Source organism: Panthera tigris, chromosome A1 (genome assembly GCF_018350195.1).
Source record: "Panthera tigris isolate Pti1 chromosome A1, P.tigris_Pti1_mat1.1, whole genome shotgun sequence".
In the NCBI taxonomy this organism is placed as follows: Eukaryota; Metazoa; Chordata; class Mammalia; order Carnivora; family Felidae; genus Panthera; species Panthera tigris.
The window spans coordinates 97065788-97642503 of NC_056660.1; the positions used below are offsets into that span (position 1 = coordinate 97065788).

The 576716-nt window shown below is 40.5% G+C and overlaps 4 protein-coding genes and 1 pseudogene across 13 annotated transcripts; 4 read left to right on the plus strand and 1 right to left on the minus strand.

Annotated features, from left to right (window-relative positions):
* The first annotated feature begins 41502 nt into the window (after positions 1-41502).
* DMXL1 (Dmx like 1) lies at positions 41503-175374 on the plus strand. 7 transcript variants are annotated; one of them, XM_042982635.1, is made up of 45 exons: positions 41503-42087; positions 59513-59638; positions 62315-62386; positions 65275-65353; positions 70963-71095; positions 74947-75013; positions 76541-76719; positions 80944-81133; positions 83206-83374; positions 87913-88125; positions 90188-90441; positions 90553-91237; positions 91328-91449; positions 94648-94737; positions 94822-94924; positions 97377-97496; positions 97788-98009; positions 100136-101821; positions 103115-103222; positions 105133-105302; positions 105861-105958; positions 106753-106918; positions 107625-107886; positions 109686-110779; positions 111238-111429; positions 114529-114605; positions 118564-118691; positions 119217-119465; positions 119816-119929; positions 127017-127195; positions 132004-132140; positions 134330-134415; positions 136398-136599; positions 138116-138233; positions 141467-141529; positions 151435-151521; positions 153874-153995; positions 154364-154505; positions 158395-158455; positions 159963-160090; positions 163282-163374; positions 164970-165061; positions 166154-166206; positions 170282-170499; positions 173239-175374. In XM_042982635.1, exons 1-45 carry the CDS (start codon positions 42001-42003, stop codon positions 173461-173463), a joined length of 9261 nt encoding a protein of 3086 aa, XP_042838569.1. In that variant the 5' UTR covers positions 41503-42000; the 3' UTR covers positions 173464-175374. The 7 variants fall into 7 exon arrangements, with proteins under 7 accessions (XP_042838569.1, XP_042838570.1, XP_007086935.3 ...); XM_042982638.1 differs by lacking the exon at positions 41503-42087 and adding an exon at positions 50489-50607; XM_042982656.1 differs by lacking the exon at positions 41503-42087 and adding an exon at positions 57267-57788.
* A 10091-nt stretch (positions 175375-185465) lies between these two features.
* On the plus strand, positions 185466-317352 carry TNFAIP8 (TNF alpha induced protein 8). 3 transcript variants are annotated; one of them, XM_007086841.3, is made up of 2 exons: positions 185466-185622; positions 315691-317352. In XM_007086841.3, coding segments are annotated over exons 1-2 (567 nt in total). In that variant the 5' UTR covers positions 185466-185621; the 3' UTR covers positions 316257-317352. The 3 variants fall into 3 exon arrangements, with proteins under 3 accessions (XP_007086903.1, XP_007086902.1, XP_007086899.1); XM_007086840.3 differs by lacking the exon at positions 185466-185622 and adding an exon at positions 253985-254732; XM_007086837.3 differs by lacking the exon at positions 185466-185622 and adding an exon at positions 278379-279852.
* An 11758-nt stretch (positions 317353-329110) lies between these two features.
* On the minus strand, positions 329111-329856 carry LOC102954843 (annotated as a pseudogene).
* Positions 329857-354054: 24198 nt separating this feature from the next.
* On the plus strand, positions 354055-438729 carry HSD17B4 (hydroxysteroid 17-beta dehydrogenase 4). Of its 2 annotated transcripts, XM_007086843.3 has the most exons (24): positions 354055-354269; positions 359052-359105; positions 367477-367584; positions 369713-369772; positions 371298-371319; positions 371428-371474; positions 374313-374397; positions 375732-375919; positions 382717-382808; positions 386323-386347; positions 388346-388474; positions 390951-391054; positions 392536-392772; positions 395784-395835; positions 398022-398093; positions 401391-401494; positions 404424-404489; positions 414275-414344; positions 415739-415845; positions 416949-417035; positions 421259-421345; positions 422833-422971; positions 432430-432557; positions 438335-438729. In XM_007086843.3, the coding sequence occupies exons 1-24, from the start codon at positions 354212-354214 to the stop codon at positions 438422-438424; spliced, it is 2211 nt and encodes a 736-aa protein (XP_007086905.2). In that variant the 5' UTR covers positions 354055-354211; the 3' UTR covers positions 438425-438729. The 2 variants fall into 2 exon arrangements, with proteins under 2 accessions (XP_007086905.2, XP_042838602.1); XM_042982668.1 differs by lacking the exons at positions 354055-354269; positions 359052-359105 and adding an exon at positions 360590-360613.
* A 55612-nt stretch (positions 438730-494341) lies between these two features.
* FAM170A (family with sequence similarity 170 member A) lies at positions 494342-499551 on the plus strand. Its single transcript, XM_015539615.2, has 5 exons — positions 494342-494608; positions 496482-496622; positions 497435-498200; positions 498508-498566; positions 499416-499551. The coding sequence occupies exons 1-3, from the start codon at positions 494539-494541 to the stop codon at positions 498154-498156; spliced, it is 933 nt and encodes a 310-aa protein (XP_015395101.1). The 5' UTR covers positions 494342-494538; the 3' UTR covers positions 498157-498200; positions 498508-498566; positions 499416-499551.
* The last annotated feature ends 77165 nt before the right edge of the window (positions 499552-576716 follow it).

The following is a 576716-nucleotide window of genomic DNA, read 5'->3' on the forward strand; positions in this document are numbered from 1 at the left end:
AGATTCATATAATCTAATGGCAAATGACAAAAGCAGGTCATGATAATGGTGGAGAATATAGGTTTTAGGCTTTGTAGTCAGATCAGCCAACATTCTACAGTTTGCCCAGACACTTTCTAAGTGTATGACCTTGAACAAGTTACTAAACCTGTCTGAGCCTCAGTTTTCTTGTCTACAAAATGAGAATGATAGTAACTACTTTTATATACGGTCCTGGTAACAATTAAATGGAACAATATACACACACACACACACACACACACACACACACATATATATATATATATATATATATATATATATATATATATATATATATATATAATATTTAGTGTGGTGCCAGCTCATAAGAAATGGTCGTATTAGTACCATAGTATACTAAAAAACCAAAAACATACATTAAATGTATGTATGGAAACTGGAAGAAAATATTATAAAATGTGAATAGTGACATTACACCTGAATGATATGACTACAGGTGATTTTTATTTTCTTTTTTATACATTTAGGAGTTTTCTATGTTTTCCACAAAGACATTGTTTTACCTTGTAATAAGAAAAAAGTTTTTTGAAACTATTATTAAAATTCTTTAAAACAAGTTAAATATTTTTTCCAGTTTGATTTTTTAGACAAGTCAAAGATTACAGAATTTTAATTAGGAAAGCTAAAATTGGATTCTATTGTAGTTTAAATCGTGATATTTTTCTAAACAACATATTCAAGTACTTTAATTCTATTTCACACTTTGACAAATACTAGAAAGTTATGAAGGACACTGAACTTCCCTTGGAAAATAACATACACCAAAGGTATGTTTAGTTAGCATTGCTTTAAGTGAACAGCTTGGGAGTTAAATTTGCTGAGATTATGGGTGTGCATGTGTGTGTACGTGTGTGTGTATCACCACAGAAGCAGAATCTGACCTAACATCAGTTCAAATCAAATCAGTGTAGTGAACACTGTGGATGAAGAGTTAGGAGAAAAGCATTGTTAGTCTCTTGGGCAGTTTATATAACTATACTTCCATCTGTACACAGGAATCACACTCTTACCGACTCAAAATTAAAGCATGGATGAAAGATAAAAAGAAACAGCTTGAGAAAACATGCAATATCTGAGACATTCATGAATCTGGAGGCATTACACTTTGTGATTTCAAGTTATATTTCAAAGCTATAATAATCAAAACAGGATGGTATTGGCCTAAAAACTGTTACTTAGATCAGTAGAACAGAATAGAAACCTGGAAATGAAGCCAAGCATATATGGTTGATTATTTTAAGACAAAGGAGCCAAGAACACACCATGGAGAAATGATAGACTCTTCAACAAATGATGTTGGGAAAATTGGATAGCCAGTTGCAGAAGAAAGAAGTTGGATCTCTATCCTCTACCATACACAAAAATCAACTCAAAATCAATTAAAGACTTGAAAGTAAGACCTGAAACTGTAAAAACTCCCAGGTGAAAACATAGAAGGTAAGCTCCTTGACACAGTATTGGCAATGATTTTTCGGATTTGACACCAAAAATCAAGACAACAAAAACTAAAATAAACAAGTGGGACTACATCAAACTGAAAAGCTGCACAGCAAAAGAAACCACCAATGAAATGAAACGGCAACCTACAGAATGGGAGAAAATATTTGCACATTGTATTTCTGATAAGTGGTTAATATCCAAAATATATAAAGAACTCATGTACACCAGTAGCAAAAACCAAACAACCCAATAGAAAAATGGACATGGGGATTGAATAGACATTTTTCCAAAATACAGGGGCGCCTGAGTGGCTTAGCAGGCTGAGTGCTCAACTCTTGATTTCAGCTCAGGCCATGATCTCACAGTTTATGAGTTGGAGGCCCACATCGGGTTCTGCACTGACAGCTCGGAGTCTGCTTGGGATTCTCTATGTCCCCCTTTCTCTGCACCTTCCCCAGCTCTCTCTCTCAAAATAAATAAATAAATATTAAAAAACAAAAACGGGGGCGCCTGGGTGGCTCAGTCGGTTAAGCAGCCGACTTCGGCACAGGTCATGATCTCACGGTCCGTGAGTTCGAGCCCCGTGTCGGGCTCTGTGCTGATGGCTCAGAGCCTGGGGCCTGTTTCAGATTCTGTGTCTCCCTCTCTCTGACCCTCCCCTGTTCATGCTCTGTCTCTCCCTGTCTCAAAAATAAATAAAAATGTTAAAAAAATAAAAAATAAAAAATAAAATAAAATAAATAAAAAACAAAAACAAAAAGGACACACAAATGGTAAACAGGTACATGAAAAGGTGCTCAGCATCACTAATTGTAAGGGAAGTGCGAATTAAACCCGTAATAGGGGCGCCTGGGTGGCTCAGTCCAAATTCGGCTCAGGTCATGATCTCATTGTTCATGAGAGCCCCACATCAGGCTCTGTGCTGACAGCTCAGAGTCTGGAGCCTGCTTCCGATTCTGTGTCTCCCTCTCTCTCTGCCCCTCCCCTGCTTGCACTCTGTCTCTCTCTCAAAAATAAATAAACATTAAAAAAATTAAAAAAAAAAACACACAATAAAATGTCACCTCACACCTGTTAGAATGGCTACATCAAAAATACAATAAAATTGGGGCGCCTGGGTGGCTCAGTCAGTTAAGTGTCCAACTTCGGCTCAGGTCATGATCTGAGGGGTTCATGAGAACCCCACATCAGGCTCTGTGCTTGATAGCTCAGAGCCTGGAGCCCACTTCGGATTCTGTGTCTCCCTCTGTCTCCGCCCCTCCCCCGCTCACGCTCTGTCCCTCTCTGTCTCTCAAAAAATGAATAAATGTTAAAAAAACTTTTAAAAAACAATAAAATAACAAGTGTTTTGAGGATATGGAGAAAAGAGAACCCTGGTGCACTGTTGGTGGGAATGTACATCGGTGTAGCCACTACGGAAACCATACCAGTATGGAGTTTCCTCAAAAAATAAAAAATAAAAAATAGAACTATCATATGATCCAGCAATGCCTCTTCTGGGAATATATCCAAAGGAAATGAAAACAGGATATTGAAGAGATATCTGCACTCCTGTGTTCATTGTAGAATTATTCAAAATAGTCAAGACATGGCAACAATGTAAGATTCTCTCAGTGGCCAAATGGATAAAGAAGATATTGTATATATACACAATGGAATGTTATTCAGTCAGTTAAAGAAGGAAATCCCGGCATTTGCAACAACATGGATAGAAATTAAGAGCATTATACTGAGTGAAGTAAGGCAGAGAAAGAAAAACAAACACAGCATGATATCACTTGTATGTGGACTCAATAAACAAACAAACAAACAAATTGTCGAACTCATAGTAACAGAGAGTAGAAAAATGGTTGCCAAGGACTGGGTGGTGTGTGAAATTAAGGGAGGTTAGTAAAAGGGTTCAAACTTTTAGCAAGAACTTGAATAAGGTCTGAGGATCTAATGTAAAACATGATGACCGTAGTTGACAACACCATTATATATAATTGAAATTTGCTAGGGGTGCCTGGGTGGCTCCATTGGTTAAGCATGAAACTTCAGCCCAGGTCATGATCTCACGGATTGTGGGTTCAAGCCCCCGTCAGGCTCCGTGCTGACAGCTGAGAGCCTGGAGCTGCTTCGGGTTCTGTGCCTCCTTCTCTCTCTGCCCCTCCCCCACTCATGCTCTGTCTCTCTCGAAAATAAACATTAAAAAAGTTTAAAAAAAGAAACCTTTAATAAAAACAAAATAGGAATTTTGCAGTTTACTAACTTTTCCTATTATTATGATATGACACAGGAGGCTGCCTTAAAGATTTCTACTTTAAAAAAAAAAAGTGGGGTGCCTGGGTGGCTCGGTTAAGCGGCCGACTTCAGCTCAGGTCATGATCTCGCGGTCCGGGAGTTTGAGCCCCGCATCGGGCTCTGTGCTGATGGCTCAGAGCCTGGAGCCTGCTTCTGATTCTGTGTCTCCCTCTCTCTCTGCCCCTCCCGTTCATGTTCTGTCTCTGTCTCAAAAATAAATAAACTTAAAAAAAATTTATTAAAAAAAAAGTGACTGCTACATACTACTTTTCAATAGGACAAATGTTAGAAGAAATGAGTACAAAAAATAAGAATGGGCAAGTGGGGTGGTTTGCAATGGCCTTAATTTTGCTCCTCTTTCCACAGAGACAGAAACACGTGGAGAGTGCTTCAAATACTCTGCATGTGCTGATAATTTCCAAATTTACACCTCCTGAAAAATTCTTGTTTTCTCTTCCTCCCGAACTTCCTCTTGCTTATTCTTCAGATCTCAGCCTAAATGTCAATTCCCAGAGACCCTTTTGTTAGACCAAGACTAGGCCACTTGCCTTTAAGACAAAAGCTTTAAACCCTTATGACTTTGACTCACAGTAAGAAATACATTTCATGGCCTGGTGCACAGACAGGCAAATACTTGTCTTTTTAAATGTTTATTTATTTATTTATTTATTTTGATGGGGCAGGGAGGGGGGAAGGGGCAGAAAAAGAGAGAGAGGGAGAGAGAATCTCAAGCAGGCTCCACACTCAGTGCGGAGCCCGGCAAGGGGGTTCGATCTCACAACCGTGAGATCAAGACCTGAAACAAAATGAAGAGTTGGACTCTCAATCGACTGAGCCATCCAGGTGCCCTGGCAAATACTCATTCTTGAATAAATCATTATTTCTATGCGTCCGTCACTGTTAGAAAGCACTAAGGACACAAAGCGAGTACCACAGTGAAACACTCTTGCCCTGGAGAGAGCTTACATTCTGTTGTTCCTGCTTCTGCCTTTGCCTTCCTTAAAACTTTTTTTTTTTTTTTTTTTTTTTTTTGAGAGCGAGAGAGGGCACAAGTGAGAGGCAGAGAGAGAGAGAGAGAGAGAGAGAGAGAGACAGGGAGACAGAAGCAGGGCTCATGTTTTTTATCTAAAGCAGGGTTCCAAATCACAAACTGTGAGACCATGACCTGAGCCAAAGTCAGGTGCTTAACCGACTGAGCCACCCAGGTGCCCCCCTTAAAAATATTCTTAATCCGGCAGCTAGAATGATCCTATTAAAACATAAGTCAGATGATACTCTTGCTCAAGATCACCCAGTGGTTTCCCATCTCACTCAAAAGTCAAAACCAAAACCCCTGCTTTGAACTACAATTCCTTACATGACCCAGAGCCCCCATTGGCCTTCCTTCCTTATTGTCTTTTCACTCCCCATCAGTCACATTGGCCTTGCTTCATCTACAAATTCAAACAATAGTTCAGGCCCGCTCAAGGTCTTTATGCTGGCTATGCCTTCTGTCTGGAATGTCCTTCCTCCAAACAGTGAGTCTGGATCAGTCCCTCAATTTTTTAAGGTCTTTACCCAAAAGACACTGTCTCACAGAAGTCTTCACTGGCTGCTGTCTCTAAAATTTCAGTCCTTACCTCTGACATTTGATATACTCCTCCTTGCCTTTTGTTTTTCAGTTCATCATCTTCTAACATATTCTATATTTTACTAAACTATGTTATTATCTTTCTCCTAGAAAGCACACTCCACAAGAACCTGGAGTTTTGTCTGTTTACTCACTGGTAATATAAACTGCAACAAAAGTTTCACAATTCTTATCCTTACTATGTGTGATTTATTATGATATTTTCTTTTATTTCTTTTGTTAAAAAAAATACTGGTTTTAGGGGCGCCTGGGTAGCTCAGTCGGCGAAGCAGCCAACTTCAGCTCAGGTTATGATCTCACGGTCTGTGTGTTTGAGCCCCACATTGGGCTCTGGGCTGATAGCTCAGAGTCTGGAGCCTGCTTCAGATTCTGTGTCTCCCTCTCTCTCTACTCTTCCCCTGCTCACACTCTGTATCTCTCTCTCTCTCTCAAAAATAAACAAACATTAAAAAAAATTTTAGGGGTGCCTGGGTGGCTCAGTCAGTTGAGCATCCGACTTCGGCTCAGGTCACGATCTCACTGTTTGTGGTTTCGAGCCGCGCATCAGGCTCTGTGCTGACAGTTCAGAGCCTGGAGCCTGCTTCGGATTCTGTGTCTCCCTCTCTTCTTGCCTTCCCTTCCTTGCTTGCACTCTGTCTCTGTCTCTGTCTCTCTCTCAAAATAAATAAACATTAAAAAAAATATATGGGTCTTAAGTCACTAGGTTGATTTCAGGGCCCACTCATGGATCATGATCCACAGTTTATATTACACTGACCTCAAGTAGGTTTTCATTGCACCCTGTGTGCTTGTTTCATAATATAACATCCCTCCCTCCCTCCGCTCCTCTCACCTCTCTAGCTCACTTGCTCTTGCTCTCTCTCTCTCCCTTTCTCTCTCTCTGTCTATTCCCTGTCATATTGTAAGTCCCATGAGGAGTCAGGGTCATCTTATTCATTGCTGTATTTCCAGCAGCCAGCCTAGGACTATAACAAGTACAAGTTATGCGCAAGCAGAAGTTAAAAAGTAGAAACTGTAAGCAGAAGTTAGCCACCAGGCAGATGCTAAGCAGAAACCCAGAAGGAAGTAGAAACTATGACCCAGTAGACAGAAACGGAGCTATAATTTGTTTCTATGTCCGTATGTATCTTTACAGGAAACTTCTTTATCTTCCCTCTTAATTAAGGGGAGGTCTTGTTTTTTTGAAAATAATGCTAGGGGGGCACCTGGATGGCTCAGTCAGTTGAGCGTCCGACTTCGGCTCAGGTCATGATCTCGTAGTTCATAGGTTTGAGCCCCACGTCAGGCTCTGTGCTGACAGCTCAGAGCCTGGAGCCTGCTTCGGATTCTGTGTCTTCCTCCCTCTCTCTGCCCTTCCCCCTGCTCACACTCTGTCAACCTCTCTCTCAAAAAATAAATGAACATAAAAAAAAAATTAAAAAAAGAAAGAAAGAAAGAAAATAATGCTGGGGAGCCTGGGTGGCTCAATGGGTTAAACATCTGACTCTTTGATTTTGGCTCAGGTCATGATCTCGCAGTCTGTGAGCTCGGGCCCCACATAGGGCTCCGTGCTGACAGCGTGGAGCCTGCTTAGGGTTCTCTCTCTCCCTCTCTCTGCCCCTCTCCTGCTCTCTCTTTCAAAATAAATAAATAAACTTCAAAAAAAAAAAAAAAGAATGAAAGAAAGAAAGAAAACAATGCTATATAAAGAGGTGAATTAAACATTTTGATTAATCAGAGCAAACAATCTGAATACTTCTGTAACATGAGTATCAAGTTTCTAAATCTCACATGGGGGTTGATGGATGAATGGAGGAATTACTTTAAAGCCTGCAGATGGTGAAGGCAGGAGAGTAAGCCTGTTCCATTCAGCCCCCCTGTCCTTTTACCCCCCAGCTGACTTCCTTCTTTACTCTGCTGTATGACTCTGTCCCACAGGAAGGGCTCCTGCGTGATTCTTTGTCCCATAGAAGAAAGGATGGTCTAGATTTATTGGGAAGATGCTTTCAAAGGTAAATAAAACTTAGAGGAGTCACCTCTCTCTGAGAGTTCTTTTGTTCTAGGTGTTTAGGAGAAACAGGCTGGGTCCTCACCCAGGGAAGTGTCTAGGTTGATAAATAATATTCCAGCTCGCTCCAATTTAGGTTATGTCTTGCTCTTTTGCATTCTGACATTTTTCATTGCTCTAGACCTCATTTTATGTAAGACTTATGAAATCTGAGAGTTGAGTTTGAGCATTGAGGTGGTCCAGTCTAATGCTAGATTCTACATTGGAGATAGAAGACAAAAATCCCAGATAGAAATAATATGTGCCTATGACTGTGCTGTTTTGGGTTTTACACACACACACACACACACATTTTGGGGGTACTTCCATGGCAGTAACAGATTTAACCATGACGTTAACAAATGCTAAACTTCAGTGCTTTTCATTTGCATGGGCCCCTTCTAAGAAATGAACCTAATTTTGTCTATTCTTTTTAAGAGGCCTTCAAAAATGTATAATCTTTCTGCCCCACAAAATCTGGATTTGCCCATGCCTTCAGGAATGCCAAGGGTAGAGATGCATGTTTTAGGAACTTACGTCTGCCCAGTAGCACCAGCTCTCATGAGCCTCAAGAGCTGTGGAACAAGCTGCAGAGTTGCTGCTGAGACATGAAAAGAAAAGAGAAAAGAAAAGAAAAGAAGAAAAAGGTTGGAGCAATTTTTGGTTTCTTCTTAGCCACTGAGGTAGGTAAATCAGGGCTCACAGGAAAATATAAACAGAGCTGAGGCACCATGGCTTAGCACCCAAGTATAGAAGGAAGTGCCAATAACCCAAATAAATTTGGTATAAAAAAATATACTTGGGCACCTGTGTGGCTCAGTCAGTTAAGCGTTGGGACTTCAGCTCAGGTCATGATCTCATGGTTTGTGGGTTCGAGCCCTGCATCAGGCTCTGTGCTGACAGCTCAGAGCCTGGAGGCTGATTCGGATTCTGGGTCTCGCTCTCTCTCTGCCCCTCCCCTGTTCTCTGTCTCTCAAAAATAAATAAATGTTAAAAATGTTTAAAAATATATATACACTTTATCATCTCTATTTGACTTATAATTTATACAGATCTTTAGTTAATCTTATTATGTACAATAATGTAAGATATTGATAACAGAGGAAACTAGGTATAGGGTTTGTGGGGACTCCTTGAACTACCTTCTCAATTTTTCTGTAAATCTAAAGCTGTTCCAAAAAATAAAGTTTTATTATTTTAAAAAAAGGTTGTCAGTTATTCTAATAAAAGTGTATCATTTACACACTGCATCGTATTTTCTATGTAATGGAAATACTTTTTTGGGAGACTGACATTTGTTAATCTTAAAAAAAATTAGGCTGCAGACAGGTTTAATTCTACTTAACCAAAGTGGAATAAGCAACTGATTTAATTAATTTAATTTATGGTAGGCTCTGGACATTGTGTGGATTTTTAAACTTAATTAGGAAACATTTTTAAATTAAATCCAGCACTGAATGTTTGGGGTTTTTTCCCATTTATTTTATTTAACCTAATTATCAAAGCCTACAGAAGCTATAAAACTTTTTAATGAGATATTTCATTTGGAGAGGAGGTGGGTTGTTCCCCCCCAACACACACACATAAATAGGTTATTCTAGAGTTGGTCTATAATGAAACCAAACACCTGTTTGAAGTTTTATAAGACTACATTTTGAAGTAAGACTCTCTAACCTTGTAATTTTCTAGCACCTTTTATATGCGCATTGGAGCATTTCACAAGCACCTTATGGTGCATTTATAGTGACATTTCCTAAATGAGAGAAGCAGATGAGTCAAATGACTAATACCAGATTCTCCGTGACTCAGAAGTGGAACTGTTCCATTGAGTCATTACCTGTCAGTCCTAAGGCAATTTCCAGGAGAATTATTTAAACAGAAACCATCTGAAATCACAGTAAGGAAGTAAAATAGCAGCCATTTTCCTACCAGTTGGTCAATAGTGGGTTGTTTGAAACCACATTTGAGGAGATGCATTTAACTAAAGATATTGCCAAAATGAAACACTGAGATACAGTTCTCACCTTTAAGACAATAGAGAGACAGGGTCTCCTGGGTGGCTCAGTGGGTTAAGCATCTGACTTTGGCTCAGATCATAATCTCATGTTCCTGAGTTCAAGGCCCACATTGGGCTCTATGCTGATAGCTCAGAGCCTGGAGCCTGCTTTGGATTCTTGGTCTGCCCCTCCCCTGCTCATGCTCTGTGTCTCTCTCAAAAATAAATAAACATTTAAAACTTTGAAAATATATAGAGACAAATACCTGTTGCATTTATGCTATTCTTAATGGCAAATCGTGGCTTACGCCACTAACATATAGGAAGTATATTAGACAAGTCAATAGCTCTCTATTAATTCTCTCAGTACTAGCTCGGTATCCTAGCTTCTAAGATAACCACCTTATAATGTAACAACATTGTAGCTAAAACATAATTATGAATTTTTTGAACGCCATAAACAATATCTGACCACAGAGTTTTCAGTGCCCCTTCCTTTAGTGATGAGGTGTCTTACGAGAGTACATACCAGAAATAGAACATCAATATTTTGTATGCAATTCCAAACTTTTACTAAAATTAGTTCCCACTTATACCCAAAATAGCTTGGGCCCAGATAAGTTTGCTTTCAACTGACTAGGTACAAGCCTGTGCTAGTAAGACTATATTTCACGTAACCCGTTTAAAGCAGTATGGTTTTTAAAATCAGTAATAAGTAGAAAAATACTTGATCTGAAGCACACTGGGGGAAAAATATATTAACACAGATGATCCATTAGTCTTTGAACTGCTTAACATTGTCACAGTAGTTTCTAACCTTGTTGGCAGAGACCTTGAGGGCAATGAGAATTGTGTCAAGTGAATGGCAGATTCTAATCAAATCCCTGGTTGCCTAGTTCTGATACTCGATAATGAAAAAAATAAAAGCACTGTTTCTATTAGTACATGTCCTATTAGTATAAATTTATGGTATCAGAACTAATAAAAACCTGGGACCCTGTCCTAAGTGTGTATATAGTTTAGCATGAGGGAAAGCCTCTTTGAATCCTGGGAAGGTAGGATTAACTCCTAGAAATACCCAAAAGGCCTCCTCAGAAAGTTGTCTTATTGTGAACTGAGAGCACATAGCCTGAGGGAAATACCTTGCCTTATATCTTCACTATAACACCCTTCATGAATACAATACTCCTTATGGGTGGGATCATGCACCTTCCTGCATGATCAGCTCGTATATAATCCACTCTAGTGGATTCTAGGAACTGCATCATCAAGGAAAGCCCAATTTAACTAAAAATCTGTTTGACTCAAGTTTTTGTTTAATGAACCAACTCCCACATCCAAGCAAATGATCCATTAATACTAAGGCAGGTGATACAGTTCAACAAATTGCATTGAATGGAAAACCCCATATAGAAGTACTATTCCCCGGGGCACCTGGGTTGCTCAGTCAGTTGACCATTTAACTTCCGCCCAGGTCATTACCTCACAGTTTTTGAGTTCGAGCCCAGCATCGGGCTCACTGCTATAAGTTCAGAATTTGTGCTTCCCCTGCTTGCAATGTCTCAAAAAGAAATAAAACATTCTTTTAAAAACTAAAAAAAAAAAAAAGAAGTACTGTTCCCAAACACAGATGTATCCAACAAGACTATTACAGTTAATTCTTTTTTTTAATATTTGTTTTTTATTTTTTTATTTTTTTATTATTTTATTTTATTTTATTTTATTTTTATTTTTTTTAATATATGAAATTTATTGTCAAATTGGTTTCCATACAACACCCAGTGCTCATCCCAAAAGGTATCCTCCTCAATACCCATCACCCACCCTCCCCTCCCTCCCACCCCCCATCAACCCTCAGTTTGTTCTCAGTTTTTAACAGTCTCTTATGCTTTGGCTCTCTCCCACTCTAACCTCTTTTTTTTTTTTTTTCCTTCCACTCCCCCATGGGTTTCTGTTACGTTTCTCAGGATCCACATAAGAGTGAAACCATATGGTATCTGTCTTTCTCTGTATGGCTTATTTCACTTAGCATCACACTCTCCAGTTCCATCCACGTTGCTACAAAGGGCCATATTTCATTTTTTCTCATTGCCACGTAGTATTCCATTGTGTATATAAACCACAATTTCTTTATCCATTCATCAGTGGATGGACATTTAGGCTCTTTCCATAATTTGGCTATTGTTGAGAGTGCTGCTATAAACATTGGGGTACAAGTGCCCCTATGCATCAGTACTCCTGTATCCCTTGGATAAATTCCTAGCGGTGCTATTGCTGGGTCATAGGGTAGGTCTATTTTTAATTTTCTGAGGAACCTCCACACTGCTTTCCAGAGCGGCTGCACCAATTTGCATTCCCACCAACAGTGCAAGAGGGTTCCCGTTTTTCCACATCCTCTCCAGCATCTATAGTCTCCTGATTTGTTCATTTTGGCCACTCTGACTGGCGTGAGGTGATATCCGAGTGTGGTTTTGATTTGTATTTCCCTGATAAGGAGCGACGTTGAACATCTTTTCATGTGCCTGTTGGCCATCCGGATGTCTTCTTTAGAGAAGTGTCTATTCATGTATTCTGCCCATTTCTTCACTGGGTTATTTGTTTTTCGGGTGTGGAGTTTGGTGAGGTCTTTATAGATTTTGGATACTAGCCCTTTGTCCGATATGTCATTTGCAAATATCTTTTCCCATTCCGTTGGTTGCCTTTTAGTTTTGTTGGTTGTTTCCTTTGCTGTGCAGAAGCTTTTTATCTTCATAAGGTCCCAGTAATTCACTTTTGTTTTTAATTCCCTTGCCTTTGGGGATGTGTCGAGTAAGAGATTGCTATGGCTGAGGTCAGAGCGGTCTTTTCCTGCTTTCTCCTCTAAGGTTTTGATGGTTTCCTTGTCTCACATTCAGGTCCTTTATCCATTTTGAGTCTATTTTTGTGAATGGTGTGAGAAAGTGGTCTAGTTTCAACCTTCTGCATGTTGCTGTCCAGTTCTCCCAGCACCATTTGTTAAAGAGACTGTCTTTTTTCCATTGGATGTTCTTTCCTGCTTTGTCAAAGATGAGTTGGCCATACGTTTGTGGGTCTAGTTCTGGGGTTTCTATTCTATTCCATTGGTCTATGTGTCTGTTTTTGTGCCAATACCATGCTGTCTTGATGATTACAGCTTTGTAGTAGAGGCTAAAGTCTGGGATTGTGATGCCTCTTGCTTTGGTCTTCTTCTTCAAAATTACTTTGGCTATTCGGGGCCTCTTGTGGTTCCATATGAATTTTAGGATTGCTTGTTCTAGTTTCGAGAAGAATGCTGGTGCAATTTTGATTGGGATTGCATTGAATGTGTAGATAGATTTGGGTAGTATTGACATTTTGACAATATTTATTCTTCCAATCCATGAGCAGGGAATGTCTTTCCATTTCTTTATATCTTCTTCAATTACCTTCATAAGCTTTCTATAGTTTTCAGCATACAGATCTTTTACATCTTTGGTTAGATTTATTCCTAGGTATTTTATGCTTCTTGGTGCAATTGTGAATGGGATCAGTTTCTTTATTTGTCTTTCTGTTGCTTCATTGTTAGTGTATAAGAATGCAACTGATTTCTGTACATTGATTTTGTATCCTGCAACTTTGCTGAATTCATGGATCAGTTCTAGCAGACTTTTGGTGGAGTCTATCAGATTTTCCATGTATAATATCATGTCATCTGCAAAAAGCGAAAGCTTGACTTCATCTTTGCCAATTTTGATGCCTTTGATTTCCTTTTGTTGTCTGATTGCTGATGCTAGAACTTCCAGCACTATGTTAAACAACAGCGGTGAGAGTGGGCATCCCTGTCGTGTTCCTGATCTCAGGGAAAAAGCTCTCAGTTTTTCCCCGTTGAGGATGATGTTAGCTGTGGGCTTTTCATAAATGGCTTTTATGATCTTTAAGTATGTTCCTTCTATCCCGACTTTCTCAAGGGTTTTTATTAAGAAAGGGTGCTGGATTTTGTCAAAGGCCTTTTCTGCATCGATTGACAGGATCATATGGTTCTTATCTTTTTTTTTGTTAATGTGATGTATCACGTTGATTGATTTGCGAATGTCGAACCAGCCCTGCATCCCAGGAATGAATCCCACTTGATCATGGTGAATAATTCTTTTTATATGCCGTTGAATTCGATTTGCTAGTATCTTATTGAGAATTTTTGCATCGATATTCATCAGGGATATTGGCCTGTAGTTCTCTTTTTTTACTGGGTCTCTGTCTGGTTTAGGAATCAAAGTAATACTGGCTTCATAAAATGAGTCTGGAAGGTTTCCTTCCCTTTCTATTTCTTGGAATAGCTTGAGAAGGATAGGTATTATCTCTGCTTTAAACGTCTGGTAGAACTCCCCTGGGAAGCCATCTGGTCCTGGACTCTTATTTGTTGGGAGATTTTTGACAACCGATTCAATTTCTTCGCTGGTTATGGGTCTGTTCAAGCTTTCTATTTCCTCCTGATTGAGTTTTGGAAGAGTGTGGGTGTTTAGAAATTTGTCCATTTCTTCCAGGTTGTCCAATTTGTTGGCATATAATTTTTCATAGTATTCCCTGATAATTGTTTGTATCTCTGAGGGATTGGTTGTAATACTTCCATTTTCATTCATGATTTTATCTATTTGGGTCATCTCCCTTTTCTTTTTGAGAAGCCTGGCTAGAGGTTTGTCAATTTTGTTTATTTTTTCAAAAAACCAACTCTTGGTTTCGTTGATCTGCTCTACTGTTTTTTTAGATTCTATATTGTTTATTTCTGCTCTCATCTTTATTATTCTCTTCTTCTGCTGGGTTTAGGCTGCCTTTGCTGTTCTGCTTCTATTTCCTTTAGGTGTGCTGTTAGATTTTGTATTTGGGATTTTTCTTGTTTCTTGAGATAGGCCTGGACTGCAATGTATTTTCCTCTCAGGACTGCCTTCGCTGCGTCCCAAAGCGTTTGGATTGTTGTATTTTCATTTTCGTTTGTTTCCATATATTTTTTAATTTCTTCTCTAATTGCCTGGTTGACCCACTCATTCGTTAGTAGGGTGTTCTTTAACCTCCATGCTTTTGGAGGTTTTCCAGACTTTTTCCTGTGGTTGATTTCAAGCTTCATAGCATTGTGGTCTGAAAGTATGCATGGTATAATTTCAATTCTTGTAAACTTATGAAGGGCTGTTTTGTGACCCAGTATATGATCTATCTTGGAGAATGTTCCATGTGCACTCGAGAAGAAAGTATATTCTGTTGCTTTGGGATGCAGAGTTCTAAATATATCTGTCAAGTCCATCTGATCCAATGTATCATTCAGGGCCCTTGTTTCTTTATTGACCGTGTGTCTAGATGATCTATCCATTTCTGTAAGTGGAGTGTTAAAGTCCCCTGCAATGACCACATTCTTATCAATAAGGTTGCTTATGTTTATGAGTAATTGTTTTATATATTTGGGGGCTCCGGTATTCGGTGCATAGACATTTATAATTGTTAGCTCTTCCTGATGGATAGACCCTGTAATTATTATATAATGCCCTTCTCCATCTCTTGTTACAGCCTTTAATTTAGAGTCTAGTTTGTCTGATATAAGTATGGCTACTCCAGCTTTCTTTTGGCTTCCAGTAGCATGATAAATAGTTCTCCATCCCCTCACTCTCAATCTAAAGGTGTCCTCAGGTCTAAAATGAGTCTCTTGTAGACAGCAAATAGATGGGTCTTGTTTTTTTATCCATTCTGATACCCTATGTCTTTTGGTTGGTGCATTTAATCCATTTACATTCAGTGTTATTATAGAAAGATACGGGTTTAGAGTCATTGTGATGTCTGTATGCTTTATGCTTGTAGTGATGTCTCTGGTACTTTGTCTCACAGGATCCTCCTTAGGATCTCTTGTAGGGCTGGTTTAGTGGTGACAAATTCCTTCAGTTTTTGTTTGTTTGGGAAGACCTTTATCTCTCCTTCTATTCTAAATGACAGACTTGCTGGATAAAGGATTCTTGGCTGCATATTTTTTCTGTTTAGCACACTGAAGGTATCGTGCCAATCCTTTCTGGCCTGCCAAGTTTCAAAAGAGAGATCGGTCATGAGTCTTATAGGTCTCCCTTTATATGTGAGGGCACGTTTATCCCTTGCTGCTTTCAGAATTTTCTCTTTATCCTTGTATTTTGCCAGTTTCACTATGATATGTCGTGCAGAAGATCGATTCAAGTTACGTCTGAAGGGAGTTCTCTGTGCCTCTTGGATTTCAATGCCTTTTTCCTTCCCCAGTTCAGGGAAGTTCTCAGCTATAATTTCTTCAAGTACCCCTTCAGCACCTTTCCCTCTCTCTTCCTCCTCTGGGATACCAATTATGCGTATATTATTTCTTTTTAGTGTATCACTTAGTTCTCTAATTTTCCCCTCATACTCCTGGATTTTTTTTATCTCTCTTTCTCTCAGCTTCCTCTTTTTCCATAACTTTATCTTCTAGTTCACCTATTCTCTCCTCTGCCTCTTCAATCCGAGCCGTCGTCGTTTCCATTTTGTTTTGCATTTCGTTTAAAGCGCTTTTCAGCTCCTCATGACTGTTCCTTAGTCCCTTGATCTCTGTAGCAAGAGATTCTCTGCTGTCCTCTATACTGTTTTCAAGCCCAGCGATTAATTTTATGACTATTATTCTAAATTCACTTTCTGTTATATTATTTAAATCCTTTTTGATCAGTTCATTAGCTGTTGTTATTTCCTGGAGATTCTTCTGAGGGGAATTCTTCCGTTTGGTCATTTTGGAGAGTCCCTGGAGTGGTGAGGACCTGCAGGGCACTTCCTCTGTGCTGTGGTGTATAACTGGAGTTGGTGGGCGGGGCCGCAGTCCGACCTGATGTCTGCCCCCAGCCCACCGCTGGGGCCACAGTCAGACTGGTGTGTGCCTTCTCTTCCCCTCTCCTAGGGGCGGGATTCACTGTGGGGTGGCATGGCCCATCTGGGCTACTTGCACACTGCCAGGCTTGTGGTGCTGGGGATCTGGCGTATTAGCTGGGGTGGGTAGGCAAGGTGCACGGGGGCAGGAGGGGCAGGCTTAGCTCGCTTCTCCTTAGGTGATCCACTTCAGGAGGGGCCCTGTGGCAGCGGGAGGGAGTCAGATTCGGAGGTTTGGCTCCACAGAATCACAGAGTTGGGTGTTTGCGCGGAGCGAGCAAGTTCCCTGGCAGGAACTGGTTCTCTTTGGGATTTTGGCTGGGGGATGGGCGGGGGAGATGGCGCTGGCGAGCGCCTTTGTTCCCCGCCAAGCTGAGCTCTGCCATCCGGGGGCTCAGCAGCTCTCCCTCCCTTTGTCCTCCAGCCTTCCCGCTTTCTGAGCGGAGCTGTTAACTTATGACCTCCCAGATGCTAAGTCGCGCTTGCTGTCGGAACACAGTCCGTCCGGCCCCTCCGCTTTTGCCAGCCAGACTCGGGGGCTCTGCTTGGCCGGTGAGCCGCCCCTCCGCCCCCGCTCCCTCCCGCCAGTCCGTGGAGCGCACACCGCCTCGCCACCCTTCCTACCCTCTTCCATGGGCCTCTCGTCTGCGCTTGGCTCCGGAGACTCCGTTCTGCTAATCCTCTGGCGGTTTTCTGGGTTATTTAGGAAGGTGTAGGTGGAATCTAAGTGATCAGCAGGACGCGCGGTGAGCCCAGCGTCCTCCTACGCCGCCATCTTCCCTCTCTTGTTTGTTTTTTAAATTATTTATTTATTTTTATGCTCAAGTTAGTTAATATACAGTGTAGTCTTGGCTTCAGGTGTAGAACCCAGTGATTCATCTCTTACATATGACATCCAGTGCTCACCCTGAAAAGTGCCCTCTTTAATGCCTGTCACCCATTTAACCCACCCCCCACACCCCCACACCCATCAACTCTCAGTCGGTTCTCTGTTTTTAAAAGTCTTTTATGGTTTGACTCCCATACAGAGTGACTGTGGGATATTGATGAGCTCCAGAACAGAGGATAAGGACAGAAAGTGAGGCACACGTGGCTAGAATCACTGGGCAGCTCTAAGAAAGTATAAAATGTAAATGTAAAGCTCAGGGGCACCTGGGGGTGGCTCAGTTGGTTGGGCATCCGACTTCGGCTCAGGTCACGATCTCACGGTCCGTGAGTTCGAGCTCCGCGTTGGGCTCTGTGCTGACAGCTCAGAGCCTGGAGCCTGTTTCAGATTCTGTGTCTCCCTCTCTCTTTGCCCCTCCCCCACTCATGCTCTGTCTCTGTCTCTCTCTCATTCTCTGTCTCTCAAAATTAAATAAACATTAAAAAAAAATTTTTAAATATAAATGTAAAGCTCAGAGTAGAGGAGGTAGGCTAAAGACAAGGTTTTGCTAAAAAACATGCAAACTAAGGGAGAGGTAATAGAGGGGACACTATGGGAGAAGGTTAAGAACAACAAAAACAAGTAATTTCATAATATAGAAGTCATCCTCTTCATTGACAGACAAATCTAACAAAAGACACTGCTTTTTGTCTTTTTTCTTTTTCTTTCTTTTTTCTTTTCTTTTCTTTCTTTTTTTTTTTTTTTTTTTTTGAGTTGCCATCTGGACTCTATAGCAATTGATTTTCTCTTAAACAATATTTAAATCAACTAATCCCAGCAATTTTGACACTTTCTCAAAGTCATTTGAATGGGAATTTAATTATATTAAATTTTCCCATTTTGTGAATCAGTTTATAGCAAATGGCCAGCAGGGAGAAACTCCTTTAGGAAATAACAGAATTTGACGTTTCAGGGCTGAGCCAAATGTCTGTTTAGATTAAGAGAGATGTGTCAAAAATCAGTATGAGGACATGTCTGGAAGAGTATCCAAAATACAGTGGTTATCTCCAGAAACTGGATGGCTGGGAGACAAGGGCAGAGGAGAGACATCTCACTCTATACTCTTTTGTACCTTTTGGGTTTTAAACCATATGAATATATTATCGATTCAAAGAAGGAAACATAATTTTTTGAAAGTTAGATTGATGTATTTCCCTTAAAATATTAACAAGACTGACAAGAGCATAATCTACTGGGAAGAACCTATTCTTGAAACGGTAAAAGACACAGCAAATGTCATTCTGTCCCTCGGGTTAATGAGCTCTGCTATCTTGCAATCAGAAAGAATGCTCTCAATCAAATGTCTTCAAAGAACACTCCCAAAGTCATTTCAACAACTGTACTTCACTGTATGTCATCATACATTATTTAATACAGTCTTCGGGGCAAAATATAGGTGTGGTTCCAAAGTTAATACTTTTAGCTTCTATAGATAAAAGGGAAAGTTAGAGTATAGAAAGAAAGCAATTTTGAGGTTTTCTCCTTTTTATGTCTCAGAAGGTTTTACAGTTCCTGGAGCTGACAGAAACATAAAAATCAAACTTTGAAGTAGGAGAATAGACATGACCATATATGATAGACCTGTGAATTATTCAGCATAGCCCATTTCAAATCTTACAATAAAAAATATTTCCAGTTGGGGTGCCTGGGTGGCTCAGTCAGTTGATTGTCTGACTCTTGATTTCAGCTCAGGTCATGATCCCAAGGTCATAGGATTGAGCCCCGACTCAGACTCTGCACTGAGCGTGGAGCCTGCTTAAGATTCTCTCTCTCCTCTCTCCCTACCTGTCTCTGCCCTTCCCCTGCTCATGCTGCTCTCTCTCTCTCTCTCTCTCTTTCTTCCTCCCTCCCTCTGCCCCTCTTCCCCATTCACACATGTGTGTCCTCTAAAGTAAAAAGAAATTTTTCCAGTTGACTGAACTACTGCTAATGAGAGTCAAAGTTACTGAATCCAGGGGAGGCTGAATGGCTCAGTCGGTTAAGCAACCAACTCTTGATTTTGGCCCAAGTCATGATCTCATGGTTTATGAGTTCAAACCCCACCCCCTGTTGGGCTCTGCACTAACAGTGCTGAGCCTGTTTGGGATTCTCTCTCTCCCTCCCTCTCTCTGCCCTTCCCCTGCTCATGCTGCTTTCTCTTTCTTTCTCTGTCTGTCTCTCTGTCTCTCTGTCTCTCAAAATAACCAAACTTAAAAAAAGAAAAATTACTGAATTCATTCATGACAACTAAGAAAACATCTTAGGATTACTTCTTTTTAAGTCTAGGTTCATCAAGAAATTGGATAGAGACATAAAAAAGCAACCACTGGGGTGGTATATAGAAGGTGGGAGAGATAATAATGTTTTCCTAGACTCACATCTCTGACTCTGGCTCCATACAAATGCTATCCTCCCTTCCTCTTTTCCTTCCTCCTCTCCTCCCTCGCTTCCTCTTCTCTTCCCTTCCTATCCTCCTTCCTTCTTTTCTCTCTTCTTTCCTTCCTTTCTTTCTTCCAAGAAGATGTGATTCCAGGCAGTGGTATTTCTCAGACCTATCTCCTGGATAGGTACACAAATAACCAAACAAATCACATAGAGCAAATCAATGATAAATGCCATAAACAAAGAGCTATGGACATGGAGGTACAGATTCTGGTGTATTCTGACCTGGCCACATTCTGGTGCCTTGAGTTCCAGTGTTGCCACAGCAACACCCTAGACCCACCGCAAATGAACATTCAGTTTGGATCAAGGGTTGTGGTAAGGGAAAGGGGATTTAATAAATGACATATTGTAAGTATATGAATGGGTAAACACAACTCTGCTTCTCTTTGGGAATTAGTGGCCAATGTTTTCTGCTAACATCACTTGTTAATCTGTTATTATAATTTAAGGATTTATCAGTTTATATGATGGATAGTGGAGCTTTGAATATTTGAGAGCAAATAATAATGTAAAACTACCATTTTGCTTTGTAAAGCATTTGAGAAAACTGGAGCTAAAGGTTTACTGTCCTTGTTAAATTTTACATGGGCTAAAACTAAAATTAATTTTAATCTATTAAGAAGATAATGAGCTTTAAGAATAAATTGTAGGAGGGAAAATGCTAACTAAAATTTTGCAGGAGTTAGCCCATAGAGAAGGTAATCCAAACTCCCAATATACATGCCAGGCATTTAAATCCAATCTAATAACATCCTGTTCTTTTCCTGTTACTCTTAAAAACTTTCCCCAAAGCCTTCATGTTTTTTTCAGTGAATGCCAACTAGCTATGGCTTCTTTTAGCTGCTTCGAACAGATTCAGACCAAGACCAGATTAGATACAGCAAGCCCTAGTGATGGCATAAACAACCTCCCACAGCTAAACTGACCTGAAATAGTAAGGCAAAACAAAGAACCTTAAGACACTGAGATGTGAGGTTCACAGAGGAAAACAATCAGTGTATTCACAGAGGCACTCATGTATCAGTATTTATATAAGTGCCTACTATGACCCAGGCATAGAATTGTTCTAGAACTTTTTCCATATGTCTAAATCTACAACGAGAAGCCCCAGTTTTGACCACATTTAAATTTGTGACAATGTATGTGACAAACATTTAAATTAGTTACAACTGGGTCTATCTGAATGGGGCTTATATGCCTTGCTATTTTACTTCAAATGGCAATAACCACTAACATTTATTATTGATAACAGAATATTAAGTGTTTACCATTTGTCAGAAACTGCTAATCACTCTACTGGCATTATCTCATCTAAACCTCACACCAACTCCACAGAGGAGGTACTACTTTTAACCATTTTACAAGTGGAGAAACTGAAGCAAGGACACAGTGTCATAACTGACTTAAAAGGCCATGCACTTATTGTCTGTGCTATGCTAACTTGTAATTCTAGTAATAAAGAAATAAAGCTGTGTTATTTATGTGACTATGTAGTGATTCACTTTGGTGAACCCATCTTGGTGGTGTCTGCTCATATAAATTATTTCAAGTTAAACCAACTTTGTCCTCCAATTTTACCTTTCAGGTAAACCACATTCTGGTTAGGCATACACTTTTACTTGCAAAACTAATAGGTAATATTGACTGAGTCTCTAGCATGGTCCAGGGGCTGGTCTAATTCATGAAGCAGGTGCTATTTTAAGCCCTGACAGTTAAGCCTATACTGTGACAAATCTTGCTCCTTGAGAAGTACCGTCAAAGAAGAGAGATGTAGAGGACCCAGGACTTCCATTACTTTTACAGCATAACATTTCCTCCTTTGTTGCTAACCCACTGGGGAAGCTAAATTTTAAGTTCAGAATTAGGCATTGAAAGGGAGAGGAACAGCCAAGGTTACTCAGGTGGTCTAAAAACCCACAGAATCAGCTCCCATTGAAGACCTTGCCATTAGCACCATCTACTTCTTGATGGAACTGCTAAGATTCACTCTTTGCTGGATAGGAAGAAACATGAAATTCTTCAAAGAAGATACATTTCTTCTGTCATTGCCCATCAGTTAACAGAATATCTGTTCCTCCCGTCTTACTGAGTCTATAACCTTGGGTAGGTTCAGTGCTCTTTCGTTCATCTTTGAAATGTCTGAAGTGGACAGTGCACTATTCATACAAAATATCAATTATACTTCTCTTCAGGATTATAGACATAACTACACATTTTTATGAGGTGATATAAATGATTAATATTTATTTAGTGCTTTAAATTTTCACAGTCTTATTTACAAACAGTTGCAATGCCACTTCTATTCCCTAAGTGCAGAAATGGAAGTGACAGTTTGGCAAAGTGACTTACTTAAAGTTACATAGCAAATTGGTAGTAGATACTACTATCTTGGCTTGCAATTTGTCCAAATTCAAAGTTCTAATGCCAGTGACAGTTATTAAACAGTAGCAAGATTGTACTGAGCACTTACCACATACTATACGCTGTACTAAGTACTCTAGGTGCATAATCCATTCTCAAAGTAACTCCATGATGAGGTAGCTGTTTTATTCCCATTACAATTTTTTTTTTAATGTTTACTTATTTTTGAGAGAGACAGAGTGTGAGCAGGGGAGGGGCAGAGAGAGAGGAAGACACAGAATCTGAAGCAGGATCCAGGCTCCGAACTGTCAACACAGAGCCCGACATGGGGCTTGAACTCATGAACAGCGAGATCAAGATCTGAGTTGCAGTCAGATGCTGAACTGACTGAGCCACCCAGGCACCCCTATTCCCATTTTATACATGAGAAAATGGAGTCTCAGAGAGGTTAAATCATTTACCCAAAATTGCATGCTTATTAGTGGCAAAGAATCAGGATCGAAATCCTGATCTGACTCATAGGACTTCCATTTCCTGGAAAATGGAAGTACACATGTAAAAACAGCCCTCTTGCCTAAAATGTTAAAAAGTGAGGGGATGGAGGAAGGCAATGATGGTAATGTGCCACGAACAAGGAAGTACAATTATTAGCTTAAACTTATAAACCTGAACTCCAAAGAAAGGAAAAGAATGCAAGGATAAGACACACTCCTGTGTCTATCATTAGGTTATCTAGGACATTGCTTATGTTCTAAATAAAACCCCACTGAGTAAGGACATTGAACTGTGGTTTAGCTGGTTTACTGTAATAGCTCTCTCCATGTACAGTGTTTACTAACAACAATGCTACTTAATAATATAAATAGGAAGCCATTAGTTGATAGTCTGGAATGTTGGTTTTAGGCTTATGTTATAAAGGATACTACATAAATAGAAATGATACTTGTGGGTACACATCAACAGTTACATGCACGTACACAGACACATATACAAATAGAATATTCATTGACCATGCCTGTAAATTACTTTGTGCACCTGAATATCAGAACATGACTACTTTTCCAGGTGAAGAGCACCCAGTGAAAAGTAGATCCATTTGCATCAATTTATACTTATCCAGAATGAAGTTTCAAATATTTGCAGGGACTAGATTATGGAGAGAAAGGGTATCAGAATTGAACATGTGACATAATTTTTAAAGCTGACTTAGGGCAGTTGAAAAATGAGTAAGTATCAAAATCAAGATATAATTATGAAAACAGAAGCTTTTCAGATTAGAAAAACACTTTATTTTTTAATAAAGAATTATGCTTTTACCAAATCACTTCTTTCCTCTAAATTGTTTTATTCGAGTGCTCGCTTCAGCAGCACATATACTAAATTGCTTTATTCGAGGGATCAAGGGATTAAGATACATACATCGTCCACAATAGATGTGTCATCTCTTATTTGTCACTCAAATATCCTAGCCATGCAAGGTGGTTCCAAGTCCCTGGACGGCCCAAGCCACTTCACAACTTTTGCTTGAGCTTCTTACTTTGTCTAGAAAACACTCCATGTTTCCATCTTCCAAAGACTTAACTCAAGGGTATCTTGCTTTGAGCAACTGTTCCAGATCCATTAGTACTCTCCTGCCTTGTTTAAGAACTGACCATTTCCTCCAAAGTCCATTTCCCTGAAAATTTGCCTATGTGTTACTTTTCATAATGCATAATATCCCTTACTGTATTTACTAAGTTAAATGTTCTCACCTGGCTAGACTGTAAGCTCTGTTGAACGCTGGCTTACTTTCTTTCTTTCTTTCTTTCTTTCTTTCTTTCTTTCTTTCTTTCTTTTTTAATGTGTATTTATTTGAGAGAGAGAGAGACTGAGTGCAAGCAGGGAAGGGGCAGAGAGAGAGAGACACAATCTGAAGCAGGCTCCAGGCTCTGAGCTGTGGTTAGCACAGAGCCCAACAATAGGGCTAGAACTCACCAAGAACTGAGTTCAAAGTTGGACACTGAGCTGAAGTTGGACACTTAACTGACTGAACCACCCAGGCATCCTGAATGCTGGCTTTCTATACCAGATTTTTTGAACGTCTCCAAAGATTGAATTGTTTGAGGTGTCATGAGGCTAGAATCTTAGTTGAGTGCCAGAGCATTTCCTTTCACATTTTGTATAAGCTCCTACTTTCATAAGAGCTACCTTCTTAGGAAACAGAACATTCAAAATTCTTTAATTTGCTGACCATTCTTTTCTTTTTAATTAATTAATTTATTGTTAAGAGAGAGAGAGAGAGAGCAAGCATGAGTGGGAGAGGGGTAGAGAGAGAGAAGGAGACAGAGAATCCCAAGCAGTTTCTGTACTGTCAGAAGACAGTCAGATGGGGGGCTTGAACCCACAAACCAGGAGATCATGACTTGAGTGGAAATCAAGAGTCGGACGCTTAACTGACTGAGCTACTCAAGGGCCCCTCTATGCTTCATTTTTTAAAGCTTATTTAATTTTTTAATTTAATTTTAATTTTTATTTTTTTTTAATTTTTAATTTTTAAATTAATTTTTATTTAATGTTTTAAAGTTATTTAATTTTGAGAGAAAGAGCATGTGAACAGGGAAGGGCAGAGATCGGGAGAGAGAATCCAAAGCAGGCTCTGCATTGTCAGCACAGATCCCAACTTGGGGCTTGATCTCAGGAACCCGTGAGATTATGACCTGAGCTGAAATCAAAAGACTGACACTTAACCAACAGAGCCACCCAGGCACCCCCAATTTGCTGACCATTCTTTTTTTTTTTTTTTAACGTTTTATTTATTTTTGAGACAGAGAGAGACAGAGCACGAATGGGGGAGGGGCAGAGAGAGAGGGAGACACAGAATCGGAAGCAGGCTCCAGGCTCTGAGCCATCAGCTCTGAGCCATCAGCCCAGAGCCCGACGCGGGGCTCGAACTCACGGACCGCGAGATTGTGACCTGAGCTGAAGTCGGCCGCTTAACCGACTGAGCCACCCAGGCGCCCCTTGCTGACCATTCTTAAATGGGCCCCTCCTGAGATGAAGATCTCTCTTTGTCTCCAGAGCATTTCAAGGACTACCCAAAAAGTATATCTATTATCCTTGTAAATGTTAAGGCTCTTATCTAGCCAAAAACCTCTAGTGAGCACAGTGAGTTCTGCCACCTGAGCAAATTTTTCCTTCTGGCAAAGGGCTATATTCTAGGACCAAAATGACTTTGTTTTTTGCCATGTATTTTACCTAACATTTTTCTGTTTTAGTTTCACAGTATGACCCATCAGAAAAGCAAGGTGAAGTCTGCATTTTCTAAAAGGATTTCTAATAAATGTATTTAGGACATAGATTTTACAGAGGTCAGAGAGTTGTGAGTTTCCTCTTTTTTAGGTAATGGATCCAGGAAAGTATCAGGATTTAAAGTATTATAACAATGATCAGAAATATGTAACAGAGAAGGTAATAGGATTTCATAGGAGGCAAGCTTCTTTGCTAAGAAATGTGGTATGTTTTCAGGGCGCCTGGGTGGCTCAGTCAGTTAAGTGTCTGACATCAGGTCAGGTCATGATCTCACAGTCTGTGGGTTCAAGCCCCACATCGGGCTCTGTGCTGACAGCTCAGAGCCTGGAGCCTGCTTTGGATTCTGTGTTTCCCCCTCTCTCTGCCCCTCCCCTGCTCATGCTCTGTCTCTGTCTCAAAAATAAATTAAAAAAATTAAAAAAAAAAAAAGGAATGTGGTATGTTTTCAGAGAAAATCAAAGATGGTACAGCAGGGAGGAACACCAGATTTAAAGGAGGCCCCAAAACAGGCTGCCTCTGTCTAGCAGTTTAGCCTCTGTGGTCATTGTTATTACACAAACCACAATGAGAGGCTGTTGCAGGGCTCATTTTAACTTGCAAAAGTTCAGTTCATATTTGGGTTCCCAAAGCAGAAGTTTCATTTCCCAAGGACTTAGTTAAGTCATACATCTGCTTTTAACAGCCACTGTTTAATTTTTGTTTATTTATTTTTGAGAGAGAGTCAGTGTGCAAGTGGCAGAGGGGCAGAGAGAGGGGGAGACACAGAATCTGAAGCAGGCTCCAGGCTCTGAGCCATCACCACAGAGTCCGATGTGGGGCTCACACTCACGAACTGTGAGATCATGACCTGAGCCAAAGTCAGACGCTTAACTGACTGAGCCACCCAGGCATCCCCAACACTGTTTAAAGATACTGTTATTTCAGAAGAATCAGGACCCCACTGTCTGAAAAACATAGTGCCACTCAAGAATCTTCTTAATTGTGTCTTAGTTCCTGGCCTGATGAACTTTTGAACAAGCTATAATCTGTCAGAAGTAAAGGATTTATCTCTTCAATATAAATCATATCCTAACTAAAGAACCTGACTGATAAAACTGTATATTCTCATTGGGAAACTTATGACCTTTCTGGTAAAACAGTAAATAGAGATTTGGAATCAGTCTTCGGACTGATAGATAGAATCACAGAGAAATTTACTGTCTTTGAGGCCTTGGTTGTAGAATTATGCAAAGTACAAGTATGACTGAGTCACATTCCAGGCATAATTGTCCAAGATAATTGTTGATTTTCCCAAGAAAAGGCAAACAAACACCATTTGGATATAAGGGAAATATCAAATAGTGGAATTTCCTGGGAGAACCATAAACTCGTCAATAGAAGGTATCAGAAAACAGTTCATATTCCAAGACTCAGCCAGAAAATCCTCACCTTTTGTGTTCACTACTTGTAAACTATAACATACATGTAAACTACACAATGATCCATACCCATTACTAATCAACATGCCCCGTCCTGCTGGATTGGAATTAAAAGAACTGCTTTAAAGCAAACTTCAAAGTCCCAATAAATATCCCAACTTTGCCCTTCCTTCTCTGAGACTGATCACAATATTTTGACCTCTAGACTGTTCACCAAATCAGCAAGGCTCTTTCTGAGAGAGAGGAGGCACTTCCCATGATGAGTGGAAGCCTTCGGGTCAGGGATGCCAGATTTAGCATATAAAAATATAGGAAGCTGTGGTGCCTAAGTGCCTCAGTCAGCTGATATTCCTACTCTTGATTTTGCCTCAGGTTATGATGCCAGGGCTGTGGGGTTGAGCGCTGTGTTGGGCTCTGCACTGAGTGGGGAGTCTGCTTAAGATTCTCTCTCTCATTCTCTCTCTCTCTCTCTCTCTCTCTCTCTCTCCTTCTGCCCCATTTCCCTGCTCTCTGTCTCAAAAAAAAATATATATACATATATATATATATACACATATATACATATATGTACACACACACACACACACACACACATATATGGAACTGCTCTGTAAGATACTGTAATCATTGATAAATGTCATTACACATTTGTCAAAATCCATAAAATATAAAACACCAAGAGTAAAACTTAATGTAAACTATGATCTTGATAGTTGTCTATGATAATGCGATTATGTGTCAATGTAGGTACGTCAATTGTAGGAAATACTCCTTTCTAGTAGAAGATATTGATGATGCGGGAAGACATGTATGTGTGGGGTATTGGGGAAAAAAAATTTCTCTGCTGTTTAAAGTTCTAGCTTTTCTAGAAAAGCTGTCTAAATTGACATGAGACAGATTAACAAGAGAAAGAAACAGTTTAGTTATGTGCACACAGAGGCCTAATAATGAAATTAAGACCTAGAGAAATGACTAAGGCAGGCAGTTTTTAGACAAAGAGACAAATAATCAGTGAAGAACTGACAAGAGAAAGAAAAATGATGTTTGGGAGCTAAAATTATTAATGAATTCTAAACAGCTCGGGCTGGGGTAGTAAATAGTAAAAAGTAACAAGGTTTATTTATTATACAGCCTTCTTGGCACTAAATTCCCTATCTCTGGTACTAAGGATGTCTCTTTACTTCCTGGTACAGGGAGGATATGTTTACATGGGAGATTTATTTCCTACTTTACTGAGACAAAGAGGGGTCAGAGTGTTCTTCTTGCACTGGCTGTTTCTTATGTAACTTGTAATTCAAAATAATCAATATGCCAAAGTGGCACATCTGGGGATGGCCTCCCCTTCATCCCTATAGGGGAAGTGGGTATATGGAAAAACTCTGTATCCTTCTCTAAATTTTGCTATGTACATAAAATTGTTCTAAAACAATAGTCATTTAAAAAAAATACAGGAAGCCCTGCTGAATTTTAATTTCAGACAAATAACAAATTATTTTTTAGTGTAAGTGTGTCCCATGTAATATTTAGAACATACATATACAACAAAAATAATCTGAAACACAGATTTAACTGGGCTTTATTTATTTTATTTGACAACCCTACTTTCAATATGTGTAGGGTATTTGTGATTGACATATTGTGAGGTGCAGGCTTGTGGGTTGTGTAAGTACTACCGGCAAAGCCAGGGACACTTAATTTTAAATGAAATCTGCTCATCTTGAAATTTCCTCAAGCAAATATGTTTTTGGGTTTGTTATTCTTTTTCCCAGTGTGTAATGCAGCAGACAGTTTGGTTACGTACCCCAAAGCCATTTCCAGCCCCCTCCTTTCTTGCACTTCTATCTTTAAAGCTAAAAAAATCAGTTATTCACTTCCCAGCCTCCCTTAAATCCAGGGATTTGTATTGTGACCCATTTTTATATTAAGATATAATAGGAAGTTTGCTTGGTAGCTTCCCAGAAAGATTTTCTTCACTGGAAAAAGTAAACAAAGTGAGGAAAATACCTTTTTTTCTTTCCCCATCCTTCCTGCACTCCTGTTATGTTTTCTGATGAGGAAAAATTTGGAGCTGCTAAAACCAGCATGTGTCCATCAGGAGAAAGCCCACATTGTGTTACTGTTCCATCTTGGAACTATCTTTGTCCTATGACACAAATACATGTCTTTATTATTTAAGGCACTGATCGTTGCATAGTCTGTTATATACAGCCTAAAACATCCTACTAAATATTATTTATGTTTGGAATATTTAGTATAACCATCATGTTTGCATTTATTGATTAGGAAATGTATGGTTATGGTCTATTTGTTCCTTCCTAGAATGACTATGATACAGTTGAATAGGTTTTGTGCAAACCTTTGGAGCAACCTAATATTTCAATGAGAATGAAAAGAAGAACACATAGACAACTGCAATGACTCCATATACAAACATCATTAAAGGGACCTGTAACTCGAAACTGCCATGCAGGGGCACCTGGGTGGCTCAGTCAGTTAAGCATCTTTTTTTTTTTTTTCTTAATTTATTTATTTTGGGGAGAGTGCCAATGGGGAAGGGGTAGAGAGCGGGGAACAGAAGATCTGAAGAGGGCTCTGTGCTAACAGGCTTACAGCAGTGAGCCAGATGTGGGGCTCAAACTCACAAACTGGGAGATGATAACCTGAGCTGAAGTCAGACACTCCACTGACTCAGGCACTCAGGTGGCCTAAGTATATGACTCTTGATTTCAGCTCAGGTCATGATCTTAGGATCTTGAGATTGAGGCCTGTGTGGAGGCTGCTTGAGATTCTCTCTTTCCCTCTCCCTCTGCCCCTCCTCCTGAATTACACTCCGTCTCTCTCTCAAACAAAAGAAACTGCCATGCTAATAGTATTAAACTCAATATTTTGTTGATCTTATCCCATTTCTTACATTCACTCCTTTTATTTGTTTGTTTGTTTAGGATTATTCTAGTTCTATGAAAAATGCTGTTGTTATTTTGATATGGATGGCATTGAATGCCTAGATTGATTTGGGTAGTATGGACATTTTAAGAATATTTGTTCTTCCAACCCATGAGTATGGAATGTCTTTCCATTTCTTTGTGTACATTCATTCCTTTTCAAAATAGCTTTAATGAGACATAATTCACATGCTATATAATTCACACTCCCTCTTCAAAAAGGATTTGCATCCAGTACCTGGATGGCTTAGTGAGTTGAATGTCTGGCTTTGGATCAGATCATGATGTCACAGTTTGTGAGTTTGAGCCCCACATGGGGCTCACTGCTGTCAGTGCAGAGTCTGCTTCAGATCCCCTGTACCCCCCGCTTCCCCTCCCCAACTTGCACTCTCTCTCTCAAAAATAAACATAAAAAAAAAATTGTGTCTTACTTTGTAGAAAGACTTGATGACTATCAAGTTGAACCTTTCTTACTTCACCTCCACCCATCCTAGAAAGCTACCGGTCTCTATTTCTACACTTACCATCCCCAAGTCCAATCCCTCCACCCTTGATTCCTTATCTCATTGGTTTTTGCTCTGTTAAGAATCTTTTAAGCCTTTCTATTTGTGTGCCGAGCTACCTTTTAGACGGGCCTTTCCAAAGGAAGCATCAACAGAGGGTGTGACAGAAATGAGGTCAGCTAAGCAGTGTGGTCAGACAGCGAGAGGTCTGGGCAGGGCACGATTGCTGACTACTTGGAGACTGCAGGGCTTGGCAAGTTTGGGAAACCGAACAGGCTTTAAAGCCTCTTCCCAAGGTAGCAATCAAGGTCAGAGAAGCAAACTAATTAGACTCTTTAGGACGGTGGTCCAGAGCGAGAGCTAGAAAGGACTTGTTCCCTGAGTGAAGCCTTGGAAACTACTGCCCTCTTATCTACTTTAGCCCAGGTATCCTCTAGTCAGCACCTCTCCTTGTCAGAACCTTTGAGATACCAAGGAAATTTAAGTACGTCATAATCTTTAACAAACAAACAAAAAGTTTTTAAAAGAAGTATGGAAGGAAGGAAAGAAAAAAGAAAGAAGGAAATAAGGAAAGAAAAAGAAAGATAGTCCGTCTTCATGTATTCAAGAGCTCTCAGTGGCCAGTTCAGGTTCAAGGCTTGGCTGGAGAACTCTCTCTCATGGTGGGCTAATTCTTCAGAGCCTTGTAATTTTCTTCATTGTTTTCCTCTTTCAGGACAGCAAATAGATACAAAGGCAAAGAAAAGGACAGCTTAAGAAAAGGACAGCAAATAGATACAAAGGCAAAGACAATTTACGGATATGGCTGCCAGCCAGTGAATCCGTACATCCTTCTCGCGAGCTCCTGCAGGTCACCTATGACCTAAATCCTAAATCCAACACTCTCTTCTTGGACTTAAATTCTTTTATGCTCTGAACAGCCAACTTTTTTTTTCCCCCAAGCAACATACTTCTAAAAGCTCCTCCTATGGTTCCTATACGACCTTCCTACTACCTGACTGTATTACAGCAGTTGACCCCTGACCACTACTTGATAGTCACTAAGCTTTAGTTCTTGGTTCTCCACTGCTTGCTGTCTTCCTCCTCTCTCCCCTGGAAACCACCTTATTTCCTGAGGGTCAGCTCTTGACAATTACTGAATACCTCTTGGTTTCATATTACCAGCTGTGTAATCATTCCTGAGTTACAATCCCATTTCTCTGTTACCCTGGATGTCCTATGATTACTTCAAATACACTTTTTAACTTTCTGTATTTATTCTGAGAGAGAGAGAGAGAGAGGGAGGAGGGACAGAAAGAGAGAGAGAGAATCCCAATCAGGCTCCATGCTGTCAGCACAGAGCCCAACATGGGGCTAGAACTCACAAACTGTGAGATCATCACCTGAGCTGAAATCAAGAGTTGGTCGCTTAACCAACTAAGCCACCCAGTGCACCTAATTACTTCAGATTCAAACATGAAAATCAGCCTTGGCCTTACCCACTCAAAAAGGCTTGTCCCGCTATTTTCTCCCCATTGTTTTACTACATTAGTAAAATGCCAGTTCCTTAGTCACCCAACTCTGTTAATCAGCAGCCTCTCTCCATTCCTATTCTTCTATGAGAAAATTTCAAAATCTCCTAGCCCTTCTTCTGCAGGATGAAAATTTCCCAGGAAGAAGACTGAAAAAACAAATGTACCATTTTAGACACCAAAGTTCAACATCTACAGTAGAAAGTTAGAAACGTGTAAAAATACCATCCTATATACTTTTTATATTTCATTTTTTAATACACAAACTTGATGAGATTTTTTTTCAGAAATATATACAGCATAAGTGTCTTTTTCATATATAGCAAAAAGGCATTTCTTTTATCTACCTTGAGTTTTTAACATTCAGAAAGCCAAAGACCCTATTTATTGAAAATCCATTATTGATTCAGACACATGTGCATTAATTAAAGCACTATTTACAACCTGGAGCTTACCTTCTCTCTATGGATGCTTTTGATCCAAGAACTATAATCAAAATCTTTTGCACTGAGAATAGGGCAGTATTCTTCTAGAACACAGGGAAAGAAAAGTACTATGGCCATTTGAATCTCCAGCAATTTCAGGTACAGAAATAAGGGTTTGTAGGAAGCTGTTTACTGAATTTCCTTCCTAAAGACATTTTCTGTTTCTTTACTACAAAGAAAAGGAAAAATTGGGGGCGCCTGGGTGGCTCAGTCGGTTGAGCGTCCAACTTTGGCTCAGGTCATGATCTCGTGGTCCGTGAGTTCGAGCCCCACATCGGGCTCTGTGCTGACCGCTCAGATCCTGGAGCCTGTTTCGGATTCTGTGTCTCCCTGTCTCTCTGACCCTCCCCCGTTCATGCTCTGTTTCTCTCTGTCTCAAAAATAAATAAACGTTAAAAAAAAAAAAAAGAAAAAAAAAAAAAAGAAAAGGAAAAATCAGCAGGTGAAATACATTCCTCATCTCTGCTTTCTTCTATTTGTTCAGAGCTCTGCCAGATGGTTTAATGTGGAATTAATTTTCTACCTGGTGTCTATAGTTTTATTATTATTATTTTTTTAATCCTAGTGGCAGCAACCACGCCAAGTTATATAGAGTTATATAGAGAGCACTTTTCAGGAATGGTATTCTTGCCTCTTTTCCTATCTGACGTTCTCTCTGCTAATTCACATGCTAATATTTTCCAAAGATTCAGGAGAGTTGGCACTCTTGTGTGGTTGGAGTGTAAGTTATTCTGTATTAACCTTGGGACTCAAAGTGACAGAAACAGAATTAAAACTCAAACCCACTTAAGAAAAAAAAAAAAGCAGGTGGGGAAGATTTGGGAATCACGTAATTGGGCAGGAAAGGCACCACACTGGACTGGACCAAGAGTTCAAGTGAGGTTGTCATGATGTCCCCATAGTTCCTATAAAAATGGAACTTAGCTGGGGAGCCTGGGTGGCTCAGTCTGTTAAGCATTCAACTTCAGCTCAGGTCATGATCTCACAGTTCATGGGTTCAAGCCCCATGTCAGGCTCTGTGCTGACAGCTTGGAGCCTGGAGCCTGCTTTGGATTCTGTGTCTCTCTCTCTGCCCCTCCCTCACATGCACTCTCTCTCTGTCTCTCAAAAATAAATAAACATAAATTTTAAAAAAATTTTTAATAAAAAAATAGAACTTAGCTCTACTGTTCTGTCTTTGTTCTTCCCTAAAACACTCAGTCATCATCTAAGCTCAGGGATCCTGGTTCTTTCTTTAAACAATGCAAGAGTTCCCTGCTACCTGTTGTAGAAAAATCCCAGAGAAGGATCCTGACCCACGCAGCTGGGGTCCATTCCTGAATCAATTATAGTGGCCAGGGAACCCAAGGTGAGCAGTACTGCTCAGCAATTAAGGGCACATAGTCTGGTAGGATTTTGTAGATTTCTGTAATCTATTTCCATTGTACTCTCAGACACTTGCCAGGCTCATAATCCTGTTCTCCTGAGAGCTACCACTGCTAATCTCCACTACAGGGTAGGGCCCTGGAGCCTAAGCATTGACCAGAGAGAGGCAGTTTAGGTTGTATTCCTTTCATCCATCTCTCTCTAGCATCTGTTTCTACTTCCCTAGGCAGAAGGAGGAGGGGGGGGTGGTGGTAAAAATAAGGATACACTTAGTCCCCTTTTTCTAAATTTGAGATTATGTGTGAGAGTTCTTATGACGTGTTTGTAACTTTCAAGGACCGCTTCTGGGAGAACCATGCTAACCATCAGCAGAAACTTGGACTTGTGCAGTTGGCCATCACTTTTTCTAGTTTATCTTGTGAGGTTGTTTTGCTTTCCTAATGTAGTTGTTACTGACAAAATTGTGCTGTTTTTAAAAATACTTTTTTTTTGGGGGGGGGGCAGGTGTTTGGGTGGCTCAGATGGTTGAGCATCCGACTCTCATTTCAGCTCAGGTCATGACCTCATGGTTTGCGCGTTTGAGCCCAGAGTTGGGCTCTGTGCTGACAGTGCAGAGCCTGCTTGGGATTTCCTCTCCCTCTCTTTCTGCTCCTCCCTCACTCATGCTCATGTGTGCAAGCGTGCACACTTTCTCTCTCTCAAGATAAATAAATCAATTACCAAAAAAATATGCATATATTATTTAGTTAGATATTGGTGGATCGTGTGTGACTCAGATACACTTACCTTTACATAGAAATAGCCTCACTTATATGGCATAATTAAACGGGCCACTTAAGTGGTTCTTACCTAGACACAGATTGCTTCAAGGGCACTTTGCTATGTTGTCTGAGCAGAAAAGAGGCTGGTAGTTTCTTTTGTTGGAAAATTTCATGTTCTACCTCATCAGTTATTCCATAACACATACATGATTGAGTGCAAGCTTAGTTCCTGATAAGTTTGTTTATACTCTAACCGGAGGGGAAAAAAAATTTTCACCTCTGCACGCAACTTCAGTTTTCTTCGCTCTCAGAATATTTCAGTATTTTGTAATTATTCCTTGCCACGCTTGAGAAACATTCCCAACATTTTTGTTCATTAATTTACCTCCCTTACCTCTTCTCGCCTTTCTAGCTAGGGGGAAGTGGTATGCTCTGAAGATTTAGAAACCTTACTCCCCATTCTTTCTTCTTTTTTTTTAAGGCCATTTGTTTCTAAGTTTATTTATTTTGAGAGAGAGAGTGAGTGTGTGCAGGGAGAGGGAGGGGCAGAGAGAGTTTTGTTGTTTTTTTTTAAGGCTATTTTTTAGAGAAGTTTTAGTTTCATAGCAAAATTAAGAGGAAGGAACAGAGGTGTTCCAAATAACCCTGCTGTCACATGCATAGCTTCTCCATTATAAACATCCTCCACCAGAGTGATACATGTTTTTTTAATGTCTGTTTAATTTTGAAACAGATAGAGCAAGCAGGGGAGGGGCAGAGAGAGAGGGAGAGAGAGACAGAGGATATGAAACAGGTTCTGTGATGACAGCAGAGATGTGGGGCTTGAACTCATGAATTGTGCGATCATAACTGGAGCCACAGTCGAACGCTTAACCGACTGAGCCACCCAGGTGCCCCCAGAGTGATAAATTTTTTACAGTTGATGAACCTACACTGACATAATAATCATCCAAAGTTCATAGCTTACCTTAGGTAAGCTTCACACTTTTTTTTTTTTGTATATTTGTAAATTAATTTATTATTTATTTACATCCAAGCTGGCATATAGTGCAACAATGATTTCAGGAGTAGATTCCTTAGTGCCCCTTACCCATTTAGCCCATACCCCCCTCCCACAACCTGTCCAGTAACCCTCTGTTTGTTCTCCATATTTAAGAGTCTCTTATGTTTTGTTCCCCTGTTTTTATATTATTTTTGCTTCCTTTCTCTTATGTTCATCTATCTGTTTTGTACCTTAAAGTCTTAGGGTTCATTCTTGATGGTGTACATTCTGTAGGTTTGGACATGTATCCATCTTCGTAGTATCATCCAGAGTATTTTCAACGCCCTTTGGAAAAGCCTCTGTGCTCCACCAATTCATCCCCCACCCTCGATCCCAGGCAATCACTGATCTTTTCGTTGTCTTCATAGTTCTGTTCTTTTCAGAATGTCATTTAGCTGGAATGATACAATGTGTGGCCTTTCAGACTGGCTTCTCTCACTTAATAATATACATTTAAGATGCCTCCATGACTTATTATGGCTCAATAACTCATTTCTTTTTAGCACTGGCTAATGTTCCATTGTCTGGATGTGCCACAATTTATTTACCTGTTTATCTCCTGAAGCACATCTTGGTTGCTTCCACGTTGGGCAATTATAAATAAGGTTATTATAAACATCTGTGTGCAGGATTTTGTGTGGACATGCATGTTCAACTCCTTTGGGTAAATACCAAGGAGCCCGACTGCTGGATCAAATGGTAAGAGTTTATTTAGCTTGTAAGAAAGCACCAAACTATTTTCCAATGTGACTGTACCAATTTGCAGTCCCACTAGCAATGAATGAGAGTTCCTGTTGCTCCATATCCTCACCAGCATTTGCTGTTGTCAGTGTTTGAGATTTTAGCCATTCTAATAGATGTATAATAATATCTCAAGTTGTTTGTTTTCTTATTGTTGAGTTTTAATAGTTCTTTGTGTATTTTGGATAAGTCTTTTATCAGATATGGTTTTTGCATATATTTTCCCCCAGTCTATGGTTCATTTTCTCATTCTATTGACATGTTTTTCACAGAGCAAAAGTTTTTATTTTAATGAAGTCTACCTTATCCATTGTCTCTTTCGGGGATCGTCCCCTTGGTGTTATATTTAAGAAATCAACATCAAACCCAAGGGCATCTAGGTTTCTCCAATGTTATCTAGGAATTTTATAGTTTTGCATTTCACACTTAGGTCTGTGATCCATTTTTTTCAATGTTTGTTTGTTTGTTTATTGAGAGAGACAGACACAGCATGGGCAGGGGATGGGCAAAGAGAGAGGGAGACACAGAATCTGAAGCAGGTTCCAGGCTCCGAGCTGTCAGCACAGAGTCGGATGCGGGGCTCGGACCCACAAACCATGATAATGACCAGAGCTGAAGTCAGAGGCTTAACCGAATGAGATACCCAGGCGCCACGGTCTGTGATCCATTTTCGAGTTAGTATTTGTGAAGGGTTTAAGGTGTGTCTAGATTAATTTTTTGCACACCGTTGTCGATTTTTTTTTGCATTTGTTGCAAACACTATCTTTGCCCCATTGTATTGCCTTTACTCCTTTGTCAAAGAGCAGTTGACTATATTTATGTGGGTCTATTTCTGGGCTCTTTATTCTGTCTCTGATTTGTCTATTCTTCTGCCAATACCACATTGTCTTGATTGCTGTATCTTTATAGTAAGCTTTAAAACTGGTTAATGTCAGTCCTCCAACTTTGTTCTTCTCCTTCAATATTGTGTTCACTGGTTGTGGGTCTTTTTCCTCTCTATAAAACTTTAGAATCAATTTGTCAGTATCCACAAAATAACTTGCTGGGATTTTCATTGGGAAGTCCCTTTTCTTCATTACTTTTCCAGACTCCATAGCCCTCAAGTTGCTCCTGGTTAAACAAAACTCCCTGCTGCTGTCTCCCATATGGCCTCTCCTTTCTGTATGCTCCCCTTTTTTTTCCAAACAAAAGCTCACACATATTTTTTACGAAACCAACCTGTTAGTGCAGAAGTATAAAAAAATAAAGAAGCATTCCCCCAATAAAACATGTCTAGCTGTAAAGATGGTAGTGATTTTTTCAGTGATAGTAAGATGTTAAGTGATTTTGAAACAGCATAAATGAGCGTCATCTCATGTGACTCCTTAGAGACCCAAATTACTCTTCTCCAATGTCTCCTCTTTGAGTTATACCTGATTCTACTACCAGTTTTCATCCAAATCCACTGGGAAACGGGAAAATTCCACTTTTGTTTCTTGGCCAGGAATTGTTTGATCTTCAAAGTCTTGTGAGAAGACACAGCAAAGAACAGCCAAGGGCACACACCACAATGGAAGAGAAAGGGAGAGAGAGCAAAATCCCGTCTCTCAACTTCTCCTTCCCATTGAAGAAAAGTCCCAATAGGCATGAGGACAGTCACAGTCTGATTAAAGCTGCAACTGATGTGTGTGACTTACTGGTAATTCCAAGACTTTCCTAGAAATATTTGCCTTTAACCAAGTGAGTATCTACCTAATTGGCTAAGTATCAGGAGTATTTTGGTTGGAAATGTTGATTTTAACTTTCAACAAAGCATGGTCTTTATAGTTTGGGAGTGGGTCAAGGTAAGGAGGTCAGCTTTTCTTCCATCTTTAGGAAGGGGAAGAGAAAAGTGTTTGGGGAAGATGGTTCTTCCTACTAGAAAAATCACTGAAGTGACTGACTTAAAGAAATCATCTCACCTCCCTATCTCTTCTTACCTTGTTAGCAAGGAGGGAAGTGATAGACTCTGACTGTATTCACTTTGGGATTCAGGGGTCTTTGGAAAACACTTAGAGGGTCTTTGCAGCCCAAGAAATCTGAGTTCAAGTCTTTGGGTGGTGATATGATCCAAATCTAATATGATCTTGGGCAATATGTAGTCTCTTTTTAAGTTTAGGTTTCTTCATTTATAATACAGAGATATTACCTTTATAGGTTTGTTGAGATTTTTAAATTTTTATCTTTAAAGTAGGCTTTCACACCCAGCATGGAGCCCAATATAGAGCTTGAACTCATGACCCTGAGATTAAGACCTGAGCTGAGATCAAGAGTCAGACGCTTAACTAATTGAGCCATCCAGGTGCCTCAAGAGTTTGTTGAGATTTAAATGAAATAAATAAAACACCTATGACAGTGTAGAGTGGGTGTTTAATAAAATAGTAGCTTTTTATAAATAACTGCCCTTTAAATGCTTATGGGTGGAAAATTCCTCAACTGAGCAAGTGAGTATGAGCCAAGAGTATTTAATGACAATCTCCAAATTTTAAGAGGTATCAGAATTAATTTTTCTATGGTAACAATATTATAAATGATGATTAGGGTCCTATTTCATTGCTCAAATATCTATGTAACCTGTAATATCCCTGATAGATTTTGCGATAGCAAGCTTGTTAAAAGTTCAGGCGGGTTCCTGGGGCAGTCAGTGTCTTAGATGCACCAGAAACCCTCATATTATTTTGATGAAATAGTAAGTTCATAATGCTTGTATGAAATGCCAGCAACACAGTCCCCCTAATTCAGCCTTAGATATAGGTTGAGGGACTCTGTTTACTTCCAACCTCCTTCATCAAGTGAGTGTTGGCAATGGGGCGGGATGCCCCAACTGGTGGCTCCCTTGGCACATGCACTGGGAAGGTAGGAAATTTACATTAAGGGTCATGAGAAGGATTTCAGGAAATCAGAGAGTGAAGAACAGGCATGACTGCTTCCCAATCTGAATTGGCTTCATACATATTCCTTTTTTGCCTCCAAGATCTCAGAGGTTAGCCTGTTTGTTGTTCTTTACACTGTCACCACCCACTGAATATAAAGAAATTCCTCCTTCCCCTTTAAGACTAGAACTTCTCCCGCATTGCTCCATGGTCAGGTGTACTTAACTCTGCCTTTGTAGTGTGAAAGCAGCCATAGGTAACACCTAAATGACTATGCATGGCTGTATCCCAATAAAACTTTATTTAAGGACATATGAATTTCATGCATTTTCATGTGTCATTAAATATTCTTCTTCTATTGATATATATTTTTTTATATTTAAAAATGTAAACAGCATTCTCAACTCTGGGCTGTATAAAACCAGACAGTAGGCCAGAATTGCAGTAGAAGAAAAAAGATACCTTACAAGCATTTAGTTGTGTCACTGAAACAGTTCATCTGCTTTATATCAAAGACAGGTTGCTTAATAGGCAATTTAATAAAGTAGAAGTATTTCTGATGAATAAGAAGCAAAAGAATACCCTTGCTTTTCATCAGATATTGTAGTGCCATAGTTTTAGATAGACTACAACGTCCTCAGAACTTTTGTGGTAGTCTTAAGCTTCCCTGGAAAGTCTGATTTGTGCTGGGGTTTGACACTATTTGGAAAACCTTAGAAAGAGTAAGTGTATGTCAAAAGGTTAGGTTCATTTAATAATAGTACTAATAGTAATAATGGCTAACATCTATTGAATTCTATGGACCAAATACTGTTCTCACTTAATCCTCGTGATAATTAAAAGAAGAAAGTCTACTACTATCTCCCGTTCATAGATAAGGAAAGTAAAGCACAGAGAGATTAAATAACCTAAGTGAGCAGTAAGGCCAGGATTCAGACTCAGGTAGTCTAACTGAAGGCTGAAGGAATTTAATTAAAACTAACAGATGTACTGAGTTGCAGGAATGAAAGAAAATGTTATTGATAAATTAAACTTGCTGATTTTACAGATGAGGAAAACAAGTCTGAAAGTTAACAAAAACCTTTCCAAGGTCACACAGCCAACATGAGATTAACACTAGATCTCAGATTTCCTAACTACCAGGCCACTTTATTTCTTTTATTCTTCTATACTGCATGCCCTTGAAAAGTAAAAACTGGGCAGGACAGAATGAGTAAAACATGCTGGGCCAGATACAACTTATGTGGAACACAGAGAAAACGTCATTTAGAGTCTAAATATAAAATTAAGTTAAAGCCACCCTGAATAATATTTTAAGTTAATAATTAAAATACAGATTAAGTTGTAAGTATGTCAGACATCAATAAAATAGTTTTTTAAAACAAATTAAGTTTTAAGTCCCTTCTTTTGATAAAGAAACTGGGATAAATAATGGAATTCACCTACATCTTTCAAATTGAAAACGGGAGATGGCTCTTAAATTTGGTTTTTAAGTAACTTTTTATTGCAAAATTAAATGTACACATTACAAAACATTTTGGCAAAGCATAAATAAAATTAATACTCCTCCCGTCCAAGTATTAGTGTGAAAGTGTTTTTTTTTTCACCCCAACAAAAGGATATAAAAATCAGTTTAGCAGTTTTTAAGAAACTACTCCTTTTAGGTGGAGAGTTCCTATCTACATTCACTCGTTTAACATTTACTCAACACCTACAGTGGAGCTGGCCCTGAGCCCCACACTCGGAATACAGAGGCGAACCACAAAGTCTGTACTCAAGAGGCTTAAATATACGGAAGGAGACATATAAACAGACCGTTATCGATAATAACACAAAACTTGGGTCAAAATACACTGAGAGTATCTAGCGGTTGTAACTGTGACACTAATCATTTTGGAATCCTTGGGTTTTTCCCAAACAAACGCTCAACGCAGGGCTGCTGCAATATTATTATCAGCATTAGTTCAAAACGTAGGTTAAGGAAAACTTAGCTGAAAACACTCCATTTGAACACTTGTCGAGTATTTAAGTCTTTCAAATTAACCCCGTTTGGTGCGCTGGAAACGCGCGTAAAACAGGAGAAACCACACGCCGGGATAACAGACGCTGAACGGGTCACATTTACTTGGAAGTCGACAAGCGCCGCCTTAGCGGAGAAGTGCCTGTTGGGACTTGTAGTTTCTACCAGGACAGAGGACACTGCAGCTCCACTTATAATGCACTTCTCCCTTTCAAGCTCTCTGGCCCGACAGATTAAGCCGTAACCTAAAGCATTTTTTGACAACTCTCACCTCATTCTGGGTTCACTGGGTTTCTGCTAGGCTCCTTACTTTGGATCAGCTCAGACAGACAGACTCACTTACCAGACTCAACGAGATTGGCCTGTCCTTAGTGGTGGGCGGGGCCCTACGTGGACTGGAGCTCGGGATTGGCCAGCATCTGACTAGACGAGGCGTTTTCGTAGCCACTTGCTGATCTGTAAACTGTGGTAAAAAAAAAAAAAAAGTGCGTCCTTTACCGCAGTATCCCTCTTCATCGCGGGAAGCCTCGCGATATTTCGGCTGAAGGGACCTAGCGACGCGTAGTGAGCGGCAAAGGCCAGTGGGGGTGACGGGCACCGGAGCCGGGAAGGGACAGGTCAGGCGGTGAAGGCGAGCGCGTGCTGCCTGCGCCACTGGGATCCGTCAGGGCCAGCCACCCCGAGCCCAGAGGAAGTGTGTGGACGCCGCGGCCCTGCTGGCCGGTGAGTCGGCCCGGGGTCTCGGCCCTTGAGTCGACCCCGAGCTTCACCTGGGCCTCCCGCTGGCTGTGACAGGTGCGCGGACGAGCGCGGCGCTGCGCCCTTTCGGCGGCCCGCCCCCTCCGGGCCTTGCCCGCCAGGGCTCGGGATGAACTGCGGGCCCCGGCTGAGCGGCTCCGGCTCCGGCTCCTGGCGCCTGTCGCTGCCTCCGTCGCCGCCCAAGAGCGGCCGCCGCCCCTAAGGGAAGGAGGGAGGGAAGCGGCCGCCGACCCTGGGCATGAGCCGGACGCGGCGTCCGTTGCTGGAATAAGACGCAGACATGAACCTGCACCAGGTGCTGACCGGGGCTGTGAACCCTGGCGACCACTGCTTCTCCGTGGGCAGCGTCGGCGACCAGCGCTTCACGGTGAGTGAGGGAGGCTCCCGCGTCGCCCGTGCCCGGTCCGCGCCCCTGAGTCAGCCGGGAGCGGCCCAGAATCGCGGGGCCGAGGCCAAGAACGCCTGGTCCCCTCCGCACTGGGGTCCCCGGGTCCGCGCCCCTGGGACCGGGCGGACCTGGCTTTTGAGAGCGAAGGAGGTAGAAACATGTCGGTCATCGAGGTACTGGCTCGGAAGTTAAAATGTTTTGTCGGATTTTTAAAGTTTCTAGGCTGACGTCCTTAAGACTGGGATGGTTTCCCACAATCGTTTATCCAGAAATCGTTGTTGTGATGTGTATGAAGGCTTTTCGTTACCCTGCTCTATCGGCTTAAATTGTCAAATTTAGAAATAGTTGGGATTGGTTTCATTTCTTAGTTAAGGTCAAGTATCTTTGTAGTTGTGTTTTGTTTTTTTTTTTAAGTGGGTGTCTTAAAACAATTACTGATTGTTTGCTATCAACATCTAGCGCTGAGTGATACAGTGAAAGCGGTGTTTTCATTTACTTCTCTTCAAATTCACCCATAAATAACTTTGGAAAGAAAAAAATATTTTTTGTAAATAATTCGCTCCTGCCATCCTTTGAATTCCATGTGTAGCAGTTTAGAAATCCTGGGAAAGTGTTATTTATTTTAGATTGCTCACATCAATTACTTAAAGTGACGTTACAGTTTTTCAATAAAACTCTTCTGTACCTGAAAGTGACTCCTTTTTCATTTGTCTTCCTCAGATGTTGGAAGGAAGAGGGCCCCAAACTTCAGGCTACTTAGCAGTATAGTGGCATTTTCTGCTTTAACTATAGTTTTTATAATTTCAAACTGTAAATCAGGATTGGATATATAAACTTATTTATAATGCTGAGGATGTATAAACTTATTTATTTATAATTTATAATTATAATGTTTATAATATTATAAACATATTTTATAATGGATATATAAACTTATATATAAACTTATTTATAATTGCTACAACTTGTGTTGCTCTCTCTTAGTTGTGATGAAAAGTAAAACTTATTTTTACATTAACAGTGAGACAAAGTAAAAAGCTTCTCAGATCCCCCATATTTTCTTCTATGAATTGTTTTGTGGTCTTTGTCAGTCAGAATAAGTATTAGATTAAATAATAGTCATGATTTGACATGGTACAGGTATTCCATCCCTAAATTGTGCTTTTAGATCTGCGGCAACTAAGTATTTTGCTCTTGGACAGTTTGTACCTCCACTCTGGAGATACTAGTACACACCTTAGCTTGCATTTGACATTAGCAGCTTTTGGAGATTCTAATTCTAAATGGTAATCTAGCCTGAGTATTTAGGAGGAGATTGAATTCTGAGGGTCTCACTGAACTGTTGTAGACTTTCTGTAGCTGGACACTGCTCTCTGTTCTTGCTATTTAGAAGGAAATAAACAGCGCCCTAAGGAGGTTTTCCTAGTGGAAGATTACAGGATGGTAACATCTCCTAAAGTTACATGAGTGCTTTATCCAATGTAAATTCTAGCAACTTTCTCTAAGAAGGCTTTCAGAATCTGTAAGCCATAGTGTGAACTTCAAAGCACATGCAATAGACTGACCTATTATACACCTAGAATATCCTTTTAAGTGTATATAAAACCTTGGTGGATGCCTCCATGTTATTTTATTTTTATTATTATTACTATTTTCTAATGTTTATTTATTTTTAAGAGATGGAGAGACAGAGTCTGAGTGGGGAAGGGGCAGAGAGAGAGAGAGAGAGAGAGAGACACAGAATCTGAAGCAGGCTCCAGACTCTGAGCTGTCGGCACAGAGCCCGACTTGGGGCTCAAACCCACCAGCCGTGAGATCATGAACGGAGCCAAAGTCAGACGCTTAACCGACTGAGCCACCCAGGCGCCCCACCTCCGTGTTATTTTAAAGAAGAGGTGAGGTAATGTGCCAGAGACTATATATGGTTATTCTATACCATCATGTAGCTTGTTGCTCAGTTCTGCGACCTTATTTTAATATCTATTTCCGGGGTGCCTGGGTGGCTCAGTTGGTTGGGTGTCTGAGTTCAGCTCAAGTCATGATGTCAGTGTTCCAGGATTTGAGCCACAAGTGGGGGTCTGCCCTGACAGCGAGGAGCCTGCTTCAGATTCTGTCTCCCTCTCTCTCTCTCTGCCTCTCCTCTGTTCACGCTCATAAGATCTCTCAGATATAAATAAACATTAAAAAAAGTTGGGGGCACCTGGGTGGCTCAGTTGGTTAAGCATCCAACTCTTGATCTCAGCCCAGGTCATGATCTCACGTTTGTGAGTTCAAACCCTGCATCAGGCTCTATGCTGTTAGCATGCAGCCTGTTTGGAATTCTCTCTCCCCTCTCTGTCTCTACCCTACTCATGCTTGCTTGGGCACGCACTCTCTCTCTCCCTCTCAAAATAAATAAGTAAACTTAAATTTTTTTTAATTAAAAAAAATTAAAAATCTTTAAAATCTGTTTCCATAAACTAGACTTTAATCATCTCCTACCAAGCATACTGCTGCTTTCTCCCAGATCTAAGGAAGGATTCTAGTGAATTCGATAAAAATAAATTTTTGTCTGTTTAGTATAAAGAGATCACAATTCTCTGTAATTTGTGTGGTAGTTTAAGGATTAACAGCCATCTTCCTTTGTACCCAATCCATCCCTGACTCTTCAACATTAAGTTGGTAGTTGTGTTATAAACCAAGTTTCGTGCCTTCAGTTTCCTTGACACGCTATACATCTTAAATTTATGTCTCTTCAAGTTGTTTTTTACGTTAAAAAGCAAAATCTATTTATTGTTTACTCCTTGGATTCTGTTTTTAACATTTTCCGATTTGTACTTGATAGGAAGGTAACAGACCTTAATGGTAGATGGTATATATAGGCTAAAAAAATCTCTAAATTTCAGTATTGCTAGAGGGAGGGACATGAGATCTTCCTGTTGCAGGCCCCCTTGAAGAATGGTTTTATTCCTCCTGGTACTTTATGCCTTTTGTGAAGACATCCTGTGTTTGTAATTCCTCCCTTTGCATGTTTGCAGATAACTAACTGTTCTTGTTTTCAAAGATTACAAGAAATGAAATCCTGTTTTCCAAATCAAGTCTGACAGGTTTCAAATTGAAATGAAATTGAATGCCTGCTCTCATGAATTCTAGGTTTTAAAATATGCCCTTAGTAATACAATTTGTCTAAGTATTAGATACACTTTTACTACTTAAACTGGCATCAAATATTTTGACTTCCCTCTTAGTATGAGAACTCCTAGAAGGCAGTGACCACGTCTGTCTTGCTGTCAAAGCACTTTATTTGTACTTTCATTGTATCATTAACCAGTATTGCTTTGTTTGTGTCTCCCATGGTTTCCTTATGACCATCTAGAACGGTGATTAAAGTAGTGGTGACTCCTATTAGTAGAGTCATTACTTGGATTTGATTTCCAGCCTAGTTCCTTACAGCTTTTTGTATATCCATGAGCAAGTTCTTTTATACTCTCTAAATTCCTTTTTTTCTCATCTGTAAAATAGAGCTAAAGTGTTACCTATTCATAGTGTACTATGTTCAGTGTTTATGTAAAACCCTCAAAAATGACAGTTATTATAAAATTCAAGTCATGCTTATTCTAATGCTTGGCACATAAATACTGGTTGAATTGATGAATAAGACATACAGAAGACATTGGGATATAATTAAAATTTGCTGTATTTTAAAATAGCTTTAATAATTTATATTTGAGTCCAAATAAAATATTTCTATTAAAGTTCCTTTAGGGACATTTTGGTGGCTCAGTCGTTAAGGGTTCAACTCTTGATTTGGGCTCCGGTCATGATCTCACTGTGGTGAGGTTTACTTTGGGCTCTGTGCTGACCGTGCTTAGCCTGCTTGGGATCCTCCCTCTCTTAATGCCCCTCCCTGACTTGTGCACAGGCTTTCTCTCTCAAAATAAATGAATAAACTTAAAAAAGTTTCTTGAAATTTTTCTCAGTTATTTGTTACGTGTTTTACCCTCAATATCAGGTGAACAACGGGGAAAAATTTCCTGTACACTAAGCAAAAATTCTTTATTTTTTCTTTATTTAACTGAATGCTTCCCTCACTCTTTTTTTTCTTGTTAATTTCCTACTGCTTTTAGAGTGAAAATATGTGAGCAACCTGGTCCTGATCTGTTGAAAACTTTTGTTTTTAGAATAAAAACTATTTTGTTTATAAAGGACAAATGATAAGTTAAAAAGTCACAGTTAATTGGAATCTAGATTTTCTAGTATTTCTGTGAATACTGATGACATATATGCTTTAATATACAATAGATTGTTTTTTTCTTTTCATAGCTTATCTATAGTTAGGGTTGAAACTGTGTTTCAAGTTAAATGGAAAGGGAGGTAATTTATAAGGGACAGATTGTGTTAATATTTAGGACTTCCTGTCTCTAGTTTGAAATTTAAACATCTTTGCTTTAGAAGAGAAAGCAAACATGTTAGAGCTCTAGGCTCTCTTTTGTGTTAGACAACCCAGTGTTCACAGCTAAGGGGACCCAGATTAGAAGTCAAAAGATTGACTGCAGCTCTTTGGGTGTTGGTAGAGAAATGGAGGCTGAATTAGCATTCTCCTGCCAACACTTTCTGTCATAGTAAGCATCCTTTCTTTAGCTTTTTGTTTTGTTCTTCTAGGGAAATCTTTATAGGTGGGAGGATAGAAAGGGGTTTTTTGTTTGTTTTTGGAAGGGGCTTGTGGGTCTTTGTAAGTGGAGAGAATACAGGAGAGGAAAATTTGATACTATTCATATCTGGAAAAAGATTTTTGTGATTCTCATATGCCATCATGTGGAACTAAATTGGACTTCTTTTTAAAAACTGGCCCTCTTTAAATATTATATTTTAAATAGTATTAATGCCGTTAAGATTATTGAAGCAGTACTAATTTTTAACATACGGTTAAAAATGAGAAAAATGTTAATTACAATATACCAAACTCAAGTCATTTAACCAGGAAATATACCAGGAAGAAATTCCTTGGAATATATACCTGGTATGGTTGGTTAAAATGAATCAGTGAAAACAAAAAATCAAGTTGTTTTCCAAATTCAGATACTGGCTGTTACAGTCTCGGATAATTTTCGAATTTAGAATATTTGAGAAGGTTCTCTGCCAAAATTTAAAGTTAAAAATGATGATTCTATGCTTGATGGCACAAATATGAACTCAGTTCTTCCTGTGCATCTTGTTTAGTCTCAAAGTTAGTAAACCTATTATTTATGTATTATCGAAAAGAATTTTCATTTGTTAATTATCATTGGATAGTAATAGATTTTTCTGATTACAGATCTCTTGATAGAAGCAGCTCATGTATCAGTTGTAATATATGCATATTAATTTTGAAGACCAAGTTGTATTACAGTTTAGTTGATAAATCAGTGCTGTTCTTATTGTTTGATAACCTTATACAATATAGTCAGGGCACCTTCAAATGGGTTTTGAGAATAATTTATTTTAGCCAAATCTTTCAAACTACTAATAAATTTTTGTTTAGCAATACTATGTATTATATTACTCCTTTGTTTTTTATTTAAACCAGGTTGATTGATTATTTTAAGAATTTAGTGGTACGTACTTAGCCCACTTTAAAGCTGCTTTCCCTGATTTTGGTGGGGGAGGGAGCCTGGTGTAATTCCATGCTTATTACCTCACCATGTTGTATATACTCTAGAGATTGAATTAATTTTATTTTTTAAATTTTCATTTAAATTCATTTGAATAGTCTATTAGAACTATCCATAAGAAGATATGTCTATTCTAAGTGATTTTTGGATGATACCTTGTTTGGGTTACCTGTACATCTCTTTTTTTCCCCAGCTTTATTGAGATATAATTGACATACATCATCATGTAAGTTTAAGGTATACAGTGTGATGATTTGATACAAGTATATATCGTGAAATGTTTATCACAGTAAGGCTAGTTAATATGTCCCTTACATAATGACCATTTTGTTGTTGTTACGGTGAGAACATTAAAGCTTTATTCTCACAGCAACTTTCAAGGACATAATACTATATTGTTAACTCTAGTCACCATGCTGTACATTAGATCCCTGGAACTTATTTATCTAACAGTTGAAAGTTGGTACCCTTTGACCAGCATCTCCCATCTCCCTCAGCCCTCAGACCCTGGCAACCACCTTTCTAGTCTCTGTTTTTATTAGTATAATGTTTTTAGATTCCGTGTATGGAATACATGTATATCACATTTGTCTTTCTCTGTTTGATTTATTTCACTTAATATTATGCTGTCAAGGTTGTCACAAATGTCAGGATTTTCTTTTATTTTAATGGCTGAACACTATTCCATTGTGTATATATATCATATACACATTTTCTTTAACCATTCATCCATGTTGGACACTTAGGTTGTTGCCATATCTTGGCTATTGTGAATAATGCTGCAGTAAATATGGGAGTGTAGGTATTTCATTGAGATAGTCATTTCATCATCTTTGGATATATACCCAGAAGTTACTTTGCTAAGTCACATGGTACCTCTATTTTTAACTTTTTTAGGAAACTTCATACTGTTTTCCATAGTATCTATATTAGTTTACATTCCCAACAAGAGGGCACAAGAATTTTCTTTGGTCTGCATCTTCACCAACACTTGGTGTCTCTTGTCTTTTTGATGATAGCCATTCTAATAGGTGTGAAGCACTATCTCATTGTGGTTTTGCTGTATATTTCCCTCATGATTAGTGATGAAAAACTTTTTTTCATGTACCTATTAGCCACTTCAATGTCTTTTTTTGAAAAATGTCTATTCAGGTTTTCTACCCAGTTTTTAATCAGACTGTTTTCTTACTGATTTATATGAGTTCTTTATATGTTTTGGATATTAACTCCTTATCAGAGATGGTTTGCAAAATTTTCTCCCATTCTGTAGGTTGCTTTTTCATTTTGTGAACGGTTTCTTTTGCTGTGCAGAAGCTTCTTAGTTTGATGTAGCCCCCCCCCCCCTTATTTATTATTTCTTTTGCTGCTTGTGCTGTTGGTGTCATATCAAAAAAGTCATCACTAAGACCAATGTCAAGGAGTTTTTCCTCTATGTTTTCCTTTAGGAATTTTTTGGTTTCAGGTCTTACATTCAAGTCTGTGATCCATTTTGAGTTGATTTTTGTGTATAAGGGTCCAGTTTTATTCTTTTGCATGTGCATGTGCAGTTTCTCATTACCATTTTTTGAAAAGACTATCCTTTCTCCACTATGTATTCTTGGTGCCTTTGTTGAAGATTAGTTGGCTAATTAGTTGGCCTTTTGTCTATGTGCCTGTCTTTATGCCAGCATCATACTGTTTTGCTTACTATAGCTTTGTAATATAGTCTGAAATCAGGAAGTGTGATGGCTCAGGCTTAGTTCTTGCTCAAGATTGCTTTGGCTATTTGGGGTATTTTGTGGCTTCATATGAATTTTGGGATTTTTTTTTCCTGTGAACAATGCCGTTGGTATTTTGATAGGGATTGCATTGAATCTGTAGATTGCTTTGAGTACTATGGACATTTTAACAATAGTCTTCCATTCTAAGCACACAAAATATTTTTCCTTTTTTGTGTGTGTCATCTTCAGTTTCTTTAATCAGTGTTTTATAGTTTTCAGTGTATCTTTCACCTTTTTAAAATTTATTGTTAAGTATTTTACTCTTTTTGATGCTATTGTCAGTTTTCTTAATTTCCTTTTTAAATAGGTCATTGTTAATATATAGAAACACAACTGATTTTTTGTGTATTGATTTTGTATCCTACAGCTTTGCTGAATTCATTTACTACTTCTAATGTTGTTGTTTTTTTCTTTTGGTAGTGCCTTTAGAGATTTCAATATATGATATCTTGTTAAGTGTAAACAGTCATTTTGATGTGTTTCTTCCTGATTTGGATGCTTTTTATTGTTTTTTTCACACCTAATTGCTCTGGCAAGGACTTTTAGTACTGTTTTTAATGTGAGTGGTGAGAGTAGGCATCCTTGCCTTTTTCCTAATCTTAGAGAATTAGGAAAAAGCTTGCCTCAGCTTGTCACCATTGAATGTGGTGTTTATATTGTAGGCTTGTCATGTATGGCCTTTATTGAACTGTCCTTGAATCCCACTTGATTATGGTATATAATCTTTTTAATGTGATGTTAAAATTGGTTTGCAAGTATTTTGTTTAGGATTTTTACATTTGTGTTAATCAAGCATATTGGTATGTAATTTTCCTGTAGTGCCCTAGTCTAGACTTTTTTTCCACCCTTAATGTTTGTTTGTTTATTTTGAGACAGAGAGTGAGTGTGTGCCTGTGAGCTGGGGAGGAACAGTGAGAGAGGGAGACATAGAATCCCAAGCAGGCATTATGCTGTCAGTGCAAAGCCCATTGTGGGGCTTGATATCACAAACCATGAGATCATCACCTGAGCCCAAACCAAGAGAGAGATGCTTAACTGACTGAGCCACCCAGGCTCCCCACCTTGTCTAGAGTTCTAACGGCAGAATGCTGGCCTTGCACAATGAATTTGTAAATGTTTACTCTTCAGTTTTTTGGAAGAGCTTGAGAAGGATTGGCATTAATTGTTTGTCAAGTGTTTGGTAGAATTCACTAGTGAAGCCATCTGATCCTGGGCTTTTAGTTGTTGGAAGGTTTTCATAACTGATTCAATTGGTGTATAATGTTTTCTCAGTTTCAATTTCTAAAAGAGAAACTATTGATAGTGATAATGTACAAACTAAAGCCCTTGAGGAGAGAAAAGGGAGGATGGTTAACGTCAATATTTTCTTTTTTTTTTTTTTTTTAATGTTTATTTTTGAGAGAGACAGAGCTTGAGCGGGGAGGGGCAGAGAGAAGGGGGAGACAGAAACCAAAGCAGGCTCCAGGCTCTGAGCTGTCAGCACAGAGCTGGACACGGGGCTTGAACTCATGAACGACGACACCATGACCTGACCTGAGCCGAAGTTGGGCGCTTAACCAGCTGAGCCACCCAGGTGCCCCTCAGTATTTTCTTAAGAGGTCAAAGAATTCTGGAGACCAGGGAGTTTGAGAACAATTGCTTTCTAGTATTCCATTATATGATTATACTACAGTTTATTTATATGTTCTGTTGTTGATGGATGCTTGAGTTGGTTCTACCTCAGAGTGTTTATGAATAGTTTTGAATGTTCTTATTCATGTATTTTAGTGTAATATGGACACTTTCTATTGCGTATAAACTTAAGAGTAGAATTGCTGGATTATTGATTAGGCATGTGTTTAGTTTTCCAAAGTAGTTGTACCATTTTTTTTTTTATTTTTAAAAAATGTTTATTTATTTATTTTGAGCACCAGGGAAGGGCAAGAGAGAGGGAGAGAGAAAATCCCAAGCAGGGTCTGCACTGATGGCACAGGAGGTCAGTCTCGACCCGTGAGATCATGACCTCAGCCGAAATCAAGAATTGGACACTCGACCCACTGACTGAGCCATGAAAGCATCTTGAGTTGTACCATTTTAATTTATATTCCTATCAACAGTTATGGGAGTGCTGGTTGCTTCACAATCCAAATAAGACATTTTTAATTATGGGAAGAAATTAGAGAAAAATTATTAAATTCATTGCCATTGTTTGTTTATAAGACATCGTGTGGCAGCCTAACACAGCAGGTAAGAGCATGTCCTTTCCCAGTAGTTGTAACTTGGTTTCAGTCTCAGTTGTGCCTCCTACTGGCTCTAACACTCAAGGCAATTACTCAGTCTGTCTAAGCTTGAATTTGCTTATGAGTAAAATGGGGTGATTATAGTGAGTACTTCACAGTATTTGTTGTAGGGATTAAATCTGTTGACAGTGAAAACCACTTGAATTGGCCTTGCAGTATAGTGCCAAAGAGAAAAAAATAGGCCCAAAACACTATAGAAAGTGAAAAATAAAAGAAAGCACAAAAAAGTCACAGCATTTTTTGTTTCAAATTTTTGAAAATAATTAAGTTTTAGATGTTTTCATCACTACATGGAAAGTAACTGTTTAGAAATAACTTCATACCTAGAAAAAGTTAATGAAATAAAAATAATACAAGGAGCACCCATACTCTCTTTACTTAGATTTGACTATGGGTAGTAATTGATTCCCATTTTCTTTATCATTTGTGCTCCTTGGATATGTGTATGCCTACATAATTTTTTGTCCTGAACCCTTTGAAATAAGTTACATATGTCATAATTTTTTACAATCAAATACTTTAGTTTGATTTCATGGTAAGACGAGTATTCTGTTATATAATAACAGTAATCTATTTCATAAATATATATTGATAAACTTTTAGCTAACGTATTAGCTGTATTCCAGTTCTGTTAGTTGATATGACAGCATTCTATACAGCATTTATCCTTTCTAGTACAAGATTCGGACCATGGGATTACATTTAATTACCATGTCTCTTTAGCATCATTTCTTTTTTTTTAAATTCATTTTGACTTTGACATTTGAAGAGTAGAGTACGTTCTTCCCACTTTTAAAAAACAAACCTTTACTCATTTTGCATTTTCTGATGTTTCTTCTCGGTTATAGTGAGATTATGCATTCTTGGCCAAAATTCTGCATAGATGATGTTGTGTTCTTCTCTAGGTGTGCGTGATATCTGTCATTAGTGATGTTAATTTTGATGACTCTTGAAGGTGTTGCCCAGTTTCTCCCCCGTACAACAAATTTCTTTTTTTTTTTTTCCTTCCTCTTGTACCTAATAAGCAGTGTGTGAGAGAGTTTTAAGACCGTGCAAATATCCTAAGTTGAGTGTCCCTATTTTCTCCTAGGTTGAATATCCACGGATGATGATTCTTGCCTGGTCCTTTTTTTTTTTTTTAAAGCACCTTCTTTCTGGTGTAAGAGGGTATTCTTTGCCCTTATTGTAGCTACCCTGCCCCAGTGATGTAATTAGCTCTTTCTTCAGGGAGCCCTGGTTTCTTTTAGTAGAGAATGCTATTAGAGACCAAGATCAAGGTGCTAGGTGATCTCATTGCTACTGGGATGTTTATGCTTCTTGTCCTTTTCAGTTGACAGTACCAGCACATGATACACATGTATATGCATATGGCATGCACATACATACACATGTACAAATATATTTACATATGTGCAGGGAAATATGTATATTTTGGAAAGCATAATTTTTATACCAATATTTCCAATTCCGGTACAACCTTACTCGACTCTGTTGCATCTTTATTTTATATCTTTGTTCTTCCTTATACCATGAGATCCTCGGCTAATTTGCTCAGTTCTGTAATACATTTAAAATAGTTTCAGAATTGCATTGTCCATACCACTACAGTTACAAAACATCCTACAAAAAGCATTCAAGATTTGTTCATACTTCTCCCCACCCTGCCTGTGAGATAATAGAAGATAACATATATTGGTCTGTTTCCCTTGTTTCTGGCACAGAGCTCCTGAAACTCTTCTAAATTCCTAAGTGATAAGAACATTATGAGCATCACTTGTTCTAATATTTGTTTTTTTTAAATTTAACAGTTTTTTAATATTTTTTTAATGTTTATTTAATTTTGAGAGAGATTGTGTGTCCAGGTGCTGCGTGCTGCATGGGGTTGGGGAGTGAGGGGGAGGGGGCAGAGAGAGGGGAGAGAGAGAATCCCAAGCAGGCTCCTCCATGTCAGCACAGAGCCTGACACAGGGCATGATCTCATGAACCACAAGATCATGACCTGAGCTGAAATCAAGAGTTGGATGCTTCAGGAACTGAGCCACCCACATGCCCAATTTTTTTTAAAGTAGTCTCTTTACCCAATGTGGGTTCAAACTTAAAATTCTGAGATCAAGAGTCACATGCTCTACTGACTGAGCCAGGCAGGCGCCCCATAATACTTACTTGGTTCTTTACCCTGGGACCTACCACAGCGCTTGAAACCCTTATAAATTCCTAAGTTATAAGGGAACCAGGAGCATCTTTTGTTGTAATGAGGCAACTCTAGGTAGGGTCCTGGATGGCTTCTGGGATGGTCAGCAGAAAGATTAAGCCAGATTTAGAAGCTTGTAATTTTCAGCCCCACCTTCCATTCTCCAGAGACTAGAGAGGGATTAGAAATGGAGTTAATAATTGACATGCCTGTGCAAGGAAGCTTCTGTGAAATCCCAACAGTATGGCACTCGGGGAGCTTCCAGGTTGGTGAACATATCCATGTACCAGGAGGGTGATGCTCCCCTAGTTCCATGGGGACAGAAGCTCCTGTACTTGGAACCTCCTCCCAGATCCTGCTGTATACATTTCTTTATCTAAGTTGTTCTTCTGTATCCCTTATCATATCTTTTAATAAATTGGTAAATGTAAGTAAGTATTTCCCTAAGTTTTGTTTTAGCACATATCAGATCCAAGGGGAAGGAGGTCATGGGAACTTCTGATATGTAGCCAAATTGGACAGAAGTTATGGGTAACCTGGGGACCCACCACTTGAGATTAGCTTGTGAAGTATAGGACAGTCTCAGTTAAAACTGAGCCCTTAACCTATGGGATCAGACACTATCCCCAGGTACGTAGTGTCAGAATTGAGTTAAATTGTCAGAGACCCAGTTTGTGTCACAGAATTGTTTCTTGTGGTTAAAAGACCCCACATCTGTTGTCAAAAGTGTTGAGAATGTGGTAGTTGTGTGTGAGTAAAGGAGAAACACAGGAGGTGGACTAGTGTTTTCCTTTTCACTGTCCAAGACTGATATTACACAGTCATACTCTGTGTTCATAAGTTACTTAGGTCCTTTGTGCCTTCTTTATTTGAAATGCAGTCAATTCCTTTGTTTCACTACCTGCCCCCTACTCTGATTGATTTAAGTTTTGAATATGTATTATGTTAACATGTTTTCAAAAGTCATTTTTTCCTGTATCTCTTCCACTTCATCCTCCCCACCTTTGTTGGTAATCAGCTTTATTACTGTCTAGTTTTATCCATCCTGTGTTTCTTAATGTAATAAGCAGATCCATGTGTGTTTTCTTATTTTCCTTGTTCCTTGCCCGAATAACACATCCTTTTGTACTTTGCTTTTTTTCACTTAAAAATGTCCCCAAGAAATCACTGCATTTCAGTTCATAGATTGCTTCCTTATTATTTTTACAGCTGTATTATACTCCATTGTGGGTATGTGCAATATTTATTTAACTAGTCTCCTATGCACAGCAGACTTTTTAAGGAGAGACGTTTACAGATTCTTGAAAATGATTGAGAAACGGAACATAATGCAAATATGGTTTGAGTCTTTAATGCATTCTATATTTAGTTATGCAGATAAACTGAAAAATAAGTTCTGTAGTCAAGAATACCAGAAAATCTTAATTATAAGCACCAAGCATAGTAGTCGACTAGTGAAGACTGCAGATGATTATAATCTTTTTTTTCTCATATAGTAGTTTATTGCTATGCATTAGTTATAACTCTAAGAGAAGAAAGCGGGGACTGAAAGAGATTCCAGATAAGATCAGTCATTTTCAATTGATTTGAAGTTTACCAAAACTAGAGAGAGAAAGCTTTTGTATGTTCTACTGTCACTAAAGGAAAGTCAAATGACAGGCAATACTAGTGTAATACAGGAGCAGCAAAAGGACAAGGGTAATTCAGAACTGGGTTAATCTTTGAATGATCAAGGGTTAATTGTATTATAAATTGGCATTTTCCTATCTAGAGTTCTAAGTGTTTATTTCTGGGATAACTATGCGGTTCTCAACTCTGCAGATGTTTAATACTTACATTAAACAGTAATTTTGTAACCAACTCAAAATGGATAAAGGATCTGAATGTGAGACAGGAAACCATCAAAACCCTAGAGGAGAAAGCAGGAAAAAAACCTCTGACCTCAGCTGCAGCAATTTCTTACTTGACACATCTCCAAAGGCAAGGGAATTAAAAGCAAAAATGAACTATTGGGACCTCATGAAGATAAAAAGCTTCTGCACTGCAAAGGAAACAATCAACAAAACTAAAAGGCAACCAACAGAATGGGAACAAATATTTGCAAATGATATATTGGACAAAGGGCTAGTATCCAAAATCTATAAAGAACTTACCAAACTCCACACCCGAAAAACAAATAATCCAGTGAAGAAATGAGCAGAAGATATGAATAGACACTTCTCCAAAGAAGACATCCAGATGGCCAACAGGCACATGAAAACATGCTCCACGTCACTCCTCATCAGGGAAATACAAATCAAAACCACACAGATATCACCTCACGCCAGTCAGAGCGGCTAAAATGAACAAATCAGGAGACTATATAGATGCTAGCGAGCATGTGGAGAAACGGGAACCCTGTTGCACTGTCAGTGGGAATGCAGACTGGTGCAGCCCCTCTGGAAAACAGTGTGGAGGTTCCTCAAAAAATTAAAAATAGATCTTCCCTATGACCCAGCAATAGCACTGCTAGGGATTTACCCAAGGGGTACAGGAGTGCTGATGCACAGGGGCACTTGTACCCCAATGTTGACAGCAGCACTTTCAACAATAGCCAAATTATGGAAAGAGCATAAATGTCCATCAACTGATGGGGGCGCCTGGGTGGCTCAGTCGGTTGAGCATCCAACTTCGACTCAGGTCATGATCTCGCGGTTTGTGAGTTTGAGCCCCGCATCGGGCTCTGTGCTGACAGCTCAGAGCCTGAAGCCTGCTTCGGATTCTGTGTGTCTCTCTCTCTGACGCTACCCACTCACACTCTGTCTCTCTCTCCATCAAAAATAAATAAACATTAAAAAAAAAATTACAAAAAAATGTCCATCAACTGATGAATGGTTACAGAAATTGTGGTTTATATACACAATGGAGTACTACGTGGCAATGAGAAAGAATGAAATATAGCCCTTTGTAGCAACATGGATGGAACTGGAGAGTGTTACGCTAAGTGAAATAAGTCATACAGAGAAAGACAGATACCATATATTTTCACTCTTAATGTGGATCCTGAGAAACTTAACAGAAACCCATGGGGGAGGGAAAGGGGAAAAAAATAAAGGGAGGGAGCCAAAGCATAGGAGACTCTTAAAAACTGAGAATAAACTGAGGGTTGATGGGGGGTGGGAGGGAGGGGAAAGTGGGTGATGGGCATTGAGGAGGGCACCTGTTGGGATGAGCACTGGGTGTTGTATGGAAACCAATTTGACAATAAATTTCATATATTGAAAGAAAGAAAGAAAGAAAGAAAGACAGAAAGAAAGAAAGAAAAAAAAACATACATGTTCATTCCAGTTAATGGAAACTAAAAAATTTTTGTTAACAAGTAAGGAAATCTAAATTGTAAACGTTCAGAATTTGACACAATGTTTTGGGATACGGTGACAATCAGTACTTTATCAAAATTTAATAATGAGGGGAAAATCAGTTTCTAAAATATTAAGATATTTAGTGTGTTACAAGTGAAAATTTTTATTCTTGCTAATAGTCTTGTGACAAGTCTTGTGTTCCGATAGTGGATATTTATATCGTTTTACAGACCATCATGAGATTTTTTTTGTTTGTTCACTGAGCCAAGATTTTCCCCTATGTGACACTAGTAGAACCATACTTGATTGTCACTAATTTCTCCTAGGAAAATTCGGGCAAGCACAATAACTATGGAAGTCCTAATGGTGCCAGGGAAATAGCACTAGGTGAAGAATCAAAAGCGATCAGGATTCTGAAGCCCATTCTGCCACTTAGAAGTTATGTCAGCCTATTAAGGCCTCATTTTCTTATCTGTAATGTGAGCAGATTTATTTGTATGTTCTCTCAAATTTCTTTTCAAATACCTTTTGCTGGCAGGTACAGAAACATTGTGGCTTTGATAGGAATTAAGGTCATGAAGTATATATTAAGTATAGTATTTTTTACATTAAGTAAGGTAAATGTGCAGGTGCAAAAGTGATGAGAAAGTAAATAATTGCTAATACTGTGAACTTATTTTTGGATGGGAAACAGTTTGTGATAAATGTTTTATTGTTAGTGTCATACTTCATGCTGGCTTATATAGGTAAATTCTAGGAAGACAGCCACATACTTTGTAACAGGAGAAACTCCTGTGATCTAAGAAGTTAAAGAAAGGATGCAAAATCAGTTCTGGTTGGAAGAGTTGTGCTAATTGTAAAAACCAAAAAGAGGTATAAAACGCTTGCCAGCAAGCCTTGAACGATACCTTTTTATTTGTTTGGCTGTGGTGGCTGTTTTTTGAAGTTAGATACTTCATTTATTCCATAGGTGTTTATAAAGAAATCCTGTTAGTTAGAATTGGAGGATAGAGCAGAGAATAAGATATGCTTGGATGCTCTCTTTTTGTCTTGAAACCTAACTTGCAGCAATTGAAGTGGATAATAAGCAAGATACTTAAAAATTATGATAGGTGCTATGAAGAAGAATAAATAGTGGTGGGATGGAAAGTAATCAGAGACAGAGAGAGACAGAGGGAACTGAGACCCGAATATTGAAAAACTAGCTAGACAAAGATCGGGCAGGAGAGAGGTGGATAAAACACACTGAGGTGGAAAAAGATTGGTATGCCCCTGGAACAGAAGGAAGGGCAGTGTAGGGACGGGAGCCAAAAGAGGGAACGAGACAGTAGCTTGAGATGGGTTTGGAGAGTTGGGATAATAATTTAGGGCATTGAACCATGGTAAGGAGTTGATTTATTCCATGTCCAATGGATAAACTATTGAAGGGGTTTTTAAGCAGGGCAAATTACTTGCTTTAATAAACATTTTTAAGAGCTGACTCTTCAGGGAGCTCAGCTCGCTCACTTGATAGAACATGCAACTGTTGATCTTGGAGTCATGAGTTTGAGCCCCACGTTGGGTCTAGAGCCTACTTAAAAAAAAAAAAAAAAAAAAAAAAAAAAAAAAGATGACTGTGTGTGGAAAGGAATTAGAGGGAAGCAAGAATGGAAACAGTCTGACTATTAATAGTAGTATAGGAGGGGGGTTCCTGAGTGGCTCAGTCATTTGAGCATCTGACTCTTGATTTCTGCTCAGGTCATGATCTCACGGTTCATGGGTTCGAACCCTGGGTGGGGTTCTGTGCTGACAGCACAGATCCTATTTGAGATTCTCTGTCTCCTTCTCTGTCTCATGAGAGATTCTCTGTCTCCCTCTCTCACTCATGCATGAGTGTGCCCACTCTCAAATAAACTTAAAAAAAAAATAGTAGTGCAAGAGGTAGATGATGATAGTTTAGACCAGAGCAGTACCATTCATTAGTGATGAAGGAAGTGAACATTTTGCAGACAGGACTGGCTGAATTTGCTGATGGGACTGAATATCAGAGGTAAAGGAAATATTCTTGAATTATACAGATTAAAAAAAAAAAAGGATGTTTAAAATCACTCTGTTAAAACATAATATTAATGCCAGTATTGTACATGTATATACTTTCTTCACAAGTTTATTCCTTTTATTTTCTTTCTTTCTTTCTCTCTTTCTTTCTTTTTTTTTTTTTTAGGCTTATGCATCTGGATGTGACATTGTTATACTGGGAAGTGATTTTGAAAGGTTACAAATAATCCCAGGAGCTAAACATGGAAATATTCAAGTAGGATGTGTAGACTGCTCAATGCAACAAGGCAAGGTTTGTAATCTTATAATGTGAGATTTGTTTTGAATTTGGTTTTTGTCAAGATAATCTCCAAAGTATGTATTTCCTGTTGAATGTGAAGCTTGCTTTGTTTCAGGGACAATGTAGCTACAATTTTCTTTGACTCTCTAAGATGCATAATAGAGAACAAAATTCTTGTTTCTCTCTGATGTGTCTTGGAGATTGTCAAGAATTCTGTTCTTACATAATTTCAAGTTATAGCATAATCTTTTCTGTGAACATTACCCATAGAACAGTTCTAAAGGTTACTTATTTAAAAATTGATTGGATTAAGGTAAAGGAATGACAATAAACCTTCAGTCTGTTTACACATAAACTACTGAGGAGAAATCATATGTTAGAGTCATTCTTCATTGTGCAGGTATCTCCTTGTAACTTCTGGATAAACTTTATACTAAAATGGAGATCAACTCTTCTAAAGTCCGTAGTTTTTCATCAATTTATTTCAAGTCTGTAAGAAAAATGAAAAATTTTGTTTGGACTTCTATTTGCATGTGAAAAGTAAAAAGTGACCTCGAAAGAAGAAGAAGAACAACAACAAAAGAAACAGGTTATGATTCTGTATCAGGTGAAATATGGTTCTACATAGTAGCAGAATTGGTAGAGTCCTAGCTAGTAGGCAGTAGTGTATAGCTTAATATAGCACCATGTAGGCATAGGTGGCCAGGCCTAGGTATACTTGTAACTAGACTAGGCTAAACTGTGCAAATTTATTTAATTTTTTTGCTAGATATTTAAAAGGTTATTTGCCTCTATGATTCCACCAGAACATTTTGCGTGAGGAATCAAATGGACCCAATCTTTTTTTTTGTTTTTTAATCTAAGCATTTCTGATGAACCTGCCTGTCTGAAAAGTTACCTCTTAGGACATAGTTTAGAGATACTTATGGTAGAATAAGTTTTGGCTCTTGAAATCTTTACCTGTTTCTTTGGTCTTCTTTGTTATTCCTAGATCCCTTACCTTTGTAGTTACAAGTGTTTCTCACCTATCTTTCTTTTGTTCACAACTTTCATTCTTACTACATTACGAAAATGATCTTTATTATGGAATGTTGAAAATCCTTGAGACTTTCCCCCCCTTCATGTTTGTTTGATCTCCAGCTTTGTAGTTCTATAATCTTCATTACTGTGTAAAAACTTGATTAAACCATCTGGACTCAAACAGACCTGGTTAATGTTGGAAATCTCATTTTAATAACTTCACATATGATTTATATTTTCATGAGATCCTATATTACATGACAGTCCAGGTTAAACTGGTTATTTGGTTTTATAGTCATTTTCATAAAGGGCAAATTTCCTTTGTGTCACAGATCTTAGTACAATTAAAAGACTCCTTATGATATCAGGAAGAAAATTTGCAGGTTATGAAACTTGGAGATTTCTGTTTGCCTTTAAGAAGGAAATGCTGCTTAATACTGTAGACATCTAGTATTTTAGCATTACTGTTTTGTTTTCCTCTGTAGTACTAGCAGATTAATTTTCATGAGAATATTCATCTGCATTTATCTGACTCATTTGCTTAGAACATTCTTAGCTTCCCAGTACCTTGGGAAAGTTCAAATCATTCACTTTGGCCCGAGGCCCTGTACAACCTGGATTGGATGTACCTTTTTGGATGTGTGTCCTTTATTCTGTTATAAGGGACACTCTGTTCCATCTGGGCTAGTAGTCATCTCCAAGCGTACATTGTCTCTTCTAATGTTTATACTTGTGTTCATATTTGTGTTATACCCTGCTCCTACACTGAATATTCCTTTCTCTTTGAAACCCTACCCATGCTTAAAAGCTCAAACTAAATACTTCCTTGCAGACCGACTGATTGCAGATGATTTCTGTATCCTATGAACCTTGCAGAACACTTAAAAAGAGCCATTGAAAGTCTTTTTCCATTGGATATTACATCCTCATTACTTACTCCCCTCTTCTCTAGATTGATTATATGTTCTTATTTTTGTCCCTCATTCATTCTTTGTATCTATCAATCTCATTTCTGATACTTCAGTGTTCTTCATTTGTGGCTCACTCAAGCTATAACAGTAGCCACCTTATAAAATAGAGCCATTGACTAAAAGAGTAAATTATAAAGATACCAAATAAAATAGAGTATTGAAAAAATGCATTTCTTAGAGAGTTCACAAAGGAATAGATCTAAGTTTTTAAAAGGCTACATACACATACAGTGACAGAATTTTGAACTTTAAAGAGATAACCTAGAAATTGAGTTTTAAGTCTGATTTCCACTTGACGAGGAATACATAAGTACATTTTTTTTCTATGAGGAAAGGAATTAATATTTACCATGCATCTTATAAGATAATTATATGCTAGATATTTTATAGCCGTTGTTTTAATCCTCCAACTAATTCCATTAGGAAGATAGTATTATGCATATTATAAATATAGATAAATAGATAGAGATACTAAGATGCAAAGAGATTAACTTGCTAGTTACCTAGTTGGTAAGTGACAGTACTAGAATTCTGATTTGGGTATGGTGGTCTCTTAAAACTGACATTTCAAGTATTGATGAATGAAATTGTGTTGGTTGGGGGCTTATTTTAAGTTATATTATTAATTTCTTTTGCTCTTTTGATTCATAAGTAAGTTAACATATCCATAAGTTTTCTTTATTTTTCTTTTTAAAAGATTGCAGCATCCTATGGAAATGTTATCTCTGTGTTTGAACCAGTTAACCTACCGAAGCAAAAGAAAAATTTGGTCAGTAATTTATCATTTTTCTTTTAGGCATTGAAATGTCTTGAGTATTCAAAGACAGTGTTTTTTAAGGGTGTAGAAGCAGAGTGATCATCAAATAAATCAGTATAAATTATACCATAATTGTAGATACGTGTTAAATGCCACTTCCATATTTAAAATATGTTTTAAATCTTGGATTGAAGTCGAATTAAAGTAAATTGTGTTGATGAATTGCCTGAAAATACTTTTTTTCTTCTGATGTTTTTCTTTTATAATAAATATTTCAAGAGTCAACAGCTTTAAGTTTGGCACTTCATTTATTGCTAGTGGCAAACACCATTATGTAGGTGGGGTGACTATTTTGTTTTTGGTTTTTATTATCTACTTTTATATAGTTTCTCTGCTGTTTCTTGTGTATTTTGTTCTTAAAGTTACATGTTTTAATTGCAGAGTCTTAACATATCTCCAGGGCTTATTTTTTTGCACTTACTATGTTCGTGTAATATAACTGTTAACAGGTCAGTAAATGTTTTTCTTTATAGAGAAACTGTATTCAGAAATAGTTCTGAAAGCTGGTTAAAACAATATTTCATAAGTACAAAAGTTATGTAGTAAATTTCTTGGGTGCTTGAATGCCCTAGATACAATAGACCAGGTTATTTTACCCATTTCCACTGAAGATTAAACTGGTGATTTAAGTCCTATGAAAGAGGATCACCAAAGTATGGTCTTAAGAGCACTGCTTACTTGCTTTCTCTGCTGCTTTCTAGCCATTTGATCCTAAGCAAGTCAGTCTTACGAGGCTCTTTGATCAATTCTGAAATTGGCTAATAGCGATTCATTCTTTGTGGGAATATTGTAATGATGACGTGATGTCAGAAACTGTGCAGAAGTATGTTAAATGTAGAGAATTAAGGTGTTTTAATAATAGACATACCTTTATATATCTTTGAGTATTTTTCATTTCATTTTCACTTAGCTCCTTAGTATCTTGCAAATTCCTTCTGACTTAGTATGACAGCTGTTACTTCTTTTTTATAAGTAAGATAACAGAGGCCCAAAGAAAATAAGTTAGTTAACTAGTGAAACAGCTGCTGAGCCACAGAACTAAGTAAAACTAGCTGTATTGATTCCTACGTGTGGACTTTCTTTTCCCTACCTTGTGTTAATGAAAAATATTTTCTTTAGGTTAACTGATACTCACTTTAAAACTTTTAAAAAAATCAGTTATGTTAAAATACCTTTATCAGTAAGGGTAGAATCAGGAATTTTAGTTTTTGCCCATTTTCTCATGTACTGGTTATAATTGTTTAATATGTTGTTAAAAAGTCAGTAAGAGGGGCGTCTGGGTGGCTCAGTCGGTTAAGCGTCCGACTTCAGCTCAGGTCACCATCTCGCTGTCCGCGAGTTCGAGCCTCGCGTCGGGCTCTGGGCTGATGGCTCAGAGCCTGGAGCTTGCTTCCGATTCTGTGTCTCCCTCTCTCTCTGCCCCTCCCCCATTCATGCTGTGTCTCTCTCTGTCTCAAACTTAAATAAACGTTAAAAAAAAAAAGTTAAAAAAAAAAAAAAGTCAGTAAGAAGAAGTTGGTTTATTGGTAGGCAACCCTGACTGCAGAAAGGGTAAAAAACAACAACAACAACAAAAACAAACAAACAAAAAACCTTGATGTGTAAGGGAAAAACTGGATCAAATAGAAAAATGGACTTTGGAAGGTACACAGAATCTGTAATTCCTGGGTATAGTCTAAGAGAATCTGTAGATCCTCATAAAAAAGATACTATTTCCTTTTCTTTGTGCATTCTGGAATATTCTTTTAAGGTGGTGGTTCTTCATGGGAAGACAACTTCAGAATCACTAGCTGGTCCATGTATCCATCCTGCCCTCGGGATTTCTAAATCTGTAGGTGTGGGGTTGTGCCTAGGCACTTCTGTGTCTGGTTCTAGAGAGGGTTCTGACATGCACTATGATCAAAAGCCATTCCTGCAAGGCAGTGTTTCATAAAAGCATATTCTGCAGACCACCTGTATCAGAATCACCTGGGGCATTGATTTAAAGTACAGATTCCTCATTTTGGATTTTTTGAGCCCAAACCTTTGGATGTGCATCTCAGAAATCTGAATTTTAAGTAAACATCTCAGGTTATTGTACTAAAGTATGAAAACCACTACATTAAAAGATTATTTATGGGTCTCAATCTTTTTGAGGTTAGTGAAATCAACTTAGTAGGCCATAGCCTGAATTTAAAAGAAAATGAGGTAAAATAGAAGATGTTACTGTGCATCACATGTAGTAAGGGGGTAAACTTAGATTGCATTTATGTCTGTTTGTGTTTTGGGCCCTATTGCAACATACATTTCTTAGTGGCCTACAGGTAAAAAAGTTTGAAAAGTATTGCTTTCAGAAATGATAATGTCATAAATTATGTAATATAATGGAAGTGTTTCATTTCTTACTCTGAATTTTCACACATACCTTATGATCTCAGGTGAGGATGAAACATTAAAAGAGAAGGAAGCCTCAGCACAGACACAGACAAATTTAAAGTTAAACCTTTGTAACTATTATAATAATATGGTAAACATTGTAATTTTAAAAGTCTGAGGTTAAAGAGAATGTTCTCCAATGTGGCATATAGTTACTGGTTGTTTATGCTGAAGACAAACTTTTTTGGACCTCCATGAATGGGTATTCATTCTCTCACTCTTCTCTTCCATTACATATTTCTTATTCTTGACTGAATTGAACATTTTCTTCTCCTTCAAAATGACTGCATGGTCGATTGTACCTCAAAGAAAATGACTTCATGTGTTACTATGAATAATAAGTGATAATAATAAATGAATGTATATATTTGACAGAAAAACGCTGCCCATAATAGTTGGCTAAATGACTTCTTTTTTAATTTTAGGAATTATATAGTCAATGGCAGAAAAGTGGCCAATTTTTTCTGGAATCAATAGCACACAACATAACTTGGGATCCTGCAGGTAAGAACACAAGCAGGATTAACTGAAATGAAATAACAGTATCACTTGTTTGGGTTGTTTCCTTTATTACTTTCATGTATTTCAGTTCTGCTCTGTGTGAGATTGTGTGGAGTAAAAAGTAAGTAAAACATTATGTTCTTTTAGAGCTTATACTGAAATAAACACAAATACTGTAATAGTGTCTACCTATGGTAGGAATACCTGTTGATTTGGGAAGGAGACATTAATTCTGTCTGGAGAATCAAAGTTTGATTGAAGAGGAGCTTTTTGACTGGTCAGGAGGTAGATTTTTAGCTTTGAGAGTGGGATAGATGAGAAGAGACAAAAAGGGAATTCTAAGAAGAGGTCATGTGTGTATGTATCACTTAACTACTTCTGCATTAAAAAAAAAAAAAAAAATCCAAAAGCAGTTTTTATCAGTCCATTGCCGTGGGCAAAGGCCCAGAAAAAGAAAGCATTAGATACATTCTGTTAATAGGACTTTGAAGCTGGAGTGAGTCTGGTGATAAGGAGATGAGATTGCAACATATTGTGGAAGGTCTTTAAAGTCATGTGAAGGTATTTGAATTTAATTCTTTTTGACTGTCCAAAAAACTGTTACAGGTTTTTGAAGTGCCTCAAGACAAGCTGATTTATGGTTTTACCAGATTTATCTGGTAGCAGTAAGTTAGAAGGGTCAGAGTCTGGAGGACGAGGGGGATAAATATATTTATAGTTACCTTTGCAAAGTATGGATTCACAGTAGTCTGAGAAATAAGAATTTATTTCACTGTCTTTAATGTAATTGGTGCTTAATTAATGTTGAATGACTAATGCAAGGAATACATAGATCTGAAATGCACGGGCGGTAGAATTGATATTACTTGGCAGTTGGATTTTAGATTATTTTGAGAATATCTGTGCCCAGAAGAACAGCGATATGCAGGAGTTACAGATAGTGGAACATACATTTTGTTTGGACATGTGGAATTTGACATGCTTGCATAACATGTAGCAATATCCAAAAGATAGACGTTTCTAGAATATAAGAAAGAAGTTATTTTTGAAACAGAACTAAAAAATCATCAGTTTAGAGATAAGATAGTTTAAATTTTAATATAGTGGTTGAAATGGCTGAGAAAAAATGTTTATTAGAAAACTTTGGAAATTAGGAGATAAAGGAGATTATCTTTGAGATACTTTTTTAAAATCATTGTTTTAAAATGTTTTTTTCTTATAAGGTTAGAGGATTGATGCTTACTAGCTGGTAATCTATGTGTATATATTATACATACAGTGGAGAGAGATCAGACCTGGGTTCAAATTTGACATTTCATTTAGTACAGCACTTGGTGTATAACTCGATTGTTACTATAGTGAGACTTATGTCCCAGTTAATGCCTGTTGTTCTCATATGATAATAGTGTCACCTTCTACTCTAACAAAAGTTCCTATTTGAATGATACACTATATGGTTACTCTCTTATTGCCCTACAGTCTATTATAATTATTTGTTTACATGGTTTAAATTTTTTGTTAGATAGAGCTGAGACTATTTTATTTAGTATGTTTTTATCTTTAGGGGCCCATCATATATTAGGTTTTCAATAAATGTTCACGTATTTGACTGTAAGTTTTGTTATCATGAAAAAAAGTACTTAACAGATGAAGAATGGTTAACTCACTTAGAAATTAAGGTAATAACCTATTTCACAAGGTAGTTTTTTAATGATAAGGTATAGCAGTGTATCTGAAAGTACTTGGTATATAAGAGCCCTCTAAAAATATTGTTAACAGGTAAACTAGCTACTTGAGGTATCAGACTACTAACTTCAATAAAAACATTTAACAATTGAGTGATTTTTTTTAAATTTTTTTTTAACGTTTTTATTTATTATTGACAGATAAAGAGCGTGAGCAGGGGAGGGGTAGAGAGAGGGAGACACAGAATCTGAGGTAGGCTCCAGGCTTTGAGCTGTCAGCACAGAGCTCCATGCGAGGCTTGAACTCACCTACTGTGAGATCATGACGTGAGCCAAAGTTGGTCACTTAACCAACTGAGCCACCCAGGCGCCCCTTGAGTGATATTTCTTTAGTAATAACATAATAGTTGCTTGGATATTCTGTACCATTGGTTTATCAATACTAATGCTTCAGAGGATAGTATTAATATTGCTCTAAAATCAGCATTAGAGAGTAGTATTAAAAGATAATTACTTGGGGCGCCTGGGTGGCTCAGTCGGTTCAACTCTTGATTTTGGCTCAGGTCATGATGGGGACTGGGCAGTCATGAGATGGGGCTCCATGTTGAGTGTGGAGCCTGCTTAAGATCCTCCCTCCCTCCCTCCCTCCCTCCCTCCCTCCCTCCCTGACCCTCTCGCCTGCTCTCTCTCTGTCTCTCTAAAAAATAAAGGAAAATAAAAGACAGTTACTTATTTTCCTAGCATACCTAATAGTGACTTGACAACAGCTCATGACCATTATCTCTTTAATTGTGATCGAATTATTTTTCTTTTTACAATTGAAAAGTTTAAAATTTAATGGTTTGGTTGAGAAACGGGTTATTGTAATAAATAATTGGGAACAATTAGTTTATTTTTGCAAGTGAACTTTATTTATAAACAGATTGTAAATATTTTAAGTGAAATATTAGCATTTTTGTTCTGATCAGTATTTACTTACTATTTGCTAGTTATTGGGATATAAAGAAATTTTTTCAGATGCCATTACTAAACTGACTATAGTGCTTTTGTGTTTTCTCCGGATCCACTATTGCATCCAGCTTAAATCATGAGGTTTTCTGTTTAAGATTTTTTTTTTTTTGCCTTTTTTCCTACTTTAATATTCATACCTCCACCCTTTGTGTTCAAAGCAATATACTGTATTATACATTAGCTATCTTTGTATCATTCCATAACTGGGATTAATTATTTTGTATTTTATATTAATTTCTTAATCCTTCATGGGATACCTTAATTTCTTTTTTTTTTTAATATATGAAATTTATTGTCAAATTGGTTTCCATACAACACCCAGTGCTCATCCCAAAAGATGCCCTCTTCAATACCCATCACCTACCCTCCCCCTATCTCCCACCCCCCATCAACCCTCAGTTTGTTCTCAGTTTTTAAGAGTCTCTTATACTACCTTAATTTCAACTTCAGTTTATGTTTAAGAAAACTTGTAAAAACCAAACTCATACATAAATAAGGGGATTGGCGGTTGCCAGAGGCTGGAATGAGGGGTGGTTACAATATGTGAAGGTGGTCACAAGGTGCAAGCTTGGAGTTATAAAATAAATAAGTCCTGGGGATGTAATGTACAGCATGGTGACCTTAGTTAACAATACCATATTGTATATTTGAAAGTTGCTAAGAGAGTAGATTTTAAAAGTTCTTGCATCACAAGAAAGAAATTGTAACCAATGTATGGTGATGGATGTAGGCTCGATTTACTGTGGTGACCATTTTGCAGTATATGCAAATATCAGGTCATTCATTATATTGTACACCTGAAATTAATACAGTGTTATTTTTCAGTTATAAATTAAAAAACTGGTGTCCATTGGTGAACTAAGCAGTGGAATAATAACTAAATTTTTTTTTCTTTTTTTTTTCCAATATATGAAATTTATTGTCAAATTGGTTTCCATACAACACCCAGTGCTCATCCCAAAAGGTGCCCTCCTCAATACCCATGACCCACCCTCCCCTCCCTCCCACCCCCCATCAACCCTCAGTTTGTTTTCAGTTTTTAAGAACCTCTTATGCTTTGGCTCTCTCCCACTCTAACCTCTTTTTTTTTTTTTTTTCTTTCCTTCCCCTCCCCCATGGGTTTCTGTTAAGTTTCTCAGGGTCCACATAAGAGTGAAACCATACGGTATCTGTCTTTCTCTGTATGGCTTATTTCACTTAGCATCACACTCTCCAGTTCCATCCACATTGCTACAAAGGGCCATATTTCGTTCTTTCTCATTGCCCTGTAGTACTCCATTGTGTATATAAACCACAAATTCTTTATCCATTCATCAGTTGATGGACATTTAGGCTCTTTCCATAATTTGGCTATTGTTGAGAGTGCTGCTGTAAACATTGGGGTACAAGTGCCCCTATGCATCAGTACTCCTGTATCCCTCGGGTAAATTCCTAGCAGTGCTAATAATAACTAAATTTAAATGAAATTCCTCATTGGTGCTTTCTAAGCTGTTTGTGAGACCTTCCACCCTGTTGCTGCTATTTATTGAGCTTCTGCTAAGCCCACTAGCCTGTGTATCACGGTTATATGTACAATACTAGCCTGTGCCTCACAGTTATACATACGATACCATTACAGCCGATCTGTAAACACTTCTGATTTTATAGATGAGAAGAAAATTGAGGCTCAGTTTGCCCAAGATTAAATTCACATGACTAATTAAGTGACTTACTTAGGATGTAGACACAGGGATTTCTGGTCAACAGTCTGTTTTGTCACAAACCCACTTTCCTTGAAATAGAGTGATCTTTATGGGGAGACACAAATCCATAGTCCTTATTTGCTAAAGTGAATTCCTTATTTATTTTCAACTTTTTGATCACAGTTGTGTCTCTTCCTCTGTGTTCTTTGTTTGGATGACAACACAGTCTTCTGCTCAACTTCCCAAGTTGAGATTTTTCCTTGAAACCTTTTGTATCTCCTGTTTTTTAGTTGATGTCAAGCCTTGAAAATTCTGCTTTTGAAATGGCTTTCAAATCCTTGCTTCTTAGTTTAGTATTTGATTGAGATTCTCATGATTTCCTTTGTGTATTATTATAGTCAATTAACCAGGTTTCCCTGTGTGTTTTCTCTAATCTCATCCATCTCTAGACTTTTTTTTTTTTTTTTTTTTTTTAAAGAATCTTTACCTTTGTGTACTGGAGCCTTTGAAAGTGTGGTGAAAATTAAGGATTATCTTTCTAGAAAAATGTACATACTTTACATATAACTTCTGCATATTGTCTCAGTGCAGGGAGGTTTACAAGGTTTACGAGGCCTCTTCAAGTCCATCTGTTGATATCTGCCCATCCTACTTAGACCTTCTTTTAAAATACAGATCCACTTATGTAACCTCTCCACACTTAACACTCCCAACTAATTGTAACTAATTGTAACTAATTGTAACCAGATGCCTTATAAACTTCAAAAATGCTTTGGTCTCTGACCAGAATTTTTTCCAAGTCTTCTGTGCACCTTATTCTTTAACCATAAACCAGATTATAAATCATTCTTGGGAATATATTTGAACTTGCATGAATTCATGCCTCTCTTCACAGAATGTCTCTACCAGAATGTGAAATCGTCTTGAAAAAGGACAGTTTTCATTTGTCATTGTGTTCCCCGTCAGTGGCTAGCACAATGCCTGGTACAAAGAAGATGCTCATTAAATGTTTTTTAAATGAAAGATTACATGATCTCTTCCCTATTTTCCCCAAACTGCTTCAACAGAATTAAAATACACCCTCACTCCCTCTCCCCGCAAATGTGTTGGTTATTTAACTTTTTTAGAAGTTGAGTTGTTTTTATAGTATTATATGAGACTCTTAACCATGTAACTTAACTCATTAATTAAATACCTAAATAATAAATGGTGAATAATGTATATGTATTTTTAGGCAATCGTCTTTTAACTGGTTCTAGCTGTTTGCAACTGTGGTCCAATGCTAACTTGGAGAAGCCAACTGAAGATGAAAATCCAGATAAAGCAGATCTTAATTTGGGGGACTGGAGATGCATTTGGCATTGCAAGTAAGCAATTAATTAGGGGATTAAAGTGATAAACCTGTTCATGTGGGTTTTGTTATAAATGCATTTTAGTTTCTGTGAAACTACACAACATTAAAAGTATTGACTTTTTATTCTGCAACAGGTCTTTTCATAAATACAGAGGATTCACTATTTCCCAAAGTGAATCTGTAGATCCAGTTTTTTTTTTTTAATTATTGAATAAAACACCTATGGAGAAACATAGAAAATGTGTTAAGCCTGTATGATGATCATTAAATAGAAACTTGCTAAATTCTACCAAAGGAGACAGAGACACTTTCCATGCTTTTGACTGGACGTTTCCCTGTTGTGAAGAAGTATATTTTTCCTAAGTTACTTTATGTATTGAATATAATCCTTGTCAAAATTCCATTGGAATTTCTACTTTTGAGCATAGTTCTAAACTTGTTTTAACAGGTTAAATATGGGAAAATCAGGAAAATTCTGTAAGAAGTAAAATAGTGAAGATAGCATAGAAAAATGAATTCTAAAGCTAGAGCTGGCCTAGCAGTTTGTTGTTGATGTAGGAACAGATTAGGGTCCAGAATTAGTCCCAATTACACATGGAGATTCAGTATATTAGGTGTCATTTTATATCAGTGGGTAAACTTGGTAACTCTGTGGAGAAGAAAATGAAATTAGAGTATGTTTCATGCCTCACACCACAATAAGTGTCAAAAGAGGGAAACCTTGAATTTCTACACAATGAACTAAATACTAGAAGAAAATACAGGAGAATTTTTTTATTTTAGAATTACAGTGTCCATTATGGTAGCAGCTAGTGACATGCCACTTTTGAGCACTCGAAATGTGGCTAGTCTGAATTGACTGTGCTGTAAGTATAAAATACATGCTGGATTTCAAGAACTTAGCACAAAGGAAAAAAATGTAAAATATCCAGTTATTTTTTTTTATTGATTACATGTTGAAATGATAGTAGTTTTAATATATTAACTTAAATAAAATAATTTCACCTGTTTCTTACTACTTTTTAAAATGTGGCTACTAGGAAATTTAACATTTGATATTTATGTTCTGTCACTGTTGGAGGATAAATGCTGCTTTAGATGAGGGAAAGACTTTCTAGGTATAATACCAGAACTAGAAACTGAAAGGAAAGGAAAGGAAAACATCAATATTTGTTGACCATATCAATAACAAAATTCTATAAAGCAAACAGACCACACGGAATATTAAAAGTTGAGGAAAGTATTTGCAATTTGGAGTTAATGCTTTTTTTAAAAAGAGGTCTTAATTAATATCTCTGTAGTAAACAAAAATAGACAAGTGAAAAATTTTAAATGGTAGTACATATGAATAATAAGCAAATTAAGTGACAGTTGATGGACTTCAAAATCTAGAAATGAGAAATATCCAGAAAGAAGAGGATGAATAATATCTACTATTAGTGAGTGTTTAGAGAACAGGTACTCTTAAATCCTCTTTAAGGGAGTGCATTGGTATTTTTCTATAGAGCAATTTGGAAGTATGAATCAACAGGCTTAATTTTTATACCCTGAGATAGTAACTCCACATTTCATTCATTCATGCAGCAATTATTTGCTGAGTGTTTATCATGTTTGAGGCAGTGGTAGAAGTGCTTGGAATATAGATAGCAGTGACCAGGTAGGGACCGAGACTACCAACCAGTAAACCAGTATGACAGAATGTTAAGTGGCATTCTTCCTGAGTCCGTTTTATATGAAACAGGAAGAGAACTATATGAGATACCAAATAGAGAGTAAGGCAGACCTGGTATATAGAGTTTAGAAAGATTTCAGGAGAGTTGGTTCCATATATTTTGTACCCTTCGGCTAGATTGTGATTTTTAAAAAGGCTTAACATGGAGAGGGAGTAGGACTTTGCAAAGAAAATTCTTTAGAGACAGTTATCTTTGCTCTGGAGTCTTCCATGTAAAGTTGGGGAGAGGGGAGCAGCAAAGTGTTATATTGCCTTCTCCTCAGGGCTTCCATGGGTTGAACTGAGAATTTGAAATGTGTTTTGTGCTTTTGGTAGAGGGGAAGAATCTTAAGTTAATTCAAGATTAGAGTCTACGGTGATAACTTGGACTAGACATACTATGTATTTGGGATGGTTATTTAATTAAGCAGAAAAGCCATGGGACTCAGGTTTCAATTTAGGAGCAGCTGATGATTACACTGACTGGAACACATTTAAACATTGAGCTTGATCACATTCCTTTTGTGATGTGTTTAAAACCCGTTATACACGTTAGATGAAGATCAGTAGTATGATAGAGAAAACTAAGGTAAAAGGAAGAAGAGTAGAGGTGACTTTTGAGTGTAGACCTGAAGGAAATGAGGGAGCAAGGTGTGTGGGGATATCTCTGGGAGAAGAATCTTGGAGGCAGAGTGAACATTCACTGCAGACTTTGGTAGAAGTGTGCTTAGCTTGTGGCTGAATAAAGTGAACAAGGTCAGGGAGTTTGCTTAGAGGTTATTGTGAGGGTTTGCCTTTTGTGCTGAGTTGGGAAGCTCTTGAGAATTTTGAGCAGAGGGAGCATTGAGAACTGATTCCTTTTTAAAAGGGACTGCCTTAGCTTTTTTGAGAAGACCTGGACAGAGGTCACACTCCTGGAGATGATTGCAGTGGAGATCAGGCACTTTTAATGATTTGTTTTAAGAATATCTTTAGAATTAGCCAGATCCATAGAAATGTGTATACAAGGATGTTCATTGCACCACTTATTTTGTAGCAGCAGAAATGAGAAAACGGTGGTGAAAAATTATTTTAAGGCAGTGCATATATATGTAATAGAATAACATAGCCAGTAAAATAATGCAGATCTATACACATTGATATGCAAACGTGTTCTTTACATACTTTAAAATAGATAAATGTTACAAAGCAAACTGTAATGTAATATGATCTCACTCTCCATCCTCTCCTCCCCTATATTCTCCCAAAGAAAGTAGACAGAGGAGGAGGGTGGAGAGATGGGTCTAGAAGTCTGTGCATTAGAATGTTAGCAGTGGTTTTGCCTGGGAATGGGTGTTGTGGCGAAACTGTAGATGATTTCATTTTCTTCTTTTCATATATGTGTATCAATACTTTCTGTTACGTAGCTATTACGTTTAAGATTAAGAAAAAAGTTACTTTAATTTGGAAGGAAGTGTGACAGAATTCCTCTTTGGCCTGCTTTACAAATAAATTTGAGGTGAATCTAAGCACAAAATTGGGTAAAGAAAAGGAAGGCAATGACAGTGAGGGTTGTCTTGAGATCAGCATAAGTGCATAGCCAGAAGGGAAGGCAATGACGTGAAATGAGCCAAAGTTCATCAGAGAAGAAAAGGCAAGTGTGCACCAAGTGCATAGGCGAAGCTGGCGGGCTTCCCTCATGCGTGCAAGTCCCCCAGTAACCCATACGTAATCTTCAATGAGGTAAATGCCACCTTAAGGGAGATTTCATTTCAAAATACTGATTTATTGTCCATTAAAATATATGATAGAATATGAGAAAGAGAAATTGAAATTTTTCAATTTGGAAATCTAATTTCCAGGGCCATTAGATATCTATATTCCAAGACAATGAGAGCTATGATTGTTTTGTCTTAAGCTTTAAAGACTGAGAAGTCTTTCCTTTAATGATTCGTACACATAGATATTTTCACGTAAAAATAATTTTTATACTTAATTTAAAAATTTATATTTTGTATTCATTTTATATTTATGAGATGTACTTAAAATTGAGTGCAAAACTTGTGTTATCAGAAAATTTTCCATTATTTAAAGCAAGTTCCTGAATATTGTTTAGAGAAGTAATACAGAATTCTAATTTTCCTTAAAAATTATTTCTTCTCTTTAATTTACAGAACTGCTTCCCAAATTCATTTAATGAAATTTTCACCAGATGGAGAATTTTTTGCCACTGCTGGGAAGGTAATCTTGTGAAATTGCTATTGCTGTTGGTTTATTTTGAAACTTCAAAAACCTTAACTGGCTTTATTCTTTTATTTAAGTTGAAAATATTTTCTATTAAAAATATATTCTAGGGGCGCCTGGGTGGCTCAGTCGGTTAAGCCTCCAACTTCGACTCAGGTCACAATCTCGCGGTCCGTGAGTTCGAGCCCCACGTCAGGCTCTAGGTTGATGGCTCGGAGCCTGGAGCCTGCTTCTGATTGTGTGTCTCCCTCTCTCTCTGCCCCTCCCCCGTTCATGCTCTGTCTCTCTCTGTCTCAAAAAATAAATAAACGTTAAAAAAAAATCTAATAAAAATATTTAAAATATAGTGAAAACAGGCTATTATTGTTCTAAAAGATAGTATGGTATAATTGAAACATAGACTTAAAGATAGATCTGAATGTAAATCTGCCATTTACCAACTTTTTGATTTGGGGCAAGTAATTAATTTTTTTGGGCAAATATAAGGATATACCGACTTTCTAAGAGGACATTTGTAACCATTTTCATATTTTGCCGTGCTGATGTCCCAGCAGTATATTTTTCCTTGGAATTATTTTATTTGTAATCATTGGATCTCCAAACAGTTCATATACACATAATTGTCTGAAATTAATTGTTCTCATGGTTCAAACCTTTCTGTAGACCCAAGATGTGAGCTACCCTAAATCTTCAGTGAGGTTTTTTTAGGAGAGAAATGGAGTTTGTTCTGATGGACTTTACCAGTGGAAGTGCAATTATAGTTTAAAAGCAGAACCTGGTACGTTGTAGTGCCCCTTGTTTTATCCATGCTTCCCAAATTAGCAGATGCGATTTTAATTGTACTTAGAATATTTTGGGGCGCCTGGGTGGCTCAGTTAGGTGACCAACGATTGATTTTGGCTCAGGTCGTGATCTCGCAGTTCAGTTTGTGAGATGGAGCCCTGTGTCTTCACTGACGTTGTGGAGCCTGCTGGGAATTCTCCATCTCCTTCCCTCCCAGCCCCTCCCCTGGTTACGTTCTAGCTCTCTGGCTGTCTCTCAAAATAAATAAACTTGGAATATCTTATATAGTAGTAGCTATTAACTCATCATTACTATCTTCAACGTTTTCTTTGAACGTTCACATGATACTTCATGAAAACTTTTGTTTAAAAAAATTGGCAGTCCTCGTAAGCCTGCTAGTGGTAATGCTTTCTTATTTGATATTTGTCTAAGTGGGAAAATAAACCCTTTATCTGTGAATCTTTTCTCAGTGATTCCTGTATGGTAACTAGCATTTTCCTTGATCCATTCCTTGCAAAATATACACATTCATACCTTAATTCTCAGAGCACGATTATGGAATGCTAATAGAAAAGTTTCAATCAGATGTTTTCTTCTCAGTTCCTCTGTGCCAACTACACCTCACACCCCTAAATTCCTGTAAGTGGGGAGAAGGTTCTTACTTTTGCTGTTTGACTTAACCTTTAAATTAATTGTGATATAAATGTTTTTCTATTTTTGTTTTTGTTTTTTTTTCATTAGGATGACTGTCTTTTAAAGGTATGGTATAATGTAGAAAACTGGCGGACAGCTGTTACCTCTCCGGATAAAAGTTCAGAAAAACAATCCCAAGGAGAAATGGACTTTTCCTTTATATATCTGGCCCATCCTCGAGCTGTAAATGGATTTTCCTGGCGTAAAACAAGCAAATATATGCCTAGGTCAGCGATTTAGTCATTTTATCTATGTATTAAGAGAACATCATCTTTGTGACATTGAGTGCTCTTCTCGCTTTAAGAATCCACAGCTATAGGACTTTGGCCTATGAAGATTTTAGTAATATCAGATAATCCTTGGCCTGCAGATGTCTGGCCATGGGTCAGCTATGACTGACATATCACAGGAGAGCCATGGGAAAGGATAATTTATCTCCATCTCACATGTCTATAAGTGACAGAATTGTACATCTTTTCTTCTCTTTGTTAAGTATCCAGTTCTTTTGTCTCTTAGTCCTTCTCTATATTGCCATTTACATGGACCTTTCCACGTTTCAGTCCCCAATCTTGTTCCTTCTCTGTGTATCTCCTCTGGTATCCCTTTTTTTTTTTAAGCTGCTTTATTGAGAGGCTATAACACGAGGCCTCAAACATTTCTTTAACTGTATCTAACATCTTTATGGAAAAGAGAGTGGGTTAAAAGATTACTATTCTCTGAATTAGGTATTAGTTTAATCTATGCAGTCATGTACAAGTACACCTGTTAATAACTTCTTTTCTTTCCTTTATTCTTGCAAGACTGGATAACCCATTGAGCTTTTGCCTGTACTTAGTAAGGTACAGAGACCTATTACTTAAGTATAAGTAGAAATCCCTTTTTGTTTGATGGCCATTTTCAATTTGGTTACACCATGGAACAATACAGTTTTTCCCTTAACCTTTTGTCACTGATCCGTGGGAGGGTACCTGGATCATTTGTTGACTTTAGTTTTGCTCTTCTGAGCCAGCAGAGTATATCCAGATTTTTTTTTTTTCAAAAATGTATATTAAGACTGATTTTTAAAAGTAGTTTAAGATTCATAGCAAAATTGAGTGGCAGGTAAACAAATGTCCCATCTATCCCTTGCACCCACACATGCATAGCCTCCCCTATTATCAGCCTCCCCCACCAGAGTGTATATTTATTATAACTGATGAACCTACCTCAACACATTGTTCCTTAAAGTCCATCGTTGAGAGTATGGTTCAGTTCCGGTTGTGCACTGTATGGATTTGGACAAATGTATGATGACGTGTTTCCATCATTGTTATACCTGATCTTTTGAGCTCTTTTCTAGTACAGTAGTTACCATTATTCCTACCCCAGCCATCCAGGCTAATAAAGCATAGGAGTAGGACACTGTAGGACCAGTAGTGTCAGGAGTATGTGGCAGAGTGTGCTAAGGGAGAGAGTGGTGTGGACAGTCTGTTGTTGGCAAAAGAGCTCACTCCAGCTTCACTTGGTGAACTGTTGCTCTACAGTACCTCTGAGACCATTGCCCACATATACAAAAATGTGTTCAGAATGTAATGAGCTGTGGTATGTGTTAATTCTCCTTTTAAAATTTGCAAATGGGGGCACCTGGGTGGCTCAGTCGGCTAAGCGGCCGACTTCGGCTCAGGTCATGATCTCGCGGTCCGTGAGTTCAAGCCCCGTATCGGGCTCTGTGCTGACAGCTCAGAGCCTGGAGCCTGTTTCAGATTCTGTGTCTCCCTCTCTCTGACCCTCCCCCATTCATGCTCTGTCTCTCTCTGTCTCAAAAATAAATAAATGTTAAAAAAAATACATATTTAAAAAAAAAATTTGCAAATGGCCACAATAAAAATAGCTGTCATTGCAAACCATAAAGATTACGTCATTTTGGAGGCTGATTTCTTCTGATACATCCAAGTGTTTTCATTTGCACATGGTGAGACCATCAGAATACTGAAAAAGAGGCTTATGAAGTATTTATCTTTTGAGAGAGGACACTCACATCTGTACCTGACCTAATTCACTCGGTGTTGGTAAAAGGGATCGTGGTGGAGGCAGAGGCAGGTGCCTTGCACTGGGCTGTCACGAATGCCTAGTAACACCAGTGAGGCATAGCAATTTCTCTTTCTGCTTGTGTTCGTTTTATCTCTTATCAACTACATTGTACAGGAACTGTGGCATAGGACTAGAATTTCTGTTTGTTACAGTATCTTTAGACGTCTCAAGAATTTTTCTTTTGGTCCATGTCATTTACGAACCAGCTAATCTCCCTGAGCTCTTTTAGGTTTCATTTTTGTTTTACCAGCTGCCTGCAGGTATGTGGTAGGAAGGCTGACCCCTTCTGAGAATGACAGAGATCCCATTATCAACTAAACCATTGCTCTTTCTGATACGGCATCTTCACTGGGCTATACAGGTGCTTTGTTTTTCACGTAAAATTCAGATACTCAGCCAAATGGTAATACTTTATGCGAGGGTACTGCTGGCTTGAGAGAAAAGAATGGGAAAGTGTTTGTAATGAGCATATACTTCTTCACTAAACACCGATGAATGTAGGATAAGTGGAAGGTTTGTTGTATACCCTTCCCTAGATAACTAGTTGCAAAAACAATTGGCCTGTTGTTACATGAAGATGGGACACACTGTCTTGTTGTAGCTGTCACAGGTGTCATAGACACTTACCTATCACATGCTTGCCTTCCATGTGGTAATACCTTTTACTGAGGGGTGGTGGTTATACCTGAATATGAGCAAATGAGCTCCCCTGATACAAAGTGAGGAAAGGCCATATTGCTAGAGAAATGCCTCACACAGAGCAGGGAATTTCTTCCATTCTCTTAGATTACCTGGCACCTCTTTATACTGATTGTCTGTAAGGTCTAGTATCTTGAGGAGGGTCACCTGGGGCCACCACACTCCTAGGTCAAAGGCCTCTCTATGCTTCTGAGTTGTGTATCTTGCTTGTTTTGTTGCTTTTGCCTAAGTTCTTAATGCCTCTTCTGATTGTTCTCTATTCAGCCCTTCAGTCTACTACTTTCTCCTCTTCCTTCATAAGCCTGTGCATTCTGCCAGTTACAGATGGGCTCTGTGAACCTTTAACTTTTCCTATTGCCTTTGATGTATTTTCTTCTGTTCTGATTGCCTGCTTTTAATCTCATTGTCACCACCTTTGTGGATGCGAATGAACAAGAGAGAAACGCTGAGAAGGAAAGAGGATAGATCAGAGGAGGATGGAGAAAAAATGCAAAAGGAAGGAGAGGCATGAGGAAGGAGAAAGGAGTAGGAAAACAGAATTCAGAAAGGAAAGAAGGAGGTGCCCTAGCAAGTGGGGACAGGTGGAAAGAGAGAATGGCCTAGCTAGGCTGAGAAGCAGAGAATTGTGGGAGAAGGCAGAGGGAGGGAGGCCTGAGAGTGGATGGAAAGGGGAGAAAGGCAGAGGAGTAGACAGAGAAGCGGGTGGGGAAGGGAGAGGTGAGAAAAGAGAGGGAAGCTGAAGGGGAGAGCAACCCAGACAATACACGGTTTTCCTTTTTCTTCCCCTTTATAGTTGTTCTTTTTTTTAATCAAGCAGATAACGTTTAATTGACTACTACACAAAATTTTGATTTCCGTTTTATTTTTCTTTAGCTTGCTGAGTTACTTGATAGAAGCCTTGTACTGATTGTTCTTTTTAATTCTGATATGTTTGAGTCTGTGTCTACTACAAGCAAGATATTGTGACTTTTTCTTTCTTCCTTTCCTTTTTTTTTTTTTTTTTGCAGGAGTTCCTCAATAGAATGTAGTCTTTGTTGATATGAGTTCAGCCTTTGAACTCCTCATGCTTATGGGGTTTATTAATATATATGTAATTGATTTTGCTTTTGTGAGTGGAAAGATAGTAAATTCACTGACAGTCAAGAATAAGGAAGGAGGTGGCTACTAATTATTTTATCATGGTTTTTCTTCTCTTGTGCTTCACTGCTTTTGGAATATATTAAGCATGGAGAAAATAAGTATACTAAATAGTGTAGCTTGTTAGTGACCAATGTGCATGAGTCTTCACAGAAAGCAAAAATAAAGCATTATGAAAGAATTCAAATGGTAACCATTCAATGGATAAATCAGAAAATTTTTAAAGAAAATGTGTTTTTCCTTGCTTACTGACTGAGGGATTATGGCATTATCTCAGTCTTTGTTCTTTGGATGTAAGTGAATTTTAGATTCTTAAAAGTACCACATTCTAAGCAGAAAAGAAATAGGTTAGCAGGCATTTGCTGTGATGAGATCAAATACCCACTCAGTTTTAATGGTTTTGACTAAATATATTGCATAAATGTATATTGACATTTCTTCATTGGTACTCCAGTTGTGTGCATTTAAATAATTACAGAAACACTGTAGAATATTATACCGTATGAAATTTATATGTTTGCCTCTAAAATCTTTTTATTCCTCAGGGCTTCTGTATGTAATGTGTTGTTGACTTGCTGCAAAGATAATGTATGTCGTCTGTGGGTAGAGACCTTTTTACCAAATGATTGTTTGCTCTATGGAGGTGACTGCAGCCATTGGACCGAACCAATTAATTTAACAAATAACTTCAAAAGAAATGCTTCTAGTAAAGAACGAATTCAAAATGCTTCAGATGTAAGTGTTTTTATTAGATGTTATTTCCTACAAGTTTTAAAACCCCTTGTACATTGCCTTTTTTGTAACATTCATCCTAGTTAATATTCAAAGTTATATGGTTAGGTATGAAGACATATATGTATATTAGGAAAATGATTCTCAGAAAACTTTATAATTTGTTTCGTTCAAAAAATATTCTTAAGGGGGCGCCTAAATGGCTCAGTCAGTTAAGCATCTGACTCTTGATTTCTGCTCAGGTCCTGAGCTTGCGGTGTGTGGGATCAAGCCCCACATGTGCTCTGCACTGACAGTGGGGAGCCTGCTTGGGATATATTCATTCTCTCTCTCTCTCTCTCTCTCTCTCTCTCTCTCTCTCTCTCTCTCTCTCTCCCTCTCCCCCCTCCCCTGCTCATGCTCTTTCTCTCTCTCTAAATAAATAAATAAATATTAAAAAATATTTTTAAGGATTTGCCTAGAGCATAAACGTACTTATAATTATGAAGTTAATCTTAAGTTAACTAATGATAACAAAAAGATTACAGTTGACTTAGCTAAAATAACAAAGTAAATGAAAATCTGAGAATGCAAAGATTTGACTCTAAAAATAATTTTTTTACATATATATGCATATATGTATATTTGCTGTTGTTCACAGGTTGGGGTGTTTTGTCATAATTATAGGAATGATTAGAATAGTTTATCAGAGGGGCGTGTGGGTGGCTGAGTCGGTTAAGCATCCAGCTTCAGCTCAGGTCATGATCTCAGTTTTGTGAGTTTGAGTCCCATGTCTGTCTCTGTGCTGATAAGCTCAGAGCCCACAACCTCCTTGGGATTCTGTCTGTCTGTCTGTCTGTCTGTCTCTCTCTCTCTCTCTCTCTCTCTCTCCCTCCCTCCCTCCCTCCCTCCCTCCCTCCCTCTCCCCCCCTCCTCCCTCTCTCCACCCCTCCCCCACTCATGCTCTCTCTTCCTTCAAAAATAAACATTAAAAAAAAAGAAGTTTGATTCTATTTTACTAAGTAGTGTGAAAAGTAAAAGTAAATTTTTAATGTGTAGACTAATTGAACATAGACTAATAATACAGTTTCCCATTTTCTTGATATTGAAAACAAAGTGTTCTGAAGTGATTTATCTTTGAATGCTTTGTATGATTATGGAACAACTATTTTTCAAACTTGGAGAGTATTCTCAGGGCTCAGAATATAATTACATATATATTTCTGGGAGACTCAACAAGTAATAGAATGGTTATGTATAATAGCTGAACGAAGTTCTTGACTAGGAATCTGAAGACTCTTGTTCTATGTTTAGGTGACTTTGGGTTCTGTAGAAACTATTATATCATATGAAAGATGTGAATAACAAAATCAGTACTGTCTGCCTTGTGGGTCACATGAAGTGATATCTGAAAAAGCTTTGCAAGTTATGGAATAACATCCTAATGTATGATGGTAATACTATTCAGTGCTTTGTGCTCATAGGGTATAAACTGTGGATGCAAAGGGAACAGTACACATAGAGACATCATTATCCACAGACACGTTGTTAAAGTTCTGTTTTATAAAATTAATTAATTATCAGAAAATAAACCAAATAAAAATCGCAAAGTATTGTGTGATGGTTAAAAGAAATTAGGCAGTTAAGTTCTAAGCTTATTCTTCAAGTTCAAATTTGCTGCACAGAAGTACTGAAAAATATTTGTACATTCAAACTCATCTGAAATAGGGTATTATGAAATAAGTCGGAGAAGGGCAGATACCATATGATTTCACTCATGTGAATTTAAGAAACAAGAAATGAACAAAAAAAGACAAAAAAACAAATGGATTGTTACCAGAGGGGAGTTGGTTGGGGCATGGGTGAATTAGTTGAAGGGGATTAAAAGTACACTTAATCATGAGGAGCACTCAGTAACCAATAGAATTGTTGAATCATTATATTGTACACCTGAAGCTAATATAGCTGTAATTATACTGTAATTGAAAGTTAATTAGAATTAAAAAATGAAATAGGGTATATGTAATGTCAAGCAATCATTATGTAACGATTGTTTTACTTTTAATGATGGTTTTACTTTGTTTTTATTCACACAGGTCAACCTGAGACATTTTCGCAGAGGTCGGAGGAGATCACTTGCTCTTGTAGCACATACTGGATACCTGCCACACCAGCAGGACCCTCATCATGTCCACAGGAATGCTCCCCTGCACGCCAATGCACTTTGCCACTTTCATATTGCAGCCAGCATCAACCCAGCCACAGGTAAGAGAACACTGTTCCAAAAATGTTGCTGGAATTGAGTAAGTTGATTTGGTAACAAATAAGTTATACTTCTAGTTTTGAATAAGTAAAAAATTGGAGGTGACTTGTTCACCTAACTTTGTTATAGCCAGCTCAGTAATGACATAGGATAGGTTTTTGTTTACTTGTTTGCTTTTTAAGGCTATGACTTGGTTTGTGATTTAAAATCTTAAGAAGTCGTAGGGCACCTGGGTGACTCAGTTGTTAAGCATCTGACTTTGGCTCAGGTCATGAGCTCGCATTTCATGAATTCGTGTCCCACATTGGGTTAGCACGAGCCCCACATCTCTGTCTCTCTCTCTGTCTCTGACCCTCCTGGAATTCTCTCACTCTCTCTCTTTCTCTCTCTTTCTCTCTCTTTCTCTCTCTTTCTCTCTCTGCCCCTCGCTCACTTGCGCCCCCTCCCTCTCTCTGAAAAAAAAATTTTTTTTTTTAGTCATTGAGATTCTTAATCAGTTCATTCAAAAGTTGAGATGTTCAGGGAGCCTGGATGGCTCAGTGGGTTAAGCATCCAGCTTTGGCTCAGGTCATGATCTCATGGTTCGAACGTTCGAGCCCTGCATCAGGCTCTGTGCTGACACTTCAAAGCCTGGAGCCTGCTTGAGATTCTGTGTCTCCCTCTCTGCCCCTCCCCCACTCACACTCTGTCTCTCTCTCTCTCTCTCAAAAATAAAGCTTAAAAAAAAAGTTGAGATTTGAGCTAAAACTTAACAGGTTAACACCACAAAGTAGTATTTTGTAACTATTGTATGGTTGTTAAAATAAAACCCTTATGTCTAATGCTTGATTTTAGGAGACATTCCAGAAATAGGGCATAAATATATAGAAGTTGTAAATGGGAATTAAACTTATCTTACTAGTGAGATAATGCACTGTTAGATTAAAAGATCTAGGGTATCTGGATCTTTGAATTTTAAAATTAAAGTGCTCATCATTTCAGTAAATATTTTCTGTGAGTTTAAAAAACAAGTGGTCACAGTTGGGACATTTAAAGCAGAACTAGAATATTACTAGAACTAGAATATTACTGAGAAAAAGATTAAAAACAGTATTTGCGCATGGTAAATACCATCTGTACAGAAAGTGAAAAGTGAAAGCCTCCTTTCACCTGTGCCGTACCTTAGTCCTTGTCTGCCATAGATAAACCCTATTGAGTTTTTGTATATTTGCAGATACCCTTATGCATAAAGTAAACCTATTTTCATATAGTATACTGGATTGTTGCTGTACTATTGCATTCTTCAAGGAAAAATAGCAATAAATATGGTTCATTAGTTACCTGAATCAAAGTGAGAAGTGCTCTGGTAAGTTAAATATAGGGATATTTACAGAAGGAGTAAAGAGTATTTACTGGCAAATTTGGTTAACAACAGTCCCAGCTCTAAAATAATTCATGAGCCAAGAAAATGAAAGGGGACAATATTGAACTATTTTTTTTTAAATGTTGATTCATTTTGAGAGAGACAATGTGCAAGCCCAGGAGCAGTAGAGAGAGAGGGAGAAAATCCCAAGCAGGTTCTGAGCTCCCAACCCAGAGCCCCACGTGGGGTTCAGTCTCATAAACCATGAGATCATGACCTGAGCTAAAATCAAGAGTCAGATGTTTAACCGACAGAGTCACCTGGGGGTCCTGACACTGAACTAGTTTTATGAAAACATTACCTAGGCTTGGGAAATACCATTACCTTTATCAAAAAACATATACTGACAGTGCTTGTAATACCCACAGGCAACTCTGAGATCACTGGAATAGTTTTGAAAGTCTCTTCTGAATGAAGGACAACATGTTGAGAATAAAGAAAGCTTGGATTCTTGCTTTAATGGAAAAGTCTGAGTTGTTACAGAAAATAAACACTAAGTTTCAATGTAGCATCTCCTTGATGACCTTCCAATAAGAAAAACTCTAAAACTTTCTTTTAGAGTGTAGGTCCTTAATGAAAAGCCATTATGAATATAACAAATCAAAGCAAAATAATATTATTAGCAGCTAGATTAGACACCATGGAGATCTTCTTTTCCCACCTTAGACCTTTTGGAATGACCTTTCTGGATGTTGTGTTTGTTATTCAAGGCCAAACTCTTAGAGCTTCCCTTATTTGCCCATCCATAGATAAAGGAAAGGAGCTCATAGAGAATGTTCTCTTAATACCCATTCCCTGAAGATCTCTCATAAAAAAATGGCTTTAATGAAATTCTTTGAGGTCAGGAGACAGAAGAAATGTAAGTTTCGTCTTAACCCAGAATGCTTCTGTTAAAAGTCTCCATTAGCCTCTCCTTCTTGTGTGTTTAACAGCTAGGTCTGTGATCTCCTAGAGGCATTGCCAATCTCTCTTGTGTTGATTGTTGCTTGAAAATCAGAAAATCATACTCATTAGGATTCTTAGGGCACTCTCGCATTCCCTGACACTAATATATAGGCACCTAGGGGTGGTAGAACTGGCAATATAATACCTCAAGACTTTTATTGAGTGTTTGGTCTGTGCCATTATAGCAACCAGAGATATGGTAGGAGCTGGAGGTACAGTGGTAATAGAAACAGATGTGATCCTTGCTTTCATGAAGCATATAATCAGGAGGGAAGAGATAGATGCTAATCAGATAATTACAGTAATGAATGTACAGTTATAAACAGAGTTCCTGGATTGGATATATCTGTCAACTCTTAGAATTTGCCTCCAGCAGAAGGGGTAGGAGAAAGGTTTTTTTTATTCTTCATTTTATCATTCATCCTCTGTAATACTGTTTTCATTGGTGTCTGACACAGGTCATTAATTCAAATTATTTATCTCTCCCTTAAAAAAATCAATAAATTTGTTCTGTGGAAAATTGTTAACCTTTTGTGAATCCAATCTAGCCTTTACTGTTTAGCAGATATCTGCATGATCTAGATTTAGGTTTGATTTAATATGATAGACAAATTTTTCTTCACCTTTATATTAATTAGGGACTATCATTTGTCACATTCTACTCTGAATTTGTACGTCAGTATACTGAATTTAGCAATTAGATGAAAAGTACTACCAAGAAAGAATTTTTTTTAGCTGAGTTCGTTTGTCTTAAATGCCTTGCTTGAGTACAAGATAGGGATCTCAGTTTCTCCTTTACAACTTGAATCTTGATGCTAATAAATAGAATTATCTAGCTTAGAGTTAGGTACATCATTTAAAAAGTTACTGTCAGTCTCTAAATTAAAAAGTGGTTAAAATCAAGATAAATATATCACTTGTTCCTCTGACATCATATTGATGGAATTTTTTTTTGGTAGATTAGGTTAAAAGAGATTTCTTACCAGTTTGTATGTAAATTAAGGACACTTTCCTATTAACTATCCACAAATCACAGATTTATTTCTTAATGAAAATATTTTTTGAATTAAAGAAGATATCTGAAAAACAAATAATCCAGTGAAGAAATGGGCAGAAAACATGAATAGACACTTCTCTAAAGAAGACATTCAGATGGCCAGCAGGCACATGAAAAGATGCTCACCGTCACTCCTCATCGGGGAAATACAAATCAAAACCACACTGAGATATCACCTCACACCAGAGTGGCTCAAATGAACAAATCAGGAGACTACAGATGCTGGAGAGGATGTGGAGAAACGGGAACCCTCTTGCACTGTTGGTGGGAATGCAAATTGGTGCAGCCGCTCTGGAAAACAGTGTGGAGGTTCCTCAAAAAATTAAAAATAAAGCTACCCTACAACCCAGCAATAGCACTGCTAGGAATTTACCCAAGGAATACTGGAGTGCTGATGCATAGGGGCACTTGTACCCCAATGTTTATAGCAGCACTTTCAACAATAGCCAAATTATGGAACGAGCCAAAATGTCCATCAACTGATGAATAGATAAAGAAATTGTGGTTTATATACACAATGGAATACTACGTGGCAGTGAGAAAGAATGAAATACGGCCTTTTGTAGCAACGTGGATGGAACTGGAGAGTGTTATGCTGAGTGAAATAAGTCATACAGAAAAAGACAGATACCATATGTTTTCACTCTTATGTGGATCCTGAGAAACTTAAGACCATGGAGGAGGGGAAGAAAGAAAAAAAGTTAGAGAGGGAGGGAGCCAAAGCATAGGAGACTCTTAAAAACTAAGAATAAACTGAGGGTTGATGGGGGGTGGGAGGGAGGGGAAAGTGAGTGATGGGCATTGAGGAGGGCACCTGTTGGGATCAGCACTAGGTGTTGTATGGAAACCAATTTGACAATAAATTTCATATTAAAAAAGATAATAAAATATCTGTATGTGTATATAAATTATGCTATAGGACCTAGAATACATAATTGTTTTCCTTTATAATAGGCATGTTAAATTTATCATTTAAAGCTGTTGTTACTAATAATCGTGGCAAACATTATATTGGGAATCTTATTTAAAATGTGTTACAGAAGTGTAAAGATAAATGTAATAGTTAATAGTAAAAATATGAGACCTGAATATTGTGTATGATAGAAATATTGTGTGTGTTTTGTTGTTCTTTATAGACATTCCACTTCTTCCTTCTATCACATCTCTAAGTCTAAGTGACAATAATGAGAAGAGTGGGCCTTTTGTGGTACACTGGCTGAACAACAAAGAGTTGCATTTTACTTTGTCCATGGAAGTATTTTTACAGCAACTTAGAAAAAGTTTTGAACAGCCATCTTCTGAGCCCAGTGTAGAAGACTCTAATCAGGCAGACGTAAAATCTGATGAAGGTAAAGCTTTAACAAGGATTAAAAAAAAAAAAAAAATGTCAAGTTTTGTTGAGAATAGCTAAATTGTCTATATTTGGCTAAAACTAGCTCCTGTCAGAAACTCAGAATTTCAGTGGTGTAATACAGATTTGGAGTAGCTCATTTAATAATCCAGCTCATTTAACATTCCTGTTGCAAGTGGCTTTCTTTTATGGGATGATAGAGGCTCAGGATTCTCCATACTTACGCTCTTGTCAGCCCCTAGGGCCTTGTTACTTAAAGGACTACGTGTGGCCTAGTAGCATTGACATTACCTGAGGCTTGTTAGAAATGCACGATCTTTAAGAATCTGCAATTCAGTGAAATCCTCAGGTGATTGTACTAGGGCCTTAAAGTCTGCATTCAGCCTCAGGTAGGTTGGGAGCTGGAAGAGTCTGCGGAGGGGGATAAGGTTTAGCTGTTTCTCAACATCTTTAACTCAGAATTGGCACAGATCACAAACATTTATATTCTAATTTAACTGGCAAAGACTAGTCATAAGGCCCATGCAGTCCCTGACTGGGTGGTCATTCTATACTGAGGACTAGGAAGCATGAGTTTGTGGTGGGTAGCTAGCCATCTCTGCTACAGTTTGTAGTTCATAAATATTTCTGTTTTCAAAAAGTTTTGTTTTGATTATAAGGTTGTATGGGCTCATTAAAAAAAAAGAAATCAAACAGTACAGTTAGGAAAATAATTGTATATTGTATGAGTGTACTTCCAAGATCTATTCTTTTCTGTGCTCATACAAACATACATATGGTTGTTGTTGTTTTAAGTTGTGCTGTAGGTATTCATTTTTTAAACAAAAACACTGATCTACCTGTAGCTTGCTTTTTAAATTCACTTATGGGCCCTTTTCCATCTCATGATTTTTACCAGCTCTTGATTATTCCTTACCAAGAGAAAATTTGAGTATTTTCTCTTTGATTGACATTTAAATTGATTTAAGTTATTTTTCACTATACTGATCATGGTACAATGACACATCTTTTAATCTTCCTGTGAATTTTTACATAAGAGGATTTCCAGATACAGAATTGCCAGAGAGTGTGGACATTTTAGATTTCAATAACTTTTGCCAAATTACCCTCCAGAAGTGTTTATAATACCCTTTTCTAATAGATCCACATAACCTTTTTTCACATCCTTGCCAACACTGGAGCTTTTCATTATATTTCATAATATTTTTGCCACTTGATAAGGGGAAAATGGTATCTTGTTTTACATGTCATTTTCTTGGGGCAAATTGAATAGAATTATTTTAGCTCTTCTGTGGTATGCCTCTTCCTGCTTTTTGCCTATTTTTCTGTTAAATTTTTTTTCTTAATAATTTGTATGTCTTAACAAATTTTTTAAATCTGATAAACAGTCTTACCATTTTTTGAGTCTCTCTTAAGAACGGCTCTATTTTCCTAACCAAGAGTAGAGGCCAGGATTTTTGAAATAGAGGTCACCCAATATGCATATGTGCCTGTTTTAATAGTTCAGTATAGCAGTTTTAGTTACCTGTGTTATTGAAGGAAATCTGGAAATTGCACTTTAAGTGTATTCCTTTAAAATAGTTTCTTTAAGGTGTCCTATCAGTTATGAGTGTATACACCTAGAGCATCACTAGTACAGTGGACTCATGTTTTTAAAAATCTAATATTATGAAGAAAATACAAATTGCATTCCAATAATATATTTCAGCCCAGAATTATATCCCCTGTTCTAACTCCTTGATTTTACTGTGAGAAAAACTAAGGTCCAGACAAGTAGTATGTTTTACTTCTGAGTAAATTGTGGTACAACCAGTTTTGCTATTTTCTAGTCCAGTATTAGTACTCTACCATTAATCCACTGAGTCAGTCCTATAGGCTTTCTAGAGTTAACTCTAATGGTCTTATATTCCTGGAGCGAAGTTATTTTTAAAAAGGAGCCACTTTCTTTTTTATAGGAAAGCTGTTATGTTTTTAATCTTGAATGTATTTACAAAGGTGTTTCTTAATTTATAGTAATAGCTTAATTGTATTTACTGGGTCATGAATTCTTTTGCTCATAGAAATGGATGATGGTGTTGATGATCTGAAAGCAAATCATGAAAAAAAAGAATTGGGCAGTGATAAAATGGTACCAAATTCAAGTTTTGTACCATTACCCTCCGCTGCCATTGATCATCAGATTGAAGTACTTCTGTCTGAATGGAGTAAAAATGCAGACATGCTATTCAGTATTCATCCCATGGATGGTTCTTTGCTGGTTTGGCATGTGGATTGGCTGGACGAATACCAGCCTGGTATGTTTCGTCAAGTCCAGGTACTATTATTACAATCTCTGGAGAGCTACTTCTTGTTAAATGTGGGTACTGTTTTGTAATACCTCTTTTTATTATTTCATATGTTCTAATGCTTGCTTTCTTAATTCTAGGTGTCCTTTGTTTCCAGAATTCCTGTAGCTTTCCCCACAGGTGATGCAAACTCTCTCTGTAAAAGCATAGTGATGTATGCCTGCACCAAGAATGTTGACTTGGCTATTCAGCAAGGAAAACAAAAACCTTCTAGTCTCACTCGGTCCACATCAATGCTAATCTCCTCTGGTCACAGTAAATCAACTAATAGTTTAAAATTAAGTATTTTTACCCCTAATGTTATGATGATCTCAAAGCATGCTGATGGCTCTCTGAATCAGTGGCTGGTCAGTTTTGCTGAAGAATCTGCTTTTTCTACAGTTCTCAGTATTTCTCATAAATCCAGATATTGTGGTCATCGGTTTCATCTTAACGATTTAGCTTGCCATTCAGTATTACCGTTACTGCTGACGACGTCACACCATAATGCACTAAGGACACCGGATGTCGATAACCAAAAGCAACCTCATGATCCCGTAAATATTGAAGAATGTTCTGTGGCACAACAGAATAAAAGCAGCATTGATGTGACATTTCAGGATCCCAATGCAGTTTATAGTGAGCTTATTCTTTGGAGGGTTGATCCCGTTGGGCCATTGTCTTTTTCTGGAGGTGTTTCTGAACTGGCCCGGATTAATTCTCTACATGTTTCTGCATTTTCCAATGTGGCGTGGCTGCCCACTCTTATACCCAGCTACTGTCTAGGTGAGCTTTCTAATTCTTATTGAAGAGATTTAGATTTTCTGACATTATTATTTAAGGGTTAAATTGTAAGTGTCCGTAAATACTTTCTAGGTGCATACTGCAACTCTCCTAGTGCATGCTTTGTAGCAAGCGATGGGCAGTATCTGAGATTATATGAAGCTGTTATTGATGCCAAGAAACTTCTATATGAGCTTTCCAATCCTGAAATTTCTGTAAGTAAATGGCTTTTAAAATTAAGTGTATAGTATGATGTTTTTAGATAAGTAATTTATATTTATTGGGCATGTTCTAGAATTGTGACATACAATTTGTAGTAAATAGATGTATATTTTCTAGTTATTTCATTTTTTTCACATTTGTAAGGTACCATTATAGTGATTCTTAGCTTCTTTAAAAAGAAACCATTTCTTTTATTCATTCCAAAAGTAAAGTCTGGTTTCCTACAATATGTGTTTCTCTAATGCTTCTTTGCTCAGAAATGAATGAGGATGATTGGCAGGATAAATGTGGAAGTTCTGTTGATTCACCTGTAGTGTTTTCAAGACACTGGGAGCTGGAGTAGCAGCAGTAGAATTTTAATCTTAAACCACGAAAGAAAAAAGCTCTCAACTTCGTTGCAGTTCAGTTATTGTCCTTTCAACTCATCACAAAGCCTTTGTCTTATGATAGGTGGTGCTTCTTCCTCTACACAGCTAATAGCAACCCACCAGCAAGCCAGCATTTCCACTCTTGGGTTTGGTGTTTTTAAATGAACCCTGAGGTAACCTTCAACCTCACTGAGCTTATTGTTCAGGGAATTCAAGCCATCTCCTCAGCTACCAGTTAACGTTTTTGTTAATGTTCTAGTTATATAATTGCATAGCGTCACGGGTCTGCTCCAATCCTGTTTTTTTCCTAAGTTATTTTTAATGTGTGGTTTTCCAGAATGCAGGGTTTTTCAAAACACATACAAGAGTGTTATAGGAGAAACACGCATATTTATTGAGGGCCTTCTATTTTTCAGGTATTATTTAAATGCTAGGAATTTAGATGTGAAGAGAGCAGACAAAAATCTGAGCTTACATTCTAGTGAAGGGCTATAGGAAAAAAGGTAAAAATATATTAATAAATACTGTGGAGAGAAACCATGTCGCAGAAGTAGTAGAGAATGCCAAATAAGGGGCTGGTCAGGATAAGCCTTACAGAGAAGGTACCGTTTGAGAAAGGATCTAATGGAGATGAAGGAGCTAGCTATGTGAATATTTAGAGAAAGAGTATGTTAGGAAGAGGAACAGCTAGTGCAAAGATGCTGAGGTCAGAGCATGTTTAGTATGTACAGGAGCAGCAAGGAGGATATTGTGACTGGAGCTGAGTAAGTGAGGTGGAACGTAGTCAGGGATAAAGTTGGAAAATCAGCCTGGCCAGATCATACAATGGGCTGTATGGCCCATTTTGGTAACTTTGGCTTTTAATCTGAAGAACATGGAAACCATTGACAGATTGATGTGATCTTAGGTTTTGAAAGGATTTCTCTTGCTGTTGTATAGATTAGACATAGGAGCAGAAGTGGAATCAGAAAGGCCAATCCAAGAATCTTTATAGTAGTCCAAGAGACAGTCTCAAAGGGGCTTGTAATGGTAGCAAGTGGTAGTGATAAAGATGGTAAGATTTGGACCAATCTTAACAGTGTGGAGGTTCCTCAAAAAATTAAAAGTAGAACTACCCTATGACCCAGCAATAGCACTGCTAGGAATCTACCCAAAGATACAGAAGTGCTAATGCATAGGGGCACATGTACCTCAATGTTTATAACAGCACTTTCAACAATAACCAAATTATGGAAAAAGCCTAAATGTCCATCAACTGACGAATGGATAAAGAAGATGTGGTTTATGTATACAAAGGAATACTACTTGGCAATGAGAAGGAATGAAATCTGGCCATTTGCAACAACTGGAGGGCATTATGCTAAGTGAAATAAGCCAGGCAAAGAAAGACAGATACCATATGTTTTCACTCATATGTGGATCCTGAGAAACTCAACAGAAGACCAGGGGGGAGGGGAAGGGGGAAAAATAAAGTTACAGAGAGAGAGGGAGGCAAACCGTAAGAGACTCTTAAATTCTGAGAACAAACTGAGGGTTGTTGGGGGGTGCAGGGGAGGTGAAAGTGGGTGATGGGCAGGGAAGAGGGCAGTTGTTGGGATGAGCACTGGGTGTTGTATGGAAACCAATTTGACAAGAAATTATATTTAAAAAAAAAGAATTGGACAAATCTGGATGTGGTTTGAACATCAAATAGGCAAGATTGAACTGGATTCGGGCTTGTATGAGCAAAAGAGGATGATGCCCCACATTTGTGTGTGAGCACAAGGAAGAATAGAATGACCTTGAGTTGAGAAGAATGTATAAGTAGCAGATTTTGAAGAGCATGGATTTTTGAGAGCCTGGTGTTGGACATGTTAATGTTGAGATGACTGTTTGACACCTAGGAGACCTAGTAAGCTAGTCTGTAGTTTAGAGGGAAGCCCAGTCTGAAGATATAAAATGAGTAGTTGTCAGAATATAAATTTAAAAGCATGGAGCTGAATGAGATCACTGAAGAAAAGGAGAAGTGATAGGATTGAACCCTGGAGCATGCCATTGTTGAAAGTGGGGTAAATGTGGTGTATAGTGGAAGCCGAGTGAAGACAGTTCAAGAAGGGAGTGATCACCAGAATCAAATGCTGCTCATAGATTAAGTGTGTTGAAGATCAAATTTAACAATGTGACCTTGACTAGAGTAGTCAGGACATAAGTAGCTTGAGAAATCAGCATATAGCCATAATATATCAGCTTGTTTCTTTAGCTCCATCTTTCTTACCTCAAAATTAATCCCCGAAGGGACACCTGGGTGGCTCAGTTGGTTAAGCGTCCAACTTCAGCTCAGGTCATGATCTCGCGGTTTATGAGTTCGAACCCCGTGCCGGGCTCTGTTCTGACAGCTCAGAGCCTGGAGCCTGCTTCGGATTCTGTGTTTCCTCTCTCTTTGCCCCTCCCATGCTCAGGCTCTGTCTCTCTCGGTCTCTCAGTAATATATAAACGGTAAAAAAAAAAAATTTTTTTAAATTAATGCCTGAAAAGCATTGATTCTTAGAATATTTCCATGAGATTGAAGTCAGTCCTTCATATTTATAGATGTGAAATATTCTTTCCCCTAGCAGTCACCGCACACTGCTTTTGTTTTTCTCTGTACCAACTGAGCCATAATTCTTATTCATTCCAACATAATTAGGTAAGGTAAAGTCCCAGAATGTTTATGATGAGAGCAACTTAGGGACTTATTTAGCCCCACTTGAACTTATTTCTCTACTATGCCTGAAATTTCATGTTAATTATTTTTTAATTTAATTGTTTAATAAAGGAGATACCATTTTTTTTTTTTTTAAACAGAAATATGTTGGTGAAGTGTTTAACATAGTAAGTCAGCAGTCAACAGCCAGGCCAGGATGCATTATCGCATTAGATCCCATTACCAAACTTGTAAGTATTATTTTTCTGGCCACTTAGCATTAGGTAAATAACACATATGTCAACTTATATATGTTGGTATTTATTTACATTCAGCAAGGCAGAAAAACCCAGCTGCTTCATGTTTTTCAAGAAGATTTCATTTTGAATAACCTCGAGAAGAAAAGTCTGGGAAAAGACAGAATATTGTCTGATGCAGGTAAAGAATAATTTTTTTATGAAGTGAGAAATATTATCTAGAGTATATTAAGCAGTTAATGAAGATAAGTTGATATAGTATTTCATACCATCTATGTGAACTTAAAATTTTCCTATGTAGGTTTCTGATATTATTTAGCATATAAATACCAGTATTTTGGGGCGCTTGGGTGGCTCAGTCGGTTGAGCGTCCTTCTTTGGCTCGGGTCATGATCTCATGGTGGTGAGTTCAAGCGCCACATTGGACTTTGCATTAAAAAAGCGCAGAGCCTGCTTTGGATTCCCTGTCTCCCTCTCTCTCTGCCCCTTTCCCTCAAAAATAAACATTAAAACAAAAAATTTTAAAGCAGTAGCTTAAAACTTCAAATTATAAAGACTAAGTGTCTTAATACTTTCAAGTTAAACATTTAAAAAAATTATATTAAACTCCTACACTCAGAATTAACTGTTACTTTTCATAAAGGAAAACAGAACAAAATGAAACTAAAATTTCTTGGTCATCAGTTTCACGTACGGAGCCAAACCAAACTCAGAAATGACTTTCCTTGCACATGAACCATACATACAGCTTGTGCCTGCTGCTTTTGTTTTCCAGGTTTTTTGTTTGTTCGTTGGTTTTGGTTTTTTGTGCCTGTTGCTTTTAAAAGTCCATTATTAAGCCTCAAGTAATATTATTTTCATTTTATATTTGTTCCTGATTATTTGTCTTACTCCTCTTGTGCATTATTTCTTAATTCTACCTTTTTCTATTTTTCTTTTCTTTTGAGTTTCGCACCATTATGTCAAATATCTAATTTCTTACCACTGTTTTCACTTAGTCTGTCATTTTCTCTGAGAATTCATGAACTGTGCAACAACACAGTGCTTTGGTAAGTTCTGAATATAAGGATAGAAAGATACTAAAATTGGTAAATAAAGATGTCAGGTACAAGATAAAGGGTTATTTATATCAACAAAATGTTCTTTATAATTCCTTTCATATATTAAAATATTAATAATATTAATATTGTAATGATCCAAATCTCTTTAAGGTTTTTAAAAGAAATTACTCTCTTATGCTTAAGGTTGAGTTTGTTGTGATCATAATCTATTCCAGCATTTTCTTTTCTATGAGTCTTTAATTTTAAACTTTTTTTTTCTCTTTAAGTCTTTTTTCTAGTTTTTCTTAAAATATTCAGGGAATTCTTACTTTTACTCAAAAGCTATTATCTTCATTATTGCAGTTTTCTAGAAAACACCCAAAATGTTCATCTTATTTTGCTATAATGTTAAGAAGAGAAGAAATATTTCACAGATACTTTCATTAATAGGACATTCTTTCTTGTTAGTAAAATTATCAGAAATAGATTGATCTCTGATCTTTTGTCTTTAGTTATTATCCCTTATCCTTTCCCTCCCCTTAATTCTTGTGCTGTAAATGCCTAACTCACCTGGAACACGTTACCAAAGTTACCTTTTCATTTAGTCTTGTAACACAATATGATTTGTGTGTGTTTTTTTTTCCTGATTTTTATATGCTGTATGGTTTTAAATAGTTTCTATAATTTTTCTTTACATAATTTTGTACATAATGAAGATTAGCTTGTAACCAAGAAGACTTGGATAAAATTTATCATTAAACCAGGTCCATTTTATTTCAGTTAATAATGAGTCACTGATTTTATATTTTAGTTGCAGTTTTTTGGTTTATTTTGAGCAGCTTATGCCCTGCTTAAATCATGGAGTTTTGACCAAGAAAAATTTTCTTAAATAATATGATGAATAATTAAATAAATACTTTTTTTTGGTTTGGTTCTTAGATAAACATCATTAATAGATCATTCCATTATGGAAGTTATTTACTTTGAATTGTGTTTGGCAACACAATTTTAATCATGGTAGTAGTGCTCATTAAAAAAATTTTTTTTAATGTTTATTTGATTTTGAGAGAGAGTGAGACAGAGCACAGGCAGGGGAGGGGCAGAGAGAGAGGGAGACACAGAATCTGAAGCAGGCTGCAGGCTCCCAGCTGTTAGCACAGAGCCCGGCAGGTCTGGAATCTAGGAACTGTGAGATCATGACTTGAGCCGAAGTCTGATGCTTAACTGACTGAGCCACCCAGGCACCCCATTATGTGTTCATTTAAAGTATGTGTCACATCGTCTCTGTTCAGAAATTTCCTTATTATAGTGTAACCTATGTGAATGATGTGACAGTGATGACTGTGATATGTGATTTTTTAAGCCTGTCAATTCAAAGATGAAATTTAAGCATAGCATACATATAATTGTTAAAATTTCAAGTTGATAGAAATTCATGTGGTAAAAAAGTTGATTGCACTCTATAATGTTACTTTCTATGTAGAATTTTAGGTAAGGGTTTTAATTTTTTTTAATTCACTTATTTTAACTTGGTGTATTTAATAAGTTGTCTCATTTATCCATGTTAATGGTGAAAATTATTAATACCAACAGGCAGCTCACCTAATGGATTTTCTGAGAAATTCTACCTAATTGTAATAGAGTGCACCCAAGACAACCAATCATTGTTACACATGTGGAATTTACATTTAAAGTCCATTCCTGTCTCATTAGGTGAGTCTTTTTAATTTTTTTTGAACTTTAGGCTTAAATTAACAAATTATATGTGGTTAGATAGTTCACTGCATATTTTTTAAAGCTATTCTTATTGAGTGAAGGTAACTGTAGTTTATTCAATTAATTGAAAAAGCAAACTGATTCTCTCATTTTCTTATTGTAAAAAATCATATTAGTATGTTTTAAAATCTTTTATAAGGCTTTTGGATTATAAAATGTAGTAATTTTAATACTTACAGGGATTCCCCCTTTCCCCCTGGTTTTTGGTTCTTTTCTTATGTTTTATAGATGAAAAAGTAGATACAAAAATATCTGAAGCAGTTTGGCAACCAGAAGAACATTATTCGTCTTCTCCAGAGAAGATCCTGTCTCCTTTTTCACAGAAGTATCAGGCTTGCAGAGCAAATCTCCAGAGTACCAGCAAGTTAACTCTGTCTTCAGAAATGGTTTATAGCCAAGAATTGAATTTGCCAGAAGGAGTTGAGATAATAAGTGTTAAGCCATCAGCAGGTTTGTAAAGTTTGTAAAAAGAGACTACTCAAACTTTGTAATCTATGAATATTCAGTAAGGTATTTAAAAAGAGGCATAGCTACCTGTTCTTAAATGCACATGGAAGCAGAAATGGAAACACTCTCTTTACCTTAAACTGAAAACTTAGGTTCTCATTATGTTTTCAGATGTCTGACATTTGTCAGCGAGTTGTAGCATTAAGTAGTGATTTCCAAAACAAATTTTCATGATGTCTTTATGAAGAAAAACTGAGCGTTTCCAGGGCAGAGATAGTAACAAGTTTGTGCCTTATTTGCCAACTTTGATAATGTTGGTCGTGGCTGCCTGGAGCTGTGTGCTCTGAGGGATTTTGAGTGGGTCGTTCCTCGTAATATTTATCATCTTTAATCTAGAGCAGTGGTTCTCAAAATGTGATCTCCAGACCAGCAGCATCAGCATTATCTGGGAACTTGTTAGAAATAAAAATTCTTGGGCTACACCCTCCCAGGTGTACTGAATCACAAATGCTGGTGCACCTCACAGGCTGTTTCAACAAGGGTCCCAGGTGATTCTAATTCATACAATAGATGAAGAACCACGATTCTAGGGTATCAGGAAAACCAAGACAAAATCACCTTTTATTACGCACTTCTTTGAGTTTCATAGTCACAGTGTGCATTTGGTCTTTTCTACTTCTCTGTCATTTTTTGAACTGATGACTTTGAATGCTTTTCAATTTGCCATGCCATTATCAAATACTTTTCTCATCGGTGAAGTTAGGAGCTGGGGTATTAACATTGTTTTAATAACTTGTAATTTTGTTTCTTTGTATATTTTACTGAAAGAAGCATTAATGCAAAGAAAAAGTTTGAAAAAGAATGATGTTTGTATTGACACAATTTTAAGAACTGTTCCCTTAGCCAGAATAGTTGGATCTTCACTACTGAACTCCAATTAAAATAATATGGGAAATCTAAGAGAAATATTTCTAAAAACAGCCCTCTTATTTAACTTTGGCCCAACTTGAGTTTGGCAGAAGAGTAGGAGTTCTAGGGAAAAAGGAGAAATTCATTTTGTTTGGCAAAAAATAGCATAGAGAAAAAGCGTTTTTCCTAGTCTTAATTTTTTTTTTTAATATCAAAACTATTAAGGTCAGCTACTCTCTACTCAGCTCAGACATACCAATGGACAATGCTAATTGTGTCCTTTCACAACACTGCTATCCTCCATGAGGACTTAAAAAAAACTTTATTAAAATTATGTTGAAATGCTTTTAAAATATGATAGATATCTTATATAACATTTCTATGTTGTAATTAGTTCATGGGTTAGCAAACTATGGGCTACCTACCTGTTTTGTAAATAAGTTTGATTGAACATAGCTACTCGTATTTGTCTACTTTTGTGTATACCTGCTTTTGCTCTAGACTCCTAGAGTGGAATAGATGCATCAGAGACCCTGTGGCTAGGAACCTAAAATAGTCACTACCATCTTGAAGAAAAAGAAGTTTGCCAGTAGTTTAGGAAATTAAAAGAGTGTGTCATTACATTAAGGATGGCAAATGTTTTGTCCCACTTAAGAATCTTCTCAGCATCAGTAATGTCACATAGACATCAGTTACGGAGGGCTCACCTAGTACTTCAGTAAGCATGGGCTGCTTACAAAATTGTATTGAAAAAGATGAAAGAGAAGGAGCCAGGAAATGTTGACACAGTTTTAAAAATATATTGGTATCTTTAAAATGAGATGCATACTAATATATAAAATGAGCAGAGTTGAAAAGACTACTGGCTTGAGAAACCAGCATTAGATTTCAGGTTTTCTAACTCTGCGTCATTCTAGCTTGTGTTTGATTTAGTGTAAGATACATCATACATTTGGTCAAAGGTCCTTACCTATTAAATGTAGGAATTGAAGCAGACCACCTCAGAGTTCTCTTCCAGTTCTCAGTTTTGGTAATATTGCCCTTTATGTATACCTTTTTGACGTCACTGAAAGCATTTTACTGATCTTGTTGACTCTTAAACTAAATATAGGCTGTCACGTTGTTAACAGGAGTTCGTACAAAGACTAAAACCTTTAGTACATGAAAACAGAAATACTTATCCAATTTGACATTTTGTTAATAGATCATTTTTGTTTTAGGACATCTGAGTTCTTCTTCCATATATCCTGTGTGCAGTGCTCCTTATTTATTGGCAACTTCATGCTCGGATGAGAAAGTAAGATTCTGGAGATGCAGAGTAACAGATGGAGAATCTGCCACATTGAAGAATGGAAAAATGGATCTTGTATACATTTGGGAAGAATGGCCGTTACTTATTGAGGATGGACTTCATAGCAATAGTAGTATAACCGTCCCTGGTAGGCCTGTAGAAGTTAGCTGTGCACATACAAATCGGTTAGCAGTAGCTTATAAGCAGCCTGCATCTAATAGTAGGTCTTCTCAGGACTTCTTGATGCATGTAAGCATTTTTGAATGTGAGTCTACAGGAGGTTCCTGTTGGGTCCTTGAACAGACAATTCATTTAGACGAATTAAATACAGTGTTAGATTCTGGCATTAGTATTGATAGCAACTTAGTGGCTTACAATAAGCAAGAGGTGTATTTCTCCAGTAAAGAGAGTATCACATCCAACACAAAGCATTTAGTTCACTTAGATTGGATGTCCAGAGAGGATGGTTCTCATATCCTCACTGTAGGAATTGGATCAAAACTTTTTATGTATGGACCCCTGGCTGGCAAGGTACAAGAACAGGCTGGTAAGGAAAGCCTCGCATTTCCTCTCTGGGAAAGCACTAAAGCTGTGCCTCTTTCTAAATTTGTGCTATTAAGAAGTATGGATTTGGTTTCTTCAGTAGAAGGCTCTCCACCTTTTCCTGTTTCTTTGTCATGGGTCCGGGATGGCATCCTGGTGGTAGGCATGGACTGTGAAATGCATGTATATTCCCAGTGGCAGCCATCTTCTAAACAAGAACCCGTTGTCACAGAGTCCTACAATGGGAGCACTCCATCTATAATAAGTTTAATAAAACAGAGTAACTCATCAAGTTCTGGATTACATCCTCCAAAGAAAACTCTGACTCGATCCATGACCAGTCTTGCACAGAAAATCTGTGGAAAGAGAACTGCCTTTGATCCTTCTGTAGACACAGAAGATTCAGGTCTTTTTGAAGCAGCTCATGTTCTTTCCCCAACTTTACCTCAGTACCATCCTTTGCAGCTTTTAGAACTCATGGACCTTGGCAAAGTTCGGAGAGCAAAGGCCATCTTGTCGCACCTTGTCAAGTGCATTGCTGGAGAGGTTGTGGCTCTGAATGAAGCCGAATCCAACCACGAGCGTCGCCTTAGATCTCTCACCATCAGTGCTAGTGGAAGCACTACCAGAGATCCCCAGGCTTTCAACAAAAGTGAAAATACAGATTATACAGAAATAGATTCTGTCCCTCCGCTTCCTTTATATGCCTTACTTGCAGCAGATGACGATAGCTGTTATGCGTCTTTAGAGAAATCTAGTAATCAAAGTACTTTAAACAACTCAAACCAGTTGTCAAAAGAAAGTTATGATGAGCTTTTTCAGATCCCGACTTTAATGACTGATAATCATGTGTTAGAGACAGATGAAGAAAACACAAAGCCCAGGGTTATCGACCTTTCACAATACAGTCCAACTTACTTTGGTCCTGAGCACGCTCAGGTTCTCTCTGGCCACTTACTTCATTCTAGTTTACCAGGACTCAGCCGGATGGAGCAGATGTCTCTGATGGCCTTAGCAGACACAATCGCAACTACCAGCACTGATATCGGAGAAAGCAGAGACAGAAGCCAAGGTAAAACTAAACTAGGTACAGGAGTGGCAGAACAGCTGGTCACCGTTCTACTTACTTATGCAGAAAATAATCTTAAGTAATTTTTATAAAAATTATGCCCAGGACGGTTTTTAAAATCATTATTACTATACCTTCATGATAGTTTTAACTTTAATAGATACTATTTTTCCGTAAATCATAGTACTTTGAGAGAGTATGCAGAGAGTCACTATGCCAGTCATTTTTGCCTGATGTCTGCTTAATAATGTTAAAGATCCAATCGAATCCTTTTGAGTTTGGCAAAAGTTAACCTTCTTGTTAAATAATCACTTTAAATACCTGAAAGTAAAAGGTGCTTTCTGCTTTTTCTCCTGTTGTAATCACTGTTAATTTTTTTTTTTTTTTTAAGTTTAGAAGAGAGTTTGCATGCATGTAGAGAGGTTGAGGGGCAGAGAGAGAGAGAGAGGGAGAGAGTCCCAAGCATGCTCCATGCTATCATTGTGGAGCCTGACGCGGGGCTCAATCCCACAGACCTTGAGATCCTGACCTGGGCAGAAACCCATAAATTGGATACTTAACCGAGTGAGCCAGCCAGGTGCCCCTGTTAATGGGTTTTTAAAATATTGAGGTTCTTTAAAATTAGCAGTAATGTATACTCCTGCTTAGCATAACAAAAATAAGTATAATAAAATTAGGTCTTTTCCTCACCCAGAGAGCATTTTTTTCTTCTTAATCTGAGTTACAAAAAAAAAAAAAAATTGGAAGGTAGAATTCCCATCAGATCTCAGTAAGATTTGAAATTAACAAGTCTGGCCTTGTGCATAGGTCAGTAGGATGCGCCCCTTGAACTGTGTTTGAAAGGAAAATACGTAACTATTTTTTCCTATGTTAGCAGTTGATTATTGGGATGGGTCTATGGCTTGAATCAACATGGAATTGCAGACTGAAGGTTAAACTATTTTAAAATTTAGTTACATTTTAATTTAAACAAGATCAGATCAGAGGAGGTTGGGAGGAGGTTGAGTTATGAAAAATATCGCTAACCCCGAGTCAATTCATTCCCTTTAATATTTTTCAAAATATCTAACTGTACTACTTTGGTCTGTGATGTTTGTTTGTGTAGACAAAGGAAATATTAGATAATAATTAGACCGGTAACTTTTGTTGGTTTCAGAATGTTTTGTTCCTGTATTTGGTGCTGTGACATATGCCACATGCCAGAATTATTAACATTTACTTGAAGTTTGGTCATGAAATTGTTTTCTTATAAATACAAAAAAGTAAATACTTTGTTATTGTTTTTGTTGTTCATAGGTGGAGAAACTCTCGATGAATGTGGGTTAAAATTTCTTTTAGCTGTTCGACTTCATACGTTCCTTACAACTTCCCTTCCAGCTTACCGAGCTCAGCTCCTTCACCAAGGTGATTTTGGTAGTAATCTATTAAAAGGAAAGAGAGTTAAAGTAGAGAGGCTTGAGAACATTTTGCCCAGATATGACAATGACAAATTTGACACATTTTAAGTGTCCTTAACTTACTTGTAAAAATATTTATTTCCATTTAATTTTCTTTGCTTAAAATACTGGAATTTTTTTGGTAGATGGAAAGACTTAATGAAGAAATGGGTATTGGGCAGTTAAATAATCTGTGTTACATTTTCAAATGCGTCATACATTTAAGACCAATTAATACTGTTTTATTCTCTTCAACTTGTTTAGATTTTCTTCTTTGCTCTATTTAACATTTATCAAAGTTCAGTTTTCTACCCAAAATTTGAGTAACATTTTTGTTCCAGAAATAATAGTTTTTAATTGTCTTACATAAAGAGTATAGAACATAGAAAGGGAAAATTCACTCACCCCAAAACTACTGTTAATATTAATGTGTATTTCAGATGTTAGTTCATTAACCTTTCAGATACTCTCATATACCTTAGGCCTTAAATTAACAGAAATATTTGACTTAAGTTTAAGGTAACTTAAAACAGGGTATTTCTTGGCTTATTGCCCAGGAAGTTCAGAGGTACAGCTGGGTTCCAGCATTACTGGAGCTACAGGGTTAAACAGTGTTATTGGGACAGAGGTTAGCCTCTTCTTATTGATGTCTGTCTGTCTCTTGCTTTCTCTTTTCCTTTCTTTCTGTCTTTCTCCTCCCTCCTTCCCTTCATTTTGTATTTAGCTTTGGAAAAGTACTAAAATTCTAAATCTAATCGTTTAATTATTTGTGAAATATTACTGAACTTAGTTGAGAGATAATAGACATCTAAAAACAGTTCAGAATAGCAGTCCATTTACTGCATAGGTGTTTTTCTTTTTTTTAATTTCTATATTTCTTTCCAAGGAAAGAAAGTATAGTGGGCATTTCAGATTCCTTGGCATTTGCTATCAGATTAAAATTTTGAGTCCATATATGTTCAAAGCCACATCTTATAATTAAGCATGTACTTCACCCAGAAATACCAAAGAAAATGAACTCTCTGAAGAGACCAAATGGAAGCTGAACAGTAAGCCCCAAATGTAGGGGCCAGTAGGTTAAGAGAATTGCTGATGTAAATGATACTGTGTGCATAAAAAAGTGTCTGACTAATGTGGTGATAAGGGGTAATAATAGTTATTATTCTAAATGCCTTAACTCTGATATTTCAAATGCTTTAAGATTCTATTCTAAATGCTTAAACTCTGGTATTTTAATCCTCACAACAATGTAATAAGGTAGTGCTGTGATTATTCACATTTTATAAATGAGGCAGTTGAGCAATCAGGAGTCGAAGTAATTTGTCCACAGTTACATAGTTAGGGATGGATCTGGGTTTATTGTATCATCTGATTCCAGAGTCTACCCTGTTAAGTTCTTTTCAGAGAGGTGTCCTATCTACTTGATGCTGTTTTAATTCCATGTTATTCAATCCACAAAACAAACATTGACCAAAGGAAAGTGAGAATCAGCTGTGAATAACAGTCATTCCAGCATAGAATAGTACGTTAAATGTTTCTCATTTTCTAAGGAAAGATCATGGGTAATAGCTAGAGAGCAAAAATAATCAGAAAAATAGCATTTTCCATAAAACATTTTTTCTTACCTTTTTTAAAAATAGGTGTTTTAATCATAGAAAATATGTGCTTATTATAAAAAATAGTGAAGTGATAGAGTTGTTAGGAGAAACAACGAAAGAAAAAACCTATTTCCTCCAACCCTAAAGTCTTAATTGTGCTTCTGTGAGTCCCATAAAGAGTTGAGACTTCCTTATGACAGATATGGCACACACATTTCTGATAATCATTATATAAACATATTTATATTTCCCATGAACATTATTTTTGACATTTATTCAGGCCTGTCTACTAGTCATTTTGCCTGGGCGTTTCACTCGGTAGCAGAGGAGGAACTGCTGAGCATGCTGCCGGCCATGCAGAAAGATGATCCCACCTGGTCGGAACTGAGAGCCATGGGCGTGGGGTGGTGGGTCCGGAACACCCGCACCTTACGCAAGTGCATAGAAAAGGTAAGTTGTATTTTATTGTGGTAGAAAAATGAAGTAATTAATGTATTTTAGGTGTTGCTTTAAAGAACATTCCTTACTCCCTTTCTTGTTTCTATTTTTTAAGTGAATCAGTAAAATGCTTTGAAATAGCCATGATATTTCAAAATATCTCATTAATACAGGATTTTAATGTTTATATTCTAATTCTTCCATTGTAGTTGATACATTTACTTAGTATGTGTCTGATTTTTACAAAATGATGTGTATACATCTTGGAAAAGTAAAATAGTACTGAGGAGCTTGTACTGAAGAGCATTGTCCATGTGTTCCCACCTCTCTGTGTCTTTGGAGGCCACCACCCTGAATTACTTTTGAAATTATAAAAAATGCATGCGTTCAAGTGTAAAATACGTGTATATGTGTGCGTATGTATACATAAACATCCATGCATTCGTGCACATATTTTCTTAATTCATTGGTCATTGAAATAATGTGTGTCGGTGTGGTATGTGAGAGAAGTTATTTTGTTTGTTTAAAAATTGTTTCCGTGAAATTTTGACCAACATTTTCTAATTATAGGTAGCTAAAGCAGCCTTTTATAGAAAGAATGATCCTTTAGATGCTGCCATTTTTTACCTTGCAATGAGAAAGAAAGCTGTGATTTGGGGCTTATATAGGTAGGTAAGAAAACTGCTTCAAAATGGAAAACTTTTCGTAAGGAACAAGTGTATGAAATAAAGTCAAGATTTGTTGTTCTTGTTAATTGTGATTCATGTACATTCTTAGTTACTTTTGTGTTTAGGGAGACATTCATAGGAAAGAAGCCCAAGTGTTTTCCAGAATAGAAAAATCTTGATGATATCACTTTAGGTTTTAGGTTTATCAGTCCAGGAAACCATTTTCTTACTTATTGTAAGAACTTCTCATGGTACTTCTTTGGAACAAAGAACTAAACCAAAGACTTGTCTCTGTAGTGGGGAAGAAGACGAATTGGTGGAATCTGGAACAGGCATCTACCCTCTGCCCTATTATAGATTCATGGACCAGGCTATCCCTCCAAACTACCCTCCTCCTGTGGGCCCTGACCCCACTCTTGAGCAAGGATCACTTGGAATTTTCTCTTTCACTTGTTCTCAGCAAGACTTGATAAACATGATTACTAAAAATAGTTCACCATTTATTTCACACTCTGTTCCACGTGAATCTATATGAATACAACTTTGAGGGGAAAATCATGGGCACCAGTCAGTTTTCTCAGAGACTAGATCTTTTAGGATTGTTTTGAATCAGGATAAATTCCTTAGGTTTTGATCACCAGTAATCCTCCAGTGGGCAGGCAGATGTATAGTAATCCATACATGGGCAAGTGTTTCCTTTGAGTCTTAACTTGTAAATGGCTAACTTTATAAAATTGGTTCTGACTGTGGAAACATTGTGCTTCAAAATTTTCATACATTTTTTTTCTTTATAGATCCCAAAAAGACACCAAGATGACACAGTTTTTTGGACACAATTTTGAGGATGAGAGATGGCGTAAAGCAGCTTTAAAGAATGCCTTTTCTTTGTTAGGCAAACAAAGATTTGAACATTCTGCAGCATTTTTTCTTTTAGCTGGTTGCCTCAGAGATGCAATTGAGGTAATGATGAAACTTTTTTAATAAAAGCATTGTTGGGGTGCCTGGATGGCTCAGTTTGTTGAGTGTCTGACTTTGGCTTGGGTTGTGATTTCGCAGTTTGTGTGTTGGGACATGATTTCGGACGTCAGGCTCTGTGCTGGCAGCTCAGAGCCTGGAGCCTGCTTCAGATTCTGTGTCTCCCTCTCTCTCTGCCCCTCCCCTGCTTGCACTCTGTCTCTCTCTCTCTCTCCCAAAAGTAAATAAACATGAAAAGAAGCATTGTCAGCCTTTTAAGCTTTTTATGTAGGCTTAAATTTTTATTTTTTAATTTGATTTAAGAATAGCAGAAATTGCATAAGGTTAATAAATACATAGTAATATTTAATAGTGACTTTTAAAAATCCTATCATCTAGGGGTGCCTGGGTGGCTCAGTTGGTTAAGTGTCTGACTTCAGCTCAGGTCACGATCTCACAGTTCAAGCCCCACATCAGGCTCTGTGCTGACAGCTCAGAGCCTGGAGCCTGTTTCCAGTTCTGTGTCTCCCTTCTTTCTCTGCCCCTCCCCTGCTCACACTCTGTCTCCCTCTCTCTCAAGAATAAATATTTTTAAAAATTTCAGATACTAACAGTGCTTTTTTTTTTCATCTGTTATTAGTGAGTCAGTCGAGTTTATCTTAAAATGAAAGATGCTTCTGCTTATTGATAACCAGTATTTCTCTTTTTGAAGGTATGTCTTGAGAAACTGAATGACATTCAGTTGGCTCTTGTAATAGCAAGACTCTATGAGTCTGAATTTGATACATCTGCAACATATAAATCTATTTTACGTAAAAAAATTTTGGGAATTGATTCTCCTGTCAGTGAACTCAATTCATTGAACATAAGTATGCATTATGATCCTTTTCTTCGGAGTATGGCATATTGGATTTTGGAAGATTATAGTGGTGCTCTGGAAACATTAATAAAGCAACCAGTCAGAGAGGATGATGGTAAGCTGCATTTCTAAGATGTTAATAATACAGAGTTGTTTTAGTATTTGCTGGGTGCAGAACACACTGTTGGGTGCTAAGGGTAATACAAAGCAAGTTGAAAACATGGTCTAAGACTTTTAAGATTTAGTTGGGGACACAGAGTTATGTATATACAGTTTTTTTTGTTTTTTTTTTTTTTTTAGGAAAATCCTTTTTTCAGAAAAATCCTTTGAAAACCAAGAACTTTGGATTTTCTGTTTTTATAAAATCAGTGTATTCGACATAAATATTATCAACATTTGAATATAAATTTTGAGGAAAGTAGTGATAGAAAATCCATTTTTCTCAGGTGCAAGTTTGTGTGTTAATTAGTTTCGGAATTTTTATAATAAAAATACATTCTTTAAAGAAAGTTGACAAGTGATAGGATTAGTTTTTTATGAGATGAGTGAGGTAGAGAATTTTTTATAATTTACTTTTTTTAAGATCTCCTTTTGTTTTAGAAATCCCTTTTGCTTAAGCTTTTCTAGAGGTTAGTATAAAATGGAATCTTTGTATCAAATCATATAAAAATGATGGGATATGCTTTTCAAATATTTTTCCATAGGTAGAATTGAATTATTTGTAATAGCTGGTATCCTTGGTGTCAGTCATATCACTTGAAGTACTAATTGGAAAAGATTTTAGTTGATAGGTTTTTACATAGCATCATTTAATGAGGAATATCACGAGTCTTACTGTGAGAGAATTGTGAGAAAGCCACGTTCAGTTGTTGAAATGTCCTGGCCATCTGAGCTAAAGATTTCCAAACTGACTTGTCTGTAATGAAAGGGGAAAAGAAAAGGCCTTTGCCGGTCACTTTTTTATACCTACTCATATTCATGTCAAAAGTGTATTTTGATTTGGGATTAATAAATGATCACATACTTTTAGAGTCAAATTCTCTATTCTAGAAGAAAATTTTAAAAGGTAATAGTGGCTTGGACTGGAATAATAAGAGCGGAGGCTCAGAAAAATGGTGGGATTTGGAATATAATTTTCAGGTAAACTAGGTAGGATTGGATGTGAAGGGAGTAAGAGTCAAGGATAACTCCTGGATTTTTAGCTTGAGGTAAATGGTATGAGGAAAACCAGGAGCAGGTTTGGGGGAGTGTTGTTTTAGATAGAGAATCCCTCTCTGATAAGCTGACCTTTGAACAGAGACCTGAGTGAGTTATCTAGTAGCTATCTGGATAAAGAGTGGTTTAGGCTAAGAGCACACTAGATAAAGAGACCTTGAGGAAAGAGTATCTGCATGTAAATGGAAATGTAATGTAGGCCTTTGGATATAGCAGTCTAGATGTACAGGATGAAGTTGGGCTTGAAAAAGATGTGCAAGTTACCAATGTCTAGATGGTATTTGAAGCCTTGGCACTGTATGAGTTCACTCAGCGAGTGTAGACAGAAAAGAAGCCAAGCACTGAACTCTAGGATACTCTTAACATCCTCAAGTAGAGAAGATGAGGAAGACTTAGCACAGCAGACTGGGAAGGGATGTTGAGGGAAGGAGGAGAATACGAACTATGGGTGTGTAAGTGGATGTTCAAATAATCTTAAATTATTACCTGAAGAGGCGGAAATCAGTATAACCTCCGTTCTCCTTTTATGTTAAAACACTTTCATGACAAACGTGTTCTTGTCTGTTCAATGCCATGTGTGAGTGTGATCTCTTAGTAAAATTCTGTCAAAAGACCAGGTGGGTAAAGGTGCCATAGAGAAAAAGGACTGCAGTACAACTCTTGAATTTTTCTTAGCTGATAAACTTAATTTACTTTCAGATCAAGTCATGATGTCAGCCTGTAATCCTGCAGTTTTTAATTTCTACAATTATCTAAGAACGCATCCTCTGTTGCTGAGACGTCATTTTGGATCATCTGATGTATTGTCTACACACATGAGTTTAACGGGAAAAAGTGAACTGGCAGGAACAATCAATTTAAGTGAAAGAAGATTATTTTTTACTACTGCCAGTGCTCATTTAAAAGCTGGCTGTCCTATGTTAGCTTTGGAAGTATTATCAAAGATGCCAAAAGTAATCAAGAAAACAAAACCTTTTTGTAGAACATCGAGTTTTCTGGATACTAGTAAAGACTATTCTCCTTCTTCTCCAGTGAACTTGGATGCAAGGGAAGATAAGTCTTCTGCTGTTGATTGGTCACAGTCAGTGATGAATGGTTTTGGATCTTCTTCAGAGGGTTCCTCAGAGAAGCAGACAAACTCCACTCTTTCTTTCGACTGGAGCCAACCAAGCGTTGTATTTCAGGATGACTCTTTAGAATTAAAATGGGACAGTGATAACGATGAAGAAAATGATGATCTCCCTATTTCAATGAAAGAACTGAAACCTTTACAGAGAAAAACGGTGAAAAAAGTAGATGAAACAAGTTCTAATTATACAGACACTCTCAGCACACTAGATGAAAATGATATTTTGAGTCCATCAGAAGACATAATTGCAGTTCAGTTAAAATTTAGAGCATGTTTAAAGATTCTCACCGTAGAACTTCGTACTTTATCTACTGGCTATGAAATAGATGGTGGAAAATTGCGTTACCAACTCTACCACTGGCTTGAAAGAGAGGTAATAGCTCTTCAGAGGACCTGTGACTATTGTTCAGATGGAGAAGAATTACAGTCTGCCCTGGACGAAAATGGAGATGGATTTGGATTAAATGAAGATTCTGAAGATTTGCTTCAGCAAACAAAAGTGAAACAACTGAGAGAAAATTTTCAGGAAAAAAGACGGTGGCTTTTGAAATATCAGTCACTCTTGAGGATGTTTCTGAGTTACTGCATACTTCATGGATCCCACGGAGGGGGTCTTGCATCTGTGAGAATGGAGTTGATTTTGCTTTTACAAGAATCTCAGCAGGTATGTAAGTTACACAGTGGCCAGTTGAAATAGTACACACATGAGAAATGGTTTTTGATACTGCTCTTTTGGTTTTTAAGTACTAAAGTTGTTGATTTTCTTCATTATGGTTGCTTTAAGGAATACCGTTTTGTGTTAGGAGTTTGTAGCGTAGTGTGTGTATAATGGTTTCAGGATCATTCTCCGTCAAGCCCTGTGATCTGCTGCATTCATACTCTGCATTCTTACGTGAGTGCCTTGTGAGGTGATGAACTTCTCCTTAGGATAAAAGGGTATTGTCCCCTCATTTTCCTCTATAATTGGTGGAATGTTGACCTCCTCAGGTCCTAATTCTGTAATCTGTTATGCTTTTAATTTTGAATTATTTTGAAGTTTTTCCAAGAGATTTCTGAAATAGTAAAGTAGTGAATTACCACTTTAAATAGATGATTAACCTTTTTTTTCCCATTGTTTTTAAGGAAACATCAGAACCCATATTTCCTAGCCCTCTGTCAGAGCAAACCTCGGTACCCCTCCTCTTTGCTTGTACTGCCAGTGCCAAAACAGTAGTTGCCAATCCATTACTGCACCTTAGTAACCTCACACATGATATTCTGCATGCCATAATAAACTTTGATTCACCACCCCATCCCGACATCCAGAGCAATAAGGTAAGTATGCTTGGTTCATTCTTTTAACTTACCTGTATATTATGATAAAACCGAAAGCTAAGTGTTAAGAAACACTTATTAGAAGCAATTTTAAACATCAGACTGTACATAGGGATTGTCACGTTACTAAGTTTATATTTTTTGATCAAAGAGAACTTGGGGTTGTAGGCCAGGCTGACCTCACTTGTATTCTCATACCCAATAGGGTACTTCAATTTTGAATTTAGTTATTTAGTGTTATTTAGCCACTTTATTAAGATAAGAGTAATAGGTGTGTATGCAGATAGATGAGTAATTCTTTTAGCATTACAATTAGGGGAGAAGCTGATTGATTTTTAGAAATAGGAACTAAGTATTATGGTATAAAATTAAAGTTTTCCTTTATTAATATTAAAACATTACATATTTTAAGGATATGTGATTCTTAAATTGACTCCAAACTTACTGAATCAGTGTGTGAGAGTGAGTCCCAAGATTTTTAATCCCAGGTGATTCTGATGCATAAGTAATCACATGGTTATCTAGTCAAGCACATCATCTTTTCATCATCACCACTGTACTTTATGTACAGTTAATATCACATTCCATGTTTCATCTTTACTCTCCAAGCATACTGAAATCCTTTAAAGTATGACCAAGTTTGGACTCCTTTTCTCTTAATAGTCTGTCGTCTGGTTCTCGCCCACCTCTCAGGCTGCGATATCATACCAGTTCAATATTCTGCTTGCCTGATGTTGGCCTTTCCTACAGCCTTACCCTCTTTGATAACCTTAACCCTTGTAATTTAATTTTGCCACTCTTCCTGTCCTCCTCTAGTATAAATGCCCACATGGTATATGATACAGTAAGGAATTTAATTTTGTTGAGATTTTGCTCATTTTAGCTAAACTGTATCACATATTTAATTTTAATAATGAGCATACACTTGGTATATCAGTTTGCTTTTGCTGCTTAAGAACCACCCTGAAACATTAGTAACTTCAAATGGCCATCATTTATTTTGCTCATGATTCACTGGGTTGGCTCCTCAGTTCTAATTTGGGCCACCTGGACTGACTGATGTCTGGATATTTTCATTTGTCTTCCGTCAGCTGGTACGTTGGCTGGATTCTGGATTAGGATGGCCTTATTTGCATTTTGGGTGGTTGGCACACTATTTCCAGGGATGACAGGAGAATCTGGATCATACGGGTCTCATCCACTATCAACCAAGCCTAACGTATTGGTCTAGGTTCTCTAGAAAAACAGAACAGAACAAATAGGACTTGTGTATGTATATGTACAGAGCAGTTGCCTTACATAACTATGGGAGCTGAGAGGTCCTAAGATTGGCTGTCATCAAGGTGGAGACCCAGGACCTATTGTGTAGTTCAAGTCTGGGTCCAGAGACCTGACAACCAGAAAAGCCAGTAGTATAAGGTACAGTGTGAGAGCCAGTAGGCGTGAGACCCAAGAGGAGCAAGTGTTTAAAGGCAGGACAACACCAATGTTCCAGCTCAGTACAGCCAGGCAGAAGTTCCCTTATATTCAGCTTTATTCTGTTTAGGTCTTCACCTGATTGGGTGAGGCCCGCCCACATTAGGGAGGGCAGTCTGCTTTACTGAGTCTGCCACTTCTACCCGTGTTAATTTCATCCCGCATCACCCTTACAGACATAACCCAGAATGTCTCCCCGAATGTCTGGGCACCCCATGGTCCAGTTAAGTTGATGCATAAAATTAACCATCCCACCTAGATTATTTTACATAGTGGTTGCAGGGTTTAAAGAGCAGCAATAGGAGAATTTGCAAGGCCTCTTGAGGACTAGGTTCAGAACTCATGTAATGCTTTGCCTTCTTGGTCAAAGCAAGTCACAAGGCCAGCCCAGGTTCAGTAAGTAGAGAAATAGACTCCACTTTTTGATTGGAGAAACTTAAAAATATTTTGATCATTTTTGCAATTTCCCATATGTGGTTTTTGTTGTCTTCTTTTAATATGATGATATCCTTGATTTTTGGTTTTAATCTGTGACTCTCCCATTTTTATCTGCATCCAAGACTGTCCTACTTCATAATTAGATCAAGAACCTGGTCTCTTTTAAATTTAAATCCAAGTTAGTTGATGTATAGTGTAATAATGGTTTCATGAGTCGAATTTAGTGACTGATCACTTACATACAATACTCAGTGCTCATCACAAATGCCCTCCTTAATGTCCATCACGCATCTAGTGCATCCCCACTCTCCTCCGTTCCAGCAACCCTCCATTTGAAGAACTTAGTCTTTTAATAGTCTAATCTAGTTTGCTTTCTGACCTGGGTTATGCTTGTCAGATCTACTTCTTTTACTGCTTGTCATGCCATGTTTAGAGCCTTTTCTTCCTCAGTGCAAATGTTTGCCCTTCAGTTGCTGTCTTTCATACCTTCTTCTTTCCCTAAATAATTTCCCTCTCTTTAGGTTCCTTGCTTTCTCTAGTAGCTAGAATATGTGGTAGCATATTCTTAGTGACCTATCCATAGGTAAACTGTTATTTACCAGACTGAGCTTTTACATATTTTGTTTGAAGAAGGTTGAGTCTTGAAGGGCTTTCTTTTTCTTTTTTTATTTATTTTATTTTTTTTATGTTTATTTTTCAGAGAGAGAGAGCGTGAGTAGGGGAGGGGCAGAGAGAGAAGGAGACACAGAATCTGAAGCAGGCTCCAGGCTCTGAGCTGTCAGCACACAGCACAACATGGGGCTTTGAACTCTTGAACTGAGAGATCATGACCTGAGCCAAAGTTGGATGCTTAACCAACTGAGTCACCCTGGTGCCCCAAAGGATTTTCTTTTAATACATGGCTGATGCACTACTGAATAGCTAATGTCTTTTCCCATTTGCTCTTAAAATAGAAATTAGGTAGCCTATGTGTGTTTTATGTTATCTGCCCACAGCCTTAGTGTTTTTAATTTGTCTGTAGTGAGACCTGTATAGGCATAAATGAATGTTAAGGAAAAAAAGGAAATAGTTCATAAGGACAGAATAGTTTTTTCCACTTTTTTATAATGCTTATTATAGTTGGTCTTGAAACAAGTTTGATTTTTTAAAAGTTATACTTAAAGTAATTTTGTGGTTTTTTTCCAGGTATATGTAATGCATACTTTAGCAGCCTCACTTTCTGCTTGTATTTATCAGTGCCTTTGTGGTAGTCATAACTGCAGGTAAATATCTTTGTGAAATTGAGGAATGCTTATAGTAACTGGTGACATTTCAGAATTTATATGCTCTAGATTTAGAAAAACTGTTTATGACAGTGTTTTAAATAGCACAGAAAGCATTTGAACTGAAGAGTACTTTTTTCCCCAGCTTTGAAATTTTGGTGTATGCCTTTCTGGTAAATGAATACCAAGTAGACCCTTGTCAGTATAACTCATTTAACTAACTTAGGAGTCATGGTGTGCACTGAGATAAGTTCTCCTTTCTTAAGATCATTCTAGTTAAAGACATACATGTGAGCTGATAAGTGATATATATAGCATGACATTGTACTTGAGGCATGAGTATAATGGTATAGTTACATTGTCATTATATGCAATTATATATAACTACATACTGTTATGTGTAATGTATATCATACAATTATAGTATATATGATGTAAGATAGTAAAAGGCTCAGGGAGCCCAAAGGAGGGAGTAAGTGACTTGGAATTGAGAAAAATTTCACAGAAGAATGATGTTGGGGCACCTGGGTGGCTTAGTTGGTTAAGCAACCAACTCTTGATTTCGGCTCAGGTCTCATGATTCATGGGATCGAGCCCCGTGTCAGGCTCTGTGCGGACACCATGGAGCCTGCTTGGGATTCCCTCTCTCTGTCTCTCTGCCCCTCCCCCACTCACACACTCTCTCTCAAATAAACTTCAAAAAAGAGTGATGTTGGCACAAAAACAGACACTCAGATCAGTGGAACACAATAGAGAACCCAGAAGTGGACCCACAAATGTATGGCCATCTAATCTTTGACAAAGCAGGAAAGAATATCCAATGGAATAAAGACAGTCTCTTTAGCAAGTGGTGCTGGGAAAACTGGACAACGACATGCAGAAGAATGAACCTGGACCACTTTCTTACACCATACACAAAAACAAACTCAAAATGGGTGAAAGACCTAAATGTTAGACAGGAAGCCATCAAAATCCTCGAGGAGAAAGCAGGCAAAAGCCTCTTTGACCTTGGCCGCAGCAACTTCTTACTCAACACGTCTCCGGTGGCAAGGGAAACAAAAGCAAACATGAACTCTTGGGACCTCATCCAAATAAAAAACTTCTGTACAGTGAAGGAAACAATCAGAAAAACTAAAAGGCAATGATGGAATAGGAGAGGATATTTGCAAACAACATATCAGATAAAGGGTTAGTATCCAAAATCTGTAAAGAACTTGTCAAACTCAAAACCCAAAAAACAAATAACCCAGTGAAGAAATGGGCAAAAGACATGAATAGACACTTGTCCAAAGAAGACTTCCAGGTGGCCAACTGACACATGAAAAAATGCTCCACATCACTCATCACCAGGGAAATACAGATCAAAACCACAATGAGATACCACCTGACACCTGTCAGAATGGCTAACATTAACAACTCAGGCAACAACAGATGTTGACAAGGATGCCGAGAGAGAGGATCTCTTCTGCACTGCTGGTGGGAATTTAAACTGGTGCAGCCAGTCTGGAAAACAGTATGGAAGTTTCTCAGAAAATTAAAACTAGAACTACCCTATGACCCAGCAATTGCACTACTAGGTATGTATCCAAGGCAACAGGTATGCTGTTTCGAAAGGACACATGCACCCCAATGTTTATAGCAGCACTATCCACAATAGCCAAAGTAGGGAAAGAGCCCACATATCCATCGATGGATGAATGGATAAAGAAGATGTGGTATATATATATATACAATAGAGTATTACTCAGCGATCAAAAAGAATGAAATCTTGCCATTTGCAACTATGTAAATGGCACTAGAGGGTATTATGTCAAGCGATATTAGAGAAAGACAAGTATTATAAGACTTCACTCATATGAGGACTTTAAGATACAAAACACATGAACATAAGGGAAAGGAAGCAAAAATAATATAAAAACAGGGAGGGGACAAAACATAAGATGCTTAAATATGGAGAACAAACAGAGGGTTATTGGAGGGGTTGTGGAAGGGGGGATGGGCTAAGTGGGTAAGGGGCATTAAGGAATCTACTCCTGAAATCATTGTTGTACTATATGCTAACTAACTTGGATGTAAATTTAAAAAGAAATTAAAAATGAAAAATAAAAATAAAATGAAAATAATGTGTTTATGATTTTTCTCTTTATAGCCTAAGTTTCACTCTAATTTAGCTAGACTTTTAAAACATACTGTTTGACACTTAGGTATCTTTCCTTAGTGCTTTGAAATTCTTTCTTTCTTTTTTTTTTTTTTTTTTATTTAAATTCCAGTTAGTTAACAAACAGTGTAATATTAGTTTCAGGTGTACAATATAGTGATTCAGCACTTCTGTACATCATCTGGTGTTCATCCTGCCAAGTGCACTCCTTAATCCCCATTACCTATTACCTATGACCATCCCCTCCCCCGCTCTAGTAAGCATCACTTCCTTCCCTGTGGTTACAAGTTTGTTTCTTGGTTTGCATCTTCTTTTTCTCCTATGATCCTTTGCTTTGTTTCATTTCTTTAAATATTTTGTCTTTTCTTTGTTCCTTATTAGACAGGTATTGGAACATAGAGGTTTCTTTTATTTTTGTTTTAGCTTTCATTTTATTCATTTTTCCTTCATTTCAGGAGAAATCCTAGCTTCGTTTTCCAGACACTAACTCATTCTTCAGCAATGTCCTTTTATTTAGCCTGAGTTTGTGTTTTAGAAATTCTGTTTTTCATTTTTAAGATCTCCTTGTTGATTTTAATAACCACTTTTATTTTTATAACTTATAGTCTTTATTTCTTAATTGTTTTAACCTCTCTGAGTATAAAGCACATTCTGTAATGTTCTGGTATATCTGCTTCCTTAGGTGCAGGTCATTCACAGAGTTTGTTGTTTCTTACATGATGTTACTCTTCCTTTGTGTTGATTTTTTTATTGTTTTATGTGCTTGAATTCTCTCATGAGAGTGTAAACTTACTACTCTGCTTATGTATTCCCAAGATAGCTTCAACTTGATATCTTTGGCCTTCGTCCTCCAAGAGTTCATTTTCTTGTCATTGAGTGTGGCTTTATTTTCATCAGTATATGTTTAATTTTTTTTAAATGTTGATTTTTGAGAGAGGGAGAGACAGAGCATGAGTCGGGGAGGGGCAGAGAGAGAGGGAGACACAGAATCTGAAGCAGGCTCCAGGCTCTGAGCTGTCAGCACAGAGCCTAATGTGGGGCTCAAACTCAAAAACTTTGAGATTATGACCTGAGCCAAAGTCGGACGCTTAACCAACTGAGCCACCCAGGCGCCCCTCTGTTTACTTAGTTTTAAGCTTAAAGTGCCATTTACTTGGAGAAACTTATCCTGACTTCCCAAATTGTGTACCATGTTACTCTGTTTTGCTTTTATAGCCCTGTATGCGTAGATTTTGTCTTTAAAAGCAATATAATAAAATGATTTGTGTCTGATACCTCCACCAGAGTGTAAATTTCATGGAGACAGAAACCACATTTTTAATTATATCCCTGGTACCTGGTGCATATACCTGATGTAACCTATCCTGATGTAGGGCTGACTAGCCATTAAATATCACACTGAACCTACACTGACTTTCTTTTCAACTAGATAATCTTGTTTTGAAATTTGATTGAATAGCTTGTAGTTTGTGGTCAATAGGAATTTAGTTTTCTCATTTGTACGTATTCTGTGTCTTTCACTAAATACTTAAAACATCACATGTGTTTTAATTTAGAAAATTTGCACGTTTACCCTCAAAGGATACTTGGTTTTAACATAACACTAGACTATAGGTAACAGTACTTAGATCAGTAATAACAGTATAACTAATAAATTTATATTTAAGATACCCTAGAAGTTAGATCTAAAATGTGGAAATAATACATATGAAATTCATTTTAGATCATTGTATGTTATGTTTACTGTTTTATTATATTGTTATTGTAAATTATTCTTATTTAAATGTTTTCTTCCTGTAGTTCATTTCAAACAAATCAGTTTACTGGAATGATGTATCAGACAGTATTGCTTCCCCATCGACATTCTTTGAAAACAGGAAGCTTAGACGAAGCAGTAACTCCTAATACAGCACCAGCACAATGGCCAGGTACAAATAATTTGTATATGTATATTTTTATATGTAAACAAAATATATATATAAATATACATATATGAGTTTTTTCTCAGCCTTATTGAATTAGATGAGGAAAAAGTACATTTGGCATAGTTTTGCTGTATGTTAGTAACTGTTGACATAACAGTTAACATTGTTAGAATTGATACCACTTGAGTATTTCCGATTTGTTATAAGTTATGTAGTTACTTAACATTGGTGTTTCCTTAGCCATTTTACTAAGATAACTCAAATGTTTTGTTATCACTTTTTATACTTTTGTTATAATAGGAGATCATTTGTCATGGCAATTAAATTTTGTCTTTCAGATTTATAGATCTTCATCATTTCTCTAACTTGAACAGATATTTCAGTGTTTGTGCATTAACTGTAATAACCTCTACTAGTCTGTGAATCTACAGAAGAAAAACTTTTAATTCTGATGTAATAAAGTTTTTTATATTTGATTTTTTTTTTTAATTTATTGTCATTAGTAGCTATGTTTGTTGTTTGTCCTAGGCATAACTTCTCTAATTCGACTTTTGAATTCTTCTGGCGAGGAAGCCCAGTCAGGGCTTACAGTTTTACTCTGTGAGATTCTCACAGCAGTGTATCTTAGTCTCTTCATCCATGGCCTGGCGACACATTCTAGTAATGAACTATTTCGGATTGTGGCCCATCCTCTAAATGAAAAAATGTGGTCTGCTGTGTTTGGTGGAGGTGCGCATGTTCCCAGCAAAGAACAGACACACTCAAAACCTTTACCTGGTTAGTTTTTCATTGGTTTCATTTATTTATTTATTTTTAAGACTGGAACTTTATTTATTCATCTGAATGATAACTTTGTCAAGTGTAATGACGTTTTAACTTACTCACACAAAATTCTTATTACAGACCATTTTCTTAAAGCATGAACAAATAGTTTTATGGTGAAAACGCAGTATGAAGTTTCTGGTGCAGTTTCCAAACTTTACGATACTCATGCACCATTGATTAGAACTGTCTAATGTAATTTTCTTAAATCTTTTACTATTGAAATTATCATTTGTTTTGAAATATACTGTAACTGTGGTCTTTGTTCTATCCCAAATACAGATTCTCTCTTCTTTCTTTGGCAGGAAGGCACTTTGCTATGCCTAGCCCCCACCAGGTAGTGGTATTCTCCATGGAATGTGTGGGCTTTACCAAAGCTCTTTCAGCCATCAGTTCTCATAGCCCTCCCAGTCTTGCAGGCAAGATACTAGCTTTAGAAATAGGCTTTTACAGTTCAGCTTGCTTTGTGTTTTTTTGAAGGGGTTGGGGTACCTTGGGCCCATTTTATTTTGTTTTGCACTTAACAGTAGAAAATTAAGAAATTTCCTTTATTTAATCAAGCCATATTTTTGATTTAAAACAATGATTAGCCTTTTAGAAACCACAATCTGCTCTTAAATTGTTTGTTTTGATGTTATCTATTCCTTACACTCTTAACATAATTTTAAATGTGTAGAAATAAACGTCAGTGCTAATCATGGTAAATCAGACTATGGCTTGAAATGACTGGAAAACATTTCAAAGTGGCTGCTTTATGTTTTGCATACTATGATTCTGGCCATTAGGGGATTTGGATTTCTAAGTGTTCATAATACCAGGAAAAGTAAATATTTTAAACAACTGTATTCCTATTTCTAAACTTTCTAATAGTAAAACTCTGTATATTGCATCTTGACCTGAAAAGAATCTTCATAATGCTTTCTACCTTTCTGTTAAGTTTTCTTTTTGTAATTTATTAGCCTGTGTGTGTTAATCTTAGTTTTCAAATTTTAAAAAATATTTTAATTTTTATAACCTGTTTTCTAATTTTTAAAGAGTAATTTCTCATGCTTTATTTTTTATATGGACAAAAAAAAGAAAAAGACTTAACTTCTCATGAAACTTGCCTGGGAATATATATACTTCAGATATCTGAATTCAGTTAAAGAAAAACCTTCAAAGTCTAAGAGGGGTGTATAAGATAGAGCTCTACTGAGATAAGCATTAAGCAAAAATGGTTCACTAATTAAGAACTTATTTAATGTGTTCTAAGAGAAAATTACTTAAAACTTTGATCTTATTAATGTGAAATGTTAAAAAGGAATAAATTCTAGCTATGGAATGTCCAAATACCTGTAAAAAATTAAAAATATTCTTACCAGTCACTATGTCTCAATTCCGACCAGTTCTTCTGAGCACAGATGTGTAAAGAACCTTACTCAAAGTCTAATAAGTTCATTGTTTAACCAGGTTTAGTTTTTCGTATACAAATACCATTACTTAAATTATCTTAGAGGTACCATCATAAACTGTATTTCACCAGTCACTGAAGTAAGTAAGTAAGTAAGGTGACCAAAAATTATCTGCATCTGTATATTTAATCCCTTGCATTGGGACTTGGTAGCCAAATAACACAGAATACTTAAAATATGTAGTTTACTTAGTAGTAGGGCTGGATATAGCCTTACCCAGATTATGTAATGCTCATCTGTCTTTGAGAACCTAGAAACTCTTATAAACCAATCATTGATGTAGCTTAGTACTAGAAGAGGTATTTAAAAGTCACCATTTGTTTTCCTTCTTTTGGTCTAAATTCTAACTTTAATTTTCTTTGCACTAATGGTGTCATGAACTAAATTATATTTCTCTGTACAAGTCTTTTATATACTTAATGTACTAATTCTTTTAGCGACAAAGTTTAAAACTATGACTAAGTTTTGTAATGTGAGAACATGGTAGATGATTTCTATTAGAGTTTAGCTTGGCAGGTCAGAATTCTTAACAAAAATGTTATGTAATAAATCAGTAATTTATTTTTTAATCAAATTTAATTTTGGAAATTCCACATCATATGTTAAAGATTCATTTTTTTGTAATTAAAACTAGTGTAGATGTATGTTCATGGAGTTTGGAATTTTTTTGTTATGGTTAATTTTTAAAATAGACAATCAGGTAAGCAATAGCAAATTTCAAAAAATGATTTTTTTATGCTAACAGTTAGAAATCCATACTTTTGCTTTTTATTGCATATTATAAAGCAAAACTCTTTTATTTGAAGAATTTTTATTGTATTTTGTAGTAATATTTGCAGTTGTGAGAACTGTGAATTTTTATCTTGATAAAATTTTAGTAATTTTTTTTATGTCTCCAGCTTGAGGCATGAAATAAAAAATGAGTATTTTATTTGTAAGCCTGTTTTTTTTTTTTTAACTATGAGACTGCTAATGATGTTTTAGACATTTTAAAGTGTGTTTTTGCCTTTTGATTATTTATGTTAAATACGGATCAGAAAATCCAGATGTTTTACTTTTTTCCCCTCAAACTTGTATCAAAATAAAAGTTTTGTATTCAGTATTTAGTGATTGATTATACATGTCATTGCTATCCTTCCTTTAGCAAAATATACAAAATAGCAGCATTTCTTGACCAGAAAAGGTAAGACTTAAGCATTTTAAAATAGAAAACAGCTATTTAAAATATAGGTGAATATGCCAAATCCTTTTAATTGACTGTTTAAAAGTAGTATCATGGGACAGTTACCTCTAGATTTTTTATTATATAACCCTAGTGACAAAACATGCTTAACTAAGTCCTGCTTGGTTATGCTTAACAACAATGTGTGTACTTACTTATTTAAAATACATGTACTCTTTTGGGGCGCCTGGGTGGCTCGTCGGTTGAGTGTCCGACTTCGGCTCAGGTCATGATCTCACAGTTCATGGGTTTGAGCCCCGCATCAGGCTCTGTGCTGACCGCTTGCTCAGAGCCCGGAGCCTGCTTCAGATTCTGTGTCTCCTACTCTCTCTGCCCCTCCCCCATTCACGCTTTGTCTCACTCTGTTTCTCAAAAATAAATAAATGTAAAAAAAAAAATTAAAATAAAATACATGTACTCTTTTTGATCCAGATATTAAACAAATTTTGTTTTCTTCTTCCCCTTACCACTTACCTCCCGTGTCTGCTCCCCTTTTCACCCCTCCTTTTTTTTTCTTTGCCCTAATGCTTCTGCTTTCCCTCAGCCTCCTTCTCACTCTTCTCCACTCTCCCTCTACTCCTTTCTTCTTTTGCTTCTCTTCTTACCCTGTTTCTCTTCTCTTCCTTTTTTTCCCACTTCTACTCATTTAAAAAACTCAATGTAAGTAGTGGATTTACTTACTACTTAGATTTTATTTCCATATTCCATTGAATCACTTTGGACACCAACCACCTTGGCGACTACTCGCCCTGTGATTTGGAGATAGATCACTACTTTCTACTAAGGTAGTTGTTTCTTTTTTTTTTTTTTTTTTTAATGTTTATTTATTTTTAAGAGAGAGACAGAGACAGAGTGTGAGCAGGGGAGGGGCAGAAAGAGAGGTAGACACAGAATCCGAAGCAGGCTCCAGGCTCTGAGCTGTCAGCACAGACCCCGACACAGAGCTTGAACTCACAAACCATGAGATCATGACCTGAGCCAAAGTAGGATGCGTAACCAACTGAGCCACTCAGGTGCCCTATTCATTGTTTTCTTTTTATAGATGCTTATGAAGCAGGTGCAAGGTAATGATCTGAGGAAGACCTTGAGAGTCAGTCTTTCTAAAATATGGAAAATACCACCTGTCAGACATTTTTTTAGCATTAATTTTTTTTTCTTTGAGGATTAAGAAGTACCTTAAATTTACTATTCTTTTAATCTCCTGTTTTGGTCTTTTTCTTTTAAGAATCTTTGAAGTTTACCTGTAAAATCAAGTTTTACATATAATTTTCAGAATATTTGATTTGTGTTGGCATATGTTTGTACTTCTCAAACTTTTTGCCTAAAGTGGATGCTAAAGGAGAGTGAATACATATCTCTTAGGAGATCTCTTCCACTGAATTATCTTGCCAAAAGTAACAAATAGATTTGAAATCTATTTTATCTTGAACGTACATGACTTTTATCTTCTACATATCTTTGTTTCTTTCCAATGAAATGTTTTAAGTCATTATTTAAGTTACTTACCTTCATCCTCCCACCCCTTAAACTTTGGAGCTAAATTTGAAGGTCCAGGACCTTCAAGCCTCCTGAAGCTTCGTTGCAGTCTCTGGCACACTCATGAATAGTCTCATGGATAAGGTTGCCTTAGATTGAGGAGCAAGGAATGAGATCGTTCCTCCTGGTTACTTTGAGGTCAGGTTTTAAAAGAAATAACATTTAAGTCTAGGTTTAGAATATTAATTTTGTGTCTGATAAACAAACAAAAAAAGTTAATCTTATTAGCCGCCTTCTGTTTTGATTTTAATCAAAGCAATATATGTGCATGGTAGCAAATCTAGTAGTCCAGAAGAATTTGTGGAAAAAAGCAACGTTGTCTTTCTTACTTCTCTGTACCTCCTAGGTCCATTCTTCAACTGTAACTTCTTTAGCCATTTCTCCAGTTCTGTTGTGAATTCTTTTGGGAGTCATTTCCATATTTCCAAGAAAACCCCTGCGGAGTGAGGATAGGGGTTCTTAAGAGGGAAGGAAAGTGTATTTGCATGCTTAGTCCACTATCTTGACTTTAAAAGTACTTTTTTTCTTTCAAGATTTTATTTAAATTCAAATTAGTTAACATATAGTGTAATATTAGCTTCAGGGGTAGAATTTAGTGATTCATCGCTTGAATATAATACCCAGTACCCATCACAACAAGTGCCCTTTTCATTGCCCATCACCCATTTATCCCATCCCACCACCCACCTCCCCTCCAGCAACACTCAGCTGTTCCCTCTAGTTATTAGGCTCTTAGGGTTTGCCTCCCTGTTTTTATCTTATATTATTTTTCCTTCCTTTCCTCTGTGTTCATCTTTTTGTTTCCTAAATTCCTCTTATGAGTGAAATCATATGGTATTTATCTTTTTCTGACTGAACTAAGCATTTGCTTAGCATAATACACTCTAGCTCCATCCGTGATACTGCAAATAGCAAGATTTCATTCTTTTTGATGGCAGAGTAATATTCCGGGGTGTGTGTGTGTGTGTGTGTGTGTGTGTGTGTGTGTGTGTGTGTGTGCGCGCGCGCGCACATGTACACACCATATTATCGTTATCCATTCATCAGTTGATGAACATTTGGGCTCTCTCCATACTTTGGCTATTGTGAATAGTGCTGTTCTGAACATTGGGGTTCATGTGCTCCTTTGAATTACCATTGTTATACTTTTAAAACATACTGTGAATCCAAAACAGCTAAGAAATTTATTTTAAAAATTTATGTTAGTGCATGAATGGTAGTTTTTCCTTACCCACTTTCTAGCCTCTTTGTATTTCTTATAATTCGTAAACTCCATATCCAACTTCGTTTTCAATTCTAATACTGTTTTTTGTTGTTTTTTTCTTCTGTTACTGGTAAAGTATCCATTTACTCTCTCAGTAATAGAATAGTAGAGTCAGTTTTTATCCAAGGAGTGGCAGACGTCCTTGATATTTATTAGCATTTTCAAAAGTAAGCAGCCGAGCACTCAGCCACTATAGGTAGTCTCTCTTGGTACTTCACGACTGCTCTAACCTCGTGTGATTAAGCATAAAGTTGCCTTAGGTCTTGCTGTAATTGAAGGGAAAGGAAGGAGCATCTACACTAAGAACCAGCTACAGGTTATTTCTTGTTTGCTGGGAGGCACTGCTCAGGTCCTTTTACATTTATAGCATTTGAAATAACATAACATTCAGTACTGTGAATTTGTTTGCCATTTTTTTTCTGTCCTTGTTCATCAAAAATATTTTAAGAAGTAGTTTTATACTTCTGGCATTGAGTCTGTAACTTTAAACATTTACCCCCAGTGTGTGGTGACTTTCTTATTTTCATGTCAGTATCTGGGCTCCCCAGGCAGTACTTCCAAAGTTTTTTCTTTCTAAAAATTTTCTTAGGTTTTGCTTTAAAAACTCTGATTTTTTTTAATCCCGTGGCCATCTTGGCAAAAATGTGTTCATTTAGCATTGTTTGTAAGTTTTATTTTTCTAGAGATCCTTTATGCTTCTATGTTTATATGCCTTCTGATCTAAAAACAAAATTAAAAGCCAAATACTAATGTTAAAGTCAAATGATAAATTTATTTTAAACCACAGCATTAATTTTTTGAAAGGTAAAGAATACCTTTATATTCTAAATTTTTTACTTGATCAGAATTTGGTAGAACCACTGTTGAAGCTTTAGAATATATGTAAATGTATGCAACAGATATATTAGAAGAATGATCATTGAATATCAATTGCTTATAAAAACAAAAAAATGACACGTTTTAATCTGATGGTTCCTTTTAAAATCATTTGAAAGGTTATGTAATAATCATAGCACTTTTTAGCAATCTTTTGGAATTTTATTCATTTTAGTTTCCTTTTATCTGAAATAATGAAATTAGTCTGTTAAACTCAGCTTGGCTGTAGCTTGATGTGATGCATGAGCATGCTGTTTATGCAAGCTGAGTAGCTTCCAACAATAAAACAAAATTGTATTACAGAACAAATATTTGCATTCCTTTGGGAGGTAAGTAAATTCTCACTGAAACCACTGAAGGAAAATATTGGGGTGTGCCTGATTGTGGAGTTGTTTGCCTGTTGATTAGACCTGTGCTTCTCTCTGGGAGATCCTTGGTTCTCTACTGGTGATTTGCATCTCGTGACTGACTTAGTATTTGTCGAAGATTTGTGTAACTTGTTTTTCTTTACTAAGGCCCTTAATACTCTAAAGCAAAATACTAAAAGAATACTGTTAAATGTTTAAAAGTTAAAACAACAAAGATTGCATTTTCTCCCTCGTATTTGTTATTCCACTGACCAGAAAATTCCATATGCAACCCATTTCCAGAAGTCTGAGTCAGCTTAATTAAGTTCTTACATATTTGAATTTTTTTAATATTTTCAGTGAAAACATATAGTTTTGTATGGAGATAAAAGGCCAAGGGATTACTAAAGAACCTCCTAAGTGAATTTTTGCTTTTAATTAATATTGACATCCCATGATATTCTTGGTCTTCCATGGTATTCTTAAACACAAAGTAGAGGGATATAGATAGTTTTCTTTCATGATCTTAGCTCCATTGTGGACTCATTTATAAGTGGATATTATATCCTATTACCCACATATGCAATAGAAAAGTTAACATTCAGAGAATGAGAAATAAGTTGAGATAAAAGCAAAGATTGCTGTTGATGGTGATTTTTGTCTCACTTCTATTTTATTACCTTACTATTATAATAATTCACTTTTGTGTGTGTGCTTATTTGTAACCTTAAATCTTATACAAAGATAGGTGAAGTTAGTACACTGGAAATAGTGCTTACTTGAATAATACTTTATTTTTCTTTTTATTAGTTTCTTCACTTGTGGAAGAAGGAGAGAAACAGAACAAACGTTTTAGGCCATCAAAAATGTCTTGCAGAGAATCTGCCCCACCAACCTCTTCCTCATCACCAGTCAGCCAGGACTTACTGACAGTCAAAGAGAAGTTCATCCCACCGGAGCTCAGTATCTGGGACTATTTCATAGCCAAGGTAGTAAAAGTGCCACCCAGAACAATACTTATGCAGTGAAATGGAAATGAAAATGTTTAAAATAATTGTAATTGCTGCTGCTTCCAAGTATTTTCCCACTCTGATTTAGAAAATTTTCATTTTATCAGGCTGCATAACCAAAAAAAAAACACAAAAAAACAAAAAAACCCTCAAAAACATTTGGCCATTTCCAATCAGTTAAGGCAGTTCTTTGATAAGTTATGATTTCTTTATTTTAGATAAAATAGTTCTAGATGGAAAGATAAATTGGTCAGCACCTTAATGCTAATGTACTTGATTGTAATTAAGAAATCAAGATTGCTAGAAGCCACAGGGCCATTCCTGCTGTCGTTCCTTTTCTGTCCTACAGACAGTCCTGCACTGTTCTCGTATACACATTATAGTTGCTGGGTCCTTCAGTAAGTAACATGAGTCCCTCAACAACATGGCTTAAAGTTTCCACAATATATTAACTGTGAATAACTGCATAAAGTACAAACCTCCCTGCTGGCTCCTCAGTCCACAGTTCACTATGGAAATAACAGATGTACCTCATGTTCAGTGACCAATCACAACAGTTCTTTCAAAGTCTATTGGTGATTAGTACCTGTTAGTTCATATGCAGACAGAAAAGTGTGTTGCTGTCTTGGCTCCCATGATGAACTCAAGTGACATTTTCTAAAGTTGCATAATCACAAGACGGAACTGGCTCACAAAGATGAAAGTGCAACACAACAGTGAAAGGTGGTAGCACTATAAGTGAAATTCAAATCAAATATAAATGAAGTTGTGAAAAAAATAGCTAATTGTGGGATCTCTGACATTACTGTCATTCGAGAGATGCTAGTGCAACCAGAAGACTTAGGGAAGGCTGACTTGTCAACACGAATGAGGAAAGTGTGACAAAAAGATGACCATATTCTAGAGATAGTGAAATTGCCAAAAACAAAACAAACAAAAAAAACAATCTTCATGTTAGAGTAACTCCTGGTAATATTTCACAACGTCGAAGGTACGAAGAAGAAAATGTTGGAAGCTGATACAAACTTGGAAACAAATATGATGACGATTTGCCAATGATTAGAAAAGATGTTTGCTTTGTATCCTAAATTACAGAGTTAGAAGGCAGGGACTATTCAGAGTACTCTTGATAAATTTTTTATAAAGACATAAAACACTTAATTCTCAATATTTCTAATATTTTAATTACAGTGTTCTAAATAAATATTTTTACTATTTTTTCATTTCCTTATACATTTATTGCCTACCATAAGTGTTTTTAATGTTTTGAAAAATATTTTTCATAGTCATAGAATATTTGTAATTTTTCCTTTGTTTAATAAGATCGCCTTGGAGCACCTGGGTGGCTCAGTCAGTTAGGCATCTGACTTTGGCTCAGGTCATGCTCTCAACGTTGTGGGTTGGAGCCCCTCATCAGGCTCTGTGCTGATAGCTCAGAGCCTGGAGTCTGCTTTGGATTTTGTGTCTCCCTCATTCTCTGCCCCTCCCCCGCTAGTGCTCGCTCTCTCTCTCTCTCTCTCTCTCTCTCAAAAATAAACATTAAAAAAAAATGAAGAAACGTCAAAAAAAAGAAAAAAATTTAAAGATTGCCTCACATTGACTTCAGCTTGCATGGTTGTTTTCATATTCCTGTGCTACCATGCACATGCAGAAAAGGCCTGAATGTATCTTCTCCTTTTCCTATGATCAGCCCGATCCCTAACATTCTCAACTTCCAGATGTTCTTAATATTTTGTTGTATTAATTGACACTGAACTATTTTCTGGTGACACCAGTCCCTCAGGCACGTTAAGCGTTAGCTTTTATTTTTCATTTATTGTACAATGCGTGGGCTAAAGACAGGTATCCGTATCTCCTTCTTCCTCATTGCCTTTTACAGAGTCATTCATTCATTCATTCATTCAACAAATGTTTATTGTTGCTATGGGAATATATATATGTCATCTTCATTTCTGAAGCACAGTTTGAGTTGATAAAGGATTCTTGATCAGCACGGCCTTCTTTAGCTCTCTGTGTTCCTGGACCTTGTTAAATTTCTGGCTGCTCTGCCCTTGTCCCACTTTATATCATAGCCTCAGGCTAATTGAGATGTTAGCCTTTCCTAGCTATTTGGTAATGAGATCTCTGTCATTTTTGACTGTGCCATTGGGGTGGGATTTTTATTAAAGTGTCAGCCCTTCTGGCCATGCAGCAGAGTTCTCAATCCTCACGGATGCCCTGCTGGCTCCAGTGGACCCCTCTCACACAGAGTGGCAGGGATAGAGTCGCAGAGACCCTGGCCAAAATGCCAGGTGCTTCTCTGTGTGTTGTATATATTGATCAATTTCCAGTTTCTTTTAAAGGACCTTTTTACAACATTGTTCAGTTTTCCTGTTGCTTTCTGGTGAGAGGACTTACGAAGCTCCTCACTCAGCTCTTTCAGAAGTTCTGCCGTCCGTGCTATTTCTTCACCAGGCTGCCCTAGACCAAAGTAACTTCAGACTTCCCACATCTCCTCCTCTGTCCTCACCCTTAACTAATGCCCTCATATTACAAGTCATTAGAAAGGTAGAATCGCACAAAACTGTCACTGTCCTATCATGAAGCTATAACTACATCTTATTCCTTCCTTCTGTTATTATGGAAGAAGAGTCCTTCTTGTCACAGGCTCCATTTCTGTTCTGAATCCCTGTCGTGCTTTCCTGTCTACTCTTCACTATGTTTTCAGTTCTCTTGTCTCTACAGGCTGCTTCCCATCGGGACAGAAATGTGCTCTTCTGTCTCCCATTCCAAGTCCTGCTTTGATCCCCAGACTTTTCTCAGCTATTACCCCATTTCTCTGCTTCCTCTTACCATTCAACTTTTCAAAACTGTACACACATTTTTTTTCCTATTACCTTAGGTCCCTTTCATAGTTCCCCACTGTGCGACTTCTGACACAGCTACCCCTCTGAAGCTGCTGTTATTGAGATTCAGGGGGCATCCTTGTTGTCACATGTAACTGAAACTTCTTTATCATCGTCCTAATTAAATTCTTAGCAAAATTCAACACATACGACCATTTCCTCCTTTGAAACACTTTTTTGTCTTCTTCTCTTAATGCCAATCTCTTCTGTTTTTTTCCCTAGCCTTACTATTTACTATTTACTATTCTTTTGTGGTCTCCTTTCTTTGTCCTTCCTTTTCTACCTGATCTATAATCTTAATCTTACTCAAGATTTGGGTTTTTGATACTCACTTTGTCCACCACTTCCCTCTCACAACCAGAGCTCCCTCAATTTAGTAGATGGCATCTTTATCCTAATAGTTGCTCAAGCCAGAAACCCAGAAATAGTCTTTTTTCTCTCTGTTCCTTGCTCTCCGTATTTATTGGCACATCTGGCAGTGCTTTCCCCCAAATACACCATCAGTATGTTATTTCTCTCCATCTTCATCACCTGTTACCACGTTGTCGAAACCTGACCTCTGTGCTCTAGAGCCAAAACATACCGTGAAGACAGAGTTTGGGGATAAAGAGGAACACTGGTTTTAATGCTTTGCCAGGCAAAGGAGGCTGAAGCAGGCTAATGCCTTCAAAGCTGCAGATCCACCTGTAATAAAAGGTTAAGGGTGGTTTTAGGAAAATACAGGATCTGGGCAGTTTAGAGAACAATCTGGCACATATGCCAGGCGGGTTGGTCATGTTTCTTGACTACCTCAGGCCCGGCCATCCGAGTCTCGTTACTGGCTATGCACCGAGGTCAGGGAGATGTCCACATTGATACCAAGTTCATGGAACAAAGGATTCTACAGAACAACACGTGAAGGGAAGAGGGAGGCTTCAAGAATGAGGAAGAGAAAAATTTGTTCAGTTTAAAGGCAAGCCTTGCCGAAGCACTAGTGTGTCCATCTTAATTCCCATCTGCCTTTACGTTTCTGTAGCGGTTTCATCCAGACTGTCAACTCTTGCCTTAGTTACTGTCTCCGTTTCTACTCTTGCCTTTTGAGTTTTGTCTCATAAGAGAGGGGCATTGTAATAGTCTTAGAATGTAAATCTCAATACCTGTCCTCTCCTTAAAACTGACTAGTGACATTCCATTACCCTCTTGACTGTGATCTACAGACACCCTGCCCCACCTGTCACCTACCATTGTCTTGAGTGTTCATCGCAACACTTACCCTCCTGCATTAGTGGCCTTCAGTCAAACTACTTTCCTTCCACACCAAACTCTTTCCCGTAGGAAAACCTCTCTACCTACTCTTTCTGCTGCTCAAAATGAGCTTTTCTTCCCTCCTGATCTGTGGCTTACTTCTTGTCCCTGCAGTCTCACGCCACTTTTCAAAGAGGGCTTTCATGATGAGCTCATCTCTGTTCTTGTTGCTCTTCTCCATCCCAGCCATCCTTTGTGTGTGTGTGTGTGTGTGTGTGTGTGTGTGTGTGTGTGTGTGTATACATATATCACAACTACATACAGTTTGTACTTCCTTTTCTATTTTTTGCCGTTTTCCCCCTAAAATGTAAGCTCTTTGAGTTCAGTGACTGTGTATATGTCTCAAAAATTCTTATAGCAAGTATACTTTTTGATGTGTTGATACTTGATAAATTTTTTGTTGAATGGCTGAATTAATAAAGAATACTGTCAAGAGAAGTCAGAGGCATAGAATGTCAGAAAAGAAGCAGCCAAATACTGGTTACTTTACTTTCTTACAATGAAGTATCTGAAAATGAGATAAATTGTTAATATTAGACTCTGTCATTGAATGTTTTAAATCAGGGAGTTGAATGATAAATCCCGTAACTTTTTTTTTTTTTTTTTTTTTTTATATAGCCTTTTCTCCCTCCTTCCCAAAGTAGAGCAGAATATGATTCAGAAGAGAGTCTGGAGAGTGATGATGATGATGATGATGATGATGTTTTAGCTTCTGATTTCCATCTGCAAGAGCATTCTAATTCAAATTCATATAGGTATGGAATATTTAATTTTAAGTTTCTTTTTAGAAATTTCTCATGGCTTATATACATAATATTTTTGAAAATAATTCATGTAAAATTAATAGCTCATTGAATTAAAACACCTAAGTCAAATTTCTTTAGATGAAATTGTTAGATACCGTTCTTTAACAATAATTTCACAGTTTATTATGTATGAATCAGTCCTCACAAATGCTATCAGACTATTCCTTGCCTTTTGCTCCCTGAGATACACAAATCCCACTGTTTTAGCCTAGAAAACACAATATCTTTTCAGTGTAATACTAATGCTCTAACATGTCAGTGATTTTTGTCTTAAAAATGTCTTCCCCATATTATAAAAATCATAAATGTTCAAAATGTTCACCCTCGGCTCCGAAGCTGCATTATCCTTACATGCATGGATAATGGTGTATTATCTTATCTCTGTTGATATGTTGTATATGTCTGAAAGGTGTATACATTTTATTAAGACATTGTATGTTATGGTATGATAGAAAAATAGAAATTTTCCACAAGCAATAAGTAGGATATTAGGGAAAATGAAGTAGTCCTTTATCGAAAGGAAAAATTATGAGATTTTTCCTTACTGGTATACTGTTGTTGATTTCCTGTTGACCTGATTTTGTTTTTTGAATACACAAAATATTTACATGGCTCAGAAGTCAAACTGTATAATTTAATAACAACAAAAACAAAACAACCCAATTTAAAAAGCGCACAAATGACTTGAATAGATGTTTTTCCAAAGCAGATATATAAATGGCCAATAAGCACATAAAAAGGTGGTCACTATCACTGATTATTAGGAAAATGCAATTTGAGGCCACAGTGAGAGTTCACTTCATACCTCTTAGCATGACTGCTCTCAAAAAGAAAATAGCAGTGTTGGCAAGAATGTGGAGAAATTGGACCCTTTGTGCCCTATTGGTAGAAATGTGAAATGGTAACACCACTGTGGAAAACATTATGGCAGTTCTTCAGAAATTAAAAACAGAATTACCACATGACTCAGCAATTTCATCTCTAAGTATATATACCCTAAAGAATTAAAATAAATAAGGTATTGAATAGGTATTTGTACAAACATGTTCATGACAGCATTATTAATAGTAGCCAGGGGGTAAAAGTACTAAGTGTCTGTTGACAGATGAATGCATAAATAGAAATAATAGTATATACCTACAGTGGAATATTATTCAACCTAAAAAAGGATGGAAATTCTAACACATGTTATAACATGCATAAACCTTGAGGACAGCATGCTAAATGAAACAAACCAGTCACAGAAAGACAAATACTGTATAATCCCACATATGAGATACTTAGTAGAGTATCATAGAGTAGTCAGATTCATAGAGACAAAAGGTCTCTATGAATGGTGGTGGCCAGGGACTAGGAGAAGGGGGAAATGGGGGAATTGTTGCTTAATAGAGATAGTTGTAATTTTGCAAGATGAAAAGAGTTCTAGAAATTGGTGGTGGTGATGGTTGCACAAAAATATGAATGTACTTAATGCCACTGAACTAAAAAATAGTTAAGATGGTAAACTCTGTGGTATGTGTATTTTACCACAATTTAAAGTAGTAAAAAGCCAGTACTCTAAGAAATAAACGTGTTTCACTTTAAGAGAAGCTAATGTTTCTTTTTTCAATTAAAAAAGCAAAAACTATATAAAAATGTGAAATCGGAAGTGTCACATTTCTGTCTTCCACTCATTTCCTCCTCTACACCCATTTTTATTAGTTTCTGTTTTATCTGCCTTTTTGCAAAATAATCGCGCGCGCGCGTGTGTGTAATATCTTATTTCCCTGCTTTCTTACATGGAAAAACATACTGTGTATAATGTTCTATAATTTGCTTATTTATTAATACATACTGGAGTTCACTTCATTTTAATACTTTGAGATCCTTCTTTGTTCCTTTTTTATGGCAACTGTTTTTTCTGTGGTTCAAAACCATAGTGTTTGAACCAGTATTTTCTTGGTGGATAATTGGTTGTTTCTGCTCTTTTGCTATTTTAGATAAAACTGACATGAGTAACTCCATGCATATATTGTTTTGGTTTTGGGAAAGTATATCTGCAGACTAGATTCTTGGTGGTGAAATTGTTGGATTAAAGAGTGGTATACTCTTCTAAAACCCTAAGTAAGTTTTTAACACATCTCCTGTTTTATTTTTAGTTGGTCATTGATGCGCTTGGCAATGGTGCAGTTGGTACTCAACAATTTGAAGACTTTCTATCCCTTTGCAGGTCACGATCTTGCAGGTAATAAATATCTTAACATGAACTAATATTCCCAGTGCTTTTGAATTACTATTTTGTATTTTTTTTCAAATAGTGGAGAAAAACTTTAGTAACTTACTATTGTAGAAGATAGGTTTCTTTTAACCAAACCAACCATCTATAAATATTTTATATAGGTGCCCTTAGGGGGACATCATCTAAGAAAGCTGGGGATCTGAACCTGATGTGATTGACTGTATTGAGACTTTATTTATAGCTGTAGCCAGGTGTTGAGGGATTTAATAGCAGTAGACACTTAGAAAACTAAGCACGCAGCACTCTCAACAATAGCCAAATTATGGAAAGAGCCTAAATGTCCATCAACTGATGAATGGATAAAGAAATTGTGGTTTATATACACAATGGAGTACTACGTGGCAATGAGAAAGAATGAAATATGGCCCTTTGTAGCAACGTGGATGGAACTGGAGAGTGTGATGCTAAGTGAAATAAGCCATACAGAGAAAGACAGATACCATATGGTTTCATTCTTATGTGGATCCTGAGAAACTTAACAGAAACCCATGGGGGAGGGGAAGGAAAAAAAAAAAAAGAGGTTAGCGTGGGAGAGAGCCAAAGCATAAGAGACTCTTAAAAACTGAGAACAAACTGAGGGTTGATGGCGGGGTGGGAGGGAGGGGAGGGTGGGTGATGGGTATTGAGGAGGGCACCTTTTGGGATGAGCACTCAGTGTTGTATGGAAACTAATTTGACAATAAATTTCATATATTAAAAAAAAAAAAAAAGAAAACTAAGCACGTGCAAAAACTTAGTGATTATTAACTCCAGGGGAAGAAAAGATTGTACAGAAAGGTACATGATAGTATACCACGTGGTTCAGCTATGATCTATATTTATAAATAGATATAACAAGTTAAACCTGAAAACATCAATTTAACCAGAAATTATTATGTGACTATATTGCAGTGATGGAGAGACCGTTTATTTTTATGTTCCATGGTAATAAATTAGTACGCCATTTCTAAAATTGAAAAATCATGAATTCACAGTATTATCATGTTATTTAGATCTTCAGAGGTAAATAGGAATAGCTAAAAGTTGAAAGTAGGGCTGCCCAGGTGGCTCAGTTGGTTAAGCATCCGACTTCGGCTCAGGTCATGATCTCACGGTTCGTGAGTTCAAGCCCCACATCAGGCTCCGACAGTTCAGAGTCTCGAGCCTGCTTCAGATTCTGTGTCCCCCTCTCTCTTGGCTCCTCCCCTGCTCACACTGTCTCATTCTTTCTCAAAAATAAATAAACATTAAAAAAATTTTAATAAAATAAAAGTTGAGAGGGGAATGAGGAGTCATGTGAATGAAAGTTTACAGAACTAGAAAGTGTTGAATTTACTGGTAAATATTATTTAAGTTTTTTTTTTTTTTTTTTTACTTTCGTGTATTATTTTAATTTTCTAAACAAGTTTTAAATATACCCATATAGATTTGGGTATGTGTGTGTGTGTGTCTATGTGTGTTGTGTATGTATGTATACATATACATATACATATGTATGTACATATACATACATACACAACACACACATACACTGTATAGAAATATATACCATATAGAAATTAAATGTTAAAAGCTATTATTTTTTCCTCTCCAATATATTTTTATAATATTCAGGTATATTTTTTCTTGTGAAATTAAAGCCAGAGGCAGTAATTGATATAGCAATCAATACTTTATATCATAAGTCATAAATATTATTCCAAGTTATACTTGTAAAGCTATGATATAATTTCAACTTAGATTTCTCTTTTTTTTTCTGTTGCTAAGGGCCACCTAATAATGTTGAAATAAAGATTCATTACATCTTTTTTTTTGAATCCTGTGGGTTTCTGTGCCCACCTCTCTTCCACATCTCCTCTGCCAAAACGTGTCTTCTCTCCTTCCTACAGTTGAATGTAACATTTTACTGCAGAAGACAAATGTGGGTCATTTTTATTTTCTCTTTTTAGAACTTCCAGTTAGTTCACCACTTTGTCATGCGGTTCTGAAAACTCTTCAGTGTTGGGAACAAGTTCTTCTCCGACGACTTGAAATCCATGGTGGGCCACCTCAAAACTATATCTCAAGTCATACCTCTGAAGAGAGTGTGTCTGCAGGCCCTGCAATTCTCCGCCATAAAGCTTTGCTGGAACCTACAAACACTCCTTTCAGGTAGGTTTTCCTATAGATCCTGTTTTTGAATTTTTTTTTTAATGTTTATTTACTTCTTTTTGAGAGAGCGAGAACAGCACAGGTAGAGGGGGGATGGGCAGAGAGAGAGAGACACAAAATTCAAAGCAGGTTCCAGGGTCCAAGCTGTCAGCTCAGAGTCCTACGTGGTGTTTGACCCCCCAACTGCGAGACCATGACCTGAGTGAGCTGAGTCAGACGCTTAACCAACTAAGCCACCCAGGCGCCCCCTATGGATACTGTTTTTACGTCAGAGTTACTAAATCAGAATGCTATCAACTAGTAATTTAAAAAAAATACTTAAGGCCTTCTGTGTCTAATTTGCAGTTCTTGGCTCGTATCTGTGTCTTTGTTAGATGTATACTGTAGGCCAGAGGTTAGCAAACATTTCCTGCAAAGTCCTAGAAAGTAAATATTTTAGGCTTTGCAGACCCTGGAATCCTTGTTGCAGCTCTTAAACTGCCATTGTACAGTGAAAGCAACCATAGACAATAAGTAAACAAATGGTCATGGCTGTGATCCAATAAATTTTATTTTTGAAAATGAAAGGCAGGCTGAATTTGACCTGTGGGCCATAGTTTACTTCCGCCCACTCTGGAACAGTGCCCTTCAAAATATTTAGTTAGCAAACTGTTTTACTGTCCGTGGGGAGATGAAGCATTTGCACCAAAAGGTAAATCGATGCAGTGCTTGTTTCATCAATAAAGTCTTGCTACCAAATGTTAACTGAATTAAACTGTACTTACAGGCTTAGTTATACAGTTGATACACATTATTTCACAAGTTCTTAACCATAGTGAGCATCAGTAACAGTTCGTGGGCTGATATGTGTCCTCAGACACTTGGAGTAGCTCTGCCTCTAGATCTCTTCCAGGAAGTCTAACTATTTTGGTAGATCTTCTGTTCCTGGGGGTCGGAAACTGCAGCTTAGAGCCAAATCCACCCCTCCTCCTGCATTGTAAACAAAATTTTATTGGATTACAGCCACACCCTTTGATTTTAATATTACCTATGGGTGGTTTCCTTCTTCAGTGGCTGAGTTGAGTGGTTGAAAGACCATGTAGCCTGAAAGCCTAAAATCTTTACAATCAGGTTCTTTAAGAAAAAGTTTGCAGGGGCGCCTGGGTGGCGCAGTCGCTTAAGCGTCCGACTTCAGCCAGGTCACGATCTCGCGGTCCGTGAGTTCGAGCCCCGCGTCAGGCTCTGGGCTGATGGCTCGGAGCCTGGAGCCTGTTTCCGACTCTGTGTCTCCCTCTCTCTCTGCCCCTCCCCCGTTCATGCTCTGTCTCTCTCTGTCCCAAAAATAAATAAAAAACGTTGGAAAAAAAAAAAAAAAAATTTAAAAAAAAAAAAAGAAAAAGTTTGCAGACTGCTGCCTAGATGATGTGATCTGATTCTAGTTTATTTATTATTATAAACATTCTTACAACACCAAGGAAATGTGGTCAAGTTAATCAGAAATCTCCAAAGTGTATAATTAAATATCCTGTCTCTGTAGATCCAAACACCATCTGGCACTGTCTGTGAAGAGACTTTGGCAGTATTTGGTGAAGCAGGAAGAAATTCAGGAAACTTTTATCAGAAATATATTCACGAAGAAAAGATGTCTAAATGAGGTCTGTATAAGTTAAAACCTTTTTTTTTTAATTACTGAAGTCTTGTTTTATGTACCTATAAAGAATAAGTTGTATTTTACAACCCACTTTTATACCATAAACGTATATTATGCAGTTAATAAATAGATACAGTAATTGAAAAGGAGAGAGAACGGGTCACTATTTTCTGAAGTCAATTTAAAGTAACTAATTCAGATGTATTTGGAACTTTTTTTTCCTAAAAAGGTACTGTTTGAGTGAAGATTGTGTTTGGTGTGCTTTGAGTTGTCATGATTGCCATTTTAGGAAATAAAGTAGAATTTTCCCATGATTTTCAGAATGTGATCGTTAAAAGAAGTTATCTTAGACGTTTTATTGAAACTAGGTTTGTATACTGAGAACATTTCAAATATGTACATTTTCTTTTTATTCTTTCAATTATGCTTCTTAGTGAATTTTGTAAGTGCAGTTTATAAATATACTGTGGTTAATTATACTTTGATGTTATCATTATGATTATTTTTCACATTTAGTTCAGTGCTTTAAAAAGTTCCATTTTGATGCTATGGAGAATTTGCACCTAAGTAGATTAACATGTTGCTTCCTTTTCTGTGACAGTATTGCTATTAAAAAAATACCCGGTAAACTCAGTGGTGGACTTAGTGATGACACTAATTCCTTATGTCCTCATGGACTCAAGACCCTCAACTGGTGTGTGGATCGTATTTTGAGAAGCACTGAACTAGTCTGAAAGCAAGTTTTGTATGGTTCTTGAAGTGGGGGGGGGGGGGGGGAAGGTATTTCACTTGGAGAAATAAGGAAGTAGAACGGCTTTTTTTCCTGATTTTTAAAAAAAAATTTTTACTTGAGTGTAGTGAACATACAATGTTACATTAATTTCAGGTGTACACCATAGTGACTCAGCATGTTTATACATTAAAGTGGCTTCTTACTAGACAAGTTAGCAAAAAGCAAGATGGCATATAATAACTTTAATGAAAAACAGAAAAATTACATAGATCTGATGGGCTCTCAGTTTAAGCACTATTTTATAAGAGGCAACTGCGGGTGCTGATACTTAGCATTCATCTGGTTATGTAAATATATTTGAATTAGCCAAGCCAAGAAACAAAATACATAATTTTTTGCAACTTAGAAAACTTGTGAAATATGTATCTTAGGATAACATTGAAATCTAAGCCAACAATAGATAAAATAGATAGAATAAATAAAAGTAGTTTTATTTAACTTTCCTATCTTAAATATTTAGTATATGAATTACCATTAAACAGTTCAAGAAAATTTTGGGATAAGTAAAATTAAAAATGTAATGGATCAGAGACTAATTAATTAGGGTGTGTTCATTTGTGAGGTAATGTTTCTGATTTTATTTTAAATATATCTTTGAATAAAATAATGTATTACAAGTTACAGCATTTCCATAATAGTGAATAAAGCCCTCCTTCTTTATACACTTTATACCTGCTTACTGTGGAAAAAGTATGTTTACTGTGCTTGTTATTTCTTGGGTTTCTCTGACCTACCTTGTATAGGTATAGATGTACCAAATCATTTTTTGTACAAAAAATGTACAAAATCATTTTTTAAAGAACATGGCCATATTTGATTAATATAGTTGTAAATATAAAAAACATTTCTCTACTGCTGATATAGGGAATTTGGAATATAGGTATTTGGGAAATTAAATAATTCACAAAACAAAATAAAAAATTGTTCACCACCAGATTGTCTAGTTGAATCCGGAAATAGAACCACTAAGGGAGAGGAGTAGCATAACTAAGCCAGATACATGAGGAAGAACAGCAGGGAAATGAGTAACAACACCTTTTAAATTCCTTTGCTGTTTTACTTTGAGTTTTCTTTCAGAGTTCGATGATACCTTAAGAAAATTTTAATTTTTTTGTTAGTAATTAAATGCATGCTTATGAATGTTGGACTGAGAGAAAGCTTTGTAATTAGTGAGCTAAATATTTTCTCTGAATTTTAGGGGTTTTTTTCCTGCAAAATTAATTTGGAATATTTTAACCGGTAGATCTTATTTACTTAAAACTTGGCATCATTAATGGTAGTTATTAGAAATTAATTGCTACTGCATTATTGTTTTATTCTTCACTTTTTAAAAATAGTGACATTTTGATAAAGAGAATATGAAAATGAAAACTTTGTATGGTGAACCACAGATGGGATGGAATTAAATAGAATATTAACTCTATAAAGTTAGTATAATGTTTAGTCTTTACTGGCAAGTTGATTAGCTTGTTCTTGATGTTAACAAAATTATCTTCCATGTCTTTTTTTTATAAAATGATGATTATATTTAAATAGTTTGAGTCCACGTCACTGTGACTTTTCATATAGTTAGGAAATAGATACATGACAGGCTCTGTATTTTGGATGGGAGAATTTTGAGATGGTTTCTTTATTCCTTATGTGTGTGAAAATGAAATTTTCTCCATCTGATGTTTAAATCCTGGTGTATGCTCAGATCTTTTCTTTTCCTATACTGCGTTTTTAAAATAAAAGATCTTTCCTTTTTATACTTGGAAATTGAATACAGATGGCTGCAAATGAACTATATCTGAATGATCCCCAGCCAGAAAAAAATACTTGACAGCTATCATCTTTGTCCCCACTTTGGATTTCTGTTTTCTTTCATTTTCTGAGAACCAGAGGTCTTGAACCAGTTTTTTCTAATATCCCCTTTTTAGCAGGATGTGTGCCTCCAAGCAGTTTATTATTTCTGGCTAAATCAAGAGAAGGAGAGAATTAGAAACCTAGAAATTAAAAGTTTCTAATCAGGAGGTTTTCCTGAGGAGTGAGGTACCATAATGGAGACAAGGCATAGTAGCATATGTGAAAGAGAACAATTTGACTTTAATTTTCAGCTGAGAGTACTGTGGATCAGTAGCTCTGAAATTTGTAATATTAAGAAGTTGGGGCTCAATTTTGCTTTAATGTCAACATTTCAAAATAAGTAAGTTAAAATTTCTTGCAAGGGCAAATAAAATTTATGGTGGTGGTTAATGAGTTCTGAGGGATTCAGTTTTGCCCAGCCTTATCCATGCACCTCCACATGTGCTTCTTTTAAGATGTATGAACTTGAAAAATAACAACTCAGTCCAGTGTTGTTTTCTAGTAAATTTAGTTTAAAATATTATAAAAATATCCCCGGTATTTTGCATGTTATATCTCGTCTTTACTCTTTGTCATGTGGTTATTCTTTCTTGATGAAGTCATTAGAGGACAACTGTGAAACCATCAAAAATTCTATGGTGGAGGAGCCAAACATCAATAAGGTACAAAATATCATTCAACTAAAATGAGAAATTGCATTCTTTCACAAGAAAAACACATTGTTTGCATTTGAGTTTTGAACCGGACTTTGTTTCCAGTGCAATTAAATTATTGTTCCCTCAGATTATTCTTACTTGATTTCAGTAGCTTAAATATGCAATCATAAAAATTGTTTCTGTTTTGTTAATAAGAGAATGCAATTTTAAAGAGAGTTGAATGTAACCTGTTTTGGCTACACATTTTTTTGAGTAAATGCTACTGAAGTTCTTAATAAGGTGTATTACAATAGCCATTGTAGAATTGTAGCAGTATTGTTCTGTTTTACAAGTGTCATTTTGGAAGTTAACAATGTCTTCTGTGATGTTAGTTCCTTAAAATATATCAGATGCTAAATGTAGCATTTATTGTGCTGGTAGGAATAGCACATAGCACATTGCCTTGTGTGTAGCAATTTCTGCTAACACTTGAGAACAGAGCAAGAATGGTAGGAATTGGTGTAATCATGAAATATCTCCCAAATGTTCTATGATCATATATTCAAATGTGAGTTTTATTAAATTGACATTTAACTCACTCATGTGTTTCTTACTCTGATTTTAAGACCATCTCAACAAAGTAATTTTTAGAGGAAAACTTTCTTGAAGATAATTTTTTAAGGTTACTAATTCCCCCTGCTAATTCTTTTCCAAAGAAATTCTTCTAGTTAAAATAAGAAAAATAATTCTGTATAATTAATAAAAAAGACTGATTAGCTGTCAAGTGTATATTATAACTCAAGTTTGGCAAAATAAATATATTTAGTCCATACTTTGGAAATGTCTAATGGCCTTTGGCAATTTTGAAAGAATATAGTTGAAACTTTTAATCAGTTAACAATAATTCCTTGCCTAAGTTATCATTAATTACTAGTCTGTACATTATCATGAAATCTCATCCAAATATTTTAATAAATATTAAATATTTATAATTATATTAATAAATTTAATAAATATAATCAGAATGTGGTATTTCTATAGTCATCACATTACATTCAAAGGTAGTCCTTCTGTGTGTTTAGTTAACATCAACCATTTTTGGCCAGGATTTTCCAAACATCTGCTATAATTTTGTTTTAAATAGCTTTATCGTGTATACCTGACTTAAAATAACTGCACATATTTATTAAAGTATAGTTTGATTAATCTTGGAGTATGTATACACTGGTAAAGCCATCACCACAACCAAGAAAATGAATATAGTCATCACTCCCAAAACTTTAATCTCTTTCTTACTCCTTTCTTTTTTTCATCTGTGCCTTCTTCCTGTACAAGCAGCTACCAATCTGCTTCTTCATATTATAGATTAGCTTGCATTTTCTGGAATTTTATGTAAATGGAATCATACAATGTATGCTTTTTCCCATAGCATAATTATTTTGATATTCCTCCATGTTGGATATTTCATTAATTCATTCTTGTTTATCGCTGAGGTGTGTTCATTGTATAGCTGTACCATAATTTGTTTATTCTTTTATGTGTGGATGACCACTTGAGCTCTTTCCATTTCAGAACTGTTTCAAATAAGAAAGCTCACATTAGTCATATACAGGTCCCTTTGGTGGGGCGTATGCTTTCATTTCTCTTGTGCAAATGCTTAGGAGTGGAATGGCCAGATTTTATTGTATGTGTGTGGTTAACTTTTTGAGAAACTACAAGTATTTTCCAAGGTGATGTTACCCTTTTATATTCCCAGCAGCAGTACATGGTATCTCAGTTGCTTTACCTCCTCACCAGGGCGTGGTATGGTCAGCCTTTTTATTTTAGCCATTCTAGTAGGTGTGTACTAGTTTTAATTTACTTTGACCATCTTCCGTGTGCTTTTTTATATCATTTGTATAATTTTTTGGTTGAAGTATGTTTTCAAATGTCTTTTTTTTTTTTTTTTTTTTGATTGGGTTGTTTTCTTGACAGAGTTTTAACAGTTCTTTTTATTTTTTAAATAAGTGGTGTATCACATTTGCAGATATTTTCTCCTACTCGCATGTCTTTTGATTCTCTACAATTTCTTTTAAACTGAGAAGTTTTTAATTGATACATTGAACCTCATCAAAATTTGTTTTGTGTGTGGATGTTCTTGGTGTCATATTTAAGAAGTCTTTGCCTAACCTAAAAATCACAAAGATTTTCTCCACCTCTGCTCTAGTGTTAGTTTTACAATTAGTGAAGACTACTTCCATTACCACAACTGTCCAGTTAAAAACAGAAATCTAAAACTCTGCCCTACAAAGAAATTATAACACGAAGGCAGTGTTTAAATCCTACAAAAATTTTTTTTGAGTCAATTTTTTAATATGAGTAGAAAGTATAGATTGCAGTTGCTTTTTTCTTTTTCCATGTGTGTATCAGTTGTTCACCACTGTTTAATGAAAAAGTTATCTTTTCCTCCACTGAATTGCCTTTTCCTCCTTTTAAAAAAACCAGTTGACACGGTGCCTGGGTGGGGTGGCTCAGTCGGTTAGGTTAAGCATCTGCTCTTTGCTGACAACTGAAAGCCTGGAGCCTGCTTTGAATTCTGTGTCTGCCTCTCTCTCTTTCCTTCCCTGCTCGCACTCTGGCTCCCTCTCTCAAAAATAAAGGTGAAGAAAAATTAACAAAACAAAACAGTTGACCTATGTGTATTAGGGACTCTGTTTTGGACTATTGATCTATTTATCTTTATCCTAATCTCCCACTGTCTTACTGCACTGGCTAGAACTTTCAGTCCCATGTTGAACAGAAATGGTGAAAGCAGACATTTTTATCTTGTTCCTGATCTTGAAGAAAAGCATTGCGTCTTTTGTCATTAAGTATGCTGTATTCTATAGGGTTATTATAGATACCCTTTATAAGATTGAGGAGGTTTCTTTCTGTTCCTAGCTTGTTGAAAATTTTTAATCGTAATAGTTGCTGGATTTTGTCACCTCTCTTTTCTGTTATTGTTACCACTGAGATGTTCGTATGGTTTTTCTTATTTTAGTCTGTAAATATGACTAAATACGTTGATGGATTTGTTTGATGTTAAACAAACCTTGCATTCTCTGGCTAAGCTTCATTTGGTCGTGCTGTATTTGTTATTTTTTTTTATATATTGGTATATTTGTTAAAATTCTTGTTAAGATTTTTGCATTTATGTGAACGAATATAAGTTTTCCTATAATGTTTTGGGGTTCTTTTTTTGGTTTTAAACTAAAGCCGGACTCAGAATGTGTTGGGAAATACTCTCTTTAATTTTTTGGGGAAAAAATTGTGTAGAATTAGTATTGTTTCTTACTTAAGTGGTAGAATTCACCAGAGAAACCATCTTGGCTTGGAGTTTTTTATCTACAAATTCAATTTCTTTTTTTTTTTATTTATTTTTGGGACAGAGAGAGACAGAGCATGAACGGGGGAGGGGCAGAGAGAGAGGGAGACACAGAATCTGAAACAGGCTCCAGGCTCCGAGCCATCAACCCAGAGCCTGATGCGGGGCTCGAACTCACGGACCGCGAGATCGTGACCTGGCTGAAGTCGGACGCTTAACCGACTGCGCCACCCAGGCGCCCCCAAATTCAATTTCTTTAACATGTAGGGCAAGTCGGGTTATTTATTTCTTCTTGAATGAGCCTTAGTAGTCCATGTCTTTAAAGAAATATGCTTCATTTGGGGTGTCAAATTTATTGGTATAAAATTATTCATAATATTCCCCTATTCTTTTAATATACAAGAAAATTTATGGTGATGTCACCTCTCATTTCACTGCTAGTTTTGGAAACAAAATTACTTCTTGAGTATTTTTATTTCCTAATATTTAGAGTATTTGTTTTCTTTTGTATTCACTTGCCAGCTTACCATTTCCTTCCAATATGCCTTTGATATTGTTTAGATCTCATTTTACTCTGCTATATTTAATTATATCATTAGAGCAGTGCTGAAGTGCAAGCATTCAGCTTTACATCATAGAAGGTGATAGTAGCTGAAAATCACTAATGAGACCTAGAGTCTCACCTTAGCTTTTCTATAGCTCTGTTGTGGGACCTTGGGCTCTTTACGTCCTTGAAGCCTCATTTACCCTAATGTATAAAACTGGGGTGATAATTTTAAACGTGCTAACTGCTCTAATTAAAATAGTAGTGAAGTCCTGAAGTTAGTCTGTTATGTTCCTCTCTTCTTCAGTTCTTAAAGGAAGGTCTGCAGAACCTGAACATTTTTTAGATCATCACCTGTATAAAATGTTCTCTTTTTACAAATTGTGGTAAAATATACATGTAAAAATTTACCATTTTAGTTGTTTTAAGTGTATAGTTAAGTAGCATTAAGTACATTGACTTTGTTTGCGACCATCAGCACCAAACATCTGCAGAACTTGTTCATATTCCCAAACTGGAGCAGTAGCTCTCCACTTTCTCCATCCCACTTAGCCTAGCCCCAGCTAACTCCCGTCCTCCTTTCTGTCTCTATGAATTTTACTACTCTGGGTGTCTGTGTAAGTGGAAGCATAATATCTTTCGTTTTGTGACTGGCTCATTTGACTTAGCATAACATCTTCAAGCTTCATCCATGTTGTAGTATGTCTCAGAATCTCCTCCCGTTTTAAGGCTAAATAGTATTCCATTGTGTACATGTCACATATATTGTTTATCCAGTCATCTATCAATGGATATTTGGGTTGTTTTCATCTTTTGGGTGCTGTGAGTAATGTTGTTGTGAAAATTGATGTATATATCTGTTTAAGTCTCTGCTTTCAGTTCTTTTGGACACATTCCCAGAAATGGAATTGCTGTCATCTGTGGTAATTCTTTCTTTTTTGATCTGTATAATCTCTTAAAATCTCTTCCAGTACTAATATTTGGATTCTTTTTTCCTCATGAATCCAGCCCAATCAGATTTTATTTTATTTATTTTTAAATTTACATCCAAGTTAGCGTATAGTGCAACAGTGATTTCAGGAGTAGATTCCTTAGTGCCCCTTACCGATTTAGCCCATCCCCCCTCCCACACCCCGTCCAGTAACCCTCTCTTTGTTCTCCATATTTATGAGTCTCTTATGTTTTGTCCCCCTCCCTGTTTTTATATTATTTTTGCTTCCCTTCCCTATGTTCATGTGTTTTGTATGTTCAAGTCCTCCTGTGAGTGAAGTGCTATGATATTTGTCTTTCTCTGACTAATTTCACTTAGCACAGTACCCTCTAGTTCTATCCACGTAGTTGGAAATGGCAAGATTTCATTCTTTTTTGTTGCAGAGTAATATTCCATTGTGTATATATACCATATCTTCTTTATCCATTCATTTGTCGATGGACATTTGCAGCCCAACCAGATTTTAAACCATGGCTTGAAACCTTTCATTAAGGTTTACATTAAACATACATTAAATTTTACATTAAGATAGTATTTATTGTGATTTTTTTTTTTTACTTTGGTTTTATATTGTATGGCCTTTAGCAAATTAAATTATGTTCATAGCTCATACAGGTTCTCTGTTTTGAGCATATCATGTTTCCACTTCCTTTCTTTCCCACCTTAGATTTCATGATTCATCATTCTGAAAAATCCTCAACCCTTTTGTGCCATTCTCTCTATGGTGTATTTGCCTTGAAAATCCCCAAACCTCTTTACATGCAACTCTCTGTCTACTCTGTGCCTTTGTAATAGAACATGAGTTCACTCCTTGATGAGTCACAAACTGCATCAGGTTGCATTTTTGCACAAAGAAAACTTTATTAGCAGCAAATAAGGAGGTTGTGAGGAATGGCTTCCAAAGCCATGATTCCTGGCACAAGAGTGGATGGGTTCCTTTTATTTGGGATTAGGATGAATATTTAGATAGAGAAGCCTTATCATCCTATGTAGGGGCGGGTATAAGGTCACACATGTGCCTTAAGGAAACGTGCCTATACACACATTGTATATTGTATAAGGCTTGTGCTCCTCCTTGGGCAGATATTTTAGTATTATAATGAGGGAAAGGTAGTGATGGGTCATTCTAGAGATCCCTCTATGGTCCATCTGTGTAGTCTGGAGTCAGGGGTTAAGTTCAGACTGGCCTGCCAGTCTTGTCAGGGCAGTTGCTATTGCCAGAGGGGCAGTGTTGACTTCTGTTTGCCTCAGTTAAGAGATAAGCTGGAAGGAAGAGCTTAAGGAAGAAGATACAGGACAAAGGTCAGTGAATACAAGCAAGTGGATAGTAAAGGTCACATCCTGGGGATTAGCTGGTGACATCTTCACCTCAAGAGCTGAACGTGGATGAAGAAAAAGCACAAACAGTGGGAGTTTGCCTTACTTAAAATTTATAGCCACAATTCCCAAATTACCCAACGATCAAAATAAATTACTCTGTAGTACTTGTTTTGTTTTGTTTTGTTTTTCATTCTCCCCACTTTTACTCTCTTTCCTCAAACTTCCAGTCCTCCTTGACTGTTTGCCACCGATGACCTTGTTCTGTCATCAAAATAAATGCAGTCATCGGGAATGTAGACTAATCTTTCCACCACCAAATCTTCTTCAAATGCAGATGTTTCATTAACTTCTCTAACAGTAGATAGACTGTCACTCTTTTGTCCAAAACCAGATCTTCCATTTGTACGCTGATCATATGGGCTCTTAACCTACCCAAGGACTTTGCTTCAGTAGTTATCCCTCCTCCCCCACCTCCGTCTTCATTAATAAATATTTACCTCTCTGATTACTCTCTACATAAGCAAATATATTTTATTGTCTTTCTTTCAAATAAAAACCAAAAAACCTACCTTTGAATCGGTCTACTATCCCATTGCTTTAATTTCCCTATCTTGTGCTCCTCCTTGGGCAGATATTTTAGTATTATAATGAGGGAATATATATACATATAGGCAATATAGGAATATATATAGGCAATTCTATAAATGAATTTTCCTATAAAGTCATTATAGAAGACTTAAAGAATAATGATGCAGACACTCCCTGGAGGAGCCACCCAGTTTAAGAAATAAAATATTATCAATTCATTTGAGTGCCTCTGTGAATCTTCCCCAATGGATTTACCTCCCTATTAACCATGTGTCTCTTTAAACTAGTTAAGTGTTATCTCCAGCCCACTACACTGAGATGTTACTAGTCAAAGTCACCCTTGACTCCCACTATGCTAAATTCAGTAGTTGGTTCTGTCTTCCTTTAATTCAGTGTTTCAGTATCTTTTGATACCGTTGACCACAGCCACCTTCTTAAAACTCTTGCTTCACTTGGTTTCTGTTAACATCATCTTTGATTATTTAGTATTCATACTTGGAAAATGTTTCTTGTTCTGTCTGTTTATTCTGTCAGTATTCCTCTTTCCTAAAACTACTTTCATTTCGAATTGACCTTTTTCCCCCTTTTTTGAAACATGGGGTATACCAGGACTTAGTTCTGTAACATTTTCTATTCCCTATTTTTACTTCCTCTTTGGTTTATCTCATGGTTTAAATATCCTCCATAGGCCGATAACTCTTAAATCTCTCTAGTCCAGTCATTTCCTGAACTCTGTACTTGACTTCTTAATCTAATAGCTACCTCACCCTGAATGTCAAGAGTAGAATTTTCTATCTTCTCATCTTTATCTAAATCCTTACTTTCCCTTCACTTTTGTCTCATTAAATGGTACCTTCACTTACCCAGTTTTTAGGTCTGAAAACTAGGAGTTATACTTGCTTATTTTTTTTACTCTTACTATAATTTCATTCCATTAGCAAAATTTACCCTAATTCCAACCAACTATCACTACCACCATTGCTACTACCCTAATTAAACCCACCTTTACCTCTTCAGCAACTAAAGTAGCCTGTTGACTGTTTTCTGGCAACCATTCTCACACCCTTTATACTTTACCTCACAACTTGCAGAACTGTCTAAACCCTGCAGTGTCTTCCTAGCTCCAAAATAAAATCTGAACTCTTCATTGTGGCTTTTAAAACTCTTTGCAAACTGAATCCTGCCTGGTATTCAATCTCCAACCACTTGTCATTGTTTTCTAAATTAAATACGTAAGTTTTTGAGATGCTAAATACCATTCCTTCCCTCTCCCTCCACTTGATTTTAAAGCAGGTGATCTTGGGACCACAATATTAAGAAATAATGTTTTATTAAATAAAGATTTTGAGAGGACAGGCATGTATTTTCACATTGAAGAAGCTTTTTAAGTTTATGCCTGCAGGAGCCTTTTTCCCCATCAGGTAAAGTTGGAAAAAGCTCTGCAGCTAAAACTAGTATGTTTCCCCCCACCCACCGGTTACCAGCACATAACATACTCCTCCACTGCCTGCAAACATCATTTGTCTCTCTTTCCAATTTCTTCAAAATCTAGTAGTAGACACTTAGTATACTTTATTTTTTTAGTTTTTTTAAATGCTTATTTATTTTTGAGATATTGCAAGAGACAGAGTGCAAGCAGCAGAGGGGCAGACAGAGGGAGACACAGAATCTGAAGCAGGCTCCAGGCTCTGAGCAGTCAGCCCAGAGCCCAACGCAGGGCCGGACTCACGAATCGTGAGATCACGCCCTAAGCTGAGGCCGGATGCTTAACCAACTGAGCCATTCAGGCGCCCTGACACTCAGTATACTTTAGATACCAGATATCATAGATAGGTCACTAAGTTGGGATTTTGTCATAAAATTACAGAATTTGAGATAAGATTTTTGTTAGAAAAGAGGTTGACCCCAAATCAACCAAAATGTTTGGCAAACACTGAAAATCTTTGGTTTGTTATCAGATTGTATTTTAGATTCGAACATCTTTGACATCATTACATCTAGTGACCAGGAGTTTAGTTGGCATAGGATTATTTGAGTTTTTATCTTAGGCGTCTCACCTTTGCAATTCAACAGTCTTTTATATTTGCCATTTAAAAAATACTGCTAATTCTACTCAGTTCTGTTGGTGAAACACTGGACAGGCATTGGTGATGTTTTTATCTAAACTTTGCAGGAATTAAATTTGTTATATTCTTATTTTAGATTAATAACGTCCGCACTTCTCAATGAGTTGTGAACCATTTTATACTAATTCATCTTAAAAAATGAAGGTTAGGGATATAAAATAAGATGAAACACTATCCTATATTAACATTTTTAATTCTTAATAATTGCCTTCTCTTTTTACCTCTGTTTATCTTAGTAAATACCGATTTATACAGTATTCTCTTCTGAGTTCAAAGGCCTTGTATATACCTTCTTTGGGGTAAGCTAAAGGTCAGATTAGTTCCCTCATCTAAAGTACATTGAATTATGGTTTATTCAGCTATTAAAATGACTACTGACCTAAAATGACTTACTGACCCTGGGGAAATTACTGTGCCTTTCAGGGTTTCAGGTTGTTTGTTTGTTTGTTTGTTTGTTTGTTTGTTTTTATAAATAAAAGCCGTTTTAGACCAGGATTCAGTAAGCTGGCCATATTTGACCTGTTTTTTACAGGCAGTACACTAAGAATGGTCCTTATATTTTTAAAAGGTTGTTCTAAAAAAAAAAGAAAAGATAAATATACAACAGTGATCTTCTATGACATGCAAAACATATAAAAATATTTACTTTCTGACCTAATATTTATCAAAAGATTATAATACTAAGAAATAGGGTAAACAAATCTTGTTTTAATGATTAGAATGTCTTGATCCTTTAAAGTTAATTCATTGCAGTTAACTTATTGGGAACATGAGCAATTAAGTTGTATTTTGTATCATCTGTCTTTTTATATATGAAAAGGCAAGCTTGAAAAAGTTTAAATTTCCCCGTTCACATGAGTTTTATTTTAGGGATGAGTAGCATGTAAAACAATACCTTTATATATGAAGTATTTAAAAAGTTTCTTTAATTTATGCAAGTATTAAATGACAGATTTGCATATATTATTTTTCCTGTGATTAAAATTACTATATTTTTATGTTCTATTTCCTTCTGTTTAGATAGAAGCAGACTTGGGATATCCTGGAGGTAAAGCAAGGATTATTCACAAGGAATCTGATATCATTACTGCCTTTGCTGTTAATAAAGTAAGTAGATAGACTTTTTTTCTTTGATGACTAAGTATTCATGGTTGAAGAAAGTCCCGTTTTGTCAGTTTATTCAGTATTAGTATTTTTCTGTCTGAAAGCTACTTCCCATTGCCTAAATTGCAATCTGAATAAGTTATTTTATTTTATAAAATGATTATATTGTTTGATAATTATATATTGCATATGTAGGAGATAAAATAATGTTTAATTACTACACAGAGAGAATATCAAGTATTTATATATGCAGTAGCCTTGAGAATTTTATAACACATTACAGCATTTAATCCAAAGAAAAGATTTTTTATTTTCCTTATATGAATATGTTGAATGTGATTACTAATATTAGATCAAATTTGAGCTTTTATATGACTTACAGAAATTCTCTCTCTTTGACTTACAACCGTAGTAGCTGCCTAACTAGTGTTTCTTTTACATTCCTTAGTTTTCTACTCAACATCTTCCTCAAAAGTGTCTGTAAGCTACTTATTGAAGAGATATAACCTTAGATATACAGTAATGTAGGTCAAAAATTACTCTAATCATTTTCTTCTTTTCTCTTACCTAAATGCTTTACTGCACAGTTTTATTTATACACACGCGCACAACACACACAAATATATATACTTAAGTATGTATATCTTCTTTTTCAAGTATTCCTAATTTTAAAATAAGTTTTAAATATTATTTAGGTAAATATTCTATGGCATTACCCCTTCATTAATCATTTCACCAGTTGTTTCTCCATCATCCTATTCTGTGTCTTTCTTTCTATTTCTCCTAGGTAGTTCCTTTGTCATTCTGCCCTCATCTTTCCCTGTGTCTTTTGTCTCGTTTCTCTCTTCTACACACCCCCAAACAGTGACTGATTCTGTTGAAGACAAGCAAGTTTGGAAACAGCCCCTTAGCTAGGCAGTTCTCAGTTCTAATATCTATGTAATATGATATATTACAGCCTCTTTTTTTTTTTGGATGTATATAAGTAACAAAAAATGAACAATCATCCACATATATAAAATCTGTGTTCCACTATATAAGAATAGGGTACCTGTTTAATTTTTATTTCTCCTGATTTATTATTGTTTTACATCTTGCTAAATTTGTAGTTGAGAAACAATACCTTTTGCTTTAAATTGCATTATTTTAAAATGTTGATGAGATTGAACTTTTTCCCATTTGTTTAGTTGTGAATTATCTGTGTCATTTTTTCCCTGCATTCAAGCTAGCAAGTTAGCTTTTCAGTTTAACGAATGCTGTAAGACACAGACTCTTGGACCACAGACCATTACAGTTTATTACTAATAGCAGAAGTAGTATCCAGGAATATTAGCATTTATGCTCTGGTTCCCTGTGTTCAAATTACCACAGAGTGGCAGGGAGAAGGTCAAATGATAACTGCACAGAATGGGTTGTATGGTAAGGAAAGGAACACTGAGTTTAGGAAACCTAAATCTCTCTAATGAACATTACATATACCTGCCCTTTGATCTGGAGAGAGACACTGTAGGTATGTAGCCATCCTCCAGAACAAATAGCAGTCAGTAAGTCGCTCAGAAAAGATGGAGAAATGGAGGGACCCGTGGAGAATTCCTTATCCATTTATGTCTGGGATATTCATTTTTTTTGTTTTAGTTTGTATTAGCATTTTACATAGTGGAAATATTAACCTCGTTTTCTCTTTGCTGTCAGTATCCTTTCATTTTCTCTTTTAGAAGTGTATATTTTCAGTTCATAGATGGTTAAAATTTTAGGTCATTTAATCTCACCAGCATTTAATTTATGATTTATTCTGGCATACGTCCCCACTCTTTTTCTACTCCCTGCATCTCTTCTTTGTGACCATTTCTCAAATTGTGTTTTTCTTGTCTAGGACTGAAAAGCTTTAAGTGAAAGTGTTACTACCTTATTTGAATAATGCACCATTATTTTAGTTGTGATGTTCCTTATTTCCCTCACCTTTTTCTACCTTCTAGAGCTTCTGTCTTTTTTCAACAGCTCCTTCAAATTTCTGAACTGTGTCAAAACCTTGGGGAGATTGTACCATACTAGCAAACTGGAAAGACAATGATGGGAGAAGAAATAAAGTAGTATATGTGTTACCATGTAGAGGAGGCTTTCTGTTAGATGCTCTTGAATTCTTTGAACATAAACATATCTCCAAGATCAAGCTGAAAATTATTACACTCAAGATTTAATTATTAGAATTAATTTTATAGAGTCGTTGGTGAAAATGCTATCTTTTCTGTATCTTAAAGTTACCATTTCTAGGGGCTATTTTGTAGTTTCCATTTTCAGAAGTAGCGCATATGCATGCTTTTTTATTTAAAAGTTACCATATGATTTGTTTTTCAGGCAAATAGAAACTGCATAGCAATTGCTTCAAGCCATGATGTTCAAGAGCTGGATGTTTCTGGAATTCTGGCTACACAGATCTATACTTGGGTAGATGATGATACTGAAATGGAAAACAAAGGGTACTTTTATACTTTGTTTTTATTCAGTAACATTGTGTTAAAAATGATGATATCCACAGGACTGTAACTTTCAAAAGATATTTAGAGGAATATTCCTAGATTGTAAATACAATGGTTGCCAATATGCAAAAGAGTGCAAAGGGGGTGGCAGGAACTTTAAAGAAAGGAATTGAGAGTTAGAAGAGAATAAAGTGAGAGGACCTAAAATTGTTCACATATGAAGTTACTGTCTTTGAGTTGGGGGTTAAGAGCTGAAGAAAATTAATTTTGGAGGGAAATAGAAAATCATATATTAGAGCTTTCATGTATAACAGAAGAAATGAAGAACTGATGGGATTGCTTTCATTCCTGTTGACATTCTTTTGTAGCTCAGAAGATTTCTTGGTTATACATGCTCGGGATGATTTAACAGCTGTGCAAGGTACAACCCCATATACACACAGCAATCCCGGCACTCCGATCAATATGCCATGGCTTGGAAGTACACAGACCGGCAGAGGAGCCTCTGTGGTACGTCAAGTTAAAAATGTAGTGCATAAATGTCCTTTTTTCCCCTCTAGCTTAATGGAGTAGGGGTGATCTAAACATATTTTTGAAAAATTCCCAACTTTTTAGTAAGTCATAATTACTGGAAATTATAAATTTTGATTATGAAGAACAACATGTTTCCTCTTGAAAAAGATAAAATGATTTTATTTTATTTTTTTTTAATTTTTTTTTCAACGTTTTTTATTTATTTTTGGGACAGAGAGAGACAGAGCATGAACGGGGGAGGGGCAGAGAGAGAGGGAGACACAGAATCGGAAACAGGCTCCAGGCTCCGAGCCATCAGTCCAGAGCCTGACGCGGGGCTCGAACTCACGGACTGCGAGATCGTGACCTGGCTGAAGTCGGACGCTTAACCGACTGCGCCACCCAGGCGCCCCAAAAATGATTTTAAATAAATAATTTAAAATACAAGGAGTTGCGTTTTATGTAATTATTTGGAACTTATTGGTACACATCAGCCTCAGCAAGCTAAGATCTAGGGTCAAATCCTGCTTTTTTTTTTTTCAACATTTTTTAAAAACTTTTTTTAAACATTTATTTATTATTGAGAGACAGAGAGACGCAGGGGACGGGTACACAGAGGGGGAGACACAGAATCCGAAGTAGGCACCAGGCTCTGAGGTGTCAGCACAGAGCCCGATGTGGGGCTCGAAGTCACAAACTGCGAGATCATGACCTGAGCCGAAGTCGGTGGCTTAACCGACTGAGCCCCCCAGATGCCCCTGGGTCAAATCCTGCTTACCAGCTGTTTCTGTATAGACAGCCTGCTTAAGGATAGTGTTTACATTTTTCAGTGCTACAGGAAGAGCCAAAAGAAGAGTGGTATTTTGTGACACATAAAAATGATATGAAATTAGATTTCATTGTCTATAAGTAAAGTTTTATTGGAACATAGCCACAGTAATTTGTTTATATTTTGTCTGAGGATTTTCTTGAGCCCTGAGTAAGATGTGATCCATGTGTAAACCTCCATGAGATTCTTTTATTAATACTTAATGATACATAGAGTCAGAGAAACCCAGCACCAGTAATTCTTTCAGTGGCTCTCTGGGGGTGAGGTTATTTTCAGTTTCCTAATTCCTACAGTATTCTTTCCTTGGCCTCCCCCACCAAACTTTTTTACTAAGGGTAATTATTTAAGTAAAGGCTTAATCATCTTTAATAATACCTGACAGTGTTTTATATTCATGTAGTTCTGTCAGTCATATAACCTTATTTTTTGTCATATAACCCTTTTATTCTTTGAGGTATCTGTTGAGATGGCTGTTATAACTACTCCTGCTTACCATTTTTTAGATGAAGGTTGAGTTCCAAGAAGGTCTAGTGATTTAACTTAGGTCATTATCTCAAATCTGTGGTAGAGCTTATTATATTAAAGTCTTCTGTTCCTCTTAGCTCGTGGATTTCAAGTAGGAGTGTTTTAAGTATTGAAGAATTTGAAAAGCAATATAGTAATTATTCAAATCAAATGACTTGGTCATTTATAGTTCATTTGTTTCAACTGACAGATATATTAAAATACATTAATTATAAAACTTACTGATATTACCATCTTTTAAAGGGAAACTTAAAGAGAATATACAAAATATAGACATAAAAGACCATTTTTCCAACTCCAGTTTCAGACAGTGTATTACAGCTTTTCCTGTAACAGATTTCTTGCTGGTCTCTGATTCCATACTTTCTCCCTCTGTTCTGTATATAGCGGCCAGAGTTGGTGTTTCCTAAGCATCATTTAGGTTGTCACTCCACTGTTTATTTTACTTGTTTGATTGATTTTTAAGTAGGCTCCATCCCTGTTGTGGGGTTTGAACTCATGACCCAGAGATTAAGAGTCACATGCTCTCTTACTCCAGTGTTTAAAACTTTCAAATTTCCTGGTACAGCTTTAAAAAAACAAGTCCCTAACATGGCACTAAGGTCCTGTGTGATTCGACCCCTGCCAGTTTCTGCAGCCTCGTCCTCTGTTCACTCTATACCTGATTCACTTTGCTCTGCTTACAGTGGCCTTGTCTCCATCTCTGGAAGCATGAAGTGCACTGCCCTGTCCACAGCCTTTGCCATGCTTGCTGCTTCAAATACTCTTTTTTTCTTTTTGACCTTTCAGATCTCAACTCACTTTCCCAGAAATTTCCCTTGCTTCCTTAGTGACAGCATCTGCTCCTCTCTCCCCTCCCTGTAGTCACTCAGTATCATATTATCCCATTTTATCATATTTATGGCCTTTATCAGTTTTGATATTATCTGTTTATTATTTAGTTGTCTTTTTTGGGTAACGTTTATTTATTTAGTTTGAGAGTGAGCATGTGAACAGGGGAGAGGCAGAGAGGGGGGGGGAGAAGAAGACAGAGAATCCCAAGCAGGTTCCGCTGTGTCAGTGCATAGCCTGACGTGGGGCTCGAACAAAGGAACCGTGCGATCATGACCTGAGCCAAGATCAAGAGTCAGATGTTTAGGACATTGAGTCACCCCAGCAGCCTTTTCTTTCGTTGTCTTTTTTAATGGTGTAAGTTCCCTGAGAGATTACATTATGCCTCCCTTAGACACTGATGATCTCTAACCAGAATAGTGTTTAACATATAGTCAGTGCTCAGAAAATACTTGTTTATACTCCAAAGCATTATAATACAGAAATTTACCTTTGTCATTCCTGTTAGGACTGAATTTTCTTTCTGTCTGCATCTTATAAGGACATGTTTTTAATGGAGATGATCGTGATTTGTAAGCATAATGAGCTGAACGAGCCCCATTTCATTAAGTAAAAGACCCAGTATAATACAATGGTTGTTTTTTATATGGATCTTCTAAAATAAGTAACAATTTATTTCCTTTATAATGTTCTGTACATGCTCTGAGAGATTTTTTAAACCTCTATTTATGTATTTTTTTACTTAGGGTTTTTCTTGGATACTTTAGTCGAAGGAAAAAGAACAGGAGTATTTAAGCATTTCTTAATTAAAAGGAACATGAGATTTCAACACGAAATTTACTAAACAAAAGAAACATTCAGCAAGTTTTCTTTTTTTGTGGAGGATTAATAAAATATTTTCTTTACTGATTTATTCAATTACAAATTCGAACAAAAAAGAATAGTTGTCATGACCAACTTCTGCTTTGGGAATATAATTACAACCATAAACACCTTTCAGTGTTTTTGTCCTTCACTATTTGTGCTGTCCTGCTCTCTTCCCTCCCTACCAAATCCCCACTTTACTCGCAACTTCAGTGTAATGCGAAGTTTAAAATTCACAAGACAACAAAAAAAATCTACTCAAGACTGATGCTACAAACCTAGGATAGCATATAATTATACTTATGGTGCTATATAAAGAGGAATTGTTCTATTAATTAAAATTATCCCTTTAATTTTGCATATTTATTCTTATTTGACAGGCTACTTAAATCATTCAAAGCATGACTTAAAAATGGATAGCTAAACAATTCCAAACTAGCAATTAAAAATTTATACAATTTCTGTTTACCTCTTTTTTTTTTTCACATGCTTCTGCCTGTCTTTTTAACCTTATACTATTCAGGATTATTCCAATAAATTTAATGGGATCAGAAAAGAATTGGCAAGAAAGGGGGTAAGAGTAAATTCTCAAGGTGAATTTGTTCTTAGAGCCTTGTCAGTGATGCAGAAAATGTATGTATACTTAAATGTAAGAGAGCTGAGCTATTAAGTTTAATTTCTGCTAACCGTGGTTGGTATTTTTAGCACCCATAATGGTAGTTATGGAATCACATAAAAATAAATAAATAAATGTTATTCGAATTTCCTGTCACAATTTGTATCTTTAATACCACTTTCTGGCATAACTATAGAAGAACAATTTTTCTTTCTTAACAGATGATTAAGAAAGCCATTAATAATGTCAGAAGAATGACTTCTCATCCAACTCTTCCATACTGTAAGTTGATCATAATTAGCCAGTGTTCTAAGCAGTTTAAAGGAAGCTTTTAGTTTCAATTGAAAGATAGTCAAGTATTTTACTTTTCTTGTAGAGAATGTGTGCTAGTAAATAAAATCTTCATTTCAAAATTAGATAAAAATAGAAAAAGATATTTTCTGGAATTAATAGAGAAGGCTAACTTGATGCAGTAAATTTTTACCATTTTGACTGCGTATTTCTAAGTTAGCACATTTTATTTTTGAACATTACTGGTTATTATTTTAATAGGATCACTCCCATATTTTATTAAGTAAATTAGAATGATATTGTGGTCACTTATTGCCTCATCATAATCAGTTTGTATTTTATTAATATTTTGTCCATTTGCCTTTTATCAGATACACTAATTAATAGTAAGCATAGGAAATGGTTAGTCGTAAGTTCTTATACACTCAGGCAGGATATGTTATTTTCAGTTAATTATTTCAGTTATAGTAATAAGCATAGTGCATGTTAATTAAGAGGTATTCATGTCCCTTCAATTTAATAACATATAAAAAAATTTTACTACTTTTTTTTATGAGGGATACTCTGATAACATACAGTTGACAAAACCAGTGTCCTTTTCTTCTTCACTGTTCTAAGTGCCACAAGCACCTGTTTTCCAAATTATATGCCATATCTAACAAAAGGATTCAAGGGTTTATATTTAAAATGAAGAGAGTAACTTTTGTTACTTATACTAAAGGTATAAAATAATCTAAAAATTAATCAGTGTTTTTACTACATTGGATACCACCTTACCACTGATAATTATACTTAACATAAATTGAGTCCTACATGTTAGGCATATTTCTAAATGATGTATATGGTTTATCTCATTTCCTTCTAACAGCTGTCCATTAAATTATATATCATTATTCCCCTTTTACAGGACAATATGAAATAGGCTCAGGGAGATTAAATAGGTTCCTAGTATCACCAAATTAGGAATTGGCAAAGTAAAGAATTAATAGTTATTTAGCTTACTCATATTCCTCAGTGAAACATACAACATATATTTGAGCTATCCGGTCAATCAGAATAAGTATTAGAAGTGATATCTTTCTTTACCATGCATGACGTTCAAGACTTCCTATAATCTTTTTTTTCCCACAGAAAATGTATACATTTAAACATTAATAGTATGACTGATAAGAAATGACTCATTTGTACACCCAAGGATTTGTTAACTGGTTATTGTACAAAGTATTTATTAAAGGCTGTTAAAACCTCTTTGAGATAATTTCAAAAGGAATAAAATCCTGAGAGGTCTGATTTAATTGCTTCTGCCATGTAGTGTTTAGTCAAATGAAAGTCATCATAAAACTGTTTTTAAGATTCAAAATATTCAATTGAAATTTCATAACAATTGACTGTGATTTATTTCATAGGTGTCTCTGTCATAAAGGTTTGCACATTGGATTCACAAATTAACTTACCAAAGATTCCTGTAATAAATTGACAATATTTGTCCTTTTTGCAGATCTGACAGGAGCTCAAGATGGAAGTGTCAGAATGTTTGAATGGGGCCATTCTCAACAAATAACCTGTTTTCGATCTGGTGGCAATTCAAGAGTTACAAGAATGAGATTTAACTATCAAGGAAACAAGGTAGCATATGAAAATGTAAATGGGAATATGGTTTGATTATGTTAGAGGTTTATAAATGTTACTAGTCTGGGTTTCTGAAGAGAACAGCTCAGTGAACTTACGATAAAGTATTAATCCATATGAATTCTGTTTTATAAAATTCTTCCCCAAGAACACTTAATGTTCAGTTGGTTCTTTCTGGAACAACATTGTGTGTGTGTGTGTGTGTGTGTGTTTGAGTGTATGTGTATGTCTGTATATATATCCATTAAAATTCACTTAAGTGATGCTTAAGGACCAAATGATTATAGGACCACCATATATTACACATTTTTTATAAAATACTTGTACTTTCTTTGTCCTCTGGAACCTAATCACAGTACGGACAAGTAGTGAGTAAAATCTGGGGGCTTATTAGAAATACAGATTACTTACTCTACTGCAGACCTACTGAATTGCTATCTGCATTTTAATCAGATTCTTTTGTGATTTATACCTACATTAAACTTTTGAGGACTGCTTTAGAACAGGGCATCAACAAATTATGACCTAGCCATATGTTTTGTAAATAAAGTTTTACTAGAACACAGCTACCTCACTCATTATTTGTTTTCATGACTACTTTTCTACTACAACAGTGGAGTTCAGGAAAGCAAAGACTTTATAGATAGCAAGCCTACTATATGCCCCTTTAAGAAAAAGTTTGCCGGCCCTGCTATAGAACTTGTAGTGTCTTCACTTCGCACAGTCCTGTTTTCATCTGACTGCCTCTCTGCTCCCCTTGCATCTCACTGTCCCTTTAAACAACAATTAAAGGAGAAGTCGGGCTGCTCTTCATCTTCAGAGCCATGCTTCACGGAAAACACACAGGGGCGTCTCAGATGGGACATCTTGCTTTTCCTTTCTTTCCTCTCAACTTGCAAACCTTCAACCCCCCTCGTGTGTTGCTCGTATCATGGTGCGCTGCAGTCTTTTTGCCTACCATATTCATCACTTAGCTCTCTTACCATTTCACAAAAGTCAATGACAATTTTTTCATGTAGCTATGAAACAAAGTTTGAGAGAATGTGGATTCTTAATATCAGTTAGCAACGTTCTTTACCCTTTAATGGGAAATTGAGGGTACTTAATCTAGAAGCTTTTAGAGTACTACTGTAATTTCATTTGTGTAACGTATGGCTCGTGCTTTTTTACTGTTACTATTATATTGCTCCTTAACTAGTCCCTGTACCTCAACCCTTACCTTTCTAAGGCATCCTTCATGATGCCAGCACGGTTCCATAACAAATAACATAGTTACATAACTACATTATAAGGGAGATGAACATGACTGTTCAAGAGCCTTTCAAGGCTCCTTATTATATATGAAACCAATATTCTGTTAAAAAAATTTTTTTTAACGTTTATTTATTTTTGAGACAGAGACAGAGCATGAATGGGGGGAGGGTCAGAGAGAGAGGGAGACACAGAATCAGAAGCAGGCTCCAGGTTCTGAGCTGTCAGCACAGAGCCCGACGCGGGGCTTGAACTCACGGACCGCCTGAGCTGAAGTCGGACGCTTAACCGACTGAGCCACCCATGTGCCCCTGAAGCCAATATTCTTTACCTTGCCGTTCAGTACCTTCTACAGTCTGAATTATTCTATAGACTTAACACTCAGTATAGCCTTCCACTTAACACTCAGTATAGCCTTCCACATACACTATTTTAAAGCACAGAAAACTGTTTTCCATTGCCTACCCGAGTATATTTAACAGTCAACTTACCATTCATTTACCTTGGCCATGATGGAGCCAAATAGCATAACAACTAAGCATGCTATCTCCCTTAGTAGGCAAGGCTACTACAGTAAATAGAACAGATGACAGTAATGCTGATCATTTTGTCAATTATGAACAGAAATGGGCTACCAGAATTCATTGAGCCTAAAATAGGCATTAAGCAGAGTAAATGACCTGTGAGAAACAATTTTCAGGAAGATACTACATTCTTTTTTATTATTCAATTAAAAAAATTTTTTTTTATGTTTATTTACTTGTGAGAGTGAGAGAAACAGAGCATGAGCAGGGGAGGGGCAGAGAGAGAGGGAGACACAGAATCCAAAGCAGGCTCCAGGCTCTGAGCTGTCAGCACAGAGCCCAATGAGGGACTCAAACCCATGAGCTGTGAGATCGTGACGTGAGCCAAAGTTGGATGCCTAACCAACTGAGCCACCCAGGTGCCCCTTCATCTGCCAATTTTAAATGATGTCATTTGATAAAGCTTTCCCATTTCTAGATACATATTGTACGTAAATACTCAAAGATATATGTATCAGAATATTTAAAGCAGCACTTTGTAATCAGGAAAATTAGAAACTATAAGGGAGAAGTTTTCAAAAGTTATAATACAACTATATAGTGTAATACAGCACAAGAATGAAGTAGATTAAATGTACTGATGTGAAAAGATGGCCATAATAAGTCAAAAATGTAATTGTGGAATTGTGTATTTATTATTATTTTAATTTTTTTTTTTAAAAACCCTATATGTGTGCATGTTTGAATAATCAGAGAATAAATCTGAAATGGAACACCTTAGATTGTTAATAGTTGCCAGATATGGAGATGGGAGAAGGCAGGAGTTCAGAATAGACATTTATTTTATAAACTGTTAAGTAACATTATTTTTGTAATCTAAAGAAAAAAATGTTTACTCTTATTCATCCTTCTAGATTTGTGACATATACTTCCCCATTGTATAATTTTGACATTTTCCCTCTGAAATTACCTTGAGTTTCCATAGTAGGAATTCATTTACTGTAAAAATCTGTGTTTCATTTTACTTTCTACTGTTGTTTGCATGTTTTCCTTACTGAATATTCTAGAAGTCCTTATTTTGTCTTTTTGAAAATGAACACTTTTCTATTTTATATATCCTAAAAGTTTGTCACATGTCTTAATGTGTAAATCCAGTATCCTATTTTTTGAGTACTTTTAGAGAATATATAGACTATGCTGTTGGTTAGTATAATACAATGTGTCTGTTTGTTTCTTCTGTGTCACCTGGAACTTTTTTTAAGCAGCAGCTAAATGTTTTTCTGGACTAGATCCATGTGTAGGTAAAGTAAAAGTCAATTTATCAATTAAATGTTTAAGATCAAAATAGGAGATTCACAGTGAAGGTATGGGTAGATATGTACTTAATACTTAAAATTTTTTTTTTTCTCTAAGTTTGGAATAGTTGATGCTGATGGATATTTAAGCCTGTATCAGACAAACTGGAAATGTTGTCCAGTAACTGGAAGTATGCCTAAGCCATACCTGGTAAGCCAAATTTTCTTACCTTTAAACTTTTTTCAATTTTTATTTTAAGGAAAACAAGAATATATGTTTGAGGCAATAAATATTAAAGCCAAAATGTAGTTCTGTGTATTCAGTCACTTTACTATAAACTCCTGTCCTTGTATTATGTGAAAATTAATCTGTGAGGTCTTGGTCTCTAGTGCCTTGGAAGATTAACTTGTATAGAACAAACATGGTACCTCCAGAGACCCATGTGACCTGTGGGTTACTCAAGCCCTTTTCCAGCCTCACTGAGCTGCAGTAAAGATTATACCTAAAAAGAGTGATCATCAGATCATCAGTCTGTGGTTTTTCTGCAATTGGTCCCCTGTGAACAAAGTGGAAAGGATATGTGATAGCTGGTACTATTATTTTCTTGTCTATGTCTTTGGAAAAAAAGAAAGAAAGAAACAACTGATGATCTCTTTTCAGGACTGCACAAGCTTCATGAACCTCCTGTAGCTTCACAGAGCAATGAGTTTGGGGGCAAAAAAAACCCACTGAGTTTGTATTTAATATATTCTTTAGTGAAGCCCTTTATAGGACTAAGCAGTACCTATTAAAAAAAAAAATCAAGAAATGGGTTAAGGTTCTGGTAATTCACTCAAGGTTAGATTCTGGAATATAGTACCGATCTAAGTAAAAGCAAGCAAAGCAGAGAGGGCTGGTGAGGTATTTGAAAAGAATTTTTTTTTTTTTTTAAAGAAAACCAACATAAGGTTTAAATATGTAAATTCACACTCCCTAAGGGGCTGCCTTTTTTTTTTTTTTAACATCTAAAAAGATAAATTGGATTGAAAATGTACATTATTGGCTTTGTGGGGTTAAAGTACATTTTGTTTGTTTTAAGGACTTATGATCATCCAGCTCCAGTGATGGTCAGATGGAATGGGGAAGTGACTCAAAGGAAAAATATTTGATGTGATAATTTTGACATACTTAAGTCATTTTTTATTGAAGAGAAATATCTGAACACATAAAACTTGGAAGACTTTATAATTTGCTAAACCTCTCATATTAAGTCACTGTTACTGGAATATTCAGAAATGTAAAATTTCTGAATTTGTTGACTCTTAATGTGTTTTTATTCACATATTTGAAAAATTATTTAAAAGCTTAAATATTTCTGAAAATAATTCATTCTCAGATAATCTAAAATTCTGGTTTTTTTCTAAGAGACAAATTTTCACAAATATTCTAAGAAATATTTAACGTTTAACCTCCTTTTGTTTTCTTTTTAACTTTTAGATGAACAAAAGCAAAAGGTCTCATAAGAATTTATAATGCAGCTTATTTATATGGTCCAGGGAAAGTGCATGTGAGAGAGAGAGAGAGGGAAAGAGGAGGAGGGACAAAACAAATGTGACAAAATGTTAAAAATTGGTGAATCTTGGTAAAGGATATATGAGAATTCTCTGTTTTACTCTTGAAACTTGTCTACAAGTTCAGGGTGAAAAAAAGATACAAGGGGATTTAAGTAAGCCACACATTACATGATCCCTTTTGGTGAATGCATCCACTTGGTTATAAAATTGTTACTGACAGCAATAACATTTGTTTCTTCATAACCATTCCAGACCTGGCAGTGTCATAACAAAACAGCCAATGATTTTGTCTTCGTTAGTTCCTCCTCTTTGATAGCTACAGCTGGTCTTTCAACTGACAATAGGTAAGAGATTGTAACTGAAATGTAAGTGTGTGTCTCTATAGCTCAGCTTTATTTCTTATTTGCTTTATGTTCTTATATCTCAAGATTGTTTTCAGAATTGTGCTTTTCAATATTTTTATTATAAAGATTTCCTTCTTAGAGCATTTTTAGTGTTCTAATTGTAAGGACAAGGAAATTCTGGTGGCATTAAAAATAACATCCGTTCCTTCTGTATTTTTAATATTCTGATGTTTTTTACTTTAAGACTTAAAGAGAAAAATGATTTGATAGTGAAATTAATTTTTCTCCATATTATTCCTTATGTGTTAAGAAAGCTTGAGGCAAAGGAAAGAACCATTATTTCTTGACCTTGGTCTTCTGTTAATCCTCACAGTGGCTCTCTTAGATAGATATTACCAGTGTTTCATGATAACGAGAAACTCAAAGACCTCTTTGAGTTGTACGACAGATAGTAAGTGGCAGCCTGTCCACATTTCCCCCAAAACCTTAAATAGGTAAGAAAATGTCTCCTCCTGCCTCCGTCTCCACACCCCCGTGTTTTACTTCCCTCACACAGCTGAGTTCTGAGGTAAATGTCTACTGAGGTTGCTGAGTTTTTCCATTTATTTGTGAGGCCTCATTTTGCACTAGAAATTGGATTGTAAGAATATGGAGTCTCCAGCCCATCTGCCATAGAAATCCTTACATATATTTGTGTCTCTTTTGTAACTCATAGAACGGAGTAAAAGTGCTCCCATTCAGAGCAGAAATAAGTTTTATTGGTGTTCGGGGAAATTCAGTGTATCCTGCTAATGGTATTTGCCATCTGTTAGGTTACAAAATGAGCAGATACAAAAGGTATTTCCCATGTTCAGACTTCATACAGTATTATTTGTAAATACATGTCAATCTAGAGTTAATCAGTTTTGTAAGTTAGTAGTTTTTAAAATTTTGTGTAAAAATTAACCATACATAAATATATTGGTTACTTGTATTTGAATTTTTTGTTAGAGCAAGGTTTGAATGTTATGTAACTATATGAAACAAGCTTACTTTTTATTCTGTTGTTAAATTTTTGTGTCACTCAAAGGTAATTTTTTTTTTTTTTTTCAGAAATATATGTTTGTGGGATACTCTTGTGGCACCTGCCAATAGTTTAGTCCATGGTAAGTTTTGAAAGCATTTTACAAATTTTGAAAGTCAAGAATTTGACTAAAATCAATAAACTAATTTTTTAATGAATTTGTCTTTAATGACACAAACTTATTAGCCTGTGAGGTTTATTTTGCCCATGATGGCGTAGAGTTTAAAAACAGAAAAGTACAACATATATAATTAACTTTGCACTGTACTTCATGAAGGACAGTGGAACATAGATAATATAAAAATCATATGTTTTTACTTTGAATCTGATAGCCACAGGTCATCTTAGTGAGCATCAGTTATTGTACAGTATTATGCCCATTCTCTCCACTCCTGTTCAGAATGGTACTCGGAGTCCTAACTAATGCAGTAAGACAAGAAAAGGAAATAAAAGGTGTACATTAGGAGGAGAAGAAATAAAACTGCCTTTATTCACAGAGGACATGATTGTTTAGAAAAAAATTTTTTTTTAATTTTTTTAAATGTTTGGGTTTTTTTTTTTGAGAGAGAGACAGAGTGTGAGCGGGGGAGGGTCAGAGAGGGAAATACAGAACTTGAAGCAGGCTCTAGGCTCTGAGCTGTCAGCCCAGAGCCCAACATGGGGCTCAAACTCACAAACTGTGAGATCATGATCTGAGCTGGTTAGCCACTTAACCAACTAAACTACACAGGCACCCTGATTATGTAGAAAATCTAGAAGACTATATACAAAAAAACAAAACAAAAATAAGATAAAAACTTTTGAAACTAAAGTGTAAGTGTAGTAGAGTCACAGGATATCGGGTCAACATGCTAAAGTCCCTTGCTTTCATATATACCAGCAATGGACAATTGGCATTTGGAATTTTAAAAAATCACCATTTATAACAGCACCCAAAATAATGAAATACTGAGGCATAAATCTAAAAAAATATGTATAGCTTCTGTTGGGGAAAACTATAAAAAAGATAAAGATCTAAATAAATGGAGAAATAGCCCATATACACATATTGGAAGACTCAATGAAAGTTATTAAGATGCCACTGCCTCCTAACTTTATAGATTAAATACATTCCCAGTCAAAATCCCAGGAAACTATGTTGTACATACCAGCGAACTGGTTCTAACAATTTCTGTAGAGGGGGTGCCTAGGTGGCTCAGTTGGCTAAGCATCTCACTTTGGCTCAGGTTATGATCTCACGGCTTGTGGCTTCAAGCCTCGTGTTGGGCTCTGTGCTGACAGCTCAGAGCCTGGAGTCTGCTTCGGATTCTGTCTCCCTTTCTCTCTGTCCCTCCCCCTCTCCTGCTTGGTGTATGTCTGTCTCTCTGTCTCCCTCTTTCTCTGTTTCTGTTTCTCATACACACAAAATAAACATTTAAAAAAATAATAAAAATAAAAATTTCTATAGAGAGGCAACAGACCTAAAATACTGGATACTGAAGAAAAACAAACTTTAAAAATTTTTTTTTTGTTTATTCATTTTTGAGACAGAGAAACAGCATGAGTGGGGGAGGGGCAGAGAGAAAGGGAGACACCGAATCTGAAGCAGGCTCCAGGCTCTGAGCTGTCAGCACAGAGCCTGACGTGGGGCTCCAACCCACGAACTGTGAGATCATGACCTCAGCCAAAGCTGGATGCTTAACTGACTGAACCACCCAGGCGCCCCTGAAGAAAAACAAACTTGAAGGACTCACACTATTACTGTTTTCAAGACTTACTATAAAACTACAGTAATAAACACATGTTATTGGCTTTAGAATAGAGATCATGGAACAGAATAGAGAGCCCATTTATTAACCCATACGTATTTAATAGACTGATCATTAATAAAAGTACAAAGGCACTTCATTGGAGGCATAGTGGTCAAAATATACTATAACAATTGGATGGCAACATGTAGAAAATGAACCTAGGTACATACCTCACCCCTTTCATAAAAATTGATTTAATGTGAATTATCTACATGTGAAATTCAAAACTATAAAATTTCTAGAAGGAAATAGAGAAGAAAATCTAGGTGACCTTGGGTTTAGTCTTGAGTTTTTAGATACAATACCTAAAGCATAATCCATGAAAGAAATGATATATTCAAGACTTTAAAAAATGACCATCTTCTCAGTATATTAATGGCAAGTAAGCATATGAAAAGGTGGTTAACATCATAAGATACTACTCTATATAATAAAATGTCCAAAATGAATGATTTTGGAATACCAAGTATTGGTGAGAGTATGAAGAACCTGGAACCCTCATGATTTGCTGAGTCTAAAATGATTAATGGCAAGTAAGCATATGAAATGTGGTTAACATCATCATAAGATACTACTCTATATAGTAAAATGTCCAAAATTAATGATTTTGGGATACCAAGTATTGGTGAGAGTATAAAGAACCTGGGGCCCTCATGATTTGCTGAGTCTAAAATGATACAGCTACTATGGAAAACTGACATTTTCTAATAGAGTTAAACATGGACCTAGCATGATCCAGCAGTATGTACTTTTACACATATGCCGAAGAGAAATGAATGCACACATCCACAAAAGGACTTGTATAGGAATAATATACAATTATATTAATATATTAATGTAATAAAACTTAGCAGCTTTATTTATAACAGCCCCAAACTAGAAGGAACACAAACACATCCAATAGGAAAGTGGTCTATTTATGTAATAGAATACTATTAACCAATAAAAAAAAAAAAGCATAATCTGCTGATATATGTGACAACATTCATTAATCTCTTAAACATTATGTTGAATGAAAAGAAGCCAGTCACTAAAGAGTATGTACTATAAAATTCCATTTATGTGAAGTTCAAGAACGGAGGTAAAACTAGAATAGTGATTGCCTTTGTGGGAGAGGAGGGTTGACTGCAAAAAGGCATGAGGGAACTATCTGGGATGATGAAAACATTCTGTGTCTTGACCTGCATGATGGTTACACAGATGTATCCATTAGTCAAACTTCATCACGAGTTAGAATTTCAGCATTTTATTCTGTGCAAGTTATATCTCTAAGTGCTGGTCACATTCAAAGAATCTTCCCCTGTAATTTTCTCTTTAGATTCTTAGAGTAATTGTAACTAAATTTTATTGAGTACTTAGTATATGCCAGGAACTGTACATGTTTTAAATATGTCAACTAATTTAATCCTCACAGAAACCTATTAGGTGGGCTGGGTTTTCTCCTTTTTTTTTTTTTTTTTTTTTACAAATGATGAAACAGACGTAAGTTAAAAAAAAAAATTACCTAAGGTATATATTGAAATCCATGCAAAAACCAAGATTTAAATCTTGACAGTCTAACTCCCAAATCTTCACTCTTCATCATTATGCCATGTTGTCTTTGAGCTATTGACAGGCTTTTTTTTTTCTTTAAGATTTATTAAGATCCACTTCTTTTTTAAGAAAAAAATATTCATTGTATTTTTGTTAGTTCTCATACTGGTATGTCTTCAAGTTTCACCATTTTTGTTTTTGCATTGTTTAATCTGCTCTTAACCCCATGTAGTACATGTTTCATTTGAATATTGTAGTTTTTAATCTCTGGATTTTTTTATTTGTATCTCTTTTTTAATGACTTGTTAATTTCTTTATCTACTAATTCCATCACCTGTGTAATTTTTGGGTTAGTTTCATTGGATGGAGTTTCTTCTCATTATGGGTTGTATTTTTCTCCTTTGTATGCCTCTTGGTTTTTTATTAGATGCCAGGCATTACAAATTTTACCTGCTTCTGAGGCAGAACCCTTCTGAGTATTCTGTTTTGTCCTTTGTGAATTAAGAGGTTTTCCACTATGACTGGTGGAAACAGGAACCCAGACCAGCTCGGGTTCCCCTTGCGCCATGGCCAGAAAACCCTCCATAGGCAATAACAGGGGCAGTCGTATGGCTCACCCAGTTTGCTTCCCATCTCTTAGAGATCATTTTTCTTTGCCTGGTGTCCATTGTCTCCAACCATTGTTTCCTGTATATCATTTAATTTTTTAAATGGTTCGAGGTAGGTGGGTGAATCTGGTGATCTATCATTCTACCTTGGCCAGAAGTCAGAAGTCTCTTGCTTACACTGTTAAATGGGTTTTACTTCATGATTTACTTCAATTTTAATTTTCAGCTTTTACTTGCCATGATAGTGGAGCTACTGTTTTAGCATATGCTCCAAAACACCAGCTACTAATATCAGGTGGCAGAAAAGGCTTTACGTGTGCATTTGACCTTCGGCAACGACAGCAGAGGCAGCTTTTCCAGAGCCATGATTCTCCTGTTAAAGCCATTGCCATTGATCCAACAGAAGAGTACTTTGTTACAGGATCTGCTGAAGGCAACATAAAGGTAAATATGGTAATGCCACAGTGTCTACAAAATGAAGAGAAATCTTCAGAAACCTTAAGTGTTTACTCGTATTGATACCATTCTATTTACGTAGTAGAAATACTAACTCCTTTGTAGGCAGTATGTTTGTTGCTATTTAATAAATCTTTTAATGAATGAAATATTTAACTTGAAATTGTCTCTTTTTCAGTTTTCAAATAGGCTTAATTAATGTGCAAAAGCACTTGATTTTCCACAGATAAAACATATTTCAAACATTAGAATTAGTCTTGACTCCCATTTTCAGAGTTACCAAATTCAGTTTCAGATACTGTGAAATGCAGTAATATTTTCCTTTATCCTGAATACTGTCCATTTTTTCATTTATATAGTATTAGCATCCAGCCACTCAGTGCCTGATTCAGAAGTTAGGGACGTACCTAGATAAGCCCTGTGCTTCTCACACTCCACCGTGTTTAAAACTTAGAGGTTTTTTAAAATGTTAAGCAGCTTATTAAATGCATCCCATCCCAGAAGTACTATTGCTAGGTACCAGTATGCATTTTTACAGTACATACCTAACAGTTTTGTTGGAGAGTCCTCTGGCCACACTTGGAAAAATCTCTAGGGGTAAGTCAGTTTAGACTACTCCCTAAGTTATTGTAATGGCCAGCAACCCACTGAAGGAGTCTACATTCTTAGAATCCATTAATTTAACCCCTAGTGAGACTACTAAGTAAGAATAAGTTTGGGGGTACCTGGGTGGCTCATTCAGCTAAGTGACCAACTTGAGCTCAGTCACTTGGTGAGTTTGAGCCCCACTTCAGGCTCTGTGCTGAGAGGTCAGAGCCAGGAGCCTGCTTTGGGTTCTGTGTCTCCCTCTGTCTTTGCCCCTCCTGCACTCACGCTCTGTTTCTCTCTCTCTTAAATTAAACAAACATTAAAATAATAAGAAGAAGGAGAAAGAAAGAAAGAAAGAAAGAAAAGAAAGAAAGAAAGAAAGAAAGAAAGAAAGAAAGAAAGAAAGAAAAAGAAATAATAAGTTGGGCTACTTTTTTTACAACATGCATATTGTTTTCATAATTGCCAGCCAGAAAAATAATTAACTAGAATTGTGGAATTTTAAAAATGCTTTTTTTTTAATGTTTATTTATTTACTTTGAGAGAGAGAGAGTGCAAGCCGGAGAGGGGCAGAGAGAGAGAGAGGCAGACACAGAATCCAGAGCAGGCTCCAGGCTCCGAGCTATCAGCACAGAGCCCATTGTGGGTCTCCAAGTCAAGAACCACACGATCATGACCTGAGCTGAAGTTGGACACTTAACCGACTGAACCATACAGGTGCCCTGAAAAGGCTTTTCCTAAAATCAAATGTATACACTAACTTCCATACATAATTATTTTCCTTCAGTTTGAAGCTAGTTTCTTTCTTGAACTGCCTTCAGTTTAGAACAAGTTGTATTAGGTTTTAGATTAGTTCTTTAGATTAGTTTGTGCTCTGATTCGGAGGTTTATTATTTAATCAAGTAAAAACAGATTTGAAAGTTTACTGCATAGTATTCAGAAGTCACAACTTGGGGCACCTGGGTGGCTCAGTCAGTTAAGTGTCTGACTCTCGATTTCAGCTCAAGTCATGATTTCACAGTTGTGAGATCGAGCCCCAAGTCAGCCTCTGCACTGAGCATGGAGCCTGCTTGGGATTCTCTCTCCCCCACTCTGTCTCTGCCCCTTCCCTGCTCACATGTGTGCTCTCTCCCTCAAAACAAATAAACATTTAAAAAATACATGTTTAGGAATCACAACTTAACAATCAAATCTAGAGTAATAGGTACTAATGAATTTCTTAGGAAAAAGTAAGTTTTCCAAAAAAAGGGATCTCAAAAAATCAGAACTATTTTGGTTTCCCTAAAGTTAAAATGGATGTCCTAAAAGCAGTTAAGTCCGTCACATACTTGAACATGCTTATAAATTACTTTGTAAGTAACTTACTTTAGGAATAGTTGCATTTATTGTGGTAGGGGCTAAAAAGAGAAAATCTTAGTAAATTAAGTTTGCTGAAGATGTGATAATTTATCTTGCGGGTGGAACATAGTTTTTCCTTTTCTGAGGCCTTCTTTCCAGTGGGTCTAATCCCTTGCTGGGTATTATAAGGGGTTACCCCATTATAAACTACACAGCACAAACTTTGCTGAGAGATCAGAAGTCTTTTTTTAAATTTTTTTTGATGTTTTTATTTATTTTTGAGACAGAGACAGAGCATGAGTGGGGGAGGGGCAGAGAGAGAGGGAGACACAGAATCTCAAGCAGGCTTCAGGCTCTGAGTTGTTGACACAGAGCCTGACGCGGGGCTCGAAGTCACGAGCTGTGAGATCATGACCTGAGCTGAAGTCGGACGCCCAACCGACTGAGCCACCCAGGTGCCCCAAGATAAGAAGTCTTAATTGTAGTCCCTACAATATTACAAGTTTCTTTAGCTGTGTACACTTGACCTCCTAGTACCTAAGTTCTCATCTCCAATGCAAGGTTTAAATTACCTTTCTGTTTAATGAGTAGATTTTGAAGAATGTGATAATATCAAAGGGAATTGGGAAATTGCAACATAGTATCCAAAGGTTATGACCTTAGGCCTACACAGATTTTTTTTTTTCCATATTTGTTTTAGAAATTCCTTCTTTGCACAAGAAAACCGGCTTAAAATTTTCATTTGGATTTTTAATGTAATCATCAACGTCAATTTTTAATTTTGTTTCTAATATCTTTTAGATTTGGAGTCTGTCTACCTTTACTCTTCTCCACACTTTTATTAATGAACATGCTCGGCAGTCCATTTTCCGGAACATTGGAACTGGAGTGATGCAGATTGAGACGGGGCCAGCAAACCACGTGTTCTCATGTGGAGCCGATGGTACAATGAAGATGAGGATACTGCCGGATCAGTTTAGCCCACTAAATGAAGTGTTGAAAAATGATGTGAAATTTATGCTCTGACAGTTTGACAATAGGGTGTATAATTGATTACCTATTCCCTGGAAGTGGCCAACACATACAGTGTCCACTGATCACTCTGTCTCTGCCACAGATAAACTAATGCTTTCTTGGTTTCATACTTACTTTATGGAGCTTTGCCCTGGATGCACTGATGCCTTAAAAACTAACAAGGTCATTCAGAATTAGACTATATTACCTAAAGTAGAATGTATAAGTAATACTGTAATAGTACATATTTATAGTATGTTATGCTGAGTATGTCGTAGTGTTAAAGGACTTTCGTTTCCTTATTGTTGATAAACTCTTCTGCAGAAATCTCTGTATGAATTTATTTAACAGTAAAAATACCCTTTATGTAAAGGCAGTTGACATCAGTCATCACTTGACTCGCCACTGTTACTTCCTTTTTCATACATAAACATCTCAAACTCTTCTATTAATTAATGATAAATGATAATTGGGTAAGAATAAAAAACCTAATGAACATATTCATTAAAAACTGTCATTAGGACCTTAGTCTTATTATATAAAGTTCTCCTCAGTGTCCTTACTGAAGCCCCAGTGTGTGTGTGTATATATGTATCTTATACATCTTACTTGAACTTAGTTTGTGTATATATCAGAGAAAACTACAAGTCTTTTCATGTGTTTTTGTGCCATAATAATTACTGCCACTAGAATAGCAACTTTCTTTGCAACTGTTTTTTTTTTCATGTTTTTTTGTTCTTAAGTTTTGAATTCCCATCCTGATTTTCAAATAATTTCAGGAAGACATCCAAGATTATTATTTTAAAGATTATCTTGAATCAGTTAAGTCTTAGCAGGCAATAACGATTCGGTGTTGGTATACAAGAGACACCTAAAAGTAAATTTATAAATTTGTCAAAGGATTTTTGAGCACCAAACATTTTACTTACATTTCTTTTTCCTTTTTAGGTGCTTTTAGTCTCAAAGTTCTGAACACCTTATAGCAGTGTTTTTAGAAACAAATGTGAAGACAGTCAAATTAAATAGATGATATTTACAAATGTAAAATACCCGCCAGATCTACCACTAATAGAAAATAAATTAAACCTTATATTTTATTATTTTTTGCCAAAATATATTATTTTACTATAAAATATGACCAAAATATTAAAAATGCACAATGCTTTTAACTTAAATGTGCTAAACCTATTTCTGTCTGTTCTGTGCTATACCTTTTCTGGTTAAAAATTATAGAAAACTTGATAAATACTTGATTTTAGCCAAGGAGACTGGAAGCAGATGGGACTAAGTGTTTAAGGGACAATTATATACTATTTAGCTTAAATATATTTTGTTAATAGGAACTATAAAAACATTTTTATGTAACAAAATATGGACAACTGTTATCTGGGAAATTAAAGAGTCAAAGTGAAGAAATGAAGGGCTGGTAAAATGAATTTTGTAATATCCTCAGGATACTTTTATCTTAAAAGTATATTGTTAAAGATTTTGTAAATTGTATTCATAATTTTAAATGTGTTAAGCTAGTTGCAGTGAAAACACTGTCATTAATTATGTAGAGAGTTCATGTGCACATAATAACCTGTATCTATAATTGTGCAATAACAATATGTGACTATTTTGCCATGGAGAAATCTGTGACAGCATTGCAAACAATGCCGTTGTTTGATACAGTTAAGCTTAAGTTATTTTTCAGTAATTTCACAAATCAAGATTCAAACGGCTTTAAACACTTTCAATGAGATAGAAGATTTATTATGCTTAATAGAAAAAAAAAAGGCATTGTGGATGAACAATTAAGCATTTTCGTTGAGGGTTTATATGAGTAATAAATTGTGTAAGCCCATATGTATTTACATCAGAGTCATAATATTTTAAATAAACAATCATGCAGTGACTTTTTTTTTAGCATGGTACTGTTTTAAGTAATATTTATGCAATTTTAGTTGACTTAAAGTATATGTGACATTTTAAAATAGAGAATTTCTGTATTTATATTTGGTAAAATATAGGAAGCATTGAGTAATTTTCCTAAATACCTTGCTCTTCCTTTTTTATAATCTTTTTAAATTAATAGGTAAGCGTTATTCAAAAATGGGGAGAATAAAAAGTTGGAATGTGTATCTAAATATAAAATGATGCACATATATGTAAAATTTCATCCACATTAATGGAATGGATACATCAAAATACATTTTTTAAATTGTGTTTTTTCTGAGAATGTGGCTTTGTAATGATGGAAAAATTCAGAACATTGCAAGTCTCATTTTCTGAAATGTAGAATTTTTCTTCTGTAGAATTATAGACGGTCAGTTCCTTCCTCCTTTCTTGCTCTCTTTATTTTGCCCAAATTCATTTCTCCTTTTTTTTTTTAAATTATTTAAAAAAATTTGCAAGATTTTCTCATACTGGTCTCAACAGTGAAAACACATACAAACATACCCACTTTAAGAAATACCTTATATGACCTGAAAGTGGTGATGACCACTTTTTTTTTTTAACAGGGCTGGGAACCCAGACAGACATATTTTACTAAATCAAAAAATTTAATATCATGACAGGAGACTACAGGTAGGCTAAAAGAAATATTTGTATAGTAATAGGGAAATTATTAATGTCCATATATACAAAGAGAACTTTAATGAATGGGGGCAAAGAGAACTTTAAGATGATAAATTATTAGAGAAATCAACTCACAGAACAGGACACTGAAAAAGCCAGCAAGTATAAAATATGTTCATCCTCAGTAATGGTTAAAGGAATGTTGGGGGGAAAAAAAAAGCAACAGTATGATACCGCTTTTCATCAATCAGATTCATATAAAGTCAAGTGGCAACATCAGTGTTGGTGGAGATGCAAGGAAACGGGTGCACTGAAACACGGCTGCTAGAAGTACGTTCCAAAAACGTTACCTAGATTGGTGTTAACATTGAATACACACAGTTGGACCAAGCAGTCTTTTGAGAAATTATCCTATCAGGATAAAAGCAACCTTGCACATAAGTGTAAGTACAAAGATATTTAGTGAACTACCTGGAGGGAAAAAAAACCCACCCTGGAAATCTAAATGGTAATTAGGTAGATGGTTGGATAAATTTAGTACATTCTTGCAGTGCAATATTTTCTTAACACTAAAAGCATGTCAGATTTGTATCTGTTGATCTGAAAAGAGGTTAGAAAATTTTCTAAGTAAAATGTATAATAGCCCATATTATTTCAGGGTTTTTTTAGTCCTATAGGTATGTAGGGACAAATATGTATGGAAGAATACACAAAAGTTTAACATGGGAGAAGGGAAGAAGGAGGTAATATTTTCCTAAAAACCCTTTGAACCCCACTGAGCAACAGATTACCTGAGAGGTGTGTGTGTGTGTGTGTGTGTGTGTGTGTGTGTGTGTGTGTGTGTGTGTGCGTGTGCGCGCGCGCTCACACCGGACAGAAAAGCTCAGTCTTTAAACCATATAGTATTTAATGACTTTGAGAGCTGCTCTGTTGAGTGAAGTTCTTGTCAGGAATACACTCTGAGTTGTTGAGATATTTTGATGCTTGATTTACTAAAGTAGAAAGGGTAAAATGTTAACCTTTGGAGTACTTAGAAAAAGTGGAACATGCATTATTTAAATGTTCCTATCAGTCTTTTAGAAATGTGTATAGCTTTTGCTATAGTTAATTACAAAGCTAAACAGTTTTTCATGACTTTTTTTCCCTTTCTGCTTGCTTCATTGTCTTTTTTTTTTTTCTTTAATGTTTATTTTTTAAGAATGAGAAACAGTGTGAGTGGGGGAGAGGCAGAGAGAGAGGGAGACACAGAATCCAAAGTAGCCTCCAGGCTCTGAGCTGTCAGCACAGAGCCCGATGCAGGGCTCTAATTCACAAACTGCGAGATCATGACCTGAGCTGAAGTCAGACGCTCAACCACTGCCACCCAGGCACCCCTTGCTTCATTGTCTCTTATGTGTATTTGGCCGATAATTCAGGGAGCTAATGCAGAGTTAGAGTATCACATGGTTTCACAAAGCTGCTGGAAAAAAGAAAAATTTCTTAGGTTCTCCTATAGCAAATACAGATGGGTGATAGAAACAATTGGTGTGACAACCCATTTGCACACTAGAGATGCTTTACTAGTACGCAATTGTCTGCCCAATGTATAGGTATGACCTATGTAATAGAACTTAAGCCCTACAGTATATCAGCCCCGAATGAGCGTTAAATAAATTTTAAAATCTGTATTCCTCCCACGTGCACAATACCTCCCAAAACTCCAGTATTTTCATCCTATTGCTTCCAGGTCAGGCTTGAGCCCCAGGATCCCATTATCAAAGTGAGGTCCAAGTGTGCATTTGGCTCCTTGAATGAGGTTCTTTGTGTAGAGTACTTCTCAGCCTAAAGACCTATCAACAAATGAGACACTTTCTGTGCCTTCCACACACCAAACACAGTTGTGAGACAGATAATATGGCTATCTCCCATTCTAAAAGAGGGGAAATCGGATTCACAGAGTAGTACCTGGTCCATAGAGATTTGTAAGTGTAAATGGGCACCAGTCACCAGTCCCTTGAGTAATCCTCTTGCCTGGGATTAATTCTCCACTGCTCTTGCCTCCACCATGAGCTGTTTTTTGAGGTGGTGGTGGTGGTGGTAGTGGTGGTGGTGGTGGTTTAAGCACTGAGTTTGCCTTTTTCTAAAAATAGCCCATGTTTTTAACTGAAAAAGAGTGTCAGCCTATTTCTTGGTGAGAAGTTTCAGGGTTCAAAGTCCTCTTTACATTTTATGCTATCCCCATCCCTAAGCTGAATCTAGTAAATTTGCTTTTAAAAACTGTGTGTAATACACATAAGAAAGCCACACCCATGGTGTTTTCTCAAACAGCCTCCTAACTACTTGAGCTACCTCCAAATTTGCTGTGGTATACCACATTAAGATTCTTAGAAACTCCAGGGGCGCCTGGGTGGCTCAGTCGGTTGAGCGTCTGACTTTGTCTCAGGTCATGATCTCGCAGTTGATGAGTTCAAGCCCCGTGTCAGGCTCTGTGCTGACAGCTCAGAGCCTGGAGCCTTCTTCAGATTCTGAGTCTCCCTCTCTCTCTCTGCCCCTTCCCTGCTCATGCTCTGTCTCTCTCTGTCTCAAAAATAAATAAACATTAAAAAAATTTTGAAAAGATTCTTAGAAATTCCAGTATCTCCTAAAAAGGATCTACATGGTACACTCTGAAATCTTTCTGAGATCTCAACAAAATGACTTAGTAAACAGAATTTTGGCTATGTCTCTACTTTGAGAACCTTGTAATTCATAACAATATTGAATAATTTTTTAAAATAAAACCATGAAGCCATTGTTAGGTAGAGAGACCCATATGTGCATGCACACACACACAGATAATTCACACGTAGAAGGAGATAGCACACCAACTCTTCTCTGCAGATTGGTAATTGGAGGGAAAGAAGGGATGTGATTGCAGGAGAACAGTATGGGAGTCATAGCCCACCAGGTGAGGGTGCTGTGCTGGGAGTATTCCAGAAGTAAGGTAGGAGCCTTCCTGTTTATTGTTTTGATTTATTTTAATTTTTTTTAATGTTTACTTAAACATTAAGCTTAATGTTGTGCACAAGCGGGGGAGAGGCAGAGAGAGGGAGACCCAGAATCTGAAGCAGGCTTGAGGCTCCAAGCTATCAGCACAAAGCCCAATGTGGGGCTCCAAACCACAAACTGCAAGATCATGACCTGAACTGAATTCCGACACTTAATTGACCGAGACACCCAGGCGCCCCTTTTTGATTTTTTTGTTGTTGTTGTTGTTTATTTATTTTTGAGACAGAGCATGAGTGAGGAAGGGACAGAGAGAGAGAGGGGAGAGAGGGAGACAGAATCCAAAGCAAGCTCCGGGCTCTGAGCTGTCAGGACAGAGCTGGCACAGGGCTCGAACCCATGATCAGGTCAGATCATGACCTGAGCCAAAGTCAGGCACTTAACGGACTAAGCCACCCAGGCACCCTGATCCTTTCTTGTTTACAATCAAGTACAGGGTTGCCAACTTGGACTAGACATTTCATGGGTAAGTACACACGAGAACTCCATAAATAGAGCAGGAGTTTTAGACCATATTTGTAGAAAGAATCTTTTCAGAGTAGAATTGTGTGGCCAAAGACAAGACAAAACAGAACAAGCCTTTGTAGTATTTGGGATAGGCATAAGTGAGGTTCGAGACGTTCAAAAAGGAGAAAATAATTGAGGTGAGGTGAGGAAGAACCCACATAGACAAGGAGTCCAGTGGTGCAGTCACAGAAAAATATGGGTTCTAACTAGGGGCAGCAGTTTTATTTCTGTACAGAATGGCTCAAAAATTGGACACCTGGAACAGGCAGAGAACTTGTTTTCATGGGGAGGGTGGTTTATTGAATTGACCGAGATTGTGGATAAAGCCATCCTTTGAGGGGCGCCTGGGTGGCTCAGCCAGTTGAGCGACCGATTTTGGCTCGGGTCACGATCACGGTTTGTGAGTTCAAGCCCTGCGTCAGGCTCTGTGCTGACAGCTCAGAGCCTGGAGCCTGCTTCGGAGTCTGTGTCTCCCTCTCTCTGCTCCTCCCCCACTCATGCTCTGTCTCTCTGTGTCTCAGAAACAAATAAACATTAAAAAATTTTTTTTGTTTTAAAAAGCCATCCTTTGATGCAGGCAATAGTTCTAGCAAGCTTTCTTCAGAAGATCTGTGTTTTAGTTACTATGTTATAGGAGATAAGTAATTCCGAATAAAGAGTGAAAAATACTCTGTGATGAAGGTATAATCACTAGTGATCTGTACTAGCTATGAGTGGGGGTTGTGGTCTATGGAAGTAATAGGAAAGATCATTGATTCCCCAATTTTTATTCTATCCTGAGTTTCTAGTCTGCATGATATTGAACAATTCTCCTACCCTACCCAATCTGCTCCTTGACTTCTTTTTTGGAAAGACATACATACTCTTGACTCATATTGTTACCTTAAGGACAAGATTACATGTTAAGATAATGCTTTGAAAAGAGAAATAGGACTGGAAAGAGTTGAAGCAGTGGGTAGTCAGATAATGATTTTGGGGATGGTGAAGTCGTAGCCATGTTTTGAATCAGGTACATTCATTGACAAACTTAAATGAAATTATAGTTAGAGCACAAAGGACACATAGGTGGTATTCCCATGGCTGCGTCTGAGGTGCACATCTCACTTCAGTGCTTTTGGTCTGCTGGAAAATGTTAGACCATATCTTACTCCCCTCTTCACACTTCCTGGAGTGCTCTTTGCTCTGCCTGGAAAACTCCATTCATCCTTTTTGACTTGCTTAGATGGAAGCTCTTTTGTGAAAACTTCTCCATTCATCCCGAGAATGTGAGTCACTTCTGCTCTCCTTTGAGTATTTGTGCACACATTTTATTTTTTAATTTTTTTAAAATGTTTATTTTTGAGACAGAGTGACAGAGTGTGAGTGGGGGAGGGGCAGGGAGAGAGGGAGACACAGAATCTGAAGCAGGTTCCAGGCTCTGAGCTGTCAGCCCAGAGCCCGACGCGGGGCTCAAACTCACGAACCGTGAGATCATGACCTGAGCCGAAGTCGGACCTTAACCAACGGAGCCACCCAGGTGCCCCTGTGCATACATTTTTGCTGCACATTTCATGGTTCTTTGTAGTTATTTTCTTACACTGAAAAAAGGAGGCTGGCACTGAGTAAGCAGAGTTGGGGCTTCCAACAAAAGAGAAGAGTATAGGAGAAACTGGATCAGAAAATTTTTGAAAACTTACAAATTTGTCTAAAGTTAGTTCCTACCTTCAGCTGGGCAGAAGCAAAACCAGGTATGCACAGAAGTATTTCCAGCTATCTAGCTGTCTCTAATCCATAGGATTTATAGGGTGTTGGAGTTCTAGATGGAGCTGCAATTATTTAAAACTATAGGCACTCAATAATGGACTAGGGATTAGATGATTCCTAGATTGTAATACTTTTTTTTTATGATCCCACATTGGAAATATACAAGAGCTAGTCTGAAAGTGAAGTGATTCAAGTGTCTATTTGCTCAAGTAAGATAGGAAAGTGAATTACTTTGTTAATTTCTAAATATTATTACACTGTGAAATAAGGTGGAGTCCTAAGTGTTTGCCAGAGTTAAAGGGAAGACTGGTAGTTCTCTGAAGACAGTAATGCAAGTCGCCTGAGATGGTAGAGTCCCCTTCCCCAGCCCCCTAAAGTAAGCCCGGAGGCAGTGGCCATTCTGCATGGTTTCTACCACTAGCACCTGTGGCCTGTCAGGTCTAGATGGCCCTAGTGAAGTGGGTGGCAATGAGGGAAGGTGGCAGAGTCCTTGGAGAATTTTTAATTTCATATCATTTAAAAAATCTTAGCATTTTTATGTTTTGCAAGGGAAGTATAGAACTTGAGAGGTTGAGGATAAAAGAGAAGGGATAGTTAATTGAATGTAGCCCATACATCTAACAGGGAGAGCTGGACAGGGGAAGGGCAGCAGAGAACTGTTGAGAGGGTTTGCTCGGATTCAGGGTGGTGAGAGGAAAGAAAGTCAAAATGAGTGGATGCAGACGGTATTGTTGCTAGCTCCAGCAGGAAGTTGAGAAAACTCCCTCTTGATGATCTATATATTTTGTATGAAATAGGAAGTAGTAAGATGGTATATCAAGAGCAGGAAGGGTGGGGGTGGGAAAGATGTCTCAAGGAAAGGGGTAAAGATTGAACCCTTTTCATTCTACCCATGATGTAGGAGAATATCCAGGCTCCCTGCAGATTTAGCTGAGATTAGACGCCATGAGTCTGTAGAAAGTCAAGTTTTACCTTTTTGGGTTCTTCTTGAGTAGTTCCTATGGAACATGTGGAGAGCTAGAAAGATTTGCCAGTTGAGTACAAGGAGAGGGCACTGAGGTACAGGAAAAGGAGGCGCAAGCACTGGTGACTCAAGCGCTGGTTATTGGGGTTAGGCCGGGTAGGAAAGGAAGCCGACTGGGAGAAATACAAGTCTATGTGAGGTTAAAGGAAGAGTCAAAAATCAGGTCAAGGCTGAGAGACTATAGTTGGAATATAGAATACTGAAGATAGATGATAGAATCTTTACATAGGTAAATATAGAAGGGGCTCTGGGCATTGCTGTTTTAGGGTGCAGTTGGGAACAAGGCAGATTACAGTGAAGCAATTACTGGGGTCCAGGTTGTAGCCACCATGACATCCTGGCTGACTCACAGCAGTCAAGCAGATGGTCTCCTCCTCATCAAACACTTTGTGCTTTGTCCTAAGTCATCAAGTTTACACAGGGCAGATACATTACTAGAATTCTCGGTGGGTGGTGAATATCACTGCTCATGGGTATTCAGGGATCGTTTCTAATTATTTGGAGGTGGGGAAGGATGGGAGTGTACAAATTCTTCATCCTAATTTAGTTGCATCACTGCCAACTCAAAAAGTGTTTAGAAAGTAAGTGCCTTTGTCCCTCCCTCTATTAGGCAGCACCACCAAAGACTGAGCTTGCCAAACCAGAAACCCTGTGAATCAACCTAGATGACTCTCCTGCCCTCAACCCCCACATCTCATCAATTTCCAGGGCCTGCATGGGACTTCTTCTTTCCAACCACTTTTTTAGGCCTTCAGCGTCTATATTCATTTCCCACTACTGTCACAACAAATTACCACCAATATAAGGTTTTAAAACAACAAAAATTTATTATTTTACAGTACTATAGATACAGTATTGGTCTCAACAGGATAAAACTAAAGTGTCACCTCAAGAGCTGAGTTCCTTTTTGTAGGCTCTAAGGGAGGATCCCCTTTCCCTGCTCAGTTGGGTTAATGACAGCATTCACTTCCTTGTGGTCGTAGGACTGAGGTTCACATTTTTTGTTGGCTGAAGTCCAATCCCAACTTTAGAGGCCACCCATTCCTGGGCTCCTAAACCAGGTCCAGTTCCTCTCATACTTTGAATCTGGTTCACAAAGTTCACTTTATGGAACTCACATAATTATTTTAGATCCACTCAAATAATCCAGGATAAGCTCCCCATCTCGTGGTCTTTGAACTTAATCACATCCACAAAGTGTTCCAGAGATTAGGGAGTGGACGTGTTTCCTAGATTCATTATTCTGCCGACCACAGGATCCCAACCTGACATATTTCAATAACTTCATAAGCAAGTTTCCTGGCTCTGGCATTCTCTATGCTGTTTTCAGATTAACCTTTCTAGAACAACGAATGACATGTCTCCCATGATTTAAATGCTTTACCCAGGGTCAAATTAATGCTCTTTAGCTCCCATAGGAAACAAAACAAAACAACCAAACAAGACACATTTGGATTTTGTCCTCTTTTGTTATTTTACTTTCATTCCAATCTACACTTCACTTGTTCCCAACCCTTCTTAATACTTGAAACATGCTTCCTGTGCCCATTTCTGCACCTGACTCATATTCCTTCTCCTAAACCCAGCTCAGACATCAATCACCTCCTTCAGGAAGGTTTTCCTGACACTCCCTTCCCCATAGCTATAAACACAGGATAGTGTACTTTTCTAAACACCCTTGAACCTTATGCATATTCCTATTTGGGGCATTAAACACAAATGTGTTGTGATTTTCTGGTCTGTTTCACCTACAAAGTGTTTACGTTTGTGTCTCCCAGCCATATTGTGCCACTCCTAAATGTGTAATGTTGGGCAGGCTGTTTCACTTCACTATGCCTTCTCTTTCTCTTTGTGAAATTAAGGTAGCTATAGGATCTGTGAGGATTAGAACGGTGACCTGCACATACTAAGTTTTGCTAATATTAATATTCCCAACTCTCTCCACAGAGCCACCTAATAGGAGGTGTTTAATGGGTGTTTGTGGTATGGATGGATTCATCGTGCTCCCATTAAGGTAAGAACCTTCATGCACTGCTACCCCGGGTCAGGGCTCCTCAGCAGAAGTAAGGCCCAGATTCTGCCCCATCCGCAGAGGGAGAGCTAGCCGTTGGCCCCAAAGGCAGAAGTCCTAGTGAAGTCCGTGGAAGTGATTGAGACCAGACTAACTCCCTAGGAGCCAATTATCCTTTAACTGCAACCTCCGTGAATGGAAAGCAGGAATAATGAGTGTGTCAGACATCACCGGGTAGACTTGAGGCTAGTATAGGCTGAAAAGCCAAAAAAAAAAAAAAAAAAAAGAAAAAAGAAAAAAGGTGGGATTGTGGGATTTGGGATTTAGGTGCTTATATATAGGGATATTTCTCATCAATACTAGTGGCAACTGACACCAACAGTCATGCATATCCGTTTCATCTAGGCAGGGTGTAACCATGCATGAGCACATCTAACCGTCTCAACATAAGAAACAGAGGCCCAAACGCGTCCCTCAAGCCACCTGCCCCCTCCAGTGTATAGGTCTCTCCTTCCAGTCCGGATTCAGCTCCCAGGCCGTTGCCTGGACCTCCTCCGCGTTCTAGGGAGCACCTGCCGCCCCACCCGGGGTGTCAGGTTGGGTTCGCCCCGTCCAGAATACCCGGTTCCTCCTCTCAGCCCCAGAGCCTCCTAGATCATTCACCTAGCCCTGCTGCCCTACCTCTCCCGCGCCTTCTCCACCTCTCCTGTCCCCTTCCCGCCGGCTCAGCACTGGGATTCCGAGCCCCTCCTCCCACCTCCGCCCCCGCTCTTATAGCTCCTTCTGGCCCCGCCCGCGGCATTATAGCTCCTCCCACACCCTGTCTCGGCTCCTCCTACCTGGCGAGTTCGGACCGCAGCCTCCTGGCTCCGCCTCTCAGCTCCGTTCCGATCGTTTAGCCTCGCCCACATCCCCGCCCATGGCCTCTCCTCCCCGGCGGGCTCTGCCCTCACTCCCTTGGCTCCTCCTCTCAGCTCCGCCTCCGACTCCTAGCTCCTTATGGCCCCGCCCCAGACCTTCTAGCTCCTCCTCCTGGTCCCGCCCCGACTTCCTAGGGCCGCCCGTGGCCCCGCCCCTGGCCCCCTCCTCTCCCCCAGCCCTGGCCGCTCCGCTCCTCCCCGCGCCCGGCCCGGCCCGCCCCGCCCCCGGCCCCTGGCTCCTTTTCTCCCGCCGGCTCTGGCCCGCGCTCCGCTGATCGGTCCGCGGAAGCCCGCGAGCGTTCGAGCCGCTAGGGAACTCCGCGCCGTCAGATTTCCAGGTTCGCCTCTGTGTCCTGGCGCCACCGCGCCCTCCCTTCCGAGTAAGTGCCTCCCGGGCGCGCCGGTCTCTCTCACACCCTCGCGGGGCTCCCCCGGCCTCTGGGCTGTGGGCTGCTCCTGGGGGCGCGCTTTCAGCTCCCCTAGACTTTCGGGAGTGAGTGGGTGTGAGTGGGTGCATGTGAGCGAGTGTGTGTGTAAGTGTGTGTGCAGGAGCCCACAGCTCCGGAAACTCCCCGGAGTTTTACCCAGTTTCTCCGTCGCAGCGACTAATCTGAGACCTCCAGCTAGCAGCCCTTACCGACTTGGGCCGACCCCTTAACTTCCACCTCTTGCCCTGAGTCCCACTCGCGATTCCTTCCTTCCTTCCTTCTGTAGACGCGGCCCCCGCTATGTTGTCATGCCTGCCTGTTAAGAGCTCATCCTGTCCAGAGGACTGCCCGGGTTATCACGATGCCCCAGATTGCAGACCGAGATGCTGGCCTGAGATTGTAATCCTACCCTGCATTGTAAAACGGGCAGACTAGAGTTTTTGCCTTGAGATCGTTTGGTGGAGATTTGCTTTGAAGAAGAAAGGTGTGTGTGTGTGTGTGTGTGTGTGTGTGTGTGTGTGTGTGTGTCCGTCCTTGTGCCCGCTCGTGTGACATTCGAGCCCAAAGCACCTGATGCAGGAACATCTGATGAATGCCTTCGGACCCAGGGAAGCTGATAAGCATGTTCAAGCCAGGCTGACCAACCAAACTTTGACATTTCTGAAGGATGTTTATTGATTCAGTGACACAGTAATGCTAAAGCCAGCTAATTAACCAAAACACAGCACTCGGTAAAAAGGGTAGTAACCTGCGGGATCATGGAAGGAAGGGGACAGTATTGGAGAGCCCATTCTTGCAACGAAATCCTTGATTTACTTAAGACTGATAATTCCATGCCTCTGTAAATTATTTTATTGGGGGTGGGGTCAATACTACCTCAATGTAGGGTACATTTCTGCGTTAAAAAAAAAGTTAGGGGCGCCTGGGTGGCACAGTCCATTGAGTGTTCGACTCTTGATCTCAGCTCGGGTCTTGATCTCACAGTCCTGTCTGTGTTCAAGCCTAATGTTGGGCTTCTCACTGGGCATGAGGCCTACTTTAAAAAAAAAAAAAAAAGTTAATTTAAAAGTTTAATTTTAATCTGTACTTGAATCCAAGCATAAAATGATTCCCTGGTTGCTGTGGTTCCATCCAATTCTAAGTCTCTGAATTCTGTATCTCGCTTTATTCTTGCTATGTTCTTGCCGTGAAAGTAGAGATCCCCATAAAATTTCCCCATTTCCTTGATAAGAATTCATTTAAGACATGCTGATATGGAGAAGACATATCAAATAGAAAATTTTCATTGAGGTGTAAGGGTGGCAGAAAACTTGGTGGCTAAAGGAAATCACCGAAACAGAGCAGCCTTTAAGTTGCCATTGTCTCTTGGCATATGAATGCACGAGTTGATAAATCACTTTAAGTGCTGCTTATCACAGCAGATATTTTTATCCTGGTTTCAATCCTGTGTTAACACAAAAGTGTTTCCACAGCGTTTTAACTAAGGAAACATTATGCTGTGAAATGTAAGCATATGACTCCATCTGTCTTAAAGGAAAGAAATAATTATCACACTTAATTAAACACCTGGAAACATTTATTGCCACCTTCTAATTAGATCTGTCATGGGGAGTTAAGTCAGCAAGTTATTGCTAATATTCTAGCTGGTAACACAATTAGCTTTTCTGTAGATTTTTGGACGGCTGTTTCCCCCACCCCCATACCCATTAATTGCCTCTTCCGTCCCTTGCCCACCTTTTGAGTTTTTACCTGTAATTTGAGTAACTTGTTTGGGACAGTGAATTCTGCCTACCCTCCTGTAAAATGTGAAAGCTTTAGATATTGGATGTTTCGTATTAACTGTTTTGCATGAACAGATGTAGGCCTCCTAAGCCATTATATTCATCTAGGTTATCTGATAATAAATCACTGAATAGAAGAAAAGTATAGTGATTCTGCACGAATGGGCCCTTAAAATTTTTTTTCTTTAAGGGAGGCCTTTAATCTCATGTGCCTTTTGGTCTAGTGTGTTTAAATTCAATGAGAAAACGGGTGGTGTGACCTGGAAAATCTCATCTTCGTTGTCCCTTAATTTTCTGTTTCTGACTAGATTACCAGATAGAGTCTTCATCTTGGTAGTGATGTGTTGTGAGCACAGGCCGTTGTGGGTTCCCAACAGAATGGAGGAAACCGAGGGTGAACGTGTACACCACAAGGACCAGAAACAGAGTTATTTTATGAGGTCTGTTCTCTGCAACTCTTTGCTCTGTTGAAATTGGAGGAAAGGATGTGTGGAGAGAAATGATTGCATCCAAACAGTACTCATTAGGAAATGCCATGTTGGGGGAGGAGTGAGTTTCTAGATGGTTTATGGCTCTGGGTAGCTTCACAGAGCTGATCCTTGCAATGGAGACTGCCACATGGCTGGGCGCTATAGAGGTCTTAAAGTTAATTGATCCACCTAATCCTTTTCTGCTTGGGACAGCCTCTTGGAATGAACACATTTCCTCCCGGAAGATTTCAAAGATTTCATCGGTGCTCAGTCAGAACGGAGTTTTGTTTCCACACCTCACAGAATTGTCTGTTCCCCATCCCCTCCATCTTGGCACACGTTGAAGGGATTGGACATGGGGTCACCTTCAGAAGGCAGGGGAGGATCAGTGATAACACGTAAGGGCCACCTGTTCTCTCACGGAGGGGAAAGGGAGCGTTAGTGTCATCCCAGGACCAGGAACGCTGCTTTGGGCAACGGGGCCATGCACAGGGGCCTACCTGGATAAAAGAGTGGCCAGTGTCCCCTCACGTGGCATTCTCAGAGCCTGAGCTCTGATACAGAAGTTCAGGGAAGCACTGGGTGTGGTGGTAGATTAACTTTTATCACCTCACCCCTCCTCACGCTGACCACATCCTGCGTTTAATACCAAATGCACACAGTAAGAACTCAACAAACACTAGAAAGGAGCTTTGAACACCCGAACCTGTATGTTTTCCTGTGGGTAACAATTTACTTTCCACTCTCCTGTCCCTGGTTTTGATGACTGTGGCCCTGGAATCTGAGCCGACTGCAGTTTCTAGACTTTTGTCCATCAGTGGTGTTTACCAACAGCTGAACATGGATGATTTTTCAGGGTAAAAAAAAAAAAAAATTCAGTGAACCTTGTTGCAAAATGTAAATGAGATCAAGTAGTATCCAGTGGACATCAGTGGGCATTCCACAGTTTGGTGTAAGAGGAGGAAATGAGCTACAAGTGGAGAGTAGATAATTCTAGAAACGAGAGGCACCAGGCCCTTTAGAGACCACCTGGCCAGTGGGTCTAAGACCATAACTTTTGCTGTTGTACAAGTCTGGAGATGCATCCCCTCAGGCCAACTTGAAGGAGGGGAGCATCATTCTTTCACACAGCAGGGATTTATTGAGCTCCTACTGTGTGCACAGTCCTGCACAACCGTCTCATGTTCACACAGAGGGTTCTAGGGTTGTTGGAAACTTAGGAAGATGTTGGTAGGAACAGGCAACTGCCCCAGGTCTCTTGACAGTGGCAAAAGTGGGTTTAGAATTCTTCTGTTTCACAAAGTACAGGCACTTCCTTAGGATAGAAGAACCATTTTCAAAATGTTTTAATTTCACAGTAATAAGAAACCCAGGGACGCCTGGGTGGCTCAGTTGGTTATGCATCTAACTCTTGATTTCAGCTCAAGGCATGATCTCATGGTTTGTGAGTTTGAGGCCCGAGTAGGGCTCAGCGCTGACAGCCTGGAGCCTACTTGGGATTCTCTCTTCCTTTCTCTTTCTGCCCCTCCCCCGCTCATGCCTGCGCATGCTCTCTCTCTTTCAAAATAAACATTAAAAAAAAAAAAAAGAAACTGAAATAAGCACATTTCTTCTGATGTCTTTTTCAAAAAACCAGCAGTATAATTGTGATAAGCCTGATTCCATAGGACTTTGTTTCCTTAGCCTTTTATGTCGGGCAGAGAAGTTACCTGAGAAACTTGTTTTAAAATGTCATAGGCTGTGCACTAATCACTTAATACCCACCCATCCTTTTAGAGGGCTGCTTTTTCTCTAGAAGCAGGTACTTAGGGTTCAGAACCAAGGTAGCAGAGGTTCAGAATCATCTGCAGGGTTAGACGGGCCTTGACAAATTTGTTTGCCTACCATTGTGTTTTTTTATGTAGAATGAGAGGGCTTCTAGACCAACAGGACAGTATTTCTCTCAAGGTGACTGGGGGCCAGGGGTGCAATCATCTTCCCCACCAGAAAAAAATGGGTGAGAGGTCACAGGAATGGGCCTCTGCTCGAGCACCCCAAGCTGACTTATAAACAAATTGAGGTTTGTTTCTTTAATAACAGAGAATGGAATGAAATCCAAAATTCCACTTGTTGTAGTTTCCGTAAACATTGGAAAAAGGATGATTTTTAGTTTAGTCACGAAGTGGCTGGTTCACATGAGTCTGCGGGAATCAGCTGTTCATGTCTCAGCCACACTGGCTGTGTGACTTTGGACAATCCACTTAACCTCTCTGGGCCTGTTTCTTCACCTAAAAACTGGGGATAGTATTTACATCATGGGTTTGTTTTGTGGATTGAAAAGCACAGTGTTCCTCTCCTGTTGTCCAGTGTGCAGAAGACACCCAGAAAGCAGTGGGGTTTTCTGGCTTGGCCAAATTGGTCTCATTTCAAGAGGATGGTGTCTGTACTAGGTCATAGCAGAGTGGAGAGGGAGAGTGATAACTTGTACCACATGTGCTTTTAGCCTGAACTTTCTTTTTTTTTTTTTTTTTTTCCTGTAATGATGCCAGAGGAGCCCAGAGAATGGGGTGAATATAGCACTATTTCAATGATTCCCAGCTGCAAGGTCATGTGATTATAGAGCGAAATCTTGCTGCTCCCACTCAGGCTAAAGAGAAAGGAGCCAGAGCAGGGCATCTGGGTTTTATGTGTCTGAGCATGAGAAGAGCCACGACATCCTGGTAGCCTCCCTGTGCATGAGGGAAACTTTAAAAATCATGTTGCAGGGGTGCCTGGGGGGCTCAGTCGGTTGAGTGTCCGGCTTTGGCTCGGGTCATGAGTTCGAGCCCCGCGTTGGGCTCTGTACTGACAGCTCGGAGCCTGGAGCCTGCTTTGGATTCTGTGTCTGCCTCTCTCTCTGCCCCTCCCCTGCTCGTTCTTGTTCTCTCTCTCAAAAATAAAGAAACATTAAAAGAAAATTTAAAAACCTGTTGCAGTTCAGAAGTGAGCCTTGGGTTGGCCTTTCACCCCGGAAGTCCTTGTTTAAAAGAGGTAACAGATGAAACCAGATTATCCAAGACAGACAGGAAGATAGGTCTCAACGGCCCTTGATGTTGCAAAGGGACTCTTGCTAGCATGTCCTCGAGGGAAGTTGTGAGGTTTTCAGAGGGTGGGGATACATCTTCGGGGCTGTCCACTGGGGCAAGGTCTGCTGGGCACACTGCTCACTCTCTCTCTCTCTCTCTCTCTCTCTCTCACTCTCTCTCTGTCTCTCTTGCAGGGCACGCAGTAAACTCACATGTGTTTGAAAGGAGCCAACCTTCTCCTCTCCTGATCATTATTTAAAAAAAAAAAAAGTGCACCTGTGCAGCTCAGCCGGTTCAGCATCTGACGCTCAGTTTTGGCTCAGGTGCCGATCTCACAGTTTGTTGAGATCGAGCCCCACGTCGGGCTCCATGCTGACAGGGCAGAGCCTGCTTGGGATTCTCTGTCCCCTTCTGTCTCTCTCTCTCTCTCTCTCTCTCTGCCCCCCTCCCACTCGAGCTGTCTCTGTCTCTCTCAAAATAAACAAACTTAAAAAAAAAAAAGGAGTTTTCTTACAATATGACTGTCCACCAGAGTGAAGGAGGCAGGGGTTGTGGTGTGTGCCCACACACGCAGATACAACTGAGGAATTCTGCAGAAATGCCAGTCTTGTGAGAAAACCTGCAGATGCAATGTTGGCGACAGAATGCAGAGTTCAGAGCAAGTTTGATGAATCAGACCTTCAAGAAGTCAAGTCTCCCACTTGGTTGCAACCACTCAGTGATCAGGAAGTAATTCCTTTGTTTTCCTTGCTCCTCTCTTTAAAAAGATGAGGTCGTTTTCTGAGAAATGGCTGGTGTTTGATTAAATACTGTCACCACCCTAGGGCAGAGCAGTCGGGTTTAGTGACAGGAATCCCTTTGCCTCCGTGAAGGGAGAGGCCCCCAGGAACCCACAGAGTGTACCTGGGACAGGTGAATGAGCTCACACCTCCCCTCTTAGCCACTTCGCTCCTTTGCCTTTCTGGCCTGGAATGGTCAATAGTGCCTCAGAGAACGGCTGGTATCACTTGTCAGGGTAAGAGACCATCTGTCAGTAGGGAGGATGCAGGGGGTCCCTGCCCTGAGTGCCCTAAGTGGGATGGTGGTTATCTGTGCAGCCACAAAGGTGACACACCAAATGAAACGAACTTTTATAGTGTGCTCCCAAGCTGACTGCAAGTCGGAATCACCTGGGACTCTGGACACAAAAGGTGCAGATTCCTGGGCCCCACCTACTATAGGATCACAAAGGCTGGGCCTGGTAATCGGTATTTTTTTATGTTTATTTTTAACTTATTTTTGAACAACAGCAGGGGAGAGGCAGAGAGAGAGAGAAAGAGGGAGACACAGAATCCAAAGCAGGCCCCAGCTTCTGAGCTGTCAACCCAGAGCCTGACATGAGGCTTGAACCCATGAACTACGAGACCGTGACCTGAGCCGAACTTCGACATCCAACCAATGAGCTACCCAAGTGCCCCTTTGTTGTTGTTGTTGATTTTTAATATTTATTTTTGAGAGAGAGAGAGAGAGAGAGAGAGAGAGAGAGAGAGAGAGAGATACCAAGGGCAAAGGAATGGCAGAGAGAGAGGGGGGCAAAGGATCATAAGCAGGCACTGACCACAGAGAGCCTGATGTGGGGCTCAAACTTGAACCACAAGATCATGACCTGAGCCCAAGATGGACAAAGTCCCAGGCACCCCAAATCTGTATTTCTTGACTGATGCATTACAATCTCAAACCCCTTAGCCGGGGAGACCTGTTGTTTGTCTTGTTCTATAAAGATTAGTCAGGCAGCAGATACCTGTAGGGTTGTTTTTGTTTGTTTGTTTTGGAGCGAGGGGTGCTTTTGGCAGTGGAAAGAGCAAATCTCTTGAAAGCACAGCATGGCTTTAAAGTTTAAAGAAGATTAAAATGAACTCGCACAAAATGAACACCTGTGTACCCATCCTGAGAAATAGCAAAGTGGTTTTTCTAGTAGGCCTTCCCTGGGTTGAGAAATGTTGACCCAACGATGAGGTCAGAAACAAAAAATAACAACCAAAACCAATAGTGGTGTCCCACGACGAGATAAAGGAACTGAGAGCCATGAAGCAGAGACATCGGGGAATGTGCTCAGCGTTCATTAGTTAAAACTCTAGATATCAAGTCAGTGGCTATGCTGACATCATCGGCTAGTGTGCCGGCAGACTGGAGGCCATCTCTTGGGGCTTTGTTGATCACTCATGTAGGATGGACGTGCTTTTTTCAGGAGTGACAGATGCTGGGAGGAGCTCCAGGCCCAAGTGGCCTGTTAGGCCTACTCTAGGCCTCCTCCCTATCATGAGGTCCTGTTCCCAGAGTGGCCCTCTGTTTTCAAATATGGTGGGCAAAGGGAAAATGGAGAACAGGCTGTTTTCTCTCTTTAATGCCATTTGCTATAACTTCCTCCTCTTCTCCTTTTTCTCTTCCTCCTCTCCCCCGCCCCTTCCGCCCTTCCCCCTCTACCTCTTCCTCCTCCTGCTTCTTTTTTAGATTTCTTTTTCTTTTTTGCATTTTGAGTTGGGCTGATACTTGAGACTTTCTCCCCTATTTCTGAATTCTGGTCACTTTTCAATTTATCATTCTAATAAGGGCCATGGAGAATATTAAAGGTCTGCCACCAATGATACATACTAGTAATTTTAGTAGAACCACTGTCTTTCCCTCTAGGTTTAGACGTTTGACCAGAGACCAACAAGGATGGAAATGGACCAATCTGAGTCACGCTTGAGCCCTTCCTCTCTAGGCAGCATGCCAGGGGGCCTTCGAGTCTTGCAATGTGGGGAAAGGGGTAGACGGACGAGGCTGGATGGTGGCTTGCAGAGACTGAGAGCTCGGGCAGTGGATTAACCAGCCCGGTCTTCCCGATACCCACGTGGACTCTGGGTTCCCTCCAGGCACACCCCTAATTTACCTTCAATCAGTTCTGTTCCCTTTTATGGTTGCCCGTGGTGTTTGTATATTCATGATAATAAATAGTATGCTGTATCGCTGTATCAGTTTGCTGGCACTGCTATAACAAAACCAGACTGAGTGGCTTTAACAGCAGGTGTGTGTTTCTCACAGTTCTGGAGGGCAGAAGACCAAACTCAAGGTTGATTTCTCCTGAGGCCTTTTACTGTGGCTTGCAGGCCACCACCTTTCTCTTGTTTTCTCGCCCAGCCTTTTTTTCTTTTTTTCCATGTGCTTGTGTCCTTGATGTCTCTCTCTCTTTATTAAGGACGCCAGTTCTGTTACATTCGGTCCCCACCCTTGTGATCTCATTTCCCTTTAATTATCTCTTTAAAGGTCATATCTCCAAATACCCTTATGTTGGGAGTTGGGGCTCCAAGCTATGAGTTTTTGGGGAAGCAGTTCTATCTAGAACAACCACTTTTGTAAAGGATATTACAAATATGATAGTGTCAGGGTTTATGTTTACTATGTATCGTATCCAGAAATCATGGTTATTATTTTTCACTTTAAACAATTACCTTTTGAAAAAATTAAAACATGAGGAAAAAAGTGGTTTTTTTTCTGTTTATCAACTTACTATATTTGGGCTCTTCATTCTTTAGTGTAGACCCCATTTCCATCAGGTGTTTTTTTGTCTTCCAGCCTTTAGAACTTCCTTTATTATTTCTTGTTGCTCAGATCTGCTGGCAACAAATTCTGTCAACTTCTTTTGTGCATATGCCTTTAATGTCTGTGTGTCCAGTTTTCTCCTTAAATGTTTATTTATTTATTTTTGGGAGAGAGAAAGAGGGAGAACACAAGAAGGAGGGGCAGAGAGAGAGGGAGACAGAATCTGGAGGAGGCTCCAGGTGCTGAGCTGTCAGCACAGAGCCCAATGCGGGGCTCGAACTCACAAACCGTAAGATCATGACCTGAGTCAAAGTTGGACACTTAACCACCTGAGCCACCCAGGCACCCCCAATTTCCCTCTTATAAGGACACCAGTCATATTGTCTTAGGGCTTACCCTGACGGCCTCATTTTAATTGAATCATGTCTTTAAAGATCCAAATCACCTAATATAGTCCTGTTTTGAGGTACTGGGGGTTAGAGCTTCAACAGTTGATTTTTGGAGGCTGGAACAATCAGGACACTTTAGGTGGCATGTAAGAAAATGCCCCACTAACAGAGGTTTGAGTGGTAAAGTCATTAACTTTATAAACAGAGGGCAGTCTGGGGTTGGTCCCATCCGAGGTTTAACCAATGGCTCAAATCACCAGGAATCAGGTTCTTTTCGTCCTTCCCTCTCCCATCCTTAGCATGTTACCTATTCTAATGCAGAGTTGCTGCCTCATGGGCAGAAAATGGCATGCTTAGCAACAGGCATTGCATGCTGTCCCCAACCTCATTCAAAGGCAGGAAGTGTGTGTGTGTGTATGTGTGGAGGGGAGATACGGGGCACAGAGAGGGTGGTGATAAATCTGTTCTGTAGTGTCCATCTCTTTACATCCGGGGGTGAGATCTTTCTTGAAGTCTCCTCAAGCCTCACTGGGCAGAACTGAGTCAATGGCTACAGACGAAGCCTTGAAAGTGAGTAGGAGTTGTTGAGGGAAAACTCTCCGGTGGGAGGTTGGCTGTGGCCATAGGAAGAAGGGAGAGGACATGATGAGGCCCCAGGTTCCCACGCTCTAGAAGCTGTGTAACTAAGGCCATCGCTATTCCTGATAATAATAAAACCAGGTTTTATTGGAATTAAAACTAAACACCTATGATGAGTAGTTGGGAGAAAAACAGAAGATGTGAGAGGTGTTGAAAATCACATATACTTAATTACTACTGGCAGTGACTTTTTAATGCCAAGGGCCATGAGTTTATAAAAATAGCCATACTTACTTTGGAGATGGCACCCTACATCCAAACCTGGAAGATGTCCATCAAATAGAGAGGTCTTCGTGTTCCTGGAAATGCTCACGACCAAATAGCAGTAATCATGACCATTTATGGAGTACTTACACGGGATCAGCCACTGTGCTGAGTGCCTCATATGTGTTATTTCGTTTCATTTTGGTAATAGATCTGTGAGAATGGTATTAGTGTTTGTTTTTTAAAATTTTTGTTTGATGTTATTTATTTTTGTGAGAGAGAGACAGCACAAGTAGGGGAGGGGCAGAGAGAGAGGGAGACACTGAATCCGAAGCAGGCTCCAGGCTCTGAGCTGTTAGCACAGAGCCCAACTCGGGGCTTGAACTCATGAAGTGTTGAGATCATGACCTGAGCCCAAGTCGGACACTTAACTGACTGAGCCACCCAGGCGCCCCGACAATGGGTATTAGTGTTAATCTGCATTTACAGGTGAGGAATTGAGTTTGGGGAGGTTAAGCAAACCCCCAGATGGCTGGCGGAGCTGGGATTCATACCCCGGAAGTTCAACTGCCTCCCTTAGGTGTGCTCTGAGCTGCTGCAGGGCAGTCCTTCTCCATAAAACTGCTACAAACTCCCTCGTTTTCTGGGAACTCGCAAAGGCTATTACCTCCCCGGCCAGCCAGTGTCTCCTTCATGGATAAAAGTCCTGTGATTATTTCAGATGTAATTCACATTTCAGAGTAAGAGTGTGGACCTTCAGAACCCATGGAATGGCACCTCTCAAGTGGAGAAGGTTAACTTGGATGTCCTATTTTGTATGGGGAAAATGACGAACGACGTAAATAAACCCAGAGAAATGTATCTTCTGTCGTTGGCTCGTGCAGCAGAGTGCCAGTCTGAGTGTTGGTAAATCTGCCCTCGGGTTTATAGAGTGTTGCGTGAGGCAGATTTCCTAAAAGCTGGGACAGCTTCTTGACAGTCACAGTGCAGAGTCTGCACCCTGGGGAATACCTAGGCAGCTAGGGGTTGGCCGTAGTAGTACTGTGTATGCTTCTTGTCCCTCTGGTGGCTCTGATGCCAGCAACACAGCACGGTCACTGCTCCAGTGTCCCGTCCCCACAGCTCAGAACCAGCGCAGACCCCGTGAGCCTGTATTTCTTCACTCATTTCCTGACCTCATGTTGCTAAAGCTCTAACAACACCTTGCATGTGACAGTTCAGTTAGATTTTAGGATTGCTAAAGTTTTGGGGGAAAAGTTTTGTTCATTTGCAGCCTGAAGCTACTGTTGCTAATAGCTTGCCTGGGGGCACTGAGTAAGGGAGAGAATAAGGGGTGTAAATAATTATGGGAACTGGAAGATGTATGCTGAATGTTACAACTTTGAGTCAAGTGGTGACTCTCACATCTGTAAGAACCCAGTCGGTATCCAACAGCTTTTGGCTATTCCAGTAGGCATCCAAGAAGGTTTTTTGTTTTTTTTTTTCTTTGCAACAAGGTGTTTTTATTAAAGTGTGTGGACAGGACCCCTAGGCAGAAAGAGCTGCCAAGAGGTCATTTTATAAAGTTTATTTATTTATTTTGAGAGAGTGAGAGCATGGGGTGGGGAGACGGGCAGGGAGAGAGAATCCCAAGCAGGCTCTGCACTGACAGCACAGAGCCTGAGGTGGGGCTCGAACCCCTAAACCATGAGACCATGACCTGAGCCGAAGTCAAGAGTCTGATGCTTAACTGACTTAGCCACCCAAAGCTCCCCGCCCCGCCGCCCCCCCGCCCCCCCCACCAGGTAATTTTGAATTGACATTGCCTTCGGCATATTTTGGAGCACCCTATTTGCTTGTGAAATGTTATAAGGGAAGTTTTAATCAGACCATTATAGATGCAATCATTTACTTTAAACGTGAAAGTTTCATTGAAACAGAAATCCTTCCTAAGACACCCGCTCCCAGCCGGTTTGTTCCAGGGCTCCTTTGTCCTCTATACCTTGGAATCTCTTCCATCACTTGGCTCTTTCTGTGCTGACACACATTGATTTTCTTTAATGCTTTTTTTTTTCAAACCTTTGCATTGTAAAATAAAACATAAATACCCAAACCCACAGAAAACAAACACACACTTGAGTGACTTTACTGTAACAGGAACGCTCATATAACCATCACTCCAGGCAAGAAATAGCATTTGGCCAGCCACGCCACAAGTGCCTTTGCATACCCAGCCCCAGTCACGTTCTCCTTCGTCCCTCCAAAAGTAAATGCCATCCTGACTTTTATTGTAATCACTTCCTTGGATCTCTTCATGGTTTTATCGCCCAAGCGAGCAGCCTGACCCAACAATAGTTTAGTCTTGCTCATTTTTTAAAAAACTTGTAATCTCTTGTAATCTGCAGATTCCCTTAACATCCTCCCCCATTTGAAAAAAAAAATGTATATATATATTTTTTTGTTATTGTTGAAGGAGCTGGGCTGTTTGATCTGTAGAGTTTCTCACAGTGTTGATAACAAGAAAGATGTGCACTCTTGGTGGAGTGAAGCTTGTGCCTTTGCCCACTATTTCCTGCATCTGGGTCAGGAGACTTGATCACACTCAGGTTTGATCCCTTTGGTAAGATTACAAGTGTTGTGGGGTTCTTTGACGGAAGGCTTCTTCCACTCTTTTTTTGCCTTTAGCGGCTGTCGGTCCTCAGTGTCTGGTTCCATTCGTTCATTGGCAGTTGCAGAATGGTATATTCTAATTCCACCATTTTGGTTTTATTTACTAGTTGGAATCATCTTATAAGGATAGACTCCCCTTTTGTCTGGAATCCCTGTTTTGTTTTGTTTTTTAATGAGATATTTCAGGACTATAATCCCGACACTAGGGATGGTCATTCACTGGAGTGGTCATTGTTTTTAGGTCTTTTTACTCATCAGAGCTGGGAAAATACATCCATAGACATATAAACATCTATCTACAAGCATATGCACACATGTGAAAATAAAATACACTGTGAGTTCATATTGATAGTTCCAAGGCAAGTTCAAGATGGTAAGTTTTTGTTCAGCCTCTTTTATATTACATTTGTTATTTTCTTTCTTCCATGCTTAGAATCCTGGTATTTTAGTCACACACAGCAGAGATAGAATGTCTTATAATTACATATTTTGATTGTCCTGTAATACACATAAGCAATCTCCAAATAATCAGGTTTGATTAGCAAAACAGTAAAAATCATTTCTTTGGCATATGCCGTAGTCATTCCTCCCCAGTTTTTTTATGGTTGTACTATATCTACATTGTCAGATCCTATAGCCATTATATATTGAAATCTCCCTTTTAATACTCATTTAGTTTTATTCCTGCAGGTAACTTTGTATATGTTGCTTATTATCAGTATGTTTAGACATTTTGATTGAAGCCCTTTCTCTGATCAGTTCCTTAGGTAATTCCCTGATTTTTGTTTGTTTCCCTAATTTCTTTTTTTCCCCTGATTTCTTCTCTCTCTCTCTCTTCTTTTTTTTTTTCTTTCAGGTTTTGGTTGTTTTTTTAAATTTAATTTAATGTTTTATTTTTTTAAATTTACATCCAATTAGTTAGCGTATAGTGCAACAATGATTTCAGGAGTAGATTCCTTAGTGCCCCTTACCCATTTAGCGCATCCCCCCTCCCACAACCAGTTTGTTCTCCATATTTATGAGTCTCTTCTGTTTTGTCCCCCTCCCTGTTTTTATATTATTTTTGTTTCCCTTCCCTTATGTTCATCTGTTTTGTCTCTTAAAGTCTTCATACGAGTGAAGTCATATGATTTTTGTCTTTCTCTGACTAATGTCACTTAGCATCATACCCTTAAATTCCATCCACGTAGTTGCAAATGGCAAGATTTCATTCTTTTTGATTGCCGAGTAATACTCCATTATATATATGCCACATCTTCTTTATCCATTCATCCATCGATGGACATTTGGGCTCTTTACATACTTTGGCTATTGTTGATAGTGCTGCTATAAACATGGGGGTGCATGTGTCTCTTCAAAACAGCACACCTGTATCCCGTGGATAAATGCCTAGTAGTGCAATTGCTGGGTCATAGGGTAGTTCTGTTTTTAGTTTTTTGAGGAAACTCCATACTGTTTTCCAGGGTGGCTTCACCAGCTTGCGTTCCCATCAGGTTTTGGTTTTTTAAATTAATTAATTAATTTTATTGTCAGGTCAGCTAACATACAGTGTAGTCTTGGCTTCAGGAGTAGATTCCTGTGATTCATCACTCACATACAACACCCAGTGCTCATCCCAACAAGTGCCCTCCTCAATGCCCATCACCTCTTTTCCCCACCACCTCACCCCCAACCCCATCAGCCCTCAGTTTGTTTTCTGTATTTAATAGTCTCTTAGGGTTTGCTAAAAGATTTTACTTTAAGTCATCTCTGCACCAAACATGGGGCTCAAACTCACAACTTTGAGATCAAGAGTCACATGCCCTGCTGACTGAACCAGCCAGGTTTCCCATCCCCTAATTTCTTTTTTTAATAATCTTCTTTTTTTTTTTTTAGTTTTTATTTATTTATTTTTAGAGAGAGGGAGAGAGTACAAGTGAGGAAGGGGCAATGAAAGAGAGGAAGAGGGGGAAGGACAGAGAGAGAGAATCCCAAGCAGTCTCTGCACCACTAGCCTAGAACCGGATATGGGGCTCAAACTCACCAACCATGAGATATGACCCCAAGCAAAATCCAAGGCTTAACAGACTGAGCCATCCAGGTGCCCCTCCCACCCCCTAATTTCTTGATAGTACTTTGTGACCTTTACATTAATGTCCTTGGACCACATTTTCTTTTCTTGAGAATCTTAAATACGTTTCTCTATTTTCTTCTGACCAAGTATTGTTGTCAAAATTCTGATGATGATAATTTAGTTTTCTATCCTTCTGTATGACCTGTTGTTTCAGCACTGCTGAGAACCTCAGCTTTGTTCCTATTTCCTTCCATCTATTATCTACATAGTCTTCCAATACAATGATTAGTGAGTTACAATGTTACCAAATCCAAGTATATAACTTGGCCTGCCCTGGTGCCAAATAATCTCTGTCTCCTCTTAACTGAAAATAAGCCACTTAGTGTGAGCAAGTATAGCTTTTTATCTTTGTAACCTAAGCTCTACCTTGTGAAGTGTACAGAGTTAGCGCTAAATATATACTTGTTTATGAAATAAATGATGCGGAAGGATGTGGGTTTTTCCCCCTTCCTTTTTAGCCTGTCAGGAACTGCCCCGCCTCTTCAGCTCTTTTCCTCCAATCAGGCGTGGCTTTTTCCACACACCTGTGGTGCCCATCAGCCCTCGCTGTCCCTGTGCTCAGGAGGTCAGGTTGTGTGGCCGTGTTGTCACGTTATTGCATTTCCAAGATAAGCACACTGGGAACCCCAAAACAGGGGTTCTGCCCCCTACCCCAAATGCTTCTATGGCCCCGTGCCTGCTTGCACTCCTGGTTGACCATACCTTGACTTCTTACTGTGGGTTTTAAGGCCCGGGCCCCTAGCATGTGGCGCCCAGACCCCAGCCTCTCAGGGTACCTGAGCTGCCACCTGTCCCGTTTCTTTCTTGGCTGACCTTTTTGTTCTTCATGGCTTGGCTGCCAGAACCCATGGCAGGATAGCAAGATGGATGCCTTGGCCCACATGAGATGCCAGATGCCTTTTGTTCAACATATGCACTGTATTTAGTTTAGGTTTGTTTTTTTTTTTAAATTTTTTTTAAACTTTATTGATTTTTGAGACAGAGAGAGAGAGCATGAACGGGGAAGGTTCAGAGAGAGATGGAGACACAGAATCTGAAACAGGCTCCAGGCTCTGAGTTGTCAGCACAGAGCCCGACGTGGGGCTCAAACTCACGGACTGTGAGATCGTGACCTGAGCCGAAGTCGGGCGCTCAGCCGACTGAGCCACCCAGGCGCCCCAGGTTTTTTTTTTTTTTTTTTTTTTTTTTTAATGTTTATTTATTTTAGAGAGAGAGAATCCGAAGCAGGCTGGGCTCTGAGTTGTCAGCACAGAGTCTGACACTGGGCTCAAACTCAAGAAAGGTGAGTTCATGTCCTGAGCTTGACACCTAACCGACTGAGCTACCCAGGTGCCCCTAGTTTTGAAAAATTAAATGCCAGTTAGTGGCCAAAGCTTCTACGGCTCGCTGCTGAATCTCCCCCTGCCCCTCCCCCCAACATCGGTCAGTCACATAATTTATTGATCTGCCTGCCTCCTGAAGACTGTTGAGTTTGTAACCTCTGACCTCTGGTATCTAAAGCTTCTCAGAGCATTTGCCATATGGGCATGACTGTGGGCTGTCCATTTATATGCCTGGCCTGCACTAGTCTACAACATCCTCACCCTGGTTCTTTTTGTTAGGCCCTGGCCGGTGGGCCTTGCAGAATATTTTTTCCCTTCCCTCTTGAGCCCATTAGTGTCATGTGATGAACAGGAAAAAAAAAAGTTGTAATATGTAGCTTTTACAAATATTCACCCTACAAAAGCAGTGATAAAAAGGTTCCAGAAGCAATGGAATAGTGACTCATCTCCAGTGAATGTGACCATTGAGGTGATCTCGGGAATACAGAAGATCGAAACCCCATAGCCTGGAACACATCAGAGAAATCTCACTGGTAACAGGGAGTCAGTGATAGGGAAAAGCTGCCCATGACATGAGAAGTTACTCTGGTTGCCTCACTGTTCTGTTCTTGGTCAGTAGCCCTGAGGTGAGGAACTTCCCTTAGGCTCTCCACTCCTGTGGCTGCGCCCACGGGAGACAGCTCACTGGCCTGACTGACCCTTGTGAGTTTTTCCCCAGATCTAACTTCTCCAGTCTCAGTCAAAACAATCCTGGGAATGACTCATTGCTCCTAGCAATGTCCAGAGATTAATATGGATTTGTGTGAAAACATAAGCGTATTTTCTCTTCTGCTCTTATTAATTCAGCAGAAACCATGCTGAAGGCTTTTTCTTCTTTTCCTGCCCCTAGCTGCCTGTATTTTTGCCTTTTGCCTCTGGTTGGCCCACGGGTGAACCCAGCTATGGTGGTGTAGACTCCATATTTATTGAGCACCTACTGTGTGCCAGGCCTTATGCTACGCTTTTATGTACGTTGCCCAATCCTAGGTTCTGTTATTATTACAGACCTTTTAAAAACTGGGAAATTGAGACCACAAGAGTCTAAGTCATTACCCAAGTCAAAGGCAAAGCTGATATTTAAATCTATTGGTTCTTAACCACACAGCTGTACTTCCTTTTGCAAAAACACAGATTTTACCTAGCCAACTTGCAGGTGCTTGCCTTAAGGGACAAAGCTCTGGGCTCTAGGGGTTAGAAGGTGGAGCTGGCTACTCTGTGACATTTAGATCTGCAACAGACTTTTCTCAGAACTTCCCAAGATCCCTGATTTTGACTCGGTAGCATCAATGGGAGGGGCAGTGGGGAGTAACACAAATAGGTCTCTAGAGTCTCAACACCTTGGGTAGCCCCAAGTTTGAAAATGCACAGGTGAGAGCTGCCGTCTTCTTGATAAGTCAGCAGTGTTACAAGCACCTCAACAGGGGACAGAAGAAGGAGGTGAAACTCAAATGTGTAAATTCTGAAATCTGGTAGACATTCTAGTAGTGAATTTGGTGGAAAAGGAAGTTAAAATGACTTAAAAATAAGAACTCTGAATTTCTTACTGTTTGTACTGTCTCTATAATTGTTCTCGGATTGCCCTTTTTTAAATTTCCTCTGGATGACCGCTTATGGCCACTTAGGTTGTGCACTGCACAACTGCAGGGGACACTGTTCACAAAGATTATAGTTTAAATGGTGCTTCTGAAGCTGTGCAGCGCACAATTGGAAAACCTTATTTTGTAGATCTTTGATTTTTTTAGTTTTTAAGTTCTTTTTTTTAAATGTGTGTTTATGTTTCACAGAGACAGAGAGTGCACGCGCGCGTGAGCCAGAGAGGGGCAGAGAGAGAGAATGGGACAGAGTATCCAAAGCGGGCTCTGCACGGATAGCTGATAGCGGCAAGCCGTATGTGGGGCTCGAACTCACGCACTGTGAGATCACGATCTGAGCTGAAGTCAGAGGCTCACCTGACTGAGCCAGCCAGGTGCCCCTCTTGGTTTGAATTTTTAATTGAACTATAGTTGACATATTATATTAGTGTTAGGTGTACAACATAATGATTCGACAAATATATACATTGCAGAATGTTCACCATGATAAGTGGAGTTACCATCTGTCGCCATACAAAATCATTACAATTTTATTGACTATATTCCCTGTGCTTTACTGTTCATCCTCATGACTTATTTTATAACTGCAAGTTTGTACGTCTTAATCCCCTTTACCTATTTTGCCTGCCCCAACCCTACTCCCCCACCCTTTTTTTCAATAAGCATTGTTTCTACCCAGGGGTAGAAATATTCTAGACAAATTTTGCTCACATGGCCTTTTTTTTTTTTTTTTTAATGTTTATTTATTTTTGAGAGAGAGAGAGACAGAGACAGAGTGTGATCCGGGGAGGGGCAGAGGGAGAGGGAGACACAGGAGCTGAAGCAGGCTCCAGGCTCTGAGCTGTAGGCACACAGCCCGACGCGCGGCTCGCATTGATGGACTGTGAGATCGTGACCTGCTCCGAAGTCGGACTGTTAACCGACTGAGCCGCCCAGGCGCTCCCCTCTGGTCTTTTTCAAGTAACAAGAGGAGCCTGCAGCTGTACTGTCTACCGGAAGAAGCCCTGAGTGAGGCTGTGGAGTTACTGGCTGTGTGATCTCGCGAGACATTCAACCCCGTGGGTCAGAATTCCCGCTTCTAAGAAATGTAAGGTGTGGACTGTTTAATCTCGAATCCCTCCCAGCTCTGAAATTCTATGATTCTGATTATTATCACCTGCGCTGTGCGTTGGCATTTTAAGCCTATAAACCAGGGAGGCTGACGCCACCGGTGGAGCAAGAGGGGAGAGCTGTGGGACTCTCTGGAAATAATGCTGTACTGCCCAGTGTGGAATGAGGGATTCAGTTCCAGGGTCTCGGAAGGCAGGACTCTGGCCCTGAGTCTTTCCAAGGAGGCTCCCAGGCTGCAGAAAGTCCTGAGATACACCTGTGAGTGAATTTATTTTTAGATTATCTTTATGCTCCCCTTCATTGCCAAGATAAGCGATTGTTAACTATATTAACATATGAGGAAATTTGCTGAATTATGTCTTACACAAGAGACCCCATTTGCATCTATCTAAGACGCTGATACAAGTAGCCACGAGTGAATTCATTTTGGGACAAAAAGAGTTCATTACAGTGTTGATTTAAAAAAAATGGAAAAAAAAATCTCTAGACAACTTAAAGATGCATCAGCTGCTAATATGTATTACTGCACTTCCTTGAGATAAAACATTATGCGCTTTTCCAACAAGGCTGGTCTCTGTGCACTGATATGAAAAGATCTGCAAGATAGATTAAGTTACAAAGCAAAATAATGATCTCATTATGTTTTAAAATACGTATTATATGTTTATGAGTCCATCAGCATTTTTTTTTTTTTACAAGAATGAACAATATACTAATACTGGAACTGAGTGTTGGAAGATGGGGAAGGAGTCTAACTTTTGATTTGATACATTCTGTGGTGCATACATTTCATAGTCGAAATACATGTAGTAAAGGAGAGAATTTAGATTTCAGGTGAGTTTTTGAGGCATTCTCAAACTTCTCTCGAAAATCTGTATGAACAAAGCATGCTGAGCAAAAGCAAGGTGTGGTCTGTAAATTAGGCTCTGAACGTTAGGGAAGTCCCCCCACACCACCTCTGTAGCCTTTATTATACTGCTCTAAACACACAGCTCCCCAGTGATTGCATGTATTCCTCTAGTGCAGAGTTGTCAGTGGCTCCCTATGTCTATCAAAAACCAGTCCAGGAGAGCAATATGGCGGGGCGGCAGATTGTGGGCTCATGGTTTGTCTTCAGTGCATTTGGGCAGTATTTGTTGAGGACCAGGCAGTGCTTGCTCAGGGATGTAGGTCCATGACATGCTGTTTGGAGACCAGATCTGACTTCTCAGAGCCTCACCTTAGAAGCTTCCTACTTGTAAAAAGCACATTGTCAGGAGTAAAAACAACAGGAAATGCAAGGCTCCTCACCCAAGCCCCAAAGGACAATATTTGCTCACATGCCCTTCCCTCCGTGGTCAAGGCCCTGTCTGACCCCTGTTTCTCCTCTGCATGTCTCCTTGGATTCCCATTCCTAAACTGCATTGTTCTAGAACACACCCCATTCTTCTCTGTTTTTGTCTTTGCTGGCTGTGTCTTCCTCTCCTACAATGTCCATCACTTCTCCTTCCTGGACAGAATTAGACTATCCTTCAGGATCCAGTTCAGAACCTTTCCTGGTTCAATTCTTTACCAGGAAAAAAAGGCCTTGTGTATTCTCTTCCTCTTAAGAGTCGCTCACTCTGATCTCCCTATCTTTATCATGATTATGTCACTTGTGACATCATCCTTAGTTTACAGCTGTCTGTGAGCTACTAGATAGCCATCCTGAACACAGTGACTAAGTCTTCGTCATCTCTAGAACTCATTTTTGGTCCCACATTCTCAGAAAATAGGTGTGAATGGGTGACTTCATTGTGATGATTTGCCTAAATATTATTTTACTTTCATATAAGGGATTCTTTTAGGTTGAAGCTGAAAATGAGGACATTTCCTTGAAATTCACCATTAAGGAAAGGTGAGCTCGAGTTTCTTTCCCTTTGCAGGGATTCAGCTTGTAAGTTGTAGAGCTGCTATTCCTGAAGAATGTTTAAGGAAGAGACAGGCAGGGCTTTATCTAGGGTGGTCCGGGCAGTCACCACCCTTTACATGAGTAACTGACTCCCAGGTTCTCCGCTGATGAGGTGAGATCTTATCCTGATAATTTAAAAAAGCAAACAAACTACACCCGCTATTAAGACAACTCCCAGCTTAGGTAAAGGGAATTTAGAAAGAAAACACCTAGTAAAGTTGTAGATGTGTGGAAGAAAGAGGTATGTTTCATTTTCCTGTTTCTTTCCATGCCTGTCCATGGTTATACGGATCCATATTATAATCCATTTTAGAGCGGTGACCGTAGGGTATACACAGGTTAATAGTATTCTGCTTTTCTCTTAACGTTATTTCTTACAGTTTCCTCTGTTTTGATGGACATTTGATTTTAGTTCTCAGTGAGACTCTTGGAGTAGAGTTGATCGCTGCCTTTCTCAAGCAAGGACCCTGTGAAACAAAGATGTAGCCTGGGGCAATGTCCGCATAGTATATGTTTTAAAAGATGTAATCTTATTCCGATATTGCTGAGATGCACTGGAGCAAAAATATTAACACAGGATTTGGTTGAAGTTTGCAGCACAGTAAATGAGATTAAGATCATGAACCACTTTAAAACGTTTTCTTAAGTAAATACACATCTTTAAGAGATTAGACGGAGTTTTTCCCAAGGAATGACTTTTCATATTTACAAAGGCGTGTTGGGAACAGCTGGAAGACAGCCTTCCCTTATCAGCCTCAAGTTGTTTGCTAATGAATTTCAGGGCTCCAGCACTAATAGGATGGAATAATTTTACATAGAAGAATCAATCTCTAGCATCCTTTTTCAGAAGAAACTAATCTGGTTGGTGCCTTTAGGCAATGAGGTGTGTTCTACATGAGGAAATCATTAGGGCTAAATACCAGAATCTCTTTGAGGTCTGTGCACATAGTCTCCAAAGGGGGGGGGGGCATTTAAAATTAACTGCACAGAATGCTAACAAGCACCATATACATGCCTTGTTGGAACTAATCTTGCTTTGGCTTTAGGCTAAATCGACTAGATTTGTACTCCCTTTGTTGACTTAAAAGCCACATTGACTCCTTTTTACAATGTTAATGATTTTGTAGCTTTCCTATAGGGAGGCTCTTAACTATTTTGCGATTTCTATCATCAGCCATAGTCATTAATACAAATAGCAATCAAGGTAAATTTATCAAGGTAAATTTACCATCCTGGTCACTTATCTGTTAGGAATAGTATATTTTATAATTGTCTTGTTTTTTTATACTTACTGGGTACAATCTCATAATTTAGCACAGACGTGATGATCAGATTTCTGTGTGTTTCCTAAAGGAGTGATTGCATATTTGTGTGACTTCTATGGCTTGGTCTATAAAAGGACCCACAAGACTGTGACTGTTTTTTTTTTTCTTTCTATTTTTATTTATGGATTAAAGAGAGGCCTTAAGTCCTACTAGTCACCCAGAGCATCTACAGCCAGTCCCATTAGGACAGACCTTATGAGAAGGACTCAGATCCTAACCTAGTTCAGGATTCAAGAGAGGACCTGCACTCAGCTGGAATCCTCTTTAAAATATTGGAGGATTCAGAGGAAATCATCTTAATTAGAAAACTGTGAAATGCCTTCAATTCCTGGGACTGGGGCCAAGGTGCCTACAATGGGGGTTCTGCCAGGTTCAGGCCGTTTGGTCCCGGCTGACAGCAAACCTTTTAAAGTGGTTGCTGTTTATTATTGCCTAGTCTCCTCCCCTCATTACCTTCTCTGACTCTTGCTTCTTTATCACCTGTGACCCTGCAAAGCCGCTCTCACCCTGAGATAAGTTTAGGGATATCAGGGTGGGAGGCAACTTCAGAGGGAGAGGTGAGGTGAGGTCGCTCTGTGTTCCTGGCAATGTTTCTTAAAAGCCCAGGCAGGCTGGGAGCAGAGTCCAGACTATAGGTGTTTCTACTTCCACGACTACCAAGGCCTTAAAGTTAAAAAAAAGAAAAAAGAAAAAAAAGAAAGAAAGAAAAAGAAAAGAAGAAAGAAAATTGAAATTACAGAATGATCCAAAGGCAATATGAAGTCAGCCCAAGATGTAACTTCCACCAAAGGTTTTGTTTAGTTTTTTTATTCTTTTATCAGTCAATCAACTAACGATTACTGAGTGACTCACTAAAGCTTGCCGAGAATGAAAAATTCACAAAGAAGGTCCTTGCCCTCTGGGAAATGTTAATCTAGTTCTAAAAGGTAAGGATATAAATAATTGGAATACAACGGATACAAAGAATTGGAATGTAATGTAGACCACACCAGAGAGGTACATCAGTTATCTGCTGCTGCCTAACAAATTGCTCCAAAGCTTAGCAGCTAAAAACAACAATAAACATCTCTTATTACTTATGGTTTCTGTGGGTCAGGAATTTGGGAGCCACTCAGCTGAGTGAGTCTGATTTGGGTTGTCTCATGAGGCTAGAGTCAGCAAGTTGGCCAGTTTGCAGACATCTGAGGATTTTTCCTGTTTTTTTCCTGTGTGTGTGTGTGTGTGTGTGTGTGCGTGTGTGCATGTATGTGTGTGCGTGTGTGTGTGGGTATGCGTGTGCATGTGTGGGTGTGTGTGTGTTTCTTCTGAGGAATGAACTCCCAGATGGTTAGTGCTGGCTCTGAACGGGAGGCCTCAGTTTCTCACTATGGAGACCTCTCCATATGTTTACTGGAGTGTCCTCATTACGTGGTAGATGGCTTTCCCTAGAGTTAGTGATCCAAGAGAGCACAAAGTGGTCGCCTGTCTCCTCTTTCACGATCAAGCCTTGGAAGTCACACAGTGTGACCTCTACACTATCTCATCCGTTACACGGCTCTCCCCATCCATTGTGGGTGGAGGCTACACAAGGGAGGGGAAGCCAGGAGGTGAGGAACATTGCCTGCCATCTTGGAGACTGGCTCTCTCCAGAGGCAGAAATCTTGTGTGGTAATGAAAAGACAGTGTTGGGGTGCCTCCAGAAGGAGGCAGGATGTAGAACAGGGTGGATTTTCAGTAGCTGAGGTTGTGGGAAAGTGTTGAGAAGGATGGAGCATCATGAGCAGAGAAGGTTGGACAGTGATGGGTATCGGTGTGTTCAAAGAACCTCTTCCAGAGCAAACTCTGGCAAGGTAAAGGAGCCTGGGGCTGTGAGGTCCTGAAGGCCAACAGAGGGAGTTTGGACTTTCGGTAATTATCACTGATGAGTCATGGGAAGTTTTTGAGCAGGTAAGTGACATAACTATTGGCCTGTTTTAGCTTTAATCTGTGTGTGAGCTTTAGGTTTTTAGAGCCCTTACTTCCTTTTTCCCCTCTGTATTCTCCAGGTTGTCAACTCTCTAATTTTGAAAATTCTGTAAGACTTCTCTGCCTGTGGGGTGCCAGGTGACTCAGTCAGTTAAGCATCCAACTCTTGATTTCAGCCCAGGTGACGATCTCATGGTTCATGAGTTTGAACCCCATGTTGGGCTCTGAGCTAACAGCGTAGAGCTTGCTTGGAGTTCCTTCTCTCCCTCTCTCTCTCTGCCCCTCCCAACCAAAATAAATAAACATTAAAAGAGGGGGGAGCACTTGGGTGGCTCAGTCGGTTAAGCATCTGGCTTAGGTCATGATCTTGTGCTTCACAAGTTTGAGCCCTGTGTTGAGCTCTGTGCTGACAGCTCAGAGCCTGGAGCCTGGTTCAGATTGTGTCTCCCTCTCTCTCTGCCCCTCCCCCGCTCATGCTCGCTCGCTCTCTCTCTCTCTCTCTCTCTCTCAAAAATAAACATTAAAAAAGTTTATTAAATTAAAAAAAAATACTTCTCTGCCTGTGCCCCTTGATCACGTGCTACCTTGTACTGTTCAGCTTTTTGCATTTCTGTCTTATCATAAGTAGATTACAAAGGCCATAAGGGTCATATCTTTATCCATTTCTGTTTCCCCTGCTGTGCCTAGCTCACTGGGTACCCAATAAATATTTGCTAACTGATTGGATAATAGCAGCCAATTACTATGTGTGTGTACAGCCACTGTTTCCGGCCTGCGGCACATAATTTACAGTTAAACATCATTCAAAAGAGTGAGCAGTTTGTGGTGGATGTGATTTCTGTGAATCGGAAAAAGTGTTCCTGTCCAATTTTGTGTACTTGGCATTTGCCAAAATATAGGAAACCGAGAACGATCATTTTATTTTTAAAAACCCATGGTTTATTTTCAGCTTCAAAGAAAGTTCTTAGTTTGCCTAAATTAGGCCAGTGGAGTAATAACTAGCCACAGAGTGAAGTAAAGGCTGCTTGTCTCTTTGAATAGTGAAGGACAACCTCTTTCATGCACATTTAAGACATTTAGGGAATAAAGCTCTTGTTCAGAATTTGGGACAGGGTTTTTTGTCTCCCTCCCCCTCCCTCCGTCTGAATGAAATGATCATTGTCTGTGTATTTTCACTGAGCAAGTGAGTATTTCACTCTAGTCCCATGAAAGTTGGAGAGGTCTGGTTTCAAGCTAGCAAAGACAGTTTTTTCTCTTGAAAAACCCCCCAAACAACCAAAAAAGTGAAAATGCAGGGATGCGGACTTTATCGTCAGAAACCTAGCTGACATCTGTAACTCCAAACCACACAGGACTTGAGGAGAGAAAGCAGATGAAGTGGGGCAAAGGAATTTGCAGCAAGAAAGGGATCAAGAAGCAAATGTCTGCGGGAGGGTCAGTGGAGTGGACCTGAAGCAGTCCATGTGCTCGTAGAATCCCAGGAAGGTTCAGAAATGGGGGTTCCCAGGTTCCACGGAGGTGAGGCAGAGGGCTCCAGGATGGGAGAAGCGTTGTAAGGCTCCAGATGTGAGAAGGGGTCTCAAAACAAGGTTGGAAATGCCTCAATGGCAGGTCTGGAACACAGAGAAAAGCCATTCATTCCAGAGCAGAGCAGAAAGAAGAGGGCAGGAGGGATGTTTCTGGGTTGAACAATGAAATTGATTCAAAAGGAAGAAAAAAAAGAAAGAATGGGAAGTTCTGGGTTTGAATCCTGTCTCTGTCACCATGAACTGTGAATGTTAGCAAATCAGTTGGACTCCGTTTCCCAGTTTATTAAATAAAAGATTGGAACACATAATGTTTAAGGTCTAAACTCTGATCCGTTCTGATTCTCTCAGGTAAAAAAGGCAATAAAAACCCTAGTTTGACTCTTACATGTCTGCCTAGAGACAGGAAAACATAGGTCCATACAAATTCTTCGATGCAAATATTCGTAGAAGTGTTATATGTAAAAGCTCCAGACTGGAAACAGCCGAAACAGTCACCAGTTGGGGAATGGATAGCAAAATATTATTTATTTATACAATGGACTACTATTCAGCAATCAAAAAGAAGAAAGAACTGTATCTGCTACAATGTGGATGAACCTTAAAAACAACATACTAGGGGGAACCAGGTTGTGGGTGGGGGGGATGGGCTAAATGGGGGAGGGGCATTAAGGAAGACGCTTGTTGGGATGAGCACTGGGTGTTATACGCAGGGGATGAATCACTGGAATCTACTCCTGAAATCATTATTGCACTATATGCTACCTAACTTGGATGTAAATTTAAAAGTAAATTTAAAAAATAATAAAAATATGCTAAGTGGAACAAACCAGACACGAGACCACGTATTGTATGTTTCCCTTTAATTAAAGCAATGTCCAGAAAAGACAAATGTATAAAGACAAGAAGTCGATTACTGGTTGCCTGAAACCGAGAGGAGAAGGAAATTAACTGCCAAGAGGCACTTTGGGGATGATGAAATGTTCTAAAATTGGCTCGTGCTGATGGTTGTACAACTTTCTAAATTTACTGAAAATCATGGCATTGTACAATCACAATTGTATGCATTTCTATTGCACAGTTGTAATTATATCCCAGTGAAGCTGTAAAGACAAAAAGGTAACCAACAAGGGGTAGAGGGTGGAGAGGTATAAGTGAAACAAGATTGGCAGTATGTTGATTATGGTTGAAGGTAGGTAAGGAGTAATGAGGTCTCCTGATATATTCTTCTTTCTACTTTTGCATCTGTTTGAAATTTTACATAATACAAAAGTTTAGAAAACATAAGAATAAAGCTAAAAAGGCACTCACAAGCCTGTTATTTTGTGGAGGTCAGATAACTCTTGAAGCGTATGTTTTACATTTTACAGTGGGGAATGTTCTAGACACTCTTGGGATATAATTTAACCCCCGTGGACAACAAATGCACAGAATAGTGAGTCACTGTGAATGTGTCAGCTTTCCTCAAAACCTTAGCAGGCACTGGAGAAAATCATGGTGATCACATCATTAGGAAGAAGGTTAAATTTTGGTTAACATATTCTTTTTTTTTTTCTTTGTTTAGCATCCTTAAAATTTTTTTTTTAACGTTTATTTATTTTTGAGGCAATGCGAGAGATAGAGTGCAAGCAGCAGAGGCGCAGACAGGGGGAGACACAGAATCCGAAGTGGTTTGCAGGCTCTGAGCTATCAGCCCAGAGCCTGACACGGGGCTCGAACTCACGAATGGTGAGATCATGACCCAAGCCGAAGTCAGATGCCTAACCGACTGAGCCACTCAGGCGCCCCTGTTTAGCATCCTTTATTACAAAAGTTGTAGATTGTTTTTTTTTTTAATTTACATCCAAATTAGCATAGAGTGCAACAATGATTTCAGGAGTACATTCCTTAGTGCCCCTTACCCATTTAGCCCATCCGCCCTCCCACCACCCCTCCCGTAACCCTCGGTTTGTTCTCCATGTTTATGAGTCTCTTATGCTTTGTCCCCCTCCCTGTTTTTATATTATTTTTGCTTCTCTTCCCTTGTGTTCATCTGTTTTGTGTCTTAAAGTCCTCATATGATTGAAGTCATGATTTTTGTCTTTCTCTGACTAATTTCACTTAGCATAATACCCTCCAGTTCCATCCACGTAGTTGCAAATGGCCAGATTTCATTCTTTTTGATTGCCGAGTAATACTCCATTGTATATATGCCTCATCTTCTTTATCCATCGATGGACATTTGGGCTCTTTCCATACTTTGGCTATCGTTGATAGTGCTGCTATAAACATGAGGGTGCATGTGTCCCTTCGCAACAGCACACCTGTATCCCCTGGATAAATGCCTAGTAGTGCAATTGCTGGGTTGTAGGGTAGTTCTGTTTTTAGTTTTTTGAGGAACCCCCATACTGTTTTCCAGAGTGGCTGTACCAGCTTGCATTCCCAATGGTTGACATATTCTAAGTAAGTGTGAATACGTTTTAGAAAAGATAAAACTAATGTAAGCTTTAATTATTTGCAGGGGAACTCTCGAGGTTTGAGGAGGAGACCTTTTAAGACCATGTCAGGGCACCTGGGTGGCTCAGTTGGTTGAGCGTTTGACATTGGCTCAGGTCATGATCTCACAGTTTGTGAGTTCCAGTCCCACATTGGGCTTGCTGCTGTCAGTGCAGAGCCCGCTTCAGCTCTTATGTTCTTCTCTCTCGCTGTCCCTCCTCTGCTTGCCCTCTCCCTCTCAAAAAGAAATAAAACATTGAAAAACATAAAATAAAATACAAATAAAATCATGTCATTTGTAGGAGCTCTGATGGCTGGATTTTTTTTTATACCTGGAACTTAGATGCAGCATTCCATTTCAGATGCAATGTGTCATCAATAGTGAGTATAACATTGATAGTTATTTTCTTTGCTTACTGTTTCCTTATACAAGGATCCGTTTTTGAATCTCTTATCAACATTCTGGAGAAGGTGGGTGCCCATTTTACAGTGAGGAAGGTTGAGGCTCAGTGCAGCTAAATAACTTGTCTGAGATCAGGCAGCTGGTGAATGTTAATGCTGGGCCTACCTATGGCTCTGCAGGCTGTGCTCTTACTGGTTTTACTCTCCTGGGCATACTGGAGCCTGTTTACTCTCAAAGTCTTTCTTCCAGAGAATTTGGACTAACGTACACGATCTATTCCCCTTATGGAATCCACAAGAGATAAACGAGAAAGAGGAGGTGGCATTCTTCTGGAAAGAGGAACTGCTGGTGCCAGTTGAAGGCAGTGACTGTCCCCAAGATGAGTCTTGGGCTGTCTCATGCTAAAAGCGCCACCCAAGGGTTCCAGGTTTTGATTCCAAGGTGATGGAGACAGGTGTTTGGAATTTGGAGTTCTGAAATCTGATACTCATTGAAGGGCAGAATTATGAGAAGCCTTCTAACCAGTCTTCCAGCTTCCTGTCCATTCTTGGACCTGCCACCCAAGTGTGTTGTATTTCTTACAAGTGGAGAAGACATCCGTGGCCCCCACTTTGCCTATTAAAGTCTGAACTGTCTTTACTTTGGTGTTCAGAGCTCCTCATGGCTTGCTTCACCATGTATCCTCCCTCCTACTTGTCCCCACTGCTCATGCCATCTGGAATACTCCACAGTTCTCTGTGGATTGGTTGGTTCCTACTGACTGTAATTCTCTGATCCCCTTCTCTACTGGACCAGCTCCTATTCAACCCTCAAGCCCCAGTGAAATGTCCTTTCCTTTGGGAAGCCTTCTCTGGTCCTCCCTCAGCAGTCACAGTTGCTTCCTTCTCTGGATTTTCATGACTCTTTCTACGCGCCTCAGTTATATGTGATTTTGTCAGTTATTTAAGTGCCTTAGCTCCTTCAGGCTGGACAGTATGGAGTACGATCATTATATCTTGTCACCCAATTCTGTATCTGGCATGGAAGAGGCCCTTGGGAATGTGGGTAAATTTTTCCCTAGAACTCTCATCTATGATTTATAACGATCTTCAACAAATCGTCTTTATACGGAAAAGGATTGGATCTGACCTGGAAGTATTAAGGCACACATTTGTAACATGCCGGAAGTGTAGTCCTGTTTCTTCCAGTAAAATATATCCCAAGTATCAGCCAAGATTCCAAGGATTTTCCCACTGTGCTGCTTCTCCAGTCCAGTATTGCATCTAACTGTTTTGTGTTGGGGGAGGTGTAAGAACATGCAAGTCCAGGAACTAGAGAGGGATAGATGTTCCTAGGAATTTTCTGGTTTGTCCTCAGGAAAGAAGAGAACACTTAGATTACATAATTTCTAAGATCTCATCAAACTCTGAAATACTTTTAGTTGTTTAATCCTCATCTTAGCAAATAAGAGGAAGAAAGGGTTGATTATTTTCTCTGTAGATATTTTGAATCAGAGGGCCAAATTTGGTGACCTATTTGGGGTCAGGCTGGCCAGTGCATTGAACTTGACCTTCACACCACTTGTATGTCCAGGTCATTTGGTTCTGAGGTGTGGCTTTCCTGCAACTGCTTGCTGGCATCTTGTGCACTAAAGATCCCCATGATTTCAGGGGTGACAATGTCAAAAGTCTTATTCCAGGGGCCCTTGGGTGGCTCACTTAGTTGGTCATCTGACTCTTGATTTTGGCTTAGGTTGTGATCTCATAGTCTGGGAGTTTGAGCGGCGCAAAACGTGCTTGGGATTCTCTGTCTCCCTCTCTCTCTGCCGCTCCCCTGTTGACTCTCTAAATAAATAAGTAAATAAACATTTAAAAAGAAAAAAGAAAAACAATTTTAAAAAGGCTTATATTCCAGAGATAATTCAGAAATATCCACATTCTTTTATTAGAGAAAATAATTTCTAGAGAACCCTGATTAGTTTTGTTTTTTTTTTTTCCTCTCCTCTGCTTGTAGTATGTTTCCTGGTAGTCACTGTGTGAAAGTTAAAAATAAACATACACTTTTCAGTAGGAGGGATGGACTGAAAACGACTGGTGTTTCTCTTGAGAAATGGTTCTGCAGAACAGTCACATTATTCACCTGTATCAAGGGGGACAGCATCTGGTGGTCAGCAGTCTCTCTGAAACTTTTTCCCTTAGTCTTTTATGAGCCCCCCTGGAGGATGTTGCTCATTGGACTGTCACTTTTTTATCATTAGCTGGATCAGTGCATTCACTTCCATTCTGTTTTTTGTTTGTTTTTTACAGTAGGCTTGCTGTGCCTGGATGGCTCAGTCGGTTAAGCGTCCCACCTCGGCTCAGGTCATTTATCTCGCAGTTTGTGAGTTAGAGCTTTGCGCTGGGCTCTGTGCTGACAGCTCAGATCCTGGAGTCTACTTCAGATTCTGTGTCTCTCTTTCTCTCTGCCCCTCTCCCGCTCGCGTTCTGTCTCTCTCTGTCTCTCAAAAATAAATTTAAAATGTTAAAAAATTTAAAAAATTAAAAATTAAAGTAGGTTTGATGCCCATGTAGGGAGCCCAGCACAGGGCTTAAACTCACAACCATCTGATCAAGACCTGAACTGAGATCAAGAGTTGTACACTTAACGGACTGAGCCACCCAGACAGCTATATTCATTTCCATTTTTTTTGTTTTGAGAGAGAGGAAGAGGGTGCAAGTGAGCAAGGGGCAGAAAGAAACAGAATCCCAGGAGGGGCAGAGGCTGAGAGAGAGAGAGAGAGAGAGAGAGAGAGAGAGAGAAGCAGGGCTTATCTGAAGCGGGACTTGTGATTTTACCCAAACCAGGGCTCATGTTCACCTGAATCGGGGCTTGAGCTCACCTTACGTGGGACTCAAACTCACGAACTGTGAGATCATGACCTGAGCCAAAGTCAGATGCTTAAAGACTGAGCCAATCAGGCACCCTCCCCCCATACTTAATTAACACTTAAAAGTGTATGATCTAAGATGGGTCATCTTCAAAAATGAAAACCCAAAATAGCAAAACCAAGCAAGTTTCCTGCTATATGCTGAGGAGGGATGAAGAAAAGTAAAAATATTCCTGGACTTTCTCCCTGCCCTAATTTTCCACTCACTTTGAGAGAGAGAGAGAGCTCCTAATTGGGATTTCTCACTTCTGGGTGGAGATCTGATATTGTAAATTGTTATGCTTCGAGCCATTAGGAACTGTAATTTCTGTCTTCATTCATTTGGTTTTATTATGTTTTAGAACTTTGTTTGAAAAGACCCACCTGTCTCTTCTGTTTCTCTTCTCTGGAAAGGGGTCCTCCTGCACCCTCGAGTCCTACAGAGCAGAAACCACAAACTAGGAAATTGGGGAACCAGAGTCTGGTTTCCTGGCAGATTCCTTTAGGGGAACAGCTCTGTAGCCAGAATAAACATTCCAATTCAGTTAGAGATAACTTCTTGGTTTTCTATTACCTATGCCAGTGAGGTCATGAAGAATATGCTCACTTTAATGAGCGTCGTGTTTTGTTTAAAGGAAGTGTTGTCTGATTCTGTGTCTCCCTCTCTCTCTGCCCCTCCCCCGTTCATGCTCTGTCTCTCTCTGTATCAAAAATAAATAAACATTAAAAAAAATTTAATAAAAATAAAAAAAAATAAAGTGTGTGTTGTCTGGCAGAAAATGCTCAAGAGTTCAGAAGCCTGTGGACTGGGTCTCAATTAATGTTTTGCTACTGATGGCATGTTACACAGAAAACACTTTGCCTCCTTCTTTCTGCCTCTGCTGTCCCCTGAGGGGTACATTGTGACCTGTGTGCTCTGGAATGGGCTCAGTTGTACCTGATTGTTGTACCTCAGTTGTACCTGCACCTCTTGTGGATAAATGCAGCTGTTTATTTTGAGTTGAATCCCAGATCCCTCAAAGATTGGACAATACTTTCTCTTCCTCCATCTTGTGGGTGCATGTTGGTCAGGTAAATCCAAAGCAATACATAACAGCACAGAAAATCAGAAGTGTCGAATGCTTGTTTCAAACAAATAAAGCAGAAAGGAAAAACAAGTTGAGTTTCAACAGAAGTTTCACACAATGTGTGTTAAGGAAAAAGAGTAACTGGGACACCTGGGTGGTTCAGTTGGATAAGCATCCCACTTCAGCTCAGGTCGTGATCTCACGTTTTGTGGGTTTGAGCCCTGCGTCGGGCTCTGTGCTGACAGCTCAGAGCCTGGGTCCTGCTTCTGATTCTGTGTATCTCTCTCTCTCTGCCCCTCTCCCGCTCGTACTCTGTCTCTGTCAAAAGTAAATAAACATTAAAAAAAAGAAAAGAAAAAGAGTAACCATGGGTGACAGTAGGAACTGATGGGGAAAAAGGGTGAGGCTTCCCCAACAGTGGTGCATGCATTCATGAGATGGTCACCCTTCCTGCAAGGTTTCACCAGTCACGTTGTTTAAGTGAACCCGATAGCAAGAAGTAAATACAAAACAGCCACATTTAGTTTCTGGCACCTTATGCAATAGTTTCCCACCATCGTTAGAGGGTGAAATATTTCACCTAAGTAAATTTACCAGGTATAAGTGTCAACATTTCAACCAGTTGGAATGGAAATTTTCTCAACTTTTTTCTTCTCTGTCTTCTGAATATAGATAGACAGCACTCCCCAATATAAATAGACTGCACTCCTTCCTTCTGAGGGCTCGAGGATTTTTCTAAGAGACAAATCGCATTCTGTCATTCTCCAGCTTGAAAATCTCAAAAGTGTTTTCAGGATCAAGTTCAAACTCCTTCACCTAACATAATAAAGGTCTGATGATCTGGTTCTAGTCCAACTTTCCAGCCTCATGCCCTTCCCCTCTTCCAAAGGCACTCTGTGCTGCAGCCGCTGTGAACTATTTCTTATGGTTAAATGAATTTGAACTGTTATACCTCTTGTTCCTTCTGGTTGGATTGCCTAACCTCCAGGCAATTTGGCTGATTCCTCTGGACTTCACTTTGAGATGTGTTCAAGTATGCCCCCATTCCCTGTAAACCCTGGTGCCCCCAAATAAATTAGATGCTGCTTTTCAGGATTCCCCCAGGGCCTCTATCACAGCACTTACTACTATGCTGTAATTGTGAGACTCTTGGCCGCCTCCCCAACCAACAATAATCATAATATAGACGATTCTTGACCTACCTTGGGGTTATAGCTCAGTAAACCCATCGTAAGTTGAAAATATCATTAAGTCAGAAATACCTTCAATACGCCTAAGCTACCGAACATCGTACCTGAGCCTAGCTTACCTTAAATGTGCTCAGAATATTATACTTACATTAATCTACAGCTGGGCAGTATCATCTAACACAAAGACTTTCATTAAGTGGTTTATTATTGATTACTGTACTGAAAGTGAAAAATGGAATAGTTGTAAGTGTATCACTTGTTTACCCTGGTGACCCCATAGCTGCCTCCGAGTTCAGGCTACCTCTGCCGTCCAACATTTCGAGAGAATATCATACATGTAATGCTAGCCCAAGAAAAGATCCGAATTCAAAATTTGAAGTACAGTGTTAGCTGAATTCATATCACTTTAGCACCATTGTAAAGTTGAAAAATCGTCTAGTTGAACCATCCTAAGTCGGGAACTATCTGTAGCTAGCATTTATTGAGCAGTTACTAAACACTAGGTGCTTGTCTAAGGGTTTTATTTGTAATAACTCATTTAATCCCCACAGTAACACTTTACATTAGAAGCTAACTGGGGGGGCGGGGGCGGGGGGCGCCTGGGTGGCTCAGTCGGTTAAGCATCCGACTTCAGCTCAGGTCACGATCTTGTGGTCCGTGAGTTCGAGCCCCGCGTCGGGCTCTGGGCTGATGGCTCAGAGCCTGGAGCCTGCTTCTGATTCTGTGTCTCCCTCTCTCTCTGCCCCTCCCCCGTTCATGCTCTGTGTCTCTCTGTCTCAAAAATAAATAAAACGTTAAAAAAATTTTTTTTAAGAAGCTAACTGGGTTAGGGTGCCTGAGTGGATCAGTTGGTTGAGCCTCCAACTCTTCATTTGGCTTAGGTCATGATCTCATGGTGATCTCACGGTTCGTGGGGTTGAACCCTGAGTTGGGCTCCATGCTGGTGTTGGTGTGCCTGCTTGGGATTGTCTCTCTCTATCTCCCTCTGCCCCTACTCCACTCACACTCTTTCTCTTTCTCTCAAAATAAATAAACTTAAAAAAAAAAAAAAAAAAGAAGAAGAAGCTGAGTCACAGGATGCTGTTTAACTTGACTGCCTCCTCCTAGCTGATTGCCAGGTTTGGTGTGATCTATATTAATCTTACCTTGATTAGTAAGAAAAATATTTTATTGACTTCTCTTTTTTTAATGTTTATTTTTTAGAGAGAGAGAGAAAGAGACAGAATGCGAGTAAGGGAGGGGCAGAGAGAGAGGGAGACAAAGGCTCCAGGCTCTGAGCTGTCAGCACAGAGCCCGACGCGGGGCTCCAACCCACTGTGAGATCGTGACCTGAACCTAAGTCGGGCGCTCAAGCGACTGAGCCACCCTGGTGCCCCTCTTGTCTTCTTATTTAAACACAGACTGAATTGCCAAGAGAAAAGGACTTGTGGGGAGGGGGTTAGAAAGTGAACTGCTGCAGAAGGTGGTGATGACCTTCAGGAAACTTCTAACCCTCCATGACCCGAGCCCTTTCCCTGCTGCGACTCATGGTATAACCCTAGGCAAAGTCCTTAAAGCCTTCAGAATCTGTACCAAACATGAGGTATATCACTATTACTGACTTGTTGGGAATGTTGTGAAATTAAGGACCATGATTACATGAACTTACTTCTATTAGATGACTGTAGCATAACTGCCCCTGGTTTGTTTGTTTGTTTTTTCAGGGAATAATTTCTTTTCAATAAACTGAGAGTATCCCTTCAGAAACTACTTTAAGTCATCTTCTGTATAAATCTGGCGGCACAACTTTCTTTTTAGGTTGCATCAGGGAGAAAATCTATACCTCTCTGTTTAATACAGTTCTATTTAAGTGAATCATTTTCCTAAATTCTTTTTTTTTATTTTTTTAATGTTTATTTTTATTTATTTTTGAAAGAGACAGTGCAAGCAGGAGAGGGGCAGAGAGAGAGAGGGAGACACAGATTTCAAAGCAGGCTCCAGGCTCTGAGCTGTAGAAAGATCCTGACACGGGGCTTAAACTCATGGACCACAAGATCATGACCTGAGCCAAAGTCGGGTGCTTAACTGACTGAGCCACCCAGTTGCCCTCATTTTCCTAACTTCTAACCCTGTGTTTGAAGCTGCATTGCCAGAACAGAAAAGTCATGAAGGAAAGATGAGGTGAAAATTATCTTGGAAAGATGACATATAATTAAGTCATTTGTAAGTAAGCCAATGCAATATGCCTTTTATCATGACATAAGGAGAAGAATAATATACTACATGACGTAGAGGGAGTGAGGTAAACTTAAAATCTTTAAACGTCAGCTAAAATGCAGAAGAGCCCGGGGCGCCTGGGTGGCGCAGTCGGTTAAGCGTCCGACTTCAGCCAGGTCACGATCTCGCGGTCCGTGAGTTCGAGCCCCGCGTCAGGCTCTGGGCTGATGGCTCGGAGCCTGGAGCCTGTTTCCGATTCTGTGTCTCCCTCTCTCTCCGCCCCTCCCTCGTTCATGCTATGTCTCTCTCTGTCCCAAAAATAAATAAAAAATGTTGAAAAAAAAAAATTTAAAAAAAAAAAAAATAAAATAAAATGCAGAAGAGCCCTTTGAGGTATAAGTTCTGGTATTCTGAGCTCATTCTGTGAGCAGAATCTATAAGCGGAATGCTTATTTATTTTGAGAGAGTAGGAGCATGCCAGAATGGAGAGAGGCAGAGAGAGAGGAGGGAGAGAGAATCTTAAGAAGACCCTGTACTGTCAGTGCAGAGCCTGATGCGGAGCTTGAACTCACAAACTGAGAGATCATGACCTGAGCCGAAGTGGGATGCCCAATCGACTGAGCCACCCAGGCACCCTGAAAATGTAGGGTATTTAAAATCTCTTTTTCATATTCATATTAGAGGTTCCTCATCTTAAAAATGAACTGATTTTTGGGGGCGCCTGGGTGGTTCAGTCAGTTGAGCGTCCAATTTCGTCTCAGGTCATGATCTCGTGGTTCACGAGTTCAAGCCCCACGCGGGCTCTGTGCTGACAACTCAGAGCCTGGAGCCTGCTTTGGAATCTGTGTCCCTCTCTCTCTCCTCCTCCCCTGCTTGAGCTCTGTCTCTCAAAAATAAATCAATGTTAAAAATATTTGAACACAATTTATAAAAAAAATGAACTTTTTTTTAAGAGACCATTTTTCTTATTTGAATATGTTGGAGACGGCGTGTATTTTCTAGTTGTCAAGAAGGAGGTGATCTTTCTAAGTGTTTGTTTCAGCAGATTTTCATCTCAAAAGATCTAGGTCCTTCCTATTTGAATGATAGTATCAGTTCTACTTTTAAAAGTCACGTGGAACAAAATTTGTTGAACCTGGCTGCCTCAAATCTACTTCTCACGAATTCTGAAGGTTGCCCACCTTATGTGATAAATACAAGTACTGAAATCATGAGAGCTCAGACCATCGTTGGGCTGTTTGTGGGAATTACTTTGCCTTAGATCTGGGTAGGCCACAGGGATCTGCATTTTATTTATTTTTTATTTTTTAAAAAAGTATTTATTTAAATTCAAGTTAGTTAACACACAGTATAGTATTGGTTTCATGAGTAGAAAACAGTGATTCATCACTTACTTATAACAAACCAGTGCTCATCCCAATAAGTGTCCTCGTCAATGCCCATCACTCATTTTCCCCACCCTCCAACCCCCATCAACCCTTAGTTCTCTGTATTTAAGAGTCCCTTTTGGTTTGCCTCCCTCTCTGTTTTTATCTTATTTTTCCTTCCCTATGTTCATCTGTTTTGTTTCTTAAATTCCACATATAAGTGAAATCATATGATATCTTCTTTCTCTGCCTGACTTATTTCATTTAGCATAATACACTCTAGTTCCCTCCATGTTACTGCAAATGGCAAGATTTCATTCTTTTTGATCGCTGAGTAATATTCCATCGTATATATACCACATCTTCTTTATCCATTCATCAGTCAATGGACATTTGGGATCTTTCCATAATTTGGTTATTTTTGATACCACTGTTATAAACATTGGGGTGTAGGTGCCTCTTCGAATTAGCATTTTTATATCCTTTGGATAAATATCTCATAGTGCAATCACTAGATGATAGGGTAGTTTTGTTTTTCATTTTTGAGGAACCTCCATACTTCATTTTAACCACCCTCCCTTGGTCATGCTGAGCACGGAGAACCACAAAGTGGTTCCTCTCCTGGGTGTGGTTGGCCTTTGCCAGACACTGGCTCCCACCTCCCCCTTTCTCCCTTGGAGAAGAACACTTGCTCTGCTTTGCTGAGCCATCCTCCCAGAGGACAGGACTTAGCCTCTCAATTTCCAACCCCTTTCCCCCCCACACAGCACAGAGGCTAGGCTATAGCTTTTGGCAAAACTTACTGAATGATCAGGAAACAGACAGGAAGCAAAACTCAACTAGGTGCCCAGGATCCCTTAGTGAAGGTCCCCCTTCTTGGGTCCTTGCCTTTCATTTTTTGTAAAATAGAAAGTTTCATGGGGGTGGTTTTCCCAAAAGGGATAGCCTGTCACTGTGTCCAAGCAACTACCTTTTAGGAGCCCGAAACTACTTACGCTTGGCTTGTTCCATTTTTATGTGGAATTAATATGTGTTTGATGCAACATCACAAACTTTAAGAAAGAATGTAAGGTGAAGTAAAATAACACATTGCTCCCTCCCCTTATTTTAGAGTTAGAGTAGCTTTCCAGAAATTTCCTATGCATGTATGTAAGTACATGTGGGATCCTACTACTGTAGGATTCAGAATTCAGGATACAGAATGTAGGATACAGAATTCAGAAGCTGATTCCAATCAATTATATATATAATTGATTATATTATATAATTTCACAGATGTTGAGATATAAAGAAATGTGCCTTTTACAGTTGATAAAATATAGACAGTTACTCTTCTGAGATTCACTTTTTTTTTTTGCTTCATGGTATTCCATATTCCAAATCTGTATTCAAATACATATTCTTTTTAAAAAAAATTTTTTTTTTTTAACGTTTATTTATTTTTGAGACAGAGAGAGACAGAGCATGAACAGGGGAGGGGCAGAGAGAGAGGGAGACACAGAATCCGAAACAGGCTCCAGGCTCTGTGCTGTCAGCACAGAGCCCGACGCGGGGCTCGAACTCACGGACCGTGAGATCATGACCTGAGCCGAAGTCGGACGCTTAACCGACCAAGCCACCCAGGCGCCCCAAATACATATTCTTTAAAAAAAAATTTTTTTTATGTGTATTTATTTTTGAGAGAGAGACAGAGCACAAGCGGGGGGGGGGGGGGGGGGTGGCAGACAGAGAGGGAGACACAGAATCCAAAGCAGGTTCCAGGCTCTGAGCTGTCAGCACAGAGCCTGATGCAGGGCCTGAACTCACGAACGATGAGATCATGACCTGAGCCAAAGTCGGACGCTTAACTGACTGAGCCACCCAGGTGCCCCTCAAAATACATATTCTGTATTCCAAGTTTATGAAGGTACCATGATTTGTTTAAGAATGTTCTTATTGTTGAATATTCATAATATTTACAGGTTTTCATATTCCAAATAACTCTGCAGTAAACATCCTTGTTTGTGTGTCACTATATACAAGCAATTCTGTTTATGGTAAGTTTCTCCAAGTGGGATTGCTGGGTCAAAAGGTGTGTACACAATACATTGTTTTGGTGCACCTTTTATAAGACTCTTGTACTAGCTTCTTAAGTTTTCAGTGTTAGAAAGAAACCAAACACACAGATGAATAGCTTCTGCTGGCATCCCTTGTAGAGAAAATTTGTGCAAAGGTGAGTGGATGCATCTAGTTTAGCACCTATTTTTATTCATTCATACTACTGTCTTTCGGTTCTGAGGGGCACATTTTTCATTTTGAAAGCAGTTCTCAACTGGGGATGCATTGTAAAATGGATGTATACAGGTAATGTTTTAGTCCTTCCTCCAAAACACCTGTTTGTAAATTGTGTATCTTACAATCAATGGCATTTGGACCTGATGAAATGCGATGTATTTTAATAAACGTATGTACATGTATGGAGATGCCCGTCAAGACTTATTTGGAAATTATTCTCACTCTGATTTAATGATGAAAATAGAGTTTTATTGTTTTCCCATCGAAGCAGTCTTGGAAACAAGCCAGAGTTTTGCAGATGCCCTGTTTTTATCAGCAGCCACTACTCTCCTTCAGAATCCATACATGTAATTTGCAAGCAGGACTGCATTTACTAAAGCACCCCATTTCAAGGAAAAATCAAGTCATAAACAGCACCTTGACAAAGAGCAATGCCGTGTCACTTGGAGTTACAGAATTCAGAAGGTGATTCCAGCCCCCACCCCTAACTTACAGAGCAGGAAACTTTTTTGTTTTAAGCTTATTTATTTTGGGAGAAAGAGCAAGCCCGAGCAGGGGAGGGGCAGAGTGAGAGGGAGAAAAGCCCAAGCAAGCTCCGCACTGACAGTGCAGAACATGATGGCAGGGCTCAATCCCATGAACCGGGAGATCATGACCTGAGCCGATACCAAGTGTTGGACGCTCAACCGACTTTCCCGGAGCAGGAAACTTATTATGGCTCAACACGTGGTATTTTGTGCATCTTGCCCAACTGAGAGCAGGGATAAAAACAATACTATTAAGTAGAACCTTGCAGAGCTCACAGGCACACTCGAGTCACACAATGAGAGCTTTGGTGCAGATGACAGCTTCCCCTCCCACCCTGCTGACTTGCTGGCAGCCTTGTGCCTGTGAATTCTTGTGGGGCAATCACTATTATTTGCCAGGGGCTTGGTGTTGGCAAGTCGGACCCTCACATCTGTTTCTCCCTTGCTGTTTAATTAGGTTTGAAGTCTGTATTTTTCTCTCTACCACTCTTCCTCCACCTTTACTTTTTCATCTCCCAGATGGTGTGCGATACACCAGGCAGGCTGTGCCCGCCTGCGCTCTGGCACCAAAAAGCTCCCATTACATCAGGGATGGCCTTGGTCCTGGCCTTAAACAGTTGGCACTTAATAGATGTTCTTGACTTTCCCAGCTGTTTTGGTCTTTCTTCCAACCGTTCTGATAGTGCCCCGACTGGGCACCTGAGCTCGTGTGCTCCTCTGTGCCACACAGAACTTGACGCGTTCTCTTTCCGGTTATCGGACCTATGCCTGGTCAAAAACCAACAGCATTTGTGCACATGTGTGATAAAATTGTTGAACTGCTTCTTGTTAACGGTCAACTGGTATTGAAGGAGGCAGTTATATACTTTTTCAGCTGCTTTTTTGTGAAGTACAAAGATCAAAGACCTCTGCATTTTCCTCCTCTTCTCAAACCACAGTTTCCTTCCTCTCTATTTAGAGCCTCTGCAACACACATTCATATTCTACTTTCTCACCCTGAGTGGCAAGTGATATCTTCATTTGGCCAACGTGAAATGTGGCCGTTTCATCTGTGGCTGCTGAGTGGATGGTCTTTCGAGACACTTAGAGAGCTAGTAGAGGCGTATGTTGTCCTTATCTCTTAAAGGAAGTAAGACTTCAGGGGCTTGTGTGGCTCATTGGTTGAGTGTTCAGCTCTTGATTTCGGCTCAGGTCAAGGATCCTAGGGTCATAGGATCAAGCTCCAAGCTCAGTGAGGAGCCTGCTTGATATTCTCTCCCTTTCTCTCTCTCTCTATCCCTCTCTCTCTCTCTCTCTCTCCCCTCCTGCTCGTGCTCCCCTACTTGCGCTCGCTCTCTCTAAAAAAAATAAAAAATTGGGGCACCTAGGTGGCTCAGTCGGTTAAGCGTCCGACTTCGGCTCAGGTCATGATCTCGTGGTTCGTGAGTTCAAGCCCCGCATCGGGCTCTGTGCTGACAGCTCAGAGCCTGAGCCTGTTTCAGATTCTGTGTCTCCCTCTCTCTCTCTGACCCTCCCCCGTTCGTGCTCTGTCTCAAAAATAAATAAACGTTAAAAAAATAAGTAAATAAATAAATAAAAATAAAAATTAAAAATTAAAAAAAAAAAAAGGAAATGAGACTTAATGGAGGGGTTCCTCACTGATTTTTTTATTTTTTGGTTATGGACCTTTCCGAGAATCTGCAGAAGGCTTGAGGGTGGCGGGGTGATGCTTGGTAACCAAGGACAGCCATGGTTTGTTGGCACATTCTCCACAGTGATTCCCCTTCAAGAGTTCAAATAATTTGTTAACAAGATGGCTCTTAAGGCTAGTGAAAAGATGACAGGAAGATTTCTCTGAAGTAGGTTATGACCAAGGTGGGTATTTCCCTCTCTCTGTCTCTCTCTCTCTCTGTGTCTCTCTCTTTTTTTAATGTTTATTTATTTATTTTGAGAGAGTGAGGAAGCTTGAGCCAGGGGAAGGGCAGAGGGAGAGAGGGAGAGAGAGAATCCCAAGCAGATTCTGCTCCCAGCACAGAGCCTAATGCATGGTTCAAACTCAAACTGTGAGATTATGACCTGAGCTGAAATCGAGAGTTGGATGCTTAACTGACTGAGCCCCACAGGCCCCGCCATGGTGAGTAGTTCTACATGTGACTGAAGCAGCAGTAGGAGAAGCAAAGGCAATGAAAAAATGGGAACGTTTTAAGTGACCCTCCCACAAAAGGCACAGCACCCCAGACTCCGGATATTCAGACACCCTCAAAGCCCACCCAGGGACTCCTGGGGGTCTGTGGGCTTCTGGTTGGAAAGTTCTGCTCTCCAGCTTGCCGGGAGTTACCTGTGGGTCCAAGAAGCCTGGGGCTGGCCATTACCTGAATTTGAGCTGTAATATCTCCCAGGCATGAATACCTTGGCCAGTCAAGTTGCTTCACTTCTTTTAAGCCGCTGTTTTTCCACTGAAAGTGGAGAGAAAGAAAATAAGCCGCACAGGATTCTGGGAGGCCTCAGTAGGATTACTTGAATAAACCACCTGGCACATCGTGGATTTTGGCAATTGGCCATTCTTTTCCCTTCTTCCATCTTTACTTTTGCAGGAAGGGATTTTCTTCTCTAAAGAGATGGTTTTCAAAACCAAAGAAATCACTAACTGCACTGAGGCTGATGGTATCTCTCTGGACTCAGAAGCTTTTGCAGACATTAGGAAATAGATGTCACTCTTTTTTTTTTTATGTTTATTTATTTTTGAGAGAGAGACAGAAACAGAGTGTTAGTGGGGCAGGGGCAGAGAGAGAGAGGGAGACACAGAATCCGAAGCAGGCTCCATGATCTGAGCTATCAGCACAGAGCCTGACGCGGGGCTCAAACCCACCAACCAAAGTTGGACCCTTAACCGACTGAGTCACCCAGGTGCCCAGGTGGAGATAGGTGTCACTCTTCACAGCCACACCCCCTCCAGGATGTCCCTGGAGGGCACTGTCTCTCTTGGGCACTGCAGGAAGACTGGAAAAGGAGTGGGGTTATCCTGGGAGGGCTCAAGGGGGAGGGGGTGGGCCCCTGTGTTCACTTTCAGAAGTTGACCCCTCCCCCCCAGGACAGTAACTCCAGCAGGGGATGCTGGGAAAGGCCTGAATTTGGAGGATTAGAGGGCACCTGTCCACAGTGGAGGAAAGGAAGGTCTCAGAAATCTTGGAGAGGAGAGAGAACCAGACTTGGTCATGGCCAGAGCCCAGTCTTTAAGGCTGATGAAAATGCTCTGAACCTTTTCCTTCTCTATTCTTCAAGATCCGCTTAAGAGTTTTTGAACAAAAACATTATACATTAAGACATTGGATTGCAAGTACCTCATTCTGGGAGTGTTCCGCAAGACAAGCAAACATTTCTAATAAATTTTAACTTGTTAAACGAGCCATGTCTTGCAATACAAGTAGTACATCACACTGAACGTCACATGATCACAACTGAACAAGTGGTTCTTCTCTCTCTGTCTCTCACTGCTCCATGGTGGGTGATCATCAATGCAATGTCACATTTCTGCAAAATTCTCCAAAAGAGGCAAAAGCAAGTGTCATTGGATAGGTTCCTTGTTAAAGTTGCATGAAAAGAAAAGATTCCATTGAGCCAATAGATAGCAGTGATTCTGTGAGTGATAGTGAAAGTCGTCCTGCATAATAACCCTCCTCTCTCTTCTCTCCCTCACACCAGCCACAAAGATTTTCAAAAGTAAGTGCAGGTCCGTTTGTATATTTTACTTTATATTTTGTATTTTCTTCATTTTGTATTATATTACAGTATTATAATCATTTTTTAATGTTTATTTATTTTGGGGGTGCGGTGACGGGCACAGACAGAGAGAGAGAGAATTCCAAGCAGGCTGTGGGCTGTTTGCACAGAGCCCAATGTGAGGCTCAATCTCACGACTGTGAGATCATGACCTGAGCTGAACTCAAGAGTCAGACACTTAACCAACTGAGCCATCCAGGTGCCCCAGTATTGTAATCATTTTATCTGAATATTTTGGGGTTATGGAATGAATCATTTGAGTTTCCATTATTTCTTATGGGAAAGTTCGCTTTGATATACAAGCACTTTGTATTACAAGCATGTTTCCGGAATGACTTACACTCGCAAACCAAGGTTTTATACTGTACTCCAAAAGCTTCAACATTCCTGGCTTTGTTTGGTGTTCATTTTAAAGTGAACAAAAGGGGGAAATGACATGAACTTTGAAAGGTTAAAATGAATATTAAGAACCAAATGAATGAAACCTTTTCTATCCATTGGATGGGATAGGAAAATAAGATGATTAGCACAATCGAAGTACAGTTAGTACGCAGTGTTCATGAAGGCACCTTGTGCGTATTCACTCAGGAAAGAGGTACAAAGCTCTGGCTTATGGAGTTCAGGTATTAAGCAGAGGAATAATGGACCTGTGGTCCATCTAAGGCTGGACATAATGTTACTTCTTTTTTTTTTTTAATTTTTAATTTTTAAAAATTTACATCCAAATTAGTTAGCATATAGTGCAACAATGATTTCAGGAGTAGATTCCTTAGTGCCCCTTACCCATTTAGCCCATCCCCCCTCCCACCACCCCTCCCATAACTCTCAGTTTGTTCTCCATATTTATGAGTCTCTTCTGTTTTGTCCCCCTCCCTGTTTTCATATTATTTTTGTTTCCCTTCCCTTATGGGGTATGGTAACCATACCCTCCGGTTCCATCCACGTAGTTGCACATGGCACGATTTCCTTCTTTTTGATTGCTGACTAATACTCCATTGTATGTATGTGTGTGTGTGTGTGTGTATATACACACACATACATACACACCACATCTTCTTTATCCAGTCATCCATCGATGGACATTTGGGCTCTTTCCATATTTTTGGCTGTTGTTGATAGTGCTGCTCTAAACATCGGGGTGCATGTGTCCCTTCACAACAGCACACCTGTATCCCGTGGATAAATGCCTAGTAGTGCAATTGCTGGGTCGTAGGGTAGTTCTATTTTTAGTTTTTTGAGGAACCTCCATACTGTTTTCCAGAGTGGCTTCACCAGCTTGCATTCCCACAGAATTTTACTTCAGTTGTTTTTCCAGGATGATTATAAAGTACAGAACTGGCTTCCTCATGGCACAGGGATTCTTATCCAGTTTCCACCAGATTTGTCCATAAAGAACCACTCCTTCCATCTGTGATTCTTTTTTTTTTTTTTCTGCATAATTTCTTTTGCATTATTTTTCTGGGCTCTTTTTGTTGTGAAAAATAGATTTAGCAACATGATACGGGCTATTGAAAATAAAAATCACTGATAACCTTGTAATTATAACCCAGGATCAGTTTAAATGGAATTCTTATCTAGAACATTTTCAATGGGAGCCCAGGCATGACGTTTATCAGAAGGAAAATGTTAGGTAACTACAGAGCAGTACTAGGTCTGTGTGCTTTGGGATATCATTTTTTACTTATCTGATAGGCAGACTTTGATAAAGCCCAGGCTTGGAGGGAAAGTGGCAAACAGGCATTGTCAATCTCAAACTCTACTGAGAAGATTGTAAGTTGGCAACTCTGCGGGAAGCAGTCTGGCCATACTGTAGTATCAGAAAAAAATTTTTAGTAATGTTTATTTATTTTTGAGTGAGAGAGAGAGAGAGAGAGAGCAGGGGAAGAGCAGAGAGAGAGGGAGACACAGAACCCGAAGCAGGCTCCAGGCTCTGAGCTGTCAGCACAGAGCCCACCGTGGGGTTTGAACCCATGAACCGCAAGATCATGACCTGATCCAAAGTCAGACACTTAACAAACTGAGCCACCCAGGCGCCCCCCCCCACAAATTTTTTTTAGGTTTCCTTATTTACTTAGAGAGAGAGAAAGAGAATCCAGACAGAGAGAGAATCCCAAGCAGGCTCCACACTGCCAGCGTGGAGCCTGACAGGGGCTCAAATTCAAGAACCACGAGATCACGACATGAGCCGAATTCTAGAGTCAGATGCATAACCGACTTAGCCACCCAGGCACCTCTGTAGTATCAAAATTCAAAAGCCCCAGTGACTCCCCTACTAGGAATGAATTCTTTGGTAATAACTGGAAGCATGCAGGAATGTGTTGTGCTCAAATGTATTCTGAGCTTAGCCACTGCAATAATACATGTAATAGGAAAAAATTGGAAACAGCCTAAATAATAATCAAATTTAAGAAAACCAAATTTAACTAAGGTTGACTTAGTTGTGGTACTTCCACATGACAGAATAGTATTCAATTCTGACAGAAGGAAAAAACCCTGTGTATGCTTCTCTTAAATTCTGAGATTGTATGTTAAGAAGCAGCTTAAGATGGAGTGGTTTTAGGGGCGCCTGGCTGACTCAGTCTGTGAAGCATCCGACTTTGGCTCAGGTCATGATCTCATGGTTCGTGGATTCAAGCCCCGCATTGGGGTCTGTGCTGACAGGTCAGAGCCTGGAGCCTGCTTCGGATTCTGTGTCTCCCTCTCTCTCTGCCTCTCCCCTGCTCATGCTCTGTCTCTCTCTCTCTCTCAAAAAATAAACACTAAAAAAAAAAAAAAAAAAGAAAAACCATTAAAAGAAGATGGAGTGGTTTTAGTTGTTACACACGAACCAAACTGGTTAAGACATTTATCCTCTGCTTGAGACAAGGCTCAAGCACATGAATCATGATCCTGTACCCAGCTCAACTTGTCAACTAAGTACTAAATTGTAAGGCATGGACTGATTCATTTACTGAAGAAACATTTGAGTGCTTACTGTATGCTACGCATCTATATATTAGATCTGGGATTAAAATAAGGAACAAAGTTTAGTGTTCTGCCTTGTAGACAGAGTAATTTCTTCAAATGCAATTAGCACACAGCTGAATAGAGGCAACATAGCATAGTCAGTAAGAAGAGCCTATGTCTGTTTTGTTTACTCATGAATCTCCAGCAAATAGGACAGGGTCTGTCTGTTAGCAACTATTCAGTAATAGCTGTGGACTGAGTTAGTGCCCATAGAAGTAGTCCATGCCCTCTGGGAACTTACAAACTAGTGTTAAAACCAGCTTACGCATCAGATATGTTCTATAGGATGTTCATCTCTGTGTCTCTTTCTCTAGTGTGAACACAGCAGAGGTTTACTTGACAAATGCTAGGTCAAGTAAAGTGTGCTTTTATTCTGCAGGATGTATCATTTTGATTCGTCAAGAAGGGTATTGGACATAGCCTGTAGCATTTACTAAAGTCCTTTGCCCATTAACGTGTAATGGGCCTGGCATCTTTGGGAATTGTCGATTTGGCCATACAAAGCCCTATGGAAATCTGGAGAAGGAAGATTCCATGCATACGAGGAGCTTTGTGTCTTATACTGACTGGTCTATCTCTGGCACCTAAAGCAATGCTTGGCACTGCTTTATAAGTTTTTATGGGGAGGAGAGCCCCCCCAGATCCAGAGGTCAGAGTGTCTCAGTAGGGTAGTTTTGCCTTAGACTTATATATATGTGTATATATGTATATGTATATGTATATGTATATGTATATGTATATGTATATTATTTATATATGTGCATACATACATACACACACAGGTGTGCAGCTAAATGAATAAATGAACACAATAAAGTATTGAAAATGTAGGGGCGCCTGGGTGGCTCAGTCGGTTAAGCGTCCGACTTCGGCTCAGGTCACGATCTCACAGTCCATGAGTTCGAGCCCCGCGTCGGGCTCTGTGCTGACGGCTCAGAGCCTGGAGCCTGTTTCAGATTCTGTGTCTCCCTCTCTCTCTGACCATCCCCCGTTCATGCTCTGTCTCTCTCTGTCTCAAAAATAAATAAACATAAAAAAAAAAAAAGAAAATGTAGGCAATGGTACTTGATTCAGATGTGGAGCATGGGACCCTCAGAGCCAGGTCACAGAGGTTGTTGTGAGCAGAGGGTGTTTGTGGGAGATAGTGGACATTGGTCAGACTGGAATTTTGCAGTTTTATAGTGGGAACTAGTAAGGAGAACACTGACTAGTTACTCTAGGATCTGAGCAAGAGTAGCTTTCAGCCTTCAGCGCTGTGCACAAGAGCTGGGGCCATCAGGAAGAGGTAACTGTTGTAGATTGTTGAGCAGAAGAGGGACAGCTTGGACAGGGGCACTGAAAGAAGATTTGACATCTGGGTGCAAGGTGGATTGCAGCGATGTGAGCCAGCTCAGAGGCACTTGCTGACCCAAGATGAGAAATGAGAGTCCTGGCAAGGAAAATAGGGCATTTGGGAGACCCTTGAAAGACGAATCAGTAAAGTATGAGGAGACAAAGCTGAACTCTGGGTCGACTTAAGGCAAGAACAGAGACATACACAGTGCCCTGTGTGTCGTTGATGGAGTCTGGGACAAACACTGGATAATCATGCATATTCTCTATGCTTGGGAACTTTTCTCCTAACCTAGCATTTCTTTTTTTTAATTTTTTAATGTTTATTCTTGAGAGAGAGGGAGAGACAGATAGAGTGTGAGTGGGGAAGGGGCAGAGAGAGAGACACACACACACAATCTGAAGCAGACTCCAGGCTATGAGTTGTCAGCACAGAGCCCCATGCAGGACTTGAACTCACAGACCGCAAGATCAGGACCTGAGTCGAAGTCGGATGCTTAATCAACTGAGCCACCCAGGCGCCCCCCTCCTAACCTAGCATTTCTAACCCAAATCAATGAGAGCTTGAAACATTCCCAGTTGGTGGAGTTCAGTAACTGATTTGGATTCTCTTTGGAGAAAATAGGAGCAAATAGGACAGGGTCTGTTTGATAGCAACCATTTAGTAATAGCTGTGCCCATAGAAGTAGTCCGTGCCTTTGGGAACTTACAATCTAGTGGGAAAACAAATGGGTCCTGGTTCTGCCTTGGGTGAATTTCTTAAACTGTCTACATCTCAGTAACCTTGTCTATCAAATGGGGACAGTTATAGCATCTCCTTCACGGTGCTAGCAGCAGTCCGTGACATAACACACGTATGGCTCTTAGCAAAATACTGTGTGCATCATCAGCCCCTCAATAACATTGGCTGATTATTACCGCTCCTGAACTGGGAGAGAACCCCTGTCATATATGTTTGCATGTATGTGTCTACTTTTTTTTCCCCCCTAATGAAAGAAACAGCAGTCAGTCTGTTAGCACGAGTAGGCTGGCACATGGTCGATGGGGAAGCCATAGCCAGACTGGCACGGGGGGAAGTACCCTCAGAGGCACTGACATGCCATTCTTTGCAAACACTGGAACCGGGCCCAGTGTCACTGAACAGACTGAGGAGGCTGGCAGAGGATGTTGAGGTCTAACGGGGTGGGAGAGAGAATTCCCATGTTCATGGCCATGGAGCTTTTGTACAGGAGTCAGGTGTTGCTGTCAGCTCCAGGTGGGTCCCTGGTGATGTCATCTGCTGTGAGGATGAAGCCACTACCCTTCCCAGGAAGGGCTTGAGTTAGTTCCCATGTGAGCCCTCTGGGTGTCTTCCCCAGCCCACAGATTGTTCGTTTGTGTATTGTTTGTAATGAACTCGGCATTTCTCCGAGGCTGGTTTAGTGACGCTCCTTCAAGAGCTGAGGGTTCCAAAGTTGCCCTCCCTGGACCGCCGGCATGGTCACCCTGTGAGGAAATAGTTGTGTGTTGTCCATCTCTGGACCTTGCTTTCGAAGGCCCCCACAACCGTGGAGTGTTAGAAGAGGCAGCGTGGGGATTCAGATGAATCTTTATGCTCTAGTTCCTGTCCGATCAAAAGGGAGACGAAGTTTGCAGATCAGAACTACAGTTAACCTCTTCCTGTTTCCTCTGCTTTTTTCTGTGTACTGTAATCAGGTCGACCCTGATACCAAGATACGGACTACTCTAATCTGGGGGGGCTGTAATGTAGTTTTGTGTTGCGCCAACACTGTTTTTGAAGATTCCTCTCTGCTCCTAGTGTGTAACTAAGAACCAGTACTTTAGAGCCGTGGCTCTTTTGACCAGGGGCAGTGTGTCCTTCCCCCTCCGCATTTGGCAATATCAGGAGATATTTTTGGTCGTCACAACGAGGGGAGGGGTATGTTACTAGTATCTAGCGGGTAGAAGCCAGGATGCGTCCTACAAGGCACAGACGGCTCCACTGCAACAAATAATTGTCTGGCTCAAAATGTCAGTAGAACTGAGGTTGAGACACAATGTTCTAGAATAATCAGACTTTAAAAAATAAGACACACCACAGGGTGCCTCGGTGGCCCAGTCGATTAAGCCTCTGACTCTTGATTTTGGCTCAGGTCATGCTCTCATGGTTCCTGGGTTCGAGCCATGCATTGGGCTCTGCACTGACTGCACCAGAGCCTGCGTGGGATGGTCTGTCTCCCTCTCTGTCCACCCCTCCCCCGCTTTCTCTCTCTTTCTCAAAATAAATAAACTTTTTTTAAAAAAAGAAAATAATACATTTATATAAAAAAAACAGGACATGCCAGAGCAATGTATATGCCCATTGTGAGGAAATAATAGTATGTAGAAGTTTACATTGTTGGCCTTCCAGCAAGATGAAGAGAAGAATCTGGCTTAGTAAATGCCCCTCCCCCTTGAGTGTCTCCTGTCTGCTGTCATCGTGGTCCAATGATGTGGTCCTGGCTTGTCCTTGTAGCTGGTGCAGCTGCTGGTTCCGATTTTTGGGGCAGGATCTCTTCCAGTGGTTCCCTACGTCGGTTGTACTTGAATGGCTTGGAAGAAGACCAAAATTAAGAAAATTAAACCCATAAAAATTAGCCAAAATAAACAATTTTAAAATACGCTTATAAAATGCTTCTTTTATAATATAATATAATGATTTTCTAAAGTGAGGGAGTGAACCATTTGAAAGTGGTTATACATGGTCTATAAAACTGATCTGATGTGCTGGAAGAGTTCTTTGGTTTTTCTTGCCTTTCACTTGGCTGAGAGGCTAGGAAAGGCATTTTTTTTTTTTTTCATTTCTCTTTTTTTCTAATTTATTTTTTAAATTTCCATCCAAGTTAGTTAGCATATAGTGCAACAATGATTTCAGGAGTAGATTCCTTAGCGCCCCTTACCCATTTAGCCCGTCCCCCTTCCCACAACCCCTCCAGCAACCCTCTGTTTGTTCTCCATATTTAAGAGTCTCTTCTGTTTTGTCCCCCTCCCAGTTTTTGTATTATTTTTGCTTCCCTTCTCTTATGTGCATCTGTTTTGTATCTTAGTCATATGATATTTATCTTCCTCTGACTGACTTATGTTGCTTAGCATAATACCCTCCAGTTCCATCCATGTAGTTGCAAATGGCAAGATTTCCTTCTTTTTGATTGCCAAGTAATACTCCATTCTATATATATACCACATCTTCTTTACCCCTTCATCCATCGATGGACATTTGGGCTCTTTCCATTCTTTGGCTATTGCCGATAGTGCTGCTATAAACGTTGGGGTTCATGTGCCCCTTTGAAACAGCATACCTGTATCCCTTGGATAAATACCTAGTAGTGCAATTGCTGGGCCATAGGGTAGTTTCAGTTTTAATTTTTTGAGGGACCTCCATACTATTTTCCAGAATGGCTGCACCAGTTTGCATTCCCAGGAAAAACATTTTTAAATTGAGCCCAGTGCAGTTTTCTTTGATTTTGAGACATTCAGGAATACTTTCATGGCAGGTTAACTTTAACCTATATTTATTATATTGTATAATTAATCTCATGAACTCTATCTCACTCTGGACAAATCCAGGTTTCCTGAGTGTGACACACTAAGGATCTTTGCCACAAATAAAATGTTGTGTATGTGTGTGTGTGTACACACTTGTGAAGTTTTAAAGTGTTTAGTTGAGGCAGCAAATTTTAATAAGGAGTATAAATATGACATATTAAATATACTCAAACCTGTGTTCCCCAAAACTGACAAAAGTACATAGTTATCGGCTCTTGAAGTTGCTCCGAATTCACTGATCCTATTATGCAAGTGGTTGACAGCTAATTGTTTTTTGTTGTTGTTCCTTTAAGGAGATTTCAAGTGGTACCTTTAATGCTCTTTGTTAACTACATCAAACTTTTTTTCTAGAAATCATTTCATGTGTATGAATCTGGGGTTATGACTATAATCGTTTTTCAGTGTTCTCCTGTTTTTTTTTCTTTTCCTATTGCATTAACTGTGACTTCAATATAATCCATTCATTCATTCAATAAACATTTCAAGCCCTATTGTGTGCATTTTGCATTAATTACTATAACAACTATAAAAATTGTTTAGCCTAGTTTAATGTAACTTGGGGCACTAAGCCAATACTCTGGTGTGCTGTGTCCCTTACACCTATTGGTTGGAATGTTTTAAATTAAGACTAGAAGAGTAACAGTTCATGTGATATTTGGCGTGAATATTCGAAATGTCAGTGTTGGAATAATGTATCCTGTTTCTTCACTGAGTTTTAGCGATGATTCCCTAAGCCAGGCCTGGCTTTTATAGCTGTGCTTTTGACTTAATTTATAATTGCATTTTATTTATTTATTTTTTTTAATTTTTTTTTTCAACGTTTTTTATTTATTTTTGGGACAGAGAGAGACAGAGCATGAACGGGGGAGGGGCAGAGAGAGAGGGAGACACAGAATCGGAAACAGGCTCCAGGCTCCGAGCCATCAGCCCAGAGCCTGACGTGGGGCTCGAACTCACGGACCGCGAGATCGTGACCTGGCTGAAGTCGGACGCTTAACCGACTGCGCCACCCAGGCGCCCTATGATTGCATTTTAAAAAGTTCTCTTTGCATGTGTAAACATTCAAGTTTTTCCTCTGCCTTTGAAGTTTTTGTTGTATGAAGTATTCAGGAAATTAATCCATGTTTACAGTGTAGAGATTTTTTTCCTAACATTCAATTAACTGTCATGAGAACCAATACGAAGTTTTTGCTTCATAACAGGTATGCTTAATAATAATTGGTCAAATATTTTCCTACCTCAGGGTCTGAGTGAGTGTGTATATGTGGGGTGTGTGTGTGTTTGTCTGTGTTGGGGGGGGTATTGTTCTCTGGAATTGGGGTCAGGTGGTTAAGATGAGAATCAAATTAGTGCTTAAGGACTGAGCAGATGTAGCCCAAATCTTGAAGTACAAATTTTGGTTTCTTGGACAGTCATGGCTGTTGCGGATTATTCGTATATATATTGGTATAACTTTTATTGCAATATGTTTGTCTATACCTTTATCGTAATGGAGACCAACTAAGTGGATTGGTAAACCCTGTCTACATATTTTTTAGAATGGGAAGCTGTTTGTCCATACATGCAAAAAATAACTGGTTTGGGAATATGGGATTCACAGGGTGGGGCAAGAGTTCATAGTTCAGAATGTTTGAAAGACACATAACCATAACTAGAAGGCACATGACTAGAGCCAATAGATTGGAATATGGGAAAACAGATTCTGGCTCATTTCAGGGAATGTGCAAAGAGTTCATGAACTATGGCTTAGTGGATGCTAGGGGTGGATGGAACAATGAAGTGGGTCAGGTATACGAATTCCCTTCCAAAGGAGGATGTCAGAAAGACCATGAATGGGACAGAACATAGGAATTTGAGCAGTGGACCTGGGAATGAGGATTGGACCAGATGATCTTTAGGTTCCTTTCCAGTCCAGCCACTCTGTGATTTTTTAGGACATATTATATCCCCTGAAAAGTAAACAGTGAAGACACCAGCCTCTGAAGGGAAATTTCAGATTCAAGAGTTCAGGGTGCCCAGTGGTTTTTTTCTCTCCCATCTTCTGGAAATCCTTTTGCAATTATACCCCCTCTTCTACAGCATCAGCTTCTTTCTCCATGTGGGAGCATCTTCATTTTTTATCAACTGCCATAAGGTGCGAATGAGAAACAAAATTCCTCAAGCCAAAGTAGCCTGCCAGCTCCAGTCCAGCTTCTCTGCTCTCCGCTCTGGTGGAACTCCCAAAAGAGTTGTCTCTGCCTACAGTCTACCCTTCTTGGTGCCCCTCCTCAGCCCTTCGCTCTCCAAAATCATTTCTGTTAAGGTCACCAGAGACTTCCTCTGTAAACCAATCCCGTGGCTGCATCTCCATCCTCAACTTCCTGAGCCTCTGCACTATTCTGCATCATCCACCCCTCCCTCTTCTTAAAATGCCTTCTCGACTTCCACTTTTCCACCTACCTCAGTAACCTGTCTTTGGAAGTTCTCTACATTCTGTGGTGGAGCTCCACAGCTCCATCCTTGACTCTTCTCCACACTCTCTGGGCAGTGTTTCTTAACCTGGCTTGGGCTGCTGAAAATGTGCGAGTGGGTGGGCCCTGAGAACTCAAATTAATTTAGAATCCCCAGGGAGGGCCATGAACATCAGTTGGTAAAATGTTTTGTTTCTATGCTTTGTGACCTGACTGCACTAATGTGTGGCCAGCATTAAGAACCCAGGTGATGTTATCAGGTCCCATGGAATCGATACCAAATCCAGGTAATGACTCCCAAATTAATATGTGTAATACATCTCTCCCAAGTGCCAGGTTATTCGATTATTCTGTTGTCTGCTTTGCCCTTCCTCTAGGGATGGGCACCTTGATTTCACCTGCCCCCTTTTGCATCCCAACCTTCTCGTCCCCTTTGATTGCCCTTCTCAGTCAACACATTGGGTACACAGTGCTCAGGCTAAAAGCCCAGGTGACCTCTTGAGTTCCTTCCTTCCCTCGGGGCTACCCAGCTAATCCAATAGCAAGTCCTGTCCATTTTCCTTCCACATATGTATCTCCCACCTCTACCTACTTCTTCTGCTACCATCACTCCCCTTGTGCTTTTGCCTGCCTGCCTCGGCCACTTCGCCCCATGTAGTCAGAAAGACCTTATAAAACCCAGCAGACTGTTGGGGTGCCTGGGTGGCCCGGTTGGTTAAGCGTCTGACTCTGGATTTCGGCTCAGGTCAGGCTCTCACAGGTCATGGTTTTGAGCCCTGAGTGGGGCTCTGTGCTGACAGTACAGAGCCTGCCTAGGATTCTCTGCCAATCAATCAATCAATCAATCAATCAATAAGATTCTCTGCCTCTAAATAAACAAACATTAAAAAAAAAAAAAACCCAGCAGCCTGTGTGATTTCCCTGCTCCCCACCCTCCTATGTGTTCCCATCACAGTCAAAAAGTCTGCACTCCTCACCATGAGCCACAAGGCTCCCTTGACATGGCCCCACCCAACTCCCCAACCTCATCTCTCAACACTCCCGCCTCCCTCAGTCCTGTCAGGCCACACTGCCTCCTTGCTGTTCCTCACACTTTCCAAGCCTGTGTCTACCTCAGAGCCTTTGCACCCCCCCTCCCTCTGCCTGGGGGGTCCTTGCTCCCTACCCCCTGCACTTGTTCCTTGGCTGTCTCCCACTCTCCTCTCAGGCTTCTGCTCAGATGTTGCCCCGGGATAAGGCCCATCCAGAATGCTCCCCTTTCGCCTCCCTCTGTCCTTTCTTCTCATTTATCTCTGTTTGACATGCTGTGTTTCTAGCTGTTTCAGTGGAACTTTTTGCACTGCTCTATCCCAGCACCGTAAACCATGCCCGTACCTAATAGATGGCCAACATACTCTGAAAAACAGAGTGCCACTCCTTGAGGCCTGGTCTTGGAACCTTGTGTCTTGTCACTCCTGTGGCTCCTGACGCCTTTTCTCACCTGTGAGCAGGACCATGCTGGCTGTAGCCAGAATCCACTGCTAAGTTTATCTCAGAATGTACTCTCTTCTGCTCCCTCTTGTGTGGGTCCCTGTCTGCTCACAGAGAACTCCAAAAATAGAGAAGGATGGGAAGAAATGGAGCATTTTAGTGATAGGTGGATGGACACCCTTCTGTCTCTTCTCGTCTGTTCAGTCAAGTCCCTACCGCTCCTGTTTTCTACATACAGACTTTTCTTTGATGATCTACTCTCCTGATTATCTTCTAGCTTCTCTCTGTTCCCTTTCATCTCCTTTGAAGTCCCCTGCCTCTTCTTTGTCCCTTAAATATTGATATGTTAGGGCTTGGTCTGGCTGTTCTGCTATTCTGACTCTACTCTCTTCCTCGGCCATCCTACCCATTCCTGGGCCTTCAGATCCCCTAAATGGCAGTGACTTCCAAATTTATATTTCAAGCCCAATCTCTTGTCTAGGTTCTAGACCTGTATGTGCAGCTGTAGAATGCTCCACAGCACAACTGTCTCACAGACAACTCAATTTCAGTGTGAAATGAGGTGAACTGACCTTCTCTCCCAGTTTCCTCCAGTAGATTATCCAGCTGACTATCCCGAAACCTGCAAAGAATCTTCCCCTATCTCCCCACTATGTCCCATCCATTGCCAATATGATCAATATTGCCAATGTTAAGTAGCTGTAGGAATGCCTGGGTGGCTCAGTTGGTTGAGCATCCGATTCTTGATTTCAGCTCATCATCTCATGGATTGTGAGTTCGAGCCCCATGTTGGGCTCTGTGATGATGGTGCAGAGCCTGCTAGGGATTCTTTCTTCTTCTCTCTCTGTCCCTCTGGTACTCTCTGTCTCATTAACTTAAAATATATATATATACATACACATAGCCATAGAATCTGTATACTGCTTCTCACTGTTTCCTGCCACCAACCACGACTAGGCTACCACCATCACCTCTTACCTAGATGACTTCAAGGACAGACGGTGTGCCCCACCCCCACTCCTACCCCTAGGGCAGTCTGGCCTCCTGAGCTGACATTGGTCTTTATAAAATATCCATCTGATTGTGTCATCTCCTGACTAAGATGCCTTATTGGAATTTTGACAGAGTCTAAACTTTTAAACAGCGCTCATAGGAAGGATCCTTAATAACCTGTTCTCAATGGTGCTATACCTGTTGGAATTTCTTGGAAGTATCTGCTTCCCTCCTTCCACACCCCCATCCCATCACCCCGGCACACACACAGAACCTCCTCTGGCCCCTTGTGTATCATGAATCCTCAGGGCCACCATGGGGCACAGTAAGACCTCAATAGATATTTGTTGAGTAAATGTGGGAAGGTGATAGCCCTGGATTATAATTGTCCTTGTCCCCCAGTTCTGATTTGCCTTGCCTTAAAAACTGAAAGGTTTCCAGAGTCAAAAATTTCTGTTTTGAGGCACCTGGGTGGCTCAATCGGTTAAGCATCCAACTTCAACTCAGGTCATGATCTCATGGTTCATGGGTGTTCAAGCCCTGCATCAGACCCTGTGCTGACAGTACAGAGCCTGCTTGGGGTTCTCTCTCTCTCTCTCTCTCTCTCTCTCTCTCTCTCTCTCACTCTGCCCCTCCCCTGCTCACTCTCTCGCCCTGTCTCTCAAAATAAACATAAACAAATTTTTTCTATTTTGTTCAGTAGTCCTGGGTATGTGTTTCCCCTCAGCTCTGTAGTTTCCAGGGGGTTATTTAAAAAAAAAAAAAAAAAAAAAACACGGAACTAAGAGAAGTTTGTGGGCATCTTCTAGCAAATCATCTGTGCTCTTTGAATGGCCATTGAGTGCTGTGCTTAGGAGGCTGCCAAACAGGGCAGAGAAAGCAAACCACCCTCATGACCCAGTGGCAAGCAGGGAGGCAGACTGGCCACGGCATGCGCCTCTGTGGTGAACTTTTTCAACGTGAGCGTGCGTAAGCCAGTCTCCAAATACCTTCGACTTGCTGTGACTTGTCTGAACTGTTTATTGAATTTTTTAAATCTGTCTGGGAAGGAGGCTAGAACACAGTGTGCCTTGGTCTTATCTTAAGTTGATCTTATTTAAAAGGAATTGACAAGAACTTAATCATGTTTAACTTGTAGTGATATACATAGGACTTTCGGTCTCCGTTGTCAAGAATCTAAAGGAGAACGAGGAAGGGTTTTTTCCTTAGAAGACCCTGGTCTGTATTTCAGACTTCCCCTGCAGGGCTGGGAGCTACTTACCGGATGAGGTTTCCCCCCTCCGTCCTCTTCAAACTCCTACCTGGGGGCACCTGGATGGCTCAGGTAGTTAAGCATCCAATTTTGGCTAAGGTCTTGATCTCATGGTTCGTGGGTTCGAGCTTGGCTTTGGGCTCTGTGCCGACGGTATGAGCCTGATTGGGATTCTCTCTCTTCCTCCCCATCTCTTTGCCCCTCCCCCACTCACATGTTTTTCTCTCTCTCTCAAAACAAATACACTTAAAAAAAAACAAAAAACAAACCAACAACTCTTATCTGTAACCTCTTCAGGATGAGGATTGGAGGGATCAACCGTCAGTGCTGAGTCAGAGGGTAAGCCAGAAGAGAATGACACACTTCCTGCCCTAAGTTCTAGGGAGTTTTTCTGGTTTGTTTTCTGTTTTGCTTTGAAGATTCCCTAAGACAGAAGATTGCCCTGACCCGTCTTTGGATCAGCAACCTCTGTTTATTTTTGTGATCTCCTAGGATATCCACCCTGCTCTACCTTCTTATCACTCACAGGTTTTAAAAACAAAAAGCTTTTTTTTTTTAAATTTTTTTAATGTTTATCTATTTTTGAGAGGAGAGAGACAGACAGACAGACAGAGTGCAAGCAGGGGAGGGGCAGAGAGAGAGGAAGACACAGAATCTGAAAAAGGCTCCAGGCTCTGAGCCATCAGCACAGAGCCTGACGTGGGGCTCGAACTCACAAACCACGAGATCATGACCTGAGCCGAAGTCAGCCACTAACTGATTGGTCCACCTGGCACCCCTACAAAAAACTTTTTAAAATCTTTATTGCAAAAGTTTCACATGCTTGTGTCATATATCTATCAACTACAATTTGACTCAAAAAATGAAAAATGGGAGCGAGGGGGAAGGGAGAAAAAAAAGATACTCCTTAATTTCACCACCCAGAAAAAAAGTTGGTGAATATCACTCCAGGCTTTTCCTGTATGCCTCTAGTTTTTCTCTACAAAAATTATATGGTACTTAATAAAATTTCTTTTATATATTGCTTTGTAGCCTTTGTGAAGAGTTCCCATCTTATTAATTACTTGACACGATCCTTTTGAAAGACTGTATTACATGCCATTGTACGGACGTGCCGTAATTCACTTCAGCCGATCCTCCGTTTGGACAGCGGGGCTGTTTCCAGGCTCTGGCATTATTAGAACCCCACACAACTCCCTCGTACTACAGCTGCCCACACTTGTCCCTGTTTCATTGGAGGTATTCTTGGAAGTGGCTCAAAGGGCGTGTGGAGTTTTCAGGTTTTGATCTTTATTGCCACTTTGCCTTCCAGACAATTTGACCTGCTTTATATTCCCACCGTATAATATAAACTTCTCACCATGTCCTGTATGGCACTGTCTGTGCTGGCCCATGCTTGACTCCCATCTGTTCCCCACACCCATCTCCCCCATGCTTCCCTCATGTGGCCACACTGGCCCCCTTTCTGCTCCTTTCCCCCCGAAGCATGCTGACATTGTCCTGTTTTGGCTGGAGTACCTGCTCTTCCCACTGCCTAGCCTGCTTTTCCTCTGGCTCTTGGCATTGTCCTCTGAGGCCACCTCTGCCAGGGTGGTCTCCATCACACCCCGTTTGTTTCCAGTCTGCCACTGCTCACCATCTGTCCTTTTTTTTTTTTTGGTTTTTATTTTTGAGACAGAGAGAGACAGAGCGTGAGTGGGGGAAGGGCAGAGGGAGAAGGAGACACAGAATCTGAAGCAGGTTGCAGACTCCCAGCTGTCAGCACAAAGCCCGATGTGGGGCTCGAATCCACGAACTGTGAGATCATGACCTGAGCCGAAGTTAGATGCTTAACCAACTGAGTCACCCAGATGCAACCTCGCCCCCCCCCCGCCGCCGCCGCTTCTTTTTTCTTTTTTTCATTCCGTTGTCCAGCCATCCAGGCATGGACTATGGTTATTTTTTTAAGATTTATTTATTTACTTACTTATTTTGAGAGACAGAGAACAAGCATGAGCAAGGTAGTGGCAGAGAGAGAGAGAGGGGATAGAGAGAATCCCAAAGAGGCTCCATGCTATCAGCACAGAGCCTGATGCGGAGCTAGAGTTCACCAAGTCCGAGATCATGACCTGAGCAGAAATCTAGAGTCGTATGCTGAACCAACTGAGCCACCAGACGCCCCACCATCTTGTCCTTTAATTATTTGTGTGTTTTGTTGGCTGCCATCTCTTCTCCCCACCATTGAAAGTCAGTTCTGTAGCTCAGGCTTCCTCATGTATTCTCCTCCCCACCGTGTTCCCAGCATCTAAGTCCGTACCTCGCATGCAGTAGGTACTGGATAAACGCGGGTTGATTCTGTTGAATGAATGGAGAAGTCTCCCTGACGTCCAAGAATGTGCAGTGTAGTGTGCATAAGGAAATGTGCAGAGCAGGGGCTATTCCTTGGAGCAAAATGTGCTGAATGCTGTACGAAACTTCCAAGTGGCATAGGGAGACAGAAGTGAGAGCTGACCACTGGCTCCGAGCATCACCCAGGCCCCATGTGAGCTGAGCCTTGGGCTCTGTAATTGATGATGGTGGAAAGGACCCAAGGGGCCGGGGCATGGGGGTGAGCGGAGGCCCAGTGGGAGGACCATGGGAAGTACTCTGCGGCCAAGATTCGGGGCCACCTGAAACCTTGACATGCCAGTGTGGACTCTGACCCATGAGCAGCAGGGAAGCACTGCACGTGGCCCCCCAGAGGGCGACATGGTAAGTGACGATGTGGAAGCACCTTTTAAATGCACTTCTTGGCACAGGTGGTGGTGTTAAGGTGACAGAGCCACACTTGGGGAAGATATCCTGGGAGGGTGACTAAGTGGAAGGAGAAGGAAGTTCAGGCCAGAGGATGACACCTGGGGGACAGGGAAGGCCAGAGGGGCAGTTGGGGAGGGCGGACAGGAAGATTTGGGGGAGGGTAAGGAGAGCGAGGGGTCTGCAGTGACGCTGAGTCTGCATGACCAGTGGGTAGGTGAGATACAGAGCCCCACAAGAGAAAGCTGTTATGGAGCGAGGAAGCATACGAATCTAGTTTGGGTCCACCCCTCTGCTGGACCAGTGAGCACTGTGTAGATTGAACCCGCTCATGTGCCCTCCTTTGCCCTGAAGAACCTCGGGTGATGAGAACATAGAGCAGGGGGGCCAGAAATATATCACAGGATAGGGGTCTTGGGCTCCCATGGCCCCCTTCTCATCTGACAGCCCAATGGGAAGGGGAAATGGGGCTCCAGCCTCTCCCCAGGGGATTAGAGGTGGTTTGCTGACCGTGTCCACTCCAAGTCACACGTGGAAGGAGTGGTGTCAGCTTGCCGTTGGGTAAACGTGTTCAGTTGTGAGGCTGAGGAAGATGGTACGGAGGACAGGTGGCTGTGTGTTGGCTGCATGTGCACAGGCACTCTGGGGACATATGTCACCCTGAAGTGGGTGACACGGCACCCTTTCCCTGCAAACAGGCAAACCCCATGTGTGTTTCTCCTGAAGGGGAATATCTGGGAAATTTTACTCAGTATGTGGCTGTAGTTTCGGATTATTCTCTAAATTGAAAAGTTTTTGAATGTCAGTCTTTTAGGTTTGAAAATAGCCACAGGGATAAAAACTACATAATGACCAAGCTCTCTCTCTGAAGGAAGAAGGGCGAGTGGAACTGCGTGCTGGCATCCCCCGGAAAGTTGTCTTTTCAAGAAACCACCTTGGGGCGCCTGGGTGGCTCAGTCGGTTAAGCATCTGACTCTTGATTTTGGCTCAGATCATGATCTCATGGTTCATGAGTTCGAGTCCCTCATGGGGCTCTGTGCTGACAGCATGGAGCCTGCTTGGGATTCTCTGTCTCCCTCTCCCTGCCCCTCTTCTACTTACTCTCTCTCAAAATAAATACATTAACATTAGAAGGAAGGAAGGAAGGAAGGAAGGAAGGAAGGAAGGAAGGAAGGAAGGAAGGAACCGCCTTGTGTCCCCTTTAACGCAGGGGTTTAACAGCATCCCAATGAAAATGAGATGAAAACAGCCAAAGCATGTTGGGAAGGCAGCAGGACTTGGTGAATGAGTGACCATCAAGCTGAGAGCGGAATCAGCAGTGACCACAAACATGGTAGTGTTGGAACCCAGAGAGGTTAAAACCGAAAGGAAAATAATTGGGTTTGGCAGTGGAGGAATGTTGAGGAATTCAGCTCGGGAAATATCAGATGTTGCCTATTAACTAGAAATACTAGAAATTTATAGAGAAATTGACTCGGCAATTGGAGGGTTTTTCCTTGGCAAATGGAAAGTTTCATTAGTTTAGTATTTTATCACTAGGGATCCTGCTCAGTTTTACATGCGGGTTTGCAGTGGAAGAATGCTATAAAGTGTCAGGACTCCGTTTATATGCATTTCAACAGAAAGGAAGCTGCATTCAAGTGCCAGCATATTTACTGCAGCAGACGCTCAGTGTTTTTTGCCTTGTAAATGCTGATCTTAGTGTTTTCATGGGTGGTGCCGGTGCGAATAGGGCTTTGTGTCTGAGGAAGACAGACATAAATGCTCATTCTGAAGTCCTAGGATCCCGTTCTCACCACAGCTGCACAGCTAACCAGCCTAGCGGTGTGATTTGGGGCACGGCTTTCAGCTTCCTCAGTCTGCTTCATTTTTTTTTAATGTTTACTTATTTTTGAGAGAGAGAGACGGAGAGACAGAGAGACAGAGCATGAGTGGGGGAGGGGCAGAGAGAGAGGGAGACACAATCTGAAGCAGGCTCCGGGCTCTGAGCTGTCAACACAGAGCCCGACATGGGACTAGAACTCACGAACATTGAGATCATGACCTGAGCTGAAGTTGGATGCTTAACCGACTGAGCCACCCAGGTACACCAGGCTGCTTCATTTTCTTTGCTTGTGAAGAAAGGTTAGATGATATCAGAGGTCTTGCCATCCCTGAAGTTGTGTGAATTTTAAGAAATAAAAGTGGTGGTTTTTTTCTTTTTGTTTTTTTTGGCAGGGGTGGGGGCTCTGAGTAGCATTTTATAAAATTTATACTTAAACCATAGAAACTACGTACGATCTGATAGAAAGGTCTGCCTTCCCACACTTTTTTTAAAAATTGTTTTAAAAATGTTTGTTTATTTTTGAGACAGAGAGAGACAGAGTGCAAGTGGGGAATGGGCGGAGATAGAGGGCGACACAGAATCCGAAGCAGGCTCCAAGCTCTGAGCCATCAGCACAGAGACCGAGGCAGGGCTTGAACTCATGAACCATGAGATCAGGACCTGAGTTGAAGTCGGATGCTTGACCCACTGAGCCACCCAGACACCCTCCCCCCCCCACACCCCGCAACTTATTTTTTGTGCAGCTCTTTTCTGGGGAAGGCTGTGAACGGCAGCAGACCTCATAACAGATCTGAGAAATCTCCTTCCCAGTCCTGTTCTGATGCCAGCGCTGCCCCTTCCCCCACCACAGCTCCAACTCACCCTGTTTCACTTACCGCTTTCCTGGCTTTGAAAGGTGGGTTAGCAGGTGTTCTTTTTATTTTCTAGACACTGACCTATTTATGCTTTCCGTGGTACGATATTAGGAGAAAAAAGCCAACAGATTTGGCTCAGGACATCCCTGGGTTCACAGGCTGGCACTGCCCTGAGCAGGCATGTTACATTTAGGGAACTCCCTGTCCTCACCTGTGACCTGGACAGCAGGGTGCCCACCTCCTGAGGTTTTGGTGAGGACCGGGTGAACATAGGGAAGACATCACACACACTCGCTGGCATCGAGAGGGTGCCGGACACCGGCGAGATTTTCGCAGCCTTGTCTAGGCACAAACCACGGGCTTCTCTGCCGGTGCAAACCTCCCTTGGTGAGAGAGGGTGAGTCCGACCGCCTGCCATCTCTGCGACAGCGTCTGTGCAATGCTTCTGGAGTACCTTCCCAAGCTCGGGCACTCACTCTTCTAGAATAACTCCCTCTCAGCCCTGCTTTGCCCATGACTGCTTCCTCCTTGAAGAGGAGAGGAGGGTCAAAGAGAAGCAAGTCAAATTATTTGGGGCCGTGGCTTTAGGGAGGCTGCTGAAAGAGTTGAGGTGGCTGGAGGAGGCAGAGGAGAGGAGGTCTGGAGAGGACCTAAGGCGGGGACAGGGTCATCATTCTTCGTGGCAGCCATGGTAGCATATCCCAGGAACTAGGGAGCATCTTGGAAAGGCCAGAGAATGAAGGTCAAGGTGTTTTGTAGACATTTCCAGTTCTGTCTCTCAGGCTGTAAAATCGGATGAAGGAAACAAATGCAGGTATCTTTTTCATGCAGGCACCAATTTCACGAATGCTCTGGTGATGAATGTGCTGCTGATAAGGATGTGGGTGACTGTAAGGCAATCTTGTTCGCGGGGGTATGTCATGAGCAGTCGATGAAACTGGGCCAGAGACGGTGTGTGCTCCGGAGATTGTTCTGGGAGGGCAGGGCTTGCGACGTCCTGTTGACTGTGCTACTTAACCTCTTAAGCTCTACCAGTCTCTTTGGAAATTGGGATTGCCACCCACTTTCCCTGGGTGTGGGGACAGTGAAATGATTTCAGTGATAATGCCTTGCTCTGAGATGCCTAGATAGCACAGAGCACATGCATACCCAAGAAGAGAATCTGGTTTTCTACCTGCCACTGTCATGTGGCTGCAGATCTCATAGATGGACCCAGACTTGCCTAACGACGACTTATTTAGGATCACGGTGAAACTCCAGAGCGCTTCTGTCATCAGCGGTGCCAGGAGCGGGTGACTGCAGGCGTTGGGGTGCTGAGAAGCTTGCTTCAGCTGCAGAGCTGTGCTCACCAGAAAAGATGTCCATGTGCATTCCCTAGCAAAGCTGGATTTGGACAGATTGCTCAGTCCCTGGGCCCCCAGGCAGGGTTTCCAGGGCTGTGTGCTCTCCCTTCCCTGACTCAGAGCAGGTATCTCTTTTGGTATGTCTTTCAGGTTCCTCTCTGAATTAGTGATGCTCCGGCTTTGGGACACCACCACAGTTGTTGGTCCTTGAATCGACCTTGAGTGGCTTAATTTGCAAGTCCTAAGAAAGCATACAAGAGCTGTATTCATAGCTACAAAGGCAACTGAAAAGAGTTAGATATTGGTTTTTTAAGTTCATTTATTTATTTATTTAGAGAGAGAGAGAGAGAGAACCAGTGGGAGAAGACAGAGAGAGAGAGAAGGAAAGAATCCCAAGTAGGTTCTGCACTGTCAGCACAGAGCTTGACATGGGGCTCAAACTCATAAAACCCCGAGATCATGACTTGAGCTGAAACCAAGAGCCGGATGCATAACCAACTAAGCCACAAGGCGCCCCTTACAGCTTTTTTTTTTTTAAGTTTATTTATTTATTTTGAGAGAGAGAGAGAGAGAGAGAGATAGTGTAAGTGGGGGAGGGTGGAGAGAGGGAGGGAGAAAGAATCCCAGTCTCCACACCTGTCAGCACAGAGTTCATGTGGGGCTCGATCCCATGAACTGTGAGATCACGACCTAAGCTGAAACCCACAGTCGCATACTCAACCAACGAAGGCACACAGGCGTCCCTTAAAGCTTTTTTTTTTTTCTGTAAGTTTGTTTATTTATTTTGAGAGAGAGGAGAGAGCGCAAGTCGGGGAGGGGCAGAGACTGAGAGGGAGACCGAGAATCCCAAGCAGGTTTGATATTCTTTTACATAAAGCTGTTTTGTTCCATGAATCTTCCTGATCTTTAGTTCTGTGGCTCTTTCTTCCCAAATGAAGGAACTGAGCTGAATATTTTAACTACAGATGCTGGGACTTCTTGAAGCAGCAAACTTTGGATGGATCCGAGCCTATAAGATCGAGGCATTCTGGTCTCAAGGGCGAGAAGAGGGAGGGATGTCTTAAGGATATGCCCCCCCCCCCATCTAGTTTGTTACCCATCCCGATGTGTTGATTTTATTCTCCATTGCTGGAGAGCTTTCTTCAAAAGCAGAAATTGGCCCTCCCTGACTATGCCTGGAGCATGTGCGACAGGGCCCTGCCACCATGTTGGCCACTGTGATTCTGTACGCCTCTTCCTCCAGTCTTCTCTCCCCTTCATGGTGCTGCTTCTCCTCTCCAGCAGTGGTGGACAGAGTGGTTCTTGGCAGCCACGTAGCCATGCAGCTATCACCAAGGTAGTATTTTAAGGAAACATGAGATAACAGTTCCTCTGTTTAGACGTGGTATTTCTGCTCTTTACAAAAACTGTGTAGCTTGGAATTGCCAATGTGTTAGTGTCTGCAAGGTCGTAGGGATTAGAATCTTTTTAAAAAATGTTTATTTATTTATTTTGAGAGAGAGTGTGGGAGCAGGGGAGGGGCAGAGAGGGAGGAAGACAGAGAGTCCAAAGCAGGCTCCGCACTGTCAGCGCAGAGCCTCACGTGGGTCTCAAACTCCTAAACCATGAGATCATGACTTGAGCTGAAACCAAGAGTCGGATGCTTAACCATCTGAGCTACCGGGTGCCCCCCTAGTGATTAGAATCTTGGGCTTCCGAGAGGAATAGTATCTTGGTATCTTCTCTGACCTTTAGTCTCTGATGAAGTTGTCATGGCATTAATGGGCCAGTGAGAATTTGGGGACATAACACAAGGAATGAAGAAGGATGGTTTCTAAGGTGTAAAGTTCGAACCATCATGAGGTAGTCACATGATAATGTAGGCTATAAAGAAAATAAGTAATGGATAATGTGTTTGTAAATTGGCATTGATTTGGTATCTCTTTCAGGCTCCTCTCCAAATTAGTAGTAGGCATTTGGTTTATAATTCAGGTCAACAATAATGCTCGTTGCTATTTAATCCCTCACTGTACATCCTGTGGTTCTCTTTACGTCCTGATAGGGATTCTGTGAGGTAGATGATGTTATTCTTATTTGAATGAGAATAAAATCGCTCAGAGAGGTGAAGTAACTTGCAATACTATAAAACCACTATAAAGTGGCAGGGCATCTGGGTGGCTCAGTCAGTTAAATTTCTGACTTTGGCGCAGGTCATGATCTCGCAGTTCGTGGGTTCGAGCCCCTCATTGGGCTCTGTGCAGACAGCTCAGAGCCTGGAGCCTGCTTCGGATTCTCTGTCTCCCTCTCTCTCTGCCCCTCTCTCATTCTCACTCTGTCTCTCTCTCTCAAAAATAAACATTAAACAAAACAAAACAAGAAACACCCAGGAAGTGGCATAGCTGGACTGTGAACCAGGCCTAGCAGACTCCAGTATATTTGTCCATTGCATTCCACTTGGCTTCCTTTTTGCCGAGTTTCTGGTAGGCTCAAGACAGTGTTATTGCTATGGAGGATAAAAATAAAATCAAGAAACCTACCGTGTATGGGGCACCTGGGTGACTCAGTTAGTTAAGTGACTGACTCTTGATCTTAGCTCAGGTCACGATCTCACAGGTTTGTGAGATGGAGCCCCGCATTGGGGTCTACGCTGACCGTGTGGAGCCTGCTTGGGATTCTCTCTGTCTCTCTGCCCCTCCCACAATCATACATGTGCTTGTGTGCACCCTCTCTCTCTCTCTCTTTCCTCTCTCTCTCTCCAAATAAATTAACTTAGAAAGCAAGAGAAAGAAAGAAAGAAAGAAAGAAAGAAAGAAAGAAAGAAAGAAAGAAACCTACCGTGTAGTTGGGAATAAGACAGGTATGCCCCTAAAGGTAATTCACAGACAACCTGTGATAGGTACCCGGAATGTGTTACCAAGGAAGTTGAACTGAGGTGCCATGGGGGTTAAAGGGAGAGGCTGAGGGGCTCCTGGGTGGCTCAGTCAGTTAAGCCTCCGATTTCGGCTCAGGTCATGATCTCACGGTTTTTGAGTTTGAGCCCTACTTCTGGCTCTGTGCTGACAGCTCAGAGCCTGGATCCCGCTTCGGATTCTGTGTCTCCCTCTCTCTCTGCCCCTTCCCTGCTCGCTCTCTCTCTCTCTCTCTCTCTCTCTCTCTCTCTCTCTCTCAAAAATAAATAAGCATTAAAAAAAGGGGGAAGAGGATGAGATCACGCATGTTGGTTGGGATGCTCAAAGTCTTCATTGAGGCAGTCCACTTGGAATTGGGCCTTGCAGGACTGGTAGAATCTTGCTCAGTGGGGATAGATAAGGGAACAATTTGTGGGTAGTAGTGATTATCAAATGTACAGGGAAATCAATAAGCTTCTAAAGAGACTATTAGATAATATAGATGCATGTATCTTTATATATGTCCACGTGTGTCTTGTGTGTGCCTGGATACAGTCACCCACACATTCTTTATAATGACCTTATATTCTTTTGGGGGCACCTGGGTGGCTCAGTCGGTTAAGCATCTGACTCTTGATTTTGGCTCAGGTCATGATCTCACGGTTCCATGAGCTTGAGCCCTGCATCCAGCCCACACAGACAATGCAGAGCCTGATTGAGATTCCCCCCCTCTATCTCTGCCTCTTCCCTGCCTCAAAATGAATAAATAAACTAAAAAAAAATCTTAAACAAAAATAAAGACCTTCTATTTTTTCAAAAGCAGAAGACTAATGGTTTTAAGTCACAACATTGTCCAAACTCTGTTCTCCACTTCTACCTAGAACAAGAATATGTCTAAGCAGCAGTTACTATTAATAGACATTCATGTTTATACCAGCCAGGTAGGAATGAACTGGTTTTTTTCTTTTGTGTCATTTTTCTTTTCCCCCCAGGCATCTAACTGCTGCCTTTTTTTTTTCTTTCTAAGTATTGGCTCTTCTTTTCTAGCATGTTGAAACGTTAGACTTCCTGTTTCTGCTTGATTTTGAAATTATCTCCTGTTCGCCTATCACAGGTAATCCCTGGGTTTCTGTGTAGACACAGTTTATGGGCAGCCAGTGCAGGCAGCAACCAGTCCCTTCCCATTGTGGATGTGGGGACCTCTCCGGATTCACAATTAAAGGCTCCATAATGCATTCCACTACAGGTGACGAAACCCAGCTCCCAGAATAACAAGCAAGACAGCTTTTAAAGTGACTGCTGTTGACCAGTGTCTTCTGTGCGTTTGTTTGGTAAACGTATGGTGGATTTTTTTTTTTTTTTTTTTTTAAAGAATGGTATAAATTCTTTGGAATTATTCTCGGGGGAAGGCTGACTCTTCCTGAAGGCAATACAGTTACCATAGAATCCCTATCAACAGAGTGGCCGTGTATGTTCCTCTGGTCTTTGTGACTACCAAGACGCCGTGAAGCCGTCCTTCTGACCGAGGACGGGGGCGGGAAATGCTGAAACTAGGTGAGTTAAAAGTGCCCTCAGACTAACTTGGTGTAATATGTTGGAATTTGGCAGAATGTTCAGATGACTAAGTAATGTGGTGTTGCTGTCTGCAAGGGAATAACATTTGGTCGCGGCTTTGTAAAGTGGTTGTGTCGAACAAATCACTGCTTTTCTTTTTTCTGTAACTGGGTGTGGGGCCCTGGTGTTGAGCTGACGGAGGTATGAAATAGTGTAGGTGGAAAAAATGGCATCTGAAGTTTGCATGTAGATGGTTTCGTCTGTAAACAAATGAAGGATGGAAATGCTTCAGAAATGGGACTCTGAGAAGGTGGCTTAGCTTTTTCAGTTCAAGTTTCTCCTTGCGCCTTATCCATCTGCTTAACTGCAGGACGTCTCTGGTTCCCAGTGCATTGGCCAGTGATCTGCAAACACATGGGTGTTTATTTCTATTCTCCTGTTGTGTACATGTTTGTCAGACTGTTTCTGCAGTCACCATTCTCCCTAACGGCCAATCGACAATTTTACCCAGCATACATATAGGCTCGTGGCCTTTTAAAACATGTCTTAGGCTCATTTTCAGCCATATTTAAAGCTGCTACACGTAGCCTTAATTTGATTTTTGAGATTGATTTTTGAGATAAATTGCAAGAGTTTTTGAGCATTGAAATAGAGCATTTTAAATAGCCTTTAAAGTTACATACAGATTTACACATTTGTTCAAGTCTGTGCATGATATTTGGTGAAGTCTCTCTAAAATTTTTCTGCTCAAAAGGCTTTCTGGAGCTTACACCGAATACAGAGAAGGAATCAGAAATTGGAAGACGTAGGCGGGCATTAGTATATCTAGATTCTTGGCCCATTAATGGAACCTTGGCAGCCGGTGCAATTTCTCAGAGACAGGACTTCTTTTGTACGGAAGTGGTCACCTGCACGTCATTTATGTTAAATGTGCATTTGCCTACCAGATGCCCAGAGCTGTGCGTGTGATTCACTGTCTCCCTTCTCTATATATGCACATGGGCACGGGCGCATTCTATCAAATATATAAAAATGGTTTACGTGCCTGTGACAGTATCTCATGGCGTAGATGCAGTTGAGATCAGCGCCAGGTTCGGCCAGGAAGGTTTCCCGGATGAAGTGAGTTTTGCGGGGAGTTCCAAAGGGAGGTAAGGAACGCATTTTTGGCAGAAGGAAGAAGCGTACGTGAAGCTTCTAGCGCTGGAGTGATTAAGCCAGATGTATTCCTTGAGTGAGCGTGAACCATATGCGAGCGGGTTGAAAATAACCAGACTAGTAGGGAAGAAAAGGCAAGGCGTACTTGTGGAGGAGGACTGGAGAGGCTTGTGGGGAGCTGGAGTTGTGTGTGTTGCTGGTTTTCACACTTGGATGCCCGCACAAGGCTGGCCATGTCGCCATCTAGTGGAGCCGGTGAAAAGGCACCACCACCTCTTGGACCTTCAGGTTGAATTCATCCTGCGGTATCTTAGCAATAGGGAAGCTAAGGAATTTTACATAAAGAATTAGAGAAAGGAGATGGGTGTAACCATGGGCACCCCCCCCCATGATATTAGTTTTGACTCTAGAAAACGGAGCTGAATTCCAATATAAAGAATTTCTCACAGACTATCTGGAGGTCCTGGTGTCACTGAGGGTGCAGGGGGTACCTGGCAGGAAGCAGCATGTGAGAAGTTGTACAGCACAATGAAAGCATACCACATCTGGCCCTGTGTTGGCTTATTTCATGTGGTCATAGAGTCCATCCCAGTACAGTGGTGGCAGAGGAGAGCTCCCTCACCAGAGGCACCACAGACCTTGGGACTGGAGGACACTGTAGAGGGCCATATACCCCCCTCCTCCCTTCCACGCATGTGTGCCTGCATCCATTCAGCAAAACTTCCTGAATCTCTGTAATGTATCAGGCTCTCTTCCAGGTACTGGGAATACCCCAGTGAAGGGTGCAGATAGAAACCCCTGCTCTTAAAAAAAGAAAGGAAGAAAGAAAGAAAGAAAGAAAGAAAGAAAGAAAGAAAGAAAGAAAGAAAGAAAGAAAGAAAATAAGGAAATAAAGAAATCCCTTCCCTTGGAATGCTGACACTCTGGTGGGAAAGACAGATGACAAATAAATGAGTAAAATGTATAGTAGGTGGGATACTGTTAAGTGCTAAGATGGGAAGCATTTTTTAAAATCTACAATAGGGGGTAAGGATGGTTGTGCATTTTTGTGGGGTGGCAGGGGTAGAGAGAGGATTTGCAAATGTGTGTCCTCGCCGAGAATGTGGTATTAGTCTCTGCTGAAGGTATCAGGAAGCTAGACCTGTGGCTATCCTGGGAAGAGCATTCCAAGCAGGGGGCAAGCAGATACAAAGGCCCTGAGGTGGGAATGGTCCTGGTGTGCTCCTGAAACACAGCAAGGGGATTGATCGGATGTGCCGGAGACGTGGGGAGGGGCAGATAAAGTCGGGCCGTGGGGGCAGTTATAGCGCACTGGACTTTTCCCAGACGTGAGGTGAGAAGCCATTCCATCTAGCCTAATCTTCTCATTTGACAAATGAAACTTAGGACACAGAAGTTAGGTCAGGTTCCGTGGCTATCCAGCCTCATGGAGCCAGACAGGGCTGGGATGAGAATGTGCCTCTTAACCCAGCCTTCTTCCTGCCACCCTGCCTGCCCCTGTGGGGACGTGCGACCACACGCAGGCTGAGGCTTCCGAGTGTAGTGGTCCTGAAGAAGCCAGGTGCTGTGGGCTTTCCCGAGCAGCTCTGTTAGCGCCTCCTGGTCCCTCCCTCAGCGTGTCCACAGCAAACACAGAAAGGAGCAGACCTCTTATCTCAGAGGACCCTTCCACCAAATATGCCTTCCTCAGTTTCATAATGGAGAGAAATCCTTGGGGTCTTCCTAGCAGTTCAACCCCGAAACCTACAATCTCAGGAAGGCTCCCTTTGTTTGTTATGCAGTTATCTGGATATAAGTTAATGTAAGACGTCTATAGTCTTACGGTGTTGGATCACAGTTCTCGCCATGAGAGTTAGTAAGATTGAATAGTAAAAGTTATTTTAAATGAATTTGAAAATAGGATCTGCCGGTAGGAGAGGTAACCACTGGTTGTCATCAAATGCAGCTGGACCTGGACAGTTTGGCCCAATATTCTTTGCCCTCTGGCTTTGCTGGGAGCCTGGTCAAGCCTTCCCCACCCATCCCTTCTTCCTGCTCCTTTAGATCTTATGACCCTTGTCCTCTGGATGTGGGCCAAATCCTCTAATCTCACTTTCTGGAGAACATCAGACGAGTGCTAAGTATAGAGAACGACCGTGTTGTCCCCCACAGCGTCTCCTCTCCCTCGTCTCCCACAGCCTGGGTCCTCTGGACAGAGTAAGAGGAGGTACAGGCACAAGGTTGATCCCAGCGTGTGAAAAAAACTCATCCACGACTCGCTTGCTCCTTCCTTTCTTCCAAAACAAAGCTCTCAGCATAAGTGATGTGGGGTTTACATCATCTTATTTGGCATGTACATTTATTTGTATAATACTTTCGTTTATTTTTTTTTAAGTTTATTCATTTATTTTGAGAGGGAGGAAGGGCAGAGAGAGAGAGAGAGAGAGAGAGAGAGAGAGAGAGAATCCCAGGCAGGCTCCATGCTGTCGGCACAGAGCCCAGTGAGGGGCTTGAACTCACCAATTGCAAGATTCCTGAGCTGAAACCAGGAGTCTGAAGCTTAACCCACTGAGCCATCCAGTCACCCCTTTGAATAATACTTCCTCTCATTTCCTCCTTCCCTCTCCTCCCTTCCTTCCTTAGTTTCTTTCTGCCAACAGAGGTACTTTCATATGTTCATTTGCCTATGTTCTTTTTCTCTTTCTTTTCTTTTTTAATGTTTATTTTTGAGAGAGAGAGAGAGAGAGAGAGAGAGAGAGAGAGAGCACAAGCTCTGGGGGAGGGGCAAAGAGAGAGGGAGACAGAAGGTCCGAAGCCAGCTCCAGGCTCTCAGCACAGAGCCCCCACGGGGGGCTCAGACTCATGAACCATGAGATCATGACCTGAGCCAAAGTTGGGTGCTCAACCAAATGAGCCACCTACCCACCCCAGCCTATGTTATTTTCAAATGAGCTCTGAAATCCCACCACCTCCAACTATCAGGATCAGTAGTTAAGTTCTTTGTTTCTCCCTGGAGCCTGAGAGCATGGTTCCCTGGGGTCTTTTGGTTTGGGATCTTTAGGAGAGTGGGTACTCCTGGGGGTGCTTTTACCTTTTCCTACCTTTCAAGTCTTTCTCTTTTTGCCCTTCAGAAAGGCAGCCATCCCTTGTGGCAAGGATGTTCCCATATCGGGTTCATCAGGAGGCCCCATCAGGGATGGTGGGGCAGCGCCATACTGGGAGTGGAGGTGGGAACCTCAAGGACCCAGGTCCTGCCTCTCTGACCCTCTTCCCTGTGTATGTCACTGAGGTTTCTCAGCATCCCCCACCTTGGGCCTCTGCGCTTGGCCACCACTGCCATCAGACAGGCGAGACTTGGCTCTGCCAGAGAGAGAGAGTTCCAGGCTGTCCCCTGGCCTTTGTTAGGCAGCCAACTTGAGGAAATGGGGGAGGAAGTGATGGTTACCTCTGTATTCTGGGCTGCTTTACCCACTGTCCTTTAGGGGCTGGACATGTGTTAAAGCCAGAGGCAAGATTAGAAGTCCTCAAGCATGCTCCTCATTCGCCTTCCAGAATATTCTATCAGTGATAGCTCTTATTGTACAAGAGAGAGAAACCCCAGTTTAGATTGTCTCAGACAGAACAGAATTTTTTATTAGCTTACATAACTGGAATGAGATTTGGTTTAGCCGCTCAGTGATGTCAAGAACTCATTTTCTTTCCAATTTGCCTTCTGTGGTGAGTTTCATCCTCAGCCAGCTCCTCTCATGATGGTTAAATGTCTGTAGCAATTCTAACTTTGTGCATACAGCACACCATCCAGGAGGAGAGACAGAATTGGCTCTGGCAGCTCTAACAGAGGAACAAGTGGCCTTTTCCAGAAGCCCCCAGCAAATTTCTCATGTGTCCTTGTCTAATCGTAAGCCAGTTTATTGGCTGTAGAATGTGGTGTTGAGTGGCTTAGGTTTGTGTTGCCTAAACCAGTCACTCTATGGCAAGGGGGATAGGGTTACCGGGGCGGAGTTAAAATGGTCAGGGCTGAACATGAGAGGTGAGGCTGGGGTCATTTTCTCCTTCAGACAGCAGCCTGTGGTGATAGAAGTGATGTCAAGTGGGCCACAGTGTCTACTAAACAGACTTCCTTTCAGTGTGGTTTTATTTCCTCCCTGTTGTTTCTTACTTGGTGACTGGCTATGGTATAATACAGTGAATGGAGCCCGGCATATTGGATTATCAGCACCCCCTGAGCCCATGACAATGACATAGGTGCTATCAGGGAGACCTGGGACATACTCTCTATGAAGCACAACAGCCCTGCAGATCAGACAGGGAAATTCTCAGAGGTCGATAAATTCTCAGAGGTCGATAAGGTATCATAGACCTGGTCTGGTAAGCCTTGAACACTGAGAGTAAGAACTAGAGAAAATTAATTACAGGCAGGCCTTCAATCTGTGGTAATTATGTGTCCCTGTAATAATTGAAGTCCAGTATAATTTTTCTTTTAAAACACTGCAATAAGGCCATATTTTCCTGTAAAGAATACCTTTACATTTTAAAGATAGGAGCTTAATTGCCATATTTGGTTATTTTATCTATTTTATTTTTGAGAGAGAGAGAGAATTAGAGAGCGTGGTACAAGCAGGTCAGGTCAGGGGCAGAGGGAGAACAAGAATCTTAAGCAGGTTCCATGTTCAGCACAGAGCCCGATGTGGGGCTCAATCCCACGACCATGAGATCATGACCTGAGCCAAAATTAAGAGTTGGATGTTTAACCGACTGAGCCACCCAGGCACCCCAAGTGCGACAGATGTCTTAAATAGCTACCAAGAAGCTCGACTGACTGAGGGCTGGGTGCAAACCTGTTGTACTGTCAGGTTCTTTGAAAAACACAAGTGTCTCTTACGGCCGGTGGATGACTCACAACTAAGCCTAAATGAATTCACTGGGTGTTGGTAGTTGGAGCCAAACTTGGTGTTGGTAGTTGGATACCACAGATACTATAGCATGGCCACAGCTCACTGAATAGATGGCTTGTTTCCTTTGCCAAGCCGGCCTTGGATACTGGCTGCCAGGCTCGTGTTGTGTCACATCTAGACGTCAGGGGTTTTGTAGGAGCAGATCAGACGGGGCAATATCAGACGGTTACTGCTGACAGATACTTCTGTTAAAAAGTGGTTTCAGATCCGTGGTCACATGGCTTATCTTGGGACTGATGAGCCCCACGGCGTTTTTGGTCTCCTGTTTTGTTAAGAGTCTGATTACAAGTGGTATTGCACACTGTTGTGGTTTATCGGTTTTTATCTTTTTGCTCAATTACCCTGAAATGGTGAAGTCTGGAGCTCTGCCTTGATAGGACAGAGGCTGTTTGGTTAGTTTTGATATCAGTCTGTGTGAACCAGTGGTCCCAAACTCAAATGTCTACAAGAACCAGGTAAGAAATATGAACGTGGAAATACAGCTTTCTGTGAACAATTGGAAGTCATGAGGCCTGGGGCCATCTTGGAGAGAACAGGTCCTGTCTCAAGGCCTTGAAGTTCAGATGCAAAATGAACCTTATCTGGTCCAAGAAAACCCTGTGGGGCTGGATCTAATCCTAAGGCTACCAGTTTGTGATTCTTGGGCTATGAATCCACTAACTTCAGCTGTCATTGACGTGTTTGCTCAGCTTCAGAGAGGTCACATTTTCTGGATATCAGCCCTTTGTAATTTGGTTGTTAAGTAGATTTTAGCTCTTTCCCTTAGTTATGAGACTATCACTGGGATAAGTGGGCCACCCTAACTTTTACTCACAAATTGGAAATACTTCAAAAGAAATCACGTCCTCATGAATATCAGTCCTTTGACGCAGGGCCTTTGGAGGCTGAATCAACTTAGAGAAGCAACTTGTTCAAAACAGCTCTGAGTATTTTACATCATTAGAACGCTTTGCGTCACTAAAAATAAGGGCCCCCCAAGCATTTGAAACTCACACTCTTGCGTTGCAAGATGTCTGCTCCATATATTCATTCCTCTTTGCCTTTTATCTGAGTTAAGCTGGCTTGGGTTTAGGGACCAGAGTGGTTTCTGGAACGGAACAAGCTCATGTTCACTCTTTCCCTCCCCTTCCAGGCCTCCCCACACTCTTCATTTCCGTCTCCCTGCTTCCCCCCACTGCTTCCCCATCCCCACCGTGAAGGAACAAAGAAACCAGTGAATTCATTTAGGCTTAGTTGTGAGTCATCCACCGGCCTTAAGAGACACTTGTGTTTTTCAAAGAACCTGACAGTACAACAGCAAATAGAACAAATTTTAGCCAAACGTCTGCTTCTCTCTAATGAGAGCGTTTGTTGTTAACTGGATAATTTGGGGCTGGGGAGGCTCCCAGGCACCCCAGAGATAACACCTCCTGCAGCCCTGCTTCGGCTAAGATCTGCTGGACCAGCACCAGCCACTGAGCATGGAGGTGGGTGTTCGACTTTATCCTTCTTTATTTACATCATTCAAACTCCTGTCAGTGCCCGTGAAAATTCCTGCAAATGTGTTTTTGTAAGGGATGGCTGGTACCCAGCTTCCCTGTGTCTGGCCAGTGGGAGAGATATAGGGACTTAAATATTCCTTCAGTAAAGCCACTCAGTGAACACTGTGCTAAAATTGTGCCCTTTTGGGGCGCCTGGGTGGCCCAGTCAGTTAAGCGTCTGACTTTGGCTCAGGTCATGATCTCGCGGTTCACGTGTTCCAGCTCAGCGCCTGGAGCCTGCTTCGGATTCTGTGTCTCCCTCTCTCTCTGCCCCTTGCCCGGCTCGCACTCTCTTTCTGTCTCTCAAAAATGAATAAACGTTAAAAAAATTTTCTTTAACTGCTCTTTTGATAGTGCTTTCTCCCCAGAGTACTGTCTCAACGTATTCCTTTGAGTGAGACTTCATAGAGGAATAGTCCCCAATTCTTCTTCTACTTCTTAACAGCAATTTATTCCTGAACCCCTTACAATTTGGCTTCTGTCTCTACTCACGTTACATCACCAGGAACCATTCTTCCTTCTTTTCTTGCTCACTTCCCAGCCCTTGACTGATTCCTTGACCCCCAAGTTTTACCTCAGGCATCACTTCTTTCAGGAAGCCTTCCTTGATTGACTTCCTCCTCCAGGACTGATTTATGTACTTGTCCTACGAGCTTTTCGTAGCACCCCATACTTTCCTGCTTTTGCATTTATACTATATTTTAATTAGTGCCTTCCCCCTCCCCTTACTGTAGGCTCTGTGAGGATAGGCACCATGGTTGTTTTATTTACACCATTTGCCTTGTAAATGTTCCATGAATGTTTGCAGATGGAGGAACTGTATAAATGAAGACAGCGTCTGAACACTGCCATCTGTGGCTTCCTCCAAAGCAGGCAGTGAACCCCGGTTTCCTCCATCAACCTTTGGTTCTCTCCTGGTCCCTTGGGCCTCCACGTAGTAGATGCAGAGGGATTGTTAGAGGCTGTCCATAAAAGTGACATCTGACTCTGAGGAAGAAGACAGGTGTCAGGAAATCCTGACCATTTATATGCAGCTGCTTCATGACCAGGCAGTAACTCTGTATTGCTCATATTGAACACATGATGGCTACCTGTTGATGACACCAAGGGAGCAGATGAGTTTTGAGGGTTCTGACTCCTAACAGAAGAGGACACATTGCTTAGGGATCTAGGCAAATGGGCGGTAATGATTTTATCATGACCATGGGGCGGGGTGGCGGGGGGAATCTTGAATATCTGTTCGGAGAGAAACATAAACTAATGGTTCGGGGAGCTGATAAGTATGATACTACTGATAAGTAGGCAGTACTGTACTTTCAGGACCATTTAAGGAATTTTCCAGATAATTTTAACTCTATGCAATTGTGCCTTACTGATTTTAGGACCCAACTTCCCTCCTCTTACCTCTGAAAACATGACTCTGCTATGTTGACAGCATTACGTCTGCTCTGTAGATGTCTATGTTGTGAAGGGCTTTCTAGAGCCTTTAGGAACGATGTGAAATCTTGATCACATGCATCTGCTTGTGTGCCTTGAAACTGGATGGGAACTGTTGCTGTGGGTGGAAGGAGGATGAAAAAGGACAATTTTATTAGGCAGGATTTAGTGAGCAAAAAAGTAGGTTCATATCTCTATTACAGAATTGTGTGATCAGTCTGCTTTGTAAAAAAAAAAAAAAAACACAATAATAATATAATAGTACTGTTCTATAGCCTTTTAGTGCAGAGGAGATATTCTATGCAGTCTGTTTTAGAAATATCTTCATCAAAATCTCTGGCTTTTTCTAAGCAGAAGCACTTCCCGGAAGAGCCCTGGTCACGTGGGAAACTGACTTGACAGAAAACACACAAGCATATCCCCACATTGGTTGCCCTGCTCAGACCTCAGGTTCAGAGTTGTGAAATGGAACTCCTCCCCTTCCCCCTTGCCACGCCTCTTCCTCTCTGGACTCCCCCTCTTCTATTGTCCGGCTCCCTCTTCCGCCAAGTGAGCCAGGCTCAGAGCCTCCCAGTCAGCTTTGCCGTCTGTCCTCTCTTTCTGCTCTGGCCCCCTCTTCTGTTGCAGCATATGGTATGCTTGTGTTAAGATAAAATTGTGGGTGCTCTGCTCAGTCAGAGACACTATAGCATAGAAAAAAGTAGCATGGAATGAGGGCAGAGGACTCACATTCTAGTCTCAGTTCATGCTCAGTCCTAGCTAAGCGACCTTGGTCCAGCCACTTCATTTCTCTGAGCATCTGTATCCTTGTCAGAAGCAGATGGAACCAGTAATACCCAAGATTCCTTCCTTATAGGATTGTTCTGAGGGTCAGCGGCCACGTATGCAAAAACATTTCAAGAACTAGAAAACACCATGTTGCTGAGGTGTGGTAAGACTGAGATATGTTCTGCAATGTGCCTAAGTACATAATACTTAGCCTGTAGCAGGTGCCTGACAAATTATACTTGGTAACTGAGAAACAAATTTTTTTTCAGTTTATATATTTATTGAGAGAGAGAGAAAGAGAGCACAAGCAGGGGAGGGGAGAGAAATGGAGAGACAGAATCCTGAGCAGGTTCAAAGCCATCAGCACAGAGCCTGATGCAGGGTTCCAACTCACAAACTGTGAGATCATGACCTGAGCCAAGGTCAAGAGTCCGACGCATAACCAACTGTGCCACCCAGGTGCCCCCAAACTCGATAATATTAAGACAGCAGAATTTAAACATGTATATCATTTGGTTCTAAACTTGGCTGCTTTGTTCAGAATTGGGGCGATGGCCAAGTGGAATATTGTTTCCTTCCTCTGGTCCAGATAACAGGATATTCGGGACACCCAAGGTTCTGCCTTTTCATTTCACAGGTCGGTCTCATCCCTTAAGAAAACAGATGGCAAAATTAAGTACATATTGTGCAACAGTGGATCCCAGACTGGCTTTAGAACAGCATATTATAAACACAAACAGCCTCTGAGGGGAAGCACGCTTCGTTCCTGAGAGACCGGCTTAATAGAACGTTTATTGCCCAAGAGAAGTTCATGCGTTGAGTAGAGAGGTGCCTGGGATTCCCATCTGGGATTTATTAGTATATACATTCAGGGGGCCCAGTGCCGGATGTTAGTTCTTAACCTAAAGGAAACAAAACTCCCATTCTGAGGCTGGCCAGGTTGCCTCTCTTTGAAAGTGGGCAGCTGCTGCTGGTACCTCTCTGGCCCTGGAAATCCCACCAACTGAAATGGAATTGTGTCCAATCCATCTTCTTAATGGTTCCTAGGACAAACACATTGGGCTTGATAGGTGACTGGTGAGGAAGGCTGCCTCTGCGAAGACCAGCACGACTCATTATTTGCAGCCTAAGCTCCAGTGGCTTCTACTGGGGGTGCTTGCCTCTGCTCCTCATGCTGTTTATGGGGATGTTAAAAGGAAGTGCGTCCATTCTCTGCATGTTGTAAAACAGAAGGTTTGCAGCTGTCAGAGTTATTTTCCCCTTGGCTCTTTATCTGATGGCCTTTTTTGTAAACCTGATAGATTTATGGATCGTTTCAAATTCCCGGCACCAGCTCTTCAGATGTAATGCAAATTTTCTTTTCTTGTTTCTTTCTTTGAAGATAACAGATATTTATGTACACATTTCCTCGTGATGTACCTCTGAGGCAAGGGGAAATTAAAATTGTCCTTACATGTTGTCATAATTCAATATTACGAAATGATTAAATGATTACTAGTGATATCGTGCCTTCCAAGCGTCTGTGTTCTGCTCTCTGGAAAGGAGGGGGGAAAAAACCCTCGAGGTATAATCTTGTGTTTTAAATAGCTTACAAATCTGGCTCAGAAGACAACTAACATCAAGATTATCAACTTTAGGGGCGCCTGGGTGGCTCAGTCAGTTAAGCATCCGGTTTCGGCTCAGTCATGATCTCGAGGTTCATGAGTTCAAACCTTGAGTCAGGCTCTCTACTGTCAGTGCAGAGCCAGCTTCGAATCTTCTGTCCCCTCTCTTTCTCTCTGCCCCTCCCCCTGCTTACTCGCACTTTCTCTCCCTCAAAAACAAATAAACAAACAAACAAACAAACATTGAAAAAAAGATTATCAACTTTATAATAGAAGTTCACTCTGGAAGCATAAGTTCACAGTAAACTTCAGTAGGCTTTATGGAGGAACTGAGACCAGAGCAGGGTTTGGGGATGGGTTTAAAAAAAAAAAAGGGATGTAACATAGCAGAGAGCAGCTGCTCCCACAAGGTGGCTTGTGGTTGCACAAAGTGTCATGGTTCGCTGTAATAGTTGTTTCCAGTAATTTCCAGTTAGTGAAAACAAGTGTCAGAGTTTCTGAATGAGTCCTTCTCAAGTCATTCATATCTGCTTGGGGGGAGGCAGGGGGTGCACATTTGTGGTTCGGCCCCGGTGCTGTCATTTAGCCGTACTTCACTGCCTTTGCTTGCTTTGGAAGAGAGAGGTGGGTGTTCAGCTGGCATCCCGGGTGCCTTCGCCCACAGCCTGCTTATCTCTGTGTCTCCATGTGGGTGTGGGGGGCTGAGGTGGCCAGGTACTTGTGGCAGGTAGAGGTTGTTGTATTTCCAACCTCTGGACATTTGAAGTTTCTATGCCTGGTCTCATTTAAGGGAAATCAGCTTGAAATCTGTTCGATTATACCAGCTGGACATGATAGTTGGACCCATGACTGTAGGAATGGAGGGAAAAAAGACCTATCCAGGAAACGTTCTGATGATGGGACTTAGTGAGATTAGAAATAAAGGGAGACAGAGCAGCCTAAGTCAGAGGCCATCATAGGATTCTAGCCACCATTGCCTAAGTGAGAAATAGTTTAATATCATGAAGAAAATCAAGATGGTGTGTGTGTGTGTGTGTGTGTGTGATGGTGGTAGGGGTTGTTGGTGGGGTCTGTCTTTGCCTTCAGATGGACGGATGCTCCTGGACAGGGTGAGCCTAAGGAGCCATCCAAGCAGACAAGCCCTCATGGCAGCTGCAAACATGTGGGCTGGAACAAAGTTTCCCAACATGCTTCACTCTTAGTGCCTCTAGTTTTTTCACATCATTTTCTTGGACACAAGGAATACCTAACCATTTCATTTCTTAAGTGCTTAAGTCTAATAACTGAATGCATATTTCTGTGCTAATAATTTTGTAGCTATGTGGAAGATAGAATATGTATAAGTCGAAAGATAAAAAATAATGTTTTGGCGGTGCCTGGGTGGCTCAGTCTATTGAGCATCCAACTCTTGATTTTGGCTCAGGCCATGCTCTCGTGGTCATGAGATCGAGCCCTGCATCGGGCTCCACACTGAGTTTGGAGCCTGCTTTGGATTCTCTCTGTCTCTCTCAATCTGCCCCTCCCCCCCCTCACACACACACGCTCCCTCTTTGAAAATAAATAAACATTTTTTAAAAATAATGTTTTTCTTTGATTCTTCATTAGTTACTAATGGAATGTGTATACCTGTTGGGCCTTGCATGGTTCAGACAAGACCCAGTTGGGAGACATGATGATTTGAACAGGAAAGCTTAGCATAAATAAATACAAATTACCAATATAGTAGGCAGCTCCTCCTTACACATAGGCAGCTCCTATGTGTAATAGGGGAATAGCATTCAGTCTTAAAAAAGGAAGGATATTCTGACACAAGCTATAACATGGGTGCACCTTTGGGACATTATGTCAAGTAAAATAGGCCAATCACAAAAAAAGACAAATACTCTGTAAGTTCACTTGTATGAAACATCTACAGTAGTGGGATCAGAGACAGAAAGTAGAATGGTGGTTGCTGGGGACTGAGGGGGGAGGAGAATGGAAAGTCAGTGTTTAATGGGTACAGACTTTGGGTTTTGCAAGATGAAGGGTTCTGTAGATGGATGATGGTAAGGATTGCACAACGATGTAACTGTACTTTGTACAATTGAACTAGACGCTTAAGAATGAGGAAGATGGCAAATTTTACGTGATGTGTATTTTACCGCAATTAAAAACAATAATAAAAAAGAAAACAACTTAAATAATATATATATTTTAAGTTTATTTATTTTGAGAGAAACAGAGGGCAAGTGGGGGAGGAGCAGAGACAGAGGCAGACAGAGAATCCCAAGCAGGCTCCACGCTGCCCACGCAGAGCCAGATGTGGGGCTTGAACTCAGCAAAACAATGAGCTCACATCCTGAGCCAAAACCAAGATTCAGATGCTTAACCAACTGAGCCAGTATAAGAAATATTAAGTTTGATGAGGATAGGCTATCTACCAACTAAAGACAATTGTAAAAAATGGAGGAATAGCTAATATAAGGAGCAAGCACTTACCATGGGTTCAAGATAGAGCACCACCCATGAGCTTCCCCCTCTTCTATGTCACACCTTGAGGTTGGCTAGCCATGGCTCCTTGGATGGGAGAGCAGTCCCTGTAGTGTTGTGCTGATAGAACTTGCTGGAAATCCACCCACTAGGAAGGAAATCTGTTTATGTGGGGAGGCTTTTCACAAGAGCACACTGGAACCAGGAAGGAAAAGTTTTTCTTCCCGTAAATTCTCTGTAGTGCACCCCACCGAGAAAGCTAAGAATTGTATTAGCTGGCAAAAGAAAAAAAGTGTTTATGGGGCGCCTGGGTGACTCGGTTAAGTGTCCGACTTCGGCTCAGGTGATGATCTCACAGTTTGTGGGTTTGAGCCCCGCGTCGGGCTCTGTGCTGACAGCTCAGAGCCTGGAGCCTGCTTCAGACTCTGTGTCTCCTTCTCTCCCTGCCCCTCCCCTGCTTGCAGTCTGCTTCTCTCTCTCAAAAATAAATAAATGTAAAAAAAAAAAAAAAAAGAAAAAAGAAAAAAAAGTGTTCAAAGTGCTGTCTTTATTTTCTTAGAGCAGGTGATGAAGGGTGAATTTGGGGCTGTCAGGCAATAAACTGAGCCCTGGCCACCTCACAGCTTCTCAAATCTTGAAATCAGATTGGATCCCACTACCCTAATTTCCTGTCTTATGTACTTTTTCGTATAATACTTGCTTTTTATCACAGCAACTGCCAACAACCTAGCTTTTCAGAGAAATGATGTCATTAAAAGAAATGTAGCACAGTCTAATGTTACACTGCAAACTTGCCTGAAGTAGTTCATACAGTTTCTGAGAGATGTTGAATGATGCTTTGTTTTCCTCAAAAATTTAAAATATCCTGCAACAGCCCCATGAGCTTGCTGTAGTGCCATCAGCAGCATAGCACACAATTTGGGGACCTCAGGGCCAGAACTATGAGTCTGTTTCAGGGCACCTAGGTGGCTCAGTCAGTTAAGTGTCCGACTTTGGCTCAAGTCATGATCTCACGGTTCGTGAGTTTGAGACCCATGTCAGGCTCTATGCTGACAGCTCGGATTCTGTGTCTCCCTCTCTCTCTGCTCTTTCCTGGCTCACGTTCTGTCTCTCTCTCTCTCTCTTTTTCTCAAAACTAAACATTAAAAAAATTTATGAGTCTGTTTCAACAATTCTGACCACACCACTGTAACACATGAGAATCTAAGGTGCCAGTTTGGTTAAATACAGGAGAGTCATATGTAAAGTCAAAACTGTCTGGGGTCATATTATTTTTGAAAACCTCTTAGGAAATTACCAGATTGGAGAATAGCAGATCACTTTCCAGTAAGTATAAGACTTACTGTCTAAGTGTTTCCTCTACCATTGGAGTGGGCTGCTGTTTCTGTGGGACTAGATGAAATTGTGGCTTGTCTTTGGAGGCACTTGGATACAAAAAAAATACACAGCCTGAAATACAACATTCACCATCCGTGCAGGAGAGGCTCACAGTGTGGGGAGGCCATACAGAGACAAGAGGCAGTGGGGACCAACCAATTCCCAGCTCTGTCTCAGGCTTGCTCTGCAGCATAAAAATCATTAAATGAATGGCAGTGGATGCAATATGTGGATTGTTATGTTTTTTCTGTTTCTGTTTTGGGCTGATTGTAGGTAGTTGAAGTCGAGAAGGTAAAATGGCGTATGATGGGACTTGGCTGAATTCAGTGGTAAAAATTCCAGTGAAGTAGATTGCAGATGAAGAAAGTTACAAGTTTTAGCTCTCTTCTGTTTCTATGGGCTTAATAAGACTTTGTATTCGGTAGGCAGGCTCCCTGTTCGTATTAGCAGTTTCTCAGAAAATACATTTGTTTCGGTGATGTCTCCGACTTGGTGAATCATAATGATTAGACATGTTTCTATATTTCTTCTTTAAGGAGAAGCTGAAAGGCTTTAGTTGTGTAACCTGACCTGTTCACATGGAAAAACTGATCCTTTCAGTCTTACTTGCAAAACAGTCTCCCCTTCCCCACTGAAACGCTGTTTGGATAAGGTCTCCTTTGGTTCGTATTTTTACCACCTGCTGAGTTGATCTGTTGGGTTTCAGCCTTGGCTACATTCACCTGGCAAGCCTGTCCTGCCCTGTAGCTCTGCCTTCCAGGGTTTTCTGTCTCTAACATAGTGACCAGTGGGCACAAAAGTGATTGAACAGCCACTCTACCCGGGTCAGAAACTCCATGTAAAAATCAAATTATGCCAACTTGGAGAGGATTCAACTTTCAAATGGATCTCAGGGCAGGGGTCTGCGGTGCAGATTTCACATAGGAAGCATTCCTTTCGTTTCCGTGTGGATTTCACATTTTATTCAGAAACCGGAATAAAGCTTCTTAACTGCTCAGGCGCCAGCAAGGAGGGCCTGTTGACCCAACCTGTCTTGGCATCGTTTTGTACGGCCTTGGAGTGAGCGCACAGGGGAGAGAAGACGTGGTCACTGCCACCACGTCCTCCAGAGCTTCCTGCTTCTGAATTCTTCACCATAACCAACAACAGATGTGTGGCAGGCACTGGAAAGCTGCGTAACCATCTGACCTTGCCTTCAACTGCAGCCCCCTGGCCAGTATGAGGAGGATCTCCCCTGGGTTGTTAAAAAAGACAATCGAGTTAAAAAATCTGTGTTCATCTCGTTACAAAATTACATCCTTGCCGGAAGGTGTAAAGTCAGTGCTTCGCGTGGCCGTCAGGTAACAATCCCTGCTCTGGAATTTCAGTTTATGATAAGGAGGAGACCCCTAGGTGTCAGAAAGGAGAGGAGGCTGTCTCTTTGAGGAGGGAGTCTGAATAGAGGTCAGCAAGGACAGCCTGGTTGAATGCTTGCTGCCTGGGATGGGGGTAAGAGATTGCTTCACCAGCCGGGTCGAGGACTAGAGGAGTGAGCTCTGAGGTTCCCTCCTAACCAGAGTTTCTGGGACTGTGGTTGTGGATCAGTTTTTCCTCCTGCTGCTTTTCCAGAGGAAAGCCAGGCATTGGTGGGTCAGATGGGACCCGGTGACTTCCAGGCTCAGTCTCAGTCCTGCCTTGCTTCTTCCTGGTGCATCCCGTCAGGAACCCCTCTCATGTTATCCCAGTGTTGACCCCATTAGTCTGGGCACGGGAAGGAAGTCCAGTCCTTTTGTGTTCACGTTCTGTCACTGGACCATGCACATCAAGTTGCCATATCTGTCTGGAATGTCTGTGGGGCCGGCACTTAGGACGTCCAAATACATGTTCTGCAACCTAAAACAACCTGGCCTCATTCGTGAAAGTATTCGGGAAAGGGTCGAAGGGGGATTTTAGAACTTTCAGTGCTTCATCCAATTCTTGCCTCATTTCACTATTGTTTCTCCTCTGTTAAATAAGTGGCATTAACCCCATTTTACAGATGTGGAAACGGAGGCTCAGAGAGGTTAAATGGCTTGCCCATTCTTCGAAGGAAAGTAAGAGGACAAGGAAGAGGAAAAAACATCCTAATGCACAGGAGGCAGTGCTTCCTAGCTTTAAGGTCATCAGGTGCCATTCTCCTGTATCAAGTCTGGTATTCTTTTCCCTGCTCCCGGCAGCCCCACATGCCAGCACGTTTAGTTAGGGTCCTGAGCGAACTTTTATTTAAAAACAAAAAGGGGCGCCTGGGTGGCTCAGTCGGTTAGGCGTCTGACTTCTGCTCAGGTCATGATCTCATCTTGGTGAGTTCAAGCCCCGCGTCAGACTCTGTGCTGACAGTTCAGAGCCTGCAGCCTGCTTCAGATTCTGTGTCTCCCTCTCTCTGCCGTCCCCCACTGTACTCTGTCTCTCTCCATCTCTCAAAAATGAATAAAAACATTAAAAAAATTTTTTTTAATTGTAGTAGTTTCATGTAACTGAATAAATAGAAGCTATTGAACGTATAGCTTATTTAAAGCATTGACCATCAGGAATGGAGTAACTTTCATGGGAGGCTGTGGTCTAAGCATTCAGACGGAGCGATTTGAGCAGTCTGTGCTAGCATCCTGGTCAGTTCGAACTCTGGAAGTCTCCCAGTAGAGTGGCCTTTGAGTTATTCTGCAAAATAAAGGATTTGAATTTCACATGTGTAGTTTCATAGAATGGGAAAGTCTAGTTAGAGGATACAGGGAGCGTAGACTGCATTTACTGAGGTCCAAAGAACACAACTACTTAGTTTTGTAATCTTGAGCAAGGCATAGAGTTCTTTAATGACATATCTGTAAAATGGGTATGATGACCCAAGGGGGCTAACTGGGAAGTCTGAATAAAATCTTTTTTTTTTTTTTTTTTTTTTAATAAAATCTATATAGGGGCGCCTGGGTGGCTCAGTCAGTTTCATGTCTGACCCTGGGATTTGGCTCAGGTCATGATCTCATGGTTTGTGAGTTCAAGCCCCTCCTCAGGCTCTGAGCTGGCAGAGCCAGCTTGGGATTGGAGCTTGCTTGGGATTCTCATTCTCTATCACTCTCTCTCCTTCAAAATGAATGAATAAACCTGCAATAAAATCTATGTAAATGCAAGGCATCATCGTTAAGTATTATGAAAGAAAGACCATGCATCATACCTTCTTCAGATAATATTTTCGGGCCTGATTTTGAGTGTATGTGTATTTAGGCATCTGCTAAACACTTTTTTAGCAAGGAAGGAAGATTCCTTAGAGGAAAAGTAACACAGACAATGAAAGCTGAGGTAACAAGTGTATCCCAGATGTGCTGTTGTCTCCCAGTGTGTCCACCTCAGATGTCATAACTTCTTTCCATCCCTTCAGAATTGTCCACTCACACTCAGAGCATTAGTGAGGATGTGGGATTTGCTGAAGGTGTCACAGAAGGAGAATGAGAGAGTTTACCCATAGCACACTTCAAACTCCCAGGCAGGGCCCTGGGAGGCAGCTTCCCCCCTCTTCCATGGTCACACTGAATCCCAGCAGTTTTCCTTTTTTCTTTTTTTTTTTTTTTAATTTTTTTTTTCAACGTTTTTTATTTATTTTTGGGACGAGAGAGACAGAGCATGAACGGGGGAGGGGCAGAGAGAGAGGGAGACACAGAATCGGAAACAGGCTCCAGGCCCCGAGCCATCAGCCCAGAGCCTGACGCGGGGCTCGAACTCACAGACCGCGAGATCGTGACCTGGCTGAAGTCGGACGCTTAACCGACTGCGCCACCCAGGCGCCCCTTTCTTTTCTTTTTTTTTAAATAAAGTTTATTTATTTTGAGGGGGGGAGAGGCAGAGGGACAGAGGGAAAGAGAATGTCAAGCAGGCTCTGAGCGGTCAGTGAAGAGCCCTACATGGGGCTCGAACCCACGAACGTGAGATCATGACCTGAGCTGTTATTGAGTCACATGTTTAATTGTCTGAGCCACCCAGGCGCCCCTCAGCAGTTTTTCTTGATGTACAGCAGTGCTTTGCCCCACTCTGAAGTCCCCAACCTCATCCCAGTACCCAGCAATGCATAAGCATCAGGCTCTTTCTCCACCTGAGAAGATACATAAGTGACCTCCACTATCAATGGAGAGCCCCCTTCTCCATTTCTGGTAAATAAAAAAAAAATGTGTTTTTAAGTTTATTTTTGAGAGAGAGAGCATAAGCAGGAGAGTGGCAGAGAGAGAGGGTGACAGAGGATCCAAAGCGGGCTCCGCGGTAAAGCAGTGAGCCTGATGTGGGGCTTGAACCTATGAGATCATGACCTGAGCCAAAGTTGGACACTCAACTGACTGAGCCACTCAGGTGCCTCCTAAATAAATATTTTCTTAAGGCACGGAGAGCAGGGCCAGGGTGGGAGGAGGAGAGAGCTGTGGGGAGAGACCCATTTAACCTCAGCCCTTTTTTCGAAGGTAAAATACAGAAATGTCTGGGAAGGATAACAAGGATGCAAAGCCTGTGGCCTCAACCAGGTGAGCCCAAGAACTCAGATCTTCAACACTTGTGAGGAGAGAGGCTGAAAGGCAGCTGTATGCGTAGAGCATGGCAGTCTTCCAGGCACTTTCAAGAGTGTAGATGCAATCATACAACAGGAGTTGAGGAGAGCCTCAAAGTCAAGTAGCAGAAAGCCACTTTTTATACTAAGTAAACAACTTGTTCTTTTCTGCCTTAAAATGTCCTGTGTACAGGTTCAGTCTCCTGTCAGCAGTTTAGAAATAAAAAATACTAGGGACGCCTGGGTGGCTTAGTCAGCTAAGCGTCCAACTTCAGCTCGGGTCATGATCTCGAGGTCCGTGGGTTTGAGCCCTGGTGACAGCTTGGAGCCCGGAGCCTGGTTCAGAATCGGTGTCTCCCTCTCTCTCTCTGCCCCTCCCCTGCTTGTGCTCTCTCTTTCTCTCTCAAAAATAAATACACATTAAAAACAAAAAAAACCTATTTAATACAATAGATGTCCTTATGGTGTGGGGTTTTTGTGTCCTGAAAGTGTAGGTATATGACTAATTTATACAGATGCTTAGTATTTTTCACTGCAGAGAATGTACAGCATTGTTGACTATGAGCAGATACTTCCTGAGTAAGCCTCTCTTCTCTTCTTGATTCTGCTGGTCTTGTCCTTTGTGAGTCTGAAAACTTGCTGACCTTGTTGTTCTTAGCATACATCTGGACAGCTATAAGCAAAAGGCCCCAAAGCCCAGGCTTTCTTTCTTTTCTGTAAAACAGCTTTGTTGAAGTATAATTTAAGAGGAGAATTTTCGGGCTGTCTGGGTGGCTCAGTTGGTTCAGCGTCCAACTCTTGATTTTGGCCCAGGTCATGATCTCACAGTCCGTGAGTTGGAGCCCCACATGGAGCTATGTGTTGACAAAACGGAGCCTGCTTGGGATTCTCTCTCTGTCTCTGTCTCTCTCTCTCCCTCTCTCTGCCCCTCCCCCACTCATGCTCTCTCTCAAAAATAAATAAGTAAACTTAAAAAAAAAGATTTTTCTGCTGCTCTGTGATAAAATTCAGTTAAGAGAGTGTTAATAAACCTTCCTTAAAATCAAGGTCACTTGAAAGGCTGAGTTGTTTAGATCTGTGTTCAAGATTGCCAAAATTATACCAGTAAGCTCCACATGGGCAGAGTCCGTTCACATGTGATACATATACGTATTTGATAATGCCCGGATGAATAGAAAAACACCCAGAATCCTAGCCAGTATGTTAAGTCTCCCATCTTGACACAGAAGGCGGAAGATCCACTATTGGGCACGAGCAGAAGGTCCACACCATGTGTGTAAGTGCAGTTTGGTTTTAAGTGACAAGGGTTGCCAACTTAATTGCTGTTTTGTATCAGGTGGTCTATAATGATTATTGGTGTGACCTCTAAGCATATTGCAGGACTAAAGCATCCTGGAATATTTATTTTTTAATTTTTTTTAAATGTTTATTTATTTTGAGAGAGAGAGCATGAGCAGAGGAGGGGCAGAGAAAGAGGGGACAGAGGATCCTAAGCGGGCTCTGTGCTGACAGCAGCAAGCCCCACGAGGTGCTCCAACTCAGGGGCCTGGAGATCATGATCTGAGCCCACATCTGACACTCAAGCAACTGAGCCACCCAGGTGCCCCTGTTGGAATATTTCTTAAACATCCAAGAGTGAACACATTCCACAGGAGGTAAATCATCATGAGTACTGGAGCATTATTCTCTGGGGGCTGAACAGGGACTAATCCCCTTTTGAATAAAAGCAGAGCAAAATCAAGATGAAGTGACTGACCGAGCATATATGGGAAATGACAGGGAAGTCCCAGAGAATCTGCTGTCCTTTGGCTTCACTTGTGGCATGGGGGGATGGGGCAGTGCACTTTGCCCAAGATTATACTGGCGACTGAGGGGCGTCCTTGTCCCCATACAGTCTTTTAAAGTTTCTTTTTATTTTATTTTTATTTTAATATTTACTTATTTTTGAGACAGAGAGAGAGCATGAATGGGGGAGAGTCAGAGAGAGAGGGAGACACAGAATCTGAAACAGGCTCCAGGCTCTGAGCTGTCAGCACAGAGCTTGATGTGGGGCTCGAACTCACAAACTGCGAGATCCTGACCTGAGCTGAAGTCAGATGCCTAACCGACTGAGCCACTCAGGTGCCCCAAGTTTCTTTCTTTCTTTTTTTTTTTTTTTTAATTTATTTTGAGACAGAGATAGAGAGTGAGCAGGGGAGGGGCAGAGAGAGACCGAGAATTCCAAGCAGGCTCTGTGCTGTCAGCACAGAGCCCAACTAAGTGCTCAAAGCCATGAACCCATGAGATAGTGACCTGAGCTGAAATCAAGAGCCCAGATGCTCAACCGACTCAGCCACCCAGGTGCCCCTACAGTCTTTTAAAATATGCTGCATGTTCCTTACTCTTGAGCTGAATCTGGATGTTCTTCCCCAAGGTGACTGCTGGATTGCATTTAAATGCTAAACAAGTTTTTTTCCAGGTTTCCTGAGGATGGGGGCGGGGGAGCCACTGTTCAAAGATGGAGCTGCTACAGTGACTCTGAATTGAATTACGAGGCTGACGTGGCTGCCCTTGGACTGTTCATTCAGCAGCCCTTCTTCTCCTTGGCTAACCTGAGCAGGGCTGCAGGCCTGTTTGTGAAGCCGGTGTAAAAACAAGCAGAACATCAAGGGCATGTATTTTAACGCGTCTCATGTGGTTTGTACGTAACTGGACTTGCAAAAGGAGATTTAATAATTCTTATGAGGGCACTTTCTGCATGAAGAGGCTGAAAATGAGCCCTGCCTGCAGGGGATTGGGCCCGGAATTTGGGTTGTCTGAGTCTGCGTAACCATCACCTTGAAAAAGGTGGCACACCTTAGTCCAGTTATAGATGAATGGGAGCTGTCTTACCGTGTGGTGCACAGCCCTGATGAGATCCTGTAGGGCCCCTGGTGGACATCTGCAGACATCGGGGCTGTGGTGAGGGAGGGGGAGGACCAATGATGTGTGTGCCAACAAGGGCTTCCAGAATGATTCCTCGGACAGGCCAGGAAAGGTCACTTCTTACTGGTGGGGGGAGCATTTCTTTGGGATCAGAATGGTCACGTCTCCTCCATTAAGTTTGAGGTTGCCGAGTGAAGTTCCACATCTTCGCAGCTCCTGACTGAGAATGTATGGCAGAGGGGACCAGGCAGTGAACTGTGACTTTCGGAAGGATGCAGACTGTTACCCTTCAGGTGGTGAGGTCATTTTCCAGGAGAGGCTCCACAGCACTCATATTATCCAGATGTTTCTCCTCTTCTCTGGATTAGCTGTCTTTCTGTCATCATCCTGCCCTTTCAGTGAAATGGAGATAAAAGTCTGCTTAGGGTCTTAGCTATGTTAGAATCACTCAGTAATAGGAAGTGATTGCATATCTGGGCCTTATATTAATCTTTATAATCACCTTTACTGCTTGTGACTTGCATAAATGCTTTTTTCCTGTTCAAACCCAATATTGAAATAAAAAGTTCGAGCATCTTCTACGAAAATTTACTTTTAATGGTGCAATACTTTGTAATAATCTCTGTAGGACTTTATGCTTTTCAAATCATTTTTTGCTTGTATCACCTTACTTATTATTTTTTTTAATGTTTTCTAATTTATTTTTGAGAGAGAGACAGAGTGTGAGCAGGGGAGGGGCAGAGAGAGAGGGAGACACATAATCGGAAGCAGGCTCCAGGCTCTGAGCTGTCAGCACAGAGCCCCCGACGCAGGGCTTGAACTCACAAACTGTGAGATCATGTTCTGAGCCGAAGTCCAACGGCTAACCAACTGAGCCACCCAGGTGCCACTTCTATTACCTTATTTAATACCAAACATAAATATGTCAAGTAAATACTATTTGTAATCCTCATTTTACATGTGAGGGAAGGGAGGCCCAAAGAGATTAATTTGCTGAAAGTCATTAAAAAATGATAAATTTTAATTCAGGTTCTTTAAATCCAGATCTTTTGTGTATTGTTTTCACCAAATTTACCTTAGTGCCTACTCTTGTGTTTTTGCCCATATAAAAATGGGAAATGAGGAAAAAGAAAGCAGCTGGAGAAGATACTTATTAAAAGAATATAACTTTTCTCAGAGTTCACCATCTTTCCGGTATGTTATTGGGGCATCTTTTGCCTTAGATTGGTGAGAAAACTAGTGCTCTGCAAAATACCTCCATTAAGACAGGTATCTCCATGTCAGCTCTAATCCACGACCCTCGGAAGGAAAAACCAAGGTTTCACCAAGTGAAGACGCCCACCTCTCAACCACTTGTAAGGAGCCAGTGGACCAGACCAGGGGGCAGAACTGAGTTCTCCTCCCCACGCTCTGCCAGACTTTCTACTCTATCAGCATTTCAAAAGCCGGAATACCGGCCTCCCCCTTTGGCATTTGGAAAGAATTTATCCCGCTTTGTCGACAGTAGCGCGGGAAGGGAAGGGCGCTCTCCGTTCCGAGGACCATCCTTAGAGCTACCTTGTAATGGAGCTGCTCCCGCGCCCGAGCTGGGGTTTGAGTAAGAGTGCTCGCCCGGGTTATGCTGAGTAAGCCGCCTTGTCTGCTTTTTCAGTGCAAAGGTAAGGGGTGGAGGCCAACCCCACTTTCTTCAAAAGGCCCTGCTCTTGGGCTGGTGAGGTTGCCTGTGCCTGGTGAAACTGGTCCTTCCAGCCACATGGACCAAGGGCCACGTTACTTTCCCCGCAAAAGGAACGTACAAACCAGAGCAGCTTCAACATCCTTATTTCTTGGCATGTCAGACCCCAAGACAAGGAAAGTTAAATGGGCGCCGAAAAATGTAACCCAAAGATCCAGGGGTATTTCTGTGACCGTAAGTGCATTTCTTATTTCTGTGCAATTGCAGCGCGCGCTGAGATGAGCCTTGTTGCTTTAGTTGCACATGTATTTCACAGGCTTAGCCAGCCTCGGTCACGTTTGCCCACGGCGCCCCTCGGCCCTGCCTGTTCCGAGAGTCGGGCTGCGGTCCTGGCCTCCACCCCACCTGCGTGCGCCTGGGCCCCGCCAGCCGCGCCAGGTCGCCTCCGCCCTGCGACGGGCCGGGTCCGCGCGGCCCCGGGGGCGGACTCCCGCCGCCCAGCCGAGACGCGATTCGTCACTCTTGCAGAAGTTTCCCCCTGCAAAAATCCCTGCACCAGAACCAGCCCTCCGCCCCGGGGAGGTTTTGATTTTAGTGGCTCCCCTTCCTTTTATTTTCTGTCGTGAGCGGGGTTTTGGCCTCGGAGCAAACTTGAAGCTCGTCTGAGTACATGTCAGCGGTAATCGCCCCTGCAGCCGGTTACCCTGACACCATGCACTCCGAAGCAGAAGAATCCAAGGAAGGTATGGCTTTGATTTCTTGGGGGTTGGTGGGCGGGGGGAGCGGCCAAGTCCCGCGGAGGAATGTGGAGGAAAGGCGTAGTAGGGGAGCAGATGGGAGTTTTACAACGAGCGGTGGCTACTTTGTCGCAGCTCAGCTAGAGCTGACTATACAGAGCCCTGTACCCTGCTCACCCCGCAGCCCCAACGAGACAAGGAGAGGACGAGTCCGATTTAGCGCAGGCAGCCCACTAAAAGCTGCTTTGTAGATTTGTCTGGAAAGGAAACGGCCCCAGTACTGACTCCAAGAATGCAAAATGTGCTTTGAAAAGCGCTTGCCTGCCTGCATTAGGACTTCTTTGCAAGAGCCCCAACAGTTGAGGGACCCTTAAAAAGGGTTTCAGAAATTGGAAACTCCGTGTGTTTCCGGTTAAAAGGGGAAGCCGAGTGAGGGGGAGAAGTGAAAGATCTTCATTTAGGGAATAGGTTAGTTGTTGTTTTTTTCTTTTTTTTCTTTACTGAAGTGGTGAATTCATTTTTTGGGGGGCTTAAGGGAGCCCAGAGATGTGAGGGGCGTCTTGTGCAGCTTGTAAACTGAGGAGTTTGTCTGTTTCTAACTTCACCCAGGCAAAGGGTTTCCTTTACTCCTAACAGAGAACGGGTGACAGGGCTGGAAAAGCTCCAACGAAAACACAATTATACGCTGGTGTTAGTTCTGGGAGTTTATTTGTGTGTGAATGTTTGTATGCTTTGTTTCCTGAAACTCGATGTGTACAAAAGTCCTCTTGTAAATGGGGGTGGGAGGGAGGAGAATTGGGGAAAATTAGAGAGTAGTAGGAGAGGAGACTGTTCATAATTATGAAAATTCCTTTTCTTTTGGAGCAGCCTCTTGGGAAACTGGTAGTTTCAAGTTAATGGCAGCAGCCGCTGGGAGCCTGGGGAGCAGAAAGGAACCCCATCATTTCTCCATTTGGTAGAGGTGAATGACTTAGGGAGATCCCTTCAAACTTGGCCTCTTCTGTCTTTTTACTGATTCCTTTCCCAAAGTAAAGCTCTGTGTTTCATAATGTGGTCTCTGGGGGCTGGTGTTTACCTTATTATGTGGTGTGGGGAAAGAAGTCAGTAAAAGAGGTTGTTTAATAGAAATGTGAGGCTGTTGTGAATGAAAAATGACAGCCAGGAGCATTGTGTTTGAGCTTGATGTGGAGCGTGGGGGATTAATGTTTCCTGGCTGTGGCCTCTGTCTTGATGGAGCCATGTGCTGATGGCTGTTTTTTGTTTTTTGTTTTTGTCTTTATAAAAGCAATTTATAGTAAGTCAAAGGTAGTCAAAGGCAGATAGGAAACAGGCTGAGAGAATCCAGCCTGGTGAACTCTTGTACTGATTACAAGTAATATTTAAATTGGCATTTTCTCCCAGGTGTGTTTTTCCTTTCTTTTGGGAAAGAAGGAGCAGGGGGGGAAGATGGAAAAAACGTCATCGCAGAGTGTAGACTATATTCCTCTCGCGGCATCCACCTTGTTCTCTCCCGCCCAGCTCTCTGGATAGTAGCCTAAACACTGAGGGTGAAGAGGGTGCTTGATGGCCCCTCCCTACTAGGTCCTCCCCTTACTACCTCCACCTGCCATCATTTCCATTCTGCAGAACTGCAGCAAAATGGTCTGGACTCTGCTTTTTACAGAAGGCCCAGAATTTTAAAAAAATACGACATGAGGTGCTACAGTTTTACATTGATGGCGATTAGGGAAAGATATGGAATAACTGCAGGGAGATGGCGTGAATACTTTATTCACAGAATCATTGTCACTTCTGCCAGGAAATAAAGGGTGTGTTTGTGTGTGAGTGTGTGTCCATATCCTGGGCACTTCTTACAAGGCTGGGTATTAGCTGTAATCTAGAACCCTCTGTTTAGCTGTCACCCCCGGGATGTCTTTGAAAGGACTTACCCTGTGTAAAGTATTACTTTTTCTCTCTCCTCACTAGTCCTTTCCCCTCTCCTTAGCTTTTTTTTTTTTTTTCTCCTGATAGAGTTGAGTATCTCATTTAGTGTGGCATTACCACAGGCTCTTCACACTGTCTACATTGCCTTGCGATAGTTGGTGCCTGACTTCCTATCATGGGAGATGCTTGTAAGTCATTATTCTGAGCTCCAGTGAGAGACTTATACTTTCTTTGGGTTAAATCTGAAAAAAATATCAAGTCGATTCAGAAGTCCTTAGAGGCCAACATATTTGTGTATGTGAATGAATGTGGAAGCAAATGACTGGGGATATTGTTAAGCCATCATAGCTTAGAACGCACTTGACTCTGTGCCAGGAGGGCTGAGATTCCATCCTCAGTCTATGGCCACCTCCTAAAGAATTGACTGAATTTTGCCTGCTTACAAATGAATAGGTGATTGTGCTTGAGTATTAAACAGAAAGAAATAATCCAGTCCTGGCTTTATTAAAAGCTGAATGAATTTAAGATATACGGGCATGATGTGAATAAGAAAGCAAGAGAAATGAAGGACGAAACCCACTTTGCGAAAAAGGGGAAGGTCATAGAAAGGAAGACACCAACAGTTTCCAGTGGATGGCGGCTTCCTGAGGAGATAGGCTGACGGCCACATTTTTTTGCGTTTAGGGGCATCCTGTTGAGTAAATTACTTATTTGTGAAATAGAAAAAATGAAGGGTGGCTCTGATCTCTGAGGACCTTTCTACTGTTAAACGTCATGGGATGCATAATTCCTTCGTCTAGGTTCTTGTAGCCTTGGTACCAGAAAGTAAGAAAGCCATTTTTTTATAGTTTTTTTTTTTAATGTTTATTTATTTTGAGAGAGAGAGAGAGATTGGGAGAGGGGCAGCAAGAGGGGGAGAGAGAGGATCCCAAGCAGGCTCGGCGCTGTCAGCACAGAGCCCAACACGGCGCTCGATCCCATGAACTGTGAGATCAAATAACCGGAGTCAAAATCAAGAGTCAGATGTTTAACCGACTGAGCCACCCAGGTGCCCTGTGAGGAAGCCATTGTTAAGGAGGGGTTGCTATGTGGGGACTCGGGAAAAAGTGACCCTGGAGCTGTGAGTGAGCTCAGCTCCTCCTCTGGGGCCCCTAATAGGTTTTACCCTGCCCTCACCCATTTCTCTCCTGCCTCCTCACCAGGCCTGCCATTAGACCATCCCTCAACTTCCTGCCCCCAGAGTGACAGACTCACCTTCACCCATTCCCTCCCTTTAGGTGTCTGTGGAGTAAGTGTCCTTCCCACAGCAGATGGCCACGCCTTCCACCTTGGGCTCCTCACCGCACCTGATGTCTTTCCTGGTTCTTTTCCATCAGCTTCCTAATTCAGAGTGTTTGCACCTGCTGGGCCTCCTGCCGGCTATCTCCTTCTCCCCACCTGACGTTCTTTTCACTTCCTTGGAGGGATTTGTTCTGAGCCTCCAGCCTGAATTAGGATCTGCCTTCTCTTAGAGCACCTGTTCTTGGCCTTGCCGTTGCTGTTTAGCATCTCTTCTCCAGATCACAAGCTCTGGAGGGCAAGACCACATCTGTTTTCTTCCCCAGTGTAAGTGGTATGAGGTGATCATTTCCTATTCATACAGTCAGTGACTGAGCTCCATTCTTCAAGGTATCCTCAACACTTTGTCCAATTTTAGGCATTTATCTCTCCTTTATTTTTGTTTTAATTTTTTTTTAGTGTTTATTTATTTTTGAGAGAGACAGAGCGTGAGCAGTGGAAGGGCAGAGAGAGAGACAGAGAGAGAGAGAGAGAGAGAGAGAGAGAGAGAATCAGAAGCTAGCTCCAGGCTCTGAGCTGTCAGCACAGAGCCCAACATGGGGCTTGAAATCACAGACTGTGAGATCATGACCTGAGTCGAAGTCAGACACTTAACCAACTGAGCCACCCAGGCACCCCTCTCCTTTATTTTTTAATTTTTATTAGAAAAAAAAAATTTAATGGGGGTGCCTGGGTGGCTCAGTCAGTTAGGTGTCTGACTTTGGCTCAGGTCATGATCTTGTAGTCTGTGGGTTCAAGCCCTGCGTCGGGCTCTGTGCTGACAGCTCAGAGCCCAGAGCCTGCTTGAGATTCTGTGTCTCCCTCTCTCTATCTGTCCCTCCCCTGCTTGTGCTCTGTCTCTGTCTCTGTCTCTGTCTCTCTCTCTCAAAAGTAAATTTTTTTACTGTTTAATTAATTTTTTTTTTTTTTGAGAGAGAGAGAGACCTGAGCCAAAGTCAAGAGTGGAACACGTAACCGACTGAGCCACCCAGGCGCCCCTGAAGACACAGTTTTGAAACTGAAATGTACTGAGGTCTTCTGTGTGCCAGACACAGTGCCAAGCAACTGATTATGTATCTCATTTAATACTTGTATAATAATCCCTTGTGTTGACTCCGCATAACAGTAAAGCAATCTGAAGTCCAGAGAGGTTGCAAACTGTGCCTAACATCACAAAGCTAGAAAAAGTGGAATCAGGGTGTGAATGGACGCCGACTATCCGCAGAACCCATGCTTTTAACCCTGACCTGATACTCCTGGGAATGTCCCAAAGCTACCCTCCCCCCATCCTCAAGCTTGGCATTCAGGGGGATGCTCCCTGTGGTCTGTGTTCGTTTGCACCCTGGCTCGGGAAGCAAGGGGTGGAGAGGCCAGGTGTTGGAGAAGAAAGAGGAGACCCAGGCTCTTTCCTGCCTCTTAGGGACACGGGTAGGGAGTCTTGAGTGCATTCTTCTCCCCTGGTGAGGGGATCTAGGAGCCCAGCAGGGCTGGTAGGGGGTACCTGGAGCCCACTGCAGTGGAGGGTTGGGGGAGACCCAAGCACCTTTGGGACAAGGTTTTTTGAGTCGCCAACTTGAAAAGGGAGTGTGGACTCCCCTGGTCACTGAGATGAAATAGGCTTCAGTTATGTGTATATTAGGTTATCACAATTTGGTGACCTTATAGTATCCACTCGGCTTCAAGTTTCTTCAAAATCTGCAAGATGGGTATACACAGTGAGTGATCCTCAAGTCCGTTGTGATCTACTCAGTTAACTTGTAATGTCTCCTGGTGATGAATTAACTTGTTGGCAATATGCACAGACATTTACACTCTCGATGGTAGCCCTCCTCGGTTGAAATGTCATTTTAACAGGTAACTGACCTGTTCCTCAGTGACCATATGGTAGTTTCTCAGGACTTCAGGTTACCTATGCTGAATCTGTCTCACCATGGTCTGCCCTCTCTGGGGTCCTCACTTCCCTGGTGGGTTTTCATGAAGCCTATTTTTTTGTTTTTTAAACCTTTATTATTATTATTTTTTAAGTTTATATATTTTGAGAGAGAAAGAGAAAGAGTGTGTGAGCAGGGGAGTGGCAGAGAAAGAGGGAGAGAGAGAGAGAGAGAGAGAGAGAGAGAGAGAGAGAGAGAGAAAGAATGAATCCCAAGCAGGCCCTGTGCTGTCAGCACAGAGCCCAACACAGGGCTCAATTTCATGAACTGTGAGATCCTGACCTGAGCCCAAACGAAGAGTCGGGAGCTTAGCTGACTGAGCTACCCAGGCGCCCCTCAGGCAGCCTGTTGTGATCAATCAACTTGGCAGTCGGATGACTGAAGTCAGCCAAATGACAGGACAGAGGTATGCCTGAGGACTGACTCCTCATAGAGACTTCACACTAGAAAGAATGGGACCAACACCTGGCAGAGTATTTATCATAGGAGAGAACAGCTCACTTTTTCCATGGTGGTAACTTGTTCATTTCTTCTGTCACCAGAAAGCCACATTGGGTAGGGTCCTCGCTGCCTAGGGACCTCATGAGGTGCGACAGCTTCTATAACAGCATTCCTTGCTAAGCATTACTGTACCGGTTTTCTCCCCTCTTCCCTCCCTGTGCCGGCCCTTCTCTGCAGATGGAAAGAAAAAGAAAGGCTCTGAAGAAATGCATGGCCCTGGGTGCGGCTGACCTTGATGTCATGTATAATGTAAGAGGTCCAGCATAGGGTCTAAAATACCAGACTTTGATGTGATCATGTTTCCTTTTATGTAGTCATTAGCCTTGGAGTACAGAGTGCTCACAGGGACTAAAAGTGGAACATTGGTTTAAAGGTCCTTGCCAAACCATCTTCTGTATGGTGGACATCACTGATGACCCGACATTGTTCCACACCCCCGGCTTCAGGGTGTCTGGGCCTTTTTCTTCCTTACTTCTGAAATTTTCATCAGACTGAATATGTATCACGCTTTTCTGGTCCCCGAACTATGACACCAGTAAGCAGTCAGGATAACGTAGATGATTAGGTTCCCTGTTCCTGGCTGTGGGTAATCCAGCAAACAGCCCAAAAAGTGGGCAAGTGCCAGAGCATGCAGTAGGGCCAGAGAAATCTCCAGACCCAGTGATTTCCCTTCAGAGTAACGCAGAGTCACTCGATCTGCCACAAACTGTTTATTTGTCAACATTTCCATCTGTACGAGAAGGATGCTGACAACTTGGAAAAGAATGAGTTGAGCTTCGTCGTATACCTCTCTTCATTTAGTGGGTTGTGCCTAAAATGATAGCGTAAGCTGCATTTTAAAAAAATCAACTCACTGGGGCACCTATGTGGCTCAGTCATTTAAGTGTCTGACTCTTGATTTTGGCTCAGGTCATGATCTCACGTTTCGTGGGATCAAGCCCTGTGTCAGGCTCTAGGCTGACAGCACGAAGCCTGCTTGGGATTTTCTCTCTCCCTCCCTCTCTCTGCCCTTCCCACTCACTCTCACTCTCTCTCTCAAAATAAATAAACTTGAAAAAAAATCAACTCATTGTGTCTGTCTGTAATATTTCAGGAAGATCTGCGGTAAGGAGACTTTGTAATTAAAATGATTCTCCTCCAGACACAAGTAAAATCACCACGATTTAGAGTTAAAAAGCAACAGCACACGTTCTTTTATCTTACCTCTTATTTTAGAGATGCAGAACTGAGGCCCAGAGAGGTAATGTCCAGGCCCTATCAAGCACCGCACCCCTCTTCCCCCTCATGCCTGTTTGGCCAACAAGAAGTTTTGCCAAACATAGGTTTTTTGCATCCTGCATTTGTTCATGAGCTCTCCTTGAGGCAGGACGGACCTCATCTGTTTGTATGGCTGCCGTTCACCAGCTTTGGGGGGAATTTACAAAACCTAAAGGGAGTGGTTGAACACCTGAAGATTTCCTATTTCACCTTCTCCTAAGTGGATAACCAGTGAGGAAGATGAAGAGGCACTGTGAAGTAAAATTGAGCTCTGCACATAGGTCTTGTTCACTCCCTGGTGTGGAAAGTGGGAGAGTCCAAGTGAGAGGCGATTACACAGTGAGCTAATTTGTTTTCATTCCTTTGAGAAGAGCATCATTCAGGGAAATTCACCATTGAGGGTGCCGGTTGGGCAGGGGCGCTCTTGTGGGGAGAACGTGTGCACCTGTGTGGGTGGGAAGCGCTCAGACACCGGACGGGCGGCTGCAGTAACAGATGGGCGCCCCACAGTCTCGTTTTCCCCAGGGCCCCGCAGGCCTGGTGCATGCTGGGAGTCAGCCCGCAGCTCCCGCGGCCGCTGACCAAGGAACCTGAAAGAACAATTACTTCAATCTTGTTCTAAGAGTTTAAGAAGCTTGAAGAAGAGTTGTGCTGCAGTGCGTCCTGAGTGACTAACTGCTGAGTGGGCACTGAATGTCTCAGAGGTGTTTCTCTGGGGATCTGCAAGCCTGGGCAAAGCCTGTGTTGCTATTAAGTGGTACCTTGTGGTATTTATGTTTATTTTTTTTATTTTTTTTTAACGTTTATTTATTTTTAAGAGAGAACGAGCAGAAGAGGAACAGAGAGAGAGAGAGAGAGAGAGAGGGAGCCACAGAATCCAAAGCAGGCTCCAGGCTCTGAGCTGTCAGCACAGAGCCTGATGAGAGAGATGGGGGTTTGGTGTTTGTGTGTATAGTACCATCTGTGTGCGTACTTGGGAATACGCTCTCCGGGTTTGCGGTGACAAGATTTAATTTTGTAAATAACTGGGAGCAGACTTTCTCCCAAGGAAATGGTGAAATGCCCTAAGTGACCATGACAGCTTTAGGCTCCCAAAGCCTTAAGACCTTATTGCCTGGGGTCCCTGCGTGGCTCAGTCGGTTAAGCGTCCAACTCTTGATTTCCGTAGAGCCTAACATGGGGCTCGAACTCACGAACCGTGAGATCATGACCTGAGCTGAAATCAAGAGTCGAACGCTTAACTGACTGAGCCACCCAGGCGCCCCGAGAAGCCGGTTTTAGAGGCCAGGAGAATGAGACAGTGGTCAGCCACGTCTGAGGAGAGGCTTTGCTGCCTTCTCGTTGGGGTCTCAGCAAATGCTGAGAGCCTAAGATCTCATCTGCTAAGGGATTAGACCACATCGTGAACATTCAGTCAGTACTGCGTGGGAATGAGGGAAGGTGTGCAGGCTGTGGGGTGACTGTCCCAGCTCTGAGCAAGCGCCCGTCTCCTGAGGAAGGGCTACTCCCATCATCTCCATTGGTGCACACCTTCAAATCTCAGTTGCCCCCTGATTCCTTTCTTGATCTGCATCCCGCTCACCTCAGCCCTGTCTCTCTCTGTGGCGTTGGCACCATCAGCCCTGGGTGCCTGAGGCTAACAAGTGAATCCTGGCAGGAAATTTAATCCAGCTCTTCACACCAGGAAGAAGCTTTGGCCAACCTGAGAATTAGAGAATGTTTCTAGCTTCCCTTTCGCCTTCACATCCTCTCCCCTCCCCCCCCACCCCCACCCCATGCCTTTTCTTCCTGAGGGCCTGTCTTAGAAATCTACCGATGTATCTGCCAGGGACACCCTAGATTTGACAGACTTTCGTCTTATACGTATAACGTAGGATTTGGGCCACACTAAGTAGTTGAGCCATCCTGAGAAATTTTATGTTTCTCCTGTTGGTCACAGCAGTGGGAATATGCTGGTCCCTTGTGAGAGCCGATGAGGGGATGCGTGTGTCAGTGATTAGACAGCTTCACTCAGCAGGTGCTGGGTGAATAAGGAGGTTTATAATGACACCCAATGACAGAATGCATCCAAGGCCTGCCTAGGATATTCAACCTGATGAAGGCCTCAGTGCACGTTCTGTAGAGAGCACGGAAGGGTGGGCTTGTCCCAAGGAATTTCTTTTCTTCTGTGAAGTTATTCGATAAAAGTGAGATACTACTGCACTGACTCTGCTCTTTATTGTAAAGCGCTTATAACACCGTTTTCTCCTTTCGAGGTTTAAAATTAAAATGAAGTCAGTTACGAAAGAGCTAGCATGGCAATGGACCCCTCCCCAGGATCCCGAGTCTAAATGTCTGACTCCAGTCCTCCTGAGAAAGGAGATGATAGTCAAAGAAGAGGTCTCTTGGGAGAGTTTTCAAGGAGTTAGCCTTGAGGGGCAAGTCACATGTACTGAGCGGGAACAGAACCCTTCTAGAAAACCAGAATAGCAAGGAGCTTTGAGGGAGCGGCCACTGGACAGATTTCAAAATTTCAAGGGAACAATGAGGAAGAAATCGTGAGTGGGAGCCTTGTGGAGAGAGAGGGGGCGGGGATCCAGCCCTGATGTGGAGGTTCCAAGGGCAGGGGTAGGCATGTGGAGAGACAGGAAGGGAGGAGTAAGGAAGTAACTCTGGAACGAGAAGGGAAAAAAACAAAAACAAAACTTGGGCAAAATGAGAGAGGTGAGCAGTGGTGTAACTGAGATAATGGGATAAGACGTTTTGACAGTTTGGTCTGTTGGGGTGTGAGTTAACAGTAGGCCGGAGGGTGAGCTGGTCTCCCAAGTAGGAGGCCCACTTGGAGGCAGCGGAACAGTGGCCTGTGGAGGACACAGGAGCTCTGTGGCTCTTCCCGGTGGGTGGGATGAATGCCAGGCCCATAAACAAGGACGTGACACTGAGGAATGCTGCTGCCTTTCCAACTGCTGAATCGGGGCCAGTCAGAAGCCAGGGCTGTGTTGTCTTGGCTTGGATTTCTAGCGACGCTCATGCCGGGTTATAAAAATGATTTCCTCAAAGAGCTTGCAAATGGCAGACGATGAGTTAGAAAAAGGCAGGAAAGCCAGCCTGTGGGAGTCGTTTCAGAGCCCTCTGCCGGGTCGTGCCATTCCCTTTTCCAGAAGGCCTTCGGGTGAATGGCGGTTGGAGGAGTAGAGATCAGTCACCCCCTCCCAGTAAAGCTGTCCCTCCCTTCTGGGGGGGTCCACAAACTAGCAAGTCTGACGGTAAGCAGGCTCACTGAAGAATTTCAGGCTGAGGGGTTTTTATGGGTAGAACTGGTTTAAATTATTTGGCTCGCTCGACCATAGCTGACTTGATGATCTGACTGATAACCCCAGACGCACAGGAGCAACTGCACAGGAGTGAGTATTTGACGATCCTGCTGTGGCCCTCCATCCCAGCATGCTTTGCGGTTGCCCCCTCGGTGCCTGGGGCGCGGGCGTGCCGGGGGGGAGGGGGTGCTGCGCCTCAGGTTTCTCTGTGATGGCACTTGGGCTGGCTTGTTGTGACACGCGTAAGGGTTAATCAAGTAAAATTATAATTGCCGTGGGGAGAGCCAGCCTCGCTGAAGCCTGACAGCCCTCAGGGTGGCCCGGGATAAGGTCCTTCTTCCCATCCTTAATTGTTTTCCTCTGTTTCCCAAACATGCGTTCTTACTGTCACACGGTGGTGGTAGACCAGTGGATAAAAGTTTACCTTTCTGCTCTATATTTCAGTCCTCTGCATTCATGGTTTTGTAAAATTCTCAGGCGGCCCTTCCTTTACCCTAGAATTAGACCATATTAAGAGAAAGGAGGATTTCGTTGCTGCTGCTTAGTTCCCTGAGATAGTCTACAGTCTTTGGACACTTTTGTAGATGAAGATGTGGGCTGTCACTTGCACTATTAATCTTTTTTTAAATTTTTTTAATGTTTACTTTTGAGAGAGAGAGACTGGGGAAGGGGCGGAGAGAAAGGGAGACACAGAATCCGAAGCAGGTTCCAGGCTCTGAGCTGTCAGCACAGAGCCCGACGCGGGGCTCGAACTCAGTGAGTGCGGTGAGATCATGACATGAGCTGAAGTCTGACGCTTAACCGACTGAGCCACCCAGGCACCCCACTTGCACTATTAATCTAAAGGGTAGGAGTGAGAGAGCTGTTATATTTGGTAGGGATGCTAGAATAGTCCAGAAACTACCAGCAAATAGTCTCTTAGAATAATATTGTCTGTTGTTCTTTCATTTTTTTTTCTCCATGGCACCATCTATCCCTCTTCTGTGAAATAGTCAAACCTGTTTTCTTTGTATATCTTTTAAAGCTTCAGTTAGCCAGATTTTTTTTCCCTAATGTTCGATGCTGTTTTTTATTCCATGAATAACTCAATTCACTAAATGTAGGCAGCTACTAAACTTGGCAGATTGTTGCCATCTTCATGCCCCTGGACAGGAAGTGTTCTGTATAGATATGACTAACCAGTTTCCAGGCTTAAAAATAAAGTGGGGGATTTCTGGACAGAATAGGTCTTTGTCAGTCATTTCAACATGCCCGCTAAGTATGAAGCTCCAAGCCAGCCACTTAGCTCTCTCATTTTTTCCGTGCTCTCACTTCACCTGACATTTTCTGTTATACAGATTGAAACTGATTTTATGGTGTTCATTCATTTTTAATGAACTAAGAGGATATTTGAGTTGTCATGAGAATCTGCGAGAGTCCTTATTCTCTCCTTGCTGCCTCTTTTATCTTGAGCTCCTTTTAAATCATCACCCTCCCGAAGTACGTAATGGGGAAATGTCGTTGGCACCTGGGCAGCTCTACATACTATGTCTCTTATGTTCTTGAATCTAAGGCCCGATGGAAAGAGCCCTTTTTTCCCCAAAGTTACTTCCAGTGAATGTAGTGATTCTTAAATTTCTTTTGTCATGAAGCCCCTTAACTGCTTTGGAAGAATTATACCATTTTTTAAAATGTTTATTTATTTTTTGCGGGGGGGACACAGAATCCGAAGCAGGCTTCAAGCTCTGAGCTGTCAGCATAGAGCCCACTTGGGGCTCGAACCCATGAACTGCAAGATGACAACCTGAGCCAAAGTCAGACGCTTAATGAACTGAGCTACCCAGGCACCCCAGAACTCTACCATTTTGACAGATACCAGAAGGCTTTTCAGCGTCTTGTCACCTACAGCTCTTATTTCAGGACTTCACAGATAACTTCAGATCTTATTTTAAATAATGTAATTTTTCCCTCCCTTAATGGAAATACTGTTTCTCTTCTTTCTTTCTTGTCCTAAGCATCTTTCTTTGGTCTTAATTCTTAACACCATAGCATTTCATAGAAATGCTAAATTAGATACAACATGTATTAGATGAGACTGTCTCTAACAACAACAACAAAAAGTGTTTCTCTCTCCGAATCATGAACTTTGAGCAAGGGTTAGTCTTCAATGTGAAGACTCCAATTTGTTTTTCAAATAAGAACATATGCCAGGGAATGATGATTTAAAATACAAAATGCATGTAAATGCTTTTCGATTCTTTGGGACAATGAGGCCTTATTTGCCAAGTTTAGAAATAAGTCATAAATCCATAAAGAACAAGGTTATGGTTACTATTCTTGGGTTGAAAGTGGCTGTGACTCAAGTTCTTATTCTCCCATGCCTCCTCCTTGTTGTCTCCTGCTCTGTTATGAAGACTAAGGCAGGACAGGGGAACCTGGGTGGCTTAGTCGGTTGAGCATCTGACTTTGGCTCAGGTCATGATCTCACAATTCACAAGTTTGAGCCCTGCGTCAGGCTCTGTGCTGACAGTTCAGAGCCTGGAGTCTGCTTCCGATTCTGTGTCTCCCTCTCTCTCTCTGCCCTCCCCGGCTTGTGCTCTGTCTCTGTCTCTGTCTCTCTCTCTTTCTCTCACTCAAAGATAAGTAAACATTAAAAAAAAAAAAAAATGACTGGGGCACCTGGGTGGCTCAGTTGGTTGAGTGTCCGACTTTGGCTCAGGTCATGATCTCACAGTTCGTGAGTTCCAGCCCCGCGTCAGGCTCTGTGCTGACAGCTTGGAGCCTGGAGCCTACTTCAGATTCTGTGTCTCCCTCTCTCTCTCTCTCTCTCTGCACCTCCCCAGCTCATGCTCGCACTCTGTCTCTGTCAAAAATAAATAAACTTTAAACAAACAAACAAACAAACAAACAAATAAATAATGACTAATGTAAGACAGAGTAAGCAGCCCCTGCTATGATTTGGGTTAGAGCTTGATAAAAAAATCTAGTCTTTTGAAAATATAGGACTCCTGTATTTGTGCTTCAAATACCCTGTATCTGTTCTAGTAGGATGCTTTCAAAAGAAAAAGGGAAGTGTTTATACAAGCTGAATTTTCATTGAATAAAATGTTTCCTTAATCGAAACTGTTCATTTCCTCTGTCTTTGTAGTAATCAGGACTCTTGCAGTGGAAAGAATCTTCTAGTTTTTATGATGATGGGAATGTTGTAGGCAAACAGAAAATGTTTGATGACTAATGGAGTGTGAGAGTAGACATATGGTCCGGGGGTAGAATATTTTGCAGAATTAAAATCTCTGCTGTTCTCGTGAGATTTACGGATCACCCAAACATTGATGATGATCCATCATTTGTGCTTGCTGTCTCATTTTTAGGTACGGGGAGGTGTTGTACTTCATAGGTAGTTATGCCATGCATGGTTCCAGCAGCCAAATAAAACCAAGATGGACTGACTTTCAGAATGAACTGTGAATATGCGGGGCGTTTAAGAAGTCCTGGTAGGACCTTCTTCTTGCTGGTTCCCTCTGAAGCCATATAGGTGATGTTCAGTTTCCTAGCTGCTGTTTTGAACCACAATGGCCAGGCCTTAGCTCAGCATAGACCCACGAGAGAGCTTTAACCAGACCAGGTGTGTTCAGGCTAATGGAGGCCATAACAGGGTAACTTCTTACTCTATTGAAAAATGATGGTAACTGGAGAGTTGTCTTTCGGATTGGGGCCAGATAGGCTTTATTATCAAAACACTTCCAGCACATCTTGTGGGGCAATGGAAAAAGGAGTGGTTTGGGTAGCCCTGGGTGTTTGAAATGCCTGCCTTTTTTTTTTTTTTTTTCCACTGCTTTTTTTGTTTGTTTGGCCACAGAAACATCTTTTTGTTTCACTTCATCAGAATTGTGTACCTCTTGGGTTCTTCCTGGGTTCCAGGCCTGGGACATGGATCAGCCCAGAGAAGCTTATTACTCTTAAGTCTACTTTAACATAAATAATTACTTTATTGGAATAAGTACTTTAAAATAGGTACTTGGTTGGGTGACAGGGAAAGAGGATAAATTCAGATGTGAAATTCTTTAGGCTGAGTAAAGCAGGCCTTTAAACCTGATTTAATGCTTTTAACAATTAAAGCTCCAGCTTTCATTTGTTAGTTTATACCTGGGAGATGAGAAATGGGCTTTATCAGGCTTTGACAGCAGATTAAAGACCTCAACCCTTTTTAAAACATCAACATACATGCTCTGAAGTTCTATCAAATTATGAGTGATAAAGGCAAGCTACTGGTCAAAATGATCTGAAATGTGCTTGAAAAAAATCTTGCCTCTAAGACCAGAAGGGACCAAAGCAGTGGTCTTTCTAGGATTTGACCACCATTTTTCAATGAGACCAGAGACCAAGAAATAGCTGTTACTGAGACCTCTTCTGACCCAACACCAGCCTCCAGGCCTCTCCTCAGTACCCCTAATGATTTAAAAAAATATCTTAAAATATTTCAGATTCTTTAGCCTCCATCAAAATGCAATGAGCCATAAGTCAGCTCAAGAAAAGATGGCCCAACCCTGACTCCTCAATGCTTTGTTAGATACCATTAAAACCTTAGAGACCTGGGATATTATTAAGGCCTCCATTTGGAACCTGGAATCTTAATCCAAGAATTCTATAGCTTTTTTTTTTTTTTTTCCCATATCTAAGATTGCTCTGTTTTGTGATAATACCAATTTAATGCAAGAAAAATACTCATAGATGCTAGACACATGTATTCAAGATTTAAATTCCTTTCGATGTCAGCTAGAATCTCTACACATTCATTTAAACTTGGTTTCTATATTTTGGTGGGGGCAGCATGTCAAGTAGTTTTATTTTACTCTGTAGGACGTAATGAAAAACATTTTTTTATTTTGATTCATCAGCAGGGAATATATAGCAGAATTCATTTTGGGTATTTGCTGTAGAATGTGCCCTGCATTGGAATGTGGGTGGAGTTCTGGCACTTGTGTATTCATATGTGTTGAGGGAATAAAGGTATAGAGAAACACGTGTTCACTGCCTATATAAAGACCAGCTGTACAGCTGATAGTTTAAAAATACTGTGTGAGACGATGTTTATGTCCAACAATAGCATCTGTTTCCTTCATTCCAAGGTCAACAAATGGCATTAAAGAGAGATTCTGAAAATGTAAGAGAGAGAGCTCTTTTTTTTTTTTTTTTCCAAATCCATTAACTCTACTCACCAACCTTTTCGAAGCAGGAGTGTAAACTTAATGGCATAAATGGAAAATTAACAGGAGATAAGTTCAAGGGGGAAACTGGTTAGGGTAAGTTTTTAGATTTAGAAACTTACACCAATCATACACTTGGGACTTGATTCATCTTTTTCCCATTATCTATTGTCTGTTTACAATATACATTGTCTCCCATCTTGGAGATAAATCCATTATTATTTTTCTAAAATATCTTCTGCCTTGGGGCTCCTGGGTGGCTCAGTTGGTTAAGCGTCTGACTTCGGCTCAGGTCATGATCTCAAGATCCATGAGTTCGAGCCACATCTGGCTCTGTGCCTACAGCTCGGAGGGTGCCTACCTCCCCACCCAGCAGCCCAGAGCCTGCTTCAGATTCTGTGTCTTCCTCTCTCTCCGCCCCTCCCCTGCTTGTGTTCTGTCTCTCTCTCTCTTTCTCTCTCTCTCTCAAAAATAAACATTAAAAAATAATAATAAAATAAAATATCTTCTGCCTTTTGCAGCAGTGAAGATATTAAAAATTATGTGAATAAGAAAATTTCAACGAAGTGTGTTGTCTTTCTCCTTAGACACAATATTTTAATTGCAGGTTCTGTTACATACTGAAGAACTTACTATAAAATAACTACTTGATATGATCAGTAATATTTCCCAAAGATCTGACCATAAGCCTTGCTAATCAGTTAAGTCAGCAAAATTATAGTCATGGCTTTATAAACTGAGTTTTAGTGGATCTCATAAGGCCTCCAATTTTTAGAAAATCACTCTAGATACCAGAGAAGTACAAATTGACCATCATAAGTTGTCTTTCATATTTTTTTTAAAGGTTTGGTTAGTTCACTCTGCTTTTATTTGCTTATGGGGATCTTTGTCCTATGTCCGTTAGCCAAGTTAACCCTGGTAGTGTGAACTGATTGGTCCCAGGCATGCATAACACCTAGAGTCATCATCCTACAAGGTGCTCAGCCCCTTTGCCCACTCCAGAAACAAAGCCTCACCACCTACCTCCCCACCCTCAGCCTGCTAGGCACACTTCCTAACCTTTAAAACAAAAACTGACCTAAATACAATAGCTCTTACTTTTTAGCACACCAAGAATGACTTCCCCATAGTAGTTGTATTCAGTGTTTGTAATACCCCCAAATTTAAGACAGAACTAGGACATATTTCAGTTCATTTAGGAAACTGGTTTCTAGTTTTTAAAATCACCTCAAAACTCTCCCCACCAGGGAGTCAAAACCGCCACACGCCAGGAATCTGACCAGAAATCAGTTAACGCCGGTAGCCTTCACCAGAGAAGGACATGCCATGTGGAAGATCCATCCTGTATGCTTGAGCGGTTTTCAGTCTCCAGGAGCTGTTGAACCTACACATATGGAAGTACATGTGGGAGGACTGGCACATCCGGACTAGAGAGGTTGAAGAAGGGCTGTCTATGGCTGAATGGTTGGGCACAGCCCTTGAGATATGGATCGAGTTGGCAGGAGGCTTTGGAAAGGAGAGGCATGGGTTTGTTTTCCAAAGCACGGAACGTGTTCCATGCTTTGGAAAGCACTGGTGGTGCTCCAGTGACTGATTTGGGGAGGCTGCAGGCATAGGGTTAAGTCACCTCCAATCACATTACAAGATTAGTCCATTTCAGTTCCCTTCGAATACTTTGCATCATCCACAGGGAATGCCTGTATTTGAGGCTCTCTGACTTTTGCCACCTTACTCATGCTGACTCACCTCCTTTTGTATCATGCAGGTAGACAGGAGGCTCATGGTCTTCCACAGGCAATGACATCTGGTTAGAAATGAAGAGTATTTTTTTTCTCATCTAATTTAAAAAAAAAATTTTTTTTTTAACGTTTATTTATTTTTGAGACAGAGAGAGACAGAGCATGAATGGGGGAGGGTCACAGAGAGAGGGAGACACAGAATCTCAAACAGGCTCCAGGCTCTGAGCTGTCAGCACAGAGCCTGACGCGGGGCTCGAACCCATGGACCGTGAGATCATGACCTGAGCCTAAGTTGGACGCTTAACCGACCAAGCCACCCAGGCGCCCCTCATCTAATTAATTTTTACAATTAATTTAACAATTAAAATTTTTTAAATTATTTTTATCATGATGATATGTGTAAGGGAGGAGTACCGGTCATCATTCACATAGTATATATGATTCCCTTTTTAAAAATATTATTTTGCGGGGTGGTGGGGGGCGCCTGGGTGGCTCAGTTGGTTTTGACTTTGGAAGGTCCTGATTTCGCAGTTTGTGAGTTTGAGCCTTGCATTGGGCTCTGTGCTGACAGCTCAGAGTCTGGAGCCTGCTTCAGATTCTGTGTCTCCCTCTCACTCTGCTACTCCCCTGCTCACACTCTGTCTCTCTCTCTTCCTCTTAAAAATAAATAAACATTAAGAAAAATTTTTAATATTTTTTTAATAATATATTAAGTAGTCACAAGGAAATAAAATACAGTAATAAGTAGAAAACAAAAACAAGTTGTAATGGTGGTCCTCGAGGGACACGGGTTTGATGTTACTAAGGTAAATATAGGATGGCTTTCCAGGTGAAAAGAGAGACTTCAGCAAAAATCTGGGGTGGGAAATACAGGCGTTTTGAGGAAAAGGGGAATAAAGAAGTTTCTGGAAGCCCATAGATCCCTTGGAGCTTCAGAACTAGGTAGTCAAGCCTGCTTATCCTTGATTGCCAGCTCAGGGAACACAGAACTGTGAGCATTTGGGAATCTGCCAGAGTCACACCCTAGGCTGTCCTAAAAGTGATTCAGAGTGGCTTGAGTGCCTGATCATGTAAAGCAGGGGTGGCTAACTCATTTGCCTCGGGTCATTTCCTGGCCAGGTGATGAACTGTAGGGCCTGTTTCCCCCCAACGTTGAGCACCCCCCTCTCCCCACAATGTTGTCGGAAGTTCAGATTTTCCTTGAGAAGCTGGAAACATGAATTTCTTATGTCCGTGCTCCCAACTTTTACATGTTGTTCACTAATTGCAAAAAGGATTAAAACATTATGAGGTCCTATTTCAGGGCTGATGACAATGTCCCGGAAGGAGACAGTGGTGATGGTTTGCACAACATTGTGGATATAAGGAAAATCACTCTGTACAGTTTTACAATGGTGACAATGGTGAATTATATGTGTTATGAATTTTATCTCCATTTTAAAAAGAAAGACGCATTGTGGAGACCCAACCAAAACATGTTACCAGCCCGACGTGTGTAATCTCTTCTTTAAATGAAGGAATTACTCCATGGGTGCCTGGGTGGCTCTGTGAGTTAAGTGTCCAACTCGAGATTTCCACTCAGGTCATGATGCCAGGATTGTAGGGTCGAGCCCTGCATGGAGCTCCGCACTGGGTGGGTAGACTACTTAAGATTCTCTCTCTGCCTCTGCGCCTCTCCCCCCCACCCCTCGTGTGCGCGCTCTCTCTCTCTCTCTCTCTCAAAAATAATAGATAAAGGAAGAAAGGAAGGAAGGGAGGGAGGGAGGAATTACTCTTTGCTACATTTGATAATACCAGAATCACAAAGCACCTTTCCACAGAGGAGCCAGTGGCCAGGAGCTAAGGGGATCACCTTGAAACCCTTTGACCTCCAGGCCTCAGTGTTTCCACCTGTAGTCTCCACGGTTTCTTGCAATTCTAGAAACAGGACAGGTCATAGGCATGGTGAGAAGAGAAACAGCGACCTTAATTCTGGAGCGCCGAACTGTAGGGATGAAACGGCAAAGCTTCGAGAAGGTGGGGGCTGCCAGAGTATTTTAGAGAAGTGATTTATTTTGTTGCTAGTTGGCAACTAGTCGTAAAATTGGTAAGTTAGGTTGTTTGCCAAAGTTTATTTTACCCAAATATCTGCCATTAGGGAAGTAATCCATCTCCAGGACAGCAAGTTCATGTATTTAGAGAAACGTTTTTCAGTTCTTACAAAAGAATGACTGTATTGGTCTTTTTAGTTATTTTCTTTAACTGAAAAATGAGTTTAATATAGCAAGTATGTGTCATCAACATCAAAGGTTTATAATTATCTTGACATCACTATTTTGTCTCTGTGGTTTTCGGACAGCTTTATTATTTTTAATTCTAAATATAATTTTAAATTAGCTGATTTCAGGAAGGGTAAAATAGAAAGTTTGAAGGCTTTACAATAGGTCCTAACTTAATTTTCAACTCTTTCTTTCTTAATAAGCTACCAAAGACAAGTAGAGTTCATGCTTTTCAAAATTTCCAGTTTCTTTTACATTTATTCTAAAAAAAGGGGGCCTTTTTTCATTTTAAAAAGCAACCTCTACCCTAAAAACAGAATTATCTTACTATCTATGCAGAGTGTGGGTTATTTAGTAATTTGAAGTTCTAAATATTATCAAAAGATGATTATTTCAGATGCCTATCTTTGGTTATAAACTGACTCATTTAGAATAAACTTTTTCCAAGGGTTTACTTCACAATACTTGTTCTTAGGTAAGAGTATTTGAGATATGATTCCTAAGTAATAGTAATTGAATTCATTTATCATCTCATATTTTGCTTCACAGAAAAACAGTATTTCTTCCCCACTCCACCTGTATCTTTTTTCCCACCACCCCTCTTCAATAAGACCTGGCAATTTTTAAAGCCAGCAGATACATTGTAAAGAATAGTTGACTATTTATTACATGAAGAAATAAATAATCCCAAGGGTTTTACTTTCAGGGAAAATGGAAGCAAATAAACATGATATGAAAGAGTTTGCATTAAGAGTTAGAGACAGCATAGAACATTTTTTAATAATTTTTTAAAATGTTTATTTATTTATTTTGAGTGAGAAAGAGAGATAGAAAGTGAGCAGGGGAGGGGCAGAGAAAGAGGAGAGAGAGAGAATCCCAAGCAGGCTCTGCACTGTCGATAAACTCGCAAACCGTGAGATCATGACCTGAGAAGAAGTCAAGAGTCAGACACTTAATCGACTGAGCCACCCAGGCGCCCCCAGTATAGAACATTTCTGACTGGGTTAATCAATAAAGGCTTCACAGAAGAGGTGATATTTAGGATGAACTGTAGGGGAATGGACAGGATTTCCCCCCAAGATGGCTCCCCCTTGCTTCCTTCATGTCTATGCTTGGTATCATCCTTTCAGAAAGGCCTTCCCCCAAGTACCCTGTATAAAATAAGTGTAGCTCCTCGAGTTCCCACTCCCCTCCTATTCCGCTCCAAAGCATGCGGACACATACACACACACACACACACACACCCCTGAGGTTTTTTTCTAGCCCTTGACACTACTGGACATTTTTATGCACATGTTATTGTGTGTCTTAAGTCTCCCTGTACTAGAATCTGTGCTTCTTGAGAGCAGGCACTTTCCCTGGCACACCGTAGGTGCTCCATAAAATGTGTTGAATGAATGAATGGATAAATGAGTGGAAAAGACTTTTCTGTTAAAAGTCTGTTTTCTGTGTAGAGCTCCAAACTGGTATGGAAAATCCAAGTTCAGCTTTCTCCCAGGACATCTTTAAATCTGGCAAATTCACCACCTCTCTGTGACCCAGTTAATAAATTCTACAGAAATAAGGACGGGGTGGGGATTTGTGGGTACAGTTGTAGCTTCCTGGAGCTTGTGACAAAATCACAAGTGTTATGAAAACAAGTCATTATTATTCTTAACCTTTCCACCATTTCCCCCAACAAGCCCTCCTTAGACATTCATTGGCTATCCATAATTTATATTTAAATACTTTCTAAAATCTGTAGGACTCACACATATCCTTCATTGTCTGACACTCAGGTACACCAGTGGGCAGAGTTTCTAATTCCTAAAGAGCCAATAAGAGTTCTGTAGATTGGCTCTGGGAATATAGCCATATTTATTTCTATGAGGAAGGAGTCGTCCACACAAAGGCTAGAGAGCATGGAAAGTGAATATAAATTTGTGGAGATGACCAAAGAGGTCTGTGGAAACTGGGAAGGGTGGTCTCCTTCTCAAGGAGGCAGCCATAATTTACTTCAAGATCATTGTTGCCGTGTGGGAATGTGGGCCATTTTAGTCAGATCTTATGATTGTTCAAAGATCAGAAACAGAGGAGCAGAGGAGAAAGGATTTGAAAGAAAGGTAGAAAGTACTTCATAGAGAGCTGAGTGCCAAGCTAGAAGTACCTTGCAATAAGCAGTAATGCTTCTAGAAACTTCTGAGGTTTTGTCAGGGTTTTATCCTAGAATTTCAAAGCTTCTGTATATCTTGATACTTGGAATCAGATGGTTCACCTTCAGGCCCAGCAAATCCCATCTTAACTGTTGGTTTACCATCAGTGGGATTTAGCCTCTAGGACACTGACATGGCTATAAAATGATTCACTAGCTTAACAGTTTAATACAGTTATAGGGGAAAAGTTTTGACAGGAATGTTGGGAAGCTATGCCAAGAGTCTTATTTGAGAGATGCCCAAGCTGAGGCCAAGAGGTTACTCCTCCTAAAATACTCAAACAGATGGGTTTGGGATAGTTGCATAGAAGATTCCAGAACATTTGCTGTAGAGATTGAGTTAGCTAAATATGGTCACTTTTCCAAATAAAAGTGGCTGGTTATTCTGTATGTTTTGGCAAAGGACAGAGAAGAAAAGCAGGAGACAGAAAAAGAAAATGCATGTCTTTTATGTAGATAGATTCCTCTCCTTGAAAACAAAAAACATTTTACATCTCCCTGGCAGGGCTGTTTTTGTCCATGGAGTACAAGTCAGTTCATTTGTTAAGTGTTAGTATATGAAATTGAATTGATTTCCTGACACATCTTCATGAATTGCTGTAAAAAATATTGCATGGAGCTCTGTCCATGCCAGCTCAAGGGCACATTTAAAGAATGCACAAGATGAATAGACATGCTACCTTAGTTGACAAGGATCATAATCAAGGAAGAGAAGATAGGAATTTAACTCTACCACAAGGCAGAAAGGCACATTAAAAGAAGAAGAGATTTATTCTCTGCATTGGATTTGGAGACATTATTCTGCCACTGGATTTGGAAAAGCTTCTTGGTAGAGGTGGTGTTTAAACTGACCTTTTATTGATTGATTGATTGATTGATGTATTTATTTAAATGTTTATTTCTGAGAAAGAGAAAGATAGACAGAGCATGACTGGGGGAGGAGCAGAGAGAGAGGGAGACACAGACTCCAAAGCAGGCTCCAGGCTCTGAGCTGTCAGCACAGAGCCCAATGCGGGGCTGGAACTCACAAACCATGAGATCATGACCTGAGCTCGAAGTTAGGTGCTTAATGGACTGAGCCACCCACACGCCCCTAAACTGACCTTTTAAAGGATGAGCAGAGCTTTTTCAGGCAGGGTTGGAGGGAGAGGGTGAGGGACGGTAGATGTATAGCTTTTCTTTGTTCTCTGTTGTGTAAGACCTGTGCTCCTTCTGTCTTTTCTGTTTCAAGAAGTTGCTTTGTCCTGGGAAGCAGACACGCTCTAAGAAGTAGGATTCTACAGCTGGCTGAGCAGCATCATGGCGTTTGATAGAAAATTCATAAGCAATGAAAAGTACCTGAAATTCACTTTTCTTACAGAAGGTTGTGTGCTGTAGTCTGAAGCAGGGTACCTCCATTTTGCCACGTCCTTGGATAAGTCATTTGACTTCTGAATCGCACTCTCTCATCTGGTCGCGTCAGGGTCCAGTAATAAGGACCAAACCAGAAAACTTTCATAAACATAAAAATCGTTACTGTGAAAATATCTTGCAAACTGTTGAGCGCTACACAAATGTCAGCTGTCATTTTGTTGTCTGCTGGTCCTTATTATTCAACCAGGAATAACCTGATGAGACCAGAAAGGGTATGTTGGCTGCTGATGCCAGTTTTAGGGGCTGGCTCAGGAATACAACTGCACTCCTGTGTGCTAGAGTTTAAAATCTGTTACTGGTTTTCTGAGCTCTGTGTGTGTCTACATATTCATCAGGGGTCAGGGCCTCTCGTGGGGTAGAGCTTGAGGGGTGGAAAAGGGTAGAAAAACCATGGAGCTGATTCAGAGGACTTTCCTCTATATTCCGGCAGAAGATTGGATTATATCAATAGTGGAAAGGTTTCGTGTCCTCAAGAAAATGTGTAAATAAACCCAGCTTAATTGAAAAGTCTTCGAGAGAAACATATCTTAATCCAACATAATTAATAAGGAAGCATTCGTTTAATTGAAAAGAACAGTTCACTAAAGTCAGTTTTGTATAAATGCTTGTAGGACATTTTTATTTCATTTCAAACTGGTATGAGTAATAGAGTTAGGCCCTGTCCAAGTTTTGGTTTAAGTATCATGTAAGAGACACTAACTTTTCTGTTCTCTTGGATACATTATCAAAATTCTTTGAGGCTTTAATGTAATAAGCGCTATTCTTAAAACATTTTTTTTTAGGGGCGCCTGGGTGGTTCAGTCAATTAAGCATTTGATTCTTGATTCCGGCTCTGGTCATGATCTCACAGTTTGTGAGTTCGAGCCCCACGTTGGGCTCCATGCTGACAATGCAGAGCCTGCTTGGGATTCTCTCCACCCCACCCCACCCGCCCCCCCAAAGTAAATAAATAAACTTAAAAATTCTTTTTTCTCTGGATTGGGTGTACAAGTTCACATCTGTTTTTTGGCAAAACTTTTTTGAGAGGGAGTTAAATCCACTCATGATCTACTTGGAGTATGCCTTTGTGACCAAAGTCCGTCGGTTTGAACATTTTGAAGTATAACATTCTGGGAGGACACGTTAGTGCTCATACATGCAAACCACATAGGCTGCCTCATAAAATGCAACTTCTTAGACAGTAGTCCTTGGAATTCTGAGTCAGTAGGTAGGGCAGTCTGTACTTCTTTTTTTTTTTTCTTCAATTTTTTTTAGCGTTTATTTTTGAGAGAGAGACCACATATGAACTGGTGAGAGAGAGAGAAAGAGAGGGAGACACAGAACCTGAAGCAGGCTCCAGGCTCCGAGCTGTCAGCACAGAGCCTGATGCAGGGCGTGGACTCACAAACCGTGAGATCGTGACCTGAGTCGAAGTCAGACACTTAACCGACTGAACCACCAAGGCGCCCCATGGCAGCTGGTACTTCTAAGAGGCCTCCAGATTCTTCTGATGCAAGCGGCCTGTGTCACAGTGCTGCCTCAGATACCTACGGTACGCGTCTTCTCCCTGCCAGGGCCCTCTTGAAAACAGAACAATTTGGAGTGGTGAGTTTTTCTGGCTTTGACAACACGCGTGTTATACATAGCTTGTGTTTTAAGTTTTTCTAAAATGTCTAGGGCCTACACCTATCTTTGCGCTTCTGACATGTAGGTATGCTGCTGGGCAGACTTGTTCATCCCCTTCCCAGAAGGGTGGGAGTTCTATAGATCAGCTCTGGAATATGGTCATGTTTATTTCTGTAAGGCAGAATCTTATTTTCCTTCCAGGTCAATATTTTGGGTCAGCCTTCTTTTGTGATGCCTTTCACAAACCTAGCATCCCTGCATCATGCCACCCAGCAAAATTAATGTCCCCTCTGCTCCTGTTGCATGCCTACACGCTCCGATTGGAGAACTGATCGTGGTGCATTGTGGCCCCCCACCCCCACTCCATGTGCGTGCCTGGGGAGAAGGGAGCGTGTTATTTATCACTGAAACCACAGTATCTGATATATTATAAACACTCACCAGAAGTATCGTGGAATGATTCAGGTCTTTGGGTTGATCTTCTCACTTTATATGGCTCATTCTCATTATATCCTCATAAAAACCTTAGGGGTCCTCATTTGCAAATGAGGAAACGGAGGCATAGAGAGGTGAAGTAATTTGCCCTAGGGACATGGCACTCAGTGGCAGAGCCAGACTTCTGACCCAGACAGTATGACTCTGGAGTCCGTGCTCACATTGTCTGGTTTTGCCTGACTGCCTGTCTTGCCCTCTGCTATTTGCACAAGACCACTGTGAATCCATTCCAGAGGGATAACCAGACTCCAAGTCAATTTCGTAGCCAGTAATTTTCAGTGACCTTATCCTACAAATTTGTTAGTGGGTCCTTGGTATAATTAATTTGGAAAATTTGAGTAGATAAAGTGTTCCTTGACTGCACGCATCCTCCAGACTTTAATATTATTACCGCTCTTTGAGCATCCCAGAGGATATCTTAGTATATATACAATGTTTCCCAAACTTAACCAGAAAGAATTTTGTTCCCTGTAAGACATTTTTAAATGTTTATTTTTCAGAGAGCGAGCAATCGTGGAAGGGGCAGAGAGAGAGAGAGAGAGAGAGAGAGAGAGAGAGAGAGAGAGACAGAATCTGAAGCAAGCTCCAGGCTCTGAGCTGTCAGCACAGAGCCTGACACAGGGCTGGAACCCACAGACCTCGATAGATCATGACCTGAGCCTAAGTGGGAGGATTAATAGACTGAGCCTCCCAGGCGCCCCAGCCCTTTCTTATTTAGTCTGGAGTGTCTTTGGTGCTTAAGTGCTTGGGTAGTCTTCAGTGAACACTTACACTTCCCTGGGATAGTCCCAGATCTCTTGTCGTGGTGTAATTACCGATAGTGCTCTTTTCACAGGTATTTCATGTGGATGATAAACTGTGATTGCCCTACTCATGACATTTGTTCCCATTAAATAAAGTCCTATGTTTCACACTCACTACCTTCTCATCCCTCACTGCATGATTCTTAGTGCTTTTGCCTGTTTAGGAAGAAGCAAAGGTAACAGCCATGTGCCTCTAGCATCTTACCATTGTGTATCAGAGTCTTACACGGAACTGTGGACACTTACACAGTTTGTCTGCCCTCACTCAAAAGTATTCCTTGGGGTGCCTGGGTGGTTCAGTCTGTTAAGTGTCCAACTTCGGCTCAGGTCTTGATCTCACAGTTCATGAGTTCAAGCCCTGCGTGGGGTTCTGTGCTGACAGCTCAGAGCCTGGGGCCTGCTTCGGATTCTGTGTCTCCCCCCGCCACCCCCCCGCCCCTCTCTCTCTCTCTCACCAGCTCATGCTCTGTCTCTCTCTCTCTCTCTCTCTCTCTTTCAAAAATAAATAAAAACATTAAAAAAATTTTTAAGTTGTGTTTCATAAGCATTGCATGCCTGTAAGATTTCTTCACACTACACAGTATCTATTCATGTATCTGTTTATCTATGCAGGGAAAAAACCCAACTCTGAAAGGATACCAGAAATCTAAGAATACTTGTTGCCTCTGGGAATCAGGAGTTGGGGGTTCGGACTGTGCTGTGGGTGGCAAAACAGGGAGAGACTTTTCACTTAATATATTTAAATTCTGGCTTTTGAACAATGTAAGCATTTCTTTGTTTTATACAATTATATTTTAGAATGTGTAAAAACTGCTCAGGATTTTCCCTGAAAATACAAGCTATTTCAAGCCCAACTGGGTTGATCTCCTTTATATGGAATTTTATTTCCTTCCCCCAAGGAGAACTGGTCTTGTGGTTTTGTTTTCTTTCGTTTCCTGTCCACTCTTTTCCTTTCCTTTCCTTTCCTTTCCTTTCCTTTCCTTTCCTTTCCTTTCCTTTCCTTTCCTTTCCTTCCCTTCCCTTCCCTTCCCTTCCCTTCCCTTCCCTTTCCTTCCCTTCCCTTCCCTTCCCTTCCCTTCCCTTCCCTTTCCTTTCCTTTCCTTTCCTCTCCTCTCCTCTCCTCTCCTCTCCTCTCCTCTCCTCTCCTTTCCTTTCCTTTCCCTTTACTTAGCTAAATATATTAGGTCTTCCTATACCTTCAAGAAGTCTCTTTTAAAAAAAAATTTTTTTTTAATGTTTATGTATTTTTGAGAGACAGAGAGACAGAACACAAGCGGGGGAGGGGCAGAGAGAGGGAGACACAGAATCCGAAGCAGGCTCCAGGCTCTGAGCTGTCAGCACAGAGCCTGATGTGGGACTTGAACTCACCAACAGCGAGATCATGACCTCAGCCGAAGTCGGATGCTCAGCCAACTGAGCCACCCAGGTGCCCCAAGAAGTCTCTTTTTTCAAAGCTCTTGTAGGGGTGCCCTGGGTGACTCAGGTCAAGACCTCACACTTCACGAGTTCAAGCCCCACATCAGGCTCTCTGCCGTCAGTGTGAAGCGGCTTCAGATCCTCTGTCTCCCTCTCTCTCTGTTCCTTTTCTGCTTGCACGTGTTCTGTCTCTCAAAACTAAATAAACATTAAGAAAAACAAAATCTCATGTAGTGTAATGTAATTCTTGAGACAATAGCCTAGAGTCGGGCATATCTGGGTTCAAGCTCATCTCTTCCACTTACTAACCGTATGGCCTTGAGAAAGTAACTTAATTTCTCTGGACCTCGGTTACTTTATCTGTAAAATGGGGGCAATAACAACCTCTCTCTGCAAATCGTTCTGAAGCTTCAATGGGACAATGCAGATTTGGGGCAGTTCTGGGGATCGTGGAGTAAATGCTCCAAATATGCTGGCTAGCCAGTGGGTTCTCATGATCGTAAACCTCTCACTCTGACTTTGGGTAGCCACAAAATTCATTCTATTCTTGTGTCTTCTGTACTAATATTTACAATACTGACATTCTTTGGGATCTACTTCATATAAATATCACCAGACTTTCTTCCAATCCTGGTACTGGTGATCCTTGGCCAGTTGATGCCCTGCAGAAAGCAGTCAAGGCATCACATGACTCCTGCAGCAAATTCATCTCTGCAGAGGGGCAGAGATGAAGTCTAATATGAAGTTAAAGGGGTTGAGACTCAGGAAATTACAATTTCAATTTTAAAATCTTCATAAAACTAAGCCGCAGGAATAAAAGACACAGAGTGGATCCGAAAGTCATGATGAAGGGGTTCCAGAATTAAAGCAAGAAAAATAGCCCAAGATCACACAGGGAAAGGCTTCAGAGTGTTTTCTTCAGGACGTAATTTCTTTTGCCTACAAATTTGGAAAATAGGGAACATAGGGAGATACGAGTAGAAAGAACACAGTGTGCGTAAACATTGGGTTTGAATCCCTGCTCCTCCATTTCAAGTGATATGAAGTATAAGGGGACAAGGCTCTGTATTCATTTGTGATCATGAGCCTGGCATGCTGGTGGGTGTTTTCAAATTCGTAACTCATTAAATCTCACTCAAGCCATGCTACCTTGAAATGATGTCCCACTTAGCAGATGAGAAAACTGAGGTTCAAGGAATTAAATGACACTCAAGTTTACAACCCAAGACTCTTGACCTTGAGCCTTCTGTCTCCTTTTATGCTGCCCTGCCTTTGGGTGTCAGGTTGTCTGGGAGGCTTCACGAGCTCCCAGTGAGATACTGTGACTCTCTGGGGTAATCTTTTTGGCTGTTATGGGTTTTCACTTTGGCTTTATATTTGGTCCATTTCCTCTGCATCTGTTCCCTGTTGCACAACTTTGCGAGGGTGTTGACGCCATTTCTCCTCTTGTTTCTTTGTGGTAGCCTTCACTTCTGTTCTCCATTGACCAGTTTTTTTCTGGACAGAATACCCTGGCACTATCTATCAAAGTCCTTTCTCACAAGAGATTTAACACCTTAAAATAAAGAGAAATTCCCTGATGAAGTTTTAATATTTGTTAGATTTTTTTTAAATGTCATCATAGCAAAGAAAATGTGAGTTGTTATTAACTGAGGTCTCTGAAGTCTCTGTTTTCACACAATCATCTGGTATTTTGCATTTCTCAGCTACATATTTCTTCCAGAAGGAGTTGATTAATTTTGACCAAATGTGATTCAGTATTCGAAAGCAACAGAATGCACTCGGAGTTTATGTAGATTGTTGAACCTATGGGGAAGGCTGTTCTGTGCCAGGCATTGTGGAAGATACTGCCATGGGGTCTATGTCCATTAATTTTGGAACAATCCCGAGAAGCGGGCATCATGATTCTTATCTTGTGGGTGGGGAAACTGAGTCTCAGCTGTATCCCTGAGCAGTAGGGCAGTTCTGGAACCATTATTATAGAATATTTGAGCTTTTATAAGTACACTCTTCTTTTCAAGGCCCTTGACAGAATAACTTGCCACAGGAAATGTATAGTAATTCTCTCTAGTATGCTAGAGGTTTACGCTGCCATTTTTCTATTTTAAGTGGTTTTGATGCAAAAATTCTAATATGTATTGAAGGTTTTCTTTAAGATGGTAAAATCCTGGGGCACCTGGGTGGCTCAGTCGGTTAAGTGTCTGACTTTGGCTCAGGTCATGAACTCACAGTTTGTGAGTTCGAGTCCCGCATCAGGCTCTGTGCTGACAGCTCAGAGCCTGGAGCCTGCTTTGGATTCTGTGTCTCCCTCTCTCTGTGCCCCTCACCTGCTTGCTCACTCGCTCTTTCTCTCTCTCTTTCTCAAAAATAAAACAACAACAACAAAAAAAGAAGGTAAACTCCTGACTCTCCAACAAATACAAAATGGGCACGCCAAAGATTTTACAGAGCTCGCTAATGAATGAGGAACCAGTAAGCCCTTATGATTGGTTCAGGAGAATCCCCAGGACAACACAGGCAAACGAGAAAATGAATTATCAGTTGTGCCTCCACTTGACAAAATGTATTTGTATGTCTATGGACAAGAGTCATTTACAATACTACCCATCTTCTACAACTTACAGAGTTGTAAAGTATCTGAGTGCAGAACGAAAAAAGGAATCTGGGACAGGGTGCTTTATGGTTGCTGGCTCTCCACTGAAAAGCCACCCAGTGTTGTTTTTGTTTTTTTGTTTTTTCCCTTTTTTGGCTCATTTTCCCTTGCATTTGTCTTCTTTATCATGTTACCTTTTAATTTTTTTTTAATGTTTATTTATTTGAGGGGGGGTGAGTGGCAGAGAGAGACAGGGACAGAGAATCCCAAGTGGGCTGTGTGCTGACAGCAGAGAGCCCCATGCGGGACTGGAACCCACGAACCATGAGATCATGACCTGAGTTGAAGTCGGACACTTAACTGACTGAGCCACCCAGGCACCCTCACTTTTAAAGTGACCATGTACTCTTTTGGAAGTGGTAGGAGACCCAGAGTAAATGAGTTAGCCTGTCTGCATGATGGTGCATACTCTTGGCGTTTAGCCCCTTGGAGTCAGGAAGATGCATAGATACCAGAATTTGCGGTTAGTTTCGGGTGAAGGACCCTAGATGTACTGATTCGTGTCAGGGCCTCTGTCCATGTGACCGAAAGCTGACGTGCCGGTTAAGGTGCCTGGCGCTTGACCCTTTCTCTCTGGGCAATGTTGCCTCGAGTTTACAGTCATGGTCCCTCCACAGGGGCAGCCCCTTCTGAGAGTGGGAATCTTGGTGGCTTCTGCTCCCTGGGACCCTCCCCCCCCCCCCCGCACCCCACCGTTTCCCCAACCCTGCCCTTTCTTTTCTTTCTTTCTGTTTCCCCCTTTGGGATTTTTTGAGTGCAGAGGCTGGTGTCACAGATACCTCACCAACCATTCCAGTCATTCCTCGATTGTTCCCTGGAGTGCTCCCAGATCCCAGCGGAGGGAGGTCCACTCTTAGCCTGTTGACTTCTTGTGACACTGTGTACCACTTATTGTGGCCACTTCCCTATCCCAGTGCTTTTTACTAAGTCCCATTTAGACTTGGAGTTATTCAGGTGCAAGAGAGCTAAGGTTTTATATATTTGTTTAAAGAACTTTTATTAACAGCCCACAACAGCCAGACATGCTCTCTAAATTGTTTTCTTTTCCATCTTTCCTAAGACTGGGCCCACAGGATCGCATTTTAACTAGGCGGGAATTAGAAATGGCATACATGTACATCTGTAGTCACTGCTTAAAAGTTCCAAGTATAACAAATTGGATAGGTGAAGAAATTATTTATTTGCTAGTGAGGTTGTAAAGTTAGTTGGGTGCTTTACTGTGTTAGCAATTTCTCAGTTGGAATAATGTTATGGGGAACTTTTGTTAATTTCAGAAAACTATGGGTTTTCATTAGTTAAATCTTATGAAAAGTTTTGTTTTTATTTTTGCCTTTCAAGCACTTTTTTCTCCTTCCCTAGAGGGGTCAGTATATTTTTACCATCAATGTTTATCTCCAAATTTTTAACTGTTGATGCTAAAACCAGGATTCCCTGAATATCACTTTGCTTTACAGCAAACATTGCTGAAATGGTTGATGTTGTTAAACCAAGAAAGGAAATACAGCGATATAGAGGAAGGGCAGAAAGAGAAGTAGGTATAAAATAACATTTACACCCCTTACTATGCAACAGTCTTAATAGTGTCAGTCCTTTGTATGTTTTTGATATATGGCATTGTTTTTCTTTTTCTTTTTTCACATTTATTTATTTTGAGAGAGAGAGTGGAGGAGGGGTAGAGAGGGGGGTCCAGGATCCAAACTGGGCTCTGTGCTGACAGCAGAGAGCCCGATACAGGGCTTGAACCCACATACTGAGATCTTGACCTGAGCCAAAGTTGGATGCTCAACCGACTGAGCCACCCAGTCTCCCATTCTTTTTCTTTTTCTTTTTTTTTTTAAGTTTGTTTATTCATTTTGAAAGAGAAACAGAGAGAGCAAGTGGGGAAGGGACAGAGAGAGAGGGAGAGAGAGAATCCCAAGCAGACTGCATGCTATCAGAGCAGAGCCCGATGCGGGGCTTGACCCCATGAAGCATGATATGACCTCAGCTGAAACCAAGAGTCAGACACTTAACTGACTGAGCCACCCAGGTGTCCCAAGGCATCATTTTTCATTAGACGAAGATGTACACGTATATTTTCAAACACAGGCAAATTCATCTTGATAAAACATTGAAACCATATTTTCAGCGCCTTCTCCTGTGAGAACACCTCCTTTCACCTCTTAGCTGCTTCCCAGTACGTACCTTTGGTCCATCCCTCTTACCCATTTAAACATAGATCCCTTCAGAGGAAGAAGTGGCCCTGTGTCTAATCTTCCTCAGTAGCCAGATGTAGCAGATGCAAGTGAGAACCATTGCCTTGGCTTTTATGCTAAATATTTGTTTGATTGTCCTGCGGTGTTTTCTCATTGTGCACAGCAGATCTGTTCTCTTTTAAAAAGAGTGATTGATGGCGGTAAGAGAAACCACACTCTTGAGTGCAAGAGAAGAAAACCACCTGGTGAGCTAGGTAAAATAAATACCTGTTTTGTTCTAGCTTCTAAAACAAACAAACAAACAAACAACCCTTCACATATGTATTTAAAACCCTCATTTTACAGGCCACCCTGTTTTCATAGGGAAGTATCTCAGTGGAGTGAAGGGAGGGAGGGCAAATCGGCTTCTGCTTCTACCAGAAGCTCCATACACCAGGCACCCGTGTATATGCGTGTATCACCTTATCTCTCAAAGAGCTTGGGTTCTAGGGAGGACAGAGGCAGACAACCACAATGTAGGCAAATGAGGAGGATTTCAGAAACAAGGGAGTGTGATGGTCAGCAAAGACTTGAGGTCAGCATCTGTTCCTAATTTCCATTTTCAAAAGCTCTGACTGCTGCACGAGAAGAGGTTGGAAAGGGGTTTGGACGAGCCTGGTGTCTGTGGAGATGGAGGCAAGTGGGGGAAGGCAGAGTGGGAAGCTCTTGGTAACGGACTGGGCGAGAGAGAGGATGGTATGGCGCATGACAGCCAGACCGCCGACTTGAGCAAAGGGATGCAAGTGATGCTTTTTGTGAAGATAGAAAAGAATGAAGGAGGAACACTTCGGGGCCACCCAGGGAATCAAGGATTCGGTTTTAGACGTGGTGCATTTGAAATGGCTGCAAAACAGCCCAGAGTAAGGAAAGCCCTGAATGCATTTGCAAAATGAGTCCGGGAACGAGGTCAGAGTGAGTTATAAGTGTGGGAGTTGCTGGCACCTGGGTGGTATCTGAAGCCACAGGAGTGGATGAGATCACACTGGGCTGAGGGTAGAGCAAAAGAAAAAACGTGGTCCAGGACTAGCTCTGAGATATCCCAGGCCTTGAAGGAGCTCGAAGAGGATGTGAAACTGACAAATGAGCCTGAGCAGGAATAGCTAAAGGCAATTAATTTGCAAGGGGGTAAAAAATCCTATTTCATGATCACAGACCACACAGCCCTGGCCAGCAGCTCTCAGCCACAACCCCAGTTGGCTCCAAAGAAGCCTTCACTAATGCTAGAACGGAAATCCACTGTGTGCCTGTCTGCCCTGCACGGGACGGGGGAAAACGAGCTTCAGCCTCCCTTTAAGAGAGGACTGAGCTGGCTATAACCCAAAGAATAAAATGAAAGTAGGAAGTGGCTGCTGTGTTTCTAGAACAGGGCTTGCAGTTCCTCTGGGGCAACTAGGAAAGCCTCAGAACTCAGCTTTGCTGTCTCGGTTGAGACTTTGTTACCAAAGTAACAAATGGGGAGCAATTTTGCTCTGCTGGCAATGACCTTGCTTTCCACACTTTCTCTTGTGGGAGGTTCAAGTGCTACATCACAGAGTTTTGCTCTTTATGTTTGACATCAAATGGCACATTTACATTTAATAAGCAAAGTAGCTCAGAGGAGGTGCAAACTTCTAAGTCCAGTCTTAGAGAAAGGGGGGGGGGGGGCAGAGGATTTTTACTCCTCTCTCTCTGGTTCCAGTGATTGAGTCATATACAATGTTTCCATCAAATAGACATTGCAGTAAATCCCACAGAGGTAGCCTGGGTCACATCCTGAGGATTAAACACAGAATAACCTTTCTACTTCACATAAAATAAGTTTCTGAAATCCTGTTATTTGCTATGGATCTGAAGTTTGGGGGCTATCCCTTCCTGTATAAATCAGGTTTACTTGTTGAAGGTCCATACCATAAATTCTGTCATGGAAGGTGGTCGCTGGTCTTGATGTGGTAATATTAACTACATGTGTGGCATTTATTTCGATGCAAATTATTTAGTGTAGATTAACTCGTACACACTTTTGCAAACCTTTAGGAATAGAACTGGGCTTAACTGATGAGAATATAACACAACTTGGAAACCTTCACATACTGGCTGTTTCGCATGCTTTTTCACTTTCCTTTTCTTTCTCAAAATATATTTCACTTCTTCTTCCACAGTTTCAGATCATGTTTCAGACGTTTAAATATCGACATTGGTGAAGGCACTGCTTCTCGTTCAGTGAAGGCTTTCTTTCAGGACTTATGGCCCTGTATATTTATAAGAGACGTTCTAGTGATTACGAACCACTTCATGCCGCCTAGAATATATCCCAGAGCTGGCCCAAATGTCACATCTAACGTGGAAGTGCCATACTGAGAGAGACACTCTTCTTATATACCCTTGCAGCCTGGATTAGGGAGTGGCCGCCTTTTTGCTTTCTGCCCCTAGCCTGTCCACACTAGAAATAATTGTGTATCACTGATGCCCTGACTATTTAGGTGAAAGACTAAACTTGGTTTGAGGAGTAAACATGTACTGAGCATTTTCACTGACCGGCTGTAAGCTGGGAGCATAATACAGTGTTTCATTAATAGTTAATATGCACAACTATTGTTATGTGTTCCCTGTCAAATTCAGTTATGATCATTTCAAAAGCAAACTCTAAGCATCAGCTTTTTCAAAGCTCCATGTTATTCATGGAGTCCATTTCATTAGCTCATAAAAGTGTAGTTATTTCCTCATAATGTATAAACGATGTGTAAATGTTTAAAGGGAACGAACAATGGCCGATCATCAGAAACAGCAAGTGACAATGAGCCCTCCAAGGAATATTCTTTTCTAAGACTCAACGCCTGGGAGTTGAAACTCAGGGCCCTTAGGATCACCAAACTGGTAGGGGCGGGCCAGCATCTCAGGAAATTTGACTTTTTGCGGCTGAAGTTTAAAACAGGGCTCTCCTTTTGATTTGCTTCCATGAATTTGCTACTTTCCTCAGTGTGGCTTTGCTCTTTATCCTTCTTACATGTAAAGGGGGCTCTTTAAACTGTTCTTGGCGAGGGGCGCCTGGGTGGCTCAGTCGGTTAAGCGGGCGACTTCGACTCAGGTCATGATCTTGTGGTTCGTGACTTCGGGCCCCGTGTCGGGCTCTGTGCTGATGGCCTGGAGCCTGCTTCGGGTTCTGGGTCTCCCTCTCTCCCTGTTCCTCCCCCGCTTGCACTCCGTCTCTCTCACAAAAATAAATAAAGATTAAAAAAAAATTAATTGTTCTTGGTGACTGGTGCCCAGAGGACAGTTGCGGGGTTAATTTTATATTTTGAGGGGTTTCTTATAAAATTAAATTGGGGGAAAATTGTGTAAAAACTGGTTCATGAGATGTACCATTTTTATAATCAGAAAAAGTTATCTTTGGAAAGGTTGCCCCCTTCAACTGCTAAACCAAGTAGTGAGTGTATAGCCAAAGGCATAAAACACTTGAGTTGCAAGAGACCTTAAAGATTATGCACGGCAACCCGTTCATTTCGTGAGGACCTAACGCCCAGAAGTGTAGTGAGATCTTTCGTTCTTTTCTGAACGGAAACAAACGTCAGCGGATGGGAGGCAACCACACCATGGGCAAATGAGAAGGAAAATAGTCCTTAATATCTGTGTTGTAATTTGCTTCCTTTCAGTGGCCACAGATGTCTTCAATTCCAAAAACCTGGCCGTGCAGGCGCAAAAGAAGATCTTGGGGAAAATGGTGTCCAAATCCATCGCCACCACCCTCATCGACGACACGAGCAGCGAAGTCCTGGATGAGCTCTACCGAGTGACCAAAGAGTACACCCAGAACAAGAAAGAGGCGGAGAAGATCATCAAGAACCTCATCAAAACAGTCATCAAGCTGGCCATTCTCTACAGGAACAACCAGTTTAATCAAGATGAGCTGGCACTGATGGAGAAATTTAAGAAGAAGGTTCACCAGCTCGCCATGACCGTGGTCAGCTTCCATCAGGTGGAGTACACCTTTGACCGCAACGTGTTATCCCGGCTGCTGAATGAATGCAGAGAGCTGCTGCACCAGATCATCCAGCGTCACCTCACTGCCAAGTCACACGGACGGGTTAATAACGTCTTCGACCATTTCTCAGATTGCGATTTTTTAGCTGCCTTATATAACCCCTTTGGAAATTTCAAGCCCCACCTACAAAAACTCTGTGACGGCGTGAACAAAATGCTGGATGAGGAGAACATTTGAGCATATGAGCGAAGACTGACTGCTCGTGATTTATTTGAAAATGGAGCACTGCTGATGTATGAAGGAAAAAAGAATTTTTTTTTTTTTTTTTTTTTTTTTTTTTAAGATTACACATGGTTCAGAAAGACATTGGCCAATTCGGTTGGTAGACGTTAGTGGTAATGTCTTATGTGGCTTGTTTTATTGGAAGAAAAGCATAGTGCCAAAAATTCTGGTGAAAGGCTCCCTAATGGTTGACAGATCGTGGGAAAAGTGTATGATGCAAATATAGAGTCATACAAAGATGAATATGTATGGCTCTGAACCTCAAGACATCTATTTTAGGGCAATTAATAGCACATTGGATATTTCTAACGTGTATAGTTATGTATTTTGATTCACTATTATTCCTTACTATGTGTACGTACCTCTGTTAAGAAGCCGAGGTCTTTCTCTCGCTCTCATTTTTCCTTTTGAAACAATTTCATTTGCGAGTTTACCTTTGGTTAAACATTCTTGCATTAAAGATTGTGTCACTGACGTTCAAGAATTAAGTCTTCATGGAGAATTAAGACACTCAAGAATTAAGGCGGTCAAAGGGAACCCTCAGAAAAATTGAAAAACGGCTTCTCTGAAGTCAGTATTGTAGGAACCAACTGTATGTGACATCACGAATAATGTCTGCTATACGAATACGCTTCTGGAGTTGAGTCCTGTTTTTTAGTACCAACAGTGCTACATCCAAAACGTGGTAATTCTTGAAAATGTGCTGGTGGCATCTCTATTTTTAGTACCCATTTTCGATGTGAGAGTCACAGAGGAAAATCTAGGTGGTTCTTGTAAAAGTTAAGTGGTATTAAGACAGTTACTATAATCTTCATTTTAGAGAGGAGCCCGTCAAAATAATGTAGGGGGATAAGGGCCAAAAAGGAGGAAAGCATATTGCTGTAGCATGTGAGAATGGAAATAAAAGGCATTTCAATGTTTAATAAGGTTTGATAGGTAAATAAAGAATGTCACTTTTTTATTTAACTATAAGGTTTTTGCTATTTTGTTATTTGCTATTTTGATGAGTAAACCAAAGAATATGTGCATTCTAAGCAGTTTGTGTGTTGTTTGTATATAATTTTGTGTGTGTGAATGATAAAGTAAGCATCTTATTTAAAAAAAATTTTTTTAAGTTTATTTATTTTTGGGAGAGAGAGAGCAAAGCAGAGGAGGGGCAGAGAGAGAGGAAGACACAGAATCTGAAGCAGGCTCCAGGCTCTGAGCTGTCAGCACAGAGCCTGAGATAGGGCTTGAACCTACGAACTGTGAGATCATGATCTGAGGCAAAGGCAGGGACTTAACCGACTGAGCCACCCAGGCACCCCAGCATCTTCTTATTTTATAAAAAAGAAATGGAAACCTACTGGCCAACTATCAGGAAATAACAGACTTAAGTACCAGTCCTAAATATTTGCATCATCACTGTGTCTGTGATTGAGTGTACTCTTTTGCCTTGAATTTGCCTGCCTCCCAGAACAGTGACATTAAAATAGTAGTTCACTGGGAAAGGTCCCACAACTTAAAAATTCCAGAGGTTGAGATCTGCTTCAACCCACTCCAGCCTGAAGGAGGAGGGCCATTTCCCTGAGTCCCTCGTGTGCTTGTCCAAGACCGGCAGCAGAGGCAATGTGTCTCCTTGTTTGATATTAAATCCTTGACACCAAGATTAGAACTGAAATGACCGTTCTCACATCGCCAAGCGGGTAGGTGATTTTGAGATGTTATAGCAATAGCATAGCGACTGCAGAAATGACCCCTTCTGTTTCATAACCTGCTAAGTTGCATGTAAGTTTCGTTCAGCAGCCTTCCATGGCCTTCCTCACGCGATCTTACTTCTGGCCTCTGCTTTCCTTACACGGGAAGGGAGTGTGGTCTTCAAGAGCTCCTGATTTAGTGCTTCTCTGTTCTCTACCAGTTCTTTCTCAGCAGAGGCATGCAAAATGGAATGGCTTGGCCGTTGTAGGCTATTTCTTGCTCATCTCTAGCTGTGGACAGGACCCACCGGAGAGAGGATAAGGATACATTTAGATCCGTCTGGGCACATTTTAGATCATAAAATTGTGCCTGCAGGCCAGTCATCAAATGTGCTTGAGGGAGGGAGCGAGCAACCCTTCATCTCACACAGAAGGCAGCGAGGACTCTCCAGAAGGAGGGAGTCCTGTTAGCTGCCATTTCAGTATCATGTTCTGGAGGGAGCTCATCTCCTTACCAATCTTGTGCCTGCCTGGAAGGATGCCTTAGGGATGAGCTACAAAGTCTTTTTTTGTTTTAGATTAAAAAAAAATTTTTTTTTTAATTTATTTTGAGAGAGAGCGAGAGATGAGCAGGGGAGGGGCAAAGAGAGAGGGAGAGACGGAGAGAGAATCCCAAGCAGGCTCCACACCATCAATACGGAGTCCAATGCAGGGCTCGAACTCATGAACCATGAGATCATGGCCTGAGCCAAAACCAAGTGTCAGGCCCTTAACTGACTGAGCCACCCAGGTGCCCCAGCTACAAAGTCTTGATCTGTAAGTTCATTTCTGATGCAACCAGACTCCCCTATGCATGAATTTAGTTTTGGGGAAGGGTTGGAAAGGCTGGAAAGAATCCAAATATGCTCAAGATGGATAATTCTGAGCCAAGTTAATAGTCATTTGAGGGCCTTAAGAACATTTTTAAAAATTGAGTGTTTTACATTTTAGAAAAAAATCATGAATTGTGTTAGAAATTGATTTTTCAAAATTTCATGCTGATGGCTTTTCTGCAAATATTATGAGTTAATATAATATAAGTGAGTGATAATATTAGGTGTTAACAGTGATTATTAGGTTCCAGCACACAGATGAGGAAACTACAAGAGAAATTAAGGAATTGCCCAAGTTCACTTAGACTATTAAGTGTCAAAACCGGGATATCTATAAAACCCTATTTTTCTTTAAATATGGTATGGGTAAAGACATTTCTAGAAACATCTTTGCTTCAGACAACAATGGGCAGTGTGCTTCTGAAATGGTTTTTCACATAGTGACATATGAGACTGTACTTAAATCATGCAGGTCTGATCTATTAAGATCTGGGTATGATCAGAGACATTTGTGAACTTTTCAATACAGCTTCCAATTTGGAGACTTCTCATAGCTCAAATTTCAGTCCCCTCCAGAACTTCAATTCAAGGTGCTCACAACCAACGATGATCCGTGGGGTACAGTGTGCGCCTCCCCTGAGGCAGTCTTTCCATGGTTGAGAAGGGCACTTTATGTGCCCACAACCAAGACAGAAGCAACCTTCACCATTGTGTTCCCCAGCAAAGGTATGGCTTCACTTGGAGATATAACTGTTATTTGTCAGGTTTAGATGCTAGAAATATCTGAGCAAGTTAATTTAATTTTTTTTTAATGTTGATCTATTATTTTTGAGAGACAGAGACAGAACGTGAACGGGGGAGGGACAGAGAAGCTCCAGGCTCCACACTGTCAGCACAGAGCCCGATGGGGGGCTCGAACTCACGAGCCGCAAGATCGTGACCTGAGCTGAAGTTGGTTGCTCAACCAACTGAGCCACCCAGGCGCCAAGAGAATTGTGATTTATCGTTGAAATCCCTGATGAGACCCCCCCTAATTATAACTTAGCATACCATTCTTGACAGATACTAAATCAAAGATGAGCATCTCTACCCATTTGATGAAATATTTGTAGTAAATAGCTAAGTGCTATGTAATTGCTAGGACATTAAAGTATTGTAACAAAACAAATTTAATTAGTATGTTAATAAGATTTATAATATTTTTACATTTTTAGTGAAGCTTGCATTTCCAAACTTGCATTATCTAAAGTAGTTGAACTTTGCAGTATTTGAAAAATCACTGTTTTATTTGATATATTGCATTCCTCCTGGGTATAAAGCTTCTATGAAATTTGTCAAACACAAAGCAGGTTTTAGCAGTCAGTGGTATTAATGAAAGAGAAACTTTTATCCAAGCTCTGAAATGATTGTCCTTAGGATGTTCAGATAAAGTCTTTATAGAAACCCCTGTCGCACTAACCAGAAATGAGTCAACTTTTTGTTTCCAAAATGAAACAACAGAAAAACGTACAGGAGCTCATAATCACATAGCACTATTGTGGCAAGCTATTGAAAATCCATTATTGCTTTTACTGAAGTGTCCTCATGGTTACTTACATATGCCCAGAGCCAGAAAAACACTTTTATCTCAGGGAATTTCCCAAAATGGAAACATTTTTGTGTCACCAGCCAAAGATGTGTTTTTATGTCTGTCTAGCCAAAGACGTGTTTTCTGTCCAGCAGCGAACATCAGCCCCAAGTTCTAGGGGACAAGACACTCCAAAAACGTCCCGTCTGCTGAGCACTGAAAAAGGATACAGACAAGTCAGCCAGCGTTCACGGTTAAGAGAAAAACATCTGTGCTTTGGAAAATGTTCTTCAGTACACAGAACTGTGCTCTGTGTCCACCAAATTTCCATGAGATCTTTGCAAGATGAGCCAGCGAATGGATAAGGCCCCCTCATCTTCCTTCATGGGTGGCTGAGGAAATTCTTTGCCTGCCTCACTAATAGATAATGTAACTGTTTCTGCCTCATGGAGATAAGGTGCTGATCTGGTGCTTGGGGTTTGTTTGTTTTTAATGCCAGTATAGTTAACATACAGTGTTATATTAGTTTCAGGTGTACAATTCAGTGATTCCACACTGTCACATACGATGCCCGATGCTCATCACAAGTGCCCCCCTTAATCCCCATCACCTATCTCACCCATCCCCCCACTCACCTCCCCTCAGGTAACCACCAGTTTGTTCTCTGCAGTTAGGAGGTTTTTGGTACTTTTGTTCTTAACACAAGGAAAGAATATGTTTTGATTCACAGAACAACCTAAGACAATGTGCTTCTCTGTACTTCGGTTTTTTCATTTAAAAGCTGATGGGTTGCAGGGTGCGCGCCTGGGTGGCTCAGTTGGTTGAGCGTCCAACTTTGGCCCAGGTAATGATCTCATGGTTTGTGAGTTCAAGCCCCACGTCGGGCTCTGTGCTGACAGCTCAGAGCCTGGAGCCTGCTTCAGATTCTGTCTCCTTCTCTCTCTGCCCCTCCCCATTTGTGCTCTGTCTCTCTGTCTCTCAAAAATAGATAAATGTAAAAAAAAATTTTTTTAAAGCTGATGGATTGGGGCCCCTGGGTGGCTCAGTTGGTTAAGCATCTGCCTTTGTTTGGCTCAGGTCATGATCTAACCATTCTTAGGTTCGAGCCCCAGATCGGGCTCTGTGCTGACAGTGTGGATCCTCCTTGGGATCTCTCTCTCTCTCTCTCTCTCTCTCTCTCTCTCTCTTTTTCTCTCTCTCTTTCTCTCTCTCTCTCCCCCTTCCCACTTGTGCTTTCTCTCTTAAAATAAACTTTAAAAAATTAGAAAATAAAGAAAAGCCGATGGATTAATGAAGTCACTTAAACCTGCCTGATGTGAGGTATAAATTCAAGACACGCAAGTGAAAACCCTGAGTACACATACCTGGACTGTCGCCATTATCTGGGATGATCGATGTTTTATGAGAGAGAAATCCAGGTTCCATTTTCCCGCAAACGAGCCACCCCTCAACCAGCCCAAGTGACTGTTCAGCAGCTCTTACTGCTTTTTTCTAAGACCGCTTATTATCCCGAAAGGATAAATACTTGCAAAGCAAATTATACATTTTTATAAGACATTTAATGTCCCGCAAGAGGGCTTTCACACGGACTTTGTGTTCTCATGACCAAGGAGTCACGGTTTTAGCTTGCTGAAAATATTCACTGAGCTTGAGGTGAGATCCACAAGTGGAAATATTGCACAGTATTGTCGAACACCACGTGTGGGGAATTTGGCATCTCTCCCTCCCGGGAACTCACTGGTGGGCGGTCAGGTAGAACCCTGTGGGTACAGAGGGCATGTGCAGGTGAGACCAGTGGGTCTAGCTCCTGTCTGCCAGCCCCTCTCTTGCCTTATCTGAACTTCAAATAAGATCAACTACCTCACATTCTCATTTTAAGGATAAAACTAAAACACGGTGGGCATCGAAACCTGAAGGCCGTTCCTTTGTGAGGTGTTCTTTATCGATGGCCTCTTGCTGTTTGCAAACAAGCGATGAAAATAAGCCTGGAATCTTAAATAAATTAAACAACAGATTTCCAAAGCCTGAGAGCATTTCATTCATTTCTGGTTTCCTTAAAAAAAAATTGTCTTTTGCTTTCAATTTAGGAAAATTCTCTCGAGTCGAGTTGTTGAAAGGAATGGTTTCTGGCCATTACTTACACATGATCTCTTAGCCAGTTACATTCGGAATCTCTTCAATTATTTTATCGTTCTGGTTGGTGTTAGTTTTCTATTGCTACATAATAAGCCACCCCAAACTTTACTGGTTTAAGTAACAACAACCATTTTGGGGGCACCTGAGTGGCTCAGTGGGTTAAGCATCTGACTTCGGTTCAGGTCATGATCACATGGTTCATGATTCGAGCCTTGAGCCCCTCATCAGACTCTGTGCTGTCAGCATGGAGCCTGCTTAGGATCCTCTGTCCCCTTCTCTCTGCCCCTCCCCAGCTCACTCTCTCTCTCTCAAAAATAAGTAAACATTGAAGAAAAAAAAAAGACCACAACCATTTTTTTCTCCCATGATTCTGTGGGTTGACTGGGCATAACTGGTCAGTTGTCTTTATCGGGGTTTTCCGTGGTTGTGGTCAGATAGTGGCTCAGACTGGAGTCCTCTGGAGATTTGACTGTGCCACTGTGCCAGCCTCGCCTCTTCCCCTAGTCTCTACTTATTAGTCAGGGCATCCAAAAGTGCAGGAACAGAAGCTTCCAGACCTTGTTAAGACAAATGTCCAGCATAGGCACGCTGTTCCTTCTGCCCCATTCTTCTGGTTAAAGCAAACTACAGGCTAGGTGTAGGGTCCTCAAGACCACCTTCAGGTTTGATGATTTGCTAGAAGGACTTGCAGATCTCAGAAAAGCTGTTACACTCACGATTAAGGTTTATTACAGTGAAAGGATATGGATTAAAATTAGCAAAGGAAAAAGGCACATAGGACAGAATACAAGAGAAATCAGGTGCAAGCTTCCAGATGTCTTGTTCTAGTCGAGTTTTACAGATAACATTTAATTGTCCTGGCAATGATGTATGACACCACGTACAGTGTGGCCAACAGGAGCCATGATGTCTGGCTTTTTATTAGGAGTCACTCAGGCCTGGAATGCCCACATGACCGACCTTAGTTACTCAGTCTCCAGAACCCCCAGAGGTCAAACTGTTACAGGATGGTCCAAAGTCCCAGGCAAATAAAACATAAATTAATCAGAAATCACATTGTTAGCACAAACTATCTGGCATGCCCAAGGCCCTTGATACACGAAGACACTCTAATTAAAGAGGATCTGTCAAGGATTAGAGATTGTTTCTAGCTAGTCATGGATTGGTTCTTTCTTTGGATTGCATGAATTTTTTTTTTTAAGTTTATTTATTTATTTCAAGACAGAGAGCATGAGTTGGGGAGTGGCAGAGAGAGAGAGAATCCCAAGCAGGCTCCACATTGCCAGCATAGAGCCCAATTCGAGGCTTGAACTTACAAACCATGAGATCATGACCTGAGCCAAAGTGGGACACTTACCTGACCGAGCCACCCAGGCACCTCTGAATTGCACAAGTTTTGATCATCCCAAGCCTGCTGAGTTACCCCTTTACTGCACTTAAGTCCAACTATGATTTAGTATAGGAAGGTCTCCACAAGGGCATTAAATGTGTCATGCATGGTTTTCTGGGGCCATCTTTGAAAACTAGGTACCATATGACTATTCCCCCCCACCCCTTGGCTCCAATAGAGGTAACAGAATACTTAGGGTGTCTTGTGTTCTTCATGGGATAGTCTGGGTTTTGTTTTGTTTTGTTTTGTTTTACCATTAATAGTGTCTTTATTTATTTTTTTAAAAAAAATTTTTTTAATGTTTTTTTAAATTTATTTTTGAGACAGAGAGAGACAGAGCATGAACGGGGGAGGGTCAGAGAGAGAGGGAGACACAGAATCTGAAACAGGCTCCAGGCTCTGAGCAGTCAGCACAGAGCCGGACGTGGGGCTCGAACTCACAGACAGTGAGATTGTGACCTGAGCCGAAGTCGGATGCTTAACCGACTGAGCCACCCAGACACCCCAATAGTGTCTTTATTTTTTTTAATTTAATTTTTTAAAATTTACATCCAAATTAGTTAGCATATAGTGCAACAATGATTTCAGGAGTAGATTCCTTAGTGCCCCTTACCCATTTAGCCCATCCCCCCTCCCACAACCCCTCCAGTAAACCTCAGTTTGTTCTCCATATTTATGAGTCTCTTCTGTTTTGTCCCTCTCCCTATTTTTATATTATTTTTGCTTCCCTTCCCTATGTTCATGTGTTTTGTATCTTCAAGTCCTCACATGAGTGAAGTCATATGATTTTTGTCTTTCTCTGACTAATTTCGCTTAGCATAATACCCTCCAGTTCCATCCACATGGTTGCAAATGGCAAGGTTTCCTTCTTTTTGATTGCAAAAAGATTTTTTGATTCTTTTTGGAGTAATACTCCATTGTATATCTATACCACATCTTCTTTATCCATTCACCCATCGATGGACATTTGGGCTCTTTCCGTACTTTGGCTATTGTGGATAGTGCTGCTATAAACATTGGGGCGCATGTGCCCTTCGAAACAGCACACCTGTATCCCTTTGGTAAATACCTAGTAGTGCAATTTCTGGGTCATAGGGTAGTTCTATTTTTAATTTTTTAAGGAAACTCCATACTGTTTTCCAGAGTGGCTGCACCAGTTTGCATTCCCACCAGCAGTGCAAAAGAGATCCTCTTTCTCTGCATCCTGGACAAGATCTGTTGTTGCCTGAGTTGTTAATGTTAGCCATTCCGACAGGCGTTGAGGTGGTATTTCATTATGGTTTTGATTTGTATTTCCCGGATGATGAGTGATGTTGAGCATTTTTTCATGTGTCGGTTGGCCATCTGGATGTCTTCTTTAGAGAAGTATCTATTCATGTCTTTTGCCCATTTCTTCAGTGGATTATTTGTTTTTTGGGTGTTGAGTTTGATAAGTTCTGTATAGATTTTGGATACTAACCCTTTATCTGATATGTCATTTGCAAATATCTTCTCCTATTCCGTCAGTTGCCTTTTAGTTTCACTGTGCAGATGCTTTTTATTTTGATGAGGTCCCAGTAGTTGATTTTTGCTTTTGTTTCTCTTGCCTCTGGAGACGTGTTGGGTAAGAAGTTGCTGCAACTGAGGTCGAAGAGGTTTTTGCCTGCTTTCTCCTCGATGATTTTTATGGATTCCTGTCTTACATTGAGGTCTATCATCCATTTTCAGTTCATTTTTGTCAAACACATCTTTTTAATACCTATATTTTTTCTTGAGATGACAATACCAATACTATTCATAGCACTTAGACTTATCAAAGTAGTTTCTTTTTTGGATGAACTACAGTGCTCTTCCCTGGTCGACAGCAATGCTTGCTTTTATCACTCTTCCAAATAACTGTTGGTTGTTTATTGCCCTGGTACAGTTTTGTGCAGGGTCTTTATCCAAAAATAAAGTAAAGCAACTCCTTTGCTCTTCCTGGTATCTTTATCTTTCATTATAGTAACCTTTACAACTTTGCCGTACTGGGAAAATATCCAGTGTAAGTCATTCTTGGTGAGGGAAAGGGTCAAGTTGGATACATATACTGTGCTTTTATTTGGGGCCAATCCACCACTCATTTCTTGAGGTGGGGCAGGCTGAGGAGACTAGACCACAAGCCCTCAACTCAGCTGGGGTTCAACCCGACTCTTCCCTGTCTCCTGCTAGGGTCTTGGCATCACGGGTCCTGGGAGGGGTCAAGCGCCAAACTATTTTTGATTTTTAATGTTTATTTATTTTTGAGAGAGAGAGAGAGAGAGACAGTGTGAGTAGGGGAGGGGCAGAGAGAAAGGGAGACACAGAATCTGAAGCAGGCTCCAGGCTCTGGGCTGTCAGCACAGAGCCCGACACAGGGCTGGAACTCACGAACCATGAGATCATGACCTGGGCCAATGTTGGATGCTTAACCGACTGGGCCACCCAGGCGCCCGGGGAAGACATTTTAAAAACATCATTTTTCTGGAAGTAGATTGCAGCCAAACTTGTAAAGCTAGATAAACTCTGGCTTCACATCCTTGTGCTCAGTGGGGTGTATCTGTGTCCCCGGAGGGCTAAGACCAAAACACGGAAGCACATGGTTCCATGTTTCTTGCCAGCCTAGCCAGTGAGCCAGATCTCAGTGGGTCCTGCCCACTATTTGGTTCTGTCTGCTTGCTTGTCGCTGATCACTGCCCAGCTCCCTGAGTCTTCAGGAGGAAAACATTAACAAGCAGCAATGTCCTCTTGCTAGCCAAGGACTAGGCATACAGCCTGACGAAGGAGCCAATGTGTAGTTTAGGCCCTGGCTGTGTTTCATCTCCAGTGGCTTTCTTTGTGGCTCTATACAAGACGAGGAGCTTTTCCCTTTCATTGGGTTGTGTTCAGAGAATTGGTGTCCAAAGTCCTTTTTGGACAAATCACAACACTTCCTGATCCTTGGTGACTCATGGCAGGATTTTTTTTTATATCTCCTGATGACAAAAAGATGGGCTTTTGAAGTTTCAGTTTTAGTTTGTTCTACCTATCTCTTGACTAACCGCATAATTTCAACCAAAAAAATAATATAAACATGGCTGATTACTCAAAAACCTACCCTACCTGCTGAGCCAGTTTGGTTTACATTAGCAGCCCAAGAAAGATGTCCCCTCTAGTCTGTATGAAGCTAGATTTTGCTACATTTCTTTCTCCCAGACTTTAAAAGAAGCAATCCCACCAAAAGCACTCTGACTTCTCACTCTCTTTAACTTAAGGAAAGAGAAAGCTGCCATCTTAGTAAGAGGCTCTAGCTTCCTGGTTGCTATCAGCAAGAACGAAGTTGGAAATGTAAGACAACCTAAGCTTTTCAGTCTTTTTCTAGCGCTAATTGTAATACAGATGTTTTTCCTAAGTCGCTTACCTTTATGATGCCAAATGGACTAAGGCTCTGAGTGGGAGGGCCTCAAGCCAGTGGCCTAGAGGGTTCTTGGCTTTGCACAAGGAAGAATTTAAGAGCAAGACTTGAAGAGAAAGGGACAAATGTTTACTAAGTAGAGAAGAAAGGAGCTACTTCATAGACAAAGTGGTGGTCTCTCCTCCCAGATAGGGCAAATGACTTCCCTTTGCCTCTAACAAAAGCTTTTATAAGTTTGCAAAAATTAACTAACTTTATAGGGAAGGGCTTACTCTTTAAATTTTGGGTGTATCACTTACATTGGGTGAGTAGTTTTTTCATTGTCTTAGGGTTGTGGATTACCTACAGGGAGAAATTTTAAGAATGTTCAGCCTAGGGACACCTGGGTGGCTCAGTCAGTTAAGCATCCGACCTCTGCTCAGGTCATGATCTCACGGTACGTGGGTTCGAGCCCTATGTCAGACACTCTGCTGTCAGCGAGGAGCCCACTTTAGATCTTCTGTCCCCCTCTCTCTGTGCCCCTTCCCCCCTCTCAAAAATAAATAAACATTAAAATAAAATTAAAAAAAAAGAATGTTCAGCCTATGTAGCTTTTACCTGCCAGAGGGAGTGGGGTCTTGGAATCTTTGGTTCTTGTGACTCTTTTTATGACCTGCTGACTTGTAGGCTAAGGGTCAGCCTAAAACCAAAATGGCTTTGCTTTGGTCAACCTGTCTCCTGAATCTCCCTTCCCTCCTGCCTCTCTTCTGTGTAGTGTTCACGACACTTAAGAAAAGCTTTCTACACATATATGAAGATTCCACTTTCAGTTAAAGGGTCTTAAATTCAGAGTTGATATGGAACCCATTATGCATAGCATACAAGCCCTAGAATCAAGAGACTTGAACCAGTGAACCCAAGAAGCATAATTTGGTTGCTCCTCTCCCTCACCATTCGTGAATGTTTTCTGTAGATGAGCTTCCATGTAATACTGTGTGTTTTCATCTGACAGTGCCTGACGGTAGGACACAGGAGTTATGTGGTAACAACCCTGCCCGAAGGGCACGGGCTTTGCAAACACACATGGGGCTAATCGAAAATGGCCGGGGTTGAAGAGTCTTCTCTCTCTCTCTCTTTGTTTTGTACACTTTTCTTTTTAAAATAATTAAAGACTCCTAAGAAGTTGTAAAAATAGTATGAGTCCTATGTACCCTTCACCCAGCTTTCTCCAGCTGTGACCTGTTGTGGAGGTGCAGTATAATATCACAACCAGGGACTGACATCAGTAGGTTGGTACCAGACTACAGACCTTATTTAATTTTCATTAAATAACATTCGTTACTTTTTTTTTTTTTTTTTTTAAGTAGGCTCCATGCAGCATTGGAGCCCAGTGCGGGGCTTGCACTCATGACCCTGAGTTGAAGATCTGAGCTAAGATCAGGAGGCAGATGCTTAACCAATTGAGCCACTCAGGTGCCCCTGGTTCATTATTTTTTTACTGCATTTGTGAGTGTGTAGAGTCCTATGTAATATTATCCCATATATAGATTTGTGTAACTACCACCAAAATCAAGATACAGAACTGTTTCGGGGGCGCCTGGGTGGCTCAGTCGTTAAGCGTCTGACTCTTGGTTTTGGCTCAGGTCATGGTCCCATGGTTTGTGGGTTCAAGCCCTGCATCAGGCTCTGTGCTGATGGTGCAGGGCCTGCTTGGGATTCACTTTTCCCTCTCTCTCTGCCCCTACCCCTCTTGTGCACTTTCTCTCTCAAAATAAATAAACTTAAAAATAATTTTAAAAAATTATGAAAAGACACAGAACAGTTTCATTACCACAAAGGAATTCTCTCAGGCCACCCACCTCTTTGTACTCACACCCCGCCTACTTCATCCCCCTCCCATCCCTAGAAACCAGTCATCTGTTCTCCAGCTCTGTGGTTTTATCATTTTGGGAGTGTTGTATAAATGGACTCATAAAGTATGTAATTTTGGGGGGAACAAATAATTTTTATTAGTATTTTTAACAAAGACACCAAAGAATTGTGCAATGGTGCCAGCATTGGATGCAATCCTTGGCCACAAGTCTATACACTCTTTTGCAACTGGTCCAGTGACAGCACAGTCGTTCATTTTGCCTTGTATTTTGCTACGACCTCCACCTTATCTTCAAAATAGAGAAACACACCGTCTGTCCTCCAATATGACTTTTGTTGTCAAATTGCCACTGCTGTATGTACCTTCTTTCTGAGCTCTGCTGTGCCTTTCTTTACTATGGCCATCACCATGACATCCACAGCAGCAGGAAGTCTGTTCAGTTGACCCTTGATCCCTTTCAGAGAGATGATATACAGATTTTTGGCTCCTGTGTTGTCAGCTAGTAGATCACGACTCCTACCAGAAGACCCAGGGAAATCCAGAATTTCACACCAGAGGACCCACCACATCCTCATTTTGACACCTTAAACATTGGAAAGGGACAGAAAGAGTATGTAATCTTTTGAGATTGCCTTTTTCCACCAAAGCAGAATGCCCTTGGGGGTCCATTCTGGTTGCTGCTTGTATCAGCAATCCATCCCTTTTTATTTCTGAGTAGTATTCCATTATGTGGACATTCTAGAGTTTGTCCAACCATTCATCCATTGAAGGACATTGGAATTGTTTCTAATATTTTTCTACCATACATAAACATTTGTGCTATGAACATTTGTATGAGCAGCAATGTATGAGATCAAGTTTCTCCAAATCCTTGTCAGCATTGGGCATGATCAATGTTTCTTACTTTAGCTGTTCTAATACATGTGGAGTGATGGCTCATTGTGATTTTAATTAATGTCACATCTTTTCAGACTGTTTTTTTGTTTTTTTTGTTTTTTTTTTTTTGAGAGAGAGAGAGCATGTGCATGTGCTGGGGAGGGGCAGAGGGAGAGGGATAGAGAATCCCAAGCAGGCTCCATGCTCAGCATGGAGCCCAGTGCGGGCCTTGATCCCACAACTCTGGGATCTTGACCTAAGCTGAAATCAAGAGTTGGATGCTCAACACACTGAGCCACCCAGGTGCCCCTATTTTCTTTCATTCTTTCTTTTGTTCCCTCCTGCTCCTCCTCTTTCTTTCAATAAACTCTCTAAAGTATAACATACATATAGAAAATCATAAGGGTACAGTTCTAGACATTTCTCACAAAGTGAATACACCGGTTAACTGGGACTTCAATTAAGAAAAGAACTTTCCTCTTTCTCTCACCCAGAAATCCCCCACCCGAGGTGTCCACTGTTCTGACTTCCAGCACTAGAGATTAGTTTTGCCTGTTTTTAAACTTCATATAAATGGAATCGGTCAATATATCTTCTTTTGTATCTGCTTTTACTCATAAGATTCATCAAGTGTTCTTGTGAAACATCTCTAAGAGTGACTGTCAACTTGAGGTAGCAAATACCATGAAGATGTTTTGGAGTTAAATGTTAGGGTTCCAAACCACTTGGCTTACTGGTCACTTAGGCTTAATGTCAGCAGCCAGCCAGCAAGTAGTTGTGATGTCTGACAGACACGAATGGTCAAATCTTGTTTGGGGATGATGAGGATAGTGGTTGGGCCAAAGCAACTTCTGAGGTATAAGCCACTGAGCCAACCTCTTACCCTCTCGACCTTCTTCTTGATCTATCTTGTCAGGGGAGTAAGAGTTGTTTTAAGGATAGCTTTCATAGGGGCGCCTGGGTGGTTCAGTGGCATTCGACTTCAGCTTAGGTCATGACCTCACAGTGGTCTGTGAGCTTGAGCCCTGAGTTGGGCTCTGTGCTGACAGCTCAAACCCTAGAGCCTGCTTTGGATTCTGTGTCTTTCTCTCTCTCTCTCTCTCTCTCTCTCTCTCTCTGTACCTCCCCTACTCATGCTCTCTCAAAAATGAATGAACATTAAAAATTTGTTCTTAATTAAAAAAATAGCTTTGGTAATGGGGAAGCAGATTACCAAGAAAGAAGACAAATGAGTCGGAACAAGGATCATACTTCCCTGAGGTGCGATGAACCATCAGCTTCCTAGTACCTCTCAACAAGTGACGTTCTTGAGGTCATTTGGGTAAAGGTAGAGGCTGATGGCCTGATCGGTGCCCCCCAATCCCCTCGCCAGTTCCTTTCCTCACCACTGGTATGCCACTGCTGGTCGTAACCCGAAAACGTTTGTGTAGAAGTGAGAGCGGATAAGGGGAAACTTTGATGGAAGCTCTCACAGATGATACATTCGTTCTTTGTTCCAGGAAAGAGGAAGTAGCACATTTGGGGTTATTTTAGTCAAGATTAGTTCTAGCAGAGATAGAACGGCTATCTCTAAATTTGGTCTTTTCCTGTCTTCTGAGTTTTCTGTCCCTTCTGCAGATATCTTATAGTGATCATCTGGGGATTCAAACCTTCCCACCCTGAGTATGATGCTATTATAGTGAAGTGTGTACTGGGGGCCAGCATGAAGCTGTTAGCTGTTTTGTAGCGTAGTCTGTACTGTGAGGTATGTGGTGTCACTCTCCGCAGAGACTGACACTGAGAAGATAAGAAATTTTCCTCATGACTCAGCTGCCAAGCGAGGGAGCCGGGCTTGAACCCAGAACTGATACTGAGAGCCCTACTCTCTGCACGGCATCCTACAGCTCCCAGCACGGGTAGGTGGCTGAGGCAAATTCTTAGTATTCGTCTTCTCTGGTTCCAGATGTTCAATGACAGAATGTTCTGCAGTGGGCGTAAGAAAGTGGCCGTCACAAAGTGACCCAGTTCACCTTAGTCCTGCCCCTACTCATGTGAGGCTTGTTCAGGCATATCCAAATCAGAAGGCTGATTACAATTTTTAGACGTAACAACTGGCATGTTACCGAAAGTGATAAAATGGAGATTTTTACTATCCCGTCCACAAATTGGATGGTTGGGTTAAACAGGTGGGTGAGGGAGCTGCTCAATGGCTGTCACTTTGCACAGGTTACTTGTTTTCTCTGTCTCTTGTTATTTTTACTTGTTAAGTGGAGATAACTGTGGTACTTCTATATCATCCATGGCAAACGCTCAGGCACAGAAGAGCGCCTCGCATATAGTAAGTGATTAATTCCTGGGAGGTACCACCACACCATCATCATTATCATTATCATCATCATCATCACTACCACCACCTGGAGATGTGGAGGAGGATGTGGAAGTGATGGGGTGGTGTCGAGTGGGAGCTGAACTCAGGTCTCTGGGCTGAGATCCTGGTGTGGTTGACAGCTGCCTTTTCTAAAAAAATGCTTTCTGTTGAAGTTTACATTTGAAATATACATAGGTATTGTCCATACTATTTTGTGAGGAAGGAATCTAATACACAGAGAGTTTCTTTAGGAGACCAGCTTAATCCTCGGGGTATTGTATTGTATTTAAGTTTATTTATTTATTTCGAGAGACACAGAGAGAGTAAGAGTGCGAGGGGCAGAGCCAGAGGGAGACAGAATCCCAAGCAGGCTCTGCACTGTCGGTGCAGAGCCCGACCTGGGACTCAAACTCACAAAACTGAGACCATGACCTGAGCTGAAATCAAGAGTCGGTCACTTGCCTAAGCAACTGAGCCACCCAGGCGCCCCAAGTCTTTGGGGCATGTTAAATTCGTTTATATTTGAGAAAGATTCAAATTCAGAGTTAAATATTCATCTTCATTTTGAAAATATTCACTATCATGTTGCACTTTCTCTTTATTTTCAGAATACACTAACATATTCCATCAAGGGTTCCATGGCTGTGCTAACAGTTTCATTCAAGCAAAACCCGATTCCGTCTTACCAGTCTGCAGACTCCTCCAACAATGACCCGTTTCATTCCCCCGTGCCTTAGCTGAGCTTCTGTTCTTGGTGGATTCCAGCTCTCTGAAAGGTGAGTGGCCTGTTCCTTCTGCATCACCCTTGTCTCTGGCTGTAGGTTTCACATAAACTCTATGTATACAATACGTAAACCAGATGGACACCATCTGAGTAGAGACTTTCTTCGCTGCTAGCTCTTCGGGATAAGCTGAAAATTTTGGCACCTGCTTGCCTGTGGCTCCTTTAGTCCCTGTTATGGCTTCTTTGTTTTAAACTGTGGAATTTCCAAGGTCATGACAATGTCAGTGTGGGAGAAGAGGGATGATTGACACTTGTTTTACTGCTATGGAAACACAGATATTGACTCTGGCATAACTTAATTTTTGCGTGAAAGGTGCTTTATATTAACTGAATCCATACTTAGAACATAGGACCTCCGTCCATATGTTGGCAGTTTTTATCTGTGTTTTAGGAATTATCCTGATTTCTAATGTTATGTCTTCTTTAAAAAAAAATTTTTTTTAATGTTTATTTACTTTTTTGAGAGAGAGAGAGAGAGAGAGAAAGAGAGACGGTGCGAGCAGAGGAGGCAGAGAGGGAGAGACACAGAATTCCACACAGTCTCCGGGCTCTGAGCTGTCCTCAAAGAGCCCGATATGGGGCTGAAACTCATGAATCATGAGACCATGACCTGAGCCAAAGTTGGATACTCAACCGACTGAGCCACCCAGGTGCCCCTAATGTTAGGTTTTTTTGTCATTCCATGTGCAGAGACTTTAGAATGTATGTAATTGAGAATCCCTAGGCTCATAGGGCATTTAGGACCCATTACATTGTGGTCATTTACATTTGCTGCTGGGCATTCATTTCATTCTATTGTTAACAACACCTTGGTTTTTCTTTAGGACTACCACCTGTCCCACACTCTCTATCCAGGTACTGATATCAACTGTAATGACAGTTGGGCACAGAACCTGGGTCTGACCAATCAGACTATTTCATCCCCGTTGAGTCAGCCGTTGATTCCGGGATGAATATGTAATAGAGTCACATGATCAGCTCAGCTATAGATCATCCAAGGACTTTTGTTTGAGAAACAGGCAAAGAACCATTCTTTCATCCCACCGGACTTGAAATCATGAGCTTTTGAGTCTGGAACTTCTGACAGCCAGTGTGTTTCCAGGAGGAGAAGAAAGTGGTTTGAGCCATGTCTGCAGTAAGTCTTCTCTTGGACTTCTTAGTTTGCTTCTTTATTTTTTAAATTCTTTTGATTTTTTTTTTATTTTTATTTTTGAGAGAGAGAGAGAGAGAGAGAGAGAGAGAGATAATGAGCAGGGAAAGGGCAGAGAGAGAGAGAGAGAGAGAGAGAGGATCCCAAGCAGGCTCTGCACTGTCAGTGTGGAACCGGGGGCGGGGCTCAAACTCACTAACTGGAGATAATGACCTGAGCCAAAGTCAAGAGTCCAGTGGCTTGGGGCACCTGGGTGACTCAGTAGGCTGAGCATCCGATTTCCACTTGGGTCGTGATCTCATGGCTCGTGAGTTCGAGCCCCATGTTGGGCTCTGCGCTGACAGCTCAGAGCCTGGAGTCTGCTTTGGATTCTGTGTCCCTCTCTTGCTGTGCCCCTCCCTCACTCATGCTCTGTCTCCCTTTCTCTCAAGAATAAATAAAACATTAAAAAAAAAAAAAAAGGGGGCGCCTGGGTGGCGCCGTCGGTTAAGCGTCCGACTTCAGCCAGGTCACGATCTCGCGGTCTGTGAGTTCGAGCCCCGCGTCAGGCTCTGGGCTGATGGCTCGGAGCCTGGAGCCTGTTTCCGATTCTGTGTCTCCCTCTCTCTCTGCCCCTCCCCCGTTCATGCTCTGTCTCTCTCTGTCCCAAAAATAAGTAAAAAACGTTGAAAAAAAAATTAAAAAAAAAAAAAAAAAAGAGTCCGGTGGCTTAACCAACTGAGTCACCCAGGTGCCCCTAGACTTCTTAGTTTCAAGAGCCAATAACACATTTGATCCTTTTGCTTAAGCCAGTTTGAGTTAAGTTTCTTTCCTCATAACTGAAAGGGTTCTGACTGATACAGGGTGATTGTCAGGTTGGTTTTGCATTTCCTGTGGAATAGAGAAGAGAGAGGGAACCTAAGAAACCTCTAATCCCAGGAAACCTTGCCAAGAAACAGACTAGTGGGCACCTACCATGGTTAGTGGACACACACTAGCTAGAATGCAGAATTAAAGTCTGTCCTTGGGGCACCTGGCTGGCTCAATCGGTTGAGCTTCTGACCTCACCTCAGGTCATGATCTCACAGTTCATGCCCCTCTCCAGGCTCTCTGCTGTCAGTACAGAGCCTGCTTTGGATCCTTTGTCCCCACCTTTCTCTGCACCCCCAACGATTTCTCTATCACTGTATAAAAAATTAGGGGCGCCTGGGTGGCCCAGTCAGTTGAGCCTCCCACTTCGGCTCAGGTCATGATCTTATGATTGGTGGGTTCGGGCCCTGACAGTTCAGAGCCTGGAGCCTACTTCGGATTATGTCTCCTTCTCTCTCTGCTCCTCCCCCGCTCCCACACTGTCTCACTCTGTCTCTCAAAAATAAATAAATGTAAATAAATAAATAAAATAAAATAAAATAAATAAAATTAAATTTTGTCCTTAAGTATTATGAGAAAACCTTCAAATTCAGGTTTATAATTTTTAAGCATTTGTGATTATTCTCTCTCTGCCCCTCACCCCTCTCTAAAAAGAAATAAAGAAGCAAACAAACATTTAAATTATTTTGGAAGGCTGTAAAGTGTCCTCAGGTGAAGGAAACCAGCTTTGTAGTTGAAGCTTGGGAAAGTGGTTTCATTTCTTTGAGCCAATGTTTCCTCATCTGTAAAGTGGGTATATCCTACCTCAAATAATCATTTAAGGCACATAAAACACTCAGAACAGAATGTCTGGTATATCCTCAATAAATAGAAGCTATCACTATTAAAAATGCTCTGAACTTTTCCTTTTTGGACTCTGTGATGGATTGCATTATATCCTTGAGACAAAATTAAGAGTCAAAATAATGAAAAAGAATGAAACCTTGCCATTTCCAATGACAGATGGAGCTAGAGAGTACAATGCTAGGGAAATAAGTCCGTCAGAGAAACACAATTACCATATGATTTCGCTCATATATGGAATTTACGAAACAAACAAGCAAAGGAAAAAAAAAAAGAGAGAGAGAAAGACAAATCAAGAAACAGACTCTTAACTCTAGAGAACAAACTGACGGTTACCAGAGGGGAGGTGGGCCGAGGGATGGGGGAAGTAGGCGGTAGGGATTGACCAGGGCACTCGTGATGAGTGCCAGGTGATGTATGGAAATGTTGGATTACTATATTGTACACTTGAACCTCATATAACACTGTACGTTAATTAACTGGAATTAAAAACTTTTTTTTACAGCATAAAAAATAAAACTAATCAAAAAATTCAGAATTTTGCCATTCAGCCTGTCAGGTCATAAAAATTGAAAACAATAATATAGGATTCTGCTCTAATCTGAGATGTTAAAGGCAGAATTTTATAGCGAGAAATATGCAATAATATGAAATATTTAAAAAACAGATTAGTAGTTGTAAACACACATGTAGTCTAATTTGTTAAATCATCTAATATGCTCCTCAGTTGCTACTTTTTTATGCAACTCTAAACGTAATTGAAGAGAATTGGGTCAATCAGAGATGAACTTTGAATATTAAACAAAAAGCAAAAGTAATAATTTGTAACTGATACATCAGTGTCAACATGGGTATGTACACAGAAAGTATTAATGCACACATGAAACACACACGCAGAAAACATACCTTGATTGCATAACTGTAAATTTACTAGAAGTCATTGCATCACACACTTAAAACAGGTGAATTTTGGGGTTCTGTAAATTATGCATCAATAAAACTGTTAAAAGAAACAAAAAATGAAAACTTTTAACCAAAAAAAGAAAAAAGTTTACATAAATGAGTCACAAAGACCAAAATGTTAAACTTTAAAAATAATACTAATAAAAAAAAATTATTAAAAAAATAATGTAAGCTAGAAGTATACACTGTGTAGAAAGGGGATATTAGGTACATAAAACATTATTTAGGCTGCCTAAGATTTGCTTGCTAGCTCTTTCAGGTTGTTAGGCAAAGGGCTATTTTCTTATTTTCAGTGAAGGACCAGGTTACCCAATTGTGTTCCCCTGCTCAGTTTAAGGCTGCTACAAGTTGTCAATGATAGTCCTCCTGATGGCAGTGAGAGCTCACCCCAAGCTTTGTCTCCTGGTGCTTAAAACAACAACAACAACAACAACAAACAACAACAACAACAAAAACCCCACAACACAACACAAATAAAAAGCTCAATCCAAACTAACTTAGTATTGAGGGCCTGGCTAAACTCAGTGTGCCATCTTGTTTTCCATTACAACTGGAGAAAGTATCTTTTTTGTTGTTAAATGTTTTTATTTATTTTTGAGAGAGAGTGAGAGGGCAGGGGAAGGGCAGAGAGAACAGAGAATCCCAAGCACTGACAGTAGAGAGCCTGATTTGGGACTCAGACTCACGAACCATGAGTTCATGACCAGAGCTGATACCAAGAGTCAGCCACTTAACTGAGCTGAAGTCAGAGAGAAGGTATAAATTCTTATTATCATTTTACACGGGAGAAAAGTCAGGCTCAGAAAGAAAGGATGGTTGAAGGACACCTAGCTGGTAAATTAAGAGCTGGGAAGATAGCCCAGGCTGCCTGTGTTTTAGCCATTGTACACAGGGTGCCTTTGCCCATGCACTGTTTTTGTTTTTTAAATAAGAGTTCAATTATCTATTTATTTGTTTTTTATTATTTTTAAGTTTAAATCCAAGTTAACATACAGTGTAATAATGATTTCAGGAATAGAATTTAGTGATTCATCACTTACATATAACACCCAGTGCTCATTCCAGCAAAGTGCCCTTCTTACTGCCCGTCACCCATTTAGCCCATCCCCGCACCCAATACCCTGCCAGCAACCCTCAGCTTGTTCTCCATATTTAAGAGTATCTTATGGTTTGTCTCCCTCTGTGTGTTTATCTTATTCTGGCTTCCCTCCCCCTATGTTCATCTGTTTGTTTCTTATATTCCACATATGAATGAAATCATATGATAATTGCCTTTCTCTGACTGACTTATTTTGCTTACCATGGGACACTCTAGTTCCATCCACGGTGTTGCAAATGGCAAGATTTCATTCTTTTTGATCTCTGAGTGATATTCCATTGTATGTGTATACCACATCTTCTTTATCCATTCACCCGTCAATGGACATTTGGGTTCTTTCCATACTTTGGCTACTGTGAATAGTGCCGCTATAAACATTGGGGTGCATGTGCCCCTTCAAATCAGCATTTTTGTATCCTTTGGATAAATACCAGTAGTGCAATTGCTGGGTCATAGGGTAGTTCTATTTTTAATTTTTTGAAGAACCTCCATACTGTTTTCCAGAGTGGCTTGTGCCAGTTTGCATTCCCACCAGCAGTGTAAAAGGGTTCCTCTTTCTCCGCATCGTGGCCAACATCTGTCGTTGCCCGAGTTGTTAATGTGAGCCATTTTGACAGGTGTGAGGTGCTATCCCATTTTGGTTTTGATTTGTATTTCCTGAATGATGAGTGATGTTGAGCATTTTTTCATGTGTCAGCCATCTGGATGTCTTCTTTGGAGAAGTGTCTATTCATGTCTTCTGCCCATTTCTTCACTGGATTGTTTTTTGAGTGTTGAGTTTGATAAGTTCTTCATACATTTTGGACACTAACCCTTTATCTGATATGTCGTTTGCAGATACCTTCTCCCATTCTGTCCATTGCCTTTTAGTTTTGCTGATTGTTTCCTTTGCTGTGCAGAAACTTTTTATTTTGATGAGGTCCCAATAGTTCATTTTTGCTTTTGTTTCCCTTGCCTCTGGAGATGTGTTGAGTAAGAAGTTGCTGTGGCCAAGATCAAAGAGGTTTTTGCCTGCTTTCTCCTTGAGGATTTTTATGGCTTCCTGTCTTACATTGAGGTCTTTCATCCATTTTGAGTTTATTTTTGTGTTTGGTGTCAGAAAGTGGTCCAGGTTCATTCTTCTGCAGCTCATGCACTATTGAGACCAGCAGAATGGTGTCCTGACCTTCCAGCTCCTGAGCCTATGTTGGTTCACCGCAGGTCAGAGAACATCAGGAGACCTAGTTCTCAGGAGTCATTCTCCTCAGGATTACCCCAAAGGCTGATAGTGAGATTTTCCAGTGGCAAGCTACAGATGGTGGGGGTAGAATTGAATCACCCTGAGGAGACAGGATGTCTTTCCTGGGAAAAACTGCTATATCTCCTTGTTGCTCTGATAATTTGGAAAAGATGTCTCATTATGGAAGGACAATTGCTCCTTCCTAATAACCACTCAATAATTGATTTGATACTATGTGGTTAATATGGGAACCAGATGTGGGTAAAATTACCTGCTCTTTAAAAAAAACTTTTTTTTTAACATTTAGTTTAGTTTAGTTTTTTTTTTTTTTTTTTTTTTTTTTGAGAGAGAGAGAGAGAGAGACAGAGAGAGACAGAGAGAGACACAGCGTGAGCTGGGGTGGGGCAGAGTGAGAGGGAGACACAGAGTCTGAAGCAGGCTCCAAGATCTGAGCTGTTAGCACAGAGCCTGATGCAGGGCCCTGAACTCATGAACTGTGATCTCATGACCTGAGCTGAAGTCGGGAGCTTAACTGTCTGAACCACCCAGGTGCCCCTAAGAAATTTTTTTAACTTAATTCTAAAAAGGGGAAATAAAGGTGTTTACCTGAAACAGGTGAGTTATTTAATGTGCATTTTGCATAGATAACATGCCTTGTTCTAAGATGATTTGAAAATAGTGGTAATAAATGCTTTCTACAACCCTGACCATGATGGTTACTATCTGAGGTCTTTGTTGTTGCTGTCAGGTGTTGTCATTAGCTTAGCTTGTTTCCCTGAGGTGTGTGTGTGTGTGAGCATGCATGTGTGAGTGCAACTTGATGACAATAGAAATTAACAAACGATATGAGCAGATACTGAAACAGATATTTAATGATGCTCATCACATAGCAGTGACCAGTGTGCTAATGGTCAGGGCCACCATATTGCACAACGCCAACAGTTCTATTTGCCCTTTCTTCAGACTTCAAATGTTCCTTGGAAGGCAAATGGGCCCATACTGGAGACTGTGGAGAGGAAAGGGTGAAAAGTGGTTGAGATGGACATGTGTTGTTTCTTGGCTGCTCAGAATTCACTTATTCTCTTTCTAGTAGTTTCTAACTGTAACTAGGAATCTACTATTCTCCTATTATCAATGCAGGTGGCCCTCATTTCACCCCCAACCCTAAAAGTGGCATGTGACCCACTTCTGACCAATCAGTTTCACATTCCCCAAGTTGCATAGATGGATAACAACAAGCCAGGGATAACAGAGCCGCCGGGGTTTCACGTTTCTTTGCTGAGACTTCTGAGATGGACCTTGACTGGTGACTTCTCAGTAGACAGGTCTACTTCTCAGAAGTTCCTGAGCTGGTGGGGCCTGATTCTGAAATCATACTGGTTTGAGCAAATCCAAAGCTGAACAGGAACCCTGACACAATGGCGGGAATACAAGTTTGTGGTGAGTTAGAGGCATTTATGTCTCCATAAGTAAACGTGGTATTCGAGGGAAACATATTAATGGCAGAAGGGTGTTAGAAGAAGTGTTTGGGGAATTGCATCATGTTATGTTCTGGATCTGAAATCTTCTGGAGGATTCCAAGACTCAAGATGCCATGTGCCCCCCAAGTTGGGATAAACTCCCCCCACTTTCAAGAGTGCTATAGTACAGGGCCTTGGCTGTATTCTGAATCCTTTAGTTAAATGTTTCACACCAAAAGATCTAGCCATTGCTCTGTCTCCGGGCATCTGGAGTCACCTCCATCTTGGTTATTGGTTTTTTCCATCTCTCATCTTTTCTCCCACGACTACCAGAGGATTTCCCTCTGACAGTGTCTAAACTTACATTCTTATTTAATACAACACTTTGAACTCTTTGGAGAAGAGTTATCATAGAAATACCTAGTAAAAGGGCATGCCTGGGTGGTCCAGTCAGTTAAGTGTCTGACTCCTGGTTTTGGCTCAGGTCATGATGTCATGGTTTTGTGTGTTTGAGCCCCGCATCAGGCTCTGTGCTGAGAGCACGGAGCCTGCTTGGGATTCTCGCTCTCTCTCCCCCTCTTTCTCTGCCCCTCCCCTACTTTTGCTCACTCCCTCAAAATAAATAAACTTAAAAAAAAAAAAGAAATATTTAGTAAAAGAATGAACTCTTGCGGCAGACTTTTGGTAACTTATTTTCAATTTTTGTTTTTGTTTTTGTTTTTTTATCGTAGCTTGGAAACCTTTTCTGTTGACTCCGTGTGCGTTAGTTAGCATCAGCCAGGACTCAAGGAATCATATTTCTATTGTCACAGCCATTAATTATCTGCCACGGTATTTACTCCTCCCTGGATTTTTGCCTGACATTCTGCCTGCAGCATCTGACTAACTCATTTGAGGGAAAACTGTCTTACTCAGCTCTACTCATTATTCTTTTTCCAGGCTTCGCAAATAATGGGGGGAAAAATCCCAAAACACCCTATGTGGTGAGGTGCAATAAACCACCACCATTTATGGCACACAGAGCTTTAGAATTTCCCCAGGCACAAAGGACTCGAGAATGATTGTGGATCATAATTGGGGATTTCTATTTATGTTATTCTGAGAGAGGTGTGTTCCCCAGGCTCTAAATCTGACCTTTCTCTGCTTATGGAGTGCTTACTGAAGGACTTTCAAAGTTACTCATTGGCCTCTGTACTACCTGGTTGTGTTAGTGCCGTGAGAAATTAATTCAAGGACTATTTAAATCACTGACCATAGCAAACATTCTCATAAACCCAGCATTTGGGCTCTGGTAGCAAATCAGGGAGCAGAGACAGGCACTGGAGGGTGCCTTCAGCATTGACACAGCAACCCACCTCAGTGTGAATCAGCACTGGCCGCCATTCCCTCAGGAAAGTCGTTAGCAAGAGAAATGAGCTGCTCCCAGCGATGTTTTCCTCATCTTTACAGAGATCTGCAGATATCGGCCCTGCCTTGGCCCAGAAGGTGTCTGGGGAAAGAAAGGCAGAGCCTAGCCTTAAAAACAATGAATGAGATGCTTCTGTGGCTCTGTGCTCCCTCTGGTGGTGATGTCGCTCCACTGCTTTATAACCCAAGTAGAAGCTTGTGTTTCTGTCTGAGGGAGAAATCACCAAGTTGTTTTAACATGAGGACATATTTAGGTCGGAGGTAACAATCCTCTAGGGCAAAAAGCAGAGGGTCTATGCTGCATTTGGAAACATTTCTCAGAGAGTTAAGGAATTCCACTGTTAAAAGTTGTAAATAAGTGTTCTCTCTCTCTCACTCTCTCTCTCAAAACAAATAAATAAAACTTAAAAAAAAATCAGGGGCGCTTGGGTGGCTCAGTTGGTTAAGCATCTGACTCCTGATTTTGGTTCAGGTCATAATCTCACGGTTTTGTGGGTTCGAGCCCGCATTGGGCTCTGCACTGTCAGTGAGGAGCCTGCTTGGGAATTCTCTCTCTCTCCCTCTTCTGCCCCTTCCATGCTCATGCTCTTTCTTTTTCTCTCGAAATAAATAAATACAACTTTAAAAAAAACTTGTGAATAAGTATGTCAATCCACTTTTTCCACTAAGTGCTGGTTTCACACTTTTTCCACCAAATGTTGGGCTACTATGGGAAGTTTAGGATCTGAGTAGGAAAGAAAGTACCAGATTTTCACCCTTGTGTTTCAGCTGAAGGTAAAGAACGGAAATTTTCACAATAAGAAGTAAGGGGTGCTTGTGTGGCTCAGCAGGTTAGGTGTTGGATTGCCGCTCAGGTCACGATCTGTGAGTTTGAGCCCTACGTTGGGCTCTATGCTGACAGCTCAGAGCCTGGAGCCTGCTTCAGATTCTGTGTCTCCCTCTCTCTCTCTCCCCACTCCTCGCTTGCCATCTGCTCTCTGTCTCTCTCAAAAATAAATAAGCATTAAAAAAAAAAAGTAACATTGTAGGATTTGAAATTATATAAATATTCCAATGATATTTTACATATGTGATATGAGTGATATAATATATGCAGTGATACTGGAATTTTTTTATTTATTGGATTTTTTATCCTTTATAGTGTACTCTGGTCTGTATCATAGACAGGGGTGGAACAATGGCACACTTTAGCTGGAAGGTCACTGTTTTGAAAACCTGAATAGGCCTGGCAGCTGTCCAAAAAACGTGCCAGAAGTAGATTCTGTTTTTCTAGGAAATGAGCTGGCAGCAAATTTTAAAGTACTGTGCATTGCTTTAAGATCATTCTCAATTGGGCCAGGTGCATTCGTTATGTTGCTCATTAGTCTTTATTACTTTGGTAAATTGTGTTACATCAAAATAAGAATAGAATCTTTCCAAGCACAGATCCTATAAAAGGCTTTCTTTAAGTGGCTTGGCTGTTCAGGCATTGTCAAGGTAGCTGTAAACATTTGCCTCCCCGCTGGTTTGGTAGACAACCTCTCTGGTTTCTAGGATCCTCCCCTCTGAGGTATTCACACCTTTGTGTAATCTCTCCCCTGTGAGGGTGGTCTGGACTTACTGACCCGCTTCCAATGCATTGCATGCCACGGAAGTAATGAGATGTTACTTCCAAGATTAGGTTACAAAAAGACAATGGTTTGCCAAATGTGGAAGCAACCAAGATGTCCTTCAGTAGGTGAATGGGTAGAGAGTCTGCAGCAAATCCAAGTAATGGAATATTGTGCAACACTAGGAGGTGACCTATCAAGTTATGAAAAGACACGGAGGAAACTTCAATGCATAATACTAAGTGAAAGAAGCCAATCTGAAAAGTCTACATGCTATATGATTTCTACTATCTGCCATTCTGGAAAAGATAAGACAACAGAGTCAGTAAAATGATTGGTGGTTGCCAGGGGTTAGGGAAAGGGAGGGATGAATAGGCAGAGCACAGCAGATAGTTAAGGCAGTGCAACTATTTTTATGTGATACTACAATGGTGAATACATGCCATCATACATTTGTCAAAAACAATAAAATGTACAAAACCAAGAATGAACCAAACTATGGACTTTGGGTGATAATGGTATGACAATGTCGTCTCATCAAGTATAACATATGTACCACTCTGATGAGGGACGTTGGTAGTATGGGAGGGTGAGTGTGTGTGTGTGTGTGTGTGTGTGTGTGTGTATGTATGTAGGTAGAGGGTATATGAACTCTGTACTTTCTACTCACTGTTGCTATAAACCTAAAACTGCTCTAAAAGTCTATTTAAAAAAGGGTGTCTGTCTTGGGTGCCTTCTCTTGCTCACTCATTTGCCTGCTCTGGGGGAAGCCAGCTGCCATGTTGGGAATGCCTCTATGGAGAGGCCCATGTTGCAGAGAACTGACGTCTCCAGCCAATAGCCAGCAAAGACCCGAGGTCTGCCAATGGCCGTAAGGGTGAGCTCACAGTGGATCCTCCCTCACATGAGCCTTGAGATGATTACAGCTACAGCGGAACTTTGATGAGAGACATTTTGAGAGACTCTGAGTTTAAGGTGCCCAGCTACAGCATGCCCAGAATTTGAAACCACATTAATAATAATTGAGATAATAAATGTTTGTGATTTTAAAGTGTCTAGGTTTTACAGGAATTTGTTATGTAGCAGTAGGTAACTAATATAGGCAAATGTTGAAGAAATTCTTTAATACTTTAATAGTAGATGAGAAGGACTTATAGTTCATACCAGGAATGCCATGCACAGTTAAGCATAAATATATCGAACTGCTTAGGAGTATAAAGTTAAAATCACTGCGTTGTTCTAGAATAAAATATCAATCCCTCCACATAACATAAAGGAAATTAATTTTTACTGGCACATATGATTTACTAGACACTTAAATGATCTCTTTTAGGAGGAGATGAGGGTAGTTAAATAATTTATCCAAGGCTACATAGATAGAAGGGAGAGGGGATAGGATGAGAAGTGAGGTGTCACTTTCACATAAAAGTAACATATATCAGTCTTTCTACAACCTTCCTTTGAATTTTTTTATTCAAATCCCTGACAAAAGAGTTTGGACTTGCCCATAGCCCACAATCACAGTGGGATATTTTATGCATGTTTTTCTCAGTAATGAACAGAACAAGCAGGAAAAATGTCAGTTAAGGATATACAAGATTTGAATAATGTGATGTGCAAACTTGACCTTATGCCCATATATAGAACCCAGAGCCCCAAATTGCAAAATACACATTCTTTTTTTAAAAAATGTTTTTATTTATGTATTTATTTTAAAGTTTATTCATTTGTTTTTGAGAGGGAGAGAGTGCAGGAGGGGCAGAGAGAGAGGGAGACAGAGAATCCCAAGCAGGTCCTGTGTTGTTAGTGCAGAGCCTGACACAGGGCCCAAACCCACAAACCCATGAGATCATGACCTGATCCAAAACCAAGAGTTGGCTGCTTAACTGAGCCACCCAGGTGCCCCTGCAAAATACACATTCTTAAGAACATACGTTGGGTCCTAAAGGCAACCCCAGTATATCAAAACGGATTGAAATCAGAATATGTTCTCTGATAATAATGCATTAAGCTCAAAATCAACAACAAAAAGATTACTAGAAAATCCCTTTATGTTTGATATTAAGAAACATACTTGTAAATGGGGCACCTGGGTGGCTTAGTCAGTTAAGCATCTGACTTTGGCTCAGGTCATGATCTCATGGCTCATGAGTTCGAGCCCTGCATCGGGCTCTGTGTTGACAGCTCAGAGTCCGGAGCCTGCTTCGGATTCTGGGTCTTCCTCTCTCTCTTTCCCTCCTCTACTTGTGTGTGCTCTCTCTCTCTGTCTCTCTTTCAAAATATAAATAAACATTGAATTACAAAAATTAAAAAAAAAGAATCATACTTGTAAATAACTCTTGTATCAAGAAAGAAATAATAATAAAATTAGAAAAGTTTTCGAGGATTGTGCAGTAGGAGGAAAAGAAACAAGATGGTGAATTGTAATGATGAACCATGGAGTCTAAGCAAGACAGAAAGGGAGACCAGAAGAGGCTGTCAGCTTTGAGAGAGTCACAGGAGTCAAGCACTGGAGGTCAGAATGATAGGGAAGAATTCCACAATGGGAACACCTGAGCTGGAAAGGTAGAATGTTTGGACATGTTTTTCAGAAGTGGTGAGAGGTAATGAACATGTGCAGGATTTAACCATGGGAGAAAATGCCAGCAGTTGGTTGGATAGAAAAAGTCACTGGAAGTGAGACCATTAATAACTAACTAGGAGACGCTAGACAGATTGTGCACATGTTTCTGATGACTCCAAGTGGAATGGAAGGAGGTGAGGTGAACAGCAAGGCAGCAGGAAGTAAACTGTGTGATGAATGAGGGGTTGTGAACAGGAAGTTGGATGACTGAAAGCCATGAGCTACGCAAGTAGGCGGTAAATCCCACGTGGCTTAAGCGTCCATAGAGCAGGTGTACGAGATAAGCCAGGCTTACTCTCAGAGCACATTTCATCAGGTTCATTTTATAAAGAAATAGGGAAATGGCAGTAGCTCACCAGATACTGAAAAGGGTTTTCAGTGTTTCATACAACGCACAGGAGTAGAGACTGCTTCCCACGGGGACGAACCAGCCAAGGTCTTATTCCTTATTTGGGTTTGCCAAGCCTCACAATGCAGCTTCACTTAGTATGCCTCTTCTTGGTGTTCTCAACTTCTCCCTACAATGATGTGTTCACTGGGCAATACACGTGACTGCTTGTGGTTTCTCTAAGGGAGCTACACATTCCGGAACTCAGGTTTGTGTCTAAAGCAGACTTCACAAGCAGCACAAATACTGTGATTTCTTTAACATCATGCATCTGCTTGGAACTGAGTGGGTTTTAAGCGACAATTCATGGGATCTTATGGAGCTTAAATTGTTTCTAAAAGTTTTTCATTTGTAGGGGCGCCTGGGTGGCTCAGTCAGTTGAGCATCCGACTTTGGCTCAGGTCATGATCTCGCAGCCTGTGAATTTGAGCCCTTCCTGGGGCTCTGTACTAACAGTTCAGAGGCCTGGGGACTGCTTCAGATCCTGTGTCTCCCTCTCTCTCTGCCCCTCCCTGGCTCATGCTCTGTCTTTCTCTCTCTCTCAAAAATAAATAAACATTAAAAAAATAAAATCAAAAGTTCTTCATTTGTATAAATTACACAGTAATTTTTTTAAGTTCATTTATTTATTTTGAGAGAGAGAGAGAGAGAGAGAGCACACAAGCAAGGAAGGACAGAGGGAGAGAGAATCCCAAGCAGGCTCTGCACTGTTAGCACAGAGACAGATCTGGGGCTCCAACCGACGAACCATAAGATCATGACCTGAACCAAAATCAAGAGTCAGAAACTTAACCAACTGAGCCACCCAGGTGTCCCTGACAAGTACATTTTCATGCAACGAACAGATAAAGCAGTCTCCTTGATCATTGCCATGGTCCCCAACCCAGGTTCAGAACCAACCAGTTATTGGGTGATGTGTTCCTCCCAGGGCACTTACATTGTTCTAATGTAGTTTGCATATCAGATCATTTTGCTTCCCTGGTTTTCAAGGGATTCCCTTTATAGTTAGAATAAAATCCACACTCCCAACAGTGGTTTACAAGACTACACACAGGCTGGTCCTTGCCCACTTCTTTGACCTCCTCATGTGCCAGGAAGTGTGAAGGTTTTCTCCCCACAGAGCTTGGTATGTGCTATTTGTTCTGTTCCAGAAGCTCCTTCACAATCCTTGTCTGACAGGTTCTTCACAGGTTCCAGACTCAGCTGCAAATTCACCTCTTCACAAGCCTTTCCTAGTTATATTCTCTAAATTAGTACCTCCCTCCTGTCTCCACTTCCAATGTCTTTTGAATGCTATTACTTTGTTTCAGCAACAGAGCTACACTGTGGGGGGTTTGACTCCTCACTTCACTGCATGCTGGCTAAGTTATTTACCCTTTTTCGTGCTTTTAGTTTCCTCATCTCTCAACGAGGATAATTGTAGTATGTACTTTACAGATTGTTATAAGGAAATCAAATAAGGAAATATTTATAAAGCACTAAGAAAGTGCCCATAATGAACTCTGATGAATCGATAATTTTTTTCCTTAGTGCCTGCAATTAGATGGAATCATTTATTTATCCGTATGTTAATCATCTCTCTTCTCTCGAATAGAAGCTATGTGAGTGCAAGGACCTTGTCTGTTTTATTCTTGGCATCAAGAACATTGCCTGACTCATAGTGCAAGAGTCTTAATAAATAAAGGTGGAACATATCAATATTCAAATCTTAACTCTTGCATAAGGTGCTGTGTGTACAAGAGACACATTTAAAATGGAAAACATGGTCCTACTTTTATTTAAATGCTTTTAACTTTTTTTTAAGTTTATTTTTGAGAGAGAGAGACAGCATGCCAGCAGAAGAGGGGCAGAGAGAGAGGAAGACACAGAATCTGAAGCAGTCTCCAGGCTCTGAGCTTTCAGCACAGAGCCTCACGCGAGGCTCAAATTCATGGACTGTGAGATCATGACCTGAGCCCAAGTCAGGGACTCAACCAGTGGAGCCACCCAGGTGCCCCGAATGCCTTTAACTTTTATACACTGGCCCCCACTAGATGCTTTCCCCATATCTTGTGCATCTTATACTAGAATGGATGTGACTCCTCCAAGCCCTGGAGAGCAAGACTGAGCCAACTGTAAGTCCCTCACGTGTCTTACTATTCCAAAGAGCACAGGCTACATAAAGTCAGCATAGTAGCAGCCACACTCCCGTGATATTTATAAAAACACCAGCAGCAGTTACCAGAGGCAAAAATAACATTCCCAGATCCCAGCACGATCCCGACCGATACTACAGTCGCCAGCCAACTGTGTTAGGATTATCTGGGGAATGGAGAAAAAGAGAAGAGCCTCTTGCTTGAGCTTGTCAGCTTACTGGTCATACTGTGTAAGTTAGCCCGGGTCTGTGAAGCTAAACTCAATCGGGAAAATCTTCTGTAAGGAGGTGAGTTGTGTTTCCATATACTCCTCTTGCAGATACCTCGCAGAGCCCAAGGCTTTCTCTGGCTGTATGGTCACCACCATCAACATCAAGATGGTGCTTCTGAGGCCCAGTGAAGGCACGCTCACGTAAGCTGTCCTACTCTGAAAGATGCACTACCATTTCTTGCCTGCAAATATCTTCTTATTGTAGCAAATCCAAGCTGGGTAATCTACCCCAGGTTGAGAAACAAGAAAAAGGAGGGGGAAAAAATCACAAAAAAATCCGTTAGATTCCTACTTATTAACCAGAGCTTGAGAAAAAGCCAGGTCTGAAGGGCTCCATGCTTGCTAATAGCCCTGGGTCTGAAGTTCATCCAAAGTACAGCTACTCTAGGGTCCCTTTGAGTGCTTGTTGTGACTCAGAAGAGAAATTTCTATCTCTTTCCAAGACTCGATTCTGGCTTATGCAGTCTGAGTTCCTGGAAAGTCTGTGCTGATTCTCAAATGAATCTATTTTCTTATAAAACTCAGCTACTGTGGTCTCCAAGGGCTCAATCAGCCTGCACAGTGACAATCTCGAACCAGCTGCAGCTTGGGGACACCTTAAACCAGCCATGGTGAATACAGATGTTTTCATCTCTCCTTGTTTTATTTTAGCTCCAGATGGAAGTTCTTATCTGTGCAATGTGGACTTCTCCCTATTTCACATTCCAAACTCTGCAAGTGCAGGGTTAGAAAAAGGAAGCCCACAGGAGAAACAAAAAGAAACAGATTACAAAAAAGTGTATGTTTGTCCTAATGCCCAATGCTAAGCAGGCCTAGGCTGGCCACTCTATGACTCAAGTGATCCTCTAGATCAAGCTGTCATATTGGGAAAGAAAGGGCAGGAAGGAGATGGCTGAGCCTCATACCAGCTGAGAAGCAGTCTTGCCTGGCTTGCTGGTCTGCACGGAAGATGAGAGGAAGCAGAAGAAAGTCCACTGTGTAGGTGTAGGAAGTGAAAGGGAAATGGGGCTTGATTACTGCCTTTAGAGCATGATATCCTCACCGTGGTAAATGTGGTTCAAAACATATGTGTCCTTGGCTATGCAGTAGGATTAGCCATCCCTCCTTCTTTGGGAGATCCATATTAAGTGGGGCCATAGGAAAGAGGGGCTAGATATATCCTCTTGTTCATTGTTGTTGAAGGTATTCTCCAACAATAGGAAGTGGGTTCAGTCTGGCAGTAAAAAGAATATCTTTCACTGTACTATCATATCCTTTTATGCTCTCCCAGTTCACCATATACTGTTGGGACTAAGCCATAAAGCTTATTAGCATCTCTCTTAGAAGAGTAACCCCTTAGAAAAGAGACATCCATAAAATGGGAGCAAAGAGGACAAACTTAGGAGGAGTTTTGACCAGCAGGAAAGATTAAATAGAATTCTCATTGGGAAGAGGATGGAGAAAGATTAGGAAGGTAGCTGATAGGGGGTGTGGTTGGCTTGGGTTCTTCAGGGATGCAGCACTCCTTGTTCCCTCCCTGGGACCTGAGTTTGAAGAAATGAGACAATGAAAAGGATAATTTTGACTCTGAGAAGTCACTGCCATGCAAGTGACCTTGAATTATCAGAGGGTCACTGCAGCAGCATGGCAATGGGCTTGTTAGTGTATGGGATGAGCAAGCATTAGGTCCTACTCCTGTCTCTTTTGGCTCCTGGCTGGTATGGAAGAGATAGATACATACATACATATTTCTGATTTATTTTAAAATTGTATTTGAGTAATTTTTTTATTTGCCTACATATGTTTATGGATCTAGACTTACATAGAAGTTGCTAAAACAGTTCAGAGAGTGACAAAGAATGCAGAGCAGATTCTAGGACTATCTAAGCCCATGCACTTTATCAGTAGCTAGAAGGGAAAAAAGAGGCCAGCATGGCTCCGCTTCTGCCAAATCTTTCCTCTCTGTTAAGGTGACATTTGGGCCAGAAGGAGGAGGGTGAAATCCTGAAAGATAGCATTCACCTCAAACAGATGGAGTTGCCTTTAACTGGCAAGTTCAAGTGTCCTTTTTCGTCTCCCCTCCCACAAGAATGAGGATGTGAGGGTAACCTAAGAACACTAGAGAATAACTTACACATAGATGGCAGTGCTCTGGTAGTGTATTAACTTCCAAGACTCTAGGTCTTAAATCTGTGCCGCCTCTCATTCATATTCAAAGCATATTTATTGGGCAATCATTGAAGACTAGTTGGTGCTTGGTCATGCCTGTTGGCCCTGGTCTGGGACAAGCCAGTGCCCAGTTGTGAGTCTGGGACATGGAGGACTGGCTCCCCAGCAATGGAGAAATCTTTACTTTTGGCTCCTGTTGTAGGCCTTTGGCTGAAAGCACTTCAGAGTAAGTCACCTGGGTTCATTTTGTGCTTACATTTCTGTAAGTAGGAATAATGAACGAAGTCTTTTTTTTCCCCCTTCCAACAGAAGAACGGGGTTACTGGATTAAGCAACAGAGATTACAACACTATGTAAAAACAGATGTCCAGCTATTGCAACATCTTAAACCAGGGGAGTCTGGCGAATGGGCCAGTGCTTCCCGGTGGGTTCTAGCTTGAGGCTTTATCAGTCGCTGAAATTCCATCCTTCGTGGGTAAGAAGTAGGGACCTGGAGACCAATATTTGCTGAGTTGTCACACAGGGTTACTCTTGAACCTGGGATTCCCATTTGGCCTTGCCCCCGGCTCACTTACAGGGTGAGCAGAGCTTGCCTTCGAAATGCCTGCGGTTGAGGCCTCCAGGCGTTCTTCATGACCAATAAGCAAAGAAGTTTGCCATTGGCCTGAACCGAGGAGCCTTTGGGCGGAGCAGAGGGTGGCAGCTGCGCAGGCCCGGAACTGAGAGGTGAGCCCCGCCTTCTAGGCGGCGCGTTCCCATTGGTTGGAGGCGATGCCTGGGCGGGGCAAGTTTCCGCCAGAAGTGCAGGGAAGGAATTCTTAACACCCTAGCCCTCTTGTCTTTGGGTCCAGCGCGCTCTGGGCTGTCCTTCCTGGGTTTCAATGAGCAGCAGAATTCAGGGTTCAAACGTCATAAGGCAGATGTGGACAAATGACTAAGACAGCAGGGTGCTGGTTTAGTTTTCTGTGAAAGAAAGGACTGCTCTCTGGAGCTTTAGGCTTGAGTTCAAGGATACCAAAAACTCTCAGTGCTCTAGAATCACAGCTGTCTATAGACAACTCCAGCTGTAGCTTCGCTTCCCTTCCCAAATGCAGTTTGCCCTAAATCGAAGCCGTGTTCCCTTCAAAAGCTGCTCTTCTCTCACTATTCCTTATTTTGAAGAATGGCCCACCATAACCTAGATTCTCAAGCCAGAAATACCGGGGTTCAATCGTTCCTCACATTCACAGTCAACTAATCACAAAGAGCTGACCCCATTTCCAGAAATATCTCCAGATTTTCCCTCTCCAACATTTCCTCTGTCTTACTTTGAATCTCCAAGATTTTTCCCAGTAGGTTTCTGCTCACCTTGTTCACTTCCAACCAATCGTCAATAATGAGGCAGAGTGAGCTTTCCACGATGTTAATGTGTAGTCTGGAGTAATCCTGCTTAAAACCATTTGCAATAAATTAAAACATCTAAACATGATCTGACCGACTGGCTATTTCTGCGGCTTTACATCCTCCCTCCCCCGCATCTAGCTAGTGTTTCCATTGCCTGTAATATTCGTTGTTTGCAGAGCTCACTTTTAAGGGTCTTTGTGCATCATCTCCTTTGGAAATTTCCCCTTTCACCCTAAGGATAGGGGCCGTATATTTTGGCACTAGTTGCAGACCTGTACAGATTTGTCATGTGTTTTATCATGCTGTAGGGTTATGAAAGGCTTACCTTTAGTAACTTTGAACACCTCTGGAGGACCTGATTGTTCATCTGTAAACTTGTGTCTACCGCCTGTAAGTATTGAATCAGTGATAAATGAATGAATCACACCATATGACCTTTCTCTTTAAAATTTTTTTTAACGTTTATTTATTTTTGAGACACATACACACACACACACATACAGAGTGTGAGTGGGGGAGGGGCAGAGAGAGAGGGAGAAACAGAATCCCAAGCAGGCTCCAGGCTCTGAGCTGTCAGCACAAAGCCCGACAGCGGGACTGGAACCCACGAACCAGGAATCATGACCTGGGGCGAAGTCACCACCCAATCCACTGTGCCCTCTTTTTCTTTTCTTTTCTTTTCTTTTCTTTTTTCTTTTCTTTTCTTTTCTTTCATGTTTTATTTTTGTGACAGCGCAAGTGGGGGAGGAGCAGAGAGAGTGGGAGACAGGGTCTGAAGCAGGCTCTGCAGTGAGCAGTGAGTCTGATGCCGGGCTGAAACTCACAAACGTCCAGATCTTGACTTGAGCTGAAGTCCGACACTTTACCAATTGAGCAAACCTGACACCCCCATATGACCTTTCTTAATATACAAAAGCGAAGGTCATTTAGGAGCACTTGTTAAAAGTTTGTTTTTGTTTTTGTCCCCTGAGTTTCTTCTTTGGGAGTTCACTGTCAGGGTCTAGGACTGTCCGTTTTTGACAGTTCTTGGATGATTTTCATGCATGAGGTTCAAGTATTACATTGTAAGAAATCTTTACCCATTGGTAAAGGTGCCTTTCTTAGAGGCTATGTCTTAAAGCTATTTAAGGCTAGGGCCAAAGTCCAGAAAACAGTTTTGAGTGAATGACAAAACGACAAGAGCATGGAGGTAAGTCTGGTGTCGTGTGAGCCATTTTACTGCACAGGTCCTAGGAGGTCCCACTACTTCCAGCAGCAAAAGTGGCCCTTTCAAGCCAAACCGCCTGAGCTGGCTCTTGCCGCCACGTGAAGCACGCCGGACTACATTTCCCAGAGTTCCAAGGGATTCTCGCGCGGGCGCACTTGGAAAACTACGGCGTCCTTTCCTAAAACCCGCAGGTCACTCCCATCCCGCCTCCGCGTCCCCCGCTCTCCTTTCGGTCTCTCAGTGTGAGCTGCGGCATTTCGGCTTGTGTGTGTGTCGCAGGCAGGACTCATGGCCTCGCCGCTGCGATTCGACGGGCGGGTGGTACTGGTCACCGGCGCGGGGGGAGGTGAGCACGCGAAAGCCGGAGGGCGGACGCCGGTCTAGCTGTTGCACCCTGAAGACCCCCTTTTCGTCCCAGGATACCCGCGCAGCCAGAGCTGCATTCCTGGCGTCGGGGCTGCGGGCAGCGGTGGGGCGGCGGGAGTAGGCGATTTGTGGAGACCCACTGGACCCGGTGGGCCGGGAGGGAGGACGGGTAACAGCTGTTCTTGGGTCGTCGACTCTGCCGAGCCGGGAGAGGTGGGCCTGGCCAGCACAGAGTGGGGAGCCATCAACACCTCGTCACACAGTCCCGTGCAGCCCGCTTCCCGCCTCACCTTCCTTGTGGCCGCTTCCCAAGGCCTTGGGTCTTGCAAGACGGAGGCCGGGCTGGATTACGGCTTGCAGGACTGGGTAAAAGTGGCTAATGACGCTCGATCGCGACCCTTCTTGTGACTCTTAGGCCTGTCGTCAAGTCTTTTAAAGGTTGCAGGAAAGTCGTTCGCGGCAGGAACCTCCCGCCGCACCCACCCCCAGCAGAGGAGTAGAGATGTCAGCCCCTTGCCTTTGAAAAGTCAACCATGCAGTGTTTCTTTTCATCTGTCGGTTGATTTGGGCATCTTGAGAAGTTCCTCTTTAAAGAAGTTATCTGATAAGAGTCTTCTTGTTGAAGTTTAAGTTGGTATGCTTATCAAGCCTCAAATGCCTACAGTAGTCAGGCAGGCGTTAGTGTGGGAGTGGAGTGGGGACAAACTGGTGGGCAGAGACATTTCTGAAGTAGACCAGATCTTCCTGTATTTCCGGAGAAACAAAATGGAGATGTGTTATGTGAAATAACCCCATTCTTGAAGGAGAAAAAACTAAAACCACTCATACCCATACCGGTGCTTGGCAGTGTGATTTTTCAGTGTTTCCCCTCTGTAACCACCACGTGTAGGGATCTTGACCTTCAGTGCCTTTGAATCCCCTTTGGTGGTACCTTATATCTAAAATAGACCTAATGTGTAATTAATTTAAATTGTGTATTAACAGTCACAGCAGTGGAATTATTCCAGTTGGTCCATTTGTATCTTTATATCTCCATTGATAGAATGGATTCTAATGCTGCCTTTTGGAAAGTGCTTTTAGTATTAATTGGTGGCCAAGTTTGTATTCCTCGCTATATTCATTCTAAAATGATCGTATGTCCTTAGGAAAACACTTGGTTTACACTTTGCTTTTGATGGAAATAATTAAGTGATGCACTCAGTGTTTTAAGCCTCTTTTGACAGTGAGTGATTCACAGTATGAAATGCATTTTGCACCAAGATTCAGTACACAGGTACATCATTTATATTTGAAGCAAGTTCCTGACATGGTACATAGTAAATGAAGTGCACTCTAAAATTTTCTATTCTCTTTCACTAAGTACATGCAGATTGCAAAACCTACGAAATTGATTTTGTGAATCATTAGAGTTGTGACTCGACAATTAAGGACTTAGTACCTCCTGTTTACAAACTGGTTTGTGTCTTAAAGAGCTGTGCAGACTTTCCATTGCCTGGATTATGATACAATCATTAGCTGTTGCCGATATGAGGGAGTTTTGTGGTGAAGTAGAGACTGTTCCAGATCATCATTGGGGAAGGGAGATAGGGATCAAATTCCAGTCCTGCCACAGAGACCATTGTCCTTGAGTCTTGGGGTTCTTATTTAGAGATCCAAACCCATTGAACTGAGGTAGTGCTGAACATCTCTGGAGAGGGTGTCCATGAATGCCTATTGGGCCTGTGTGGGAATTAGTCTGACTTCAATCCACTCATGTTCTGCAGCTAAAGAGAAATATATCTGCATTATTAAAGTGTTGTTGTGTAGCTTGAAATATAGATTAGTTTAATGTATTTCAGGAGCAACAATGGGAGATCTGTTACGTGAAATAACCTGATAGGAGAGGTTTAGAATTGTCCAGGCTTTATGTAAACACTTTTGCCATGATTGGTAGTACAACAGGGGAATAACAGGGTATAACAGCTGTTTATTAGCTGACTGAAATGGTTATTGGGGATGTAACTGTTGAGAGTGGAGGATTTGGGCCGGGAAAGAAGGGAGTCAGGCCATTTTGAATTTGAGATGGTTATGAGATTAGCAAATGTTGGATCTGGAGATAGTGAGAAGGGTGTGAGTAGGTGGAGATCCTGAAGTCAGGGGAGAGATTTGGAAGTCATCTGAATTCCTTAGACTGATAAAGCTACAGAGTGAAAGAGTCTAGGAAGCTATTCTCAGGGGCTCCATTGTTAGAGTAGAGAGAAGTGTAAGCCATCGAAGAGAAACTGAACCAGCAGTTTGAGTTAAGAATCAACTGAGATTTAACAATGCTAAAGAAATTAAGGTCAAAAAAAAAAAAAAAAAAAAAAGAAAGAAAGAAATGGAGGGGAGGGGGTGATTGGCAGTGTATTTAGGTGTGGGGGAGATTTAAGACAGGATTTAAGAGATTAAGACAAAATGGAGGCTCTTGGGTTTAAGTTTTTGTGCCCTTGGCCCTTAAAGCCAAGTTGTGGGAAATGCAAAAGAGTGACATATTCAATCTCAGCCATCAAGAGCCTTCTAGTTTAAGTGGGGAGGCAGACTAATGGACATGAAGTAGTTAAATAATGTTTACCTAAGCACACATGTTAGAATCTGGAAGGACCCTTACCAGTCTGCTATGGGCTAGTGGTATTGGAGGAAAAAGGAGGCTGTCATTTTTTACTTTGTGTGCAGATTTGTGTACAGTTTATATGGGCCTTTGTGATAAAAGTACATCACTTAGAATCTTTTGAGAGAACTGTGTATCTTGATTTTAAGTTGAGGTAATTTTCTGATTAGGTCACTCTCTCTCCGAGAGACCTACGCTGTTCCTTTCATCTGATGATTTTCTACTGTGTTACCATTAATTTTGCATTCTGGTCATGAGCATGTGATTTCTTTAAACACCATGTTTAGAACAAGTGCTTCAGCCTTGCTTGGATAAAATATGAGAAGACTTGAGTTCTTGTATTGGCTGAGGTCTCTCTTATCCATTCAAAGTGGATTAACTTCTAAAAAAAATTTCTGAAAAAGAGGCACCTGGGCGGATCAGTTGGTTGAGCGTCCCACTCTTGATTTTGGCTCATGTCATGATCCCAGAGTTGTGGGATCAAGCCCTGAGTCGGGCTCCGCACTGAGCATGGAGCCTGCTTGGAGTTCATTTTTTTTCTCTCTCTCCCTCTGCCCCTCTTCCTGCTCTCTCTCTCTCTCTCTAAAAAAAAAAAAAAAAAAAAAATGGTGAATTAACTTGTAAAATAAATTAATTATTTGGTGATATCTTTCAGTTTTGGAAAACTATCTTTTGGGTTCTTTCTTCTTTGTATACTTCTTTATCCAGTTAAATTAAAGCTACTAATCACATTTGCCAATCAATTTAAATAAAAAATGTATACATGCTAAAACAATTTAAACAATACAAAAGCAAGCATTCCTCTCTTTAAATGTCTACTAATTTCTGAGAGAGTGAGAGAGACAGCATGAGTTTACTTACTTTTGAGAGGCAGAGAGAGAAGGAGACACAGAATCTGAAGCAGGCTCCAGGCTCCAAGCTGTGGGGCTTAAACCCATGGACCACGAGATCACAACCCGAGCTGAAGCTGGACACTCAACCGACTGAACCACCCAGGCGCCCTGCAAGCATTCCTCCCTTGGTTGCTAGTCACACACTTGTGTTTCCCAGAAAACTCCTAAGTGTATATACATTTTCAGATAACAAATTTACACCTCATACCTTTGAGTCAGAATTAAATATTTTTTGTGTTTGGTGATTATGTAGTCAGGGTTCAGTGCAGGATATAGAAATCTCTAGATATCTGGAGCAGGAAAGGATTTAACACAGGCACTGGGTCTTAGGCACTTCCTCTTGCATTGACTTGTAGAACGATATGGAAGTGGTTCATTAGGGGAGCTACTACCCCTGCGGCTGCTTCTGGAACTGCTGCAGCCCAAACAGCCCTGGATATCAAGGATCTAGAGAATGGAAGGTGCTGTCCAGAGATTAGGGAGCTAGATCAAGAAGTTGCCCCTATAACCACTGTTTCCTTGTTTTCTCTTCTCTTTCTTTTCTTTTTCTTTACTTTCCTTTTCTTTCTTTCTTTCTCTTTCCTTCCTTCCTTCCTTTCTTTCTTCCTTCCTTCCTTCCTTCCTTCCTTCCTTCCTTCCTTCCTTCCTTCCTTCTTTTTCTTTTATTTATTTATTTTGAAAGCGAGAGAGTGAGCAGAGGAGGGGCAGAGAGAGAGGGGGAGAGAGAGAATTCCAAGCAGCCTCTGTGCTGTCAGCGCACAGCCCAACACAGGGCTCGGTCTTATAAACCCTGAGATCATGAGCTGAAATCAAAAGTCAGACGCTCAACTGATTGAGCCACCCAGGTTCCCCACTCACTGTTTCTTAATATCTAGGAAACTTCAAGAAATCAGCCTCTTAACCAACAGCAACAGCCAGAAGTCACAGTAAGGTAACTTTTGCCTCCTTTCCACCTTCCAGGTAGGCAAATACATGTAATGGTGGTGCCCACATTGAGCCAGCCTAGCAGCTATGTAGAGGGGTAGGAAATGGTAGGCAGAATAGATAGAAAATATAGTTTTAAGCTTTCAGACCTCTATAGGTTGAAGAAGGTAAAATAGATGTTGAGAGTACCAATGAAGACACTACCACTGTAATATAATTAATTCCTCACCAGTTACTTTGAAATAGGGGTTGATTTGAGTGGACCAAAAAAATGATGCCAACATTTGGTCGACTTTCTGATTATTTTATTTTTCATTAGGACTGGGCCGAGCCTATGCCCTGGCGTTTGCAGAAAGAGGTGCATCAGTTGTTGGTAAGTTGATATTTTTCTTTTTGATGAGTAGCTGGTATTTAAAGTAGAGTCTTCACAAGTCAGCCAGCTTTGCCTTTATAGCAAATAATTTGCCCAAGTCAGATTTCATCACTGGTTAATTTCTTCTGCCAGCACAATTGTCCTCCTTGAGAATGACTTTATAACTTAATTTTTAAAGTAGACTAGTTTCATAGACTTTGCACATGAACAGAATTGATAAAGATGGTCAGGCATTTATTGTATAAAAGGAAGTTCTTGAATTTGGTAAATTGCCAGCTGTAAGTTTTTGAGATAGAAGGCTGGTTCGAGATGAAGCTCTGTAAGTATAAGTATATTGGTAAGAATAAGAAGTATTTTGAGGACTAGAAGTTTGGAGTCAGAGAATCCAAAGTATGTTGTTGTTGTTTTTTTTAAACCTCTTTCATTAAAATTTTTCACATGGAAGCTTTTTGCAACACATTTTTAAAGTTTTAATTGGAGAGGCAGTTGCATGAATTTTATTATGGCTCATCAGTTAGAAGATGCTGTACTGAAGAATCCCAAAGGTGGGAGGTTGTAGGAATCTAAACGTTTTGGACTGACATGATGTGGTGTGCACACAGGAGTGGATTCGTCTTCAGCCATTCCTTTCTGGGGAATAAATGAATGAGTGTTCAGTGCAGGATAGGTGGGTAAGGCAGATGATATGGCCCAATATTTATTAGTATCTTTGCTGGGATAAAATTGTTCGCCCATGATGACTTTCTATAGCCCGTTTTTCTACCTCTTACTAAGGAATACAGAGAAGCAAATTTCCTCCAATTTGTTTATGGAGCCATGCATAACAAAAGGGTAAGTGTGCAGCCTGGTTTTCTAAAGAACACCCAAGCAGGACATTTGAATATACTCTTCTCCCTCAGTGTGGATCCGTTGCTTATCTTTTTTTTTTTTTTAATTTTTTAAAATGTTTATTCATTTTTGAGAGAGAGATAGAGAGAGAGAGACAGAGTGCAAGTTGGGGAGAGGCAGAGAGAAAGGGAGACACAGAAACCCAAGTAGGCTCCAGGCTCTGAGCTGTTAGCACAGAGCCTGATGTGAGCCCAAACCCATGAACTGTGAGATCATGGCCTGAACCGAAGTTGAACACTTAACCAACTGAGCCACCCAGGTGCCCCTATGTAGCTTACCTTTATGGAAGGGACACAGAGTCTTTGGATGTTCCTTGTTTAAGGTCATGTCCACTGTCCATTAATCCCATCTTCTTGTGACAAGGACACATTTTGACATTGTGAAATTTAGCTAGAGGGTATATAGTTCTGGCCCTCTTTGCCACATTTTCCCAAGATATTTCATGTTGTTACTGTTTTGTCTTTTTTTTTTTTTTTCTTTTCTATCCATTTCTTAATATTATTAACTTTTAACTTTTATGCATTTACTTTTTTTTTTCTACTCACTTCTGTAAGTATAAGGTCCTTGTTTTATCTTCTCTATCTCCTATAGGACCTGGAATATATCCTTGTGCAAAGAAGGTACTTTGTTCCTTGGGGCCTTTATAGTTGTTTGAAGCAGACTCGTTCTGGAGGGAATGGGGGAGGGCCTGGTGTGTCTTTGAGACTGGTTGGATAAAATCCTACTTGTCGTGATTAGGTATAATCTTAGCTTATAAACTTGTTTTGGAGAGAAATTTACAGCAGTGTGAGTTTGTGTGGATCAGGTTCCCTATATTTTTGTGTTACCGCTGAACTTACTAAATTGGGGAGAGGAGTTTTTGAGTTCCAGCAAGCAGATAAATAGGCATGGCATGTCCCTTTGCTTAGAGGAGTGTTGCCACAAGTGCTGGTAGAACTCCGGCGAGGCAGGAAGTTTTGCCCCTTGGAAAAATATTTGTCAAACTTGATTGAAGAGCCAGATGTAGTTTGGTGGAGGGGAGAAGTCGGACTGTGTCATACTGCTTAGCTTTTGGCTGATATTTTCTACAGCTTTTTATTCTGTGACTTACCCGTGAGCTTTCTAGGCCAGCTGTGAGTTGTGTTCTTCCCCGACCACTGCTGCCCTCTCTTTCAGCTTTTGAAAACCTAGATGCCCTGCTCCCGGGGTGCCTCACGCACACTAATGTTTCTCCTTTGTTAATGTTAGTTCTGCTCGTGTATGTTTTACACGAGTAAGAAAAAGTAGAGGAATAAGTAAACCTAGAACGGCGCGACAGAACATCTCATTTGCGGGAGGGTGATTCCTCCGATAATTTTATGACTAGCTCAGCGTCCAGTAAGAAGTAAGAACAGAGGGATAGAAGAACTTGTTTCTCATATAAGTCAACTTATGTCAGGTTATGCCGGATAAACAAATGTATCTCAGTGATGTAGAATAATAAAGGGTTATTTCATGTTTTTTGTGAGCTTTCAGCTTCTGGTCAGCTGTGTCTCTGCTCTAAGCATCTTCCTAATTTCAGGATTCCAGTTAAAGGAGCAGCTCTGTCTGGGACATTGCTGGTGGTGGATGGATGAGAAATACCAGTGGGTCTGCTTGCTGGCTCTGAAATCCACTTCCACTCATGTTTCAGTGACCAAAGGAAATCACTTGGCCAAGCATCACTTAAGATATTCTCTAACTCTGTATTAATATGATTGCTATGTTTTTTTTTAAATAGAGGTTTTTTTTTTTTTTAAGTTTATTATTTTTTTTCGAGGGAGAGAGCATGCAAAAACAGGGGAGAGGCAGAGAGAGAGAAGGAGAGAGAGAATCCCAAGCAGGCTCTACACTGTCTCTGTGGAGCTGGACATGGGGCTTGATCTCATGAACCATGAGATCATGACCTGAGCTGAAATCAAGAGTCGGACGCTTAACCGCCTGAGCCACCAGGGTGTCCCTGATTGCTGTTTTATGTTGCATAATAGAAAACCTTAGGGGAGGTTTCAGTCTGGGCATAAGGACTGCTCAGCCTTTGGCTAATAGTTACAACAAAGGATGATTGGTTTTCTAGAAACTACAGCTTACAGGAAATGTTTGCCCATATTTGAAGGGAATGCTGGGAATGGAATAGTTTTGAATTTTGCTCAGTAGGTGAGCCATGTCCACTACTCAAATATTAAGTTTTCTCTTGAGGGCACGAACATGAAGAAGACTGAAGTTGTGCAGCAAGAAGAACCTCTTCTCTGACAGTAAGCAAGGAGGAAAGTTTTCTGTTCTTGAGCTGGAGAAGTAGCACCTTTGGGTAACCGAAATCCTAATCCTCTCGTGTGAGGTGGGCACCATTTCTTTCCTGGGCTACAGTTACACAGTGACTGGTAAAGATGCCTTTCAGATTCTTGGGGGCTGATGCCAGAGCGCGTGTTTCTACCCCTGTGTGATCCTCATGGCCAAAAGCTGAACCGTGGTGGGGAAAGTGAGCTGCCTTTGAAGTTAGGTCACGTTTCCAGTCCTGGCCATACTGCCTAATCGTGTGACCTCTCACACACTATTGGTAACCACCTTGTCTGACTTTCAGGATTATGGTAGGGGTTCAGTGGCATCAACAATTTCTAAGGGGAAAGCAAGGAGCCAGTAGTCAGGACTGCCTGCCACGTGCTGGGCACTGTGCTCAGGACTTGGATATATGTCACAACTCACGGGCATCCCAGCCTCCTTATCTAACATGTGTTCCTTTTCTAGATTCTTAGAGAAAAGGGCCTGCCTTACGTACTAAGGTATTCTCTTCACGTGTCAGCATAGTGCTTTGCTTAGTAATCGGTCAAGACCTACATGCTGATGAAGGGAATGGGTTACATGACACACGGAGATCACGAGAAAGCACATGTGGATTCCGGCTTATAATAAATGAGCTATACATGCAACGCTCACGTCTTCCCCAGATGCTTCCTATGACTGTCACTAACCCAGGTTATGGGTGACAGCCTGTAAAGATAGCTTTAGAATAGCTCTTAGCCATTTATTGCTTAAAAACCCTGGCTTTGAGAAACTAAAAGTAATCCATACATTTTGTAGCATCATCTGGGCTCATTTATTCATCCAGCACTTAATTTATTGGGTGCTTGTTAGGTAGCAAGCATTGCTCTAGGAGTCGAGGAGATGGAGTGGGGAATAAAACTGACAGGGGCCCTGCTTTCACAGAGCTGACGTTCTAGGGGTGGGTGATGGGGAGACAGACAGTGAATACCTGTGTATATATATCAGATAACGATATGGAGAGAAAACCAGAGTGAATGAGCTGGAAGAGAGCTCTTAGGAGAGACCTACAGGCAGGGAACAAGATGGGGGGCCCAGGAGCCTATGGCAGGGGCACACCCAGTGCCTCTGTGTTGAGGCAGGGGCAGGCTCAGCATGTTTAGGGTCAATGATTGGGCCAGTGCAGCTGCAGCAAAATCATCACAGGGAACAAAACCAAGAGATGAGGGCAGAGAGTTCACAGGAGGCCAGGGCGCATAAGACCATTTAGTTCTGAGTCAGGACCGGCTTTTACCCTGATGGAGATGGGAAGCCTTTGGTGAGTGTGAATGGCAGAGCAGCATGCCCTAATTTAAATTTTATTTATTTTAATTTTTTTTAAGTTTATGTGAGAGAGAGAGAGAGAGAGAGAGAGAGAGAGAGAGAGAGAGAGAGAGAAAAAGCTCGAGTCAGGGAGGGGCAGAGAGAGAAGGAGAGGGAGAATCCAAGCCGGCTCTGCACTGTCAGCACGGAGCCTGACATGGGGCTTGAACTCATAAACTGCGAGATCATGACCTGAGCTGAAGTTGGACGCTTAACCGACTGAGCCACCCAGGCGCCCTGAAGTTTTAAATGGATCACTCTGCCATGTGGAGAATGATTGCAGAGGAGCAAGGGTCTTAGAAGTGGAGGAGGATGATGGGCTCGTTGGGGCTTTTATACTGTTAACTCCTCTTGTACACTCTTGTGATTTTCCACGAAAAAAGAGAGGGGGTGGGTAAGAAGTGGAAACAGAGAGTCCTGTCAAGATATTGCAGTAATGCATGTAAGAGATGGTGGTGATTTAAACAGGTCATAGGAGTGTAGGTGGTACAAAGGGGTTAAATTCTGGGTATATCGTGAAGGTAGATATGGCAGGATTTGCTGATTTGCTAATGTGGGTTGCAAGGGAAGGCAGAGGATAGAATGGCCATTTACTGGGACAAGAAGCCCTGAAGGAGGGCCAGATGGGCAGAGAGGAGGCGCTCCTGGTAGACTTTCAGACAGTTACTAAGTAGGTAGTGGGATGCGCGACCAGTGGGGGACACAGGCATACTCTATAAATCTGGAGATTCTCGGTTTATAGGTGGTATTTGAAGCCAGGGGACTGGATCAGGTTACCCAGGTAGTAAGTATGAATGAGAAAGAGAAGAGGTCCGAGGACTGAACTCTGGATGATCAGTTTCCCACTTTCTGTTTTTTCTCCCAGTAAAGATACCTTTGATGCCATCTTGTTGTTGAGACAGGAGAATTGGTTACTGGGACCTAATTTAAGATGCCCCTACCTCGTCACTACCTCTACCCCTACATCTGCACTGCGTCCACATTTTGTGGTCCTTCAAATATTTAGATACATTTATGGCTCTCTGGAGAAGATTCCTGATGAACTAGGCTGATGAACAGTGAAAATAGTATGATGACTCCGTGTTGTTCTCTTTTCATTTAGTGGAAAAAATTACACCCTTTTTAGGATAAAAGAGACTTGTTTACAGCATTAGAGGCACTGTTAGTTCGTCCGTGCTCTAGTCTGGGTTTGCCATTTCATACTGCGTTCGAGTTGGGGGCAGGTTTCCTAACTTGTCCAAATTTTCCTTATCCGTGAAAGTTGAAACAGCTGTTCCCACCAGCTTCCTAATAAGGTCTATGGACATCAGAGGCAGCAGTGTACGTCATGGCTCTCTACAAATGCACAGTTTACGTATCCCAGTGTAAGGTAGCATTGGTATTTTAAAAATATACTTACTTACTATTATTCCTTCGCCACACGTTTGAGTGGTAACAGTGTCACACAGTATGGATACATGTCTCTTTGCATAATACAGTGGCTAAAAAAGGTTTTCACAAAAGCAGAGTGCTTTTGTAGTTCAGGTTGTAACCCTGTGATTTAGGTCTGGTGATGATGGCATGACCGATGGGGGTCAGGGTTAACTTAGTGCACTCTTGTGTAAAGACTTGTCTTAAATAAATCTGTCTCACGTTGTTTCACTGCAAATCATTGACCTCAATGAATTATTTACCCAGGTTTCAGTGCTTACGTGTTTGGTTGTACTTTGAACAGTTTCCACTTGAGGGTAGTGTTCTGTTGCACAACAGAACAGTTGTTTCTTAAATATCCCGTTTGCCAATTCGCTTTTGAACTTTCCCTTACTTAGTTAAAAAGGCTCTTAAAAGACTGTTAGCTGCATGTCTTAAAATCTTGATTTTTTTTTTACTGGTTGTTTCCTGTCATTGGAATAATTGCACGGAAATGGACATTTCATAGGAATTGAGTCTTGAGAATCTTTTCTTCATCTCTTGAGGGATAATGTAAACCTCTTTTCTTTACTTTGTGCCTCCATACCGGTTTGTATTTGTGGTAAGACAATAAGACTGTATTGTTAGAAAAATGTATCCCAGGCCACATTTTGAGAAGCCCATTTCCTTAAAAACGTTATGTGAAAATACACCTGACTTAGTGGATTTTCAGTATGGCTAGGCCTTGGCTTTTTCTAATGTCTTTTTTATTTTAATATTTATTTATTTTTGAAAGAGCCCAAGCAGGGGAGGGGGACAGAGGATCCAAAGCAGGCTCTGCACTAACAGCAGTGAGCCTGATGTGGGGCTTGAACTCATGAACTGTGACATCATGACTTGAGCCAAAGTCAGGCACTCAACAGACTGAGCCACCAGGTGCCTTGGTATTGGCTTTTTCTCTGCATCATTCTTTCATCTCTTTAATCACCTAGTCCCACCAGCCTTGACTCCCATCCAAAGTGGGGGGGGGGGGGGGGAAGAAAAACTATTCAAAAGAAAAAAAATTTTTTTTCCGTACGTGGCAACCGTCAATTTGGTAATGTTAAAAAAAACTTTAAATTTTAGTATATGCTACCATGCCATTTATTAACTGGTAAATTTTTTACTCCCCAAATGTTCATCTTGCGAAGTAAATTATTTCTTTGTCCCAGGTGTTTTTATTAAATTGTGTTTTTCAAGTTCTTTGGTCTTGCTCCATCTATCGTTTCATTAGGTTTTGCATACTATTATATAAATTTTACCTTAAATTGTCACATAAAACTAACTTTGTTATTTGTCCCCATTCTTTAGTTTTGTTACCTTCATACACTTGTTGCTAAAATCTGTGCAGGGGCGCCTGGGTGGCTCAGTTGGTTAAATGTCTGACTTCAGCTCAGGTCACCATCTTATGGTTTGTGAGTTCAAGCCCCGTATCGGTCTCTTGTGCTGACAGCTCAGAGCCTGGAGCCTGCTTTGGATTCTGTGTCTTCCTCTCTCTCTGCCCCAACCCTGTTCTGTCTCTGTTTCTCTCAAAAATACATAAACATTAAAGAAACAAAAAAGATTGGTTAGTCATCATTAAAAAAAAAAGAAATAAAATGTGTGCATTATTGTAGTCATCCCATACTTAATTTTCAGTAGATGAGAAAGTCTTTGAGGACAGACACCACTTTTACACATCTTTGTGCCTCTCCGTAGATTTCCTTGCTAATAGTAAATGCTCAATTAATGTTTATACCTTTATGGCTGGATATAGGGAGATGCTATGTAGTGAGCGTGGTCACTTGTTTAACATATAATAATGGAGTCATGGTATCAATCAGTGACTGAATGCGTGAGTTTTATATATAGTTTCTGATCTCTTTTAATAAATAATCTTTCTTTTATTGTACACCCTGAAACAATATGTTTTATGAATACTTTTCTTCTTTTTGCTGAAATTGGGTTGAATCATGTTCTTTTTCTTTCCAAAAAAGAAAAACCATTGCAAAGTTGAACACTTCATGACGTGAGCCTATGTTTAATATCTGCTTCATATCTGTATCTAAAAACAAAGAGGCATGTTTGAAAGTGTGTATCTCATGATGTGTTTGTTTATTAAGGTTTATTTATTTATTTTGAGAGAGCGTTATGCTTGCGAGCAGGGAAGGGGCAGAGAAAGAGTGAGAGAAAATCCCATGCAGGCTCCACTCTGTCAACACAGAGCCCTACTTGGGGCTCAAACTCGTGAACTGTGAGATCACAACCTGAGCTGAAATCAGGAGTCAGATGCTTAACTGACTTAGCCACCCAGGCGCCTGTCATGGCGTGTTTAATGAGATGGGGTTACCGAAGGAGGGAATTGAAGAGGTGACTGAAGAAATATATTCATTGTAGGATTTTATTTCCAATTCGTATTTGGACTGTCTAGAAATGACTTGTGTATGTTTTTGCATTGCAGTGAATGACCTAGGTGGGGACTTCAGGGGAGTTGGTAAAGGCTCCTCTGCTGCTGATAAGGTTGTTGAAGAAATAAGAAGTAAAGGTGGAAAAGCCGTGGCCAACTATGGTAGGATATTCGAAAGAACTATACTCTTTTATTCTTCTTCAATTAACGCTTTTGCTCCCATTAATGATCATTGAACAAATACCTCAGCATTCCATTGTGATTAGGAGATTAGATTTTTTTGAGTCAGCCAAATCTGTTTGGCTATCTATCTTATATAACATATGAGGTTTTCATAAACTTTTGATGTAGATTATTTCATGAGTCTAGCTTTTAGCATATTGTTTATGTAATATTTTTATTAATAAGCACATGATAAAATCAGTAAATTATTAATAATGTGGATATGAATATGCTCTTGTTCTTGGAAGACCTATTTTAGCTGAAACATTTTATGTATTTCTACAGAGTAACATGAGATTCTTCTTTTAAAAATTGTTTTAGAACAGCTCTTGAAGTAATACAGCGTGGGAAGTGAAATGCCCCCTTTCTCTACTCAACCACTGCGTTCCATTTTGCATAAGTAATCATTGCTTATGTAACTTTCTTACCTGTAGAAAAACTTAAGACTCAAAGTTAGGCATTAAAATGAAGCCAGGAGGAAAACAGCATTTGGTACATTGATTATAATAGTATCTGTAAGAAACCTTCTCAAACAGAAATGAGTACTTACTGACTTCTTCGCAAATCAGATTGTTTTTATTGGCCAGAGATAAAATTAGATTGCCAGTGACTTCATTTTTAAATTTTTTTTTTTTTTTAACGTTTATTTATTTTTGAGACAGAGAGAGACAGAGCATGAACGGGGGAGGGGCAGAGAGAGAGGGAGACACAGAATTGGAAGCAGGCTCCAGGCTCTGAGCCATCAGCCCAGAGCCCGATGCGGGGCTCGAACTCATGGACCGTGAGATCGTGACCTGAGCTGAAGTCGGGCGCTTAACCGACTAAGCCACCCAGGCGCCCCTTCATTTTGAAATTTTAAGGGAAGGGAAATAGGAAATGATTTGTTTTGAGTGTTCCGGGGAATAATGAGACAGACATCTTAGCATCTTCTTCACACTGAGGATCTAGAAAAATGTTTTCAACTTTTTTTTTTTTTTAAGTTCTGGAGTTTAAAGAATCACTTTTATAAAGATAATAATTCCAGACCCCCTCCTCTTCCCCTCCCCCCCCGACTTTTGACACGCAACCCGTATCACCCAAGATTCAGTGAGGAAAACAGAGACCCCTCTAGGTTTCCAAGTGTGAAGCGTTTTCATGCAAAGAATTAGAGGCTTGCATGACCATTGGAAGGGCATGTCTGGGAAACCGGGTAACCTTGTCAGCCTGCAGCCCGTGGTTCTCACAGCTCACCTAGATGTGGCTGCGAGCCTTCATCGGCACTCTGCTCATAAGATTTGCCCACACCTGCAGGCTTTTCCTACTTTTCTGTCCTTTAGTGGGTATCTCTTTTTGGCAGATCTAACTCCACTGTATGGATCTCAGGGAAGGGAATGTATTTCCTGGCTCCTCCCAAGTGATGGCAGAGAGTACAGAGAAAGGCAGGGGTGATGTTGAGTTGACCCCTGACCATTTGACACACAACTGTGGGCCTGTGAGCTCTTCCCTTGGGCTGATGAACAGAAAATAAGAAAGCTATGCTATTTTGTTGAGCTTTACTTTTTGTATTTAATAATGCAGTGTCTCCATGTGTAGTTATATAGCATTGGACATGCTTTTTCAAATTAAACGTGTACCCCCTTTCCTCCCTCCTCATTTCTAATTTGCATCTTTAAGGGGAAGTGTCCGTGTGACTTTTTCAAATTAAACAAAATGAAATACTCAGTTTGTCTGTCATACTAGTCACACTTCAAGGTTAGTAGTTAGTGGCTACTGTCTTAGTACAGAAATAGGACAGAAAGTTGTACTAGACAGTGCTGTTTCAGATAGAGTTTGCCAAATATTTCTTACTCCCCTTCTCTTTCTCTCTCTCTTTTTTTAGTAGGTTAAATAATTGTTTTAGGGGCTACATTTCTTTTGTAACATTAGGTCATCTATATTTTGATTTGTTATGTGCCTGTAATACACATTTATTTTTGTGGAAATGAATTCTGTTGAGAAGAGTATCTGTCCTGTGCTCTGATCCACAGAATTTAGGAGTCAATCGTGAGGGATATTACTGATGTTTTACACTAATTCTCCCTTCCCCCAGATTCAGTAGAAGCAGGAGAGAAGGTTGTGAAGACAGCACTGGACGCTTTTGGAAGAATAGGTGATGTTTCTTTGTGTTTATGGTCCTGACAGAGCACTTTCTACCTTTCCTAATAAAATGTTCTTGATGTAATTTTGGTTTATAAAAAACTCCTTTTTTTAAACATTTTTTTTTAAGTTTATTCATTTTTGAAAGAGAGACACAGAGCGTGAGCAGGGGGAGCGCAAAGAGAGGGAGACACAGAATATGAAGCAGGCTCCAGGCTTTGAGCTGCCAGCACAGAGCCTGACGCGGGGCTCGAACTCGTGAATCATGAGATGACGACCTGAGCTGAAGTTGGATGCTTAACCAACTGAGCCACCCATGCACCCCAAAACTCCTTTATAACTAAATTTTTAGATTTGTTTTAAAAATTATTTTATATACTCTACCTCATTCACACAAAGGGCTAAGAGGTGGCATTTTTTTTAATGCAAGAATGTGTCGAGTTTGTTTTATATTTTTTCAGATTTTAAGAATGTTTAAAAAATTAGAAGCATTTTCTAAGTTCCTTATTTATCATAATTTAATTATACCTCAAATATGTTTATAAAATAAATATTTTGGCAATAGAGGACCCAGTAGAATTTTGGGATAATTATGATTTAGATTAAAATGATTCAATGTTTTGCAAATTAGTTAAGATGAATTATATATAATTAAAATCTTAATTTTTAAGAAGCATTTCGTATGTATTGTTTAGTTTATCCCTCTCTAGATAATGTTCTTCGTTTAGTTCCACACATTCTTAGTAAAGGTTATTAGTTACTTCAGGGAAACATTACCTCTGGTAAGCCCAACATGTTTATAGTCTGGAAGACATTAACTTTTATAATGTGAATGTGCTCCCTCTGCTTTTATTTTTGGCTAGGATGTTTGTTTTTCTAGTTATGTTTGGTTAATCTTATGAGGGACTTGTTTACATATAGTTTGACAGAGGGATAGAGGCCACAGAGGTGTGAAGTCACAGGGTGAAAACAGCCACAAGAACCTTAAAAAAATGGTTCCTTTTTTTTTTTTTTTTTTTTTAAATAGTGGGAATACAAGTGTGTGTTGTGATAGGCCGTTAGTTTCTCACTCTGATGGGTTCCTTTCTGGGATTTTGACTTTTGAGTGGCAAAAACAAATCTTTTAAACTTGATTTTCTGAGTGAATTCTGAGATTAATTGAGGGATGGCTTGTGGTTACCACTGAATGCTAAGAACCTTACAGGTTGGACAACAGCTAATCCTACAAACAATCTGATAGAATTTTGGCAGAAGGTGGAGGTGGAAAAACGTACGTATGTAAGTTTGAGAGGAAAGCACTGATAAGGATGTGATACTTGTGAATTGTTTTTTGTTTTTGTTTTTGTTTTTTTGTTATTTTACTTTAGGTATAAAATTTTTTTCTGATACCACTCTTTTCCTATTATTATTTACTTTTCCATGGGGGGACCCCAATTTTGAAAGAAATATGAATTGTAAGCCAATGCAAATTAACATGCTTGCTTTTATATTTGTGACTTGGATATATAGATATTTTTTTTTCTTTTTTTATGTTGTAGATGTTGTGGTCAACAATGCTGGGTGAGTATTTCTTTTTTCATTTTAAGTAAAATAATGTGTCTGTGAAATTTTTTTTTTTTCCAAGTAGGTACTCCTCCCCTCTAACCTATATAATGTCATTGTTTTTAGAATTCTGAGGGATGGTTCTTTTGCTAGAATAAGTGATGAAGACTGGGGTAAGTTGTTTGTAACATATATCTCTGTGGGACATAACCTATCCATTTAACCTTATAATAGTTGAGACATTTGTATATTTAAGGAAAAACCTACTTCTGCCTACTTTTGCTCCTCCAAATGTAGATGATGAATATGATGAATAAACTTTACAACTGAAAATGACAACAACATTTGGAAGTAGCTTATTTTCTTTTAACATTTGATAAACCAGAAAACTTTAAATCAGTTGACAGAAGTTACCTGAAAGGATTTTGTGCCTTTCAAGTCATTTTCCCCTTTTTCTTGAGAAGATGTTAGCATTTCCCAGCTGTACTAACTCTTTTTTTTTTTTTTTTAGTTATTTTTGAGAGAGAGAGAGAGAGCAGGGGAGGGGCAGAGAGAGAGGGAGAGAGAATGGCAGGCAAGCTTCTCACTGTTAGCACAGAGCCTGACACGGGGCTCGAATCTCCAAACTGTGAGATCATGACCTGAGCTGAAATTAAGAGTTGGACACTTACCTGACTGAGCCATCCAGGTGCCCCTCAGCTGTATTAACTCTTTGTAACAGTCTTCAACATGCTTAGCTGTTTGTGTGATTCCTATTTCAAGAGCCAGAGCAGGATATAGAAGGGGTGTGAGGCACCGAAGATATTGGAGTTCTGAGAACTGGGGAGGGAAAACCATCAATGTAATTTCAAAGTTTCTAATGAGTAGGGGAAAATCCCGTTAGGAATGCCACAGAAAGATTGAGTTTATTTATTTATTTTTAAATGTTTATTTATTTGTTTTTGATTGGGGGTGGGGGTGGTGAGCCAGGGAAGGGTAGAGAGAGAGGGAGACCGAGAATCCGACGTGTGCAGAGCCCGATGTGGAACTTGTGAGATCATGACCTGAGCTGAAGTCGGACATGTAACTGACTGAGCCACCCAGGAGCCCCAGAAAGATTGAGTTTAGATAACAAACAAGTCACAGTTGTCCCATGTCCCCCGCCGTTTGGTCTTCATGCGTTTACTTTCATTGGCTGTCAGAACGAAAGTAAACAAAGGTGGCTGAGACCTTGGGAGGCATGGCAACTGAGGTAAATCATATCACCGTCTATAGAATGTGCTTCTGGGGACAATGGCCAGGAGTTCTTTCAGAAGAAGCAAAATATTTTTATGATTGAGAATTAAGCAAAGAAGGGCTTTTAATTTCCTCTTTCTGTTTTGACAACTGGGGCAAAAAAAGTAGCTGAGAAAGTTAGCAAAAGGGGCTTACCTTTTCGATTTCCTTTCCACTCTGGTGGGGCCAGGCCGTTTCCTCCTCTGCTTTTATCCCAGGCTCACTATTCTGAACCCGCTAGTCACCTTCCCTTTCTTCTTTTTCTTTCTTAAGTTTCTCTCTTTTCATTTTTACCTTATTCTTCTAATATACACGTGAAAACATTTGTCGATGTTCCCGATCAGAACAAAAATAAGTAATGGTAAAACCTTGATAATTAAGAGAACAAATGAAATCTGCAGCTGTTTGTCTATCTGAATCATTCCTCAACTTGTGTGTTCATGAGATTGACATCTCTAAAAGCAGATGGGGTCTGTCTTAACCCTGTCTCCTCCCTCTCTCCCTCCATTTTCTTACCCCCTCTGCCCCAACTCATTTATAGTTTACCCTGGTAAAAATAGGGAAATAGTGAGCAACGTTTTCCTGACAGTGAACTGTGTAGTTTATAATCACGCTATTTCAAAATTTTATTTATTTCATTAAAAATGTTCATTATTGAAGTATAGTTGACATACAATGTTATATTATTTTCAAATGCACAGCATAGTGATTCAACAATTATATACATTACACTTTAATGTTTGTGTTGATTCCCAATGTATGTGTAAAATTCTTGGATATTTATACTAGTGGATTAAAAAAATTTTTTCTTAATCTTTATTTATTTTTGAGAGAGAGAGAGAGAGAGAGAGTGTGAGCAGGGGAGGGGCAGAGAAAGAGAGGGAGACAGAATCTGAAACAGGCTCCCGGCTCGGAGCTGTCACCCCAGGGCCTGACGTGGGGCTCGAACCCACGGACTGTGAGATCATGACCTGAGCTGAAGTCAGACACTCAATTGAGCCACCCAGGTGCTCCAGTGGATTTTATTTTTTTAAGTTTATTTATTTATTTTGAGAGAGAGAGAAAGCGCAAATGGGGGAGGGGCAAAGAGAGAGAGAAGAGAGTGAGAATCCAAGCAGGTTCTATACCAGCAGCTTGGAGCCTGATGAAGGGCTTGAAGCCATGAGCTGCAAGATCATGACCTGAACTGAAGTCTGACACTTAACTGACTGAGCCACCCAGGCACCCCTGTAGTGGTGGATTTTTAAATTAAATTATTTTTAAAATAAAGATGGCATTGTATTTAGATGTGCTCAGGGATTATAATAATTTTATCATGAATTATAGGGAAAATGAGTATGAACTATTGATTGTTTACATAATTGGGATAAAAGCAAAAAATGGTTACTCAGGGAGCAGTGTGACAATAGTTGATTTTGAATGCTTGGTATAGGGGTATCTAGGTGATTCTATTGGTTGAGCATCTGACTCTTGATTTCAGCTCAGGTCATGATCCCAGGGATATGGGATTGAGCCCTGCATTGGGCTCTTTACTGAGCGTGGAGCCTGCTTAAGATTCTCTCTCTCTTCTGGCCTTCCCCCGCTCATGCTCACTCACTCTCTCTCTCTCAAAGTAAGTAAATTAACTAAAAAAGTTAAATGAATGTTTGGTATAAAATGGATGTCTTTGTATAAATAAATCATTGCTTATGTTGATTATGAGACATGCCTGTCTAATTTTTAACAAAATATGTAATAAAAATAATTTGTTGTTTTAGATATAATCCATAGAGTCCATTTACGAGGCTCATTCCAAGTGACCCGGGCAGCTTGGGATCATATGAAGAAACAGAAGTTTGGGAGGTAGAGTTGCATGTGGCTGTTGGGGGACTGGAGACGCTGTGTGTGGGTCCTCGTGTCCAGGGAAAGATAAGTGCTTTGACATTGATGAAGATATATTCAGATCTGCACAGGCTTTTTTTTTTTTTTTTTTTTTTTAAATTTATTTATTTTGAGACAGAGATAGCACAAGGGGAGTAGAGACAGAGAGAGAGGGAGAGAGAGAGAATCTCAAGCAGGCTCTGCACTCTAAGCGCAGAGCCCGATGCAGGGCCCAAACTCACGAACTGTGAAATCATGACCTGAGCTGAAACCAAGAGTTGGACGTTTAAACGACTGAGCCACTCAGGTGCCCCTCACAGGCTTTTTAATGCAGTGTTGCCATATACCCTCTCATTAAATTGGGGGTCATTTAGCCACATATTAGCTGAGCCGGCCAACTTTGTATTTCTTTTCACCTCCTGCTTTTCATTATTAATGAATTTCCTGCTGCTCTCTGATATTCTAGCAGTACAAACATGGAGGATTCAGCCGTACGTTATTTTTTAACCAAAGTATTATTTTGTGTCTACTGATCACGTGAGGGGAGATGAGCTGTGTGTCCAGCTGGCTGGTACTGGTCAGACAGGAGCTGGTCTTTATAAATGGTTTGGGACCTGTAGGTCCCATCTGTGGCGGTGTTTGTGCGAGTGCCTTGGAACAAAGCAGAGCTGGGAGGTGGCTTGGTGCCCTCTGACACAGTCCGTCCTGTTAACTTATGGTTCACACGAGTTTTCTAGCAGTAAATTGTTTGTGATACCTGTTCTTGGAGCGTTTCTCCTGACCCTCAGTTTCTGAAAATGAATGACGTGAATTGTTTTCTTTGGTCGACTAAATAGAGTGAGTGAGATTGGGTCCAGTTTTGGAGATGGCATAGTTTTAGTATGAGGCATTTAACATTATTCACAAAAAGGGGCAGTGTAATGAGAAGTAAAGAATTAGAACTGGTTTTTCTTATACTTCTTATTGTAGAATTAACTCATATATTGCCGCTTTATTTTGTTTATAAATATTTATTGTTGTTCTCAGTAGATAATAAATATACGTTCTTCCACTTGAATTTATTTGGTCCTGATTGGGGATTCTTTTTAAAAGTTAAATCTTGTAGTTAAATTTTGAGAGATTACTTTTATTATTAATATTATTTTATGAATAATATTTTATTATTTTATGAATCATGACTGTAGGAACCTAATGACAGTATACAGAGTTGCTTTTGACAGGTGTAATAGTACGGAAAAAGAAAAAATTAAGTTTGGAGTTTACATTGTTGTCAAAACATGAGAAAGAGATTTTGAGAGATGAATTTTTCCTTTCAGGATTATTATGACTACATCAGCTTCAGGAATATACGGCAACTTTGGCCAGGCCAATTATAGTGCTGCGAAGCTGGGTCTTCTGGGCCTTTCAAACACTATTGCACTTGAAGGCAAGAAAAGCAACATTCACTGTAACACTATTGCCCCTACGGCTGGATCCCGGATGACCCAGACAGTTATGCCTGAAGGTAAATAGCTTAGATTTTTCAGTGCTCTTAGCTACAAATCTGTGTGGAGTGAGTTTTGCAGAAGTACTTAATTTTCTGAATACTTAAAATGTCATTTATCTTACAGTTTCAAAAAGCATTATGCATAATTTGTATTTGTTACAGAAAATTTAGGAAAACCCAAAGGAAAAAAATGTAAAATGACCCATAATTTTACCATTCAGAGATGAAATTTCATTCTTTTTCTCTGCATAGGTACACATGAATACCTAAATATCTTTGTTGTTTTTGCTTTTTACTGAAGGTGGCAATAGCATTCTGGTTTACAGCAATGATTATTTTTTAATACTAATAGGCTGTATTTTTTAGAGTAGTTTGAGGTTTATAGAAAAATTGGGCAGATAGTGAAGATAGTTCCCATACGGTTTTTCCTACTATGTATTAACACTTTGTGCTAGTGCGCTACCTCTGTTATCACTGATGAACAAGTATTGATCCACTATGGTTAATTCAAGTTCATCGTTTCTACTTGGGCTTACTCTTTGTGTTGTATAGTTATATGGGCTTTCACAAACGCATAATGTTCTGTATCCACTGTTATATACAGAATTCTCTTCTATAGAATAGTTTCACTGCCCTGAAAGTACCCCCGTGCCTTCACCTCTTCATCCTCCCTCTCCTTGAATGTCTGGGAGGACTGAAGTTCATTTCTTTTTGTCAATGAATAACATACCCTGGTGTGGAGGGCCTGTAATTTATTCATTCTCCTATTGAGGAACATCTTAGTTGCTTCCAGCTTTTGGCAATTATGGATAAAAGCTGTTGTAAACATTCATGTGCAGTTTGAGAAAATTTTTTTTCAAGTGTCTTCACTTAGAGAGAGAGACAGAGAGAGAGAGAGTGTGTGTGTGTGTGTGTGTGTGTGTGTGTGTGTGTGTATGCATGCGTTGGGGAGGGGGAGAGAGAGGGAGAGAGAATCCCAAGCAGGCTTTGTGCTGTCCGCACAGACCCCACTGCAGGGCTTGATCCCATGAGCCAGGAGATTATGCCCTAAGCCGAATCAAGAGTCGGACTCTTAACTGACTGAGCCATCCAGGTGCCCCCATGTGCAGGTTTTTGTGTGAACGTAAGTTTTCAACTTGTTTGGGTAAATACCAAGGGGCGTGGTTGCTGGATTGTATGTTAAGACTGTTTAGCTTTGTTAAGAAATTTCCAGACTTCCTTTCAAAAGGGGTGTGTTGTGCTGTAGTACCACTAGCAACGAAGGAGAGTTCTCACTGCTCCACATCTTTGCCAGCATTTACTGTTGTCTGTCTTCTGCATTTTAGTCCTTCTCATAGGTCTGTAGTGGTGTCTCATGTTTTAATTTGCAGCTCCCTAATGATAGGTGATCTTGTGCATTTTTTCCTATGCTTGTTTGCCGTTTATCTATTCACTCCTGTGATGTGTCTGCACACATCTTTTGCTCATTTTTTTTTTTTAAATTTTTTAAATGTTTGTTTATTTTTGAGAGAGAGACAGAGTGTGAGCAGGGAGGGGCAGAGAGAGAGGGAGACACAGAATCCAAAACAGGCTCCAGGCCCCGAGCTATCAGCACAGAGCCTGACATGGGGCTTGAACCCACGAGCTGTAAGATCATGACCTGAGCTGAAGTCGGATGCCCAACTGACTCAGCCAACCAGGCGCCCCTTATTTATTCATTTTTTAATGTTTACTTATTTTTGCGAGAGAGAGATAGACGGAGCACCTGCAGGGGAGGGGCAGAGGGAGAGGGAGACACAGAATCCAAAGCAGGCTCCAGGGTCCAAGCTGTCAGCACAGAGCCCAATGCAGGGCTCGAACCCACGAACTGTGAGATCATGACCTGAGCCAAAGTCAGACGCTTAACTGATGGAGCCACCCAGGCCCCCTATCTTTTGCTCATTTTTAAATTGGGTGGTTTATTTTCCTACTGTTGAGTTTTTAGCATTCTTTGCATATTTTGGAAACAAGTTCTTGATCAGATACGTGTTTTGCAAAATTTTTTCCCCACTCTATAGCTTGTCTTTTTTTCCCTTTAATGTTTCTCAATTTTGAAGGATGATTTCACTGATAATGGGATCCTGGATTGGTAGTTGTTTTTCTTTCAACACTTAACTATTTCACTCCACCTTCTTCTTGCTTCTTACATGGTTTCTGATTCAGAAGAGAAGTCTGATGTAATCCTTTCCTTATACATCTGTAGGCAAGGTGTTTTTTCCCCCCTGTCTTCTTCCCAGATATTTCTCTTTGTTTTTCTGCAGTTGGAATATAATGTACTTAGGTGGAGATTTTTGGCAATATACTGATACTTGATAGTCTCTGAACTTATGGATCTGTGGTTTGGTGTCTGTCATTAATTTTGGAAAACTTTCAGCCTTTACTGCTTTAAATATTTTTTTCTGTTTCTTCTGCTTCTGGTGTTATCCTTATGTACACATTCTCTCTTTTGCAGTTATCTCACAGTTCTTGGATATTCTTTTCCTTTTTTAAAATTCTTTTTTCTTTTTGCATTTTAGTTTGGGAAGTTTCTATCGACATATATTTAAGTTCACTGACCCTTTTCGTTTCTGTTATATTGCTTTTGTTTTCTGACATTTCCTTTTGATTTGTTCTTAGAGTTTCCATCTCCCTGCTTATTGTAGCCATATCTATTGTTGCATGCTGTCTGCTTTTTCCATTACAGCCCGTAGCATATTAATTATAGTTATTGTATGTATTCATTTATTTATTTTAAAGACTTTTTTTAAAGTTTATTTATCTTGAGAGAGCGCACACACATGTGCACGATTGGGGTAGGAGCAGAGAGAATGGGGAATAGAGAGAATCACAAGCAGACTTTGCACTGTCAGTGCACAGCCTCAGGTGGGGTTCAAACTCACGAACTGCAAGGTCATGACCTGAGCCGAAACCAAGAGTCAGACGTGTAACTGACTGAGCCACCTAGGCACCCCTAATTGTAGCTATTTTAAATTCTTCGTCTCATAATTCTAGAATGTCTATTTTATTTGAACCTGGTTCTGATACTTTGTCTCTTCAGCCTGTGCTTTTCTTGCCTTTTAGCATGCCTTGAAATGTTTGTTGAAAGCTGAACATGGTGCACTGGGGTATAGTAGAAAGTGAGGTAAATAGCCCTTTAGTGTGAGATTTTAAGTATATGTGCTTAGGTAGGCCATAGGCCATGTTTTTTGTTTGCTGGGACTATCTGTGTCAGAGGCTTTTTTCCTCTCTGTCCTTGTTTTTGTGTTCCCTGTTGTCTTTGGGTTTCCCCAAAAACTCTTTGTTGAATAGAATGTGTCTTTGAGTTCTGTCAGGTATAACCCACTGTTGTTATACTGGAGTCCTGTTGCCGTGGCTGTAAGTCATGGGGAGGGAAGATGTTCTATAATCTTATGATTGAATCTCCATTTTTCTTTAGGGAGTCAAAGTCCTGGGTTGTGACTTTCAGAAGAGTTTCTTAGCCATTTTCACCCTCTTTCCTTAATTGAGACAGGAATGCTAGAGAGGCTCCAGTTTGCTAATTGCCTTTTCCCTAGGTCAGATGAGGCTCTGGTAGTCTCCCGTGAAGATAGCCCTTTGTTAAGGAAAGCACCATGCTCTGGGTATATTTCAAAATGATTTTTTTTGTCACCTTCTTCCTTTTTTTTTTTTTTTTTTTCTGTAATATTTCAAAATAAGTCTTAGACTTTATATTTCACCTAATAAATTCTTGGAAATATATCTCTAACTGATAGGGACATTATAACCACAGTGTCATCATCACATCAAACAAAATAATTCTTTCACATCACCTAATAAATTAATATTAAGATTTACTGGCTGTCTAAAAGGTACCCTTTTTGAGTTGGCTTATTCCACAGGGTCCAGATAAAGTCCACAGGCATTTTGTTACCATAGCTCTTGTTTTATTTAATAAAAGTGTTTGTTCTTTAAAAAAAAAAAAAAAAAAGCCATTTATTTGTTGAAGAAACTAGTTAATTTGTCCTAGAGATTAGTACTCATTCTTGGTTTGCGTTGTCCTTGTCCTTTTGTGGAAAATCAATTGACCATGTAGGTGCGGGGTCTGTTTCTGAATTCTGTGTTCTGTTCCACTGACGTGTGCCTGTCTTTTTACCAATGCCATGAAGTTTTGGTTACTATAGTTTTTCCTTTTCTTTCTTTCTTTCTTTCTTTCTTTCTTTCTTTCTTTCTTTCTTTCTTTCTTTCTTTCTTTCGACAGAGAGAGTGCAAGTAGGGGAGGAGCAAAGGGAGAAGGAGAGAAAGTCTCTTAAGCAGGCTCAGTCTGACATGGGGCTTGATCTCACTATTGTGAGGTCATGACCTGAGCCCAAATTAAGAGTCGGATGCTTAACCGACTGAGCCACCAAGGTGTCCCTTGGTTACTGTAGTTTTATAGTAAGTCTTGAACTCAGGTAATATGAGTCTTCCAACTTTGTTCTTTGAAAATGTAAAATTTAAGTGTATAATTGAGAGCCTGTTCTTATACTTAATTATATAATAGACTACTTGACTAGTGGACAACCTTGTGGTTTTTAATACTTCTGGTTTTTAACATAATTTCTAAAAGGAAATCTTTATAATATTTTATTTTATTAAAATTTTTTTTAATATTTATTTATTTTTGAGAGAGAGAGAGACAGAACACGAGTTGGGGAGGGGCAGACAGAGAGGGAGACACAGAATCCGAAGCAGGTTCCAGGTTCTAAAATGTCACCACAGAGTCTGACGTGGGGCTCGAACTTACGGGCTGCAAGATCATGACCCAAGCTGAAGTCGGACACTGAACCAACTGAGCTACCCAGGCATCCCATGCAGCTGATGACTTTAAATTGATGCCAGTGCTCATTTACCATTCTGAAAATCCTAGGACCCTTAAGAATTATGCAAAATCTACTCTGCCTGTGTTCTATAAATGGAACAACAAAGCCTTGATGACAACACATGTGTTTACAGCAGGGTTGACTGAATATTTTGGGTCTACTGTTGAGACCTAGTGCTCAGAAGAAAAGATATCTTTCAAAATATTACTGTTCATTAACAGTACACCAGCTCACCCGAGAGTTCTGATGGAGATGTAGATTAATGTTGTTTTCAGGCCTGCTACAAGGAGTCATTTCAACTTTCAAGTCTTATTATTTAAGATATACATTTTATAATGTTATAGCTGACCTAGACAGTGATTCCTGTGATGGATCTGGGAGAAATAAATTGAAAACCTTCTGGAAAGGATTCACCATTCTAGATGCCATTAAGAACATTTGTGATTTGTGGGAAGAGATTAAACTATCAACATTCACAGGAATTTGGAAGATGTTGATTTCCACTCTCATGGATGACTTTGAGGGGTTCTAGACTTCAGTGAAAGAAGTCACTGCAGATTCAGTGGAAATAGCAAGAGAACTAGCATTAGAAGTAGAGCCTGATGGTGTGACTGAATTCTTGCAGTCACATGATAAAACTTGAACGGATGAGGAGCTCTTAGGGATGAGCAAAGAAAGTGGTGCTTGAGATGGAATCTACTCCTGGTGAAGAGGTCATGATGATTGTTGAAATGATAACACAGGATTTAGAATATTATATAAATTGAGTTGTTAAAGCAGCAGCAGGGTTTGAGAGATTGACTCGTTTTGAAAGTTCTAGTGTGGGTAAAATGCTGTCAGACAACATCATATCCTACAGAGAAATCAGTTGACAGGGAGAGTCAAGTGATGGGACATACTTCATTATTGTATTTTAAGAAAGTGTCACAGCCACCCCAGCCTTCAGCAGCCACCCCCCTGATTAATCAGCAGCCATTTACATTGAGGCAAGACTCTCATCTAGCTAAAATATTATAACTCACTGAAAACCCAGATGATGATTATCGTTTTTTAGCAATAAGGTATTTTATTTTATTATTAGTTTTTAAATATTTATTTTGAGAGAGAGATAGTATGAGCAGGGGAGGGGTAGAGAGAGGGAAACAGAATCCCAAGTAGGCTCCATGCTCAGCGTGGACCCTGATGCAAAGCTCAGTCTCACAAACCGCGAGATCATGATCTGAGCTGAAATCAAGTGTTGGAGGCTTAACCAACTAAACCACCCAGGTGTGGCTAAAGTATTTTAAAATTAAAATATGTACATTGTTTTTTTAGGCATAATGTTAATGTACAGTTTAACTGACTATAGGGTAGCATGAACATGACTTTTATATGCTCCGGGGAACCAAAAAATTCATTTGACTAGCTTTATTGATATATTTGCTTTATTGTGGTGGTCTGGAACCAAACCCACAATATCTCCAAGGTATGCCTGTTCCTTTCTACTCTATTAAGTTGCTCATGGAAAGCATCAAGTGGGAAAATATTTCTTACACTTTGTTACTCATCAGTGATGGTTGCAAGCTTCATTTCACATCATTATCTTACCACCATTACAATGGTCAAGGCTGTTTTGTAGTTTTCTAGCTTCTGGTTAAATTGCTGGGAGAGCCAAATAGTTTTGGGAATGAATGGTGACTTCAGTTCCTCATGTTAAGTAGAATTCTACTCACCACTTACTGCCTAGGTAGCTTTAACTTAACTTGTCGTCTGTATAGTATGTTACCCCTCTTGGAAAGGTGTATCTGTTGCCTTCAAAGTTAGAAGGGATGAAACAGTTCTTTCAAAAGCTTTGAATGTTAGACTGATTAATTTTGTAGATCTCATTTTGTTCTTATTTTGAATTACCAAAATTTGTAAGTAAGGAGTTTTCAGAAAGCAAAATGGTGGATTGAATATGTGTATATTCTTGTTAACAAACATTTTTGGGATGTGTTTTAGATCTCCTGGAAACTTTGAAGCCTGATTACGTGGCGCCCTTGGTCCTTTGGCTTTGCCATGAGAGCTGTGAGGAAAACGGTGGCTTGTTTGAGGTATTTTGCACCTTCCTGCTTTCTCTCAAAGTAATATTTGTGTAATTAAACATAAAAAATGATTTAAGCATTAATATTTTCCACTTGCTCACATTTGGAAAGATCTGCATCATTTGATATCACTTGTATATTTTTCTTTAATGTTTATTTACTTATTTTGAGAGAGAGAGAGAGACAGAGAGACAGAGAGACAAAATGTGAATAGGGGAGGGGCAGAGAAAGAGGGAGAGAGAATCCCAAGCAGGCTCCATGTTGTCATCGCAGAGTCCAACGCGGGGCTCGATCTCAGGAACCGTGAGATCATGACCTGAGATAAAATCAGGAGTCGGGTGTTTAACCAACTGAGCCACCCAGGTGCCCCTCACTTGTGTATTTTTTAAATATTATAGTTAACTAAGGAACAAGTGTTGACAAATGTCCTTTTTTGAGAAAGAAATAGCAACTTGATAAATTCTGTTTTTCTTTCTTTCTTCATTTCTAATATGCTTACCAAATGAAAATGTGGCTGGTTAGAGGTGTTTAGTCAAATGAAGAAGGTTTTGTTTGGTTTGGGAACCTGAATGTTAAAGTAGGAGGATAGAGCTTATGGTTCAGAGTCAGCCAGCCTGAGTTTTGAATTCTCTGTTTTGACCGTTGCTGGCTCGCTGGAATATTGTACAAATTAATGTCCCCGAGCATTAGTTTTCTTGGGCTTTTGTGACAACGAGAAATCCTATTTTTAAACTCTTAGCACTGGATCTAGTACATAACAGTTAGCCTTCAATTGTAACTGTTATGTCAGCATACCAGAAATTTAGTCTGGGCATGATAGGTCAGTAAACATAACCTATTATGTATTTTAACTTTAAGAATAAACATTCCTCTTTTTCCTCATCGTAGAGCTTTAAGTGTTTATTGTAAAAATAAGCACACATAATCCAAACATCCAGTGAGATCCAGTTTTCACTTTGTAATCAAAGTCCTTTTAGATCTCTTTATGCCAATTTATACATTTTTGATTCCTCATTTAAGTGTGATCTCTTTTTTCCCCCTAGTACTGTTATATTTTATATTTTATTTATTTATTTAAAAAAAAATTTTTTTTTCAACGTTTTTTATTTATTTTTTTTGGGACAGAGAGAGACAGAGCATGAACGGGGGAGGGGCAGAGAGAGAGGGAGACACAGAATCGGAAACAGGCTCCAGGCTCCGAGCCATCAGCCCAGAGCCTGACGCGGGGCTCGAACTCACGGACCGCGAGATCGTGACCTGGTTGAAGTCGGACGCTTAACCGACTGCGCCACCCAGGTGCCCCTATATTTTAGATTCTCCGCCCCACCTTTATTTGATTCTCTGTGGTAATAATGAACCTGTTATATGAAGAATACTATGACATCCAAAAATATTTCTTGGTAGCAAAATTACCTGGCTTAGTTGGAAGTGAATGCTATATTAACCTGATGCATTTGAATAAAAACTTGATAAAATAAAAAATAATGTACACATATCTAAGCAGAGATGTGTGCCTCCACTTTCTTAATGACAGACATTGCGAATTGTGGAAAATTAGAGGCGAAAAGAACTTTCTAAGAACTTTACAGATTTAATAATATCAAGCCATCTGGAGCTCAGAAGTTGGCCTGCCTTTTATGTCATTAAGGAATTTTTATTATTTTGTAGATAAAAATCGTATATGCTTTTATAGAAAAATTTAAATATACAGGAAAGTTTAGAGAAGAAAATAAAAACCTCCATATTACCCTTATCTGGAGATAACTACTATTAATATTTTTATGTATTCTTCCAGTCTTTTATTAGATTTGCATCTTTTTTAAAAAATTTTTTTAATGTTTATTTATTTTTGAGGGAGAGACAGACATATAGAACACAAGCAGTGGAGGGGCAGGGTGAGAGGGAGACACAGAATCTGAAGCAGGTTCCAGGCAGTGTGCTGTCAGCAATGAGCTCAATGAGGGGCTTGAACCCACAAACCATGGGATCATGACCTGAGCCGAAGTTGGACACTTAACTGACTGAGCCACCCAGGCGCCCCTAGATGTTTATCTTACACGAATAGTCTCTTTTCTTAGATATACATTTTATACATACAGCAAAACCTATAGAGACAACAAGGTAATGTTATACGTACAGTTTTATGTGTTTTGTATGTTGTGAACATTTTTAGTGAGGAACATTTGGTATGCATGATTGATAAAATACAGTAAGAAACATCTGTAATATCCCACCTTAAACCTTGAAATTAAGTTTTGCCACTGTTTGCCAAATTCTGAGAGGTACCTAGAGGGAGAGATAGAGATTCTTTGGCTCAGTTGGACCTCCTGTTTCTAGCGCCTGGAGGAGTTTCCAGCTTTGAGCCTCTCCCAAATACGGTACAATATGACATCTGTCTTGTCTGTTACCGAAACCACTGCTGACTTACCTACCCTGACAGCATCAGGGCTGACTGGTCTGTTGTAAAAGTTGTGGGCATATTCATATATAGGCAAAGGGTGATAAAAAGCCATGTCCTTGACCTGGAGCCACTAACCTGTGTGCTCTCTACTGATAACATATTCTGTTGTCCTCTGCCTGTGGAATTCTCATGATCAATTCTGACACATTGTAGTTGTGGTGCTTGAAGATTTTTTTTTTTTTTTTTTTTTTTTAACATCAGACATTCTCTTCTGGGGATTCCCCTGCATGACCTCTAGAAAAAATGTGATCTTTCTGTGTGGCAACTAATATATTTGGTCGTTTGCCTTCTCTCTATAAAGATATCTTATTGAAACGACTATATGTAGTTGTTTAAGTCAAATCCTAATTTTATTTTCTTTCCTTTTTATGTTTTTCTTCACTAGATCTTTTTAGAGGGAGCTGTTATTTCATGCCTGTGTTGTTGGGACAATCTTACTATTTTATATTATTTAACCTTTATGGTTAGCTCATGAAGAATATTATTATCCTTATTTTACATAGGGGAAAACTTGGATTTAGGGTTCAAATGATTTGATGGGACTCATACAACTAGTCAGTAGAAGAAACTATCCTTTGTTTTTTTTTTTTTTAAGTTTTTTTTTAATGTTTATTTATATTTGAGAGAGATGGAACATGAGCAGGGGAGGGGCAGAGAGAGGGAGACATAGAATCCCAGGCAGACTTTAGGCTCCAAGCTGTCAGCATGGAGCCCAATGCAGGGCTCGAACTCATAAACAGCGAGATGATGACCTGAGTCGAAGTTGGACGCTTAACCATCTGAGTCACCCAGGTGGCCCTAAAGCCTTAGTTTCTGACATCAGTCATGCTTTTCTACCACATGCATTGTCTACCACCTAATGCTGCTTTGTATTTCTACTGTGGTAACATGAACAAAGCAAAATCATGGAGGCCCATGGACTTTTGTAGAACTGTGTTATTTTCATCCATTGTCATCTAGCCTTCTAATACTCTTAGTATGACACCTGCCTGTTTTTCTATTAAAAAATCCTTTTTGTGATCCATTTTAGATGGTATAACTGTCTTCCCCTCTTTTTGGTAGGTTGGAGGAGGATGGATTGGAAAATGTAAGTCTCTTCTAGTTTTTTCATTTGCCGTATATTGTTTCTGTATTTTTAACCTTGCACATCCAGTTGGAGCTGGGTAAAGGTCTTGCCAAATGGCTAACTATTGGAGCTCGTGCATGCATATTCTGCCTCAAACATGGGTATACCAATAGGCATTCTAAAATGTGGAAGCTGTCCTGAAGGCCTTTGGCATTTTCAAGAAACTGTTGAGGATTTTTTCCCCTGTTGGCAGTCCTTATTCAGGAGTTGTCTGGCCTATGCGTAACTGGCTGTTCCTTCAGACGGCACAGTCTGTTTGTCCTCCTGTGTCCTCCTATGTCTCTGGCATCCCACATTATTATTATTTTTTTAATAAAGTTTATTTATTTTTGAGAGAGATATAGAGCATGTGCATATGCATGAGTTGGGGAGGGGCAGATAGAGAAGGAAAGAGAGAATCCCAGGCAGGCTCCACACGGTCAGCATGGAGCCTGATGCTGGGGCTTGAACTCAGGAACCATGGGATCATGTCCTGAGCCGAAATCAGGATGCGTAATTGACTGAGACACCCAGGTGCCCCCACATGATTGTTCTTGCTGTTTCTGCAGAGTAATGAGTGAGAGAGGGGGCTGTTTTGTAAAGATGGGAAGAGTCTTGTCCTAGAGAGCACAGCAGGAAAATTTTCCAATTCTCTTGTTTGATTCTTTTCTTCCTTGGGGCTATGAGACATCAGGAGGTAATGGTCAGGAATCACAGGGGACAACTTGCTGAGACAGAAATTGCAACTGATGTCTGGAAATTGTTGCCCTCTGGTCCAATAGTGAACTCATTTGGCTTCAACCATCTCTTTCCCCAGCTCCCCAGTCTTGTGAGTTCCACATTGGACAATTGCTTCATGACATTTAAAAAAATTGTGAAAAATTCCAGTATCCCAAATCAAGTTTTCAGTTGGCTGCTGGTATCAGAATTAATGAAATTATTTAAAAGGTTGTCATTACTGGAGGGCATTGATATAGCATAGACTATCAATATTTTCATCATTAATGACTATTCTCTTTGGTTATCAAAGTAACGTATATTACTCAAGCATTGTTCAACATAAGTGTCTCAGGATATCCATTTAAGAAAGGAAATGTTGCAATAAAAGTTTTTTCTGAGACTTTGTCAATAAGAAAACTCTAGAAGCATGTATTTCTGTCATTGCCTGAGACAAAGCTTCAATTTAATAATCATCAAAATCTGACCAATATGTTTAAATAAGGTTACTAGTGGTTATTTTATTCCTTGGGCTTTTTTGAAAGGCAACAGTCTTAAAAATTCTCCTCACAGAATTTCTACAGCAATAATGATTTTTGTGAATCTGCCCTATTCTAGTTGACTTCCTGTGAAAAAGGAGCAAAGAGCAAAGGGAGGCATGAGGGAATTATCTGGGGCTATGTGACATATTAATTTGGTTATCCCTCACTTTGCTGTTTAGCAAAAGATCTTGAAGTATATTACCTGAGTGATCTTTGGTCATGAAGTCAGTCTTTTGGTGTGATTGTCTATAATTAAAATTTTTATGATTGAGCATTACAGTCTTCCTTTAGTAGTATCTGGCATGGTCAGAGGAGAGCTGTTTCCCTTCAGCTTTATATATATATATATATATATATATATATATATATATATATATATACACACACACACACACACACATATATATGTATATATACATATGTGTATATATACACACACATATATATGTATATACACACATATATATGTGTGTATATATATATTTTTTTTTTTTTAAATTCACATTATCCTCATGGGATTATCATCTCAAGAACAACTTCTTTAAAGTCATGTAGTATAACTCTTCAGATGTTAGACTCATTTTGTCCCCCCTGAATTCCTTTCTCTTGCAGTTAAAAAAAATTCAAGGGTCTCAGATGAGTTTTACTTCCTGTGTCCCTTTTAAACTCTGTGCTTAGCTTCTTCGTTTTGTTTCTGTAAGTTTCTGTACGTTTGTTTCAGTACGCTGGGAGCGGTCCCTTGGAGCCATCGTAAGACAGAAGAATCAACCCATGACCCCCGAGGGGGTGAAGGCTAATTGGAAGAAGATCTGTGACTTTGAGAACGCCACCAAGCCCCAGAGAATTCAAGGTAGAGGCCCAGATCCCTTCACTCCTGGCTGGGGAGCCAGAGGCAACAAAGCATTCTCTTCTCTTAGGGACCTGTCTTCTGTTTTTAATTAGTGCATGTTTTTTGCGCCAGGAGCTATTAGAACTCTTCAGATTTAAGATATGTATGTCAACCCCCACTGTCACTTTTTCTGTTTTGTTTTGTAATCCTGTGTTTTGGGTGTATGTCCGGGTGGGGGATAGTACAAGTTGTTCACCCTTCTGTGCTTCCTCCCTGATGGTTCGTTTCAGAGTCTTCTCTTATCTAACCAGTCACTGCTTACCTCACCTGGTTTTTCTCTGTTTCCCAAAAAGTTCACATAGGCCAGTTTTATTTAGGCTTAGCTCTCTTCTGTCTAATGAGTAGATTTTGTGTTGTTTTATCCCTTCGTCTTTGTTGCTGTGTCTCTGCCCTTCTAAAATGCCCTTTCCTGGGGCACCTGGGTGGTTCAGTCAGTTAGGCGTCTGCTTCTTGATTTCAGCTCAGGTCATGATCTCACAGTTTTGTGAGTTCGAGCCCCACGTCAGCGTAGAGCTTGAGATTCTTCCCCTCTCTCTGCCCCTCCCCTGCTCTCACTGTCTCTATCTTTCTCAAAAATAAATGAGAAGAAACTTCAAAATGCCCCTTCCTGCCTTTATCACCTGTGCTGACCCGAGTACTTCTCTTAAAATCAAAACCCAAGCCCTGGATGTTCAACCAAACCTCCCCAGATATTTCAGGCTACATTGATTTCTCTCTTAGCTGGACTCTGACCACTTAGCATCTGCTCAGAGCTGCTTTTGTTTCGTAAATATGTGGTTTCTTAACGGCACAGTAAGGTCCTTTGGAGGCGGAGACTGTGTCTTGGAGGTACTTCTTTTGTGTTTGGTGCTCGCTTGGAGCCAAACTCAGAAAGGATTCAGCAAATGCTTACTCCCTGGAATTATCGAGTTGTCTATGATTTGCCATAGAAATAGGCAACCAGCAAAAGGCACGTTGTTTTTTTTCTAGTGTAACTCACATATGCATGTAGTATATGAAGTTTATTTTTACTTATTTACTTATTTTTTTAGTATATGGAGTTTAAAGGACTCTTCTGGGAAAGATAATGATTCAGGGTTATTTTGTAGACAGATTTTTTTTTTTTTTTCCTCTTAGTAATTTTATATTCAGTGTTTGGTAGGGGAATATATCTCAAAAAATGACTCTTCTCGTTTTTTTTTCCTCCTTAATGACACTTTCCTGCCTGCTGGTACCCTCATTGAAATTTTCATTATGCTCTTTCTCAACCAGATGATAACACGATTGTAATGTCCTTAATGGTAGCATTTCTTGTATTCCATATTTTTCTGTTTGTGATAAATTTAGCCTGTGAATGAGTCACCCATCATTGAAAATGAATGAAAGGAAAAAGAAAGAAGTACATTAAAAACTTTCCTCTGATGTCCAAGTTCCACTGTATTGCCTTAAAAGTATTCTAAAGAAAAAGCTAAACGAATTACGTAATTCTAAATGAAAATATACCTCTAAGTGTTAAAAGTAGAGTTAGAAGAAACATGTCACATTTTTCTGCAGAACTGATCATGGCTTACAGATGATGGAACTAAATCCCAGAAAAGTGCCGTAACTGGCCCAAGCTTTCTCAGTGTTTGAGCCACATTAACTCAGGTTGCCCGTGTCTCTGTGTGTCCTTTCAGCCTGTAGCAAGGTAACTTTCAGTTAAAAGCCTCCTTCTGGCAGCATTCTTAGTGGGGCGGTGAGGGGAGGATTCGGAGGCAAGAAGCTGGCTGATATCCCTGGTCACACCACAGTTTGTGGTTTGCTTATAGATTGTGTCCAAGGTTAGAAAGAGGCCTGTACCTGTCAGGTTTGTTAGGTCTCAGAGTCCTTGGAATCTTCTGGCATATGTGGCAGCCCCATGAGTCTCCTTTATTAACCTTTTAGACCCCAGAACAGTAGCTTCTGAACTCTGTCTGAAGTCTCTGGTCGTAATGATGGTTTTCTCTGGACGAATTTTTAGTACCGACTTCAGAGCTATCACTTGAGACGTGGGTGGGGGTTCGGAGGATAATCTTGGCATTGTTCCATCCTGGAGGAGGGGTGATGATGGCGAGAAAGGGAAATTTGTTTTTCCTTCACCAAAAATTGCATGTCTCTGGACAAGGGTCCCACTTTACAGAGCTGTAAAATTGATCAAAGACATTGCAAAGCTCAGTGCCTCTTTGGAATCAAAACCCAGGAAGAGTATGTTGGACAATGGCTTGTTTTCCATTGACAACACCCAGTGATCTTTGGTCTATTTCGGAGTCTTTCACAGCTTCTTCCTTTAATAGTCCTACCTCATATATTCAGTTCATGAGTGCCTGTGAAGGTCCTGTGGCAGGCTTGCTCACTGTTAGAGGAATGATTATCGAGCACGTTGTCACTTTTCTTAGTCATGTCTTGTAACAGAAGCATCCTTGTTGTTATTACTGTTTAGAATCAATTGGCAGTATAATTGGAGTTATAAGTAAAATCGATTCAGATGGAGGAGTTTCGACAAATCATATGAGTCACGCAGCATCGACAGCACCATCAGGATTTGTAAGTTGGGGAGAAAAGCCTAAAAGCTGTGCCTTTTGTTGAGATCCTCTCTTTTCTTTCTTTTTTTTTTTTTTTCCTTTTTCTCTTTTCTCTCATACAAAAATGTTATTTTCCAAGCTATTAGTCCATTGTTAAATAGGAAAGATAAGTGACAAGACTTTTCTTAAAATATGTACTAAATATTTATAGAATTTGAATGAACTTGAGGCTAAGATGTAGCCTTATGTAACTTTTACTTTCTTTTCTTCAGTATAATTACACAAGTGTCTTTTTTTTTTTTTTTGGTAGTATTCTTGATAATTCTACTGTAGTTACTGTTTTTTCTAGCTTTTTAGAAAAGGATATCTAAGTGCCTCTTTTGAGTCATTTTTTTTTTTAGGGAAAGCATTGATAGATTGTATTTTGGAACTATTTCAACATCGCTGCAAATAAAGGACCTCTGACTGTGTAGAAATTCTGATGGAATAGTGGTTATAGCTCATGTGAAGTTTGCTGATTTACTGTCGCCTTGAAACAAAAAAATGTAGTGCATAAATAGTGAGAAATAAATCATTTGATGCATTTGGTTTTGGTGTTTTGTGACTCAGGGCAGATAGAGTGATAATGTTAACAATCTAATTTTAACCCTGAGAATATGATTGGGTTATAAATATGACTTTATCCTAGAATAGGGGTTGGCAAACTTTTCCGGGAAAGGGCCAGATAGTAGATGTTTTAGGCTTTGTGGATCACCTACCCTTCCTGGTCACATGTTCTTCCTGTTTTTCTTTTTTTTAAACCACTCTTTAAGAATGTAAAAACCATTCTTAGCTCTCAGCCCTTGTTTGTGGACTCCTGTTTTGGAATAAAAGTGATTGACAATTGGACATCATTGCTTTTTAGCCCAGTATCAACTTCACACATTAGCAAGACATATCATCACTAAGTAGAAAAATACAATATCCAGTTTGATGAGGGACATTCCCAGCCAGGAACTTAAGGTAAAATCTCATTTTAACTAAAACCATTCTGAGGCCATCTAATTTACAAGCATGAAGCAGCGTTTTGCTCTTTTTACATTTAATTTTATACAGTAGCTCCTGTAGGGCGATTCACTATCGCTATTTATGACCTATTCATTATTATTACTATTTTTTTGTATTTTTGAGTTTGTAATAGTTGCTGAATTAATTGGGCTTCTCACCGTCAGAGATAGGAAATTTGAAAATGAGACATACTGTTAGTAAGAAGCAAATTATAAAAAAAGTTCTTATCTGTAAATGAAGTCCTTTCCCACACACTTTCTAATTGGTTTCTATTAAAATAAAATCTAATGAAACAATTATGACACTCCATGAAATTCACCAACATGACATTCTATTCACCTGTCTTCAAAAGCAAAAACCAGGTACGTAAGCAGTTAATAGTTTTGAAAAAGTTAAAATGTTAAGGATTTGACAAAAATATCATCGAAAAAACACTTTCGTATACCTTTCTCATAGGCTGGAGCCATTGGCTATAAATTCCCTCCATTTTCTTCTGCTTACACGGAGCTGGAAACTATTATGTATGCCCTTGGCGTGGGAGCATCGGTGAAGGAGCCAAAAGATATGAAATTTATATACGAAGGAAGCTCTGACTTCTCCTGTTTACCTACATTTGGAGTTATCGTAGCTCAGAAACCTTTAGTAGGTGGAGGGTTAGGAGGGGTTCCTGAGCTTCCGATCAGCTTGGAAAAGGTAAGAGTAATAAGAAACCTTTATTTTGCTTTTCTTTGGTTTCTTCAAATATGATTGATAAATGTCACATTGTTTGCGGGCATATGTATTAATAAAATAGTTTGTCATGGTTGGTTCAGGAATAAAGATTTAGCATATCTTTTGATTTTCCTTTCTGAGCATATAAGAGAAGAGACTTAGTTGAAAGGACAAGCAGAAAGAAGAAAACAGCAATTAGGTCCAGTCCTACGACCCTGACATAATGTTCTCAATCCTCTCTCTGCCATTTGCTTGCTGTTTGACCAAGGGTACAGAACTTTCTGAAGCTTTGGTTTCCTTATCTATAAGATGGATGTGATAACTCTTGCTTGATGATAGTGGTGAGGGAGCAAGCCAGGTAATGATCTGGGAAGAGTATTTGAGCCAGAGAGAACAAGTGTAAAAGGCCCTGAGGCAGATGCATACTTGGCTTGTTTTTGGAGCAGCAAGGGGGCCAGTCTGTTACAGGATGAACCGGGGGTGGGGCATGTGGTAGGAGAAGAGGGCCTTGTAGTCATTATAAGGATTTTAGCTTATGCTCTGATTAACTAACATGGGAGACAGTCTGTAGTGCTTTGAACTGAGGAGTGATATGATCTGGCTGTGTTGACTCACAGGGTCATTTTTGCTACTGTGTGGAGAATAAATTATATGGGGGCCAAGCCGAAGCAGGCAAACCAGTTAAGAGTCTCTTATAGTAATTTAAACAAAAGGCTGGATGTGAGTCGAAGGAAAGAGGAGTCAAAGATGAAGTTTTTTGTAACTGGGATGAAATATATGCATGTATGTCTCTATCCATGATTTATAATTAACTATATACAATATATTTAGTATGTATAGTAGTTATATAGAACATATATATAACAAGATAGATGTATACAGTTACCTCAAGGTGGGGATGGTCAGGAGTTGGTTTTGGACAAACCTGAGATTCTCTTATACAATCCAGTAGAGATGTAAAATGGGCAGTTGAATATGTGAGTCATGAGTTTGGGGGGTAGCGGTCTCGCTGGGGTTCTTAGACTTGAAGTGGTATTTGAAGACCCAAGACTAGATGAAATCACATAGCGTAACGTGTGAGTGTAGGTAGAGAAGAGCCTGAGCTCAGGGACCGGACTCTACAAGTGTTGAAAGGTTGAAGACATGAGGAAGAATCAGCAAGGGAGACCGAGAAGGAATGGCTGGCAAGGTATGAGCTCTGAGGAATAGCGGGAGAATGTGGTATCTGAGAAGCAAAATGGACAAGTCGTTTCAAGAAGGAAGGTGTGAACAACTGTGAGAAAGCTTTTGAGGTGGGGCATGTTTCATTTCTTGGAGTCAAGAATGAGTCCAGGGATAGCTGTTGAATCCTAGAGCTGTGAGCCAATTTCTCTGGCTTTGGTGATTGGAGGACCCATTTACTGGAGGAGCGGTTCGCCCATTGCTGCTCTGAATCTGTGAGAACTTATTTTATTTGAGTATCTGATGAGTTGGGAGGGAGGCAAGAGATATGGACCAGGCAGTTTGTTGTTTTAGTCACTGCCCCATGGTATTTGCTGCATACAGTTCTGTTTGAATAATTGAAATGCAAACAGTCAAAGCAAATGTTTCAGAATTCTGCACTGTACTCCTTCAGAGTCAGGAGGAGTTGGAAAAATCATGAATGGTGTTCAGAATCTGTGGCCAGAAATAATAGCCCTCTTGAATTGAAATCCCTGTCTTCCCACCTTGAGTGTCCAGGCCCTTTGATACGGTGGGCCATCCTCCATTTGTCTCATTTTTTTCTCCTTCTGGGTTCGGAGGAAGACAGAATTAAAGGTGTCCCATGGCAGTGGGGTGTGGTCATTTGAGTATATGGGTCAGATTTTGTTTTTTCTGTCCTATTATTTTCCTACATATATTGGTGTATTCTTGCTTCCATACATTGAGGTTAAGTGTCTCTCGAGTTACACAGTGTCCTTAGTATCTACTGATAGTTAATTTATAAGATGCATCTATGTCTATTTTTGTATCTATAGATAATTTGTAAGATATCACACTAAGGAAATACGGACAATGATAGTGCTTTGAACATGGTTGTAATTACTTTGAACATGGTTGTAATACTCTCTTGTGTTTTAGTTGAGTTGTTTGTATTTGGTACATGTGATTTGAAATTCATTTAAAACTTTTATTTTATTTTATTTTATTTTATTTTATTTTTAAATATTTTATTTATTTTTGAGAGAGAGAGAGACATAGCAAGAGCAGGGGAGGAGGGGCAGAGAGAGAGGGAGACACAGAATCCGAACCAGACTCCAGGCTCTGAGCTGTCGGCACAGAGCCCGACACGGGGCCTGAACCCACAAATTGTGAGATCATGACCTGAGCTGAAGTCGGAGGCTTAACCAACTGAGTCACCCAGGAACCCCAACTTGTTTTTTTAATTTTAGAGAGAGAACGTGTGTGAGGGAGAGGGGTGGAGAGAGAGAGAGAGAGAGAGAATCTTAAATCTTAAGAAGGTTCCATGCTCAGCACAGAGCCCAATGCAGGGCTCCATCCTATGACCCTGGGATCATGATCTGAGCCAAAATCAAGAGTTGGGATGCTCAACTGACTGAGCCATGTAGGCACCCCCAATTTATCCATTTTTATTCAACAGATATATATTAATTACCCTTTATGTTCCAGGCACAGTGATAAGCCCTGGAAATATAGCCTAGTTTAGTGTTTGCATCAGTAAGTAATCCATAATTACCAGTCAGTAAGGATTTATGAATGTCAAGAAAGAACACACAGATACCTTTTCTGCTCCAACAGATCTAACAGTCTTTAGATTGGGAGGCTGATTATTTCTGAATATGATTGATTATGATTATGATTAAGAAGTAGAAGCCAAACTGAGACAGATAATTTGGGGGGAGTACTGATGTGAGCAAGCGGCCAGTGAAATATCACTTGTGATTAGCCATATTCATAGCAGAGCTTGTGGAACAGGAAAGTCGGCCAATAAAATTTTGTTTACCCTAACATAGGTTCTCCATGGGGAGCAGTACTTGGAGTTGTATAAACCACTTCCCAGATCAGGTGAGTTCCTGATACGTGGATTCCTTAATTGTACCCTGATTTTATTTCCTGACTAACCTTCCAAACTGTGTCATTGTGTTAAACTGGCACAGAGTGACTTTATTTATTTATTTTTTTTAATTTTTTTTTTTTTTTTAACGTTTATTTATTTTTGAGACAGAGCATGAACGGGGGAGGGTCAGAGAGAGAGGGAGACACAGAATCTGAAACAGGCTCCAGGCTCTGAGCAGTCAGCACAGAGCCCGACGCGGGGCTCGAACTCACGGACCGCGAGATCGTGACCTGAGCCAAAGTCAGACGCTTAACCGACTGAGCCACCCAGGCGCCCCTAGAGTGACTTTAAATAAGTCATATCGCAAGGCGTGGATATGCATTAGAATAGATTGATGTGAAGCAGGACCTATTTTGGTGACCTTAAGCTTTGTCCTTGAATAGTCTTGTTTATTAAATTATCTTGAAATACTAACAGTGTATTTCTAATGATACAGGTGTCATTAGCAACTGAAAAAGTATCTCTGTTGTATACATGTGTTCTAAACTTAGTAATTGTATATAGGCAGCTATGATTCCTATGAATAATGGTTTTTGATTCTTTTCTCAGGTATTTATGTTGGTAGCAATTTTCATAAAGGCAAGCACATTAAAAGATAGAGGATTTGTTGTAATTAACTATTCCTGTTTTCTTTTAGAGTAAGTAAAATCAGGTCTGCCTTAATAATGAATTTTCTTCTTCTCAGGAGTATCCTACTTGTTCAGTAAAGCTGCTTTTCTTATTCTTCGACTATAGTTTGATAGATTTGTTTCAGTGCTCTAATGTCAGCATATTGTCTAATTAAATACTGACCACTTAAGGTGGTAAAATACCAAAAAAAGGGCTTATTTATCATTTCGCCTTATGTAACATGCAGGTCAGCAAGAAGCTAGAATCCTCCTTTCATGTTTTTCCGAAGCTTTTTATTTTACCAAAAAAATGTATGAGATTCTCACTGTTTCAATTTGAATAGCCTTATTTCAGTGTTATAGCAGAAGTTTTCACACAACTGTTTTTATCTGAGGTGATGTGTGGTGACTGCCTTCATCAGACATCCGCTGCTTACCTGCCATGGACAAGGCAGAGTTTTCAGTTTTAGATACATTTTCTAACCTGGCTACCTACTGAAACAGCCTGTTACTACGTTAAGTTACCTGTTATTTTAAATGAAATACGGTGTCTGGATCCCCACCGTGGAGGTTTTGTGTGCACGCGTGCATCGTGTGCGGGCATGTGGCGGTGGCACTGGTGGCCAGGGCAGAGGCCAGGAGGCTCCCTCTGTCTGGCATGTGCCAGTCACTCTACCATGGGCTCCCTTGGGAACCATTGTTATAAGGAAAGTACGAATGTGTAAGGTAGATTTTTGCCTTTAGGGATTTTAAATATCAAGAGAAAGACACAGGCATATACTCCAAAATGATTACACCTGGAAAGTGATATGAATAGGAAGGTGTGGCAAATATTTTTCTTAATTTCGTGTACCTCCTTAGCGTCAAGTTACGTTTCTCATGAATTATTTTTCTTCAGTACCTTCTGCACATTTTCTTTAAGTACTTTTAAAGCTACCTCTCTAATGCCTCTCTAATATGAATATTCAAAATTCGAGATACTTGTGGTTTGGAACTTCTTTAAACTACAGAAAGCTAAGGTACGGCTACTATTTATAATCTTCCTGTGAAACCCAGCAGGTGATGAGACTCAGGACCACAAGCATCAGGATACTGATGTCAGTGTCTCTGTCTCTCTCACTGGATTTGTCAGCTTCATTGGTACTGTCAGAGGCCGTGTGACTCCTCCTGGGGATAAAAAAAAAAAGCATTAGATGGAGGACAAGAAACCTATCAGCAGCCCTTTGTGTCCATTGTGAACTAGACCATGGTCTAGTTCAGGCTATGCTGGTCTCCAGATTTTCTGGGTATTAGAAGTTTGATCTTTATTGTGTTTCTACTTGATGTTTCAAATGTAGTGACTAAGGTATTCTCTTTCCTTTTAATGTTGAATGATTCAACAGCACCTTGAAAACTATATCAAAGCATAGCTTTTAGTTTTGCTGAACTTACAGTGGAGATTTTGTTAAATTCTCTCATATCTTAATATAATGATCTTATGGTCTTTTTAAAAACAGATGATTGATTGATTTGGCTGTTCATTTCAGGAAACTTAAAATGTGAAGCTGTTATTGCCGATGTCCTAGATAAAGGATCTGGTTTAGTAATTCTTATGGATGGTAAGTCACTTTTAATTCTTACAATAATATTGTTAGATTGACAGGCCTTGTGTGTATCATGTGGTGCTTCACCATAGAAACTGATCAGTACGTTCACATTCATCTTCCAGTTTTCGAAAAACCAAGATAACGATCAGCGTTCTAAAAATTTTGTAAGCTCTCAGGAAATAAGCGAGGATGAGACAAAGGAGCAGGTTAGGGTAGCGGTGGGAAGAGTGGGGCATTTCAGGGGATTTGAGACCACATGACCAGAGCACAGAGGTGCAAACTGCGGCTGGTACAGAGAACGTAGTGGCGGACTGGAGTTTGGACTTGGCAGGAAGGAACACATCGACAACCATCACTGGATAATTAGTATTGTAGATACTCTTGTCTTTGTTCGCTCTTTGGAACTTGGAACGTATTTGGCTCTCAATCATTTTCATGAATGGTGGTTAAGTTCCTAATGTTGTGCATTCAAGCCTCTTGAACTCAAATGTGGTTTAAACACCACAGCCATATTTTATTTGCAGTGGGGAAAAAAAGGTTATAGTAGTTTAGTAAAGGTTGACATACTAGTAATTAAACATCAGCTCAAGAAACATTGCTTAAAATTTATTTATTCTGACGTTTAAGAAGAAATAGATATTGAGGCACCTGGGTGCTCAGTTGGTTAAGCATCTGTTTGACTCTTGATTTCAGCTCAGGTCATGATCTCATGGTTTGTGAGATCGAGCACCACATTAGGCTCTGTGCTGACAACAGAGTCTGCTTGGTTCTCTTTGCCTCTCCCTCTGCCCCTCCCCTGCTCATGCTCGCTCTCTCTCTCTCTCTCTCTCTCTCTCAAAATAGATAAATAAACTTAAAAAAATTAAAAAAAAAGAAGAAATAGATCTTTATTGTCAAAAATTTTGGAAATAAATTAGAGTGGGAAATTTGATATTGTCTGATAGTTGGAATATAGGCTTCATCATCTTTGTTCTAAATACACGGAAGGTCATACTGTATATGCTGTGTAGGAACTTGCCTTGTTTTTACTACATAATATGTTGAGAACATTTTTGATGCTCTTAAATATTCTCCTACTACATTATTTCTGTCAGCTCATAGTATTTCATAGCATGTCTGTTTTTTTCCTCTTCCTGTCTTTCTTTTCTTCTTCTTCCTTCTCCCCTTTCTGTTTTAGATTTTTATTTTTTTATTTAAAAAAATTTTTTTTAATGTTTATTTATTTTAGAGACAGAGAGAGCACAAGTGGGGTCAGGGCAGAGAGAGAGGGAGACAGAATCTGAAACAGGCTCCAGGCTCTGAGTTGTCAGCACAGAGCCCGACACAGGGTTCAAACCCTGTGTCCATGGGGTCATGATCTCATGACCTAAGCTGAAATTGGACACTCAACTGACTGAGCCACCCAGATGCCCCATGTTTTAGATTTTTGTGTTTGTTTGTCATTCCAGAAGTTGGCCAACATTTGGCTGCAACTATCCTAGTTTTCTTTTTTCTTTTTTTTATTATTATTTTTAAAGTTTATTTTGAGAGAGAGAGAGTATCAGAGTTGGGGGAAGGGCAGAGAGAGATCAAGAGAGAGAGAGAGAGAGAGAGAGAGAGAGAGAGAGAGAGAATCCCATGCAGGATCCACGTTGTCAGTGCAGAGCCTGACATGGGGCTCAATCCCACAAACTGTGAGATCATGACCCAAGCCAAAATTTAGAGTTAGGCGCTTAACCAACTGAGCTACCCAGGCACTCCTCTCCCAGTTTTCTTTTACTCTTCTTCCTGAGCTACCAGACATGTGACATACCTCAGAACAAAGTTTCTGCAGTAACCTTAACTTTCGTTTTTACTATTTTCTCTTGACCCACTCCATTTAGTTAACTACAGCTTGATATTGGGTAAAAATGTATTAGAATTTATACGCAAAGTGCGAATGAAATCAGATATCCAATTTCCTGCATAATACAGTTAAAAATCTTATTTTAATACAAATTGCCATGACCTTCCTTATTTTTTGTTATAATTAGATTTTTTTCTTTTGTGTGCAGTTCAAAGTCATATTTCTAATTTTCTAGAGCTGGAGATAGAGTTCTCACACCCTCACTAGGAAGTTAGTAGAAAGAGGGACAGCTGTCCTACATTCATTCATTATTTGCTTACTCATTCACTAACTCGTATCATTTATTCATTACTCATTAATTTAAAAAAATTTTTTTTAATTAGTTTTCTTTATTTTTGAGAGGCAGAGAGAGACAGAGTGCGTGTGAGGGAGGGGCAGAGAGAGAGGGAGACAACAGAATCCGAAGGAGGCTCCAGGCTCCGAGCTGTCAGCACGGAGCCCGACGCGGGACCCAAACTCGTGAACTGTGAGATCAAGACCTGAGCCGAAGTCAGTTGCTCAACCGACTGAGCCACCCAGGCGCCCCTCATTACTCATTAATTTAATAAATATTGGTTAGGTGCTTTTTCTGTCCCAGGTACCATTCTGATTGCTAGGAATATAATGGTGAGCAAGACCCATGATTCTGTCCTCCTGAAGCTTATACCTTGATCTTCACTTCTTCTTTTGTATTTCAGGTTCTTTTTTTTTTTTCAAGTATTTTTTTTTAAATTTTAGATTTATTTATTTATTTTGAGAGAAAGAGAGATAGAGAAAGAGAAAGAAAGTGAGAGCAGGGGAGGGGCAGAGAGAGAGGGAGAGGGCAAATTACAAGCAGGTTCCACACTGTCAGCACAGAGCCAGATTGTGGGGCTTGAACTCAGGAACTGTGAGATCGTGACCTTAGTGGAAATCAAGAGTCGGATGCTTAACCAGCTGAGCCACCCAGGCGCCCCTCTTTTTTTTTTTTTTTTTAGTGTGTGTGTGTTTGTTTGTTTATTTTGAGACAGAGAGTTCGAGCAGGGGAGGGGCGTCTGAGCCACCCAGGAACCCCTCCAGGCTCTTTTTGAGTCCTTTGGCAGAATGTTGGAATGTTTGAGAGTGTTGGATACCTGCACTGTGTAGTGGGATTTTGTGAAATGTTTGAGATGGAGAGAGTTAAGATAGGATAGGCAGTTGGGGAGGTTGAAGAAGAGGAGAGAGAAACTGCTGTTTCACAGTCAAGAGAGGGTATGTGAAGGTCCTCTTCACTCTGCCTTCTAGAGACTGGTAGTGAAGAAATTGAAAGATGCTTTATAAACCAAACTTGGGCATCTTTAAGTTATCAGACCTTCTAGTGACTACTTTTTGTTTTTGAAACTTTTAAAGGAATTGCTGATCATGTCGTGGTTAACTGGTTATGTCTTTCGATAATAACTTAATTTTTTCTTTCATTTGCTTTTCAGTCTATTCTTATTTTGAGAAGGAACTTATATGTTACAATCAGTTCTCTCTCTTCCTCGTTGGCTCTGGAGGCATTGGTGGAAAACGGACGTCAGACAAAGTCAAGGTAGGCTATTATAAGCTTTATAAGCAAAATATATGGGTATGTAAGTATCCATATAAGCAAAATATATGGGTATGTAAGTATCTGTATGTATATTTTGAACTTATCATATTACCATAGGTGTGATTTAACAGAGTAGATCCTCAGTAATTCACACTTCTTTGAATCAGAGTATCTTTGAATTAATTGAAAGAGCTACGTATGTTTGCATATTTTAATATATAACACGTATTTGTAGAGGAGTCTGGCTGACATAAGTGTAATGTACCTGAGATAATTATGGGAATGTTTTTACTTTCTTCTACAGACTTTGCATCACCCAGAAGTCTTTAGGAAAACCTAACACATGCGAGTGATCCTTGTGTAAAATAAAATCTTTATTCATTAAATGACTTAAGGACTTGTCTTGTGTAAGACGATTCTAGTTACTCTTTAGTTCTCAAATTCTACCTAAAAACATTTTTTTTTTCTAAAAATATTTTATAACTTGGACATTCCTTTTCATTTAACCTGGCCTTTACTTCTGATTTATTTGAGGTAATGAGATTATAATGTCGTAAATATTCTGGATAAATGAAGTACGCTTAAAGCAGTATCGAGAAACTGCTTCTGGAATGATGGTGTGAGGAGTCCCCTGGACCCTCTCCCCATTGAGTCAGCCATAACATCATAATGGATGAAAGTTAAAACAAAAAGAAAACCATTTAAAGTGTCTGGAGATTGTCCTCAGGGCATATAGCAAATTAGGAAATATTTATTCAAGGAAGTCTTTATCTTGGTAAGACCATTGAGAATCTGTGGCATTTGAGCCACGGCTTTCTCCTTTTTCCCTCATCGCTGGGCTCAGCATAATGGCAGTTCCACTCTAGGCATGTGTAGCCCAAGCACAGGATCCCTTGTCCCTGCTCCCAGAGCAGGCTGTCCTCCCAGCAAGAGCAGGTCACCAGATTTTCTTATGCTTCCCACAGCCCCCAGCTTGTGTTGTTGAAGCTCTGTTCCAGGTAGAAGTGGCTAAGAGTTATAGCATTCTCGTTCTCTACCCGGCCTCCACATGTAGAGTGGAAACTCTGCTCCACACATGGTAGGCTGAGAAGACTGAAGGACCCAATCCCTCTTGCCCCCACTTGCCCACAGGGTGAGGAAAGCTGAGGAGGCCAGAAGCTATTACCCCTGCCCAGCACAACTTCTTGTAGAGTAAGGATGTCACTTGGAGATGAGTGGGCCACTATCCTTGCCCCTACTTCTACTGCAGTGGAGGAGAGGTTTCACCCAGGCACTGAGGCAGCCTGTAATAATAGAGATCTCTGAAGCTCATCCCAAGGAATAGAGTAGTTGAAAGTTCAAAGGTAAGAGTGCCCACAGATATTAAGTTACTTTAGATTAACAACCAAGAGGAACCTTGTAGCTCCATGAGAACAATAAGCTAACAACCAGCCCAGCTAGAAGTTTTCTAGAGAGAACCATGGAAAGAGAGAGCTAAGAAGAGCCCTCATGGGATCATGACAAAAACTGGCCTGACTTTAATTGGATCAGACTGTAGAGTGATTTATGCCCCAGGGCATTATTGAAAGTAATAGAGCAATCATCTGGCGATTAGTGGAGCCTAACGGTTGGGTATGATACCAAATGAGGCAGACACTTGAGCAGAGAGGTCAGGGAGAGAGAGTCACAGAGAACCCTGGGAAACCCACTGTTATCCCTGGGTAACTGACTGTGTTCTTGCCCAAGGCTATACCTCTGAGGAGCCACACCAGAAGTTGCTCACTATTGGGGAAATAGACTTAGCTGAAATAATCTAGCCAAGGCACCACACAAATAAACAAATTAACAATAACCACAAGCCTGTCACAGGGAAAGGAGGTCAATATCCTGAGTTGTGTAATAGGTTATCTAAAATGTCTAGTCATCAACAAAAAATTACAAGACCTGCAAGAAACAGGAGCACATGACCTGGAAATAAATGACAGGAAAATGAAACCAGAACAAAACAGGCAATAGAAACTACCTTTGAGAGGACTTGGTAGACAAAGACTTCAAAGCAGCTCTTCTAAATGTGTTCACAGAACCAAAGGAAAGCACGCTTAAAGAAGTAAAGTACGATGACAGTGACTCATCAAGTAGAGAAAATCAACAAATAGAAATTATGTTGAAGAACCAAATAGAAGTTTTGGAGCTGAGATTACAATAAGGGAAATGAAGAATTTTCTAGAGCACTCAATAGTAGATTTTAACTGGCAGAAAAAAGAATCAAAAAGCCTGAAGATCTTTCTCTCTGTCTCTCTGTCTGTCTGTCTATCTATCTATCTATCTATCTATCTATCTATCTATCTATCTCCAGAGACAAAAAAGATGAAAAGAAAAAGAAGTCTTAGTGAAATGTGGGGTACCTTAAGTATAGCGAGATGCATGTAATGGAAAGACCAGAAGGAGAGGAGAGAGAGAGAGAAATAGAAAAAATAATTGAAGGAATGATGGTTTTGATGAAGAACATTAATCTACACATGCAAGAATCTGAACCAACTCCAAATAGGATATAGATGCAAAGAGACCCGCACTGTTAGTAAAAAGTACATTTAAAGATTAAATCAATGTAGGTGTGAATTGTTTGTTTAGTTCTTATAGTTATTATCACCTTTTGCACTGGGAAAAGGGTCTTTACCTCTTTCTCCTTGGTGGCCCAGGGAATGGATCTGGTTGTATAATTCCTTTCGTTAAACAGGGTCATTTCAGGGAAATCACAGCATAGATGAGACTAACAGTTATGAGATTTTAAATGTTATCATCGCCTGAACAGAAATTATTTTTAAAAACATTTTCTCTAACTTGCAGATTTTGTTATACTGAAACATGGTTGTTCATCAAATACTAATCTGAGTAAAGAGAGTACCAATTACTTTGTTAGTATTTAACCTGTGATGTTTTTTGGTTTCAGGAAGCTGTAGCCGTGCCTAATAGACCTCCTGATGCTGTACTTACAGATGTCACCTCACTTAATCAGGTGAGATTGTGTTTTTTGAAAAGCGATAAAGCCACCTGACTGCTGGCTCTTGAATATATAACTCTGATATCCTATAGTTTTGTGAGTCCAAACGTAGGGCTTTGTCCTTGAACATGATAAAGATTAAGGGTATATTTCCATAGTTGTAATCTGGTCTTTCTACATTTTTGCTCATCAGATTTTTTTCTCCACCATAAATCAAAAGAAAATATAGAAAGACTTTTCACATGTCACCTCAGGAAGCATCCTGCTTTGCTGGGCAGTGCTTAAAGACACTGCCTAACTTAGTAGTGAAGAATTTCATTCAACCCCTAGTGAGCAGGAGGAGAAGAATTAAAAGGCAAATTTTGGTCACCCTTTCCTCTTTCAGGAAAGAAAGTTGAGCTACATTGCTTGGAAACAGATTATTATTATTATTTTTTTAATTCTTTTTTAATGTTTCTTTATTTTTGAGAGAGAGAGAGAGAGAGAGAGAGAGAATGAGAGAATGAGTAGGGGAGGGGCACAGAGAAAGGGAGACTGAGAATCTGAAGCAGGCAAGGTTCTGAGCTGTCAGCACAGAGCATGATGTGGGGCTCAAACTCACAGACTGTGGGATTGAGACCTGAGTCAAAGTCAGACGCTTAACCGACTGAGCCGCCCAGGCACCCCAGAAACAGATTATTTTATGCCAGCTTTAGTGGATAGGCAAAATAAAGCATCTTAGGAGGGGTAGGTGATTTAATGTCTTTTTTTGGGCATAAATAATTTGTTTTCTGATGGAGGAGATAAAATGCCCTATCAGTTGACAAATTTTTTGAGCATGCAGACATTTATTTAAGAAACAGAAGGTAACCATAAAGATGAGAAAAGCCACTATGTGTTTGAGAGTCCCCAAAGATTCTTCCCCACAGTGGCCAGAGGAGTAACCATGCAGATACAGAACGAAAACATAAAGCTCTGAAGATACACTGTGAGGGAGCTACTGTAATGACAGCAAATTATTTATAAAGTGTATGTGGTTTTTGATACTAACTTTGATATGCTTGATATGAGAACTTATGCAGGATTTCTGTTTGCTGGCAAATAGAAATATAATTTCACGGGCCAGAAAGAATTAAGATTGGTACATATTTAATTATATTTTTCTCCTGTGCTTGTATAACCAGGTGACGGAAAGAAGAACACTTTTTTCCAGAGATTAGTTTTTGCCTCTAAATGTTTTTCCCATCCCTGTTTCTTATCAGTTTCTTATGCGTGCACTCATATTTGTGTTTAATTAAAGTTTCATAGTGAAATTAATTTTATCAAGGCACTAGAAAGAACAGAAAAGGACTTCGTGGTTTCATGGTTCACGAAACCCCACAGTGCTCCCTTATTATTCTGGAGTTACTGAAATGATGAAAGGTATCCGCTGTAGATAAGAAAAGCTGAATAGTTTGCAAGGCTTGAATTTCTACACACAGTAAGTAGAGAGACTTTTTTTTCTTTTCCTCTTTTTCAGAGTAGAACTTTACGTTTATTTTCAGCAGAGTTCTCTTTTGCTGTGTGACAAAGGGAAGTTTTTAAGTTAGCAAATTTTTTTTTATTAAAAAAATTTTTTTTAACATTTATTTATTATAGAGAGACAGAGAGCATGAACATGGAGGAGCAGAGAGAGGAGGAGACACATATTCTGAAGGAGGCTCCAGGCTCTGAGCTGTTAGCGCAGAGCCTGACGCAAGGCTAGAACTCATGAACTGCAAGATCATGACCTGAGCCAAAGTTGGACTCCTAACCGACTGAGCCACCCGGGTGACCCTAGTTAACAAATATTTTTTGTATAAATAACGGGCACCTGTCATTTGACAGAGCATTTTAGTCTCATGTGGTCATTTGAAAATCTCACGAGGGGCGCCTGGGTGGCTCAGTCAGTTGAGTGTCTGACTTTGGCTCAGGTCATGATCTCACGGTTCATGAGTTCGAGCCCCACATCAGGCTCTGTGTTGACAGCTTGGAGCCTGGAGCCTGCTTTGGATTCTGTGTCTCGCTCTCTCTCTGCCCCTCCCCTGCTCATGCTCTGTCTCTCTCTGTCTCAAAAATAAATAAAACATTAAGAAAAATTAAAAAAAAAAAAAACAAAAGGAAAATCTCACAAAAGCCACCGTTTGTTCAAAAACCATTTTTCATTAAACTTTGCATAAATTTCAGGGTGTTATGGGCTCTTTTAAACTGAATCTGAGCTATATAGGAGACATAGATCAAGTGGAAAAACTGATGTATCATCAAGGAGCTGAAAGACACTCAAATACTCAAGATGTAAATGTCAAAATAACTAGGGCACCTCTTCCAAACTGTGAGTGATTAAACACGGGCTTTGAATTGCTGAGCAAGTGCTGTGGACATTCACAGTGGGGATACTCACAGGGAATGATGTTCAGCAGGCTTTGGTAGGAAAGATGGAACTTAGCTGAACCAAAATGGCGTGTAGATACTCTCTGTTTACCAGAGACGTAGGGCTTGCAGTTTGGCCGGAAAGAGGATAAGACGTCATGATAGCTGACTGTAAGAGAAGAGAAGAGCATGATGGCGTAGAAAGAGTAAAAACTGGAGCAGCCACATGACAGAGAAGTGGGAGATGGTCATGGATGGGCAGATCTTGAAGGAATGGAAATAAGGAAAAAATTACGCTGTTAAAGTGTCAACTGTACGATAGGTTTTAAATTAAGTCAGTAACTTTTCAATCACTGAGGAAGCAGGCAACCGTAGTTTTAGTTGTACTGAGATCACTTCTGGGGTGGTCTGTTTATCATGTCCTTAGGGGAATTTCTTCATCTTCAAACTTAGGAAGTTGTAAGTGTCCTTTGAGTGTTTTACAATTAATAAATAAAAAATTCATCCTTAGTAATCTAGAAAGGCCAAAGAATAAATAGATATTAGATGTCAGGCTTTACAGTTGGGGGAAGAATGAAAACAAGTATCTCTAGTTTCCCAGATAGTTATTTTATACCACTTATTCCAACAGGATTTTAGCTACTCTCATTTTTTTTAATTAATTAATTCATTTTGAGAGACAGAGAGAGCAAGCGGGGAAGAGGCAGCGAGAGGGAGAGACAGAATCCTGGAGTGGGGCTCGAACTCACAAACAGTGAGATCATTCGCTGAGCCAAGATCGATAGTTGGGTGCTCAACCAGTTGAGCCACTCAGGTGCCCCACTACTGTCATTATTAAATAAAGTTAGTCTTTGGCATATTAGTTATATCATCCATTAAAATATTTTTTATTACATTACGAGGTGTATTATAAGTACTACTTTTTTTTTTTTTTTTTTTTTTTTAATGACTGTGGATTGACTGGGTGTTCCTTCTGCCTTAGTTTGTGTAGCTATTCTCAGATGGTGGCTGGGTAGGGCTGGGAGGCCAAAGATACCATCTTTGCTAAGTTTAGGGGCTTCTTGCTGACTTTTGGCTGGAGTGCCTCTAAACTTCTCCACAAGGCCTCTTTCTTCATGTGATGTCTCCTCTTCCTGGGCCTTTCTGTATGGTCCTCAAGGGGACTGACCTGTTTAGATTTCTGGAGCTCTTTTCTGTGTAGCTTCTTCTTCTTCAGTACGTACAGATTCTAGCTGCATAGACTCCTGGAACTCTGATCTCCATCTCTTTAACTCACTGAGACTGTTTTGCTGTGTTTGGATTTCCTTTCTTGCCCCACAGTCTGAAAAGTGCTGTCAGAGAGCTGTGGCTCTTGTTTGTGTCTCTTCTATCAAGTCTTAATCCCAAACTGCTTACTGTGTAACATCTAAGAGCAGTGCCTCCCTCTCTGCCTTAAAATTTTTTTGCTAGTTGTTGGCAGTAGAAGAGTACTCATGGCCAGAAGTAGAAATCATAAACCTTTTCCTATGCCCTTGGTACAAACCTTTTATGGTTTTTACCATAAAATAGTAGTTTCTCATTTTCTCACTTGTTACCATACGGTTTTTCAGTATTTATTGTTGTCTCTGTTTTTTACTTGTTTCCTGTATTACAGTTAAAGAGCCTATTTTATTTTCTTGTTTCTCTCTCCTTTATTCTCATCTTTTGATATGCATTAATTTTACTTTTTCGGAGCATTTAACATTTGTATATTCTTTGTGTATTCTCTTCCCCATCTTCATTTTAGTGTTAGATTTGCGACTGATTGTATCAGTCCTTTTGCCAAACCTTCCCCCAACACCTCCTGGTTGGATAAAGCCCCTCCTGTGGTGGGTGCCCCAAGAAGCGCTCATGTATATAGTGTTTCTTTGGTTCCTGTGTATTTAAAACTATTTTTCTATACCCTGCATACTTGAAGAACAACTTGGCTGGATATGAAATCTTGAGCTTCTTAAAAATGGTGCTCCATGGACCTTGCTTTGAATGTGGCTTTTGAACACTCTGATGACAGTCTTTTTATCTTTCACCAGGTTTCTTGGTCTTTATTCTTTAGGCCCTTAGAGTTGTTCTTTATCTTTTTTCTTTACCTTTAAAGTCAAGTAGTTTTACTAGGCTGGGTCTCAGTGTTGCCCATTCCTGGCCATTGACCCTGTGTCACTAGTGGGCCTTTTTAATAGGTATATTTAGATAGTAAAATTTTTTTAATGTTTATTTTATTTTATTTTATTTTATTTTTTATTTTTGAGAGAGAGAGAGACAGAGACAGAGTTCAAGCAGGGGAATGGCAGAGAAAGAGGGAGACACAGAATCTGAAGCAGGCTCCAGGCTCTGAGCTGTCAGCACAGCTGACAGTCTCATGAATCACGAGATCACAACCTGAGCCGAAGTCAGATGCTTAACAGACTGAGCCACCCAGGCGCCCCTAGGATTATAATTTTAAATAGTAGTTCTCATTCATTTTTGTTTTTCTTCTTCAAATACTTAAGCTATATATGCATTGGATCTTTTTTCTGTCTTATTTTAGCCACTTTGTGGCTTTTTTTTTTTTTTTTTCTTTCTTGGTTTTGTTTCATTGTTTTTTTTTTTCTCTCTTTCTTTTCTTTTTTTTTTTAAGTTTATTTATTTGTTTTGAGAGAGAGAGAGAGCACAAGGAGCAGGGGAGAGGCAGAGAGAGAGGAAGAGAGAAAATCCCAAGCAGGCTTCATGTTGTCAGTGCAGAACCTGATGTGGGGCTCAATCTCGTGAACCGTGAGATCATGATCTGAGCTGAGATAAAGAGTTGGACACTTAACCAGCTGAGCCCCTCAGGTGCCCCTCTTGGTCTCATTTCTGTTCTCTTGTTTTTTTTCCCCTCCCTTTCTTGTGTGCCCCTTATTAAATTTTTATTTGAGTATGTTTTCCTCGGGGCGCCTGGGTGGCTCAGTCGGTTAAGCGGCCGACTTCGGCTCAGGTCATGATCTCACGGTCCGTGAGTTCGAGCCCCGCATCGGGCTCTGTGCTGACAGCTCAGAGCCTGGAGCCTGTTTCAGATTCTGTGTCTCCCTCTCTGACCTTCCCCCGTTCATGATCTGTCTCTCCCTGTCTCAAAAATAAATGTTAAAAAAAAAAAAATTAAAAAAAAAAAAAAATGAATATGTTTTCCTCTAGGCATCTTATAATTTAGTTTTCATTTCTGATAGGATTTCTCCCCCTTCCTTTTCTTTCTAGAGTTTAATTATATCTTATTTCATTCCTTCATGTTTGTTGTCTGTTGATGTTGTTCTTAGTTTTTGAATTTTAAATTCATGGTGTTTCTTTCGTATCCCCAAATGCTTGAATGTTGTGTTACAGTTTTGTTCTGTTTGGTAGTTGGTTGTTTGGGGAGATTTCATTTATGGTAATGTTTTGGTTCTTGTTTCCTCTTTTAGTCTTAGAGTAGCTTCATATAGATGGAGATTACTTAAATGTATGCAGTTTGAGAGGAAGATTGGTAGTTTGTGATGGTTTACATGATTCTCTCATTATGAAATTCAAGATTGCCCTCTTCTGTCAGTGTGGCAAAGTGCATTTTTTTTTAGAGATGGCTTTTTGGAGTGGGACATTGTCGGGAGCTGTTTTATTCAAAACATTTTTTTAGTTCTCTTTATCTTAAATTTCCTCTCTTCTTTTTTCCTACATTATCCAGTCTTCAAAAGGGACATTGTTTTTTTTTAACCCTCTTCTCCCTTAGAAATGTGGCCAGTCTGGACTGCGACCTGGAGGCTGATACATTCTTAATTCTTCTCTTTGTAGTCAGTGCTCTTATCTTCGAGGATTCTTCTCAGTACTTTTCCCTCTTAAGGTGGTCTTTCTAGAAGTGACTTTTCTTTTCTTCCTCTCTCTTCCATGCACTGTTTCCGCGCTCCCCTCTCTACCCGCACCACTCTACAGTAGCTTGGAGAGGGTGCGGGAGATCGGTGTTCATTTTTGTGTTTATAGCAATTTGAAGTGGGCAGTATTCTCTGTCTTTTGGTTACACTGTAGGCTTGGGATCTGTGTCATTTTATTCCTTTTGTTGATTGTAACCTTTTTTTGGAGCATGTGAGGATTTGGGAAGCACAAGTTCCTGATTTCTTTTATTTAGCATTTAGTTTAACTTAAAGATACAACTTTTAAAAATAAAATTAAGGACTACTATACTCATATGTAGAAGATACTCCCACTGACATGTAATACACGGGCAAAGTAATTTATAGCTGATTTTCTAAGTTCTGTGTATATGTGTTTGCAAGTTTTAATGACTTTTCTATCGAGGCAGAGATGTAACAAAAGAAGCTTTTAACTCTCCTTCTGAAACTTAAAATATGAATGTCCCTCAAGATATTCAGAAAGTAAGCCTTGAACACAGTGTTCCTTATTATTTGGAGAATGGTTATTTTGCTTTATGATTGAATTTCGTCAAACCTCCAATTACTTGACTTTAGTCATGTCTCATGATGGCTCTTTTTTTGTCTTTGCTTTCTCTGCCATCTGTAGGAAGCAATGCTATCATTGAAAGAATATGAAAATTCTCAGGGCGCCTGGATGGCTCAGTCGGTTAAGTGTCTCACTTCAACTCAGGTCATGATCTCGTGGTTCATGAGTTAAAGCCCCGCATCAGGCTCTGTGCTGACAGCTTGGAGCCTGGAGCCTGCTTCAAATTCTGGGTCTTCCCCTCTCTCTACCCCTACCCCACTCACGCTCTCTCTCTCTCTTTCTCAAAAATAAATAAACATTAAAGAAAAAAAGAAAGAATATGAAAATTCTCATATTCCTTTAAGATTTCTTTAGGAGAATTGGTTTTTGGTTTTTTTTGTTTTTTGTTGTTTTTTTTTTCCATTTATAGGAATGATCTCTGTGGGATAAGAATACTGGTACTAATCTTAAAACTTGGCTGTTCTACTTTTGTGCACTACAACTGCAATAGGTGACTGACATTAGCCTCCTGGAACTGTCTCAAGTGACCTCAAGGAGAAATCAAAACCAGCAAGAACTGGGGAACCGGTTAAACAGAGACATGGAAGCAATATTTTTAAACAATCAGATATATAGAAACCTAATATATTTTTTTTAAGTTATTTATTTACTTATTTTGAGAGAGGGGCAGAGCGAGCAGGGGAGGGCCAGAGAGAGAGGGAGACAAAGCAGGCTCCACACCCAGCAGGGCTCGAACTCAAAAACTGCAAGATCATGACCTGAGCCAAAATTAGGAGTCGGTCGCTTAATTGATTGAGCCACCCAGGCGCCCTGAAACCTAATGTATTAAGATGACCTAAGGGTCTTTCTTGTGTCTCTGTGGAAATCAGAAAACCTTAGTTTTGACATTCATAACACATATACCTTGTGACGCGCAAGTATTTGGAGAACTGCTTGCAAGCACACCTTCCCCCTTCCCCTGTAGCTGATGCGCTGCAGAGCAGAGCAGTTCTTCTGGGCAAATGGAAAGACTTTCCCAGGCTGGCATCCTCAGTAAGGCAACGAATAAAGCGTTTATTTACCTACCTACTTTGAGGTCGGCTTTCTTTCCGTCGACATACTGTTGCTAATATCTTTTAAAATAATAACAATAGCTCACATTTATTGAGGTATTAATATTTATCATGGGTAATGCTTTCTGAAAGGTTTATCAGGTGAGCAAATTGAAGCTTGGGGTGATAAGGAAACTCGGCCATTAAAGGCAGAGCTGGTATCAAAGCCCATGGTCTATCATGTGTTGGACAGTTTGCCTTTCAGACTCTGAAATGTATTTTTGCTTTCATTTGTATGCAACATAGTGATGTATATTTGCCTAGTATTTTCATTGTTTGTAAAGAGCTTTTCAAATATTGTCATTTAATCCTCCAACATATTATGTGGAATCTTGTAAGTCACCGCTGTAAGATAATTGTTGATCTGATTTAGTTATTCTTAGAAGGTAGTAGAAAGGGAATAATATTCGGCAATTGAGAAAATGAATAATTGATACAACTATTATATGGGGTGATGGAGAAGAGAAAGAGCTTATTAAAATTGTACAAAGCATATTAAAAAAGAAATGACATTTTCCTATGCATTATAGAAAATGTTGTTTTCTATTAATAAAATCTATTTAAAAAGAATAATCAATAATTAAAAAACCCAGTAATTAAGAAAGTCAGATATGCTGAAATGATTAGTCTTTTTTTTTTAATTTTTAAAAAAATTTTATTTATTTTTGAGAGAGAGAGACACAGAGTGTGAGCAGGGGAGGGGCAGAGAGAGAGGGAGACACAGAATCTGAAGCAGGCTCCAGGCTCTGAGCTGTCAGCACAGAGCCTGACTTGGGGCTCAAATTCCCAAGCCGTGAGATCATGACCTGAGCTGAAGTCAGCCGCCCAACCCACTGAGCCACCCAGGTGTCCCTGACATGATTAGTCTTTATGCAACATTTGGGTAGTCTTGGAAAGTCTAACATTGCAATCTATGAGAACAGGGAGAAGTATTGAGGCAGCACAAGAGGATCAAAATTAAATACAGATATATTAAATGCCTACTGTCTGCTATTTTGTGAATCTCTCCCCTTCTGAAAAGTACTTTCTAGTTTGAACAGTAAACAAGTTAAATGCTGGGAGCTCTGGTAACTTTTTTTCTATTGTTATCTGTATCTTTCTGCTCATCCTGCCTCATCTAAGTGAAGAAGTGATATGAAGGTCTGGGCCAAGCAGAAATTTAATCTTCATGGCAACCTGTCAGTCTATTTTGTTGCAGGAGAGCTAGTGCTCAGGACTTAGGGTACCAGGAGGATGGAAGTTTGTGGTAGTCTACAGGCTTCAACTGAAAGCACCCCTAAATTATGTGCCTAAATTATGCTTGGTTAGCAGAGGCTGTAAACATCTACCTTATCTTCACTGTGTGTATGTGTGTGTTTTTTTTAAATGTTTATTTATATTTGAGACCGAGTGCGAGCAGGGGAGAGGCAGAGAGAGGGAGACACAATCTGAAATGGGCTCCAGGCTCCAAGCTGTCAGCACAGAGCCTGATGCGGGGTGTGAACTTGTGAACCATCAGATCATGACCTGAGCCAAAGTCAGACACTTAACTGACTGAGCCACCCAGGCGCCCACCCTTTCATTGTGTTGTAATGAGAATAGATTGATGGATTCCTTTCTGTGACTTGCTCTTCAGGCAGAGTTAACCATGGTTTTACCCAGGTGTAGTTCTTGGCCCCTTCCCATTACCCGACAGGTCCCCTCCTCCCCAGCTGATTCCAGTGGCAGGTGTTATAAAAAGCACTTGATTTACAGTTCATCTGTGTTAGAGATGGTTATTTTCTAAGTAGAGCTTCAATTTGGTATATTATATATTTCTTATATAAAAATTGAACATATTTCCTGTTTTTCTTTTAATGTATTTTCAGAAAGCACTGAGTGCTAGTTATTTTTATAATTCTTTCTCTGCAGGCTGCTTTGTACCGCCTCAGTGGCGACTGGAATCCCTTACACATTGATCCTAACTTCTCTAGTTTCGCTGGTGAGTTGCTCATAATGTGTACCAATGAAAACTAGTAGTTCCGTTATGTAAATAACACTCAGGGACATTGCTACTTAAGACAGGTAGTTTGAGTAGTATTTAAAAAATTTTTTTTAATGTTTATTTTTTAGGGAGGTGGGGGTGGGGCAAAGAGAGAGGGAGACACAGAATCTGAAGCAGGCTCAAGACTCCGATCAATCTGTTAGCACAGAGCCTGACGCAGAGCTCGAACTCACGAACCACGCCATCGTGACCTGAGCCGAAGTTGGACCCTTAACCAACTGAGCCACCCAGGCATCCCAGTTGTATTTAAAAAATAGCCTTCTCCTAATACATTTATGCTAAGGGTAGAGAAAGTAGGAAGTAGTGTTCAGGAGGTGTTGTGCTTGGAATTCATAATTCAGATTGTGGAGGAAGGCAGCTCCTAGTGCAGGGTTAGGATTTTATCATGTAGGTGGGTGTCGGAGTTATCCTGCTGGGCAAGGACATTGGAGGAGAGAGGAAGGAACTGAAAGGCTAGGAAAGGATCATCTGCATACCTGGATATTGAAATCAGCAGGGGTGATTTCATCATCAGGACCACAGCCAAACAAAACAATTCTTTGTGTTCCCACATCTCTCACATTCCTTTCTTGATTCTTCTCTGTTTGTTTCATAGTTTTCTCCCTGGAAGTATTATTTATAAAATATTTTCCATGTTTCTTAAAATAGATGGTATTAATTCATCCCAGTGCTGTTTTTTTTTTTTGTTTTTTTTTTTAATTTTTAATATTTATTTATTTTTGAGAGAGAAAGCGACAGAGCACAAGCAGGGGAGGGACAGAGAGAGAGGGACACACAGAACCTGAAGCAGGCTCCAGGCTCCAATCTGTCAACACAGAGCCTGCCGCAGGGCTGGAACTCATGAACCATCAGATCATGACCTGAGCTCAAGTCGGAGGCTTAACCAACTGACCCATGCAGATGCCCCATCATAGTGCCATTTGAAGATGTGTTTTTGAAATCCTGAATTAATTATCCTTGGTGCGTGTGTATATATATATATATATATATATATATATATATATATATATATGTATATATATATATACACATATATATATATACAAATACATTTTTTTTTAAGTTTTTATTATTTTGAGAGAGACAGTGTGAGTGGGGAAGGAGCAGAGAGAGAGGGAGAGAGAGAATCCCAAGCCAGCTGCTAGTGCAGTGTCTGATGTGGGGCTTGAACCCACGAAATTGTGAGATCATCATGTGAGCTAAAACAAAGAGTTGGTTGCTTAACTGACTGAACCACTCAGGGGCCCTTGGTTTTAAGTAGGAAATATACCTATATCTAACTAACTAAAGTCTCTCTCTCTTCTCTCTCTCTTTTTTTTTTTTTTTTTTAGGTTTTGACAAGCCCATATTACATGGATTATGTACATTTGGATTTTCTGCCAGGCATGTATTACAGAAGTTTGCAGATAATGATGCGTCAAGATTCAAGGCAATTAAGGTATATGTGTATTATTGCATAATTTGAACATTAGTTCCCTTTTTTATTTTTAGAAAAGGAGTTTTAGTGACTTCATTTGAAATAGGTACCGTACTGAAGCAATACACATTTTTATTATTTCATTGACTTGGCAATCAGCCCGTGTTCTTATTGTAGCTATAAATACCTCTTATGCATGAACCATGAAAGATATCATATACAATTATAATTTCCACAGATTACTTTGATTGTTTCATTAATTAGGAGCATACATGCATATGTCAGTATATCCGCATTAATAAAAACTTGAGGTTTACCTTAAACATTTTTTTTCTTGACTATTTTGTAATTTGTCTTAATTTAATTAAAAAATGTTAAGTGGCTGCATTTGAACTCATTAACGTATACCTATGTCAACATGACGGCTGCATATTGATTTTAGTTTTTGTACTTTTAAGTTGGTTTCACGTTTTCATCTATTATAAATTACAAAAAAAAAACCTGTCTCTACACAGCATCTTTGCAGAAGTTAAGTCTAAAGACAGACATTAACAAATGGTTTAAGACCGTGTCAAATGGCTCCAAAAGCTTTTATCAGTTGTGTTCTGTGCAGCAGTGAAATTGCATTTTCTGATGTGTTGCCTTTAATAACACAGATTATTTTCATGCTTTTCATTTTATTGTAGCTACTCTTAATAGCTAAACATACACAGAGCAAATAATATGGCATAGAAAATTATGAAATAAGAAGTGGGATTATTTTGTTCTAGATGCCACCCCAAATCTTAGTCCCTGGATATACTTAGTACTGCTTTCATCTGCATTGATGAAGCTGTTCTGGGACTACCTGTATAACTGTCCTTAATACAATGATGTTTCTGTTTCTCAAGATTAAACACTATTCATGGATTCTGTGCTTTGAAAGATAAAGAATGAGCTTATAAGAACTATATCGTTGCTGTAATTTTTTCTTACTACTGTTTTTGTCCTTTTAAGAATTTAAATATATTTAAACCTGTTTTCTTCCTTTTTTGTTCTCCAACCTTCCTTGGAATTTCTTTCCCCACGAGTAGAAAGGTTTCATTTTAAAACATTGTTAACCCCCAAACTCCTTTCTTTTAAAGGTTCGTTTTTCAAAACCAGTATATCCAGGACAGACTATAAAAACTGAGATGTGGAAAGAAGGAAATAGAATTCATTTCCAAACCAAGGTATGAGTAATGTAGTCAGAGGGGCTTTGTTACCTGGTTCACCACACCCTGTAATTGTATTCTGTCTTACAGTGTTATTTTGGTTAGTGCTATGGGTATGATAGAAAATCTAGAGAGTTTCTTTTTAATTAATGGTAACTTCAAAAAAAAATTTATTTTGAGAGAGAGAGAGAGAATGGTCCCCCGTGCGTGCACGTTAGCAGGAGAGGGGCAGGAAGGGGGGGCGGGTGGTGGAGAGAGAGAATCACAAGCAGGTTCCACGCTCAGTATGGAGCCTGACACAGGGCTTGATGTGGTGACTGTGAGATCATGACCCGAGCTGAAATCAAGAGTCGGATGCTTAACCAACTGAGTCACCCAGGTGTCCCTAATCAGTGGTAACTTTTAATTGAAAAGGTGTCTATGTCCCTTGTTTTTTGTTTTATTTTTTACTGAATTGGTACCTGCCTTTGTACAAGAGGCACAGCTATTCTGAAAACCCAGCCTTTTTGACTCAGCCAATCAACTTGTCAAAATGTAATCTTCAGAATATTAAAGGCATCACTCTTCCGCAGGTATAAAATGAAAATATGATGGGTGCCTGGGTGGCTCAGTCTGTTAAGTGTCCGACTTCAGCTCAGGTCATGATCTCACGGTTTGTGGGTTTGAGCCCCGCGTCGGACTCTGTGCTGACAGCTTGAAGCCTGGAGCCTGCTTTGGATTCTGTGTCTCCCTCTCTCTCTCTGCCCCTTCCCTGCTCGTACTCTGTCTCTCTCTCTCTCAAAATAAATAAACATAATAAAAAAGTTTTTTTTTTAAATTGCATCAATGAGGGGCACCTGGGTGGCTCAGTTGGTTAAGCATCCAACTTTGGCTCAGGTCATGATTTCACACTTTATGAGTTTAAGCCCTGTGTCAAGTTCTGTGCTGATAGCTTGGAGCTTGGAGCCTGTTGTGGATTCTGTGTCTCCCTCTCTCTCTTCCCCTCTTCCACTCATGTTCTGTTTCTCTTGCAAAAATAAACATTAAAAAAGATTCTTTTTTTAAGTGAAAATATGACAAATCTAATTGCTTAATGAGGGAGCCGGCAAGATGATAAAAGTGGTCCAAAAGAGAATTGGAGTAACAATATATGGCCCAACAGGACCCACTCTAAATAATTTTGCTGAATTAGAGACAAAACTAGTTAATGTTGCACAGGACAGTAAAACCATACCCTTATGGGTATGTTTTCTACTGGATATCTCAATCATACAGAAATCCACAAATTGTGGATGGAACTAGAGGGTATTATGCTAAGTGAAATAAGCCAGTCAGAGAAAGACAAATACCATATGATTTCACTCATATGTAAAATTTAAAAAACACAACAGATGAACAAAGGGGAAGGGAAGGAAAAATAAGATAAAAACAGAGAGGGAGACAAACCATAAGAGACTCGTAAATACAGAGAACAAACTGAGGTGGGGAGGGGTGGGGGGATGGGCCAAATGAGTGCTGGGCATTAAGGAGGACACTTTGTGATGAGCACTGGGTGTTCTATGTAAGAAAGGAATCACTAAGTTCTACTCCTGAAAGCATTATTACACTATATGTTAACTAACTTGGATTTAAATTTTAAAAAACCACAAATTAACACCTTATGTCACAGAATTTGGGCCTAGTGAATAGTAAACAAGACACAAAATAAGTATGTATCCCTAAAGAGTTAAGTAATGTTTGGGTGAGGCTGTTAGCAGTGTTCCGGTAAAATACTAAAAGGACATGCGATCATTCCTTTATATGTGAGATTTTTAAAGCTAATTTTTGTTAATATGGTTGACCAAGCTGGTACTTTTTGGCCTGATCATTTTGTACCACACAGATGGTTTGTGTTGGGCAGTGTAGGCACCATCATGAATAATAATAGTAGCTATTAAACATCTGTGAGCAGGCTGTACCATAATCTCTAATATACCTAAGAACTCTGTATTTGATGAAAGAAAATCTGGGTTCAGGTCTTTCTTTTTTTTATTATTATTATTTTTTTAACATTTATTCATTTTTGAGAGACAGAGACAGAGAGCACGAGCAGGAGAGGGGCAGAGAGAGAGGGAGACAGAGGATCTGAAGCAGGCTCCATGCTGTTAGCACAGAGCGTGACGTGGGGCTCGAACCGATGAACCATGAGATCATGACCTGAGCTGAAGTTGGACGCTCACCTGACTGAGCCACCCAGGCGCCCTGGGTTTGGGTCTCTTAAATACCATCTCCTGGTCCCACAGAAGGTGATGGAGCCGGGGTACAAACCCAGGTCTTCTGGCTCAAAGCCTACATCCCAGGGCCCTCGCTCTTCTTACTATATCACAATTTCTTTCATAAATAAATAACTTTGTGGAACTCCTCTTTATGTGGTTGCCCTACTCCTCATTAATTCCTGTAGCTTGCACTATCACTTGCCTGCTTTATTTGTGTATACGCTTCATTTCCCGTGGCCTTTTGTCTTTTCAGTTTCCTTTCAAGCTCTTACCTTGCCCTTGGAGGCAGCAGCTCCTTACTGCTCACTCCTCTTTTTCTGCCCACACAAACTCACATACTGCCTTTCTCTCAAGTCCTCCTGTGGTTAATGTTTGTGCCACATATTCTGGAGCCTTCCTGTTTTCTCATTATTTTGATTAAGTTTTATTTTTTGAGTAAGATGATGAAATCTGAAAGTGTTAAGGTCCATGACTATATTACAGGTTTCTGTTTTCTCCAGGTCTAGTAATGAACAGCACAGAAATAATTTCCATGGATACAACTGAAAGGGCTGAGAAATAACTTAATGTCTGAATATAATACCTTCTTGCCATTTTGATAAAACCTAAGCATATCTTCTTATCTTTTCACTATATTTGCTCTTTCCCCCCAGTGATTAGAGATACTCTTTCCTATTAGTTATATATAGGATCCTTTCTCCCTCCCTTCCTTCCTTCCTCCTCCCCTCCCTCCATCCCTCCCTTTCTTCCTTCCTTCCTTCCCTTCCGCCCTCTCCCTCCCCCCTTCCTTCCTACTTCCCTCCTCTCTTCCTTCCCACCTCCCCTCCTCCCCTCCCTCTCTCCCTTCCTTCCTTCTTTCATGTTGTATTTTAAGAAACATTTTAAACTAATATTCCAAAATGACATGCTTGGCTTGGTCACAAGAAAGTAATTTACTAAAGTATATTTTGTTCATAAATTGTCTCTTTCCATGTTTTGCACTGTATATAATTAGAACAAAATGAACAAATTGTTTGAAAAATCTTTTTTCTCAAGTATGATGGCAAGTAGTCAAAGGAGTGTGCTCTTTTCTTTTTTTAATGTTTTATTTATTTATTTATTATTTTGGGAGAGAGACAGTGCACAAGCAGGGGGCTCAAACTCACAAACCGTAAGATCATGACCTGAGACGACTAAGCCACCCAGGTGCCCCAACAATTATCTTCTTAAGTGTTAAAAGTCAACATTAATGCCACCTTAATTTTTAGACATTATCCTGTATATTTGCAGCAATATCACAATTTTATGAAAGAGTAGCTACTGGAATAATTTTAGATGAAGTATTAGGAATTAGAATTTGAATTCCTCAAATGAATATTTTGATGAAAGTATATTTAAGCATTTTGTTTATGCTATGTATACTTCCTATTTGAAAGAACTTGGATTATTACTTTAAAAAGACCAATGCAGTCGGGGCGCCTGGTTGGTTCAGTAGGCTGAGTGTCTGACTTAGGCTTAGGTCACAATCTCGTGGTTTGTGAGTTTGAGGCGCCCCCCCCCCCCCCCCCCCCCCACCTCCCTCTCTGTGCTGACAGCTCTGAGCCTGGAGCCTGCTTCAGATTCTGTGTCTCCCTCACTCTCTGCCCCTCCCCCGTTCGTGCTCTCTCTCTCAAAAATAAATAAACATAAATTTTTTTTTTTTTTTTTTTAAATCTCCAAATACGAATGCCAGGGGTCCACCCCAGACTAAATTAGAAGTTTGGAGATGGGACCTTGGTCATAGGTATTTTTTAAAAGGGCATCAGTTGACTCCAGTTAGGGTTAATAACAGTTGTAGTAAAACAGTAAGACTTCATGTTTATTCATCTTGATATTTAATTTATAAACTTTATTTAATTTGGATTATTATTTTCTTCTTCTTATGAGGAAAAACTGTAATTTTAAATGACTTTATACTGTTTTATGGCAATACTGTGTTTTCATTGGAATCATCAGAGTGAACTGGTGTTTTTCCCTCTTCTCTTTAAGATTCATGAAACCGGAGACATCGTCATTTCAAATGCATATGTGGATCTTGTGCCAGCATCTGGTATTTCAGCTAAGACATCCTCTGCGGTAGGTCGTAGAAACTGGTATCCCAGTCATTTCCTGAGTTATGCATTTCAGTTAACATTACTTCTAGAGTGTTCAGGCTGCTTTAGAAAATTAAGAGCTCTGGGGGCGCCTGGGTGGCGCAGTCGGTTAAGCGTCCGACTTCAGCCAGGTCACGATCTCACGGTCCGTGGGTTCGAGCCCCGCGTCGGGCTCTGGGCTGATGGCTCGGAGCCTGGAGCCTGTTTCCGATTCTGTGTCTCCCTCTCTCTCTGTCCCTCCCCCGTTCATGCTCTGTCTCTCTCTGTCCCAAAAATAAAAAAAATAAACGTTGAAAAAAAAAAATTAAAAAAAAAAAAAAAAAAAAAAAAAAAAAAAAAAAGAAAATTAAGAGCTCTGAAAGATTCTTATTCTTGAAGGATAATAATTCAAAACTGTGAAAGTAAAAGGAATACTTTGACAACTTAGAAATTTTTAAAACTTTTTAAAGGGAGATGCTGGGGTGGCTTTCAAGAGAAAATACTTAATATTTTAGTTTTAGAGTAACTGAATCAGTTGTTTCTTTTTAAAAAAAATTTTTTTTTAATGTTTATTTATTTTTGAGACAGAGAGACAGAGCATGAACAAGGGAGGGTCAGAGAGAGAGGGAGACACAGAATCTGAAGCAGGCTCCAGGCTCTGAGCTGTCAGCACAGAACCCGAAGCGGGGCTCGAACTCACGGACTGTGAGATCATGACCTGAGCCGAAGTCGGCCGCTTAACCGACTGAGCCACCCGGGCGCCCCTGAATCAGTTTTTTCGTTGGAAATTTTAAGCTAACAATATTTTGGGGAAAAGCAGATGAAAAAGTTAAATATCCTGTATCTTTTCTTGATTTAAAGATCTGTGTAAAGCTTTGTATGCAAGTATGAAAACAATAGCATGTATTATTTATTAAAATATTTGTGTTACTCGATTAACGTGCTGAGGCTTTTAATGCAAATGTTTCTATTCTCGGTCTTCAAAGTATTAACTTTGTAATCTGAGGTTCTCAGACACAGGATCTTTAATTGTCTCTTATGAGCTGTGTCATCCCATAAATGACTGAAGATTAAAATCCCTTAAGAAGAATCTAAGATCAAAAACTTTAGAAGTGTTAAAGCTCCAAGGAAAATCAGGCTTCATATAACTTAATCCCATTTTACAAAGCAAGGGATGAGACTGCAGAGGTTAGACTGATTTGTCCAGTGTCTTCCTACTGAAGTTAGTTAGGACGTAGGTTGTCGAGTGTGCTTTTCAAATATTACTTCTGAATTCTGATAAAAGTAAAATCCTCATTAAGAGGACTGAGGTCCTGGGTGACATGAATGAATGTAAGGAAAGAGTAAAAGAAGGCTGGTGTGCAAAAAACTAATTTGCCTTATTTTTATGCAGATTAAAAAAAATCACTTTATTGCACATACGTTTTGTAATCATTTCTCCCCTTGTGTCATTTTACAAACTTTTAAAATTAAATTTTCTCTTTTTGCCAGCATGAGGAGCTTCAGAGTACCCTGGTGTTTGAGGAAATAGGTCGCCGCCTTGGGGATATTGGGCGTGAGGTGGTGAAGAAAGTGGATGCTGTATTTGAGTGGCACATCACTAAAGGTGGAAACACTGCAGCCAAGTGGAGTAAGTCCTATCCCTGACCTTATCCTGTCCTAAGGTAACTCTTAGTACATAGAGGCAAAGCGTCCTTGTTATAATTAGAGCCTGTGTCTTTGAAGGTAGGTGAACCCTACCTTTTCATGGGAAATAACACGTTTTAGGGCACTGAACCCATGTGTGTTTTTCAGAGGTGTAAAGAATCCGTGAAAATGAAAATATCTGTTTTTAAAGATTTCATTGTGTATAACTGAAATTAGTACTTTTAAACAGTCTTGTTAGCTATGTGCTTCTTTTGTCTTTAAATTCCCCTTAAACAGAAAGCAAATTTATAGGTCAAATGAAATATTTTCAAATCTTTATATTTTGACAGATTTAAAACTGTTTTCCTCGGGGCGCCTGGGTGGCTCAGTCGGTTAAGCATCCGACTTCGGCTCAGGTCATGATCTCGCGGTCCGTGAGTTCGAGCCCCACATCGGGCTCTGTGCTGACAGCTCAGAGCCTGGAGCCTGTTTCAGATTCTGTGTCTCCCTCTTTCTCTGACCCTCCCCTGTTCATGCTCTCTCTCTGTCTCAAAAATAAATAAACGTTAAAAAAAAAAATTAAAAAAAAAAAAAAAATAAATAAATAAATAAAACTGTTTTCCTCATCCCAAAACATTACTAATTTGGATTGCACCTTAATTCTCAGATTGCAGTTTAAGACTGACTTTGTGAGTGCCTTGAAAATCAGTTTGTTTTATTCTTCCCTACAACTAAACATCGCTATAAATGCTCACTTAGAGCAGAAAATTAAAATATATCTCTAAAGCAACTGAAACTTTTTGAAATAGTCTCCTGTTATGTATTCCTAGAAGAACATTTAGGAGTTTTGTTAAACTGATTTTGGATCAATATTAACAACCTTCTTTGTAATATAGCAACTGTTGTTCCTTTTAAGCAGTGTATGCTTGTGACATATAGTTTGATATATAAAGGCATAAAGAAGAATATAAGGATGTATATAGTGCCACCACCCTCAGTTAACATTTTGATGTTTGTTCTTCTGGGACTCACTGGGCTTCTAGGAAGTTAATTTAGAAGGGCGCTGGGGGGGATAAAGGAAGGCAAACATGTGATAGGTATTTAGTCCCCCAGATTTCAAAGTGTCTAATTTTTGTCTAAATAACTTCATAGATCAACACTGTGTGTGCAGGTGTTATCACACCCTTCCCGTTGTCTATCTTTCCATGATGGAATTCAGCTTTTTCCCTAGGGAGGAATGTCTGTTAGAAGTTGAATTACAGCACAGGATCTTTGAAGATACTGGTAGAGGAGAGGAATGAGATCTGTAAATAGTGAGAGAAGGTGCTGGAATCATGGGTCCCAAAGTTGGCACCCTCGAGCCCTGCAGGGATGTGTAACATAGACAAGAGCTTCACTCTTGGCAAACTAGTGTTAGTAACTCAGATTTGCCCCTTGTCTTGTTGGTACTTTTCCTCGTAGACAGTGTTAGCAAATGTGCTTCCCTTTACAAATGACCTTTAATTAACTCAGGAGAAGGGTTTTTCCTGACAGTTCCACTGGAAAAATGGAAATATTGGAATCCTGTTAATAACTACTTACTATTGATGCCCGGTAGCTTTTTGCTTGCTTTCTCATCTTGAGCAGTCCTTAGTAAAGCTCATGTCACATTGGGATCCTAAAGCTTTCCCTGAAAGGGTTCACTGTTCCCTTTGGTCGGCCACCTATTATTGGACCTGAATCTCAGCTGTGTCGTAACTGTTTCCACTTCTGGTTGTTGCTTTCCCAGTCTCTGTGTCACAGACTATGTCACCGTGGCTGGCGGCAGTAGAAGCTGTCTAGGCCTCTGGGCTTACGGTGTCTTAGAAAATGATTCCATGTTGGCATCTGTCGTCTTCATCTTGGCGCTTAATGCCATGAAATGGATGGTTGAATGCTTTGATTTAGGGAGTCCTTATTTTTTTTTTTTTGCACAAGCGGTTTTAAAGATTTTTTCTTAAACATCTTAGTATTTTAAATTGCTCTTAGCTGTCCCAGCCTCATTCGTGTCTTGGTGGACAGGAGAGAAGACCGCAGCTCCTCACTGCACCTTGGCTGAGCACGGGTGTCACCGGAGTGACCGTCACAAGTGACTGACCTTGTGCGAGTCTCAGAACCCGGGGGTTTGGGCTTATTGGCCCGGAAGGTGCATTCCAACTGCAGATCTTGGACTGTGCCCGTCTTCTCCCCGCCCTTCCTCCCCCCCCCCCCCCATTCCTGCCATCCCGATGCCACTCCTGACATCACCCAATCATGTGTGGTTGGAGGTGGGGAGAGTAAGAGTCTTTTAAAACCAAATTTGTCTGAATCTCAGGAGAATTAGCTGAGTTCTCGTGTTGGCCCTTGGGTCAGGATTGGTTTCGGCTGCAGAGGAGCCGTATCTGTGTTTTTGAGATGAGGCCCTGTGAAGCCTGTTGTGCGTCGTCACCCAGGAGCAGGAGGGCCGGTGTGGCCTCTGCCTCACTGGGCAGAGATGGCCTCAGAGAGGCTGGAGAGCCCATCTGTTCCTTTCTTGTGGGCCGAGAGCACGGAACAGAGAGATGTGGGATGAGGGCGCCGGATCTGCATGAAGAGCCGGAAGCAGGGCCTTGATGAGGAACTCTGGGGAGGAGGCTCACTAGGACCTTCTTATTTCTGCTTCTGGAGACAATGGTTTGATTACAGAGCATTGTTTTATATTACTAAAAATGTTATGACCCGTACATAGTGCTTCTTTATGTAGATAGAAATTGAGAAGCCTGTTTTTCTTATTTCACTGTTAATAATGAACAATGTTATATATCATATCATTACCATATAATAGTGTATAAAATAGTATTTATAACATGTAACCATATAATGATATCAAGGACATAATGATCTTGTTATTTGTGTCTTTTTGTGACTCTAAAATGTAGTTGAAAGCCTTGCCATGTTCTTATGTTCTGTTCCTTCGGGTATTTTACCCTTTTGAATAAATGTTCTCCTTTAGCCTTTTACTTTTATAGGGATTCTTGGATTCTGTTGCAGGGGTGTAGATGGACATTAGCGGGAGAAAGAAATCTCTAAATTTCCTTTGAACAGTCTTTTATTTGTCACAGTTATCTTACTGGGTTATGACCGTTCATAATTAGGTGTCTCCTCCCATCTGACCTTGGGGGTAAGCCTGAGAAAGGGCTACAGATTAATTTTTGATTTCTTGCTTCTAGTACAACCTGTAACACAGTAGCCTCTTGCCATGTATGTTGACTAAGTGCTAAAAGCCATGTAGAGTATATAGTCTTAGATGAATCACACACCTGCTTTTTTTTTTTTTTTAAGTTCTGAAATTGGTACCTTCTGTCTTTTAAAATGATAACGTGTTGTGTGGATATTTTCTAGTTAGTATGAGGGAAATAATCAGGAACAGGGTGATCCCACTGAAACCTTTTATAAGTAAGCAATATAGCTTATAACATCTATGACTGTTAATTTCTTTTTAAAAAAATCTTTTTTTTTTATATCTTTGTTTATTTTGAGAGCGAGAGTGTGAGTGGGGGGGAGGGGCAGAGAGAGAGAGAGAGACAGAGAGACAGACAGACAGACAGACATAGAATCTGAAGCAGGCTCCAGGCTCTGAGCTGTCAGCACAGAGCCCCATGTGGGGCTCGAACTCATGGACTATGTGAGATCATGACCTGAGCTGTAGTTGGAAGCTCAACCGACTGAGCCACCCAGTCGCCCCCATGGCTGTTAATTTTTAAAGCCAGCCAAAAGTTGTTCTGCTAAACCCTTTGGATCCCATTCTGTTGTTCTAAGCAACAGGAAAAATTCAGAGGAAATGAAAGATGACAGGAAGGCATAGAGGATGATAAAGAATCAGAGGCTTTACCTGAAAATTAAAACACAGCTTCTTCTGTCCGTCATTCCAGAGACCACAAAGTCTAAAACTGGAAAGGTCTTTTTCCTTCCAACTCATTGATGCCAGAACCTGACTGGAACTCATATAATGCAAATAATTGTCCGCATCTCACCCAGTGTGAATGAGTTGAGTACAGAAATCGTGTATCTGTGTATAGAGTGTTACATCGTCGCATCTCTTCCATAATAGATGATACATGTTTTATGCGCTGTATTTCCTTCCTGAAATCTGGAAGATTCTGAATTCTAAAACACATTTTGCTTGGAGGAGTACAAATAAGGAATCGGGGCCTATTCATATCCATCAATAATTCTGAACAGAATTGATAAGAGACATGGAGAAGGTGTCATCAACTCTCACAGAACGGGGGGATTGGCTCGTTCAACTAATAATTGAGTGCTTACAATGTGCCAGGTGCCCTGCTAGGTTGCAGATCACAAATTTGAGAAGACTGGCTGTTCCCTCTTAGAGGCGGGACACAGGAAAATTTGAATACAGAGATTGGAGAGACAAGGATTGTTGCATTGCAGATGAAAGGGAAGGAAGACCTGACTGGCTTGGCTACTGATAATGTCTGAAAAACAAGAGGAAAGAGAAGGAGTCCAAACGGATGCCAGAGTTTGGAGCCTGTGTGGCTGGGGTTGTTGACTGTGTTGCCAGATGTGTGAAACGTGGGCCAGGGGAGGGGTTTGGGAGAAGAGGATAAGCCATGGTGCTTACCTGTAGCAGACTGAGATGTGGGCTGGTGGGTAGGAACCGTGGGCTGGGAACATGGGATAAATAAAGTCACAGCTGAGACAGGGCCTTGGAAACCACGCTCAGGGAAATGGTGGGTGGGACTCCGGGCAGTAGCTTTGCTGCTGTGCTTCATGGCACGCAGGAAGAAAATGGAGGGAGATCCTTGTTCTGACAAGACTGTCTGCTGCGTAGCTAATGGCTCCAGTGTCTCCATTTGTGTCTAAATAAAGTGAGCATCTTACACTGTGGCCCGGGAATCTTAAAGATGCAATTTGTTGTAAGTCTAGACATGGATATTACCCTCTGTTTCCAGATAAGAATCTGTCTGTTGTTTGATTGTATCTAGTAGATATAGAATAGCCACGCTACTGAAACTTTTGATAAAGACCCATTTCTTTTCGTGTAGTGATGATACAGTGTTGCTGAGTAACAAATATGTTCTGATGATAGGTTTAAGCTGGTTGGCGTTGAACCATTTGGTTGTTTTTCCCCTAAAGGAAATTTAGTTTCTTTTCACATATTTGTATTCTTTGCCATTATAGGAACATGATTGGAATTGGCATTGATATAGCAAGATTGTAGAAATACTATGCATTATTGCTTGCATACTGCTGGTTATGTAATGAAATTATTTGGGTTTAAAAAATATATATACTGAAATTAATTGTATAGAGCTAAGTCTACGTAATTGGACTAGATCCAGGCATCCATTATGCACCATGTAACAATGTCTAGACAAAGGTGTTCTGTAAATATTAGAGGTCATTTATTTTGGACCTTAGAAACTTGCCAGAATGTGGAAGGTTATATACAGATTTGGCAACTGGTGTTCTGTTAAGATCAGAATACATTCATCCTTAGTGGCACCGTTTGATCATTAGGACCTATTGGCTTCATAGTCGGTGTTCATCTTCTAGCAGACCAACCAGTTCACCTTTGAGGGTTTCTCAGCTGGGCTATAAACTCAGTCTTGAGGATGCTTGTTCCACATTTTGGACTGGGATCCGAAAGCGTCTCATGGGTTTACAGGAAAGACTTGAAGAGATGACCTTCGGAAAGCACTATGGCATCCAGTCAGGGGTGGGGACCTGTGTGTCGGAGGGGCGTCTACCTCAGGTTACTCTCGATTCCCTTAGCACCCGTGACCACATCCCCTCATACAGCACAGCCCCTGACTGCTTGCCCACACTCACTCACTCACTCACTCACTTGCTCACAAAATCACTTAAATCGTTAATGGCTTTCCATCTTGCTGTGGGTGCTATTCATCTTAATAACATCTTTTTGTACTTTTTTCTTTTGAAATGATTTCAGACTTACAGAAAAGTTGTAGGAATAGTACAGAGAACTTGTCTGTGTCTTTCACTCAGTTTCTCCAAATTATGATTTTATTCCATATCCTTTACTATTTTTTTTCATCGTACATATTATGGTCATTTTTCTAAAGCATTTGAGAGCATTTGAAACTTACAGATACAGTGTCCTTTATTCCCTGGATAGTCCAGTAGCGTCTCCTAAAAACAAAGACTGTCTCTTATCTATTCATAGAACCACTCTCAATATCAAGAAGTTAACATTGATACAGTATTAATTAATCTACAGACTTTCTTATTTCACCAGTCGTCCCACTAATGTTTTCTATAGCAAAAGAGTAACAATAGAAAGAATAACAACAACAATAATAGAAATGAAGAAAGAAAAAGAAAGAGCTGTCCAGGGTCCAATTGGGATCAGATACTACATTTCATTATTAGGTCTCTTGAGTCTGTTAATCTGGATGAGTTCCTCAGTCTTTTCTTGTTTTTTGTGACCTTGACATATTTGAAGAATAGAGCCCAGATATTCTGTAGAATGTTCCTCAGTTTATGTTTATTTGATGTTTCCCATGATTATTAGTTTGAGTTTTTGGCAGGAACAGCACAAAAGTATTGTGTCCTTCATGGTGTGATTTAAAACAAATCTTTATTAAAAAAAACATTTTTTTTTACATTTATTTATTTTTGAGAGACAGCACAAGTGGGGGAGGGGCACAGAGAAAAGGAGACACAGAATCCGAAGCAGGCTCCAGGCTCTGAGCTGTCAACACAGAGCATGATGTGGGGCTCCAACCCACAAACCGTGAGATCATGACCTGAGCCTCAGTCGGATGCTTAACCGACTGAGCCACCCAGGCGCCCCCAAAAAGTCTTTATTTTTAACTTAAGTTTTCATTTTGTTGTTACTATTTTTTTTTTAATAGAGATGCTTCATCGGTGTGCTTTTTTAATCATCCGTTAATAAATAGTTTCTAAGTACTTTCTATTTGAGGAAGTGTAGGGGATACAGACAAGACATTCTTGTTCCAGCAGAGCATTTATAATCTTCAGGGAAGGAGGCATCAGTATAAACAGCTGCCTTCTCCTTTGTGATTTGTAAGGTACATATATCCCAAGACCTTTAGAGATCCCCAGTTTTCCAAATGGCATGGTCTCTCACCCCCATTAAATGTTGTAAAGTACAACTGAAATTTTCATAGACTCTTTCGGAGCCTTAATGATCATATAAATACAGAGCTGAAGTCATTCACAAAGCTTTTAAAATAGTTGCTACCAGTAAAAGAAAATACATATAGTATGTTTCTTCATTTCAGTAAGAATAACCATGACCTTACTGGTGGGTGAATGCAAACTCAAGGTAATGGTGGTGGATGATGAGTCTGCTGAACGAGCCATATTGTAGACCATAACCTGAGCCACCTTGGAATTGGACATGCCAATCCTTTCCCCTCACTCCCTGTGTTCTTGCTAAGAACCTTCTCTTTCTCTGAGCCCTCTTTTTCATCAGTCCTAGTTTCTAGCTTTCCACAGAGGAGAGTCATATTGCTTTCCAAGAGTCATGGCTGTGAAGCTGCACGTAGAACCAGGGGCAGTGAGAGGGCAGGCGGACAGATAAGAACCTTCGTTAGCTCAGAGCCTTCCTCCCTCACCTGAGCATTAAGATGTGTGCAGCCCACTAACGTTCCTGAGCAGGACTGGTGTGGGCTTTTAGCTCACTTGTGACGAATTAACATCATGAAGGTTGTTTGTTGAACGCCAGAGGTTTGCCTTTTAGAGTTTAGAGTCTTTCTCCCGCCCTTTCCTTCCCCACCCTTCCTGACTCCCTCCCTTTTTCTCTCTTTCTGTTTAACTCTACAAGCAATACAGGAGAACACACATGTCATAGTTAAGTGCCAGTAAGAACAGAGCCTTTGCTCTTCACGCATGACTTCTAGTACCTTGCGTTTGTCTGACACCCGTAGTAGCAACTCAGCAGTGGAGTGAGTGAACGAAGTGTACAAAGCAAAAACTTCCCCTTCTCCTTGCCCTTCTTCTTCCCCCAGGTGACTTTTCGTTGAGTTCTTATTTTACCTTAGTTGGCCAACTTCTGTACTCTGAAGAGTTGGAGTGATATCATTTTCCCTCTGGAGCAGGTCTTGGGCTAAGCAGGAGGTAGTTAAGCACTCTGGGTTTTCCTCATGCACGTGTAGCTTGGCCCTAAGCTGGGAGCTCTCTGCACACTCGTAGGGACGGTGATGCGATTGTAGCTCCTTTGCTGTAGCAAGAGAAAGTGCCTTCCGGAGGCTGGCACTGGAGGAGGGGATGATGGTCTCAGTCACATGGGAGGCACTTAAAACTTCGTAAATTGTGGCTTTGGTATTCAACTCTATAAATGTTATAGAGAGCAATGAAGGTAATTTTTCATAGTTTTCCCAGTTACCCAGCCTTTTTCTGGGATACTTAAATACTTCTGTCAAAAACAGTTAAGGGAAAAGAAGTTAAATTGAAAAAAAAAATTTTTTAATGTTTATTTTTGAGAAAGAGAGAGAGCAGGGGAGGGGCAGAGAGAGAGAGGGAGACACAGAATCCGGAGCAGGCTCGTCTCTGAGCTGTCAGCACAGAGTCCGATGCGGGGCTCGAACCCGCGAACTGTGAGATCATGACCTAAGCTGAAGTCGGCCGCTTAACCGACTGAGCCAGCCAGGTGCCCTGGAAAAGAAGTTAATTTTAATGTTTATTTGCAACAATTAGGGCAAGAAATATTTTGTAAATAAATACTAAGTACATGCAACAAATTAGAACATTTTTACGCATCTGTTTTGACTATCTTGCTATGACAGAACCTTTGATGAATATAGGTATTTAAAAGGTGACTAGATTGTGTATTTCCTTCTTCCAACCCAACTAACATTCACCTGTTTAAAATTTTTTTTAATGTTTATTTATTTTTGAGAAAGAGAGAGAGAGAATGAGCAGGGGAGGGGCAGAGACAACAGGAGCCACAGAATCCAAAGCAGGCTCCAGGCTCTGAGCTGTCAGCACAGCCAATGCGGGGCTTGAACCCACAAACCGAAAGATTATGACCTGAGGCAAAGTCAGATGCTTAACCAACTGCGACACCCAGGTGTATCCAGCATGCACCTGTTTTAAAATTCAGCTTTCTTCCTTTGTTGACTATAGAGTTTGTATTTGAACCTAAAGGCCTTAACCATATAACCACCAACAATTTAGCTTCCTTATATCTTACTCTACATTAATTCACATTTAAAATGTCTCTGTTGTATATACTTCTTTAGTGAAGTGAAACTATTATTGATTTTTACTCTTGTGAAGAACTTCTTTATAAAAAAGACATCTTGAAAAATAAAGGATTTTCTAATTTTTCTAAATGACAGAGAACGTGTAATGTAGAAAGCGCCACACTATCTTGGAAACTATAAATATGTTTGCATTTCGTTTGCTTTATTTTACTCTCCTGTTGTGAAGAAAAAAAAAAAATAACACACGTTGCTCTCTTCCTGTCTTTGACAGCTATTGACCTAAAAAATGGTTCTGGAAAAGTCTATCAAGGCCCTGCAGTAGGCTCTGTGGATACGACCTTCACACTTTCAGACGAAGATTTCATGGAGGTAGTCCTGGGCAAGCTTGACCCTCAGAAGGTAATGTTCCTAACAAGTCCATTCATCATCATTGCTTCCTATTTGACAATTGCAGTTTTCAGCTGACTCCCAAATGCTGATTTATAAGACAGGTTCCTTACAACTTTGAAGAAGACACAGTTGATATCAATATCTGGGTTGACAGATCATATATATTTTTAAAGGAGTTCCAAATAACACCTTTTAAAACTGAATTTGGGGGTGACGTTCTTCTTCAGCATAGACTAGGACAATATAAAACCCACATCTAGACCTTTAAATATATTCTGTCATTAATTCAGAGGTGAAAAACCATGCATTACTAGATACTTTATGAAATTAGAAATTCATTCCTGATGTAAAAGATTAATAAGTTGTCTTAATCATCATTGAAAACTGGAAATAGAAGGATAGAATGTAACAGCTGGTGTCTTACTTAATAAGATGAAACATTTAGAGGCCTTTCCCTGGAAAATAATGCTTATGACAAGGCTGCCCTCTCAGATCACTATTAGTTAATACTGTTCTGAGACTTTTGGCCAAACCACAGACGCAAAATTAAAGAAACTGATGTAACAATTAGAATGGAGGAGAAAAACTTGTTACTTTCAAACCATGATCATGTAGCTAGAAATCCCAAGAGAATCAACTACTATTTATTAGAATGAAGGGCTTCAAGCAAGCAGTTGGATATTCAATTATTATTAAAAAATAGCTTTCACACAGCAGTGAACCCAAGTAGAAGATGTCACTGAAAATAAAAGTTGTTTATAATCACAACGCAAACTGTAAAATGCCAGTGACTTCCCGAACAAGGAAAGCCTATTTGAGAACAGTTGTGCAAGTTTACAAGGAGCAGAGCAATTTGGATACCTGAGAAAGTGCACTTTTCCTGGATAGAAAGACTAATTTAAAAAGAACTGTACAGTAATTAGTGTAGTGTTAAAAATATGATCTTTGACATGAGATAGGTCTGAGTTTGAATCCACGCTGTCACTTATTCTCTAAATTCTAGTGTTCTCAACAATAAAGTTAATACAATAATTGTGATAATCCCAAACAATAGTCATAACTAAACCTGATAACGTATACGAAGAGCTCAGGCTGGTGCTTCGCACCAGCTGACCTCAGTTGATTCCTTCCCAGAAATTTACTTAGCACTTAACTCTGATTCAGGCATTAGGTGTGGCTCAACATGATAGTGCCCCCTACTGTTTGAGCTTCGTTCTGGAGTGGAAGGGAAAAAAAAATCTAATTTCAGGTATTGAGAAAAATAAGGCACAGTAATGGGTCAGAGCACTGGTTGGCAAACTTTGTCGGTAAAGGGTCACCTAGTGAACATTCTAGGCTTTGTGGGCCAGATGGTTTCTGCTGCATCCCCTCACTTCTGCCCCTGTCGAGTCAGAGTAGCCACAGATAATATGGAAATAAATGAATGGGGCTGTGTTCCATCTGTAAAACTGTATTTCCAGAAACTGGCCTCAGAGTTTGGCCTGCAGGCTGTAGTTTGCTGGCCCCTGGATTAGATGGTGATAGGCTAGGGGAACTGTTTGAGATAGGGTTGTCCAAAAAGGCCTGACAGAGCACTGGCCAAAGTGAGTGCTCATGGATGAACCATGAGGCCAAGGACATGAAGTGTTGATGCAGGAGTAGCCGGACTTTACTGAAGCACTTTAACTGTGAGGAGACAGGTGAAGAGCACTGGGAGCGGGGGAGGAGGGGGAGTGGGAGAGTGGGGAAGGGCTGGTTTGCACAGGACCTTCGCAGTCTTGGCAAGGAGTCTAGATCTCGTGTGTGATAGGAAGCCATTGTGGCATGAGTTTGAAAGGTCATTCTGGCCGCTGAGTGGAAAATTGACTCCAGGGCAGAGAGTGGGTCGTTAGGAGTTCTTTTTTAGACGTGTTACATTTGAGGTGCCCTTATATAAAGATTTAATGTAGGATCAGGGAAACATTTTTGTAATTGCCAGGAATACAAGACCCTTGGGGGTGAATGGATCATTTAGTGGATGGCACTGGGCAGCGGCATAGGAAATGGTAGTGCTTTCATCATTCCATGTACCTAAGTCACCACCAGAGGGAATGGGATTAAATGTAAAAAATAAAAGCAGAAGCAAAAACTTAACAGAAACCTAGCTACTTATTCTTCTTAATGATAATCCTTTGAGAAATTCTAATTAATATCGGAGTTTTTCTGAAGCCATTTGGCTTTGTTACCTTCTCCCCAACCTCAGTGCTAATAAGATCATTAGTCTTCAGTCATCAGAGACCGCATCTCCTCGTATATACAGTCTTTCTCTCTCTGCCACCGACTCTTGTTGACCTTGGTAGCTTCCCTCATGATTCATAAAAATGGCTTCTCCAACAAGTGACCCTTTGTTCATTCATCTCTCTTCTGATTATCTTTTACTGCATTCCAAGTCTGCTTTAGCCCTTCTTAGCATTCAACTGAGTTAACCACCAACTTCTTGAAATGATGTCATCCCTTGGCTTTCTTGACACCATATTCTCCTGTTTTGCTTTCTGTACCTTTGGCTTTTCCTAATCTCCTTTACTGTCTTCTTCTTCCACCCCACCCATTAAATTTGGTGCTTCTCAGGGCTCATTTCAGGGCTCTTCTCTAAGTAACGTCTTTCCCCAAATGCGTTCCTCCGTCCTGTGGTATTTAAAGCCTTGGATGTGCTGACAGCTCACAGATCTAAATGTCTGACTTGTCTTCTCTGAGTTCCACAGTGTTGTCGGCATCTCTCCACCTGACCCTCTGATGGGAGGTCTTACTGGCATCTCTCACTGACGTCGTCTAAGATAGAACTCATGAGTTCATTTTCTCCCCCAGTCTTTTCTGTCTCCGTAAATGGCACTACCATCTATCTATACAAGTTAATACGCTTGGTAATGTAAGGATTGTCTTGGCTTCTTTCTATACCTCTATATTCTGTTTGTCCTTAATTCTGCCTGATCTTTCTCCATAATATATCTTAACATTCATCCTCCACCTTCCCCGCTAGAGATACCACCACGATCCAAGCCTCCAGCATCTCCGCTGGCTTACTCCTGTGGCTTCTTGGCTGGTCTTACTACTTCCAAACTTGCCTCTCCACCAGTCTGTTCTCCACACAGGGTCCAGGGGAACCATTTAAAAATGTAAATTAGATTATTGGTCGCCCTACCTGAAAACCTCCCTAAGATTTCCGTTTGCACTTGGATGACATCCAGACTACCAATCTCCCATGTCCTGCGTGGCAATTTTCTTGCTCGTCTTTTCTCGCTTCAGCCCACACCGTTTGTCTCCCCACTTAGAATTCTGACTCATTCACATTGTTCATTCTTTCCATTTCTTCCCATCACCTTTTACTGCTTTGGTGTCTGTGCCGTTGCCTTTTCTGGATCTTGTCCCCTGAGCTTTTGGCAGAGCTGGCTTCAGTTCATCCAGAGTAGTTCCTTTCTGTTAGGAAGGATGTGAGGATAGCATCCTGCTCTCTCCTTCCTAGTGTTTATGACAGGTTTTAATTACTTGCTTACATTTTATTTTTTGACTCCCCTACCATAATGTTAGCTCCATGGGAACAGAGGAAGATAACCTATTTCCTGCCTAGATTATCGCCTAGCATACTGTGGGCCCTCACTGATACTTGAGCAGATGAAAGCAAGGATAAAAATCAGGAACAGGAGCTCACCAGCAGCAGTTGAGGCCATGGGGAAACTGAAAATGCCAGCTTGTCGGACTCCTCGAGGTGGTCCCATAAACCTGGGGGAAATAACACAGACAACGACGATACACGGTAGAGTGGTGTCAGTAACCTCTGCAACGCTCTGGAAAACACCAAATAGAAAAAAGTTAGCAAAAGTTGTGATCCAGTAATCAATAAATAGAAATGACTTAGATACATAAGAACTATTCATTTTTCCCAGTAGCCACAAAATGCAAATTAGCGGATGTCATTTTGCCTCAAATTTTCAAAGGTTAAAATGAACAGTATTGTTACAGTTGGGATAAGAGAACTCACAGGTAGCTGGAGCGACTATAAACTGGGTACAGTCTTTCTGGAAAGCACTGTGGGAGGGCTTCAGACTTTGTTCCTTCGTGGCAACCTGCGGTCTCAGTACTTTTTGCCTCGCACTCCTAGGCTCAGAGAAATACCTAACAGCCCTTTATTAAGTGATTAGGTCCAAGTAAGAGTTGTGTTTCACTGATGTCCCTGTATTTCCCTCGAAAATGCTAAATGTTCCATACTGTTCCATACTGTGCCACACAGTTTGCACACTGGTGATGGGCAAGCATGGTTGTGTCATGATTCAGTATTTCTTCTTCTAGGAATCTATCCTAAGGAAATAGATAGGGACAGAGATCTCTGTACAGAATTCTTTTACTCTGCGACACCCGTCCTCGTTGGCTTTGGTGTATCTACTTCAAGGAATTAGGTGTTCTGATCCTCGGTGGCAGGTCCGTCTCAGAGGACCCAGCAGGCAGGTCTCGGTACTGACGCCTCTGCCAGGCTGGCGGAGCGTAGCGCCTGTCACTGCCCCGTGAAAGCAGTCTTAGCTTTGAAATCCCAGGCTCCTCTTTGGACCCCTAGCAGTTGATCCTGATTGTGAATGAGTTCCCCTTTATTTTTTTCTGGGATAAGAAGTTCGTGTAGTTTTGGCTTTCCCTCCAGTTGATGAGGGTTTGCTTCTAAGATCAGGTTGCTGTATGTTGATAAGCCGGAGGCTGTGTTAAGGAAGAACACGTGTGAGTTCAAGGCCTAGCCCCGCTTCTCGCTGGCGCTGTGGCCTTGAGCCGGTTATTACAGCTCTCAAGTTTTCTCAGCTGTCGACTGGCAGGAAACAGTCTCACTGCAAGCTGATGGCTTGGCTTCTCAGGTGAGACTGTATTCCTGGGCTGCTTTGTGATGGTAAGAATACATGGATATTACATTTTTTTCCATCTATCTAAAAACCTAGGGATTTCTTTTTCACTTCATAGTCTATATACTATTTCCCCATTAACTGTATGAACTTTGACGTATGTGTTTTCTTAGTGCGAGGGAAGTTGACAGTGAGGGTGAACTTAAGGAACGTGGACAAGTCTCTGTGTCAGGCCACGCCCACAGGTGATTCTGTAGTGTTCGAACTCTCCAGCCTTCACTTGGTAATAATGACACGTTTGATAGGCCCTTACCGCACATCACACTCTAAGCTAAGCACTTGACACACTATTTGGTTCAGCTCAGCGACAAAGCTGCGTTATTTAGGTACTGTTGTCATGCCCCCGTAGATGAGGAGGCTAGAGCTCAGAAAGGTTAAGTAATTTGCCCAAGCTCACCTTGCTTGGAAGTGGCAGAGCCTCGATTTTAACCCAGCCCTTCTGATGCTACAGCACAGGGCCGATTCACTACTTAGTTACATGGTGTTGTTTTGTCGTTACATGGCTTTCTCTTTCAAGGAGTAAGAAATACTTTTATTGTCAGGACTACAGCAAAGCCCTATATTCATAGGGTCTCAAATTCACATTTAAGAACATAGACCGACATCCAAGTGTGGGTTGAGACACAGAACTCCCAGATCTGTCAGTCAGATAAATTATTCTGTGGTTTTCCAAAATACACAAGGAGTCTTTTTGTTTGTTTGTTTCCTTAGGTATCTAGGAATTTGGGTACTATCTATAATCATTAAAGTATTATTGCTAGATAAAAGTTGCCTTTGTCATCCAGAGTTATTATCTCAATTGTATTCAGTCTGAACAGTGATCTTTTCAAAAAAGAAATGAAATGCAACATGATAAAGTCTGGCGCTCTTTTGTCCCGCTTTCCTTTCCAGGCATTCTTTAGTGGCAGACTGAAGGCCAGAGGGAACATCTTGCTGAGCCAGAAGCTTCAGATGATTCTTAAAGACTATGCCAAGCTGTGAAGGACACACCACCTTATTAATGAGAATAGAGAAATTAAATACTCTCCTCTCCCAGATATGCAAAAGTGATCACAGCCAAGATACAGAGGACTCTGCTTAACATTTTCAGACTTTAGATAACTTTTCAGATTTTAATTTTTTACTAACTTTTCATGTTATAATTATTTTTTACAATGAACTATAAGCTAGCATGTAATTACTTTCTGTTCTTAGAGCTATATCTTCATAATAAAAAATTTTCTCCCAATTCTTTAGAACTGTGATAGCATTTATAAGTGGAAAGGAACATTAAATGAGGAAAACCACTTTGATGTCTTCTGCACTTTGTTTTGCTAATTTCTGTTCTCTAATGTATTGATACCCTAGTTTTAACATGAATTGTCACATGTATTCACTTATTTTTCCATACTTTGCTATGACAGTGTTCTGCTTTAAAGCAGGAAAAAGGTCTTTATGTTCCCAAATAGTTTTCCTTCTTCTCACCTCGGTTTTGTTGAAATTTTTTTATTTTCATAGAATGCCTGTAAATCTACCAAACATAAGAATTTTCTTGTTTAATCAGCACTCTCAAATCAGAAATAGGTCACAGGCAAGTGCTGTCACACTGGTGTTTTCCCCCACCATTTTAGCTCGGATGATGTGTGCCGAGGAGATGCCCTTTTGATGGGTCGGCCGCAGAGGCGACCAGCAAGTGGGATGCCGAGGTCGGAGATGGAGTGAATTCCAGTTGTGGAGTGCGGCCGAGAACATGTGTGCGGAGAGGGCTGTTACGGGCTGCGTTCCCTGGCCACCGGGCTTTGACGTGGAGATCTCCAGGCAGGAATATATTTGGAGATGTGGGATCAACGCCTGGGTGGAGAGTGGTAAGCAGAGGAGGCAGAGAGAGAACAGAGGAGGCTCTGGTGCCCGTCAGCATTGCCCTGCGCTAACCAGTCACCGATTACGGCCCGGCCTACGGACAGACTGTGACCTGGGGCCGACGAGTGTGCTCAGAGACCTCTGTTGACTTGCTCAGGAGCTGGGGGACCATCTTCAGTCCCAAATAGGGCTTCGGGCAGCGTGGCCTGGCACTTCGCTTCAGGAGGCTCAGGGATCAAGGGAAACGGTCTCAGAAACATGGAATTGGAACATTTAGCACAGTGGGGGAACACGAAGGCACGCCTCAGGATTGTTGGCTTAATGAATGAGCAGGATGCAGAGAAGACCTAGAAGTTATGCCTCAGCCTCACGATCTCTGTATGGTATCCTAAAACTATAATTCAGAGTGATTTTTTGTTACACCAGTTGAATTTGTTTTTTAAAGGGGCAGCCTTTTAACGTTGGTCTTTTGTCATAGCCGTTGTTGCTCTTGAGCTTGGAAGAGCTTAGTGTCCTTTCAAATAGAAACAGTATGTTAAAATGAATCAAATGCCACACACTGATGAGAGTGTTGAATGTAGACCCTACATCTTTAAAGCATGTTAAGAAAGAGATGTTTTAATTATCTTCCTAACCTTTCTCTGTCAGTCTCAAAGGTCAGAGAAAGGCTGTTATCCAGATTGAGCGGCTTCTTCTTTGTCTTTGTGCTCCTTAACTTTTTCTGTAATCTTCATACTGTGGAATACACTGTCCTCCTTAATTCATCATTTCCCTTTTATCTTTCATTAAGAAATATATTAACTTATTAATGGACCCATGGGTTAGTCTCCCTGTTTTCTCTTTGTCTCTTCTATAATTTCTCCTATCTACCCATCTCTGTAGGATCAGGATTGAGGTTTCAGGTCTGACCACCCTTTGGAAGACATTTTCTTCCTGGATGGTTTCATTTCCTCTCATATCTTCACCCATCGCCTGAGTGCTGGTGCCCCTGAACCTGTATTTTAGTTACGCTCCTTCCGTAATCCCACAGTCCCACCCACAGTTACAAGTCCTTACGAGGCTGTTGTCCTCCGGTTACTGTGCAGGTCAACACGTCGTCTTCCCCTCCACCCCTAAATGCGCATGTATTCTTGTTGCCTTAGTAAAGAACATCACCTCTTAGGGACACCTAGGTGGCCCAGTCGGGTAAGTGTCAGACTCTTGATCTCAGCTCAGGTCGGGATTTTGTGGTTCGTGAGTTTGAGCCCCGCATGGGGCTCTGCACTGAGTGGGGATCCTGCTTGGGATTCTCTCTCTCTCTCTCTCTCTCTCTCTCTCTCTCTCAAATAAACAAAGCAAAAGAACACCACCTTTTGCTGAGGCAAACTAAGAAACCAGTCATCTTCAACTTTTCTAGTGCTCACCCCCCACATCCAATCCTTCACTTCCATTTACTGAATCTTCCAGGGTTTTCCAGTTGCCGCTACCATGTATACCCTCTTAGTGGATAGCTCATTTAGTGGTGTTCCCACTGGTCTCCAGTTTCTCACCACACACCTCCTGCCCACCAGAGGGGCCTTACTAGTACACACACCTGAATACATATGTGACTTCCCAACTCAGAAACCTGACAGGGTTCTCACTTAGTCTTCTCTCCGTCAGACTCTGGCATGGTTCAGTGTCACATCAGTTGGGATCCTTGCGGTGGCCAATAATAAAACTAGTTCACACTGGTAACACAACTTGCCTGCATAACAGAGGAAACATCTAGAAGGGTAGGACTGTCTTTGAAGGGGCTTGATCAAGCAATTGATTGTGATCCTGGCCCAATTCCTTGCCTTCTGTGCCTGCCTTATCAGCAGGCTCCACGTGGTACCCTCCCTGGTAACTCCAGGTTGTTCTTGTTTGGTCATAAGAAGGCAACCACCAGGTGCAGCCTCACAGTCCCATCCCACATCAACCAGCAGAATAAAGAACGCTGGGTTCTCTCAGAACGCCAGGGAAGGCCTCATCTGGTCTCACTAGCCATGCTGGAGTCAGAAGCCAATCCTCGGATCACCTCGATAGAGATGTTGGCTATGCATGCATCTATCAGGACCCAAACGTATGGCTGAGGGTAGTGTGTTGGCAGGTCCCCGACTCCCCTGGTTTTGATGATTTGCTGGGAGGACTCGTGGGACTCAGCATACAGCCACACTCAAGACTACAATTTATTACATCAAAAATACAAAACAAAAGCAGAAAAAGGAAGAGGCTGCATTGAGTGAAGTCCAGAGGAAATCAGGTACAAGCTTTCAAGACTTTTTCTTTTTCCCATGGAGTCACACAAGACATGCTTAATCCCCCCAGCATCAAATCGTGACAACACGTGTAAAATGTCTATCAAGACTCAGTGTCCAGGGTTTTCACTGGGAGGCTTGTCACACAGGCTCGTCTTGCCAGACCCCGTAGCAGAATTCCAGATTCATAGAAGGAAAGCAGGTATATTTAGCATAAACCCCCTGGTACAGTTTGGGAACAGGGAGCCGCTTTCTCAGGGAATGGGGGAGCCCTCCTGAAATCTAAGTTCCCACATGCCAGCCGAGGGCCAACCTTGCAGGCAAACCTTTCTAAGGATAGCTGTCTCAGAGCTGCCCTGTTAACTCTGTTAACATCCGTGGGATCCTTTCCCCGAACCTCATGGCCCAAGAGCTCATCAGGTGTGATGTCTGAGGAAATCGAGAATGCTGGGAAACCAAATCACAATGCTCCCTCTGCAAAGACTCCTTAGCTCTTTTTTTTTTTTTTTTTTTTTAAACTTCATCACCTGGTAAACTCCTCTATATCCTTAAACTTTTCAAGTGTGCACCTGTGTGAAACTGTTCTTATTAATACTGTTGACTTCTCACAGAAGTCGGTGTATCTATTTTATTTTTTAATTTTTTAAAATGTTTATTTTTGTGAGAGAGAGAGAGAGAGCACAAGCAGGGGAGGAGCAGAGAGAGAGGCAGACACAGAATCTGAAGCAGGCTCCAGGCTCTGAGCTGTCAGCACAGAGCGTGACACGGGGCTCAAACCCACCAACCAAGAGATCATGCCCTGAGCTGAAGTCAGACACTCAACCAACTGAGCTACCGAAGCACCCCCTGAACCTCTGTTTTAAGAACCTTAGCTACATAAATTATCCACAGCTGACGAGAATAACAAAATACACAAGCAGAAAAAGCTGTGTGTTGCTTGGGGCAGCATTGACTGGGGGAAGTTTCTGGAGGTATAATGGAAGAAGATGTAAAATTGAATCAGAAAAACAGACTAAAAAGTATCACATCGAGGAAGAGTCCTTTGAAGGAATATTGAACAGCTCAGCTTTGTATTCCATAATGTCTTTTGATGTTACTACTTTTTTTTTTTTTAAACACCTTTGTTAAAAAAGGTACAAACTTGTACAAAAACAGGTCGGGGGTTGGATTTGGCCTATAGGATGGGGCCTGGGGTAGATATTGAGTGCCAGTTAAGAAAACAGTACTTAAGGGGCGCCTGGGTGGCTCAGTCGGTTAAGCCTCCGACTCTTGGTTTCCGCTCAGGTCACGATCTCGTGGTTTATGGGTTTGAGCCCTGCATGGGATTCCTCGCTGGGATTCTCCCTCTCCTCTCTCTCAAAATAAATGAATAATAACAAAAAAGAAAACAGTATTTAAGACTGTCATTCCTTCTTGCTGTAAACAATTATGGAAGTACGCAAGACCCTCTCCCACTCACACACCCAGGCAGTTAAAACTGCCGGGCACACACAGTTACCAGCTCTTACCAGCCTGAGCTGCGCATTCCCTGTATCTGTGAGAGGCACCGGCACCTACTCAAGTTTTCCAAACCAGCAACTCCGGTATCACCTCGATCTTCGCTTTTCATCCCCGTCAACATTCATGAGCCTCCGCCCTGTTTACACAGTGCTGTTGTAAACATTGCCCTTCCTTGGAGTTGTTTTCTTAGACTAAAACTTTCAGGAGTGGAATTACTTACTGGGTCAGATGGTAAGAGCAGCTTTACAGCTGGCAGGTTCCCTGTAGGCTTGTCTCACTTGGGGAGGTGAGGCGAGGAAGGCAGGTGTCAGCGTGTCCATAACGGTGAGTTTTGTCATAAAAAAAACCAAAAGCGATGGCCTTAAGCAAAGTCATTCCCTGCTGACAGCAGCAAGGCTTTCATTGCTTAGCGTTACTACGTTTTGTATCACCGAACAAGAAAAAGCAATTGAAGCAATTAAGACTCAGATGTCTGATTCAAATGAGGTGGCTGTGGCAGTAAATTGGACAAGAGGTACGTGCCCTGTGTCTGGGGGCTGGTCCCTGTTTCTGATTGGAAGTGGGTTCATGATCAGAACATAACAGTCCTGTTCACCCAGTGTATTGTAAGAAAATCCGTAGTGTTGTGTGTTTGAGTTGAATCTTTGACTTAAAAAAATATTTTTAAGTTTATTTATTTATTTTAAGAGAAAGAGAGTGAGCAAGGATGAGCAGGGGAGGGGCAGAGAGGGTCAGAATCCCAAGCAGGCTCTAATCTGTCAGTGCAGAGTCCGATGTGGGGCTCAATCTCATGAATCGTGTGATCATGACCTGAGCCAAAATCAAAAGTTGGACGCTTAACCTACTGAGTCACCCAGTCGTCCTGACCTTTGTGAATAATCACCTGAAGCTGGGTCCAATGACAGCCAAGCCTCAACCCAAAGTGAGCCTTCACGTTTGCCTGTGTCCCAACGGAGGACACATGGACAGTGAAAGTGTGTTTTACCTTTGAGTTCTGATTGGGAGATTAGAGATTGGGGTGTTGGTACCACGACTTTCTTGCCCACTGTCCCCAGTGAAAATAGACCTCCCTTCTTTTTCTTCTGCCTAATTCAGAGTACTCAGTTTTATTGGCCTGTGGAGGTAAGGACACACTGGATGGAACAAATTGTTTCCCCTCACTCTTCACCCTTCAGCTTAATATGGAAGCAGTAGCAGAAATTGTTTCCCAGAGAACAATTTTCAAGACCATTAATGGATCCTCAGTCAAGGAGTATTCATTGGACTCCTAATGTGTACTGGGCATTGGAGATCCAGATGTGAACAAGGAAGACAGAATATCTGACATTATGGAGCTAGTTCCATTGAAGAGTGAATGCAATTTTATTGTTATGTCTTAAGATATTATCATTTAAAGAAATTACTATTCTTTAGCACATGTTCCATGATGTCTCAGGTTTGAATTCAATTGCATTAAATTTTTTTTAATGTTTATTTATTTTTGAGAGAGAGAGAGAGAGAGAGAGAGAGAGAGAGCACTCACAAGTGGGGGAGAGGCAAAGGGAGAGGGAGACACAGAATCTAAAGCAGCCTCCAGGCTCTGAGCTGTCAGCACAGAGCCTGACGCGGGACTTGAACCTACAAACTGTGAGATCATGACCTGAGCTGAAATCAGATGCTTAACCGACTGAGCCACCCAGGTGCCCCCAGTTGCATTTTTAAAATTAATTAGAGAATATATATTTGCCTAGGAGTTGTTCCAGAAATATGTATTCTGGGATACCTCTCTGACTCATTTGGTGGAACATGCGACTCTTGATCTCGGGGTTGTAAGTTTGAGTCCCACATTGGGTGTAGAGATTATTTAAAAAATAATATAATCTTAAAAAAAGAAATATGAGGGCACCTGGGTGCCTCAGTCGGTCAAGTGTCTGACTTTTGATTTCGGCTCAGGTCACTAACTCACTGTTTGCGAGTTCGAGCTTACAGCGTGGAACCTGCTTGGGATTTTCTCTGCCCCTTTCTTTTTCTCTCAAAAATAAATAAATAAACTTAAAAAAGGAGAAATATGTATTTTTCCTCCATGTGAATTGTTAGCTTCTAACTCCTTAGAGTTGACAATTAAAAAAACCTGATTTGGCAGACGGCCACGTAACTCAGAAGATAATGAATTGCGCCAGATCACCCTGGGAGACTCATGAATGTCACACCAAGAAACAAGGTCGCCCACTCCTACTTTGTGTTTATTCTACTATGCATTCGAAGCGATATCTCTAAACCTCCATCCCTATCTTTGGTACATCATCTGATTTGACTTAGACCCCTTAATTAAGCTGAATGTGGGATGCGTGGGCGGCTCAGTCAGTTAAGTGTCTGACTCCGGCTCAGGTCCTGATCTCGCGGTTTGTGGGTTCGAGCCCCAGGTCGGGCTCTGTGCTGACAGCTCAGACCCTGGAGCCTGTTTCAGATTCTGTGTCTCCCTGTCTCTCTGCCCCTCCCCCCCCACTCACACTCTGTCTCTCTCTCTCTCAAAAATAAAAATAAATATTAAAAATAATTTTTTAAAAATTAAACTGAATGGAGCTCAGAGGAGTGCTGATCTATAATGCCAGCAGGACTTTAACTCTATAACTTTGGAATTATAGAAAATTCTCTAAAGATGAAATAGGAGAATGCTGGGTATTATAGAATTACATGGACCAGAGAAGCCCCTTTATGTTGGACATGTTTTATTTCTGATTTTCCTTGCAGGGTTGAAAACGTGCCCCTGGCTTATTCCCCTCTAGCTCCTCGATGTTTTAAAGTTCTTTCCCCTAACTTTCTTTTTACAATGCCTTGGGGAGTCCTCTCTCCTGGACCATCACACCTCCTCTAATACCCAAGCAAATATCTTTTGTCTTTTTCTGATAAAATCTTATAGTTGACAGTCAAGTTTTCTCTTGAATTTAATTAGGTTTATAACTCTATTATCCAGGCAAATACTTAGAGGCGTGAGACATGGTCTGTTAATTTCAAGTTCTTTTTTATTTTTATTTTTTTTTAATGTTTATTTATTTTTGACAGAGAGAGAGAGAGACCGAGCATGAACAGGGGAGGGGCAGAGAGAGGGAGACACAGAATCCAAAGCAGGCTCCAGGCCCTGAACTGTCAGCACAGAGCCCAATGCTGGGCTCCAACTCACGGACCGTGAGATCATGACCTGAGCCGAAGTCAGACGCTCAACTGACTGAGCCACCCAGGTGCCCCAAATTTCAAGTTCTGTAGAGTAGCTCATCGTTGACTTCTTTGTATACCTTGAAAGTGCAGTTATTACTATTAAAAATGTATCGCACCACTGTGGGAGTTATGGCTTTATCATTCAGCCATTCTGTAAAAATCACAGGTTTAAAATCTCCAAATGAAGTTAATTAAAACGTTTAGTTCATTTTTATTTCATACATTCAGTGACATTTAGTTTAAGCACATACTCGATAATTAGACTACAACCACAAAAATTGCTTAGTCTTGTATTCTTTGTAAAGGCATTCGATTTTCTAAACTTGTGTTCGTTTTGTTTCAACTCACCAGAAAATCAGTTCAAGACACAGAGAAGCAAATGAAAGCTTGAGAAGTTTTTTTTTTTTTAATATTTTTAGAAGGGTATTTATTGATTTTGAGAGAGAGCAACTACAAACAGGGGAGAGGCAGAAAGAGAGGAGAGAGAGAATCAGAAGCAGTCTCAGCGCCCTGTCAGGATGGAGCCCAGTACAGGGCTTGATCTCACAAACCGTAAGATCGTGACCTGAGCTGAAATCAAGAATCCGCTGCTTAACCGACTGAGCCACTCAGGTGCCCCGAAACTTGAGAAGCTCTGATAGTCCAATGGGCCTGTTTTCATACTTCATCTCACTTTTCTATGTTAAAGAATGAGTCTCATCATGATATTTTATCCTCAAAAGAACATTCATTTGTCGTCAGAGTTACCAGATCTAATAACATATTGACATAGTTGATTGGTGTAGTTGAAACAGATTGTTGCTGAAGTGGAATCACTAGTGTCTCTTCTCTGGAACGTCTGCAGGGAACTAGGAAGAGCTGCCTGGTTTTGTGAGCCACCTTACACACTCAGGCTCATTTTTATTCCCTTTCTGACGTGAAACAAACCAGCCCAGCGATAAGGAGGGGAATGACTGCCTGTGGCTGTGAGCTCCAGTCCATTTACTGCTGGAATGAGCTGTGAGATCTGGGCATGCCACTCCCCAGGCTGGTTCCCTAGCTGTTATGAGCAGGGACTAGGTTACTGCCAGAAGGTTGTCTTGCTTCAAGATTTCCAGAACCCTATGAGCATGCACTTTCCAACGTTGCTTTGGAATCAAATATTTCACTTCATTGAGTAAGAATCATACATATGTCCAGTTAAAAGCTAGTGATGAAAAGGGGAAAATGGCACAACTAAGCTGTTAGCAGTCTTGATAGGTGAAGGGGGTCAGGCCCAAGTTTTCCAGCACTATCCATCACCCCTCCTTAATAATTAAATCCAGAATTTCCATCCTGCTTACAGTGAGAAATCCAGTGTCCCCACCAATGCGCCCAAGTATTCTTGGGGAGTTTTAATGGCTTTTCCAGTCACCTTTTGATATGATTTTCTGATTCCATTGGATCATAATCTCTCATTTCACCCGGCTCAGCCATTCCTTTCTGCCCTGAAACTAAATTTGGAGCAGCATTCACTTTTGTTGACATTTTCTCCACACACACTCAAGGTAATTATGTGTACTGGGCAGATACCGAAACACTTGGGTGAACACAGAGGGCTTACCTTACAGCTTAGCCCAACTGGCTACTCATGGCATATACTAGACCCTCTGGCTCTTAAAAGTGCCTTGGCCATTCCCACTGTCCAAGTGCCTTGGCCATTCCCCAATGGGATGGCTCCTCTCACATCTCTGCTCACCTCTCATGCCCCTGGAAGCTCAATGCTCTCCCCCTTTATCATATCCAATGGTTTGGCTCATTTCTCAACCAGGCCATTTGGGAGTTTCTCTTCACAGATAACAAGGATTCCACTGTACATACCTCAACAGATACATTTCTTTCCCTGAGAGGCTTCAGCATCTAGCTTACATGTAGTATCTCCTTCTGGGCCACGTAGGATGGCAAGATAGGGAGAGAGGTGCATAGGAAGACCTGAGGACCCTGGGGAAAATGATGCTGGGAAAGGGAGCAGTCTGTGCCAAGAGTTTTACAAGCACCATCCCAGCCAGTCGTCACAACAAACCTGTGAGGTAGATTATATGATGACCCCCATTACAAAGATGAGGAAACAGGTTTGGGGAGGTTAAATCACTTGCTCACCATCATATCACTGTCAAGTGGCAGATCTGGGATTTGGACACACATAGTTTTCATTTTTCATCATGGTAAAATGCTGCCTTATCCATTATGCTGGCGCCACCCCTCCCCCGACATTATTGCATTTTATTCCTGTGATTTATGTGCAGTTTTCTTCATTTTTTTTTTTTTTTTCCCAGAGAGGAAACTTTGCCAAAGTCACAGACTTAGGATGTAGTGGTGCCGGGAGTCAAACTTAGATCACTCGTCTCCTAACTCTACGTGGCATGCTGTCTTGATGGGCTTTCCATTTAAAATATTCATGTATCGCAATAGCACTGCTAGGAATTTACCCACGGGATACAGGAGTGTTGATGCATAGGGGCCCTTGTACCCCAATGTTTATAGCAGCACTTTCAACAACAGCCAAATTATGGAAAGAACCTAAATGTCCATCAACTGATGAATGGATAAAGAAGTTGTGGTTTATATATACAATGGAATACTACTTGGCAAAGAGAAAGAATGACATGTGGCCTTTTGTAGCAATGTGGATGGAACTGGAGAGTGTTATGGCAAGTGAAATAAGTCAGGCAGAGAAAGACAGATGCCATATGTTTTCACTCTTCTGTGGATCCTGAGAAACTTAGCAGAAGACCACGGGTGAGGGGAAGGAAAAAAAAAGGTTAGAGAGGGAGGGAGTCAAAACATAAGAGACTCTTAAAAACTGAGAACAAACTGAGGGTAGATGGGGGTTGGGAGGGGAGGGTGGGTGATGGATATTGAGGAGGGCACCTGTTGGGATGAGCCCTGGGTTTTGTATGGAAACCAATTTGACAATAAATTTCATATTAAAAAAATATTCATGTATCCATACTCATACTCGGGTTTAACAGGCAGAATTTTTTATAATGATTGTACTAAAAATTTGCAGACTTTATAATGAACATCACAGAGTTGATGCATATGGACATTTATTTGAAAACTTGACAGTGAGAACAATAGAAAAGGAGGAAGGATACATTAAAGAAGATTAAAGATAACACTTTCAAATAGCAAAGATACCATTGGAAAAGAAATACACACATTTGGGGTTGTGAGGTATTAGGATTGTTCTAATTTTGGAATTCCAAACCCATGGATTCCAGTAAGAAATATCTTACTGTGTTCTTCCACTTGACAAAAATGAACTAGCTGGCAAGTATGAAAAAATACGTTGTCATTTATGTTCATTGTTGCGACAAAAATACCAGGCTTTCATGGTCCTTTGAAATTAGTGTGCCCACAGAAACATTTTGCACCTAAAAGTTACAGAGAGGGTGGGGCACCTGGGTGGCTCAATCGGTTAAGTATCTGACTCAGTTTCTTTCATCTAGGTCATGATCTCATGGTTCCTGAGGTCGAGCCCTGCATTGGGCTTTGTTCTGACAGGACAGAGCCTGGTTGGGATTCTCTCTCTCTCTGTCTCTCTCTCTGTCTCTCTGTCTCTGTCTCTCTTTCTCTCTCAAAATAATAAATAAAATTTTAAAAAAAGTGACAGAGAGGGTGATAGGGATATTGTGTTTTTTTAAATACTTTTTTTTTTAATTTTTAAAAAATGTTTATTCATTTTTGAGAGAGAGAGAGATTGAGAATGTGAGCAGGCGAGGCACAGAGAGAGAGGGGGACAGAGGATCTGAAGCAGGCTCTGTGCTGACAGCAGAGAGCCCAATGTGGGGCTCAAACTCATGAACTGTGAGACCATGACCTGAGCCAAAGTCAGACTGAGCCACCCAGGTGCCCCTTGAGTGTTTTTTAATGAATAGCCTAATGAAGAAATTAAGAGAATTTATAATCAATAGAATCAATAGCCATATCTGTCAATATCCATCCCACTGAATACTTGAATCCCCTTTTTAATGTACCTGGTGAGTAATTCTGCAACGTTCCTTTGCTTGGTTACCTCTAGGGATGGAGAATTCTGTTTTTCCTAAGGCAGGGGAGGGACTTCCCTTTCTGTGGGGAAATGGACTAAGCTAAGTGTTATAAAGTTCAGTGCAGTGATGAAATATGCTTGTTGGATAATCTGTTGATTTGGGTGTTTGCTTAATGAAGCAGGAGAGATTAAGTTTCTTCTGTTCTGTAGAGTTGGTTCAGATCCTTTTAATGTTATTTATTTATTTATTTATTTATTTATTTATTTATTTTTACATAAGTGTTTTTTCCCCCCTAATGTTTATTTATTTTTGAGGGAGAGAGAGAGGGGGGGACAGATGATCTGAAGCAGGTTCTGTGCTGACAGCAGAGAGCCCGATGCGGGACTTGAACTCATGAACTGCGAGATCATGAGCTGAGCCGAAGTCGGACGCTTTACTGACTGAACCATCCAGGTGCCCCTCAAATCCTTTTTAAATGGGAGGGAGTGTGGTCTAATGGGGGGAAAAATACTAGACTTGCAGTCAAAAGGCCAGGCTTGGAATCAGGAGGCCGGCCTCGACTTCACACAGTCGTGGGTCTGAGGGCCAGTCCTGTGATGCCTGAGAATCCTTTACTTTATCTTGCCTGTTCTCTTGGTACATCTCATGGGGTGGTTTGAAGAGTCATGTGACAGTGAACATGAAAGTGTTTTAGTGACTTTGCCTTATGGTTCTGTGCCTTATCATTCATTAAACTGGTGTACAGGGCTTTAATTGTAGGCAGATGAGTGTGGACTATAGTGATTCGGGTATTTTGCTTAATTATAGAGGAATTGTAAAGAGCTGGCGCATTTGTGGACATGGGTGGGGAGAGGGTAGGTTCTGATGCCAGGAGGGGAATGCATATTCCTGGAGGGTCAGGTTTTTTCATAGGTAGGAGATGCTCCCAGCTTCCTTGACCTGAAGCAGTCTGTCCCAAATTCATTCCTCAGCCCATGGGGACCCTCCACAGCTTATTCTTGGTTCCCCTAAGGGCTGAGGTCGTAATCTGATTCCAGCAGCTAGATAGTGGCTGTAGGACCCCACCCATCTCTTTTCACCTTTCAAGGGGAGGCTTGCTCACCTCACCTGATACTGATGGGTCTGCCAGATGGGGCAGATGTCTGGGACTCAGCCATTACCTGCCTACTTCCTGTCACTGGCGGCTTGGTTTTCTCAACACTGTGTTGTGCTTTTTGGATTGGATTGACCCAATACCAAAACACTTCTTAAAAAATGCCTCTGTTTTCTAGACTTTGGAGACACTACATGTTAGATCAGTGGGTCTCAAAATATGGTCTGGCGGACCACAATATCAGTCAGCATCTGCGTGTGTGTTAGAGAGGCAAGTTCTGGGGCCCCACTCCAAACCCCCTGAGTCAGAAACTCTGGGAGTAAGGTCCAGCAATCTATGTTTTAACAAGCTCCCCAGGGGATTGTGATGCACATTAATATTTGAGCACCCTGTCCCGGACTGTCTGGTTACCCTCTGTGCAGGCAGATAAGGTCACTTCACCTCCTCCTCTTCCTGTCCTTCTTCTAGACAAAAGTTTTCTGCTGGGACACCTGGTGGCTCCGTTGGCTAAGCGTCCTTCTCTTGGTTTCAGCTCAGGTCGTGATCTTGTGGTTTCGTGGGGATCTGCGCTGGCAGCGTGGAGCCTGCTTGGGATTCTCTCTCTCCCTTGCTCTCTGCCCCTCCCCAACTCATGCTATCTCTGCCTCTCTCAAAAATAAGCAAATTAACTTAAAAAAAAGTTTCTGCCTGGTGTCACCTTTTACCGTCTACCAGCCTACTGCTAAACTCCACCCAAAGGATCACCATGGCGTCTACATAGAAATAGTCTGGGTTAAATAAGATGACCACAAGAGCATAGCAAGCCACATGTTCCGGTGCTGTGATTTACAGGTATCCATCCTGATCTGCATTGCTCTGCAATGGCAAATAACATACAGTTTTCTCACAGACTAAAGAGATGCCACTTGGGTGTGGGGTGGAGAGGGTGGAGGGGCTTTAGGGATGGGAAGTCAGTTAGGATATTACCCCGTGTCATGCTCAGGATAGCTTTCCTTCTTTTCTCCTCCTCTTTTCCCTTCTAATTTTGTTTTACTTGCTTTCTACAGGAACGGATGAGCAGTTTGACAGTGTTATTAGCTAACGAAAAGAAGACCACATTACCTTATTTATGGACTTAGGGCGTTAATATCCAGAGGTTTAAATGGGAAAGGTGAGGTAGGTCTTCATGACGGCTACTTAATTTCTTCAGGAATACCTAAGTGGGAGCTACAATACATCTTTGTTTAGCGGCTTTGGTTTTCATTAAATTTAATTAACTCTCCCAGAAGCTTTAAATTTAGGGCAACTTCAAAATGCAGGTGGCTTCTGTTAAGTATAATTATATTCTGTTTATAGCTGCCGTGGAATGGGGAAGCTGGGCTGTCAGACCCAAAGCCTTTAACGGGCTCTCTAGTGTTTCAGGTTCAGAGAGTCCCACTTCCAAGCCCAGCCTGCCTGCCTGTCTTCTCACCTTCCTCTCTTCCTCCCTCCCCTTGTGCGGAAGGCTTAGGCTAATGTAAGCTTAACAAAACCCGCCCAGTTATACTTACAACCTTACTAAAAAGTCAAGTCAACATTACAGGGATGGTTTTGTCAGAAGGGCTCTAAGCCCAGCTGTTGATCCCTGGGGCAGGTTGGGGTCCTTGAGTTCAGCAGATTCTGTGTCCAAAGAACCAAGTGGCCACCAGCACTGGAGAGGATGAGACAGAGATCTGTGCTGCTTTCATGGCAAACACCAACTGCTAGGGAATGGAGACTTAGGTGCACAGAGCTCCCTCACCTTCTGTTGGACCCTTTTGCCTTCTAACTAAATGTATCCTTTTATATCTGGATTGATTCATTTATCATGTTTTTAAAATTTACTTTTGATAGACAGCGAGAGCAAGGGAGGGACAGAGAGAGAGAGAGAGAGAGAGAGAGAGAGAGAGAGAGAGAGAGAGAATCCCAAGCAGGCTCTGTGATGTCAACACAGAGCCCGACACAGGGCTCAAACTCACGAACCCTGAGATCAGGACCTGAGCTGAAATCAAGAGTTGAACACTTAACCAACTGAGCCACTCAGGTGCCACTATACCTGGATTTAGAAAGGACCACGCAAATTTGTCACACAGGTAGTGCACTAGCATGACAGAAAGCCTTCTCATGTAACCATCAGTGTCCCCCAAATGACAAACCGAGTCACAGAAGGAATTTGCTCCAGGTCAGTTTTCTGCACCCTCACCTATGTGCAGTCCTGCAAACTGAAGTGCATTTAGGGAGGGGTAGGGAGGACGAAGTGTTCTTAAACAGTACGCAAAACCTGCCCTTCCCACTCTGTCATGTTCATGGGAAATGAGCTCCTTCTCAGAGATGCCAGAACAGGTGCGCTGGGTCTGTAATTCAGCTGATTTGGGATCAGCGTTTTCTCCACCTAGCCAAGAGCATAATGTATCATTGCAAAGATAATGAGAAAGGGTAGGAGTTTGATGAAGTCCAAAGTGTTTTGGTTCTCTTGATAGAAACTACCCTTCCTTGGGTCTGAACTCGGATGATCTAGGTCGTTTTGATTTTGTCGGAAGCAAACAATTTTCTTGTAAATTTGCAAGCAGATGCTGTCCCCATTCATGTCCATTTCATTTGATTCCAGCTGTACTCCCGTGAACATTTAATGACATGCATAATTGTTATTGTGATCTGTGGTTACTGGGGATAAGTGTCAGACAGTTGAATAAATCATTGTGATTAGTGTTAATTACCAAATGTTCCTAAGTTTTGTTTCTCTTTTACAGTTGTTTGGTATCTACAGTCAGCGATGCTATAACCGATTTTTCAGTATTACCAGTTTGCCTGTTATCCACGCAAAATAAAAACATGTCTCTTCTTTCAGGATTGAATATGAAACTGGATGCCAGATGATATCTAGGAATTTTTTTAAGGGCAGCTGTGGTGTTCTCTTATGTAAGAAAATGTGCTGGGATGTCTGGGTGGCTCAGTTGGTTAAGTGACCGGCTCTCCATTTTAGCTCAGGTCATGATCTCACGGTTCGTCAGTTCGAGCCCCGTGTCGGCTCTGTGCTGACAGCGCGGTCCCCTGCTCACAGTTGCTCACTCTCTCTCAAAAATAAATAAACATTTAAAAGAAAGTGTCCTTCTGTTAGAGAAATGACACACTGAATTACGTAGGGTTGAAGAGATAAGAGTTGATGATACTGTTCTGTTTTTTGTGCACATTTGAACATTTTCATAAAAAAAGGTAGTCCCCTCATATATGTAAGTGTAGTGCAAAGCCAATGCATCTCTTCCCCCCAGATATCAGGTTCCAGTCACAGCCCTCCTTCCAAAGGTAGCCAGTAATGCTGGCTCAGTCACACCCCCTTTTTAGGAAACTGCCCTGTTGACAGTTCTTGATATCCTTAATTATAGGCTATAGCCTTTTTCATTATGCCTCTTTTTTAAAAAAATTTTTTAATGTTTATTTTTGAGGGGGTAGAGAGAGATAGAGAATGGGGGTGGGGCAGACAGAGAGGGGGACAGAGGATCTGTGCTGTCCACAGAGGCTGACTCAGGGCTCGAATTCATGAATGGTGAGATCATGACCTGAGCCAAAGTTGGGTGCTTAACCAACTGAGCCACCCAGGCGCCCCTCATTACCCTGACTTCTTGGACACAGTAAGTTGAGGTAAAAGGCTGTATTGTGGCCTTAGACCTAAGCTGTGTTTTCCAACTCTGTTTATAAGAAGCTGCTCATTTAGGGAAATCACTGGATATTTGTGTAATCCAACAAAAAGCATTGATCGAGTGACCTACCACCCTCTGTCCAGTTTGAAAAGATGAGTAAGGAGTCCTGGGAAATGCTGGGGGTCCTCCTGAGTTTTTGTGATAACCAGAGACACCCCTGTGTGTCCTAATGGGCCCAGGATCCTGGCATCTGGTGTGGCACTGGTGTGTGTAGGAAAGGACAAGTTGTGGTTTTTTTTATGTTTATGTTGATTTTTTTATTAAAAATTTTTTTTGAGGGGTGCCTGGGTGGCTTGGTCGGTTGAGGGTCCGACTTCAGCTCAGGTCATGATCTCACGGTCCGTGGGTTCAAGCCCTGCGTCGGGCTCTGTGCTGACAGCTCAGAGCCTGGAGCCTGTTTCAGATTCTGTGTCTCCCTCTCTCTCTGCCCCTCCCCTGTTCATGCTCTGTTTCTCTCTGTCTCAAAAATAAATAAACGTTAAAAAAAAAATTAAAAAGAAAATTTTTTTTGAATGTTTATTTCCTTTTGAGAGAGTGAGACACAGTGCAAGCAGGGGTGGGGCAGAGAGAGAGGGAGACACAGAATCCGAAGCAGGCTCTAGGCTCTGAGCTGTCAGCACAGAGCATGAAGTGGGCTTGAATTCACGAGCCATGAGATCATGATTTGAACTGAAGTCGGACGCTTAACCGACTAAGCCACATAGTTGCCCCCATGTTTATTTACTTTGAGAGAGAGAGAGAGAGCACATGTAGGGGAGGGACAGAAAGAAAGGGCGACAGAGGATCTGAAAGGGGGCTCCGTGCTGACAGTAGCGAGCCTGAGGCGGGGCTTGAACCCATGAACCCGCAAGATCATGACCTGAGCCGAAGTGGGACGCTCAACCAACTGAACCACCCAGGCGCCCCAAGGCATGCTCTTGACATTCAGGCTGACCCTGTATGGCAGTTGGGATATTTGTGCTGGAGAACAAGGGCTCCAGTCCCTCAGGTGCCACTTTGCTTTGGCTCTTGCTCCCACCTACCATATCCCTTCTATTTCCGGGAAACAGTGCTCAACCATTCCCTGAAAATTTGCCCTCCAACTACTTGCTGCTGGCCAAAACAGCAGTATTGAGAGAGGGTACCACAATCTGTCCTCAGTGATTAAGTGCATAAAAGCGAACACCTGGCTGGGATGAAGCATTGGAATTCATTTACCTTGAAGTATAATCAGTCAAAAAAGTTAAGTGGTGATATGAGAGGTTTTCTAATGAGAGGGAAGAAGGGGATGGGGAGGGTGCCTGGCAAGCAGAAGAGGCCGCTCAGGACTCACTCTGGTCTGTGCCAGGACTAACAAAGGGACTTCCTTCCTTCTGTGGCCTTGACTGCCTAAGGCAAGGAAGACCCCAAGGGGAACGGTGACCCTTGCTTTTGAAGCCAGGAGGCTCCCTGCTACATTTGCCTGAAGAAGATGAATTTCATTGCTCTGCAGTGTTAGGTTTTCTTTCTCCAAATGTGAAGGGGGAAGAAGCCTCTTAGCTTCAGAGAAGACAGGCAGCCATAACCAGAGAGCAGCCAACATGGCTGATGTGTTTTCCATGGACTTAGGAACCAGGGTGACCACCTCATTTTGGATAGTAGAACAGTTGGGTTCTCCTCTCTGCCTCTGTGATGTCAAGTCGGGGGGGCTGCACAACTGAACTGGGCCACACAAGGTCTTCTTATTTATGGTTTGAAATTCTTGCTCCGTGCCATAAATAAATTGTAGTCATTAATATGTTCTGGCATTGTTTTCAATCATTATGTTGGTTGTGAGAAGATAATTCAGAGGGTTTGTTGTGGGGGGTGGTGATGGTGTTTGTTTGTTTCCTTGTTTAATGTTTACTTTTGAGAAAGAGACAGAGTGCAACGGGGGATGGGCAGAGAGGGAATGAGACACAGAATCCGAAGCAGACTCCAGGCTTTGAGCTGTCAGCACAGAGCCCGATATGAGGCTCAAACTCACGAACTTTGAGATCATGACCTGAGCCAAAGTCAGACCTTTAACCCTTAACCAAATGAGCCACCCCGTGCCCCTCGTGTTTTTTTTTTTTTTTCTCCTGCCCTTAGGGAGTTTACAGTTTATTTTATTATTATTATTATTATTATTATTATTATTGATTATTGGAGAGAGAGCGAGCATTCAGGGAAGGGGCAGAGAGAGGGAGAGAAAGAATCCCAAGCAGGCTCCACACTGTCAGTGCAGAGCCTGATGTAGGGCTCAAACTCACAAATGGTAAGATCATGACCTGAGCCAAAATCAAGAGTCAGTTGCTTAAATGACTGAGCCAACTGGTGTTTGTCTTTTTTTTTAATTAATTAATTTTTTTTTTTGAGAGAGAGACACACACAGAGTGTGACTGGGGGAGGGACAGAGAGAGAGGGAGACACAGAATCTGAAGCAGGCTCCAGGCTCTGAGCTGTCTGCACAGAGCCTGACGTGGGGTTTGAACCCAGGAACCAGGAGATAATGACCTGAGCCTAAGTCAGGCCCTTAACTACTGAGCCACGCAGGCACCCCACCAGGTGTTTGTCTTTAATAAAGATTATCCATGACTTCTCCCCAAACTATCCCAAGGTAATCAGCACATAATTTTGCTCGACGATGAAAATAGTGCCCTGTGAAACCTCTTTTGTGCCAGGGACTCTAAGTGAGCCGAAGCTATATTGTGAGTGCATCTGTAAATGGCTGGGCCTGAACAGGAATAAATTAAGGGGACTGTCAGGGGGATGTGAATCCCAGTCACATTACCCCCTCTTCTAGCCTCATCCAGCCTTTATTGCAGCCATGAGCTCATTGAGGGCATGCTTTTGCCTTTCTGAATTGTTCACAAGCTATTAAAGTGTTTGTAATAGTGGAAGCCAATATCAGATACTTCTCCATCCTTTGAGTTTGGAGTCACTTGAAAATGTGCAGGGACTTCCGGAATTGCTAGTTTATGTTGAACCCTTAAAAGGGCTTGTGCTTTTAGAGGAATCTAAATACTGGGGCGCCCGGGTGGCTCAGTCGGTTAAACGCCCGACTTCAGCTCAGGTCACGATCTCATGGTCCGTGTGTTCGAGCCCCGCGTCGGGCTCTAGGCTGATGACTCAGAGCCTGGAGCCTGCTTCCGATTCTGTGTCTCCCTCTCTCTCTGCCCCTCCTCCGTTCATGTTCTGTCTCTCTCTGTCTCAAAAATAAATAAAACGTTAAAAAAAAATTAAAAAAAAAATAGGAGACTATTAGTCAGGAATCCTGACCTGGTGAGCAGTTTTCATCTGCTTTCAGAATATGACTAAAGTTTTTCTTCAGCAGGCTTTATCAGAGTCAGAAGATATGTGGTAATAAAGCCGTGATACTGAGACAAGGGTAACACCAGTCCAATAGTGAAGCAGAGGGAGTCTGGAAAACTCTGGAAATCTAGGTAAGGGAGGAAGGTCCAGAATCTAGAAGGCCGGGAAATCTGCCAGATTTGGCAAGTGGTTTACAAAATCCACCATATCTCGAAGTAGGCCACCAACGAGTTTTTGACGGTGTTACCTGTTTTTCCAACCTTTTCAGTCTTTGCAATTGGTATGCGTTGAGAAAAGTTAGTATCTTTCCAGATAAGAGGTTAATACCATGGGATTTATGCAGTGGTTTCCAAATTATGGTCATTGCACAAGCAGTGTCTTTACCATCCGGTTCATTGTTGGAAACGCAAGTTCTTGGGCCTGGTCGGACCTACTGACTCAGCAGTCTGTGTTAGCAAGTTTCCAGGTGATTCTGAGGCATGGTCAGGTCACAGCACCACCCCGTCTCCATGCCTTCAGTGGATTCCAGCCCCAGGAAGGTGGGATTTCCAGAACTCTTTGGTGAGAGGTGGTGGAGATCAGAGCCTGGTCTTCAAGCTCTTTTAGTAGCAAATGCTTATGTGGCCCGTTGAGCTGGGGTGGTACAATTCGGCCACAAAGCCAACCACAATTTTTTGTTTTTTTTTTCTAAAGCTCTGGAAGGTATCTCGCCTCTTTTAGTATAAAATACTCCTGAGCCTAAGAAGGGCAGTACTGACTTCATAAGGCAAAGGAAAAAGGGCAATTCTGGGAAACACCAAGATATATACCTGACTCATGGTGATTAAGTTGACAACATGAACATCACTGGGTCCCAGGGGGAACTTATGTGATGATATTAAATGAAAATTTATCCAAATGATAGTGCATAAAAGTTAAATATGGATGGATAGTTACCATGAAACTGTTGAATTTCAGGAAAGGCAATTTTCGTTTGCAGAACTTACATTTTTAACTCTATGGCGGCTCAGAGGCAACATCAGGAGACTATAAGCATCATGGGAGTTTTGCCCATGTAGCCTGGGATCGGTTGTAATGGGTCCGAGGTGAGAATCAAATTGTATGAAAATGGAATGTGAAACCTGTCTTGCAAATCATTATATTTGTGTAGTCCTTCAGATTAAGAGGAATTCATCAGGTAATGCAAGGAATTCTAGTTGGGATATGGAATTTTATGACTATTCTCCTTTATAAATGTAACCAGAATGGATTAGGTGGCCACTGGGTAGACATAAGTGTAATAATGTTCTCTTTATTGAAATAGCTTGCGGAAGAATCAGTCGCCTTAGTATGAAGGGCGAGGAAGCTTTTGGACCACAGACTTACACCAACATGAAATGATCCAAAATTAAAAACAAACTATACCTCAAGCCAAACTCAAGGCTTTCTGAAAAATGAGAACCCTTATATGCATAATGGAGAAACCATCTATAAAACTAAAAATATCACCTTGGGGATGCCTTACCTTTGGGATATGAGGCTCTCAATCTTTTAAAATTACCTCTTCCCTTGCATGGATATTATATGCTGAAGAAAATTAGAGAACTCTTTCTGGCTGATTGGCTTCCCTCTCAGACTATCCTGAAAGGTGAAATTATTTTTTAGAAGGCTGGATATAATATCAGACACCGACTAACAAAAGAGTTTCTCAACTCCTCATGTGTCTCCTCTATGACTGATCCTTCCCATTATATCTTTCAGAAATAAATTGTGACTTAGATTTCCATGCGTCATTTTTGTAAACAATAGTCTATTAAATCTTTTAATAAAATATGTGTTGGCTGCTACTAGAAAAAACTGGAGTAATACATCTTCCTTGGAGTTCTAGTGAGGGTTCTTTTATGTTAATAGTGTTCTTTTTAACAAATGAAGCTTCAGGGTAAAACTCCATTCAGTAACACCTATGGGAAATAAATGATAAGCAATAAACCGTAATCAGAAATGCAATCAGAAAACAGGGAAACAGGCTAGCTTTTAACTTAGAGCTGGTTTTTTACCTCCTAGGACGTAACCTGATCCAGGAAAGCTGGAGATATACGTCTGTATGTAGTTATTAAATTAGGCAAGAGCACCTCTTCCTATAGCAGGCCAAAGTCTTTATAATTTACAGTAAGGTAAGAACACCTTCATTATGTTTAAAAAAGTTTTTTTAATGTTTTATTTATTTTTGAGAGACACAGAGTGCAAGCGAGGGGAGGGGCAGAGAGAGAGGGAGAAACACACACACACACACACACACACACACACACACACACACACACATAAAAGATTACCTTAATATCTCCCAATAACATGAACTTGATACACTGAGCTTGGTGATGTATCCTGCCCTTGTTCTCAAATGGCTGTGGGCTCAAGTTTGATCTTTTCTGGGGCCATTGTGTGGGAGTGAGACTGAGGTAGGGCAGATGCAGGCAACTACTGAAGAGGCCTGAAAGGGAGCAGGCATCTCTTTAGCCCAAATCTGCAGCATTGGACAACCAGAGACATTTCTGGAATTGCTGGCAGTGACCTGAAAGTTTTGGCCAGCCTTGGGTCCCAGAAGTATTCTGCTGTGTATTTAAGCCAGAGCAGACAATTACCACTAGATGGCATCACATTGCAGCGAGCCGGGTAAGTGTGAACTTTGTAACGTTGCCCCTCTTAGCCCCTGGTTGTGCAGGCTTGCCCCCAACATCTGGTTCACCTTGCAATTCAACAGCTCTGTGCTTACACAATGGATTTCTTTTGTTTGTTTGCACTCTACTTATCCAATTATGGGATTTTCTCTCCTATAGGCAAAGGAACTTAAAACAGATGAAATGGATATGTTCCTTGAAAAACATAAAATGGCAGAACTAGTGCAAATATAGAACACTTGAATAGAACAATCAATATTAAACAAATATCTCAGGAGGCTTCCCCTCCCTGGGACCCCAGGCTCAAGTTGTTTTACAGGTAAGTTCTACCATACTTCCAAGAAACAGTTCATTTCTAACTCCTTCTAGATGTTCCAGAGAGTAAAAACTGCCCAGCTCATTTTATGGATCTAGAGTAATGAACAAGATTCACACTGTGTGTGTGGGGAGTGCACCCCTCTGCAGGGAGGTGGGGTTTCCTTAGTACCAGCTGGACTCTTGGAGCCTGGGTGATGCCCACTGTGCCCAAAGATGTGCCACAAGGCTGCCAGATCCTTCCATTGTCCCTTCTCTCCCTCTAGCTCTCCAGAAGACTAGAGCTTTGTGTGCTCTGGATTGGAGACCTCGAGGGGTAAGCGGGGACCACTGATGAACAAGGGGAGTGGTCCTCTGAAGGTGAAGCTGGGCCATGAAAAGAGGTACCTGAAGCCTGGGAACCACCAAATATCAGAACTGGGAGGGACCACAGAGACCACAGTTTCCAGATTATTGCACCATCACCTCTCTGACCAGGCTGAGTGAATGCCCTCTTCACTAGGTGAGGTTGTAACTACCTGTTAGCCACTCTCTCCTAGGACAGCTGGGACAGAAAGTCCTTCCTGGGACTGAGCTGAAATCTACTTCTCTGGGGACTAACCAGAGAACGTGATCTGTCTGGTTGAGGCACTAACCCGGGAAGTGAACAGCAACCAGCTGGGAAAAAAACAGAGACTTCGGGTCTGTGGTGCAGAGGTTACACAACCAGTGCTAAATCTGTACTGGCTTTCACACACCTGGGACTTGAAGCAGATGGAAACAGATCAAGGACGTGTAGGGTCCTGACCACAGGAGCCAATGGCAGCTGGGTTTGCTGCTTTGCATACACCTGCTGTTGCTGGATAGCACAGGGTATGAATGTGAGAGGCTTCTCTATTACATAGCTGTCTCCCCTTATCCGCGGTTTTTCTTTCTGCGGTTTCAGTTACTCTCGGTCAACAAAGTCCGGAAGAAGATGGTCCTTCTTCTGACAGCAGTATACGTAGCCAAATGCTACATCACAAAGCCTGTGTCATTCACCTCGATTCATTTTACTGCACACGCATGGTATCATCTCACATGGTCCCGAGAAGAAGGCTGAGTATAGTACAATAAAATATTTTGAGAGGGAAAGACCACATCCACATAAATTTTATTGCAGTATGTTGTTGTAATTGTTCTATTTTATGATTAGATGTTGTTAATCTCTGACTGTGCCTAATCTATAAATTAAACTTTATCATAGGTGTGTATGTAGAGGAAAAAACGTAGCCCATATAGGATTCAGTACCGTCTGCGGTTGCTGGAATCTACTGGGAGTCTTGGAACATATTCTCCACCGATAAGAGTAAACTGCTGTCCAGATATCGTTTCTCTATCAGTCCATGGAGAGGGATTCCCGCCAGAAAGACTGTATCTAGGAATTAACTTATTCAAGATTATGCACACGCTCTATGGAGACAAGTTTAAAATGTAAGTAAAGGACATAGAGGATGATCTGAGTAAATGGAGAGACATTTCATGAGATGACTTAAATATGAACATGGTGATTCTTCATATATTATCTGTGATTTCAATTCAATCCCAATAAAAAATTTCATTTGGATTTTTTTTTGATCAATTTGATAGGCTTTACTCTGAAATTTATACAGAATAATTAAAGTCCACAAATAGTGAGCCAGTCTCTTTAAAAAAAAATTTCTTAGGGGTGCCTGGGTGGCTCAGTCGGTTAGGCGTCCAACTTCGGCTCAGGTCATGATCTCACGGTTCGTGGGTTTGAGCCCCCCGTCAGGCTCTGTGCGGAAAGCTCAGAGCCTGGAGCCTGTTTCAGATTCTGTGTCTCCCTCTCTGTCTGCCCCTCCCCTGTTCAGGTTCTGTCTCTGTCTCAAAAATAAATATTAAAAAATTTTTTTTAATGTTTATTTTTTAGAGAGAGAGAGGGAGGGCGGGGGGAGGAGCAGAGAGAGAAGGAGACAGAATCTGAAGCAGGCTCCAGGCTCTAAGCTGTCAGCACAGAGACCAACACGGGGCTTGAACCCACAAACCGTGAGATCGTGACCTGAGCTGAAGTTGGACACTCAACCGACTAAGCGCCCCTACCCTTGTAACAATTTTTAAGTGTACAGTAGAATACTGTTAACTATGTGCACAATGTTGTATGGCAGATGTCCAGAAGTTTTTCACAGTAAGCCAATCTTGACAGGGAAGAGTAAGTGGGGTAACATTCCCTGGGCAGATATTAAGACAGACTCCAGAGCCATAGTAATTAAGCCAGTGTGGTACTGGTACAAGGACAGACCAACAGATCAATGCGATAGGAGGAACAGCTTAAAACAGACTCATACACTGATTGGAAGGTGATATAATATGAAGGTTGCACCCTAAGTCAACGGGGGAAAGGAAGGGCTGTGTAATAGATGCTACTGGAAAATGAGGCTCATTCTATGGAAAAAAGAACACTGACCTTGTCATCACGCCACACACAATGGTAGCTTCCAGACGAATCAAAAATCTAAATAGGAGAGCTGAAATGATACAGTTGTTTGAAGAAAAGGTAGGAGAATTTTTTGTGACCTTAGGTAGGGAAGGATTTATTAAGTAAAGGTTCAGATGCAAAATCCATACCAAAAAAAGTTGATTTTCAGGACATCTGGGAAATGTTATTACAAAGATCAGAATAGACTAGAAATAAAGTGGTGAATGCCCACAAGGGATTGATACCTAGAACACAGAGAATACCTGCAAATTAACAGGAAAAAGATACAAACTCTAGTGGAAAATGGCAAAGTATTACAGGAAAGAAAAATTTACAGAATACCTGCAAAATTCTACAAGGACATACGCAAAGAAAAGAATATATATGGTTATCTTTGAAGAGGAAGAGAAGAGTGGGATTTAAAACCATGTACGTGTGAATAAACGGTAAAAAAGGTTCATTTAGATAAGTAGGTGAGGAGGCTTTTCGGACTAGTGAACGGAGTGTCACCAAGTGAGAAGCATGATGAACTGAGTCTTCTCTGAAGGAGACTCAAAAAGAAAAAAGAGAGTTGCTGATACCTGTTCCTTTAAGCTTCAAGCCAACCCCACCTGCCTGGTTTTATTCCTTGAAATCATGTAAACACCTTCCCTTTAGATCATCGGGTAGCCTCAGAGGCTGTCTTGATTACTGGAAGGAATGGATATAGGGCACCTAGCAAAGAGCATAAACTCAAATGTGAGTTTCCTTTTGCCATTTTATTTACTTATTTTTTATTTTATTTTATTTTTTTATTTTAGAGAGAGAACAATGGGTGAGCGGGGGAGAGGAGCTGAGGGAGGGAGAAAGACACAGAGAATCTTATGCAGGCTCCATGCAGAGCCCGACGCACGGCTCCGTCCCATGATTGTGAGATGCTGACCTGAGCGGAAATCAAGAGTTGGACGCTCGGAGCAACCCGGCCCCTTCTCTTGCCATTTTAATGTTGTCTTTTTCAGTGGCTTTTCTGCCAACACTTCTTTACTGAAGACCTTTAAAAATCGATGACCATCAGGGTCTTTCTCCTCTGTTTTCCTCCATTTATTTTGAAGGATGGTCACGATAGGGCTCTACTACAGGTGTGTCTCCTGAGTGCCCTTTTTTCTGGGGATCACACGTCTATGAACGCAGCCTGGGACAGCATGAGCAAAGTGGACAGCCACGTTCCCCTGATGATTCATATCAAGATCCTGCCCCCACCCCTCCATCGCTGTGCTGGACGTCCATCCCGGAACTCATGCTGCTAAAACCCTTTCTCCCCAATCTTCTCCTCTCACAGGTGTTTCTTTAATTAAGTAAAAGACAGGATGCAGACACATGTTGGGTTTTATTTTGTGAAATTTGGCCTCACCTTTGCCTTCGGCTTGTCAGTTGTGCTCTCACAGAAGTTCCTCTGGGTTTGTATCCTTCCCGAATTCCATATATGTGTTGTGTGGATTTCCGTGGCCCTTGTGAGCAGAGCGAGCAAGGACAAATTGGTGGATGTTATGGAAAGGGAGGTTGAGCCTTAAGGTAAGGAAAAGCCTTTAAAAATCAGAACGGTCTCAACATGGAATGGATTTCCATGGAAGGTTAGGGAATTTCCTTTAAAAATTTTTTAAAAATAGTTATTTATTTTTGAGAGAGAGAGAGAGAGAGAGCGAGCGAGCGTGTGACAGGGACGGGCAGAGAGAGAGGGAGACAGAGAATCTGAAGCAGGCTCCAGGTTCCGAGCTGTCGGCACAGAGCCTGATGTCGGGCTCGAACTCATGAACTATGAGATCATGCCCTGAGCTAAAGTCAGTTGCTCAACTGACTGAGCCACTCAGGTGCCCCAGGTTAGGGAATTTCTTGTCACAAGAGGTGTGTCAGATGTGCCTGCTTGATCAAGGTGTGGATGGTGGAGTCCAGGGACCGTGGACCCTCCTGACACATTAGCATCATCTGGAGAGGTTTTGGTACCCTCCCCCCAGTGCTTGCCCCCTGCCCTCAGATATTCTTATGTAATTGGTTTGGCATGGGAGTAGACATCACTTTTTTTTTTTTTTTCCACCAAGCTCTCTGGGTGATTCCAATGTGCCCCGTAGCTGAGAGCATCTTAAAAAAAAAAAAGAGGGGTGCCTGGGTGGCTCAGTTGGATAAGTGTCTGACTTAGGCTCAGGTCATGATTTCATGATTCATGAGTTCAAGCCCCGGAGTCCGCATGGGAGTCTCTTTCTGCCTCTGCTTTTCTGTCCCTCTCTCTCTCTCTCTCACAATAAAGAAGTAAATAAAACATAAAAAAAAAAAATGAAAGGGAATTTCAGGTTAGGGAGTTTGGGTCTAACAACAGAAAGTTCTTCTCTGACGTGATAGTATTTTAAGTTCCTATTTGGCATGAGGATTGTGCTCAGGTGCTTTTTGAGGCCAACTTGCTCTTCCTCACCTGTTTTCCTTCATCTGGGCTGTGTCCCGAGGCCACCTGGAGCTGTCTTTGTAGAAGGAGGGAGCTTGCCACTCTTGAGGCTGCTCTGACTTGGGCCGCTGGTTTTCGCTCCCTTGGGGACCGATGGCCTGAAAGTGCCCTCTTACCTTCCCGCACTGGAAATCACAGCACTCTCTCTGAAGGGACAATTTTCTGTGGAATTGGTTATTTAACTAGCAGCTCGAGATTGAAGAAAACACGTTTCACTGTGGAAAGGCCATCGACAGTAGGCGTGAGTGTACAATTTTCTTTTTTGGGGGTGCATATGCGGAACGGGTTTAGTAAATCCCAGATTCCCGTTTTCTTAGGCAATTGGAAAAGACATTAAGGCATGACGACAAGGTCCTCCATCTGGGGGCACCTGTTAATTATTTGCAACCTGCAAGGACGAAGATAAGTTTGGGAAGAGAAGGAGGGTGAGGGCAGACAGGGTGAGAAATCGGCCGCAGAACCCCAGCTTGTAATGGGAGTTATCACCTCAAGTCCCCTCCCAAGAGTTTGCCTCCTGTTTTTCTGCAGAGACCTTAGCATGAAATTTCGTTTCTCCAATGCTCCTTCCCCTCTGTCCTTTTCAACTCACTGTCTGTTCTGTCTTTTCAGCTCCCCTGTAGGTAGGCTGGCTTTGCTGTGACACGGCGCCATTTTATAGAGTTAATTCTCCTCTTGCCTGCTTTCAGGAAAAAGATCAGGGCTTGACATTATAACAGGACTCTTTAAATGCCTGGGAGGGGGTAAGGTTCACTAAAATAAAATCAGTTGCTTGGACGTGAGTAGCAACAAGTCTCACTCCCAAACCTTAACCTTCCTACCATTAAAATGTTAAATGTAAACAAGATGGACCCTGACGTTACCTTAAATACATGCCTTCCTTAAAAACAAAACAGAACAAACCTAATTTTCAGGTAAATTTTCCCAGCTGGTTTCATAGGTTTCTCTTCTTAACCTGATTAAGTGGCCATATTTATTCCTTCCTCAATCCTTGGTGGAGTGTGGTGAGGTGCATGGGAATGAAAAATTCACCGTATGAAGAAAATTCTGTTACCTCGCTGGTGAGCGAGCCAACCTTTGCTGGGTTGGCTTTAGTGAGCCATGGCCGAAAGTGACGCTCTCCACTTAGCCCCCTGCATTGCCCTCCTGGAGCCACAGTGACTGGGTCATACGTGGCTGGAGCTGTAGATGATGAGGAGGAGAATCTGAAGGATGGGAGCAGGTGCTTCTTATTCATGGAATGAAACCCTGTCTTTCTAAGAGAACAAAAGCCAGTTTATGTTACTATGGATTGCTTTTTAATTCATATGATTTTAGGGAGGGACACAAAAATGCTCACACAAAACAAGAAATGCTAGGCTCTTCAGAACTTCTGGGTGGTGTGCAGTGCCCAGAAGCTTCTAGAGAACAAAACACAGTAATGGTTGTAAGGGAGGGTGGGTGAGGGGTGTCAGCTTTGGCCTTGATCTACTCAGAGGTTTTGCTTTAGAAGTCTGGTTCCTGAAAGGTCTAGGGATGGATAAATGCTGTGGCTCCAGGAAGGTCTTAGCAGTTCTGGGCTCCCTTACGAATCATTTGCTTGACTGTAAGAAGTAGGCATAAAGAATTTCCTAATCAAGAGTCAGTGCCCTGTGGCCTGGTGGACATTGACAATGTTGGCATGACCCATGTAACAGATAAAACACCTCCATTTGAAGCTTCTGGAAGGCTTTCCTCATTGGAGGTTGCAGGCACCACCATTACCTGGAGATTCTTCGAAGCAGGAGGAGATGTGGTGTCCAGAAAGAGGTCCTCAGACTACCAAGCTCCCTACCCTCTGGGTCCCGGCTGCCTGAGCCTTTTGGTTCAATTTGAAAACTGAGCCCCCACCTCAATTAGCTCCTGGTGAATAAGTGGCGGCTGTTGAGAACCGTGTTAGGGGATGTGATGCAAATAAGTTTTTATAATTAGGTAAATTTGAACTATTTTGATTCAACTCAGATGATCCCAGAACTGTCTGATGAAGAAAGACACAGTGACTGTAAATAGTGCCTTGGTGTATATACGCCTGATATTCTTTACATACATATGAGTGTCCATCTTTATATGCAGATCATTGATCTTTTCTAGCTCTTGTTATCATCAGTTTAAGCAATCCCTCCACTTAGGTTTTTATTTTCATGTGACCTGAAAATGAAAAGAAAAATGTGGATGCCCTCCCAATAATGTTCTTGGAACAATCTGATTCTGAGTGTCTGCCTCCTGGAGGATCTCCCTGGGACTGTTCCTCGTGGCCCTCCCCTATCCCCCTCCCCTACCCTCCCTGCTAGAGATTTCCACACGGCGGGCCCACCTCCAGCATCTCAGCCCTGGTGGGTACCCTTGTTTCCAGACGGCTATGGCACTATCAGGAGATTCTGTTCTTCTTTTAGGAAATGTTACAGCTTTCCCCAGAGCTGTGTCCTATAACTACAGAGACCACAGGGCCGGTGGGGAAATATTTTCCCTTTGTTTTAGCTGAACACAGGATAGTTGGAGCAAAACTGAAACTGCTACTGAGAAAGAAGAAAAGCATGGCTATTCCTTGGGCAACCAGTCGTTTCTATCCCACTTCATTTTCATTTCTGGAAAATCTTGAGTTTATGAAAGTGCCTGTTGATAATACAGACAGTAATCTGGTCCCCAAGGCAAAGATGGTTTCAATATCTCCCAAGACCTCTCAAAGCAACCACACAAACCAATGATGGTTTTGCATCACAGTGTGTGTGTGTGTGTGTGTGTGTGTGTGTGTATACATATACATATATGTATGTATGTATATATATATATATATATTTTTTTTTAACACGACTGATCTTCTGCCCTTTGGTCTAGTTTGGGGAGAAGTTTGTACCCCTGGAAAGGAAATGCAAGGAAAAAAAAGATGAGGCTCTATTAGTAACTACTGTATCCCTGTGAATGGAATCTCTTGGTTTGAACCAGTATCCCCGTTTAACAGATAAGGAAATTGAAGCTTAGAGAGATTAAGCCCTTTTGCTGCAGGTGTTTGTTGACTACCTGTAAGTGCACATTCTAAGTGTTTGGGACTCATTCATCAGTGAAGAAAACAGGGTTTTCTGGCTCAGGGGCCAAGTTCCCACCTGCAGGCACAGAATGGAGACTGGAAGGCAAGTGTCTTAAATGCACTTTGCCACATTGCTTAGGGCCAAAAGGACTGGACCTTTAAGGTTATTTGAAATTAAAGTTAAAAAAAAATACTGTGATGCAAAACCATCATTGGTTTGTGTGGTTGCTTTGAGAGATGTTGGGAGATACTGAAACCATCTTTACTTTGGGGACTTGATTGACCTCCAGGTCAAAAGACAATTTGGTAATACCTGCTGACTACCTTCCAGTTCCCATCCACCCAACTTTGGCTTTTTTTCCTTTTCTTTCTTTCTTTTTTTTTTTTTTTAATCTCCTATCAGTTTTTTTTTTAAGTCCTGTAAATGAGAGGGTTCAAGAGAAGACAGGGTAAGTCTCCTTCCAAATAATACTTGAAAGGGAAATAACCCATTTGGATTAAAACAGGTAGGTATCCAGTTAATAGGGATTTGCCTTGCGTGGACAAGTTGTTTTGAAAAAAAATCTGGAAAAAGCAATAGGAACTATTTTGAAAAACCGTATCTACATGTTCATAACAAAAAATTTTATTCTTTACTTTCATTTTGGAAAAATATATTTTTTCTAACGATGCTGCCATTAATAAAAACACTTTGGAATTCCTCCTATCCTACTGATTTAAAAACCACTTCATAAGTGACAAAAGAAATGTCATGTCATTACATCATATGGAGACTCCCATGGAGCAAAATACCATTTCTTGGAAGGACCATTTACCTTATTTTCCAGATGCGGCTCTGAATGTCTTTGTCTACTTTCCAAATCAAATCTACCCATAATTGCTGAAAATTTCTCACCACTGAGGAAATTTATTTATTTATTTATTTTTTTGCTTGATTTTTTTTTTAATTTATTTTTTTTTTTAATATATGAAATTTACTGTCAAATTGGTTTCCATACAACACCCAGTGCTCATCCCAAAAGGTGCCCTCCTCAATACCCATCACCCACCCTGCCCTCCCTCCCACCCTGCCCTCCCTCCCACCCCCCATCAACCCTCAGTTTGTTCTCAGTTTTTAACAGTCTCTAATGCTTTGGCTCTCTCCCACTCTAACCTCTTTTTTTTTTTTTTTTCCTTCCCCTCCCCCATGGGTTTCTGTTATGTTTCTCAGGATCCACATAAGAGTGAAACCATATGGTATCTGTCTTTCTCTGTATGGCTTATTTCACTTAGCATCACACTCTCCAGTTCCATCCATGTTGCTACAAAAGGCCATATTTCATTTTTTCTCATTGCCACGTAGTATTCCATTGTGTATATAAACCACAATTTCTTTATCCATTCATCAGTTGATGGACATTTAGGCTCTTTCCATAATTTGGCTATTGTTGAGAGTGCCGCTATAAACATTGGGGTACAGGTGCCCCTATGCATCAGTACTCCTGTATCCCTTGGATAAATTCCTAGCAGTGCTATTGCTGGGTCATAGGGTAGGTCTATTTTTAATTTTCTGAGGAACCTCCATACTGTTTTCCAGAGCGGCTGCACCAATTTGCATTCCCACCAACAGTGCAAGAGGGTTCCTGTTTCTCCACATCCTCTCCAGCATCTATAGTCTCCTGATTTCTTCATTTTGGCCACTCTGACTGGCGTGAGGTGGTATCTGAGTGTGGTTTTGATTTGTATTTTCACCACTGAGGAAATTTAAAAGTATATGTCACAAACTAAAGGCAATTTTAAAAGAGGTGTTCCAAAATATTTTGAGGAATGGCAGCATTATCGGATAAAAGGCATAGATTCCCAAGGTGCCTACTTGGAGAAAGGCTAACTCTTTATTTTGGCAGATATTGAACCACCTACCCTATGAATAGTTCAAATACATATTCAGGCATCTTTCCTCACCACATCTAAGCAAAGATTTTGGATGTTAAAATTTGGAATAGTGGTGACCTTTATCTCATTATTTTAAATGGGAAAGATTGTAAAGCATTTCCAACCCACTCAAAACAGTTTGCTCCCAAATCACTAAATCACTCTTACATCCTTCTACAACAAAGTGAAGTTTTCTGGAACCAACTACTACCTCAAATATCTTTCAAAGTTTTCACACATAGAAAAAAAAAAATCATAGTCTTGGCAGAGGGGAACAATGCATGACCAAACTTCTGTCTTCTCACTTCTCCCTTCTAAATTTTGGGCTTTTCCATCCTTCTTAGATGTACCTACTTTCTTCACAAGCTTTTCTATCTTTCTACTCTTTGGGTAGATTTTTCCCTTAGTAAGGCGAGGGAGGTGAAGGTGGTAATACACAACACTTTTGATCGAAGAGTATACAGGTCTGTCTGGAGAACAGCCAGAGGGGACTTTTCTATTGCTATTTTATTTTATTTGAAAGACACACACACACACACACACACACACACACACACACACACACACACACACACAGACAGAGAGAGGTATCAAGTGGGGGAGAGACGAAGAAAGAAAAAGAATCCTAAGCAGTAAGCAGGCTCATACTCAGTCCAGAGCCTGACATGGGTTTGTGGGGGAGGGGGGATGTGAAGGACTCATTCCCACAACTCTGGGATCTTGACCCGAGCCAAAATCACGAGTGTGACCCTCAATGGACTGAGTCATCCAGGAGCCCCATTATAGTAGATATTCTGATGCTAAGTGTTCAGCAGATAAGGAAACCTGTGTAAAGTAGCTTGTGTTTCTACTTGTCTCATACATGGTAACTGACTTACTAGTACACCAAACATGTTATTTAAAAACAATTTTTTTTAACATTTACTTATTTTTGAGACAGAGAGAGACAGAGCATGAGCAGGGGAGGGACAGAGAGAGAGGCAGACACAGAATCTGAAGCAGGTGCCAAGCTCTGAGCTGTCAGCACAGAGCCCAACTCAGGGCTCAAACCTGTCAACCACGAGATCATGACCTGAGCCAAAGTCCGAAGCTCAACCAACTGAGCCACCTAGGTGCCTCTCAGACATGTTTTATACTACAGGAAAATCTCAGTATTTCTTTGAAATTCATGATTGAAGTTTTTGTTTTGGCATCTTGAAAGAATTATCTAAGTGGCATTTGCCACCTAATTCATATAACTTTTGTTTTGTTTTTGGATCCATACTCTGTTTTTTGTGTGTTTTTATTTGTTTTGCTAAGCCTGCTCTTTGTTGGATGAAGGAGATAGTTTCTCTGGAGGTCAACTGACCCTCACCACCCCCCCCCCCCCAAACATGACTTGTGACTTATCTTTAATTTAGAGTAATTCATTCCATGAGTATTTCTCAGGTTGGTATTTCTTGAAACAACATTCTGGGAATGTGTTCTGAAAAAATGTTTCATTGTATAGTAAGTATGGGGACATGGGTCCCTTCACTTCTTTAGAGATTCACAATTTATAAGAATACACTAATGGCTGAGAAGTCTTGTAGGGAAAACAAAAACTTTTAATTAACTTTTTTCCAATAACACGTCCCATTTTTTTTTTAAATGAAATATCTTTTAATATCTGGCAGAACACCAGTTTGGGAGACGTTCCATTAAATCTATTATTTATTTCTATCACAGATGGAAGAGGCTTCTCTGAACTTTGATGGAGTTAAGAAATGTCATACAGTTCTACAGCTGCATTTCCCAGCTCTTAAAAATATCCCAAAGAAGCAAATGCTAATGCTAGACATCAGAATTTCACAAGGGCAAAATGATGTATAAGTTGGCAAGATGTTACGCTCTAATAATTAAAAGGTTTTTCCATGTTAAGCACTGATCATTTTCAGAAAAGGCTAAGAAGCATTTGTTTTGAATTCTAATGAAAATTAAAGAATGTAATTACAGTATGCCCCAAATGTGTTTCTATTATGAATAATTTCTCCAGGGATATTATATACACGTAGTATTCGATGCATTCCTTCAAAATCGTATTTACCACTGTTGTGAGAAGGGAGAGATCTTCACAGTAATAATATGAGTGTTACCTTACATTAAATGCAGCCAAATTTGAACTGGTAATTAGAGTCAGATTAGTGTACCAGGAGCAGATAGAATGGAAACTTCTGGAAATGAAGACTAAAGACCGCCATGGAAGCTGGTCGTCCCTTCTGGGCTTTCTGTGCAGCATCACAATCCTCCTTCCCAATCCCCACTCTTCCCCCCACCCTACCATGCTATGTGCCCTTTGTATGTGCATTGACAAACTGTTCAAAGCTTAACTTTTGCCAGAGATACCGCCCCCTCCATGAAGTCTTCTCTGATGTCCTCCAAGTGCCTGTTATTTCTCTCTGTCTCTAGACCCATTACACTGGAAAAGTTACGTCTGTATTTTATTGTTTACATTCAACCTTGATTATGATATTTGTGTTCTTGTCAACACCCTGTCATGCAACCCACAGCCCATGTAGAAACTGTTTGCATTTCTTGGATTTGGACAATGTGCAGCTGGTGTCCAATATTTGTAAGTTGAATAGTGGGGAAAAAAACTCCTCCAAAGCCAAGTATTTTTTTTTTTTACTGTTTGTTTGTTTATTTATTTATTTTGAGAGAGAGAAACAGAGTGTGAGCAGGGGAGGGGCAGAGAAAGAGGGAGACCCAGAGTCTGAAGCAGGCTCCAGGCTCTGAGCTGTCAGTGCAGAGCCCAACACAGGCCTCAAACTCATGAACTGTGAGATCATGACTTGGGCTGAAGTCAGACACTTAACCAACTGAGCCACCCAGGCACCCCCAAGTACTTCTTATAAGTATCCTCATACCGAGAGTTATCAGTAAAAACAAAATGGGTATCTGAGGACTGTCACCTCAGTGTTTCATGTTGGCCTTTTGTGTTAATGGTCTCACCAGGATGCCAGTTTGTACCCAAGAAGCACTTGGATACAAGTGGATACAAGTGTGTTATTTCATTATTGTGTCTTTTAGAGGCAACACAAACTTAACCAGCAGAATATTTTTCAGTATTTCTGTTGCATGAACTGCTTTTTTAAAAAAATATAATGTATTGTTGAATTGGCTAAAGTGTGTACATTGTGCTCTTGGTTTTGGGGATAGATTTCTGTGATTCATCGCTTACATACAACACCCAGAGCTCATCCCAACAAGTGCCCTCCTCAGTGCCCATCACCCATTTTCCCATCCACCCTCATTGTTCTCTGTATTTGAGAGTCTCTTATTGTTTGCCTCCCTCCCTCTCTGTAGCTATTTTTACCCCTTTCCCTCCCCCCTCATAGACTGCTTTTTTTAGTGTGTTATTATTTTAGAGTGTGTGAATTTTTTTTCTTTCTTTCTTTCTTTCTTTCTTTCTTTCTTTCTTTCTTTCCTTCCTTCCTTCCTTCCTTCCTTCCTTCCTTCCTTCCTTCGAGCACATGTGAGTTGGGAAGAGGGAGGGAAAGAGAATCTTAAGTAGGTCCCATGCTCAGTGCTGAGTCTGATGTGGGGGTTGGTCCCACCACCCTGGAATCATGACATGAGCTGAAATCAAGAGTCAAACACTCAACTGACTGAGCCACCCAGGCTCTCCTAGAGTGTATGAGGTCTTGGCACCTGTCTGGATTAAACAAATAAACAAACAAAAACTAAAGATGCTATGAAATAACATTTATAAGGTCCATTACACCTTGACTTTGAGCAATTGCCTCATTACCTTAAGTTCAAAGCAAATTCACAGCATTCCATGTAATAATGATTTACATTTGTCTGTGATTGGAGCTTTATAAGGTGCTTTCATCTGTAGCATTCAATCAGTCAACTAGTTGATTAACATGTCAGTCCTTCAACAGACATTTTATTAGAACCCATTGCGTAGCAAACATTGGCCCTCCTGATTTGGGGATTCCTAAAGTAAATAAGGCAAGTTTTTAATCTGGTGGGGGGAGAGAGAAATATAAACCAGGAAATGGGCTCGAAGGTTGTGTCTGAAGTTGGTATACATCACAGAAGGGACACAAGGTGGGGAGTGGGTGGTTCTCACTAAGGGAAGGACAGTCTACAGGAGAGCATTTGTAGAGGAGGTGTCATTGAGTGAAGTCCTATTTGATTCTTACTAGTGTCATTATTGGCCATGTTTTACAGAGGACAATCAGACTCAGAGGGATGAAGCGTCTTCTCCGAGGTGACCCTGCTCTTAAGATTTCAAAAGTCTGTTGTCCCCACCCAAAATGTCTCCCCTGTATTCCACACAGTTCCTGGAATGTGAATGTCATGCTCTAGCAGAAACAAGACAGAAAAGTTGAGGCCAGAGAACCTGAAATAGAGGATTCTATCCGCTTATTCTATTAGAATATCTGCTTATTATAATGGAGCTTGGTTCCCAGAGTAACTAGAAAAACAACTCGATTGAAAATGTTATTCATCCATAAAAAGAAGAGAGAAAGACAAACCCAAAGACAACGTTGACAGCTGGGAACAGTGGTTTTGCTAACATTTACAGGCCTGTGGGATTTCTCAGTTGCATAGAATATTAAGGAAAGTTACTTGAAAAATATTCAAATTACTTTGACATCATTCCCCCTGGGCAATGGGAAACTCATTTTTGGAGGTTGGGCTTCTGTTAATGTTAACACGAAACTTTGGGGGAAATAGATTTTAAAAGGATGACCCACTTCTGCTGTCACCATGCACAGATTCCAATGTATTTTCTTACTCTCTTCACTAAAATCCAATAGTTGTGTTCATGGGAAGGATGCTTCTGTTTAGTCACACTTTGGGTGAGTGTGGCTACATTTCTCTAGGTTGGGGACATATTGATTGATGAAGCACCTTAAGGAAACATCCATGTGCATTTAAGATACCAGGGACAAAAGCAACTTGGTATTTGCAAAATAAACTTTTTAGTTTATTGGAAGAAAGCTTAATATTGGACGTTAGAATGAAGTGTCACTCCTAGATTTAATACAAGCTAAAACTGCCCAGAAAGGGCAAGGATTTGATATTCATTCTCTTTGCCCTGAACTTCAGACAATCACATGGGAATTATGAGCCAGAGTGTTATGTTTTATAAATTGTTAAACTGTAATATCACAGTTTGGGAAGCAGGTATTTTATTTTATTATTTATTTATTTAATATAATTTATTGTCAAATTGGCTAACATACAGTGTGTAAAGTGTGCTCTTGGTTTTTTGGGGTAGATTCCCATGGTTCATCACTTACATACAACACCCAGTGCTCATCCCAACAAGTGCCCTCTTCAGTGCCCATCACCCACTTTCCCCTCGCCCTCACCCCCCCATCAACCCTCAGTTTGTTCTCTGTATTTAAGAGTCTCTTATGGTTTGTCTCCCTCCGTTTGTAACTATATATATATATTTTTTTTCCCTTCCCTTCCCCCACAGTCTTCCGTTAAGCTTCTCAAGATCCACATATGAGTGAAAACATATGGTATCTGTTTTTCTCTGACTGACTTATTTCACTCAGCATAATATGGGAAGCAGGTATTTTAACTTACCTCTTACGCCAATGGACAAGACAGCCCCTTATTATTTATGATCCTTTATGGGTTAAAAAAAATGTTTCAAATGATCTCTTTTGGCCCTCATAAGTCTGTGACTTGTTGTTGTTGTTGTTTTAATTCGTGAAGAAACTGAGGCCCGGACATTTTAAATCTAAGGCTCTAGCTAATAATAATGAGTATTTTTGTTATCCTCTGGACCAGAGTTGCTTAGTTCTGTTAAAAAAAGATAAAAGAGAGAGAGGGAGAGAGAGAATTCCAAGCAAGCTGCACACTATCAGTGCACAGCCTGATGCAGGACTTGAACCCATGAACAGTGAGATCATGACCTGGGCCGAAACCAAGAGTCAGACACTTAACCCACTGGGTCACTCAGGTGCCCCCATATTAGAGATTTTGATTTCTTAACCTTGAGGCATTTATAGGTTTAGGTTCTGGTTTGCTTGCTTATAGGGGCTGCTAAGGTATCAGACGTTGATCTCATGGTTCTTTATATTGCTTCTTTGAAGAGAAATTCTCTCATGGACACAGACTGTGCCCCTACCCCTCACCTGCTGTTTCTCAAACGTGTGTAGTTAATTACAAGGGAATTTGAGTGAGAAAATGGATGATTCAGTACCTGCCCATCCCACTTACAAGAAAAGTAACAAAAATCATATACCCAGTGGTTCAGTAGTTTGAATTACTTCAATATTTGAAGAGCAGCACATAATTAAATTCTAAGAGTCAAGAATCATACTTCTTTTAGTGGGAACGCCTGCATCAGATAAGAGTTGGGATGAACACAGCCCACTAGGGAGCTTCATTATAACCCTGTGTACAGTTTAAATTGTAGAAAAAGAAGAGAAGGAGGTGATATTACCAATGTCAGCCCATCTTCTCAGGCCACACTAGCCTGGAGTTTTAAAAGGGGTCACACGAATGGTTATAACCCATATTTGTAGCTTTCGATCCTTTTAATGGTTATGAACCTCTGTGCCTCCCCACCCACCCCTCAGCAGAGTCCCCAAGGGTTGTCTTCTACATGCTCTCTAGTTCTTTCTACCACCCATGGGGGTCATGATGTGTTTCCTTCCTCTCCTGCTTCAGTGTCATTTGGGGAAAGCTGGCTGTCCTCCGAGGGAACACAGATTTTGCTCTGTTGGCAGCCTCCCCTGGTACCATTCTTGCCCCCGCCTCTGATTCTGTTCTTGGGCTTCTTAACGTAAGCCAGGGAGAAGGATAGAGTGTGGTCTTCTCCTTTGGGGATAAGTGTGGATTTCAAGGCAGGGCAAGGTTGTTAGCATGTTTCCATTTTATTTTCAGAAGTTCAAGCCCTTTCTTTTTAGCCCTGAGAGGTGAGTCTGTGAGGGGAGGTAGGTCACAGGCAAAACTGGGAAACATTAAAAGCTGTCTAAAGACCATCACTTTATCTTCCCCTTGGTTCTTAATGAAAATATTTATTAGCATTTCCTGGCAGACTATTACCTATTCACTGCCAGAGGGGTCCAGAATCTCAGCACAAAGTAGAACCTAGGTTAAGCTTGGGGTACACAAAATATCAATACTTTGTGCTCAACCCGGGTTGATTTTTTTCACCCCTTCTATTTTCTGTTCTCTCTTTCTTGTAGTCTCCTGTTTCCTTTGGCTAATTGATTTTTTTTTTTTTTAATCCTAAATTCATGAAGTGAGAGCTGCTTTGAAAGGCCAAACTCCTTAGGTCAGATCTATCTTCCTGACTGAAGGAGAGGAAATGAGAGAAACCCACTGAAGCAAAGGTATGTGTGGCCATTGAGAAGAGGAACATCCTACTTCCCCCCGGAAGTGAGTGACACCAGAGCAGTAGGAGTGCATTGTCATTCCTAGGGCTAAGGAGTAAGGAACGTGGAACTCGGGGGTATTGTGTGTACAAAACAAAACGAATCTGAACTGTGCTGTAAAAGCAGTGTTTAAAATTAACCAAGGTTAGGGGTGTCTGGGTGGCTCAGTTGGTTGAGTGTCTGACTTCAGCTCAGGTCATGATCTCACAGCTTGTGAGTTCAAGCCCCGCACTGATCCTCTGTCCCCCTTTCTCTCTGTCCCTCCCCTGCTTGCACTCTCTCAAAAATACATAAACTTTTTTAAAAAGGGGGAGGGGGATAAAACTAACCAAAGGATACACAGCTCTTTGGACCAATTCACAGATGGCAAGTTCCTGAGTTTATTGCCCCTGTTTTACTGTCCAGAGTGAGGTGAATATTCCTTACTCTGAATTGGGACTCCTGGGAATGTTGTTGGGAAGACCTTTTCTCCCTTGACATTGCAAGCATCTCCCCAAACCATCCTGAGCCCATGTCTTTTCTTTACTCTCTCTTAAAGAAAAACAACTTTTTAAAAATTCAAGTAAAATGAACATGCAGTGTTATATTAGTTTCAGGCATACAGTATAATGGTTCAATAATTCTATACATTTCTCAGTGTTCATCACGATAAGTGTGCTCTTTTTCTTTTAAGTTCATTTATTTTTGAAAGAGAGAGAACACGCGAGGGACAGAGAGACAGGAGGCCAGAGGATCTGAAGCCATCTCTGTATTGGCGGCAGAGAACCCCAAGTGGGGCTCAGACTCACAAACCATGAAATCATGACATGAGTGGAAGTCGAACACTTAACTGACTGAGCCACCCAGGTGCCCCATGATAAGGGTACTCTTAAAAAAAATTTTTTTTAATATTTATTTATTTTTGAGACAGAGAGAGAGACAGAGCATGCACAGGGGAGGGGCAGAGAGAGAGGGAGACACAGAACCCAAAGCAGGCTCCAGGCTCTGAGCTGTCGGCACAAAGCCCAACGTGGGGTTGGAACTCACGAACCGCGAGATCATGACCTGAGCCGAAGTCGGACGATGAACTGTGAGCCACCCAGGTGCGCTCATAAGTTTACTCTTAATCCCTTTCATCTATTTCACCCACCCCCTGGTCTACCATCCGTCTCCCATCTGGTAACCACCAGTATGTTCTTTGTATTTCAGAGTCTTTGTTTCTTTTCCCCTTTCTTCATTTGTTGTGTTTCTTAAATTCCACATATGAGTGAAATCATATGGTGTTTGTCTCTGACTTATTTCACTTTGCATAACACCCTCCAGCTTCATCCATGTTGTTGCAAGTGGCATTGTCTAGCTCTTTTTTTATGGTTGCGTAATATATGCATATGCCACATCTCCTTTATTCATTCATCAGTTGATGGACACTTGGGTTGTTCCTCTATCTTGGCTTCTATAAATAATGCTGCAGTAAACATAAGTGTGTATGTGTCTTTTCGAATGAGTATTTTTGTATTCCTTGAGGAAATACCCAGTAGTAGAGTTAATGGATTATACGATAATTCTATTTTTAATTTTTTGAGGAACCTCCGTATTGTTTTCCCCAGTAGCTGCGTCAGTTTGCATTCCCATCAGCTCTGTGCAAAGATTCCTTTTTGTTCAAGTCACAAAGAGGATCAGATGCCACCTGACAGTTTGAACTCTGTAGAAAGATATTTCTTAACAAGGTAACATACATACATGCATGCATGCATACATTTTATTTATTTATTTATTTATTTATTTATTTATTTATTTATTTATTTATTTATTTATTTAACATTGTTTCATTTTAGCACGAATAGGGGAGGGATAGAGAGAGCGGGAGATACAGATTCGGAAGCAGGATCCAGTCTCTGAGCTGTCAGCACAGAGCCTGACGTGGGGCTCGAACTCACAAACTGTGAGATCGTGACCTGAGCCCACGTTGGATGCTTAACCGACTGAGCTGTCCAGGCGCCCCTGATCTCTCCTTCTTTAAAGCTCTGAGTATATAATTGTGGAAAATGTCCTCCTACCCAAGGAGTTTCTTCAGACCCCAGTGCAAACTCTCTCATTTTGGGCAGAGGTGTTTTTGCTTACATTTATTGAGCACTACCTATGTGCCAGATGCCAAGTCGCTGTGCAAGGCGCTCTTTACATGCATCATTAATCCTTAATCATGATGATGGTACCAGACATATAGCACCCCCCTGTGCCGGACACTGTTCTAATCTGTTTACATATATTCACTCATTTGAATCCTCATTATAAACCCTGTGCAGTGCTACTTTTACAATCTTCATTGTGCAGAGGACCACCCAAGCCTTCCAGAAGTAACAAACACAAACAGACCTGCCCAAGGTCTGACCATTGATCTCAGCTCTTCATAAACCAGGGCAGGACAATGATCCTCTCTTTACAGATGAGGACGTTGGGGTTCTCGCAGCCTGAGGGAAACTGCTCAAGGTTAAGAGCAAGTACACAGCACACCTGCAAACCAAACTCACATCTTCCTCATTCCTGAGCCCAGATCCTTTTCATTTTGCCGTTGTGTGTTCCCAGAGGCAATTCTGCCTTGTCATAAACTGCAGACCGTGGCACTTTTGATGAAAGAAAAGTTTGCCAAATGAAAAGCAGATTAATGAGATATTTGGGATGCCTTGCAGTAAATAAATCTCTTTTGAAATTCTCATCTTCTCCCACTCAAATTGCTAAAGCCATAACAGTAACAATTACCTCAACCTGGTCAAGGCTGTGTGGGAGTGAACTCTTTGAATTTTATTGCTCAGGGTAGACACGGGAGACCAACAAAACTTCGCTGTAGCTTCCTGAGCCATAGGTCAGAAACTGAATATATCAGATGTTGGCTTTCCCCAGTAGCCTCCTGTTGCCCCTCATGTGTTAGCCGTGTCTAGGAACATCATTACTTTAGGAGAGAAATAGAGCTTAAAACTAGGTCAGCATTAAAAATATTAGAAATGTCAATGCCAATCTGTTTTCCCGAAAAGCTGAAACCTAAAGCATCATTTGACCGTGACTGCCTGAGACTTGAGGGGAGTCTTTTTTTTTTAATTTTTTTTTTTATAATGGGTAACCTTAGATACTCCCTGGGAATTGTCAATATCCCTGGTATAACTGAGATTTCAGAATAGAAATGCAATTATTTCTGTGTGATATAGAACTGAATTTGAAGCCAGATGCTCACATATATATTCAAAAAGGAAGTTTGTGATGTGGTGCCTGGGTGTCTCAGCTGGTTGAGCATCTGACTCTTGATTTCTGCTCAGGTCATGATCTCATGGTCTTGAGTTTGAGCCCTGCCTTGGGCCCTGCAGGATAGTGTGGACCCTGCTTGGGATTCTCTCTCCCTCTCTCTCTCTGTCCTTCTCCCCCACTCACCTGCATGTGTTCTCTCTCTCTCTTTCTCTCTCTCTCTCAAAATAAATAAACGTTTAAAAGAATGAAGGAAGTTTGTGTCTACTCATGCTAGGCGTCAAGGTGCTGAGGGATATGAGGATAAACAAAAGTTTGTCCCTTTCTCTCAGGGTTACTAATCAATTAAAAGAAATAAGATGTAATTAGTAATAATCTGTACTCTGAGGGGAAACAAGCCATTTAGTTTTTATCTACCATAGACCCAGGTATTACATCAAGCACTTTAAGGACATGGCAGGATAGGAGGATTATCTCCATTTCTGGGGGAGGAAACTGAGGCTCAGAGTAAGTTGCTTGGGCCATTTGATAAATGCGGCTCTGACTCAAACTCAGGTAGTTCTAAAGACTGACCGGAGTTCCTTCCCTGGCATTCAGCTCTTAACTAGACAGGATGCCATTTGACCTTGAATGGCTTACCTTTTCAGGTATCCCTTCATGAGATTTAAAGGCTTAGGCAGTCAGTTCATTAAGTTGCATAAAATTTAGAGATGACCATTTTTTGACTTGGGGACGTTTTGAAGAACCCTGGCCAAATCAAACAATTGTCAGGTTTTTAAAAGGAATATGCAAAACAGAAAACTTCATTCATGCTTTTGTGTTTGTGGAGTGGGACTTATGAATGGGCTCTGGGTAGGGGACAGAAAGGGTCTGGATACCATTTGGCTATATTACTTGGTAACAAATAATGGTTTTGAATTGCAATGTGGTTATTTCAGAGTGGCCAAGTCAGCTTAGTAGAGTGGCCAAGTCAGCTCAGTAGGACTGAACAGTTTGACATGCCTACCTAAAACTGGGTGTGGGAGAGATATCTGTGACAAGGGAAGTAAGAGCCCCATCCCACATTGCCTTGGTTAGACCTTAGTTGGAAAACATTGCATTCAGTTCTGGGGAATGTACATTAGGGCAAAAAGTAACTAGGACACTTTCAGGAGAAAGATGAATGGCAAAGAGGAAATGAACCCTGGATGTTTGGAAGAATAGGGGTCTGTTGTTGAAAAGATTTGAAGAGCTGAGATAACAGTCTTCAAAAATTAGAAGGACCGTCTTAATGGAGGGATGCAGATTTGTTATTTGTGGCCCCAAGGGATGCAACGAGAAACAGCAACCTCTGGGAAAGTAGATGTGTCCCTTACAAGGAAGTGCTTTCATATATATATATATATGTATGTATATATGTATATATATATATATATATATACATATATATATATGTGTGTGTGTATATGTATGTGTGTATATATATATGTATATGTATGTATATATATGTATATGTATATATATGTGTGTATATATATATATACACATACATATACATATATGTGTGTGTGTGTGTGTATATATATATATATATATATATATATATATATATATTTAAAATTTATATCCAAGTTAGCATATAGTGCAATAATGATTTCAGGTTTAGATTCTAGTGATTTGTGCCCTATGTATAACACCCAGTGCTCATCCCAATAAGTGTCTTCCTTAATGTCCCTTACCAATTTAGCTCATCCCCCCATGCACAACCCCTCCAGCAACCTGCAGTTTGTTTTCTGTGTTTGAGAGTCTCTTAGGTTTTGCCCCCCTCCCTGTTTTTACATTATTTTTGCTTCCCTTCCCTGCTATTCATCTGTTTTGTATCTTAAATTCCACATATGAATGAAGTCATATGATATTGTTTTTCTCTGACTTATGTTGCTTAGCATAATGCCCTCTAGTTCCATTTACGTAGTTGCAAATGGCAAGATTTCATTCTTTTTGGTTGCCGAGTAATACTCCATTGTGTGTGTGTGTGTGTGTGTGTGTGTGTGTGTGTGTGTGTGTATCTATCACTTCTTCTTTATCCATTCATCTGTCAATGGATGTTTGGGTTCTTTCCATACTTTGGCTATTGTCAATAGTGCTGCTATAAACATTGGGGTGCATGTGCCCCTTTGAAACAGCACACCTGTATCACAAGGAAGAGTCTTCTGTTATCCCCACTCAAATACAGAGAGTTGTTATTTTCTTGTTTGTTTTGTTTTTTGGGGGACAGAAATGTTGGATACCTGGGCCTTAAGTTGTTGGAATACGAGCCAAGTAACTACTTGGTAGAGGAAATTCATTGCAGAGGAAATTCAAGATAACCATTGAATTGGAGTACCACTGGGGACTGGATTTCACAGGCATCAAAGTTGTTTCCAACCCTGAGCATCTCAGAAGCTACTGGACTCTCCTTTTAGGCTTTGCCTCCACCTTGGTCACCATGGTTGGAATATGCTTTTAGCAGATGGATGGATGGACAGATGGGTGGATGGCAGGCAGAGGATGGAAAGAATCCATGATGGATGGCAGGGGAGGGAAAGAATCCATAATGGCAGAGCAATTACTTCGGCCCTTCTCATTTAGTCTGCCATTTCTATTTTCCCTTTCCTTTATATTCACAGACTTGCCTTAGACTGTGGGCTTGTGGAGGGCTAATGCGTTAATCACGATCCTCAACTTAGCCCACCATCTCATGCCACTGGGTTCTTAGAAATGATACTTGAAATGATTTTATCAAGTATCAAATCAGAGATCAAGTATTGTCACACTCCGGCACTAAGACAATCTGACTTGACTGCTTACATAAACTCTAGGTTTGTGAAACTTTTGGATGCCTCCTCTCTCTGGGGAAGACAGAACCTGAATTCTTTTCCAGATTTCAATGAGATGGAAATTTTGGGTCATCCAAGTGACAGAGAATCCATCAAAGGGTTTTATACACACTTGAAAGTACCTTTGAAAATTACTCATCTGCTAGTACATGGCTGCTGGCTCTGTGTCAGGTAGGAATGTTCAACTGTTTTGAGCCTCTACTGGCTTTTTACCCATATACACACTCAATGAGATTGACAGAAGGCTTTTGCTCACAGCCTGCAGCCGAACTCTTGTAGAGTCAACCAATAAATATCCCAGCAAAAAAAGTGGGAGCTGACCATTTTATCGCTTTCCCTGGGGCAAACACCATGGGCTAATGGCAACATGTAATCTTCAGTGACCTCACTTGTCACACCTAGAAGCAGGTTTCTCTTTAATCCATTACAGACCTGTAAATATCAGAGAAGCATAATTTATAGACCAAGAGGCATTTTAAGTGTGGGATTTGTGGGAATTTCACATTCCCCTCCTCATTGAAGATATACCACCCATCTTTTGGCATGGACACTGAGACCATGAATCTCATTTAGTTCCATGAATTGATGTCAAAGGTGTTAGGTTCATGGAGATTTTCAAAGCCCTACTAAATAGGTTTAGAGGGAGATATGGCTCCATTAAGATTATTCCTTTTGGCCAGGGTTTTTTCTAGGCACCAATAATCATCTAACTCTGCTTCATAAAGCTTGCTTCACTTGCTTACAATTTATACTCCTAGCAGCTGAGTCCCTGGTGAGGTGTCCTTTCTAGTTGTGCGTTTTACTGCAAACTCTGGGCTCTTTTATAATTAAACTTTGATTACTCTGGTTTTTTGAACTCCTTGAGTCTCATCTCAGTTTGTTAACATTGCTAATTTGCAATGGGTATATATGTTTTGTGTTCTTTCTTTAAAAAAAGTTTATTTATTTATTTTGCATGAGAGAAAGAATGTGAGCCGGGGCTGGGGCAGAGAGAGAGAGAGAGAGAGAGAGAGAGGGAGAGAATCCACAAACAGGCTCTGCACTTTCAGCACAGAGCCCAAGGCAGGGCTTGATCTCACATACTGTGAGATCATGACATGAGCTGAAACCAAGAGTCAGACCCTTGACTGACCGACCTCCCCAGGAGCCCCTGTTTTATGTTCTTAATACATTGCTTCACCCTGGGACACCATCTCTGGAAGAGCTTGTCTGTTGCAAATTTCTGAAGAAGTTGAATATTTATTTTCGATACTTTCTCACCACCATGGCCAACATCTGTCTCCCTGCCAGATACCATTCTTTCTTTTCCCAATTTCCACATCTCCTATCCCATGAAAAAATGGCCCACTTCTCAGCCTCTTTTCCCCTAGTCCTTCTGAACACAGGGGCTAATAATGGCTGAAATGAAGGTAGTGCTTCTCAGAAGGTTTAAGTATTCAAAGGACTGAATCTCTATGGCTAAATTTTAGGCAATGGAAAAAATCATTTGAGAGGGAGATGAAGGGAGTTGGGTTGATGACACAGGATGACCAGGGCTCTCGCTTTGGTTCAGGCATGTGGGTGTGGTGCCAATTCTGGGATAGATGCAGAGATAGCACTTCTGTGCTGGGATGAGGAAAAGATACGTAATGGGTCAGGATATTGTTTGGTCTAGAGAAAAAGAAGATCCTGTGTTTTGGCATTTGATTTATTTGAGCTTTGTTTTTGGGAGCTGGGGGAGCCTGTAAGGGAGGTAGCTCATACTAAGTGCAAGGAGCTGCAGAGATTCCAGAGATAAGGAATCATAGCCTCCTCTTCTCAAGGATTCATACCGTGTTGGGGGTGAATGAGACACATTCATTAATAGACTGATCCAAAGGCAGGATATGGAAAGAGCTATCAGAGGTACAACTACAAGTGGTCCATTCTCACTAGGACGCCGGGAGAGGCTTCTTTTCCAAAGTAGGATTTTAGTTCAACTTAAAAACAAATTGTACTTTGACAGACCTGTAAGTACCCAGAACACACTGATGGTCACACCGGAGGGGAGGGGGTGGGGGGATGGGCACAGTGGGTGAAGGGGAGAGGGAGGTACAGGCTTCCCATTATAGAATGAATGTCATGTGGATAAAAGGCACAGCATAGGGACTATAGTCAATGGTATATAATAGCGTCACATGTGAAAACAAAAACAAAATACAAATTGCTCTTTGAAAATCTGTACTTTTGAAAGAAATGACTTGAGCAAGGAAGGTGCTCTGTTTGAGGTGGGGAAGTCTGGCCCCGTAGCGTGGAGATGAGAAGATAGGTGTTGTGTTGTCGCCTGGAAAACTCAACAGGGACCTTAATCGTGCAGAGCTTTGAATACTGGGTTGAATGTTCTAGATTTTAATTCAGAAGCCATTTACAATTTGAGCAGGAGAACAATGTTCTTTCAGAAAATAACTATGACCAGGATGGGTTAAAGACTGGCGATGATGTACTCATTGGTCTACAATTGGGGGAAGAGTGGAAGATTGCCTCTAATTAATTAGCGGTGCATTGTACCTTCAGGCGCAAAGTAAGCAGTCTATCTCGATGCAAAAATCTTCTTCCCGTGTATGCATTCTTTTTCATCATGGAGCGAATATTTCGCAGTGAAGTTACCTTTAAGATACTAAGAACAAAAGCTATTTGAGGCAAATGTTTCAGAACCCTTTGTTGCTTTGCACAGACCTGTGAGCAAATAGGATTCAGCTCAAGCATTTTCTGTAGTATTTGGTTCTGCAGGAGCTGTCACGCTACTATCTAGACTTTTGTCTTGGCTAGACTCTGGCTCTTGCCACCATTATTATTCAAAGACCTGGAGTGTCGACAAGGAAATCAAAATAGCAACATGAGAGCCAAGAGTTTTTCCTCCTGTTGCTTGAAAAGTCTTCGAAAGATTGTTTCCTTTGTATTCCTTGAATTCAGAATATAAAATCCTCCCAGACCTCTCCTCTTTACCGGGTCACACATTTCAAGAGACAGTGAAATTATTTTCCAGTTGTTTTTCAGTTTAAGGCAGTGGCTTAGGAACTCCCAAGCCCTCCCTCTGTTGAGTCTATTTAGCAAAAAGAAACAAAACAAAAAATGAAGTAAATGCCATGTAATCCCAACTATATCATCCTGGTATAAAACTCCCAACATAGCATGGTAGGAAAAGGTGATGAATTTTTATCTAAGAGATCTGAGTGCTAACTCTAGTTTTGTATGTGGCATGATAGTTTTGTTAGGTCTCATATCTCATGGGGAGTGATTAGGATTTTTCTACATGATCTCTGTGCTATTCATTGGTACTGTTCAAGATTATTTTTGCCTAAGAAATTCAGAAGATGGGGAGACACTTAAGATCGTGATCAACAATTTTGGCTAGAAGCAATGTGTTACTTTTGGGACAGAACATTCAATGGCAGTGTGTAACTCCGGAATTCTTTGTCAGTGAAGGCTGATAGTGGTGGCTTTTATCCACCTGAATCCAGGAATGAGGACAATGAGAAGTGGAACTTTGGCCAGCCCACAGTGGGTGCGTACAAGGAGTAGGAAGTGAACTTTTATTATTTTAAGCTACTGTTTTTGGGGGGAGTTATTTGTTACAATAAAACAATTAAGCTTATTCTTTAAAAATTAAAAAAAAATATTTATTTTTGAGAGAGACAGAGAGAGAGAGAGAGACAGAACATGAGCAGGGGAGGGGCAGAGAGAGAGAGAGGGAGACGGAATCTGAAGCAGTCTCCAGGCTCTGGGCTGTCATATGAGGAACCCAGGTGCCCCTAAGTTTATTCTAGACTGATATGGTCCCCAGAGAGTTTGACTGTGATGAATGGGGTAAAGAAGATGTTTCCTTTTGTTAAATTAAGATTTTACTAAGTTTTCTATAGATAAATGTTGTAGGTGCTTGGAGGGGAAGTAAGTTTTCTATCATTGGAAATAGTGAGATATAGACTAGGCAACTTCTTGAAGGCAGTGCTGTAGAAATTGAAGGTGGTTGTGTGATATAGTAAGAAATAGGTGTTTGCTCCTGGCACAGAGCTCCTAAAACTCTTGGAATTTCCTAAGTCATAAGAGCCATGAAGGTGGCTTATGTTAATGACACAACTTTGGAAGCGCCGTTGGATAGAGACTGGTTCAGGGAACCAACCACGTAAATAGAGGTTGGCACTTTCAGTCCCACCCTCAACTTCTGGGGAGGGGAGAGGGGCTGGAGGTTAGATCAGGCCTCACTGGCCAATGATTGCATCAATTGCGCCTATATAATGAAGCCACCATAAAAACTGAAAAGGGCGGGATTCACAGAGATTTGGGGGAGATTTGGGGAGATTGGCATGGAAGCTTCATGCTCTTTCCCCATACCTTGTCCTATTCATCTCTTCCAACTGGCTGGTGGAAGTTCCTGAGTTATATCCTCTTAGAATAAGCTGGTAATCTAGTATGCAAAATGTTTCTCTGAGTTCTGTGGGTCACTCTAGCAAAATAGCTGAACTCAAGGTGGGGTAGGCTGTTGGAACCTCCCAACCACAGCCAGTTGGTAAGAAGCACAGGTGACAGCTTGTGTCCGAGGTGTGTGTGTATGTGGAGCAGGGGTAGGTTGGGTGGGTTGGGGAAGTCATATAGGATTTACCCCTTACCCTGTGGAATCTGATGCTGTCTTGGGGGTAGACAGTGTCCACATTGAATTGAATTGTAGAATGCACAGCTGGTGTTGGAGTATTGCTTGGGGAAGCTACTCCCTTGCACGTTACAATTGGTGCCAGAATCTTAGATTCGATTAGAGATCTTCAAGGTCCTTCTAGCTGCTAGTCTAGCAGCTCCTGAGGATAACTTTTGAGCCTTACACTGGTTTATGGAGTGTTTTTTTCCCAGTAACTTTCTTGCTCTCCCATGGATAGCCAAGAGGGTTTACTAAATGTGCCTTCCATGGATACTTGCACAGGTGCTAAGAAAAATTTGTTTGGAGAAACAAGCTAATTCTTTACCTGAATCCCATAGCCAGCCACATCTATTTTTAAACAAGTACTCCTAGTCCAGTTTTTTTTTTTTAATTAAACTAATTTTTAGTTAACTCAAATAACTAGTTTAAATTAAACTCACTTAACTAATTTTTATTTTTATTTTTTATTTTTATTTTTTATTTATTTATTTTTTTAACATTTATTTGTTTTTGAGACAGAGAGAGAGCATGAACAGGGAGGATCAGAGAAAGAGGGAGACACAGAATCTGAAACAGGCTGCAGGCTCTGAGCTGTCAGCACAGAGCCTGACGCGGGGCTCGGACCCATGGACCGTGAGATCATGACCTGAGCCGAAGTCGGACGCTTAACCGACTGAGCCACCCAGGCGCCCCACCACTTAACTAATTTTTAGATCATTGTGCATTCACGTGCTGTGTAAAAAATAATACAGAGAGATCCTATGTAAACTTTACCCACTTTGGCCAATTGAAACATATTACAAAACTATAGTATAATGTCACAGCCAAGACATTGACCTTGATAGAATCAAGACACAAAACATTTTCATGACCACAAAGATACTTCATGTTGCCATTTTTATGGCCACACGTACTTCCCTCTCACTCTTACATACTACCCCTTAACCACTTAACTGTTCACCCACTTTCCATTTCTATAATTTTGTCATCTCCAAACTGTTACATAAATGGAATCATTTAGTATGTAAGCTTTTGGGATTGGCTTTATTTCTCTCAGCATAGTTCTCTGGAGATTCATCCAGGTTCATTCCTCTTTTATTGCTGGGTAGAATTCCATGGTATCGATGTATCACGGTTTATTTAAACGTTCACTCACTGAAAGACCTGAGTTGTTTCTAGTTTTTGGTTGTTATGAATTAGCTGTTCTCAATATCCAAGGATATGTTTTATGAACAGCCTTCTCATTTCTCTGGGATAAATGCCCAAGAGTGCAATTGTTGGATTAGATGGTACTTGTATGCTTAGTTTAAGAAAGTGCCACAGTCTTCTCCAGAGTGGCTGTCATTTTACGTTCTCACCAGCTGTGTTTGAATGGTCAAGTTTCTTTACTTTCTTGCCAGAATTTTGTATTGTCACATTTTTTTTTTATTCAAACTTCTGTGATAGGTATGTAGGAGTGTTTGATTGTGGCTTTCATTTGCATGTCCCTAATGGCGAAAGACATTAGACATCATTTCATATGCTTATTTTCCATCTGCACATCCTTTTTACTCAAACATCTCTTCCTGTCTTTTGTCCATTTTCTAATCAGATTGTTTACTTTTTAGCGTGGGAGTTCTTTACATGTTACCGATATTACGTCTATTGGATATGAGGTTTGCAAATATTTTCTCTCAGTCTCTAGCTTGTCTTTTCCTACTCTTAAAAGAACCTTTCACATAGCAAATGGTTTTAGTTTTCATGAAGTCTAGTTTATTTATTTTTCATCTTGTGGATCATCTCTCTCCTGGATAATTGCAGTAAGACCACTGTTATTTATTTTTTTAAGTAGGCCCCACACCCAATGTGGGGCTTGAGCTTACAACCCTGAGATCAAGAGTTGCTTGCTCTACAGACTGAGCCATGCTAGTGCCCCAATAGATCCCCTGTTTTCTTGATTCTGCCCTTAACTACCAGTTGGCTATTGTTAACAGAGCAGAATGATCTTTTTAAATGTAATTGCTTGCTCAAGATTCTCCACACTTCCCATGTCACTCAGAATAAAAGCTAGTCTTGACAATAGCTTACTATTGTCCCTCATTATCTATCTGACCTCTTTTCTTACCACTCTCTTTGGCTCTCAGTTCTGGTTACACTGGCTTCCTTGGTGATAGTCTATCAGGCCAAGCAACCCTTGATCCAGGGCTCTAACCTCTTCTTTTTGTGTGGAATATAGAACCTTAGCTGTAAACTTTCTTATTTCTCTCAGGTCTTACTGAAAAGGGATCTTTTTAGTAAAGGCTTCCATGATTTCCCATTTAACATAGAAATGACCCATTTCTTACAGACCCAAATTCAGTTTGTTTTATTTTTCTTCATGCTACTTGTCAATATCTAACCTACTACATATTTGATGTATTTGAAAAGATGACCTGTCTTCTCTTCCAGAATTAAACTCCTTGGGAGAAAGTGCTTTTGTCTGTTTTGTTCATAACTGTTCAACTGCAGGATCTAGAGAGCTTGTCACATAGTAGAGACTCAATAAGCATTTACAGAACAAAGAATGAAGAAATGAAGGAACAAGTAAAGTATGTCCCAGCATGGAGAATCTGCACTGGTACCACTGGAATAATCTTTTCTTTTGTGAAGAGAGGTTTGCTTCCTTGAGAAATTCTGGATCTAGGAAACATGCCTTAAGAAGCTTCCTTCTTCTAAATAAACAAACAAAAACAGAAACAGACCTATAAATGTAGAGAACAAACTGATGGCTATTAGAGGGGAGGGGCAAAATGGGTGTAGTGGGAAAAGAAGGGAATTGTCTTCCTTGGAATTAAGGGTTAGAACTCTTAATGAAATTTCAACTCCTGATGAAGTCGTAATCATCAGGGCTTACTAATGCTAAATATTGAAAGGCTGATGGGATCGTTATGGTGGAGGGGCTAAGCCGACAGCACTGGAACCCACTGATCAATCTCAACATGGTTAAACATGGGACAACCTTATGTGCTTACTGTTGTGATTTAATCGGAAGGCACACAACACCACTTATAAAATAATCTTGCAATAACGAGAAACTGAATTGAAAACTAATTAATTTTCTAGGTCTAACTGCCTGTTTGGAAGGAATTGCGGGTAATAGAAGAACATCTTAAATGACATCACAAGATACAACCAACCAACTCCATGCTGCAGAAAATACTACAGGATAAGTGATTTAGTTTCTTCAACAAATAAATGCCCCCTAAAAGGTAGGAAGAGCTCTCACAGACTAAAAGACACATTGACCACATGCTGTGTGTGGATCTTGATTTATTTCTGTTTTTTAAAAAATGTTTATTTACTTATTTTTGAGGGGGGCTGGGGGGAGGGAGACCGACCCAAAGAGGCTCTGACACAGAGCTTGAACCCACGAACTCTATCATAACCTGAGCAGAAATCGAGAGTCAGATGCTTAACCAACTGAGCAACACAGGTACCCCTGGATCTTGGTTTTAATGAATGAAGTATAAAAAAGACATTTGGTATGATTAAGGGAATTGGAGTATGGCTTGGTTATAAAGTGATATAAAGAAATTGTGGTTAAATTTGTTCCATAAGATAATGATAGTGCTGGTTAAAAAAACCCAATTATTATTGGATATAAATACTGCTGCATTTAGTGAGAGATGATATAATGTCTGAGATTTTCTTCAAAATACAGTACTCCCCAACCCCCTCACACTCTTCCAAACATTGAAACTAAAGGAATTGAACAAAAAGCTATGTGTGTGGCGTGAGGGAGGGGGTGTGGTGGATGGGACAAGAATGAGAGAATATTGATAATTGTTCATACTGGGTGATAGGTCCATGGCACCACATCCCTGTTGTGCAATTTCTTTTACTTTTTCTATGCTGGAAAATTTCTACCACAAAAAGTTTTTTTAAAATTCATTTTTGCACCTTCTTACCTAGGGATTCTCCAAGAAACAGGAAGATTGAATCTCATCAGCAAATTCTCACAAGGGGGTATTTGTCCTGTTTTCACTCTCCCTGCTTAGAGACTGATGTTCCACACGTCCTTTCAGATTTGGACTTGCCTTTGTCCAGTGGGGACTTCTGGGAGCCCGCCTCATTCCAGCATGCCAGTACTCCCCCCGGATCACGGCCACTGTCCCAAAAGGAGGTGTCTCTCATTTTAGACTGGGATCAGAAGGATCCAGATGGGTTGCCGCTTATAACTGGTATACATTTCAGCCCACGAGCAGAGGTGTGCAAGAAATAGTATGAAATTGTTTTTGTAACTCCACTTAATTTGTATTTTAAGCCTTGATCCTGCTGAAGTCCTGTTTGGATTTCTACCCATCCCTCTTCGGAAATCATACAGAGCCACAGTCATGAGGGTTGAGGTGAGAGCATGATTACTGTTTAGTGGGGTATACACTTGTAGCTTAGAGGTCCATTGGCTCGGTTGCCATGTTTCCTTTTGGTTTGGTGGCTCTTGTGTCATGGGTGGGACAGGTTGGTTCTGCTCATATGCACAACACAGCCATCTCCTCCAAGAGTTTTTGCCCTATCTAACCCTCTGACTGCACTTTAGAGATTCCTTTTCTTTCATGGTCCACGGACCTCTCTGTGATGATATAGATCTTAAGCTAACAGGAAAAGAAGACAGTAAGTGTATAATTTCAAAGTTCCTACTTCTGATAGGTTTCTGCTCAAGTATCCTCACTTTTCTGTGGAGTTTGGGATTTTAGAAATAAAAGCCCAGATGATAAGCACAGTATTGCTGCGTTCAGCCCTGCACGTCCTTCCTCTGGCCAGTGAACCCAGAGCCTGCTTCCCACTTGAATGCAGAAGGGAAAGGGTAAAAAATAAAGGGAGAAAGGGAAAAAAAATCAACAAGAACAGATTCGCATCTCAAAATATCCTTTCATTCTTAAGAAGATGAGAGTTGAATTCACAGGAAAGGTTCCATTGGGAAAAAGGAATGACTCTTGAAAATGGGGTCTCCGCATTTGCAAAGGCTGTGTAGGATCCAGGTCCTCAGAATGCTCTGACATCATCAGTGAGGTCAGAGAACTCTGCTGTGGGCCTGGTGACCTTTGAACCTTAACAGCTCTGTGCTGTAGCGAACCCTGGGCAGTGCTGCTCGTTCTCTGAGCCGTCTGACGTCCTCAGCCACTTAGGGGACTCAACTATTTTTGCTTATATTGGGTCATTTCATCATATTTTCTGAGAGTCAAGAAGGGCCAACCAGCGAGGGAAAAGAAGAGCTGGGAGTTAGGTGTCTTCTAAGAAGCTTCTGTAGCTGGTACCATGAAACAGCGACAAAAGAGGAAACATCTGGAAGATGAAGAGTCCCAGGAAACGGCTGAGCAGGGAGGAGGTATGTGCTGGGCACCTTGTCTGGGGGGGCACAGAGGCTGCGGCCAGTCTGCGCCTCCCCCAGGGAGGCGGGCAGCAGATGTTGCCGTGTCTGTCCTGAGGGTCCCCGGTGGTGTGAGATGGCACAGGAAGGCCAGATGCCCCCCAAAAGCCAGGGATTCATCCCTGCCAGTCTGAGAACTTCTCTCTTGGCCTGTTCAGGCCTGGAGCTATGTTGGACTCAGAGCAGGCTGGGGTCCCGCTTGCCCAGGCTCAGTCCTGTGTTCTCTTTTATCCTCTTTATGTGATTTTCCTCTGGGGTCCCTGGGTGTGGGGTGTGATGGGTGCTGATAGAGATTGACCCATAAAAGAGGAAAGAGAAGCCTTGCTCAAAAACATTTTGAGAAGTGACATGCCTGTGCAGAAGGAGATGGTCTGGGGATGGCATCATATGGAAAGTGTGGAGATCGTATTCCTTTAGCAGGAAGAATTTACCAGTTGATCCATGGGCGTTTGTGAATCTACAGGTGTGGGCTTTCCAGAGGAGATCAAGGGAAGGGAGGGGTCTTTTACAGACCATGCCCAGATGGAGAGGGGTGAGAAATGTAGTCAGGGACTTTCAGGGAGCTCTGAAAGCTGTGGATTTACTTCCTAGGGTGCATGGTGACTGCATGCATTTTACACAAACAAGTAGCTTGTCCTGAGAAAGTGGGTGGTCACATGCAAGAGGTGGGGCAGAGTGGAGCCCACCCCAGAGATCCAGCCGGAGGCTTCTGTCCCAAATTAGAGCTCTCTCATCAGCTTCCACGAGGTCCAGGGCCCTGAAGAGTGTAAGATGGGCCCTGGGAATGGAGGCCTGGACAGGAGGAGGATTTTGATGCAGCAGCTGGGATAGGACAGAGAAAGCAATGATTGGCAAGATACGTTTGTCTCTTTGTGTGTGATGGGGCAGGGGGAGCAATGGGGAGAAGGGGGAGAGTGTCCTTAGCTGTGAAGTCTGTCTTGTAAGGTTCCTGTCACTTACCCATATACATTTTGATAGAGAAAAAAATTGCACATCTGCACACACACTATTTTATTAAATTGTACAGAGCATATAGGCATATATGCATATCACTCGTCCACTGTGTTCACATACGATCCATGTGTATCGAAGTCCTCTCCTGTTACACCAAACTCTGGAGTATAAGTGTGTCACAGATACTCTATGGTACATACTTACACTAAAAATAAGCATGACCCAAATATTGCATGGGAACACTCGCACATAAAAATTATTTGTGGTTTACCTGAAACGCAAATTTAACTGGGCGTCCTCCATTGTTGTTTTGCTAACTCTGGGAACCCTTGTATACTTCACACCAGCTGACATATCATACCCTGATTAGTGTCTGTCTTCTACCAGAACGTTCAACATTCCCAGAGCCTAGAAGAGTGCCTGATACATAGTAGCTGAACACTGTTGAAGGAATGGATAAATGAATGATTGAATACACACCATAAATACAGACCATATTATATAAATCAGGAAATGTGACATGTCGCACGGTTCCTGAGTTGTGAACACACACTACGCTCCAAACGCTCTATGCGTTTCTACCCTGCTCGCCACACCGTCCCCACAGGCATGAAAGGTTTGACTGATACATATTATTCTCACGTGTCAGACATCCTGTTCACAGCCACCACTCAGGCCTTCGCTTCTGACAAGACACTAACAAAATAGTTATCGATAGTAACTAAATGCAGGAGTATCCACCGGGGACCAGACAGTCGACCACGTGTATTCGCTGCCTCTGACCCAGGTCAGACCCTCTGTTAATATTTGTTGGATGGATGAGTGATGCATTAGCATGCCCCACCCATGGTGTCTCAGGCTTTCCTATCTTTCTCAGGAGTCTCGAAGTTGCAGGAGGCTGCCCTTCAGCTTGGATCCCCTGGGGTGGCCAAAGGCTGGGGCGCAGGGGTAGGGGAGGTGTCCTCTGCCTCTGAATACTTCTCCTGTGTTTCTTCTCCACGCAAGTTCATCCATGGTGGTAAGCATTCAGGGCTCCTTGGATGTGGGGCCCCTTGCGTTCGGGGCTGGAGACACACAGATCCAGGAGAGGCTGGGAAGGCATCCAGGACAGTCAGAAGTGATCAGGGCTCAACGGAGGAGCCCGGGAAGATGGCGTAGCTGTTGGGAGAGTGTGGATACGAGCTCCATGTGGGAGAGCGTGAGCCCTGGTACAATCATAGTGGGGAAGTTAAGATACAAGGGCCAGAAAGGTCCGAGCTCGAGCTGTCGGGCTGAGGGACAGAATTAAGCATCTTCAGAGGAGCTGTGCAGGTTTTGCCTTTATCCTTACTTCTAGAGAAGGGTGGAGCATCTCAGCACAGGCCTCTCCAGCTCTGGAGCAAGACCATCCAGTTCAGATCCCCACGCCTGACGCCCACCATTCACTCCACGCACGTCCATTCTTAGCACGCACACCCCAAACCCGTGATCTACAGTGCCATGTTCTCCACCACTGTCCCCATGCCACATGCACACGTACCCCGATGGTAGCCCCAACTCATGTTCTGCTCATGGCACGCGCAACCCACCACCGTCCCTCACGTTCTGCAACCCCCTGCTACCTGACTCCACACCCCCACATACAGACGCCCCCCCAGTCTCCCTACAAACACTCAAAGCCTGCAGATGCCACCAGATACACCCCCCCCCCACCCCGCCACCACCCCGGAGTATGAACACCAACACCAAGCTGCTTACACCACAGCCCCTCTGCCCTCTACCACACTTGAAGCTCCTTCAGCTTCTGGCCGGCCCCACGCACGTTCTTATGTCTCTAATTTCCTTTCCCAGGAATCCGGAGAGTACATCGAGACAGTCCCCAGCCTAGATCACCCCTAGTCCAGGGTCAGGAGCGAGGGGAGACTGCTCCCCCCTCACACCAGGTCTCCTTCTCGTCCCCTTCATCCTATAAGACCTGTGTGTCCTCTGTGTACAGAAACAAAGAGGAAAGGGGCATGAAAATATACTACATGCAGGTACAAATGCAAAAGGGTGTGGCTGTCTCCTGGGAGACAGAGGAGACCTCGGAGTCACTAGAGAAGCAGCCGAGGATGGAAGAAGTGACCCTTCCTGAGAACGTGCGGGTAGGTACTCCCCCCTCTGATGTGTCCACCAGAAACCTGCTGTCTGACAGCGAGCCCAGCGGGGAGGACAAGGACCACGAGGAGCGGGCAGAGTCAGACAGCCCGCCAGGCTCACCCACTGTTGAGGAGAGACCCAGGGCCAAGACCCCCGACTGGCTGGTGACCGTGGAGACTGGCTTCCGATGCATGGCCTGCTGCCGGGTCTTCTCCACCTTGGAGGTCCTCCAGGAGCACGTCCAGTACGGGATCAGGGAGGGCTTCAGCTGCCATGTGTTCCACCTCACCATGGCTCAGTTGACGGGCATCGTGGAACCTGAGTGCACCCAGGAGGAGGAGGATGAGAACGAGGAGGAGGGGGAAGAGAGGCAGGAAGAAAAGGACGAGAAGGAGCAGCCTGCGCAGGAGGACCCTCACGTGAAGCGACCCTGAAGCCAGTGCTCAGGCTGTGTGTTTCATTCTCCAAAGGACAACAAGTGAGCTGGGGCTGAGCATGTGAGGGCACTGTGCCTTCTCCACAACACTCCTGTCTCTCCCATCCAGGCTCACGCCTCCAGAACGGAGAGTGGGGGGCTTTGACAGCTCAGGGGACACCTTAAGGAGGGGGGTGGTGAGCGGGCCCCTTGCTTCTTGTCCAGGCATTTGATACAGTTATGACTGTCAGTGGGGATTTATCCCGAGCTTTTCAGCTCCCGCAGGAAGTCCTGCAAATTTCCGAGGGCTAACCGAGCATCTTTCCTCTTGAACCAAGAAGTGTCTTTCTCTGTTCTGGTTTCCACACAGCAATTGAGATCCATGAGCCATAAATTCCTGGAAGACGGTGTGGCCTTCTTTTGGGAGAAGTAAGTAAGGCCTGAGGTTGGTGTGGTCTGAGCTGATGTCAGGGGGTCCCAGGGGAATCTAGGGGAAGGAATTACATGGCCGTGCTGGGTTACCTTGTGGCTCTGCAGTGGCATCAGCTTGTGGCATACTCAGTGCGTCCAGGAAATTGACCTCCATTTCCTTAAGTGAGAAAGTGAGAATTGAAAAAAAAATTTTTTTGAGTTTTTAAAATTTATTTTGAAAGAGAGAGGAAGTGGGAAGGGGCAGAGAGAGAGGGAGAGAGAGAGAGAATCTCAAGCAGGCTCCTCACCATCAGCACAGAGCCTGACACGGGGCTCGAACTCACAAACCGTGAGAGCGTGACTTGAGCCAGAACCAAGAGTCAGATGCTCAACTGATGTAGCCGCCCAGGTGCCCTGAGAAAGTGAGAGTTTTGATTGGCATTTATTTCATTGACTGCATGACTGACCTGAGCTCTAAGAGCAAATACTGCCAGCGGCCCTTCTGGGATGAGAGCTCATTGCAACTTCAAGGGCTAGGAGTGGTCTGGAGAGAGGACATGGGGCCTAGCAGGACCAGAGGTTTGAGGTGTGAGAGCCTTCGGCCAAAGCCAGCATCTTATCCCGGCCCATGGATAGCCCTCTGGAAGAAAGCAGAGTGTGGAGGGAGAGAAACAAGGAAGTGAGCCCCCAAGAGATCTGGGAATATTCCAGAACCTTCCGTTTGCTATAGTAGGTCTGGAAATAAACTCAGTGTGGTGTGTGTGGCTCTGAGCTTTAAGGCAAAGGTGAAGGGTCACCCTGGCTCACGGAGCTCATGTTCACTTCTTGTCTCTTCCTGTTCTGCCTTATGTGTTTAATCAATTCCAGGGAGAAGAAAGGATCCTGGGGATAGTAGCAGATAAAATGCCAATGATGTGAAGAAAGATGAAGGAACCGGCATTCAATCTGGCATCACATGAAAATATAAATACCATATGCAATAAAGGCTGTTTTCCAAAGCTTACCTGGATATGTTCTTTAAGTGAAGTTATCTATCTGTCTGTCTGTCTGTCTGTCTATCTATCTGTCTGTCTGTCTATCTACCATCTACATCTTTCCCTCTAGTGGCTCATGAACCAGGTCTCCTATAAGCACCAAAGACGCCCACAATCCTTTTCCAGCAGCAACAGTACTGAAGCACTCGGGATTGATTAGGCTTTTGTGTGACTGTTTTCACAAGGCTGGATTCCACAAATGACAAACTACACTGGCTTCAGAAGAGGTCGTCGGTAAGTAGCGGGTGCTGTAAAAACTGTGTCCCGGGGGTCGTATTTGAAAGCACTGTGAAGGCAGTCTTCAGAGGGCTGCTGGCTGGTGTGCATATCTCCCCAGGTCTGGCCTGGATGAGGGATTATGAGTTGTGGCTTCACAAGGAAACACCAGGACAGAGGAGAAATTTCTGAGTTTTGAAGCTGTCCATGGAACAGGTCCCTCTTGCATGGGTGAGACTTTGTCACAGTGCTCAGAAGAGGCCGTCTAACCAAAACCACCCGTTGTCTTTGCAGAGATAGTTGTAGCAAGAGTTTAAGCCAATAAGCTCTGATACTTTCAGTTCTGACATTAAATTTCCATTTCTAAATAAATTCTTCCTCTAGCCTCTCAAGTTTTTGACCTTTTCATCCCTGAACTTAATCTTCACAACACGGCTACCACCCCTGGAACTAAAGACGTCTAGGAGGCCCTGAAGACTCATTTCGATGCATGAGGTTGTCCCTGGACTGCAGGTGAGGGGGTAGTTATGTGTCTTTCTAATCTGAGTAGGGGGGCAATGCCAGGCTTTAGAGAACTGATGGAATTAGAAGGAAATAATTCAAAGTTCAGAGATTCTGTCCATTTAAGCAGGATAAGGTCTAATTCCAAAGTCCTATGGATTTTTTTTCGGAATGTGAAATGTGATTTCCATGGGGCTTTATTGAATCAACCATGGTTTCTGTGATCTGGCGTTGTCATTTTTATTTGAATAATAATGATAATGACAACGACAATGATAATAATAATAATAATAATAATAATAATAAACCAGCTTACTCACCGGTTTCATGTTTCTCAGCTTGTCCAATGGGGATGTCGTCTGCATATTCACATGTTTTGCCTCAAGATGCCCTGTTTCCCCTTTGCCATTCCAGGAATTCAGAATTGGGGGCTTATCCTACCCTTCCGTACTCACACCACCGTCTGGGGGATTCCACTCCCTCTCTGACGGCGTCTGTGTGCTCTGTAACCTTCCCCTTTGTCTTGTTCCTTTGTTCCTTGAGCCCATCAGGAACATTCCCTTTCCACACCCCACACCCCCAGTCTTCCTGGGTCTTCATCATTTTCTTCTCCTTTTCTTGGAAGGTTTTTTTGACTTCTCTCTTCCACTGACTGTTTCAAACACTGAGAGCTTATTTCACATAACTCGGTGGGATGCTGTTGACACAATGAGAGTTCTGGCTGCCATTCCTGTTCAGAGAGAGACTTCCCTGAAAGCACAGAGCAGAGCAACACAAGGGCCTGTGGGTCCAAGTCAGGTGTTACAGGAAGAGGTTATTTCGAAGTGTGGAGACACTTGCTGGATTTTTAAATTTGTTAATCTTGTATCCACCTGCCTTATTAAACCAGTCTTATTCTTACTAGTTTATCTGTGTGGTCTCCTGGGCTTCCTGGATAAATGATGATGTTAAATGTAAATCGAATGCTCTGTGGATAACTTGAGTTCATTATAATTCATTTGATAGATACTTTTTTAATGTTTACTTATTTGATTTGAGAGAAATAGCACAAGTCAGGGAGGAGCAGAGAGAGAGAGAGAATCCCAAGCAGGCTTCATACTGTCAGCTCAGAGCTTGATGTGGGGCTCGATCTCATGAACCATGAGATCATGACCTGAGCTGAAATCAAGAGTCGGTCACTTAACTGACTGAGCCACCCATGCTCCCCACCATTACAGTGAATTTGTAACTTGATAATCCTGTTTCTCATTCTTTTCTTAGCACCTTCTAATAATTGTATCTGCTTTATGCCACAGTCTTCACACATCAATAATCCTCCTTAATTCTGTTGAAGCAGATGAATCCATTAAGAATCTTTTCTTTTTCTCTTTATTCTTTGCATTTCCTTTCTATCTTTTAAGATCCTTTTCTTGTCTCTTTACTATCCTGACTCTTTTCTCCCCCTATTTCAGTAAACTTTCAGTCTCCTTCCCTAATTTCCTCCCAAACATTTGGAGTTTATTCCTCACAAATTAGAGGATGTTTTATTGTTGAAAAGTGATAACTTCACTGGTGTTCTTGCAATGGTGGAAGCTTCCCTGTCTGGCAGCCCACAAAGGCTGGCCCCTGGAGACCGGCAGTTGAGTTCCAAACCCTTCTAAAAACAAAATGCATAACAAGAATACCTCCCAGCAAATTAGAGTCCCTAGACAACTGCTCAAATCTCAGCTTTGAATTACCATCCAGTTAAGATGATTTGGGTAGGAGTCATGGGGTAAATGTGTCCCCAGATCTATGTAAATAGAAAACCAAAGAAACCGTGAAACGAAAATTGGAAGGAAATCACACGTGAAACAAATTAGGGAGTGGTTTTAATCTGTACCAAGATGTGCATGAGCGTGTGTGTGTGTGTGTGTGTGTGTGTGTGTGTGGTTTGGTATGTTGGAGGTGGAGATGGGGGTAAAGGGTAAAGGGTCCTATGAGCTCTAATCACTTACCCAGACAAGTTCGGTGGAGATGCCCATTTGCCCTGTAACAGGTGCATCAAACCTGAAAGGTCCTTCCTGTTTCTGTGTTGCACCTGTAAGTGCAGAGGCCCAAGGTTCCCTAAGTTTCTCAGACGATACTCCAATCTGAGATTTTCTAGCCTCATCCAAGAATCTGACCTGAGTTCCCTTCTGCTCTGGGCCCCTGGAATCCTCTCTTCTTCTGATTCCTGGGGAATATTTTTTCTAGTCTCTTAGCCAAGCTCTTCCCTCTCGGAGACATTCCACTTGTTTTCCCTCAAGACTTGAACAGTACACATTTTGACAGCTTAGTGAACCTAGAGTCAGGTTAAGCTGAGAATGTGGTGACAGGCAGGATTGTCAATAGAAAAACTAGTTCCCCTTTTCTGAGGGGACTTGAGAATTTGATCTTTAAACCACTCTGTTAAGGAGGGGAAACAGAATAATAAAATTAGCAAGTAATGAGAAAGTACCACAAGCGAGGTATTCTTGTATTTGTGTGGGTTAATTAGTCTAGAGAATGACTCTGTCAGGCCCATGCCATTATCATATTGTGGGGTGAGACTTACCTGGTCTAAGGGTTGTGGGCACAGCTCCTGGAACCATCTGGGAACTTTGTTCTTATTCTAGATCGCACTAGCCTGGGGCATATGAGGGGCTAGATGAAGAATTTATTCATGCCTAAGGTTACTGTATACTGTAGTCCTATCAGGTGCTAAGAAATTCCAAGATTAATGAGGTCCACCTGGCCCAGATAGCCAGAGTGGTTTGTGTGTGTGTGTGTGTGTGTGTGTGTGTGTGTGTGTGTCTGTGTGTGTGCACGCATGTGCAGAAAACTTCTGGCCTAAGAGAGTTCTGAGCCGGTTCTGTTTGATCTCATCAAGTGCAGGTAGGGGTCTCCTCTCCACATCACCACTGCCACCACCTTCCTAGGTGTCTGGGCCATGCCATAACTGCCACCACCTTCCTGGGTGTCTGGACCATGCCATAACTCAAGGGTTTATGAATGGCCTGGCAGAGTGAACGCAGAGTAAGTTGGATGGGTTCCACCCGAATACCTCTCTTGCTGGGGAGTCAGGCTGATGTCTGGAGACAAGTAGAGTGTTCTCAGACTGTGTGTGTGTGTTGCCTTCTGGTTGGTTCTCTCAGCCAGGCTCTCCAAGACTTCATCCACTCTCAGCCCAAGAGATCCTTTTCATTGCAAGGGTAGGACGTTTGCCTCATTTGCCATCATATCCTTTCCCGAAAGTACAGTTATTACGAGATGTTCTCACTTCCCAGACTCCTTTCCTCTCATTTGATTTCTGTTCTGTTACCTCTTCCCTGCAGGACAGTGTGTTGACTCAATGGGCATAGATCCAAAGATTGCAGGAAATGCCAACAATTCCAAAATAACAATACAGGCACATCAGGAAAACTTCAAACCATTTATCCTGATACATTTGTTAAAATTTCACAAACAGAGTTGCCTGGGTGGTTCATTCATTTGAGTGTTTGACTCTTGAGTTTGGCTCAGGTCTTGACCCCAGGGTTGTGGAATCAAACCCTGCCTCGTGCTCTGTGCTAACTGTGATGCCTGCTTGGAATTCTCTCTCTCTATCTCTGCCCCTCTCCCCAACTTGTGTGTGCTCTCTCTGAAAATAAAATAAAATGAAAAAAAAACCTAAATTCACAAACAATATATTAAGAGTATAAAAACTCAACAGATAAATTGAGTAAAACGTAATTTTTTCTTTATTCTTTCCCCACTATATTCATTCCAATCCTCAAAGTTAACATGATTAACCATTTGATATGCAAATTTTCAGACATTTTTCTACACATACACACTTTTTCATGTAGAGTATGAACTAAGTCCCCTCTAACTTGCTGTGATTCTGTGATTTACTCTCTCCCGTTGAGTCATCTGCTGATAAAGAAGTCCTTTTCATGGACAAATTTTCCAGCAGCTAATAGTTAACATCTGCTGAGTGCTTACTCTGTGTCAGGTACACTTCTCACTGCTTATATATAATTCTTACACACAGTTTCATGACATCCCCATCGAACAGGTACAGTTATAAACCCTCTGTAACAGATAAAGGCAGATGAGGCATGAATAACTTCTTCATCTACTTCTTCTTCTTTCCTTTGCTCCAGAACTTACACAGGGGCCAGACAACTTGGCTGAGACTTTGGAGCAAGTCAAAATCCATTCCTTTAATCATTTTGCTTTATTGTCTCTATTTGGAAGAGTGGATGGTTTTGCCATTAAAACCTTTAAATATGTTACCTTGTTACATCTCTAGCATGCATGGGTTTGTTACATGGGGTAAGTAAACTGACTTTTTAAAAAATGTTTATTTGTTTTTGAGAGAGAGACAGCCAGAGCGTGAGTGGGGGAAGGGAAGAGAGAAAGGGAGACACAGAATCTGAAGCAGGCTCCAGGCTTCACGCTGTCAGCACAGAGACTGATGAGGGGCTCGAACCCACGAACCATGAGATCATGACCTGAGCCAAAGTTGGATGCTTAACCCACTGAACCACCCATGTGCTCCTAAACCGACTCTTTATAAAAACCCTTATTCAGCTGAATGAATGTAAGCCAGGGACTAGAATGTATATATTTAAGACTGCCTACCAAATTTTAAAAATGGTTTCTTGAATATAATTTATGTAATGTCAAGTCTAGTATGCTGTCTAAATAGTAACAGACAAGTGAAGATGGGTAAAACGGTACTTCAAGTTGACCAGTACCAGGAGTGTGGTAACACTGGGGCCAGTGCAGAGACCCACAGAAAAACTTGCTGTTTCCCTCCAGGCCTTTGCAAGGGCTCCATCAACTGCCAGTGTCCCCGTAGCAGCTACTCAGTTCACTTCTTAGTATAAAAGCATCTTCAATTTGATAGACTTAAGGAAGGCTTAAATGTGGTTAGCAGCCCTGCATTCTTGATGCAATCACATCTTCAGAGTGTGGGAGAATATCAAGCTATGAAAATGTCCTTGGAAGGACTCACTTATTAAATTTGGCTTTTTCAATCTTCCTAATACTTTTTCACCAAACACCAGGCGGTTCCCTTAATTTTTCAGATTCATGTTGTTTTTCCTTTGTGTAATGAACGTTCAAATATTTCCTGAGGAGCTATTAAGGTTAAGGGGAAAAAAATAAACATCTCCAAAACAAAAAAGATAATGACAAGTAGAAAAAGCCCTGAAACTAAGGATATACTTCATTATAGCTTATTAATTGGAGTGGGAAGTTTACGCTCACTGCTTAGGGTGGATAAATAAAAGTCAAGGATTCTCTGAGTCTTCTCTGGGATCCTTATGAGTCTCCACCATTTCCGATGAGTATGATATGACAGATAAAGTATAGGATGTGTAGTTAAATTTGAATGTCAGAAAAACAATGAAAACATTTTTAGTATTAATATGCCCTGCATAGCACATAGGATATACTTATACAAAACATAAGTATTTATGATTTATGTAAAGTTCCAGTTTAACTGGGCGTCCTGTATTTTTTATTGATTAAGTCTGATGACAGTTCTGATGAGCTATGGTGGAGGCAGCTAAGGGGTGTGGCATAAAATGGCTCTTGGGTAGTTACAAGTTGCTTGAGGTCGTCTAGGTATGGTGTAAAATCCTTAGTGAACATAGCTGAAAAGCCATAGCCAGTATTTGACTGGAATTACTTCCTTGGGCTTCTCTTAGGTGGGATGAACCTTTCTCTTAATGACTTTTGATAAATCTGGAAGCCCATATCTAAGGGGGAGCCCCAAAGCGAAATTGCATCCTTACAAACACATTTCCAATTCAAAATGGAATCTTTCTAGAACTGATTGCATATGAATAATAAGAGATGAGAAGGTTTGTGAAACTTGGGATTAATATACCTTTTACCCTTTATGAGTAAAGTTTTGCTGTCCTGGGAGATTTAACATGAGTCATGTGAAAAACCCCATGTTCTCAGACAGACAGAAATAGTCCTGTTGTACTTCTGGATGCATGGCCAGGCTCTCGTGTTTCAGACAGTGACTATCTGGTCTTAGAAAGACAGACCCAGGCCTGCATCTTTCTGAGGACCAGGCAAAGACCAGAGTTTCAAGTTTAAGTCTTATGGCTTACAGAGACAACAGTTAACTTCACGTTGTTTCCACAAGGCAAGTCATGGAGCCAGACTTGAGCTAAATTCACTGTGCAGGTTCCATCCAAACTGTATGTCAACGTAGAGCTTGTTTAAAACTATAGAGGTCCAGAAAATTCTCTGATATGCTCTTTGGGCCCTCACTGTCAGAGAGGAAGTAGGGCTGATACTATAGTGGTGCCATGAATTTTCTAGGCTTACATTGGCATTTCCCAGGCCCCAAAGACTTGGTGTTGCTTCTTGAAGTGTGCAGAGAGATTTTTCTCTCTTTTGTGGCCTCTAATAGCATTGTGAAAGGAAGGTTTTGCACCTGGCTCAGAAGAAGGCTGGGCAGGTTTAGGCTCACTGGTATTACTAGACTCAAGGAGAAACATATGCTCAAAAGTAGGGGTGTCTGGGGTGGGAAGGATATTGCTGGAATTTCACAAATGCTGTAGGACCAGGGAAGGACACCAGAAGAACTGGGCTGTGATTTAGGTTGCAGGTAAGGGAGTGAGGAATGGAACAGGGACTGACCTTATACAAGTGGCCAGCTTGTCATGCATTCATTTGTAAAAATTCATTCATTCATGCATTCACTCATTCATCAATTGGATTGCTATCAGGTATCAGGTATTGTGTCAGGTTTTGAGATATAGTAGTGAAGGAAACAAGTTCTCAGTCTTTCAGGAGCTTATAGTTCAGAGGGACTGATAAATAAATAGGCATAGGAATGAATTAATTAATTGGCATAGGAAATAAGTTGCCCAATAGAGGAAGTAGAGTCTCTGTGGGTTCAAACAGGAGTGTCAATGAACTGAGCCCAGTGGTAGGGGTAGGGAACGGGGGACCAGAGAGGGTTCTCAAAGGAAGTGATAGTGGAGATCTGCAGGATGAGCAGATATTTTCCATGACCCTCCCAGACAGAGGGAATGAGGGAAAGATGGAGGGAAGGAGTAAAATTTCAGGAAGAGAGACCAGTCCGTTATGAATCCTTAGGATGAGGAAAAAAAATGTATGTTCTTTAGTACGTTGGGGGCATGAAATCTGAGGGAGGAAAGTGACAGGGGATGTGCCTGGAAAGGGAGGCAGGGTTTCATAGGCCATGTTCACAAGTTTAAACTTTGTTCTTTGGGCAAAGGGGATTCACTAGAGGTACTAGGCAGAGAAGTAACTATGTCATATGTGTGTTTCAGAAAAGTCAGTTAGATGACTGTGTATAGGGTGGATTTATCTGGGCATCGACACAGACAGAAAGGTCAAATTCTTCTGTGTGTGGGCCAGGGTCACACATGGGACTACACAGGGCACTGGAGTTAAGTGAGGCAGTGAGTGGGGTGGGTGGAGGCCATCATACCTTCATTCTGTTAAGAGCAACATGGAATCAGTGACACCTCCTAAGATTATACAAGGCAGAGCTTTCTTTGTATTTTAAAAAGTTACCTCACGACCTGAAAGGGTCATCACTGTAGAAGGGGAGTCTGGCACCTGCAACAGCTGAAAGGAAATAGCAACTGATGGGGAAAAGCAGAATATGAGGGGTTCTGGAGCAGAATGCTGGAAGCAAGTAGCAGCTAAGGGCCTTTCCAACTCCTGGGCCTCTCTACCTTCTCCTCTTCCTGTCCCCCAACCTCGTGAGGATGAAAAGGGTCTCCTAGAGGGGCACCTGGGTGGCTCATTTAAGGGTCCGACTCTTGATCTTGGCTCAGATCATGATCTCACGGTTCATGAGGTCCAGCCCTGCACTGGGATCTGTGCTAGTAGCATGGAGCCTGCTTGGGATTCTCTCTCTCTCCTTCTCTCTCTCTGCCCCTCCCCTGCTCATGGTCTTTCCTGCCCCCCTCAAAATAAATAAACTTAAAAAAAAGAAAGAAAAGGGTATTCTAGAGACCTTTGGTCAAATTCCCTTGTATGGAGACTTCCCATACAATTCCTAGCTTCTTTCTTTATCTTGAGAAAAAGATGAAGTTAACAGCCATGATAATTAAGTGAGGAGTGCCACCTGAAATGTATGTATGCCACAGGTTGTCAGAGATGGAACATGCGCTAACTTGGAAATTTCTTCAGCGACCTCTCTCTGGGCCACACCTGTGCCAGCCCCATATGCAGTGCTGTTCCCCTGGAACAGAGAGGGCCCTGCTTTCTGGGCTTGCCTCAAATGAGGTGATGGACCTTGCCACAGGGAACCTTTTTTACTTCAGAAGAGGTTGTAAGCAAAGTCAGAACACCTCTCCTTAAAAGTGGTTGCTGAATTCCTTATTTATCCAGGACATTCTGTCCTACCAAACTGTGTGCGTGTGTGTGTGATCTAGATCTGCTGAGACATTTAAGAAATAGTCTTAAAATCACAATGATGGATTCAGTATGTCTCTGTGAATTAAGTTCAGTGCATTTTTATGTTTGTTTGTTTTTTATTTTTAAAAATTTTTTTTTCAATATGTGAAGTTTATTGTCAAATTGGTTTCCATACAACACCCAGTGCTCATCCAAAAAGGTGCCCTCCTCAGTACCCATCACCCACCCTCCCCTCCCTCCCACCCCCCATCAACCCTCAGTTTGTTCTCAGTTTTTAAGAGTCTCTTATGCTTTGTGGTTTGTTTGTTTTTTCATGTCTAGTCTGGTCTGTCTCTTCGTGTTGTAAAATATTCACCCTACTGATTATTTTGAAAGAAGAAAACTGATGCCTGCCTCAGGGAAGAGAGCCACTCCTAAAAGTCTCCTTAGCTTCCCTTTTGAGGAAGGGAAGATACTTCTGTGGAAATAGTTTTAGGATGTGAAGGAAGCCTCTAGTCACATTGATGAAAAACCTGTGATTTTTCAGAGCACAGACCTAATGAAAGGTTTCTTTTTCTCAATGTGTGTGTCTATGTTAACATTCAGATTGACAATTATGTGTTACAAGCACCTATCTGATAAAGGGTTAGTATTCAAAATACGTAAAGTACTTAGGAACTTCAACACCCCAAAAATGAATAAGCCAATTAAAAATGGGCAGGAGACTTGAGTAGACATTTTTACAAAGAAGACATACAGATGGCCAATAGACATGTGAAAAGATGCTCAATGACATCGGTCATTATCAGGAAAATGCACGTCAAAACTACAGTGATTTAGCACCTCACACCTGTAAGAATGGCTAAAGTCAACAACTCAAGAAACAACAGGTGTTGCCAAGGATGCGGCAAAAGGGGAGCCCTCTTGCCCTGCTGGTGGGAATGCAAACTGATGCAGCTACTCTGGAAAACAGTATGGAGGTTCCTGAAAAAGTTAAAAATGGGACTACCCTACGATCCAGCACTCACACTACTAGGTAGTGTATTCTTACCCAAAGAATACAAAGATACTAATTTGAAGGGATAAATGCACCCTGATGTTTATAGCAGCATTGTCTACAGTAGCCACAACATGGAAACAGTGCAAGCATCCGTTGACTGATGAATGGATAAAGAATATGTGGTGTATTTATGCAATAGAATATTACCCAGCCATAAAAAAAGAATGAAATCTTACTATTTGCAAAGACATGGATGGAGCTAGAGAGTATTATGCTAAGCCAAGTACTTCAGTCAAAGACAAATACCATATGACTCACTCATGTGGAATTTAAAGAAACAAAACAAATGAGCAAAGGGAAAAAAAAAAAAGAGAGGCAAACCAAGAAATAGGCTCTTAACTGTAGAGAACAAATTATGGTTACCCGAGGGGAGGTGAGTTGGAGAGGTGGGTTAAATAGGTGATGGGGATTAAGGAGTGCACTTGTTGTGATGAGCACCAGGTGTTGTATGGAATCAGGGAATCCCTAACTTGTACACCTGAAACCAATATTATACTGTATATTACTAAGTGGAATTTAAATAAAAACTTTTTTTTTTAATTTTTTTTTTCAACGTTTATTTATTTTTGGGACAGAGAGAGACAGAGCATGAACGGGGGAGGGACAGAGAGAGAGGGAGACACAGAATCGGAAACAGGCTCCAGGCTCTGAGCCATCAGCCCAGAGCCTGACGGGGGGCTCGAACTCACGGACCGTGAGATCGTGACCTGAGCTGAAGTCGGACGCTTAACCGACTGTGCCACCCAGGCGCCCCTAAATAAAAACTTTTAAAATATGTGTAACAACCAGAGTGCAAAAAGTACCCCTAATCATGGCAACACCCCCAATATCCTGTGGTTTGAAAGTAACGGAATTCCCCGAGTAGGGATATGCTGTTTATCTTCATTATTCATCACCGGATGGATACCGTTTGTAATTTCCAAATAGCTACTGTTTTTAGAGCCTTCTTACTTTCCGTTTCTGAAGGTCCCTCATTACCAACTCCTTTGATCTTGGGAATCTTCTACAAACCACCTATTACCACAAAATGTTACTATAACAAAACATAACAGTATTCTCCATGGGATTTGTTGTCCCAGGATGTGACCTTCATTGTCTTTCCTTGCTTGTGGCTTAGGAAGCACAAGTGGACGCACTGTCTTCCTAGCTTGTGGCTTAACTGAACTCAAATCTCCTCCTGCCGATCACCTCAAAGCTTTTGTCTAGAAATGAAGCTGGTGAAGTAACGGAAGCCTTTCCCCCATGATAGGCCTTTCCTTTGATACAAACTGAAAATGAGCTAAGATAATGTTAGAAGACTTGAAGTTTGCAGGTTTTAAGAATGATTTGGAGAATCAGGAGTAAAAAGGGATTCCTACATGAGAATATGAAATGTGATTTCTCCCCAGATACCATGTAACAGGGATTAGAATTTAGGTTTACTCTATGGGAGAGCACAGTTGTACTTGACCACTTTGAAGTTCTAACACTCAGATGCTCTTTGGAAATCTATTTTAAAGTTCTAGCTGAATATCTGAGAATAAAATTGCCACTTGGTGGAACGTAGAATGTGAAGGGGTAAAACAAAAGTCAGGCTGGGATGATCCTGCCGAACAGAAACTGCCCCCTCCGTGATCAGGCAGCGTGAATGGAAGTCAGACCGGGAAAGGACATAGAAGCCGAGGTGGTTTCATAGTGCCAACCACAAAGGGTCAGGTGCTAAAATAAGAGCTTCTCGTGAAAGCCCACACTGTAGGAATGGCAGGGCCACCAGTGTGGGAAGTCTCTTCGTTTCTCGTACACGGGCTGGAATTATGAAGATATTAAAAAAAATTTTTTTAATCTTTATTTCTGAGAGAGAAAGAGACAGCATATAAGCAGAAGAAGAGCAGAGAGAGGAGACACAGAATCTGAAGCAGGCTCCAGGCTCTGAGCCATCAGCACAGAGCCTGACACGGGGCTCGAACTCACAAACTGTGAGATCATGACCTGAGCTGAAGTTGGATGCTCAACCGACTGAGCCACCCAGGTGCCCCTGGAATTATGACGATATTACGACATAGGTTTTTCTCGGAAGGAGGTGGACTATGAAGTTCTTTAAATAGCATTTCCAGAGCTGATTACATATTCATGCTAACAAAGCCATATCCGTTCATCTAGGGACCTTTGAAAACAATAGAAGAATGTATATGCTGGTATCTGTCAGACCTGGGTTGGTATCTATTACTTCAGTAAATTACTTAACCCATATTATTTAATCTTAAGTAATAAGTAATTATTTAATGTCCTCATCTGGGAATTAGAGATGATAATAATAGGACTGGTGTGAATAATAAATGTGATCATGGATGTTGGCCCCTCTGGGCAGTACCTGGCAAACAGGAGGTGTCAAATAAATAGTAATCAGCAACCATTATTCGAATTATGAAGAACAGTGAGTCGCGGGCTTTTGGGGAGAGACATTTCTTATTATCTTTACTCACCTGCTAAGATCACTTGTGAAACCTTCAGAATTTGCTTTTTGCTAATTGTCTCCTATTGGTAATTCGTGCAGTGCCCTTCCCATACCTCTTACACGTTACCATTTTGTGCACTTGGCAGACTTCCAACTTGCCAGTGTCTGCCATTTTCTAGTCCAAGAGTTTCTCCTGACACTGTAGAAGTCTGCTCTGCTTGTCCAGATGGCAGGAGGAAATGAGGGGAATTAATAGTTCCTCAGGAGCAGCCCTCTACCAGTGATTGGTACATAAATGTCCCAGCTCCCTTGCCCTTTTGGTAGGACCATTGCATTTCTTAGAGTTTTTTCCATGGATTAGCCCTACTTTCCTACACTGTCACCTGGCTAATAACACACTTTTCAATGCTGGCCTTCTCTTCCCTATCTCTCTTTCTTACTTTCTTACTGGGATTTCTTCCATTTCTCAAATTAACTGTTGGAACCAGAATATTTTTTTTAAGTTTATTTATTTATTTTGAGGCAGATGGAGACAGCAAAAGGGGGAAAGGGACAGAGAGAGAGGGAGACAGAGAATCCCAAGCAGTCTCTGCACTGTTAGTACAGAGCCTGATGTGGGGCTCGAACTCATGAAACTGTGAGTTCAGGACCTGAGCTGAAACCAAGAGTCAGACGCTTAACCGACAGAGCCACCCAGGCACCCTGCAAGGAACCAGATTGTTTATTACTGGGTTTGGTTCTGGGGGAACCCATCCAAACTCATTTTCTTGAGATGAAAAGTTATCAAGTTGTCTTCTAGCAGAAGATATTAACTAAGAGAGAAACTGAAGTTTTCTTTATGGTTAACTCATAATTCGCTACACACGTTATTTGCTTACAGTATTGTTTAAGTAATTATACAATATAGGAGTGATACAAAAAGCATAAGGACACAACTGATCTTATAATTGAATGCATTTACTTGAAGCATCTACGAATAGGCTTCAGTTATACAAAATGCTAAGGGAAAAGTAATCTAAAATAAAACAGTTTATGACTTAGGAATAATTAAAATATCGTTTGCAGTCATTGAGTCCTGCTGAATCTTTTGAGTGCACACAATAGTGGTTGGTGTCATGGGGAAACTAAATTAAGTTGAGAGTTATTGACTAAATTTAAAAGAATGGATATGGTTGGGGAATGGGTGGTCCTTCAAATTTTTTTAGTTCTTATTTACAAAAAAATATATAATAAAAAGTGCTAATATCCACTCTTTCCGCATTGTTCTCTTTTTTGAGGAATGAAAGAGAAAAATGGAAACAAAGTGGAAGCTCTTTCTTAAAGTCATTTTATTGATATTCCTTTTTTTTAATGCTTATTTATTTATCTTGAGAGAGAGCCAGAGAGTGTGAGTGGAGGAGGGACAGAGACAGACATGGAATCTGAAGCAGACTCTAGGCTCTGAGCTCTCAACACAGAGCCCGATGTGGGGCTTGAGCTCACGAATCCCGAGATATGACCTGAGCCGAAGTCAGACACTTAACCAACTGAGCCACCCAGGTGCACCACTTTATTGATATTCTTAAAGACAAGTTTAACTGAGGAATAATTATTGTATAACTTACAGGAGTAGCTTTATTTTGAATTTGGAACATAGCTTTATAAGGTAAATAAATAGAGGCAAAAGGAAGAGATTGAATAGGGCAGGAAGGCTAAGGGCAGAGCTGAAAGTCATGTAGTCATGTATGATCACAACTCAACATTGAACAGCTACTTTAATTCTTTTTTTTTTTAATGTTTATTTATTTTGAGAGAGAGGAGGGGAGGAGCAGAGAGAGGGAGAGAGAGAATCTTGAGCAGGCTCCGTGCTGTCACTGCAGAGTCAGATGCAGGGCTTGATCTCATGAGCCATGAGATCATGACCTGAGTGGAAATCAAGAGTTGGATGCTTTAACCTATTGAGTCACCCAGGCTCCCCGCAACTACTTTAATTCTTTATCAGAAATACAAAATCCAGGCCAGAAGCACACAGTATTTATGATAAATGCTGATAACATATTATTATTATCAGACCTGTTTGCATTCTTTCTGATACAGATGATGTCTCAATTTCATTTCGCCTGAAACTTACTTTTCTAGTTTTATACATTGACTACATATTTGATTTTGAAAAGCTGTTCCAGCTGTGTTTCAGGTTGGCATGATGTGAAAAGTGTCCTTCTCTTACTAGTGACGCTTACTCACAGCTTGGGCAAAATACAACTTGGACGACACAGTTGATTTTTGACTCCAATGACCAGGATGGTTCGAAAATATCAGTGGTTATAGAGTAGCAGTTTTCAATCTTTTTTTTTTTTTTTTTTTTTTTTTAGCTTGTGAGTCCTATTTTCTGATAGAATATTGTGTAGAACTCTGTACTCTAATCTATATTACGGGAATCCTGAGTCAATGTACAGGTAGTTGAAAATGTAACAAAGTATGCTCTCAGGACACTTTGTAATTATTATCTATCCAGAAGGTATAGTGGGAAAATTTCATTTCAAATTTGTACCACCAACAATATCTAACTACTGCTTGTCTTTCTTATCATAAACATCAAAAACAAGAAGGACACAAAATCTTTAATAAATACTAACAGATTTGTCAATCACATTTCCAGTGTTATCTGTTGGAAATTAATGTATCATGTATGACTAATAAGTGGTTGACTAATAAGTGATAAGCTTGTGTTCCAGGCAGATGAATCTGAATCTTACATGGTATATAAATGGGAGGAGCACAATATTATAGAAACTGGGTTATTGGTTTGAGAGAACCGAGTTCTCTTACCATATCAACCTTATGGAAGGTATAGTTTACTGTGAGAAGGTCAAAGGACATGTACATGGCAGATTAAGCCAGGAGATGTCAGGCCAGGGGATGTTTGAGGAACGACTACTCTCCATTGTCCTCTGTTCTGTCTGAGATCCTATATGATTTTGTGATCTCCCAACATGATTGCAAAATCTGCCATTAACCAACCAGGCTTGTAAATTGGCTTTAATAATTTCTTCTTATACTGTCTCACTGCACTGCCCACAAGCTACTGAATGAGACCATGTGTCATACATGTCCAATAGGGATGGCTTAGCACACAGGCCTTTCATGGATATGAGGCCCTTGTTATACATCTCTAGATATAAATGTAAGCCAGATATTAGCTTAAAAAAAAAAAAAAGACCAGGGCCTTTTTGATACCCTTATTAATATATAACATAGTTAAATTTTTTAAAATTATTATTTATTTTTGAGAGAGAGAGAGAGAGAGAGAGAGAGAACCCAAGCCGGGGAGGGGCAGAGAGAGAGGGAGACACAGAATCCGAAGCAGGATCCAGGCTCTAAACTGTCAGCACAGAGCCTGATCAGGGCTCGAAGTCATGAAAGGTGTGATCATGACCTAAGCTGAAGTCAGATGCTTAACCAACTGAGACATCCAGGTGCCCCAATAAATATTTAAAGAAAATTCATTTGTATGCACAGATTTGGTAGGAATAGCTTTAAACTGAGGTTTGCACACAAGAATGAGTCAACCAGGCAGTATCTTGGAAGGGAGTTCACCAAAATGTGTTCAAATTTGATACATAGCGCCTATGAGTTAGTGATTCCTAGTATAGTCTCACAGTGTTAAAAATATACATTAAAAATAAAAAAAATTTGGACCAAATATCTGTACCTAACACCTGTAACATCTATGCAGACTTTTAGGGCTTCTAGAAACCCTTTTTAGATGCTTTAACGTAAATCCTAAAATGAGGTTTGGAGAACCTTGGAGAATTTGGATTATTGCCATTTTACATATGGAGAATAACAAACCAAACAAAATGAGCTAGGCCTCATTACATTGTAACTTAATGGCCGGACTGAAAAGCGGAGCTTAGGGTTTATGTGGTGAAGTTAAGAAATCTAATGAGTTAAACTTCAGGTAAGTACAGTTTAGCTCTAAATTTCCAGACTGGAGCTGTATTATTGAATTTGGTGTAAAAATTCATTTCATTCAAGTGGGAACTATTAGTTGCTCAAAAATCACAGTGGAATATAATTTCCTATTTGACTTTGCTCCAAATCCATGTCTGATGGCTTGGCAATGATAAAAAATTAAAGTGTAAAGATATGTGCAGGAATAATAATTAGGCTGTGAGGACAGAACTAGTAACAGGTAGGAATTGTAGGCTGCTGTCTTAGGCTATGAAGTCATCCGTAATCATCTTGCTAACAGTTTTGGAGCCATGATGTTGTGCTGAATGTCAAGTATTAACCGACTCAGTTTGTAGGTTGTGAAGTCTCTGTAGGAAGCAAAGTGTTGTTTGCTTTTCCCCTGAATTGTTGCTGAAGTACATTCCCAAAAGATTATCATTTTAAACGATCATCATTAAAAAAAGTCTTTTTCCTCTGAGAATAAAATTTGGAACATTCTACCCTAGACTGAAGGTTTGGGTGGCTTCCTGTATGTAAGCTCATGATCATGGGCAATTTTGAACTTTCCCCTCTCCTCATCACAGGAAGTCGGGAGGAGCCCAGACAAGGTGCTCATGGTGGAAATGCATGAGAAAGATTGGATAGTGGAGGAAAACATAGGAGTAGGTATTCACTAAAGCCATTTAATGTGCTCATTCAGAAGATAAATCTGAAGGATGTGAAAAGATCTAGAAATGGAAGACAACGCCAAAAGTAGAACTGGGGCAATATACATTCAGGTGCGCACGGAGCATGGAAGGGTCTGTGTTTGTATTTATTGGTTTTTGAGTGTGTGGCTTACTTGTTGTGGAGAGCAGGTGTGAACATAAGCTTTGTGTATGTGCAATACTCTTGTTTCCTCTTGCTGCAAATCCCTGGCCTCGGGTAGGATTAAATTCAGTAATGGTTAGTGGGTGTGACTCAACAAAGGAGCAGATCTCAAGAGGCAGTTCAGTTAAAGAACTTTATTCAGCAACTAATAATTGCATGAGAAGATAAGGCATGTTTTCAGCTGACACATACAAACAATGGAAACATTTTACACGAAAAACAGGCCATCTCTGCTACACATGTTTGCGCTCACTGGGATAGCAATCCCAGGAGAAAGAAAGTATTTTTCAGTTAGTTGGGTTGTTATCAAGTTCCTACCACTCTACTCCTGAAAGTACTTTTTTTTTTTTTCCCGTATGAATACTTGCAGACTTTGTAGAGTAGATATACAATGAGCTGGACCATGTATTCCCCGTAGGTAAAATAAATAGGAAGCTTAAGTACCTCTCATGGAACAGGACCCAAGTGCATTGTGAATGACCAAGCATTCGTTTTATTCCAAGGAGGGTGTTGGGTAAGTGCTTCTGGTTGTGGGCCAGATGTTGTTTGACAACCCAAGGTAGTGGCCACAGAGACCGGCCATGTCACCTCAGAAAGGGTGTGTTTGCCAACACCGTCACTCCTTCTGGGGGCCATCTTTCTCATCATTTGCCACACGTCTCCCACAAAGTTGTTTTAGATGACAGATGCTTCTCGAACAGAAGCTTTGAGTTAACTACCTTTCTAGAGATTCTATTCCACCTCAAGCTGGGATTACTGGAGTTGTTCGGCAAATGAGCAAGGACTGGACCAGCTGTTCTATTTCTCACACGCTGAGACCCTTCAACTTGTTGGATGCCTGGTACTATTTGTCAGCACAGGTGCTGCAGGTGGAAAGCTATTAAACTGTCATTTATGCTGCATTTATCTAGAGGCATGCAAGTCTCCCGGAGCTGGAAAGGGTTATGCTCTTAAGTGAGAGGATTCAAAGGAAGTTTACATCTTAGGGTGAGAAGCAGACATGTAGGCAAAGACCCTGTTTGCTGATAACGCCTCCTTGGTTTCTGGGCTCCTTCAGTACTTTGTCCTCCCGCTGCCCCTCCAGATGCTGCTGTGCTGGATTCATTACTGGATTAACCCTCCTTTTCATTTTCATGTGAGTAATAAACACTGGTCTCATTGGTGTGCTGCTGACTTTGCACTTGTTTTGAATTTGCTAGCTGGCTGCAGTTTATCCTTCAAGGCATATCTGAAATTATCTTTTTTTTTTTTTTTTTGATGCAGTGTGAAGAAAAGTGATTAGAGATGGTCTCAAAGACTAGACCACTACACGAATGGATGACCCCCCCCCCCAAAAAAAAACAAAAACAAAAACAAAAACAACATCTCAAAGAGAAGAAGGTGGGATAAATACTTCCTGGCAGGGTAGGGCAGGTCTAATGTGGGTGTGCTTGGGAGACAAATATGGAAATCCTTTAGCCTTCCTATTAGAGACTGGGAGGTAAAAGGACATCTTTCAAGTTCTGTTAATTTGTTTAAGAAATGACCTCATCCTTGCATCTGAATGTGTCTGGATGCAAGTCCCAGTTGAATGGAACCCGTTGGACTCCTGATGTTATGGTGGAGCACTGCTATACCTCCTTAGTGAGATGCCTGAATAAGGTGGGTCTTTTTCTTTTCTTTTCTTTTTTAATTTATGTATTTATTTTGAGAGAGAGAGACTGAGAGAGAGAGAGACAGAGAGAATGTGCTCATGAGCAGGGGAAGGGCAGAGGGAGAGAGAGAGAATCCCAGGTGGCCCAAGGCAGGTCTTTTAATTTACTCTGTTTCCTTTGGAAAGGAGGTTAAAAGAGTAGCTTTGTATCTTAGGGAATCTATGGCATGTCAGTGCATCTTGCAGTGATATTCCTTCTACTCCATTTTTTTCCCTACCACCTCCTTCTCAGAATATACAGAAGATAGAGGTTTCCTAGTCTCCTTTTGCCGTTGGCTTTTTTTTTTTTAGTTTATTTTTTGAGAGAGAGAGACAGAGAGAGCAGGGCAGAGAGAGAGAGAGAGAGAGAGAGAGAGAGAGAGAGAGAATCCCAAGTAGACTCTGCACTGTCAGCGTGGAGCCCGAGATAAGGCAGAGCCCAGCATGAGGCTGGAACCCACCAACTGTGCAATCATGACCTGAGCCAAAACCAAGAGTCTGACGCTTAACCAACTGAACCACCCAGGCACCCCACCACTGGGTTTTAAAACACTTACCGTGTCCCTTGCCCTATGCCAAGCATGCAGCCTTCATTACCTCTTGTAATACCCCAATGAGCAGCAGAGGTAAACATTGTCAACATTGTGTTACAGACAGAAAACTGAGGTGTAGAGGGGTAAAAAAAACTCAGTAAGGCCATGTAAATAGAAAGTGATACAGACCCATGCCTCATTACAAAAGCCAGAAGCCACCCGTCCACCACTTGACTGATCTGCATTAATGCTGAATCCAGGCTTTTTTAAAAGAGGTTTGGAGAGGGCTGCCTGGGTGGCTCACTTGGTTAAGTGTCAGACTCTTGACCTGGGCTCAGGTCATGATCTCATGGTTTGTGGGTTTGAGTCCTGCATTGGGCTCTGTGTTGACAATGAGAAGCTTGCTTGAGATCCTCTCTCTCCCTCTCTCTGCCACTCTCACGTTCTCTCTCTCTCTCTCAAAATAAGTATATAAACTTCATTTAAAAAAAAGTTTGGAGAAAGAGAGACCAAGTCCTTGACTTGTGTTGAAAAGGAATTACACAGACCTGAATCTCAAAATACTTTTAGATTAATAAAACAAGAAACAATGAGAAGTCCACGTATTTTCAGGGCTCAGAACAGTTGATATTCCCCTTGTCTTGTATCCATTTTATCAAGTATGAATTGATTACATTTCAATTAAAAAAAAAACACTGAAACATAAAGCGGGACAATTTAAAGTCATCTTTTTGAGATTTGACAGTCAGCATTTTACTTCCCTTTGTTGCTATGTCATAAGGCCAAATATAGATCTGATTACAAAATGTGGTTTTATTCCTCTCCATGTTCTAGACAGACAGTGTGTTAAGCTGTAGTGACCTCTACTCAAAAGAGACGTGGTTGGCGAGTCATGGAATGTGGGCAATTACTCACCCAGCAAGCACTGCTTCTGTGGATTGATAGACATCTTTAGCTAAAACATAGCAGTCATCTAGGAGAACTTAGCAAGGTTGAATGTTGAGAAACAATAGTTGCGTGGGTCTTGTGGGTTGTGGTCGTGAAATCAGTCATCATTATGCAGGTCGGAGTTTGTCAAAACCTCAAACACAGAAATGGCGCCATAGCTTTCTGAACTGGAATGTGGCTTTGAGAGAGTGAATGTTCAGCAACTAGAGGCCAAGAAGAGTTCCATTTTAAAGAGGAAAAACCCATAGGTCAATTACATATTGCCCACCTGGCCAGGTCTTTGCCTCTGATGCTTGGCATGTTTTTGGACTCAATACCCCCTTTTGGCATGTGCTTTAAGCATGTGGGCAGGTGTTTGGGTACCACTCATCAAGGGGGGGCTGCTGTTGGCTGCTGGCACTGAACAGCACCTCCTCATGTATCTTCCTGCCCCTCTTACCCTGCACGAGAGGTCACAGCTCTATCTTCTTCCTTCACTGCTAACCTCAGTCATGACTGGGGGCTGTATCCTCTGGTGCCACCATTAATTTGGGAGCTTTGCATCTTCTTTTGAAGCTGGTTGTTTCAAGATTTGAAAATGTATATACTTAAACCTTGCCAAAAGCTTATTTGGCACAATGGTTCTTGCAAATTCTTCTTCACGTTTGAAACCAAAAAAAAAAAAAAAAAAAAAAAAAAAAAAAAAAAAATTCTGAGCCAGTTCTTCTTATTTTGTTGTGATTTTCTTTTATGTTTTGTGAATTTCCTATTAATTCTCAATCCATTCAAGTATCAAATTTGGTATGTCCTGTATCCACCGTTAGCTTTACATTCCTCGTTATCCACTGATATTTAAATTCCTGTAAGCATGTTTTTTTAAATTAATTTTTTTGAAGTTTATTTATTTATTTTGAGAGAGAGATAGAGAGCGCATGCATGAACATGGCAGAGAGAGGGAGAGAGAGGATCCCAAGCAGGCTCCACACTGTCAGTGAGCCCCACACAGGGCTTGAACTCATGAGCCAAAATTGGACCCTTAACAAACTGAGCCACCCAGGCGCCCCTCCTGTAAGCATGTTTAATGGTGGTGCTGGCCCATGCCCTGCAAGTGTGAAGTTCTCTGAGACCTGTGAAGCAGGGGATGTGAAAAATTCAATCAGTATTTTTGCTTTTTCAGAAGAGGTGGGGCCAGAACTTCCAAGAGTCTGAAACTTGTAAAATCATTGCTATCCACAGCTGCAAGGTTGTTAAGCATCCATGAGGCATTTCAGGAGGAGATCCTTTAATTTTTCTGGTATCACATTCCGTGTCTGATAAACAATCCCTAGTGTTTACACATTTGTCCTGTCAAGAGTCTGAAGATGTCATTTTGACATACTACACCAGTTGACTTTATCTTTCCTGTTACAATAAGTAGTCTGGAGTCCATGATAAGTAGCCTGGTACATCATGTTCGAGAATCATCAGGTTCACTAAGACCCTTTTGGCCTGAAATGTTTTCACTAGTTCCACTCACCTCATTGTGCTCAACCAGCCCTTTTAAGTTTTATTTCTTGTTTCCACTGATTGCCCCCTTAAGTCAGAGGCCCTATGATTGGCCGTTTCAGAGCAGATGCTCTCAGAGTTCACCTTGATGGATCACAGATTTGTATGTCTACCAAATGAAGTGGGAAGATACTGTGAAAAGGAAATATGTTAAGTCTATCTGTCTGACATATCATGAGACTCACTTGGCATATGGGCCAATATGCATTCATGATTCTCATTGCCTTGTCTTTAAAGAAATATTTTTAAAATTGTGGTAAAATTTACATAAGATTGTTGACAGTTTTAACCATTTTGTAAATAGGTATATAGTTCAGTGGTATTCACATTGCTGTGCAATGTGGAATTGTTGCAATATGAAAACCCTGTTCCCATCAGTCCTTGGCAATGACCATTCTACTTTCTGTCTCTATGAATTTGAGCACGTTAGGTATCTCATATAAGTGGACTCATACAACATTAGTTGTTTGATTCTGTCTTATTTGCTTAATGTCTTCAAGATTCATCCATAGCATGGGTCAAAATTTCCTTCTTTCTTAAGACTGCATAATATTCCATGGTATGTATATACCACATTGTGTTTGTCCATTCATCCATTGATGGACACCTGGTTGCTTCTACCTTTTGAGCAAAGCTGCCTATGAATGGGGGAGGGCAGATACTTTTTCAAGTCCTTGCGTTCAATTCTTTTAGGTGTGTATTCCAAAATTAAATTGTTGGATTTTATGGTAATTCTATTTTTAATTTTTCGAGGGACTGCCATACTGTTTTCCTCAGTGGCTGCAACATTTTACATCCCACCAGCAGTGTTTAAGAGTTCCAGTTTATCCACATATTTACCAACACCTATTTTTTGTGTTTTTTAAAATGTTTATGTATTCATTTTGAGAGAGGTGGGGGGAAGGACAGCGAAAGGGGGAGAGAGAGAATCCCAGGCAGGCTCTGTGCTGACATCGTGGGGCTCGAACTCACCACTGTGGGATCATGACCTGAATCACTATCAAGAGTCAGACGCTTAACCAACTGAGTCACCCAGGTGCACCCCCCCCTTTTTTAAATTTTTTATAACAACCATTCTAATAGATATAAAATAGTATCTTGTGGTTTTGATTTGCATATTTCTAACAGTGATATTGAATCTCTTTTCATGTACTTATTGACTATTAGTGTACTTTCTTTGGAGAAATGTCTGTTCAAGACTTTCACTCACTTTTTCATTGGGCTTTTTGTTGTTGTTGAGTTAAGGAGTTATTTATATATTCTGGATATTAACCACTTCTCATATGTACAAATTACATCTATTTTCTTCCATTCCATGGGTTACCTTTTCACTCTCTTGATAGTGTCCTTTGATGCGCTAGTCTTTAATTTTGCTATTGTCCAAGTTATCTATGTTTGGCTGCCTCTCCAGTCTTTGTATTTTTAGATTAAATTTCTTCACAGTGTTCTTATCTTGATGGAATAATGTTGGTTACTTTATTCTTTCCACAAGCTTCCTGTTATTAGACCTTTAATTAACCTCCCTGCTAAATGTGCTTCGAACTCCCACAGACATGAAAGTCCAGCCTGGAATATTCCTCCATAGGGAGGGTAAGCAAACAGGCTATGAGGCTAAGGAGTCTTATAGCTCCATGCTGACTTTTACTATGCTTTCCCACAAATTGGAATTCTGTTCTAAACAACATTTTATTTGGTTTGCTTGATACCCTCAGAATTCCATCTCCCTTTCCACCGCTTTCTTCACTTTTCGTTGGTGCTTATATTTTCTATTTGTGCAGTTAGTTTTATCTCTGTTGCTGTCATCTGAAAAATTAATGAGCATACTAGATACCCTTATCTAGGTCAGGGTTGTTTTCAACTTCCTTCCTGAAAGCAATTGAACCCCCTTTGCAAACAAAACCTTAAGTGGATTCTCAGCACAGCCGATAAGAGCAGAGCTGCTCTGTTTGGAGCAGGGATAAAGAGGTTTGGTTTGATGCTTTCCCCCCTCCAGCTCCTGAAGCTTTTCTCTGAACCTAGATGGAAGCTTTGTGGAGTCTACTCAAGAAAGGAAAGCTTGCTGGGGCGCCTGGGTGGCTCAGTCGGTTGAGCCGCCGACTTTGGCTCAGGTCACGATCTCGCGGTCCGTGAGTTCGAGCCCTGCGTCGGGCTCTGTGCTGACAGCTCGGAGCCTGGAGCCTGTTTCAGATTCTGTGTCTCCCTCTCTCTGACCCTCCCCCGTTCATGCTCTGTCTCTCTCTGTCTCAAAAATAAATAAACGTTAAAAAAAAGAAAAGAAAAAGAAAGGAAAGCTTGCTGATGGAACAGGAAATACAACATGATCATTTGTGCCCCTCTTCCCCAATCCTTCTTACATCAAAGCAATTCAGCTCTTGTATGTTAAGTGTATTTAGGAGTTCATGACATGTTCAACTTAAGCATCAGGGTTCTTTGCCTGAAATGGCTATTGAGAGATCCCCAGTCCAGCTTACTGGCCCGATGATAAGCCGCGTGGAGCTGAGGACTTGTAACCATGATATGTCTCTTGTGGATACTGACCCAGTTTATCGCTGACTACTTCCCATAGGAAAGATTTGAAAGAGAGTCACCTGGTAAGGAGGGTAGCTACTGAGATACAGGAAACTTAATTTTGATCCACAGAAATTTTAAACTGGAAAGGAGCTCAGAGATCACTAGCCCACAGGCTAGTGTTTGGTTTGCATAGCATTTAAAAAATTAATTGCCAATGTTAAAACATGAGAAACATTTGTATAAAAATCTCAATTCTAGCTTCTCTTGGAAAAAATGTAAGATCTGGCAGCACTGGGCCCATGGTCCTATACACAGTAATGAACAACTAGGAGGGCTTTTAAAAAATTCCCAGTATCCACTCTGCATCCTAGGCAGATTAAATGATATTCTCTGAGGTTAATATCCAGATACAAGCATATGTTTAAAAAATTGTGATAAAACCACATGATTTTAAAGTTACCACCTTATTCATTTTTTTGAAGTAGGCTTCACACCCAGCACAGAGCCCAACACCGGGCTTGAACTCACAACTCTGAGATTAAGATCTGAGCTAAGATCAAGAGTTGGATGCTTAACTGGCTGAGCCACCAGATGCCGCCCACCCCCCCCCCCCCCGACATCTTATTCATTTTCAAGTGTACAGTTCACTGTTGTTAAATGTATCACTTTGTTGTGTAACAGATCTCTGGAACTTCTTTGTGTTTCAAAACTGAAACTCTATACACATGTAATAGGATTTTCTTATCTTTTTTTAAGGCTGTTTAAGATTTCTTTGTATGTATGTACTGCATTTCTTTACACATTCATCTGTCAGTGGATATTCAATGGGTTGCTTGTATTCTGGGTTATTGTGAACAATGCCACTATGAACATGGGTGTACAAATACCTCTTTGAGATCCTAGTTTGAACTCTTTTAGATATCATATGGTGATTTTAATTTTGTTTTTTAAAGGACCCTACACGGTGTTTTCCATAATGGCTGCACCATTTTATATTCCCACCAAGAACGCATGAGCATTGCAGATTCTCAGTGTCTTGGCCAATATTTACTGTTTAGTGTTATTTTGGTAGTAGCCAACCCAATGGGTGTGAAATGATATCTCACTGTGGTCTTGATTTGCATTTCTTCTGCGGTTAGGGATGTTGAGCATCTTTTCAGACTTGTTAGCCATTTGTATATCTTTTTTGGAGAATTGTCTCTTCAATTCCTTTGCCCATTTTTTAACTGGTTATTTTTCTCTTTGTTGTTGCATTATAGAAGTTGCCTTTTCTTTGGCTGTACAGAAAATTTTAAGTTTGATGTAGTTTAATTTCTCTATTTTTGGGTGTTGTCTGCATTTTTGGTGCCATATCCAAGAAATGTCAATTTTGCAAAGCTTTTCAAAAAAATCAAGGCCAGGGGTGCCTGGATGGCTCAGTTCATTAAGAATCCGACTTGGACTCAGGTCATGAATCGTGGTTGGTGAGTTCAAGCCCCATGTGGGGTTCTGTGCTGACCACTCAGAGCCTGGAGCCTGCTTTGGATCCTGTGTCTCCCTTTCTTTCTATGTCCCTCCTCCGCTAGTGCTCTATCTCTCTCTGTCTCTCAAAAATGAATAAACGTTAAAAAAATTTTTTTAAAGAAAGCAAGATTTACTTTTGTTGTTGTTGTTGTTTATTCCTATTGTTTTCCTGGTTTCTACTTTGTTTATCTCTAATATTTCTTATTTCTTTCCTTCTGCTCACTTGTGGCTTAATTTATTTTACTTTTTCCAGTTCCTTGGGGATATAAAGTTAGGTTGCTTGACATACATTTTTTTCTTATTTTAAAAAAATGTTTATTTTTGAAGGAGAGAGAGCATGCGAATGGAGAAGGGAAGAGAGAGAGGGAGACACAGAATCTGAAGCAAGCTTCAGGCTCTCAGCTGTCAGCACAGAGCCTGACATGGGGTTTGAACTCACCAGCATTGAGATCATGACCTGAGCCAAGGTCAGACGTTTAACCCACTGAACCACCCAGGCACCCCTTTCTTTTTTTAATGTAAATGTTCCCTGCTCTGTACTTCCTTCTTAGTATTGCTTTCATTGTGTTATATAAGTTCATTGTGTTTGCATTTGTCTCCAGATACTCTCTGAATTCCCTTGTGATTTCTTCTTTGACATATTGGTTATTTAAGAATGGGTGGTCCAATTTCCATATATATTTGATATATTTTCATTTTCCTGTTTTCCCTCTACCTTAGATTTCTACTTTTGTTCCATTCTGGTCAGAAAAGATGCTTCGTATGGTTTCAGTTTTCCTAAATGTGTTAAAACTTGTTTTGTGACCTGACATGTCATTTATCCTTGAGAATGTTACATGAACACTTGATAAGAATGTGCCTTTGTTGCTGAATTTAGTGTTCCGTATGTGCTTGTACAGTGTTGTCCTCCGGTATTGTTCAACCCTTCTATTTCCTTATTGATCTACTGTCTTGTTGAAAATGATGTATTGAAGTCTTCAATTAATGTGTGGCTATCCATTTTCCCCTTCTGTTCTGTCAATGTCTGCTTCATGTATTTCTTTCCTCCTACCATCCCCTCCCTCCTTTCTTCCTTTTTTCCTTCTAGAGAGAGGGGTGAAACACAGCAAGAACACTGATTTTTAGCTCTGCAGTGTGGCTGAAGCGATAAATGTCTTCCTAACTTAGATGATGTTTTGAAAGTGGACTCAGCCTCTTTCAACTGTCCCCTTTGAAAAGCACATGGAAGTTGGGATTCCTGCTGTAGGGCTGTAGAGTATCACTAATTTTCTGACTTTAAAGACTGTCTGCTAGTATTGGGCAGATTGTAGGCAGATCATCTGCACTGACATCCGTCCATGTCAATTCATTAGGAGGGATCTAGGTTAGCCAATATTTATTTTTCCTGGCTAGCTCAAGAGCCTTCTGTAACAGAAGACCAGAGACCCCTCAGACAAGCAAACCGAAGTTGGGTTTATTATAAGACTATATATTATAAGAATGAGAAAGATATTTGAGTTCTAGAACATCTTTAGGGACCGGCTGCTCTTCATGGCCAAGTTGGCAGGACTGATTTTCTCAGAAAAGGACAGAAGGGAGAGGTATAGTGGATGAGCTGCAGGATGCTTCAAGACTTATCCAGTCCAGATTTACATGGAAGCAAATCAGATGTTTTTAGCATTTTAACAAAACTGTGTCAGTTTCTTTTTTGTTTCAGTGTTGTTTAAAAACTTGTTTTAGCCTCTATTTTGCATTGTTTACATTATATAATCATCTCACTTTGCAACAAACTATGTCTTTTAAAACCCTTTAATGAGTTTTTTTTATAACAAGATAAAATATAAAATTAACTGGGATATGAGAGATAGTTGATGATTAAGAAGAAAAAGTTCCAGGGGTGCCTGGGTGGCTCAGTTGGTTGAGGGTCTGGCTCTGGCTTAGGTCAAGATCTTATGGTTTGTGAGTTCGAGCCCTATGTCGGGCTCTGAGCCTGTTTTGGATTCTGTGTCTCCCTCTCTCTCTGCTCCTCCCCTGCTCGTGCTCTGTCTCTCTCTCTCAAAAATACATAAACATTAAAAAAAATTTTAAAAAAGAAGAAGAAAAAGTTCCATTGCTAAAATTTATGATGTTATTTAGTGTGATTACTTATTATAAAAAAGTGAATATGACTTTAGGATTTAGTGTTAACTATGCCTGTTAACTTAAAAATTATTACAAATTCAGTAAATTATTTAATTTAGTAAATTGCATCAGCCATTAGAATGATTTCTCGGGTGTCTGGGTGGCTCAGTTTGTTAAGCATCCGACTTCGGCTCAGGTCATGATCTCACAGTTTGTGAGTTTGAGCCCCTTGCCGGGTTCTGTTCTGACAGCTCAGAGCCTGGAGCCTGCTTCTGATTCTGTCTCCCTCTCTCTCTACCCCTGCCCTGTTGATGCTCTGTCTCTCTTTCTCTCTCAAAAATAAATAAATATTTTAAAAAAAGAATTATTTCTTAGACATTCTTGTAAAAATTAAAGTTGGGTATTGTAAGTGAAAATAGAAATTATTTTTATGGTATCTATACACATGTATCCTGGAGTGAGGCTTGGAAATCCTGCCAAAAAGGGCCATATTTTGTACTTTCAATGAACTTTTGTGGTATCATGTCTACTTGTGTAGTTTAAAATCAAGTTCAGGTTTGGGTATTTTTATATATATCTGTGAAATCTATTGTTTTTCATGTGAGACTTCATAACTATATTCAATGAGTATATTTCTTTTATGCTTTTATTTCTTTAATGCTCAATTTTGCATGTGTATTTGCCTTTATATACCTATTTCACAATCGTAAAAATCAAGTCACCTCCTCAGGTTGGAATATTCTGTGTAGTCATATGGATTGCTTTAAATTAGTTTTAGGGGTGCCTGGGTGGCTCAGTTGGTTAAGTGGGCTCTGTGCTGACAGCTCAGAGCCTGGAGCCTGTTTCTGATTCTGTGTCTCCCTCTCTCTTCCCCTCCCCCATTTGTACTCTGTCTGCCTCTCTCTCTCAAAAATAAATAAACATTAAAAAAATGAAGAACAGAGGTTTGGGGGCACCTGGGTGGCTCAGTTGGTTAAGTGTCTGATTTCGGCTCAGGTCATGATCTCACGGTTCGTGGGTTGGAGCCCCACGTCAGGCTTTGTGCTGACAGCTCAGAGCCTGGAACCTGTTTCAGATTCTGTGTCTCCTTCCCTCTCTGCCTCTCTCCCCCCTCCTCTCAAAAATAAATGAACATTTAAATTAGTTTTAGCAATCAAAGGGATATTTTGAGTTTTCATTCAATGCCTTCACTTCTTCCCTGTGATACATACTTTTAAAAATTTCTCCTCTATCTATTGTGAAACTCCTAAAATAGTAGGCAAGAAGATGGACAAAGCAAGTTTTAAGGTATTGTTTTCCTTCACCTCAGTTTTGGCCCACACTGTTCTCTCAACTCTGATTATTCATGAATTTGTTAATGGGTGTGTTTTGAATTTTCTCTAGCTTTCTCTTGCTATTCTGTTTGCCATCTTCCTTTGGCCTTTGTAATCCTTAGTTCTTCAGGAACCATGGAATTGTTTCTTCTGCCTGCCTTGCTCACAGCTGACTCTGCTCTAACAATCAGTCAGAGCATGCGTGATTTAGTGTTCTTTTTCTTCTGTGCCCAGCTCTGTGATCTGATGTGACAGAACTGGCCTTCTAGGGCTCCATTAGGTAGGGCACACTGACCACACAAGTGATGCTTTTTAAATACTGAGTGTGTCACCCACATGAGGTTATTAGTGGCCTGAGGGAGTTTTCTTACTATGTCATTTTATGCACTTGGGGCACCTGCACACCAGGGAGAACTTTATCCCAATGGATCAACACTTGTTTATAAGATTATGGTGATGATGACCATAAGTAATACAAATTAGGAAAAAGTTAGTCTGCTGTCATTTCTTCCCATGCCTGTTCCCCCAATCCAGTGGGGTTTGGCTCATGACGGTGCTTCGTCAAGGTCTATCTTTTCCTCATACCCATCTTCTGGACACCAGGGCAGTTCTGGGACTCCTAGTCACTCTTTTTTTTTTTTTTTTTTTTTAATGTTTATTTATTCTTGAGAGAGAGAGCAGGGGAGGGGCAGAGAGAGATAGGGACAGAGGATCCAAAGCAAGCCCTAGGCTCTAAGCTTCAACACAGACCCTGATGTGGGGCTCGAACTCATGAACTGTGACATCATGACCTAACCAGAGGTCAGATGCTTACCTGTCTGAGCCATCCATGCACCCACCCCCACCTCCAGTCACTTCTGATCCATAGTTCTTAAACTTTTTAAGGTTATTAACCCCATTGAGGATCTAAAGAAAGATGTGGATTCTGTCTCAGGGAAGTAAAAAGTACATAGAACACTTTAGAAATAATTAGTGTCTTCATAGATGTCCCTGAAGTTCATCTTAGGGTTCTCTAAGGAGATCTGACCTTTGGTGTTTGATTACCATACTGAGCATTATGGGAAGCACGATACCTGAGTCATCTTAATTAATGCCTGCAATGACCTGTTGAGACTTTAAGATGAGGAAATGGAATCCTAGAAAGACTGCACAGCTAGGTTACACAGGAGGTAGGGAGAGGAGCCTAGAACCTGGGACTAGAACCTAGGCAGTCTGATGCAGAGCTGGAGATCCAGGGACTCCGTTTGGAGAACCCTTGCTTTGAAGAATGTGGTTTAGTTCTAGGCTGGATTTTAATCTGAGGAAGCTTCAGGAATTTTGGACAATTATGAGGGTTCTGAATTACTAAGGTATCCAAGGGTGTGCTCCATAGGTTAGCACTTTTTTTTTTTAATGTTTATTCATTTTTGAGACAGAGAGAGACACAGCATGAGCAGGGAAGGGGCAGAGAGAGAGGGAGACACAGAATGTGAAGCAGGCTCCAGGCTCTGAGCTGTCAGCACAGAGCCCGACGCGGGGCTCGAACTCACGGACTGTGAGATTGTGACCTGAGCCGAAGTTGGACGCTTAACCGACTGTGCCACCCAGGCGCCCCTAGGTTAGCACTTTTGATAGCACCCGGGAGTTTGTTAGAAATACAAAATGTCAGATCTCAACCAAGCTCTCAACCAAGAACTACAGAGTTTTAATAAGATCCTCTAGAAGATTTGTATGCACATTAAGATTTGAGAAGCATTGGCTTAGATCGCTCAGCATTAGCAACTTAGACACCCTGTGAAACCGTTTTGATCTTAAAATTGAACATTTGGTAGTTTGGTAACAGAGCTGATGGTCCCTAATGGTATGAATGGGAGTGATGGTGGTGTTGGGGAGAAGGTGATATAGAGAGAAACATGAAGTCAGCGTGACATGTATACCTGTGAGAACAATGTGTTGGTGCCTAGTAGGAACCCCTGCTCTGATGTAACTGTATGGTCTATTAAGAATGTTCCTTTAAAATGATAGCATTCTCAGGGCGCCTGGGTGGCGCAGTCGGTTGAGCGTCCGACTTCAGCCAGGTCACGATCTCGCGGTCCGTGAGTTCGAGCCCCGCGTCAGGCTCTGGGCTGATGGCTCGGAGCCTGGAGCCTGTTTCCGATTCTGTGTCTCCCTCTCTCTCTGCCCCTCCCCCGTTCATGCTCTGTCTCTCTCTGTCCCAAAAATAAAAAAAAAAAAATAAAATAAAATAAAATGATAGCATTCTAGAATTGAGACACAGATTTCCGAAAATGCCTTTCTCACTTGTTAGCCGCATGCCTTCCAGCAGCACAGGATGATTTTGGGTAGTACTTGGCTGTGGATAGCCATATAAGTTTCAGAAAGGAAAGCTTTAATCTCCCCTGAATATTTCCTGCTATGGTAGGTCTTTACAAGACAGTGGGGATGTGTCACCCTTGGTGAGTGGTGTCCTCTGAGCGGATTGCGGATTGCCTGCTGTGTCCGTTTCTTGCTTTACGACCTGATCTCTGACCTCCAGATGTCAGCTATTCTTTTAGATTCCCATTTAGCTTGGATGCCAAGTGCCTTTCCCTGTACTCCATTTCCCTCTTGAATTGTTAGCATCTTCACCTGGGTTTTGCAAATAACCCCTTTCTTGTTTTTGAACTGTAGTAAATTGGGCTGCCCATGGCTACGTGATGGTATACCCTAAGCTGGGGCTTTTACTAAGCAGTAGTTCTTTTCCCTCAGCTGTCTTTTCATTTAGGCAGGACCGTCTTTTGTCATCGAGAGCAGTCATGATGAAATCACAGGATCACACACAAAAAAAAGGACCTTTAAAATCCTTTTAGGTACATTCTGGAATGTAAGACATTCTGTAGCAGAGAGGGATAAAATGAGTTAAAAGGCCCTCACAGACATGCTATTTCCATGAGAATAGCAGAGGTTTTGTAGCTAATTTAATAGGTTCCAGGATAGGTATTGGACTTTGGTGATGATGAGTGGAGACATTGTTATTTGAATGTTAAGAGAGCTACGTGTGCTTTTCCATCTCTGAGCAGGGAGCATGAAATCTATTTAGAGATGTAACCATCAGCCAAAATTGAAGAGTCTTTTAAAACAAGCAAAAAAGGCACTGCTAATAATTTTGGTTCCTGCACCAAGTGTGCTCTATAAACGTGGTGCTAAAAATTCCCCTCTTAAAAAAAAAATCTTATTTCATTATACTTTAAAGGACGGTTCAACTTCTTCAAATGATAAAGGACAAACTGTTTCAGAATGTTTAATATGGGAATCTATATTTGAGTTAACTAAAATAACCATGCGAGATTGAAATTATAGACATTTATAGGATTACCCCTGAGACATATTGGTATTTAGCAAGAGAAGAGTATCACCCAAGATGCAGGGAAACGCACATCTTTAACTTTAGACAAATGCATATACCATTTAATAATCTGGCTGCTACCAGCCCTGAGAATTTTGCTTTTCCTTTAATCACTCATTTGAAACAAGTGGATGAGTGACTGAAAGAGTAAACAATATGTAAACTCTTGAGCTGGAGGAATATTTCAGAGTGACGTGTAGATACCCATTCACGTGTAGATTAATTTTTTATCAACCATTGTCCAAAAGTCAGAGTAAGCAGCTGCTTGCCTTAGGAATAGAGCAATTACTGCCAACCTTGGAAGGGTCGCTCTGACAACCACTTTGAAAAGATCGCTCAGTGCAAGAGTCTGAATTGCAAGTTTACGGACTATACCTGGGAATGTTTCTTCATAGGGACGTACCTTACTTAATTCAACAGAATTAAATTCATTCATGCTCTGTGGAGTTCCAAAGAAGACTCAAGAGCCAGTGGGGATCTAGCCACGATAGATACTACTTTCCTAAAATTGAAGATAATCCATAGTTGCCTCAAGAGACGAAGGGCATCAGTTAGTGGGCTCATTTGTTTGTCCTCTGCGGACATTTTACTAGTGATCACCAAAATCGTTCAGATTTCGATCAGCAGTGTTCTTCTTCCACAAGGCGAAAGGAGTCCAGACAGTAGTTCAACATTTCTTGGCACTTGTGAAAAATGTAGTAATCAGAGTAATTGTCAAGGGCCTTAATTACGGCTCCAGGCGTGACTTTTTTGCGTATGCATTTTATTCTCAGTGGTATAATTTGTAAGGAAAGATTAGAGTAAGTGGATTAGCATTTGGACTATTAATTAAAAAGAAAGAGAAGATCTTGCCAGTGAATCAAATAAAGTGTTTATTTAGTTTATTTGCTCTTTTTTGCTTGTCTCTTAGGCTATGGGCAGCACACCCACCCCCAGGATATCCTTTTTTATCCATCCCTTTAGATCCCTGAGAAGCCTCTACTGATGGAGGATCTGACAAATACTGATTGTGTCTCTGCATGCATTTCTGGGTACTTTGTTGCAAAGACCACAAAAACCATTTTTGCTGGTGACATTCTGAAGGGAATGTCATGAAAATAAAATATCTCTGATGTTGCTCATGTTGATCTGTCAGTGGCCTTGAAATTGGGAAAAATGAGGTTTGAAAGGAAGAAATAGGAGAAGTTGGGGGAAGGTGACTGGGGAAGGTGACAAGGGAGACATAAAACATCACCAAGGCAGAGGGAAGGAAGAAAGTAACATTTTAATGGAAGACCGTCGGAGAAAAGAAGAAATTACAGAAACAAAGATAAATGGACAGAAAAGGAATACTTGTTAATCTTTTTCATTAGGATTCGGTCTTTCTTTTTCTTTTCTTGTTAAGCTAAAACTTGGAAGCATTTCCTGTGCACCCAGTGCTGTACTAAATGCCATGTATTTTTATTTTATTATTACATTTTAATATTATAACCCTCTGAGGAAACAGTAAAGCTAATAAATAGTGCTTAGATGTATTAGCCCTGGGGCTTGATTGTCTGAGGTTGGAATCCCTAATGTACCGCTTACTTGCTCTGTGATATCGGGCATAGTAGCCTTTCTGTACCCATTTCTTCATCTGTAAACTGGTGATAATTCTAGTATTTATCTCGGTATTCATCGGTTATGGTGCCAATTTGTAGGTTAATACCTGTAAAGCATTTAGAACAAAGTCTACGCATAGCAATACTTAACAAAGATTGGCCCTTCCTATTATTTTCATTACATTCCGATTTCATAGTTGAGGCTCAGAAAAATCAAGGCAGTATCTCAAGATATCTTAGCTAGTTTCTAATGCGGGTGAATCTACTTGAAAACACATGCTTTTAATCCATATCCCATAAAAAGATACAAGACCTAGATCTAGGTCTGACAGATATTCTAGACTCCAAACATAAGTGACTTTTTAAAAAAAAATAAGTTACTTAAACTCTTAGATTCTGCTTAGATTCTCTCCCCAAAGCGGCACCTATGACAAGGGCTTGATGAGAGGTTCCCCAGGAATATGACTTTTTTTGATGTATTTATTAACTCTTAATAAACTCCTGCAACCGAATACAATAAAGCAAAATAGGTATGACGAATGGGAAAGAGCAGAGCAGAGAAGGAGGACAATGCAAAGATGCTTTTTTTAAAAATGTAAAAAAAAAATGTTTATTTTGAGAGAGAGAGCGTGTGCGAGCATCGGCGCACAAGTGGGGGAGGGGCAGAGAGAGGGAGAGAAAGAATCCAAAGCAGGTTATATGCTGCCAGTGCGAGCCTGACCTGGGGCTGGGACCCATGAACCATGAGATCATGACCTCAGCTGAAATCGAGAGTCTGATGCTTGACCAACTGAGCCACCCAGGTGCCTCCAAAGATGCTTTTTAAAGAAGATGGCTGGCAGTAGCTGGGGCTTAGTGATGCCAGGGCTCCACCAGCATTATCTAGAATGTACCCCAGAATCATCCACCAAGGATGGGGAAAGAGGAGTCCTTATTTACCACTTCCTACCCCCTGTTGATTAAATATTGTTCCAGCGGTGTTGACCCCCTTGCACTCCCAGCTTTGCACATGACCTGGGAAAACCCAGAATCCCAGTGGACAGAAAGCAAGTGTAAGGGATCACCACTAAGGGTGGCGGTGGGGGGGGGGGGGGCGGTCATTTATCAAAGGTAATGTCTGTGGCGCCCCCTGCTGGCATAGCCGTCCAAGTAAAGTCTGCCAAGGGATTGGAAAAGGTATTTGCCACCCTCCCCTTCTTCAGTAGACATGTGGATTACCTGAGATCCTTGCTCCATGTTTGTGTATGTAAATTTTATGTCGTTAGCACTGGGTTGATAAGAAGATTGAGTGAGATGTGTGTAAAAATGATCTGATATACAAATCATGTGGAACGTGACACAGTATGTGTTCTAACATTGAGAGCTCCAAAGTTGAAGGTCAAACAGTGGTTGAACAATTATTTTTAACCCACCATTGTGGCTCCCTTTGAAATCAATGCCTCTATCATTTTACTGTATAAATGTGTCTGGGTTTTAGCAGGGGAAAATAGCCTTGGGAACCCAACAGGGCATGCATAGCTGAATTCCAAATTGATTGTTGATGTAGCCCTTTGGATTGGGAAAGTCCAAACCATTCGTCTGCCTAACGTGTAGTCATTTGGTTACTTGCTGCCTTGGATGTTGTTCCCCTAATATTCTGGGTTAAAATGAAATAGAGCAGAATAAAAGTTTTGTTCTCACTAGTTTAAAATCTGAGCCAGTTTGGCACTTCCTATATTGGGTGGAAATCAGTCTGTGCTCCACTTTCAGAACTAAAATATGGCTTTGCGATGTTTAATGTTCAATGTTGTCTTCCTGCTCCCTGTTTGAATCCTTTTCCCCTTCATTTACTCATGGTGTGATGTTGGTCACGTTATTTAATTTCTCTGGGCTTCAATTTACTCACTGAAAAATTGGGGTAATATTAACATTTAATCTAATGAACTATGATGATGATGACTGTAATGTGTTTGGAAGAGTTCCTGGAACATAAATTCATGCAATATGTGTTAGCTGCTATTATTATTGTTGTTAGCATTATCTGTCTTGACACAGATCTGTAGCATTATTTTCTGAGTGTTTAATGTCACAGTATTTCTGTTAATCCAGTTTAATGATGAGCTGCTCGAATATAACATTTTTTAAACATTATTTCAATTTTTATTTATTTATTTTTATTTTTTAGTTGAGAGAGAGTGCAGAGAGAGAAAGTGCAAGCAGGGGAGAGGGTGGGAAGGGGGAGAATGTTAAGCAGGTTCCATGCTCAGTATGGAGCCTGATGCAGGGCTCAATCCTACTACCATGGGATCATGACCTGAGCTGAAATAAAGAGTCGGATACTCATCTGACTGAGCCAGCCAGGTGCGCCTCTAATCTAACATTTTATATGAAATATAAAGGCCCTAAGAATAGTCTAGATGACCTGGCTGAGAGATAAGTTAAAATCTTTTGACCCTCTTAGGAGCTCTCTGACATCACTAAAGCCTAGAGCCTTTCTAAAGTTGATTTTCTTTGTTGTTGTTTTCTTTTAATGAAAAAAAAAAATTTAATGTTTATTTATTTTTTGAGAGAGAGAGATAGAGTGCGAGCAGAGGAGGGGCAGAGAGAGAGAGGGAGACACAGAATCTGAAGCAGGTTCCAGGCTCTGAGCTATCAGCACAGAGCCTGATGCGTGGCTCGAACTCATGACCTGTGAGATCATGACCTGAGCCAAAGTCAGAGGCTTGACCCACTGAGCCACCCAGGTGCCCCTAAAGTTGACTTTCTAAAAAGAAAATTGATATCCTTATCCATATCTGATTTGGAAACCATTTGGAAATATTAAGGACCTTAGGAAGGAATAACGATTTTGGTGATAATGCTGTGGACTTAGAGAGGTTGTTCTACCTCAAGAACTAGAGGTGCCTTATGTTCTTATTCCACATACTTCCCATGTACCCTGCACAGGAGTTTTGCACACAGGTAGTATCGATGTAACAGATCTCTATCTCCTAGATTTATAGAAGAGCCTGTAAATATAATCCAGTATGATAAGGACTCTGGCTCTGTTTTTTGATGTTTGATTGCCAAAATCTTAAGCTTCCCCTCCCTCCCCCTCTGCCTCACTTCTGGACTAGCTGCTTAGAAACTCTGGATCCTCCTTCCTTGATACTGCTGGGAAATTCAAACCACACAAGACCCTGCCTGTGCCCATGAGTCCTCATGTCAGCCTTCCCCTCTGACTACTGTAAAGACCCACGGCAGTCTCCTTTTCCTGTCTTGCAAAGCGTTTTCAGACCAGCTTGCAAAGCCTTCCCTGCTTTCCCAGAAAGCGTCATTATGTAAGTAATAACCCTTTTGCTATGAGTCATCAGTCTGGACCTTCCAACCAAATTTTGGGTGGTGGGGCAGGGTCTATCCTGTTTCTTCAGAGTGGCGACAACACACAGATAGTAGCTTGAACTGAAAAGAACTAAGGTTTTTGTGTAGAAATGGCCGAGTCCAGGTCTAGGCAAGAAAAATACAAGATAAGTCTGGGCTATTTTTGTTTTGCCCTAAAGCAAGGAAGTGTTCAAAGACTAATGGGCTCATGTCAAAAGAATTAACAGAAGCCAGGATGAAGGGGCTTCCACTTGCCAAAATGGGGGCAATTTGAGCACTGAAAAGAATAATGATGGTAATGGATTATATCACATCAAATATAAATCTATAATGATACAGAGAAAGAAGAGGGGAAAGAGAGAGAGGGAGAGAGAGGGGGGAAGTAAAAGGCAGAAGGTCTTCTTTATAAAAAATTATTCACTAATGTGAAAAGAAGATTTTTAGAAGTCACCATTTTGCAGCCAAACATAATTCAAGCAAAGATCATAAAATAATATGAAAACTCTTGAATAAAGTGTTGTTGAGATATTTGCATGGACTCAATGTATTATCCCAAAGATGATGTGTTTTAATTGCCAAGGAAAATTAAGCCCTGTGATAGATACATGATAACAGTAGGAGGTATGCAGCATCACATGTAGTGGGTAGTACTTAGGACAAAATAATTAACATGAACCTAATGGTGAAGAAGAATTAAATACAGAATATGGGGTATAGTAGAAGGCAACTATCCTGAATTTTTCAATGTCATCAAAACGAAAACGAAAAGCTGAGTGCTCTTCTAAAAGAGATTAAAGGTATTAAAGAGACATAGCCACATGTCATGTGTGAACCTTGATTTGATTCTAGAATGAAGAAGTAAAGTAATCTTAAAAGTTATTTTCCATCAGTTGGGGAAATTTTAATGTAGATAAATGAAAGGGATGGTGTGGTTATGTAGGACACTCATTCTTAGCAGATATGTGATATTTAGGGATGAACTGACACAGTGTCTGTAACTTATTCTCAAATGTTTCAGCAAAAAAGTATATATATATTTTTATGTCAAAGAATAGAAGATTAGCCCACATAAAAAAAGAAAGAAAGGAAAGAAGGAAGGAAGGAATGAAGGAAGGAAGGAAGGAAGGAAGGGAGGAAGGAAGGGAGAATGGGAGGGAGGGAGGGAGGATTGGAGGAAACAGAAATTAAAGCAAGTGTGACAGAATGTTAACATTTTGATGAATTGAGATGGATGGTATTTATTGTTCTCTTCCTTCAAGTTTTTTTCTGGGTTTTAAAGTTCTAACATAAAAAGAAATTAAGGCTCAAAGCCCAAAATGAAATAGAAACAACAAAAGAGCTCCACAGGAGTGCCGATGCCCTCCAAATGCCCGTGTTAACTTCCTCTGAACACTTAACAGACTTGAACAGAATGTAATATTTGCACTTGAAAATTATTCTTAATGTAGAAAATAAACTGCAATTATTATGATGTCAAAAGACCTACCGCACAGCAGCACACGTTCATGAATCAATGTTATCTGCCTCTGTCTCTGGCATCTATTTGGATTGCTTTGCCCTGAAAGCTGTATAAATATGTGCTCTCTGCCAACAAGGACAAATAGACAACTGGCTCGGAAATCAAAAGATTTATGGTTGCTGTAAGTCTCCTTATTGTGGTACCTCGTTAATACCAGATTTGATTTGGGAGCGTCTTGCTCGAACTGCAAACGAGCCTTGACTTGCCTGATTGGAGAGCCACTGGCAAGACTCACCTGTGATTAACATCTCTTTGCTCAAATAAGGACGACTCCTCCAGGATGACATTTCTGACTTGTTCAGCTTGTGTTATTACATCTGAAAACAGCAGTAATTCCTCGTCCTGCTCCTGTGCCCTGAGACAATAATTGGCGGGCTCATTATCTTTTAAGACCCTGGAGGAATTTATCCTATTAAGACCGTGGACAAATGAGTACTTACCGAGATCTCTTTGACTTTGCAGTGCCTTTCCACAACTTGTTATCATGCCTAATCTTTTTTCTCCATTCTGTGGTACTTTTTTTTTTTTTAAGATGACAAGTTATTTTTCTTTTCCTCTTCTGAAAGGCTCTCTGTATGAAGAAGGATTGCCAGTCAGTGCGGTTTTATGAATTCAGGGTACAATGTAATTGTAAGGGAATTCTCTGGCCTTACATACTCCATCCTCTGCCTGTGAGAGATGCGACTATTACCATCATATTCCGTGTCTGTTCACATCTACTACATAACAATTTTTTGGTTCTTTCTTGTTTGTTTTTTGTGAATGTTCTTTGGATCTCAGTCTTCATTTTCCTACCAATAATTTCTCCATGGGAGAGAGCACAGCCTGCTCTACATGAAAATGAAAACCTGTAAGCCAGATAATGTACTCGGTGAATTTAAGGAACACGAGTTTTGGTGAGACTTCCTTATGCAAGGATTATTTGTTTCTGAAAACTGGAAAATTCCTGTGGAAGGAACACATACTTTCAAAGTGAAACCAAACTGGTGTCTCAATATCATATGAGTGTTTCCAGATAGCTAAAAGAAAGAAGCGTAAAATCAGATTCACATGACACAGGTTTGAATCCTGACTTTTTGCCAGTTGTGTGTTGCCTTTGAACAAACTGCCAGACCTCTCTGAACCACAATTCCATGAAGTAAGTATAATAATCCCCACCACACAAGACACTGTAAAAGGGTTAAATTATGATGATGTCTATCAGTGAGCCCAGAAGTGTTAGGCTTTCAGTACATGTTGGTTGAATGTGGATCTCTTGAGAATCTCTAATATCTGAATAATTAGCATGGAAAGGAAATTCACACCCTGACAAGCTAGCTAAACAAGTAGATTTATCTTTACCTAATACAAAGTCAAGGTAGATGTTGCGGTTCTTGATCCAGGGGTTTATTGTCACCAGGGTTGGGTGGCTTCTCTGTAGATCATCTGGTCTTTCCTTAAAAGTCATCACAAAATGAGGGCTATGTCTCTTATCACAAGATCTGTGATCTTGGCAGAAAGAGGAGAAGAGCAGTGACTCATATTTGTCCCCCCCCCCCAATCTTTTAAAAATTATTTGAGAGAGAGAGCGAGCATGGGGGAAGGGCAGAGGGAGAGAGAGAGAGAATCTTAAGTAGGCTCCATACTCAGCACGGATCCTGATGCGGGACTTGATCTCACAACCATGGGATCAGGACCTGAGCCACAATCAAGAATTGGTCACTGAACTGACTGAGCCACCCAGGCACCCCTCAGATCTGTCCCTTTGATCCTAAAAACAGAGATTTTCCAGAAGCTCCAGTCCACTGCTCCTTATATTTCTCTTGCCATAACTGTGTCACATGGTCTGCTCTGGCTGTGATGGAAGCTGGAAATGGAGTGGTTGGCTTTCCCAGTCTCTGCTATGGAGGGTGGCAAAGGAGAAGAGGTTGGGAATGGGATTGGGTGTACCAGCCACACAGGGTTATCTGAGGAGGTAGGGAGGTGGTATAAGAGCACGGACTTTAGGGGCACCTAGGTGGCTCAGGTCATGATTTCGGCTCTGGTCATATATATTAATTATATATGTACTATACACATGTGTATACACATGATATACACATATATATACACACACACATATGATATATACATAATTTATACTTATATACATATGATATACTTATATATACCTATGATATATACATAATTTCTGTTATCTGGTACATGGAAACTTTAATAAATTATAATTACTGACGAAATATTTTTAAAAGTTGTATTTTTGTTGTGATAGTCACTTGGCAATGAAATAGTAATAATGAGTTAACCTTCTATTAGAGAGTTAAATGCATTCAATGTATAAAATTAAACAACAATATTACAAGGAGTGGAGAAAAACTTCCTAAGAGAGACAGAAAATTCTAACGTTTTGGGGAAAAGATAAACATTTGGCAACTGTCATGAGGTAATATTGGAAGGTTCCCATTTGGCTGATGTGCTCCCAACAGCAGTCTTTGTGAAGGGTCCTTCAAGGGAAGGTGTCTTCATTAACAGGTTTGATAATAGTGATGAATTGTTTTGAAGTAGTGATTTGAATCATGGCTTAGTGAGAGCTAGTTTCAGCTGAATTGATTTAAGAGAGTTCATATTGTAAAGGGTTGAATTTTCTGCAGAATTAAATGTTTGGAGCTTTTTAAAATTATACTGATGGTAAAAGGTAATTGAAATAAAAGTTTTGATTCTTTTACATCTCCTAGAACAACACATATCAATCTTCTGAAAAAATATCTTTCAATAAAAGATAAAGTACGGGTTGTATACCTTTTGGAATAGGGACATTATAACACTAAAAATTCCTGCAAATGGGGCCACTAGACTCTTAGCAAATGAACTTTCATCTCAAGCTAGCTAGACTGCTGGAATTGCAGGTAAACAATGGATTCCTTTTTATTACAAGCATGTCCTAAATATTACATGGGGAATGCTTATACTAAAATAATATCTATTGTTTTAACAAAAATTCAAATTTAATTGGGCATCCTATATATTTACTTGCCAAATCTGTCCAACCTACCACAAGCGAATCTTAAAATCTGCCCAAGTCATTTGTTACAGGAGCCTGGTTATGTCCTCTAGACTCTGAAGAGGAAGCAAGACTTTTGATGAGTGGCCATCATTTTGTTTTTCCCACTTTTCCACAATAACTAATCAGTCTTCCTTTCTAGATCTGAGGAAGGAAGGCAAAAATGAAACCTTGTGTGAATGCATTTCCCCTCTTAGCTGTTGAACACTTCCTTGCTATGATCAAGTCAATTTTTGGTGAACTTGTAAAACGACCTGGAGAGTAGAGGTAGAGGGACACGGAAAAGTATCTGCTGTAACAATTGCCCCTGATTCCAAGGCATGAGACCTGGATATTGACGAGGATCCACCACAGGTAGGGCTTTGACTTTTCACAATGCACTTACCTTTATGTATTTATTTACTTCAGTGTATAATGAACCTCATTTACCTCATAGGATCTAACTTTATATCAAATGAGGTCATTTATGTGAAAGCACACCATAAATAAGCATTTTTATTAAGAGTCAGAAGTTAAGGGGTGCCTGGGTGGCTCCATCAGTTAAGTGTCCAACTCCTAGTTTCGGCTCACGTCATGATCTCACGGTTTGTGAGTTCCCTCTCTCTCTGCCTCTCCTCTGATCTCTCTATTTCTGTCTCAAAATAAATACACAAACTTAAGAAAAGAGTCTGGGGGTGCCTGGGTGGCTCAGTCGGTTGAACGTCCGACTTCAGCTCAGGTCATGATCTCGCCGTTACTGAGTAGAAGCCCTGCAAAGTCTGTGCTGACAGCTCAGAGCTTAGAGCTCGCTTCAGATTCTGTGTTTCCCTCTGTCTGCCCCTCCACTGCTTGCACTGTGTCTTGCTCTGTCTCAAAAATAAATAAACATTAAAAATAAATAAAAATAAGAAAAGAGTCACAAGTTAAAACTAGGATCAAATCAAGATAAATGTGTGTAAAATTAGGGTTAATTTTGGTATTTAGTAATTTTCTAGGAATTTATTTATTTTATCTACTTTTAAAAATTTGTGTATAGTATCTAACTGTTCATTAATTGCTGGTATTATGATTGTCTGCCTGAAAGAACTAATAAGATTCAGAGAGAAACTATTAAAACTAATGTAAGAGTTTATCAAGGTTGCTGGATACAACATCAACCTTCAAAAATAAGAAAATATTTCTCTATACCAGCAATAATCAATTAGAAGTCTCCATAAAACTATTATTCCATTCATAATTTAAATAAAACTATGCAATATCCAGGACCTTTATGGAGAAAGGTACCAAAATGAAATCTTCAAATTTGTCTATATGTAAATTGTCTATATGTAAATAGACAATGAACATGTGTCAAAGATTTTAAATTCATTAATTAACGAGCAAACCATTCATGTCATGGTCAGTTCAAAGAGCACTTGAGAAGCCAGGGATTTATAGGCACTTTAATAGAGAAATATTAAGATACAAGGGCTGAATTGGTTATAAAACAAATGTCCCACAGACCTTGGATGTTTGGAGTTTTCTGTTTCATCAGACACAAAATTATTTGCATCTACTGGGTGCAATTTTAGAAATTAACATGTAACCTCACTAGGTCTGAGACATTTTATTAATAGTAAACAGTGAAATAAACCAAGTGCATTCCATAGCAATTCTTTCCTTTTGTGGTCTTCATCCCAGAGTGATAGTGTAAGGATATTCTATGCATCTTTTTGGCCTTATTTCCAAGTTTCACATAAATTTCCTGACACTTCAAAATTCTGGTAAAGGATATAAAAGATGATCTAAATAAATGGAGTGACATTTCATGCTCCTGGGATGGGATGAATTCATATTCCTAAGATGTGGATTTTCTTCAATTCAGTATATAAATGAAATGCAATTTCAATCCAAATTCCAGTTAAATATTTTAGAGGAACTATTAAACTTTCAGTAAAAATTGTAGAGAGGAATAAAAGTCCATGGCTGTCTGTTGGTTAAAGGGAAGTCATAAAGATAGAGAGTTTGCCTGTCACGTATTAAGACATACTACGAGGCCAAAGTGATAAAAGCAATGTGCTACTCATATTAAGACCAGATAAACGGGTAAGTGGAAGGAAATAATACACTCAGAAGAGACTCATGTATCCACGGGAACTTAATAAACTTTAAAGGAGTTACCACAAATCAATGAAAATTATTTAGTTGAAGTGTTTGGGGAAAACTGGCTCACCATATGCAGAAAAATTAAAGTGGATGCCTACCTAACCCCCAAAAAAGGATGAATTCCAGATAGACTAAATATCTAAATTGAAAAGGGAAAACCATACAGCTGATAGAAGAGAATATATGAGATAATCCTTACAATCTAGAATGGTGAAACCCTTCAAAAACTTCAAAAAGAAAATAAAACAAATGATTGATAACCATAATTGTATCAAAATTAAAGCTTTCTGTTCATGAAGAATACCAGGGGCCAAATTAATAACACGAGTAACTGGAAGAAGGTGTTTTCAAATTTTATTTTATTTTTTAAAATTAATTTATTTTTGAGAGAGAGAGAGCAAACAGGGGAGGGGCAGAGAGAGAGGGAGAGAGAGAATCCCAAGCAGGCTCAATGCTGTCAGCACAGAGCCTGACATGGGGCTTGATACCATGAAGCATGAGATCATGACCTGAAAGCTAAGATCAAGGGTCCTATGCTAAACCAACAGAGCCACCCACACACCCCAAGAAGGTGTTTTCAATATCTAAAAGGGGCAAGGGAGTAATAATTAGTGAAAAGTTTCTGTATATTGACAAGTCAATTACTATAGTAGGGAAACAAAGAACATGAGCAAGTAATTTAAGGGAAAGAAAATTCTGAAAACCAACATGTGCCCAAAGCCATGCTGAAGATAATTGGAAGAATGCAGTTAAATTAACAATAGTAAAGTGGCAAAAATAAGAAAGCTGGGTAATGCTAAGTATTGTCAGGGAAGCAGGTATGCAGGAAGCTTCATGGGAGAGTAGACTGGTATAGGCATTCTGCACAGTCTGGCATGATGGATACAAATTTTATATATATATATGTATATATATATATATATATATATATATATATATATAGCTATGACCTGGCAATTCTTCTCCTGAGACTTTATCTAAAAAAATTTTCAATCATATTTATAGCATGAAATATATAAAGGTATTTACTGCAGTGTTGTTTACAATGGTGGGAATTGGGGGCAGTTTGGGTAGACAGATGTGGAGAATACCTCCACGGGTTATTAAGGAAGCATTAGAAGGAGCACATCTGATGTATACATAGAAATTAGATCGGATCTTAAAAAGAAAAAAAAAAGCTTCATCCAAAAAAGTAGAAGCTGAATGAGATCTATAAGGATTTTCATAGTTTAACACAAATGCCAAGGAAATCACACATCACGTTTTTAAGCACTTAGTAATAAAAAGAATAAACCACAATAGAATGGTTACTTTCGAGATTGGGATAAAATGTAATAAATAAATAATAAAACTGGAGACCCTCGTATGGATCAGTGATAATAATGTGCCTTGAACTGAGGCGCGTTGTTAATATCTGGTGAATAAATAAAAAATAAAATAAAACGAAACATAACGGTGCGCTGGAGAAGCATAAGCATTCATCACTATGGAAGAGTTACGACTTGCTAAATTTACCACCATGATTGCGTTCTGGGGGATAGTCCACCTGGGAGGCAGCTGTAGGCTGATTCAGGGCTTTCACGTGCTCTGAGGTCAGAGACCAGCAAGAGAAATTCAGAAAGAAGGAGCACATTCGCCATCAAAACAGTTGTAGTCCCTTTTGTGCATATTGTTAAAATGCTGCAAATAGTTTTGGGTATCGGTCTTTGCCAGCAAGAACCCCACTGTTTCTTCATTTCTTCCCCTGTGTATTTAGCAGATTGTCTTCGTGGTTATTAACAACCCATGCTACTGTAGTTTTCCAGTATGCGAACCGCTTTGCTGAAACATGCTTTTGTTTCGTCTTTGCTACAGCTCCTCTGGAGGCCCTCTTCTGCTACTTTCGCAGTTGAGAAGGCAAAGGCTGAGCGAGACAGATAACGCGCACGATGTCAGGTATCTGGGAAGTGATGGAAATGGAACTTGATGTCACGTCTTCTGGCTTGAAACCCCACGTTTTTCATCTAATGCTTCAGGCTGCTTTCATGCAAAGAAATATTTAGTCCTAACTGAAATTCAAGTGATTGAAGAAATGAAATTAATGAAATTTTTATATAGGTTTCTATTGCTGTCTTTGCAGAAATTAACTAAGAATCGGTAAAGAGCTAGTAGATATCTCAACCAGGGTAAGGCACTTTTTGGGTGGAAGTCTGAAAAACAGTGATAAATAATGTAATTCCTTGGTCATTCACTACTGTTTGGAAACTATAATTCATTTTTTTTTAACGTTTATTTATTTTTGAGGCAGAGAGCATGAATGGGGGAGGGTCAGAGAGAGAGGGAGACACAGAATCTGAAACAGGCTCCAGGCTCTGAGCTGTTAGCACAGAGCCTGATGTGGGGCTCAAACTCATGGACCGTGAGATCATGACCTGAGCCAAAGTCGGACGCTTAACCGACTGAGCCACCCAGGCGTCCCTATAATTCATTTCATAATAAATTCTGAATTTCAAGGAATTTCAATTTGTCCAAATGCATGAGGCTATGAGTTACAGATATTCTATTACGTCATCCCGGATGCAGTTTCCAAAAAGAGGAATACTTATGATATTAAACTTGACAAAATCAGAAAAAATTTTAGGCATGTATGTAATACAATCTTACAAAATAACAGATATGGGAAAACTGATTAAAATAAAACATAAATGTTGAAGTAAAAGCTACGACAGTCTACTGTCAAGTGGCCTATGGGCTTTCTCCATGTGTCTTGTACAAGGCAAGACTATGGTCACTTCTCTTCAGAACCATTCAATGTCCACAGTCTCCAGGTCCTCATTTGCCACACAACAATCAGGGTGATCTGATTATTTTAGGGTTCTCCTGCATAGTTCATCCATATTTGCTTTCATAATAAAGAAAGAAATATGACTTCATCTAGCTTCATCTACCTTATCCTAACCTTACTTTCAACACACTCCTCTCCCCCATAAACCTTAACCTAGAATAAGTACATGGTCCTTCCACCTCCTCAGACTTGCTGTGTTCCTTCTCACCACAGACCTTCTGCATATGTGCTTCCCTTCACTGGAATGTTCTGGAAGGTTCTTCAACTACTTCCATCTGTTTAACTCGTTCCTTCCTCAGATTCAGTTTAGAAATCATCTCCTCAAGAAGTCTTGTGATCCCTAGTTCCATTTGGGTCCCAGCTATATCAGTGGGATATAGATCTCTGTCCTTTGCATCACTTATGTGGCTTATAATTGTATCTTTATTAATGTGGTTATTTGCTTAATTTTTGTTCTGTCTTCCCCAACAAACTACAGATTCCACGCAAATCTGTTGCTTAACATATTTTTATTTTTCCTCATCGTTTCCTCACTTTGTATCTAGTGCCCTCTGCTTGTTGGGGGCATCGGTCTTTTATTTTGACTCTTTGGGACCTCTGCACACCACACCTTTCCTGTGTTTGAGGAATACTTCACCTTGTGAGCCCATTGCTAACAGCGGAAGGGCCCAGAAACTTACTTCCCTAGCCATCATACTTTGTAGCTGAGCACAGACCTCTGACCCAGGCAATGACATGCAGCTTTACAGAGGTGTAGTCTGGAAGATTCCAGGAGTTGTCTTCAGTCCCTGGAATAAACAGTGCAATCCACGGGATTGTGCCTGGTGGTCGCCCTGGGGCTGGCACCATTTTGCATCTTACTTTGAAAATTGTTCCTGGAAGAATGGCCACAAGCCTGCTTCTGTGACTTTCCCAGAAATTCTGAGACTTCCGTCCTTAATAAAGCATTTTTATCTGCTTTAACGAGCTAGAACAGTTTCTTTGGCTTGCAACTAAGAACCTTGAAGTGAATGAATGAATAATGGAGTCTCTTTGCTGCCAACACAAATTGGATGTTTTGATGTCTATGCTGTTCTAGGAAGTTATTGCAAAAGAGATTCAAATTACAGAAGTGATCTGAGTGTTGTCTAGAGGCTTGATTATGGCCCAGCATATTTCAACCGTAGGAGGCTACAAAATGTTCTTAGATTCATGTAAATATATGCATTGTCTTCCTAATATCTATTGCTTAAAATCTTCTGACAAGTAGTTTGGAGTTCTGTGTAAGTAATTTCAGAATAATTCAGCTCTTAATGCTCTCTGTGTGTTGTTTTATTGTGTACTGCTAAGCTGAAAGAAAAATATTAGATACTTTTGTGTCAGGATTTATAAGTACTTTATCCTTTGTTCTATGCTAAAGGGAGATATTTCAAATTAAACAAATAAATTGGAAAATAGTTGTATGTGTGCTGTGATTCCCTGAATCACACCAGCCAAGATTCTGTGAATGTATGTGTCTTATAAGAAGAGAGCAATCATTAGTAACATATTCTTCTGGTAATGAACTTTGGCATCCTGGATGGAAGGCTTGGAAGAGCTGAAATACACTATAGCCAGTTATTAAATGTGTCAACTGGGATAACAGCAGCAGTGACTTAAGAGTTTAATTGGCCTCTCCTTGAACCATCTACCACTGGACCCTGCCAGCACTCACTTAGATAGTAGAGGCTCTCAAGCTCATATGTCACTGAGGCACAAAACTGTGAAACGCAGCTGCTAAAAGACATTTAAGAGGGGTGGGACTATGAAGGACTAGAGTGTTTATGCTATTAAAAGCTAAGCTGATGGGGCACCTGGGTGGCTCAGTTAAGCGTCTGACTTCAGCTCAGGTCGTGATCTCACGGTTCATGAGTTCGAGCCTCATGTCAGGCTCTGAGCTGTCAGCACAGCTTCGGATTCTGTGTGTGTCTCTCTCTCTGCCCCTCCCCCTCTCATGCTCTGTCTGTGTGTCTGTCTCTCTCTCAAAAATAAATAATAAACATGGTTTGCCATGGCATGGGAGCAACATTGGTCTAATGGCCTCCTTTTAAAAATTTTAACATTTATTTTTTTGAGAGACAGAGACAGTGAGAGAGAGAAAGCGAACACAAGTAGGAGAGGGAAACAGGCTTGGTGATGTGAACACAGAGCCCAATGTGGGGGTCGAACCCACGAACCATGAGATCATGACCTGAGCCCAAACCAAGAGTTGGCTGCTTAACCAACTGAGCCACTCAGGCACCCCATGGCCTCCTTCTTTAATTAATTTAACAATACCCTGCTTTTTTGGTCATTCTCTTGCTTTTGTCTTATGATGAAACTCATAAGTTATGATGTCAAATCCATTGGAAGAATTGTTTTTGCTATTTTTTTCCTTGTTCTATAAGCAAGTTACCAGGAAGAGTTTTTCCAGCATTCCAATGTTTTCCAACGTTGGTAGTATGACCAATATTTCCGACCATGTCCTCTTACACGAAGAACCGATTTTTACTGAACCTGTATGGATAACTGTATTCCCATGAAAATAAGATTGGAGTTTCTGAATTCTGGCAGCATCAGGTAGGAAGGAAAAGGTCAATGTTTCATCCTTGTTCATAAAGGTGTATTTTCCAAATGGCTAAGAGCTTAAGAGAAAAGGGCTAAAGATTTACTTACATCTGGAAAAATAAAACATTAAAGACCCACACAAGTCATAAGCAAAACTAAACAAGCAAAAGTCCTAAAAATGATAGCTATTCTCATCCATTCATTGACTCCCATGTAATTAATTCTTAGTGATCTTGATCTTTTGTTAGCAGTTTTATACAGTTATCACTTTTTCCATTAGAGTTCTGAAATTCTCATTCAGTTAGGGGGTATGATCTGAAAGCTAGCAGAAACTTGGACTAATCAGAATCCTTTCTGTGAGTCTCCTTAAAGATGAAGGACTTTGGCAAAAGCATCAGATTAAAATCATAACTGTCCGTAAATGACAAAAGACTTAAAAAATAGCCATGGTTAAAGATATGAGGGGAGAGTTTATTTTAATGAAAATGACAAGAAAAATTGGTTATTTCTTTGGCATGCAATGTTTTCTAATTCTTTTTAAGTTTTACTTATTTATTTTGAAAGAGACAGTGACAGCGTGACTGGGGCAGGGGCAGAGAGAGAGAATCCCAAGTAGGCTCCACACTGCCAGCACAGAGCCCAGTGCAGGGCTCAAACCCACAAAACCATGAGATCATGACTGGAACTGAAACCAAGAGCTGGACGTTTAACTGACTGAGCCACCCAGGCACCCCTGGCATGCAATGTTTTAAAATGCTTACAGGAATTACAACTGGCAACACTATTATACTAGGATATCCTGGATTTTCAGATATTTTATATAATTTATGTAACAATATTAGTAAAATGTATCCATACATTATAACCTAAAGAAGGTTTAGTATCACTTCTTGTTGGACAATATTTCCCCTGCAGTTTAATGTATGAAATAAGCCCAATTAGTTTAACATGTCTCTTTTTATAAGAAGAGACAAAGAAATCTTTTGAGATGATTCAGGGACTGTCTGCAAACCTCAAAGTTAGTTCAAAGTTAAAAAAAAATACTTCATTTAGAATTTTATTTTTGGGAAGTGTGTTTAAGAAAATAAGCATTTAGGGGCACCTAGGTGGCTCAGTCGGTTCAGCGTCTGATTATGGCTCAGGTCATGATCTTGTAGTTCACAAGTTTGAGCCCCATGTGGGGCTCTGTGCTGACAGCTTAAAGCCTGGAGCCTGCTTCGGATTCTGTGCCTCCCTCTCTCTCTCTGCCTCTCCCTCGTTTGCACACTCTCTCTCTCTCTCATAAATAAACATTAAAAAAATTTTTTTTAAACACCCACTTAACCGAAGAAACCATTAAAAACTTCAAAGGCAAATGCAGAAAGTTACAGTTGTTAAGACCTTAGCTTTTTCAATATTGAGAAGACTGAGTTTTCTTAAGTAATCAAAGACCTGATAAAGACAACATGAAGCCCAAGAAATGATCTTGATGAAACACAGAATTTTTGCTTTCTAGACAGATGGCTTAAAAGTAAAACCCTTTTATAGTCTTATTAAGAGCAGACCAGGGGCACCTGTGGCTCAGTCAGTTGAGCCTCTCGCTCTTGATTTCAGCTCAGGTGATCTCACGGTCATGAGATCAAGCCTGGCCTGGGTGTGGAGCCTGCTTGGGATTCTCTCTCTCTCTCTCTCTCTCTCTCTCTCTCTCTCTCATAGTAAATAAACTTAAAAAAAAAAAAAAGCAGACCATTAGGTCAAGAGAACTTTGTTAAGCAGATGAAAGAAAAATGTTTAGAAGTGCATATTTATTAAAGCTTATCTTATTACCTTATAATAAATCCATTGTGTTTTTAGCCAGCTTGACTGCACAGGTAAAATTCTCTCTCTCTCTCTGCCGTGCTTTTCCTCCTCTTCTCTCTCTCTTCTCAGCTTTCTGTATCCAATTTGTTTGGTCTTTGTCCTCCTCTTTCCATTAAAAAAAAAAAACACTTCTGCTTTAGGACACAATTACTTTGTTTTCCTTTAGCAAAAATGTATCTCTATCATCGATACCTTTTCTTAGTCAAAACTCATCCTAGTTCCCTCACAAAGATTGTTTCTCTTATTATTTCTCGTCATTTTAGTTATACAGATTAATTAGAATTTTTGACCCTTAGAAACCTTCCTTCCTAGTGAAAACTAACAGTTACTGTCAATTTTCTGTTACTCTAGCTGGCTACTGCCGGTAGGACCCTAATCACAAATGGAGTACAATCTACCTTTTGGTACAGCCGGGTATTTGTTGCCTCCCAGTCTGACAGTTGCCAAGTCAAGTCCTCAGGACACAAAGTGTGACAAGTAAGAAGGCAATAGTTGTCTCTGGAAGAGAATGGATCAACAACAAATGGTACCCAAAAGCAAATTCACAAGTCAGAATTCAAAGATGTAATTCTTACCAATGGTTTTGTTTGCCAATCTGAATATGGAAAGAAATGGACAAAGTTAAAATTTCCCTTCCTCTCTTGGCCAGGTAACACTAATGGAGATCTGGCAGAGCTGACTTTGGTAAGAATTCTTACCTTCTTCTGATTCCTGCCAATGTTCCCAGGATCCCGCCTATAGGCTCTAGAGGTAACAGGGTGGCCTAGCAGGTCCCATTCTTATCCCTAGAAACTGTAGAGGAGGGAAAATAATTTTCCCTCTACCCTTTATGGTGAGCACCTGGCTAAGACCCCGTTATTTATATGGCTCCTCATAGATGGATAAACTTATGGAGGTTAAAATGCAATCCAAGATTATCTTTGGTAAATTAACCCGTGTTCAGCCTTAAGACAAAATTGCATTCAGCTAAGTCCTCACACTGGACACAGTCTGGTTTCTAAGTCAAACTCAGTCTGGTTTCTAAATTGGACCCATTCTGAGCCTGGACCCAGTCCAGTTTTTAAGTCAGACCCAGTCTGGAAAAAGGAATGTTCAAATAAAGCTTGAAAGCTCATAATGCAAAAACTACAGAGCTTGGATCCAAAAGGGACCCACCTGCCCCCTCCAGCAGCAGTGAGGGAGCAGTGAGCTCAATGGGGGTCAGCAGGCACCTTCACCGGGACCTTAGCCTTCCCCTTTCTAGTCTTTCTGAGACACCCCACAGATTTATATTTGTGCCTCTGCTTCTGTCCGCGGTAGCTGCTGCTTCTTTTATTAACTCCCCAGGACATTGTGTAAAATATATCCTGTGACTGCTGTCTACACTGGCCTGCTGGGCCACCAGCAGGTAGCCCATTGAGTGTCTGTGACTCACTTTTGACCTCTCAAGCTCCTTGAGGCCTCTTCTCTCTACAAAGCCGGGACTATGAGCTCTTCATCATCTTCCTGTGAATCTCATATGCTCTCCTTTATCTGCCCAATAGGAAATAGTTATTCCTTGTCACGTTCTGCTTCTTATTTTCAGTGGTGGTAGTAGGAAAATTTATCACAGGATCCTTAATCCCTTAGTTACGGCTCTTTGTTAGGCTCCCTCACCCTCCCCTACAAGAGGGCTGGTTTGGATAAACTCAAGTGCAGTCTTCCATGCTAGACAGACCTTCCCTCCATTCCAACACACAGGCCCTCAAGCTGAGTCGGGTCTCCCCAGGGAGGCCTGTGGGTAGGGTTGGACTTCTTGGTAAGTGAACTAATCCACCACCCAATAGTATCGCCATCCCAGCAGGGTCTTCCTGTCTTCTGCTTGTTTCAGTGTAATATTTAAGTAATGATAATAATACTCGAGTAGTAAGAATTAACTGTAATACTCAAGACTACTGCATACACAGTATACAGAGCCAACCTGATGATAATAACCTGAGAACATAATGTTATCACATACCGAGCTTTATTAAACCTTGTCCACAGCCAAGAGTAACTATTTTAGCAATCTAACAGGGAAAAAAATTACACAGCAACAGAAGCCATCCTGAGTTTTCTCTCTGCGCAGTACATTTCTTTTTTTCCCCCAAATGTTTGTTTCTTTTGAGAGACAGAGAGAGAGAGCACGTGCGTGAGTGCAAGCAGAGAGAGAGACAGAATCCAAAGAAGGCTCCAAGTTGTCAGCCCAGAACCTGGTGTGAGGCTGGATCCCACCAACCAGTTAGATCATGACCTGAGTCAGAATTGAGTCAGACGCTTAACCAGCTGAGCCACCCAGGTGCCCCTACCCACCCCCCACCCCCAACAATGAATTTCCACGCGACTTCTTTAACTTCCCAATGAGCGCATCAAGTCCATAAAGATTCTCCATACCAAAAGACTACCAGTGTATATTCTTGCTCCTTTTATTCTGATAACAGAGACTCACACAAGCTGTTAGGCAGCTTTCTTTGTGAGGTGTTAAGAGAAGAAAAAAAAGAAGATGAATTACTGCCTGTGGAAAACGATCACTTGAGTGGAGGGTAGTGAGCCACTGCAGGCTTGGGGTAGAGGAGGAGAAGGAGTCACGACCCTAGCGAAGCATGCCTTCAACTCCATCAGAGGAAGGATGGATGCCATCACACAGTAAGAAGCAACCTCTTGCACCATGATAAAATGCTGTCGGTCCTCAAATCATGCGAAAAAAGGGGCTTTGCTTGTCCTAAGGGACTTCTCTTCCCAAAGCTGGAGGGGTCATAAAACAACTGCCAATGTTTTTCTAACCTCTGTCCCCTTCAAGGCACAGGACTGGAGTTGGTTTGTTTTGAATCATAATAAAATATGACAACTTCTAGCTTCTCAGCCACTCTGTCATTTATGATGCCCAATATTTTCCAAGTTCTGGTCCTTTATCATGGTGAGCCTGACTTATGAGCCATATTGAAGCTAATGCTTTCCTTCTGAAAGCAGAAACAATTTATTGTAAATGGCTATGTTTGACTATTTTTTGATGACTTCTTACTTTTGTCTCAGGAAAAATGATATTTACCGTAAATGTCTGTTTTGTGCCTGTTGAAACATCTTTGTTCTTTTACAAGAAAAAAAAATCTGAGGTTTGCCTGGCTTTTAACATTGCACTTTTGTTATGAGAGCAGAAGTATAGAACGAATGGCTATAATTTCTGAATTTAAATATTTTAAACCTCCTTGTTCATATATATACACATATATTCACTGTGATGGTTTCTTTCTTTTCTTTTTTTTTTTTTTTTGAAGTGTCTGCTGGGCTAAGCTACATCTCCACTCATTCAAACACTAATCTGTGCGTTGTTGTGAAGGGAATTTGCAGATGGAATTGAAATCCTTATCCAGTTGGCTTTAACTATAGGAGATTATCCTGGATAATCTAGGATCTGATTAAAGCAGTTGAAGAGCCTTAGAAGCAAGGCTGGGGACTGTGCTGTGTGTGTGTGTGTGTGTGAGAGAGAGAGAGACAGAGAGACAGAGAGACAGAGAAATTATAATTGTATTTTAAAATTTTTTTCTAGCTTATGTATAATTGACATGTTACATTGTGTGTTGAAGACATAGGACATGATGATTTGATATAAGTATACATTTCAAAATGATTACCACAATAACATTAGTTAACACATCCAGCACCTCACATAGTTAACTTTAAAAAAAAATTTTTTTGGCGGTGAGATCTTTTCAGATCTACTTTCTTAGCAACTTTCCTGTATACAATATGGTGTTGCTAACTACATATACTATATTTCAGAGTCTTTCATCTCCTTGGATAAATTTGGGCAAGGCCACTACTCATGCTCTGAGGTCAAGGGTATCACTGTTGGTTGGGCTCCACGTTCAAGTGGGGCTGTTGGGTCGGCTCCCGAGTCTGGAAGGGCAGCTAACTGTGTGCTGCTGTCAGGTGGGGCCACTAGCTGGCTTCTGCAATCACCTCAGGTGCGGTGGGGGCATGAGCTGTGTTTCCTGGTATGGTGGTGCCAATGGCTGGATGTAGTGATTGGACAGGGATACAGTCTGTGTTTTGCAATCTGTCCGAGTTGAATGGGAACTCAGTCCTGCCTCCTCCATCACCTGGTGCCACTAGCTGGAATCTGTGTCAGGTGGGTCCACAGGCAGGGCAGGAGTTGGTACAAGGGGTCAGAATATGTTGTGTGATCAGGTTAGGCCCTGAACTTGGGCATGGCCACAGCCTGGTCTTCACAGTAGGCTGTTGGCTGTGCTCAGCTGTTGGGGCGATAGTTGTTGTAATTTGTGTGGTGGGGCTATACAAATATTGTTTCTTACCAAACTCATCCCCTACCCGTGCTAGCCAAGACTAACCCATTGGTAAGTCTTGCCTCAATGTATTTTATCATAATAATTGCATGTGATTTTCTAGTGATTTTCTAAGTGGATCTTTCCAGATTTATTAGTTGCATTCTACAGTCTATCAATCATCTATTTATGATCAAATGGACTCATGGTGGGGGGGGGGGCGCCTGGGTGGCTCAGTTGGCTAAGCGTCTGACTTCAGCTCAGGCCATGATTCAGCTGAGGTCATGATCTCGTGGTTCTTGAATTGGAGCCCCCAGTTGGACTCTGTGCTGACACCTCAGAGACTGGAGCCTGCTTGGATTCTGTGTCTCCCTTTCTCTCTGACCCTCCCTTGCTCATACTCTGTCTCTCTCTCTCAAAAATAAATATTTTAAAAAATAAAATAAATATGGACTCATGGATTTTTCTTTTATTCAATGGGTTATTATAGTTCTTATTTATTTTAATGCTCACATTGTCTCTGACTTGTCCAGTGGGAATCCCTTTGACCTGGCTCCATGTGTCCTTTTGGCACATCCTCATGTTTTTGGTTCATTTTATATGTTTTTTTTTTTTTTTCCTTTTTCTTTTTTCTTCTTTCTTTCTTCTTTTCTTTTCTTTTCTTTCTTCTTTCTTTTCTTTTCTTTTCTTTTCTTCTTTTTTTTAGCTGTTTCTTACTTTCTGGCACAAAATGTTCAGGTTGCTCTTGTACTTTCCCTGCCCCAGTCCTGGAACCTGCCGTTTCACCAAAGACACCTGAATTTTTAAAATAGAGAATGGTATTTAGAAATAAAGATCTGAGTGTCAGGTGTGCTAATTAATCCTGGGGTGTAATTGTTCTGGGCTTTCAGACCCTTTCAGTGAGGAAAAGAAATCTAAATGGCTACATCTTAAACCTGAATACTAAGTCTCACTTTAGAACCCAGCTACATTTAACCTTTATAAGCATACTTTACACTTGATTGTTTCCTTGTTCTGTCACATAAACCTTCCAAGTAGTTCCATTTCGATGCCTGGTTCTTCTTTCTCATTTATTAGCACTTTATTTCCTAGGATTTTCTTAGCCTTCTAGAATCCAGTGAAAGTTTTAAATTCTATCTTCAGAGTCAATCTTCAAAGACTTCTGTGGTTTCCCTGTTATGTAACTTCAAGTCCCAGGTTCAAGTGTCTATTCCCTGGGCTTTGGTTTACCCTTTAAAGTCCACACAAAGTTGATTAATATGTAACGGACACTAATATTTGAGTAGAGATTTTGGGGGTTGGCAGAATAGATGATAGTAGACGATGTTTTCATCATGTGGATTCTTTTTCCAAAGTCTGGTGCCAGTAGATTTGTCTAATGAGTTTATCTTGTGATTTAATTTCCTATAACACTGGCCTTCTCCAGAGGAATTCTTCTCTGAAACAACCAGCAGTGGGCGTGTTGTGGGTAGTTACTTTTGGAACCTTAAGTCTTAATCTGAGCTATGGCTTCTTTGGTAAGCTCAACCACATTTGAAAGTATTTTTAAAATCTTGCAAAGGATTATGGACAAAGTGCTTCAGCTAATTTTTTGTTTATAGGGTTAAAATGCTTTTGCAAGAAGACTAAAAGCCATTAAGGCCAGGACATTAGAGTTGCTTGTGGTTTTGATTCATCTGCGGTATTTTTGCCTTATAACATCAAGGGAGAAATCTGATACTGTACCCAAGAGCAAGTTCCAAAAGCAAATGGAAAATTCTTCTCTGGTACTTCTAAACCCTGGGAAAATACAACCCAATTTTTATTTATTATACTTGGATCTATAATAGCGGGGAAAATGCTATAATTTATAGTCCTGAAGGTTTCTTCTTGCCTTGGATTTATTTGTGTTATACAAGCCCTTAAATATCTTAGCCCTTAAATATCTTTCTACATGAGTTACCTCTCTTTAGATACTATGTCCAAGCTGTACGTGGGAAATCCCATTCAAAGATGGCCAGAACATTAGAGGCGAAAAAAGCCCTGCTTCTCTTCTAGGGTTGTCTTTCCAGTTCAGCCCCAATCCACTCTTATCAGGAAAGAATTATGAGAGCTTGGGAATAGCAACTACCGATATATAAAGAATTATCAAGCCATTTATACCCAAAGGAGGTTTAAAAATGTTTTTTATTTTTAAAATTTGTAAATTATTATTATAATTTGAGGACACCAAAGAACAAGGTTTGTTTAAGAAGAGAAAAAAAAATTTTCTTCTAAGGGAGAACAAGTATATCTCAATATCTACATATGACATCAAGGGAGAGATAGATAGATATCTCCTAACTAGAAACTACACACACACACACACACACACACACACATGAACTCATTGTCACAATATAGCCATGAATACATAAGACTATTTTTGGTGGTTAATAACAAAGAGAAATTTTTATCTAGGAAGTTAGCTATACATTTCAGAGGTGGTTCCCAAGATTCCAGAGTACATTTCTAAATCAATGTATAACATGTCAGACTCTGTTTACCAGACTATGATCTCCTTAAGGATGGGTACTAGGATGTTCATCTTAGTAGGTACTCAATAAACAAATGTGACACATTGTCATCAGGAAAAGAAACTGTGAGGTGTAAAAATAGGAAAGTCATGCTGATGCCTCTGACCTTCAGATGAAATGGCAGAGCAGAACTGCTTCTGTAAAAATAAAGCCCTGAAGGCCAAATCTGGTCTTCCTGGGTGGCCACCACAGGGATAACTTACCCCAGGGCTCCAGAAACAAATCTGTAGATGAACATGACAAGACTGGTTTATCTCACACAAATAAAAGAAATAACAGAGCCTTGTGCCAATTTTTGACAATTAATTTCTTTATTTGGAAAGAGAAAACCACATCACTTTAGCCATTTACTGGAACATGCAGGACGCCTACATGGGGGTGCTCTCTCGGTTGATCTCAAAGACAAACAACATAGCTCTCCATAATACCCAGCTTCCTGCCAAGGGCTGGCAGCCCAGGGGGCATGGATATGAAGAAAAAGCTTTATATTTCATCTTCAAAGCTGAGGGTGAAATGTGATGATATTCAAGCCAAAGCTTTAGGTGGCAATGCATATGCTCTGGGGGAAGAAAATCAGGCGTTATCAGCACAATTACAGTTAGTTTCTTTCGTAATTACAAACTAGTATAGGCATTGAGCAAGGACTCTAGAAAGACTCTAAATGATAGAACTTGAAAATGTTCATTTGCATATGATTTGATCATAAATCTAAAAAGAAAGTGTTTGTTAGCTCTCAGTATCTTTTCACCAAGAGAAACATGAAGTTGGCTGGAGGGTAAGTCCTTCTATGGGAATTCTGCTCTTTGGAGAAAGGAGAACAATGGATTTTTGAAAGTATTAAAAGTTGTAATAGAGGGGCACCTGGGTGGCTCCGTCAGTTGGGCATCTGACTCTTGGTTTCCGCTCAGGTAATGATCTCGGGGTTTCGTGATTTTAAACCCTATGTCAGGGCTCCACGCTGATGGTGCAGACTCTGCTTGGGATTCTCTGTCTCCCTCTCTCTCTGCCCCTCCCCCATTCATGCTGTCTCTCTCTCAAAATAAATAAACTTAAAAAAAATGTTTAATAAAAAAAAGCTGTAAGGGATAACTTCTCTTTTTGCTGGTCCTGCATCCATCCCCCTACTACTGGAAAAAGTACCCCAGTTTTCCTTTGGGGAACTAGATTCCCCATTTTCTGGCCAAGTGTCCAGGTGGGACTCTACATCAGAGAGAATGTGACCCTGATTTTCCACGATATCATGTTTGTTTTAGGGAAAGACATCTGACTAAGGAGGCCAAGCAAAGTGAATTCTGTGGGTTGTGAGTTGAGCTTTCTATAAAACATGCTCTTTATTTTCTGTTAGACTTGAACACGAAAGGTGTGGATCAGCTATCTTTGTGGAAGCTGGGAATAAGCCATTGCATTAGGGAACAGGGCAAAGAGAAGGGGAGGGCTAGTTTTTGCTGACATAGTTTGAGCCCTGGGTTCAGGTCATCTATACATTTTCAATTCATGTGATCCAGTAAATTCCGTTATTTGCTAAATCAGCATGGGTAAGATGTCTATTATGCAACAAAAAGTGATTTAACACATTAATATGGTGATTGAGTTCCAAGCAGGTTTTTGGGGCACCTGGGTGTCTCAGTCAGTTAAGCGTCTGACTTTGGCTTGGGTCATGATCTCCCGGTTCATGAGTTCAAGCCCCACATCAGGCTCCACACTGACAGCATAGATCTGCCTTGGGATTCTGTCTCTCCCTCTCTCTCTGCCCCTCCCCTAGTTTCATGCTTTCTATCTCTCTCTCTCTCTCTCTCTCTCTCTCTCAAAAAAAAAAAAATAATTAGAAAGAAAAAAAAAACAAACAAACCAACAGGCTTTTCTTCTCTTGCCCCCTTGGAACACCACCTAAGTATTTTTATGTAAAATGTAAAAGAAACATTATTGGATCATTAGGACTCAGAAACTAAAAACTCCACACAAATATATGATTGTATTGAATGTTGGTGCTAGCAGAAATGAAAGTAAAAGATCTAAGGAGGGAACTGACAGGTATTTATGGGCTATTGCTCTCATAAAACAAGTTTGGTAGAAGAAAACTTCATGCATATATTCATTCTTCCCCAAGTCCTTTGCGGAGCTAGACTGTGATTAACATCTGTTGGAGCTCTAGTGTCCTAAATACTGACCTTTGCAGTGTAAGCCCAATATCGTTTAGCAATAATAGATTAGTCTTACACATCTTGCTCTGCACGTCTGCACTGACCATATTCCTGTAATATACCTAATCTAAGATAGGGACAGAGGCAGTGTGTGTGTGTGTGTGTGTGTGTGCAGATATCTGAACTAGAGATGTATCATACTCCCTGTCCATAAGTGGCAGATAAGTAGCAAATTATTTGGAGACACAAAGCTTCTACTCTTCGTATGTTAGAAACAACATGAAAATTGGATAGCAATAGGGTGACAAGAAAGAGAAATCACAAGGAGGGGTTATTTGTCAAGTGACAGAGGAGTGTTTGTGTTCAGAAGCTGGGCGGATCTTCCTCTGGCTGATGTGGAACAGAGACCTCTCATAGGACAGTTGGGCTTGTGTGAAGCTTTGATGAATGGATAGATGTAAAATTATTTAAATTCAAGAGTGATGTGTCAAAGACTGTCTTGTGTTTATGAAATCCAATTTTTGAATCCATTTGTACCCTATCTTGGGTAAATACATGGCTGACTGTATTTCTGAGTTAGGTGGGGCCATGAAATGTTGGTAGAAGTTATGGTATGCAATATTTGTCTTGGTCCTTAAAACACCAGTCACATGATGCTGTACATTCTCTCCCTTCCCTGGTCTGTGGTCAGGCCTTGCTTTCTTTCTGTTCCTGTCCAACTTGACATGCTTAGAAATATCCAGGTGCTACTCTTTTCTTTATTCACTGGATTTGTAGTTTCAGTTCATCTCCTGGCTTCCTTACAACACTGCCCCTAGGACACGGCCTGACCCAAATTAAATCAGAAGTGGTTGCAAAATATTCTATCGTCCAGTAGATGCTTTGCATGTGGGTGGTCCACCATGAAGCTGGAGAAGCCAATTGATTTCTATTTCTGGATTTTGAATTCCTGAACTGACTCACATGGTTCTAGAAAGGGTGTTTTGTCCTGGCTTGTGTGTACCTCACTGATTGAAGTAAAACATTTGTTTGCTGAGCCAATAACTGTCCTCTGGGAGGAAATGTCATTCCTTCTACAAATCTAAGTTTCTTAGTGCTCACCAACTGCAGGGGTGAATGCAGTTTTTAAAATACTGTGGCCACAGGGGTTGTTCACTTGGTCAGACTGACCACACTCTGTTAACATCTGGATGCTAGAGGCAATGAAGCCCTCATAACTTGGGGCAGCCGTAAGGCAAACCTGACCTGTGTAATTGTATGAAAACTACTTGATGGAATACACTTGAAAGCATAGACAATTGTTGGCCACACCCAACACTCAGGATCTACCTGAATGTGAGTATTTGATAATGAGGGTGTGAGGGGAATAGGAATGATTTCGGTTCTTTCCTATACCTTGCTTTATTCTAGCAAGTCAGCTATGGATAGCTCTTAATGCCATTAGTTGTTTTCATATTAATTAACTCCTGTGTATTAAGGTTTCTTTTCCCTCAGCCATGACTAAAATTTTAACCTGTCTTCTCAATTTGTAATGTTAAGAAGAATCATATCAGGGGGTGCCTCAGTGGTTGAGTCAGTTAAGCGTCTGACACTGGCTCAGATAAGGATCTCACAGCTCATGAATTCAAGCTCTGCGTTGGGCTCTGTGCTGATAGCTCGGAGCCTGGAGCCTGCTTCAGATTCTGTGTCTCCCTCTCTCTCTCTCTTCCCCTCCCTGGCTCATGCTCTCTCTCTCTCTCTCTCCCCCCCCCCCTCAAAAATAAATAAACATTAAAGAAATTTAAGAAAAAAAAAAGAAGAATCATGTCATGGACTTCAATTTCAAGCCACTCTGCACAGATTGCCTTTAATGGACAGGTAAGCCCAAGGGCTGTAGTTTGAGCTGTAGGAAAAAAAAAAATCCAAGGATCTTTTGAATATTGCGTTAAGCACATATGGGACTTCCAGCTCCAGCATCCTATAAGAATGAGGGTGATTAGATTGAAGGGAAACAAATTATTGGAAAGCTTTTACCAGAATCCGTTGAAATCATTCTCTGTTACCCAGGGACTGGTTTTTATTCCAGATGCTTGCAATTAATTCCACATTCAAAGCCTGTTTTCTGGAGGAAGAAAGATAGGCTACTTTCAAAATTTTTTAAGGGTTAAAGGTGGGAAAGTTTTGAATTTATTTTCGTGGAGAAAACAAAATATAGTGAGGCAGCATTATAATCCCTTTTAAGGTTTTATTGAAATGTCAACCTCTGGGGGACTGAAGCTGTATGAAAAAATGAATAAACAGTGGATTAGCATTTAGACAATATTCTTTCGTTGTTTGACCACAGAAAATAATGCTGAATAGAATTAATTTGGAATTTGGCAGGAATTTGAATAGTAGAGGTAAAGCATGCAAATAATTGAGTAAATTTGAATCTTGTAGGAACATTTATTGGAATAAATTAAAGAATAGCATGAGGAACAAGATTCTTTTAGAGGCTCTAAGCACAAAAACAACAAGAAAGTAAGAATTTTATACTTACTTAATGGTTTTCTGGAATTGAAAAAAGGAAAGTGTGTTTTAAAACCAGGACTTTTTAGCGCCAGTGCAATCAAGAACCAAAACCCATAACTGGTAATGACCATTGAAAATTGTGATTTGTTGGGGAGTATCCAGGTTAGAAATAAAATGATTTCAAACCCTGACTATCCAATTTCAGTCAAAAATTGAGAAGGGATCACGCCTTAGCTAGTTATTTGAGATTCTTTGGATAACGTCAGATAAAGAAAGGGTACCTCATTTCTGAAAGAAAGTTTTTTTTCTAGACAGGGACCTATTCAGACGATTTAATTATTGTAGTTTATTGAGCATAAATTGTGGACATTTCAGCTATTTTCTCCACTCTCATTTAGATCTAATTAGAACTAGATGGCCTATTTAAATATATGTATATATACGAAAATAGTTATATATAATGGAGAAACTTAAAAATAGCCTAAATTAGGAAGCCATTTACTTTATTAATGGAGACTCCCAACCATACCAGGATTTGATCAGATCATACAACTGAATGGGATTCATTTCCTTCATTTGTTCTCCTTTCTATATATTGTGACTTTCCGGGGCATTGTTTCACAAGCTTCTCCATTACTGTCTTGAGTTGTCTGTGTCTGTTATCAGTCTCAATACAGAAAATAGTGGTTCATATTTCTTCCCCTATCTCTAGTAGAATAGTCTGGAGGGAAAGGACGTAGGGCTGTGCTGAATACTGTCAGGAGTGAGTGAGAGGCCAAAGAGCTTATGTGGGGACAGTCCTCTAGTAAGAGGGTGGTGTTCAGGAGCAAAACCACAGTGGCCCAGAAGGTTGTTTAGATGAGAAGTCCTAGTCTTAAGAATACTGCCCTGGGACGCCTGGGTGGCTCCATCAGTTGAGTGTCCGACTTCGGCTCAGGTCATGATCTCACAGTTCGTGAGTTGAAGGCCCACATCAGGCTCGCTATTGCTGTCATTGCGGAACCCACTTCAGATCCTCTGCCCCCCTCCCCCTCTCCCCTTCACCCTCCCCCACTCACCCTTTGTCCAAAATGAACAAACACTTAAAAAAAAATACTGCCTGACCTTTGCATTCCTTTCTCTCCACTCCCATTCCCACTCTCATTCATTTGAATGAGCACCTGTGATGAGTATATCCTTGGTCTGCCTATTTTCAGAAAAAAAGAAAAGAAAAATAAAAAAGCAGGCTGGGATCATAGGAACCTGGGCATGTGTGTGTGTGGTTAACTGAGAGCCATAATGTTGCACCTGTGGCCCCAATTGCCTAAGAAGGAAATTGTTTAAGAGGACGTGCTTGATCTGTGCCCATATTTCAACCCTCAATAAGACTTGAATAATCCGGAGAAATCACTGTGTGCCCAACCCAGTGAAGGGTGATGGACAAATGCTCTTTCTCCTTTCCTTTCCTTCTCTCCCCCTATCCTTCCTTCCCTGACTCTCCTTTCCCCCCTCCCTTCCTTTTCTAATTTCCTTGCTGCTCCCTCTCCCCTTCTATTCACTAACCAAATGACTGTTTGGGGACATAGACTTGATTTACTACAAACATTTAATAAAACTTGCCGTTTATTAAACCAGCCCTCTTTGGTGTATTTGTCATTGCTATAAGATCCAAAAGTGAATTACGGAGGAAAAAAATGAGATCCTCCAAATCCATTCATCTTATGACCTAATCTGATACTGCAGTCTAGGCCCCTTGAGAGCAATTACATAATTTAAGCAGAGTAATAGTGATTTGAATGTATAGATCTCCCAAAGCCATGAGTAGAATTGAAGACCTGTAACATTAGTGAAGATCTCTCAGTGTAAAAAAGCCATTTGAACGAGGATGTTTCAAGGCCCGCTGGTTTTTCCTGAGCACGTTTGAACATGAGGTAGCCATATATCTTCCGCATGTATATTAGATTATTTAAATGCCGAGTGCAAAATTGAAAACATTTAATTTCCTTAAGTATATTCAGCAGCGCAAAACTATTAAAAACATGTTTGTGAGGCTAACCAATCTCTTTCCTTTGTCCAAAAGAAACTGTTGTTTGTGTATTACTAGTGAATGCTGAGTGTGCCTCAGGTAATTGATCATGAATGATCCAAAGTTTCACCCTCCTGTCGAGCAGGAACTACCTCCCTTTGTGAGTATGTTTCGATGTTATAATGAAATGCGTTTTTATCTATTCACAGAATCCTTATCACATTCCACTTAACTGTTGTGTGTTTTTCCCTCTGGCATCTCTTCCTATCTTGGGAGCATGTCTAATTATGAGCAATCTTGGTGGGGACAGTGTCCATCTCCCAATATGGAAATGCAAAAGGTTATGGCCTCCCTTCCCTGATCCTGATAATACTACTTGGGTATGACCTATACCCCGCTGATTGGATGTTGCTGCCAAGGACTTTAAATTTTGAATGAGTAAATAAAGGAAAGGACAGCTGGACCTCTTTTCACAGAAGCAGCAGTGACAGTGTCCAGTGGTGTGGTATCCTGGCCAATAGCTGCTAAACATGATTGTGCTTTCAGCTTCTTGGTTTTTCAGAGATATTTACTTTCTAAGCCTGATCATTACATTTCCATCAATTGTGTGAATCCTCAATAACTTTTCTAATAATTTTATTTTTGGTAAACAAAGACAGATTTACTATCTGTCCTTGATTCTTTTTTTTTTTAAATTTAAGTTTATTTATTTATTTTGGGAGATGCAGAGATAGTGCATGTGGTGAAAGGACAGAGAGAAGAGAGAGAATCCCGAGCAGGCTCCGGGCTGCCAGCTCAGAACATGATGTGGGACTTGAACTCACAAAAAACTGCAAGACCATGATCTGAGCTGAAACCAAGAGTCAGATGCTTAATCAACTGAGCCACCCAGGTGCCCCCTGGTTTTGATTCTTATCCTCTCCTTGCATTCAAACTCCTTGCTATGTGATTTTGCAGTCCTTCCCATCAGAAGTAGTATGTGTGTACTTATATTTTGACTTTGGGCTTAACCATGAACTTGCTTTGTCCTAGAAAAGGTGGGTAGAAGTAATAATGTGTCAGTTCTGAATCTAGACCTTTGGAGGCATCATATATCTGCCCGGCTTCTTGTGCTTCTGCTATCGCCAAGCTTCCTTGGATACCTTCTGTTCCTTTGCCTGTGCCTCAGAATAAATACATCTGGAATTGACCTCAACCCAACCTGCAGTGAGGAGCAAAGCAGCTTGACTCACAGCTTGAAGCAGCATCACTTAGCAAAGCCCAGCCTGGATTAGCTGACCATCAAAAGACCCAGAGATGCGGGAGTGCATCTCTCTGTGATTAACAGAACCAAACCTCTAAGGCTAACCTGCAGATTTCTGAGAAATACGTGGCTTTTGTTTTGTGCCACTGGGATTTTGTGTTTGTGTGTTTTGTGATCTGTATCTGCTATATGCAATGGGAAGTATTCTTATTGATGGATTATAATACATTGATGTTGAGAATATGAAGGGTGTATGTGTGTGTGTGTGCCTATCTTTGGTTTTGTGGGGCAAATCCTATTGAGACTTAGCCTCATATTTACTTATTCTCTTTCCTGTTGATTGGTTGGAATGAGTATATAATTCAGCTTTCACACTGATGGGATGTGTGCGAAGTCGTGTGTGTATGTGTGTGTGAAAGTGTTTTTTTTCCCCCTTTTCCTAATAAAAAGCGAACATTGGAGACACATTCTCCACATTCTCTCTTCTTCTGTTCTTTTCTCTTCTCACCTGGAGCTGAGGCAGCTGTCTGTGTCCGTCAGCAAACGCCTAAGGATAGCAGAGAGGGAATGAATCTGTGTGCATGATGTACATGAACCACTTAGACAATTCTGGAACATCCTACTATTGAGCTTTGTATCCTTTCATAGAATACATTTTTATTTTTTAAGCTGATGGCTTTGGGTTTCCTTTAACTTGCTATTGAAAGTATCTTAACTGATATGTGGAGTTTATGTGTATGGGGGCACGGGAGGACTGAATGCAGAAGTCTATATGAAAAGAAGAAAATAGCTCAGGTTATCCCTCGTGAACCTGTAGCCTCTCAGCAGCATGTGTTAAGTGGTATGTAAGCTGAGGTCAGGTGGACAGAAGTCCACTTTTACCTGACTTTTCCTGCCACAGCTTTATGTGCTCTGTATGGATTACCAGAAAATGACAGATGTTATCTTCCCTGCTGACCCTTTCGGCAGAGTGTCCATATCTAGAATGCTTTCACCCATAAAACACTGACCCTGCCTTTCAACACTTTTGGAAATAAGTGAATGTTTGGCGTCTGAGATTTGCTCCATGTCATCTGAAATCATGTAGTGTATTATTTGCAGGTAATAACTTTGACTCAATCCTAATGTCCAGGCTGCATCCTAGAACCAAGCAATCTGGATCTCTGGGGTTCCTAAGTAAATTCCATTATACAGCCACTGTTGAGAACCACTGTTCTAAACTCCATTCTCTTGTGAATTAAGCAAACTCCAAATCAAATGTGCACATAAGGGGTTAGAAAAGAGGAGAATAAAGACTATGAAGGTATTCATTATCTATTGCTATATAACAAATTGCCCTATAATTCAGCAGCTTAGAACAGTAATAAACCTTTATTGCTCCCATTTCTGGGGATCAGGAATCTAGGAACAGCTTAGCTGGGATGGCTATGGCTAAGGGTCTTTCCTATAGTTGCAATCAAATTGTGGGCCAAGGCTGCAGTCACTTGAAGGCTTCGATGGGGCTGGGGGGTCTGCTTTCAAGGAGGTTCACTCACATAGCTCTTGATATGAGGTCCTAGTTTCTTGCTGCCTTTTGCCAGGAGGCATCAGCCCCTTACCAAGTGGCTTTTCTCTCTGGAGCTGTGTGAGGGTCCTTGAAACATGGAAGCTGGCTTGTCCCAAGCAAGTAATTCAAGAGTTAGCAAGGTAGAAGCTGGGATATCTTTCATTCCCTAGGCTCTGAAGTCACACACCATCACTTTCAAAATATTCTATTGGTCATACAGGTCATGCATCCCTACTTCCTAGGAGAGGGGACTACAAAGGTCTCAATACCAGGAGTTTGGAATCGTTGAGAAGGCCATCTTGGCAAGTGCAACAGGATAGGAATGAATAAATGATTTGTGCTCATTTCAAGGGTGAATGCCTAGTAGGCTGAATGATGGAAACCCATGCCTGTAGCTTCCTTGAGGAGGCTTCATATGAATCAAAATACTCTGTGGAGTTAGCCCTATTAGTTTCTCGAACACCAGGTGGCTGGACAGAGCTTTGGGAGCTGGCACTATTCAAAGGCACAGTGCCTTTTAGAGGAGTTCAACTCTGCCATTTCCTGAATTAATTTTGTCCAGATTCAGATTAGCTGAGACTAGCAGCTGATGTTTAGCAAACAGATAAATAAGGTGCTAGCTTCATTAGTACTGATTTTCCTAAATGAGGGACTTACAATACCTTCCAATTGTATGTAGCTATAAAAGAGGCCTCTAACATTAAGATGCGTGAGTGAACTCTTTGCAATTCTATCTTCTCCCTCACCTTTTGCTTTTTTGGCTGTGGGAAAAGCAGGGTCTTCAACACAGTCTTCAGCTCTCTGTCTTTATAATCCCTCCCACCCAGAGTTCCTTATGCTGTGCCAACCCAGTATTGCCTAATTTGTATTTTCAGGTTCAGATTTCTCCTACCAAATGCCAGGCTTCTGTAGCCAACTGCCTATTTGACATCTACTCTTGAATGACTAATGCAAATCCCAATTTTATTTGGCCAAAACCAAATTATTTTTTGTAATATTTATTTATTTTCGAGAGAGAGAGAGAGAGAGACAGAGAGAGACAGAGAGCAGAGGGAGGGAGACACCAATCTGAAGCAGGCTCCAGGCTCTGAGCTGTCAGCACAGAGCCGATCACGGGGTTCTACCTCACCAACGCGCGAGATCATGACCTGAGCCAAAGTCATTAGCTTAACTTACTGAGCCACTCAGGTGCCCCGAGTTTGCTCTCTTCTTATGTGGGTGAGTTGACCGCGGCTGCTGTGGTTATAATATACTGTCAACCTTTCAATTTCTGGTTTCTAACTCTGTAGAAATACAGTTCTTGTCTATACAAACAAGTAAGTTTGAGAGGTCAGTCGATCTCCAAAGCAATTAAGTAAAATAGCTTATAAAGCTTGAACTGGTTTGGTATTTTTGGTCTGATGTATCCAGCAATCCTATACAGAATTAATTGGTTTGTGTGGATCCAATCAGAGCTGGAGGCAGTACTCTTTCTCCACGATTCTCCTCTGTCTGTGATTTCAAGAACCCGGGCAAATGGGAACAAAGAAGAATGAAGAACAGACTTTTAAAAGATTTCCGGCAGACTATAATGTGACTATGGATGACTTTTATTTTACCATGAGCCATCAGATTACTGGGGTTTTTTTTTTAGTCATTTTTAAAATTTAAAGTTTACTTATTTATTTTTGAGGGAGAGAGTGCGTGAGAGGCTGAGAGAGAATCCCAAGCAGGTCTCACGCTGTTAGCACAGAGCCTGATGCTGGGCTCACGGGGCTCCATCTCAAGAACCTTAAGATCGTGACCCGAGGCAAAATCAAGAGTGGGATTCTTAACTGACTAAACCACCCAGGCGCCCCTTAGTCATTTTTAACGGAGAAGGTATATCTTGTAGGTAATCTGCGGTTCATCCATCTAAAAATTTTTTTTTGTTTTTTTTTTGGGAAAAGGTATTAGTCTAACATATGTGCATAAAATTATTTTGTTTGTTGCTCATTGTTTCTGTTATTTTCATTGCATCAGTATTGCTGAAAGCATTGATTTTTTTCCTTCTCATTCTCTTTTCCTTTTTTTTTTTTGCTTTAAAAAGAGGTAGAAATAAGTTAACCTCTAAGCATATAAAAAAGATTGGATATTTCAATGAAAATATAGATAAAAATTTGACCACAGTTGTATTTTAAGCCAATATTGCTTAAATCCTTTAGCCTGAAAGATTACCAAGTTGATAGGATTTTAATTAATGATTTTAATTTTAGAATTATAATTTTAGCATTAAAAATTTCCATATCTTTTTAAAAGTCAAGGACAAGGATAGCAAAATAAAGAATAATTGTGAGTGATACTGGATTCATATCAAATGTGCTCATACTGAAACTAAAAAATATAAAATGCAAATTTCATGGCAATTAAGATTAGCATATTCAGTAAACAACTTGTCCTGAAATTATATACTTCATATTTTAATATTTGGGCATGTAATACATTTTGAGTATATAATCATGACATTGCCAGCTTTTTATGCATAAAAAGGAAGGTTTCATCTATTATTTAAAACCACAAATACCCCGTAATCATTTCTGTGTCTTCCTGTAGTAAAAGCAATATCTGTGCCTTTGACTTGGTGATCAGCATTTGATGATATACCATTTGTGTGTGTGTGTGTGTGTCTGTGTGTGTGTATGTGTTTTTTGAGCCCCGCAGCAAATTGTAAATGCCATACTTTCAGGAGAAACAGCTGGAGTAAATTACAAGGAGCAGGCCGACATGGCAAGCAACAAATAAGAAAACTAAATTAGGGTTTTAAGGGCCTATCTTCAGTGGAGGAGTGGGTTTTCCCTCTGTCTCTAGGGGAGGCCCATTCTAATCTTCAAGCTGGAATTGTTCAGCTTGCTTTCTCTTGGTATTTGGATGGGAAAGTAGAGTGAGCCAGGCTTTAAATTAAATAGCAAAATACTTGCAGGATGGGGGTCTAGTGCTCTGCATAGGGAGTTGTTTTTATTCTCTGCCTTGGCACTTTTTGGATGAGTTAGACTGGAGCGTATCCCTTAGTTCTCCATTCTATAAACAGAACACAATCACTCATTTACAGAGCTTTGTTAACGCTGTAAACACTTTCAAGCACTTGTTGAAATAATTACAAGAAACTTTGAAGTATAATCCTTTACCTTAAGATCTGTGTTGACTTTTGGACAGTCTGGCTCATTACCAGTACCCCTCTATTTTGAAAAACAACAATGTTTTAAAGACTAGGACTATGGAAAGAATTGGCTCCGAAAATCAAGTTTCAGTCTTTCTTGCTGCAAACATATTGGGTATTTGGGGGCAAACTGGGTCCATGAGTGAAAGCTGCCTCTAGGAAGGGCAGTTTGGAATGAGCAGAAATGCCATTTAAACTGCCCATCTAACAAGCCAGAAATCAATCCTGGGTCAACAGAGTAAAAAAATTTTTTTTTCTTTTTTTGCCCTAAATTAGGACTTAGTATACTCAAAGTCATGTGTAGCAGTTTATATCTACCTCTCCTTCTTGCCCCCTACCGACAGCTCAGTGCTGTGGGCTGAGCCCTTGGATGTGATGACTGAATCAAATTGTTTTTGAGAAACTTTAGGAATTAGTGTATCTACTTGGAACATAGTTCAGCTGCTAGCTATGTTACATCAGGCAAAATGAAGCAATCATTAGTGGGTATTCTCATAATTGTTGCACGATTGAGTTTAATATACTCTGAGTGGCCTCTAGTAAGAATTAAAAACTGTAGTTATTACTCTTGTCATACTGTTAATAATGAAACTGTAGTTATTACTGTTGTCATACTGTTAATAATATCTCATCCTAAATATTAACTGAGTGAGGTAATCTTGGCCATACTTCTACATTTGGGGACATTTTATTTCTAATTTTGTTGTTGTTGTTGTTGTTATTCTTACTTGTTCTTGTCTCTATAGTTTTCCTTCACCACTTTCCTTAAAAGTTGTGCCTACTTTGGTTGATTTTTACTTATTCATTTACTAATTGCTTAGTGAATTACGCCAAGCATTGATGGCTAAGACAAAAGCTTATGTAAGTTTACAGGTTTATATATACTGTGCATTGACTCCCTGTTTTCACAAAATAATAGTAAGCAGGCTGATGGGGGAGTGCTCCCTAATCCGGTAAAGCCACTGATGGTTCTAAGAGGGGAAATGTCAGTGCTTCTCAACCCAGTTGCATGTGAAAATCACCTGGCTGGGCTCCACCCCTGAAAATTCTGATTTAGTGGATCCCCCGGGGCCCTGTCATCTTCCATAAGTTTTATAAGCTATCCAGGTGAGATTTACCCCAAGTACAGGTGATACCACATTCAGTGATGGGTAAACCCACAGATGAAGAGAACATGTGAGCTTCCGGTAAAGGAGGCTCCTGCTGGCAGCCGATGTCATACCTTCCTGACTGCCTGCCATGGGTCCATTTCTGCCTTTACATCTGGTTCAGGCTGTCAGGTTTCCCTCTTCCGTTTTGGCTGTGGGAGAGCACCCTTCAAGGACAAGCTGGAGTTCCACCTCCTCCATGAAACCTTGCTGTGTCTGCCTTACCCGGCCTCTGTGAACCTGTCCTTGTCCGCATTCCTGTGTTCACCTGCTGTGGGTAGTTGTTTAAGCACCTTGCAGGCGTTTTGCGCTAAACAACTTGCGCTAAACAGTTTCAAGTTTGGGAACAGCCTGTTGACTTCAGGAATATGGTTCTCCTCTTTAGTAAGTACTCAATAAATGTGTGATGGTGGTGGTGAAGCAAATATTTGAGAGAGGTGGGAAGATGTGGGCTGGATTTATTTGGGAAAGACCACAGAGAAGATAGAGCTTGAACAAGTATTCAGGATTAGTTAGAATTTGAATTGTTGGCAGAAAGAGCCTTGTACAAAGTAGTATTTTTGGTTTGGCTTGAATAACTGTATGTCTGTGTGTACAAAAATATATAGGCACACATATGTACCTGTAGAGCCATCTGAATTTCTAGACCTACATATATATATATATGTATATATACACACACATGCATACATGCATATATATATACACAAGTGTATGTATGTACACACACATATATATGTATATATAAATATACACACACACACTATATATATATACACACACACACACACATATATATATATATATATATATATATATATGTACTCTGTTGAACCAGGATTAATTTCTGGCTTATTAGATGGGCAGCTTAAACAGCATTTCTGCTCATTCCAAACTGCCCTTCCTAGAAGCAGCTTGCACTCATGGACCCAGTTTGCCCCAAATTCCCAATATTTTTGCAGCAAGAAAGACTAAAACTTGATTTTTGAAGCCAATTCTTCCCACAGTCCTAGTCTCTAAAACATTGTTGTTTTTCAAAATAGATGGGTATTGATGTATATATACTATATATATAGGGTGTGTATATATATATATATATATATATATACACACACATAGGGTGTGTGTTTGTAGTAGCTCGACCCCCTTCCCCATGTGTGTTTTGAACTAGCTGTCAAGAATATTGTATTAAAATCTAGAGCACCAGTGATCTTACTCACTTAAAAAGTCTGGTATTGCATGTGAAATTAAAAACTTTCAAATTAATTCCATCTCAGAGATGTGTCTGGAACCCTTGTCAGCACTTCCTAGTTCTGACAGGCCACCTGGATGCATGATGGGAACATGGTGCTACAAGAGCAGGAATAGTCAAATCAGCCAGGAACCAGGTTTCTGTTTAGTACGACATTGATTTCAGATAGTACCAAGGTCACCAAACCATCTTCTTGTGCCCATTGGGTTTGGGGCACTAGATTTTTCTGTCCAGCAAGACATTTATTTATTCAGAATTTAAAGCTCAATTTCAAGTTGAGTGCTTTTTAAGTAGACCCAGCTTTTTTTCCCCCAATGTGTGAGGACCACTCAGCTTTGTTTACAATATGTATGACCTTGCAACAAGCCTTCCTCCTAAATCTCCCTGTGCTTTTGTATTCAGCATTAGCCGACTCCCACCGTAAATTCAGTGCGGCCAATTGCTTTTCATAATGAAGTTCATGTAAATGGAAGTAGAGCAGAGGTTTTATTAATGAGACTGATCTATTATTAAGACCGATTTGATCATCCTTTCTGAATAGTGAGATAAAAGTCAAAAATAATGTTCCTTGTCAACAGGCTTGATGAAGAAAATGAAGTTTGGAAAATTTACACATCTTAGTTTTTGGAGGGGGGGGAACGCAAGCAGGGTAATTTATTTTGAGTCCTATTCAAGGTTTTTATAACTTCTATTAAAATCAGGATCTTCTGAAGGCATATCAGTTGTACATAATGAAAATTTTATTCATGTGCAACATGGAGCCAGATGGTGATGTCTTTAGGGTCCATATGTAGTCAATTTCTAGGATACCTATACACTCATATTTTCTTTTCTACTCTCCCCATGGATCTACTCATGGATGTCATGCCACATATCTGGAGTTTTAGTGTGCAAAACATGGTCTGGTCAGGGCATTTACTACCCAGCTCACATTAAAAACAAACAAATAAACAGACAAACAAACTCAAATGGTATAATTATTAATGGTGGTTTCATAGGAAGTAGGATATGCAATGGAGTGGTACAGTTTGAGATGAGGTGGGGCCCTTCTAAAGGTTCCTCAACCTGTATAGTTACTTGCTCTGCCTATTTTTGAATCACCGATGTTTTGAATATGTATGTCAAAGCCCTCATTGGTACCTTATTAATTTACGTTTGTTGCAAATTATTTCTTTCTATATTTTTGTGTGTTTCTGACTCTTCAAAATGATTTAAAATGTAATAGCCTATGTTGGGAAACGTGAAAGAAGCTGAAGGAATTGAAACCCATTCAGGGATGGATCAGTAAATCAACATTTAAAAAATGACATTGCCCAGGGCACTGGTGTATAGAGAGAAGTAGAAGATAATTAGGATAAAGCCCAAAAGGGTTTCTTGTGTTTGTGGATGAAGTATATACACAGGGACATGGAAAGAGATAGAGTTCTGAAGGCTGCAGAGGGGGAGGAGGGAGGCAGGCTAACACTAGTCTTCTATCAGAGAAGAAGGCAAAGAAGTGTGGTGCTCTGCGGCATATCAGATATGAATCTCTCCATTTACAAAGGCCAGAAAATCAATTCAAACTGATTGAATTACAAAAAGAAGAGAATTTATTGACTTATATACTGGCTTCATTAAAAAAAAAATTATTGGCTTTAATAATTAAAAATCCACAGAAGATACCCTTGAGTCCAAGTTCACAAGTAATTACATCAGAAATCCTTCTCCACTTCTGGGTTCTGCTCTCCTTTAATGGCTTCCTCCTCAGGTGGGCTCTCCACAGAAGCTTCTGAGCTGTAGCCTTCCTGTTGAGCAACCCTGATGGAAAGAGAGCACCTCTTCTAAGAGATACGCTCCCACCCCCCCCCCCCACCCCCCTCTGCCGTCTCTGAGCTGATTTCTTGGGAACTGAGCTTAATTCGTTATTTCTTATGAACTAAACACAGTAGTCAGGGGATATGATGACCTGACTTTACAGGTTGGAGTTGTCTACCCATTTTTGAGCTTAGGAGGGTCAACTCCACCAACCTAGACCACAACTACTGAGGGCATGGGGGAAGGAGGTTCCCCCCCAAAAAGTTGGAGGCTGGTAGCAGAATGGGCTGTGACTAGGGTAGGCAAACAAAATGAAGCTAAAAAGCAAATGAAAAATTAAGAGGTCCACTGCATATGGTTACAAATAGTATCAGGATGGAGAATGGTTCATCCGTAAGGGAGCCTGGGCTTTAGGAAAAATATAAAACAGGCATTGATGTCACTATAGGAGAATCTAATGAACATTATTCAGGAAATTATAATGCTAATACTCAGTTATGGTTATTAAGAGAATGAATAGCTAAATCAAAGAACATATTTTCATGCAGCTGTCTCAAATAATTAGAAAAATATGTGAGAAGATTGATCCAACTAAAGGATTTTCAAAGTTTTCTAGGGGAAACTTTTAGGTCCAAGTTATGATCATTGTTAGCAATAGTGGGTGATTTTGTAAAAAAGGAAAACATCCTTGCAGAACATTTGTTTTTCAGCCTCAACTTTATATACGTGCCAATCAGTAAACTTGCAATGTAGGAACAAGTGACTTCATTTTGCTAACAAAATACTGCATTCTTCACCAGAATAACTTAATTTGTGTACAAGAGAAAAAGGTATTGTTACTAAATCTCTTTAACTTAAACTATAGGCACATACTTGTCATTCTAATAGGGGTGCTTTGGTTAACATTTCCAAGTTAAATATGGTTTGTGAATTTATTCTAGTTTTGTTTATTTTCTTAAATTCTTTTTTAACATTTATTCATTTTTGAGAGACAGAGAAAGACAGAACTTGGACGGGGGAGGGGCAGAGAGAGACGGAGATACAGAATCCGAAGCAGGCTCTAGGCTCTGAGCTGTCAGCACAGAGCCTGATATGGGGCTCAAATTCATGAACTCTGAGATCGTGACCTGAGCTGAAGTCGGATGCTTAACTGACTGAACCACGCAGGTGCCCTGTTTAATTATTTTCAAAGTGGTAAAAAAAAAAAAAAGAAATTTTGTGCCAAGTTATAGAGGATATATAGTGCACAGCTTTTGTATTTTGGATAGCCTCTGTTTAATGTTAAAAATAATGTTGCTTGAAAATTTGTTATGTATGTCAAAAAATTCAGTCAATGCACCTGGATACAATTCAGGAATTATTGAAGACAGATACTGCAGAGGATATAAACAAACATAACATTTCCTGCTTTCAAGCAGTTTGAAATTTAGCATAGCAAAAATTTCTATATTTTATAATTATGATTATAATACACTTTAGTACATATAATAGTATTATATATGAGATTATAAGACATAATAGTACATGATGATAATATGTAGTACAAAATTATCACATACTAGAGTACAAGTCTGTAAGAGTGATATAAGTCAAATATTCACGAGAAGAAGGAAGCATTTCCTTGGAGGAAAGTAAAGAGGGAAGTTTTTGAAGGAACTCGACACATGTATCTTTCTTACAGATACGACTGGTTGGCAAAAGGTTTTCCCATTACAGTAAATAATGTAGAGGCAAGGCATGCGTTATATTTTAAGAATAGGATAAAGATCATGAAGAGAATGGGGGACAGATGAGGCTGGAAAGGCAGGTGGAAGCCCACACGAGAAGGT

Coding starts and splice junctions, on each gene's coding strand:
- DMXL1 (XM_042982635.1), top strand. CDS start 42,001: ATGAACCTGCACCAGGTGCTGACCGGGGCTGTGAACCCTGGCGACCAC. Junction 107,887..109,685: donor ACCAGTCAGAGAGGATGATG/GTAAGCTGCATT, acceptor ATTTACTTTCAG/ATCAAGTCATGATGTCAGCC. Junction 153,996..154,363: donor ACTGAAATGGAAAACAAAGG/GTACTTTTATAC, acceptor ATTCTTTTGTAG/CTCAGAAGATTTCTTGGTTA.
- TNFAIP8 (XM_007086837.3), top strand. CDS start 279,780: ATGTCAGCGGTAATCGCCCCTGCAGCCGGTTACCCTGACACCATGCAC. Junction 279,853..315,690: donor AGCAGAAGAATCCAAGGAAG/GTATGGCTTTGA, acceptor GCTTCCTTTCAG/TGGCCACAGATGTCTTCAAT.
- HSD17B4 (XM_007086843.3), top strand. CDS start 354,212: ATGGCCTCGCCGCTGCGATTCGACGGGCGGGTGGTACTGGTCACCGGC. Junction 371,475..374,312: donor AATAAGTGATGAAGACTGGG/GTAAGTTGTTTG, acceptor TTGTTGTTTTAG/ATATAATCCATAGAGTCCAT. Junction 417,036..421,258: donor GAATTCATTTCCAAACCAAG/GTATGAGTAATG, acceptor CTTCTCTTTAAG/ATTCATGAAACCGGAGACAT.
- FAM170A (XM_015539615.2), top strand. CDS start 494,539: ATGAAACAGCGACAAAAGAGGAAACATCTGGAAGATGAAGAGTCCCAG. Junction 494,609..496,481: donor AACGGCTGAGCAGGGAGGAG/GTATGTGCTGGG, acceptor TATCTTTCTCAG/GAGTCTCGAAGTTGCAGGAG. Junction 496,623..497,434: donor ACGCAAGTTCATCCATGGTG/GTAAGCATTCAG, acceptor TTCCTTTCCCAG/GAATCCGGAGAGTACATCGA.